The sequence below is a fragment of the Artemia franciscana genome, chromosome 4, assembly GCF_032884065.1.
Source record: "Artemia franciscana chromosome 4, ASM3288406v1, whole genome shotgun sequence".
In the NCBI taxonomy this organism is placed as follows: Eukaryota; Metazoa; Arthropoda; class Branchiopoda; order Anostraca; family Artemiidae; genus Artemia; species Artemia franciscana.
Genome location: NC_088866.1, coordinates 28,444,315 through 29,020,819, shown reverse-complemented (window position 1 = coordinate 29,020,819; position 576,505 = coordinate 28,444,315). Strand labels below are relative to the sequence as shown.

The following is a 576,505-nucleotide window of genomic DNA, read 5'->3' as shown; positions in this document are numbered from 1 at the left end:
TCTAGGAAAAAACTACTTGACTTTGTCTCTTCGTGTGTGCAACCGAATTCTTCTAGTATTTTTTTTCTTTTTAACAGCTTTTGTAGACTCGGGTTTCAAGTGTTTTATAAATTTCTATTTTTTGTTTCGGAACGTGTCTGTATTTCATGATAAAAAATACTGTCGGTACATACCCGTGAAAATTTCATGTCGCAAAGATAAAACGAAAATTCATTTATTAAGGCAAATGTTGATTTTTAATCTGAAGCAAAACTACACATGATGACCATTTAACAGAGAGTTAGGTATAATGTAAATCAAAATTGAATGGTCATAGAATAAGAATCAATAAGTGTCATATAATTTGAAACACTAGAACAGTATTAGTATTAAACACAAACTAAGCATTTTTTAGCCCTTAAAATAAAAAGTAAAATGCGAATAATATTGAAAAATACTAGCATTCTCCATTGCATAAAACAGTTCGTGGCAAGAAGCTGTAAGTACGGGGTGATCCGGCTTAAGAGTAATCGAAACCCTAAAACACCAAGATTTGATAATAGTACATACTAGAAAAGAATCGAACATTCAAGTAGATTTCAAAAATATACAGCTCATTAAGCTTAATGGTACCCATTAAAAGTTACGAGCCAGTGAAAATATGACCTATGTCTGAAAGAGGGAAAGCAACCAAAACAAGTGATCTAAATGGAAATCACACCATCATATTCAGCACATCAAATAACCCTATTTTCAAGTTTCAAGGTCCTATATACCAAAATGCGGAATTTAAAATTTTTACCACAAACAAAATCACGTATGTGTTTCTTGTGTTTGTTGTTTGTTTTTTTTTTCCAGGAGTGACCAAATCGGACAAGGTGATCCTATAAGATTAGGAGACGGCTTACATACATTCAGTGCAAAAAGAAAGACCAAAATTATTTTTTTGCACAATATACCTTACTTCTCCGAAAATCGGTTTTAAATTATAAATAAACATGGACTTACACTTCCGCAAAGTAGAGCACTTTAGAAACTCCATTTGAATGGCCATTTTTTGAGCACATCTCAACATTTTGACTCTTGACTAGCTAAATTTTGCTTCAAATTTGACATCTCTCAATCCAAAACAAGTTCTTTTTCTCAAACAGCCACATTTTCATGAAAAATAAAAAAGATGAGATACCTTATAATTTTTTGATACGATAAAATAATATTATTAAGTATTAAGCCTGAGATTTCGTAGTTTCCTCCTATAGAAATTATAAATTTTACTTTTGAAATATTCTATGATAATTGAAACAAGCAAGCATGGCAAAATAAAACATGGCACTGAGATTAGTGTAAGAAGGTATGCTACATTAATCGAGTTCTAAAGTGTCTGGTAATGGTCTGTCTTTCTCGTTCAAACAGTAAATTTGGAATAAATCAATGTATTATGCTCTTGTGTCAGTTGCGGTTTTGGCCTAGCGGTCCCTTGAACCCTTCTTGAAATAATATTAATGAATTATAATCAAGTAGGTGTGGGCATCTAGCCATGGCTAATTGAAGAAAAAGCTAAGACAAATAGTCCGATAAAGTGAGGGGTAAATCTAACATGAGCCCTTACTAGGATTGTATAAAAATGATGTCAGTTCATTTGTTTTAGTTAGAAATGGGCTAAAATTTACCGGCAACTGCATATTCATAAATTTCATTTGTGGGTTTGGTCAATCTGTCAGATGAACCTGTTGGCTAGACAATATTTTTGGCGCTCGGGTCGGTTGCAGCTCGACCAAGGGGTTATCCGACTGCTCCGAGTGTGGTATTTTTATTGTGTTTGAGAAAGTCTTATGGGTGCAAACAATTTCTGCTTAGAGATTGAAAAAAATATATACAATTCCACATTTTTCCAGATATGAGCTTGAAAACTCAACCAAAGGCTCTTTGATACGCTAAATCTGTTGATGAGATTTTCATTAAAATTTTGTAACTTCTAAGAGGTGTTTACCCATATTTTTGAAAATCAGCCAAATTTTCTCAGTAAAACTTAATGAAACTTATTTATTTGGAATCAGAATGATAAGCCCCAATTCATTAAGAATGACCCCTAAATCACAAAAGCCGTAGAATAAATAGTTGAAATCACTAAAAATACTTTAGCGTAAAGAGCGAGGTATTAGGAGGAGGTGAGCCCCTCATATGCGTAGTAATTTCTGTTCGTTTTAATGCTACTCCTTACTTGCAGTTGAAAAACTTTTCATATTTATTTTTTCATTGTTTTTTTTGATAATGCTAGAAAATCCTGCACTCCCTTCATGGAAATTTTCTTCCCCCATGACAAATCCCTCGATGGAAAGTTCCCCCAACACATCTCCCTCTTGTCAACCCCTCCCCCAACCAAAAATCCCCCTCAAAACGTCTTTACACTTCCCCCATTACCAAAAACATTATTAAAAAATTTAAAGTTTTAGTTGCCTTTTTAAGTAACCAAAAAATCGCAGGGCAACTACTATGAAAACTATCAAAACTATGAGAAAGCCATTTAGCCCAAAAAAATAAACTTGCAAAATTCATGTTAATTATTCCTCTGCGGAGAGCCAAAATCAAAACATACATTGTTTCAAAAACGTTCAGAAATCAAACAGTTCGTGGTAACAAACTGTAGTAAGGAGCGACCCGGCTCAATAGTAACCAAAACTCTAAAAAATCGAATTTTGATATCAATAGCTACATCAAAAGAATCGCATTTTAATGCTGATTTCAAATATATAAGTTTCATCATAGTTTTACCCATAAAAAGTTACGAGCCTGAGAAAATTTGACTTATTTAGGAAAATAGGGGAAAACACCCCCTAAAAGTCATAGGATCTTAACGAAAATGACACCATCAGATTCTGTGTATCAGAGAACCCTACTTTAAAAGTTACAAGCTCCTATCTACAAAAATGTGGAATTTTATATTTTTTGCCAGAAGACAAATCATGGGTGCGTGTTTATTTGTTTGTTTGTTTTTTTGTCCTTTCTTTTCCCCAGGGGTCATCGTATCGACCAAGTGGTCCTAGAATGTCGCAAGAGGGCTCATTCTAACGGAAATGAAAAGTTCTAGTGCCCTCTTTAAGTGACCAAAAAAATTGGAGGCCATCTAGGCCATCTAGGCCTTTCTGATTCAGGGGTCATTCTTAAAGAATTGGGACAAAACTTACGATTTAGTGTAAAGAGCGAGGTATTAACAAGGGTACAAACCCCCTCGTATACATAATAAAAATATAAGGTTATGAAAGTTTGTTACGTAAGTTAATTCTTAAGTTACGCATATTTTTTACTAATAAAAACGTTCGTTAAAATTAAAAGTTCTAGTTGCCTTTTTAAGTAACCGAAAAATTACAGGGCAACTAGGCCTCCTTCCTCACCCCTTATTTCTCAAAATCATCTGATCAAAACTAAGAGAAAGTCATTTAGCCAAAAAAGGAATTAATATGCAAATTTCATTTTAATAATTTATGTGCGGAGAGCCAAAACCAAACATGCATTAATTCAAAAACGTTCAGAAATTAAATAAAAAAACTAATTTTTTAGCTGAAAGTAAGGAGCGATATTAAAACTTAAAACGAACATAAATTACTCCGTATATGAAATGGGTTGTCCCCTCCGCAATTCCTCGCTCTTTACGCTAAAGTTTGACTCTTTGCCACAATTCTACTTTTTAAAACAATTAAAAGCTTTAGCGTAAAGAGCGTGGGATTGTGGAGGGGACAACCCATTTCATATACGGAGTAATTTATGTTCGTTTTAAGTTTTAATGTCGCTCCTTACTTTCAGCTAAAAAATTAGTTTTTTTTTTATTTAATTACATATAGTAATGGTTACTGGGAAGTGTACAGACGTTTTCAGGGGGATTTTATTTTGTTTGGGGGTGGGGCTGAGGAGAAGGGGCTATGTTGGAGGATCTTTCCTTGGAGGAATCATGTCATAGAGAAAGAAAAATTCAATAACAAGGACGCAGGATTCTTTAGCAATACTATAAGAAAACAATGAAAAATAAACCTGAAATACAATAACATTTACGGTAGAATTATAGTTAATTGACTTCTTGTTATGTTGGAAAGGGTTTAGGTTAGGAAAATGAAACTTTCAGGGATGCGTCTAGAGGCTAAAGTATGTCCTGGGAAGGTATTTTGAAGTACATACCTCGGTAAAATTCTAGTTAATTGACTTCTTGCTATCTTGGAAAGGGTTTAGATTAGGAAAATGAAACTTTCATGGATAGGTCTACAGGCTAAAGTATGTCCCGGGAAGGTATTTTAAAGTACCCACCTCCACTCCTTTTCCCTCTAGAGGGCCCTGAAATTTGCCTACATGACCTATTGAAATTTTGAAATTACAACATTTTACATTAATATTCAGTTACTAGCTGGGTTTTCTCTGCCTTTAGTTCTGAAAATGCAATTCCTGTTATTTGAATAGAATTTTGAGCCAAATCAATGTTGTTTTTTTTTTTCAAAATTTAGGAAATATATTTGCATACCTTTAAAGCCTTGTAAAATGGAATTGAGCAAAGTTATGAAGCTGAAAACAATTTTGTTGTACTTCAATTAAGCAGAATACCTATTTTGCAAGGTTTCACTTTTGTGACCCACATATTTTTAAAGGTCATTAAAGGTCAAACCCCTCTAGAGGGAGAAGGAGTGGAGGTAGTTGCTTCAAAATACCTTCCCGGGACATACTTTACACTGTAGATTCATCCCTGAAAGTTTCATTTTCCTAACCTAAACCCTTTCTGAGATAGCAAGAAGTCAATTAACTAAGATTTTACCAAGGTGGGTACTTTGAAATATCTTCCCATTATATAGTTTAGCCTGTAGACCCATCCCTGAAAGTTTCATTTTCCTAACCTAAGCCCTTTTCGTGATAGCAAGAGGTCAATTAACTAGAATTTACCTCCATTTCTACCTTATTTTGATGCATTAGAAGAAACTTAACAAATCATCAGCTCAAAAATGCTTTTTGGGCTACACCTCCCTCCTCCCATTAACTGAAAACACAAGTCCTCAGAAGTAGGCCTAATTGTTTTATGTAACTAACAGACACTTACAAGAACTTTTAGTAATGCAATATTCCAGACTCTGAACAGTATACAAATTAAAAAATATAAGTCTTATAAATGTTGCTTTTTTGAGCTCTATTTTAGAACAAGTCTCTTTCTTTTTTTCCAAACGTTTACAAGTCGTAATTACAACCCGGTGACAAGACATAAAACTTTCTGTTTCCAATAGTTTACCCTAGAGATTTCGACGCCCCCAAACGCCCAAATAAGAATCACCCTGTCTTGGAACAACCCCAATTGCAGGAATGCTGTATGCTCTGTGTCTGGGAAACAGTTTCAATAATTATGTTAAAATGTAAATGGAGCGGTCAACTTCATTGTTACTAATTACTAGTTTCGGCGCAATGGTTCTCCTGTCCTCTTGTGTTTAACATTTTTCGAAGTTATTCCATTATTCATTCATTTCAATTTTTTTTTTAATTAAAAGAGGGCCTTTCCGAAGCCAAGAGCGGGGGGTAAGAGATTTGTAAGATATGCTTCGTTAAGTAATGTATCTTGCGTAACTCTCTTGTCCACACCAGCATAAATGTATATGATATGAGCAAGTAGCAACAGCTTTTTTTTTTTTTTTTTTACCTGATAGTGTTTACCTCATAGGTGCACACAGTTCAATGTATTAGGAAGGGAATGGTTAAAAGCATAAAATTTACATTGTAGGCTCAGAATTTTTCAATTTCCCTCTTAAAGGGAGTTTCCCGTCATTCATCATCCAAGAACCCAATCCGAACTCCCAGCCTTCTATGTAAAGAATAAATATATATATATATATATATATATATATATATATATATATATATATATATATATATATATATATATATATATATATATATATATATATATATATATATATATATATATATATTTTAAATGAGACGGATGGCTGGTTACGAGCCACCCGTGCGTTTTTTTTGTTTTTTTTTGGCTTTTTTACGTAATTTTATCACAATCAATCAATGGTCCCACCACCAACCAGAAATTTCTAGGGCCGTTCATAGGGCCTGATCCTCCCGGTGTCCCGGTCGTCATTTGTGTTCCGGTTTCCCGGTCTTTAATTTCTCTTTGAGTGTCCTGGTCGTCATTTATGTTCCCTGTGTCCCGGTACCCCCAACACCTAGCTGGTGGGGGCACTTCGCGCCCTCCGAACGATTCGCCGGTGATTATTTTCAACAAGGCGTATTTTGCACGTTTTTTTTGGGGGGGGGGGGTGTATTTGTCGGAGAGGAAAGACTGTGACAGATTCTTTGAAAGTGTGGTATATTCTTAGGAAAAGAGCTATTTTCAACAGGGATGATTTTCCATTTGGAAGGGAAGTTTTTTTTTTTTGGGGGGGGGGGGGTAGACTTTTGATCAGAAATTTTACACGGTAAAATTTGGCTGAATTCAAATACAAATTTGCTCATTCAACTCATGATAAATAATCCATGAAGAACTATCTATTAGAATTATCTACGAGAAACTTCTCGATGGAGGGGAGAGATCTTGGAAAAGTTTTCAACATAGAAGTAATTTTCGGAATGAATTAATAAACGATCAGAAATAAAGTAAAAATTAGTATCTTTTTTTAGTAAGAATATGAAGAATAAGCTAAAAAGAATTTTTCATTCGGAATAGTGAACTTTTTTTTGAGGGGGGGGGGGGGGTATTTGTATCAATGACACACTTTTACAGGGGCTAAGTTTTTACAATCGCTAAAGTAAGTTTTACAATCGCTAAAGTTTTTACTGTTTAATAAAGTAGAATTGAGAGAAAGATTCAAACTTAAGCGTAATTGAGATGTTGAGAAGGGAACAGCCCCTTTCATGTGTAGAGCCCTTCTTATCACCTTGCTCATTAAGCAAAAGTTTTTTAGCACTTTGAATTTTTTTTTTCTATTACAAATTTTCTTACAAAAATTGGACAAAAACCAAACTTCAGAGTAGAGAGTAAGAATCTAGTGTAAGAAGCATAGTATTTGTCACTGGGAAGTATAATTTTTTTAAGGGGGGGGTGCATTTTCTAATGTAGTTTTTTCACAGGGAGAATTATTCAATGGGAGGGAATTTTCTGGGGCTGAACCTTCCAGGGGGAATTTTATACCGGGGGAATTTGCCTGAATTCCTATACCAAATTCTTTTTGGCTGTCTTACTTCCTCTCTGCCGGCGAATTTTACATATGGAGATGTCATGAGAAATTGTCCGGGTGAAATTTTTACCTGGTAAGAATAGCCCAAAGGATCTTTTTGTGTGGGGGGGATTTACCACAGAAGGAATTCTCCATGGATAAGTTTTCAGGTGGTGGAGTTTTCCACTAGGGTGGGGGATTTCTGGTAAACTTTTCCTGCGGAGGGGGGAGGTTTTATGGTACGAATTGTGCAAGAATCTGAAGTGTTTTTCTGATGAAAGTGTCCTAAGAAGAATTTTCAGCCATTCGTCTGCAAGAAATTACCTGGGGAGAATTTTCGTTGGGCGTTGGCGAGGGGTATTCTACATTTGAGGAAGTTTCCATGGAGGGATTTTTCTTGGGATGAGGGAATTTTCCATTTAGAAAGAGCCAAATTTTCCGACATAAGTTAAATGCTTGTTTTGCGTTATTTATGAGTTTGGTTACATTCCCCCCACTCCCACGAAATACCTTCCATAGCAGGTATTTAATACAATCTAGTCCTTGAATTTAAAAATTATTTAAAAATTGTACTTTTGCAAAATTAAGGGTTCGCCATCTATTGAATATGCATGAAAATCTGGAAACCGAGTTTAGGCTTTAACTAAATATTTGTAAAGAATTTTCGTTTAAAAGTTTTGGAATTTCAAACCGTCGAGCAAGCACAAATACTTTTATAAAAACTCTTTTTTTTGATTAAGTGCTTCGAAAAGTTATAAGCCTTACATTAGGATAACTTTTTTGCGACGATTTTTTGCGACATTTCCACAATTTTAGAATGTGTTTTCAAGAATCCTCTAAGGAGAGAGGGAAGACTCCACTGGAGCATCAATTGGGAGGGGAGAGGTGGCAGATGTATTTTTTTGAAAAATTACATCTTTTAAACTAAAAATTTTGAAAAGAAGACATATATATATATATATATATATATATATATAATACTATAGTACTTAGTATAGTACTATATACTTTTGTGCTTAGAAATGCTAGTTCTAGTAGTGCATCCATTTCTGTTTGACCCTCCTCCTCCGTGGGGGAGGAGGAATGCGTAACTACTAAAAATGCGTAAAGTTGGCTTGCTGACAGGTAGCTACATATGGAACGAAAACCTTTTTTTGGTTTTATCAGTTTGTTCAATAAATATAGAATACCGACCTCACCCACGCAGCCCCTAGGAATCAAGGACTAATACACTTCGGTCTATAGGTAATGTTACCTGTAAGCAAGCCCACTTTACAAATTTTTGTCTCGTTGGAGGGGGATTTTTGAAAGCTAAAAAGTGGATGCGCTTCTCCAATCAAACAGTTCGTGGTAATGAACTGTAATAAGGAGCGACCCGGCTCAATAGTAACAAAAACTCTTAATAATGGAATTTTGATACCAATAGCTACATCAAAAGAAGCACATTTAAATGCTGATTTTAAATATATAAGTTTCATCAAGTTTAGGCTTACCCATCAAAAGATACGAGCCGTAGAAAATATGCCTGGTTTTGGAAAATAGGGGGAAACACCCCTTAGAGGTCATAGAATCTTAACGAAAATCACACCATCAGATTCAGCGTTTAAGAGAACCCTATTGTAGAAGTTTCAAGCTCCTATCTACAAAAATGTGGAATTTTGTATTTTTGGTCAGAAGGCAGATCACAGATGAGTGTTTATTTGTTTGTTTGTTTTTTCCCAGGGGTGATTGTATCGACCCAGCTGTCCTAGAATGTTGAGAGAGGGCTCATTCTAACGAAAATTAAAAGTGCTAGTGCCCTTTTTAAGTGACGAAAAAAATTGGAGGGCACCTAGGCCCCCTCCCACGCTAATTATTTTCCAAAAGTCAACAGATCAAAATTATGAGAAAGCCATTTTATTTAGCGTAGTCGAAAAATCTTATAACTATGTCGTTGGGGACGGCTTACTCTCCCACATTTCCCCACAGTAATGGTTATTGGGAAGTGTACAGACGTTTTTAGGGGGATTTTTGGTTGGGGGAGGGTTTACAACAGGGAGATATGTTGGGGGAACTTTCCATCGAGGAATTCGTCACGGGGGAAGAAAATGTCCATGAAGGGAGTGCAGGATTTTCTAGCATTATTAAAAAAAACAATGAAAAAATAAATATGAAAAGTTTTTTCAACTGGAAGTAAGGAGTAGCATTAAAATGAACAGAAATTACTACGCATATGAGGGGTTCACCTCCTCCTAATACCTTGCTCTTTACGCTAAGGTATTTTAAGTGATTTCAACTATTTATTCTAAGACTTTTGTGATTTAGGGGTCATTCTTAATGAATTGGGACAAAATTGTTACGTAAGCTAATTTATCAGTTACGTTTATCTTTTACTAATAAAAACATTCATAAAAAATTTAAAGTTTTAGTTGCCTTTTGAAGTAACCAAAAAATCGCAGGGCAACTAGGCTCCCTCCCCCTGTTCCTTTTTTTATCAGAATGATTCAATCAAAACTATGAGAAAGCCATTTAGCCAAAAAATAAAATAAACTTGCAAATTTCGTGTTAATTACTCCTCTGCAAAGAGCCAAAATCAAAACATACATTGGTTCAAAAACGTTTAGAAAATAAATATAAAAACAAAAACAAGTTTTTTAGCTGAAAGTAAGGAGCGACATTAAAACTTAAAACGAACAGAAATTACTTCGTATATGAAAAGGGCTGGTTCCTCATCAACGCCCCGCATTTTACGCTAAAGTTTTTTACTGTTTTAAAAAGCAGAGTTGAGAGAAAGAGTCAAACATAAATAAATAAATTGAAAATTTGTATTATTGCTCATCAGCTATTAGGAAGGAGGGGTGATATCCCTCACTGTGCTGGTTTGGGGGATTCCAGAAGCCTGAGAAAATTATATTTCAATTCCCGATTAGTCTAAATCTACATGGGCGTTCAGATAAATATCCTCTCTTTTTTATTTAGAATAGAAAATATCTTCTCATAGAAAATTCTCTCTCACCGGTGGAAAATACCCCCTCCCGGAATATACCCTAGGTAAGTATCCCCCCCCCGGGAAAATAATGTTTTCGAAATTTGAAATTTTATTTGACTTATTCTTTTATTTCCCAAGGGGGAGGCATTTTGGTACTTGTTTCTTATATTACCACTCACTCAAGTTTACACTGTGTAAAACTTGAGTGAGTGGCGTATAAGGCACAAGCACCGTTAACGATGTGTAAAACTCAACAACAAATGGTTTCTTCGTTAGTCTTTTTCGTTACTTAAGAAACAAATTTGGGCTATATATTTGCACTTTCGGTGGAGGGGTTAAAGTATAGCGGATCTGCGTGTAAAATGGGTTTGGTACAATTATTTTGCATATTATGAAGTAAGAGTTGTTTTCTGTCTTCGAACTGTCCAAATACTTTACCCCAACCTCCTTATTTGCAAATGTATAGCCCAAATTATATATATTTCCTATCTATTCCATCACTTATCTTTGTCTTGTCTCACGTAAAGCTAAAAGAAATGAACTAAGAACCAGTATGTTTGCTCGATTTTTATATAGCGTAAACTTGAGTGAGTGGTCTATAATGCACGGGTACCAAAATTTCTACAAAAAAACTCAAACAGAATTCTCGAATTTGAAAACCCTTATTTTCTGCTAGGGGCATTTTCTGGGGGGAGGGGGTAATTACTTGGTGAGACGAGGGGATGCTCACTCCCCTAACCCTTGTACACCGGGTGTCGGTGCTGGGAGGGTGCCATTTCATCTTAGACAGGGTAAAAACTGACAAAATAGGTGCCGGGTGGGTGACGGGAGTAACTGGTGAATTTGTAATCTCTGTGTTTTCTGTGTTGGCACAATTTTATACGACATTGCTTCTTTACTTGAACGCAAACAATTCTAAACTGATTAAGAATCACAGAAAACAATTATTTTTCAAACTTTTTCCTTGGTTAAGCCTATCACTTATAATCTCATAGTCCGCTGCCCCAGGATTATTTTGGCCTCACCTGTGGACAGTTTCGGCTGTCGGAATTGTAAAATAGGATGATGTTAATATCCCATGTGACCAGTTTAAACTGTCGGCATCTGAAACTGTCGGCGTTTTAAGCCGCCTGAATCTAGGGCATTTCGAGGGAATACACAAAGGGTCAAAATCGTTAATGAAGTTTTCCTCAGAATGAATTTTGAGCAGTAATTGAAATCTGGTAAGGTCATCAGCACATAACTGTTTTCAATTGAACATAAATCAGAATTTGCAATGAAATAGACTGAACTTGCATGTAAGTTTTTGTGTGCAAAATTGTTTGATGAGTTTATAAATTCTGTTAGACCATCACCGGCTAACTTTTTCGAAAATAAAGACGACCTTATCTCTGCATCAAAAATCTACCCAAATAGTAGATTAAAAACCTTTTTACAGGGCACAGAAGATTGCTTCGTTTTTATGGCACTTGGTATCTACCAAGTCAAACAGTTCGTGGTAACGAACTGTAGTAAGGAGCGATCCGGCTCAATAGTAACCAAAACTCTAAAAAATTGAATTTCGATATCAATAGCTACATCAAAAGAATTGCATTTTAATGCTGATTTTAAATATATAAGTTTCATCAAGTTTAGTCTTACCCATCATAAGCTACGAGCCTGAGAAAATTTGCCTTATTTAGGAAAATAGGGGGAAACACCCCCTAAAAGTCGTAGGAAAATGACACCATAAGATTCAGCGTATCAGAGAACCCTAATGTAGAAGTTTCAAGTTCCTATCTACAAAAATGTGGAATTTTGTATTTTTTGCCAGAAGACAAATCACGGGTGCGTGTTTATTTGTTTTTTTTCCCCAGGGGTCATCGTATCGACCAAGTGGTCCTAGAATGTCGCAATAGGGCTCTTTTCTAATGGAAATGAAAAGTTCTAGTGCCCTTTTTAAGTGACCAAAAAAATTGGAGGGCATCTAGGCCCCCTCCCACGCTCATTTTTTCCCAAAGTCAACGGATCAAAATTTTGAGATGGCCAATTTGTTCAGCATAGTCAAAAACCATAATAACTATGTCTTTGGGGATGACTTACTCCCCCACAGTCCCTGGGGGAGGGGCTGCAAGTTACAAAATTCGACCAGTGTTTACATATAATAATGGTTATTGGGAAGTGTACAGACGTTTTCAGGGGGATTTTTTGGTTTTAGGGGTAGGGTTGAGGGGAGGGGGCTATGTGGGAGGATCTTTCCTTGGAGAAATATGTCATGGGGGAAGAAAAATTCAATGAAAATGGCGCAGGGCGCAGGATGAATCTGGCCACGTTAGAAAAAAACGTCAAATTCAGAGCTTAATATACAATGCTGGGTGTTCGGAGCCTCTCTATTATGGAGTATAATTCGAAAATAACACGACTATACGAGCGATAAAACATATATACCACAACCATAACTCAACTAACGAAAGAACTGCTAAAAGATAACACAACTATAAAGCAAAAACAGGTGAAAACTAACGGCAAAATAAACGAACTAAGAGGTTAAAGGAGCCCAGAGAAAAAATATAATCCTTTTCCAATTTTGAGCCTAACTTCCGCAAAGGAGTAATACTGTCAGAAGCCCCGAAATATCGAATTATTTTCTTTTTCCTATAAGGCCGGAGTAAATGAAACAGAAACTTACAATAGCGGAAATATAATATACACAATTCAACCAGATCTTATCTTTTTTAACTTAAAACGAACAGAGATCATTAAGCATATGAGGGGTTCTAAAAATGCTTTAGCATAAAGAGCGAGGTATTTAGGAGGAGATAAATACCTCGCTCTTTATGCTATAGTGTTTTTAGTAATTTCAACTATTTATTCTACGGCCTTTCTGATTCAGGGGTCTTTCTTAAAGAATTGGGACAAAACTTACGATTTAGTGTAAAAAGCGAGGTATTAACGAGGGTACAAACCCCCTCATATACATAATAAAAATTTAAGAATATAAAAGTTTGTTACGTAAGTTAATTCATAAGTTACGTATATTTTTTACTAATAAAAACATTCGTTAAAAATTAAAATTTATAGTTGTCTTTTTATGTAATCTCTCAAAATCGTCTGATCAAAACTAAGAGAAAGCCATTTAGCCAAAAAAGGAATCAATATGCAAATTTCATTTTAATAATTGATGTGTGGAGAACCAAAATCAAACATGCATTAATTCAAAAACTTCCAGAAACTACATAAAAAAAAACTAGTTTTTTTAACTGAAAGTAAGGAGCGACATTAAAACTTAAAACGAACAGAAATTACTCCGTATATGAAATGGGTTGTCCCCTCCGCAATCCTTCGCTCTTTACGCTAAAATTTTTAATTGTTTTAAAAAGCAGAATTGTGGCAAAGAGTCAAACTTTAGCGTAAAGAGCAAGGGATTGCGGAGGGGACAACCCATTTCATATACGGAGGAATTTCTGTTCGTTTTAAGTTTTAATGTCGCTCCTTACTTTCAGTTAAAAAAAAATAGTTTTTTTTGTGTATTACACATAGCGATCGCAAATTCTGTCGGTCGGCCTCTCTGTCCCGGTTTTGCTAGTTTAGGCACTTCCTGGTAAGCTAGGGCGATGAAATTTCGCAGGCATATCAGGACCCAGACCAGATTAAATTAGAAATCGTCATTTTCTCGATTCAACCCTTTGCAGGAACTGGGGGGATGGGGGTGGGTTGGACGGTTAAATAGGAAAAATTTGAAAAAACGAGGTATTTTTAACTTACGAACAAGTGATCTGATGTTCAAGAAATTTGAGGTTTGGAAGGATATCGGGTCTCAGAGCACTCATTTTAAATCCCGACCAGATCCGGTGGCAAGGGGGGGACCTAAAATCTTGGAAGACGCTTAGAGTGGAGGGATCGGGATGAACCTTGGTGAGAAAAATAAGCACAAGTCCTAGATACATGATTGACATAGGATACGCTCTCTTTGGGGGAGTTAGGGGCGAGGGTTAAATCTGAAAAATTAGTTATTTTTAACTTACGAATGAGTGATCATATCTTAATGAAATTTGATATTTTGATAGATATCGGGTCTTAGAGCTCTTGTATTAAATCCCAACTGGATCCGGTGACATTGGGGGGGGGAGCCTAAAATCTTGGAAAACGCTTAGAGTGGATGAATCGGGACGAAACTTGATGGGGAAAATAAGCACAAGTCCTAAATACGTGGTTGATATAGCCAGAATGGATCCGCTCTCTTTGGGGGAGTTGGAGGGGGTCTAATTATAAAAAATTGGAAAAATGAGGTATTTTTAACTTACGAAGGAGTAATAGGATCTTAATGAAATCTCATATTTAGAAGGACTCATAACAGAGGCCTCTTGTTTTAAATCCTAACCAGAACCAGTGTCTTTGGGGGGGGAGGCTAAAATCTTGGATAACGCTCGCTTAAAGCGGAGAGATCAGGATGGAACTTGGTCGGTCGGAAGAACAAGCACAAGTCCTAGATGCGAGATTGAGATAACCGGACCACATCCGCTTTCTTTGGTTGAGTTGTTAGGGGGGGTGTAATTCGGAAAAACTAGAAAAATGAGGTATTTGTAGCTTACTAACGGATGATCAGATCTTAATAAAGTCTGATATTTAGAATAATCTTGTACTTTAGAACTCCTGTTTTAAGTCTCGATCAGATCCGATAACATTGGGGGAGTTGGAGGAAGAAACCAGTATTCTTGGAAAACATGAAAATCGAGGTATCTTACCAATGGGTGATCGGATCTTAATGAAACTTGATATATAGTAGAATCTTATGTCTCAAATGCCCCATTTTCAATTCGAGTCGGATCTGGAGACATAGAGGGTCGGAAATCTTGTCAAACAGAAATCTTGAAAAACACTTAGAGTGGAGATATCGGGATGAAACTTGATGGGAAGAATAAGCACAAGTTATAAATACAAGTGATTGACATGATCAGAACAGATTCGCTCTCTTTGAGGGACCTGGGGGTTTTTAATTTGGAAAAATTAGAAAAAATGAGGTAGTTTTAACTTAATAATGGGTAATCTGATCTTAGTGAAATTTGAGTTTTAGAAGAATATCATGTCTCAGAGCTCTTATTTTATATCCCGACCGGATCCAGTAACATTAGAGGGAGCTGGAGGGGAAAGCCTAAAATCTTGGAAAACCCTTAGAGTGGAGGGATCGGAATGTAACTTGGTGGGTAGAATAATTAAATGTCGTAGATGCGTGATTGATGTAACTGGAATGGATCAGCTCTCTTTGGTGGAGTTAGGGGTTTGCAGTGCTTTAGCGAGTTCGGTGCTTCTGGACGTGCTAGGACGATGAAAATTGGTATGTCAGGAACCTGCACAAATTGACTTGATAATGTTGTAGAATTTTCCCCGATTCTACAACATGGGGGAGGGGCTGAAGAGAGGGGAAAAGTTAGAAAAAAGAGATATTTCTAACTTAAGATTGGGTGATTGGACCCTAATGAATTTTGCTATTTAGAAGGACCTCGTGTCTCAGAGCTCTTGTTTTAAATCCCGACCGGCAGTAAGCCTCTGATTTTTTTTTTTAAATCAATCTATTGATTCTTAGAATTTTGCTAGAGCTCATACTATATGGGCTCTTGGCTCTTCCAACTTCGTCACAAGTGCCATATGAGCTCTTAGCTCTTGTTAAAATAGAATTGAGAAAGCTGATTCTTCCTTGTGCTTCTGCGAGTCTAATGTAAACATGTAATCATGTAATTATAGAGCAAAATCATGGGGGGGGGGTCAATGTGACAGGGACGCCAAGGAGCAAAATCTTAGGGAAAGCTGAATGTCGCAAAGGTGCAAATAATTGACGATATTGACAAATTTATTAAGAGAAAAAGTGAAAAAAGAAACAAACAGAGAAAAGGGGGCACTCGAGAAATCTCGGGGGTTAAGGGTCCCGCCCCCTGGATCCACCAGTGTTCTAGTCCTTTATTATAAGTCGAAAGGGATTGGAGACCAACTTGCTACGGGAATGAGTATTTTCTAGGGGGAGATTCGCCGGTAATTATTTTCAACAAGGCGGATTTTGCACTTTTTTTTTGGGGGGGGGGTGTATTTGTCGGAGAGAAAAGACTGTGACAGATTCTTTGAAAGTGTGGTATATTCTTAGGAAGAGAGCTATTTTCTACAGGGAATTTTCCATTGGAAGGGAAGTTTTCGGGGGGGGGGGTAGACTTTTCATCAAAAATCTTACACGGGGTAAATTTGGCGGAATTCAAATACAAATTGGCTCATTCACCTCATGATAAATAATCAATGAGGAACTATCAATTAGAATTATCTACGAGAAACTTCTCGATGGAGGGGAGGGATCTTGGAAAAGTTTTCAACATAGAAGTAATTTTCGGAATGAATTAATAAACGATCAGAAATAAAGTAAAAATTAGTGTCTTTTTTTAGTAAGAATATGAAGAATAAGCTAAAAAGAATTTTCATCCGGAATAGTGAACTTTTTTTGGGGGGGGGGGCATTTGTATCAATGACACACTTTTACAATGGCAAGTTCATGGGGGAAGAATTTTATGTGGAGGAACTTCCTTAGGGTAATAACCATGAATGAGGAGGTATTTATCGGAACATTATTCGAAAAAAATCAGAAGTTAAACTTTAAGAAAAACTATTTTTTGAACTGAAAGTGAGGAGAAACGCTAAAGTGTGGGCTGCCTCCTTCTCGATACCCCACTCTTTAAACTAAAGTTAGACCTTCATTCAAAATTCTTAAAGAGAGACTTTATTTAAAGTGCTTAAAACTTGAGCGTGAAGAGAGATGTATTGAAAAGGAGGCGACATACATGCGGAATAATATCTGTTCTCTTAAAGTTTTAATATTATTTCTTACTTTTAATAGACAAAAATTGTAACTTTTTAAATTTAATTATCATAAAGATTGATAATTTACAACTTCTTGAAAATACATTTCTAAACTCCTTCCGAAATCCCAAGGCTATAATCAAATTCTCCAATTAATAGTTTATTCAAATTTCCAAATAGGAACTACAGTTTAACCCACCCTCTAGATTAAGCCTTTTGCAAGTAATTTTATGGAGTCATAACCTGTTTTGGTATTTTATTGATAAAAAGGACAGTAAGTGAAAAATATCCCCCATCTGAATTTTCATATATTAGATCTACCGTCCATTGATTTCCACTGCGAAGGACATATTAAAACCCGATATATGGGGTAATCTCCAGTACCTGCAACTGTTTATCAAGACCTGTTAAAGGTTTGACACATTAATATTAGACTTCAAAATACCACTTAAACATCAGAGATTCATCTCTCATACGCCATCTTCTATTCGAAGTACCTACTACCCGTATATTTGATCGATACGCCTTTATATCCATGCCAAAAGCTAAAACAAAAGACCAAAGCTAAAACAAGTCTTGTGACGTATTTTCTGATTATCCCATCACCTTCCTATTAGCTTATGAAGCAAAACAGGTTTGGTGATGTCAGGTCTAAGACGTGCCCGGATTCGATATTTGTGTCTTTTTTAATGAAATTGGCATGGCCGCAAGAAACCTGTTTTCTAACATGCCATGAACGGCTAGGCCTGTTTTCGAGAGACCTTCTATCTATCTATCTATATAAAAACGAGTTGTGTGTATGCATGTTTGTTTGTTTGTAAAAAGAGCGTTTGCATATGACGTCATTATTAGTACATACGGCTTTGTATATGGACAGACAATGGGAAAGCCAAGAATGTTGTATATTCGCAATTTTTACGTAGTTTGAAACACATATATAAATCTATCTATATTCACAGGTGGGACACAGGGACACAACTACAATGGCGCGTAACTAATATGGCGCGTAACGACTCACGCGCGCGGGGGGGCTTGGGGGGGCACGAAGTGCCCCACCAACTAGGTGTTGGGTGGCGCGAAGCGCCAGCCCAACAGCTAGTAGTGAATATAAATGACGACCGGGACACTCAAAGAGAAAGCGACCGGGACACAAGGAATGTTCGATTAGCAATCAGGGACACAGGGAAACAACAACAACGGGGACGCCGGGGGGGCACAGGGGGATATATAAATGACGACGGGGACACAGGGAATGTTCGATTAGCAATCACCATCAACAAAGCTCAAGGGCAATCATTAGAATAATAAGGTATAGATCTGAATACAGATTGTTTTTCCCATGGACAATTATATGTTGCATGTTCAAGAGTCGGTAAACCTGACAATCTATTTATATGCACAGACAATGGGACAGCCAAGAATGTTGTATATTCGCAAGTTTTACGTAGTTAAAAATATATTTATATCTATCTATATTCACAGGTGGGACACAGGGACACAACTACAATGGCGCGTAACCAATATGGCGCGTAACGACTTACGCGCGCAGGGGGGGCTTGGGGGGCGCGAAGCGCCCCCACCAACTAGGTGTTGGGGTGGCGCGAAGCGCCACCCCAAAAGCTAGTTTTTATATATATAGAAGATATAATGACAGTAATATAAAAATAAAACATAATTTTTGAGAAAAACTGCATCGTCATGCGCAAAAAGATAAGGTATCCATGTTTATCAACAAAATAAAACAACACAAATTTTTTTCGAAAAGTAGTTTTTGTGGGGATATGACGTCTTACCTGAGTGATTTCTCTGCTCTATTCCCTGTGGCTTGTTCCTTATTTTTCCCGCTAAGAAAAGCCACAACTTTTTATCTGTGTATGATATATTGATTATTGATTGGTTGCCCTCTTACGAGCAACCTAATAAAGAACCTAGAGGCATTATTTACCCGAAGAAGACCCCTTGAAAACAGCTGTTATAACGAGAAAGGGGAGAAAGAGTCATACTAAACGTGAGCGAAGACGAAAAAATTAAACAAGTACCATAAATATTGATATCAAATAAATATTCCTTTGAGCCATCTTAAACTATCAATACCTAATAAATTTGATTTTAATAAATAAAAAAATTCACACTGGTTGTTTGAAATTTGCGAAATTTTTAGAACAACGTCATATTTTGTCCATATTGTCATGCTGAAATATGAGACCTATTGGTCTCATAATTTAACCTATTGGTTAAATTAAATCTTATCAAAGGAAAGCTAAACATCAATATCTAGTAAAGCTACCCCTTTGAGCCATCTATAGTCTGTCAATCCATGCCTAATTTCCAACTATTTAGAAACCAGCCTCAAAACTCAAAACACCCTGAGAGGGAAGGAGTTCAACAGTGCCAAGCTGAGTGACAAAAAGGGGCAACAGTGAAGCCAAAGTTTTTGCTGCTGTTCTGTTTTTTAACATGTCAGAAAACTTCAATCTTCAGAGGCATTCGAAATACTGAAAATGTTTTGAAAAGTAAGAGAAAATGGTCTCATTAAACTGTCCTCCAAATTTGAACAGTATGGAATGGATAAAGACCTCTGCTACCAAAGGTCCATTCGCAATGATCAAAAAATCTATGAAAAATTCTAACTGGCTCAAGTTTTTCTTTTGGCTAGTTGAATTGTGAAATCTCACTATGAATGAGTCTTTAGTTAGTTGAAAGAGGCATCGCGTTGCCCTAAAGTACCTTAAGAGATTTCTATCTTCAGTGACATTCAGAATTTCTTAAATACAGAAAATATCTCAATTGTAAAAGAAAATTATTTTGATTTTTTTCTTTTGAGATGACGGATATAGTAAATTTTTTTTTGTTTTCTAAATGTATGATTCTAGCATTACACTTAAATATTAGACGAAATGAGTGATATAAATGACTACCCATGAAGGTTAATTTTTTCAAACTAAAGGTGTGTTTTTTACATGCTATAGCGGCTACTTGCGCACTAGCCGGCTTTTACTTAACACCTCTTGCATTTGACCTCTATTATAATTTGGTATACTTTAGACTTCGGCAAACTGAATTAAGTCTTACACCAAGCAAACTGTGGATTCTTGTGTATTTAGCTTTGCTCGCAACCGAAAGTGTTGTATTAGCCATTGCTATTTGGCTTACCCCTAATAACAACAGTGACTTACGACCAACGAAAAGGACATCTTTCTGGCAAATATTCTTGACAGCTTCGATATTCATCCTTTGCATTGCCTCAATTATTCTTATATGTCTCAAGAAGCTGAGTATTATATGGACTGCAATTGTCATTATGATCATAATAACAATCGTGTCTTTGCTGTTAATTACGTTCTTTTGCAGAATATTCAGCCAGGAATGTTCTGAATATTCTGAGGCTATAAAGCCTGGTCTTCTCACTCACAAGAACCAGTCACCAAACGAGTCTCAGGAAAACTTGGGTCAATCAGAAAAACGTATTAGCTGCACAGGAAAAATCATTCAGTGGTTTGAAAATTTCTTTGTTGGCGATCTTAATACAAGTTCTTGGTATTCTTGGGACTTCATAATCTTGTGTACTAACTTCATATTTACTGTGTACCAATCATATCTATTGATCGATACCTTAGAAAGTTTTATGTTTCCTGATGATGATGATGAATATTTGAATTATTCTCAAACAAATAGTGAGATTTTAGGATTATCAACTTACTACATTGGGGTTGTTTTTTTAATTTTCTATTCTTTGGAGAGCCTGTGCTACTGTTGCCATAAGTTAGCTGAATATATTGCTAGCTCTCGAACCCCAAATACTACTTCATTTTCTTCCAGAAGATTCTGGAGCATTTTCGATTGGTTTACGCAGTGCAGATACAAAAATCCATCTTCCATAACAGTGATGCCACGTCCTATATGGATTAAAGCTATTGTTTTGGTTCTTGGACTAATATCCCCCGTCTTAGCACAAATGATAGATCATGCATTCATGCTCGTAACAATGAAACATCGATCCAATACTAGAGACGATAGAAAACCAACAGAATTAGAAGAAACGGAATTCGCCAGGAATGACACAGAGTTCAATAGACTACAAAACAACTTAGTTTTTTCGGGTATTATTCTTGGTGTGGCTGATCTCATGGTTTTATTTAGTATTGATAAACTAAGTGTGAGGCATCAGGTTGAAGAACGTATCAATAAAAAAGTTAGGTATGGCGAAATATTGCTGGCCGATAAAGAAAAGTGGGTGGATGATATTATGAATTCTCTGAACAAGGAAAAGATCAAAGATCTAATCGAGTTTATAGTTCTCACATTTATTGCCATTTTCAATTCTCCTCTAACAGCAAATGGTTATGGTTTGGCAATGCGAGCATGGTTAGGAATTAAAGATCCAATTACAGATCCAAATATTAAAATTTTCTTTTTGAAATTTTTGGAGCATTTCTTTATTCATAATTGTAAAATGTTTTCTTTGTTTTTTCTTTTATACACATTATCTCCACAAGAATATTGTAACTATGAGACGAAATTATATGATGAATGTGTAATAAATACCTATGTATATAAGCCAGAGGCTATGATTGTAATACTGATTTATTTCATTGCTGTTCACCTAATAAATGGTATACATTTAGACAGGACTTGGGTTGATCTCTGGGAGCAATTCACTGTGATTTCTGGGAGCAAAGAACTGAAAAAACATGAGCCCAAACTGGAAAAAACTGGACTAAGCCACGGTTTTAATGCAAGTGACCGTTTGAAAAACTTATGTTACCCTGTCTGTCTCGCAGTTTATTTTCCAATAGCTTTAATCAATGCCGTGTACCGAGCCATTTTTTTTGAGCCATTTTATAACTCTCCAGCCACAATTGTCTTTTACCATTCTACTATGTTTTCTGTTATTGTGGTGGCTATAAGTATTGGAATGAGTTTTGTTCCTCCAGTAGTCCACCCGAATGCAAATGCATTTTTCTACTTATATCTGTCTGGGTCTATTATAGGCATTCTAGTAGCAATAACATATTTTTGGGTATCACCGATCATACATAATGATGTGAACTTCAGTCCCAATGAACAGAAGAGAAAGGCAAATGATTACTGGGAACAACTGATGGATAGTTCTAAATAATTCTGTTTATTCAGTAATTAAGGATATTTAAGGGGCATCATCTGGAAAAAGCCAAAGGATAAAACTGAGGCTCCATCAAGGAGAGGGAAATCAATGTGAAGTGGGAAGATGCTTGTAAAAATCTAAGGAATGAAATTTAGACTCCTTTAAAAAGAAAGAAATCAATGTCAAGAGAAAAGATGCATGTAAAAAGTTAAGAGATGAAATTGAGGCTCCTTTAAAGAAAGGAAAATCAATGTCAAGAAAAAAGAGAGCTTAACAACCGGAGAGGATTGTTTATCCTGGATCTTTGACACAAGCACCCACTCCTAAATCAAGAGGCACACAGTTAGGCTGCAAGGTGGCTACAAGAAAAAACAGAATCAGACATTGGAAGAGATAAAATTACCCATTGTAATAGAAAAGGGGGAAAACCCAAAACGAAGGAGAGTAGGCACAGCGATTTTGATGGGCTGCCTGTCTCATCACCTGCTTGCAATTTCAACAACTAAGAATACGAATATAGAAGTTCGTTACGTAAGTTAATTCGTAAGTTACGTATATTTTTTACTAATGAAAACGTTCGTAAAAAATTAAAAGTTCTAGTTGCTTTTCTAAGTAATCAAAAAATTGGAGAGCAACTAGGCCTCCTCCCCCTCCTTTTTCTCAAAATCTTCCGTTTAAATTTAAGAGAAAGCCATTTAGTAAAAAGAAAAAAATGATATACAAATTTCATTTTAATTATTTATATGCGGAGAGCCAAAATCAAAACATGCATTAATTCAAAAACGTTCAGAAATTGAATAAAAAAATATTTTTTTTTTTACTGAAAGCAAGGAGCGACATTAAAACTTAAAACAAACAGAAATTACTCCGTATATGAAAGGTGCTTTTCCTCCTCAACGCCCCGCTCATAACGCTAAAAATTTTTACTGTTTTAAAAAGTAGAGTTAAGAGAAAGAGTCAAACTTTAGCGTAAAGACCGGGGCGTTGACGAGGGAACAGTCCCTTTCATCTACGGAGTAATCAAACAGTTCGTGGTAACGAACTGTAGTAAGGAACAACCCAGCTCAATAGCAACCGAAACTCTAGAAGATTATTGTTTTAAAAAGTAGAGTTGTTAAAGAGTCAAACTTTAGCGTAAATAGCTAGGTGTTGAGGAGGTGACAACCTCTTTCATATACGGAATAATTTCTGTTCGTTTTAAGTTTTGATGTCGCTCCTTGCTTCTAGTTAAAACAAATCATTTAATTATATAAAGAAGCCAATTTCTATTATCCCAATCCCGTTTAACAATCAACCTTAGAAGTGGATTGTTACTGAATTAAGTGACAATTCAATTTAAGCAGAAATTTAGCAACTGGAGAAGGCTGATTTTTTTTATGTGTGTGTGGGGGGGGGGGGAAGTATAAATGACGTCATGCAAAATTACACACGAGTTGGAATGAATCTGAACAGCATGACAAAATGTCTGGGTTGAATTATGCACGAAAATGAAGCACAACGAGACCTGTGGTAAGACGACATGCGACAACATTCGTCACAACGAATCCCAAATAAAAACAAAGAACAAAGAAATCTGCGGTGAAAAAAGGAGACACAGAGATAATCGCAGGGAGTGGTAAACAAAATCCATGGTTAGAAGAGAACCAAGAGTAAGACAGAACAAAGCACAGGAGAGTGTAAATTCTTCAAAATGGGGGATTATTCTTTGATGCATTAACAGGAAGGATGAATTGAATTCAAGCCAGAATTCCTTAATCCAATTTAAGTTGGTGATTTGACACCTCATGACTAAAAACCAAAGAATAGTATTATGATATTCGTAATGCCTAATAGACCATTGAATCATGCTTGGTTGGTATTGAACTGTCCTAACGTAATTAAATCAAGAATATAGCAACTGGCTAAAGCTGCTATAAGATCAAAAGTTTGCCTTATTTTCGAAAAAAGTGGGAAACCCCTCTGATTGTATCGACCCAGTGGTCCTAAAATCTCGCGAGAGGGTTCATTCGAAAGGAAATTAAAAGTTCCAGTTCCCTTTTTAAATCATGAAAAAACTGGAGGGCAACTAGGCCCCCTCCCACTGTCATTTTTTCCCAAAGTCACCGGATCAAAATTTTGAGATAGCCATTTTGTTCAAAATAATCGAAATATCTAATAACTATGTCTTCGAAGACAACTTAATCCCCAACAGTCCCCAGGGAAGGGCAGCAAGTTATGAACTTTGCCCGTTGTTTACATATAGTATTGGTTATTGGTAAGTATACAGACGTTTTCAGGGATTTTTCCGATGGGGGGGGGGTTGTTTTTTTGAAAATCTTTAATTCAATTAAAATTGGTAATTTGACGTCTCATGACTAAAAACTAAAAACAGCATTATGATTCTACTAATGCATCATGTTATGGGCAGCAAGTTATGAACTTTGCCCGTTGTTTACATATAGTACTAGCTGTTGGGGTGGCGCTTTGCGCCACCCCAACACCTAGTTGGTGGGGGCGCTTCACGATCCCCCCCAAGCCACCCCGCGCGCGTAAGTCGTTACGCGCCATATTAGTTACGCACCATTGTAGTTGTGTCCCTGTGTCCCACCTGTGATATATATATATATATATATATATATATATATATATATATATATATATATATATATATATATATATACTAGCTGTTGGGGTGGCGCTTCGCGCCACCCCAACACCTAGTTGGTGGGGGCGCTTCGCGCCCCCCCCCCAAGCCCCCCCGCGCGCGTAAGTCGTTACGCGCCATAATAGTTACGCGCCATTGTAGTTGTGTCCCTATGTCCCACCTGTGAATATAGATATATATATATATATGGTTTTAACTACGTAAAACTTGCGAATATACAACATTCTTTGCTGTCCCATTGTCTTTGCATATAAATAGATTGTCAGGTTATCCCCCTGTTTCCCCCGGTGTCCCCGTTGTAGTTGTGTCCCTGTGTCCCGGTCGTCATTTATATTCCCTGTGTCCCGGGTCCCGGTCATCATTTGTATCCCGGTGTCCCGGTCTGTATATACATTCGTTTTTTAGTTTTGTTTTTCTCCTTTATTTTTTTCCTTTTTTTTTCTTTTTTAGCTTATTTAGATTTTTAGATTTTTTAGTTTTTTTTATTAGTTTTTAGTTTTTATTTCTTTTTAGTTTTTTTGTCCCGGTCGTCATTTATATCCCCCTGTTTCCCCCGGTGTCCCCGTTGTAGTTGTGTCCCTGTGTCCCGGTCGTTATTTATATTCCCTGTGTCCCGGTCGTCATTTGTATCCCGGTGTACCGGTCTGTATATACATTCGTTTTTTAGTTTTGTTTTTCTCCTTTATTTTTTTCCTTTTTTTTTCTTTTTTAGTTTATTTAGATTTTAGATTTTTTAGTTTTTTTATTAGTTTTTAGTTTTTTTTTTCTTTTTAGTTTTTTTGTAGTTTTTACCTTCTTTTTAGTTTTGTTAATTTTTTTTTTTACTTGTGTCCTGGTCGTCATTTATACTCCCTGTGTCCCGGTGCTTTGTTGATTGCTAATCGAACATTCCTTTTGTCCTGGTCGCTTTCTCTTTGAGTGTCGTCATTTATTTTTTTCTTTTTTAGTTCTTTTAGTTTTTACCTTTTTTAGTTTTTTTTTTAGTTTTTAGTTTTTTTAGTTTTTTACCTTTTTTAGTTTTTTTAGTTTTTTAGCTTTTTATTTTTTTTATTAGTTTTTAGTTTTTTTGTAGTTTTTGCCTTTTTTTTTAGTTTTTTGTCCTGGTCGCTTTCTCTTTGAGTGTCGTCATTTATTAGTTTTTCCTTTTTTTTTAGTTTTTTATTGGTTTTTACCTTTATTTTAGCTTATTTTTCAGTTTTTTCCTTTTTTTTAGTTTTTTTTATTTTTTATTTTTTTTAGTTTTTTACATTTTTTTAGTTTTTTTAGTTTTTTAGTTTTTTAGCTTTTTTACTTTTTTTATTAGTTTTTAGTTTTTTTTTGTAGTTTTTGCCTTTTTTAGTTTTTCAGTTTTTTTTTAGTTTTTTATTGGTTTTTACCTTTATAGTTTTTTTAGTTTTTTAGCTTTTTTATTTTTTTTATTAGTTTTTAGTTTTTTTTGTAGTTTTTGCCTTTTTTAGTTTTTTCAGTTTTGACGTCACCTAATCCAGTTTTTTCAGGTGACGTCACCTGACACATCCATCCACACATCCACAGACAGACAACTTATTTTATATATATAGAAGATATATATATATATATATATATATATATATATATATATATATATATATATATATATATTATTTTTAACTACGTAAAACATGCAAATATACAACATTCTTTGATGCCCCATTGTCAGTCCATATAAATAGATTGTCAGGTTTACCAACTCTTGAACATGCAACATAATAATTGTCCATGGGAAAACAATCCGTATTCAGATCTATACCGCATTTTTCTAACGATTGCCCTTGAGCTTTGTTGATGGTGATTGCTAATCGAACATTCCCTGTGTCCCCGTCGTCATTTATATATCCCCCTGTGCCCCCGGCGTCCCCGTTGTAGTTGTGTCCCTGTGTCCTGGTCGTCGTTTATATTCCCTGTGTCCCGGTCGTCATTTGTGTCCCGGTATCCCAGTCTGTAATCTCTCTTTGAGTGTCCCGGTCGTCATTTATATTCCCTCTGTCCCGGTGTCCCGGTCGTCATTTGTGTCCCGGTGTCCCGGTCTGTAATTTCTCTTTGAGTGTCCCGGTCGTCATTTATATTCCCTGTGTCCCGGTACAACTTATTTTTATATATATAGATACAGTTTCTTCTTTAGTTTTTTTTTTTCTTTTTTAGTTTTTTCTTTTTTTAGTTTCTTCTTTTTATTGATTTGTTTTCTTCAATTTGTCAATGTTCATTCTAACATTGACACTTGGAAAAATCTTTACGTGCCAAGCATGCTAAAGCTCCAACAATTATATTAAACCTCAAATTTGGGGTATCTGTCTTAAGGGTTTCGAATTACTTTAATCTATTGTCAAAATATATTGAAATATTTGTGCAATTCCCAGTTTTTTTTAGTTTTTTCTTTTTTAGTTTTTTAGCTTTTTTGGTTTTTTTTTCTTTTTAGTTTTTTACCTTTTTTACATTTTTTCTTTTAGGTTTTTTCTTTTTTAAATTTTTTTAATTTTTTTTTTAGTTTTTTCTTTTTAGTAATTTTTCAGTTTTTACCATTTTTCTTTTTTCGAATTACTTTATTCTATTGTCAAAATATTTCGAAATATTTATGCAATTTCCAGTTTTTACATTCTAGTTTGTTTTCTTTTATATATATAGAAGATATAATCTGGCGTAACAGACAAAGTGTAACAGACATAACAGACAGACAACTTATTTATATATATATATATATATATATATAATATATAATATTTATATATATTAATATATATAAGATTATATATATATATTATAATTGATAAGTAAATATAATTGTATTACAGGTTTCAGATATCCGATGGGGGGGGGGATTTTTTTTTTGAAAATCTAACGTACCATAACCATTGACCATTGCCATCTCATGACTAAAGACTACCAGAACAGCATTATGATTCTACTAATAGCATCCTAGACCATGGAATCATGTTTGGTTGGTTAGTATTGATCTATATACTAACGTAATTAAATCAAAAATATAGTCACTGGCAAAAAGTCAGAATTTTTTGGGGGGTACCTATGACGTCATGCAAAATTACACATGATTTTGAATCAGCCCGGAGACTTAAAGCAAAAGGCATGGAAAAATGTCTGAGGTGAACATGCACAAAAATGAAGCACAGCGAGATCTACAGTTAGAACACATGCAGCGTCAAGTACATGTGAACTCTACCATAACCAATGGAATCACACTTAAATGTTATCTGTTCTTCAATCCAATTAAGGGGTCTGGCACGCTAACATGGTATGAAATAAATTCTTCATTTACTTGAATATTCCTATTCAAGTAAATTAAGAATGAAAGGGATTTTCTTTATAACGATAGCACAGTGAGCAAATAATCTACCTGATAAAGTCCCATTGTTTTGTTGTTGGACATTTTGCTTGTGCGATTAAGAATCCAGCTTATACATGGATACCTTAATTAGGCTAGAGATTTTAAAAAGCCCAAAAACAATGTTAATGTTATATTTAAAAGAGATCCCCCCTAAAAAAAAGTGAAAATAATTTTCTAATTGATGGCCCTACCCTTCGCCTTCGTGAAACCTCAGCTCAACTGCAGCATGTCCATTCCGTCCGAACAGAATGAAAATGACATCGAAATAGAATGAACAGCATTCAACGTCAAGCACAGTAGCGTCACTCAACATCCAGGTCAAGAGCAGCATTTCAAAGTCAAGAACAGCTGAAAATAGACTAATAACAATGGGCAATAACTGCATTATTGCTAAGCATCATAGATCGATAATGGCAAAAACTATGGTCAATTTTTTACCAGTTAAGCTGTCAGGATCATGTATTTGGTCCCTGAATTCGGTTTTTGTCCCCGGGCCATAGTCCTTAAAGTAGGAGTGCAAAAAGTGCCGAAATATCAGAAAATTAAGTGGCAAAATAACGAAATCAAACAATTCGTGGTAACGAACTCTAAGTACGGAGCGACCTGGGTCAATGGTAACCGAAACTCTAAAAAACGGAATGTTGATACCAGTTGATACATAAAAAAAATTGGATTTGATGATTTTAAATATATAAGTTTCATCAAGTTTAGTCCTAGATATCAAAAGTTACAAGCCTGAGAAAATTTGTCTTATTTTCGAAAAAAGTTGGAAACCACCCTGATTGTATTGACCCAGTGGTCCTAAAATCTCGCAAGAGGGTTCATTCGAAAGGAAACTAAAAGTTTGAGTTCCCTTTTTAGGTGATCACAAAACTGGATGGCAACAAGGCCCCCTCTCACGCTCATTTTTACCGAAAGTCACCGGATCAAAATTTTTAGATAGCCATTTTGTTCAACATAGTCGAAAAATATCTAATAACTATGTCTTTGAGGACGACTTAATCCCCAGCAGTCTCCGAGGGAAGGGCTGCAAGTTATGAACTTTGCCCATTGTTTACATATAGTGTTGGTTATTGGGAAGTATACAGAAGTTTTAAGAGATTTTTTTTCCGATGGGGGAGGTGATTCGGTTACGTGGGAGGATCTTTCCATGGAAGAAATTTGCATGGGGAAGAATGTTTCTGTGAAAGGGAACTTGAATATCCCAGCATTATTTAAAAAACGATCAGAAATTGAATTTTATTAAAAACAAGTTTTTTCAGCTGAAAGTAAAGAGTAACATTAAAACTTTAGACGAACAGAAAATATTACATATATGAGGGGGTTCTTCCCCTCGTCAATGCCTCACAGTTTACGCTACAGTATTTATAGTAATTTCAAAAGAGCTGTTTATTCTAATTAAACGACCGTTGCGATTCAGGGGTCATTCATAAAGAATTGGAACAAAATCCGAACTTTAGCATAAAAAGCGAGGTATTGACGCGGGGGGGGGGCGAACTCCCTAATATCACATATATGAAGAACTTCACCCATTCGTCTATACCTCGCTCTTTACGTTAAAGTTCGAATTCTACAAACTAATGGTCGATTTAAGGAATAATTAGTTTCTGTTATTTTCTGGCCAATCCTAGCATTTAATTTTACCTTAAGCAGCTTCATAACTATGATTTTTATGTGATAATACACCACAGATATTGTATATGTTCGGCTTTGCTATATTGTTATACAAGAGCTAAGAGCTCATATGGCACTTGTGACGAGGTCGAAAGAGCCAAGAGCTCATATGGTATGAGCTCTAGCAAAATTCTAAGAATCAATAGATTGCTTTAAAAGGAAAGAAAGAGGCTTAATGCCGGTCCGGATTTAAAATAAGAGCTCTGAGTCACGGAGTCCTTCTAAATATCAAAATTCATTAAGATCCGATCTCCCACTCGTAAGTTAAAAATACCTCAATTTTTCAAATTTTCCCTCTCTCTTCAGCCCCCCCCCCAGATGGTCGAATCGGGAGAAACGACTTCATCAAGTCAATTTGTGAAGCTCCCTGACACGCCTACCAATTTTCATCGTCCTAGCACGTCCAGAAGCACCAAACTCGCCAAAGCCCTGAACCCCACCGCCTAACTCCAACAAAGAGAGCGTATCATGTCCGGTTACATCAATAATATATCTACAACCATTTATAAGCGTTTTCCGAGATTTCCGGTTTTCCCCTCCAACTCCCCCCAATGTCAAAAGATCCAGTCAGGATTTAAAATAAGAGCTCTGAGACAGGACATTCTTCCAAACCTCAAATTCCATTAAGATCTGATCACTCCTTCGCAAGTTAAAAATACCTAATTTTCAGAATTAACCCCCCCCCCAACTCCCCCAGACAGAGTAGATCCGTTCCATTTATGTCAATCACGTATCTAGGACTTCTGCTTATTTTTCCCACCAAGTTTCATCCCGATCCCTCCATTCTAAGCGTTTTCCAATATTTTAGGTCCCCCCCCAACTCCCCCCAATTTCAGCGGATCTGGTCGGGATTTGAAATATGAGCTCTGATACATGATATCCTTCCAAACATAAAATTTCATTAAGATCCCATCACCCATTTGTAAGTTAAAAATACTTCCTTTTCTGTTTTTTCCGAATTAAACGACCCCCCTCGCCCCCCCCCCCCAGATGGTCAAATCGCGAAAAAGACTATTTCTATTTTAATCTATTCCGGTCCCTGTTACGCCTGCCAAATTTCATCGTCCTAGCTTACCTGGAAGTGCCTAAAGTAGCAAAACCGGGACAGACACCGACAGACCGACAGAATTTGCGATTGCTATATGTCACTGGGTTAATACCAAGTGCCATAATAATGAAAAAAGAAATCACCAATGCAACAGCACAAACAAGTAAAAAAAAAAGACAGAAGGAGAAAAGGAAGACTTTTCCAACATTAGTAATTAATATAGATCAGTGCTTGAATGAGGCCTTAACCCTATTCATCCATACAATTACATAGGTCAAACAGCATAGCCATACACAATCAACCATAAAGAATAATCCATGGACAGGCAGTCGTGTCGTAATACGTTTATAAGTTTTTTCCAACTGAAAGTAAGGAATAACATTACAAACATAAATTATTTATTATTTTTATTGTTTTGAAAAGTAGAGTTGTGACAAAGAGTCGAACTTTAGCGTAAATAGCGGGGCGCTGACGAGGGGCAGCCCCTTTCATATACAGAATAGTTTCTGTTCGTTTTAAGTTTTAATGTCACTCCTTACTTTCAGTTAAAAAAAAACTTGTTCTTTTTATTTAATTTTAAAAAGTGTTAACCACTTGAACCACACCAGCAATGCCAAGTCAATAAACATCAGAAAATAGTTCCTATAAACACTGTTACCCATGGTACAGTAGCCTCTTTAGTCTTTGAGCTTGATACATAAAAAATAAAGTATAATAAGATGACAATGATATCCAAGTCCTGGTTGAAAATATTCTGTTTTTCTTTAAATTTCCGAATGAATTTTGAGATGATGAGAAATTTTCAGTAGGCTTTAGTTAAAACGTCCAATAACTACGCATCGATGGATGATACCCCCCCCCCCCATATAATACTTAAGGCAAGGGCTGTCAGTTGTGCAATTAGCTCGTTATGCCGTTGGGGTTTTTTAAAGACGTTTAAATTTTGGACGACGTTTAAAATTCTTACGAAATTTCGGACACTGAGAGATAAATATCACTTCTCAGCCTTTTGGCTTAGATCGATTTGTAGCACCTATTCTTATTAGCTTAATATTTGATGGAGTCCCTACATGGGGTCCAGTACATTAAACTAATCTTTGAAAAACCAACTACGATTGCAAAAACTGGCGAACGTGAGTACAACTGCGATTACTCCTTACCGATCTTTTAGCTTATCTTTAAATTTTCTCTTAGCAAATAATTTGATATCAAACAGTTCGTGGTACCGAACTGTAGTAAGGAGCGATCCGGCTGAATAGTAACCGAAACCCTAAAAATAGAATTTTGATACCAATAGTTACATCAAAAGAATCGCAGTTTAATGCTTATTTTAAATATATAAGTTTCATAAAGATTAGTTTTACCTATCAAAAGTTACGAGCCTGAGAAAATTTGCCTCATTTTAGAACATAGAGGGAAACACCCCCTAAAAGTCATACAATTTTAACGAAAATCAAACCATCAGATTCAGCGTATCAGAGAACCCTATTTTGGACGTTTCAAGCTCCTATCAACAAAAATGTGGAATTTCGCATTTTTTTTTGCCAAAAGACAGATCACGGATGCGTCTTTATTTGTTTGTTTTTTTTTTTTCCCCAGGGATGATCGTATCGACTCAGTGGTCCTGGAATGTCGTGAGAGGGCTCGTTCTAACGGAAATTAAAAGTTCTAGTGTCCTTTTTAAGTAACCAAAAAATGGAGGGCAACTAAGCCCCCTCCCACGCTCATTTTTTCCCAAAGTCACCAGCTCAAAATTCTGAGATAGCCATTTTATTCACCATAGTCGAAAAACCTAATAATTATGTCTTTGGAGAAGACTTACTCTTCCGCAGTTCCCATGGGAGGGGCTGGAATTTACAAAGTCTGATCTGTGTTTACATATTGTAATGGTTATTGGGAAGTTTACAGATGTTTTCAGGGGGATTTGTTTGGTTTGGGGGGGGAAGTTGGAGGGGGGTTACATGGGAGGATCTTTCCATGGAGGAATGTGTCGCGGGGGAAGAGAATTTCAATGAAGGGGGCGCAGCATTTTCTAGCATTATTTGAAAAAACAATGAAAAAATTAATATGAAAAGTTTTTTCAACTGAAAGTAAGGAGCAGAATTAAAACTTAAAACAAACAGAAATTATTCCGCATATGAGGGGTTTACCTCCTCATAATACCTCGCTCTTTACGCTAAAGTATTTTTTGTAATTTCAAATTATTTATTCTACGTCCTTTGTGATTCAGGGGTCATTCTTAAGAAATTGGGACAAAATTTAAGCTTTAGTGTAAAAAGCGAGGTATTGACGAGGGGGTGAACCCCCTCATATACGCAATAAAAACATACAAATATAGAAGTTCATTACGTAAGTTAATTAGTAAGTTACGTATATTTTTTACTAATGAAAACATTCATAAAAAATTAAAAGCTCTAGTTGCCTTTTTAAGTAATCAAAAATTGGAGGGCAAATAGGCCTCCTCCCTCGCTCCTTTTTTTCTCAAAATCTTTCGATTAAAACTATGAGAAAGCCATTTAGCCGAAAAAAATTAATACACAAATTTCCTTTTGATTATTTATGTGTGGAGAGCCAAGATCAAAACATACATTAATTCAAAAACGTCCAGAAACTAAATAAAAAAACAAGCTTTTTTAACTGAAAGTAAGGAGCGACATTAAAACTTAAAACGAACCGAAATTACTCCGTGTATGAAAGGGGCTTATCCTCCTCAACGCCCCGCTCTTTGCGCTACAGTTTTTTACTGTTTTAAAAAGTAGAGTTAAGAGAAAGAGTCAAACTCTAGCGTAAAGAGCGGTGCGTTGAGGAGGAAAAGCTCCTTTCATATACGGAGTGATTTTTTTTTCGTTTTAAGTTTTAATATCGCTCCTTACTTTCAGTTAAAAAAAACTTTTTTTTATTTAATTAGGACCAAAAATTAACTTCTGATTAGAGCTGTCTTCCATTGCCCTATCTCGTCAGCCTTCAAACTTTTAGCTAAAATAAAATAAATTGTCAAAATAACTATAAATTGGCCAATAAATAACTATAAATAATTATGCTCAAGAGTAGGATTAACTCAAGAGTTAAAACTGTGATTAGCATTGACAAAAAGACTATCAACGCCATCTAACGTTTGACGATACTAGGAAGCTCTATCCAGAGTAGAAATAATAATCCATTTAGTGTAATCAGTAAAATTGGGGTAGTAAAAAGTGTCTGATCTCGAATCCGGACGGGAAATTAATTACAGAGCTTGAAAAACTTCAAAGCGTCACCTAACGCTAGATGCCACTATTATTTTTTTTTGTTGACACTAGTGCAAGTTCACACTTATAAGTTACCCATAATCTTTGGACAAAGGTTATAAATTGACCTATAAATGACTATGACTACCAACTGACTATAAATAAGGAAAACAATGAGTAATTTTAACAGCCTTATTTCCTGATTCAAAAACAACTTTACTCGTCAGAACAAACAAATTTTAATGCAGAATCCTGTATATAGTAAAATACCTCAATGAAACAGAAGGAAAACAGAAAGAGTTAAAACAAGTTCACTAACCCTCAATGAGTTCATATTCTTCCTCAGATGAAGGCGAACTACAAACCATTTGCTCGTCTCCTACAAATAGAGGAAAAGAGGGAATACAAAATAGAGAAAAAGAGGGAATAAAAGAGGGAATAGACGAAAATAAATATGAAAAGAAAATAAAAAGAGAAAACAGATAAACAAAAAAGACAAATCTGAAAACGCACGTCAAATAGAGAGCAAATGACACAAATATAAGAAAAAAAATACATTAGACATATTAAAAAGAATAGATACAAATTAATAAACATAAGAAAACAAAAGCTAGGTATTGGGGCAAAATAAGGGCTGAACAAAAATAGCTTACCCACAAAATTAAATTAGCAATTTAATTCTTATACCAAAGAGTACTACCAACTTATAAGAGTGGAAACTGGCGCTCGTTTCGAAAAAAACATCAACGCCCACTAAAGTTCGACCCACTTGGCAATTTTTCCAGCTCTGTAAACGTTTTCTGCCAGGAAATAAGATCACACTTATTACTACACTAATTTTACCAAGTACATAACTTAAATTAGCAATTCTTATTATTACACGTAAAAAATACCAAGTGTCCACAAATCCTAGATGGTGTTTAGGTTTTTTTGTCGCCACTAGTGCAAGTTAGTTGCTCTTATAAATTGCGTATTCTACAACAAGGGACTAATACAAAAAAAAACGAGACAAAAAGGAGGAGTCAAAAGCCTGAAAAATAAGTAAGGGAAACCAGCAAATTACCCGTCATAGAACAAAAAACGAAGACAAGACAATTGCAAATGAAGGAAAAAGAAAGAAAAATATTAAAGAATGAGAGATAGAATCAAAAGGTTAACAGCTATAGAACAATAAATGAACAGAAAAGAGGACAAAGAGATGAAAATAAACGAGAAAAGAAAAAAAAGCTAACCATCACAAAACAAAGGATAAAGACACGTAAATTGTAAAAAAAATATGAGTACATACTGAGAGATGAGTAATGAAAAAGAAGAAATGAAAATCACAAACTACATTAAAACAAAGATGAACATCTATACCATAATCTACGATATCCACCTCTATAGCGTCTATATCGTCCAAAAATTTGTAAAAAAAAAACAATATTTTTAAACAAATATAAACCGAAAAGATAAAACAGTGTTATTTTTTCCTTTAAGCAGGGAAAATATAGCAATTGGCGAAAAAACTTCAATTAATTTCAATTAAGTTAAGTACCCTCTCTATAGCTGAAGTATAATGAATTTATAAGGATTAACCACTTAAAACTAGTAAATAAATAATACTTAGGGTTTGAAGTAATATATTACAACCTGATTTTGTTAATATTTCTGAGTTTATTTGCTATTTAAAATTTTTTGTTTGAATACTAAAGGATTTATAATTATAAAAAAAAAATTAATTATTGTAAAATTAACATGCAAAACTTAAGCATGAGGAGGGTTGACAACCCCCTGCCTTCTGAAGACCAGAACATAATTTGCACTTCACTGAAAACAAGATACATTTAAATGTGTTCACTTTTTGACTTTAATGAATAATAAATGATTAAAACTTAAACAAGTAATTATCATTATATATTAAAATGACAATCCACGGTCATTTCTTTGTTGCTTTTATTTCCAGTACAACGCAAATTGTACTCTGATCTTGAGAAGGCATGGGGATTATTAGCCCTACTCATGCTAATTTTTGCTCGTTTTCAGTTTGAATCGCAATTCGCAATTTATCGTAATTTCTGGCCGTTTTGGGTTCTATTAATTTATTGATGGTCATCTGTGGTAGCTTTACGGTTGGAATGTTATTTGACTTTATTTCTGCTCATTTTTGGTTGAATGGAGCAATTTACTTTTCTTCGACAAACTTATTTTGTGGAAAAAAATTGTAATTAGTTTCTGCCCGTTTTTATTCACATTGTCTTTTTCATGGCAAAAAAAAACACATCTTTTCGGGTTTTTTTTCTATAAGGATCCATAACTTGGTTTGCTGCTGCATGTTGAGGAAACTGTTTCAACAATTTTTAATCTTAACACAAATGGTATTCTTTTTTATTTATCTATTTCTATACCTACTCCTCAAATTGACCAAAAATAGAGCTTAATGTCATTCCCCCCACCAAATCTATGCTCCTTGGCAACCCGGTCACACTTCCACTCTTTTGATTTATCTAAATTGTGAGAGCAGAAGCAGTAATCGTAGTAACTCAAACAGTTTCAACTTAATACTCCCAGTTGCTCTTGATCAAACGTGGTAACGAACTGTAGTAAGGAGTGACCCGGCTCAATAGTAAACGAAACTTTAAAAAACAGAAATTTGATACTAATAGATACATCAAAAGAATGGTATTTTTATGCTGATTTTAAATATATAAGTTTCATCAAATTTGGTCTTACTCATCCAAAGTTACGAGCCTGAGAAAATTTTCCTTGTTTTGGAAGTAAAAGTTATTTACCGTTTTATAAAGTAGAATTGAGAAAAAGAGTCAAACTTTAGCGTAAAGAGCGGGACGTTGAAGAGGGAACAGCCCCTTTCAAACACGGAGAATTTTTCTGTTCGTTTTAAGTTTTAATGTCGCTCCTTACTTTCAGTTAAAAAAAAACTTATTTTTTTTATTTAATATATTGTTGAGGTGTCTTCTTGGTAACCATACACGCAGTGCCTTTTGTCCAAGTTTTGAAGAACATTTAGTTTTCAAGCACAATGGGCCAATTGCATAACTGTGGGAGGTTGACATGCCCAATATCCTTAGAAACATATTTACTGGACTGTTCCACTATGCTTAACAAACTGTTTGTCTCAAAATTTTGACTGGATGTGTTTGTAAAATGAGTGAGGTTGCGAGGAGGGCTGCTTGCTGCTATACCTAGCTATTATAAAGCGGCGCTGCCTGTGATATTGCATATATGTGCTTTGAAAACCTGCATGCATACAGTTTTTTCGTTTAACTGAAACTAACCGTAAAATTTTCCTCAAGGCTTTAAATCAGCACCTTTAGCGTCATTAGTTGCAGTAACTGTAGAGGTAGTATTGGCAGTACACTCATAGTGCATTCTGGCTAGTTCAAAATCCACCACAACTTCCCCTCAAAGTTATAACTTAACAATGTAAGCCGTTCTTCAGATGTTTCTTCGTGACCTCTTTGAAAATCTACATACTCAGAGTTTGTTTTGATTTAGTTCAAAATATTCCTAATATTCCTAAATATTCCTGGAACGCTTCACCTTAATGCTCATATCTTGCGTAGTCGTAATAATTGTAGTAGCATTAGTAGGAGTATGCGCATAACACCTTTGCTTTCTCCAGCATCCCTTCAACACTGGCTAAAAGTTTCAACCTAATACCACTAATCGTCCCTGAAGCATTTCTGATGTGTCCTCTTGACAACCTGTCTAGGCAGAGTGTGTTTCGACTTAGTTCCACACAGTTTCAATATTCCCCAAATTTTTGCCTTAATGCACTTAGTTTTAGTAGCAACAGTAGTAGTACCAACATTAATAGCAGTGGCAGTAGAATTAGCAGTAGTAGCTTTACCTTTAGTGGCAGTAGTAGTAGTAGGAATAATAGAAACAGTAGTAGTACTATGAGTAGAAGCAGTAGCATAAGGAAACAAATATTTCTGCCGGAACGTACTCTTCGCACGATATATTTTGCAATAATCTACCTTTATATATCATACAGATGTTAAGTTTGGAGCAGCAATTTTTATTTTAATTACAAGCGTGTGCAAATTCTACAAAATAAAGTAGCAAGAATAATTGGGAAGTACGTAAAAAATGTTAAAGACACCAGCGCATACTTTAATTTTCTAGGGATACTCAATGTTGGACATATAAGGAACAATCAGGTGGCGGTGTTTGTGTTTAATTATATGCACAATCTAGTCCCGGAGACTTTTAATGAGTTTTACCGCTTTAGAAGTCCTGCTCATGAGCATGATACAAGAAGATGTGATAACTTGGTTGTGGATATTCAAAATAGAGTAAGATATGGTTTTACTTTGAAGTATCTTGGCCCTTCTGTATGGAATTTACTTCCTGTGAGTGTTAGGGAGGCTGAGCACTTCCCATAGTTTAAAAAAAAGATTAAAAGAGAATTTGTTGGGAAATTAGTTGTTTTTTTTGGGGGGGGGGGGGCATTGGAGTGGGTTATAAAGCTGTAGGGAGGACCGGGTTGAAGAGGCTGGGGTGGAGGAAGTTGTGTTTGGATGAGGGTTGTTGCCCTGGGGGCGTTTGAGAGAAGGTGATTGTCTTTTTTCTTTTTTCATTTCATTATAATTTTAATTAGTGTAGGATGCTTCTAGGAGCATTTATGTAGGTTTTTTATTGTTCTTTTTAATTTAGGATGTCTTTAGGAATGTTTATGTAGTTAATCGCTACACGTTAGAAAATTTAAATTTTTCCCTAGCGTAGTAATTTATATCTGTAATAGTTTATATTTTTGTTTATTATATAAATAAAAGGCAAAAATCAAGTTAAATCCCACAGATCCATCTGCGCTTCCCACAGGTCCAAAATCCCCCCTCCTCCTAAGTTCTGAAAACCCCGTGACAAATTGACATCTGTCGCCTCAACATTATTTTTTCCTCATTTTAAAGACACGCAGCGCTATTTTCCCATACCATACCGCTGCATAGCGAAAGTAAGGCCATATCAAGTAGGAGATCAAAAAGGATGCATATAAGTCTGAAATATGGACCCGACGGATGTCTTGTCTGCGATATTGCATTAAAAGATGATTCTCATGCCATTCTTTGTGATGGGTGTGGCAAGTGGATATGTATCGAGTGTCTAGACATGCCTGAACCTGAATATCTGCTTATCACGAAAATCTCCCGACGTGTAGATATTTGTATCAAGTGCCCAGCTTGTATATACCCATCAACATCAGTTAACACTCAAATTCCGTACAAGCTACAATAAATAGCATGAAGAATGACATCATTGACAAAATCCCATCTCAAGCGGTCGTTCAGGAAATTGTTCACTCATCTTTAAAAACGTTGGAAATATCACTAAAAGCTGAGATCTCACAAACTATCGACGAGATTAAATCACAAGTATCGGCCCTAGAAACCCGGGTGTCCGAAAAATGCTCGCTCCCTAAAATGCGGTCCGAAGTCCAGACGGTAGTTCTTCAAGAGACAACAAGCATCAAAGCCGATCTTACTCAGCATCTTGATAGCGAGATCCTGCAGCTTTTTTCCTAAGAAAGGGACAGGTGACGTAGAACCCTTAATATAGTTGCTGATGGAGTCCTTCCAAAACCCAATAACCAGCTATTCATCAAGTCTTATCTTGATCAAATGTATAAGCTCATAGACGTTCATATGAATAATGTGCAAAAGACTTCCGATCGCTACTAACTCTCTGCCATCTACACGCCCTCCTCCTGTCCTTTTTACTGTCCCAAGTCTGGACATCAAAAGGTCAATCATCAACCGCTCCCGCGAGCTCCGCAAGGATATACAATTTCATGGTGATGCATCCAAGACAGAGAAACAGGATAAAAGCCTTAGTTGAAGAACTGAAAAGAAGAACAAGCTCAGGTGCGCCTAACCTCATGATGTTCAAGGGCCAAATCGGTCCAAAAAAGGAGGCTGCTCATCACGGTTGGAAGGCCCAACCCAGGCCCCCTCCAGAACAATCCGCGATGCAGATTGGTAAGCTTCATCCAATTCTTCTGCAAACGTTTCTCATGTCTATCTAAGTGTTTTTTCTGCTGATGATAATTCAAATGTTCTATCTAATAATTTGTTCGTGTCATGTCAGAGTTCCGCATATTCAAGTTTTGCAAGTGCCATATCTGAAGTTACCTCTGAGTCTCAACAGCCAAATTTCCCGAGTCAAAAGGCCCCTTCTAAAACTACTTTCTGTGTTCTTTCAATCAATGTTGACTGTCTGAGAAATAAGCTTCTTGAATCCGAGGTTCGTCTTAAGGAAGAAGCAGCAGATGTAGAGGGTTAAGTTGAACTGCTACCGAAACATAGTGTATTTGCGGTTACTGAAACGTCACTACAGATCTGGGATATGAGCTATTTAGCAACTTGGAGCACTCAAATTGTCGAAGAGGAGTTGGTGTTTATGTAAGAGACAGTATCCAGGTTAGTGATGTAAATCCTTCAAGGCTTGATATATCTTTGATTGAAAGTGTATGGCTTGATATCTCCATTGCTAATAAAAAATTGCGTCTTGGGTGCATCTATCGAAGTCCAAGTGCTCCTTCCCTTGAAGACCGTGAAGAGACTCACCTTTTTTATCTTGCCTATCAAACAATTTTCTTCATCAGACTATTGATAAGTCTACACGCCATAGAGCTGATCAGGATCGCTCGCTGTTAGACCTCGTCATATTGCATGATCCTGATTCCCTCATTCGTAATGATTATTTACCACCAATTGCTAGTGCCGACCAGCTAGTTATTTTGTCTTTGTTGTCCCTAAATAGTCGTCCTCAACCTCAATTTCGTCCTCAGACTTTAACCAGCTATGAGACAATACAGCAGGAACTTTCATCTGCAAACTGGTCAATGCTTATCACCGGTGACATCAATGAGTCTTGGTTAAATTTAAAAAAAAACTCTCCTTGCTCTTGAAAAGAAACACTCAGGGTTATTTTTAGAAAACAACCTAAAACACTTCCCTTCCTCACTAAGGAAGTTATGAAGCTGATTAACCAGAAATCTAGAGCTAGGAAAAGGTATATGAAGAAGAGGAACAAGGAGACCCTGTCAATTTACAAGGCAGCACGGAATCGTGTAACAGATTCTGTAAAAAAAAAAAAAAAAAACTGGAATCTGCTTACGAGGAAAAATTAGCTTCTGACATCAAGTTAAGCCCAAAATCTTTCTTGAGACATGTCTCTGCTAAAAACTCAAATCATCATACTATTCCTGACCTTGTTGACCACGGTGTACTACACTCATCTTCAATAGATAAGGCTGACCTTCTAAATGCACAATTCGCTTCTGCCTTCACCAAAAACTCAGGTACATCCTCACCAGATCCTCCATCGAATGAAGTGCTTTTTCCTACGCCTGATCTGCAGTAAGTGAAAGTAATGGTTTTCAATACCCTTGGGAAGCTTGATGTAAATAATCAAAGGGACCAGAGGGTGTTCATCCACGTCTTCTTAATAGGCGTCAAGAAGCTCTCAGCTACCCCCCTGTGCCATGCTGTTCCGGTTATCTCATCAAAATGGGGAGCTACCACATGATTGAAAAACACCTAATATAACCCTGATCCATAAAAAGGGACAATGAGACTTTGAAGAAAATTACCGTCCAATAAGCATCACTTCTGCAGTTGTTAAGGTCCTTGAGAGGTTTGTTAACAAAGCTCTAATTAAACATCTTGAGGTCAATAATATTCTCTCCCTATCACAACACGTATTCAGATCTGGTAGATCTGTGAACACTAACCTCATCCAAACATATAAATTAGTGAATACGCTGCTTGATAAGGGTCAAAGCACTCAACAAGGTTTGTCATGAATTCCTCATTATGAAACTGAAGGCTGCAGGTGTCAATGAAGGTGTTGTACAGTGGATTAAGGGCTTCCTCTCTGAAATATCACAGAGTGTCAGAGCTTTTTATTCACAAGGAACTGAATAACATGCCAAGTTATTCATTTTGGCAAGAACAACATGCATCATAAGTGTTTCCTTCAAGACAACTTCCTTTCTGCTATTTCCGATGAAAGAGATCTTGGGGTTATTGTTGATCACCAATTAAAGTTTAGCAGCCATGCTAATTCTGTTTCATCTTCTGCAAATAAATCCTTCGGTATCACATAAAGAACCATCTCCAGCCGACACCCAAGAGTTTTTATGAAGTTATATAAGGCACTTGTACGACCACGGCTGGAGGTTGGAAAGTCATTAACAGCCCCTTTCTTTCAAAAAAGATAAGAAGTTGCTTGAGGATGTCCAGCGTCATGCCACTAAGATGGTTAGCAGCATGAATAAATTTCCATTCGAAGAAAGACTATGTCGTTTGAAGCTGCCGACACTGACATACCGAAGGCAAAGGGGTGATATGATTTTAATTCAAGGTAAAACATAGTTACAAAATGATTAAATAAAACTTTGGGAGACAGGCATAATATAAATATATATAAAGTGAGTAAATCAGTGGCAAAATTGTAAAATCTTGTGATTCTGGGGGGAGGAGGTGAGGCCTTTCTCGCGTTTGTATTGTCTCCCGAGAATATTGATCATTACTATTTAGCACTATATCAGCAGGAACGAAAGCTTCGGTTTAAAATAGCATTAAACCAAAAAAAAAATAGTTTTTTTTAACTGAAAGTAAGAAGCGGCATTAAAACTTAAAACGAACAGAAATTACTCCGTATATGAAATGGGTTGTCCCCTCCGCAATCCCTCGCTCTTTATGCTACAGTTTTTAATTGTTTTCAAGAGTAGAATTGTGGTAAAGAGTCAAACTTTAGCGTAAAAAGCGAGGGACTGCGGAGAGGACAACTTATTTTCATATACGGAGTAATTTCTGTTCGTTTTAAGTTTTAATGTCGATCCTTATTTTCAGTTAAAAAAACTACTTTTTTTTGTTTAATTTCTGAACGTTTTTGAACTAATGCATGTTTGATTTTGGCTCTCCGCACATAAATTATTAAAATTAAATTTGCATATTAATTCTTTTTTTGCTAAATGGCTTTCTCTTAGTTTTGATCAGACGATTTTGAGAAATAAGGGGTGGGGAAGGAGGCCTAGTTGCCCTCCAATTTTTCGGTTGCTAACGAACGTTTTTATTAGTAAAAAATATACGTAACTTAAGAATTAACTTACGTAACAAACTTTTATATTCTTATATTTTTATTATATGAGGGGGTTTGTCCCCTCGTAAATACCTCGCTCTTTACACTAAATCTGAAGTTTTGTCCCAATTCTTTAAGAATGATCCCTGAATCAGAAAGGCCGTAGAATAAATAGTTAAAATTACTAAAAATACTTTAGCATAAAGAGCGAGGTATCTATCTTCTCCTAAATACATCGCTCTTATTGCTAAAGTATTTTTAGAACCCCTCATATGCGTAATAATCTCTGTTCGTTTTAAGTTTTAATGCTACTCCTTACTTTCAATTGAAAAAACTTTTTCATGTTTATTTTTTCATTTTTTTATAGTAATGCTAGAAAATCCCGCTCCCTTTTCATTGAATTTCTCTTCTCCCATGACATATTTTTCCAAGGAAAAATCCTCCCACATATCCCCCTCCCCTCAACCCCACCTCCAAACCAAAAAATCCCCCTGAAAACGTCTGTACACTTCCCAATAACTATTACTGTATGTAAACATTGGTCAAAGTTTGTAACTTGCAGCCCCTCCCCCAGGGACTGTGGGGGAGTAATTCACCCCCAAAGACATAGTTATAATGGTTTTCGACTATGTGGAACAAAATGGCTATCTCAAAATTTTGATCCGTTGACTTTGGGAAAAACATTAGCGTGAGAGGGGGCCTAGGTGCCCTCCAATTTTTTTGGTCAATTAAAAAGGGCACTAGAACTTTTCATTTCCGTTAGAATGAGCCCTCTTGCAACATTCTAGGACCACTTGGTCGTACGATAGGGGAAAAAACACAAAAAACAAATAAACACGCACCCGTGATCTGTCTTCTGGCAAAAAATACAAAATTCCACATTTTTGTAGATAGGAGCTTGATATTTTTGCTATAGGGTTCTCTGATACGCTGAATACGATGATGTGATTTTCATAAGATTCTATGACTTTTAAGGGGGTGTTTTCCCCTATTTTCCAAAATATGGCAAATTTTCTCAGGCTCGTAACTTTTGATGACAAAGACTAAATTTGATGAAACTTATATATTTAAAATCAGCATGAAAATTCGATTCTTTTGATGTATCTTTTAGCATCAAAATTCCGTTTTTTAGAGTTTCGTTTACTATTGAGCTGGGTCGCTCTTTACTACAGTTCATTACCACGAACTGTTTGATAATCAATAAGGGTAGCTGTCTTACCATCATGTGAGTATCATTTTAACTTACAAGTCACTTTATGACCTAATACTGTTTTGGTTAAAACTAGGTTGTTATGCCTACAAAATTGCAGAAGTCCGAGTCCTTGCGATTTTATTTTTCTATATCAAATTTACCTAAGGTAGGATACCATCTATCCGTATTCCTACCAACAAGGGCATTAATATCCTCTAATAAAAATACCACATTTCAACATGTGACCCTGTCCATTTGTTCCTGAGGCTGTAAGTAACATTCATCTGAGTCACTACTATCTCCATCAGTCGGTTCTACAGGGGCATTAAATTTCTGGATGATACTTCACACTTGAATCCCCCTGTCCATTCCAAATTTTTTATTTTTGAATAATTTGCTAATGATAGTTGTGATGATTCTATATGATTATTATGTTTATAGATTTTTACGGTGGCCAAGTGTGAAAGGACATGTCTAAATGTAGAAGGTTATATTTAACGTAACATAAATTAACCAAATAGCATAGAATATTACGTGCTTAGTAGAGTGAAAGGTGCTTTAGTCTAATTCAAAAAAATCTCTTACCCTGTGATTTAGAGTAGCTCTTAGCAGATACAGTACGACATGAAATATTTTCTCGTGTGTGGAGCCTATGTTGGGTAATCTCAAAAAGTGGACTGCTAATATCCTTTAACACCCGTTCTTCCAAAAAGACACATAGCGCCTTGAATTCTCTCTCGTCTTTGCAGAAGAAGCACTAAAAATATAGATCCCATTATACAGGATTGCTGCCACGGTAATAATGTACCGCATATGAATTTAGTTTTTATTTTAGCATAATTTAGTGTGTATTTGGGGCGAATGATGTGTATTTTCAGTAAAATCTGGGTACCAGGAATTGGTTTGGGTGGGAAACCTGCTCCTTAGAAAATTTGGATTTTATTTATATAACCAGTTTTTATACAATACTAATGTAACCAAGATTAATTTTACAATAAACACATAAATTAATCTATTTTTCTGAAGTTTTACTAAGGCTTTTTGTTAAAAACAAATAGTTTTTGAAGTGATGTTTTAAACAAAAGTGTCAAGAGCTTATATGATACTTGTGACGAGGTTGGAACCTAAAATTAGACTCGGTACTAGAGTTATCAATTTCATCGTCCTATTACGTCAAGAAGCACCCAAATTGCCAAAGCACAAGAAACCCCTCCAACTCCCCCAAACAGATCGGATCCGGTCTGCTTAAGTCAATTGCGTATCTATAACTTGTGCTTATTTTCGAACTCGCAGAAGCACCAGAAATCCCACCAAATCCCCCAAAAAGAGAGAATCCGGTCCGGTTATATCAATCACCTGTCTAGAACTTGTGCTCATTCTTCCCATCAAGTTTCATCCCGATCTCTCAACTCTAAGAGTTTTCCAAAATTTCCGATTTCCAAAATTTCCGTTTCCCCCATCCACCCTTCTATGTCCCCAAATCCGATGCGAATTGAAAATGGAGCATCTGAGACATGGGATCTTTCTATTATTTATTTTTTTTATTTTATTTTTCACCCACACTTTACATAAAGTAAATATGTAAAAAATGACGAAGACCACACTGCTTTTCCATAATTCAACTACAGAAGAGAGAATAATTAGGACTTTTTTCCCAAGAAAGTGAACCAACAAAACCTATTTGAATATTTCGGCCCTATATCTAAGGGCCGTCTTCATCAAAGAAAATAATAAACAATAAAACACTTACAATAAAAGTTTTCGGTTAAAAATCCATTCTTTTTTTATTTTTAAAATAGCCTTGGCATCATTACTTCTTAACGAAAAGTTCAGCCAAGACTGTGTGATAAAAGCTAACATTTTACAAGCTAAAAAGGTTCATTCATTTCACTAACTGTATTTATTAAAAATTGGAATAATTTCTTATTGCGATATTTGCCTTCTCTGCAGCTAATCTTGTAGTTCTTTTGAGATTGGACTTGTTTTTATTCGTTCCTATTTTTGTTTTATTTTGAATTAGATTATTTTCTATAATTAATTTTGTGTACATAGGGTTGAGTGTGTATTCACCCAAGTCTCTATTTAGGGATGTATTATTATTTAAGTTTCGTTTGATTTCGATTGCCTCGCGGACAGTTTGTTTGATTCCTAGGTCATTGCTAATTAGAATTGTTTCGTCAAATAGAACATAATGGTTTGGATTTTCAAAAATATGATTGCTTAAAGCTGAATCGAAAGATATGGAGTTATTTATAGATTTTAATGCTTTTTTAATACTTTCTTTGTGTTGCTGTAATCTTGTTCAAATACCATGTAGTTGTGGAAATTATTACGTTGGTCGAACCCACCAAAATTTAGGAAAAAATATACGTAAGCCTGAACAGTCCTTAAACTAAACGCTAAACACTGTAACAATATACTAGTTAGGCCGCGTCTTCAATCAGCAAAATTATTAATTATAGTAATCAGTAATCGTCGTGTGCATTTTCAGAAGAAAAAAGTGTTTTTAAATTTTCCAATTGTTATTTTTCCACCATATATGTATTATGTTTCTTCATCACCTTGTAACAGTGTTTTATTTCATTCAGGTAATTCACAGTAAATAGACTGACAGTAATTATCAGTGGTAGTGGTATTAAAAATGATTTTTAGGTAATATTAAACTTCGGTAATATTATAAATGTAATGTTAAACAGTGTTACAGAGGTTAACAAAGGTAATTAAGAGTATAACTGTTCCTGTTGAAGCTAAGTTAGTACAATGGTTTTTTAATTTTTGATTATTTTTGGTTTTTTATTAATTTCTGCTTACAGAAAGCACATGACTCGTAGGGCTGGTGATATTTACCTGATTAAAATCAAACAATTTCACTAGAACTGAAAATAAAACTAAACAAGAAAAACAAAAGAAAAAGGAAAACAATATATATAAATGAACAAATAAATAATTGAAAATTAAAAAACCTTTTAACCGAGTTTTAGCAAGGCCTGTTCTGCTGTTAAAGGTCAATACAAATTTATTTTCTTCCAAATTTCAAACTAAATCTAGTGGTTTTTCATGAAAAATAAGACTTTAGACATAGGCTATAAGATGTACAGAACTAAATATAAATCAAAAATGAAGATTTTGCATAAATAAAGGAAATCAAAATAAAGAGTTTTTTTCCCCTGAACTCATTTTGGATCCTTTCACACCTGAAAACAATAATTTTCTACGAATTTTTGGTCATTATAAATTTTTTAGGGCAGTATCACATTTTTTTTTTTTTTTTCAGTGTCACCCACTCTGAAACTGTCAAAAATTAATAAACAAAACTGATTGGTTAAGTTTAACTTTGTTTCTCGGCCGTAAAAATTCAAACATTACAGTTGGTTCCCACAGACAAGTACGTCTACAATAGAGAGCTACATCACCTTAAGCTATTTGGTGTCCGCGTATTCGCATTCTTTATTAATTTGACGCCCGCTGCAAACAAAACTGCGTAACTGCATATTAAGGCATTTTTCATTTCAATTAAATTTCTCATTAAACTAATTAAGTGAAAATGTCTTGAGCCACATGCATGTTAAAAAGTCAATGACAAAGAAATTCTGGAAATACTTCGTTGCACTGGGAAGATTGATTGGAATCGGGAAAATCTAAGATTCCTCTTCCACCGTCAATTTTTATTCCAAAAATAAAATAAAAATGTTATCTTAGCTCTGAGTTTATTATGCAAAAGATGCCCATTCTTGGATTTTTCGTAAGTCTCCGAAGATTAGCTAATATTCTTCCAATGGAATCTGAAAATTTCCATTTTTCTTTCCCGATTGCTCCTAATTCTTTAGCATTTATATGGTCGTATAAGTTTTCAGAAAAGCAGAAGACTTCATTTTCACTGTGCTTGGTACTTTAATGACCAGGCCTAGGGGCAACTGGCTCTAACTTAGAATTTAAAGCAGTTTAATTCTACAATTTTGTCTATCTGGAAAGTTCCCAAAATATTTGATAATTTTGTTCTTTTCATTGATAAAGATGTAGAATTAAACCTAACTTTGAATTCAAGAACTAAAATAAAATTCAATTATAGTTTCATCTAAATTTGAAAATTATTTAAATCAAAATGTCAAATTCAAATTTATAATCAAAATTTAATCTAAAAAATGTAACTAAAAATATGATTAAAGCCTAAAACTCATTTGGAAAATTGTATATTTCCTGTATTTTTTTTCCTAATCCAAAGAGATATATTGTTTTAATTTTTAGTTGGTAGGCCTACTGTTAGATGCTCCTATATGGGGGCGTATATGAGCAAAGTACTTCTGATTTAACCCCCTTCTTCCCTGGCTACATAATACTACATACAGCTCATATTTTAATATAAAATGGAATTAGTTATATAATGTAATGACTAATATCATAATTGCTTGAATCAATTATATATAAATATATTTAATGTATTTATAATTAATTGCAAAATGGATAGAATGGAATTTTAGATTTCATGGTTTTTCATTCCCTTGTCTCATCGGCCCTTGGGTTTTACTTAACACTGTAGAACGGATATATTTGATTTAGGATAATGTTTATCAATTAATTTTTAAGTATTTAACCTAATTAGTTCATTCATTATTTGAAATTAATTAGAGTACTTATGTTATATCCATGACACACTCAGAAATTTGCTTTGTTTGATCTGAGTAAACCGGTTTTTCTCTCCCATTCGGTTATAATTAGCTTATTCATTCGTGCAATAAACTATGATGCAGGTATATTTTAATTAAATATATAATATATAGAGGTGGTTAAGTTAAGTACTTAATATATTGCGTTCTAGGTGACCTGCTTTCTATAATTCTTTGTTGTAGTTTCCATAATTTTCTTACTAAAGTATTACATTTTCATCATATTTTGGTATATATAATTACGATTAACCTAACTTCATTTCTTGAGTGTAAAGATAAAACGATAAAATGATTTTATTATCAAACCCCTTACAAGGTCGTGCCGATCAGGGACAGTTCTTTTCATAATAAAAGATTAAGACTCTAAGCACATGAAAATCACAGCCATAACCATCTTCATACAAATTTTTATACTGATTCGAAATATCACAGAGTCGAACTAAAACCTAAGACATTGAAGTGCGTTCTGGATAATACGTAGGTACCTTAGATAGTTTATCAATATAGAACATCTAATCGGATATAATATTGTTTAATCAAGAATTTAGTGAATGCATAAATACAGACCAGAGCAAGTGATGGGTCCATAGAAAGAAACGGAATTCTCCCCGGTGCTGTACAGTGGTAAGATGAATCATCAAAGTCTTCCATTTCATCTGTGAAAGTACAAGGCTGACAGACATGTGGATCCAGGAAGACAACCTCTTCACCTAGATAATATGATTTCCTGTATTAAAACTATATTTGATCAACTCCTATATACAGCAAAAAGTCGGTAATTTGACTTTCAAGGAATTAGAAGGCACGAACGCTAAGGGTCAAAGCCACGCCCAAAAACGGCGTTTAGGGTAGCTGAGCTCCACCCCTTGGGTGTAGTGGCTATAAGACACAAGTACCAAAGATTGTAAAAGGTCATTAAAGGTGAGTCCCCTGTATAGAAAGGAGGAGCGAGTGATGTAGGTGCTTCAAAATTACTTCCCATGAGATCAGTAATGCTCTAAAATGGATTCCTGAGAATTTTATTCACCTGACTCCTCTCCAATATAGAACGAATTTTCCCAAAGTTTTGACCATTCAAGATTGTTTTTTCACACCGAAAAATTGTGTTATTGATAATTTTCAGAAGAAAAAAGAAAATAAAGTGCCGTCACGTATGACGTCAAAAAAAAAACAGAATACTAAATACAAATTATAGTTTTAATCAATACTCAATATGGCTGCTTTATTTACAAGCCTCGGTGGCTCAGTCGGTAGAGCGTAGGTCTCATAATCCTAAGGTCGTGAGTTCGAGCCTCACCCGGGGCATCCTTTTATTGTGTCAAAAATAAAAATATTTTTATTTTATTAAACAGACAATAATATTATGGATTTACATTTATTTACTTGTCTGTAATATTTTTCTCGAAAACAGCATAATACTTATTTCTGAAAATTGGCATATTACGACTTCCCAATTTCAAAAACGATCTAGATAGGTCACGACTGTATAAAAAATTCGTTTAGAGACTTAGCTTTGGAAAAAAGATTCACAAGGATGACGTTATAAATATTCCGACCTCCAATATCTCTATTGGTTTTGCTTTCTACCGTGAAAAGAATAAAAAGAACTTGAAGTTATTTTGCGACAGGGATTAAAAACGCATTTCTTTTCACTGAGCGAAGCTCGGTACTTGATAACAAAATACAATGATACATTATAGTAAACCCCCCGAAGGCTCCTTAGCCTGTAAGGTAGGGAGACAGCATACAAGTCACTGCTCAGAGAAAAAAAAGTCACTTACAGAGAGAAACAAAATAAAATATACAAAAATTAAAACTGAACAGATTAGATTAATTAAATAGACTCAAATTAATTCTGCTCAAAAAAGAAAAGAAAAAAAACAGAAATATCTTCTAAGTAGGCAAAAAAAACATTACTTTTACCCGATAAAAGGCAATATTTACGCAAGTTTTTAATTGTAAAGACTGTTTCTTTTTCCAAACAAGTTTGAAAAAAGTCTCAGTTACTTTGTGTGGCCTCTGTTAGATTTTACTGAAGACGCATACCGCCTAAAAGTATTTAATTAAATTTAGATTTATCAAGGGAATCTCTCCTCCCGCAAAAGCCAACTGGGAGGCGAAAATCATCATTTCGTATTAAAAAGAAGGGGAAACTTCAAATCAGAACTTCCTTAGGCTTTCAATAAAACAAACAGGATTGTGCTGTCACAACAGGGCTGAAAAACATAATATTTAAACTTTGTTTACTGTTAAAGATTTGTTTTCGAGTCTTGTTCTGACACAGAGGTGAAGAAGTTGATATCATTACTTTTTTTGGCTGTCATAAAATTTTGGTTTGCTTTTTTTACGAAGTGGGGGGGGGGTATACAGCATTGTTGTTTTTTGGGGAATTTGTGTAACAGAAAAGCATGAGAAGTGCAAAGAGGTTATTAATTTACGTTTTGGATTTCGGTTAGCAAATAGTGGCCACTTTACTGCCTATTTTCATCTAATTAAAGTTCTGCGTTATCTGATATATTACCTCCTCTGTTCCTCCTAAAACATTGAAATAAAGGCCTAACTCTTTAGAAATATCTGAACTTTAATAAAGGTTCCTCCTATAAGCATACACTTAAAACTAAATGTGTCAGTCAATATATTCCTTCAAAGATCGGAGTAATCATTTAAGAAAAATAGATTTTCAAAAAATTGTTTATAAAAGAAGGCAAATAATTATGTTTTTTTTTATCTAGCTGGTATAGATGGCTCTCTGAATTCTCAGTTTGAATAAGTGGATAGGCATCGATTTTCTTTCAAACATTTACTAATAAAACTGAGAAAAAAAGTAGAAATTTGCACCAATTGAGTTAACCACGAAAAGGGAATGCAACTACAATACTACTTCAGAATTTCTCTTCTTCTCAATACCAACCAGTCATAAAATATATTTATGTTTATGTATAGAAGCTGCATATATTTGCCATTAAAATTGTATATACTGCTATATATACCGCTGAGGATTTTATACGTATTTTGGTACAGTAAATAACGTCCTATTTCCAAGATTAGTTCTCTATAAATCAAAATATTTTAAAGGACAATTCTCTTACTTAATAAAAATTTGAACCGAATTTCAAATTTTTATTTTTGTACTCAGCAGACATAAGAGACTTAAACGTTTGAATTATCTGAAAATTTTAGGATTAAAAAAAAATGATTAAAAATCAACCACAACCTGAAACCCTGAGAATTTAAATCATCAATCTGTAGCCTACCTTTCAAATACAAAAAGAGCAAACACATAATTATTTGTGTTCCTGTAATTTAAGCAAAATATATCGAACTTTAAAAAGTAGAAAGATACGCTGCATTGTTATGAAAAGTGAAATTATGATTAGCAAGTTTTTGAGATTTTGTCAAAGTTGACACTATTTATCATAACACTATTTTTAAAAAGAAATAGTGATTAGTTAATGTTTTATTGCCTATACTTAGAACCTTCGTTTTAAATGTCTTCTATGCATTTATATCTCTCTATATTTTTTGTCACACCCCTAAAAAACTAGTATTTAATGTATAAACTTTAATGCATATACAATTGTATCTTAATCCCCATTTCCCACTCTTCATTACCTTCGTAATTACTAAACGATGCAGCATACTTAGGCGACATGCTAAATGGTTTGACCAGTACAACTAGTCACAAAGAATGCATGACTCAAAAAGATGGTTCAAGATCGATTTTTTGACAATGCAAATCTTAATACACTCGCTATAGTGGTCAGTAGTGCAAAGGCTAAATATCTTTTTTTGTAGATGGTGAACAGCTTTTTTATTCTTTTTTTTTTCATGACGGGGTGGTTTTACAGACTGGGACACCGGGACACAATTAACGACCGGGACACCAGGACACAAATGACGACCGGGACACCGGGACACAGGGAATATAAATGACGACTGGGACACTCAAAGAGAAATTACAGACTGGGACACCGGGACACAAATAACGACCGGGACACAGGGAATATAAATGACGACCGGGACACAGGGAATGTTCGATTAGCAATCACCATCAACAAAGCTCAAGGGCAATCATTAGAATAATGAGGTATAGATCTGAATACGGATTGTATTTCCATGGACAATTATATGTTGCAGGTTCAAGAGTCGGTAAACCTGACAATCTATTTATATGCACAGACAATGGGACAGCGAATAATGTTGTATATTCGCAAGTTTTACGTAGTTAAAAACATATATATATATATATATATATATATAAATATATATATATATATATATATATATATATATATATATATATATATATATATATATATATATATATATATATATATATATATAACGAAATAAAATAAAAATGATAGAACAGACATGATAAATTACTTATCAAATATTGATTCTTATTATTGTTATGGCTAAAGCTTACCAGCATACCCAATGAAGTACAGTGCTTGATTAGGTTTTCCACCGATGATTCCAACTGACTGTTCACACTCAAAACAAGCTTTCAAGTATTCTACATAGATAGGATTCACAGTGCAAAGTCCAACACGCAATGGAATAATTACCAGAACAGGTCGCCAGCTTGCCAGACGATTGGAAGGGTGCTTTCCAGTATCATAGAAATTTTGGAGATCCTCCAACTGCATCGTGGCAACGTTTTCTAAAATTAAATTGCAAATTATACATTTGAATTGATAAAGGAGAACCCCCCCCCCTTTAAGGATTGTGGTGCACCGAGATTTTTTTCAGATAGTTTTTTTTCTGGGATAAGGGGGCTGGAAACCAGTATCGCCTTAAAACTTAATTGTAAAAAAAAGAAGAGAAGCAAAATTAGGTTTTAAAAGGCCAATGAAAATACTGGATGCAACAAAACGGATATTTCGAGAAGACGTCTGCTTCCCTTCTTCAGCAAAAATAGAGAAACCCTCAAAGAACCAAGCGTGGAGATCAAAATGAAACAAAGCACAAATTGAAAGAAATAAGAAGCTAACAACGTAGGAGAAATTAACATGTAAAATAAAAATAAACGAACCAAAAACAACAGACTCAAATCAAAATGGTCCGCCACTCACCCAAAATCTAACGAATAACAGTGTTCTCGTTTCCAAGCAACTAAGATTCTTTCAAGTGTAACTAAATAAAAAAAAAGTTTTTTTTTAACTGCAAGTAAGGAGCGAGATTAAAACTTAAAACGAACCGAAATTATTCCGTATATGAAAGGGGTTGTCCCCTCCTCAATGCCTCGCTCTTTACGCTAAAGTTTTTATTTGTTTTAAAAAGTAGAGCTGTGAGAAAGAGTCAAACTTTAGCACAAACAGTAGGGCATTGAGGAGGGGACAACCCCTTTCATATACGGAATAATTTATATTCGTTTTAATTTATAATTTCGCTCCTTACTTGCAGTTAAAAACGTTTTTTTTATTTAGGGGTACAAATAGGAGAAACCTCCAACTCACACCTCCCCACTCCTAAAGAAATTCTCCCTGCACCTCAAATTCCAGCTTTTTACACATGTGGAAGTGAAATAAGTATAAATAGAAACTAACTGTGCATGCAAATTTAACATAAGAAATCCAATTCAAAATACATTGCATATCCACCTCCCCTATATAATGAAAAGCACCTTTCTTAGGGGTGGTTTTCAATAAAAATGACTTCTTTAATTTCTATTGAAAACATTTTTAAAACACGTCAAGTTGCCTTTTGTCCACTCTATGCTATCTTTTAACAAACATCTCCATACATATCTCTTCACTATAGAAGTAACTTTGTCTTGACCTTTTCTGATCATACCTGCACAATGGGCGCATATTTGCACACTACTTTTGAACTCACACTTACCCACTCTCTCTTACTTATTTTAAAATATATTCTGATCATTCATCTATAAATACACCTGGACAGTTGAGTCATCATGCCTCCACAGAGGGTACATACTTGCACACTACTTTTATACATACACCTCCATATATATATATATATATATATATATATATACATATATATATATATATATATATATATATATATATATATATATATATATATATATATATATATATATATATATATATATATATATATATATAATATATATATATATATATATATATAATATATATATATATATATATGTAAAATGAAAGATGAGCGTCCGTACCTGTGTTCACATCAGACGACCTGGTGCTGCAGTGAGTAGTTAGTAGTAGTAATAGACATAGGTATATTTCACAAACACTCGAATCGAGCAAAATAAATATTAAGGGGCACGGCGAAATTCGTAGCTCAACTCACTATTATAAATTCTAGTTCCTATTCAATCACACAAAGTAGATACAGTTTTATCTCACAACTCCTCGAATTGAGCTATATGAATTCTATGAAGCCCAGTGAAATTAGTAGTATGAAGTACCAGTGAATTAGTATCCTTTGTCTGAGAGGACGCGGGTTCGAATCCCAGTGTACCCAATTCTTCAGTTTGGGACGGGGGTCAGTGGCGTGATTCTGTAAGCTTAGCCAGAGTCGACCCAGCTCTAAATGGGTACCTGGAGAAATCTGGGGAAGGTAAAAAGGAAGGGTGTGCGAAAGCACAGGATGGCTGGCCCCCAACCCCCCATTGCACTTCCTGGCTGAAGGACCAAGAAACGGAGATCAGCACCGCCGATAGGGACTGTAAAGTCTAATGCCGTATTCTTTACCTTACCTTACCTCAGTGAAATTAGTAACACATATACTATTTTTATTCGCATTATTATTATTTCAGTTGTTCATTCTACAAACTAGACATCATTCGGTTTCACGAATCGGAATTAGTTCTATTTCACAACTACTGGAATCGAGCCACATGAATCTTAAGAAGCCCAGTAAAAGTGGCGGAATAATCCATTATTTTACCTTTATTATTCCTAAATATTTCATTTTTTATTCCAGTTCGAATTCAATTTCACAAAATAAATCTATTTAAAAAACACACGAATCAAGCTACATGAATCTTAGGAGGCCCAGTGAAACTGGTAGACCAATTCGTAATTTTACCTCTATTACTCCTATCCATTTTATTTTAAATTTTAGCTAAAATTTGATTTCACAAAGTAAACACAGTTCTATTTCAAAAACACATAAATCGAGCTACATAAATCTTAAGAGGACCAGTGAAACTGTAGACTAATTCATTATTTTACCTCTGTTATAAATATACATTTTATTTTAAACTCTAGTTCAAATTGGATGGTCGTATAAACTCACTGGATAGTATTCCCAAGAGTTCAACAAGCCATTATTTAGTTTGCTTGATAACATTTTAAAGCATCTAGATGAACCGGAACGCTGGGTCAACCTCATCGCGGTTGACCTAAATAAAGTATTTGATTTGATCTGCAATAGAACCCTTATCCACAAGCTATTGACAAATTTTAATATCGATGCATATTTGGTACGAATAGTATCAAATTTTCTTTCAGGTAGAAGTCAAGAAACCAAGTATAAATCAGCCTATTCCGATCCCCAGCCAATCTACTGTAGAGTTCCCTTGGGAACAGTTTTAGGCCCTCTACTTTTTTGGTCATAGTAAATGAGTTGGCAAATTCGGATCGCTTTAAGTTCGTTGATGATCTATCTGTACTGGAGCTAGGTGAAAAGAGTGTTTCAAGTATGGCAGACAGAATAATGGCAAGTTTATCTCGCTAAACTGAGAATAGCAAAATGATCATGAATCGTGAAAAATTACTCGTATTAACTTTTCGTTTTCGAGGGACAGTCCATCCCTTGCTTTACAGAATGTTTCAGGCATCATGGATATCAAACTCCTGGGAATATATCTAACACATGACCTGAAGTGGGAAAAACAGACACCAGAGATAATCAAACAGGCAAACTTGGCTATCCTTTCTTTGAAACTCCTTGCTCGTCAGGGTGTTCAAACCCCCCACACATTACGTATTTTCTTACTCTTGTAATCTTTTGACGATCCAGTCTTCTGTAGACACCTTGATCACATGCCCATTTAGAATAAGCCTCGGAGCCCAGACAATTAAAATTGACAACTATTTTGAGGGGAAAGCCATAGATAATAAGTTGATATTCCGTTGTGATTTCCGTAACCAGAACTGTTGTTTTCTTCGTATTTATTCGTAGATCAAGGTAGGCTGACATACGTGCCACTTCGTCCAATTTTTGTTGAGTTTTGTCCAAGAAGATTCACATCGTCTACGAATTCAAGGTCTATAAGGCTGAAATTTTTGCCATTTTCTATCTGCTCAAATATTCGAAGAGCGTGTTCACCTGGCAATTGGAAAGAATCAGTAAGAGCAGACAATTTCGTGGAACGCAGAAAAAACTTTATTTGACTCTGTCCACATTCGAACAGAGAGGACTCTTCGCCATAAACTCTAACTTGGGATATACTCCTAGCCGCACAAATACTTTAGTTACATATTGACTGTGTGTTCCTAATGCATTTCTGAATCTAAAGAAACTAAATAAACAAGTTCTGTCCATCACCACAGGAGGGTGGAAAGCTGTAGAGCACCTAATAAATAGTCTAATTCGCGAGATTTTTTGAACAATTTTTTTAGCCCCTTTTTGAGTCACTTACAATCCTGAAACGTAATGCGGCATTTTTCGTTTTCAACATTTTCTGGATCCTACCCATCGACACCCACACTTTATTACCATACTGACAGTGCCATACTGAAGTCTATCTGAATCTAGAAACAAAATAAAGGAGATTTGTTCAGCACCAGAGCTTGAAACTTGGGCTTAAAAATTCCCTTTTTGAAGCTTAGGCATACTAATGAGTTCAGATTTTTAAGATTTTACTTACAGGTATACACTTTTTCAGCAAAAAAAAAGTGATTAAAATTAGAACCTTTATTTAATAAGTTCACAGTTATTTGGAGCTGAGCGTGAAAAATTTCAAACAAGTCTGAACTTATTAAATAAATGCCCAAAATGCAATAAACTTAGAAAAAAGTCAATATACTTCGGCTTAATTAGCGAAAGAAAATATTTATCCAGTGTTTCTAACATAAGCGAATTAAAAGACTTTTGACCTGTACCTAAATTTAATCAGTTTGGCCAAGGCTATGTATAAGATTTTTATATGAAAAGATTATAAATAAACTGTAGTATATAGCAGTCATCCTTCAATTTTCGTGATTTTTTTTTTTTGCATAGCTTCATGTTTCTTCATCATCTTTTTATGTGTGTTTTAAGTTATTTAAACTTGTTTTTCTTTTCATTTTTAGCTTTCTTTTGAAGATGTTGTTGTCTTTGAGAAAATCAAACTTTAAACGTTCAGATTTTTTTAGGACGAAAATTATAATTACTGATTATATATTAATATATTAAAATTATATTACTTATCAGTTTATATAATAATAATAATTAATTAGCAAAATTATATTCTTAATTAGTTGACTTATCTATTTTCACGATTCAACGTGGCAAAACTGATGACAATGTGGTATTGTACTAACTTTAATTATTTTCTAACGATTTCGACGACTTTAGAGGCACAACTTCCCGATTTGGCATAATTCAAATCCTCGAGCCAAAAACATCTATTCCTCCTAAAAGATTAAAATCTTTTGTAACTGTTTATTAAATATTTTGCTATGGTCGACAATTGGTATCGTTAATCGTTATAACCAAAGCAATTCAGATTTGTTTTTCCGTCACCCTCTCTCTCAAGCTGTGTAGTAAAAATTACCGGTTCAGTTATAACTGGTTCAGTGTGTTTTTCCGTCACCCATCCTCCCTCTCTCTCAAGCTGTGTCGTAAAAAATTACTGGTTCAGTTATAAGGAACTTATTATTGTATTTAACGAGTACATTTTAGCTTTAGTCCCTTACCCTGTTAAGGCGTTAATGCATGCCTAGAAACAACTTGGCTACAAAGTCGACACTCAAAACTGCTTAAAAATAAAGGATGAACTAAGTCCTCTCTTCCCAGAAACATCGAGTTCTTCATTATATTTTTTACCTACACTTTACCAAATCTTTTTTGTACCTGGGCCAAGAAATTGTTACCCCCACCCTCCCCCTCTAAAGTAAAGTGTTCAGGCAGTATATCAAAGTCTGACCAACAAAAGTTTAAGCAGCGTCCAAACTTGACTTACCTACATCACTTTTGGTAAGACAAGTATCCATTGCAACGTGAATTCTTAAATCGTTCCAACTGTCAAAGGTACTTAACTGTCTGTAAAAAAAAGAAGGGAAAGATTAATACGTTTCAAACAGTAAATAGTTACAGTAGAAGTAAACGACCTTTTCTGCTCCCACACCGAAGAGAACAGAATAAACTGCTTTCCTGCAATTCAGTCGTAAAAAGTGTGCTTTGGTTTCATTGGTTAATTTCCATCATTTATTTTCATAGGCCAATAACATCATTCGTTAAGGAAATACAATTTCTGAAGCAACAAATAACCCTTCCTTTTCAAAACCTGATCGGTCCTCCTTTTTGAGAGTTTAATGTATAAGCCAGTGAAAAGAGCAAAAGCTAAATTCCTCCCTTTTGGTTTTCTCTGCAAAATTTCTCTGTAAAGTTTTACACAACATTTTTTATAATTACTCTGTTTCTAAATGTCGATGCCCTTTCAATTCTTACACTACAATTACATACCCTCTTAGGAGTAAACGTGAAAGTAAGAATAAAAAACAAAAAAAAAGCAACTGCAAGTAAGGAGCGACACTAAAACTTAAAACGAACAGAAATTATTCCGTATATGAATGTCGTCGATGTCCCCTCATCGACGCCTCGCTCTTTACGCTAAAGTTTTTTAATGTTTTAAAAAGTAGAGTTGTGAGAAAGAGTCAAACTTTAGCGTAAAGAGCGAGGCGCCGAGGAGGGGATAACCCCATTCATATACGGAATAATTTCTGTTCGTTTTAAGTTTTAATGTCGCTCCTTACTTGCAGTTTTTTTTTTTATTCTTAAAGAATTGGGAGATAAGTCAAACTTTGGAGTAAAGAGTGACGGGTAAAGAAGGGAGCAGCTCCCCTTCATAAATTGATTAATTTCTGTTCGTTTTAAGCTTTAATATTACTCCATACATTTCAGTTGAAAAACTTCTTCTTTTTTATTTGAATTGAATTTGGCCCAGCTATGTGTTATGAATAAAGGGTTATTTTTTTTTTTTATCCTGTGATGCTCCAAATTTAGTTTCGGCTGTTCCCTTGGAATCTGTGGACCATTACAATTAGTTAGAGATTCTAGTTTCACAAAGTAATATCTTTCTGAACTGAAAGTATTATGCGAAACACTACTGTAAGGAAATGAAGGCCCACAATGTTAACTTTCGTAATTTTAAGTAAACAATCGTTGCTTAAGTTGAGTAAAATTTTCAAAATCTGTGTTTATCACTTTTTTAATGCACCACCTGCTTTGTTAATTTCTGTAACTTGAGAAAACTAATTGCAGTTTTGCAGTCCTTACTGCGTTTCTTTTTATCTACAATTTGCTATTAAAACAATCTCCACCTAAGACAGACTAAGCATTTGGTGAAAGCTACTTTGAATTTATATCTATCTCTAGGGGAAGCTATCTCACTGTCATAAGATGAGAGTTCTTTCTCATGTCTAGAGACACACCTGGCTATAAAAGACTTATTATCGTCTCAGATATTATCCGTTTCGATAGAAGAACGCATTCCATACTGAGGAGGCTCCGGAAGTCAAACACTACTCAATCGATGCAATAATAAAGACTAAAGGTAATTCTACCAAAATCCTGCAAATAATAACAAATCTGAATACACTGACTCTTCTTTACAATTAGATATTCTACTTTTTGAAGACAAGATAAAAGACGTTGGCTCAGTCCTGCTTTATGCAGTGACTTTAAAATCTTTTAATGAATTTAATACGTCAAATGAACTTGAAGATAATAGAATTGGAAAATGATTGATGTCGAAAATGAACAAGAGCCAAGAGTTCAAATGACACTTGTGACGAGGTCAGAACCGAAAATTAGACTCGGTACTAGAGATATCGATTTCATCGTCCGAGCACGTCAAGAGGCACAGAACTCGCTAAAGCATTAGAAATCCATCTAACTCCCACAAAGAGATCGGATCCGGTCCGCTTATGTGAATCACGTATCTATGACTTGTGCTTATTCTCGAACTCACCAAAGCACTAACATCCCCCCAACTCCCCCAAAGAGAGCAGATCCGGTCTAATTATGTCAATCATATGTCAGGTCTGGTCCGTAAATTAAAAATACCTCCATTTTTCAATTTTTCCGAATTAACCAAATTAACCGATCACTCCTTTTTAAGTTAAAAATACCTCTATTTTTCTGATTTTTCCAAATTAACAACCCCAGCTCCCTCAAAGAGAAGGGATCCGTACTAATTATGTCAATCTCGTATCTATAACTTGTGCTTATTCTTCCCATCAAGGTTCATCCCGATCTCTCCACTCCAAGGTTTTCCAAGATTTCTGTTTTCCCCCTCCTACCCTCTATGTCCCCAGATCCGATTCGAATTGAATAAAATGGGGCATCTGAGGCATAAGATTCGTCTATACATCAAGTTTCATTAACATCCGATCACCCATTCGTAAGATACCTCGATTTTCACGTTTTCCAAGAATTCCGGTTTCCCCCTCCAACTCCTTCAATGTCACCGGATCTGATCGACATTTAAAATGAGAGTTCTAAAGCACGAGATCCTTCTAGATATCAAATTTCATTAAGATCTGATCACCCATTCGTAAGTTAAAAATACCTCATTTTTTCTAATCTTTCCTAATTAACCCAAATAACCCCTCTAACTTCTCCAAAGAGAGCGGATCCGTTCCAGTTATGTCAATCACGTATCTAGGACTTGTGCTTATTTTCCCACCAAGTTTCATCTCGATCTCTCCACTCTAAGCGTTTCCCAATATTTCTGGTTTCCCCCTCCAACTCCACCCAATATCACCGGATCCGGTCGGGGTTTAAAACAAGAGCTCTGAGACACTAGATCCTTTTAAATATCAAATTTCATTAAGATCCGATCACCTGTTCGTATGTTAAAAATACCTCGTTTTTTCTAATTTGTACGAATTAACCGTCCCTCCTCTCTCTCTCCCCCCATGGTCGAATCAGGGAAAAGACTATTTCAAATTTAATCTGGTCTGGTTCCTGATACGCCTGCCAATTTTCATCGTCCTAGCTTATCTGGAAGTGCCCGAACTAGCAAAACCGGGACGAACAGACAGACGGAAAGACGGACAGAAGTTGCGGTCACTATATGTCACTTGGTAGATACCAAGTTCCATAAAAGAAACAATATTCTGAGGGAAACAGTTCATTACTTTCGTAATTCTTGGTTTGTATAATTTTCATATCAGTACCAAACAAAACTCTGTGCTTACCTTACTAAAAATCTTATTTATGCTTTCTTTTATACGCTTTAGTTCCAGTGTATTTGGATTTAAGTGCGTATTTTAGTATTTAAATACAAATTACAAGTATAGTCACGTATTTGGAAATACTATTTAAGTGTATCTACAAGCGAGTATTTTGTATTTGTATTCAGACAATTTTTTTTAAGTTTTTTACCTGGTCTTGGATTATAAAACTTAGAAACAAACGTAATTATGTCCTTAAAATACGAAAGACAGGAAAAACTTAAAACATGAGGAATATTCTTTTTTTACACTTAATATTGGAAATAAAGTATTCAATTTAATTGAATGCACCTTAAAACGTGTCCAATAGTATTTGGCCCAAACCATTGGCCAACTGTTTTCCCTTTACACACTCCCATCAACGCAATTTGATGAATTGAGTAGGTACAACTTCGTTTGTCTTCAAATAGTTTCAATATTTTCTTGTATATTATATTCTCTTTATCCTCAGAACACAACCAATCTCTGCCAAGATGAAGGCGAATCAAAGATTCAGCAAGGATCATTTGGCCACATCGAAGCATACAGCCCCATCCTTTATCAGATGTGAAATTCGTGTTTCCAATTGTTTGAAAGCCTTTCCTATATGAAAGCCACAATCTGCTGGATATATCTTTATGTAAATCATCTATGCCTAGAAGCAAAAAAATTATTTTTCAACATCTTTTTTTCTACGTCATAATCATTTTCAAAAAGATTCATCACTTTTGAGTTCAGATTGTCCAAAACTAGATGATGAGTTCTATTGCAACATATGAGTTCTATTAACAAATGAACTAAATTCCTTTTTATACAAACCTATTAAGGGGGGGAATTAAAGCCAGGTTCACTTCTCACTCAATTGGACTATTTGTCTTGGCTTTTCCTACTTTAGCCATGACTTGATGCCCACAACTATTTCATTTTAATTCAAAAATGCAATTCAATTCCACTGATTTTTTTTTATTAAAATGGAATAGTTGTGGGCATCAAGCCATGGCTAATTGTAGAAAAAGCCAAGACAGATAGTCCAATTGAGTGGGAAGCAAACCTAGCTTTAATTCCCCCCCTTAATAGGTTTGTATAAAAAGGAGATTCATCACAATTTTGAGTTTGAATTAAAGTGGAATAGTTGTGAGCATAAAGTCATAGCTAATTGTAGAAAAAGTCAAGACAGATAGTCCAAGTGAGTGAGAAGCAAACCTGGCATTAGTTTTTGAGTTCAGAGAATGAACAATTGTTTAAACTGTTTGATCTTGTATTTGAAAATTAATTCAGGAACTATACTGTCTAAATAATTTCGCAATATTGGTTTTTAAACTTGTGTAATTAAGGATTATTTATCTGGCCCAACCTGAGACGCATTGATGCATTGAAGTCAGGAGCTGATTGAATTGTACTACATTTGGTCAGCGAGGGGTGCTCACACACAACCCTTGCCGGTAAGTCCCGTTTGATTTTTTCATCTGATGGACTTTTTTCTATGGACTATGATTTCGGCTCTTACCGATTGATTTGGAATTACACAAAAAATGGTGGTTCCCATACATGTGTGTCCACAATTGAATTTTCTGCAGCGGAACATTGCAAAAGATAAAAATACAGTTATCAAGATTGCTGCAAATTTTTTCGCAAAAGATGCAATAAACCAGGCACAGGATATATATGAAACTGTCTTGAAATTTGATGCTCTTGAAAGGTGCACGGGTTTGTATCCAACCGCAACATTTTTGGCAGATTTCCACAATTTGTTGAGCTTTTTTAGCACGTAAGGAGGAGATTCCCCTCTTTGTTATAGTTGATCCTTGTAAATTACCAGCTATCCCCAATGAACCAAGCACTATTAGCATCTCGTTTAAACGAGTGCGTGACGATGCTATGTCGTTGACAAGTAGAAAACCTTGATACATTCCCCGAACCCTTGTCTGGCCATCAGTGTCAGGTAGAGCGCAACCGTGTCTGTTGTGTTGAATAATGTGCCGAGTGACTTGTATATTCGAAAGCCATCTAATCGAGGTTTATGGAAAAACTTGGTTGTGCTGGTAGTCAAGAATATTGTGGCTAAAAAAAGATAGCAGTGTATATGTCATATAAACCAAAAGTTGATAGTGTTGCTGCGATACTGACCAAACTAGATATTCGAGCGATGGTAAAAAGGCACGAACATGCCGACATAACAAGATGGGCCAAGAGTATGACATTTCATATATACCTATTCTTGATGGCAGTGTGAACAGTGCAACCGGATTCGGTAATACATCGGTAATCCAGTTAAAATTCGTATGTCATGTGAAAAAATTAGGATTGGTACACGGAAAAAGGGCTGCAGCAATGACCCAGAGGTACGACTTGCAAAGAACCGACACAGGTTATGATTTAGAAATGGGTGGATTGTAATCGTTCCAAATCTGGTTTAACTTATAGAATTCTCGAATCAGCTAAAAAAAAACAGTACCAGAATGTTTTACTGCTCTTCAAGAGAATGCAGGTATCTATTCTGTCTCGTGATATTCGAAATAATCTACAGTTACTGTGGAGCAAAGTAACAAAGTTCACTTCCTCGTTTAGTGCACATTCGAACCTTTTTGATGTGACTTCTTGGGAGACATTTTTCCTCGTTATTTTCGGATAGCTCCCTAGCCCTAGACACAATTTTTCAGTAAATTCTTCTTCACCACTTTTCTCGAATAGATCATAGCCAGAATCTTGTTTCTATCACGCCATGGTCAGTTCTTATGCTAATGCGTCTCCCTAAAAAAGGCAAAGCTCTTGGTTCTGACGGACTATGACATGAACATTTGAGTTACAGTAGCGCGAAACTAGCTAAACATTTGACGTTACTTTTCAAAGCTTGTATTGCACAGCAATTCGTACTGACTGCACCACTCGAGAGCATCGTGACATGTGCCAAAAAAGGATACTCAGTCTTGTGATTCTTATTGTCCTACGACAGTTTGTTCGGTTAACTATTTGAAAAGGTTCTTCTTTTAAGAAAATCCAATAGGTGTTATAATGGTATCAGTCATTATAATATAAGATCATCAGTTTCGTTTTCACGCGAGTCTTAGTGTTGAGAATACACACGCAGTTTCCGTGTCTATTTTTGGGAAGCATCAGAGTTTGTGCAATAGATATTCCTAAGGCATTTGATTCATTCATACACTCTCAAGCTATTTTAGCACCTCTGAGGGCAAGGTAAGCCCATTCATTCGTGTCTCTGTGGCAATGGTATCTAATTTCTTCCTTACGTTTCCACGTCAAAAAATTTTATAGCAGCAAAATTTCTGTGCGTCGCATAATAAAACAGAGCTTAGTCTGAAGCCCTATGATATTTAACAATGGCATGCGCTGTGCAACCCGCAGAATGCCCAATTTTCTTATCGAGCCATCCATTGACGTGAGTCACCTTTCATGTGCCAATGACATTCTCCTCCTGTCTGATGATTTGAAATCACTGCAGGCGGCTGTGAATAGCCTCAATTTCGGGCTGTCAGTCGCTTTTGCTAAAATTGAATTTATTACTTTCGGTTTTCATCACTCTCGCGATTCAAAAATTCAGATTGGCCCTGCCACAATTTTTGCCTCTGCATCTCTTGGGTGCCTAAGCTTTCCGTTAGAGACCTCGATACGGACAATACGGTCACTAATAATCAATTGAAGGAGAGAGAAATTGAGAAAGTCTTAATTAATTCTCTCTAGAATTAAAGGTCAATTTGACAGGAAAAAGCTCGGCTGTATAACTCGTTTTTTGCACCATACGTGTTGTTTTTGACACGCTTTTGGAAATTTGTCTCCATCTCTGATAAAAACCGAATCCAATCATTTATTTTTAGTTTCTGCAAGTGTTTTCTCTGTATCCCCTTTAGGACTTGAAATAGTTACGTTTCCCGAAAGTAGGTTGTTTTTGAGATTTGTCAAAAAATAGATGAACTGTCTCGTGAATTTGCCGACCACTGCAATAGAATTGTTAATTTTCCACTAAAATTTCTTCTTTTAAGTGCCTAGTGTCGTATCGGGGTTCTCGCCATAGTAAAGGGCCAATTAGATAAGAAAAACCTTGGTTGACTATATAATGCGTTTTTCGCACCATATTTGCTGTTTTTTACAGCCTTTTGGAAACTTTTCTCCGCTGCTGATGATAAGTAAATCCGATTGTAGTTCTTTAGGATCTGCAATTTTTTCCCAGTATACCTATTTGGATTTGTAATAGTTATAGTTCCCGGCGGCACATGTTTTTTTTTTTTTTTTTTTTTTTTTTTTTTTTTTTTTTTTTTTTTTTTTTTTTTTTTTTTTTTTTGATTTGTTAAAATTTGGATGAATTGTTATGTAGATTTGCTGACCGCTGCAATAGAATTGTTTATTTTCTACTGATATGTCTAATATCAAGTGTCCTATCTGATCTTTGTTGATTAAGTGTTTAAAAGTTAAGTTTTCAGTATTTGTGCATATGTTTATCAGCCTCCTTTTTTTACTTTTTGTTCACACTTCTCTTAGTGCGTCTTTATTATATATAGAGGATAACAAAAAGTTATTATTATTAAAGCAAATTTGTCATTGACAAAATGTGCAACAAACAGAGGGTGCCAATTGCGGGAGGGGGTGAGGGCTCTATTCAAGTTTTGTGAAATACCTTTTTAGCATTTCCATTAAAAAAACTCAAAAGACCCCCCCTCCTACATTGGTACTCCTCGATAGAAGCATAGGCTTAATCCAATTTGTTCTAATGATTGTAGTCTTCAAAAGCTGAAATTAACTGAAGTCCTTTTCAATATGAATGGTGTAAACTGTTAGATATATCTTTCACTAAATTACCTAATCCTAAAAGCAACTACATTTTTATGATTTACATTATTTTCGCTTTTCAATTATGGTTATTACTTTCACCATTTGTCAAAGGATAGTAAATCATGATAAAATTTTAATTTAGGGGCTTCTTGCTATCTTATACATTAGTTGAGTTATGTGAACAAAATTTTCAGGAATGAATCCAGAGCCAAAAATATACCATACAAAAAGTATGGGAAGGTGTTGCCAAGCTACTATGTTTACCCTTTTCTTAATTTTAGGATTTAAAAGACTGAACATACGACAGGTCTATACCAAGCTAAATTCTTAAAAAAAAAGCCTTACCTTGGCTCTGAGTATTCAATCTCACTTACATTGCCTTTAGTTCTATAAAAATACAATGCCTGTTATTTCAGTAGAATTTTAAACCATACCACTAGGTTTTTTCCTAAATTTAGGAATGTAGATTTACAGATCTTTAAAACCTTAAATACTGGAATTAAGCAAAGGCATAAAGCACAACATATTTTTGTGCCTCATCTGAGTAAAAGATATGTTTTTGCAAGTTTTCATTTTTATAACCTAAAGATTCTTGAAGGTCATCAAAAGTCGGTGCTCTCTGGAGGGAGAAGGAATGTAAGTAGGTGCTTTAAAAATATCTTTCTAGAAAATCATTAAGGCTTTGGATGCAATCCCAAAAGTTTCATACACCTAACTCAAATATTTTCCAAAATAACAACAAAAGCCCTAAACTGGAATTGTATCATAAATTATTCATAGATGAATTTGTGACGAGCCTCAGGTTCATCATGGTTCTTGTTTGAATTATTCCATTTGTTGAAAATTAAATTATTTTCAAATTGTTTAAAATCCTGTTCTACATGGCCTTTATAGTCAGCCAGATATATCTTTATGTGTATCGTCTATGACTTAAAGAAAAATAAAACAAAATATTTAATTGTTTTCATTTCTTTTCCATACTTTTTCAAAGGATATCAAATCATTAGTAGATAAAGTTTGTAACTAGCTTCGTTTTAGCTTAGTTGTTGTTTTAATAATTGAAATCTGTACAATTCGTATTCCCTTATACTTTGGGGTTAGCATTCATTTTTGGCCTTCAGTCATTCTAACCGTTTTAGCTAAAAATTTTGATCCAATCCTTTGGATCCCTGGGAGTAGTAAGATATTTCGTGGGGGGGTGGTAGTCTTCCTATTACTTTCAACCACCCTAAAAGACGCACTAAAACTGTCAGGTTCTAATTGAACGAGTCATCTCCAACGTTAATAGACATTCCAGTCTGTACAAAGTGGAAAGGCAAAAAAATAATACACGGAAGGCAAATCACTCTTTACTTAGTCAGCACTAGTGCATTGATTCTGATAAGGCTAGTGAGAAGAAAATAAACACAAATAAAACCCTAGAGATGTATTGATCTTCGCCAAGTCTGTACTACAGTGCAGACTATGCAGACCCACTTTCAATTTGTTAGCAGTAAGTAGACACAGATTGAGCAATGAGGAGCCTGAGATTTCAATACAACGCAACAAACATGAATACACATAAAACATGGCAGACACACAGCTGCTGAGTACATCTATATTATTATGCAGATCCATTTTTAATTTGTTAGCAGTAAGTAGACACAGATTGAGCAATGAGGAGCCTGAGATTTCAATACAACGCAACAAACATGAATACACATAAAACATGGCAGACACACTGCTGCTGAGTACATCTATATTATTATGCAGATCCATTTTTAATTTGTTCATAGTAGGATAAGTAAATATAGACAAAGCAATAATGAGCTTGAGAATGCAAGCAAACAACACAAAGAAATAACCTCTTAATAAGTGATAAAACGGCAAAAAGGTATTTGATACCTAAAACTGAATGGTAATCATACAATTTTTTTGAATGGAATTGTTTTCCCACTTTGGGCATGCACTGTTGCTCTATGAAACAAAATACTAGCATAGGGGAGAGCAGTTTAAAGCACGGGAAATAAATAAACCATAATACAATGAGAGAAATCATTAAAATAAATACAAGCTTTATCATTTATATTTAGAATCTAATACGCAAGAAAACCTAAGGGGTCTCAGGCAGGCAAGAAATGAGGTAAACTCTCTGCAAATTTTTTTTTAATTTTATAAATTAAGAAAACATCAGGTAATATAAAGATTAAATGGCAAAATAGAAATAGATTGTGGGGTATTATACTCAGCACTAATTCTAGCAAAAGTGACTTTGACTGTGGCTCTACTTTCAATTTCTGGTCAGGAGATAAAGCAGATATTACTCAAAGAAGCAGAAACTGTTGCCCCACGTTAAAAAATGTAATAATTTCTTAGATCACACTAGTAGTGTTAGTAACATATATACTAATTGCACACCTTATTTGGGCATTAAAGCATGTCTATACTAAACTAGACCATTGACCTATTTACATAATCAGTCGCCCAGGTAGGTATCCTGGGCTTTGGGGAGAATGACCTACATATTCCTGTCAGGATAAGATTAGCAAATATTCAATCTTCACTGAATAAAAGGAGTGACCGGTTATTGTGATACTTAATATTCAAGTCATTACAATTTTATGAATAATTTTTTTATCATTTTTGAAAATATTGCTTAGTATTGGGGTATGCATAAAGCTGAAATTAATAAATTCGTATATATTTAAGCAATGACGTGACAGCCCTTGGTCGTCCATGACCCAGCCTCCAAGAGGTCCTCAATACCCCTCCAGCGAACTTTTTGCCCCCTCCCATTTTTTGGACTTACAGCTTTTGGGATTCAGATTTTTCTTTTACTTAGAATTTTTGGACTGGTGAACATGTTTTTTTAATGCGGCCGCCCCAGTGTTACTCTATGACTGGCCATCGACACTATCTAGTTTATTGTAAGTTTTCAATCAGTATTTTTCGTACATTGGAGCAATGAACACTTGCATCATATTTTTAAAAAGAAGTAGAGATGAAATATTCCAAGAAAGTATGTGCACATGATAAAGTTATCGTTGTGTTGAATGCTGATAAAGACAACTATTTGGACTATGAGACAAGCATTAATGGAGATATTTTTGAAAATAAATGCCTGTGGTGTCACAACAGTCGGAGATTAAATTCCTTTGGAGCATCGAAGAGATTTGACTCTTAAGATGGTGGATATGCGAGAGTAATATTTCCAGAGAAGTTGGTGCTCAAAGATAATGCAAGCCTGAAACTAATAGTTGACGATGAGGGTCAACTTCTTGCTAATGGTTTTGGTAATACTTTACTCGTTGACAGATCCTATTGCTGTCTTTCTGGTATTAGCATTCAAATGAAAGCGAATGGAAAAAGAAATGCCTAGTGCTACAATAATGGCATAATGCATATCTTGTCTATGTGCCAAAACTGCAAACTACGCAAAAATAATGTGGTAATAGACAGTGAAATCGAAAGCAAAATAAAAATTGTATTGGCAGACAATATAACAAAGGGGTATAAAGATTAATTGTTGAAAAAAAACGCATGTGAACATTATTGCTACCATTGATTGCATACCAAGGTATATAGTCAATGAACCCAATAACACCAATGATGAAATGTGTGATTCGATTGTACCTAAAACCATGTTAAAACTCGTGTATGACCCAAAAATGGAATAAGTCACGTCAAAAAAAAAGAATAATAAAGCATCTTATGGAATGGATTCAAAGCATTCATTTTTATTTTTTACAATGATATTCTGCATGTTGTCATTACAATTAAAATATTTTATGCATTACTTTGTTATGTTTCCATTATTTTTCAGAGTACACTAGCAAGTCGAACGTTCAGAATGTTTATTAAAATTCAGAGATCCAAGAAAAGGAATTTCCAGAGACAGAGATACTACTAGCGGGCTCATAGGGGGTATATTCGAATCGGAGATAGGTTTACAAGGGTTTTACCACAGCCTGTCAGGCATACAAAAATACAAAGACAGACTCAGATACAAGTAAACATCCGCTGAGACACACGGGTACAAAAAGAAAGAGAGAGAGAGAGGAGCCAACAGCTGCTCAGACACAAAGGCACAGAAAGAGAGAGAGAGAGAGACAAAAACACAAATAAACACACAGATTCATACATACAAAAAGACAAAGAAAGATGCGAGGACAAGCAAACACCCTCCCAGAGAGAGAGGCACAGAGAGAGAAAGACAAGCGAACAACCGCTCAGACACACAGACATACACATAAGACACAGAGAGTGAGAGACAAAACCACATAAAAACACACAGATTCAGACATACAAATAGACAAAGACAGACACGGAAACATGCAAACACCTGCTCAGACACACAGGCATAGTGAAAAACAAAAAACAGGCGTTCAGGCACACAGGCATAGAGAGAGAGAGAGAGAGAAAAAAAAACACCTACAAACACACAGAATCAGACAAACAAACACAAAAAGACAGAAAAAAGAAACATAAAACCACCTGTTCAGACACACAGGCAAAGTGAGAGAGACAAGCAAATAACCGCTCAGACACACAGGCATAGTGAGAGAGACAAAACGCCTACAAACACACAGAATTGGAAACACAAACACGCAAAGACAGAAACAGAAACATGCAAATACCCACTCAAAGAGACAGGTATAGTGAGTGAAACGAGCTAACACCTGCTATGATGCACAGAACGCCTACAAACACACAGAATCGGAAACACAAACACGCAAAGACAGAAACAGAAACATGCAAATACCCACTCAAAGAGACAGGTATAGTGAGTGAAACGAGCTAACACCTGCTATGATGCACAATATTGAGAGAGAGAAACAAGAACACCTACAAACACGCGACCCTGGGACAAGCAAACACCCACCCAGACACACAGGCACAGAGAGTGAAAGAGATGAAAACACATACAAAAACACAGATGCAGACATACAAACAGACAAAGACAGACAATGGGACATGCAAACATGCCCCAGACACATTGATACAGAGACTGAGAGAGACAAAAACACAGATTCGGATTTGTAGGGGGATCATTTTTCTGGTGCAGGGGTCGGGGAAAGTTACGAGGGAGGATCTTTCCATGGAGGAATTTTTCATAGGGGAAGGGAGTTTTCTATGAAGGAGGTGCTGGATTTTTCAGCAAAATTTAAAAAATGATCAATATTTAAACAAAAAACAAGTTATTTTGACTGAAAGTAAGGAGCAACATTAAAACTTAAATTGAACAGAAATTATTATGTATATGAGGGGGTTGGCCCCCTTGTCAATGCCTTGCTCTTTACGCTAAAGATTTTTTTGGTACTTTCAATGGAGCTATTTATTCTAATTAAATCCTTTGTGATTCAGAGTTTATTCTGAAAGAATTAGAACAAAAATCAAAACTTCAGCGTAAAGAGCAAGGTATTGAAAAGCAGGTGGAACCTCTCATATACGTAATAATTTCTGTTCGTTTTAAGGTTTAATATTACTCCTTAATTTCAGTTGAAAGAATGTTGCTTCTTACTTTGACTTGATTTATTTTTTTAATTGTGAGAGAGAGACAAAAATATTCAAAACAAAGAAACATGCAAACACCTGCTCAGACACATAGGCATAGTGAGAGGGACGAGCAAACAGCAGCTAAGACACATAGGCATAAAAAGAGACGAAAAACACCTAAAAATACACAGAGTTAGACACACAAACACATAAAGACAGACACAGAAACATACAAACACCTGCTCAGACACAAAGACATAGTGAGAGAGACAAGCAAACCGCTGATCAGACACACAGGCATAGTGAGAGAGAGAGAGAGAGAGAGAGAGAGAGAGAGAGAGAGAGAGAGAGAGAGAGAGAGAGACAAAATTACATACAAACACACAAGGCCAGAGAAACAAACGTACAAAGACAGACATACAAACATGCAAACAACTGCTCAGATGCACAGGCACAGTGAGAGAGACAAGCAAACAGCGACTGAAGTACACAGGTATAGGGAGAGAGAGAGACAAAAAAAACCTACATATACAGAGTCAGAGACACAAACACACAAAGACAGACATGGAAACATGCAAACACCCACTCAGACACACAGGCATAGTGTGAGAGAGACAAAAGCACTTACAAGCAAGTGACAATGGGACAAGCAAACACCTGCCTAGAGATACAGGCACAGAGAGTGAGCAAGACAAAAACCCATATAAACACAGACTTCGAAATACAAACAGACGCTTGGACAAGCAAACACCCGCGCAGACACACAGGCACAGAGATTGAGAGAGACAATAATGCATACACACGCAGATTTAGACATACAAACAGACAAACACAGACACTGGGACAAGCAAACACATGCCTGGACACACAGGCAAAGACAGTGAGAGAGACAAAAACACACACAAATACATAGATTCAGACAAACAAACAAAACAAGACAGACACTGGGACAAGCAAACACATGTGCAGAGACTGAGGCACAGAGAGTGAGAGAGACAAAAACACACACAAACACACAGATTAAGATAAGGACAGACACTGGGACAAGCTAAAATGAATAAGAGGAATGTAAAGCAAGGGAAGAAAGCATCAAAACATGAACTAAGGGGGGTACAAAGTGGACATCATGGATAAAATTGCCAAGGATCTGAAAAATGAAGCTAGACAGAATAATAGTGATATTTTATACTGGTATATTGATAAACTGATAGGGATAATCAATCTGGACTTGTCCCAGTTAAGGATGGGAACAGGGCCACAATTAGTGATAGGGACAGAGAAAGGGGCATGACATTTTGAGAATGTGCTAAACCAGGATAGAGTTACAGGAAAAGAAATAGAGAGAAGTAAAAAGGTTGTGACCCTTTGAATGTGAAGGAAGATATATTTTTAATCCTGTGAACCTAGATTAGAATATTGGGAGCTACAGTAATGACAGTGGTCAAATATGGTTCTAAGGGTACTCAAGAGATGGAGGAACATTTGCTAGATGATTTCTAGATAAATTACCTATGAATTGTTTTACAATATCTCATTGAAAGCTGTCACTGCTAGATGATTTATCATGCATATGTTAATTATATTTCAGACTACAGCTGGGACCACCAGGGAAGAGGGGTAAAGTCACAGACATAAATGTTGTATTGTAAAATAGAATAAAATACAGAATTAAATGATACTCCTCGTTTTGCATCAAATGGTAGTACTCTTTTGAACAGTGAGAGAATTTGAATTGAGGTTATCTATTTGATTTTCATTGTTAAAAATTAGAGTTTTTCTCTCCTTATATGGCTTTCAATTTTGAACAGCAATTGCTGATCTATAGGTTTTTGCAGGGTTGTCAAAACACTTTGCTGATGAAAAGACTTATTTCAATTCAAATTGTGCTGTCAATTTTCACTAGCAAAATCCACCACCAGCTTTTATATTTGCAAGTCAATTTCACCAGACATTGTTTATCAACAGGTTTGTGCAAGGCAGCCAAAACCCTAAGTTAATGAAAAATATTGATTTCAATTTCAATTCTGCTGCAAATCCTCACCAATTAAATCCACCACTAATTTTTATTTTTCCAAGTAAACTTCACCAGTCATTGCCTATCAACAGATTTTCACAGGGGTGTCAAAATACATTGCTGATTAAAAGACTGATTTCAATCTAAATTGTGCTGCCTATTTTTACCAACATTATCTACTGTCAGCTTCTATTTTTGCAAGTCAACTTCATGTCCGTCATTGTTGATCAACAGGTTTCTACAGAACTGCCAAAACACTTTGCTGATGACAAGACTGATTTTAATTTAGATTGTGCTGCTAATTATGACCAACAAAATCCACCACCAGCTTTTATTTTTGTGAATCTATTTGAACAATAATTGCTGATCAATAGGTTTTTGCAGAGCTATCAAAACACAGTATGCTGATGAAAACACCCACTTCAATTTTAAATGTGCTGTCAATTTTCACCAACAGAATAAACCACCATCTTTTATATTTGCAAATCAGTTTCACTAGCCATTGTTGATCAACATATTTGTGCAGGACTACCAAAACACTTTGCAGATGAAAAGATGAATCAACTTGAACTGCAATTATTTAGCAATGGGTTTTGTCAAAGCACTTTGCTGATGAAAAGCATGATTCACAAAGCAAACAAAAATGGCTTGTTGATCAGCCACACGTTTTAAATAAATAAAAGCAGTACCATTTGATTCTTTATGTTATGTTTTTTTTTTAATATTATGGTTGCTTTTCTTACTGTTTACCCTCCTCCCCTGATAGTCTGATATATAGAATTTAAGAAAATAAATCGGTTTAATTAGAAAAAAACAATGGAACAAAACCACAAAGAACAACAACACAACTTTAAATAATGAAAAAAAAACAAATATATCAAGGAGTTGGACAAAAACACATAGCAAAATAAAAAAAAATATATATATATATATATATTAGCTCTAAGTCTGGTAGCCTTTTTCACAGAGAAAAAAAAATTAAGGAAAAAAATAAATCTTTTCAAAAAATAAAGCCATCTTTAAAGAAACAACACCCAACAGAAAAATAGTTCAACAACCATTTCTAGGGAAATTACACTTTGAGCCCTTTAAGGACAAAAATCTAAACATCCCATGATAAACAAATTTTTGAAATTATGATTGTAAAAAAAAACTAGTGAAAAAGAATTACTATTTGTAGTTCCTTTGGGAATGGTAATTATTATTTTCCTTGGTAATTAACAGTAAAGTGTTAATCTGAAAACAAGTTTGAAAAACTTTTAAAAAGAAATAGAAACCCCTCAAAAATGAGATCAGTTTTGTAAGGATGTCATTTCAATGGGTGTTAGGCTCTTTTGAAAAATTAAAAAAAAAATTCATTGCAAGAATATTTTACAGCAAACATATCACAGTTCATATTAATGACTTAGTAATAAAGTGAACATACTAATTGATGCCTTTTTTATGCTCTTTACAAATATAACAATCATTTCTAAATCAAATTCAAATTTAAGCACATTTTGACCTAACCAAACCTAACCATAAATAATTTGGCACTGAGAAAATGTAAAATCATTTTGTCAAAAACAACCAAGAAATCACCACTGAGAAAATATAGCATCATTTTGTTAAAAATAGCTAATAACTCATACTTTAATTAAAAATTTGTTATTTTTAAGAGATAAAAAAGTTCTTAAATTTGAATTTGCAATAGAAGCATTTATTAGAGAGCATAAAAAAAGACATCAAGTGGTAAGTTCACTTTATTGGTAATTCAATAATATGAACTGTGATATATTTACCCATCTTACTGTTGAAACTAGAAATAATAAATACTATTCCTGAATCAGCTACAAATGTCAATTTTTATCACTGGCCAGCTCTTTTTAAGAACATTTTTTTAACTTATGGTTTCTGGCCTATGGACTGTTTTACCTACTTTAAACCTATTAAGGGCTCAAAGTGGAATTTTTCACATGAACAATTATTGAACTTTGAAATAGCCTTAGAAAGAGCATAAATTGATGAGTCCACTTTCATCCAATGTGTTTTAGCTAGAATATTTACCTAGCCATTAACATATTTATCAGCACTGACTTTGGTAAAATTCTAGTTAATTGACTTCTTGCTATCTTGGAAAGGGTTTAGGTTAGGAAAATGAAACTTTCAGGGATGGGTCTACAGGCTACAGTATGTCCTGGGAAGGTATTTCCAAGTACCTACCTCTACTCCTTCTTCCTCTAGAGGGCCCTGACCTTTGATGACCTTTAAAAATATGTGTGTTATAAAACTGAAACCTTGCAAGATAGATCTTCTGCTTAATTAAAGTATGACAAAATTGTTTTCAGCTTCATAACTTTGCTCAATCCCATTTTATATGGTTTTAAAGATATACAAATACATTTCCTAGATTTAAAAAAAAAACCTTGATATGGCTCAAAATTCTACTCAAATAACAGGAATTGTATTTTCAGAAGTAAAGGCAGACAGAAGCAACTAGTAACTGAAAATTAAGGTGAAATGTTGTTTTGTCAAAATTTCAATAGATATAGACCTGTCATGTAGGCAAATTTTAGGGCCCTCTAGAGGGAGAAGGGGGGAGGTGGGTACTTTAAAATACCAGTAAAACTGGTGCAAACAGTATTACTGGCTTTCATATAAAGTGAATATACCACTCAATGCCTGTTTTAATGCTGTTTACAAATATAATAATTGCTTCTACCACAAATTCAAATTTAGGCACTTTTTGACCTCCTAAAAATGACCTATACATGGGGTCATTACAAATCTGTAATAGTTTAGAAATAAATTTGGGCTATATATTTGCACATCAGGGGGGTGGGGGTAAAGCATAGCATATATTAGATGTGTAAAATAACCATATGTGTTTGTGCTGTTGCACTGGTGAATTCTCTTCTCATTAAAATTTGATGTGCACAAACACATTAAAAAAAAAAAAAAAAAAAACAAAAAAAAAACAGCAATGGTTAGTTATGTATTTAATATATGCTATGCTTTACAACCCACCCCCCCCCCCCCCTGATGTGCAAATATATAGCCCAAATTTGTTTCTAAACTATTACAGATTTATAATGACCTCATTAATAGGTCATTTTTAAGAGGTCAAAAAGTGCTTAAATCTGAATTTGTGGTAGAAGCAATTATTATATTTGTAAAGAGCATAAGAACGCATCGAGTGGTATATTCACTTTATATGAAAGCCAGTAATACTGTTTGCACCAGTTTTACCAAAATACCTTCCCAGTACATACTTTAACCTGTAGACCCATCCCTGAAAGTTTCACTTTCCTGACCTAAACCCTTTCCGAGACAGCAAGAAGTCAATTAACTAGAATTTTACCCTGACTTTAATATCTGTTGACAATAAATGGCACATCTAAACCAAAATTCTCCAAGAAAAACTTACACTTTGGTAAAAAATGATCTTTGCCTAAAATCCAAACCACTGATCCAGAGAAGTCATTGGATTTAGAATTTCCTTCTAAAAAATCTATTGGTTCCATCTGTCCCGGTTCATAGGTTAGGCATGCTTCAAATAAAATGTCTATAGTATCCTTAGTAGGATGATACATCACCAGATGCACACATGCTTGTATTTTAAATTTTCTGCCATTCGTTCAAATATTATACGACAAGGCCCATCTACACTGAAGTTTGTCTCGTAATCACGACCACGGATAATGAAAACAAGACATAGCTTTTCCCTGTGTCTCATAGAAAAGAAAGAAGTGAATTTTGAGTCATACCATTAAGGATTTTCAATTTTTCACTTCACGATTCTTGGTATAAAGCTTATTACTGCAATTACTGCTAAGATTGATACAACCCAGGACCAAGCCTCATGAAGCCAAAATAGCTACGCACGCTCCTTCTCAATCGCCGTCTGTTGCTACCTACACTTTTTATTACCTCCTATGAGGTTCCAATTTCATTAAGGCTTTTTTCAAAAATCTTTTCTCTTACCAACCGATCCAGAGAAACTACTAGTAACGTTTTATTTGGTTCCAGTTTGATGTTTAAAAAGTAAAATTTTCTTAGTCAATCATTTTCTGTCTATCAAACGTGGCCGAGTCACTTTAAATTTTTTCCATTACAGCCTTAGAAAACGGGGATTCAACAATTTTATCACGCCATTGTTTGAAATATTCAAGTATTTTTGAAGACCTACAAATAACAGTTCAAAAGGGATGAATCCTTATATTTGACAGTGAAAATAAAATCAAAATCTCTTGATATTTCTGTCAAATATGCAAAGACCAAGATAAACAGTGAAGAAGATAAAACAGTTCAGATAAAACCTTCAGAATAAACCTTCAGAAGATAAACAGTGAAATATTGAACTGCATATTGTCCCTATTGAAGTGTAATTTGTTGATTAGTAATGCTCTCATTAGAAAAGTTGATTTAAACTATCCCTGACTAATTGAAGATCAGCTCAATCAACTATTTTAGCTACTTAAGGCTTGTCGCAGAAGTTACTATTGTAAAATTGAAGCAATTACAGCAAAATATTCTTTTTAGCACATTTATTTAACATCATCTAATCACCTCGAAGTTAGATCTCACAATTAATATTTCACCCAGTTCAAGGAAATCAATTGACTGAAATTTTATGATAGCTTTAATTTTTTATGGCAATACATGAATAAATCATGATGGCTCCAAATGAATAAATTAATTCATTACTGTCATTTAATACTCCACTTATACAGTTTTTTTTATTTGTATACTACTCCATTAGCTCTAATTACCTGTTTACAAGTTTTATATTGCCATGAAATGTGTTGCGAGAGCAACACTTTGGTTTTGTCCCATTTTTTTTTTTTTTTTTTTTTTTTTTTCCTATGCCGCCGATCTCGGCTTATTCCTGGAAACTGGTAAGGGTCTAACCTGTGTGGTTTTTACGGAAAGTGTGGACCTCAGGCCGGATTGATGAATATGGCATTACGTTTTGAAAAGCTCCACAGAACTCTTGTCTGGGGCCAAAAAGAATGGTTTTTGCTTGTCCACGAGACAGAGCCTATGGTGTGCGAAGTAAAGTGGAGTTACATAGCCTATGTCAAAAAAGAGTATCTGAAGTTGTGCAGTCAAGCTTTCGTTTCATCAAACCATGTTTCTGCTTTCGAGTGGAAAGCGCTTTCAAATTGAAGATGGACTAAAATCTATAAGTGTTAAATATATGCGGCAGTTACCCGGCCCCACAGCCAATATAACTTCTTTGAGTGATAAATAGAAAAATTTACAGAAGCAAAAAAGCGGCATTTCCCACGGGTCCGAAAGTGCTGCCGTGATTTCGGCTAGGTTTATCATTCGTTTTTTTGGACTTGGGATTGAGGCAGAGAAATGTTATCAGATGTACCTCTTAAACTTTAAAAGTTCTGTCATTGCTAAAGAAATTGGAGTTTATCCTTTGCTCCTTTCTAAGTGGTGACGTTATAAATTTGGCCTCGGCAAAAAAAATCAACTTTTGAACTAAGATAGATAGATTTTTTTGACGGCAGTCGATAGCTCTTGATGAGCTGATCAAAAAATATGTAATCCATTTTTGGTACAAAAATTCCTTCATGAGATATACTAGTTTGAAAGTTTCAAGGGATTGACAACTTCAATAGTAGGGTACACACTGAAACCAAAAATAGGCCGATATCACGATACCAATTGTGAGACAAGTAGAGGACTTGTAAGCAACAGTCGGCTGTTAGACCATAATCATCTTCGGTAGTAAGGGGTTTGCAACTTTGGCTAGTTGGTGTACCTATTATTTGTTTCCGGTGTTTGGTCCGGTAAGACTAATCTGGTTCCAGTGGTAAGACATGCAGGGGAATTGTAAGTAATAATCGTCTGTTAGGCTACAATCATCTTTAGTAAAAAGAGGTTTGTAACTTTTGCTAGTTGGTGTAGCCTACCCATACTCACTGTAACCTAGAATTAAGTGTTTATGCAACGGGTACAAACGATAACGTAAAACAATGAGGTAGTTTCGTAATAATTAGTGTCACCTATGGTATTTTAATCCTGAAAAGTTACGGATAGTTTTATAGTACCAACTAGATTATATATGATATTGTTCCAAGTTTTCATCCATCACGATGTCTACGATTGAAAAGGATAAAGTTCAACTGGCTGCAAAGTCAATTTAGTCCCCTCTTTCGATATTCTTTTGTTACTGCTGTTTTTTCAACGCTGACGAATAACCTTTGATCATGTGATTACTGATCGCGTTCTTCTTTGAACATAACGTTTTAAAAGCTTCGATAGGCTGACAACTTCAGCGTTTAACCGATAGCAAAGAAACAGAACCAAAGTGTCGCTCTCGCAACACTTTATTCGGCGAAGCCGGAGAAAGCTTGCCGCAACACTTCACGTTGCTTAGGCAACATAGGTCTAATTCTTTTTAAGGAGAAGTAGGTTTAGTCTTTTCCGCTGCTAGATGAGGAATCTTAATCTTTAATAGCTGAAATTTTCGTTTTGGGTTTTATTTATTCTTTAATAGTGAAATTTTTGATCATTTTACACTTGATTTGTATATTCAGTTCAAGTTTTACCTTATTTTAGGATTTATTTATTCATTTATGTGATACCTCTTATTTGTTTCTTTGTTATAATTGTTTATTTAGTTTCTGTTTGCTTTGGGTTTCATTAATTCTTTAACTGTAATTTCTGATCGTTTTGAATTTGAACTATTATGAGCTTTTATTTCTGGTGATTTAAAGTTTAATATGACCTTTAGTTTTCTTTTGAAAAACTTCTTTTTTGGAAAGCTTTTTTGTTACATAATTTATGTCGGTTTTTTATTGTCAAAGTTTCAAGTTTTTCCAAATTCTCTAGTTCAACATAAAATTTTTTCAATATCAAAGTATCAAAAGTAGCATCAAAGTAACAATATCAAAGAGAACAAAGTATCAAAGTAACAATCAGCAACTTGCCTAACTTACAGCCCTTGCCTCGTAAATCAATAAATCCAAGCATCAAAGCTTTTTTTTTCATTGAATAAAATTACGCTTGTATAATTTTTCACAAAACCAATTCAAATAGTCATGAGATTGGCATTTTTTGCGTTTGTCAGAAAGGGGAGACAGATTATTCCATTTTTTTTCCATTTAGTGTGTTTACCCGTCGTCGTTTTGTCAATTTTGAGCCAATGAGCCAAATTAATGCAAAATCCGATTGGGTCTTTTTGTGAAATTTTATGCGAGTAAAAATAACGGCATGTTTTTGAGTCACAAAATTTTCACAAGAAAACTCCGTGTTTCTCCATTTCAAACCATAAACAAAAACTGCCAATGAGCTCAGTTGCAGAATCTAACCGACTAAAAACTCAATTTTATTTCCCATTCAACACTCTTGTTTACGCAAATAGAGGTCTATGATGTCACGACTAAACAGAAAGTGCTATTCACCAGGATGAAAGATTGGAATCCCCCTCATATTAGGCCAAACTGGGTGCCCCTATTTTTAAGGACTGAACACTCAAACACCCGTCTGAGCAAAGTAACGGGCTCAGGCTAGAACTGCTGTGGAAAGTGAGGTGCCAATTCTATTATTCTGAGCCTTTGGCTCTAGTCAAGTCTAACCGAAGTGAGGGCTGTATTTGCAAGGACATCAAGGTTGCCTGTTAGAGAGTTAAAAAAAAAACTTCCCGGTCTTCTTCATCTAGCACAAGACCGTGGGGCTTACACACCTCCACTATTTAGAAGAAATATGCCTTAAGATGATTTTCAAGACGGCTAAAACTTGGGGAAGTAAGTATGACCATACGATATTGATTATCATGGTTGGATGAGGGGTGCTTGGGGTGAAAGCACCCTTCAGTTTTCAAGTACTTGTCAATTTCCAGTAAAATTCTCCTGGTTTCTATAACCACCCTTTTATGCAAAGCGGACAGGAAAAAAAAAAAAAAAATAAAAATGTATTTAGGAGTCACTTTGCCCTCTAGTAAGTCAAAGCTCAATTATTCATTCCAGGAGCCGTAAGAGGGGTATTAAGTCAGTTATTGTGTTGTGGGAGCAACACTTTGGTTTTGTCCCTTCTTTTGGTATTATAGCTCGTGATGAGCTGACCAAAGTATATGTCTACCAGTTTGAGAATTTCAAGGGTTTGACAACTTAGTAGTAAGGTACACACTGAAACCAAAAATAGACCGATACCAATTGTAAGACATGTAGGGGACTTGTAAGGAAAGGTTGGCTGTTAGCTCAAAATCATCTTGGGCAATGAGGGGTTTGCAAATTTTTCTATTTGGTGTACCTATTATTTGTTTCCAGTGTATTTGATGGTAAGACCGAGTTGATTCCAGTGGTAAGACATGTAGGGGACTTGTAAAAAATAATCGTCTGTTAGGCTACAATCATATTCAGTGAAGGGGGGTTTGTAACTTTTGCTGCTAGTTGGTGTAGCCTACCCATACTTACTGTAATTTAGAATTAAGTGTTTACGCAACGGGTGCAAACGATAACGTAAAACAACGAGGCAGTTTCGTAATAATCAATAGAGTGTCATCTATGGTATTTTGATCCTGAAAAGTTACGGATAGCTTTATAATACCATCTAGATCATATGAGATACTGTTTCAAGTTTCCATCTGTCACGATGTCTACAATTGATAAGGATAACGTTCAACTGGCTGCAAAGTCAATTTAGTCCCTTCTTTCGGTATTATCGATAGCTCGTGATGAGCTGATAAAAAATATGTCATAGTAGTTTCTTCATAATTAATAGCATCATTTATGGTATTTTGATCCTGAAACGTTACAGATAACTTTATAATACCAACTGGATTATATGAGATATTGTTCTAAGCTTTCATCCGTCACGTTGTCTACGATTGAAAAGGGATAAAGTTCAACCGGCTGCTAAGTCAATTTAGTCCCTTCTTTCGAAATTCTTTTGTTGTTGTTGTTGTTTTTTCAACGCTGAGGAATAGCCTTTGATCATGTGATTACTGATCGCGTTCTTCTTTGAACATAACATTTTAAAAGCTTCGATAGGCTAACCAACTTCAGCGTTTACCCGATAGCAAAGAAACAAAGGTGATCGGATATTAAAGAAATTTGATATTTGGAAGGATATCGTGTCTCAGAGCTTTTATTTTACATCCCAACAGGATCTGGTGACATTGGGGGGCCTAAAATCCTGGAAAACGCTTAGATTGGATGGATCGGGATGAAACTTGGTGGGAAAAATAAGCAGAAGTCTTAGATACGTGATTTACATAATTGGAACGGATCCCATTACGCTATATTGGGGGGGGGGGGTTAGTTCTGAAAAATTAAAAAATGAGTTATTTTTAACTTAGGAAGGAGAGGTCGGATCTTAATGAAATTTGATGTTTGGAAGGACATCGTGTCTCAGAGGTCTTATTTTAAATCTCGACCGGATAAGGTGACATTGGGAGGAGTTGGGAGGGAACCTAAAATCTTGGAAACACTTAGAGTGGATGGATCGGGATGAAACTTGGTTGGAAAAATAGGCACAAGTCATAGATACGTGATTGACATAACCAGAACGGATCCGCTCTCTTTGGGGGATTTGGGGGGGAGGCTTAATTCTGAGAAATTAGAAAAAAATGAGTTATTTTTAACTTACGAAGGAGTGATCGGATCTTAATGAAATTTGATGTTTGGAAAAATATCGTGACTCACAGGTCTTATTTTAAATCCCTACCGGATCCGGTGTCACTGGAGGGGGGGGCGAAAATCTTGGAAAACGCTTAAAGCGGAGAGATTAGGACGAAACTTGGTGGGAAGAATAAGCACAAGTCTAAGATACGTGACTGACAAAACCGGACCGGATCCGCTCTCTTTGGTGGAGCTGGGGGGGGAGTAATTCGGAAAAACTCGAAAAAATGAAGCATTTGTAACTTACGAACGGTGATCAAATCTTAATGAAATTTTACATTTAAAAGGATCTTGTGCTGTAGAACTCCCATTTTGAAATCTCGACCAGATCTGGTGACATTGGAGGGGAGTTGGAGGGGGAAAACAGAATTCGTGGGAAACGTGTAAATCAAGGTATCTTACGAATAGGCGATCGGATCTTAATGAAACTTGACATATAGAAGAATCTTATGTCTCAAATGCTCCATTTTCAATTCGAATTGGATCTGGGGACATAGAGGGTTGGAGAGGGGAAGCAGAAATCTTGAAAAACGCTTACAGTTGAGAGATCGGGATGAAACTTGATGGGAAGAATAAGCACAAGTTATAAATACGAGATTGACATAATTGGAACAAATTCTTTCTCTTTGGGGGAACTGGGGGTTGTTAATTTGGAAAAATTAGAAAAATTGATATATTTTTAACTTAAGAACGGGTGACCAAATCTTAATGAAATTTGATATTTAGAAGGAACTTCTGTCTCAGAGCTCTTATTTCAAATCCCGAACAGATCTGTTAACATTGATCTGTTGAAGATTTCCAGGAAACCGGAAATCATGGAAAACGCTTATAAATGTCATAGATACGTGATTGACATAACCGGATTGGATCTGCTCTCTTTGGGGGAGTTAGGGGGTGGGGTTCAGTGCTTTGGCGAGTTTTGTGCTTCTAGACGTGCTAGGACGATGAAAACTGGTAGGCGTGTATGGGAGCTGCACAAATTGACTTGATAAAGTTGTTTTCCCCGATTTGACCATCTGAGGGGCTGAAGGGAGAGGAAAAATTAGAAAAATTGAGGTATTTTTAACTTACGATTGGGTTATCGGATCTTAATGAATTTTGATATTTAGAAGGACCTCGTGACTCAGAGCTTAGACTCTTGACTCAGATGCCGGTCGGGATTTTAAATCCCGACCGCCATTAAGCCTCTGATTTTCCTTTTAAAGCGATCTATTAGTTTTTAGAATTTTGCTAAAGCTCATACCATATGAGCTCTTGGCTCTTCCGACCTCGTCACAAGTGCCGAATGAGCTCTTAGCTCTTGTTTTTAAAATTAGCCTGTCAAGTCAAAGTTTCAATCTTGTAATCAATCACCAGCTGACGCTTTGAATACGATTTGATTTTTGCTTATGTTATATGAACCAACTGTAAACAATCAACGATAATCAGCTAGTGTCATTAATTTCAAATAATACAGTTTTTAATATAGGAATTTGCATAGTGCTAACGATTTGACTATGAAATCTTTTGTCGGAGAGGAAAGCGTTGTTCAATTAAATCACCAACTGAATTACTCTATGAGAAATGTTATTCTTGAATAGTTGAAGGTGATGAGAGGTCCTTGAATGTTTCCTCCTACTTCATTTAAAAACAATTATGTTTGATTAAATACTTCGATTCACAAAAATCCAAATGAAAAAGATTGAAATCGGTTCAATTTTTGTCATTCATTCTAGTATTGATAAATGGATGGGAATGGCTAATGAATTAGAGAAATTAGAAGGTAGGGCATGTTCCAATCGTGCTACACTACCAATAAGAAAATAATAAAAGAAACCTATTCTAATCGTCAAATGAACTAAGACAACTTCTGGTCTCCGTAATTTGCATAAGCTTCTTAAAGGCCCATTTCCAATGAGGCTATATTAAATTAAGAATAAATTAGCACTAATTCGAACCAACCACACTTTTCATTGAAATTTCTGATTAGCTGAGATATTCTTCAAAAATGATTGGCTCAAATTAGGAATCGCTTAATCTTGGTAGTAGTTAATTTAGGCGTGAATGGGCCTTAAAGTGTCGACTCCTTATGGCCCTTACTAAGCCATTAAAGACGGGGCTTCAGCGAAAACGTGTGATTAGTAAACCATTCTTAAATATCTTAAGCTGCTATTGTCTAAAATTGGCAATGTTTACCTATTGCAGAGAGTGCACAGTCCCTTATTTTTTGTCTCTGATTCAATAGGCTAGAAAATTCTTGTTTATATTAGCGCATGCTTATCTAACACGTTAAGTTTCCTAGTAGAATTCCGGTTCTTTTCTAAAGATCAATGCAATGAGTGAATAAATTGTTTTGAAACTGTACTTGTTTTAAAGAGGAAGTGTGAAACGATTAATTTATAATCAAGCATTTTTTATAATTATCGAGGTATGTGAGAGTTAGACTTCAGATTATAAGCCTCGGGTATAAGCCTAGAACTGGGGCTGCTGAGAAGGAAACATGTTAAGAAAACAATTGTCACTTATTCAGTATAATTCCAGGTAATACATTTTGACTGCGATTCCACTTTAATTTACCCCTAAACCCCTCAGATATGCAAATATATAGCCCAAATTATACATTTTTCATGTCTTCCCGTTTCTTCATTTTGTCAGTATCGATTCAACTCACGGGTTTAAAACGAGAGTGACGCATGGCAAAATAGAAGGAAATATATAATTTTGGGGTGTATATTTGCACATTAAGGGAGATTGTGCATAAAAAATAGTGGAATCGCAGTAAAAGTGTATTAACTACAATTTTTCCGCATATTATGAAGTAGGAATCGTTTTTTAACATAACAGCCCCAAATCTAGGCTTATACCAAACCTAATTTTTATCATGCTACTAATAAGTCACTGCAGCACCAAGTCACCTGAGGGAAACGCAGCTGGTATGGTCTTCCTCCGCCCTGCTCTTTTTGAAACTTTATCCTCTCCCCCAACCACCAAACTTAAATTTACCTTAGATCCTTTCTTGTGACATCTTCTTGTCCCATTCGTTTACTACCCGCCTTTTCGTTTAGCCCAATATATGGGCTAAAATCACAATCCATGGTAATCTGCCATGGGTTATTTATTATTTGATTTATATATTTGAAATATACCTATTTTATTTTAAATAGCCAGTGGATAAAACCAGTTCAACAAAAAATGCAAAAAAAAACACAAAAAACTAGTTCGCTCAAATGAAAGCAAAGAGCGACTTTTAATGAGACGAGAATTATCCTATACATTAGGGGGCTACTCCCCTCAACTAATAATCCATCGCAATTTACTCCCATAAGATCAATTCTTATAACAACTCTGATAAAATATCGTGAAAAGATAACAATAATTGAATTAAGAAACCTTTTCTTCTTTTTACAGAGTACAGAAAACAAAGAAAAACAAAGCAAAATTTTCCATCCAAGAAGTTAAAAAGTGTCTCAGTAATACCCCATTCAAACTGAGATTCTACTGATATCGAGATTGCTAGCGCTAGATTAAGCTATTCAGAATATTTCATTGAATTTTTCAACCAATTAGAAATCTATTAAAAATCAGATTGGCTAAATCTTGTCATTAGTTAAATCACATTGTAAATTGGTCTTAAACAGCACTAAACTGAAAATACGCCCTTTTGCTCTAGCAACGACGATGCATGTCCTTGAAGAACTTCAGGGTCGAATCCTATTATAGATTCGAAATTTTGCCAGACATTATTAAACGATCCTTAAATATTTCGTCTTCAGAATTCGCCCTTGATGATTAGCCTATATATGTCAATGTCTAGGCTTAATCCTTGCTACAATTTGGGTCAAGTTATCTACTTGTTATGTTCAAAAACCTCATAATTAGAAACCGCACCATTTAGCAAAGAAACTTGTTAAATATTGGGAAAATCATGGTCAACATAACATCCCACAGCCAAGGGGAAGGGTTGTAATTTATGCCCCAGGGGTATATAAGGTTTTTATGGAAGAGGTGATCATATAGTCATGATTATAAATTGAAAATGTATAATTCTCATTTTAAGATGCGAACGTGATCAGAGGGTAATTGGGAGTATGAGTGCAAGTTTCATGCTGTCATATATAGGCTGTAAGCACGCCTTCCAAGGGTAATTTTTATTTCAAAATATGTGGTCTCACATGCTCAAAACAATCATGCGAATCTCGTTTTAGAACTTAAAGTTTATTTTATCTTTTACATTCCAAAAAGCCTAATTAACAAACAGTTTTATGACGGAATTTATTGGAAATCAAATACTACGTAGTAAGGTGCGACCTAGCTCAATAGTTACCGAAACTCTAAAAAACTGAAATTTGAAATCAATTGATGCGGCAAAATAATTTGGCTTTTTACCCTGATTCCATGTATTTAAGATTCATTAAGTTACTCATCAAAAGCTATGAGTCTGAGAGAATTTGCTGGATTTTCAAAGAAGGGGGGGGGGGAAACAACCTCAAAAAGTCGAAAAATTTAATGAAAATCACTATTATCAGGTTCAGCGTATCAGAGACCCTTTTTGTTGAGGTTTCAAGCCCCTCTTTACAAAAAAGTGGAATTCTGTAAAGAAAATTATGGTTGTTTTTTTGTTATATATTTTTCTTCCGAGGGGTGATAGTATCGAATCAGTGATTATAGAGGATCGGGAGAAAGCTCATTGGAACGGAAAGCAAAAGATTTAGTGTAATTCTTTAGTGACAAAAAATTGGAGGGCAACTAGCCCCCTTTCACGTCCATTTTTACCAAAGTATATCCGATTAAAATTTCAAGATAGTGATTTAATGCAGCATAGTTGAAAGGTCCAATAATTTTGTTTTTGGTGATGACATGACCCTCCTTTGCCATTTCGGAAAGGGTTGGTAGTAACACAGTTTGCCCATATCATTCACATTTAGCATTTTTTATTGGGTAATTGTTGGGGTAATTCTCTGTGGGGAGAAGGATTTTCCACAGAGAGGATTTTCCGGATATTTTTATTTGCCCTCCAATCAATTTTGACTTTTAAAAAGTGCACTACAACTTTCAATTTCCAATCAAATGAGCTCTTTTCGGAGTTTTTACGGCAACGCCTCCTATGCGAAGTTCCAATGTGAGAAAAAAAAATGTGCCCACATTGTGCAATACATTTTACTCAGCGCCATTGCGCTGCCTATGGTTCCTGAAACACAAGGGCCATGAATTTTGAATGAAATATATTTTTAAGAACTTTGGCGTTAAAAGAGCAAGGGTTAACGAAGGAGTAGCCTCCCTCATATACACAATCATTTCTATTCGTGTTAAGTTTTAAGGTTGCTCCTTACTCTCAGTTCAATTTTTTTTACTTAATATCATATATGTTGGCACAATGTACTAAATTTTTTTCAAATTTGAATTGCCAGATTTGATTCCACTGTCCTCGGTGCTTTAAAAAATAGTCAACTTTCAACTTTTCCTCAGGCGAGAAAAAAAAAGAAAGAAAAAAAAACTGAGAATAAAATGTACCCGATTTGGTAAAGTTAAAATGATGCGCCGAGTTTGAAGTAATTTAATGCGAGATCTACTTTAGTCGTAATTTCTCTTTTAGGCGAGAAGAATGGGATTTGTTGAGTCAACAGGATTTGTGCTATTCGTATTCTTTGCTTTGCGATTGGCATGGGCATTTTTGAAATTTTTGCGAGTGACACTGTTGCCTGAGTTTTTTGGATTTGCTGTAGACCTTAAAAGATATGGAGAATGGGCAGGTAAACTTTATCCGTTATTGGTTTTATCTCATTTTGGTCCATACCAAGTACAGAAAATACCAAATGGAAATGATTTAAGGTTAAAGTTTAATATAGGGCAGAAATCAAGGTCTAATAAATACTTCATTTAGGCCTAACCCCTGTTAGGGCTGTATCCAGGATTTTTGTTCGGGTTGGTTTTATATTTATTTTTATCCACATTAAAAAGTTGTTTATATGCATTTTCGTTACATTTGACGAGTCTGACAAACATTACGGTGGTGGTCTAACACCCCCAGCCCACACCCCGGATACCGCCTTGACTCTTCCAGGAAGAAACACTAAAGCATTGTGAAAACTATTCTACTATATCGTTCTTAAAAGCGCTCCAATTTATGAATCGGCCAAAATGCATATTTCCATGAAGTTTTGATACATGACATTTCTTCAAATTAATCATGGTTGTAGCGATAGCTGAAAACTAGTAAAGAGCAAACAACAGCTCATAGTTACCAACAGTTAAAAAACGCGTTTTTTGTTAAAAAAAAACTCTCTAGTGGAAACAAAACTGCATTCTGACACTGATTCTGGAATGATAACTATTATTCTTAAAAGTAAAATTTACTACGAAAAGAAATTTATAGTGATTTTGAAAATAAGCCTGAAACCCCTTGAAAATGGTATCAGGTAAAAATGAAAAGTGTACCACTGGAATAAGCATGGTCGAAAACCTGGACTAGGGAAATTACACTCCCCCTCCTTGAACAACAAGGATAATCACTTTTTTGCATCGGTAGCACTAATGTGTCTCCCGTTTTTTTCTTTTTTTCCAGCAGGCATAGCAGGTTACTAGAGTATTACAAGCTTTAAAGATTAGTTTGTTGCTGTCAGGCTACATACTCACCTTTAACTCTGAAACCAAAATTCTTGATTTTTATACTTGACTTTTGTGTTTTCAGTAAAGCGCTAGTTTTCTATAATCCTAGAAAACATAGGGAAACATAATCAGTTGGTTCATTTGTACTATTTATTTTGATATATATTAAATAGGCTGTGAAGTAATAATTTTTGTCCGTTTTAAGTTTCAACTTCACGCTTTACTTCCCTTGGAATTTTTTTTTAATTATTTAACGGTAAACAAGCTATTTTGACGGCATCAAGCGACGGGAAAATTCATGGGAAATATATAAATTGCACTATATTTTTGACCATGAGTGGGTGGGGGGTTGGTAGTGTTAAAATAAAGTGAAGTGGTTTTGGGGATTACATATTGTTTTTTCAAATTTTCTCAAGTAATTTTCTGAATTTTATAACGTTGGCTTTTGGTGGGGTAAACCACTGAAATAGAACGTTTTAAGACGTTCTAAAATATTTACTAATACATTTCCTTAATGTGAACCAATAAACTTTACCCCTTCCCTCTAATAGTAAGATATATGATTTGAGGTGTGCACACGCAAGGACTTTTCCTTATGCTTATTGCCGCTAGCTTACTTTTTTGCCGTCAAATCAAGTTGAAGGAAAGAATCATGTATGTGAAATCATTGCGAATCAAACAGTTCGTGGTGACGAACTGTAGTAAGGAGCGACCCGGCTCAATAGTAACCGAAACTCCAAAAAATAGAATTTTGATACCAATAGTTACATCAAAAGAGTCGCATTTTAATGCTGATTTTAAATATATTGGTTTCATCAAGATCAGCCTAAAAGTCATACAATCACGAAAATCACACCATCAGATTCAGCGTATCAGAGAACCTTTTTATTGAAGTTTCAAGCCCCTATCTACAAAAATGTGGAATTTCGCATTTTTTGCCAGAAGACAGATCATGGATGCGTGTTTATTTGTTTTTTTGTTTTTTCCCCAGAGGTGATCTTATCGACTCAGTGGTCCTAGATTGTCGCGAGAGGGCTCACTCTAACGGAATTAAAAGTTGTAGTGTCCTTTTTAAGTGACCAAAAAAGTGGGAGGGCCCGTAGGCCCCCTCCCACGCTCATTTTTTCTCCAAAGTCACCGGATCAAAATTCTGAGATAGCCATTTTACTCACCAGAGTCGAAAAACCTAATAACTATTTCTTTAGGGACGACTTACTCCCCCACAGTCCCCGTGGGAGGGGCTGCAAGTTACAAACTTTGACCTGTGTTTACATATAGTAATGGTTACTGGGAAGTATACAGACGTTTTCAAGGGGGATCTTTTTGGTTTAGGGGGGAGAGTTGAGGGAGGGGGGTTACGGGGCAGGATATAACCATGGAGAAACTTCTCATGGGGGAAGAGAATTTCAATGAAGGGGGCGTAGGATTTTCTAGCATTATTTGAAAAAGCAATGAAAAAATAAATATGAAAAGTTTTTTCTACTGAAAGTAAGGAGCAGCATTGAAACTTAAAACGAACAAAATTATTACACATATGAGGGTTTTACCTCCTCGTTATACCTAACTCTTTACGCTAAAGTATTTTTAGTAATTTCAACTATTTATTCTACGGCCTTTGTGATTTAGTGGCCATTCTTAAGGAAATGGGACAAAATTGAAGCTTTAGTGTAAAGAGCGAGGTTTCCACGAGGGTTGAACCCCCTCATATACACAATAAAAACATACGAATATAGAAGTTCGTTACGTAAGTTAATTCGTAAGTTACGTATATTCTTTACCAATGAAAAAATTTGTAAAATATTAAAAGTTCTAGTTGCTTTTTTAAGTAGTGAAAAAATTGGAGGGCAACTAGGCCTCCTCCCTCACTCATTCTTCTAAAAATCTTGCGATTAATTGCAATTAATTAATATGCAAATTTCGTTTTAATTATTTATGTGCGGAGAGCCAAGATCAAAACATGCATTAATTCAAAAACGTCCAGAAATTAAATAAAAAAAAAGTTTTTTTTTTAAATGAAAGTAAGGAGCAACATTAAAACTTAAAACGAACAGAAATTACTCCGTATATGAAAGAGGCTTTTCCTCCTCAACGCCCCCTCTTTACGCTAAAGTTTCTTACTGTTTTAAAAATAGAGTTAAGAGAAAGAGTCAAACTTTAGCGTAAAGAGCGGGGCGTTGAGGAGGAAAAGGCCCTTTTATATACGGAGTAATTTCTGTTCGTTTTAAGTTTTAATGTTGCTCCTTACTTTCATTTAAAAAAAAACTTGTTTTTTTTATTTAATATACAATAAAGGGTAGATATTTTAGCATTAGGGTTGGGGGTTAAAGTTTATTAGTCCACCTTAAGGTTGAAATTAGGAAGTATCCTTTCATTCTTAGTAGAATGTTTCAAGTAGTTTTCAGGACTTCACGGTGTTTCCTTCTGAGTCAGACTTTTGTATATAACCTAGGCCCACCTCCGTCCTCGATAGGTGGAGGAGGGATCTTGGATGAAATTTTGATGATTGTGGTTATTTATTTTGGAAGAACAATAAATAAAGAATCAAATGGAATATTTTTTTCCATCTGATTCTGCCCTAACAGCAGCAACTAGCAAATAACTTAGCAATTAGATTTAGCAATTAGAATTAGCAATTAGCAAAAAACAGCAATTAGCAAGTATACCAGATTCGTACTATTTTTAATAATTTAGAGTCAGTTTAATACAATGATATCCCCCAAGCAAACTCTTACAGAAGAATTAACGCTGGAAGAGGATAAGAATCAGAAAAGGACTAAGGGTGATGGGGTTGGTCCAAAGGGCCTAGTGGTTGGTCCCTCCGGAAGGAAACACTACAAAATTTGGAAAATTATTTTTCGGAAAATTAATTCTAAAATACTTACTTATATCATTCCTTAAAGCGTATCCCTTTACTCCCCCCCCCGAAATGGTCAAATATATAGCTGAAATTATATTTTCCCGGTGTAGTCTATTTCCTACTGCTTGATGCAGTTGACGTTGCATGTTTACTGTTAAATTAATCTGAAGAAAAGGGCCACGTATGGAAAACCCTTTGTGCGTATAACTGAACCTCATTCAACACAACCCCGATTAACTCAACCCCCATTTATCTCAAAACCGTTGGCTCAGATCCCTTTCAGCTCAATCCCATTCAACTCAAAACCCTTGCAACTCAACCTCATTCAGTTGTTGAACGGAGTTCAGTTGAACAAGGTGTAGCTAATGGGTTGAATTGAACGAGGTTCAGTTAAACTGTTGTTCAGTTGTATGCACAGCGGATTTTACCTACATGGCCCTTTTCTTCAAACTAGTTTAACCGTAAAGAAGCTACAAGCAGCGTCAACAGCATTTCCTCCAGACTTCTCTAGAAGTCTTCTGCTGCAACGTCAAGAAGTCTGCAGCGTCAACTGCATTTCCTCCAGACTTCTCTAGAAGTCTTCTGCTGCAACGTCAACTGCTTTTCGCTCTGATTTCTCCAGGTACCCATTTAGAGCTGGGTCAACTCTGGCTTAGCTTACAAAGTCACACCATTGACTACAACAGAGAATTATTGAAGGCAGGTTGTCCAGAACGCATTATATTAAATACATATCCTAACCACCTCTATATATTAAATATTTAATTAAAATACATCTGTATATTAGTTTATCTCACTGAGACTAAACTAATTATCTCCGAATGCAGACAGAGAAACTGGTTTTACTCAGATCAAGAACTTGAGTGTGGTCGGGATAACTAACAAATACCGAATGAACAAACTTGTTGTTGAGCCTAAGGACTTACTTAAAAAGGAAACAATTGGGGCGAGATGGATAGACTTGAAGTGACGTCCCTTCAAATATAGATAAAGATAAGGGTTTTTATCCGTTTATTGGGATTGCTTGTTATGTTTATTTAAGCTCAATATTTAAACGCTCAAATATGCGAGTTTAAACCACACCATCTAGCATCATTAAATCCCTTACAAGAAGCAAATCAACTTCCTAATACAGTCGGCTTTATGTTGGATTTATTGTGTTTCAATTTGCTTTTAACTTTGGTTTGGTAAATTTAAACAACGCATTAATAAGCGGGTACTAATAACATAGGCAGAACTGGGAAGTATTTTTAACGAATTCCCCTTCGAGTGCCCCCTCCTAAAAAAATATTAATGCAGGCTACATCATCCTGCGTTACAATTTTTGGGAATTTTAGGCTATTGGGTAAATGAACAGGGTAATTAATTGATCAAGAGTCTAAATTTGTCCCCGCCCGTTTATTAGTTACTTGTAATTTTAACAATGAACGAAACAACCCTAAACTCGTTGATGGGTCGCAATTTGCAGTTCAGGTCGCAGTTCAAATCCCTCCTAACTATGCAGTTTGGCTACGTTAATTTAAAAGATATTGTGGCCTATATTATTAAGACCTATCCTAATACCTATAAAAACTTAACTTATTGTATCAATCAATATGAAGTACAAAAATAGCCATTTTTCAATAAAAATTCAGAAAAAAATGTATTTTTCAGAAACATGGGGGAAATTTTGCGAAATGAGTCGGCAATGTTGGGGTATAATGCTCCCTGCCTTCTACCGAATTGACGCCAGCGGACGCAAAAACTTCTAAATATCCTAAAAATCAGATACGGAAAAGGGATTATATCAATTGATAGTGTGTGGCTAGATTAGGCATGTTGGCCCAAACCTTTGTTTGCAAAAAAATCGCCTTCTGATTTACCGTAACGCCAAGAAAAAGGTTTTCCTTGAAAAATGACCCTGGAAAAAGTTTCTATTCTAGTTATCCCGTTGTATTACGCAATCACGCATGCGCTTGTGGATATAAGCGAGTTCTAACTAAACAGGTTTTCCATTGTAGAGATTTTCAGCTGTATAATCTTATTAATTGAACAGGTTGTATATCCGCATTACTGTTGTTTGTATAGTATATTGCGTTCGATGATGAATATTTAGTAAAAGCAATTATCTACCCCATAAACTAAACCTCAAAATTGGATAAGATGGTACAGGGGCGGATCTAGAAAAAAATCTTGGGGTGCCACTGGACCAAGGAGCCAATGTGATTCAAGCGTAATCATAGGTGGGGATGTAGATAACGCTTTCGTCAGACAGTTTGTTTGTGTGAATCTGGTTGGTGCTGATGTAAAATGACAAAGAAACCTCTTTAAAAGCGAATACAATTTTCTTATAGCAGTAAAACGTGTATTAACGCCAGACGCGAGCAGATTCTTTGATGAATAAATTACTATGGTTTCATTGAGACTTTTTAAACGAGTAGGCAAGACTAATTTTTCTTTTTTTTTTCTTTGGAGCTTATAAAAAAAATAATTAATGGGGAAAACTCTAATTTCTAAGAGTGGAAATGTAACTTTTTTTGCAAGAGGTAGAGAATTGTAAAGCAGCTCCTTGATCCTCTAAAAGATTCCTACGTTTTCTATAAAACGTACTATATAAACGTACTATATAAAACGTATTATATTATATACGCTTATATAATACTATTATAATACTATTATAATAATAATATTTATATACGCTTATATAAAACATACTATTTAAGCGTGCAGTTGTGCTGTTTCTATAAGCGTGCAGTTGAAACCAACTGCATGCCTGGTTGCTGTGGAATATCTGAGGAGCACTTGAAATGTGGAGGTCCTGCCTTGTTGCTTTGACAGCTAGAAAATGTTTTGAAGTCTTCCACGACAAGCAAAGGAATATTTGGTTTTTACTTGTGCCAAGGGCTCCTTTTTTTTGAGGATTCTTTAATCGGAACCAGAACCAAAATATGGAATGGGTCGTGTCCCCCACTGTCAAAGCTGATTTTTTTGTCAAAAAGGAAAGTATTTATATTATGATGTTTATTACAATCCCTACCCATACCGTGGCAGGGTTTAATACCCATACAAGCCTAATAATGATAGAGGAAAATTTAAAATATGAGTGTAAATAGATATTTTATATTGAAATAATATCATGTACACTATCACAAAGTATTACTACTGTAATGTAAAATAGTTCCATTTTCTACTATTGCCATTCTAGATATACCTTTGTCTTACAATCATAAGCCTGTAGAAAGCTCGTTAATTCCTCGGATTTCATGTTCCATCCATCTTACAGCTGGCAATGTAGTACCCATTTGAAGTTTTGTTTTTAGCAGGAGAATTCGGATTAAATGACATTAATGTAATATCTTGAGCGTGTACACCCCCCCTTCTTTAATCTGAAATGTAAACTAGAAGAAAGATCAATTTACCCATCCCTGAAAGTATTTTCTACTCCTTGTTTGAATTGTAAACCACAAAAAAAAAAATAAATAAAAATAAATCAGTGTCTCATCAGAGTAAGGGGTAATGTCCTTTACTAGCCCTTAATAGCCTTACATTGTATGATTTGTAACCAAAAAACTTTTAAATTTCCTTAAAAAATGCATAGATTTAAAAAATACACAGAATTTATAAGAAAATAAAGTCTAATGAAATGCTGGAGTTAGATTAGTAGTAACAGGGGCTCCAACATGAAGGTCCTCCAGCGTCATCCCCTCCCGTCCCTCCCTCCCCGCACTTCAAACAATAAAACCAACACCCAACACCTAGCCATTTTTTTCTATGGTAATATTAAGCTATATGATGTATCCTAGGTAATTGGCTGGGTCAGTAAGGTTAAGGCCTCATTCAAGTGCTCACTGCCTCTATACCTCATATACCCCTTGGTAGCACTGCGGATTAAGGTTCTGCATGGCAATACGTGGCCCAGGAATTGATCCCCTCTGCAGCAAGGATGGGAAGCAGGCTTGCTACTTGTCCCTGAAAAAAATATACAGCAACTGAAAAGTTGATTTTGACGTACTGTGCACTAGCTATGGCTCAAAAGCCGTGATTACCATCGTGGGGCACAGGCCCAGCGGTGGGGCATGGCATATTTTGGTGGGTCATGGGCAGGACTTGCACCCTTTGGCTGACTATACTTTAGAGCCTAAATTTTGAAAAAAAAACATATTTTATGTGAATGACATCACATTCGTATGCATAAAAAAAAGATACATGATAGTATTGCAAGAACGTCATGCATTGTATAAAAAGTGTTGTATTCAGACACTATATTTCATTAGTATTAAATAAGTTGAAAGGACGACTAGAAAAAAAAATATCTAGTTGGTTTACCAGATAACAATGACCTTTTGAGCTTCCTTCAGGTGAATACATATGATATTTAAATATTACAAAGGGGGCATTAAGATTTTAGAAACTCCTAGGTGGGGCATCACTCAAAATCGGTTGGGAACCACTGCTCTAGAGGGATTATTAGGCACTATTTAGAAAATCAAGCGATATTTCGACCAGCCTCTGATTCTTCAAATTATGTTATTATCTGCAGATGACCATAAGTATCTTCCACTTATGTTCCACTTATGTTATGTTCCACTTATGTTATATAGCTGGCCTTAGAAACTTCCAACCACAATGGCTCAAAACTAGTTTTTCGTATTTAAAATGTTCTGATTTTGGACGACCTATAGCAAGAATATACCTATTAACGCTTGAGCAATGTTTACCAAAACTAACAAAACTACAACTTCGAGTATATACCCCGATCTTAGCTCATGTGAAAGAAAATGAAAGTATGTTGCGAAATTCAGGTTGGAACTACTTTACACGCTAAAGATATATTACTATCGCAACAAAATTGCCCAATTCTTTTTCGTAATCACGTGAATTCTTCAGTCTAAACTATAATTCTGCTACTATTTTTTGTTTGTATTTCGACCTCAGTTTTATTCACACACCCTATTGGGTCTGGTATAATAATCATGAAGACAAGATAATCATGAAGACAAGAAATAAGATCGTAACTACTAAAAAATTTACGAGATACACGGAAATTACAAGCCGTCGTAGCTTTATACCTTCTAACGCTAAAACACTGATGAATACCCCACCCTAATCCTGCTCAAAGTATCTGCATTGGCTACCTTCCAAGAAATCTTCATGCATTCTAATTTTTTCTTCAATCTCGTCTCGTCCAGTTGAGGGTTGCTAGATGGGGCGCATGGGGCGCATTTGTGCCAATTGGGCACTTTTTGAGGTGGCTGCGTATTGAATTTTGAAGTCGGCGCATTGTGCAGTTTTTTTGTGGAAAATTGTTCATTAATTAGCGGAATATATCGATTTTTGGTGGAGGTGGCGGTAACTTTAAACCCTACATCTAGCAATGCTAGTCTAGTCATAATAATGTGGAGGTTAACAAAGGGGAAATAAAAATATCCCAAATAACATATAAATAAAAGCTGCGTAACGAATAACATTTGTTCGAATCAATAATTGGGATTAATTTATTCTGAGATGACAGATTGTCACTATGTTGTTGTCTGGTTGTTGATCAAACAGTTCGTGGTAACGAACTGTAGTAAGGAGCGACCCGGCTCAATAGTAAACGAAACTCTAAATAACGGAATTTTGATGCTAAAATATACATCAAAAGAATCGGATTTTTATGCTGATTTTAAATATATAAGTTTCATCAAATTTGGTCTTTGTCATCAAAAGTTACGAGCTTGAGAAAATTTGTCTTATTTTAGAAAATAGGGGAAACACACCCTAAAAGTCACAGAATCTTAACGAAAATCACACCATCGCATTCAGCGTATCAGAGAACCCTATAGCAAAATTTTCAAGCTCCTATCTACAAAAATGCGGAATTTCGTATTTTTTGCCAGAAGACAAATCACGGGTGCGTGTTTATTTGTTTGTTTTTTTGTTGTTTTTTTTTTCCCCAGGGGTCATCGTATCGACCAAGTGGTCCTAGAATGTTGCAAGAGGGCTCATTCTAACGGAAATGAAAAGTTCTAGTGCCCTTTTTAAGTGAAAAAAAATTGGAGGGCACCTAGGCCCCCTCCCACGCTCATTTTTTCTCCAAAGTCAACAGATCAAAATTTTGAGATAGCCATTTTGTTCCGCATAGTCAAAAACCATAATAACTATGTCTTTGGGAATGACTTACTCCCCTACAGTCCCTGGGGGAGGGGCTGCAAGTTACAAACTTCGACCAGTGTTTACATATAATAAAGGTTATTGGGAAATGTACAGTCGCTTTCAGGGGATTTTTTTTTTGGTTTTGGGGGTGGGGTTGAGGGGAGGGGGCTACGTGGGAGGATCTTTCCTTGGAGAAATATGTCACGGGGGAACAGAAATTCAATGAAAAGGGCGCAGGATTTTCTAAAATTACTATAAAAAAAATGAAAAAATTAACATGGAAAAATTCTTTCAATTGAAAGTAAGGAGTACCATTGAAACTTAAAACGAACAGAGATTATTACGCATATGAGGGGTTCTAAAAATACTTTAGCATAAAGAGCGAGGTATTTAGGAGGAGATAAATACCTCGCTCCTTATGCTAGAGTATTTTTAGTAATTTCAACTATTTATTCTACGGCCTTTCTGATTCAGGGGTCATTCTTAAACAATCGGCACAAAACTTACGATTTAGTGTAAAGAGCGAGGTATTAACGAGGGTACAAACCCCCTCATATACATAATAAAAATTTAAGAATATAAAAGTTTGTTACGTAAGTTAATTCTTAAGTTACGTATATTTTTTACTAATAAAAAAATTCGTTAAAAATTAAAATTTATAGTTGCCTTTTTGTGTAACCGAAAAATTGCATGGCAACTAGGCCTCCTTCTCCATCCCATATTTCTCAAAATCGTCTGATCAAAACTAAGAGAAAGCCATTTAGCCAAAAAAGGAATTAAAATGTAAATTTCATTTTTATAATTTATGTGTGGAGAGCCAAAATCAAACATGCATTAATTCAAAAACGTTCAGAAATTACATAAAAAAACTAGTTTTTCTAACTGAAAGTAAGGAGCGACATTGAAACTTAAAACGAACAGAAATTACTCCGTATATGAAATGGGTTGTCCCCTCCGCAATCCTTCGCTCTTTACGCTAAAGTTTGACTCTTTGCCACAATTCTGCATTTTAAGACAATTAAAAGCTTTAGCATAAAGAGCGAGGGATTGCGGAGGGGACAACCCATTTCATATACGGAGTAATTTCTGTTCGTTTTAAGTTTCAATGTCGCTCCTTACTTTCAGTTAGAAAAACTAGTTTTTTTTATGTAATTTTCATCTGAGATGTGGTTCCACGACCAAATGCCTGTTACTTGTTTTTTACTTAATGTCTTCAAATGGTGTCTAAGCGCCGTGCAGTAACTACACCCCCCCACCCCAAAAAACAACAAAAAACGGTACAACGCGTACCCCCATTAAACACTTCTTGCACCCATGGGGTTACACTTATCACACTTTGAGAAACACTGATCTTGAGGATATGCTTAAGCTAACTAAGTTCTTATCACAATATATATATATATATATATATATATATATATATATATATATATATATATATATATATATATATATATATACTGAGCGGGATCGAAGCACTTGGTTCAAGAAACCGCATATGGCACCTCGTCACCGGGGCGCTTTGTCACCTCGCACCTCGTCACTGGGCTTTGTTCCCAGAATATCCTGATTTATCTACTAGCTCTTACTCTGGCTTTTTAATGTCAATGCTTCTTCTTCATCACAGCACATGCAACTTATTTAAGTATGGTAGAAATTTATTGTCTCATTGAAAATTTGACGAATAATCAATTTGTGGGTTTACTCAAGGGCGCGCGCTTAGAGCATATCGGGTAGATGTTATCGTTGCGAATGCCAAGTAAAAGACCTTTCCCCCCTTAAATACTATATCCGGATTCTTATGCTCTCCTATACGTCCCCAATTTGAGTGAAGGTACCTCATAAGAAGCCCTGTAAAAATATTTCACGCACGCTTTTGTAAAGTGGGTTCCCTTGGAAAGGTCAATTTTTCTCGAAGGCGAAACAGCTATTCTGGCCATGACAACATCTCGTTATTAACAGAAATAATACTTGGATTCTAATTAAATTTCAGGTTTGTACCATTTAAACAGACTGTGCCTTCGATGTACATTAACTTGGACCAATTAAAAATTCGGTAAAATTCTAGTTAATTGACTTCTTGCTATCTCAGAAAGGGTTTAGGTCAGGAAAATGAAACTTTCAGGGATGGGTCTACAGGCTAAAGTATGTCCCGGGAAGGTATTTTAAAGTACCCACCTCCAATCCTTCTCCCTCTAGAGGGCCTTGAAATTTGCCTACATGACAGGTCTATACCTATTGAAATTTTGACAGAACAACATTTTACCTTAATTTTCAGTTACTAGTTGCTTTTTCTCTGCCTTTAGTTCTGAAAATGCAAGGAATTTTGAGCCATATCAATGTTTTTTTTTTAGAATTTAGGGAATGTATTTGCATATCTTTAAAACCTTATGAAATGGAATTGAGCAAAGTTATGAAGCTGAAAACAATTTTGTTCTACTTCAATTAAGCAGAAGATCTATTTTGCAAGGTTTCACTGTTATAACACACACATTTTTAAAGGTCATCAAAGGTCAGGGCACTCTAGAGGGAGAAGGAGTGGAGGTAGTTGCTTCAAAATACCTTCCCGGGACATACTTTAGTCTGTAGAGTCATCCCTGAAAGTTTCATTTTCCTAACCTAAACCCTTTCTGAGATAGCAAGAAGTCAATTAACTAGAATTTTACCAAAAAATCGACAAAATCATTTTAGCTGTAAATAGTCCGCCAAAAACTAAAACAAATTCTTTTTAAAACAACAAGGCTAGAGAAATCGGCTTTGAAGTTACTCCGTTACGTCAAAATTCTCATTTACGAAAAAATCTCATTTTGTATTTTTCTTTGATAATTGCTGACAAATATTAAAATATTATATATTGTGCAAATGTTCGTGCAGGAAATTTGCAAATTTGTAAAGTTTTACTAGAAATTTCCGGCAGGAACAAAGGAACTGGTGCAGAAATTTTGCTGAGAAACATTCAATTGGATAAGAATGGAATACTCAACTGTAGAGCAATGGAACAACCGCGGTGTTAGGCTGAAGAGTATTCGCTTGAAACATGAGTTTGATATGTCCTCGTATCTCAAATATAATTGAAATATAAAAGAAATCTAAAACCACCTCGATCAACAAGTACTTGCACAAAGTTAGCATTTATTTTGTAGCCTATAATTAAAAAAATTGTTTTATGTGACCAATATTAATTGCTTGATTTATTTTTATCTCTGCACAGCAGTCTATTGCGTCTGAACTCTTGAAAATATTTCTGAGAAACTTGCTCAGAAAATTCAAATGGAAGACACTAACCCAAAGGATCGTATAGGTGATAATGCTGCACACTTTTTCGTTTCTCTCATAAATTCAAAAAAAAGCGCTAAAGGTAAACGGGTCAAATGCAGCTGAATTTTTTCCCTTTTACACTTGATGGAATTGTATCACCCAATGGTTGTATATCTTTTCATCTCTGCATCAGAGTTTAAATTTGCCTGAACTCTTGAGAATATTTATGAGAAACATGCTCAGAAAATTCAGACAGGAGGCATATTCCCCACTCGAAGCATCGTACCAGTGATAGCGGGGCACAGTTTTCTTTTCACTCATAACTTTTCATAGAAAAAGTGCTAAAGGTAAGCAGGTACCGTGGAACTGAAGTTATCCCCTTTTATGTTTCTTCGAGTGGTATCTTCCTAATGATCTAGCTTTAAGATGTGGGAATCAAGTTCACCGCCAGTAGTTGAACAGAGTTGCTTAGAGAGCACATACCTGTTTTATTCCATTAGAGAGCACATACCTGTTTTGTTCCATTAGAGAGCACATACCTGTTTTATTCCATTAGAGAGCACATACCTGTTTTATTCCATTAGAGAGCACATACCTGTTTTATTCCAAATTCAGCCAATAATTCTCCAGATTCTTCGTCGTGAACTTGCACTCTGCTCTTGATTAGTCATATTACAGATTAATGCGCTTGATAAACATGATCGGCAATCCGTTTTTCTCTAGAATTGCCCATGTTTTCTGCATAGTGATCGTGTCAAAAACGGCAGCGAAATCTAGGAATATTAGAATTAGAGATCAAGTTTGACTTTCAAATTGCCCGATGATGATTCAAAGTGCAAAGATATCGTCACTGCAACTTCGACTTGCTTGGAAGCCAGCTTGGTTTTCTTAGACTCTTTTTTTCTCTTGGCTCACTGAAGAGAATCATCTTATAGAAAGGGAGAATGCTTTGTGTCTTCTTCTCTTTTAAAAATGTTTTAGTCCTTTAAAGTTTCTTAAGGATACCATGGAGCTGCTTAATAGTCACCTTTGGGAATTCCCTAACCCTTAAGGTAGGGAGATGGTTCTTGTGAACCTTGGTGGCGTTAATAATATCAGCTCTAGCTGGAAGGCCCAATTCAACATTGTAGATTTTAACAACATTATAGATGTCTGGGGCTTATGATGGAAATAGGATTATTGGAGTCGGAAGGCTATCCTTCTCTCTTCTCATTCTATTCGCTGCTTCAAGATGCAGCGGAAATTTGCAACAACAAGCTTGTCATCAGACAAAGACTCGAGCCTCTGTTGACCCCCTTATAAGTGCATGAATCTAGCTCTAAGATTTTCCACTGCTAGCGTAGAAGGATGCTGTTTATTTTTGCCTTTGTAATACTATCGTCAATAAGTAAGACTGGCGATACTGCAAGCGATACGGGAATCCTGCATTGTTGTCCTTGAAAGAGCATATTTATCAGAACCCTTTCATGGCCTGATTCGAATTTCTACTCAGTCCGTTAACTATGTGATTTTTCAGACTGCGATTAGTGAAGTTGTATTTTCGTTTGTGTAACAGAATAGCTCAACTGTAACCAAAACTCTAAAAAACATAATTTTGATGTCAACAGATATCTCTGACGAAAACAAATAAATGTCACACTGTGCCAATATTGTTCTTTACACCTATTATACCAAATATATAAGATTTATTAAGTTTAGGATTACCCATTAGAGTACCCATTCAGAGTGATCGGAGGGTGGATACCCACCCCTTTGGGGTTGTCATTCTCAAAGACATAGTTTCCGGACCTTTTAACTACGCTGAACAAAATAGTCATCTCAAAACTTTGATTGGATGTGTTTCGGAAAATGGTGGGCGTGGGAAGGTGGTCAGTTGCCCTGAGACCACTTTTGACTGTTAAAAAGAGCACTAGCCCTTTCAGTGTCCATTCGAATGAGCTCTTTCAGAAGTTTATAAGACAACAAATGGCCACCTCAAAATTTCTATCAGATGTATTTTGGGAAAATACGAGGTGTGTGAAGAGGGGGAGAGTATCCACCCTCCGATCACTCTAAATCTCAAAAAAAGGCGCTAAAAATTCCGATTAGCAATCCAATAAGCCCCCTTCGAAGTTCATGCGATCACCCTTTCTATATATACCATATATACCCCATGGGCATAACTTACAGCAATGCCCTAAGGGCTCTGCGGGGGTATCATCCTCAAAGCAATTGTTTCAGACCTTTCAATTACGTTGAACAAAAAAGATACAACAAAATTTAGATGGATGTGTTAGGAGAAATGGTGGGCGTGGGATGGTAAACTACAACCCTTGCCCTGAGGACTGTAAGGGGGGGGGGTTGTCATCCTCAAATACATAATTTCCGGACCTTTCATCAACATTTAACAAAAGAGCGGCAGAGGGGGGTTTAGTTGCCCTCCAATCACTTTAAACTATTAAAAAGAGTACTAGCCCTTTCGGTTTCCAATCAAATGAGCCTTTTTGAATTTTTTACGACAACAAATGTTCGTCTCAAAGTTTCCATCAGATGCATTATGGTTAAATACGGGGTGTGGGGGAGGGATGTCCACCCTCCGATCACTCTGAATGTTAAAAATGGCACTAGAACGTCTGATTTCCAAACAAAAGAGGTCATTCCGGAGTTTTTGCGATCACCCTTTCTATAGACCTTATACGCCCCCAGGCCATAACTTACAACCCTTGCCCTGAGGGCTGTGGTGGGGGAGGGTTTGTCATTCTCAAAGACATAATTTGCGGACTTTTTAACTATGTTAAACGTAACAGGCATCTCAAAATATGGATTGAATGTGTTTGGGAAAATCATGGGCGTGGGAGGGGGTTAGTTGCCCTGCAATCACTTTTGACTATTAGAATGATGACTAACCCTTTCAATGTTCAATCGAATGAGCTCTTTTCAAAGCCTATGAGACAACAAATGTTCACCTCAAAATTTCTATAAGATGCATTTTGGGAAAATATGAGGTATTTGAAGGGGTGGGGGGTTATACATCCTCTGATCACTCCGAATCTCAAAAAGGGCACTAAAACTTCTGATTAGCAATCAAATGAGCTCCCTTCGAAGTTTATACGATCACCCTTTCTATATATACCATATATGCCCCCAAGGCATAATTTACAACCCTTGCTCTGGCGACTCTGGAGGGAGGGTGTAACTCTAAAAGATACAATTTCCGAACCTTTCGATTACGTTGAACAAAATGGCTATTTTAAAATTTTCATAAGATGTTTCTAGAGAAATGGTGGGCGTGGAAGGGGTTATTTAACCCTCCAATCACTTTTGACTATTAAAAAGGGTACTGACCCTTTCAATTTCCAATCGAATAAGCTATTGAAGCTTCAACGACTACAAATGGCTATCTCAAAATTTCTATCAGATCCATTTCGGGTAAATACGAAGTGTGTGTGGGGGGGGGGGGTATCCACCCTCCGATCACTCTGAATCTTAAAAAGGCCACTAGAAGTTTTTAATACCAATCCAATAACCCCCCCTGCGAAGTTTATACGATCATCCTTTCTATATATACCTTAAACGGACCTATATATAATTTTTTATATTACGGACCTATATAATATAATTTTTATATCATTTGTTTTCCCCTGCCACCGAGACTTTTGTATTTTATTTTAAGAGTTTTTTGTTTTTATTTTGTTTACTTGCTCGTGTGTTTAAATACATTTAGCTACAATAATTTGGTGGCATAAAAATAAATATTTTCCAATGCATAAAAAAATTAAATGAAAACTTGATATCCAAAGATCATTTCTGTAAACATTTTGTGAGTGAGAAAAAGGAGGAAAGGTATTTGATGAAAACACAAAAACTTCTAAGCATTTTGAGTATTAACGACACAACGGAAACATTATGGATCAAGATCTTATAAAAGGTGGATTATAACGATAAAAAAACGAATAAAGGTCAGATTGTACTAAATTTTACTGTCAGGTATCGCTGTTAACCCGGAGTCACTATATATATTTGAAATGGAAGAAAAGAATAAATAGCAAAAAGCAGCTAGAAGTTGGTCACTATTCTTTTATCTATGGCAACAGTTCCAAAATTTACCGACCGATTTTTACGCCAATTTCATCCATCTCTTTGTAAAAGTTATCGCATATGTTGTGATTTTTCCCTGTAATCAAAGCTTAATTTTATTGGATTTCATTGCCGTGATCTGTCGGATTGAAGGTAAATTGTGTCTTTTAAAGACATGTTCTGAAAAACTCAGAAGTATCAACCTTAGAGAATAAAAAATCAACCTTTAGTACTTTAGTAGGTCAGATCCAATAGAGAATCAACTTTTAGTACTCTTTAGACGCGCGATCTGTTTCCGTATCAATTGACTCGTACCGCACCACTTTTTGGACAGTCGGAATCGCATTGGGTCTGAAAATACGGGGCTTATAAATGATTTAAAATCAACTAGGCTATTTAATTAGTTAATTAATTAATTACTATATAAATTATTAATAAATTAAGTAATTAATTATGGTCAGCTGCTGCAAACTACTGCAAGTTGCTCAGGACAAAATGTTCTAGAATATATGATTTAATTAAATTAGGTTTTAAACCCCTCCACCCTATTTAAATGAAGGGTCTCTCGTGCAGAGTTTGAAAAGGAATCACAAAATGAACTTTTTGAGGGTTCAGGCCTCATGAGCTGTGAGTAACTTTGAGGAATGGGCAATCTTGAATTCATTTTGGTAGATATCTATGACTATCTCAAAATTTTGATTCGATGCCACAGGGGATATGTGGGGGTGCTAGGAAACGTGGGCCTTCGGGGATTTGGTGTGCCACAAGCCCAAAATGTACCTTCAATCATATGCATTTAAATTCCTTGCGATATTTTGGTTTCAGTAAGGTGTAGCATGTCTACCATTTCTACTAAGATATATCTGTGTAGAACGGATCAATTCATAACTTGTGGCTATGTTGACCCCCCTCCATTGGAGGCATATTTTTAGACGTTTCGGCCGTTCACTCTCAAATGGCTATCTCAAAATTTGAATTCGATGCGATGGAGTTTATTAAGGTGCTCAGGGCAAATAAATGGCAGAAGAGGGGATCTGGATATCTTTTAAGGGGGTGGCACAATAAAGGGCACAAGAGGGGTCTGAATATCCTTTATGAGGGGGGGCACCAAAACTTTCATTATCCAGTTGAATGAACCTTTTCCAAAATATAGTATTCAATTTTTCTTGCAGTTGTGACAGGATCGACTGATGGCATTGGAAAGGCATTTGCTCAAGAGGTAAGTCTCATAATATTTTAACCTTGATTTGCAACATATTTATGTTTAAACAAATGTGCTTAAGAAAAATTGAAGCAATTTTTTAAGGTTCTCACAGCCAAATATACTAAAAATTAAAAATACGTTTTTTTTTTTGTCCCTTTAGCGTACCTGAAACAAATTTCGAGACTGAAAATGAACCTAAGGAGCGGTCATGATCTAAGCAGTCTTTAATAGTCAAACAGTCCGTGAAAGTGACTCGGCTCAACAGCAACCGAAACTCTGAAACCGGTATTTTGATATTAATAGATTACAGTGCTTATTATGCTGGTTTCAAATATATAAGATTCATTAAGTTTAGTGTTACCCATCAAAAGCTACGAGCCTGAGAAAATTTTCTGAGAGTGGATTTTCCAAGGGAATATATTCCGTGGGGAAGGAAGTTTATATTGGGGGATGAACTTTCTAGGGGAAATTTAACACTGGGGGAATTTTCTAGGATTACTATATGAAATTCTTTTTTTTTATCTTACTTTCTCTTTTGTCCTCTCATTTTTACATTCGGAAATGTTAAGGGTAATTGTCCAGGGGAAATGTTCACCGGGTTGGAATTGTCTAGAGGATCTTCCCGTAATGTGATTTTCAACGGGAAAATTTCTCCATAGAGAAGTTTTCTGCGAGAACAGTTCTCGATGGGAGAATTTTCTTTGGGAGCAACTTTCCACTGGGGAGGTGGGGATATCAGGGGAAAATTCTCCATGGAGGGATGGATTTCCATCATATTTTAACATAAAATCAGAAATCAAAGTCTTTTTCAGCTGAAGTGTGCTAAGAAGAATTTTTCAGCCGGAATCGCTTGCAAGAAATTTTCCGGGGAGAATTTTCAGCGAGAATGGAATTGTCAGGGAGGAATTTTCCTGAGGGGGTATTTTACGCGGGATGGACCTTCCAGGGAGGAATTTTCCGCAAAGGAGGGAATTTTCCAGGGATAGGGGGAGGGGTAGGATTTCCTGACAATATGTAAAAAACGATCAAAAATCAGATAAAAACAGAAGTTTTTTATAACTGAAAGTGAGGAGCAACATTAAAACTTAAAACGAACTGAAACTATTACGCATATCAGGGGGGTTAACTTCTCCTCAAAACTTTGCTCTTTACTTTAAAGTTTGGCCTTTTGTCCCAATACTTTAAGAACAACTTCTGAAACACAAGGGACGTTGAAACACACCCCTTGTGATTCAGGAGAGCGTATACATGCAACTCCTTACTTTCAGTTGAAAAAACCCTTTTTTTTCGTTGAATGCTCACCGAATTTCATGTTGTATGTCACCCTAAGCCATTTTCACCTATTTGCTCTTTTATGGAGCCAGCGATATGAATGGTCCGATGAGTGACGACCGAACTCCTTGATTCTCTGATCAGAAGGAAAACCAAATAACTTCGTAATACCCACTTTATTTATAATCTAAAAACACTTTTTTTCTATAAAGTTTTTTTTATTTGACTCAACCGATAGAGGCTGACTTAGTTATTTATTAAATAAAAAAAAAACAGTTAACTTAAAACGAACAGAAATTACTCGGTATATGAAAGGGGCTGTTCCCTCCACGACGCCCAGCTCTTTACGCTAAAGTTTGACCCTTTCTCTCAACTCTAATGTTTAAAACAGTAAAAAAATTTTAGCGTAAAGACATACTTTGAGCTACAAAAAACTTGTTTTTTTATTTAATTTCTGAACATTTTCGAACTAAAGCATGTTTTGATTTTGGATCTTCGCATATGAATAATCAAAATGAAATTAGTATTTGATTTTTTTTTGGCTAAATGCTTTCTCTAAGCTTTGATTGGACGATTTTTAAAAAAAGGGTTGGGGGAGGAGGCCTAGTTGTCCTCCACTCTTTTGGCTACTCAAAAAGGCAGCTAGAACTTTTCATTTTTTACGAACGTTTTTATTAGTTAAAAATATACATAACTTACGAATTAACTTACGTAACAAACTTTTATATTCGTATATTTTTATTACGTATATGAGGAGGTTTGCCCCCTCGTTAATACCTCGCTCTTTAAACTAGGCTTAAATTTTGTCCTAAATCACAAAGACTGAGGAATAAATAGTTGAAATTACTAAAAATACTTTTGCATAAAGAGTGATGTATTTAGGAGAAATGAACACCTCATATGCGTAATAATTTCTGTTAATTTTAAGTTTTAATGCTGCTCCTCACTTTCAGTTGAAAAAACTTTTTCGTATTTACTTTTTCATTCTTTTTCATTTTAAATAATGCTAGAAAATCCTGCGTCTATTTAGGAAAATTCTCTTCCTCCATGGAAAGATTCTCCTACATAAACCCCTCCCCTCAATCCCCCAACCAAAAAATCCAAAATAACCAAAATAACCATTACTATATATAAATACTGGTCAAAGTTTGTAACTTGCAGCCCTCCCCCGGAGAATGTGCTGGAGTAAGTTGCCCCAAAGACATAGTTATTAGATTTTTCAACTATGCTGAACAAAATTGCTATCTCAAAATTTTGATCCGTTGACTTTGGGAAAAAATGAGCGTGGGAGGGGGCCTAGGTGCCCTCTAATTTTTTTGGTCTCTTAAAAAGGGCACTAGAACTTTTAATCTCCGTTAGAATGAGCCCTCTTACGACATTCTAGGACCACTGGATTCATACGATCTCCCCTGGGGAAAAGAAAAAACAAACAAAAAAAAAAAAAAACAAATAAACACGCACCCGTGATCAGTCTTCTTGCAAAAAATATGAAATTCCACATTTTTGTAGATAGGAGCTTGAAACTTCAACAGTAGGATTCTTTGATATGCGGAATGCGATTGTATGATTTTTGTTAAGATTCTATGACTTTTAGGATGTATTTCTCCCTATTTTCCAAAATAGGGCAAACTTTCTCAGGCTCGTAAATTTTTATGGCTAAGACTAAATTTGATGAAACTTATATATTTAAAGTCAGCAAAAAATCCAATTCTTTTGATGTATCTATTAGTATCAAAATTCCTTTTTTTTAGAGTTTCGTTTACTATTGAGCCGGGTCGCTCCTTACTACAGTTCGTTACCACGATCTTTTTGATTTAAATATAAGGATTCATTTCATAGAATTTCTATTAAAATGTAAAAATGTGAAAAAACAGTACTGAAATTACCAAAAAGTAAAATCAGCACTTAAGTACAAAGCTCAAGCTTTGCACAAAGACCGTATTAACTGTTCGTAGTAGCTTTATTTGATAATAGTACTTTAAACTTTTCTTTTAATTGAGTCCAAATTTTTAACATTCTTTTTTTGATACTGTAATGTTGGCTATTTTCTCAATATATATATATATATATATATATATATATATATATATATATATATATATATATATATATATATATATATATATATATAACAAGAGATGAGAAAGAGAGAGAAAAGACTGTCCTTAGTATTAAAACGTTTCTTGTCGATACAATCTTTAAATTTTGGTTACTTACAATAAATGTTTCTTTTTACCTTTTGTTTTATCTCTAGGGTGTGTAAGCTACCCGTTTGAATGGAGGCGTTTGGCATAATGGTCAAAATCTATAGTAGGCTTCATTTACTAACAGTTAATAGAGCAGAACCAGTTAGGCGAGTATGATTATATAAGGGCGAATAAAAAAACCTATTAAGCTTGTTTCGATACAGCTCTTTCTATGTTTTGCAACAGGTCATATTATGCAACAGGTTAATATACGAGAAGCTACTTTATTTTTGTACCTTTTTTTGTTTTAAATATCCTAATAAAGACATTTCCGCACATAAAAGGAATACCCCCCCCCCCCTCCATTCTCTTGAAGAATACCATCGCAAAAAAATCAGAAGTTGCAGCCTCAACCTTCACTTCTTTCCTTTTTGAATCCCCCTCCCCACAACTAAAGGTAAGACCTATGATAAGATACACAGGCTACTTGACATTTTAGTCCGGTTTTAAGGTAATTTAAGGACATAATACCAAATTGGTTGGGGAAATTTTTTTGAATAAAATGTAAAATATTTCAGTTCATTAGTAGTTCTACTGATTTTATTGTATATTATGCGTGACCTTCACTTCACTATGCTGAAAATAAACTCACTGTCCTCTGCCAGAACCTAAATTTTTACTTAAAATTTGGTTTAAATTTTGCGTTAATTTAAAACACAAAAATTTGATTTTGAGCTAAAGTACCAAGAAGAGTGTAAATAAGCTTTTATTTCTGAATTGATTAAGCAGAAATTTACACAGCCATGTATGTTCAAAAAAATGAAGGAATATTGTGAATTCGGTTTTAATGACAAAAGCACATAAAAAAACGAAAAGAGAAAAGTAGGTTTAAAATGAGCAAAAAATAAGCTAAAGACATATGGCTCGGAAGAGATTAAGAAAGAAAATATGTAGCTTTCCTTTGAAGGTGTAGTTTGTCTTCCGGAACCAACAATTTGTTACTTTTCGAATTTTTAAGGACGATTTTCAAGATTAACTAGTTAGTTTTGTTAATTTATTTTCATGGTTTAACGTGGCAACAGTGACGATAATGTGATATTACCCTAAAACCTTCACAATTTTTTGAATAAGAAAATAAAAATCTCAGAAAATCGCGGTTTTCAGCTATGAAATGACCTGAGTGGGGTCCAGGGAGCAATAAAAAGTTTTAATTTTGATGTCCCTAATGTCGAGATGCAAATCCAATAGTGCTATCAGAGTAGGTCGAACCTGCTGAAATTTCTAAGATACTACATAGCATCCTAATTTACCTACGTATTTTACTGGTTTTTCACTCCCAAAGCATAGTACGGACACATTAGAATAAAAAAAAAACTATTTACGTCTAGCAGAAAATGGAATGGCAAAAACAGGAAGAAAATGAAACTCAGAGATACTGGTGAAACTGATGATGAATCGCTGCATCTTTACCTATTTCACCCGTTTGAAAAGTAAAAACAAAAAAAAAACGCTTTTTTGTGATTTTCTCGAAAACTGGAAAAATGAAGAGAATGCTCTGGCTGGGGGTAGCCGAAATTATTCTATGCTCATAAATCATCCTTTAATACACAAGATAGGTGCGCAGGTCAAAATGTGGTGGTAGGATGAGAGTCTTGTCAGGGGGAGGGGGATAATGAGAAAAAAGATGCGTTTTGTCCACTGTTTTCCATTGTGCTCGGGAGGGTGCTTGGACTAATTTCAGAATAATCCTTCAACTTGTGTCCAGATAGCTTCATTTTAAGGGACCAATTTTTCCCAAATATTTTCCGATTAGCCAAAGCGACGTAAATAAGTTGGCGTATCGTTTTGTACCATTGGATTCGTACATCAAAATTCTGAACTCTAAAGTTATTTATTGCGCCAATAAGCTTTGAATTCAGATAAAATAAGTTGAAATTAATCTAAAAAAACACAAAGAAAGGCCGTTCTAAGGCAGAACGGTTCTATTTTCAAAGTCAAGATCATTACCATCAATACTTTTACTACTGTCAAGCCAGTATCAGTAATTCTATAGGCAGTATGACATTTTTTTTTTATTAAATTGATATTCACACCCTGTATATTCTTAAACTTAACACGTTCTATTTATTAGTACAAAGTATTTCCTGAATTTTTTGATTATCAAGACACTCAAAAGTTTCTATGTTTTCCAAAACAAGTTTTATCCCACAAACACAAAATAGAGTAGCCATATTATTGTGTTGCCATAATATGGTGTAGGCATAAAAATAGTTATAAGATTGAACCTTTGATATCAGAATTACTTTTTCATAATTTTTTATGACTAAGAAAATCTTATTTACAAAAAGAAGTAAAAAATCAAAAGCCTAAAACATACTTTCTTCTCTCGTTATAACATTTTTACATTATAACTCGACTCTACGATTTACAGAACATGAATGTATCTTCAGCAATCAGCACTGGCAAAAGAAATGATCAGGTCGATCTGCTACCAATATTAGTACTAACAACTCATTAGCGGCAAGCCGCCTGAGGCCAACACAGCTACTCACGATCCTAGAGTCAATGCATTTGCCCAAAATCTAACCTAATTTACCCTCACTTTTATTTACAACAAAATTGAACTGTCAAATTTAGTCTTTGTGTCATCTGTTGCCAAATTAGAAAACTGGGTATTTGATCAAATAGCTGGTTTTGCGATCTTGCATATACAACACAGTAAAGGCAATATACAGTAGCGAACAGTCCTATGCTATCTATTGAAAAAAATTGACACAGAACTAAAACCGCACAAGCTTCATGACCCCGCCTTCGCGCACGTGCTATGACAAATGTTTCCGATGGAAAACCAAGTAGCAGCTGAAACTATGGCTCTAACGTATACACTTCTGCTGACGTGTTGCTCTGACGGTCTGTCAACCTGCCTAATTACGCGCTATGAAATGTGTGTCATGTTTAGAGAAACATTTAACTGCTGTGTTTTACTTGTACTGTGATATACAAGGGTACCAGTCACTATCAAGTGCCCTGTCTTACTGCATTCTCCTGTAGCGACTCTTGATCCGACTGCTGAACCTCACGAACGTGTTCAGAGCTGTAGGTACTGGTAAAGGATATTGAACGGATACGACTAGGAATTGAACATGAAATTTGGAAATGCATTATTTTTATGCAACTTTTTTCACTATTAATAACTATTCTTGATCCAGTTTGGATTTGAGTATATGAATAATTTTATTACATCAATAATTGTGAATTAACTGCCCAACCAATTTCTACAACGAAAGTTGACTTAAAACCGTTTCACATAATGTCACAAAATAGCTCCAATGACATTTGACAGTAGGCTAGTGTTAACCATTGTTCTTTTTATTTCTGCGATGGCATGTTGAATTTCTCCTTTTGCGTAGCTTATTTATCACTTATAATAATTACTCGTGTTGTTTTTTAGCTTTGACTAAATGAATAAATGCTCAACCCACTTCTGCAAAAAAAACTTCACATAAAATCGTTTCGCCTACCATCACAAAATAGTTCTAATGACATTTGACAGTAGGAATGTTGAACTTTGTTCTTTTTATTTCTGCGAAATCATATTCGTGTAAAAAATAAACAAATAAAAAAAAAACAACAGGAAGGCGGAAAGTAGTTGCAAATACAATTTTTGTACATAACTGACACTTGCAGTTGCTAGTCTAAAAGCTAATTGCTTATGAACCACTTACATGGAATTTGACTATTTAAAATCTTCAGAAAATACCAATGAAAGCATCATTAATAAATAATTTATGATAAAATATGATTTGAAATTTACATTCAAATCAGTTGCTGTTTAGCTGAACGGAAGCAAATAATTTGGACGGGACTTGGCTACAATAGTGTAGTCAAATCTACAATAAAAACCCAAAAAGTATCTACAATCAATAAACACTCTACTATAAAACCATAGAAAATCAGCAATAGGATGAACTATTGCTCTGGCAAACCAAGGCAAATTTTTAGTATCGGATTGAATTAATTAAAATCAACAGTATAACCCATCTATGATAAACAATCAACACAAAACAATCTAAAATCTACGGCAAAAATAATTAATGCTTTGACAAACCACGAAAAATATTTGATTTTGGATTTATTATCTAACATCAAACATCTTAAATAAAAACTAATAAAGCCATCTACAATAAACAATTTGCATTATAAACCATGTAAAATCTCCAGTAAAAGAAGCTGCTGAGAAGAGTGAAGGCAAATAATTATCATTGGGAAAATTAATTAAAATCTAAAATCTGAAATGAGAACTGTTCAATTCATCCAAAATGAACAATCTGTAACTAAAAGGTTCTCAAATCGGCACTATGTATCAGTTGCAACTTAGGAGGAATGACCAATAACTGATATTGGATTTAATAGCCGGAATTTTTCTTTCCTCTTCTTTCTTCTCGTTTCTTCTTAGATTATCTTTAATCAATGTACGATTTTTTAAGGCAAAAATTCTCAAGATTAACTCATATTCTTTCATTCATTAACAACTCATTACTTCCATTTTATTCATTTAGTTCCGATATATTTCAAACATATATTTCATTATCTTTTTATTTCATATCCATTGATGACTCATTATTTTACTTTCCTCATTATTTTGATTTCAATTGTTTTCTAGTTGGCAAAGAATGGTATGAATATTGTGCTGATTAGCAGGTCAATGGACAAACTTGAAAATGTTGCCAGAGAAATTAGTAAGTATAAACAATTTTATGTCCTCGCATTTAAACAGAGAATATCTTGATTTTATTTTATTTTATATTTTTATTGTTTAATGATTGCCAGTTTCAGGTGCTATGGTTCATCAGAGTATTGTATATTCTTACGCGTCTTTCCTATTACTTTTTACAGACGCGACATGAAAGAAGCGGTAACTCGCTTTTTTTCAAGTTGTTCGATATGCTACAGAGGTTGTAAGTAGTTCAAGACAGGGCCATCACGTATGGGAGGGGGAAGGGGAACCCCCCTACCCCAATGATCTTGTTCGGTTAACGCGGTTGTTTTACCGACTCGTGCAGTGAATTTGCGTTTCGTATTTCAATTGGACATTAAGTTAATTGCTGATAAAAAAAAAAACAATTGGTAAAAATGATCAGCTAGTCGGTAAAATCTCTCGCTCTCCCGCCAAAACTTTTGGCTAGTTTGTGGGAGCATATAAAGTTTCATGTAAAAATTATCAGCTAGTCGGTAAAATCTCTCGCTCTCCCGCCAAAAATTTTGGCTAGTTTGTGGGAGCATATAAAGTTTCATGTAAAAATTATCAGCTAGTCGGTAAAATCTCTCGCTCTCCCGCCAAAAATTTTGGCTAGTTTGTGGGAGCATATAAAGTTTCATGTACAAATTATCAGCTAGTCGGTAAAATCTTTCGCTCTCCCGCCAAAAATTTTGGCTAGTTTGTGGGAGCATATAAAGTTTCATGTAAAAATGATCAGCTAGTCGGTAAAATCTCTCGCTCTCCCGCCAAAAATTTTGGCTAGTTTGTGGGAGCATATAAAGTTTCATGTACAAATTATCAGCTAGTCGGTAAAATCTCTCGCTCTCCCGCCAAAAATTTTGGCTAGTTTGTGGGAGCATATAAAGTTTCATTTACAAATTATCAGCTAGTCGGTAAAATCTTTCGCTCTCCCGCCAAAAATTTTGGCTAGTTTGTGGGAGCATATAAAGTTTCATGTAAAAATTATCAGCTAGTCGGTAAAATCTTTTGCTCTCCCGCCAAAAATTTTGGCTAGATTTAAATTAAAATTTAGGCCCTGTTTCAAGAAGCACGGTTGTGCCATTTAGCTTGTATTGTACATATACCAATTAAAATAAGGGGCAATTTCACGTTTACCGATTGCTGTTCCTGGGGATAGTATAAAGATTGTAATTAATACATGTTTTAGGCTAGTCCCCAACTAATATATTTTATCTTTCTTTGATTTTCCAATACTTGAGCTGCTTAAGTTAAAGCTTTCTATCCACCAACCCTATTTCCCCATAAAGCTTTCTCATCGGGCTCAATTCCGCAAGTTCACCCGAGCTTCAATGGGGCTTTCAGACCAAAACATAAAAGCCCTTAAGCTTACATTTTACACAGCTAAGCTTTTTGATTAAACTACTTTCCCTTCAGAATGATGGAACAAATTTCTGAAAAAATTCCCTTCTTCCTTTGAAAACGCTATTTTCATCATTTGTCAGTTGGCTTTAAAAAGTTTCACTGCGACTTACAGTGACGGTTCCAACGAACCACCTAATTTTCTGTCCAAAGATTCCCATTTATCCTGGATTCTATGTACTGTTGTGGTTATTCTCTCTTTGATCATAAATACATTTATTTTCCTCAACAAATACACAGATTCTTTCTTCATGTACCCCCACTTGTACGCTTCTACTCCAGTAAAGTTGAATAAATTTCGACTCCGTTGAATTTATTACGTGACGGAGCGCAAGTTCAACCATAAGCTCAATAATCTTCCGTAATCCGACCCACCAGAAGGAGAAACCTAAGCAAAATAGTTGGCCTGAAAAGTGGCTTCCACTCAACCTGTCTAATTTTCTACGTTAAAAAATTGAGTTACATACGTTAAGTATAATCTTTTACGGTTGAAAAAGTTCTTTCACACTAGGCTAACGTGAAGATCAATAAAAAAATGATAGTCATCGTCAAAAAACCATCACGATGATAAGAAAGCTTATAATGTGGCGTGGAGGACAGATTCTACCTTCTTAAGCTGTTTAGCATCATGTTTTCTAATCATATTTTTTTTTTTTTCATCCACGCTTCTTTTATTAGAGTTTGGCGCCCGACACTACTAAAAATTGCATAACTGCACATACAGTTTCCGGTGAAACTCCGACTAAAAACCGAGTTTCCGGTCCATCCTAATTTAATGTAGAATATATACAGGGCTGTTCAAAGGGGATGGGGCAACCGGGGCAAACTGCCCTGGGCATCATTTCCGAGGGATTGCCACAGAGGGGGGAGCACCATGCGTGGGGATTCTTTGTTTATATTTGCGCCGGGGAGCCATATATATATAATATATATATATATATATATATATATATATATATATATATATATATATATATATATATATATATATATATATATATATATATATATATATATATATATATATATATATATATATATAGTAATGAAAGGTCAACTGGAACAATTCATATAATTATATTTTATTTTCACTGTCCTTGGTTCTTAAACTAAAAGTGCTACTCATTTTCTTTGCACATGATACTTGCTTGCGTGCTTTTCTCATAACGGATCCTTGTCGGCTAATGAAGCTATTCATAATTCAAGCATGAATAATTTCTCATAAAACACCTCTGTATTTAAATATTTATTGGAGAAATTTTATGAATGAACAGGTTGAATAGTGTATTTTTATGCACCTAATTATGATCTTCAATGAACGGGCTCCAGTAGTGAAAGTCAAAATTAAATTCCTACTAAACGAGTTAAATAAGATGACCAAAAACATTTATAAGAATAACAGTGACATTGATAAAAAAAAAAATGGAGAAGAATCTGCCATTCTAAATAATGATTAAATAAAAAAAAAATTTTTAGCTGAAAGTAAGAAGCGACATTCAAACTTAAAACGAACAGAAATTACTCCGTATATGAAATGGGTTGTCCCCTCCGCAATCCCTCGCTCTCTACGCTAAAGCTTTTAATTGTTTTAAAAAATAGGATTGTGGCAAAGAGTCATACTTTAGCGTAAAGAGCGAGGGATTGCGGAGGGGACAACCCATTCCATATACAAAGTAATTTCTGTCCGTTTTAAGTTTTAATGTCGCTCCTTACTTTCAGCTAAAAAAATTGGTTTTTTTTATTTAATTTCTGAACGTTTTTGAATTAATGCATTTTTGGTTTTGGCTCTCCGCACATAAATTATTAAAATGAAATTTGTATATTAATTCTTTTTTTTGGCTAAATGGCTTTCTCTTAGTTTCGATCAGACGATTTTTAAAAATAAGGGGTGGAGAAGGAGGTCTAGTTGCCCTCCAATTTTTCGGTTACTTAAAAATGCAACTAGAACTTTTAATTTTTAACGAATGTTTTTATTAGTAAAAAGTATACGTAACTTAAGAATTAACTTACGTAACGAACTTTCATAATCTTATATTTTTATTACGTATACGAGGGGGTTTGTACCCTCGTTAATACCTCGCTCTTTACACTAAATCGTAAGTTTTGTCCCAATTCTTTAAGAATGGCCCCTGAATCAGAAAGGCCGTAGAATAAATAGTTGAAATTACTAAAAATACTTTAGCATAAAGAGCGAGGTATTTATCTCCTCCTAAATACCTCGCTCTTTGTGCTAAAATATTTTTAGAACCCCTCATATGCGTAATAATCTCTGTTCTTTTTAACTTTCAATGCTACTCCTTCCTTTCATTTGAAAAAACGTTTTCATGTTTATTTTTCATTGTTTTCTTATAGTAATGCTAGAAAATCCTGCGCCCTTTTCATTGAATTTTTCTTCCCCCATGACAGATTCCTCCAAGGAAAGATCCTCCAACATAGCCCCCTCCCCTCAGCCCCACCCCCAAACAAAATGAAATCCCCCTGAAAACGTCTGTACACTTCCCAATAACCATTACTATATGTAAACACTGGTCAAAGTTTGTAACTTGCAGCCCCTCCTCCAGGGATTGTGGGGGAGTAAGTCATCCCCAAAGACATAGTTATTATGGTTTTCGACTATGCTGAATAAAATGGCTATCTCAAAATTTCGATTCGTTGACTTTGGGAAAAATGAGCGTGGGAGGGGGCCTAGATGCCCTCCAATTTTTTTGGTCACTTAAAAAGGGCACTAGAACTTTTAATTTCCGTTAGAATGAGCCCTCTTGCGACATTCTAGGACCACTTGGTCGATACGATGACCCCTGGGAAAAAGAAAAAAAAAACAAAAAAAAAAAACAAACAAACAAATAAACACGCACCCGTGATTTGTCTTCTGGCAAAAAATACAAAATTCCACATTTTTGTAGATAGGAGCTTGAAACTTCTACTGATACGGGTTCTCTGATACGCTGAATCTGATGGTGTCATTTTCGTTAAGATTCTACGACTTTTAGGGGGTGTTTCCCCCTATTTTCTTAAATAAGGCAAATTTTCTCAGGCTTGTAACTTTTGATGGGTAAGACTAAACTTGATGAAACTATTGAATCTATTGAAAATGAGACTATTGATATCAAAATTCAATTTTTTAGAGTTTTGGTTACCATTGAGCCGGGTCGCTCCTTATTACAGTTCGTTACAACGAACTGTTTGATTTTTGACTTTGATTCGTCTAAACGTTTTTTTTTTTTTTTTTTTTTTTTTTTTTTTTTTTTTTTTTTTTTTTTTTTTTTTTTTTTTTTGTGAGGGAGATGGGCAATAAAAAAAATTGTACCTTTCTGTTATTAAATAAAAAAAAACAAGGTTTTTTTAAATGAAAGTAACGAGCAACATTAAAACTTAAAACGAACAGAAATTACTCAGTATATGAAAGGGGCTTTTCCTCGTCAACGCCTCGCTATCTACGCTAAAGTTTGAATCTTTCTGTTAACTCCACATTTTAAAACAGTAAGAAACTCCTCAACGCCTCGCTCTTTACGCTAAAGTTTGACTCTTTCTCTTAACTCCTTTTTAAAACAGTAAGAAACTTTAGCGTAAAGAGCGGGGCGTTGAGGAGGAAAAACCCTTTCATATACAGAGTAATTTCTGAGTTTTTATGTTGCTCCTTATTTTCATTTAAATTTTTTTTCATTTAATTTTTTATAATTTTTGAATTAATGTATTTTTTTTATCTTTGCCCTCCGCACATAAATAATTAAACCGAAATTTGAATATCAATTAATTGCTATTAATCGGAAGATTTTGAGAAAAAAGGAGTGAGTGAGGAGGCCTAGTTGCCCTCCCATTTTTTGATTTCTTAAAAAGGCAACTAGAGCTTTTAATTTTTTACGAACGTTTTCATTGGTAAAAAATATACGTAACTTACGAATTAACTTACGTAACGAACTTCTATATTCGTATTTTTATTGCGTATATGAGGGGGTTCACCCCTCGTCGATACCTCGCTCTTTACACTAAAGCTTAAATTTTGTCCCAATTCCTTAAGAATGACCCCTGAATCACAAAGGCCATAGAATAAGTAATAATTTTTGTTCGTTTTAAGTTTTAATGCTGGTCCTTACTTTTAGTAGAAAAAACTTTTCATATTTATTTTTTTCATTGTTTTTTCGAATAATACTAGAAAATCCTGCGCCCCCTTCATTAAAATTTTCTCCCCCCCCCCCATTAGAAGCTCCTCCATGGAAATATCCTCCCACGTAATCGCCCCCCTCAACTCTCCCCCTAAGCCAAAAAATACCCCTGAAAACGTCTGTACACTTCCCAGTAACCATTACTATATGCAAACACAGGTCAAAGTTTGTAACTTGCAGCCGCTCCCACGGGGACTGCGAGGGAGTAAGTCGTCCCCAAAGACATAGTTATTAGGTTTTTTGACTATAGTGAATAAAATGGCTTCTCAGAATTTTAATCCGGTGAGTTTTGGGAAAGAATGAGCGTGGGAGGGGGCCTAGATGCCCTTCAATTTTTTGGTCACTTAAAGAGGGCACTAAAACTGTTTATTTCCGTTAGAATGAGCCCTCTCGCGACATTTTAGGACCACTCAGTCGATACGACCAACCCTTGAAAAAAAACGCATCCGTGATCTGTCTTCTGGCAAAAAAAAAAATGCGAAATTCCACATTTTTGTAGATAGGAGCTAAGTTTTCTGATACGCTGAATCTGATGGTGTGATTTTCGTCAAGATTGTATGACTTTTAGGGGGTGTTTCTAAAATGAGGCAAATTTTCTCAGGCTCGTTATTTTTGATGGGTAAGACTAATCTTGATGAAACTTATATATTTTAAATTTGCATTAAAATGCGATTCTTTTGATGTAACTATTGGTATCAAAATTCCATTTTTGGAGTTTCGGTTACTATTGAGCCGGGTCGCTTCATACTACAGTTCGTTACAACGAACTGTTTGATAGCCCCGACAACCCAAGTTATTCATCCATTGACGCATTGTAAAACCAATTTCTTTCATTAGTTTCTTTCAGCTTAGCGTAAGACAAGACAAAAACCAGTGATAGAATAGATGTCAAAAATATATAATTTAAGCTATATATTTCCACATCAGAGGGGGAGGGGTAAAGTATTTGGACATGTGAAGATAGAAAACAATTCTTACCTCATAATATACAGAATAATTGTACCTAATGCATTTTGTATGCATACCCGCTATACTCTACCCCACCCCCCTAATTAGCAAATATATAGTCCAAATTTATATCTAAAGTATTATATTTCTATCATACTTTGGTGTATTTCATTAGAACTAACCTAACTTCATTTTTATAGTGGTCGGCACTATAACATACAAGTACCCAACAAATTATTTGCTAATTTGAATAAGAAGTGTTCAAGAAATTTGGAAGATTTAGGAGATCAAGGGGGGGCTAGGTCTACTCTGCACGCTTTCCCTAAAGTGTCGTTCAATCTACGTGACGATATTGTCCTGGATATTGTGTATATTCCCTCTCTAATGCAGGAATTGAAACCTTACCGTAGAAGAAGGACGAGTGTTTGCGAAATCATTAGCGTCAATTTACAAAAATTTTCTGTTACCGAGTGTGTAGCGGGGGGGAGGGAGCATTTTTTTCAAAATCTAGGGGGAATAAACTAGTTGTTTTAAGTTTTGTCAATAAATATACTAAAAAAGGACATTTTAGAACAAAACACTACCCTAAAAAAGTATTTATTTTCATAATCTAGATAGGGAGGGAAAAATCATCATTGACACCATTGGGTATAATCTCCCGAAACAAATAGGAAAAAACCCTAGAAAGTTGGGTTTAAAAATAACTTCTAAAAAATTAGATTTTTCCTAGAAAAATGCTACTGCTAAGTTTTTAGCTTGCGTGGTCGCGGAGATTTGGCGGTTGCGGTAAAATAAACGTTATAGGAGAGCAGAAAAACTGAAAAACATTTTTTTTTCTTTAGTCGTTGCCTAGAACCAGTTGATTGTTCAAAACCGGTTTTTGTCACAGCACTCAAGTAGAAAAATAATTTTAAAATTCAAAGCTTCATTTCATACCTATTTCTGTGAGTCAGAGAGGAAGATGCAACGTATTTAGGACAAAGAAAAAAGTTATAAATATTTTGAGGACTAAATAAGAAAGGGAACAACCGGTTAATATATTCAGAATCGTCTGCATTTCTATATTTTCTTTAGTTTTTTTTTTGTCTCGAGGATTATGTTCGTAACATCGACCGTGGTAACTGACAAGGCCTATATCCGGATTAAATAAAAAAAAAAACAAGTTTTTTTTTAAATGAAAGTAAGGAGCGACATTAAAACTTAAAACGAACAGAAATTACTTCGTATATGAAAGGGGCTGCTTCCTCATCAACGCCCCGCTCTTTACGCTAAACTTTGACTCTTTCTCTCCATTCTTCTTTTTAAAACAGTAAAAAACTTTAGCGTAAAGAGCGGGGCGTTGATGAGGAAGCAGCCCCTTTCATATACGAAGTAATTTCTGTTCGTTTTAAGTTTTAATGTCGCTCCTTAATTTTAGTTAAAAAGTTTTTTTTTTTTATTTAATTTCTGAACGTTTTTGAATCAATGCATGTTTTGATTTTGGCTCTCCGCAGAGGAATAATTAAAACGAAATTTGTATACTTTTTTTTTTTGGCTACATGGCTTTCTCGTAATTTTGATCGAATGATTTTGAGAAAAAAAGAGCGAGGGAGGAAGCCTAGTTGCCCTCCGACTTTTTGGTTAATAAAAAAGGCAACTAGAAATTTTAATTTTTTACGAATCTTTTTATTAGTAAAAGATTTACGTAACTTATAAATTAGCTTACGTAAAGAACTTTTGTAATCTCATGTTTTTATTACATATATGAGGGGGTTCGCCCCCTCGTCAATACCTCGCTCTTTACACTAAAGCTTAAATTTTGTCCCAATTCATTAAGAATGGCCTCTGAATCACAAAAGCCGTAGAATAAATAGTTGAAATTACTAAAAATGCTTTAGCGTAAAGAGCGAGGTATTAGGAGGTGGTGAGCCCCTCATATGGGTAATAATTTCTGTTTGTTTTAAGTTTTAATGCTGCTCCTTACTTCCAGCTGAAAAAACTTTTTCATATTTATTTTTTCATTGTTTTTTTTTTAAATAATGCTAGTAAATCCTGCGCTCCCTTCATGGAAATTTTTTCCTCCCATGACAAATTCTCGATGGAAAGTCCCCCCAGCATATCCCCCTCTTCTCAACCCCTCCCCCAACCAAAAAAATCCTCCTGAAAACACCTGTACACTTCCCAATAACCATTACTATATGTAAGCACTGGTCAAAGTTTGTAACTTGTTGCCCCTCCCATGGGGACTGTGGGGGAGTAAGTCGTCCCTAAAGACATAGTTATAAGGTTTTTCGACTACGCTGAATAAAATGGCTATCTCAGAATTTTGATCCGTTGACTTTGGGAAAATAATTAGCGTGGGAGGGGGCCTAGGTGCCCTCCATTTTTTGGTCACTTAAAAAGGGCACTAGAACTTTTCATTTTCGTTAGAATGAGCCCTCCCGCAACATTCTAGGACAAATGGGTCGATACGATCACCCCTGGGAAAAAAACAAAACAAAAAACAAACAAATAAACACGCATCCGTGATTTGCCTTCTGGCAAAAAATACAAAATTCTACATTTTTGTAGATAGGAGCTTGAAACTTCTAAATTAGGGTTCTCTGATACGCTGAATCTGATGGTGTGATTTTCGTCAAGATTCTATGACTTTTAGGGGGTGTTTTCCCCTATTTTCTTAAATAAGGCAAATTTTCTCAGGCTCGTAACTTTTGATGGGTAAGACTAAACTTGATGAGACTTATCTCTACACGGATTGGCTTCCCACGATCCCAACACAACGTGTCCAATGGCACTGTCAGAGTTTTCTGATTTTATTTTGGAGATGTGTCCTAATATATGCAGAGGTAAAAACATATTAAGGGTTGCCAACTTTTGCTGCCTGTTGTACATCTCAGAGCTCCACATGTACAGCACAGCTTTGTCACTTGTGCCACAGTCACTGTAACGTTTGATTCAGTTCCGCAACACTTGGCACACTTTTACCACGCTTGGTACGCGACACATGGTGAACGTGATTTCGGAAAGTCGGCCGCCCCTCGAAAACAGCTTTGACTTTTTTTTTATTATTATTATTAAAACCTAATGCAGATATAGTCTACCAGAATTGCTAAGCCTCATATCCACGTTCAACAGAAAATGGGATGGCAAAGACGAAAAGGAAATGGAATTCACATGATTTACTGATGAAATTGTTTATTTTTATTTATTTCTCCCGTTCCAAAAATAGGAAAATACGATTTTATCTAAAACTTGAAAATGTAGATACAACGTTTTAGCTGTGGATAGTCGAATATGCTAAATTTTTATGAAACATATCTCACCATCATCTAGCTAAATTAGTAGCCTATCTATTCATCACGAAACAAGTCGTGATTACGTATGGTAAGGACACACGTTCTGGGATATCCCGATACTTTCTCCAGTTGTGTCAACGAACGCGATAAAAAGCTTAAGGGTAGGTTTTTTTCTTGCTTCAAGCGGATAGACGTTGTGCGCATGCCTAACTAAAGAAGTCACAGCTAATCATAAGAGAGGTTTCTGAAACAACATATGTTTCAAGTGGATGTAAATAGCATGATCTTCAAAACTGGTTTTAAAAAGGGGATTTATTAAATTCGTTTATGATAACTCAAACGGTGTTCAGTTGTATTTTTGTCACTGAGATTTATAGCCAAAATTCTTATACTTATTACGTTCTAACAATTGGGACAATATAGACTATAATGTCAAGTTTTAAATATTTTTAACAAATTCGAGCTCAAATTTGTAAATCCTCAAAAGTCGAGTCTTCTTTGCTTGCACATGCCAAACTAACAACTCGAAAGCCAATTGTTAAAAAGTTTTCAGAGATAAATAGCGTGACCTTAAAAGCTGCTGTAATTGGCGTGGGCTTTAATAGCGTGACCTTAAAAAGCCTGCTAAAAATGTGATTCGTTGAAGTCGTCTGTGGTAATTTAAAAGGCGTTATATGTGTTTTTAATTGTGTTTTTCTCTTTTTTTCCTGTAATTGGCATGGGCTTCAATAACGTGACCTTAAAGAAGCCTGTTAAAAATATGATTATTTAGTTGTATGCGGTAATTTAAAAGGCGTTATATGGCTTTCACTTGTGATTTTCGCTCTTTTTTTACTTTAATTGACATGGGCTTTAATAACGTAACTTTATAAAAGCCTGCTGAAAATGTGATTCATTAAAGTCGTCTGTGGTAATTTAAAAGGCGTTGTATGGCTTTTCACTTGTGATTTTCCCTCTTTTTTGGCTGTAATTGGCATGGGCTTTAATAACGTGACCTTAAAAATGCCTGCTGAAAATTTGACTCTTTAAAGTCGTCTGTGGTAATTTAAAAGGCGTTATATGGCTTTTTACTTGTGATTTTCTTTCCTTTTTTCTGTTATTGGCATGGGTTTTAATAACGTGACCTTAAAAAAGCCTGCTAAAAATAAGATTCATTAAAGTTGTATGTGGTGATTTAAAAGGCGTTATATGGCTTTTTACTTATGTTTTTTTTCCGCTTTTTGCTATAATTGGCACGGACTTTAATAACGTGACCTTAAAAAAGCCTGTTGGAAATGTGATTCATTAAAGTCGTATCTGGTAATTTAAAAGGTGTTATATGGCTTTTTACTTCTTTTTTTGCAATAATTGGCATGGACTTTAACAACGTGACCTTAAAAAAGCCTGCTGAAAATGTGATTCATTAAAGTCGTCTGTGGTAATTTAAAAGGCGTTGTATGGCTTTTCACTTGTGATTTTCCCTCTTTTTTGGCTGTAATTGGCATGGGCTTTAATAACGTGACCTTAAAAATGCCTGCTGAAAATGTGACTCTTTAAAGTCGTCTGTGGTAATTCAAAAGGCGTTATATGGCTTTCTACTTGTGATTTTCTTTCCTTTTTTCTGTTATTGGCATGGGTTTTAATAACGTGACCTTAAAAAAGCATGCTAAAAATAAGATTCATTAAAGTTGTATGTGGTGATTTAAAAGGCGTTATATGGCTTTTTACTTATGTTTTTTTCCGCTTTTTGCTATAATTGGCACGGACTTTAATAACGTGACCTTAAAAAAGCCTGTTGGAAATGTGATTCATTAAAGTCGTATCTGGTAATTTAAAAGGTGTTATATGGCTTTTTACTTCTTTTTTTGCAATAATTGGCATGGACTTTAACAACGTGACCTTAAAAAAGCCTGCTGGAAATGTGATTCATTAAAGTCGTATATGGTAATTTAAAAGGCGTTATATGGCTTTTTACTTGTGATTTTCTTTCTTTTTTGCTGTTATTGGCACGGGTTTTAATAACGTGACCTTAAAAAAGCCTGCTAAAAATAAGATTCATTAAAGTTTTATGTGGTGATTTAAAAGGCGTTATATGGCTTTTTACTTATGTTTTTTCTTCTTTTTTTGCTATAATTGGCATGGAGTTTAATAACTTGACCTTAAAAAAGCCTGCTGGAAACGTGATTCATTAAAGTCGTATATGGTAATTTAAAAGGCGTTATATGGCTTTTTACTTGTGATTTTCTCTCTTTTTTTGCTGTAATTGGTATGGGCTTTAATAACGTGAACTTAAAAAAGCTTGCTAAAAATGTGATTCATTAGTCTTCCTTGGCAATTCAAAAGGTTTTCTTTGGTATTTTTTCTCAATCTGAGATCTACAACAGAAATTCTTAAACTTTCCCCTTCCTATCAATTGGCCAAATCGAGAGTCTGACCTCAAGTTTAAAATATTTTTATAAAGTCGAACTGGAATCTTCAAAGCTCCAAAATGCCAGTCTTTTGCCTAAAGCGGATGCAAACTGTGTGCGTTTGTCAAACTAAGAAAATTAAATCCAATCATAAAAAACGTTTCAGAAATAAATAGACTTACTTTAAAAGCTGCAGTAATTGGCAAGGGCTTAAATATCGTCACCTTAAAGAATCCTGCTAAAAGTGTGATTTGTTAAAGTCGTTTGTGACAATTCAAAAGCCGCTATACAGACCCGTGCCTAGGGTTGGAGGAGCCCGGGGAAAAATAATTACAGCTCCAATCTTCCGACTCGAACATAAGCAAAAAAAAAGCCAAAGTGGGCAATTCCCAAGCCGCCCCTCAGCCACGTAATCGGGGCAAAACTTAGATTTATAGCCAAAACAGTACTTGTATGGTATAGTGCCGTACACTTGAGAAGTGAAGTTAGGTTAATCCTAATGAAATATACCAAAGCATGATAATAATATAATATTTTGGAAGCAAATTTGAGCTGTTTATTTGCACGTTAATCGTTCTCTGATTTCATACTGTATAAATACTTTACCAACCTCATCCCCTGATGTGCAAATATATAGCTCAAATTACATACTTCCCATCGATTCTGTCAATTGTTTTTGTCTTGTCTAATGCTAAACTGAAAGAAATTAGCGAAAGAAACCGGTTTACAGTGCGTCAATGGATGAACAACTCTAGTGGTCGGTGCTATATCATGTAAGTACCACCAAAACCAAAACCCTTGAACTTGTCAAGTTTTGTCAATTGGTATAATGTAAGGTTTGAAGTCGAGCGTGGAAGTTCGGAACTTAAAATGTTTTTATAATCTTAAAGACTCGAGCCTTCTTTGCTCCAAGCTTATGCACGCTGTGCGCACATGACTAACTATTGAAGTCGAACCTTTTTATGCTATTTTTTAGTGCACAGGGTAGTGCGAAAGTTGCTTTAAAATTTTGAATTAAAATATCTTTATATACATGGAGGCCATTTATGTGGCATTATTTTTCATGCATGAATCAAAATAAAATTCCAATCTTTATACTATGTAATAAAAAAGAATTTATAAAATACACTCACCGAAAATACACCTACAAATGTTTACATTGTTTGAGATATGAGATTCCTTACGAAAATTGAGTTTTTCCAATCTTTATAACATAAAAAGCAGGCAACCAAAAACTCCCTTATTTTTAACGGATTTTGATAACGGCAAAACCCCGGTTTGATGTGAATGAGTGTGAAAAGATTTATGTGTGAGCAAATTTGATTATATTATACAAGGCACAAAAAAGGAAAAAAACTCTTTTGTGAGGATGTGAAACAATGAAAAATACTGATCTAGAAGGATGGCTTTAGGCACCCGCGGTTGCGTAACCTCATATGGTTGTTTTCAGAGCAGAGAGTTACGGACATTAACCGATTAAACGGGCCGATTTCTAGCAAAGATTGTATTGAACAGAAGTCAGTTACAGCTTAATTGATCTCGTCTTAGTAAAACCAAATAGTCGAGGCATCTATAAATACACTGTAGCAGCAAGATAAATAAATGGAAAGACAATTCATTCTATTATCTTCATAAGAGCTTTTAGGTACAGGGTTATTTCCGTGATGCCATGCCTTTTTATAGCGTTTACAAATATTTGTATGCTTTTCTATTTACTAGATAGTAGGAATTGCTATGCACTGCCCTTGGATAGTCGTTCAATGAACCGTGTCCGGATGATCTAATTCTATGTTGGCAAAAAAACGGAACAATTGTTAATTACTCTCAACGAATGACACTATTTCACATCTGCGCAGAAGAGAGATGATATGAATTTTCATCACAATAAGAATAGTGCAATGACTTCACAGAAGGAAATAAAAGTTTTGGATATATGGGCCTAAATATACATTTTTGAGAATCAGTCCCTCCCCACAACAAGGCGGTACCAAGGCTGGGATACTGGGATTTACCCCCACCACCTCAGAAACATCTGTATGAACAGTAAAAAGTAAGAAAAGGGATGTAAACAAATTTTTCATGCGAATTTTACACACACACCATAACGAAAATCATGAATACGGCCATTGATAGTAGTGTCCTAACAACACGTCCAGTCATAGCCCTATCCCGTGTACTATTGGAGTTACTAACCCCTCCTATAGGCTTATTACGTCCGATCGCAGCCCTCTCCCACCATTCCTATGACACAAATAGCGTTATCTCAGCTTTCGGTGATAAGAACATTTCCAGGAAACAGTTCTTGCCAGGTGTTATTTCTCGGTGAAAAGGGTCTTTGGATACATGCGGTCACGTGGACGTCCCCTAGGGAGCTTTGTCATTTGACTACTTTAACATGCAACCAGATTGAATTTGGCGACCATATTCCTGCAGTACCATGCTTGGATATTTCGATTAGAAACATATACTCCCGAGGAACTATCGTAATGAAAACTCCGATTCAAAGGTTCTAAGCACCTGCAAAAAAGTGTGCCGCCTCGTCAAGAAAGTGGAGAAGTCATCTGACTCACCCGTTAAATCATCGGTGATTTAAATCATCGATCATCGGTGAATTGTGACTTGACAAACAGAACCCTCCCAAGGAGTCAGTTGCTCTGGAGCTTCATTACACCGTTTTACTCTCTAGTTGAAAAAGATAAAAATCTTATTTATACAGGCACTAGTTCCTCTACGTCGAACTTCGATCATATTGCCTCTTCTTTTCCCTTGAACCAAGCCGCAGTCCCGTGTGAACACTTTTGCTCTGATTATCTTCCGATCTGTGCATATATTGAGTGCATCAATAAATTGTAAAACTTCTAACTCAAAGATGGTTCGATATTCAAGACTGGAGCCGCTTTAATTGCCAGTTATTTATGCTAGAGTGTGACTCGCTACTTAATAAAATCAACGTTCCATTCCATCTTCTTGGCACCGGTTGTAGTTCTTATCTTAATGATCGTGAGATTGAAATTCAGATTACCAGTTACCTTGCGGAAATAAATCACGCACTTCGATGTGCAGAACTTATTGCGGTTCCAACTATACGTGTTCGCAAAAAACCGGAAGTGGCCGATTGGTCAAAAAACTCAAATCTTGCTTAAGCATGTGAATCGGCTAAGCTATGCCTCCGACTGTGGAATGAATGTGATAGACCACGTTCTGGCATAGTAAACAATTTTCGTTTAAGAAAAAAAGAAGAAAATTTGCAACAGCTCTTAAGGACCCTAAAATCATGCGGATTAAAAAAAAAAGTAGACAGAATAGCAAGTGATCTCTCCATAATTATGCGGATTCAAAAAAAATGTAGACAATATAGCGAATGATCCTTCTTTTTTGTTCAGAAGTCTTAAACTTTCCGTACGGACCTCCACTTGTAATATTTCTGAAATCAACTGGGTTGATTATTACAAAAGTGAGTTTTGTCACTTGATCCGTCAACTGGAAGTAAATTTGAAAAAGAGTTTGACAGTATCCTGGCTGAATTCCAGCGGTCTACCTTCACAATTACTCCTTCTGATGCAAATTGCGCTTTATGAAAGATCAAGAAAAAACATCTGCTGGTGCTGATCTGATCTCCGCTAAACGTTTTGAAAGTGCTAGTGATTTGCTTGTGCTGCACCTCTCGCAGTTGTTTCAAATGTCGATTTCTTTAGGTATGGTGCCACAACAATTTTGCATCAGACAGATCCCTCCAATCCCCAAAAAGGAATACAATCTTGAGGATTGTGAATCATATCGCCCTATAACCGTTTCGTGCGCTTCGTTTAAAATTTTTAAGTCTATTATTCTTAGTAAAATTTCTTGCCAGTGTTGTGCTCCTCCGCATCAGTTTGGTTTCCAGAAGGATTTTAGTCGGAATCAAGCTCTTTACGTCCTTTTTAGTGCTCTGGCTGATATGGAAGGATTTGGTAATTTCCTTGTTCTTTGCGCACTTGACATAGCCAGAGGATTTGATTTATATTTATCTGCCCAAATTTTGCTAGAAGCTGTAAAAAGAGGGGTTGATCCATCTGTTATTAAATGTCTCCGTTATATGTATAGTCATTTCAAAGCTAAAATTAAAGGGGGTTTGGATCTTTTCAGTGTATTTATGGTGGAACCGATGTTTCTTTATTTACCTACGCTGATGATATTTTGAGACTAAGTCGGCCTTTTTGGGAAATGAGAGAACTTTTTCAAAACTCTAGCATAAATATTAGCAAATCAGTCTGAATTTTAATGTCGATAAAACTGTAGCAATCGCTTTCAATCTTGAGGGTAATTCTGAAAAACGACTTGAATTTTCTGAAACATGTATTCCGCTTTCTGATAGCCTTGTTTATCTTGGTATGCTCATTGGAAAAAGTATTAAAGAAACCATTAAGCTTGTAATTCAAAACCCCTCTAAAATGATTTGAATCGCATATGCTTTGCTTGCATCTAACATCACAAATCTTAGTCTGTTCTTTCCAAACTTTACAACAGTCTAACAATGCCCCATATTCTTGCTGTTTCCCCATTTGAAAATTTTTTCTGCTTCAAGCAAAAAAACCAAATCTATTTTAAATTTGCCGAGTATCTGCTACATCTGTCTCCTTGGACCAGTAACTCTTCTCTGGTACAAAAATTCAAATTCATTCTGCCTGCAAACATTATTGATAAAAGTGTGGAAGATTTCAAATCCTCCTCTAGAAACCTCAACCACCAGTGGTCTCCCATCTTCGCATAGTATGAAGATATGTTTGTGTTTGTTGATTGTAATTTCTCTGTCTTACTTCGTCACTAGGGCTACAAACGCTCCTTTGTTTCGTTGACGGGTCAGAAATAAATTGATTGATTCATTGATAAAAGAATGGGAATTGGCCCAAGTTCTTATCATTAGATAAATTGAGTTTGATCAAGCAGCAGGTCTAAAAGGTATTTTGACGAAGACTGTAATATGCAAGTTGTTCGTAATCTATATTTTTTGTTGTTGTATGTTTAATAGATGGGGACTGTTATTCACCAGTTTTTGAAAAAGCATTCACATATTCTTTAGTTACCATATGTATGTATATCATCTTTAGTTTTGAAAAACACCCCTCCCTAGTAGCCATTCTTGAGTTTAATCGGTGGAATATTTTGAACCTGGACTTTCAGGGGACGGTAAAGAACAATATCAAAACTAATCAAGAGCATTTACCGAATTTAATGTGTTTCTATATCATATATAATCATTAATTTAAAAAAAAACACCCCTCTCTACTAGCCAACCTTTGGCTATTGAATTCAATCCGTGGAATATTTTGAACCTGGACCTTAAGGGGACGGTAAAGAGCAATCTCAAAATTAAAAAAGAGCATTTACAGAATTTGTTGTTTTTGTATATCATGTATAATCATTAGATTAAAAAAAGACCCCTCCGTACTAGCCATTCTTGAACTATTGACTTTAATCCATAGAATAATTTTGAACCTGGACTTTCAGGGGACGATTAAGAGCACTATCATAACAAAATAGCGCATAAACACTGCCTTCGGGGGGTTTCCGAGCTTATCACTTGAGGCGAATCTTGTTTATTCTTGATTCTGAAAGTTTTAGATATTTTGAATTTAGAAGTTTTTCCAACTTTTTTCTTCCGGGTCTATAAATCACATTAAATATACTTATAACCCAAAAAATTCACCTGTGATATTATTGGTGAGTCTTTGAAATGTTTTTTTTTCTTTTTGAACATGTTCTTTTTGAAATTTTTTATTCGTGTCCTTTAAATTACATTTCATTTACTTATACCAAAAAAATCCGATCGATATTGTTTTATGGTACATTAAATGATTGTAAAATTGTTGTGTTATTTTATTAAAATCTTATCAAGCATTTCAAGAGTACATTCAAGCTCAGGTGTCTTCTATGAAATCATCGTCTAGTAAACTTGTTTGTGCTGTGTATTAGCATTTGACGGTTATTACTACATAATCTTCGGTGAATATGTTTTTTGGATTTTTTCCAATACAGCTGTCCCCCTCCGTACTCTATGCACACAAGCTAGCACATTGATATACAGACACAAAAAGAAAACAGGGCACAGGCAAACAAACACAAAATAAAACCCACAGACAGACACACAGACACACATGCACACAGACACATAGACATACATACTTTAGGCTTATAGACTCATAGGCTTACAGACATACAAACAGACACAGAAACATAGGAAATCGTGATTTAATCTATATTTCAGGAAAATGTAAGCCAGGAAGAGGCCCCTCCGACATTTTGATTAGAATATGGTATACCTTCATACATACACACGAGTCTCTCTTTTCCTCTTCGATACTGTGAATTTTACAGTTATATTAAGGACAATCTTGAACTAGTATACATCATGACTACAGATAAACATAGACTAAATTTATTATTGTATTTTTGAAAATAAAACGCTTTGAAATAAAAAAAAGATGGTTATATGATTGTATATTTCCGGCCTTTGTGGAGCAGACAGACAGAGAAAATAACACTTACATGCACACGAACACACAGGCATAGAGGTAAACAGACACACAAGCACACAGAAAAACACACAGAGGTACACAGGCACATAAGCACACAGACACACACACAAACACGCAGACACACAGACACACTGACACATAGACACACAGACACGCAGACCCACAGACACACACACATATACATACACACAGATACCATGACACACAGACAGACAGACACACAGGCACAAAGACACATAGTATCATAGATAGTATCAAAAAAATTATTAAAAGCACTTTTGACTACAACAAACTCTACTAGCTGGTAAACTCCAAGTACCTTAGTTGCTGACTGCGTATCAAAACATTTAATAGAAGGCTTTTTTACTACAACAACCTCAGAAGGTCGGTAAATTCAGAGTATTTTAGTTGCTAACTGCGTATCAAAAAATTGTAATAAAGGCATTTTCGACTACAAGAAACTCAGCTAGTTGGTAAATCCAGTGTTTTAGTTATCGACTAAGCATAAAAAATAAATACAAGCACTTTTGATCACAACAAACTCAGGTAGTTGCTAGAATTCCAAGTGTTTTAGTTGCTGACTAAGCATCAAAAATTTATTAAAAGTATTTTTGATTACAGCAAACTCAGTTAGTTACAAAAAAACTCAACAAAAAATGGTACTACAAATATTATTTTTCTAATAGAAAAAATCACGACTGACATGTATATCATCTTCATTTCGTATTTGTAAAATATTAAAAGTGATTTTTTGGCTATAAATATATTTTATGTGATTTTAAGACCAGGAAAAAAAGTTTTAAAAATTTCAAGTTTAAAAAAATATAAATGTTCAGAATTAAAGATAAATAAGATTCGCCTCAAGGGCTAAGCTCTTAAACCATCCGAAGCCAGTGTTTATGTGCTTTTTATTTTTATATTGCTCATTACCGGCCCCTGAAAGTCCGGGTTCTAAAATAGTCCATGGTTTGAATTTAATAGTTTATGGTTAGTGGGAGGGGTGTTTTTTAAAAATAATGATTATATATCATATACAAACACCTAAAAATTTGGTAAGCGCTCTTGTTTAGTTTTGATATCGCTCTTTACCGTCCCTGATGGTTCAGTTTCAAAATATTCCATGGATTGAATTTAATAGCTCAAGAATGGCTAGTAGGGAGGATGTTCTTTTTAAACTAAAGATGATTGACAATTTGGCATCTGAAGGGAATTTAAATGCCTTTTGATAAGCCGAAACGGTATGAAAAACAGTCCCTGTCCACTAAACAAACAACAACAACAAATATATAAATTGCGAACCTCTTGTATATTACAGCCCTTGTCAAAATTCCTTCTAGACGTGTTGCTAGATCAGACTCAACTTATCTAACGATAATATCTTGGACCAATTCTTTTGTATCAAATTTTTGGCATTCAAATTTATTGAATACCCTTATGCAAGATACCGAGTACTGGCCACTTGTATCCGAAGGCCCATTTCTCCGAGAAATAACACCTGGCAAGCGATGTTTCCTTGAAATGTTTTCACCCCTGGAAGCAGATATGACGCTATATGTCGTAGGAATGGTGGGATAGGGCTGTGATCGCACGTATTAAGCCTATAGGAAGGGTTAATAAATCCAATGGTACACTGGGATATGGCTGTGATCGGACGTATTATAGGGATACTACTCTTGATCTCTAGCCCCTGTTAAAAATCGATTTGTATGCTTAACATTTTGTCATCATGTTCCGGTGATTCGGCTGAGTTTTCATATTTTTATCTATGCAGGGTGCATGTCTGAATACTTAATTCTAGTAAGGTGTTGTATTCTATTAGAATTAAACACTATAATATAGACAATGGTGAAACTAGGTGGGATCAGTTCCTGTCAAATTTCAGTCAATTGTTTCAATCCAATTTCACAGGTATTCTGCAAATTCTCGACAGCTCTTAATGATGACTGCTCCCCTGGGGTAAATCGCTATTTTGCCCTTTGTGTTTGCGACGGCCAGCCGACACTGAAGCTCGAAAAATGATTTTTAAGATACCATATTACTTTAACCTTAGTTTCAAAAATAGAACATCGGAACATCAGAGCTTTGAAAACAAACTGGTATATTTAAGCTTGTTTTTATCAGATTCGTCACTTAAAGTTTCCCTAGGAGATATATTAAACAGTTGTCTCAGTTGACTAATTTATTTTGATTATTGTTTTATTTTGACATACAATTAATATTTCCATATTTCAGAAGACACAGGATTTACATTATGATATTCTGGAGATATATTTAAAGTGGAAATTGAAGTCATATTAAGAGATCAATTTGTTTTGCCGCTATATATCTTTAATATTTAAACATTTCAGGAGATACATTCAATGTGAAAACTAAAGTCATCTCAGCTGATTATACACGAACTGATATTTACGACAGAATAGGAAACGAACTTCAAGGACTCGACATCGGAATCCTTATCAACAATGTGGGCATGTCCTATGCTTATCCAGAATTTGTTTGGAAGGTAATAATCATATTTAAATTCAGTCACAGAGATAGAGAACATAGTATCCTTTTGTATGTGTACTGTTCCTATAAGGCGGAAGTTAGCCTACGCGGTATATGTCAGAAGAATCAAATTGAGTGGCATTGCCAAACGACGTTTCTAGGAATGCAATGTTAATTTAAATTATGTTTAAATAACTACAGAGTATTATTTATTAAGTGATTCTTAAACTAGAGCTCTGTCTCCATTGTGGCTTTTCAAGCGAAGTCGGCCGAGTCAAAACAGATTTTTGTTCCCTAAGTCTGACCTTCCCCCCCTCCCAAGATTCCCTCTTTCCCCCCTCCAATTTGATTCAGAAGAATCAAATTGAGTGGCAATGCCAAACGACATTTCTAGGAATGTAATGTTAATTTAAATTATGTTTAAATAACTACAGAGTATTATTTATTAAGTGATTCTTAAACTAGAGCTCTGTCTCCATTGTGGCTTTTCAAGCGAAGTTGGCCGAGTCAAAACAGATTTTTGTTCCCTAAGTCTGACCTTCTCCCCCCCCCCTCCCAAAAAGCTTCAAATGCACCAGATTTGCCTTTTGGAACCTAAAAAAGTCCCAATTTTGACCGAAACTGCCAGAACAAGTAAAAAAAAGAACAGGGGCGACTTCGCAAGAAAGAGCGATATTGAAAACATTGTTTCTTTTTGTTTGTGTACAGTTCCTAGCTACAAGAGTCTGCGTACGCACCAAATCTCCTATAAATTAAACATAGCTGCATTGCCAAATAGCATTTTACATTTGACACGGAGGGTCCAAGTCTCTTCCTAGCTTTGAACTACTAAGGTAAAGTTCAAAGAAAATTAAGTAGAATTCTATTCCTTATTTAATAGAGACATAGAAAGGAATGGTGAATTTCTAGTTTAGGAGTTTCTTGCTATCATGGGAAGTAGTTGAGTTAGGTGAATAAAATTTTCAGGAATGAATCCAGGGCCAAATATATACCATTAGAAGGTGTTGCTGAGCTACCATATCTACCATTTTCTTATATCTAGGGCTTAGTAAATTGCATACATGACAGGTATTTTACCATAATTTTGAGTTTTCAATCTCTTTTTACTGGCTTTAGTTTTTGAAAATGCAATTCCTGTTGTTTCAGCATAATTTTGAGTCATATTAATTTTTTTTTGTGCAAAATTTAAGAGATAATTTAAGGATATTTAACACCGTATAAATTAGGATTGAGAAAAAGTATGAGGCTCAAAACATTTTTCTTCTACCTCATTTGAGCAAAAAACCTTTTTGTGAGGTTTTACTTCCGTAACACAAAGATTGTTATAGGTCATCATTGGTCAATACACTCTAGAGGGAGGATAAGTGGGTTTAGATGCTTCAAAATATCTTGCCAAGAGATCATTAAAGCTCTGGATGTAGTCCTGAAAGTTTCATTTACTTACTCAACTGCCTTCCGAGATAGCAAAAATCCTCTAAATCTAGATTTTACTAATGGAATAGATGGCAGACTCCTTCTTGTTTTTACAATCTATTCCATTCTTCCGTTCTAAACTATAGCATGACTTTGGTTGACGGTGGAGTCTGATCGCAAAATACACAGAATCTGACATCCATTCTTCTTTCTATCTCTATGGTTTCAAACCTCGATCTACTAAAATATAATCCGAAGAAATTTGAATAAATCCAATTAAAAATTTATAAAAAGCTCATACTGTACATAAAAGGTAAAAAGATTTTTATGCGACCAATGTATTCATCCCACTCTCCCATCCCCCCTCATGTGAAGGCCTTTAGTACTTTAATCACTCCAACATGTTTCCCATTCCGTATCTGGCTTACCAAACCGTCTTTAAATAAACATGTAATTTACAATATAAAAAACTAGTAATTTTAGTTGATTATATATTTCTAAGTTAATTATTTAGTAAATATTTGATTCAATAACCAATAGGTTGATAACCCAATGGAATTTTCTGAGAGACTTGTCAACTGCAACATCACCTCTGTCACTCATATGACATTGCTTGTTCTTCCTAAAATGGTCGAGAAAAGGAATGGACTTATTCTAAACATTTCATCAGCATCAGCTAATTTCCCAACACCATTTCTCTCTGTTTATGCGAGCTCTAAGGTAAGTATAACCTTTATTTCGTTTATTCTCAATGATACTTTTATAGGTAATTCGAAGAAGCATTTAGATTAATTGTGGAACTAAGCGATATGTTGATCGGTCCTATTGTATTGTATTGTATCAGATTAACGACGCTTCTTGACTACTAAGGTCCCTGCGTTGGCACTGCAGTGCATTGCTGCTGCATGATTCGATCTCTGGGTCCCGTATCACCAAGCTAAGGTCAAATCCACTGCGCCACCACAGGACAAAGTGTTAATCATCAAGCCTGTTTGAATTTAAATTCTCTGCCAAAATACGATCCGAAATTTGAAATTAGTGAGCTCCCAGAAAATAATTACTTAAAACAAAAAATAACACAAAAGAAATACAAAACACTAAGAAAAATGTGTATCCGCTTATCTTTGAAGAGTCTGTACTGCTTTTAGTACTTTTTTTGGCGCTTTGTATTTCTTCTGTGTTGTTTTGTTTTCAGTGATTATTTTCTGTACTTGTTTTCAGTGATTTTGTTCTTTGGTCCGTTTTTGGCAGAGAATTCAAAATCAAATAAGGTTTACCGTGAATCATGCTGCAGCAATGCATTGCAGGGCCGACGCAGGTACCTTAGTAGTCAAGAAGCGTCGTTAATCTGATACAATATAGAGTAAAAGACTTGTGATTTGTGATGGCGCAGCGGGTTTGAACTTAAATTGGTAATACTGGACCACCGCTGTGCAAACAATGGGGTACCATATAACAATGCTGCTTATCAGTTTTCAAATTTGTTGGCAGATTTTGTCTGAAAATATAATTTTTAAACGTAAAAACGTTCTCCTAGTATAATGTAACAATTAAACTAGCCTAAGGAATGATCTTACTTTTATAGGTCAAATAAGGAAAGAGCAAGAAGAGAAAAAGAGATTGCTTTCCCATAATTCTTTTCTGTAATGGATGCTCTAATTCCATTGGTTTTGCGTCTGCAACATATCAGTTTTGTGAGCCAATCACAATATCCCTTTAGCGTATAACAAAAAGAGATACCAATAGCCTGTAATATCATCGTGTGTGACGTATTTTTATCCACCAATCACAATCTTCCTTTAGCCTATGCCAAAAGAGATGCCAACAGTCTATGACGCGTCTCCGACGTCATTGTCTTTGATGGATTTTCGTATCTAAAAAACCTATTTGGAAGCCCGAAATTCATAGCTAAGATGAACTCAAACCCAATCTTTATTATCTTGTGCTATATATTTTAAATGCAACCATTACATTTAGACTTTTAGATTTCTCTAATATGGTAGAACAACAAAAAAAGGGCAAAAGTGAACCTTGTAAAGTGTATTTTGAAGCCTAAATATTCAAAGCAAAGATGAGATCCAAAACCATTTAATCTTCTTGTGGCATATATTTTAAAACAATTATTATATATACAATTGTAGATTGCTTTAATATGATAATATATATATATATATATATATATATATATATATATATATATATATATATATATATATATATATATATAATTAATAATTTATTTGTTACCCGCTTGTTTTGACAAATTAAGCGGAGTAAAAACATTTAGGAAAGAAAAACAAAATAACACAAACAATACAATTAATACAGTCTAATCAAAGAGTGGTAAGGGCCCAAGCGTTGACAGGCCTCAGCACCTAATCTAGCATAAAGTTTTTTATAAACAAAAATAATATCAGTGGCACAAAACTTTCTGATAATCTTCTGATTTCTATAAGATCGCGGCAGTTACAATAAATATTTACTATAATGAAAATACAGAACTCTTATACCCTGCAAATCTTGATTATTAAACAACGGGCGCAAACCGGAAAGAAACAATATAGAATGATCGTAATATGTAGAATAAAGTCTGGATAAAGCCTTTCGTGAAAATCTGCCTCGGTTCGGGACAATTTTTGCGTACCCTTTTTTAAGTTTACTTTTAATATCATTTAGCCCACAAGATCGAAAAGCCGATAAAGATGAACAAATACTAATACCAAGCCATCGAATCGAAGAAACAAGCTTAACTGATAAAGAGCCACAAGCAAGATCACTACTTTGATGTTGAGCATTAAAAACTAAATATTCACATTTTTCAGTATTTAGTTTGAGGCCGATTTCTTCAAAAGACATAGAAACAAGCTGGGTCGACTTAATTAGGCTAGATTTAGTGCGGCTGATCAAAAGTAAATCATCCGCATATGCAATTACGAAAGTAATAGCGAAACTATAGCACGATGAGCATGTTGGCATCCTATATACGGATTGAAGCCAAACTGATTAGACATATAATCTACATTAGACAGGAGATCAGGGAGCAAAACATATTCAAATACTTTACTTAAAGTACAAGCAACCGTAATAGGCCTATATGAAGCGGAACTAGTTGGGTCCTTACCACGTTTCAAAATTGACGTAATGTTACCAACTAAAAAAGAATCAGGGACTAAAGAAGAGCATAAACACATCTGAAAAAGTAACTGCAAGTAAATAAACTAATTCCTCCGAATCGGTGTTGAGGTGAAAAGCATTTCGGTGTTGAGGTGAGGTATATATATATATATATATATATATATATATATATATATATATATATATATATATATATATATATATATATATATATATATATATATATATATATATATATATATATATATATATATATATATATATATATATATATATATTAAGCCTATAAACTATGTTTTGAAGCCTGAATATATGTAGCTAAAATGAGCTCAAACACCTTTTTATTATCTTGTTCTATATATTCAAAATGCAATTGTTAGTTATAGAATTATAGAATGCTGTAATATGAGAGACCAACAAGAAAAAGAGTGCTAGCAAGCCTTGCAAACCGTAGTTTGAAGCCTGAATATCCATAGCTAAGATGAGCTCAAACACTTTTTTATTATCTTGAGCTAAACATTCAAAATTCAACTATTATACATATAGAAGTACAGATTGCTTAAATATGATATAACAACAACTGTAAAATGCAACCTATGCTGTTATTCAAGTATAAAACAGAAAATAACAAATCTTATAAAATCGCAACTCGATTTTTATCACAATTTAATTTTTTATTACGAAACACCATTTGTTGTATAATTAGGCAGGCATACGATAGACAGTGTATGTAGCACAAGATTTCAAATCTTGCGATAATTCAATATAATCTCTGTTGCTGTTTTGTCCTATTTATTTCTTGGGTTTCTTTACATATAATTTTGCAATTTCTTAATTTTTTTTGCTTTTCTTTTATAGGCATTTGTAGTTAAGTACAGCCGGGACCTGGCGGCAGAATGCGCTCCCTATGGCGTAAAAATCCAATGCGTCCTGCCGGGCTTTGTCGCTACAAAACTAGCTAATATTTCTAAAACGTCTTTTGGAATTCCAGACCCAACTCAATATGTTCAAGGTGCCATTAAGTCTCTTGGCTTAGAAACTGCTTCTTATGGATACGTTGTTCATCGAATAGTGGTAAGTTGTTAATTCCTTTTTTAAATATGGTTACTACCTACGAGCCGGCCAGCATTGCCACAAAAGTACGATCTCTATCACAATAACCATTTTGAGTGTTTTTATATTAGCTGTAAGCATATTCTGAAAAAATAAATTAAGTAAAATATTAAATCAGAAATCAAGGAGAGTAAAATCAATGTAAGTAGTAAATGGCTATGGTCGGCAGAATTATATCAAATTTTAAAATGTTTAAAATACATGATGATTGTCATATTCTAGCCCCGCGCTACCATGCAAAAGCCCTGCCAGACACAAATTCCAAGATTTAAATCCGAACATTTCTGTTTTTCTCTATTGATACATTCTTTGAAATGTCTTCTTATTTCTTTATGAAAGGGAGTTTGTCACCCCTCCCAGAAAGCACCCTTACTGCAATGCGCAGTAATTCTTATCCTTCCCAGTTTTCCTTGCTATCATCACCGGTTAAACGTACCTGAATGATTACTATACGTGACCAAAAATAAAGACCAATCGGCGCTCTGAATCAAAAGCTTGATGAACTCTTTTTAGCAACCGGCCACCATATACAATGAGGTTAAGAGCCTCCTCTTCATCTCCGATACAATACACCTCTGTACCTCGTAAAGATACCCAATGCGCGTCTATTGTCATAAAACCTCTAAACTGATTTTTTTCCTTTCCTAACCATGGTTGATTCAGCAAGCATAGGCCTGTGAAACAGAAATGTCAGTGTTTCAATGTGCTGTGCTTTGCCGTTAAAAAAATTCAACTTCATAATAAATATGAAGATTTGATTGGCTCATTTTCAATAATAAGAAAAGTATCGAAGACAATCTTACACCTTGATATTTTCATTTTAGTTTTTCAAGCCATGTTTTTTTTAACACTTAGGTAACTTCTCATATCTTACATCAAGACTTTTCAATATAGTTTTTATATTACGCGTTCTGATTTCTTCATTCAATAACACCCAGATAATTTTAGTTTAGCTGTTAATTTTTGGCCAAATTCATTTGGTTATTTTAGCCATTGCCACAAGTCTTGTCACAAATCCCCCTGTCACAAAGGCAAAATAATTTTTCTTGGTTGAAATTTAAAGTCATTGGATCAATTTTACATCTGGAGACTAAATTTCAAGAATTTATGTTTAATTATAAAACTAGTGTGTTTTGACTATTAATAGCTACATAATCACTGTTCCCGTTACTGAGCCCTCCCAAATAACCACTATCCTCCTTCACTTAAAATGAGTCAAACCCCTGTCCCCTGATTTGTTTTTGGTTACATGCCTGTCACTTATTAAAAGCAAAACTTTTCTTTCACTGAGTTTTGGCACAAAGTTTTGCCAAAACAGTTTTGTCAGTGAGTAGCTCAATCTTGGATCCGGGTAATTCGAAGGTGAAAATTATAAATAAGTTTTTAATTATTACGTAATAGCATCAGAAATGCAATTTCGACCGTTAGACCCTCATTTTGCCCAAATGGATCTATTCTCTTCCTTCAAAATAAGCCCCCCCCCCCACAATATGATTTTTTTTCATAGCCCTGTAAATTTTACAAAGGCCCTACCAAATTTTCTTTTTCCTTTCAGTATTCATTATTCGAGTTTGGAATGTTCATTGGCGCTCCAATCGCAGAAAGAATTTCTTGGTATGCATTCTACGCCGTTAGGGCGAAAAATCTCCACAAAATGAAAATGCATAAAGATGCAGCTGAAGATTTAGCACATGATGCAATTAAAAAGGATTGAAGTGAACTTCTAGTCTCTGAGCAGTTGCCTTGATATTCTTTTTTGTAATTTATTGAAAACAAGCTGGGTATTTATTAAGTTTGGTCAAAGTTGCGTTAAGTCTGTTAAGTTTCGTTTAGCGCAGTTACTTGATTTTCTTTTTTGTAATTTATTGAAAACAAGCTGGATAATTATTAAGTTTTATCAAGAATAAAGTTTGCGCGAAAATTATAAATGCTGCATTGGCAAATTGCCAATATAGAACAAAAAAAAATCTAAATCGAAATCTACAGATCGGCATTGCAGATTTTATGATATATATATATATATATATATATATATATATATATATATATATATATATATATATATATATATATATATATATTTGTTTGACTCGTACAAAAGTTACAAAAACACATGTAAACAAACTTACGCACACAGAAATTAGAATAATTACAAAGTATATTTATTACAATTAATAATAAGAACATGTTTGTAACCCTCCTCCCAGACTTTTTTATGCCCCCCCCCCCAAAAAAAAAAGATATTCTTGATACGGCCCTGCATCTGCGTGGATACGGCCACGCAGATGGATACGGCCTCTGCATCAAGATATCTTGAAAAAAGTAGACCAATTTTAAATTTAATTTTGATTAAAGATATCCAATTTTTGGTGGTGTTAGGCGGCAAGATGAAAAAAAGAAACATGGTTAAAAAAATCAGCAAAGAATGAACTAAAAATATGTGGTACCAAACAGCTTAAGAAGGTTTGTAGATACAGTTGTCTTTGAGGATCAACATATTAGATTTGAATGTTTTTAAAATCAACACATTGTCAAAGTATGAATTTGTAGGGATAATAATAATAATAAAAAAAATTAACTGAAAGTAAGGAGCGACAATAAAACTTAAAAGCAACAGAAATTATTCCGGTTATGAAACGTGCTGTCCCCTGCTAAGTGCCCCGCTCTTTACGCTAAAGTTCTTATTTATCCATTTAAAAGGGTTTTTGTTTTCAGGAAAGTGTAAATTATTTTCTGGTCTTGAGAAGGCAACCCTACTCATGTTAGTTTCTACTTGTTTTGAGTTTAACTCGTTTATTTATTTTAATTTCTGCTCGTTATAGGTTTTACTAATTTATTGATGGTGATTTATGGTAATATTACGCGTGTAAGATTATTTTGACTATATCTCCTAACTTTTGGTTTAATGAAGCTCTTTATTTTGTTTGAAAAATTTATTTTCAAATTATAAAATTTATTTATTCTCTTTGAAAAGTTTATTGTAAAGTTGTGAGAAAGAGTCAAAATTAGCGTAACGAACGGGAAGTTGAGGAGGGGACATCCCCTTTCATAACCGGAATAATTTCTGTTTGTTTTGAGTTTTGATGTTGCTCCTCACTTTCAGTTGAAAAAACTTGTTTTTTTTTATATTTAATTTCTGAACGTTTTTGCATTAATGCAGGTTTTGATTTCAGCTCACCATACATGAACAATTAAAATGAAATATGCTTATTAATTTTACTTTTTTTTGGCTAAATGACTTTCTCAATTCTTCTGGATTGCTTAAAAAGGCCACTAGAACTTTTAATTTTATTCAAGAAAATTTTTATTAGTAATAAATATACGTAACTTACAGATTAACTTGCGTAACGAACTTCTATATTCATATATTTTTATTACGTATATGAGGGGTTCGCCTCCTCGTCAATACCTCGCTCTTTACACTAAAGTTCGAATTATGTTCCAGTTCTCTAAGAATGACCCCTGAATCACAAAGGCCATTTTATTAGAGCAAATGGTTCTTTTGAGACTACTAAAAATACTTTAGCATAAAGCGAGATATTGAAGAGGGGACGAACCCCTTCATATACGTAATAATTTCTGTTCATTTTAATTTTAATGTTGCTCCTTACTTTCAGTTGAAAAAACTTGTTTTTTTTATTTAATTTCTCATTGTTTTTTAAATAACGCTAGAAAATCCAGCGCCCCCTTCACGGAAATTCCTTCCCCCCTTGATAAATTCTTTCATGGAAAGATCCTCTCACGTAATCCCTCCCCCGACCTCCCCACCATAGAAAAAGTCCCCCCCCCCGAAAACTTCAGTATGCTTCCCAATAACCAGTACTATATGTAAATAATGGGCAAAGTTCTTAACTTGCAGCCCTACCCCCCGGAGCTGTGGGGATTAATTCGTCCTCAAAGACATAGTTTTTAGATTTTCTGACTGTGCTGAACAAAATGACATTCTCAAAATTTTTATCCGGTGACTTCGGGAAAAAAATGAGCGTGGGACGGGGCCTAGTTGCCCTTCGATTTTTGGTCACTCATAAAGGGCACTATAACTTTTAATTTCAGTTAAAATTAGCCCTCTCGCGACATTCTAGGACCACTGGGTCGATACGATCACTCCTAGAAAAAAACCCAATTAAACACGCATCCGTGATCTTTCTTCTGGCAAAAAATACAAAGTCCACATTTTTGCATATAGGAGCTTAAAGCCTCTACAGTAGGTTTCTCTGATACGCTGAATCTGATGACGAGATTTCCATTAAGATTCTATGGCTTTTAGGTGGGAGTTTCCCCTTTTTTTCGAAAATAAGGCAAATTTTCTCAGGCTCGTAACTTTTGATGGGTAAAACTTAACTTGATGAAGCTTATATATTTAAAATCAGCATAAAAATCTGATTCCTTTAATGAATATATTGGTACTAAATTCCGTTTTTTAGAGTTTCGGTTACTATTCAGTCGGGTCGCTACTTACTACAGTTCATTACCACAAACTGTTTGAAAAGCGATGTCAATTTTTTTCTTGTTTATTTTCACGATTAAACATGACAACAGTGACAAAGAGCACTGAATACATTATTTTGAAACGACAAAAAGTAAGACATTCCCAGTTTTCAGAAATAATTGGCTTAATTTAGGTCTGATAGGCAAAAATTGTTTCTATTTTAATTTGCTCGATATTTAAGCTTTAATAACGAGTTTTCAATAAAGTATTCAGTAAAATTGTAAAATCCTATGTTGCGCAATAGAAGTGCTTTGAATAGCACTATTTGTGCGCGCACCAATTTTGGAACGGGTTCCGCTTCTCGGGTAGGGCTTCTTTTCCCATACAATATTTAGTTATGTTTTAGGGGAATGCTTCAAACAGTGCTTTACATGGCTGTCGGTCTTAGTCATAATATTTTTCTCATATCTAGCTAATTAACAAGTAATAATTAATCCTAATATCCGAATAAAGCCCTTAGTTCACTATAACAGATAGGAAAATATTTACACATCAACCCATACTATGAAAAATTCCACTTCTAGTCATATCTAACAAAAAGTTTGGTTTGACACGTGGGTAAAGACTCGGTCCTGAGATGAGGAGATATTGATTTCAGGAAAAATCTTGAAAAAAAAAGATTTTTATCAAGAAAGTGACACTATTTACGCTTTTCAGAGACCAAGTCCACTTTGTATACTTTTTGAGGTTTTACCCCTTAAAAAGCTTGTTTGACTTCTATTTTTACGCATTCACACATATAAAGTATACATGATTTTTTTTATCATTTTCCAAGGGGGACAATTAAAAAAGTGGTGAGATTAACATTATAAGAAAAATCGTACAACTATCGAAAATACAGTCGGAAGCGGGGATAAGGTCCTCGTCCCATCTGCATACAGACCTAGTAACACCCTTATTAAACAAAAATCCAGGTTAATACCATTAGCTCTAAAAAAAGAATCGATTTCACTAAATTTTCCTATCGAGCACATTTATGAGTAAAGATGCTGGATGCAGGGACGATGCAAAAAGTAGAATAGCGAACGCCCAGGATTTTTTCTCATAGTTTAAAATTTTTTGAAAGAATAGTAAGATAAGTCTGTGAACCAAGATTACAATTTCGGAAGCTACAGAGATGACAGTGGCCAAGTATGGTTCTGGACCGTGGGCAACATTATTGGTTTAGAATTCTATGGCAGTCATGAAATTATTAGCTGCAGTACTAGTATTCTGCCCACATACACGAGATGCGTGGATATAGCTAAAAAAAACTACCTAGCTAAAAATAAGTTTACCTGAGAAAACTACCTAAAGATCCTCCGGAGCCATTGCTGGTGCATTAGGGCATCGAAACGAAGTTTCAGCTGCTGGTTTTCTTTAACACGGCTAAGCAGCAGGCTTGCTATAGGGGGGATTGGTCCCTGGGCTCCGGATTGCCAGGAAGATTATCAATCCATTGAGCTACCCCAGGGTAGAATAGCAATCTTAGTGGCTATATTGTCCTACAATTTTTAAAAATAAGATATTTTTTTCTGAGATTTGGGTAATCTCACAAAAAAAAGCTTCAAGTATGTTAAAGTAACTCGTCAATTGTCTATTTTAATAGCCATTTCAACCTGTTATTTTTTCATTATTCTTTTTGGTAATGTATTTCTCCTCTTTAAGGTCGCTCCGTGTAATTTTTTATAAGTGCTATTGCTTCACACTATAAAATCTAAGGTTAAGGAATATTAAATTTCCCTTGTTTGTTTCTTTTCTTTAGGGCTTACATACCATTTTATTCTAGAATTTTTACTATTCCCTCTTTTTTACTTTGTCTCTCTCCACTTTTCACTCCCTCCCTCTATTCTTCCACTCTCTCCAATTTATTTAATGTTAAGATATTTATTTCATCCCTCACAAGCAAAAACTTCAGGGAGATCAAACTTGCTGTCGATTGCACCTTTTATATGCTTTCACATGCTATTTCAGCATTTTTTTTTCTCACTGCCCTCGTCTTCCATTCTTCCATTCTTTGGATTTAGAAATTCTTTTCTCTTTTCTGTCTCTCGATGTGATTTATTGTTAGTATTTTTGCTGTGCCACAAGCCTCCAGACAAGTTAAACTTTCTTATTATGTTTGTTCCCATAAGCCTTCAAATGCCATTTCAACCAGTGTCTGTTCACTAGTCGCTTCCATCATGGCTCCCCTCACCCATTTCTCCGTCCCTCATTCCTTCTTAGTACTTTGGCTTCATCCCGCTTCACATGCAAAGTTTCTCACATGTTGCACTTAAATTCTCAATTAGTTTCTTTTTGTTTGATTCACTGTTAAGCAATATTTGCCGAATGATTATTTTGATATTTAAATGACAAATAGATTATTATTTAAATGCTTGAGCGATTCTTCAAAAGGATCACGTAAGATTATTATGACCAAAAGATAACTGTTTTTATTTGACTTTTCCGACCTAACGAAGAAAGCTTAAAAGACCAAAAAGAGAAAAACTCCAAAAAAAGCAATACTACTGAACACAAACGTGAAATCTGATGATAGATGTTATCAAATAACTCGGACGAGTCCCATTCAAGCCTGCCTGTTGCAAGGCGTTCTCTTTTGAGGAGGGATGATTCCTGAGATAAACATGGAAAAGAAACCAATGTGACACGTCAACAATCGCAGTTTTATTTAGTCAATATGGTACTTTCTTTGGAAACTTGACTCAATCCATGTTTGCATTTATTGTGTGGTACAATTATTACTGTTACTACTAACAAATCACTGCAGCAACATGACGTCTGAGACCACACAACAGCGCACGCTTGTCTTCTATTCCAAACTTCCTCTTTACACCCTCCCAAGAAGGTTCAACTTCCTTTACACCATTCTTACGTCTTACCGCTCAATTCAGGGATAACCTGCAATTTTTTTTAGCCCTAAACAAAAAACCCAAAAAGGGTCCCAAATGCCATTGTTGCTCTCAAGCTTTGGCAGCTGGATCATCAGGCACGTAAATTTGGGTAGGGGGAATTACCCGCTGCCCTACCCTTGTATTCGAGCAATTCCCTTTTTTCGTGCCGACCCTGCACCCTATAACCGAAAAATGCCCCGTGAATAGTAGTTAAAACACTCTATTTTCGTGACTTGACGTCCTTGTGGATCACGTGCCTACCTTGAAAAGGCTTGTCACTGAGTTGGTCTCAGGATGCTTTTCGCTGCACTGACTTTATAGTGGTAGTAGTAACATGGTGGAAGGAGCAGCTTACTATAAAAAAGAGAAAAGAAATCCGAGCTAAGAAAATAGTAGTTTTATTGAGACAAAAGCATATAAAAATTTACCCGTTACACATTGACAATCCAGATTAAAAACCTTTAAAGAAAAAATTTCAGGTTCTGTTACTCTCTAAAATTATACTCTAAGCTTTCAAAAATTCCTCTTTGAAAAGCAGACTTATAGTATCTAAATAAAAAAAAAACTACCAGGTCCTGTATCTCTCTACAATTACTTAAAACACGATACTAGAGAGACTTGATAAGCACTAAATAAGGCTTATGCAAAAAACCGTTCTAATTAGCGAACGAAATAAAATTCCAGAGAAATTAGAATTAAAAATGTTAAATTTTAGGGATACTAAAAAAATAAGTATATCACTACTTATTTAGTTGGGCTGAAAAACAAATAACGGCTGATGAAGTCCAAGAAATTCTTGGACATCAACACTTTTGTTACAAATACAGAAGAGAGAAAAATGAGGACTAATTTGCCCAAGACAGTATTATGGAAAGGCAGTGTGGTCTTCGTCATTATTTACAACACTTTGGTTTTTATTTCTTCTTTTTGAAACGACTTACATTATAAGATTTTAAACAGGGTCATATTTTTTTAATACGGCCAAAAAAGATGACCAGAGAATGATTATAATTATCAAACAGACCGAGTAAGCTTTCATTGATAACTACGGCAGATTTGTTTTAATACGGCCAAAAAAGGACTACCAGAGGGATTACAATTATCAAACAGATTGAGTAAGATTTGATTGATTGACTATGCTAATCGTGCAAATTCATTAACTGATTAATGAGACTATGGTAATTGTAGAGCCAATATCCTGATAGAAAGACAAGTGATACACAAGTTACTCGTATTTTGAATTAACTAAATCAAATATGGACACTTGGGAAGGGTGGCTGGGTCGTGAACCCTTTTAAACGTAAAAACAAAATGCTGAGTATTTAAAAATGCTTTTAACTCAGTCTACGAAAAGATTCTTTGGCTAGGCACGACACATTGTATGGACAATTTTTTCTTAGCCAGAAAATATAAGCAGTTTTTACTGTTTTAAATAAGCAGAAGTTAACGAGGAAAGGGAAAAGTAGAATCCCCCCTCCCCCACACCCAAATTTGAAGTCCCCATTATACAAAAACATATCCCCAAAACGTTCAATTTGCTCGTTTTACCCTTGGAAACGATCCTTCCCCTTGGAGCAATACCAATATTTTACAATTTTTATTACGATTTCATGGATTTATAAAAAAAAAAATTCCAGTGTTTTGGAGTTTATTTTTGAGCTATTCAAGTTGTTCTTAAGAAATGTGGAAAAACTGACGCGAAGGAACGTCGACACATCGGTGTAGTTGGTATCTAAAACTAGTAGTGGTGCTGGCAGTGCAGTATTGTTTAATTAAACTATGAAGGATCAAAACGAAATTAGTCTTAGGCTACCAAAATTTGTATTTCTTTAGTGCATCCATATGTGTTGATAGACTTCTACAAGATAAAAATCTGAGATCAACTTTCAAGTTACAGTTGAATATGAAATTGGAGAGTCTAATGATTATTAGTTCGGCTCTACGCTTGACTATAGTTCTTTGACATAATTTGAAAAACAGTAATTTCGATAGTCGTTTCAATCAAGTGAAATACTCTAATCCAAAGACATATTCTTATATTCAGAACACAGAAGATATACATAGAAAATGACGGTTAGAATATTTTGATTAGACGTATACTTTTTTTTTTGTCCTATACTCCTGTAAAGTGTTCCAAGTCTTTTCATGACGATGTAAGCCCCCCTCCCCCCCCAAAAGAAAATGGTAATTGTATTTCTTGAGGTTATGACGGTCAAATAAGATTTTTTAGTTTTAAAATTCAGTAGCAAATAGATCGATTGAGGTTTGTACTACATGAACAAAAAATCTTACATTTTTCAGAAAAATTATTTCGTTCCTTAGTAAATACCCCTAGCGTTTCTTTTCAGTTTTAACAGCAGATTCCAATTTATTGTTTAATATGAGAGGAATGGGGGAGGGTATAAAGTATCTCTTTGCCATTTTCCTCTTTTCTGATATTCAGAACATAGAATATGTAGAATATACGGGTCGCAGTATTTGGACTAAATATATGCTTTTTTCCCTAATAGTTTTTTTATGCCTTTAAGACTTTTTATAATGGTATATAAATAGAAATAGATTTTTGTTGGTTCACCCTGAAAATAGCAATTGTCTTTCTATAGGTTACGGTGCCCGAATACAAGTTTTCAGTTTTAATATCCCCTGGCATATCAAATGTCAATTGCAGTTTCTTAGGAACTCTCCATTTCTCAGGAAAAATATTTCGTTCATTAGAAAACAGTCATAAAGCTTCTTTTCAGTTTTAACTGTAGATTCCTATTCACGCTTTAATACGAGTTGGGGGTGGGGTGGGTATTCAGTTGTCTCATCACCACTTTCCTCTTTTCGGCCAGTCCTTGGGTGTCCAATGGAGACAGCTGGGGTCAATTCGGATTCTTCTCCTTTCCTTCGCTCGATTGGTCTGTTTGACAATTTCATCTGACAGGCAAATAATGTACTGTCCTTTGTAATACTGGATCAAACTCAGGTACTGAAGTGTTGAAAGTAAATCTTCTTTCTTAATACTTGTCATCTCGCAAATTTCTCTGAAAGTTGAGAATAAATTTAAAGACAACACCTTTTTCATCCGGATTAGAGTATGGGAAACATATCAGAGAAGAATCTTTACCACACGAAATCTAAAGACTAAAAGAGGAGGCTAAAGCGTGGTCTCTCAATCATCATGTACATAAATTAGGACACGGCGAAGGCAAAACCTGCTCCCTCAATTTGTCTAAATGCTACCTAGGGCGTAGAATCCCTATGATCTTTATTACACTAATATTATGCTGTAAAATATTTACAACAGTACTAAATACCATAGATTTAATAGCAATAAAGAGAGAAATAAAGAAGAGAAAGGTGTAGTCTATTCTAATTGTTATACACTGATTAAGAAAAGACAAAATAAACTCAGCTGCATAAGGTGTAGAATCCTTTGAGCCTTGTTACACCAATCTTTATGTCACTAATATGAGCTAAACCAGTTTTATTGATAGCAAATAAAAGAAATCAAGTATCCAATCGTCTTGTGCATGAATTAAGAAAAGGCAAAATCTGCCCTCAACAGTTGGCGTATAAGCATCATTAAGTACAAAATCCCAACGGCCACTATTACACCAATCTCTGCCAAGCTAGTATGGGTTTAATGATAATTACCAGAGGACTGAGCTTTACTCAGTGACTTTTAGCTTCATTAGTTATAATTCAAATGCTTCATTGTAACTATAAGCTTGATTAGGAACACAATCCTCATGGCCCTTATTACACCTATCTTTGTCACATTAGTATGAGTTTAATGATAATTACCAGGGGACCGAGCTTTGCTCAGTGAAAAGAAAGACAGCTTTTTCAAACCCTTTCTTAAAACAACTTCAATTTCATTTCAATTTATTCGCTGTAGAAAGTAAAACCATTAGAATATTGGACGTCTGGGTATTTATGACATCATTCATATCAAAAATGATTTTCCAAAATTAAGGCCCTAAACGAATTTTCCCAAAGTTATGATCTATCAAGATTATTTTTTTCACACTGGAGAGCAAACTTATTACGAACATTCTTTATTATCTTATTATCTTTATTATCTTCATTATCTTATTATTTATTATCTTATTACGAACAATCTTGTTATAGGAACAGTAATCACCAAGCAAAGCTCGGTCCCCCGGCATGCAAATTATTACTGTAATTAGGTGTGGGCTAAAGGCTACCTAATATGTGAGGGAGGTCGCCCAATCCCCTCCCTTAGTCCCCGTTTAAAACAAATCATGTATGGAAGTCTTACAATAATCCGACAGCATGATATGCATCCCCGGAACAACTACACCCCTTGCCATCCCAACACCTAGTTGGTGGGGGCGCTTCGCGCCCCCCAAGCCCCCCCCCCCGCGCGCGTAAGTCGTTACGCGCCATATTAGTTACGCGCCATTGTAGTTGTGTCCCTATGTCCCACCTGTGATATATATATATATATATATATATATATATATATATATATATATATATATATATATATATGTTTTTAACTACGTAAAACTTGCGAATATACAACATTCTTTGCTGTCCCATTGTGTGTGCATATAAATAGATTGTCAGGTTTACCGACTCTTGAACATGCAACATATAGTGGGAAAACAATCCGTATTCAGATCGTTAGGTTGTCATTTGTGTCCCGGTGTCCCAGTCTGTGATTTCCCTTTGATTGTCCCGGGCGTCATTTATATTGCTTGTGTCCCGGTGTCCCGGTCGTCATTTGTGTCCCGGTGTCCCGGTCTGTACATACATTGGTTTTTGAATTGGTCTTTTTTTTAGTTTTTTACCTTTTTTTTAGTTTTTTTAGTTATACCTCATGATTCTAATGATTGCCCTTGAGCTTTGTTGATGGTGATTGCTAATCGAACATTCCCTGTGTCCCCGTCGTCATTTATATATCCCCCTGTGCCCCCCGGCGTCCCCGTTGTAGTTGTGTCCCTGTGTCCCGGTCGTCATTTATATTCCCTGTGTCCCGGTCGTCATTTGTATCCCGTTGTCCCGGTCTGTATATACATTCGTTTTTGAAATGGTATATGATGAAATAAATTTCGTATTTTTCCCCTTTTTTTCTTTTTAGTTTTTTTTTTGGTTTTTACCTTTTTTTTAGTTTTGTTAGTTTTTTTCTTTTTTTCTTTTTATTTTTTTTTTATTTTTATTTTTTTAGTTTTGTTTTTCTCCTTTATTTTTCATTTTTTTCCCTTTTTTTATTTTTTTTCTTTTTTAGTTTTTTTAGTTTTTTAGCTTTTTTTATTAGTTTTTAGTTTGTTTTTCTTTTTAGTTTTTTTTGTAGTTTTCACTTTTTTTTTAGTTTTTTTTTACTTATGTCCTGGTCGTCATTTATACTCCCTGTGTCCCGGTCGTCATTTGTGTCCCGGTGCTTTGTTGATGGTGATTGCTAATTGAACATTCCTTGTGTCCCGGTCGCTTTCTCTTTGAGTATCCAGGTCGTCATTTATATTCCCTATGTGCCGGTGTCCCGGTCGTCATTTGTGTCCCGATGTCCCGGTCTGTAATTTCGTCAGTCGAAAACATGACGTCAGTCAACACACAAACATGACGTCACCCGACAGACCCACACACACACACAGACAACTTATTTTTATATAGATAGATTCGTTCTTTATTAATAATCATGACGTCAACCAATGTCATCATACGTAACGTCATAATATAGCATTTTTTCTATCCACGTCATAGTTCTATTAAAACTAAGACGACATTCATTATTTAATATATGAAAATGTAGTTCTTTGTAAAAACATCGATTTTGTTTTTCATTTTATTTTTTGATTATAAGAGCACGGAGAGGTGACAAATTCCTAATGTTAAATAAAATAGGCTACCATAGTGCTATGGAAAAATACAGTTTTTTATAAAAAATTGATTATACTACTTTTTTTTAATAACAAAGGTTTTCAACCCCATCAATTTTTTTTTAATGAGCCATTAAACAGCTCTCTACGATGTTCCAGTGCCAAGCTATCTGGAAAAAAAAGATGCCGTATATGCAGAACATCGTGGTTGCAGCCACTTTTCTTGATTTTCAAGCCAATATATTTCCTTTCTTGTTCAATCCAAGGGGCGGTAAGTTTCCTATATAGGGGTTTTGGTCAAGCCAGTTCTAATACAGTACTTACTGTTTTGATATGACTCTATTTTAAGGAGTTCTAGGTAATTATAGTTCTTAGTATGGGACGTGATCGTCTCTTACTAGGTTGCTAGCTACCACTGCGACCCGAATTAAAAAGAAAAAAAAACGTTTTAACTGAAATTACAGAGCAAGATTAAAACTTAAAACGAACAGAAATCATTCCGTACATAAGGAGGGTTGCCTCCTCTTCCACCCTCGCCCTTTATGTTCTTAACCAAAAAACAAAAAACTTAAAGTTCTTAACCAATAAACACATTTCACGCGTTTCAAGAGACATTCTTAAAGAATTGTGACAAAGCGTCAAACTTTAATGTAAAAAACGAAAGATGAGGAAGGGGCAGCCCCCTCATATACCTTTTTATGGGCCACGGTGTCCTTTATTAGATTGCAGCTTCCGCTGCAATCATGATATGCTCTCATTCAAGATGTAAAAGTAGACTGGGCGTTTTTTCGCAGTTGAAAAAAATTTGAATGAAAAAATAATAAATCTCCGATCTATGATTAGGATCCACAGGAGTAAAAGCAATCGAGCATAGCTCTAAAAATGTGAGCACTTTAAAAGGTAGAGGAGGATATGCTAAAAGTTCTCGGAAAGTGTTTAGGGAAAACGAAATGTTAAGAAGGATATTCCGGATGTTTTCCAGTGGAATTACCTATGGAGTGCTTAGAGGAATTACCCAAGGAGTATTTTTTTTGGGGGGAAAGCAAAAAGTTGAGGAGTATATGCTAGATATATTGCAATGGAATTACCTAAGGAGTGTTTAGGAGAAACGGAAGGTTGGCGAAGCTATACTAGATATTTTTCAGTAGAATTACCTAAGGAGCGTCAAGGGGAATTACCTAGGAAATGTTTAGAGGAAACAAAAGGTTAAGGAGGATATGCTAGATGTTTTCAAGTGGAATTGCCTAAGGAGCGTTTAGAGGAATTACCTAAGAAATGTTTAGAAAAAGGAAAAGTTAAGGAATATAGGTTAGATATTTTCCAATCAAACTATCTAATGGGTGTTTAGGAAAAAATAAAAGGCTAAGAAGGATATGCAAGATATTCTCCACTAAAATAAGCTATGGAGTGTTTTTTTTTTGGGGGGGGGAAAGTTTAGGAGAATATGGTAGATGTTTTCCAATGGAATTACCTAAGGAGTGTTTAGGGATAAAAGAAGGTTGAGGAGGATATACTACATTTCCTCCATTAGAACTAAATAAGGAGTGTTTTTCGGGAAAACAAAGATGAGGAGGATATGGTAGATGTTTTCCAACGGAATTACCTAAGGAGTGTTAAGAAAAACGGAAGGTTTTTTGCCTGAATAATGTTAAGGGAAAACGAAAAGTCAAGAAGGATAGGCTAGATATTTTCCAGTAAAATTACCTAGGGAGTGTTCAGGGGAATTATCTAAGGAGTGTTTAGGGAAATTTGTCAGACTGATCAAAGATTAAACAAGAAGTTGTAAAACTTTCATCGGTCCGACTTCCTATGGAGCAAACATTTACGAAAGATATAACAAAAATAACATAAAGATGTAAAATAAAATTATTAAAAAGTTAAACAGTCGGTAGCCAAAAAATCACCAAATCATATGTGATATCGCAACATTCCGGTATTTATTTCAAGGATACATTTTCTACTGATTCTGACTGTCCCTATTATCATACTAGCTATGCCAGTAAGCTAGAATATGAGAGGAGAAATACTTTGAGGCCCGGCAAAATGTTTCATCGCTTGAGCACGAGCTCTATAGTAGGCAGTAAAGAGCGAGGACACGAACAGAATAGGTGGAATAGGAGCATACGTAGTCCAGTTGATTTCAGGTAGCTTGATAATGCGATGAGTTCTCAGCAGCAGTAGTTCCGAAATAGTATGAAGGTCGAGAACCCTTTGAAAGTTTAAAGTTAAATTAAACTAAAAATTAATTTTACAGTTTTACGCAATAGAAAGCATACCCAATAGTTATTTGCGGCCTTTCTCCCTCTGGTCCAGGTTTCATTCCAACCAAAATCTCGCAGATTGTTTGGGCCCAATAACTTCTGTACGAGAGTAATCCCAGGTCAGACAAAGGCTTTTCCGGAGATCCTGTCTTTCCTTCGAATTTAGACAGCTCATAACCTATTATAACAAATAACATAAATTAATCCTATAACAAAGTAACACAGCTAAGAATACATATGACCCTCACAAGCACACATGGACACCTCAAGGAAGGAGCCAGGGGAAAAAGGCCTCCTCTCTGTAAAAAGGAAGACAGCTAAACACTTAACTTTGAGAGCAAGAAAAGTGCGTTTTTGCCCATCGTATCCACTAGTCTATGTAAAACCAAGTCATTTTCATTTTAATAAAGACACTAAGATACAGATTTTAAAATATAAAAGATAACTAAATAAAGATATGCAATAAAGATTACTGCCCGTAATTCATGTTCCCAGTGAAACATGCGATTTTGCGACAAGTCTGCAACTATAAGTTGCGCCAATGGCCCAACGGATGCGTACACAATTGGATTCATCAAGTTCAGATTTATACATTTAAAGAGCCAGAATTACGATGTTTCTTAAAGTTTGTCTTGGAATTAAAAAAAAAAACAAAAATTACCCCATTTTCGCTTGTTTTCCATGCCTTTTTGAAAGTTATAATAATAAAATAGTTGATTTTTGTATTATAAACGACAACATTAACTAAAAATAGAATTCAACTGATATTATAATTGGAAATTTTCAGTCTAAGAAAATGGAAAGTAAATTTCAAGATGTTTTTAGGTAAGCAGAAAAAACTGAATTTTTGGGATCGAATTATAGCAAAATTGTCGTTTTGCCTTAATATATTAAAACTGCATGGCTGCAAAATACAATATAAATAAAACAACATTAAGTAAAACTGATATTATCACTCATAATTATTGTTGTTATAATAATTGTTACAATAATTATAATAACTGTTAGCAAACTGTTAAAATATTTTTTTAGGATATTGGAAACAGGCCTGTTGTTTAGACAGTTTTGTTAATACAACTTCGTTTATGCACAATATCAGTAAATGGAACTATTAATGCATGGTGAACTGTTATTGTAACAGTGCTATAACAGTAGCATGGCAATCCTTGCAATGAAACGAAATGTTGCTGAAATTAAGAGTTTGTATTTTCAAATAGTTCGTGGTAACGAACTGTAAGTAAGGAGCGACTCGGCTCAATAGTAACCGAAACTCTGAAAAACGAAAATTTGATATCAATATATACATTTAAAGAACCATCTTATTATGCTGATTCAAAATATATAAAATTCTTCAAGTTTAGTGTTACTCATCAAAAGTTACGAGCCTGAGAAAATTTGCCTGATTTTTGAAACAGGGGGGAAACACTCCCCCCCCCAAAATTCAGAGAATCTTGATGAAAATCGCACTATCAGATTCAGCAAACCCGAGAACCTTACTGTAAAAGTTTCAAGCTCCTATATACAAAGATGGCCATATTGTTTTATTGAAATAATAGTCAAAGAAGATCGAAAGAGGGCAAATTCAAAAGAAAATTAAAAGTTCTAGCACCCTTTTGAACTGACAAAACCAATTGGAGGTCTACTGGCCCCCCCTCCCACGACCATTTATACCCCAAGTTATCTGATCCAATTTTGAGATAATCATTTTGTTCAGTATAGTTGGAAGATCAAATAACTATCTCTTTAAGGGGTAAAATAACCCCCCACATTCCGTGGGGAGAGGCCTATAAATTATGAAATTTTCCCATTGTTTACGTATAGTATTTGTTATTAGGAACATAAATTTTTCGGGACGGGGGATATTGTCCTTGGGGACGTAAATTTCTGGGGGGGGTAAAATTCCTGGGAAAATTTTACAATAAGAAGATTTGACAGAATTCCTTAACGAAATTCTTGTTTAAATTATCTTTGCCAACTCAATTTTGCATGTGGAGATGTTCTGGGGGAATTATCCGGGGCTATTTTCCGCGTGTTTTGATTTCCGGAAAAAATTAACTAAAGAGGGCATTTCCAGAGTGATTGATAAACCGATTAGAGATTAAAGTTTTTTTCAAATGAGAGTGTGCTAAGAAGAGTTTTTTACGCTGAATCGCCCGCAAGACATTTTACAGGAGCGGGGGGGGATTTCAGCAAGGATTGACTATCTCGAGGGAATATGGAGGGGATAGGGGTGCACTATACTTTGAAAAAAATTACAGGGAGGGAGGTATATTTCATGGAGGGTGAGGCAGATTTACCGGCATTATTTGAAAAACAATAGGTAATTAGATAAATAAAACACGATTTTTTCAAACTGAAAGTAAGGAGCAACATTAAAACTCAAACCGAACAGAAATTATTCCGTACATGAAGGGTTTTACATTAAGCAACATCAGTATATGTACACTAAGTACTAAATAACAAATTAGCGTGAAGAACGAAGCATGTAAGTTATGAAATTTTCCCATTGTTTACGTATAGGTATAGTATGTATTATTGGGACGCATAGACATTTTCAGGGAGGGGAATGATTTGGAGCTCGGGTGTATTTCTATTTCGAGAAGAGGAAAATTTCCAGGGGGGTTATTTCCCAGGGAAAATTTTACGCTGGGGGGATTTGACAGAATTCCTATACAAAATTCTGATTAAATGTCTTAAATTATCTTTGCCAACTCAATTTTGAATATAGAGATATTCCAAAGGAATTATCCCATGGCTATTTTACACGTGTTACAGTTTCAGGAAAAAAAATTTCCACGGAAGGGGGCATCTTAGGAGTGATCAAGAAACCGACTGGAGGTTAAAGTCTTTTTCAAATGATAGTAAGCAAAGAATAATTGCACTGTCTGGAGGGAGCTTAAGAGATGGGGTGGGTTGTACTTTAGGTTGGAAGAAATTTTCACGGAAACGTTTCCCATGGGGGATGGGGGTATATTTCATGGAGACTGAGCCAAATTTACCTGCATTAGAACGAATAGAACTTAAATAAAAAACAAGTTCTTATTAACTGAAATTAAGGAGCAACATGACAACTCAAACTGAACAGAAATTATTCTGTATATGTAGGGTTACCCCTCCTGGATTCCTTTCTCTTTACGTTAAAGTTCGACAGTTTGCCCCAATTTTTTAAGGACGGCTACTGAAACACAGGGGCCATTAAAATAGAAGAAGAAACTGAATAGAATAAGAAGTGGTGAAAGCTTTAGCGTAAAGAGCAAGGCATTGAATTGGAAAAAACCCTTCATATACAGAATAATTTCGGTTCGTTTGAGTATTAATGTTGCTCCTTACTTTCAGTTTAAAAAAAATTCTTTACTTCTGATCCTGCTTCCGGTTAAACAAAAAAACCAACTTTTTTCAACTGAAAATAAGGAGCGACATTAAAACTAAACGAACAGGAATTATTCCGTATATGAAAAGGGTTGTCCCCTCCTCGACGCCTCGCTCTTTACGCTAAAGTTTGACTTTCTCACCACTCTACTTTAAAAAAAATAAAAAACCTTAGCGTGAAGAGCGACGCGTTGAGGAAGAGACAAACCCCCTTACATTCGTAATATTTTATGTTCGTTTTCAGTTTTAATGCTGCTCATTACTTCCAATGAAAACAATAAAACACTTATTTTTTCACTGTTTTTTTTTTTTTAATTATGCTGGAAAATCCTACCTCCATGGACATTCTCTTCCCTCATAATAAATTCCTCCATGGAAAGATCCTACCACGTAACCCCCTCCCCCGAACCCACCCCCATCCCAACACGAAAAAGTCCCCCTGAAAACGTCTGTCCACTTCATAATAGCCATGATTATATGTAAACTATGGTCAAAGTTTGTAACTTGCAGCCCCTCCCCCGGGGACTTTAGTGGATTAAATCGTCCCCAAAGACATAGTTATTAGGTTTTCGACTAAGCTAAAGAAAATGGCTATCTCAAAATTTTGAAAATTTTGCGCGGGAGGGGGCCTAAGTACCCACCAATTTTCTTGGTCACGTAAAAAGAGCACTAGAACTCCTAATTTCCGTTGAAATAAGTCCTCTCGCGAAATTCTAGGACCACTGGGTCGATACGATCTCCCCTGAAAAAAAAAACACGCATCCGTGATCTGTCTCCTGGCAAAATACAAAATTCCACATTTTTATAGATAGGAACTTGAAACTCCTACAGTAGGGTTCTCTGATACGCTGAATCTGATGGCACGATTTTCATTAATATTCTATTACTTTTAGGGGGTGTTTCTCCTATTTTCTAAGATAAGACAAATTTTCTCAGGCTCGTAACTTTTGATGGGTAAGACTTAACTTGATGAAACTTACATATCCAAAATCAACATTAAAATGCAATTTTTTTGATGTAATTATTGGTATCAAAATTCCGTTTTTTAGGGATTTCGGTTATTATTGAGCCAGGTCACTCCTTACTACAGTTCGTTACTACGAACTGTCTGATCTTGGCTAGTACGATGATTTCCCATCTTTTTGTTATGTTGCTGATGTTTTGACAAACCAAAACTACACTGTTCAAACAAAAGTTGTTTTGAATGAAATACAAATGAAATTCAGATCGTTTTGAGAGAGAAGGAAGGGGACAGATGGCATTACTATTATTTGTGCTGATGAGCTTTGAGATGTTTTTTTTTTTTTTGTGTGTGTGTTGTTGTGACAAATAAATATACACCGCTTGAAAGGGAATTGTTTTCAGTTAAGCAAAAACAGACGCTCTTGTCTTTAGAAGGCTTACGCAGCGTAAGCCCTACTCCTGTTTTTGGCAGTTTCTGCACGTTCTGAAGTCCGACTTGATTATTCACTGTAATTTCTATTTATTTTGAGTTACATGTATCCATTGATGGCAATTCATCTCAATTTCAAGTTTAAACTATTGTATGACTTTATTTTAACTCATTTCTGTGGCTCATAAAGTTGCGATTACAGCAGCTCAGATGACTGGGTCACACACATTGAATCCAAAAATCACGCATGCCAAAAGTTACATTTGAAGGAAGAGTCCACGGTAACCACCCAAATGGAAGACATAGGAAGAGATGTTCAAAGGTGACCTTCTACGCCTTCTCAAAGAATCTGGCGACCGAGCATCATATACGGAACTGATCCATGAACGTGCAAAGGATGACCACAACGAAACCCATGCGGACATTCGGAACATAAGTAAGCAACTATAGAATTTTGAATGAACAGAAGGACGATTGTCCAAATTGATTGATAGCCTGCATAATATTTGGCCAACTACAAGGCCGAACCTTTCTGACCACATCCTGTTGAAACCTTGAATATAGACTAATATTGATCGGACATTTTATTATACAAATCCTGGTATAATATCTTGTGATTTAACTGCTTGTTTGCTTAGATAAAAACGTTTTCAACTCATTTATTAAAACGAGCTCTGTTTTATTGTTACAAAACTAAAAATAGGACATCAAGAATGAATGCAGCCAGATTTGTTTTCAGACTATGGTTCTCTTGGTTCTGAAATTTTAATTAAGGTTGATGGCCAAAGTTTTAAAGCAAATCCACACAAAGAATGAAATATTTTGCTCTTTGAATGAACAGAACCGCACTATTCTTCCAAAATCTATTCCCTTGAAAAGCTCCACTTGCCTCCCCCCCAATTAAAAAACTAAATCAGGCATGATTGGGCCCCCTCCCTTCTCCAATATTCCACCAAGTCCTTTATTCCATCAATTTCAGCTACCAAGATTTTGCATAACTTGTATTTTGACAACCTGGATGCATAGTGTCTTTTGATTTGGCTCTATACTTTCCTACAAGTCCCAATTCGGAATCCAATTTCCCCTTCAACATTCCCTAAAAGATCGGATTTAATACTCTAAGACGTCTCCGAGATATTGCATATTGAAAACCTAGTTCTTCTTGTTCTATCTAATTAATTATCTGTACATTTACTATAAGTCTCAAAGGAGGTTATGATGCATAAAAGTTATTTATGTATGGATTGGAGACAAGAATTGGTTAGCCCTTTCCTCCTTTCCCAAAAAGCAAGTTTTAACTTCCTTTAAAAACCCCTCTTCCTGTCTCCAAAACTGCCTGAAAGTTTCAATTACATCCCTTAAGCCATGATATTTCAGACACGATATATCAAAAACTTGAATACACATAGTGTTTTTCGATGTACAGTCAAAATAGTAAAACCACCTGACTCTTAAAACTCACTGAAAGTTTTAAGTTAATGCCTTTAACTATTCTCAATACATTGTAGATAGTTTGAGAAATTAGGGTCAAATATGATTTTCTGATTTGCTCAGGTACGCATGTGGTTTCCAGAGTTCACTTTCGGAAAACTCTAGTTATCTTGGCCCAGCAGACGATCCCACTAGAAATATGACTCATTAGGAACAAAGAGCGATCTTGCCCTATTTAAGACCCTCACCCGCACTTTCAAAACAATTTATAACTTTCTTGTCCCAAAGGTTGATCTCCGAAACGTTCGAGCTAATCGGAAATCCAGAATCAATATGCTTATCATTTACCTTTTGACGTTGTGGGAGCAAATGCAAGCTTTACCCTTGGTTAATACAGGAAAAACTGTGGCAATAGACAAATTCATTAATCGAATCAATGAGCAATTTCTGTTGCTGTTTTGTTCATGCAGGATTTTCAAGTTGTCCAACATTTACTAGCAAAATATTCAAAGCGGAAAGAGCGTGATTGAAATGGATCAGGATGATGTTTTACTTCCATGCTTTCAGGGCCAAAACTGCATTTTTGTGTCACTTTTCCATTTTTTTCGTAAATAATTTTTTTTTGAAGCGAACAGCCATTATCAGCTTCTCAGTTAAGTCATTTCTGATGCTAATTGTGTCTCCCATTGCTGTTGTGCTTATAAAATTGCTGAAAGAACATTCAGTTGCCAGATGTAAGTTAAATTTTTCCATATTGATAAATTGCTTGCCAAAGCAACTAAAATAGTCAAAATTGTCAATTAAATTGCAGCGATGAGCAAATTTTAATCCTTTGTGAACCTAGGGTTATGATCTTTCAAAAATTCTTTCTGACGAAAGAAAAGACAAAATCATAAGAAACTTACTAAATTAAATAAGAAGCATCCAATACACCTTTTGTTGATACGGCGACAAAATTTAAAAAATAAAATTAAAACATTGCAATCCTTTGACGATTCCTTTTTGAAAAAAAGAGAAAAGAAACTTCTCTTTTCTTATACGGCGGCAAATGCCCATAGAAATATCCCATCCATATCCCTAATCTAGCTAGCAAATACTATTCTGACAGTTCTTTTCCAACGAAAGAATAGAACCAAAAAAAGAAACAAAAACTTACTAAATTCAATGAAAAAAAAAAATCCCATTTTCATTCTGATGACACGGCGACTAAGCTAAAATATAAACTACAATAATAACCTTCTGACGATTCCTTTTTCAAAAAAAGACAAAAAGAAAAGAATATCTTAAGCATCCCTTTAGTTGATACGGCAATAAATTTAAAATAAAAGCCATGCTACTATCTTTTGGTAAAAAAATAAAAATAAAAAATAAGCTTACTAAATTCGATGAGCAGCTTTCCATATCCCTTTCGTTGATATGGTGGCAAAGTCAAAATACAAGCCACATTATAGTCTTCTGATGATTCCTTTTCTTTGGAGAAATAGCCAACAATATGATATCCTCTCGAGTCAAATTCAGTCATCACATAAAACAAAAATGGATCCGTGTCATAATATAAAGTCTTATGATCCAGAAACAGTTTGGCAAGTAGACATAAATTTTGGGCGTAATTTTTGTTTTTCCTTCCATCAATTTCAAAAAAAGAAATTGTATTCTTTCGGTATATTTCATTCCCAGGAGGGTGAGTGAGTGTGCACTTTTGCTAGAAAAACAAAGCAATAGAGTTAGAAAAAAAAAGGAAGAATAATGGTGGATGGCAAAAAACAACTTAGAGCCGTTTAGAAATTTGCAAATAGACTCAGGGGCAGTGATGGCTGTACCATGTCGAAGGCGTTGGACAAAACCGTGCCTCATGGAAACTGACTGTTGGTGAAACTATGGATGTCGGGTGAGGCAGAGTAAATTCTAGTTCCCTTCAAAAAACAAAAGTAAAGTAAGTAGACTCAAACAGAAGATTATATAATAGCGTATAAATAGAAAAAGGTAGTTGAAAGCCAAATTAGACTAGAGAACCTATAAATCCTCAAGCATAAGTACGGAAGTACACTACAATTTCACCTTTTGTTGAGAAAAGGACCCTCTCCCCCCAAAAAAAACCTTATGACCACAATTTCCCAAACTATTGTTAGATTAACTAACCTGTTTTAATTATTCTGACAACTTTGGTTTTGACTAATAAGCTCAATAATTCAGATAGATTTGTTTTGATAAAAAAAAAAACTTAACATTGACGACGAACGTTTGAAGACCGTCAATAAAATAGTAACTCTACTTCCTAGAGCTGTAATAAAAGAACGGCTAAAATGAATAGACCTCGTTTTACGGATGAAGGATGCCATAGCTTGTGGCTTTTGGCCAGCCATTTGAGGCCGTACGTAAGGCAGGTTGTTCCTAAAGGAGGTGGGAAGAGATCATGAGAAAGGATAGTGAATTGGAAAAACAGAGGAGGGGATAGGGAACGAAGATTATAAATAAATTGCGGTGGAAGAGGAAAATGTGAAGCAGTATTGGCATCAGTTGACTTGGTACTGCAATGAGTTGTTAGTGGCTCAGCACCGGGACAGTGTTCATTTCAACTGTAAACATCGAACTGCATTTCTGAAGGAAGTAAACCTGTTAATTCAGGAAGGCGAAACAATTTCGAGCGACTATAATATTTTTGTCCCTACATTTGAAAATCAACATAGAAAGTCTTTTATGTTCACTTGTCCCCTTATTGCACGGATGGTGCAGAAAAAGATTACACGAAATAAGAATTCTTCTGCTCCATTTGATTTCAAAGGGTCAGTGAAATGGAGCTAGCCAATAGCTAATCTACAAACAGAGATAAATTCAGTCAGTTCGTTCAGTCGTAATCAGAGATAAATTCAGTCAGTTCGTTCAGTCGTAATCAGAGATAAATTCAGTCAGTTCGTTTATGGATGCTCACAAGAGAGCAGGTAGTTTATTCAGCCAAAAGACAAGGAACTGTGCCTCACTATAGACATTGGACACAGTCAGCAGGTCTTGTTAAAAGGTTGAAAATTTTATAAATAGTTTGGTAGGTTTAAATAACGCGCGAAAAACAGCGATCTATTTTGTCTCACGGCTCAGGGATTGGGCCGAGATTTCCAGAAATTATTTTTTTTTTAAGGGTAGGGGTTAATAGGGCTTAGAATTTTCGGAGGCAACCAGCTATTTTTTCTCCCTTCCTTTCAATAGCATGAGTTTGCCGTTTTTTCTATGTGGTGTCGAATGTAGTTGCGACACTTAATCATGCCAATTCGACAAGTCCTTGGCGTTTTGCAAAACGGATATAAGTCAACCTTTTTTTTAGAAAATGAATTAAGCACATGGTTTGAAAGAACTCGAACGGTTAGTCTATTCCAATTGGCCTATCTTTAATTCTGACCGAGTTATGAATTGTCCCAAAAGGGCGTAAAGAGCGCAAGTCCCTTATCTTCTATGTAACGAACAATCTAGCAATTTGGACACTTCAAGCGAATTCCGATCGAATAGTTAACTTGGAATCAGTCTATGAAGTTAAAAGTTTCTAATATTCTGATTTGTGAGAAATATCTATTCATTGTGCTTTTTTATTTTCATTTTGATCTCCTGTAAAATTAAGAAGTGGACTTAGGCCCCTTTTGAAAAACACCACAGAAGTTACTAATGGCGCAACAAAATTTGTGAACATTCATACAACCAAAACAATCTACTTCTTTCGAATCCTTAAAATATTGGACTGACAAACCTATTTCTATCTTAGAAAGATATGCGCAATATCGCACCCTCAGTACACAGATTTTCCTCAAAAACAGTAGTATTTTTCAGCTTTTTAGCTACCCTAAACTCCAGAAACTATCAAAAGCTTTGAAAACACATTAAAGTCTTACGACATCGAAAGAACTGAGAAACGTCTTGGAAAGTCTAAAAAAACAGACAAGTCCTAAAGTGTGGAAAACCAGAAATTGTGGATAAACCATTTTATTATAGTTATTCAACACTAGAAACCCTTAATACAACTAATTTATCTCAATTTTTACAAAACTCGGCCGGATTACTAATCCCTGTACCAAGAACATTCAATCGAACTAAATTCTAACTCGTATTTCTCTTTTAATTAAAGAATCATTTAAGAATATAAGTGATTCAAGTTTTTCATATTCCGGTAGTACAAAGTATAAATAAATGAGCCAACACCTTCATAAATGATTGTGGTTAACCTAGAGATACGATTTAAGCCTAAAATTTCCTTTTGATCACCTTGCCTCAATCATCTTATTTATGTTAGAGCCTCAAAGCCTCTCAGACTTGGAGCTCTTCAGTTGATGCTGTAACGTCCAGCCAGTCAAACAGTCTTTGCACTCCCTGATAAGTTTGGCTCTGAACAGTTGGAGAGTTGCAAGTCACATAGAATAATTGTCGAATTCTTGCGTTGCTTCTTGATTTGGTTAACTTCTTTAAGTGGCATATATTGCTAAAATAGATAATTGACAATTGGTATGTCTCAACTTTTTGCTCAATTCTGCCTGGTTACTAATCGCTGCACTTAAAGAATTCAACTTGATTAAATTCAATCAGCTCTGATTGAGAATACTCACAATTTTTTTTATTCAAGTCATGTCAAGATACAAATGAGCTAAGTTTTTTATACTCAAACTGGAACAAAGCTTGGAGACATCGAATAATACCTTTCTAATTTAAATTGAGGTTAACTTAACACTCAAACATTATTTCCTTTTTCACCTCACCGCTCCATTTTAAACGATCCATTTTAAAGCCCCAAAGCCTCTCAGAATTGTAGCTATCTTCAATTGATGTTGTAACGAACACTCATATCAAGCTGCCAGAGCTTCGTGTCCCACTCCTTATCGAGCTTGATTTTGAACCAATGGGAAACGGTTGCATAAACGATTCGGTCACAACACATGACACAATGTCGCATGCATCACCGTTGGATTGGAATAACAGTTTGATGATTCCAGACGAACGTTCTTCGGGAGAGCTACGTCTGACGAATCCTTTGGTTGCTTCTTAGCTTCTTTGAGTGGCTTATTTCCCTCCTTTAAGTTTTAACGTCACTCTTCGACTCTATTTAAAAAAATCTTGTTTTACTGAAATAATATCCTAAGACTTGGACTGAGGAAGCTGCAGTCAGAAAAGAGTTTAAAAGAGGGGGACTTACCAAATGTCTTTCTAAACATCTTGCGCTTTTCTTGTACCTCAAACAAAATTCACATATGTAGGTTACTGGGAGGTTTACTAGCTCCTGCAACACGAAATAATGAATCAATTTTCAAATTTAATCGGGTATGTACTTTAATCGGGGAAAAGTCTTCGGGAGCTTGCTATCCCTTTCCAGATCTCATAATTCCATCAATTCACTTGACACACATTCCTCAAATTCACTTATTTCTTGTCGTTTTTTTTTTTAAGTAGTCCCCATCCCCAAGAAACAAAACCAAGTGTAAGTGCTCGATGTTCACTTATTTACCTGCATGGAGATATCACAGTGCCATACTGAAAGGTCGAAGATACGTGAAAGGTATTGCCAAAATATTTCCCATTTATTTTATGACGACCATTTATACTTTTTAAGGAAAACTTTGGTATTTTGGAGAGAAATCCCTCCAACCCGCGTTCAGTGCAATGGTACACTTGTGTCAAAGTTAAGTATCAAAAGTGCTAATAATTTATTAGACCATAGACCACACTGCCTTTACATTTATGAATAAACGAAATAAGAATAGGAAGAACGGGAAAAATATTTTTATTAAGACAATGAAAAATAGCACAAAAAACTTTTTATCAATAATGATAATAAAACTCTAGATATTTTGGCTTCACATCCGGAAGCCTTTATCTCCGAATAATAATATATATTAAAAAAAAAAAAAAAAAAAAAAAAAAAAAAAAAAAAAAAAAAAAAAAAAAAAAAAAAAAAAAACAAACGATAAAAGACGCACATCTTAATAATGTCTAACATGAAAATGTTCACTTTGTAATAGCACCAAATATCAATAACAATAACTGTCCTACTCATGTGTGATAAATTGTTGTTCTACTTATGTCTATTAAGATGTAATTTTTTTTGTGCTCTTGTTTATTTCATTTTTTTTGTTTTCTTTATAGGTTTTGTTTGATTTAGTTTAGTTTTTTTTTATCCCGTTGATAAAGCCTTCCCAACGTAAAAACAAAATACTCGGACTTTAATTATTATTAGTAATTTTTTTCCATTGTCTTATTTGAAATAATATACCCATTTTCTGTGTTTTCATTTCATTTGGTGTCAAAAGGGTAGATCCACTTTTATATTATACTCGTATATTTTACCGTTATAAACATCATACCCGCTTTTCTTTGTTTTCATTTCGTTTTGTGTGCCAAAAGTGCAGAATCACTCTTACATTATACCCTTATACCCGTATTATTATCGTAAAAATATTATTCCCATTTTTCAGTATCTTCATTTCGTTAAAAGTGTCAAAAGTAAACAGTCACTTTTATATTATATCCGTATACGTTACCCGTATAAATATTATACCCGTTTTTCTGTATTTTCAATTCGTTTTACATGACAACAGTGCAGAGTGACTTATACGCAACAGTCTCAGGCATATCTTGAAACTCGCCAATTAATCCCGGCTTGACATGGACTTCTGGCAGATCGAGAATATCACTTCTTACTGTTGCTTAGAAGTCAGGTGAGTTTGTTCTGTTGATGGGAAGCATGGATAAAAGATTACATCCGATGGCTTTTTGATAACCTTAAATAAAGCCCAGAAGGTAATTTTGGCTTACCTTTGGTGACAATTAGAAAAAGTAGAAAAATGTAGGACAGGTTAGCTGATAAGCTTAATTTGAGATAAGCTACAATCAATAGTCTAAAACATATTTGCTAGGAATCGGGAGCGATTTAAATATATTCTGTTTTTTCTACGTTACCTTAATTCAGTCATCTTTATACTCTTCATGCAAGAAGCTGAAACTCTATTCATGTAAGAGCTCGATATTTAAGATGTCTTTAGAACTTCTGACTTTTTTTTTTACCGTTTATTAGTTTAAGGACTTTTTTTTGGAAGGATAGAGGTTTTTTTATGACCGTTAATCTAACAGTGTTTATACTTTTTTCATTCATGTTAGATTACTTTTGCCTTTGCCGACTGTTTTCCCTTTTCACGGTTTAAATTTTTTTGTTTTTCCCACTTAGCAAAGTTTTTCATGTCTTTTTTGTTTTCTTTCTTTTGTACAGCTGCAGGCTTGACGGTTTCTCACCAAAATGTGCATTTTATTTCTTTTTTTCTTAGTTGAAAATTCTCTCAATTTTGAGTATAATCTGCATTTTCTCCAAATTTTGTTCACCAGCAACAGAAAGGTAGACCAACTCATTTTTTCACAATTTTCTTTCAGTTTTTCCTTCTTCAATTTGCTTTTTTTTTTAGATTTTCTGTTTGCTTTTTTTCATTTAGTTCTAGTAGAAATATCTAGTAGCACTCTTCGAGCTCTTTAGTTTCAATTCAAAGTTGAAAAAAAAAAAAAAAAATTTCTACTCGACACATCTAAATGTCTAATTCCCCAGAAAATCTCAAGGTGATCAGGGGACTGGTTCTCTCTGTTATTTTTCACGGTTTCGGCATTTAGACACAACCTAGAAAATAACAATCTCTGCCACATAGTAACCGAAAACTTAAAAACGCATTAAAAAAAAACTAAAAAAACTGTCAAGTTACAAAGAATCGCCATTTGAAGCTGATTCAGGAATGGTAGCTATGATTTCGATTAATCTTAAGGATAAGAGTTTATTGAGAAAGCAAATTTGTTGAAAAAAAGAAGCCTGAAACCTATCAAAAACAAGGTCCAGTCGAAACGAGAACTGCATCATTGAAATAACCATAGACGAAAACATGAATTACAGTTGTCCACTTGAGCAACAGATAAAATCCCCTTTTCACATGGGAAGCAGAGATGTTTCTCCTTTTGTCTTCACCGATAGTAGGGTACTGAAGCATCGTAGAGCTTGGAGTTTATTCAAAACTAATTTCCATACCTAGTACCTTTTATATAAGTAACAAAGGACAAAATTAAAATGAAACACTTTTCTTTACACGAATAGAGCGATTCAAGAAAGTATTACCTGAGGATAGGGACTGAAATACCAAGGCTTAATTCTGTGCTTTCCAAGCTCTATCATCTCTATATTTCTTATTCTTGTAACAACATCGTCGTGATTACTAACCAAGGAGCCGGACGTCCTGGGAGCTGCCCCAGGCACAGGTGAGCCACTTTCTGATCGGGTGTCCTAACAGAAGAAAAAAACAGAAGGTATTTCTTTTTTTGTATTTTTTTTAACACCTTAATTACACATCTGAAGTCTGAGCAATTGTAGCTGTAATTGACAGGTTAGAAGAAAAATCTTAGTAAAGATTGCTCTTTGAACATGAACAAAAATTAAATAACAAATTACACAAATTTCTACCGATTCGGACGTTTAAATTTTAGCTTGAATATTTTTTTTTCAAAAAATCGGATTCAAGTGAAATGTGTCTAAAGTGATAGAAAAGAAAGAAACAGATAAAAAAGTTTTTCCTAAAATAAATAAGAGCCAAGAGCTTATATGGAAGATCATGAAAGATGTTCATGAAAAAGAAAGCTCATGAAAAGATGTTTAGTCAAGCGAAATGTGTCTAAAGTGATAGAAAAGAAAGAAACAGATAAAAAAGTTTTTCCTAAAATAAACAAGAGCTAAGAGCTCATATGGAAGATCATGAAAGATGTTCATGAAAAAAGAAAGCTTATGAAAAGATGTTTAGTCAAGCGAAATGTGTCTAAAGTGATAGAAAAGAAAGAAACAGATAAAAAAGTTTTTCCTAAAATAAACAAGAGCTAAGAGCTCATATGGCACTTGTGACGAGGCAAGAAGAGCTACGAACCAAGAGCTCATATGGAATGAGCTATAACAAAATTCTAAGAATCAATAGATTGATTTATAAGGAAAATCAGAGGCTTGATACCGGTCAGGATTTAAAATAACAGCTCTGAGTCACGATATCCTTCTAAACATCAAAATTCATTAAGATCCGATCACCCACTCGTAAGTTATAAGTACCTAATTTTTTTCAAATTTTTCCTCTCCCTTTAGCCCCCAGATGGTCGAATCTGGGAAAACGACTTTATCAAGTCAATTTGTGCAGCTCCCTAACACGCCTACCAATTTTCCTCGTCCTAGCACGTCCAGAAACACCAAACTCACCAAATCACTGTACCCCTCCCCCTAACTCCCCCAAAGAGAGCGAATCCAGTACGGTTACGTCAATCACGTATCAAGGACATTTGCTTATTCTATCCACCAAGCTTCATCCCGATTCCTCCACTCCAAGTGTTTTCCAAGATTCCCCACAATTTCCCCAAATGTCAAAAGATCTGGTCGGATTTGAAATAAGAGCTCTTAGACATGAATTCCTTCTAAATATCAAACTTCATTAAGATCCCATCACCTATTCGTAAGATAAAAATACCCCAATTTTCACGTTTTCCAAGAATTCCGGTTTCCCCCTCCAACTTCCCCCAATGTCACAGGATCTGGTCGGAATTTAAAATTAGAGCTTTATGACCCTTCTAAATATCAAATTTCATTAAGATCCGGTCACCCTTTTGTAAGTTATAAATACCTCAATTTTCAAAATTACCCCCCCCCCCAACTCCACCAAAGAGAGCAGATCTGGTCCGGTTATATCAGTCACGTATCTTAGACAGGTTTTTATTCTTCCCATCCAGTTTCATCCTCATCTCTCCACTCTAAGCATTTTCTAAGATTTCTAGTCATGCCCCCAACTGCCCCCCCCCAATGACGCTGGATCCGGTTTAGATTTAAAATAAGAGACCTGAGTTACGAGGTCCTTCTAAATATGAAGACTCATGAAGATCCGATCACTCCTTCGTAAGTTAAAAATACGTCACTTTTTCTAATTTTTCATAATTACCCCCCCCCCCCCCCCAATAGAGTGGATCCTTTCCAATTATGTAAATCACGTATTTAAGACTTCTGCTTATTTTTCCCACCAATTTTCATCCCGATCCCTCCAATCTAAGCGTTTTCCATGATTTTAGGTTCCCCCACCCCAAACTCCCCCCAATGTCACCAGATCCGGTCGGGATTTAAAATAAGAGCTTTGAGACACAATATCCTTCTAAATATCAATTTCACTGAGATCCGATCTCCCATTCGTATGTTAAAAGTACCTCATTTTTTCTAATTTTTCGGAATTAACCCCTCCCCCCAACTACCCTAAAGAGAGTGGATCCGTTCCGGTTATGTCAATCATGCATCTAGGACTTGTGCTTATTTTTACCACCAAGTTTCATCCCGATCCCTCCACTCTAAGTGTTTTCCAAGATTTTAGTTTTCCCCCTCCCACCTCCCCCCGATGTCACAAGATCTAGTCAGGATTTAAAAAAAGAGCTCTGAGACACGATATCCTTCTAAATATCAAATTTCATTGAGATCTAATCACCCGTTCGTAAGTAAAAATACCTCATTTTTTCTAATTTTTCAGAATTAGCCCCCCCCCAACTACCCCAAAGAGAGCGGATCCGTTCCGGTTATGTCAATTATGTACCTAGGACTTGTGCTTATTTTTCCCACCAAGTTTCATCCCAATCCCTTCACTCTAAGTGATTTCCAAGATTTTAGGTTTTCCCCTCCCAACTCCCCCCAATGTCACCAGATCCGTTCAGAATCTACAATAAAAGCTCTGAGACACGATATCCTTCTAAATATCAAATTTCATTGAGATCCGATCACCCGTTCTTAAGTTAAAAATACCTCTTTTTTTCTAATTTTTTGGAATTAACCCCTCCCCCCAACTACCCCAAAAAGATCAAATCCGTTCCAGTTATGTCAATTATGAATCTAGGACTTGTGCTTATTTTTCCCACCAAGTTTCATCCCGATCCCTCCACTCTAAGTCTTTTCCAAGATTTTAGGTTTCCCCCTCACAACTCCCCCCCTAATGTCATCAGATCCGGTCGGAATTTAAAATAAGAGCTCTGAGACACGATATCCTTCTAAATATTAAGTTTCACTGAGATCCGATCACCCGTTCGTAAGTTGAAAATGCCTCATTTTTTCTAATTTTTTAGAATTAACCCCTCCCCCAACTACCCCAAAGAGATCGAATCCGTTCCGGTTATGTCAATCATGTATCTAGGACTTGTGATTATTTTTACCACCAAGTTTCATCCCGATCCCTCCACTCTAAGTGTTTTCCAAGATTTTAGGTTTCCCCCTCCCAACTCCCTCCCAATGTCACCAGATCCAGTCGGAATTTAAAACAAGAGCTCTGAGACACGATATCCTTCTAAATATCAAATTTCATTGAGATCCGATCACCCGTTCGTAAGTTAAAAACACCTAATTTTTTCTATTTTTTCAGAATTAACCCCCCCCCTCAACTACCCCAAATAGAACGGATTTATCCCACCCCCCCCCAGATGGTCAAATCGGGAAAACGACTATTTCTAATTTAATCTGGTCCGGTCCCTGATACGCCTGCCAAAGTTCATCGTCCTAGCTTACCTGTAAGTGCCTAAAGTAGCAAAACCGGGACCGACAGACCAACAGAATTTGCGATCGCTATATGTCACTTGGTTAATACCAAGTGCCATAAAAACCTGTTCGTCAAAATGAATATATGCTTAGTCAGAACGAAAAGAAAATATAGGAATAAAGAGTAAGGGAATATACAGATTCAACAAAGACAACACACAACAAAAAAGAGTAAAGAGATTTGTCTTTTTTTTATACTTGATGACATCTTTAATTCTGTTCTTCCTTTCTTTTCTTTACGTCAATTTTATCCTACTGTCTGATACTTCTTCTATATCATGTCTTCCGATCTAGCCTAAAATTATTTGTTATTTTTTCTGGAGCATAATACCCAAACTTTAACAACATATTTATCTCCGTCCTTACTTTGTACTTTCTCAAAAATATTATTTCTCGTTTCCCCCTAATTTTTTTGTCATTACTCTCCTTCTTTTCTTTACTCCCAATTTCACTTCAGCTAGCTTAAGCCTGTTTAAATGTAGGCAAGCGGGTAGCACCACATGGAACCTCCAAAGATGCAAACTTATGCAAATGATATTTCCTTCGTGCTAATTTTTAGCGTTTACCAAGCAGGTACGCTAGAACAGTTTTAAGGGCTGACCTTTCTTGAACTTTAGAAAGAAAATTCTTCTTCGTTTAATCGAAAAGACAAAAGTCATACTTTCTAATGATCTGAGTTCCATTAAAACTAAATATCTCTATTTAAGGCACAAAACAGAAAAGTTAAATGGTTTTTCTAAGACTTCTTGGAAAGTAGATGTTGACTTTTAGTTTTCTGTTGTCTATTCGGATCTCTTATCCAAGCTCTAAAAGTTACGGCAAAACCACCCCATCAACTTTAAATAGTTCGGCCACCCAAACAAAAAAAAAATTATAATGGACGATACAGGGTGATCTTTTAAGGTATCGAATCCGCATAAAACGAGTGAAGCAACTTAGAAATCTGAATCGGGTGTCTGGGTACAAACATTTCAGTTTAAAGCTTTAATTATAGATAGTATCAAGTCCTCACCACGAGCGTCATCGCATCCCAATCACCGTTAGAGCATCGTTCTAACAAGTGTCGAAAGAATTAGAGAGAAAGAATTACCACTTTTGACAAATCAAAGCAATTGCAAGCTCTTATTGGTTTAAAATGATGACGCCTGGATATTGAAGCAACAATATAAAAATTATTCAATGTTAAATTGCCAAAACGACTTTCACAGTTTATTAAAATAGAATATGCCCTTTTTTAGAATATAACTGTTTTAGTCATATATTAATACACTAATAAATATGAAAATAATGCTACTGCTATAACTACTAACAACTAACTGCAGCACACGAGACCAACACAGGTGTACAATCACCTCAACCGTATATTTTCAAAGCTTCTGTCTTTACTCTCTCCCTTGAGGTTTCATGCCCTTTCTGATTACCCTTTTCCACCCCATCCGGGAACGACCCGATTTCTTTTGGCCCCAGATGGATGGCCAAAAAGCAATATCTTTGGTATAGTGTAATTTTCCGTTTATAAAACGAGAACGTAAAAATGCGATGGAACCACATTTTTCGTACGATATATTGCTAAATATGCGGTCAGTTTCAACGGGTACATAAAATTACCCTTATACAATTCCTTTGGAAAACGGTTGTGGAATCTTCCGCAGAAAATCTGATTTTTCAGAAGAAAATCTTCTTGAAAGTTGCATCAGTCTATTACCACTGCTCTGAAGTTTTGAAAGGTGATATATAATTTTGACAAATATCTTAGATTTTCTAATGATATTGTGAGCAACTGAACTCTACCGTTAATATCTTCTCAGCCTAAGCATAACTTGGAATCTTCCTTATCGATCGTGAGTCCTAGCCCCTTCATATGTACCCCATCTTTCCTATTTACCATAAAATACTAGAAAAAACAGAATAAATAGTCATAAAAATTACAAATTTAAAGATGTGCGAACAATATAAAACTGAAACCCGAGTCCAAACAAAAAACACAACTGTTGCGTGAAAATTTAAAACAAGTATTGAAATTTTGTTATTTGATCGGGTTTCTCAGTACATTCAAAACGGAATATACCTCGTTTTGCTTCTCATTGAAATCAAAAGACTATACAACAATAAATAAACGAAATGAAGAATTATAATAAATTATAGGTTAGAATAAAATGAATATTTACAAGAAATTACGAGTTAAAATATATGAGAACATCATAAAACTAAAACCTGAATAAAGAAAAATAATAATTTTAGGACGAAAAGAGAAATTTGACAAAACGCGAACTAAATTACATAATTTAAACGAGTTTCCCGGTATATTAAAAACAGAATATACACAGCTCGTTTCTTTGGTCATTTATTAACAAACCAAAAGACAATAAAATGAAGAATTATAACAAGAAATGAGGTAGAAGTTATGAGAACAATATAAAACTTAAACCTGAGTAGTACTCAGGTTCAAAATCGAGATTCAAAAAGGAAAAAAAGAAACAGAAAGATTTATCCAAAAGAGAAAAAGAACGAAAATACGAAGAGAAAACAATTCTTAAATGAAAATCCCAGATTTATTTACCTCTGGTTCAGGCATAGCTCCTCCCAGTTTCCTCTTCTTCCTCTTCTGTAAGGCGGCTTGAAGAACGTTTGGGCCATTCACTAAAGGCGAAGATCCAAAAGCTGAGTCTGGACTATCACATCTTGATGGTGGTTGCGTTCTTTTGGGACTAGTCATACCAGATGGCGTGGCCGGCACCACATCTTTGTCCACTGTAGGATATTGAACCCGTCGGGTGTCCAAATAGTCCTCAGGAACCCAATCATCAAGACGCTTATTGACTAAAAGCGAGAAACTTTAGTCACAAATATTTCTTTTCGGAGGAGGGCAAGCGGAATTTATTCATTATGCAGTAGTACTGTATATCATAAAAAGATTCACACGGTTACGTTTTTTCTTCAGATCCAAAATACCATCTACCTCCAGGCAGCATAATATGGAATAATCAAACACAATGCATACAAAAAGTCGGGCGATTTTATTTGACTTGTGCAATAGTAGTAGTAATAGAATAATTGATATATTTTCATTGATTTTAATAAAAATCGATGAAGTTAATAATATGTTAACTTTAATATCTATTATGCAGGTCTTTTCGCATCGGTTTTAAGATTTTGACTAAACTTCATTGATTTTTTTTCATTTTTTCAATGATTTTTTTAGTTTTCGCAATATTTTGTATCAATTTTAGGTTGATAAATACTGTTCAATGGGAGTTGCCCAGTTGGGCATTATAATAATTTTCAAATTTTTCGACTATTTTTTTAACAGCCAAGTTTTACATAAGAATTTTGAAGCATCCAAAGTCGAGCAACAACATATTTAAAAACCCTATTTTGATTTCTCACCATATTTCAAGAACACAGGAATCAAATAGATAAAACTTTTCTGGCCTTAGATTATGCGGATGATTTAAGCATCCTAGACAAAAGTGTGAGCAAAATGAATAAATTCTTAGAGTTTTTGCGAGTTCTAGGTGCTAGAATAGATTTGAAAGCAAATTTTAATATGACCAAGTCGCTAAGGCTAGGAATGGGCTAAGTGAAGATGAAAAGGAGACGTTGGATAACAAAAGGACCAAGCAAGTGGACAGCATCACTTACCTTGGTAGTATGATTAGCAAAGACGGTGAGTACATTGAAGATGTTAGAAGTTGAATAGCCGAGGCCCAAAGTTTTTTTTTTTTTTCACAGCTGAAAAAAGTTCGGAAGAATCGGAAGATAAGTCTTCAATCCAAGATTGGAATATTGGAGGCTAAAGTGATGACATTGGTCAAATATGGTTCTGAAGTATGGGCACACCAAAAAACGGAGGAAGGTTTGCTAGACGTTTTCCAGAGATATTGCCTACAGATTATTGAGTACCCGACTAACTGACCGTAATTCAAACAGCAGGCTCTACAAAAAATGTGGTTTAATCCAGCTTTCTAGGGTTATAATGAGAGAAAGGTTCAGATGGATAGGGCACGCTCAACAGATAAAGGATGACAGATTGCCAAAGATTGTTGTTTTCGACCAACCGTTTTGGGCTAAACGAAAAGCAGATTGTCATCGGTTGGTGTGGGAGGATGTCATAATGAAAGCTTTAAGGGAAATGAGAAGTTCCTGAGAGGATGTAAAGAGGGAGGCTTAGAATAGATGGGGATGGAAAAGCGTGCGTAGCTCATGTTAGCCTCAGACGGCTTGGTGTTGCAGTGAGTTGTTAGTAGTAATAGAACTTAACAAGGTTAAGTCAGACACTAAGCAAAACTATCTTGATTGTCTAGGCGTTTTTCAAACATGGATCTTTAGTTCAAGGGGTAAAGTAAAGTAAAATTTAAGTTGAAGTGACTCAATTTACTATTTAAAACTTTATTTTTAAGCTTAGGGCTTTTGGGTATTAGGGCAAGGGGATGGAGCAAGATTGTTCAATGGGAATTCGTTTTCATTTAAAATATTTAGTATAGCCCAACCATAACTATCTGGATGAAATCAAAGCCTATTAGTGTGCGTTATAAAGTGAGAAGAACTTAAGATAGGTAAGTCAGACTTTAAACTATCCCGATTTACTGGACATTTTTAGACAAAGAGCTTTGGTTTATTTTCCGTATCTTTATTTTGAGCTTAAGGCTTTTGGTAATTAGGGGAAGAAGCTTGGTGGGGGGGGGGGAGAATTACTAGATAGGATTTCCTTCGGATTAGAAATTGCCAATAACCCAAGCTTAACTTTCAAGATGAAGGCAGAAACATATTTACAGGCTACTTAAAACTACTTGAGTCATTATAGAAAAAAACTGTCAAAGTAATTCCGTGAGACGCTTATACAGGTTATGAGTTGGTATTGTCGACAACAGTTTGATCTGAAAATTTGAAAAAGTTTCCTCCCAGCAGTGATAAGCCAAGAAACATATTACCACCATTTAGGATGAACAACTAAATAAAAGATCAAAAACAAAATATAGGTTAAGAGATTCCGTTCAAAAAAGAAAAATTCTCAAATTCGTCTAATGCAAAGGCGCTAACGGGATTTCCTTTCTTATTTCTAAGAAGCCCCTGAAAGAAGGACTCATATTTTAGCTTTATCTATGTGGAGAAGGCGATAGTGACAAAAAAAGACGATTTGCTTAAAATTTAACGCGTTTTCCAAGGTAATAAATTCTGGCAAAATGCAAGCCCACATAACGCAAACAGTAGTTTTACCAGCACAAAAATATATTCACCAAGAAATGGTTGTAAACTGACATGCTAAACGAAAATCGGCTGAAAAACTATGAAAGGTAAGGGCAAAACTGAAAGAAGAATAGAATTTACATCAGAACATATTACCACCATTTTTGATGAAAAAGTAAATATAAGACGGAAATACAAAGATAGACCAAACTACGTACCGTACGCACAAAACGCTTCTCAAATTTTTCTGTCCCTTATTACACGATAGTATTTAGTAATTTCTAGCCCAGTATTTTGTTTATTTTTTTTTTTGTAAGTACGAGGGCCATTTAGTTAGAATATATTCTTGACTATAAGATAGGAATTTTTTTCACTTGGCCTTGTCTACTGTTCGAACTTTTGAGGGAGAAATGCAAAACTGAAGGAAGAATAGGGGATACATATGAACAGGTTACGAAAATAAAATATAACTTTGTAGGTAATATTTTGTAGTAATTTTTACAATATAATCTAGTAATTTTTTTTTCAGAAAGTAAATATAAAATAAAACACAAAAAAATAACAACAAAAAACCGCATTCTGTACATACTAAACAGTTTTCAAATTCATTTGTGCTTCAATATACGTCACTATTTTGTAAGTTCTATCAGTGTCATTTTTTTTTTTTTTTTGGGGGGGGTCAGTTTCAGCACCATTTAGTTTGAATCTATTCTTGACTATGAGAAATTGTATCCGTTAAAGATAGGCTGAGATTGCTAAGACATGTTTACATGTAAAGGATGACAGATTGTCAGAGGTTATTCCCTTTGGCCATTCATCTGGGTCCAAAGGAAAAGCAAGCCGTACCTTCATAAGCAAGGAATTAAAGGAAATTGGATATCATGGGAGGACGCATAGAGCAAAGCCCTGAATAGATTGGGGAAAAGGAGGAAAAAGTACAGCTGTCTTGGCCTCAGATGGCTTGGTGCAGCAGTTAGTTTTTGGTAGCAGTAGGTAGTAGATTCTGATTATCATGTTTGGATATTTCCCTTCTTTCTCAGCTTTTTCACTTTATTTGACTTTATTTGACCGGTTGGCCGGCAAAATTGTGAATTTTTGTTTATGTCCCCATGTCGCACGAGGGGGGTTCGATAAAAGATAATAAAAAAAAGGTATAAGGATTATAAACACTTACAGTCAATATAGTGAACATAGTAGTACTTCTGTCCTTTAATATCCTTTATGCCCAAGATCTCAGCAAGTCCTAGAAATGGGGATTGATTTAGGACAAGGTCAAGCCACAAATAATTTCACTGAACTATTCGAAGATCGATTTAACAAAGTCAATAGTAAAAAAGGAAAACATGCAAAAAGAAGAGAGTAAAAGCACAAAAAAGAATACAAGACCCATGGCAGATTTTAACTTCTATGCATTAGTTATCATTGGAGAGAGAACATCTTCAAAGTTTTTAGTATTTGCTTATTTGCTTGAGCAAGAAAAATATTTTTGGGTGTATGTTAAAATCTTAAGATACATTTTTTCTTCTAAAGTTAATTTCTGGGGAAACTAAAAAAAACTAACTTTTAACAAAATAAGTTTTACTGGTGACAATTTTTTACATTTTTTTTGGCACTAAACCTTGTTTTCAAAGTGCTAGGAACATAAAAGTAAAAACGTTTTCTTGTTCCCTAGAGCCCCCTGGGGTCTATTCACAATTGAAAACCAAGATTTTCAAGGATTTTTCTTTTGGTTGTTTCAAAATTATGAAGATTTTAGGGTAATATTATATTTTAGCCAGTGTCGCCATGTTAAACCGTGAAAAAAGATCCACAAAACTAATCAGTTACGTTTTGCAACACTCTTCGTCACCAAAATTCAGACACTGACAATTGGCAGACTCCAAAAGACAGCAACATTTTCAAAGGTGATCTACAACTTCTTAAGCTATTTGGTGCCATATGTCTTTAGCTAATGTTTTTTTTTTTTTTTTTTTTACTGATTTTCCACCCAACATTTATTGATTTTCAAATTTAATTAATTTTTTCCGCCTCAAATACACATTTTTCATATCGCTGAGATCACGAATGATGAAAATTTCAAGCGAAGTATATTTGTGATTAATAATGTCATGAAAATATGAAAATAATTTTGGTACGGTTGTCAGTACGCAAAATGACTACTTTAGCACAAAGCACACCTGTGATTACTAATACTGTGAAAACCTGAAAACAACTTTCTTACAGCTGTGAGCACGAAAGACTACAACTTTTAGGACAAGCACACTAATGATCACCTACACTACGGAAACACGAAAACGTTTTCCATGCAGCTTTGGGAATGAAAGATGACTATTTTTTTTTGCACTGGACATACTTGTGATTTCAATTATTACGAAAACATAATTTCCGTACGGTTCTGAGCACAAATGACGACAAATTTCTGCAAAAACCATACTTGGAATTACTAACATATTGGAATTAAATCATTACCGTGTTTTAAATAAAATTTCAAAATCACTGCAAAATAAACAAAAATATACAGTAAATTAATATCATCTTATAAGGGAACATACTGTTGAGGGATTTAGAATCTTGGAAAAACTAAATATGTTTACTATTATAATAAATAAACATTTGCATACAAATAAAATCAAATCCTAGGATATGCGCTATGTTTCTAAGTACCAGCGACTTCTTCCCTCCTGTGTCCCAGAATACTTACTATTTGGGGGCCTAAGGGGAACTGGGAGGCGAGAAGGGGGTCAATAAACTACTTCCGTGCGAAAAATGGACGACAAAAATCAAGAAGAAAGCAAATATCAGCGATTTGAAAGAAAAAAAAAAACCATAAGCATTTCCCTTTGATCAATTATCCAGAAACTATGTCCCTGCAAGCTCTGCTATATCCCAGGATAAACATATCTTTCCTATATTTATTTTTGTTGCTTTTGAATATTTTCAAGTAGCCAAAACTATTGCAGAAAATAAACATTAAATATGGACAAAAAATAAAAGAAAATTGAAATATACAAATGCAAGCATAAAAATTGTATTGAAATAACTTACGTTGTTTCCCTTTAAAGGCTGTAAAATAAAAAGTTTTGTACCCAAATGGCATAAAAACTCTTTGACCTTAGATTTCTTTCTCTTCTAATCCTCTTTTAGTATAAGAGGTGAGTTGAAGAGATCAGTAGTTCTGCTTTTGAACTGTTATATTCAAAAATCACAAAAAAACGCACTTTCTCCTCAGTCCTTTTTTATTCAGGAAAAAAAACGCATCAGACTTCCATCCATATCAACAAGGGATGCTCTCTCGTTGAATTTTTATGTTAAGAAATCCCTGTAGAAAGAGTAATAGCTATTCATTTCTTTTTTTACAATTATTTTGCTTTTATCGTCAGAAATAAAAACATTAGGGATATCCTTCACCTTCGGAAAAGCGATGTTCTGCTATATTTTATGCTCAGAAATCTCTCCAAAATGGTGCTGCTAGTTCATTTTTTTTTCTTTCAGAAAGAAAAGTCAGAGATATCCATCCCCAATAAAAATTACATATATACAAGGAAAATTCTGTTATTGACTTTGTGGATTCAGAAATCCCAATATAAAAATCATCGCCTGTTCCATTATTTTACCATCATTTTTGTATTTTGAGAAATTAGAAACAGCAGACACCCTTCACCTTTGGACATACCTACAAACAAGGTTCTGCTGTAGAATTTTTATTTGAGGAATTACCCACCCACCCCCCAAAAAAATGGACCGCTTGTTCAATTTTTCTAGTATATTTCTTCTTCCAGAAAGAACCACCAGAGATATCCATCCCCCATGAAAATGACATTCCCATAAGAGAAGTTCTGCAGTTAAATTCACGCGTCTAGGAATCCTATTAGAAAAATCACCACCTGTTCAATTTCAGAAAAAAAAAAAAAAAAAAAAACAGCAGAGACATCTTTCACCTTTGCCGAATCTACACCTTTGACAAATCTACAAGGTAAGTGCTACTACTGATGCCAAATGTTCAGAAATCCCCCCTGAACATAATAAATCCCAAGAGCTGCATGTTCAATTTTTTTACAGTAATTTTTTTTCTACCAGAAACAAACACCAGAGATATCTATCTTCAATGGCGATGACAAATTTGCAAGGGAAGTTCTGCATTTGAATTTGAGTTCAACAATCCCGATAGAAAACCAACCACCTAACCAATCCTTTTACAATCAGTTTTATTTCTTTAGAAAAAAGAAAAGCCAGAGACAATCCTTGGAAATATCTACAAGGGAAATTCTGCTGCCAAATTTTTAAGCCCAGGAATGTCCCAAAAAACATATTGCCTACCGTCATTTCTTTCATTCAAAAAGAGACGCCACATTTCCAGCCTCTATGTGATGACATATCTACAAGAGGAGTTCTGCAGCTGAATTTATACGTTCAGACATCCTATTAGAAAAATCAACGCCGTTCAGTTCTTATTTTATTTTTGTCTTTGGGAAAACTAAATGCCAGAGAACTGTTGACATATCTACAAAGAGGGTTCTGTTTTTGAAATGGAGTCCTCTAACATTCAGAATTTTTTTTTCTTTAGAAAAAGAAACGTGTGAGACATCCTTTATCTACAGATATATGTGCAGAGCAAATACCAGACACGTATAAAGAATCTATCCAGGAGAACGGGATCTGAAACACTAAAAATAATATTATAGGTAAATATGTTTGTAACACCCAGCTTAAAGTTCGGGTATCAGTCTCCAAAGAACCTCAATCCTCTTAGCCAGCATAACTGTAATGCAGATGCCAAATAATAAAAAAAAACTAAATAAAACAGCAATAGTGGAGTTGACTAGAAATTACAACTACATTATGATGAAGATCACTATTCCATGAGAAAGAAAAAGTAATATCTATATATTAAAAAAAAAAACATAAAAAAAAAATTCAGGATACAGATACAGAACATTTCCTGTAATAAAACAACTTAGTCGGTCTTTTCAGTCCATTTTTTGTCTTACAATACTCACAGAAGAAGGCGAAAATTATAACAAAGCATTTTTCAGAAGTTTTCAAGTTTGTAAATGTGTCTATGTATATATGTAAATTGTTAAGGAGTTGGAATAACAACCTCAACTTTCTTAATTTCTCACTCATCCCTACACGGATACGAAAGTGAGCCAAATTTGATGCTGATGGAAAAAAGGAAAACTACTTGTTTCCTTAGAAAACAAAAAGTTCAAAATGTTTTGCTTCGAAAGCGGGAATTACGATACCTCCCACAAGTTATTTTTACCTTTAAACTTCAAGCTCTTTTGCCTTCTCTTAGCACAGTGTGATGCGTAACGGTTTAAAACTGTGTAAGGGTGCTAATCCCACCTTTTTCTTTTCTATTCCAGTTGGAAGGATTGAGAAAGGTGAAAAAGTCCCTTTTCCCTGATCCCTTCTGTTCAAATTGAATACAATCCGTAGATGAAGCGAAGCACATCTTTGCTAGTCAAGTTGGTCACAAAACCAATTGGTTTTCTTCTTGTTTCAATTAGAAATACAACTGGTTTACATCTTATTCAGTTTGGAATTTCCTTGTACTTTTTCACCTTCCTTTTACAGATCTAGGAGAATGATTTTTTTTTCAAATTCACCTTCAATACATTGTCCAGATGATGAGAAGCCCACTCTAGACGTCAAATTTTTCAAGTCTGGGCTCGAGAGCACAGCTTTCTGTTCAAACTAGGTTTCAAATATTTTTCTGATTGTAGAACTTGGGAACGAGGAAAAGTTAAATTCTACTATATCGTTCATTTTTAATAGCTTTTGTATATGGCAGAACAAGACTAAATTGGATAAAAGAAAACGAAAGAGAACACTTACATAATCATTCAATAGCCCCAAGGGAAACCCGTTGGGTTATATATGATGTTTGTTTCCGTTCTTATAACCTACTGATACTAGATATTCTTGCTTGAAGTATAAAGCAAATATTACAGATCTAATAAATCAAAACAAAAATTGCAAAATAAACAAAAACTGAATAAACAATATTTTAATTTTAATCATTCATAACTTCCCAGAATGGAATATTTCAACCTACTCTTGAACCAGCTACATTTTAGTCCATCTAATTTAAAGTATGGGCCTAGTTAAATTAACCAATTTACAACATTAAAAAAGTGATATTGACTGATTTGGCTTTGGAGTCCCTCATAAAAAAAGAACTTACTTGAATCATCTGTATTTCTCATTTTCACTGAAAGGCGACATCCTTCAACAATTGACGACTGAAAATATAACTTACGTATTAAAACCAATTCGATTAAAAAAAAAACTAGGTTTCATTTGTCTATGCTGCTTAAAAATATTTAGCTAAAGTTTTATAAGTAAAAACTGTATGTTCCACTTGTCAACCAGGTTTTCTCCTTAGAATTGTGATACAATTTAAGAAAAATTCTTTCCTTTCAACTGTTACATCATGCAGACACCAATTCATGAAAATTCAGGGGAAGGGGGAATAAAGATACACAAACAAAGTATTTTTCAGAATCTAATTGGAGGGGGAGGTGCATATTTTCAAACTTTTGTTCTTCAAAATCTAGGGGTTATGCATTTTGTTTTACATCAGCCCCCCCCCCTAAATGGTGCCCCTGTAATTATGCAATCGGCCAAACTACTTGTTTGGTTTCATGGCCAACAATAAAAGATTATTGAGAGCTTTGTGGACTATTCCTTGATTTTCTGCAGGCAACTTATGGATTTTTCTGCTTCTAATCCTGATTTGCTTGTATCAGTTTTGCGTTTTCAACAGAAACCTAGTTTTTCAGAATTCTACAAAAATAGAAAAATATCCTGGGCCAGCTTATTTGAAACTGGCTTTCAAAAATATTTTGCATAAACTGCAAAGCAGAAATTTTGGTCATTTTAAGTTTTAACTTTGCTCTTTACTTTCATCAGAAAGATTTTTTTTTTTATTTATCTTGAACTCTTTAAGTGGTCAGCTTCTGTATTTTCCAGTAGTTTAGCTTAAAATAATAATGCTTACTTTCTGCTTGAAGTCAAATGGCTATTCAACATACTATTTAATTATAAGAAAAAAAAAAGTATTTTGCTATGCTTGTTGCACTGATTCAAAATAAGCAGTGCTATTATTGATTTCTATTTTTATTCAACAAGATAAATCGGGCAGGGGCTGACACGAGCCCCACTCTCTTTAGATGTTAGTAGTAAGTATTAATCTTCCAGGCCAAAAGAATAGAATTATAACCTTCCCTTTAAATTTTGAGTCAAATAAACCTCTCAATAATTTGCTACTACTGATTCAATACAATTACCCCTGTGGAAAAAATAAATGAGCATGCGTAACTGCGTGACAATTCTTATCTAAAAAAAAGAAATTTGAAATTTTGCAGCAATTGCTTTACGAATATCATGCCTAATTGGATTTCTTTTTATATTTTTTATCAAGATTGCAACCCTTTTTCAACAATTTCGTAGGCTTACATATGCTAATAGCCTTTGTGGAGTTACTTTAAAAATAATAAATTTTGCACATTTGTCTTATTCTGTTTTGGCCCATGTTATATTCAAAACTCTGTTTTACAGAGTCTGGGTTTCTACTTAGAGAGATCAAAATGTTAGATCAAGACTCTTTTTCCTAGTTTTGAAGGTAGTCTATAAAAATTATTTGTTTGTCATAGATTTCCCATAGATACTGGCAGGGATCAATCTCTGTCTTTCTCGGAACACAAGGACATTGAAATAAATCTAAAAATAGGAACATGATAACTATTCCTATTTAAATCTTGGTAAAAACAAAGCTCTTGGTAGCACTTGCAACCCCTGGAAAATTTTCTGGCAGTACTCATGATGACTATATTAATCTGAAGGTTCACTAAGCATTGAAAACTTGGGCATAAAAAAACACTCTTTGCAGCTTTGGGGACCCTTCCCCCCAAACAGACACATACAAAGATGAACTGGCCTCCTTTACAAAAGCTTGGTAAACAAATCAACTCAGTAAACAGAGCTTCAAAATGACTGAATAAAAAAATCGGCGATATTGTATTATTAAAAAAAAACACTTTCAAATAAGAAGTTTTTCAAAGAAATGGAAAAGCCATATTAAACTAAGGATCAGCAGAAAATTTTTTTTATAATAATTCGAACTCAAAACAACCAGATATTACTATCAAAGAATAAACGAAACCCAAAAGGAACAGACATTAAATAAACAATCACAGCAAACAAACATATAACAGGTAAAAATGTAAATAAATAAACCTTATAACAAGTAAAACTTAAATTGATTATGTAAATCAAGCTTAAAGCAAACAAATTTCACTATAAACAAGAATTTGGCTACTGCCCCCTTCCCTAACTGTAAAAGTCTTAAGCCCACTGAATCATTTGTGCTTTACTGAAAACTAATCATATTACGAATATTTTCTTTGTACTTATTAAAACATTGAAAATAAAAATTAAGGAGTAATAAAATCTTGAATTGCTGAAATTTCAGTGACTAATATCATTATTTGTCAAATATTCAGTTTAATTTTATTTATTCTTTCCAAGGACTCATTTACAATACTATCAGCACCTGGAGTTTTATCATTTTTAATTCTTTTAGTATTGTTACCAACCCTTCTTCATAAAATAGATCCTTCACATCCATTGTGTCATATACTTTTTAACTCTTTTCCAGGCTATATCTTTTCCTGCAACCCTTTCATGGTTTAGTGCATTCTTAAATGTTCTACCATCTCTCTTTAACCCTTTCACTATCACTAATTGCAAGAGTCCAAACTGACTTTTCCCTCTCGATTTATTAACATGCCAATATACAATTTTACTATTATACCATCTGGCTGCATCTTCCAGATCTTCAGTAATTTCCTCCTCCACTTCACACCTCTTTAATTTATATTGTTGTGATTTTTCCGCTTTCCTTACATATCTCTTATTTCAATATGATCTATCACTGAAATAATTCTTGTACAAGCTACTCTTCCTCTCTACTAAACATAGAGCATTTTCACTGATTTTCCTTTCTATGTTTCTAACTTTCTTCTCTAGAATACCTTCAGCAGCTTCACAAATTATTTTCCTAAAATTACTCTGTCCATCTTCAACTTAGTATTTTAGTATTCTAGTTTAGTAATTGAGTATTCCTGGAATTTTTTCTCAAAAATTCTGAAGCTGGTGTCTGCCAATGTCACAGCTTCCTGGAAGGTAGTTATCCTTCCTAAATTTCAGGTTAAGAATAACCTTTGTCACTGGTGATATTAACTTTCAGCATCAATAGTAGCACTCCTAGATACCCTAATATTTTGTACTGATCCTGCCAGTCTTCAGTTTACAATAGCTGAATAAATAAGATTAGCTATCTCACCATTATACAAATGCCACCTTAACTTATGGGTAATTTTATGAACAAATAATATATTGGTTATAACCAGATTTTTATGCCAAAGTAATTGCAGCAGTCTGTAACCAATACTGTTTTCTTTCCCTACACAAAATTTACCAAGGTTAGGATAGCCATCTATCCCTATTTCTACTAACCTGGAAATAAAATCCCATAATAAAAATGCCCCATTTCTACCTAAGACCCAGTCCATTTGTTCCTGTAGCTGTACAAAAAATTCATCTGAGTCACTGCTACCTCAATCAGCTGGTTATACATGGGTATATACTACTGTGTCTAATACTCCATACTTTTAGGTCATAAAATGAGCAGCTAGCTTCCTATTGCTGATATCTTCCCTACCTAAACAAGACTTCACAGCTTCCTTATTCATCATGAGCCCTACTTTCTAACTATGCAGCCCATAATTCTATGCTTAAATAAGTTCTATATAAATTCCTACCTTTGGGATATGAATTTCTGAAGCTCTTGATAAGCCTAGTTTGAAGCATGTGAGTTCCTCAGTCAATACAATAGTGTTTTTTTCTTAACATTGTAAAATTCCAAGTTGCAATTTTTATATTCTTTAAATCATTGAAATTATCATGGTCTTAGGAAAAGCAAAGGTTCCCGAGCCAGTGCAGGACTGGCACAAATATATATTCTCAAGTCGACATGAAGTGCTCAAGCCAGCTTTAGAACAAGACAGCAAGCAGTCCTTGAGACCTCTAGTATGAATAGAGGCTATGTACAATCCTGGGACCATCTTGGTAAAAGCCTAATTTTGTACACTTGGTACTGCTTTTCTATGAACAAGAGTCAAAATTCTTCACAGACAATCTCAAGCCTATTAACTCAAATTCATTATATATTAATGCCTACAAATATTATGCTATTCCAGGAAAACAACCCATAATACTTGGCCCAAAAAATGCCTTTCCCCCAACACAGACCAAACCAAGAAGAATTATTCATTAATTAGAAACCAGCACAAATGCTGAGTCATTTATTAGTCTATGATTTCCTCAATGGGGACCAATTCTCAAGGTCATTCTCAAGTGTTCTTAGCAATCACATTTTTGGTTATGAAAACTTGTGAAATGTCCACTCTGATACCATGGAGGTAGGATTTCTCTGTCAGGGATAGGGAGGGAAAAAGGACATTACAACAGAGCAGACCCCAGCCCATCTCAGAGCTTCAGCCTTCTATTCCTGCCCTACCCTTGTCAGAGCCATTAAGAGCATTTGTTCAGAAGAGCACATGTTAAGAATGGGCAAATATGTAATAGTTTGTCTCTTCTGAAGGAAATATGCTAAACAGATAAAAGTAGTACTGTTAGATTCAGGGCCATTCCCATCATTGTTGACACCCAGGGCAAAATTAATCATGGTGCCCCCCTCTCCAATCAAACATTAATAAAAAAATTCCTTAGATCCTAAAAATACATGATTTTACTTTACCCCTACCCCTCCTGATGGTCAGATATATAGCTCAAATTACATATACTCAATGAATTCTTCATTTTGCTTGTTTGCTGGCAAATTAGTTCAAAGAAAAGAGTCACTTAAAAAAAAAAATCCATTATGTATAAACTATTTAGGGTACATATTTGACCATTAGGGAGGATGAGGGATAAAGTGAAATGATATGATTTTAGGAATGACATAAGTAAAAATTTTTTGAGTTTTTAAAGTGGATTTCAGAATATTTTAGTGTTTCCTGTTGGAGAGGCCAGCAGCTAAGTTTATGTCAAGTCTTTCAGTTTAATTCATCCAAGGACCACAAAAACAGCAGGGTCTTGAGGATCAAAAAGACATAACTATCAAATAGCTCATGGAAATAAACTTTAAGCAAGGAGCAATTTGGCCCAAAAGTAACTGAAACTCTAACAAACAGAATTTTGACATTAAAAGGTGCATTAACAGAATTGTTTTTTTTTATGCTAGTTCTAAACATGCAAGATTGATTAAATTCAAAGAAACTCTTCAGAAGCTACGCACCTGAGAATATTTTTTAAAAAGGGGGAAACATCTACTAGAAGTCAAGGAATCTTAGCAGAAATCTCACCATCAAATTTAGTGTATGAAAAAAACCCTACTTGTAGAGGTTTCTAGCAGCCATCTGTAAAAATATGGACATTTGTATTTTTGGCCAGAAGAAAGATTGTGGATGTGTATTTATTTGTTGTTTTATTTCTTTTTCTTCTGCAAGGTGATAGCATTGAACCTATAGTCCTAGAAGATTGGGAGAGGGCTCATTTGAATGAAAATTAGAAGTTTTAGTGCCCATTTTAAGTGACAAAGATTGGAGGCTAACCCCCTTCCACACCCTTTTTACCTCAAAGTTGTCTGATCAAAATTTTGAAATGGTCATTTTGTTCAGCATAGTTGAAAAGTCCAATAACTATGTCTTTGGGGATGACATGACCAACCATAGTTCCCATGGAAAGGACTGCAAGTTGTGAAATTTAAAGATTGTTTATATGCAGGATTTGTTATAGGAAAGAACACAGACATTTGTTTTTTTAGATCAGTGGGATTTTCTACACAAAAATTTATAGTTTTCTGCATAAAAATGTATAGTTACAGACAGGGAATTCCATAGAATGCATATACAAAATGCATTTTGTTTGTCTTACTTTCTCTTTTGCAACCTTTTTTTTTTTAAATAGATGTCCTGAGTGAAATTTTCAGCAGGGCTGGAATTCTCCAGAGGATTTTCTTTGGGGGGGGGGGAGTAATTCTTCATAAGGGAATGATCACTAGGAGAAATTCCCTGAGAAACAATTTTCTCTGGGAGAAACTTTCCCCTGAGGGATGGGGAATGCCTAGATAGCTATCTGGAGATAAGGAAATGTGCTAAAAAAAAAACAAAAAAAAAAAACAATTCTTGCTTCATAATATGCAGAATAATTATGGCTAACACATCTTGCATGCAGCCTTCTTAAACTTTACCACCAACCCCCTCCCCCTCTAATGTGCAAATATAGCTCAAATTATATATTTTTCAATGTATTATGCCACTGGTAACTTGTTTTTCCAGTTTTTACTTCATCACAGTTGATTCAATATACCAGTACACAGGTTGAAACAACTGACATGTAATCTGAGAATAAATAGGAATTATATGATTTGGCTATATATTTGTACATCAAGGGGGAGGGATAAAGTATAATGGGGTTGCATAAAAATGTGTTAACTATGATAGTTCTGCATACTATGAAGTAAGAATTGTTTCTTAACATGTTTCCTTATCTCCAGGTTACTATCTAAGCAAATACTTAAATTTCCACATAGAGATCTCTGGCACCCAGTACTCAGCCAGTGCCTAATCTTGTCCAGATATCCTGATTAAAAAGTAATTCCTATACATAACAGAAGGCTCCTAGTTTTGGACCTTATGTGCATAATGTTAGATAGTTACAATTAGCTAATGGTTAGGACTAGACTAGTTGGGATTGACTGACTAAAATCTTGAAAAACATCTGGTTCTCAAACATTTGAATTTAGACAAATGTTGTTTCTATACCCTAGCCTATTTAAATATAATTATTCTATTTCACAATACTTTCCTTCAATAGAATCTACCCATGATTGACTTTGTCTATGATGAGGATATGATGTTATAACTTTAAGATCCTGTGTCAAAAATTAGACAACATTCTCTAAGATTAGGTTCAAGCTTTAAATGTGTGGCCAAGACTAGGCCCCACTGTAGTCTATTACTATATTTGAAATTGTGAGTGTTGTATATGATTAAAATATTCAAGCTAATCACACAATTTCTAAGAAGATTTTGAAACATTCAATAGTGAAACAATCAACTTTCTAGGTTAGTATAATAGAAATTTTATAATGATTCAGATGTTAAAGAGCAGATTAGCTGGCCAAGTACTAGGTATCTTGCCTAAGAATTGAAAAGCAATCAGAAATAAAATAAAAAGCAAGTCTTTTTTAGTAGCCTGTGCTAAGGAGAATATTTCAGACTGAATTCTCCAAAAGTGATTTCCAGGGGGGGATTTTGCAGCAAGAATTGAATTGGCCAAGGGTAATTTACTGAGGGGGGGGTAGGATTTGGGTAATGTTTACATTAATGGACTATTGAGGTAGATAAGAAAGATACTTATCTATACAGCTTAGTCAAAATTGCATCCTGAATCCAAATTTAACATCTATTTCTACCAGAAATGAGCTTTCTCCTTATCCTCTCCCCTAATGTGTATTGATATAGGGCTAGCTTAAATTTGCAGATATACAGTTGGGGTTAAAGTTCATTTCCAATTCAAATGAATGCTAAATTTGGATTCAGGATGCAATTTTGACTAAAGAGGTGACTTATCTGAATAGCCTGTAACTAAAACATTACCTGTGGATTTTATGTAGGCCTAGGAGGAACTTTCCATTAATGAATTGATTGTGGGGGGGGGGGATTTTCCTTTGGAGAGGGTAGCAGAATTCCTGATATTATCGAAAAAAAAACTATCAAAAATTAGATAAAAACCAATTTTTCTACTGAAAGTAAGGAGCAACATTAAAACCTGAAAAAAAGAAATTATTTGGTAGGCCTATATGAAAGGGTTTAACTATCCTCAATATCCTGCTTTAATGCTGAAGTTTAACATTTTGTTCCAATTCCTTAAGAACAACTTGTGAATCACAACAGCTCTTCAATCAGAAGCTTTTTCAAAAGTAGGCCTACTAAAACTTCAGCATTGGACCAAGGTATTGAGAAGAGGACAGTCCCTTTTATATATCAAATGTTTTATATTCACTTTAAGTTTTAGCGTTGTACTTCACTGTCACTTGAAAATAACTTTTTATTATTTAATTCTGACAAAAGGTGGTAGGTCACCTAGCCCATGCTGGTGATGAGTATTTTTTTTAGCCATAGGCTATTAGCAAAGGAAGAACATAAGAAAAAAATGAAAAGGAATGCATAAGAAAAGGAAATAGGATGCCAAGTACATGATTACCATAATCATTTTGAGGTGACTTGAGAGGGTTGTATCACTTAAGCTAGATGCCCTCGTCCTCGCAATTTAAAAATTTTCGCCGTTAAAAATTTTAGTATTTTTTAATAATAAATGGCAGACAAAGCACATTCTAAGAATAAGCAGGAAATAGTCTACAAATAAAGGTTTTTTGATATTATCGGGAAACAAAGAGTTATAAAAATGAGACAATAACTTACAGACACTTCAGAAACGATGTCTTCCATAAAAATTTGGTAGAATTCTTTTTACCAACAAAATTACTAGTTACTAAACGCTACAACATCGGTACTTGTTAATGTACAATAGATGCTGTATATTTAGCAGTAAGTTTGAATTGTAACAACGAGGCTGAAAAAAAAGTTTAATAGAAAACAAATTGGACTTATCGGAAGGTTTATAATCAAACTGAATCTATCACTTCCAATTCATGAATGAATCGAAACCTTTTAAATCCTCTGGAGAGTTGTTGTTTGAAGGGGAGGTTTCATTGCTGTTTATTGACTCTTCTTAAGAAAACACTAGACTATTGGTTAGCAACTAAAGAGTTGTAGCCCTACTATTCTCAGTTCCAAGTTTTTTCCAAATATAATTATTGGCACTAAATATTTTGAATGCATTTATAGTCAATAGGTAAAATTCTAGTTAATTGACTTGTTGCTATCTCAGAAAGGGTTTAGGTTAGGAAAATGAAACTTTCAGGGATAGGTCTACAGGCCAAAGTATGTCCCAGGAAGGTATTTTAAAGTACCCACCTCCAGTCCTTTCTGCCTTTAGAGGGCCTTGAAATTTGCATACAGGACAGGTCTTGGCTACACCTATTGAAATTTTGACAAAATGACATTTTACCTTAATTTTCAGTCACTAGTTGATTTTTTGGTAAAATTCTAGATAATTGACTTCTTGTTATCTTGGAAAGGGTTAAGGTTAGGAAAATGAAGCTTTCAGGGATGGGTCTACATGATAAAGTATGTCCTGGGAAGGTATATTAAAGCACCCACCTCCCCTCCTTCTCCCTCTAGAGGGCCCTGAAATTTGCCTACATGACAGGTCTATACCTATTGAAATTTTGACAAAACAACATTTTACCTTAATTTTCAGTTACTGGTTGCTTTTTCTCTGCCTTTAGTTCTGAAAATGCAATTCCTGTTATTTGAGTAGAATTTTGAGCCATATCAATGTTTTTTTTTTAATTTAGGAAATGTATTTGCATATCTTTAAAGCCTTATAAAATGGAATTGAGGAAAGTTATGAAACTGAAAACAATTTTGTTGTAAGATCTATTTTGCAAGGTTTCACTTTTATAACACACATATTTTAAAGGTCATCAAAGGTCAGGACCCTCTAGAAGGAGTGGAGGTAGGTGCTTCAAAATACCTTCCCAGGACATAAATTAGTCTGTAGATTCATTCCTGAAAGTTTCATTTTCCTAACCTAAACCCTTACTGAGATAGCAAGAAGTCAATTAACTAGAATTTTACCAATTTTTCTGTGCCTTTAGTTCTGAAAATGCAATTCCTGTTATTTGAGTAGAATTTTGAGCCATATCAATGTTTTTTTTCCAAAATTTAGGAAATGTATTTGAATATCTTTAAAACCTTATAAAATGGAATTGAGCAAAGTTATGAAGCTGAAAACAATTTTGTTGTACTTCATTTAAGCAGAAGATATATTTTGCAAGGTTTCACTTTTATAAAACACATAGTTTTAAAGGTCATCAAAGGTCAGGCCCCTCTAGAGGGAGAAGGAGTAGAGCTAGTTGCTTCAAAATACTTTCCCAGGACATACTTTAGTCTTTAGATTCATCCCTGAAAGTTTCATTTTCCTAACCTAAATCCTTTCTGGGATAGCAAGAAGTCAATTAACTAGAATTTCACCAAGCTTAATTTTAAATGTTTAAGATTAACATAAAGTTTAATCAAAGAATTGATTAGCCTGATCTTGAAAAATACTTCCCAACCTTAGACACAGGATCTTAAAATTATAAAGACTCAATCCTGGACAGATTTAATCTAAGACAAGTGTTGTAAAGCAGAACAATTGTTTTTAAATTGGCTGTAAAGATAGCTTGTATCTAAATTTAAATGCCAAAAAACTAGGTTTTATAAGATTCTAGTCACCCAATCCTAGCTAGCCTAATCCTGATGATTAGCAAATCTTAACTAGGCTATCTAAATATAGCCTACATAAATCATGTTCAAAATCAGGAGACAGCCAACTTTGTATATGTTTTGGAAAGATACATTTTAATCAAGATATTTGTACAGGATTAGGCACTGTCCAAGTACTGGTGTCATACCCCTATCCAAATTTTGACAAAAAGTTTGACCTTAATTTTTGAGTTTGTCTCTTTTTAATTTGCTTTAGCCTATAAACTTATAATTTGATTACATACACAGAATTTTAAGGCACATTTTTCTAGAATTAATGAAACATATTTCAAACCAATATAACCTTACAAATCTAGATTAAAGTTTTCCTCTTTACTATTTAACAGTCTAGTACAATATTTACACAATATTACAATATATACAAATACTAAGGGTTATCACTTAGTTATAACCCTTATCAGGTTATCACTTTAAGGATTCAAAATAAAATTTGCAACAAAAACAGTAAGTATTTTTGTAAAGAGCGTATATTGAGAGTTCATATTGTATGAAGCTAAAGAACATAATAGAAATAACTTGAAATTTACTCAAATAACCTATATTACTGAAATAAACATGATTGAAAATCATGGATAAGAATAGGAAAAAAACATTAAGATCTCAATAGTAAAACTATGTGCATTGAAGCAGTTAGTGTATTTGAAAAAAATATGAAAAGACACATTGAATGATGTGTTCACATTCTACCAAACTAAACAATAGAAAAAACTTGAAATTTACTCAAATATATTGCCAAAAAAATATTATTTAAAACTATGGATATAAATTGAACAAAACCTGAAAATCTGACTCCTTTTGAAGAGAGTATACTTTAAAACATCATAGATTTCCGAGATTTAGGCTTAAGTTTATTTCTCTTTGGTATATAGGGTCTTAACTGGAGGCACCAATTAGGGGGGTTGAGACTTTGAAAATTGCCTTTCATTTATATTTCACAGCTATTTTCTATTTTAGTTATGTGCTATACTAAACCAGAAAGACTGGCTAACTGGTTATTTTTATTTGTCACCCCTGTGCTTTGTTTTTTCACAGCTATTGAATAGCATTGTTACTTTTCAATTACCTTGTTTTTAAAATGTCTATCTTTTGTACTACTATACCACCCTAGTTCCACCATTAGGAGACAATCTTGTTTTGAATTGTCCAAGAGCACATCTGTGCTATTTTATTACCCAATCCTCAACTGGAAATATGATTTCTGAGCTGGGTTCATTCAAAACTAAGCTTCAGCTGGTCAGTATTTCTTTATTGTTCTTGTGAACAATTTATAATCTAACTATAAGTAAAAAGTGACAACAAACTTTGAATTTTTTTGTGGTGAAAATGTGGAAGAAAAATGAAAAAACTGGCAATGGTGTCAGTGCTAAAAGTGTTGGGCTAGTGGAGAAAAATTCCCCCACCTAGGACAGTCTTCTAGAAACAAGCAGAACAATGTTTGGCTCTGGACAAAATGAAAGTTTGGTCTACGTCCCTGAACTTTTTTTGGGTTCCAGTAGCAGTAGTAGTCAAGAACCTCTCTCAGATTTCTCTACAATGCAGCATGACAAACCAGCTCAACCTATTCTTGAGAGATATCTGGCTTCCACTTCTAATGGAAGGAAATTCAGTGCACATTACAATAAGACTTATGAATGGATTGAATGCTCACAAAACTTGAATTTCATGTTTTGTTTTGCTTGCTGCCATTTTTTTATGGGGACTCTAAGGGTTGGAAAACTGCTGGTAAAAGGACTTTCATTGAGTCAGGATTTTGCAAGCGGAAAGACAGTTCTGGTCTATTAAAGCAACATAATGGTTCTGAAGGACATAGCCATTGTATGTCAGCATGGACAGAATTTAAGACAAATAGTACTGATACTTTGAGATCTATAACAAATGCTTTAATTTATTCCACATCTCAAGAGGTTCAGGAAAATAGAGATCATGTAAAGTACATATCTCATGCTATTTGCTCTCTTGGCCGCCAGGGTCTTACTTTGAGGGGTCACTATAAATCAGAAACATCTGAAACCAGGGTAATTTGGTTGAATAGATAAAAGAAATGTCTAAAGGCAATGAAAAGCTGAAGGCCAAGTAACAGCACCAATATGGTCAGTATTGCAGTTATCAGTACCAAAATGATGCAGTTCCACTGATAGGAAATGCCTTGTGTCAAGACATTATTTCAGAAGTAAAATCTGCTAATTACTTTGCTATTCTTGTCAACAAAACAAAAGACATTTCTAGAAAAGAACAATGAGCAATCCTATTCAGGTACATATCAAATGGAAAAATTAGTCACCAGAGTCACCAATTTGCTGCTATCACATGCACAAATTAGACACCAAAAGCTTATCCACCTCAATTTTTGAAACTATAGAAAAGCTTGGTGTAGATTTGATTCAGTGTATTGCCCAATGTTTGATGGTTTATCCATTATGAATGGGGACTTTAACAGAGTTCAAGCAAAGTTTAGGGAGAAAGTGCCTCATGCAGTTTATATACACTGTCCTGCACACAGATTAAACTTGGTTTTGACTTACTGCCTTAAAAATATCAGCAAACTTTCAGAATTTTTCTCTGTGGTGCAAAGAATTTACGCATTTATATCATGCAGTAATACTTGATACAAGCTCTTTGTGGAATCCCAGTGTATTAGTGGACAAAAAGTCTTTGAGCTTCAGAGGATTGTCCAGACTTGCTGGTTTTACACAGTCCACTCTGTTTTGAAGGTGAAAGTCTGCTTTGATTGTGTTATTGCTGTGCTTGCCGAAGTCTCTGATACTTCCAGCAGCAAGGCAGCATGTGAGGCAAAAGTTCTACTGGGCAAAATCAACTCTGCCTATTTTGTCTCAACTTTGCATGTAATGGAAAAAGTATTAGCCATTGTAAATTGTTTGTTCAGACAACTTCAATCTGAAAGTTTGTTGATTTATAAGGCACTTGTATTGATTTCTGGGACATATGAGACACTCCAAAAGCTGAGAAGTGATAATGTATTCAACAACTTAAGCAAAAACATATCCAAATTCTTGGCTTTACACAATATCCAGGAATTAAAATCTCCACAATCTAATACCAGTGCTCAAAGCAATAGAAGTCAATCCATTTCCATACATCCCAAAGACTTTTTTTTCAAACTCAACCACCAGTAAATGCAATATCAGACTCCAGTAAACTTCTGCACTTTGAGGTAATTGACTGTTTCACAAGCAAGATTGACCAACATGTCATGCAAAATATGCCTCTGCACAATGCTTTATCTATCTTTGACCCCTCAAGTTCTCGTTTTCTTGAACTTTCAAAGTAGAAAGGGTTTTATGTCATTATCAAGGGATTCTTGATGTCAATGACCATGCGTTTCATCAGTCTTAACACTGCTGTGTATCCAAGAATTATTTTCTGGGGGAATGGGATAGGAAGTGTAACTTTTCAGAACTTAAGAAAAGGCAAATGACATAAAAGTGCCGGGAAAGTACTCAAGAACAAAAAAAAAACATTGAGATTCTGCAAGTGAGGCCTTGTCTCACAACCCTCATGTGTGTATAATTGGCTTTATTACTTGTTTCTGATATATCGGCTATTGTTGAGGCTTTGGCTAGGCGTTTACCTCCTTTTCTACAGGAAATCCCTCCCCAGCGGAAAATATCTTCCTGCGGCTGGTTGATCTCTTAAGCATTTTCGACTTGTAAAGAAAGACAGAAACTTTCAATTTCTGATCGAATGAGCATCCTCCAAAGTTTCTACAATCATAAGGTGGAGGTGGAGATGAAGAAGGGCCAGTCCCACTCCTATACAGAATAAATTCTGTTCATTTTGGGTTAAATGTTACTCTTTATTTTCATAGCCCAAACAAGCTCTGCTTTGGGCATCTGGTGGTTTTGTTTTGTTTGTTTATATTAAAAAGCCCATCTTTCTATCTTTTTTCTCTTTCTCTCTCATAATAGTAACATAGACCAGAAATATTCCCATTCTCGTCTCTCCCTTCAAACTATTCTGTATTAATATGAAGCCTCGATGAGAGTTGGAATGTTTTGGCCTTAAAATATACCCTTTGAGGTATATCCCTCCATCCCAAACTAGCCAAAATATTTTTAAGATTCAAACAAATTTCAATATCTTATGTAAATTCTTGGTTGTTTTAACATTCCAAACATTTGCATATAAGGGCTCTAAACCTTTACAATGGGGTTCTCTGATTGTTCTGTAGCTGGGGAGGGAGGGAGATATCTCAAAGAGTACATTCTAATGCCAAAACATTCCAATTCTCATTGAACCTTCAGGTAGATACATAATTAGTTCTATCTATGAAAGAGATGAGGTGAGGGTAAGGGTAGCAATTCAAATGTAATCCCCAGGATGGTATCCAGGATTTTATGGGGTGGGTTTTTTTGGGGGAGGGGTACAATAAAAAATACATAAAAAATGTGAAACTGATATTTAATTCCTCTTGATCTCTGGAAATATTTCTGGTCTACGCTGTAGTTATGAAAATAAAGAGTAACATTAAACCCAAAAATGAGGTGCATTTATTCTGTATTGGAGGGGGACTGCCCCTTCTTCGTCAGCCACCTCCACCTCATGGTCATATTAACTTTGGAGGGGGCTCATTACATCAGAAATTGAGAATTAGTCGGTTTTTTATAAGTCGAAAGTCATTGGAGACCAAGCAGCCACGGGGGAGGGGATATTTTCCGGGGATTTAAATGTTCACGCCTGTTGAGGCCATCTCAGACATGTTATGACATCAAATATTGATTTGTAAATGTCGCCTAGTCTTAAGGCTTCTTAAAAGATATTATCTTGTAAAAAGGCTGTAAACACCATGGAAAGCGTAAGCAAAGATAAAATAGAGATTAATGTCCTATTTTATGCGTTAAAAGTGTGCTCTAATTCCATTGGTAGTTTTTCGCGATGTTTCTTAAAACCTGCATGACATGCGGTGAACAGCTGGGAACATGCATCAAACTTATTTGATGAACGTTTGAAACCGGATTGGCTCTTCTATATGACATTTTAAGCCAGTAAACAGAGTGAAAGTTTTTTTGAATCATAGTTTTTTTTTTCTTTTTTTTTTTTTTAAGGAAACCCTCTGTGTATATGGGCTGAAGACTGCAGCTTTAGAGGAACACTGGGAGCAATGACCGAGGTTTTTTGGAGTGTACCCAATAAAACCTGTTGCTTTTCTGAATTAGATCAGCATTTGACGAAAACATGGGAAACAGTACGAGACAAGAATATTATGAGATATAGAATAGAAGGATTGGGGACCCAGAAAACGCGGACGCTGATGTATAAAGGATTATCCATAATAGCACAGGTAAAATCAATTTTGCTTTTAGTATAATTTATTTATGAAAAACTATCAATTAATACACATCTTTTGGGGCAATGTTCCCTCACAATGATGTACAGATTCAGGAGTTGTTTTTAATAAAATGAGAGGGGTCAAGTGGTTAAAATAAAGTGGCCTTCCATGTCTGGATAATTACAGTTTAGTTGATCTTCATATCTGATCTACATTATCTCTGGTGGGTTTTAAGCCTCCGACACTTCAGGGCTCTCTGATAGGTAGATTTTGTCCATCCATTAGCCATAATCGCTTCAATTGTAAATATTAGCTATCCTACTGCTACTGCTGCTGAGAACTAGTTGCAGCGTTAACCTGCCTGGAAACAAAGCTGCCCTCGCTACTCCTTTACCAATCTATTCAGACCGTCACTCTCCACCGAAGTTCTTTTTTGTCTCTTTGTATAACCCTATCCCAACCAATTTATAGACATTTTGCTTTTCTTCTAGCCTGGCTGGATAGGTAAAAACCCCAATTTTTTCAACCGTATTGTTCGACTCAAATGGTTGGTCAGACAGCACAATCGTTAAAGATCAACAAGGCGGGATCAAACCAGATTTTTCGTATAGATTAATGTTTGACATACGATTATTCAAAAGAATGCATATCCCTAGACAATTACTCAAAAAAAGATCTAGAATATCTTCCTCAACCTTTCGAGGCGAATCTCAATCTAGCAACTCATAGTTGGGACTTACTATTTCACTAAGGGTGGTTTGATTGTATTAGTTCACAGTAATATATAAAATTATGTAAATTCAGTAAAAGCTTGATTATCTGGCCCTCTGCTATCTGGGCTACCAGTCAGGGTTGCCACTCCGGTGAAATTAATGGTACTGCTCAGAGTCTCTAAAAAGCACTACCATGGCATAAAAGTTACTACCTCCCCAAAAAGATTTCCCCGTTTTGCGTTTCACATTGGAAGCGGAACTCATCTTATTTGAGCACCATAGATTCTCCTTGGCTTATCTCTGATATTCACTTTCAACGACCTATGATTGCCTAGTGCGGTAATGCGTCGTTCAGACCATCCATTTTCTAAAAGAAAATGAGACGGAAAACTGGAAGCAATAAAAGTAGATTCACAGTTTTTTTTCGAAATACAAATGTATGAGTTAATCTTTTGTCTTCTTTAAAGCTATTTTTATTTTTGAACTAAAACCTGCAAAAAAACAACAAATTTTCAAGCATGCATCATTTAGACCATTTACCCTTTTTCTGTTAAAACCAAACTAAAAAGCTATTTTTATTTAGTGCCTATTGTCTCCTTTTTGGTGCCTTCGGTGCCCAGAAAAGCAGTCCACAATACCATTTTTCGTCCCATTTTTTCTAAATATGGGACTAAATTGGGAGAGGGGCGCTTGTCATCTAAAAGTTCAAGTAAGATAATTTTTAGCTATTAATGATAATTACTAGTAGGTATTGATTTCTTCCATGATTTTTTCCATTCGCAGTTGAAAGGTTAAATAGTGAGGTATACCGTAGTTCCGTATACCATAAAATTTCTAAACTGGAATCCACAAATGAGACTTTAGTTTTGGGGGAAAGAGAGAGGGGCATTTGTAGAAAAAGATCTGATAATTTGATTAAGAAATTCCAAAATTTGGAGTTTTAGGGTTGGCGGGCCCAAAGTTCCTCTCCTCTTGTCTTTGTCCCTAAACAAATCCAAGCCTATATAACTTTTTTTAAAGGGTATTTTTTTTATAGTTGCTGCTCTGTTTTATGCCATCTTCTGAACTAAATGCTATCCCAACAAAATTCTGATTCCTTTACGTCTAAAATGCTGTAAGCTTAGAATTGGGGCTATTGAGACGGAAGCATGTTAAGAAAGAATTCTTACTTCACAACATGCAGAAAAATTGTTGTTAACACGTTTTGAATTCACTCCCACTAAATTCTACCCTCTCTCCTTAATATACAAATGTTTACCCCAAATTATAAGCTATATTACCCATGTGTTTTTCCGTTTCTTGATTTTGTCAGTGTTGATTCAATTTACGGCTAATCCGGCTGAAACAAGAATGACGTATGGCGAAATCCATGGAAAAGATGTATAATTTTGACTGTATTTTTGCACACTAGAGGGTGTTGGGAGTAAAGTATAGTTGAAGAGTATTAAAAATGTGTTAACTACACTTTTTCTGCTTGTCAGAGACAACGCTATAGCGTTGCCTGTAGTAAAGGCCATACGGCTCCAATGTTTTGTTTTTTATTCAGTTATATGGAAGGGTTCACCGCATAAACTTTGGAAGGGGCTCATTCGATTGGACATCGGGAGTTCTAATGCCCTTTTTCAGAGTCAAAAGTGATCGGAGGGCCACTAGCCCCCCCCCCACGCCATTTCTTTCCCAAATGCATCTGATAAAAATTTTAAGATAGCCATTTTGTTAAAAAGACAAAACAAAAAAAGATATAACAAAAACTCCGGTATCGACGCAACCCCCAGGGCTCCGGGGCAGGCGTTGTAAGCTATGCCCTGGAGGTATATACGTTGTTATGGAACGGATACTCGTATAAACTTCAGAGAGGGCTCATTTTATTAGAAAGTTAGAGTTCACTTTTTAAGAGTCAAAAGAGATCGGAGGGGAACTAGCCCCCCCCCCATCCAAACCCCTTTTCCTCAAACTGATCAGATAAAAACTTTGAGATAACCATTTTTTCAAAAAAATGTTCTAAGATCATATAACGAAAATTCTAGGGTCAAAACAACCCCCAGGCCCCGGTGGCAGGCGTTTTAAGTTATGCCGTCGGGGCATATATGTTTCTTGTGGAAGGGATTCTCATATGAACTTCGGTGAGGACTCATTTGTTTGGAAATTGAAATTTTTAGTTCACTTTTCAAGAGTCAAAAGAGATCGGAAGGCAACTAGACCCCCCTTCCATGCCCTATTTTCCTCAAACCCATCCAATAAGAACTTTGAGATTGCCATTTTTTTAAAAATTGTTCAAAGATCATAAAATGAAAACTCCAGGTTCGACACAATCCCTCAGGGCCCGGGGGCAGGCGTTGTAAGTTATTCCCTTGGGGCATATATGGTTGTTATGGAAGGTGTGTTCGTATAAACTTAAGAGAGGGCTCTTTTGATTTGAAATTGAAAGTACTAGTTCAGTTTTAAGATTCAAAAGAGATCAGAAGGCAACTACCACCCCCCCCCACGTCCCTTTTCCCCAAATGCATCCGGTAAATTTTTTGAGGTAGCCATTTTGTTAAAAAAAGTTCAAAGGTCAGATAAAAAAAGCTTCGGTGTCGACACAACCTCCAAGGGCCCGAGGGCAGGCGTTGTAAGTTATGTCCTTTGGGCATATATGGTTCTTATCGGAAAGATGCTGCTATAAACTTCAGAGAGGGCTCATTTGATTTGGAATTGAGGGTTCTAGTTCACTTTTTAAGAGTCAAAAGAGACCCGGTGGTAACTAGCCCCCCACGCCCCCTTTTCCCCAAATCCAATAAGAATTTAGAAATAGCTATTTAGTTAAAAATAGTTCAAAGATCATATAATGAAAACTTCAGGGTCGAAACAACCCCCCAAGGGTATGGGGCGCTGTAAGTTATGCCTTGGGGGTGTGTATGGTTTTTATGGAAGGAATGCTCGTATAAACTTTAGAGTGGGGTCATTTGAATGGAAATTGAAAGTTCTAGTTCACTTTCTAAGAGTCAAAAGAGATAGGAGGGCAACTATTCCCCCCATACCCTTTTTTCCCAAACCCATCCGATATAAATTTTGAGATAGCCTTTTTTTAAAGTACTTAAAAGGTCAGATAACAAAAACTTCGGTGTCGACATAACCCCCACGGGCCCGGGGGCAGGCGTTGTAAGTTATGTCCATTGGGTATATATGCTTCCTATGAAAGGGATGCTTGTATAAACTTCAGAGAGGGCTCATTTGATTGGAAAATGAAAGTTCTAGCTCACTTTTAATCCCCCCCCACCTGAAACCTGGGGCAAGTGTTTTAAGCTATGCCCCAAAGGTGTATACGGATTTTATGTAAGAGGTGGTCGTATAAACTTCGAATGTGGCTCGTTTGATTAGAAATTGGAAGTTGTAGTTCCCTTTTTAAGAGTCAAAAGAGACTCGAGGGCAACTAGCCCTCCTAGCCCTTTTTCCCCAAATCCATCCTATACAAATTTTGAGATAGCCATTTTTTTCAAACTAGTTGAAACGTCAGATAACCAAAACTCCGAGTTCGACACAACCCCCCAGGGCCCGGGGGGCAAGTGTTTTAAGTTATGCCCCTGAGGCGTATAAGGTTTTTATGTAAGGATGGTTGTATAAAATTCGAAGGTGGCTCATTTGATGGGAAATTGAAATTTCTAGTTACCTTTTTATAAGTCAAAAGTTAACCGAAGGCATTTACCTCCCCCCTAACACAAACACCCTCTTTCTCAAATGCATCAAATGAAAATTTTGAGATACTTAGTTTGTTCGAAATAGTTCAACGATAAGATAACACAAACTCCGTTGTCAACATACCTCCCCTCCAGTGCCAGGGGAAGGGTTGTAACTTATACCGCTCGGGCATGTAAGGTTCTCATGCAAGAGGTGGTCGTATAAACTTTGAAGGGGACTCAAATGATTAGAAATTGAAATTTATCTTTTAAGAGTCAAAAGTGATCCTATGGCGACTAGCGCCCCCTCCATCCCACCCTCCTTTTCTCGAAATGCGTCCAATCGAATTTTTTATAGAGCCATTTTGTTCAAAATAGATAACATAACATAACAAAGATAACATAACAAAACTCCAAGAATAAAACAGCCCCCACCAGAATCGGGGGACAAATGTTGTAAAATGTGCCCTAGGGGCATATAAGGTTCTTATGGAAGGGATGGTCGTATAAACTCCGGAGCGGGCTTATTCGATTATAAATGATAATTTCTGGTGCCCTTCTCAAGAGTCAATAGTGATCGGAGGGCAACTAGCCCCCCCCCCAAGGCCCTTTTTCTCCAAATGCATCCAATCAAAATTTTGAGATAGCTATTTTGTTCAAAATAGTTTAAAGATCAAATAACAAAAACTTCGCGGTCGACACATCCCCCCAGAGACTAGGGGCAAGTGTTGTAAGCTATGCCCCGGGAGTATATAAGGTTATATGTAAGGGATGGTCGTTGAGCAATCCAAATATCTATTTAAAAAAAACATAACTAAAGAAAAAATAGAGATAACATCCTGAAATATTAGAGAGTATATCAGAAAGGTCTATGTAAAAGAGGTAAAAAGGCTGCCGAAAGGAAGAGAGTTCGATCACACTTGACGAAGATTTCGTCATGTATCAACATAATTTTGAATTGAACTTAGAAGTATGTGGAATTCTTGTTTTTAAATAAATGTTATTTTATCTTAGTTTTCAGTTCGGAATCTCTAAAGCTCTTATATAACCTACAAAAAATAATTATGGTGTCTCATCAAAAAGTATAATTTTTTAATTGAAACTAGAGAAACGCCTGAAAATTTTAAAAGAAATTTTATTTTCTAGTAGGTTAAATCCACTTATAACACAAAAAGAGAGATACGATACAGTAGAGACAAGTAAGTTTTCAGAATTCAACGCAAACAGTTATATAATGCATGTAGGAAGATCCAAAAAGCGAAAATTTACAATTGTTACAAATGATGATTCTTTCGAATCACCAGAACTATCATAAGGTTAAAAGATATAAAGCAGGGAGAACAAGAAAATATTTAGTTAAAAGATAAGAGGCAATGAGGATTACAAGCAATTATGAGAAAATAATTATCAGAACGTGTCAAAAATGGAGGGAAATGCAAAAAATTGTGCTGTTAGAAGACAAGTGAAAATCAGACCGAGTCAAAAATGAAAGTTAAGAACAAAAGAAATGTTGCGATATAAGAACAACGACATCACGATCTTGACGCCCACAGAATAAGACGCGAAACCCAGTAAAAATATACAAAGATGCCATAAGCAACACAACTGTTTATTAAAAGTCATTAAGACCCTTCAACGTTCTTCTGGAGAGTCCTAGGAAAGAGTAGCAAACAAATCTAACTCATTTGGAGGTTGTTACTTACAACGAGAACCAGCATATACAATCTTACCACTTAACGAGTGCAGGGGCCCGTATCGAAATCGTTTACATAGTTTTTGTTTTTATTAACTGACATATTGACATTTCTGGCAACTAAAAATGATATAAAAAAGGCACAACTTTAAGGAAAAATTTGTTTTTTTTTTTCATAATGGTTGTATCTAACCCATGGTGACGCCAAGACATCAAGAAAGCGTAGATTTAGGTATTTTTTTTCATTGAACCGAGCAGAATTTTCTTTTTAAAGTTAAGGAAAGGGCTATCCCTAAAAAATTTCTTGTATACCTGCTTGGAAAACATTAAAAATCAACTCAAAAGAAGTCTCATTGAATATTTGACAACTTATGAAGTCTCTTGTTATGCTAACTGCCTTGACTGAAATCTTTGCGGACACAGGATGCACATTATTTATATACTTACATTGATTACACTGTGTTTTGCTGTTTCAAACTAGCATTTTGAACCGTTGACATATCTAAAAACCCTATTGATTTATACCAGAATTGCTGCGGAAGCTTCCTGTGGTGTTGAGAAAAGTTGCTAATGGGACTTTTTTTTTAGACTTTTAGCTGACGCTAAAGACTTAGAAAATGAAATTTATGGTATCGAACGTCCTTAACATTTAGTAAGAGGCTGCATTTTTCTTTATAAACTGTCCTTTCATCAGCTTTTTGAAGAGTGGACACATTTAAGATTCCCCGTTAATTTTACCGAATTGTTGTAGGCGTTCTCTGTGGTGTAGTGAAAAAAGACCCGTTGTCTTTGAGACGGTCAGCCTACAGTGAGACTCACATAATGATTTTGAGGTATCAAATGGCCTTAAGTGCTGATGATGCTTTTCACTTTCTGTTGAAGAACTTTAGATGATAAATCATAATAACAATTATTTCTTTTCATAATAACATTATTCAAACATAATAATTTATTTTCAGTTAGCCACTGAAAGGGCTTCGACTCGTCGGGCACCTCAAGAAGTAACAGATATTGATCAACCTTTTGACAATAAGAGCTTTAATTTTACTAAGATTGATAGCCAGGAAATATTATTAGAAAAGGATAATATACATGTCATTGTAAATACTAGCCCAGTTGATTATGGAAGTTGTCTAATTATACCAAATTTGGAGTTATGTCTTCCTCAGAAAATAACAGAATTTGGACTTCAAGCCAGTTTGAATACACTAATTCGGAGTAATTCTTGGTAACAATTTTTAACGCCATTGTATCATTTAAACTACTGTTGTAATTGTGTAAAAAAAGAGAGAAAAAAATACATTTAAATATTAGGAGTTTCAGAAACTCATATCCCAGAGATAGGAAATATGAAATTAGGTGATATATATTTATTTATTCGTACATAAGAGCAAATCGACGTTATCATAGTAATGGCTAATTGTATTAAATTGAGTAGTTATAGTACTGCTGTGACTACTATCACAACTATATCTAAGGGTACGAAGGTGAAATTTTCAGGTTGTCAAAAGGGCATATCAGCAATATCTTAGGAACAGTTTCGTGTGTACAACGCTCGTTGGGGGATGTTGAACTAACCAAAATCAATGCTTGTATCAGCAATGCTTCAGGACTGGTTAATGGCACTAAGTAAAAAATTGTATCGTGTATTGAAGGGGATGTTGATAAAAAGGGTGCTATTTGCATACTACTACCAATGCTTCTACTGCTACTAGAGCTATTTCTACAGCACAAGCTAGGGGTATTAAGGTGAAGCTTTCAAGGAATACATAGGCGGATGCTGAACTAAATCAAACCGAACTGTGGTCACGTAGATTGTCAATAGGGTGACAAAGCAATATCACAATAACAGCTTACATTATAAAGTTAGATCTTTAAGGGTAATTTGTGACAGATTTTGAACTAGCCAGACCACACTATGTGTATGCTTTTGATACTACTTCTACGGTTACTGTAACTAATGACATTGACGGTATTAAGTTGAAACCTTTAGGAGGAGTTGCAATTAAACGTGTGCAAGTATTAAAAGGACATATAAGAAATATCATATGTAATGCTGCTTTATCATAGCAAGCTATGTCATTGATATTCTAAAGGAGCTAATTTGATTCGAAACTCAAGTTCTAGTACCCTTTTTAAGAGTCAAAAGGGATTGGAGGGAATCGACCGTCCTCATTGCCTCATAATTTCCCAAATACTTCTCATCAAAATTTAAGATAGCCATTTTGTTCAGCATAGCTGAACGGTCTTGTAACTGTATCTCTTGGGCTCTTGCGTAGATCAGCCCCCCCCCCATAGCTGTGCAATTTGCCCATTATGTTTAAAAATTAAATAATGCCTTAAGATTAAATCAAAGAGCTCTGTGTGATGCTGATTGACAATAAGACATCTCAGCAGTATCCCAAGAACGATTGAGGGTATTATGTTCAAACATTTGGGGATGCTTCTATTGCTATTTCTGCTCTTAAAATTTAACTAACTCAAAAGAGTGTAAGTGTATCCAAGCTGTCAAAGAGCATAGATGTATTTTTTTGCGAATGATCTCAAGTTTTATATTTCAGGTCAACTAGAGAGGGTACGAAACTAAATTAAGTGCTACTGTTCGTCTCCAGATTTTTAAAAGGGTGTATATTGTTAAAAATTGTAGAAAAATTTCCTCCAACATACAAATAGCAGGCCAAGCTATGAATTCTTAAAGAAAAACAGAAAAGATTTAAACTATTTCCCTGAAAAGACTAGTCAATGTAAAACAAACAGAAATTAATTAGTTGAAAAGAAAATTCCACGAAATAAGTTTTTCAAAGAAAAGTAGAGAACTCCATTAAGCCAGAAATGACAAAAATAGAATCAAATAATCTGCCGAGAATAAAACTACCAAAAATCTGCATCGATTAATAAATGTAACCCAAAACGAACAGAAATTGCAATAAATAACCGATTCAAACTCAAAAAGAGCAGAAATTAACATTAGTAGAGCTCAAAGCTCATATGCCCTCCCAAGGCCAGAACATAATTTGCACTTTACTGAAAAAATTAACTGTTTTCACTTTTATAACTCTAATGAATCAAATATTACTAACATTTAAAGGAATAAAAAAAATAACATATGTATATTAAACTGACAATGCACATTCATTTCTATTTCTTCCAGTAAAGTACAAACTATTGTCTGGCCTTGGGAACGCATAATGTTTTTAAGGTCTACTCATGTTAATTTCTGCTTGTTTTGAGTTTACGCGGTTATTTATTGTAATTTCTGTTCGTTTTGGGTTTCATTTATTTATCGATGCTGATTTGTGGTAGTTTTACACTTGGTAGATTATTTGATTTTATTTTTGCTCATTTTTGGTTTGATAGTTCTTTACTTTTCTTTGAAAAGCGTAATTTATGGAAAAGTTATTTTAATTAATCATATTCTAAAAGCCTGAAACTAGCCGGGTACGAGTAGTAGCATCACTAGCCAAGTTTTTTTTTTTTTTGGGGGGGGGGGCAGTGCATTTTGACGATTGGCTGGTCATCTTTACCTAATGACTTGGGTTATTTACTGTTAAAATTACTTCTTTTTTTTCGATTCATACTGTTTTCTGTTGATTTCATATTATTTATTTCTATCATCCCATTTATGTATTAAAAAAGAACTGAACCAGTAAAATAGTGGAACTTTACGCCATTACTTTACACTAATTTTTTTTACCGACTGGCTGATTTTTTTGGGGGAAGGAGGTCCCTCCACCCCTTCCTCATACGTGATGCCCTAGGTACAGGTCCTGTCAAAACTATCCCTAGTAATTCATATCATAATACCTGTATTTTCAAAGCTAAGGTGAGCTTAAACACAATTTATTACGTAAATTTTTGTTCAATTTTCGAAAAACTTATTTTATTGACATAATTATAAGAATACTCTATTGTGTAATGCGTAAGTAGCAGAATAATTAATTCATTCAGGCAAGTGCTAAAAATGACAACAAAGAAGTGAAAAAAAGAGCATTTTGTGCTATTTATTTTGTAATCAGAAAATATTTCTTGATATTCTATTGCCTTGGTAACTAATTATCCTATTTTTTATATTATTTTCAAAATCTTTCTTATTAGTGATGTATCTATTTTAATCTTCTAGTGTTTGATGGGTAGCTAGCGGGATATTTATTGCACGAGAAGAATTGACAGTTTATTTTTGAAAAAGTTCAATTTGTTTACTTTATTTTTGAGATCCAGAAAATGTTTTTAACTTCTATTATCTTCATTACTAATTGTCCGTTTTTCTGTGTCTTAAAACTTTTCTTATGACCTATTTATGGGAATATTCTAATGTTTGGTGTATAACTAGCAGAATATTTATTACTAGCAGAATAATGGAAAAAAAGTGAAAAAATCACCCTCACAATCAAGTCATTCTAGAATCTAATAATAATGATAATAACTTTATTGTTCTTTTCCTTAGGGCCATGGCAATACAAAACGAAACAGTCAATAACTAGTTAACATAAACATAACTGACACAAACAGTAAATGAACATAAACACTGCATGAAAAAGAACATTGCACCAATTAAAAAATCTTTTTTTGTGCCCTGTTGCTAGTCAGAGAAATCGTCCTGATTTTTCTACACTCATGCATCATTATACTTGCACACACCCTTTAATAAACATGCAATGTTCATGCACTTCCTTTCGCAGCTCACCCAAATCTTTACATTCACCCATCACTTGGCCCACTGTCTCGTCCATATCTCCACACATTATTGAATTTAAAGTTAATATTATAATAATTGATTAGTTTATTGATTATGATCAATAATAAATTCGTCAGTTTAATTTATATTTAAAATTTAACTATTTGAACGAAAAAAAAATGAAAACACTTTCAGAAACGTAAAACTAAGAATGGAACCGCAGAGAAAGAGAAAGTTTACTTTCAAAAAAATACATTATGGTTCAAAAACGTTATGTTATTTTTACTCACTTCAAATTCTACATAGCAGAACTCGTCAGCAGGTATATAAATATTGTTCTTTTTATTAGCAAAAACGTTACATAAGAATCAATTATGGTTTTCCAAGGATTGGGCTATTTTGTCTTTCAGACGCTTGCTTAAGAATAACGTGACTGACATACAAGAATACGGGTTTCTGGTCACTGGAAAAGGTGCCACTTTCGTGTGGCAAATGGTCTTTCTGTCGTATGCTTAAGGAATAATGTCATCGGCTTACAATTACACGGTTTTTTTGGTGACTTGAAAAGGGACGATTTCAGATGCCACTTTCCTGCGACCTCCAAAAATAGTCTTTTAGACATATGCTTAAGGAATAATCTGACCAGCTTGCAAGAATATGGGTTTTTGATCTTAGGAAAAGTGGCTATTTCGGAGACCACTTTCCAAAGCTCTTTAAAAATCTTCTTACTTGCATATGCTTAAGGAATAATGTAACTTGTTTACAAAAATATGTCAGGCGTAAAATAATGAAATTAAATTTGACTTTTTACGGCGGAGTTATATCTCTTTCTGTCTTTGTTTGAATCATTTGATTGGCTCTTTTAACAGTTAATAACAGTTGAGAAAAAGGATTTAGGTAGAACAAGAAGGTGTTACTTTAAACATTGTAAATGTCTGATGCATTTGTGTTGGTCGTTTTAAAAACAGAAATATTGTGTCCCATAATGGTGACGTTGATGGTTGAGTGTGATTGACCAATGTGGCATCCAATATGATTATGAATCTTAATCTGAATGCTTTTTCTGTCACCCCTCTCCTAACTTGTCTTTTCCATTGTCATACTCTTAAAAAAAATTTCCTAATGATTGTTGATATTTTTTCTATCGTGTTGATGATTAATGATTTCGATGAATATTGTGTTGTAATGATATTTTGTATTTTTTAATGATTTGTTTTTACTTATTTCATATTTTCCATTATACTACAATGTCATTATCAATGTCCGTTTGCGGGGTAGGAAAAAATAAGTAAATAAATATAAAACAAACAAATAACAACACAACAATTCATTCTCAATCTCTTCTACAGAGTGTTTACATGAATGTCTATGAAGAATTCTTACTATTTGCTGGACAATGAGATCAACAAAGTAGAAACACGACAGCATGCAAACCTACCAGTTTTTTTGAGTGGTTGGAAAACAGAGGTATTGCTAGAGGTAAAATGGCTACTTATTGTAAATTGGTTAGGCCTAAAAAGCGTGTCAGCCACTAGACACAATTTAAAACTTCATCATTGGTAACATATCTTCAAACGAGCAATAATTCTATATAGATATGCACGCCGTACCCAGGGGTTTACCGTGTTCGACCCCCCCCCCTCACGATATTTTATACGACGTGTAAAAACGTAATGAAAACACAATTTCCTGATGTGTTTTTCAAACTTTCTGTAACAAATTACACAAAATGTGTTTTCTTGTGTGAATAAAGTTGTAGGGGAATCACATTCGACGGAAGGGTAGTTCTGCAGGGAGGGGGCTATAAACTGCATACCGTTCTTGTGCCTATAACGAGCTTCACTCTACTCTTCACTCTTCACTGGTACTCTGCTTTAAAATCTGCTGAGAAATGTTTAGTTGTAATATTATACTTCTTCATCCTTACTTCCAGATAATCTACTTGTCTTGTTGGCATATTTGGATATGGCTTTTCCATTGCGTGGGTAAGGACAGATTTTGAGCCTCCTTCTCACTGATTACGTGCCCGGTTTAAATATTGATACTGATGTCGCAACTAGTCTGTCTTTGAATGCACAGTACAAGGGCACCCTCAGTACAGGAGAAGGAGCAACTTCGGCTTCCCTCCTTTAAAAGGTCAAAAATGCATAAAAAGTGTATATACAAAAATCTTTTACTCGGGAAAAACTATGCTATTTTCAATAAAAAAAACCTGTTTCCCGACTTTTAGCTCCGCTTCTCGCATTAAAAGTGTTCTACATATTTACTCCCCCCCTCCTTATGGAATAACTTTTATTAGTAGCTCTGCTTTTTTAACTTGTACTTCCTATCCATAGGTGCATGAGAGTTGGATTCAACTCTTTGACAGCTTACGCCTCCGTTAACCACCAACACTATCATATCTACTATCTGAATCAACATCTTGGTGTAGAAATGGCAGCCGTTAAACCTTTATTTGGAGATACAATTTATGAATTTCTTGATTGGCCAGCAAAAGGGTTTGCATTCCAGCTCAAAGAATTTGATTCTTTGTCGTTATTCATCAGGTGATGTTTCTTCTATTTTTTTAATCCTAGAATCGAAAACGAAGGTGGCAAATAACGTATTTTTTCGTGAATAGTGTGTTTTGCGTAACTGGCACATGTCTTGAGTAATACCTTGGGTAGACTGATAGTACCTTGGCTATAACTTGAGTAGGTGGAAAAAGTATGATATTTAATGTCATAGCTGGACACAGGGATGGATAGGTCAGGGGAATTTCTTTTTTGAGATTAATCCATAGGACCCCTTCCCGAAAAAATTGAATAACAGCGATCCATAAATCTCCTTTTTGACTTTTTCTACTCTTCTCTTAGAAAACAACCTCTCAGACTCTCCCCTCCCCTATTCCGAAGATTTTGGTTTTTTGCATCTTTTTTTTATGGTAAATGTCTTTAGCTTGAAAAATATGCATTGCTATCAGGCGCTTGTGGACAGTGTGCTGACCTCACTGATTTTGAGGGTTCAACATTAATAGGAGTGGCAATAAAAAAATGTAAAAAAAATGAACAGTGTGAAATTATAGTGAATTATAGGGGAAATATAACAATCTAGATGTATAATTGTGGGGATCATTTAACGTACCAGAATATGGCGTACGTACCAAAAGAGGCGGAACTATGAAGCAACTGGGGGAATGATATTCCAAGTGGAACTTTCTAAGGAGTCTCACATCATAATACAGCATCAGAGTTGGTGGGGGGGGGCAGCTGACATCTATGCTAGTCCTTAGCAATACACAAAAGCCGTGAAGAACATTCTTCAAAATTTGCAAAGAGGGGTCTCTTTTTAAAATAATAGGACCAAGTATCAACTGGTGGGGTAGTGAGGGGGGGATTTCTAGTTCATAGTTTCAGTCTCTTTAAGGTTGTACAAAGACGTCCAAAACATGTAAATGGAGGTCGTAAAAATTGTAAAAAGCAAGATATGTGCTTGAACGGTGTGAATGAAGACAGATAAATAGTCTGCTGGTAAGTAGACTATCTATCACTCAATGTACAAGTAAGGCTAGGCAGCTCGTGTCTTACTTTTGATCTCCAACCTTCTTAAAGATCTCCTGCCTCGTCCAATAATGCTAGGCTTTATGAAAATACTGGGTGAACCCCTCACCGTCCCAATTCACTTGCAGATTCGGGACCTGGACAGCGAATATGGCTTTTTTAAAGACTTCCAACCTCCTGGACCTAGATTTTGTATCGGAGCTGGATAGTGAGGAAAAGAAACAAGCTTCAAATTGGAGGTGGTTGCGGGAGTCCACCAATCCTTCTCAAGGTTAGACCCAAATTCTCGTGGAAAGACCTCCTGGCCGAGTTTTTACAGCAGTACAGTCAATTGATTGCACAATTCTTTCGAAGATCAAAACCTATGAAATAAAAAAATAATTTCAATCAACTATTAGTCAGCTCATATTGTCAGGTTCTTTTTTCTGTCTCTTTCTGTCCCATCTTGTTCCTGTCCTGTTTTTTCACGCGGTCTGTATTAACCCTGCTTCTGCGTTTTGAGGAAGTTGCAAGGCAAGTTCGGAACTAATGCCTTAGTGCTCGTCTGTCTTTAGTTAATGTGTATTCACCCTTTACTTTTTAAGCTTTCGTCTCTATTTTGCCACCTTTTTCCTTTTGTTGCTTTTTATATTTACCTTTACCTTGTTTATTTTTAATATCGATACTTGTTACATTTTATATTTAATTTACCTTCACCTTGTTTATTATCCTAATAGCATGTCTTGCTGTCCTAGCTGAGTGGTTTTTGCGCTAGATCTGGGATCCTTTGTTCGAAGGGCGGGGATTTGATTCCTGGCGTGGCTGGTTATTTTGTTTGGGATGAGGGTCAGCGGCGTCACTCCGTAAGCTCAGCCAAAGTCGACCCAGCTCTAAATGAGTATCTGGAGAAATCTTCGTAAGTTAAGCTGGAAGGGTGGGCGAAAAACACAGGATGGCTGACTCCCAACTGGCATTGCACTTCTTGGCTGAAGGGCTTTGAAACGGTGGTCAGCACTGCCGGTTTGGACTTTAGGGGTCTAGTGCCGTATCGTATATCATGTCTTGCTAGCTCTCTGTTAGTTCGGAGTACTGTCGTCTAATATTTTACGCTCTTTTTCAACTGATTCAACTCCTTCTAATTCAACTAATCAGATCATTTAGAAGTTCATGCACATCTTGCAAGTTAGGAACTAATATCCTAATGTCTACTCGTCTTTAGGTTATTAGTATTTACCTTTCATTGTTTAATTTCCATTTTATTAGCTTTTCCTTTTTGTTACTCTTTATATTTATCTTTAATTTGTTTATTATCCCAGTAGCATGTCTTGCTGACTCACTGTTGTTAAATAGTTCTAATGAAAACCAGTTTATAGAAATGGTGAAAACCCGTGTTTAGATCTAATGTAACCCTGTTTAAAGATCTAATGAAAACCCATGAATAGATCCAATAATCATTGTTAATTTAGAGCACTGTTGCCTTCTTCTTATTATTTGGATTAGTATGGTAAAGCTTTTGCATCATATCATCACCGGAATCAAATTCCAAGCTATGCAGTTAGGTCCGTATTACCAATCAGGGATCCATTCCAATGCATTGACACGGGACGGTACAGTTGTTTAACATCTTATGCTCTTTTTTCTAGTAACGTATGGAAGCTTGTTGAATATCTTCAACAGAATCGTATAGCTCACAACATGTTTATAACAAGAGGTTGTCCATTTGAGGAAGAACCGCAAGCAGATACTTACACTGCAGTTAGATTGTTCATTTGGGCGCGAGAGCCTTCTTTTGGGATTAAAGAACGGAACGGTTTTAATCCAGCTTTGTGTGAATTGGCAGGCCACATCTTGGTCAAAGGTAGTGATTTATTTACTAAGCTAACTCGGTATTTACCATCTCTTGGTAACGAAATGGAAATATAGGAAAATGGGTTTAATTTTTCAACAAGACAATCGAAAAAGGAAAAAAAAAACTTTCTTTCGATAATAATAATGTTAAAATCCCGGTATTTCGGCTTCACCTCCGTAAGCTTTTATTAACGGCAAAAAAGGGAAAAAGAAAAAATTAAACTAAAAGAAAAGAAAAAGGATATACAGAAAAGTAAAAAAGCAACAATACGAACTCCAAAGAAAACAAAAGAAAAACTCGCGTGTTTGTAACGTCCGGTAAGATAATTCATTGTCGTATTCAACACAAAGGGAAAGCAGGTTGTTCTTCTCATAATGCAGTCTTGTAAAATGACACTATTTATTTATTTGAAAGATTTTTTACCTGTGCCATGGTTTACATGTTCAGAATAATTAAAATTAGATACAGGTTGGGAAAACTTTAATACTATTACGTTTGATAAGTCGAATGAATCTTTTCGTCTGCCAGTCTAGCCAAAACTCATTGATGTTTCCCCAACTTCAAATCATTCTGACCTTTAATTTAACACTGTTGATCTTTTTAAGCTTGACCTTTATGATAAAGGCTTCTGATTGCGAAGCCAAAGTATTTAGACTTTGATTATTATTAGGGAAAAAGGTTTTTTTTGTTAGTCATCCACTATCTTATTCAAAAAATTGTGCCCAGTATGTTTGTTTCGTGTTAGTTGTAAATGGAAACGCACTTTGCTCTTAGAAAATTATTTCCCGGTAAGCTGTTAAATGGTTAGATAAAGTTTTAAAAGGCAAAGCATAATGCTACACTGGTAAAAAGAAAAATGCAAAAAAGTACATTTTTAAGGTAAAATTTTTACAATGAACCTGTGCACAAGAGGGTGGTTCCATCCTGTGACTGGTCTTAAATAAACAACCACGGATGCATATTCTTTTCAGGGGGAGAGGGGTCGGTAATGATAAAAATATTCGAGGGGGCAGTTCTAAAAAAATTATTCTGATAATTTGGGCAAAAAGTGCAGAAAAATTCAAGAAAAATTAAGATTTTAAAGGGTCCCTCTGTATACGTATACGAAGGGACACCTCTGTATACGAAGGGACCAGCCTCTGAGAAATTTAGCTTGAAATTTACTTTCCGATTTTAACCTCCCTATCAGTGGCGTAACTGGGGTTGTGTTGACTGCCTATTTCTGGACACGAACAGAAGAGAACAAAGAGAGCAGAGAGCGGAGAGAGCTCCGACTTCTTAAGACATCAAAACATCCATTAAAATGTTGTGGTAGTGCGTGGTCTGAATTCAGGAGTGAAAATTGTTGGCACCAAAGCTGAATGTACTACTGCGGAATCCTCTAGCTCTCCTGGCCTAGGTTTGTTGCAAAATATTTCAATTGAGAGATTAAAACCACCTGCTAATCCCAAGCAACTCTAGATTCGAAGTTAAAAAGAGCAAAGAGCCATCGACTCTTGAGGACCCGCACGCGAGGAACTAAGCTAAGACGCGCTCCAAGTCGAGAGAAGGTGGGTTCGTGAATTCATCAGTGCTTCTCTAGACCAGATAACAGTTCTTGAAGGAGGACCGCTTCAACCTTTGGAGTTTATCAAGCAATGCAGTTTTGATCTTGAATCTCATAGTGATCGTGTTCTGATAGCTTTTAGATTTCTATATTCTAAATAAAGTAAGTGAACAATTGAATATCTTTTTTTTCTTCTGGTTAATTTTGGCAATCTCTGAAATTTGGGAACCTTAGAGCTTGAACTTATGATATGTAGTTTGTTAGATTTAAACTATTGTTTGTTAGAGATAGGAACTATTGTTTGTTCTCTTATTTCCCTTTTCCTATTCTCTGCAGCTTTGGTTTTCAAAAATCAGGATTTTATCATTCTTTCAATTAGTAATAGTTTTAAAGCTTTGGGTTTTTTTTTCAGGTGTACTTGTAAAAATTTTAATTTTTTATCTAGGAATAAAAACTAAATATTACCTTGAACATGCTTTTACACAAAATAATCAACTGAAGATCTGAAAGCATGTGTAGTTTGTTCATTAGCTCTTAATTTTCCAATTTTCTCTTCCCAATGTTTTTACTTCTTTCATTTTCAAAACCTACGTCTAATCATTGTATTCAATTAGAGGCAAATTTAAAAGTTTTAATTTTTTCCTCCTATTTTTTTAGATGAGACCTCTTTCGAAAGAATAACTGTAGAAGAAGCTGCTGAGATCCTGAGTAACGTTACCACAACACCTTTTGAATCAGTGAAGAATGCGGTGAATTTAATATACTCCTGAAAAATAGCTTCTATTCCCTGCCCTAATTTTGGCGGAAAGGGGGTATGAAGGTTTCACAGATTGTTTTTTTTACTGTTTTGATGAAAGACTTATTGTTTAGAAATCGTTTAATAGATTGTAGTTTGGCAAGTTTTATGATTCGAAATATCTGAACAACATGGAACAAATCATTGCAGTAACTGTTTTACCCGTAAAACATGGAAATTAACCCTATGATAGGGTAAGCTGTTATATTTTGGAGAATGGGAGGGGCGTGCTCCATTTCCCTTTCTGCTGTCTACTCAGTGGAAAGAAATAAAGATAATCTGAAAGAAAAGTCTCATTTCATTTTTAATACAATCCAAGATTTTGTGAACAAATAAAAAAAATAATAAATGTACAAAAAATAAAAATAAATAAAAAACTCGCCTTCAAACGGTCTAAAAAGTAAGAAATTTTTTTTCACGAATCTGAATTCTAAATGAAAGTTTTTTTAACTCGTTATCCTTAACTCGTCACCTTTTTTTCAAAATATAAATACATAAACATATAAGTACAAAAAATAAAAATAAATAAAAACTCGTTTTCAAACGGTCTAACAAGTAAGAAATTTTTTTCACGAGAATCCATGAATATGAGTTGAAATCAGGGGTTTAAAAGGGTTTGGGGTTTACGTACCACAAATATATATTTGATACAAATGCATAATTGAAAAAGATGACGAGTTAAGGATAACGAGTTAAAAAGATCAAGTCATAAAGCTCAATCCGTTTTATCCCCCCTCATTCTCACTTATGTTCACGAAAAAAAAATCTACTTTTTAATTCGTTTCGAATTCGAGTTTTTTAAATTATATTCTTTATATTTTTTTCTTTTTATATTTTTAATTTATATTCATTATATTCGAATTTTTGTCTTCTCTATGACGAAAATTTATGAAATCTAAGATTTGAACCAAAGTTACCCCGGTCACCAGCAAGTGCTTCCTACCGCTACGCTATCAAATCTTTTATTAATAGAGTTTGTTTTAAGCTTTTTGATGTGCACAATCATCCGTTTATGTTGTTTTACTTATACATAAGGGGGAGTCTTCACTGTCATCGGAAGTGCACATACTGATAAAATTTGGAATTAATTGAACCTTTGGAAGCGGCCGTAAAATGGCTGAAAAATTTACATACAAACAAACAAAAAAGACGACAAAAAGTCAGCGAGTTGAGAAAAACGGGTTAAAATATGAATCAGAGAGCTGAGAAATTATTTAGCACTCCATTTGGAAATAAGCGCTACACGAAGTGGCAAAATAGCCTCGGATCTGGACTTCCTTTTAAGATTTCGATCATTGCGTGTCAACTAAACCTTCTGGACCAAAGTGGGCTTTGACTAGTCACCTGGAATGTTTTAACTCTGGATGCATCTGCATCAAAGAACCTACTTTCTGAATAGCTTTATAAGAATAGACTGAACAACTGGCATTGAAGTTGTCCAAAGGAACACCTACCTGGGCTCCATAATTTCCTCAGACTGATCGCTTCTCCCCGAGCTGCAAGCAAGGATATCCAAAGCTTCTTCTGCACTGGGTAGGCTGAACAGTCACCTTTGGTGAAAACCGAACATTAGTCGTTCAACTGAACTGCGGATTTTCAACGCCCTCATCAGATCTGTAATTTTTACGCAGCTGAGACATGCCATGCATCAACCGCAAACCTAAAGGCCATCAATGTATTCCAGACGAAGAGCCTGAGAAAGAACGAAGGCCTAGGTGGCTTGATTTTGTGAGTAAGGAGAAGCTGCCGCAGCTCACCAAGCAGTCTCGGTCTTCTACCCAAGCAGTCGAGCGCACCTTACGATGATTTGGACACCCGCTTCGAATGCCACTGCACTTACCCGCAAAGACGATCTTCGATTTTGACCCTATGAAAGCCAGTTGGAAGTGACCTTGTGGACGACCAAAGAAACGATGGTCTGACAGCCTGTCCGAGTTCTTGGAGTTGAGAAACATCAGATCGAACGAAGCGCAAACGCTCGCAGTGGACCGGAGCTGATGGAGGTGGCAAATATCACTCTCTACGCCGAGCAGCGCTCGGCAGGGAATCCAAGTCAAGTAAGAAAGTCAAACAATTCTATTCTAAAATATATTAAGCTAATATTTTCGAAATTACTGAACTTTTAGAATACGAAACGGAGGAATCAACAAATTGATCCATCAATGGCGCTGTTTTTCAATAAAATTCAATTTGATATTTGCAAAATTTCCTTCCCGCTCCGGTAACTCTTAAAACTAACCCATTCTTATATTAAAAACTAGTTGCGCCTCTTGTCCCTCGATACGGTTGACAGCTCGGGTCGTATACGATTACTCTCAGGATTTCACAAGTATTTTTCATAAATATGAATGTTTCTAGCTTTAATTTTTTCTCTTTTTTAGTTTTTTTTTTTACTGTACACGCACACACACCCAAGCACTTGATTTATTCCTATTTTTATCTCTTGACAAAGTTATGCCTGTTTCTTTGGATAGCACCAAGGGAATTGTCTCCCTTGAGTTTTTTTTTTTTTTTTTTTTTTTTTTTTTTTTTTTTTTTTTTTTTTTTATAGCGGAAAATTAAACTTTCAAGAGAAAGAAACAGGATTAGATTTAGGCTGCAGTTCTGCCCTAAGAGATAAAGATTGAAAGAGTTAAATAAAATTCTGATAGAAAAATTGTATTTCCAAATGTTTTATTATCGTATTTCTTATTACTATCAAGACATACATCATTAGCAGGAACTCTTTTTAATCTTTGAAATGTTTTTACTGTTTCTAATTCGTTCGGACCACTTGTCATTTTGAACTTAGCTTTCAAAAGTTCAAGCAATTTTCTTGACTGTATTTGAAATGAATTTCTCGTTGAATGTTGTGTAACAAAAAGAAAAAAAGTGAAGATTGACACCTTTTCCAAACAGATTGCCAATTGTTTGGTTCATGAATTTATGTCATTTTCCCTAAAATGTGTCCATCTTGAAATCTCAGAAACTATAGGGTTTTTTTTTTCGGTTGTATTATTGAACAAAAGATGCTATGTAAACCTCTTTCAAAGCAGCCAGTTAACATCAAATATAACGAAAAAAAAATCTTTATAAAACATTCATACAAAAAGATAGTGGGAAAGCACGGAACTTCCTTTACTTACCACATCTCTGGCAAAACCTGGATGCTCAAAAATAGAAAAATAAAAACAAAAAGGCACAAGTTTGAGGTCAATCAATTTATTTTTATTTTTTACCAAAATATGTATCCAGTTGGTAAATATTTCATTTTATGCTCCAGATTTCTAAAATGTGTCCTTTTGACATCAAATTTGTCCAGTTGGCAACCCTGTTTCTAAACCGTGTTTCTATGAACTAGCTGCCCAGCTAATTTTTGTATTTAGCTTAATATCAATTCTTAGAACTTTATCAATTTAGCATTAGTTTTTAAATTAGATAGTAATTCAATATTCTATCAAACGTCCAATAAATAAAACACATGAATAGCCCAAGGCTGATACTGGCCTACGAAATTATTGCTATCGTACAGTGTTTGTGAAAAATTGTATCTTATTTTGATCTGATCACTTTGGACTCTTAAAAAGTGCAGTAGAACTTTTAGTTTTAGATCTAATGGCTCCCATCTTATGTTTTTGAGACCAGCCTTTCCATACGAAGTGGCCGGGTAGAAATAGCAGTACATGGAAGACAGTTCGCTCTTTACTATGTTCACTTGAAAGGCGATTCTTTGAATTTTTTATTTATTTTAATTTTTTTTGAAGTGATACCCTTTAATCTCAAATATTTTTCTGCTTCTCATTTGCCCGGACCGCTTGTCATTCTTAAATTAACTTCCAAAAGTGCTATCATTGACTCATTTGAGTAAAAAAAAAAACTTACCTCCAATTTTGCAAAGAAAAGGAAGGAAAAAGAGGAAGAAATTAAGCAGATTTAGTTAAAATACCTTATGTTTTATCATTAACGGACTAACAGAGGATAAGAAACATAGTAAGAAAATAATTAAGAAAAAAATGGGATGGGAATCCCTCCCATCCCCTAGAAAATTTTCCATAGGAACAATTTTTATTTATATATATATATATATATATATATATATATATATATATATATATATATATATATATATATATATATATATATATATATATATATATATATACGTGTGTGTGTGTGTGTATACATATACGTATGTGTATATATATCAAAATTCACTATTCAAAATTCGCACTATTCATTTGAGATTGGTTAGGATTTCAACTTACTTATTTTTGGTTCTAAGAGCGTAATAAAAATCCAGCCAAGGAGTAGTTAATCAAGAAATTTCGACTGGGTAGTCCATACGCTAGCTGTACATTTTCATTGTTCAGGAATAGCTTAGAATAGCTGTGCTGTTTTCTAGTGGCCGTCAAGGGATGAGTGTAAAAATCAGCCGTCTTTTACCAGCCTGTGGTTTCCCAGAAAGGGATGTGACCGTATACAATACGAAGTATGACTAGATTTTAGCGTATAATGTAGTTGATTGACATTAAAAGTTCCATTTTTTAAATGGAACATCTTTGATTTTCTTCAACTGCACAGTTCTAATTTTAGTACTATGCATACCTGATTTTCGGAGTGTTATTCCGATATTGTACCGCAGATTTTGCCTATACTGGGCTTGGCTATACTCTTTTGATTTGATAATGAAAAAAAATTCATGATTTTTGACAAAATCGATTAATTGTTCATCATTTTTGCTTGTCCAAGTTACGTTTCCACTCATCCAATCCACTCCACGTTTCCAATCACAATTAATCTCTTTTGTTGTTGGATGGAAGCATGAGTTTTCGGTGTGGTGCTCATGGAATTAATTGTTGGTAGGAAGGGTTGCTGCGATCAGGAGCCAGGTAAGTGCTGTTTTTTCTCTTTCTTTCTTTTCTTCTCTCTTAATTTTTTATCCCTTATCATAATGATACTATATATATTCAAGGGGTTGATATACACCCTAAGCGAAAGATTAAGGAAGGTTAAGTATTTTTTTATATAAATCCCGTAAATAATCTAATATAATTATCGTTTGAGACAAAATAGTCACTGTTACAAACGAAAAACGTTCCACAACTGTTTAGCATAGGTATGACAGCCGTCATGCAACTGACAGCACCACTATTTAACGTCAAAGTGACACCTTACGTTCCCTAGGAAGCCTACTCAAATGGTTTTTATAGACAACCTTTTGCAACGCTATATTACTAAGCCAAATAACGATACCGCTTTTCTAGAAAACCATGGGTTAAACAATAATTGTAAATAATTTTCTTTTCACGGACGAAAGGGTCACATCCTTAGTCTAATTGATCTACCTGTTTATTTGTTCCCTATACTAGGGTGAGAAAATCCGTCTTCACGAAAATGGCTGCACAAAAATCATATATAATAATACAACACAATGACGTAGTTTGACAATTAACAGCAAAGAGTTTATGTTGCCGTCGTCAATAACTATGGGTGTCTTGCCACAGTTGAAAAAAGTGTGAAGGAATAAGAACATTAGTTTCGATAACCAAGATTAAATTATCGGAAGCTACAGTGATGACAGTAGTCAAGTATGATTCTGAAACGTGGGCGCTCCAAGAAACGGAGGAAAATTCGCTAGATTTTTTTTCTAGAGAAATCGCCTACAGATTGTTTTGGGTACTCGACTGACTGACTGCAGCTCGAATAGCAGCCTTTGCGAAAAATGTGGTTCAATCCCGCTTTATATGGCTATAATGATAAAGGATGAGATGGCTAGAACATGTTCTGCGGCCGAAGGATGACAGATTGCCGAAGACTGTCCTTGTTGGCCAACCGTCTAGGGACAAAGGAAAAGCAGGTCGTTCCCGAACTGGGGGGGAGGACGAAGTAAGGAAAGATTTAAGAGAAATAGGAACTTCTTCCGAAGGTGTTAAAAGGAGGCATTGAATAGATTGGGATGGAGGAGGAGGGTGCGTAACTGTGTTGGCCTCAAACGGACTGATGCTGCAGTGAATTGTTAGTAGTAGTAGTAGTCGTCACTCGAGTAGCTGGCTTTTGTGCTGAGGCAAAGTTATTTTGCCTTAGCTCGTGTATTCTATTATTTTAGAACTAAAAAATGAATTATGTTAAGTTTTATGTTTTAGGGCAAGGAAGTAAAGCAGTAGCTTTTCAGCATGAATTATTTTAGAACTATCAATATTGATTTGATATCCAGAAGTAGAGAATAAAATTGGTTTTAGAAATACGGAGTATTTTGATTCCATCTTTAAGGACCGTGCCATCATTTGTTATTCATTGTTGTTGATTCTTTCAATTCTTCTCGTGGCAAACCCTTTTCAAATTTTGAGGGATTATAAATGCAGGGTTCAATCAATGGCGAACTCTTTTTCCGAGTTTTTACGGATTGTCAAATGCAACATGCAATCGATGACGAAGAATCAAAATCAATGTGTCGCTCTCGCAACACGTGTCGGCGAAGCCAACCCAGGGTTTCTGCAACGCTTCACTTCGCCCTGGAAAAGCAAACCTATTTTGATTTAAGGAAAAGTAGTCCAATGGGATTAGAAACAGAAAAAATATTTGAAAGATTAAAAAGCATTGCTGCTAAGGATTACGATGATTATAGTTGCAATGTTTGCTTGAACCTAGCGGAGAGCAAAGAAGGGCCCGTAGTAACCGAAATTTTAAAAAAGTTTTTTTTTAGAAACTGTTTAGTGACAAATATTTCTTGTGTATTACTATTTTGGAAAAAAAACTTTCATTTAGAATTCAGATTCGTTCTGAGTTTTTATTTTGTTTCTTTCATTTCAAGACTTTCCTTTCATTCAAATTCAAATGAGTAGTAATTTGCACGAGGAGAAAGTTTTAAGAATCCTGAAAAAGAACCAGATGTCCCTAAATTATGGCACTAAATTGAAATAAAAAGTACACTATTTCAATTTTCTAGTTGGAGTATTACAATCTTCTACATTATGCAACAAGGAAAATAACATTTTGCATGCCCAGCCATATGTCTTTTTTTCCTAGAGGTAAATACCAAAAATGGTAGAATGTTGAGGTAAAATACTAATATATATTTGTTTTTGTTTTTAATTGAACGTAAACTTTTCACTTAAGATTCAGAATCGAATTCAAACGATTCAATGATAACAGTTTTGGAAGTCAGATTTAAAAAACCTACCAAGTGGTCCAAGTGGCGATATAGTAATAATTTTTTTTAAACCGTCACTCCTAAAAAAGTCAGATTTGATTGTCGAAGAGCCCTTTTGGGGACAATTAGTAAAGAGTGAACTGTTTTTACCCGGTCACCCTTTTTAAGTCTAAGTGACCTAAAGTGATTTGATGCTGAATTTAGATGCAATTTTTCAAAACCCCTGCATGTTAGTAAAAAACTAAGCGTGGGGTAGTGTCAGCCTTGGGCTATTCCTAAGTTTTGTTTATGTTTGAAAGTCCATAAAAAAATGTCATATCTCAATTAAAAACTAATGTAGAATGGATAGAGTTCGAAGGATTGATACAAACACTCTAAATGAAGAAATTAATTGCATGGTTAGTCCTAGAAACACGGGGCGAAAAAGGTGTCAGTCTTCCGGTTTTTTCCCTCTTTATTACAAACATTGAGTTCAAGATTAGTTTGAAATTCCGTTAAATTGAATTGTACTCTAGCCAGAAATCCAAGAATTTTTTTTTTTTTTTAACCAGAAAACACTTAGATTGAAACACTGCCTAGTCGGTCCATTTGTTCTAAGACGCTATGTAAATGCATGTCAAATAATTCACAGCGAATCGGCATGTCCATTGAATAGAAAGGATTTTTCAAAGCATAATCTGAATACATTTCATAGATCTTTCGCAAGAGATTGTCCACTCCAATAGCTTGATGATCGGCAAGTATAATAAACTTAACCCCTAAAAAAGAATAATAATAATTAATTTATTATAAGCCAAATAAGACCATAAAACACAATAGACTACAGTTTACTTTACAATGTCGCAACTTAAAACTATCTTTTTTCGCCTTCCCCCAAAAAGTCGAAAGTTCGATACAAAAAAAACAAGAATTACTCTCGTTTTTTTCGCTTCATTAATCAGAGGCAACGCTATTGCGTCAGTCTTTTTGTTTCCAATCGAAGTTCCAGTTTTCCAAGTTTATGGCCACAAGTTTACCCCCGCCAACAATTTGGAGAAAATAGCTATTTTATAGCCCATACCCCTTGACTATTCGGATATGGACTGCTCTTGCCCCCTCTTCCCAATAAAAATGCTGGAGCTACTCTCATGAACTTCGGAGGGGGCTCATTAGATTGAAAATCGGAAGTTCGGAAGTGCCCTTTCTAAAAGTTAAAAGTGACCGGAGGGGATTACCCCCCCCCCCTCACGTCATCTTTTCGTCTGATCCAAATTACTTGATTGACTCACTTGATTGGATATTGAAAATTCTTGTTCCCTTTTTTAAGATTCAAAAGAGACCGGAGGGCAACTAGCCCTCCCCCCTACACTCTCTTTTCCCCAAAGACATCCGATCAAAACCTTGAAATAGCCATTTTGTTCAAAATAGTCGAAAACTCAAATGACTATAAATCAGGGGTTGACATATCCCCCACAGCCCCCGGGGCAAGAGCTGTAACTTATGCATGTCCCCAAATGTTATTATGTAAAGTTTTTGTGGAAGAGGTCGTCGCAAGAACTTATCCGAGAGGTAGGGAGGGTTAGGGGGTTTGAACATCCCCCCCCCCCGCAATGCTTGTCCAAGTCGGTAAAATGTAACAAAAATGAAAATAAACCAATTTTTGATGCGTTTTTTAAAGTTTTTTTGTAACCCCACCACCAGTAAAAATCTTTTTGAACCCTCTTTCCCCGAAAAATCCTAGATACTTCCCTGGGTGATTGTATTAGCAATAGAGGGGCCCCATTCGATTGGAAGTTGAAGGTTCTTGTTCCTTGTTTAAGAATGATCAAAGGGCCACCCACCCACCCCTTTTCCCCAAATATATCTGGTCAAAATTTCGAGACAGCCATTTTGTTCAAAGTAGTCCAGAGCCCAACTATTTATGCTTCCCGGGTCGACCCCCCCCCCAGCCCCCTGGGCAATATCTGTAAGTTTTGCAAGTTGCTGATTGTTTTTTTACGTTGTTTACGTTGATGCTCCTTTTACTTCGATACTTAATTACTTTGATACTGTTACTTTGATATTAGTTTTGATACTTTGATGTTGAGAAAACGAATAGAAATCAATTTAAAAAAAATATCCCATAAAGAAGTGTTTCAAAGAAAAGTAAAGGTTATATTATATATCTGCTTAAGATGAGAAGATAAATAACCTATAGCAATTCAAACTCAAAATGACCAGAAGTTGTTATTAAACAATAAATGAAACCCAAAACGAACAGAAATTAAATAAGCAATCATAGAAAACAAACACACAAATGAATATACAAATCAAGCTTAAAACGACGAACAAAAACCACTACAAACAAGAGTATTGCTACTACCTCCTTCCTTAACTGCAAAATTCAAAACCTACTTCGTCATTGACGCTTTACTGAAAACTATATATGTCTTGAACAATCTTAGAAAGAACAAATTAAATTAAACTGAATATTTGATATATAATGATATTAATAGCTGATAACTCATCAGTTCAAGATTTTGTTTCGCTAATTTCCATTTTAAATTATGTAATAAACACAAAAGACAATATTTGTAATATAATTCGTTTTCAGTTACGCAGTAGGTTTTAGAATTTTACGGTTAGGGAAAAGGCAGTAGCCAGACTCTTATCAGTAGTGAAAACCATATGTGTCTTGAACACTCCAAGAACTAACAAAATTAAACTGGATATTTGATATATAATGATATTAATTGCTGAAAACTCATAAGTTCAAGATTTTGTTTCGCTGTAATATTTATTTTTATTTTCAGTGTTGTAATAAGCACAAATATAAATATTTGTAAATATAATTCGTTTTCGGCAAAGCCCAAATGACTTAGTAGACTTTAGACTCTTACAGTTAGACAAGGGGGTAGTCGCCAAATTCTTGTTTGTAGTGATTTTTGTTCGTTTTGGTCTTTACTTGTATATTCAATTGAAGTTTTACTCGTTAAGATTTATATATTCATTTATGTCAGTGCCTGTTGTATGTTTGTTTTGCTATTGTTTTTTTCGGGGGGGGGGGGGTTCATTTATTCTTTAATAGGAATTTCTGGTCGTTTTAAGTTTGAATTGGAATAGGAATTTATTTCTGCTGATCTCAAGTTCAATATGGCCTTTATTTTTCTTTGAAAAACTTCTTTTTCGGAAAGTTTTTTATTATTATAAAAAAAAACTTAATGAAAGACCAAGACTTGAAAAATTGCTGCCGGTGTAGGAGATATATATATATATATATATATATATATATATATATATATATATATATATATATATATATATATATATATATATATATATATATATATATATATATATATATATATATATATATATATATATATATATAAGTAAGTAATAATTGTGTATTTATGTATGTTCTCGAAAATGGCTCCGTATTTTTTCGGGAAAATTTGTATCTTGGGATATTCTCGCATAAAAAAACGATCTGGATAGGGTGATTTTGATTGCTATTCATTGTCAAAACACTCATTGTCTCGTGAATTAGAAATGGTGGCCAAGTCACCCTAAGAATCGTCATATTCATGAGCCTTGGAAAGAACTCATTTTCCCTGGAGATGGTCAGTTGTTTTTGTTTCTCCATTTTCTTTTTTGTTTGAACTTTCAGTTATGTTTACTTAAAAAAAAGCAAATTCAAGACTAGTAATTAGTAAAAACTATCTATATAACTTCAGCTTGCAAGCTAACTCATTCACTTCTTCGACTTCTTTGATAGATTGGTTAACATGATTATCAGGTTCAACTTCCTATTTTGTATGTCCTTTTCCGCTTTCTCTTTTTCACCTGTTTTGTTTTTCGTCTTATCGTGTTTTTATGGCACTCTAGTAGGAAATTGACAAAGGGAAATTGACAAACATTGGAACCCACCGCACTCTGTAAGCGATCGATGGCGTCTTTCAAGAGGGAACTAACAATTGCTCGTTTTTGCTTGTCAGAGGTCCACTTTTCTTGCAATGGTTCCTCAAGTCTATCTAGCTCTTTTTTTACTAGAGTTGTCAACTAGGTTCACCTCCCTTTCTTTCTCTTGTTCTTGAATGCTTCGTTCAGCAGCTTGCTCTTTTGTCTTGCTCTTCACATAGTTTCGGTATGTGTGTGTGTGTGTGTGGGTGTGTCTGTGTGTGTGTTTTTTTCTTGTAATGATTCATTTGAGTTGTGTTTTTCAAATCAAACAAGGTTGTAATTTAGTACTTTGTTGAGTTTTTCACTGTTAAAGAAATGTCACAAACAATCAAAAACTTTAATCAAAATAACTTTGAAACCAGAATCTATACAGTTTAACGAGAAAAAATTCCCAGCGTTTAATGAAAATCTAATTTTTTTATTAAATAGAACTAAGTTTGTTTGAATTTTTCTAGCTCTAGGAGGTAATGCTGCAAAGTAACATGTTTGTTTTTTTTACAAAAGAAAACAATGATTTGTTCCTTTCTTATGTCAGTTGTCTGAAATGCTTTTCGCCTAATCATTAGACTAAATATTGTCCAGAGGGTTTTGTTCCAAATATTGTCCAGAATTTTCAGACGAAGTGCTGTTCTGAATATTGTCCAGAGGGTTGGAAAATCTCAATTTTAAATGATATGACTCATCCTGTAACAGTCATGAGATTTTTAATCACTTCTATTTTTCATTTGCCAGTTTTTACCTTTGGAATGGGGATGATAAATTTTTAGAACAGTTTGAGGGGGTTAATGTGTCAAAAAGTTAATTTTTCGTAAAAACAGCCAAAATTCTAATATTGTGTTTTTTTTGCATTTGTTTTCAGGAAATTAGACCCTTGGACGTGTCATGGGGGGGGGAGGGGGTTTAACCTTTGTGTTTAATTTTGCTAATGTGTGACTATTAGCGTGGAGTTTCATTTTTTTAAGGATTTCTTACTGTTAAAAAACTTTGAGTGAGGAGGGTTTCAGCGAAAGCCTGCAAGCATAAACTTATCCGTTAAGCTTTGAAAGCGCTTTTTTTGTAAAAGTTGTAGCGATGAAACCTTTCAGCGAAAGCCTGCAGGCAGGGACTTACTCTTTAAGTCTTCGAAAACAATGCAGCTTAAAATTTATAGCTAAACAAGTTCTTAGTTTTATTTTTAAAGTTGGAGTCAGGAGATGGTCCTCGGACAGGTCTGACAAAAAGCCTGCAGGAATGAACTTACCCGTTGAGCTTTGAAAGGAGTGTACTGTAGCTTAAAATTTTGAACTAAATGAGTTCTTACTAGAAAAAAAAATTGAATGAGGAGTGGGTCCTAAGACATGTCTCACCAAAATTTGCTGGTATAAACTGACCCGCTAAGCTTTGAAAGCGATTCAGATTAAACTGTTTAGTTAAACGAGTTTTTTTTTCAAGCTGAATTAAGGAGAGGGTCTTCGGACAAGTCTCAGCAAAAGCCTGCAGATGTGAACTTACCCGTTAAGCTTTGAAAGCAATGCAGCTTAAAACTTTCAGCTTCCACGACCTCAATACCTGAGCTACCAGGTTCAGGGCTGAGTTGGCTAGCTATGTCAAACATAGGATGGAACATGCTAGTTAAAATCAGCTTTTCATTTGTTGTTAACGTCTTCCTCTCAAATTTCACAGTAATTGGATAATTCGTCTTCTCTTCTAAATAATCGAGAACTTTGGTGCCATCACTTAGAGTGGAGCCATCTACAATGTGCTTGTTTACTTCAGTGACAACATGTCCAACTGTAATGAAAGTTTTCTCGATTAAAATTCCCGTTGACAAACATGTATTCTTTGCTACAGCTTTTCCTAAAATTTTGTGAACTTGTCAAATTTCTTAAATTTTTACAGATATTTTCTTAGACTAAGTCCCCAGCCAAAAAACTTCACGCTAAAAGCTTAAAATCCGTGTGTTTAGGCAGACGCCTTAACCACTCGGCCACGACCGCTTGAAAATCCGTGTTTTCACTATTTTATATGAATTTGAAAATGCAGATACGCCCTGTTAGCAAGATAGCAAAATGATATATTCTAGGCAATAAACAGTTTGCCAAATTTTAGATTGCATTAGAAAATTGATAACACCAATGAGGATAAAAAGAAGAAATAATAGTGTGAAATAACAGCAGTTAGTGTCAAGCTGTCCTTCCTCTGTAGGTGTCCCTTCTACCTGAATACTCGACAGATTTAGTATTCAATCCTAGATTTTGTGTCTATATGGAAAAGAGCTTCTATTTGTAATTTTAAGATGACTATCGAAAGATCTTGTCTTTACCTCGTAAACATTAAGTAACTGTATCCCTGCTAGAGAAAAATGTGTTTATATTGATTTATTACAAAGGTAATATGCACTTGCACAAGGATCGGAGCTTTGTACCCATTCCCCAACCCGAATACTAAGACTTTTCCAATAATTTTTATATTTTTACTATACTTCACCGAATTTTCTTACGTTTTTGGAGTTGCAAAACTCAAATATAAACGACTTTGCAGGAGTAGAAGAAGGTTGGTGTGGTAAAAACAGATCTGCAAAGTCATGTAAAAAAAAAGTCGGTAGCATACTTTCTTAACGGATGACGCTTTCTTTTGTGTGTGTGTGTTTTTTGTTTTTTTTTCATGGTGTATATTTACCTATGAGCCAATGTTGGACTCATACTCTTTCAAAGCCATCACGCATACCCGGTTATTATCAATAAGTCAAAAGTAATTGGATGGCAACCAAACCCCCTTTCAAACCCTTCTTAGTTGCCCTCCCCCCTCTACCAGCCCCAATCAAAATTTTGAGGTAGTCATTTTTTTAGGAAAATCAAAAAGACTCTCAAAATAACTTAGACTCTCAACTTCAGTGTACTGCAGGAAAAGAGAAGATGTTATAAAAACTTAGAAGTTGCTAGGAAATGATCTTTTAGGAAACGTTTTCCAAATCCCTCTCAAATACTACAAGATGGTAATCTGAGAAGCTGACGGTCCCCTATTGCATCAGGTAACAGTTTTTTGCAGTCCATTCTGTTCCACTGTTGAACAGCCTCTCTTAAGCAGCTGCCTAGTCCCAAAACCCAGAAGCCTTGGAGAAACGATTTGACAAAAGCTGGGCCACTGCTGACTGGTGGCAAAATTTGGAAGGCTGACCTTAACCTTGACAGGCCTACAGGGGGCTCAAACCACCTTATCTTACTGAATATGCAATTCTAGGAATTTTAAGGTAAGTATTCCATGTACTTTAAGGGGAAGAGGAGCAACTCTTCCTCTTTTTCGATTCATTCTTTACTGCTAAAATTGTCTGGCTAACTTTCAATTATTTCTCATTTTTAGGTTTTTTTTTTGTACATATAGTGACAGTTACCATCTAAGATTTAAAATACAACACACCTTCAATCCCATCTCTTTCACCAAAAATAACACAGCATCTTGAGTCAACAATGCCAAACTTAAATGGCAAAGGATATTCAAAGTTTCTTTCCAATACATGCTGTGAATGATTGTGGTCATAGTTGAAAATTAAACTTCCGTATCTTGACAGGATGTAAACACTATAGACAGCCATTGTGAAGCAATAACACAACTTTCAGCCTAGAAAGATAATAAAGTTAGTAAAAGTAGAAGTATATCAAGAAGTTGAGCAAATTGTGCTGTGCATATCCAAAGTTGTTGCTTAGGCATCCAGTATATGCAAGAAAGGAATTAATTCTGAGGTCTCAAAACATAGTAAGGTAAAGGAAGGTTAGGAAAAATGCATTGGACTTTACAGTCCCTACTGGCAGTACTGATCTCTTTTTCATGGTCCTTCAGCCAGGAAGTGTAATGGGGGATTGGGGGCCACCCATCCTATGCTTTCGCCCACGCTTTCTGCTTGCCTTCCCAAGATTTCCCTCTCCCAATAGTCTAGGACCACTGGGTCGATACAATCACCAAAGGGGAAAAAATGAATAAATAAAAACACCCATACATCCATGATCTTCTTCTGGCAAACAAAAAAAAAAAAAAAACGCATTTTTGGAGATAGGAGCTTAAAACCTCTTCAATAGGGTTTTGTGATACACTAAATCTGTTGATGTGATTTTTATCAAAATTCTACGACTTTTGAGGGGTCTTTTCCCCTTTTTTCAAAAGTCAGACAAATTTTCTCAGGCTCGTAGATTTTGATGGGTAAGATTAAACTTTATGAAACTCATATCTTTGGAATCAGCATAATAAGCCAACAATTTCGATATTTCTATTGGTATCAAAGTTCCATTTATTAGAGTTTCGGTTACTATTGAGCCGGGTCACTCCTTACTTACAGTTGGTTCCCACAGACTGTTTGATGCCAACTTGACATTCAGGAAGAGGAACTAACTGACTTGGGAAAACATGAAAAGAATTATCACCCTTCCGAGTCCCAGACACTGGCTGCCTGCCTGATGAGCTGCTTCACCTGCACAGCTCTGCTGTTCATGCTTGCCTACCGACGCAGACATTGGACTGCTGGGATTGCTGATAAAAGTCAAACATGGCGGAAAGTCAGGTTCTTGCTAGACATTTGGATTGAAGGAACAGATTCCTGGTTTAGAAAAGCCACTCATAATCTTCGATGGCGTGAAAGCTTTTAGGAGAGCAATCCCAAGAAGTTCAGGGATCTCGTATCCCATGACTTGTCTTCCAGAATGGTTTCTAAGCTAGTTTTCAATAGCTTGGTAAAAAAAAACTTTTTGATGGTGAATAGACAGTTACACCAACGGATTTAGCTTCTGTGTGCAAGCTTTTGCGTAAGCATTCAGGGATAACATCATATTTTTGTTACTACATTACTACTGAAGTTGTCAACCCCTTGAAACTTTCACACTGGTATACCTCATGAAGGAATTTTTGTATCAAAAAATGGATGTCATATACTTTGATCAGCTCATCATGAGCTATCGATTGCCTCGAAAAAAAATTCTATCTGTCAAAACTCAAAAAGTTGATTCTTTTTTGCCATGGGCCAACTTTCTAACGTCACCACTTAGAAAGCAGCAAAGGATAAGCTCCAATTTCTATAGCAATGAAAGAACTTTTAAAGTTTATTAGGCACATCTGATACCATTTCTCTACCGCAATCCCGAGTCCAAAAAACCGAATGATAAACCCAGCTGAAATCACAAACAGAAATGGGTAGAAACAATAGATGGCAGCACTTTTGGCTGTGGGGCCGGATAACTGCCGCATACATTTAACACTTAAAGATTTTAGTCCATCTTCAATTTTAAAGTAGTGCCTGCCTGCTTGCCTGGTAGAACAGAGATTTCCACTTGAAAGCAGAAACATGGTTTGATGAGACAAAAGCTTGGCTGCACAACTTCAGATACTCCTCTCTGACATAGACTATATAACTCCACTTCACTTTGCACACCATAGGCTCTGGCTTGTGGACAAGCAAAAACTGTCCTTTTGGCCCCAGGCGAGTTCTGCAGACCTTACCAAAATGTAATGTCATATTCATCAATCCAGCCTGAGGTCCATACTTTCCATAAAAACCGCACAGGTTAGACCCTTACCTGTTCCCAGGAATAAGCTGAGATTGGCAGCAGAGAGAAAAAAAAAAGGACAAAACCAAAGTGTTGCTCTTGCAACACAACAAGTCTTAAACAAGACTATGCAAATTTTCACCATCAAACCTCTGGATGTAAAATCATGGTTCAAAAGATTGAATCTAAATAAGTCTTTTGGTCCTGATGGAGTTCACACTCAGACCTTAAAAGAGGCCCATTTGGACTTTGCCCATCTCTTAACAAAACTGTTGCAAAAGGCTCTAGATACCAAACTAGTTCCTCAAATTGGCCAAACGCAAATATTATGCCTATCCATAAGGGTGGGAGTAGGAATAACGTCATCAATTACCGATTCATTAGAATCAACTTAACAGTTAGTAAAATTATTGAAGGAATTATAAATACAACAATTATGAAACATTTATTTGACAACAGAATGCTGAAAGACAACCAACAAGACTTTAGATCTGGGAGCTTAGTCAAGACAACTTTTATAGATACTTATGACTATATCACTGAGTTGCCAGATCACAATACTCCAGTTGACACAATGCTTTCAGACTTTGCCAAACATTGGATAAATCCTGTCATCACTAGCTGAAGATAAAACTAATAGCTATTGGTATCCATTTGGAGGTTGTAAAATGGGTGATGCAGTTCCTTACAGGAAGAAAGTTACAGTCAAATACCTTGCAACCAAAGGCAAGTCACTCACCAATACCCACAATTAGCAAAAAAAAAAAAAATGAACTACTCTTGAAGAATACTAGTAAATGACTGGCTAGTTAAAGAAAATCATTTGCCCAAGCAAACGACTGGCAATTGAACACTTGAAGAACTATGTCGTTTGATTTCTGATATTAGTAATCACATCCCATGCACAAACCCTTTGAAATCTGAGGGGTTTATGACATGTTTGATTTTGTAAATGCAAAGGTGATTTAAAGTTATTTCAGGGATGACCAAAGTACTGGTTTCTCTTTTGAGAAAACTAAAGTATGAGTTACTTATTCTTAAGTCACTGGTATCTCTGATCAGAGCTAGACCTACATTTTGGCATTTATAAGTCTCAAGAGCTTTTGTCATGTGCAATTAAACTAGCTTGACTGAATAAAATAGTATGGTTCAGGTGGTTATAAATGTATTCTGCAAGGACTGAGTCAAAAATGTTCTGTTTTTAAAGTGTGTTAGCTATTGAAGTAGATTGTTGGGTTATTCTATCGTTAAACCATTGATCAGTCCTTCTGGTGTACCAAAGAACAGAAGAGCATGAAATTCTGTAGATGCTGTAGTATTCACCTTTCTGGGATAGGGTTTTTACCTTGATGAATTTGTGAACTGATGGTTTTGTTGGGTCTATAATAAGCACTAATGTTGTTTTTTTATTTAGATCTTTGGAAATAAAGTCTGAAACTCATTTTACATAAGGGAGACCAAGATAAACTGAATTTTCCTTTTGATATGTGTTTTCTGTGTCAGTATCAGATAACTTTTTAATATGTTCTTAAACCAGAGAATTTATTAAAATAATTGGATAACCATTCCCAAATAAAACATCTCTAACATGGTCAAGCTCTGAATGAAGGAAACATGGTGAATAAATTCACTCCATCAACTAGGAAAGTGACCATGCTTCTTTTCACCACAGGAGAATGATTAGAAGAATAAAATAAGTAAGAGTCACTATGGGTAGTTTTTCTATAGACCCCAAACTCAATACATGTATCACTACAGTGTATCAGGACATCCAAAAGAGGAAGAAGTCTATCCACCTCTGATTCTTTTGTAAATTTTAGTTTAGGATCCAATGAGTCAAGCAAGTAAAAGAATAACTCTAGAGATTCTTCACCATGCTCCATCAAATAAAGAATGTCATCTTTAAAACAAACCCAAGATCCAGGTTTATCAAGACTTTGTACTTCAACTTTGGGTTACTTTAAAGATAAGTTTTTATTTGTGGGGACATGGTGAAGAATCTCTGGGGTCCTCTATTTGCTTGCTTAACTCCTCAGAACCAAAACTCAAGTTTACTCAAAAATCAGCAATAGATACTTGTCTTCCTTTTTTGGATGCCCTAGTGCCATGTAAAGACACATGTATTCAATTTGGTGTATTCAGACCTACAAACAGTAACCATTTCTTAGATTTCTCTTCAAATCATTTTTGCAGTGAAAAGAGGAGAAGTCACTTCCCTAGTTGAAAAAGCAATGAAAGTTTTTTTGACACATTTCCTATATTCAGAGCTTGACTACCTTAGAGATGTTTTATTTGGGAATGGTTATTAAATTTGTTTAATGAATTCTGTGATTGAAAAACATAACAAAAAGTTATCATATACTGACACAGCAAACACAGATCAAAAGAAAAGTTTGGTTTATCTTAGTCTTCTTTGTGTAAAAAGGATTTCAGACCACATTTAAAAAGATCTAAGGAAAACAAAACTTTTACACTTATTATAGACTCAATAGAACAATCAGTTCACAAATTTATCAAGGTAATTACCCTATTTTAAAAGGTGAAATCCCTGGTGTTCACAAAGCTCCATGCTTTTTTAGTCTTTGGTAAATCTGAAGGACTTGTCAGCAGCTTAAAGATAGAATAACTCAGCACCCTACTTCAATTGATAACTCCCTTAAAAAGCAGAAAATTTTGACTCAACCCTTGCAAAACACATTTATGACCACTCAGACTATACTATTTTATTTAACTAAGCTAGTTCAATTTCACAAGACAATTTCCAGTTTTGACAACCTGTGATGAAACTAAAAAATAGCCAAATCAACAAACTTTAAAGTCTATACAGCCCAGGTAGAGGGTTATATTCAGTCACTGGGGGGAGGTAGGATGGTTTTTAAAATGCATAAAATGCCTATCAATTGAGCCCCACTTCAAGGCCTACAAGTACAGCCTAGACATTTTAAAACCTAATTCATGTTAGACAAGGAACTTAAAAGATTAAAAAAATTGTAATTTCAAACTATTAGAATTAGCTTTTAATAATGTTGCTTTATGACCATTTTGTTCAATAGCTTAGGCTAGGTAGCCGTTGCAATCTACTAACTTATCCCTTAAAGGGGTTGGCAATCAGGCAGTGTGTGATTTTAAAATTTATCCCTTGACATGCCATCTTAACTAAAAATATATGAAGGTCTCAATTCTATTTAAAATTTGAATTTCTAAGACGTGCAAATGACAAAACGAATGGAAGTATAATGAAACTGCTACTTCTAGTTCTATTCTTCCTCTTAGTGCCTTCAAATGGACAAATCCTGAAATGGATCCTTGGTATGATTCTTTGAATGACCTCTAGCTCCAATTTCCTTAAACTTTTATATAATTAAAACCCACAAGGCTAGCAGTTTCAGGTCAGGGAAAAAATTTGACTCTTTCCAATAACGCAATTTCACAATTAATATTTGACTCATTGATATTATGCATTTGTGGCTTTTTTTATGTTTTTTAACATTCTAAAAGTTTAAAGTTGTAGCCTAAGAGATGTCAACCCCTGTTAGTTAGGTAACTATGTTTTATGCTAATAGATAAATTAACTTAAATAGCCTAATGATATGCTTAAAGCCAAACCAACAGCAATATAATCAATAATGACATCCTGGTCTGTGGACTGTTCTGGGTTAAGTTTTGTTTCACTCACTAATGAGATAAGCTAGCTAAGAAATCCTGAATCCAATTGATACATTCATTTCTGTTGGAAATGAAAGTTAATACCCCCTCCCAGTGATGGATCCAGGTGGGGGTGCATGCCCCCCTAACATAGTGACAGATTTGGGAATGGGACTGCTTGCTATGTTAGGGATAAAAGTTATTTTTGTAATTGGTTTTTAGTAGTTGAGTTTTATTAAGTTTTACATTGTTAAGACTGTTTCTTTTCACAAACAAGTTTCAAACAAAATTTCAGTTGCTTTGTGTGGCCTCTGTTAGATTTTTTCTGATAATGCTCACTGCTTAAAAGTAGCCTATTTATCAAGGAAATCTGTGTCTATTATATACAAAGCCAACTGGGAGGCAAAAATCTACATTTCATAATAACAAGCAAAGGAAGTTTAAAATCTCAACTTCTTTAGGCTATTGAAATGATATTTCAGGATTGTGCTTTTATGCTTTTTTGTGAAGTGGTATGGTTTTTACAACATTGAAGTTTTTAAGGGGATTTGTATAAAAAAAAGTAAATGTGTGAAAAGTGCAAAAATCATTAATTTAAGTTTTAGATTTGATGAGCAAATGGTTGCCAATTTACAGCTTATTTTCATCTAATTAAAGCTCTGCATAATATGGCATATAACCTCCTCTATTCATCCTAAAACAATAAAATAAAGGCCAAGACTTGTTAGAAATACTAAACTTTAATAAAGATTCATATTAGTCTTCACTTAAATCTAAGCATATGAATTTAAATACTCCTTCAAAGATCAAAGTAGTCATATAAGAAAAATTGTCTATGAAAGAAGGTAAACGATTATGGTTTATTCTTTCTAACCAGTATAGATGGGTCTCTGACTTCTCAGTTTAAATCAGTATATGGTGTTGATTTTTTTTTAAACATTTACTAATAAACTGTTGAAAAAAAGTGGGAATTTACCCCACTTGAGTTGACCACAGAAATGGAATGCAACTACAATATTGTTTCAGAATTTCTCTTCTTCTCAATACTAACCAGTCATAAAAATATAGTTATGTTTTTGTATAGGGGTTGCATATATTTGTTCATCAAATTATATAAACTGGTATATACAATGCTGAGGAATTTGTACTTATTTTGATTCATGCCATTCAATCATATTTCCATGATTGGTTGTTTATACATCAAAATTTTTACATGATAATTCTCTTACTTAATGCTAAATCTGAGCTTTATTTTATTTTGACCTCAACAGACATCAAATCAAAATTTTATTTTGTGCTCAACAGACATGTCAAGATTTAAATGTTTATATTGAATATCTAGATTAAAAAAACCCAGATATTTTTTTTAAATCTCAAGATTAAAAAAAGAATAATTAAAAATCTACCACAGCTAGAAACCCTGGGAATTGAATTACCAATCTATACCTATCAAATACAAAAATCATAAACACATAATTATTTATTTTTTAAGAAGTATTTTGACTCATATACTTAGTTTGAAGCACATACCTACATGTATCTTTCTTGGAATTCATGTATTTCTGACAATTTTGGTCTTTATTTGAATATTTTAGGATGAATAGAAGAAGAAATGCTAATGTAAACTGACAGGACTCTAGACTGACAGAACTAGCCATTATAAATGTTCACCAAAACAATTTGGTAGAGATTGGCTATGTAATAAATAGATATGGCAGGAGTAGAAATAAAGAAATATGATTTTTCTTATAAAACTATGAATTCTGTACTTTAAGCAGAATATACCAAACTTGAAAAAGTGGAAGGATGTGCTACATTGTTATAAAAAGTGAAATTTTAATTAGTAAATTCTGGTATTTTGTTGACATTGTCACTGTTTATTAAAACTTAACAATGACTAGTTAATGCTTTATTACCTGTAGTTAAAACCCTCATTTTAAATTTCTTCTGTGTATTTCTGTCTTGCTGTTCTATTTTTCTTGTTACACCCCTAAAAGAACTAATATTTAATGTTGAGTACATCTGTTATGAAGATAAAAGTTGTACCTTAATCTTCATTTCCTCATCTTCATTATTATCAATATTACTAAGCAATGAATGCATGGCCCCAAAAGATGGTTCAAGACCTTTTTTTTTTTTTGAAAATAAAAAGCTTAACTCACTTGCTATGATGGTGAGAAGTACAAAGGCAAAAATCATGCAGAAAATATTAAATATATTTTTTTTATACATGGTGAATAGCTTTTTATTTTTTCATTGCAGGATAGTTTTTATAACATACTATTTTTTATCAATATTTTATACCATTGCAAATTCAACAAATTTATTAGAACTTGAGCCCTCACCAGATTTTAGATCAAATTTGTGACCATTTCCACCACCCACCTACAATGCATAATTGTTGAGGTTCCTTTTAAATTGCTGATATTTCTTTGTTCTCAAGTCTATTGAAGCAACCTATTATACACCTCCCACTAAAGAAAATCCAGGATTCGAAACCCTGCCCCCTACCCCCTTCCCCTAATTTGCAAATATATACCCTGAGTTAAATTTTTACACTGAATTTTGACACTTATATATTGTCCAGGACCCACTCAAGAAGTTTGCTGTGTTTTATCTGAGTAAACCAGTTTTTCTTTCATATTCGGTTACAGTTAGCTTATTCTTTCATGAAATAAAGTATGATTCAGATATATTTTAACTAAAAATTTAATATAGAGATATTTAGGTTAGGTATTTAATATAATGCATTCTGGGTATTCTGCTTTGCATTATTCTTTCCATCTTTTTAATCAACTAGTAGGCCTACAGACAAATTTTATTTTTGAATAATATATTTATCAAACTCATTTCAATATTTACTATAATATCAGGTCATACACTAGGAGTTCTTTAGATATAAGCATTTGCTTGCAGTGGTATCATGGGAGTGAATTATTGGAGAGTATAAGCATATCAACAACTTGTATACTAAGTTTTACTAGCTTGTATACTTTATATTTCTTAGCTTTTCTACTTACTTGACCCTTCCCTTAAATTAAGTTCTATATACATGCTTTCATGTTTGTCACAATCATACAAGTCCTTGCCAACAGTTTGCTTAATATTTACTTGTTCCCCTTTTTCCAAACCAGAATTTTTTTTCATATTCCACCTGAAACCTTGTTGAGTTGTGCAATGCTCCTTGATGTCATCATATTTGTTGGTTTCAATAGGATGTATGTCATAAATATTATTTGACGAGCAAATGTACTGCTCTCCCTTCTTGAGCTCTAGAACAAATTTGTGACCCAGGAAATATTACTTCAGGGCCATTTGGTTATGCTATAATCTGCTTTATCAGGTCTGTATTGGAAAATGTATGTCTGGTGCTTCCATTTTTTTTGGAATTATATACAAAGAGGATATGAGCCTTCCCCCCTGAAGATCCATATCTTGCCACATTAAATGACAAAAGAGACAATGCTCTTTTGCATATCACCAAATCCATTATCACTAACACTTGCACTAAGGATATTTTCCTAAGATTTCACAACCATACCCAACCCAACCTTCCCTGCTTAGCTTCTTCAGCTGTTTTAACTCACCAGTTTTAGTTCCTACAGAGAGGTATCAAAGAAGTATCTAGCTGTTTGTAGCAGATCATATTAACAAACAATAATAAAAGAAAAATACTCATTTTTTTTGGAATTAAATATTGTTTACTTTTCTTTTCTATTTTAATTTTCTTTTATTATCACTTGTCTCTTATGTTTTACCCCTTTTTGGTGAATTTTAAACTTAAGTTTTATATTCTTTTTACTTAATTTTATTGTTTATTTATTTGCCTGAGTATCAAGAATTATATAAAATAAATTAATGGACAATGTATACATAAAAATTAAAAAATATATCAGCAAATAAAATAAAGCAACAACTTACATTATGGCTAGAACACATAGCTGAATAAAATATGTGCAGAAAAATCAATAATATGTCAAGAGTTTGTTGTCACTTATTTTTTTTGTTGTTAATTTAGACATATTATTTGTGCTTTGATGCTTATGTTGTTTTGATGTTTGTGTTGTTTGATGTTTATGCTGTTTGATGTTATGTTGTTGATTTAATAGTTGTTATGTTTGATTTAATAGTCAGTGATGCAGTAGTTATTTAATAATAGATTATTATCTTATTTAATAGTGTTCTTAAATTTCCAGGGCTGACAAATGATGAAGTCCCAGAAAAGCCTAAGGAAATTCACAAAGTAGAAGCGATTGATCTAAGCAATGCAGCTTTACCTAATTCTCATTTATCATATGAGTCTCCAATGGAATCTGAAGATGCTTTTTTGACTGAAGCTAAGAAATTTTTAGCAAGTCAAAAAGACTTGACACCGCTTGATCTGTGCTTCCACAAGGTACAGTCCATATGTAGCTGAAATACTCCTTAGGTTTTAATACTTAATTTACTTTTGGCCAAAATCCTTATATTTTGTTGTTGTTGATTTCCGCTGACTTTCCAAGATTTTCTTAAAAAGGGAAAGGTTGGAACATGCTTTGGAACTATGAATTTTTACTAGACATTAGGTAATACCAAAGTCTGTCTTAAAGAAATGTTGATACTTTTTGCGCTTTATAAAGACTAAAAAGTTGAAAATTACTAACTTTTTTTTAACTTGTTTTCGAAACGAGGTAAAAAATAGAATATATTCGTTTTTTTTAAACTTTTTGAATACAGCGTGTTTCAAAAAGAACACCGGATTTGAATTTACTAAAATCGAATTTATTTATCTAAGAAAGTAAACAAAACATACAAGTCTCTTCAGGAGATGTTGCAATTATATGATAAACACAACATTAGACAGATGACCCTTCCTCGCCTCCTCCCCCCATACTAGCCCTACAGACACTTATTATGTTCATGAAAAATAGCTTGAGAAACTTTGCCTCATTTCTGATAAAGGGGGAAACACCCCCAAAAAGTCAGGTAATCCTAACGAAAATAGCACAATCATATTCAGCATATTAGAGATTCCAATTTTAAAGATTTCAAATTCTCATCTGCAAAAATTCGGAATTTGTATTTTTTTGCCTGAAGAAAGAGCCCATGATCTTTCTTTTGGCAAAAACACAAAATTTCACGTTTTTGAAGATGGTAGCTTGAAACATCTACAGCAGGTTTCTCTGATATGCTGAATATGATGGTGTTATTTTTCATTTGGATTCGTCCATTAATCAATGATCAGGTACATTTTCTCAGGATTTTAATTTTATGGACAGAATAAGTTTGTATTTTCATTGAAAATGCCCTTTTTTACTTTCATTGAAAGGGCCCTCTACACTTTCGTGAATTGAACGCCACTGATTAGCTGGTCAAAATTTTTTTGCAACCCAGCTATTGAAAGAAGCCTCTAATGACCTACTCAACTCAATTAGTCAATGTTCATATAACTCTGGAAAATTGTCCACTGAACGTAAACCAGCATATGTTAAGTTAGTCATGGAAAAGAGCATTGACCTATCAAATTTGTGTCGGCTGCTCCAAAATTCCAAGAATGTACTATCAATATCTCCCCCAGTACCTTTTGGCTACTAACGTTTCGAATAGGGCCCAACATATATTTCAGCCATTAATGTTAGTACACACCAATATTCTAGAGAAATGTAAAATAACCTATATTGTAGACAATGGTTACCTCCTAGGCTTAACTGTGCCTATAACTTGGTGGAACTGGTACTAATAAGCAAAGAAATTTTGTTACTTGAAGAAAGTAATTTGTTTGACTCTTTATACAAATTGGAGGTATAGTCTTCCGATCTCTGCTATGCTTTAAATTGGCGTCCCAAAAGGCACTATTCTGGTGGTAGACGTTAAAACAGTGTAACTTAGTATTTTGGTAATTCTAAACTCTTAGTGATTGAATCTTTAAGTAGATATTATAAGATGCTGGCCTGGCTATAATTTTTTTTCTTCTTTTAATACATTCAGGTGTAGCACCATCCATTTAAGCTACTATAATGTTGATACATACACAACATGCGTTTATTTAAAGTAAAAAATAACATTTAAGGTAGTATATAATACTATACACGTACTGTGTTAAAATAACTTTAAAAGTTTAGAGTTCGTTTATAGTACTAGCTGTACTGGCCATTACTGCTAACTACCTTCTGCCATCCATTACTCGTAGTAAGCCAAGTCAGATTGAGGTGCAATGCGCAATAAATATAATAGCAATAAATGGCACGTTTGGCAGAAACTTATCCTCTTGAGTCTTACAGAAACTTATCCTCTTGAGTCTTCCTTTTCTCCTGTCTCAACAAGAAGACCTATCTCAACAAGAAGACATCTTGGAGTCCTAAAGACGACTGCTACATATCAATCAGCTAAAGTTCCCTAGGAATCATGCAAAGTAATGATGAGACCTATTTCAGAATTTGGAACTGTTCCTTCTTCTCCTTTTTTTGGGACATCCAACTTGGTGAAAGGGTACAGAAAAGAGCAACAAAACATACTACCACCCGTTTCTCTGAATAATTGTATTGCCGAGGAAAATCCAGGAAACTACAGGTCCTCAGTAACAACCAAAATCAGAATAATTCTAGTCGACAAGTAGTTAATGAGTGGAACTGTTTGAGTAACGAAACATTAGATGCTCTGTTAAGTGATGGACTTCAGAGAATGCTTGGCAATAAGTCAGAAGAGTAGACAAAATTTCAAGGAGGACAAGAGCCGCGCCCCAACGCACTGAATAGCGATGAAACTTTTCATTTTAGTTTTGAATGCACTTGTTATTGTGTGTATTTTGCTGGTGTATCCCCGAGTCTTGGTATAGTAACACTACGTTTTAGCTTGAGTAACCATAGATTCCTGATTGTCAGTAACAGAGCCACACAGGTCCCTTTAGACTTTAGTTTACCCTCAAGTGTAGTTCATGGTTATTAGGGCAATTATGTGATTAAAATATTTGTTATATTTACATTTTTGTACAAATTTAGACAGAGAACTTTCCCCAGGAGATAAGACTTCTCGTTGTAGTATTCGTAGTTCGGACCTCATTTAAACTTACAAGATTTCCAACCTCCGATGATTCTGTAGACATTAAATAATTTGTGATACTATCTGGTAACCCTGCACACAACCCTAATACATTTTGTTACTAGTGCACTTAGTCGATTTTTTCTTATCTACTTGCCCCCTAAAATGCTTTGAAGACCGTTATTACATATTTAATGAGACATATGAAGGTGAAATATTGTTCCTTAAATTCGCTTTTGTGCTGGACTAGACTCTGTGTAAATATTTCGCAGATTGATTCCATGCCAGCCAGGTGCAGACAAGTTTCTTTGGGGGGGGCATATACAAAAGGAATTCGGAGGGATGTAATCTTATGGCTGTGCACTTTTTAACAGGTACAATATTTCATGGGCTACAACCGTATAGTCTTCTTCGGGTATTATTTCCTACAATTTTTCAAAAACCACATATACAAAAGGAAACCTTAAAAACTTTTCTTAAGAATGCTTTGAAATATGAATGAGGGAAGTGCTATCAATGAATCTCTGCTTCTTCCAGATTGTCTAGATCACTAATCACATGTCAATGGTCTGCACGCTGTTTTTGGTGTTCTCTCTTTCGTTGATTTGCTTTTTGATTCCAATAAAATAATCTAGATAACTTCGAAGACCACACTGCCTTTCCATGACGAAAGTAAAACAGTTCAAAATAGGGATGAAACCTTTTAATTGGCAGTGAACAGATATAAAATTATTCAACTGGATATTTCGAACACATATACCGTGTTCATCATCAGCAGTAAAACAGCAGTAGTTTTACTGCTGAGGATGAACACTGTGTATGTGTTCGAAATATCCAGTTAAATAATTTATATCAGGTCACTGTCAATTAAAAGGTTTCATCCCTATTTTGAACTGTTTTACTTTCGTTATAAAATAGTGTAAGAAGTAAGAATAAAAAAAAGAAGCGTAAACACTTCTAAATAGTGGCATACTATTCGCAAGATATCCTGAAAAAACGAAAAAAGAAAATAGGGCTGGCCATCACTTCTCAAGATTCACTTTTCTTTAGAAAGATGGTAGCTGTCAAACGTTAAAACCTTTCACTTTCAATTACAACCAGTTTTAAGATGTTGTTTTATGTGTTTCTGTGACATATAAACTGGTCTAAAATTCTTAAATAATTTTCAGTCCTTGATTGCCAACTACGCACTGGGATCGGTTATTCAACTGAATATTCAAGCCGGGAAAGAAGCACTTCCATGTTCCGTCTGACCCAAGACTGTTGACCTCTCTAAACTTGCACTTGCGATTTTTTTCTATTTTGGCACGGATTCTTAATGCTTTTTTATATTTTTTACCATTTTGTCGTGCTTTAGCTCTTCCATTTCTTTTCTATACAGATAGATAGATAGATAGATTTATTCACACGAAAGCCCAATTGGGCCATGGTGACACACATAACAAGCAAAAAAATAGAGCAACAAAACATAGACTGAAAAGACACTAAAATTAATTATTTAAGAAAATCCTCGCGATACCTCATACCGACCCGGACGAGCTTTCCTATATTATTTATATTTAAGGAACACCTACTTCTCAAAACTTTCAAAATCCGATCTCTCCCCCCGACCTGCCTGCCAAATATTTCCAAGCATAACTCCCTCAACTCCCTACATTCCCCTAAGAAATGACGAAAAGACTCATCCATCTCCCCACGCATAGGGCAACTGTAAGGACCATCCCTCAATCTGTTTCTCCCTAAATATTTCCTACGTTCTCCAAGAGGCATGAAATTCCCCCTTACATACATTACCCATTTCAAATCTTCCGGAGCCAATCCTTTTTTTTAGGTAAACTTCTTCCCCCCAGTTCTCCTTGACCTCCACATGGCTGGCGAGGTGGCCTTCTCAGCTTACCAATCCTAAGCTTCCTGAGACTCTTGCCCAGCAGCAACTAACCTAGATTTAGTCCCTACCATCCCTCCTATCCCCTTTCTCTCATTCCAGCAATTACATAGCCCATCACGGTCTAATATATTCTTTGCCTGATTTGGCCACGAATCCTTCCTCCTATATTGAAGCATCATGAAAAATGCTTGTTTAACTAGCCTATTATCTTCTATCGCTGACAACCTTTCCCAATATTTAACCATGCTAATTAACCTACTGTGTCTCATACACTTTATTCTTATATCCCCTCTCAGTACTAACCCATTAAACTTATTACCAAGACCTGACATACGCTTAAAAACCCTCAGCTGCATTCTTTCTAAATTTAACCCCTTATGAAACCCCCAAAGCTCCGCTCCGTAATGCAAAGCTAATCTAACCCAAGTATTAAAAAGATACTTTAGCAGTCCTGCATTCCTAATTTCCTTAATACTACTTTTACGTAACATTCCAGACAGTCTTATTTCCCTTACTTTCTACCATCTCAAGATGTTTTTTTTTTCCATTTCCCATTTGACGATAGCCTACAATCTAAGTATTGAAATTCATCTACAAGGTTTAGTTTCCTACTTTCATACGTAAACTGACACTGCGAATCTATCTGTTCTCCACTTTTCCTAAAAACCATAACCACCGACTTCAATCCTCCTTTTTAAATAATGGCACATGGAATAGACATAGACATAGCCCAAGACAAGGGCCATTCTTCCATCTATACCTTAGCAGACCCACCTCTCTCCTTTCATTGTCTCCCAAGCTTCATTAACCTGGATGGGAGCAACCAAATCATCATCAAATTCTTTCATTGACCTATCTACTACATCAGGTACTGCAGATACCAAATCTACATTCAAACTAGTTCCTCCTTGGTCCCTAATCACTTCATTTTCTCTCTCCTCTTAATATTTAGGCCAAGAATCTACTGCTGGTATACCATCATAAACCTCTATTCCTTCTATAGATTTCTTAACTATATGCTAAAAGATCCTAATATCCCCTTCTCTATAATCTTTCTTCATTTCCTCTCCTGTCCTAATTTCATGTTCTTTTTTCTTAATCTTCAACATTTTTTTATGCTTATTTTAAATCAACCATATAACCATATGGATAATTTTAAATTATCCGTATAAAATCTAGTATTTTCCCTACTACCTATGCTATCACTCGCTTTCCGCAGTGGAGTCTCGCTTTCCTTTCACAACCGTCATCAAAATATCCATTCTTAATATCATTCTTAACTCTGTAATTTAACTTTGAACCTACCTCATATACAACATCAAAAACTAATGCTAACGACTTCTCTATTTTTCCATCTCCTAATAAAACCAAATATTACTCTAATTCCTGATGAAGTTCTTCACTCATCGTCATACTCTGAAAATCTTTCTCTTTCTCTACTGTTACTTTCAGTGCATTTCTAATCCCTAAATTCCCATTTTCCCTGCGTGTTTTCTCCCTATCACTACTAGCCGCTAGTTTCTTAGAACTAACCCATTCAGAATTAGCCCTAATGGGTAAGTGATCCAAATCTACCGCTGCCATCACCTCGAAATCCACACAAAGACGCCAAAGAGGAACATCCACCAAAATATAATCAATCACACTTTGAGAAGCCCCTGAAAACAAGCAAAATTTCCCACACTTCCATCCTTTCCAAATCTTCCATTCAAAATAACAAAATTTGCCTTACCACAAAAATCCAAAATTTTACGACCCCAATTATTCTTTCGTCTACTATGGTCTTTACTTGCCCTCGGAGGGAGATGGATTACTATATTATCCCAAACCTTCCTAGCAGCTTCATCAGTACAGGCATGAGGTGACACAAAAACTTCTGGAGTAACTCCAACATAACCATTAACGTCCCCCATACGACAAAGTGAATCGGAAGGAAACTGAATAGAAAATTTACGTTTTTCATCGTCTAATATACACCACGTATCCTCCTCGCTATGTGAGCTCGACTCTGTAGAGATATGAACTGCACGAAAAATAATAAACCGTCCATCGGCTTCGACTCTTAACCGTATCAAATTACAAGAAACACTCTTCAGCCGTTGGACTTTATGCTTATTTTTATTTGGACAAAGCCGTTGGACTTTATGCTTTATTTTTTGTTGGACAAAAAATTCTTAGATGCAAAAATTGTTACTCCACCATAAGTTCGTCCATTCCTAGATTTTTTACGATGGACACCGAAATACCGAAACCTTTCAAACTGAATTTAATTTTCCAACCATGTTTCAGATAATGCTACAATATCATACATGCACTGCGATACCAATAGACTATTAATTTTCATTTCCCTCCATCTTTGAATGTTCCAATGCGCTATATTTATTATTTCCAGTATAACACCATGGCCCTGGTCTCCATATTCTTGCGACGGATCACTTTGATCTCTGAAAGATAGCTCACGATTTGCGACCTGCCTTTCATTTATTGTGCCCCTACCTATAAGAAAAAGCGGCTGTGTTGTATTCCATGCACTATCATTCGAGCTAATAATTTCGGAATTTCCTCTCTTTGGAGCGTTCCTTTCAACTTGTGGCGCAGTAACAGAAAAGGTTGTTTTATGTACTTTGATTACATTTTACAATTGTACTGATCACTAAATGGGCTACCGAATGACGTCATAGACGTGACGCTTGAGTTTGGTGTGCACAAGCAACTCTCCTTCTATATTCCTCACCAGGTACTGTGCGCTCCTCTATCGCATCAATTACGAAATTATATACATAACTCTTGTTCTCTACAAACAATATCATACAACGCAACTTCGCCTCTTTTCCCGCTGATTTCGCTGCCTCAAGGGTAAATTTCATTTTCTTTCTTTGAAGCAATTCTCATGTTTTTTAGTCAGGCGTAATCCAAATTCTTGCGTGTCTAAAATTTTGACCTAATTTCAGAATAAAATTGCGGCAAAAAGCACTCGTAAATTTAACCAAAACGGGGTGGGGTTTTGAATACACTTAATACGGAAAACGTCATTTACGTCCCTAAGATGTATCGAGGCGTTCGGAATAAACTGGTTAAAAGTGGTAACTATATCTTTAAATAATGTCTGTGCTCGTCTTAACGGATCGAAGTTGTACATAATCACATTTGGTCTTTTCGAATCAGCCTCCATAGTAATCATTTTAGTCGTGGCTTCTCCAGTTCTGTTCTCAGATAATCCACTTCTCGCTGCGTATTTATGTTTTTTGTCTTAGCTTCAGTGATCGCTCCGTCCAAAATAGTTTATAACTGTGCCAGTCCCCCATTTATTCCCGCTATTTCTGATGAAATTTGGTCTATTTTTGCTAACTGACCATTCATTAGGGTGAGCATCGCCATTATTCGAGATTCCACATCATTTGAGATATGACCATCCCCTGGATTCTGGCCTTGTGTAAACATTCCTTGGAATTAAATGAAGAAAGTCAGAGGTCTGCTTATCACAGGTCTTGCCAATATGAATGCAAATTATGTGCCGCTATAATCTTTATTAATGCAAAACTGGCAAACTGCTCTTTGATTTTGTATGAAGTTATCTCATTTTCAGAATGCCAAAAGTTCAATTAATGCAGTGGACAAAAATTCCAGTCAATTCAATTTATCCAGTGACGTTACATATTCCATTTGGTTACAGAATACTGAATAAATATTTTTTAATTGTTTATAAGACGTAAAAATGTTATCACTATTTCGTAACTATTGAAAGAATTCAGTGTCTAATTAAATCAAAGAGTTCGTGGTAACGAACTGTACTAAGAAGCGACCCGGCTCAATAGTAAACGAAACTCTAAAAAACGGAATTCCAATACTAAAACATACATTAAAAGAATCGGATTTGTATGCTGATTTTAAATATATAAGTTTCATTAAATTTAGTCTTACTCATCAAAAGCTACGAGCCTGAGAAAATTTACCTTATTTTGGAAAATAGAGGGGACACCCCGTAAAAGTCGTAGAATCTTAACGAAGTCACACCATCACATTCAGCGTATCAGAGAACCCTGTTGTAAAAGTTTCAAGATTCAAGATTCAAGATTTTATTTAAACTTCTGTACAGCATACACAATATATATATAAAAAAAAGGGTCAAGCCGGAGACACAAGGTCGATTGACAAAGACCCGGTATAACAATATAGCACACCTATTTGACAGAAAAAAGAAACAAAAACAAATGCATAAAGTAAATATAAATAAATCCACGACTCACCACTAGACGGGAACCCACCCACAAAACAACTGACACTCGGCAAATATCAATCCGAAAAACAAAACAAAAACAGTGTGCAAGCGAGGGTGACCGATGACTGGCAACTTATCTGGAAAAAAAAATGAGCCCACCTTATCAATATCAAACAAACAACTATTCACTTTAAGATTTTTTTTATTACTGATTCTTGAATTTATTTATAAGGATAGAATGAAGTTGCTTTTTAATATGTGGGAGAGATTTACTGTGGTCAATATATGGTAGATAAAAATGCCATGAACCCATGATCGAGAAATATGGCGAGAACCGTGATCTCTCAGTGGTTAATTTCAGGTGCTGCATTCTCCATTTATTACGGGTTTCATAAACATGGTCAGGCTGCTCAGGGAAAAAATTTCTCGTACGAAAGTACGAAGGCAGTTCTGAGCGGTTATATTTTACCTTGAATAAAAAAGAATGAAGAGTGAATAATTCTGAAACAGGCAAAATATTAGTTAATAAATATGTAGTTTCAGTTTTAGATTTATTCGGATAGGAAGAAGGCGACGGTAAATATCTTTGCAAAATTCGAAGAGCCCGGTTTTGAAGAGTCTGTATCGGTTTTATATGATATTTGAAAGTTGCTAAATAAATTAGGGAACAATATGTAAGATGGGAATGCACCAAGGCAAAATAAATGAGTCGTAGAACTTCATAGGGGAAAAAATGCTGAAGCCTCCTCATTACACCAACTCCTTAGGCGATTTTAACGCGTGATCTTTTACAATGTTCTTTATAAGATAGATTTTCATCAATAGTTATACCAAGATACCGGAGTGAAGTTACCCTTTGAATTCGAATATCTGTAGCCTGATCAATTATAGTTGAAATTCCTTTTGCTTTGTGTCCAAGTCTACTATAAATGATGAATTTCGTTTTGGCGGCATTCAATGACAAAAGATTAGGTTTTAGCCATACAATCAGCTGGGAAAACACGATTTACAGCTTCTCTTTGACATCATCTTCCGACTTCCCTGCAAGTGTTGATCCGGTTTCATCGGCGAAAAGGACATTCAGGCTGTTGGTTTCTGTTGCTAATGGAAGGTCATTTATGTACATTAGGAAGAGCAGTGGTCCCAGAATTGAACCCTGAGGAACACCAATATTGGGCAATAAGCATGGATCCGAAACTGTTTTATTGATAGTTGTTACTTGGGATCGACCTGTTAGGTAAGATGCGATAAAATCGTGCACTGGTCCTCGTATCCCGCCATGGCTTAATTTAAACAACAATATTTCGTGACAAATCGTGTCAAATGCTTTCTCAAGATCCAAAAAAATACTTGCCGGAATCATTTTTTTATCAAGACATTCGTGAATAAATTGGACCATTGTCAGGATAGCGTCCTGCGTACTATGTCCCTTTCTAAACCCATACTGATTTTTTGAAAAACAATCATTCGAAGTAAGGAAATTATACACTCGATTATAAAAACATCGCTCCATTAATTTAGAAAAGCCTGAAAGAATAGATATCGGTCTGTAATTCGTGCAATTGCTCCGGTCAGAGCTTTTATACAGTGGTATCACCTTTGCTTTCTTAAATGAATCCGGAAAAGTTCCCGATCTAAATGACAGATTTATCAAATGACACATTACTTTATTAATACTCGGTAAAATCAATCGATTCATCAATCCCCGGGGAATTCCCATTTTTCAAAAGCTTACCAATATTGGCAAGCTCTTTCTCTGTTACCGGTGTTAAAAACATAGATTTTACAGAAGGCTTTACAAGGTATGTACGATAATCACATTGACCATAGGGCAGGTTATGTTGGAGCTTGTTGGCTACCGATTGTCCAATTGACGCGAAATGCAAATTCATGTAATTAGCTATTTCTAGCTCCCTTTCAATTATATGACCATGAGCGTCCTTTATTTCTGATGGTGTAGAAGTTTTTGGTGATCGATTTAAGCATTATTAGCTCCCAAGTTTTCTTTGGTGACTTACTTACTTCTCTAAAAGAATCAAAATAAAATTTTGTTTTAGCATTACGTATTATTTTTGAAAGTAGATTTTTGTATTTTTTGAAAGTTGTTTTATTTTCTTCGCTTGGGAATGATAACAATTTTTTATAAAGACAGTTTTTTTGTTTTATTGAGGTCAAAAGGGAGGGCGATATCCAAGTTTGAATGGGTTGATTATGTTTTCCTTTTCGTGTTTTTACTCTGGGGCATGACTCGTCAAAAGCAGCGTTAAATTTTTCGAAGAAATGAGTCATTGCAGAGTTTACGTCTTCAGCATCAAATACACGAGACCAATCGATAATATTCAATTTATCCTTTAAACAGTCTAGATTTTTTTTATTGATAATCCGGTGTGATATTTCTGGTGCTTTTTTTTGTTTGAAGCTGATATTTCACATCGGAAATTAACAAAAAATGATCAGAAAAATCCGTTAAAACAACTTGTGAAGACGTGGCTAGTGTTGTTAAAAATATGTTGTCGATGAAAGTTGCACTAGTGAGTGAAACCCGCGTTGGTATTGTACATGAGGGAATCAGTGATTTTGATGTCATTAGAGAAATAAATTTGGTTGTTTGAGTATTTTCATCATAATTCAATAAATTTATATTAAAATCCCCCATGACCACAACATCTTCATCGTCTAAAGAGGCTAATAAGGATTCCAAAGATTGCAGAAAAAGCGGGATTGGTGCCAACGGAGGCTTATAAACGACACAAATTTGTAATTTCTTGGTTCCGGCCCGACATTCAACAGCCAAAATTTCACACAATTTTTCAACTTCATATTTTTCGAGCTCTGGCAGACGTTTAAAATGCACTCCTTCTTTCAAAAATAACCCGAGGCCACCTTTTCCATGGTTTTGTCTACTTTTTTCAATGAAATTATATACCGGAATTTTAACATTATGTTTTGTCGCATCACTGATGAATGTTTCACAAACTCCCAAAATATCAATTTGATTTCTTGGCAATAATCTGGTTAGTTCATCAATAGAACTAATTAGTCCCTGTGTGTTTATAAATCCAATTCTCTTCGAATTATCTTCAAGTCTATTTATTTCATCAGGAGAAATGACGGTTTTATTTCTGAAAAAGTGTTATTTTCTCTTTGACCAAAAACATTAAAAGTTTCAGAAAGCAACGAAAGGTTTAGAGGTTTCCTCTTCAAAGCTGCCAGCCTATCGCGTCCCTCCACAACCGCAAACTTAGAATTCATATAAAAAGAGTCGGAAAGATCCTACCTCGTGTCAGCAAGTCCGCGCGACAAGGACCCCGTGCCATTGATGAATCATGGAAAACCTGCCATCCTTCGAGCAAACTTATATTGAGTAGGTATAAATGAACGGAAATAACTGGGGCAAAAATAATGAAGAGAATTATGAACCAAGCTAGCCTAAGTAACACACGAAAGTAAATAATCAACATCACACAAACACAAAAATGCAAAATATATCAATCAAGAGCAGAGTAGACCTTTTTTTCTCACACTAGTCGCCTTTAGTGATCTTACACTGCGACTCTGAATCCGATTTGTATTCAAGCCACAATTTGGCACCTTTTTGCTTCAGGCGTGTAAATTGTACGGATCCATTATCTCGTAATTCCTTACCCTTAGCCAGTAATTCATTTCTCACAGTATTTAATTTGGTCGGCAAGTCCGTGCAGATCCGGAACCCTGTTCCTTTCAATTTCGATATTGACCTGAAAATACATTGAATATCTTTTAAAGCTCCTATCTACAAAAATATGAAAGTTCGTATTTTTGGCCAGAAGACCGATCACGGGTGCGTGTTTTTTTTTTGGCTCATTCTAAAGGAAATGAAAAGTTCTAGTGTCCTTTTTAAGTGACCAAAAAATTGGAGGGCACCTAGGCCCCCTCCCATTCTCATTTCTTCCCAAATTCAGAGGATGGAAATTTTGAGATAGCTATTTTGTTCAACATAGTCGAAAAACATAGTAACTGTCTTTGGGAATTACTTACTCCCCCACAGTCTTCGGGGGTGGGGCTGCAAGTTACAAACTTTGAACAGTGTTTACATACAGTAATGGTTATTGGGAAGTGTACAGATGTGTTCAGGGAGATTTTTTTGGTTTGGGGGGGGTTTAGGGGAGGGGCTATGTGGGAGGATCTTTCCTCGGACGAATATGTCATAGGGGAAGAGAAATTCAATGAAGGGGGTGCAGGATTTTCTTGCATAATTATAAGAAAAATAATGAAAAATAAATATGAAAAAGCTTTTCAACTGAAAGTAAGGAACAGCATTAAAACTTAAAACGAACAGAGATTATTACCCATATAAGGGGTTCTTCTCCTCCTAAATACCTCGCTCTTTACGCTAAAGTATTTTTTGTAATTTCAACTATTTATTCTACAGCCTTTCTGATTCAGGGGTCATTTTAAAGAATTGGGACAAAATTTAAGCTTTAGTGTAATTAGTGAGGTATTAACGAGGGGACAAACCCCCTCATATACATAATAAAAATATACGAATATAGAAGCTCGTTACGTAAGTTAATTCTTAACGTGTAGTTTTGAATATTAAAAACGTTCGTTAAAACTAAGAGTTCTAGTTGCCTATTTAAGTAACGGAAAAATTGGAGGGCAACTAGGCCTCCTCTCCCACCCCTTTTTTCTCAAAATTGTCTGATCAAAACTAAGAGAAGGCCATTTAGCCAAAACAAATTAATTAATATGCAAATTTTATTTTAATAATTTATGTCCGGAGAGCCACAATCAAACATGCATTAATTCAAAAACGTTCAGAAATTAAATAAAAAAACTAGTTTTTTAACTGAAAGTGAGGAGCGACATTAAAACTTAAGACCAACAGAAATTACTTTGTATATGAAAGAGGCCGTTCCCTTTTCAACGCCCCGCTCTTTGTGGTAAAGTTTTTTACTGTTTAATGAAGTAAAATTGAGAGAAAGAGGCAAACTTTAGCGTAAAGAGCGGGGTGTCGAGAAGGGAACTGCCCCTCTCATACTCGGAGTAATTTCTGTGCATTTTAAGTTTTAATGTCGCAGTTGATGTGCAATCCGACCTGTTGAGTTTTATTTGCAGGTTGGCTTAAAGATTCCTGAATCTTCTGCCAGTTGATTTTATGAGCGCGACGACGCAGTTGATGTCCTGAAGAAGCTTCCCTGCGATTCGGATTTTATATTTATTTATTTTTCTTTCCTTATTCTACATCAATAAGTCAAACGGTGTCTTGAAGTTCTAGAAGAGTTATATACAAGTGTTTTCTCCACCAATTGGATTTTTCAAGCACCACGCGTACAGTAAAGATAAGGTTGGCATAGGATATATTTGGCTGAAATCCAAGCTGTTGCTCTCGCAAGTCAGGATGTAGGGCAGTTTTGAGTCTTCTTAATATTTTAGTCGAAAATAGCTTCGATGGGATCAACAGAAGATTGATGCCTCTGTTGTTCCCGTATTCTTTCGCATCTCCTTTCTTGAACGGTTTGACTAAAATTCATGTTTTCCATTATATGCGAAAGGTTTGTTCCGCAACAGAAGCGAGAAGAAGGATGGTCAGAAAGGCAAGGTTTGTCGCAGGCTGGACTCGATCATTTCTGCTGAACTGCGGTCTGTACATGGTTTTTTCCGTCTTCCAATTCGTTAGCTGCTGAGCGGGTCTTGGTTTTTGTCGGCTTGTCATCACTAACCCATGAATGAAAGAGATGTTTTTTTCTGGTATAATGTGGAACTTCAAGTGCGGGGTATTTTCATAGACCTTTGAAAAAACTAGCCCATCGTTCCTTGTGTTCTTCCATGGCTGGCGGGAATATCCCTGCTTTTTCTTTACTGGGCTTTTTTGTACACTTGACTTTTCTCTGTTTTGCAGTGTGGGGGTAAAAAGTTTGTGTTTCTACTTGGCTTGATGCTTCTTCCGATGGTCTGGTCTCTTCGTTCCTTTATTGCCGTCTTTTCGACAAGTCAATTTGTCAGTTTCTTCGTACTCTAAGAGCTTAATCTAAATAGATTGGGTATTTTCATTCAGAATTTGACTTAAGGTTCTAGTAACTTTCTATGAGATCCCAGGTATTTGTGGAGATTCACAGTTGCTTACTAGTTCTCCAATCCTGAATTTCTTCAGTCGTATCCTTTTGGTTTTTAAGAATTCTCTATCAAGCTTCTTTGATGTCTTCTTCTAGGTTGCCGAGGGCTTCGAATTTACAGGACAGTTCTGTATAAAACGATGATCTAACACCCTTTTGACTTAACTTGTCTGCTTCAAAGCTTCAGAGTATGTAAGTTTTCTGTTTCTGATCTGCACTTCCAATTCCTGTGTGGCGGCTATTAATGGATGATCTGAAGCATGGTCGGCACTTCTGAAACATTGAACGTCTTTTAAGCTTGTTCGCGTTCTCCAGCGAATCAGGAAATAGTCGATTTTATGTTTTTGGTGGTTCCAGCTGAGAATATCGAAGTATATTTATGGATTGCAGCTCTAGTCAGAAAATCTCTCTTGACGGCTAAGCTGACAAGTCGAGCTTTGTTACCGTTTATGCTGCCATTTTATCCAGTCACTTGAGTACCATGCGATTTATCTTGGTGAAATTTTGTACAGGGGACATCGGGGAGGGGGGCCGAGTTGGTTATTGATCGAAGGATGTCATAGAAACTATCTTTGATGGTGTTATCCGTGTCATTTATGGGGTATATAGCAGTTGATCGACGACGGTTTGGCGTGGTTAGAAGCAAATCGTGTACACATTGTTCTTTCATTGACCGGTTTCCTTGAGTACGGGGCGTTTGTAGCGTTTTAGCCTAATATTGCCACATTTTCGGCGAAGTGACTTCCAGTTCTTTCGCTAAATAAAACTACATGTTGTGTGGTGACTGCTGGTTTTCTTCTCATAAAAGCTATTTAATTTTGCTTCCAAAATGGCGACTATTCCAAGTCCATACTTCCTTTATTCGCAGAAGAATTCATTGTCCTTCAGAAAACTTATTATCTCCCAAAAACTCATTTTGCCTTTGAAACCTAAAAAGTGGGCTCATAGGTAAGCCTAAACAGATAACTGTTATTCTGTCACTGTCCCTCCTAGGTAGCTGGTCTACACACATGTAGTCCACAAGTTTTACCACTAAAGCCTGTTCATCAAAACAGGATGCTAAGCTCATAACCATGTCGTTGCTGGGGGATTTTCTAAGATTAGAATAATGACGGCATTTCACTTAGGTTAGACAATAGAACTGTAAGAATTGAAAAAGAAAAGAAGATTAAAATTGTTGCCCTTCGGGCTACCTAAAAACAAATCTAACTAGAACTTTTATTAAAAGTATCTCTTTCATAATGGCCTGTTTATTGAAGTTGCTTCAGCTTTTACGTTCAATACTTGTCCTTATTATTTTAATTGTTTGTTTTTACTTCCTTTTTCCTTCTACATCTTTTTCTTCCTTTTACTTATACTTTTTTTCCTTTTTAGGTGGTCATACAGCTCCAAGAGCGATGCGATCGAATGAACGAAGATGAACTATCACGCTTCAGCATTGCTCTTCTCAATTGTCAAGCTGGATATGAAGGAAGAAAGACTTATCTATGCACGGCTGACATGGTAAGAACTAGCAACCTAAGTCTCTGTTCTATATCATTGCTCTAAAACTCCATTCGTCCTCTTTGTTAATGTTGTAAACTGTGGATGGGGTGTTAGTGTGACTATAAATATGTTCTAAGCCCAACTGGCTATACCTGACGTTTGATGAAAAGTGTAAAAATAACTAATAAAACAATATGAAAAGTGTAAAAATAACTAATAAAACAATAGAAAAGCAAAAAGGTGATTTTCAAAGAGTTTAAAAAACTAAGTGAAAGGATAAAAACAGATATTTCGTCAAGGTCCTCAGCCAAGCCATCCTCAGTGTTCTAAAAACACAAATTATATAAAACAAAAATCATAAAGCTGTATTTTTTGTGTGTGTGTGTGTTTGAGCACTGAAGACTTGCTGCCGAAGTGCCTGTTTTGGTCTTCTTGCTTTTTTTTTTTTTTTTTTTCAACTGGTAGAAAATCACCTTGGCTCTTGATTTTTTAAAATTATTCTATATTTTTTGTTTTCATCGAATGGTAACTACAAAGAAACTTCAAAGAGGTCTATGGCTCCCTGTCAGAGGGGGGGACTGAGCATTATTCCCGTTTATTTTTATATATTTGTTTGGTTCTAAGTGTAATAGAGAGGAGAAAAACTATGTTTGATGAAGGATTATTCTCATGCAAGTCTCCCTAATTTCATGCGGGAAGGTTTTGTAGGTCATTTGGTCTTTACATACCTAATTTTTTATTGTAGTCTAACGGTTAAGTTCAAGTTACACCAAGTTGAGCTCTGTAAGTTTTACTTAATTTTAAGTTTAGTTTCTGTTAAAACTTACTTGACTTTGACTTATGTCTCGTGCCGGGCGTGGCTCAGCGTAGAAAGTGATGTCAGCCTCCTTAATTGGTGCGATCAGCAGCTAACACTTGTGCATCGTGGGACATTGATGTTTGCCAACTTCAAGTATTTTGAAGGACTATCTGACCGTCAATGTTTCGGTCTGCTGAGGGGTCGTGTCCAGCCGGCTTCTGCTGGGTTAAAGTCCAGCAAAATTTTCGCAGGTAGGTGTGATGGCATTCTAAGGAGATGATCGTACCATCCGAGAGTGCGCTCCGCAATTTGGATGGAAAATACTGTCTTCTACGTTGTTTGTAGTAACTCCTCGTTGTTGACGAAGTCGAACCATCTTAGGCCTTCTATCCTCCTAAGGCTTTTTGTCTGGAACACGTCCAGAGAGCTGTGATTGTGGCCGGCAAGGTTTCTGTTCCATAAAGAATTACAGACCCGACTTGGGCGTAGAAGATTCGCAGCCTCTTGCTTCGAATAATACTTGGTTTCCTCCATAGGTGACGATTTGACCTCCCCATGGCAGCAGATGCAATGGCTATTCTTGTTTGTTGTTTTGGGAAAAGTGAGCCGTCAACAGCAATGACAGAGCCCAAGTACGTGAACTGCTGAACTACGTCGACAGTAGTTGTTGGGTGCAGGGCCAAAGGAGGGTGGGTGATACTTGAGGATGGATCAACGATCATAATCTTTGTTTTGTCCCAGTTGACCCGTAGTCTTACTTTCTCAGTTTCTTCTTGTAGGATGTTAAGTACTTCGACCAGTTGGTCCGTGGATTCCGCCATGAGCACTAGGTCTTCGGCAAAGTCAGCGTCCGAGGGGTTGCGATCACCAAATTTAAGTGGCAATGACGACCTTGAGGTCGTTCTTCGCCATGACGAGGTCTATGTGCGCAACGGCACACAACCTTCCCGAACCCTGTACAAATTCGGAAGAACGGGCTTTGTCGGCTGTTGACTTGGACGGAGTTTCGTGATGGAGTGTTTCGAAGAGTCTGCAGTTTTTATCTGGCTGGCTGATGGACTTCAAGATGCCCCACAGGACATCCTGGTCGATTGAATCGAAGGCATCTCGGAATTCGACAAAGGCGATGAATGCTCTCTGTCGAAACTCACTAGTTTTCTCGACTACTTGACGTACTGTGAGTATTTACTCTATAGTCTATCGCTTTGACATAAAACCGGCTTGTTCTGGTCGTTGGATTCAGCGGATAATGTTTCGGCAACGATCCAGAAGCGCCATCGAGAAGAGTTCGTCGGGTACTGAGAGAAGGGTTATTCGCCAGTAATTGACAAAGTCACTTTGCCTGCCTTTGCTCTTCAATAAGGGTATGAGGATTCCACTTCGCCAGTCTTCCGAAATTACCACTGTTTCTCACACAATGGAAAAGAGAGTTTGCAGAAAAATGAACATGGCTGGCCCCACATATTTTTGCAACTCTGAACTTATGCCTTATACACCAGATGCCTCATTGTTTTTCAGCCTATTCATCGCGCTTCTTATTTCTGAGTTGTTAAATAGATCAGTGGGAAGATCCCCGACTTTGATGGCTGGGAGAAGGACAGAGAATTTCGTCGGCTACCATAGGGGGAGTAGTTCTGTTCAGGTGCGAGGAGAAATGTTCCTTCCAGAGATCGAGGCATGAGCTTTCATCCGAAAGAAGAGTCCCGTCTCCTGAAACGACTGGCCCCACTTTAGGAGCCTTACTTTCTGTGAAATCTCGAAGATGCTTGAACAGACTGCCTATACATTTCTTCCGTGTCGCTTTCTCGATTTCGTCAGCTTTGTTTTGGACGAACTTCTCTCGGTCTCGGCGGATGAGCTTGTTGTGGATACCATTTAGCTCCCTGCAGGACGCCGTCACCATGTAGTCGAGCCTCCCGCCTCACTTCTATGACATACGAAGTTTCTTCTGAAATCCAAGCTTTCTTGGGGCACCTCTTCTTGTCTAGGACTAGTTGCGCGGCTTCATGCCTTTGAGTCTTGAAGTACTTCCATGCATCTTTGCTGTTCGTGAGAGTGTGAAGTAGCTCGAATTGGTTCGATATTTCGACGGCGTACTTTTGATTGACGTCCAACTCCTTAATAACTGTTGGCCTCCTTTCTCACTGCTGGGCTCTCAGGCGAAGCTGAACTTCAGCGCAGAGAATTGTGTGGTCAGCATTTCTAAAATAGGCTGATCTGTACGTTCTGCGATTTCTCAGCGACGACCTCCAGCGCTTCGAGATGATAACATAGTCGATCGGTTTCTTTCGTGCAGCCGTCATTGCTGTACCATGTACATTGGTGGATGGTTTTGCACTGAGAGTACTTGTTTGCAACAACAAGGTCGTGAGATTTGCAGAGCTCAAGTAGGTGCAGACCATTGTCATTAAGAGGATCGGGTGTTTCCCGCCATTATGGTGCCTCTCCATAAGCATGTGTTATCTCTTACTGTTGTGTTAAAGTCCCCTAGCAGGACGCTGATGTTGTGGGGGGATACGCTTGTGAGTGTTCTGGAGAGCTCAGCATAAAATGTTGTTTCGGTGTCATCATCAGAATCGTTCGTTGAAGTATAACACGCTAGAACCTTCATTTTGCCATGTTTTTCTGGAAACGTGCTTTCTTAAGTCTTCGAAATCGCTTCGTAGAAAAACGGGCTCTTTCTTGCTAGGCTGTTGAGCACAAGGCCGAGGCTGTTTCTTCTTGTGCTACCACCAGACCAGAACAATGAATTGTTATCGCCTATTTGTTCTTCACTACTCTGGATCAGGTGGGTCTCAGTCAGCCATGTAATAGTTATCCTGTTCTTACGTAGTTCTCTGGACAAAAGGTCTTTTGCTGCTGCTACGTTAAGAGTTAAAGGGTCTATTATGACGGAAATAAATTATTGGTTTTTCTGGTCTTGTTTCTCATCACCCTAAAATCCTTAAAATATATAGGTTTTTATAATGATGGGACGCTATTGTCTCATGCTAGGTTGCTACCGCTAGCTACCGCCGCAACTCAGATGAAGTTACAAACAGGAAATAACAATGGTTTTTTTCTCAGTTGGAATAGTATGATACGATCCTCAGTTTGGCACTTTACCCCAGACAGATGCTTTTATTATCGTAACTTTTAGTTATTATTTGCCGTGTGTGTTCTTAACTAAGTTTCAGCTAAATCCGATGAAACTTACATAGTCCCCTTTTTTAGTGAAATATATCGATCGTTTATGTAAACTACTTGACTAACACCATTTATGATGAAGTATATCGATCCTTTATATAAATGATGTTATAATAAAACAAGAGCTAAGAGCTCATATGGCACTTGTGACGAGGCCGGACGAGCCAAGAGCTCATATGGTATGAGCTCTAGCAAAATTCTAAGACTCAATAGATTGATTTAAAAGGAAAATCGGAGGCTTGATGCCAAACGGGATTTAAAATAAGAGCTCTGAGTCACGAAATCCTTCTAAATACCAAAATTCAATAATATCTGATCACCCAGTCGTAAGTAATAAACACCTTATTTTTTTCTACTTTTTCCTCTCCCTTCAGCCCCACAAATGGTCTAATCGGGGGAAACGACTTTATCAAGTAAATTTGTGCGGCCCGCGGACACGCCTACCAATTTCCATCGTCCTAGCACGCCCAGAAGCACCAAATTCATTAAAGCACTGAACCTCCCAACTCCCCCAAAGAAAGTCGACCCAGTACGGTTACGTCAATCACTTATCCACCACATTTGCTTATTCTACCCACCAAGTTTCATCCCGATTTCTCTACTCTAAGCGTTTTCTAAGATTTCCCTTTTCCCCCTCCAAATACCCCCAGTGTCAACAGATCTGGTCGGGATTTGAAATAAGAGCTCTGAGACATGAGTTCTTTCTAAATATCAAATTTCATTAAGATCTAGTCATCCGTTCTTAAGTTAAAATTCCTCGATTTTATTAATTTTTCCGAATCAACACCACCAGCTAATCCAAAGTGAACAGATCCGTTCCAATTGTGTCAATCACGTATCTATAACTTATGCTTATTCTTCCAATCAAGTTTTATCCCGACCTCTCCACTCTAAGCGTTTTCCAAGAGATATGTTTCCCCCCTCCAAACCCCTATGTCCTCGGATCCGGTTTGAATTGAAAATGGAGCATCTGAGACATAAGATCCTTCTATTTAACAAGTTTCATTAAAATCCAATCACCCATTCGTAAGATAAACATACCTCAATTTTCACGTTTTCCAAGAATTCCGGTCTCCCCCTGCAACTCCCCCCAATGTCACCAGATCTGATCAGGATTTAAAACAAGACCTCTGAAGCACAAGATCCTTCTAAATATCAAATTTCATTAAGATCTGATCACCCGTTCGTAAGTTACAAGTACTTCATTTTTTCTAATTTTCCGAATTACTCCCCCCAACTCCACCAAAGAGGGTGGCTCCAGTCTGGTTATGTCAGTCACGTATCTAGGACTTCTGCTTATTTTTCTCATCAAGTTTCATCCCGATCCCTCCACTCTTAGCGTGTTGCATGATTTTAGGTCCCCCCTCCCAACTCCCCCATATGTCACCGGATCCAGAGCGGATCCGTTCCGGTTATGTCAGTCACGTATTTGGGACTTGTGTTTAATCTTCCCACCAAGTTTCATCCTGATCTCTCCGGTTTAAGTGTTTTCCAAGACTTCCGGCTCTCCCCCCCCCCCAACTGCCCCCTTAATGACTCTGGATACAGTCGGGATTTAAAGTAAGAGATCTGAGTCATGAGGTCCTTCTAAATGTGAAATTCCATTAAGATCCAATCACTCCTTCGTAGGTTAAAAATACCTCATTTTTTCTAACTTGTCAGAATGAACCCTCCCCCCAACTCCGCCAAACAGAGAAGATCCTCTTTGGTTACGTCAATCACGGATCTAGGATTTCTGCTTATTTTTCCCACCAAGTTTCATCCCGATCCCTCCACTATAAGCGTTTCCCAAGATTTTAGGTTCCCCCCTCCAACTCCCCCAATATGACCAGATCTGATCGGGATTTAAAATGAGAGCTCTGACACACGACATCCTTCTTAACATCAAATTTCATTAATATCCCATCACCCCTTTGTAAGTTAAAAATACTTCATTTTTTTATTTTTTCCAAATTAACCGGCCCCCGACTTCCCAGAGATGATCAAATCGGGAAAAACCGGTCCCTGATACGCCTGCCAAATTTCATCGTCCTAGCATCGTCCTAGCGTCCTAGCTGGAAGTGCCTAAAGTAACAAAACCGGGACCGACAGACAGACCGACAGAATTTGCGATCGCTATATGTTACTTGGTTAATACCAAGTGCCATAAAAAGCTACTACAGTGCTATAGAAAAATGGAGTTATTCGTAAAAAATTGATCATTTTAAAAAAGAAAATATTACTAAAGATTGTCAACCCCATTAATATCCGTCACTGGAACATCGTAGAGAGCCGTTTAGAATGAGCCATTAAACAGCTCTCTGCAATAGTCCAGTGCCTAGCTATACGTGGAAAAGAAGAAAAAAGAAAAAAAGATGTCGTATATGCAGAATATCGTGGTTGCAGCCACTTTTCCTGATTTTCAAGCCATTTTATTTTCCTTGTTGTTCAAGCCAAGGGACGGTAAATTTATTATATAGGGGTTTGAGACAAGGCCGTTCTAATTGAGTACTTCGTTTTTTGATTTGATTCTATTTTTAGGAGTTATGGGCTATTCCATTTTGTACTATAGGGAGTGATCGTCTCTTACTAGGTTGCTAGCTACCGCTGCGATCCAGATGCACTGATTATGCGTAGTAAAAAGAAAAAGAAAAAGATTCTCCAGAGTCATTGCTGAGAAATGGGGTTTTGAATCGACGGTTCAGTTTCCGGAATACGACGTTTCTTCCGTTGGTAATTACGAAGGGCAGCGCCAATAATTATCTTTGCCCAATTGCTTCTCTGGGTGCCAAAATGCTGATTTTGAAATTTTCTTGAGGGCTTACATTGTGGGATGTCAAGTGAATTTAATCTTTTCACAGAAGAATATATAGAATTGTTCCACCAAATGTCCAGTCTTGTGAGCCGTGATTCTTTTTTTGAGGTAGGAAGATCAAGGGGATCGACTAAAACAGATTGATTTTGGAGTGTTAGATAGGATTATATGGGGTTGTTCTGCCAAACACTTTGTCTTTGTGAGCACTGATTCTCTTTTTGAGTGGAAAGATCGAGGAGATCGATTTTGTCTTTGCGAGCCGTAATTCTCTTTTTGACTGTAAAGACCGAGTGGTCATTTCTCTGACTCGTAAATTGATTTTAAAAAGTGCAAGTAAAAAAAAACCCTTGAAATGGAAGTGACTGAAAATCTACTAAATGTACATTTTCTAAATTTCATGAAGTTATGATTTTGTTATTATTATGATTTGTGATGACACTGTAGTCATAAGAAAAAAAGGAAGCAAATGAAAAAAAATACAATGGTCGTTATTGGCATGTTTCTTATCTCCTTATAAAAAGTGTATCTACAATAGAAAGGTTAACAAGAAAAATGAAATTTAGAAAAATGTAATTTGGTCATTTTAATATTATCCAGAAAAAAGTAATCCTATTTAAAAGTGTGAATTAGTTTAAACGAATATATGAATTAGTATGAATTTGTGACTATTGTGAATTATGTGAATTAGTTTATGTATGTTGTATTCAGCTTTCTTTTGTCCATATGGTTCTCGTCATTTTGATGGAGTACATTTTGTACCTTCTGGTAGAAACTTAATTTGATCGACTTGTATGCTCTTCCAGAATGACAAAACTTAGGATTTGTGTTTTCTTAGTCCTTTATTTGATAATCTGTATTACATCGCAAAGAGCATGAACTATCCTCATATTTTGTTATTTTCATAGTGCCCATAGTGTTATAGCAATATAAATAAACTTGCAATAGTTTATAGTATTTTGACTAGTGGAGAACATATATCGAGCGAACGGTCATTTCGGTTTCAAAAGACTAAAACCAAAAGTGCTCAAGATTTGTGGCAGTTCCCTGGTCCTGGCGACAAATCATTTTCTTATGATAATAAATAGAAATATTTATAGATCCAAAAGGACCATTTTCTCATCCGAAAGTGTTGTCATCTGATAGAACCTAGCACGTACGCGGGGGGGGGGGCTTCCGGGCTTGCCCCTCAGCTTCTAACGATTTTTTTATTTTTCCAAAATTTTCTGATACTTCTCACAGAATAAGGAGTTTGAAGGATTTGGCCCCTCACCCCCGAAACAGATTCCTGCGTACATGCCTGGGTAGAAGCTATCAGTTTGTGATTTTGAGAAGGAAAATATTCAATTTTCACAATTTACTATTACTTTTTTGTAAATTCTAATATACTATTGAATGACAATTTATGATTAGATAAATCCGTTGTGAAGACTATTAACATCTGGAATGATGGCTCTTCTCAGTTGTTGAGATATCTTGATGTCTTGGATATACCATATTACAAGTGTTTAGCTGATCGATGTGGAAAGGTTGATCTTTGATAATAATAAGGACAGTGTTCGGACTCGCCTATAAATTCCAATAAATTCCTATATTTTAATGCACTCCTATAAAATGCCTATATTTTGGCTAAAATCCTATTATTCCTATATTATCGGCTGAAGAGCACTAAGAACATTGCTCAGGATTTGCAATTTTCTGTCTTTTTGGTGAAGATTGATAATTAATTACAACTGTTTAGCTTTTTGAACTTAACTAATGCTTTGTGTTGGGCTTAGTAAGCTGCTTCTGCCTGGGCTATGCTGTTGTGTTGACTTAGTAGCCAATGTTTTGTTTTTTGTCATGTTGGGCCTGTCCGAAATGAGCGAATATCAGTATATAGGCTAGCAGTCTGCTTAAAGAGACTGGAGTTCTTGCGACTTATGTGTTTCCTGGCTGAACGCTGGCTGGCTGATGTGAATACGGCCCAGTTATTCAAATGGGCTATTCTAAGATAGTTGCTAATTGATTGAAGTATAAAAGACGTGCACTGGGTAGGCTATATGCTAAATTCTGTGATTAATATGTCCTTTATGTATTTGGTCTTTATCCCCTTCTAAAGAAAAATGATGTTAATCAGATTCGGACTTTTTATTTCAGATATTGTAAATTTTTACTTTATCTCCCCCTTTGGTATAGCAATGGTAAGATAATTCGTAAGTTTGCTGTCCCTGATATAAGTGCAAAGTTGGCCCTCCTGCATGGAAGATTGTCGGAATAAGCTTTTTATCGTTTATCGCCTCATCATCCTTTGGTCCGTCTGTTCGGTTAATCTCATTGTAGCATAGTGTTTTTATGGCACTTGGTATTAACCAAGTGACATATAGCAATCGCAAATTCTGTCGGTGTGTTTGTCTGTCGGTCCTGGTTTTGCTACTTTAGGCACTTCCAGGTAAGATAGGACGATGAAACTTGGCAGGCGTATCAGGAACTGGACCAGATTAAATTAGAAAAAGTCATTTTCCCGATTTGACCATCTAGGGGGGGAGTGGGGGCCCGTTAATTCAGAAAAAATGGAAAAATGAAGTATTTTTAACTTACGAATGGTTGATCAGATCTTAATGCAATTTGATGTTTGGAAGGATATCGTGTCTGAGAGCTGTCATTTTAAATTCCGACCGGATCTGGTGACATTGGGGGGAGTTTGGAGGGGGAAACCTAAAATATTGGAAAACACTTGGAGTGGAGGGATTGGCCTGAAACTTGGTGGGAAAAATAAGCACAAGTCCTAGATACATTATTGACATAACCAGAACGGATCCGCTCTCTTTTGGGTAATTGGGAGGGGGGGGTTGATTCTGAAAAATTAGAAAAAATGAGGTATTTTTAACTTACGAACGGGTGATCGGATATCAATGAAATTTAATATCTAGAAGGATATCGTGTCTCAAAGCTCTTATTTTAAATCCCGACCGGATCTGGTGACATTGGGGGGGGGAGTTTGGGGTGACCTAAAATCATGGAAAACGCTTAGATTGGAGGGATTGGGCTGAAACTTGGTGGGAAAAATAAGCACAAGTCCTATATACATGACTGACATAACCAGAACGGATCCGCTCTCTTTGGGGTATTTTTTTTTGGGGGGGGGTTGATTCTGAAAAATTAGAAAAAAATGAGGTATTTTTAACTTATGAACGGGTGATCGGATCTCAATGAAATTTGATATTTAGAAGGATATCGTGTCTCAAAGCTCTTATTTTAAATACCGACCGGATCTGGTGACATTGGGGGGAATTTGGGGAGACCTAAAATCATGGAAAACGCTTGATTGGGATCGGGATGAAACTTGGTAATTTATGTGACCGTGCATCCTACGCCATCTACCACAGATCTGATCCCGAGGACTTCCGAATCCTATATTTGGCCTATATTTGGGCCCGGGAAATCCTATAAAAATAGGACAGAGCTTATAATTTGAAACGAACCAACCTGTCCGAACCCTGTAAGGATTTAAAACCATTAGTAGATGTTTTTAATAGGAATGTTATCACTGTTATACCAAGAGACAAGTCTACGGGCCGGATCTGGGCCAGTGGATAATTCCTCTGGGTTCAAGGTCTCTATTCCAGGTTTAATATGGAAAATGAAATTCAGGTTGAAACTATTATAACTGTTTTTTTTTTACCTACAGTTTTCATTTTAACTGGATTCGACACTTTCAAATTAAGGACAAAAAAAAATTTGACTGCATGCAAAGTTGCCAATTACCCTGCTAAAGGACGGAGCGTACAAAGGGGATAAAATTTTATGGGCATAGGGAGTCCTTTTAACTTTGTAGAGTTTGACTTCATTTAAATGATTCTTTTATGTAAATAATTGTTATATTGACAAGCAGGATTCAGTATCAGGAAACAGCACCATGATTTAATTCAAAAAAAAAATTTCAAACGTCTATCCGCTTCTTGACTACAAAGTTACAAATTAAATTCAGTTTTTTCAACTGAAAGTAAGGAGTAACATTAAAAATTAAAATCCAACAGAAATTATTAAGTATATGAAGGGGTTCGCCCCCTCGTCAATGCCTCGCTCTTTACGCTTAAGTTCGAATTTTGTTCCAATTCTTTAAGAATGACCCCTGAATCACAAAGCTCATTTAATTAGAAATAAATAGCTCTATTGAAAGTACTAAAAAACGATAGTGTAAAGAGAGAGGTATTGTCAAGGGGGCAAACCCCCTCATATACGTAATAATTTCTATTCGTTCTAAGTTTTGATGTTGCTCCTTATTTCCAGTTGAAAATACTTGTTTTTTTTTTAATTTAATTTCTGATCGTATTCTAAATAATACTAGGAAATCCGGTGCCCCTTTCATGGAAAATTTCGACCATGGAAAGATCCTCCCAAGTAACCTGACCCCCCCCCCCCCATCAGAAAAAATCCCCTGAAAATGTCTGTATAATTCCCAATAACCAATACTTTATGTAAACAATTTGCAAAGTTCATAACTTGTAGCCCTTCCCCGGGGACTTTGGGAGATTAAGTCGTCCTCAAAGACATAGTTATTTGATTTTCGACTATGCTGAACAAAATGGCCATCTCAAATTTGGATTCGATGACTTCGAGGAAAAATGAGCGTTGGAGGGGGCCTAGTTGCCCTCCAATTTTTGGGTCACTTAAAAAGGGCACTAGAACTATAAATTATGTTCGAATGAGCCCTCTCTCAGTATTTTAGGACCACTGGGTCGACACTATCATCCCTGAAAAAAAACAAATAAACACGCATCTGTGATCTTTCTTCTGGCAAAACAAAAATAACAAATTCCACATTTTTGCAGATGGGAGCTTAAAACTTCTACAAATGGGTTCTATGATACGCTGGATCTGATGGTTTAATTTTCATTAAGATTTTGTGACTTTTAGAGGGTGTTTCCCCTTTTTTGGAAATAGGGCAATTTTTCTCATAATCGTAACTCTTGATGAGTAGGACTAAGCTTGACTAAACTTATATATTTAAAATCAGTATAAAAATCCAATTCTTTTGATGCATCTATAGGCATCAAAATTCCGTTTATTTTGGTTACTATTGAGCCGAATCGCTTCCTGCGTTGTTGCTTTTAAGTTCGTTATCACAAACTGTTTGATATCCTTGGTCCCGGAAATCAATCTACTCTGTTATTACAGACGAAAGTGTTTAAATTTTGTTAAAATGAATGTTCAATAGCTCGGAACTGTTCAAAAATTTTTAAGTATTACAAAATCTTTTTCCGTAAGGCTTAAGAGGTGTTTAGAATGCATTCGAATAGGAAATGTTTTTAGAATTAAGAAACCTGTTGCACTTCATACCTGTTTTGGTTGTAGCCTATTTAAAAAAAAAATGTCTATTCTGGGTTCCCTTGAGTTCCAGATCCCAAAGGTAGACACTTTATCTAAGAAGCCCAAATAAAAATAAACACTGTACTAGTTAAACTATCCAATTTTATAAAAAGGTGTTTCTAAAATGGCTCCATTTACCAAAGCCAACAACTCCCTTAAAACGGAGAGTTGACTGAAACAAATTCAACAGTGTCTTTTTCGGCAATACTGTGAACTAGACTACCAGTTTTTATGGCATTTGGTATTAACCAATTGACATATAGCGATCACAAATTCTGTTGGTCTGTCTGTCGGTCCCGGTTTTGCTACTTCAGGCACTTCCAGGTAAGCTAGGACGATGAAATTTGGCAGGCGTATCAGGGACCGGACCAGATTAAATTAGAAATAGTCATTTTCACGATTTGACCACCTGGAGGGCAAGGGGGGGTCGGTTAATTCGAAAAAATAGAAAAAATGAAGTATTTTTTAACTTACGAACGGGTGATGAGATCTTAATGAAACTTGATGTTTGGAAGGATATCGTGTCTCAGATCTCTTATTTTGAATCCCGACCGGATCCGGTGACATTGGGGGGAGTTGGGGTACCTGAAATCTTGGAAAACGCTTAGATTGGAGGGATCGGGATGAAACTTGATGGGAAAAATAAGCAGAAGTCCTAGATACGTGATTGACATAACTGGAACGGATCTGCCCTGTTTGGGGGAGTTGGGTGTGGAGGGGGGTTAATTCTGAAAATTAGAAAAAATGAGGTATTTTTAACTTACGAAGGAGTGATCGGATCTTGATGAAATTTGAACTTTGGAAGAATATCGTGTCTCAGAGCTCTTATTTTATATCCCTACTGGATCCGGTGACATTAGGGGGAATTGAGGGGGGGACCTAAAATCTCGGAAAACGCTTAGAGTTGAGGGATCGGAATGAAACTTGGTGTGAAAAATAAGCACAAGTTCTAGATACGGGATTGACATAACCGGAACGGATCTGCTCTCTTTGGGGGATTTGGGGGGGAGGGTTAATTATGAAAAATTAGAAAAAATGAGGTATTTTTGACTTACGAAAGAGTGATCGTATCTTAATGAAATTTCATATTTAGAAAGACGTCGAAACTCAGATCTCTTATTTTAAATCCCGACCGGATCCATTGTCATTAGACGGGGGGAGGACCGGAAATCTTGGAAAACGCTCGAAGCGGAGAGATCAGGATGAAAATTGGTGGAAAGAATAAGCACAAGCCCAAGATAGGTGACTGACATAACTGGGCCGGATCCACTCTATTTGATGGAGTTGGGGGGGGGGGGATAAATCGGAAAAATTAGGAAAAATGAGGTATTTGTAACTTACGAACGGGTGATCAGATCTTAAAGAAATTTGATGTCTAGAAGGATCTTGTGCTTTAGAACTCTCATTTTAAATCTCGACCAGATCTGGTGACATTGAAGGGAGTTGGAGGGGGAAATTGGAATTCTTGGAAAACGTGAAAACCGAGGTATCTTACTAATGGGTGATTGGATCTTAATGAAACGTTGATATGGAGAAGAATCTTATGTCTAGGATGCTCCATTTTCAATTCGAATTGGTTTCGGGGACATAGAGGGTTGGAAGGGGGAAACAGAAATCTTGGAAATCTTGGAAAACCCTTAGAGTGGAGAGATCGGGATGAAACTTAATGGGAAGAATAAGCACAAGTTGTAGATACGAGATTGACATAATTGGTACGGATCCGTTCTCTTTGAGGGAGCTGGGGGTTGTTAATTTGGAAAAATCAGAAAAATTGAGGTATTTTAACTTAAGAACAGGTGACCGGATCTTAATGAAATTTGATATTTAGAAGGAACTCATGACTCAGAGCTCTTATTTCAAATCCCGACCAGATCTTTTGACATTGGAGGGAGTTGTAGGGGGAAACCGGAAATCTTGGAAAACGCTTATAAATGTTGTAGATACGTGATTGACGTAACCGGACTGGATACGCTCTCTTTGGGGGAGTTAAGTGTTGGGGTTCAGTGGTTTGGCGAGTTTGGTGCTCCTGGGTGTGCTAGGACGATGAAAATTGGTAGGCGTGCCAGGGAGCTGCATAAATTGACTTGATAAAGTCGTTTTCCCCGATTCGACCATCTGAGGGGTTGAAGAGAGAGGTAAAGTTAGAAAAATTGAGGTATTTTTAACTTACGAGTGGGTGATCTGATCTTAATGAATTTTGACATTTAGAAGGACCTCGTGACTCAGAGCTCTTACTTTAAATCCCGACCGGCATTAACCCTCTGATTTTCCTATTTAGGCAATCTATTTAATCTTAGAATTTTGCTAGAGGTCATACCATATGAGCTCTTGACTCTTCCGACCTCGTCACAAGTGCCATATGAGCTCTTAGCTCTTGTTATTATTGTGGTGTTTTAACAATAAAGAACCTTTTTACCTATTTCTCAAAAATTTATTAATTTAAAACAAATTTATATATTAAATTTAGTTATAAATTTGTCATTGTTTTTCTAGTCAACACTGTGACTAGACTAGCCGTTTTTGTTTATTGCGATATCTTATCAGTGAATAAAAATTTATTTTTTTATTATTTTAAAATTTATGAATTTGAAATTAATTTATTTATTAGATTTATTTACAAAATTTCTTTCTTTCAAACATTAATCAAAATTTATTTGTTTTAAAAATTCGATTACAAACGATATGTTGATTTCCAAAGAAGCCTTCATTTCCAAGCAAAAAATAAAACCTCTTAAGCTGTTTGGTGCTATATGTTTCAGTTGGTTTTTAGCTTTTTATTTATTTGTTTTTTGCTAATTTTTCATCTATCTTTTTTTTCCGTATTTGGTGCCCGCTATAACCCAAAAACTGCATAACGGTTTGTAGTTTTTGTCATTAAATATTGAATTTGATCTTTCCTAATTTTTAAAGATATATGATCGTGCTAGTTTCCACTTAACCTATTCAAGTAATCAGATTCCATTTTCTTTGTCCGTTGTACTCTTGGCACTGTCAGTGAGAAGAAAATAACATTTATATTTATTCTGTAAGAGGGGTTGTGTGTTGGTTTTCTTTTTTTTTGCGGGGCATTTTCAGTATCACTCATAGAACAACTTAACTCTGCCATTGAACTTTTGTTGTGCATGAACTGTTTTAACAAAGATCGAAGATAATGTTATTTCTTTTTTCGTAAGTTGTAGAATTTTCTGTGATTTGTTGTTTCTGTTATGTCACTTTAGATACTAGCGTAAAAAAAAGCATCAAACCGTTCGTGGTAACGAACTGTACACTAAAATAGAACTGTACTCCGAAATAGTAACCAAAACTTTAGAAAACGGAATTTTGAAAAAAATATATAATCAAAAGATTTGGCTTTTATACTGATTCGAAATATATTAAATTCAATAAGTTTATTGTTATTTATCGAAGCTTTGACCCAGAAAAAATTTGCTTGATTTTCAAGAAAGTGGGGAAAATACGCCCAAAAAGTCAAGCAATCATAATGAAAGTCGAACCATCAGATTCAGCATATCAAGGAATCCTATTGTAGAGGTTTCAAATTCCGATCTCCAAAAATGGATGCGTGTTTATTTTTATTTTTTTCCAAAATTGATCCGATCGAACCCATTTTCCTAGAAGATCGAGAGAGGGCTTACTCGAACAGAAATCAAAAGCTCTTGCGACCTTTTTAAATACCAAAAATATTGGAGGGCAAGTAGCCCCCCTCCCATACCCCTTTTTACCCAAAGACATCCAATAAAAATTTTGACATTGTTATTTCAGCTTAGTTGAAACGTACAATAACTGAGTCTTCAAGGATGACATGAACCCACAAAGTTCCTAAAGAAAGGGCTGTAAGTTACGTATTTTGCCTGTTGTTCACATATAGAATTTATATTGGTAAATATATGAAATGCTTCTTTTCGGGGGCGGGGTGTCTCAAGGGGAGAATTTTCTGTGAGGAGAATAAATGGGGGATTTACCATGGGATATTTTAAAGGAGGAGGGGAGCAGATTTCCTGTTACGAATTGAAAAACGGCTAGAAATAAAAAAAACTAGTTTTTTCAACTGAAAGTAAGGAGCAACATGAAATCTAAAAACGAACAGAAATTATTCCGTATATGAGAGGGACTACCCCTTCATCAACCATCACTCTTTGCGTTAAATTTTGGCTTTTTGTCCCAATTCTTAAAAGATACTGCTCAGACACAAGGATAGTTGAATTTGAATGAGAATATCTTTAAATAACTTTAAAGTATCTTTAAGGACTTTAGCGTAAAGAGTAAGGGCTGAGAAAGGAGCAACCCTCTCATATACGGTATAATTTCTGTTCATTTTAAGCTTTAATGTTGCTCTTTACTTTCAGTTGCCAAGCTTTTTTCCACAGCAATCCTCATAAAACATGTCTTGGTGTGGATTTTTAAAGAGGATTTATCTTAAGCAATTCATATTATAAATAAGATTCATTTCTTGTTTCAGACTCTAAGAGAATGCACAGGATCTATGGATGGTGACGCGTGGAACGCATACCAACTCTTCAAGACAAGGGCAAGGGGTGTTTGTACACTTTTAAGACAGCAACAGTTTAAATTACAGGCAGAAATAGCTGTTAATAAGTTAATGATGGCAGCCAAGCAGCAGCTTGATGGTTTAGCAGAGCTGTCGACTCAGACGGAGCAGCTTGAGCAGAATATCGGTGATACGCTAAATACAGTAATAGATGGTAATGATAAGCTGCTTCAACAGCATGATAGCCTAGTGTCAGCTCATGAACTCATGGCAGGAAAAATAACCGGAAATTTGGAACAGCTTGCTGAAGAAAAGGCCCTTATTGCTGCAGGACATAATGAAGTTGCAGCTATACTAGGAAAACTGAAGTCGAGAATTGGTAAGAGAATTTGTTAGATTATGTCTCTCTTTCTCTGGAAGCTTTCTTTCTTGGTGCTGCTACCTGCCCTTAGTGCCCTATTGGGGATCCTCTAGAGCGTTCCACCAGGTTTTAAGGAATCTCTACAAAAAGGAATATCGACCAGATGAATAAAAGTGAAATATCAAAGAAGCATCTTCACTGCTGTCTGTGCAGCATCTCCACTGCTCCCATTGGAGCGTCTCCACTTGATGCTCAGCTGCATCTATCTTCATTCAGTATCATTCATTATTCATATTCATTGGAAGAGAAGTATTTAAGCTGTATTCAAGCATCATTTGAACACAAAGAATGTCCGATTTCCTCATACTTATGATTTTAGACAGATCCTAAAAACTTTAAAAAATAATTAAAAAGTTCAGTAGCAATTAAACAGTTTAATTAATCAAAATTAAATAATTAATAATAAATAATGAGTAATAAAAATAAAAATTATTATATATAAGAAAATTAAATAAAATAAAATTATATATAAGATAATTATATAATTACGAATAAAAATTTGCTTTTATACTAAGCCTGGTGGTATCACGGTCATTCAAAGTCATCTGAAGTAAAAAAAAAAAAAATAATAATTAAAAAGGTTACAGGCAGTGGTGTCAATTCACAAAACTGTTGGGGAACTAAAAACGTGTTGCAGAAAATCAAGAGGGATAAAAAAAAACCGGGGAAGCCAGATATACCCATTGAAAAACCTTTGGCAAACAAAAAATATCATTAGACTGTGGCTGTGTCGCCATGTGGCTGTATTGGGAATAATAAATGAACGTTATTATTACACGGTAAGTAGTTTAGTGTTAGATAAATGCTGCATAATTTACACCACATACATTGCGTACATCAAATTGCATAAACATTACAAATAACGTATCTGGAACCTACGTCTCGTGGCTCACTAAATACGGTGTACGACATGCTACATGCACTTCTATACTTACAAGCTGCATACAAGACTACATACATTACGGCAGATACATTAAATTACATAAACATTACAAGTACTGTTTCTGGAATATGAGTGTCGTAGCTCACTACATACTACATATATATACGCCACATAGATTACGTACGTGGAATTACGTAAACATTACAAATAATGTATCTAGAATGTAAGTCTTGCAGCTCATTACCTACGTTGTACTACATACTACGTACATTTACATATTTATATGCTACATACATCACTTCAGATAATACACCATGTCCATTACATTACATAAACATTACAAATAGTATATCTGGAACACGAATCTTGTGGCTCGACAAGAATTAATTGTTTTAAATTATGAAGTTCTTACTGCAGTACTATATTTTCGTTGGTGTTGCCAACTTGAGCCGTGAAAATAAGTCAGTGAAACTAATTAGTTAAATTTGACATTGCTGTTTGTCCATACGTAACCGAAACTGTGAAGAAAAAAAGAATTTTGATGACAATTAATACGTCTCTAGTATTGATATTAGTAGTGACAGCATAAGGCTTTTAGGAGTCCTCATAGTCACTACTCTTTTCTTTCATTAATGACTTAAGATGACGAAGGAGGTTTAACGGCGATTCCCTCAGGGCATGACGCTTCGTCATAGGGAATGTCTTCTTCAAGATGCAGGTGTATGTTACGTAATAGGGAATATTTTCTAAACGTTGCAGGTGCATCTTACACCGTAGGGAGTATTTTCTTCGAGACGCTTCTGTAATTATGAATGCTTACTTTGGTTTTTATGTAATAGGATTTGGGTGTTACATAATAGGGTCTGTTAGAGTCCATTAGTCAAGCGGGGAAGTACTGGTGAGGGGCGATATACACTTGGGTGGTACGTAATGACGGTGCACACGTGGGATGTGACTTAATTTGCGTGACTTGATAGATTTATTGGGGGTGATATAGTCTTATGTGACTTGGTAGATTTATTAGGAATAACGTAATGACAGTGCATATGTGGGTGTTACGTAATGACGGTGGACATGTGGGTGTTACGTAATAACAGCGCACATGTGACTGTTACATAATGACGGTGCACATGTGGGATATTACGTAATGATAGTGCACACACGTGGGATGTTGTATAATGACGACGTACACGTGGGGTGTTACGCATTACTTTTCAATACTTCTAACACTTTCCAATTTAATGTATTTTTCTTTTGTTTTTTCGGGGAACCTCTAAATTCCAAATATTTTTTCTGCATTAGGATTCGAAAGGGGCTCCTTCTCAATGGAATGGAGCGCTATACAGTTGGACCATGGAAGCATTCCTAATATTACGATTTGGGGAATAGTTTCTACATGATAAGTTGTTTCTTAATCCGGGAATTCACTGGATTCTTGCTCGGACCGATAAGCTATGAATCGCTTGTTTCATATCCTTTATCCCCGAGCGTAAACCACCTGATATTACATCATAAATATGTAATTTCTTGGATCGATAATATCTCTATTGCTTTTCCACGTTACCAGGGTCATGTCAAAAAACAGGTGAATTAATGCGTTATCATAGCGAAATGAGTTTTAGCAAAGACGTTGTCGAGGATCAATGAACTCTGAACAAACCCGGGCAAGGCGATTCTTCACTTCTTGGTGATATGGTCTTGGCATCTTGAGGAGGTCCTTCTTAGAGAATTTTTAGAGATGTTTTTTTAGAGAACGATATAAACTAGTTCAAAGTATTCAAAAATTTGTCAGTCAAACCAGAGACTTAAGTATTACGCTTTATGCAGTCGAAGCCTCATTACTTACAATAGTAATAATAAGAAAAACTGTCAATTTCATAATACGTTTTCTTGCTTGTAACTGAAACATGCAAACAAATAAAAAAGAGGCACCCTTTTGCATGTTGTTATTTCTGAGAGGTTTTAATGAAAATGCCTCGTTTCTATTGCGCTTTTAGGTGCACCTGCAAGAAAAAAGAAACACATTTTGCAGTCGGTTATTTCTCAGAGGTTGTAATGAAAACACCACGTTTCTTTGAGTCAAGACTATGCTTGTTCACCCCACCGTGACAATATGTGGCTGTCTCCCCCCCCTTCCTAGCAAGCAACTCCAGGGAGGATGGCTTGTTATTAGAGATGAATTTAAGCCATATTAAGAGGTATATCTGGGATATTTTTAATGAAAATGTCGTGTTTCTATTGCTCTGTTAGATGCTCCTGCTAGAAAAAAAAACATGTTTTGTATTCGGTTATTTCTGAGAGATGTTAATGAAAATGCCACGTTTCTCTGAGTCAAGACTATGGATGTTCATACCACCGTGACAATATGTGGTTGGTCCACCCTAGCAAGCCATTCTAGGGAGAGGGTTGTTAATAAAGGTAAATTTAAGCTATACTAGAGGTATTTCCGAAAGGTCTTAATGAAAATGCCCCGTTTCTTTGACTGAGTGTTAGATATCATTCCCCCCTTAGTCAAAAAATTTTTTTAACACCTCCCATCTTAACTTGAAGCTGTAGAACATGTTAGTCCAAGCAAATCATGTAAACAAGGCAATATTTGGCTTGCCTTTGGCATCCCTGTGATACGTATTATCGTTCCTAAGACATTGTTTAGATATTTTCTTAATAAAAATATGATTTAAAACTAATGGTTCATTTTTTGCAATCACTTAGAAAACATTCCCTATTACGTAAAATGTACCTGTGTCTTGCTCTGAAGGGTCACCGTTAATCCTTCTTCTCATCTTAAATCATTAAAAGAAGAAAAGAGTAGTGGTTATTAGGACCCCTAAAAGCCTTTTGATGTCACTACTTATGTTATCCATTGAAAGCTCCGAGCCTGAGAACGCTCAAATTTTATAACATTGTAGCAATTATGCATCTAAATAATTCAGTATAAATAGGAAATTTTATGATATTAGTTGTCACCAAAATTCATAGGTGGTAATCATGATTACCACCTCTTTGTAATTCTCAATAATTTTAGTTGTTTACTAACATAGTATAATGTCAAGGCCGTTTCCAGGGGGGAACTCCCCTTCCCAAAAATTGTTCAAGTGTTTTTTTTTAAGTTTTTTTATCCCCCTCCCCCCGAAGAAATCCACTCTAGTAGAAACTCTGGATATGCCCTTGTATAATGTGTAGGACTCATTTTTAGAATGGGAATGGGAGGGGATTTGGAATTTTTGGAGAAGGGTACAAACCATTTTTCTCCAGTTCTCCCAGTGCAGTATATGCTACTTTTTTTCCTTTTTAATGTATGTCCTTTGGCAGCATTTTTGCTGGTATTCAATATTCCTATTGTATAATGATTCTGTATTTATCTAAGTCAGTATATGTAGAAACTTGTTTATAATTTTTCAGACGAAACGCTACAAGAGCTCTGTGTCCAGAGTCAAGCACAGCAGAGTAATCATCAAGAGATAATAGCTGATTTAAGAAATTTGGATGACACCATCACGTCAATACAAGAACACCTTAGCTCTTCGTTGTCTGATGTGTTAAATCAGCAAATAACAAGCAGTAAAATTCAAAGGGATTCTCTGGAATCGTTAACGGTCATAAATGATACACTCAAACACTTGAGTAATCTGTCATTAAAGACAAAAACTCAGCTGGATTGGATTGAGAGCTATCTGACTTATACAGGTATTAATGTCATTTTTCCTCTATTGTTCTGGAAAAAGTTGAAATGTAGTGTTCAGGGTTGCAAGAATATTAAATATTAATTCTTAGAATTAAGAAAATGTGTCATTTGAACAAATACGGCAGTTGACAATTGTTGGAAAGATAAGTTTTCAATAACCTCCATCAAATCAGTGATGTAACCGGATGTTAACCCTGTATAAACCGACTATTTTTTTTCAATTCTTACTATATTTGAAGAAACGATTTGGCTGAACTGGACTCAACAGGCGTTAATACGATCTTTGATTTACAATCAAAAGCAACGTTATATCGCTTCCTGTAGTAAAGAGCTATATGTCTGTTATGTGTTATCTAGTTTTCCCTGCTACTTGGCCGGTCCTGGCCACAAGGGATGGTCGTAGAAACTTTGGAGTTTTTTTATATTAGAAGCTGAAGGTTATAGCCCCCTTTTTAAGAGCCAAGTGTGATTTGAGGGTAGCCATCGCCCTCCTGCCCCTTTTTGCTATCCATCCCCCCATCCTTAATTGTTCAAGACATCTGATCGAAATCCAAATAGCCAGACTGTTCAAAGCAGTCGAAATGTCAATAAAAATGCCTCTTGGGATGACATGGCCTCCAAAGTTCCTGGGGCAAGGATCATAACTAGTGCATATTGCCGATTCGATACGCACAGGTTTTATAATAAAAAAAGGGTTTGAGGATGGTTTTACGATGGGCTTTAAACTCTTACGAATTTGTTTAAGTCAAAAGGATCGGACACCTTGTTGTGGGAGGGAGGAGTGACGGTGGGGTGTCTGGAAATGGGAAAGAAAGTTGTTAGACTTTTGTCGGTTTTAAACTTACAGCCTTAATCCCATAGGCCAAAAGGAAATTAACGTATAAAAATGTGGTCCGACGTACCCCCCTCGCACACAGAAGCAAATAAATGATCCGCAAAAGATTTTTTCTCCGTTAACTCAATGCATATCTTCAAGCCCTTGGGCCAAGGGAAGCCCTAATGCAAAAGAAAAAATACTGTTTCCCCTTGAGCGTGGTCTAACAAAAGATTTCCCCGATTGCTTCGTATCCAAGGGGTGTCCATAGAAATTTGAAAAGGGGTTCGTCCGATTGGAAATCGAAGGGCTTAGAGTAAGGGCTAAAAAGTAATTGATGGGAACAAACCTTCTGATATGCCTTCCCCCCTCCGTAACCTTAAGGAAATTGGAACTGAATTTTGAGATAGAGGGGGAGGAATCATTGGTGTTATTCTAGAGGAAGGATTGCATCATATTTAACTGTGTAGAAGCAAATATTCTTGCTTATATACAGTTGAATACAATAAAATATATCCAACTGCTTTCGTCTATTAGACAAATATATAAGAAACTCTACTCATGATTATTAGAAGTGAGAAAATTCTCATCATCATTTTCATAACTAGATAGAAAAGTATAAGAAATTTTGAAATCTGGGGTTTTGAAAGTTCAGACAACCCTAACACTAATCCTAGAAATGTATCAATTATTTCCAAATTAGAAAAAAAATGTCCCCATAAATTATTTGAATTACTAAGCGTTACAAAAATATTTTGTAACTTATCCTCTGATTTTTTATTCTTTTTTTGAGAAACTCCATGTCATTCTTCTTAGCTGCGTTTCTTATAGCAACCTCCCTAAGATCAAGGGTTGCTCAAAGGAATTTCAGACAAATCTTTTTCTTGTTTCCATTATCAAGGGGCATAAAATGTCTAACAGTATTCATTCTGCTCTCAATGTTTGCTCTGAAACAGGTTTACAATGAGAATGGGCACGCTACCTATCGTCTTGTCGGATTGTATTTCCAATCTCCCAATAATAATAATAAAAAAATTCTTTGTTCATTTGAGGTTTTACAAAATTTACACCTTAATTTGTCTGAAAAATAGAAGTTTGGCCTGATTCCTCTTGCCTTAGTTTTACCTCAACCTTTCCTTATTTATTTTTCATACTCTTTTCGTAAGGCTCTCAAGATTTTCTTTTCTTGCTTCCATTTGCACGCTTTATTTACGTGGAACCTCATTATCTGGAGCAGGCCCAGACACTTGATCTGAAATAGAAGCTTCTTCCTTGTCTAAAGTTAATGAGGGGGGGGGGAGCTGTTATACCTGAATCTGACCCTTTATTAAAAAAGATAAATCAATCAATAAAGAGGAAATTGAATCATTATTCGCAAAGCAGAAATAAGCCAAGTATGAGTATCTGTTTATTTAATAAAATGCACACAAAAAACTATTCCTTTTTTGAATACTATATGTATAAACTGTCTGACGCTTCCTCTGATTCTGTTCACTACCGGTCATTGTCTTGGTTTGAACCGTTTAGCTACATTGTGGCTTCTTGATTTTGTCGATAATTTCTTTACTTTTTACCTGGATGAATCTTTTTGACTTGCAAGAGCCTTCTCTTGACGCACCTTTGTCACTTCTTTCCCCAAGTTGTATATAGTAAAACTTAATTTGTACATTTGAAAATGAATCCTGGATAAGATTCCCACTTATTTCCCGTTTTTCAATTTGACTTTGGCATCTTTTCAGTTTCTCCACAAGCAATGGTAGTTCTGGCCTCTCTTGTGTCCGGAGCAATTCTTGATCCCCCCCCCCTCCCTCTCTTTCTTCTACAAAATATTCAGGCCAAATTTTATAAAAAAAAAATGTATTTATTAACAAAATTATTATTAAAAAATAATATTTATTATCAATTTCTTATTTTTCTCATAATTGTTTTGTTAATTAATTGATAATTTATTAAATATTGTCATCTATTTACTGCACCCTCTTTTTTATTAATGAAATTTCAAAAGTTGCAAAATGATTATAACTATTAGATTATTTGTTTTAAATTTTGTGCCCTCTAAAATTTCTGCGCCCGGGGCAAGTACCCCCTCTGTCTCTCCCCCAAAACAGCCTCTGTCCATAAGTGAGTTTGGCTGTCGAATGCAATGTCTTATTCCTGACCTTAAGCTGAATGTGTACTTCACTTCTCAGGATCTATAAAGCATGTACTGAGTTTTGGCAATTGTGACAATCTTTTTTTCTAGATTTTTGAATGGATCGATCTCTTAGCTACCAACCATTTTCTTAATTTTTGAATAATTGGTGGCCTTTTTGTCGATCTGGCCTCATTTTCCAATTAGAATTGACAATTTTAACTTATAGTGATTATATAATGAAGTCGGAAAATACATTCCAAACACATTCTAAGGCCTGTTTTGGCCTTCAACGTTGTTGAATATCCAAATCGTCTAGTTCTTGTTGATGTGACAACTTTTGTTTCTTAAATGAACGTTTTATCACTATCTTTTAGGGAGGCAATTGAAATTTTAAAAATGCATAAAAAGAGACCTTGCTTTAGAAACAGATGCTGGAGATATTCCTATAAACCTAATTTACGATAACTTAATATTAAGTGAATCAAATGATAATTGTCTTCAGTTTAAACTAAGGTCAACTGACCGCACTTTGACAGAAACTGACAGAAAAAATCCGGTCAGTAGGTAAGCTAAGTCAATCGCTAAGTAGAGGAATTCTTGTCCTATCTAATTTGTAAATAGTCTTTCATTGTGTTGCGAGAGAAACACTTTGGTTTTGTCGTTTTTTTTTTGTTTTTTTTTTTCCTAGCACCCCGATTCCTGCTTATTCCTAGAAAGTGGTAAGGGTCTAACCTCTGTGGTTTTTACGGAGCGTGTGGACCTTAGGCCGGATTAATGAATATGACTTTGCATTTTGAAATCTTCGTAGAACTCTTGCCTCGGGCCGAAAATGTTAGTTTTTGCTTGTCCTTGAGCCAGAGCCTATAGTGTGTAAAGTGAAGTGGAGTTTCATAGCCTATGTGAGATGGGACTATCTGAAGTTGTGAAGTCAAGCTTTCGTTTCATCAAACCATGTTTCTGCTTTCGAGTGGAAAGCTTTTAGCAGGCAAGCAGACAGGCACCTGTTTCAAATTGAAGATGGACTAACATCTATAAGTGTTAAATATATGTGGCAGTTACCCGGCACCACAACCAATATATTTTCTTTTGAGAACAAAAAAGTGACATTTTCCCACGGGTCCGAAAGTGCTGCCATCTATTGTTTCTACCCATTTCTGTTCGTGATTTCAGCTGAGTTTACCATTTGGTTTTTCGCACTTGGGATTGCAGTAGAGAAATGGTATCAGATGTGGCTCTTAAACTTTGAAAGTTCTCTCATTGCTAAAGAAATTAGAGTTTATCCTTTGCTACTTTCTAAGTGATGACGTTAGAAAGTTGGGCGGCGACAAAAAAGTCAACTTTTGAACTAAGACAGATAGATTTTTTTTTCGGCGACAGTCGATAGCTCTTGATGAGCTGATCAAAGTATATTTCATCCACTTCTTGGTAGAAAAAATCCTTCATAAGATGTACCAGTTTGAAAGTTTAAAGGGGTTGACAATTTCAGTAAGAAGGTACACACTGAAACCAAAAATAGGCCGATACCAATTATGAGACATATAGGGGAGTTTGAAGCAACAGTCAGCTGTTAGCTCATAATCACCTTCGACAATGAGGGGTTCGCAACTCTTGCTAGTTGGTGTACCTATTTTTTTTTCCGGTGTATTTGACGGTAAGACCAATTTTGTTCCAGTGGTAAGACATTTAGGGGACTTGTTTATTTTAAGATCCTTACAGATTAACAACTTCAGCATTTAATCGAAGTGAGGAATCAAGGCCAAAGTTTTACTCTCTCAACATTCTGCTCGGCGAAGCCGAACAAACGTTGCCGCAACACCTCACGTTGCCCATGCAGCGTAGACCTAGTTTATTCTAGCTTGTATTTTTGTTTGTTTAATTCAGAATTTGTTTTGCTCTTTAAATAAGCTTCACAAGATTAGTTTTCCTTTTTCTTTTTGAGCAGTGAAGACGCCTCGGCGGAATATCTCCTTTTGTTCTTTTCGCTTCTTTTCTGTCCACTGGCTGATATTACCTTTGTTCTTTGGTTACTTTTTAATTGTATTTCTTTTATTAAACGATGAAGTCAGTGCCAGGAACTTGGTTAGCTAATGCTAGATTAAAGATTTCCTGATGTTTTGGCAAAATATAATGAAGGTACCTACAATTTTCTAGTGGAAAGTTGCCCTAGTCTTTGTAAAATAAGAAAAATAACGAACTCAGTTTCCCGGAACCATTAAGTGCCAATTTATCGCTTATATTCCGGGATGTCCGTAATGAGAGTGGTTAATTTAGTTCCATTTTACCCTCAGACCACTTGTACCTAAGAGGCGAAATTATTTTTGCCATTCTTCGATACTATTCAGTAGCAGATTAATAGTCACTGTGTTTTGTTTAGCAGCTATTTCTAAAGCTGATACCAGGCTACGATTTTTCAAATTGGAGTCTGTCTTTTTCTCAAAGTCTCTTTCAGAAAAAATCCCTTCTCTAAAAGATATTTAGCCACAGCAATTGCCTCCGTATTCCCAACACAGTGTAAAGGTGTAGTATTGTCGGAATGTAGTGCATCTAGAGTACCATTGCGACATAGTAACTGAAAAATATATTCGCCTCGTCTGGCAGCATAATATAGAGGTGTACGATTTTTATGGCACTTGGTATTAACCAAGTGACATGTAGCAATCGCCAATTCTGTCTGTCTGTCTGTCTGTCGGTCCCGGTTTTGCTACTTTAGGCACTTCCAGGTAAGCTAGGACGATGAAACTTGGGAAGCGTATCAGGGACCGGACCAGATTAAATTAGAAATAGTCGTTTTTCCGATTTGACCATCTGGGGGGGAGTGGGGGGCCGGTTAATTCGCAAAAAATAGAAAAAAATGAAGTATTTTTAACTTATGAGCGGGTGATTGGATCTTAATGAAATTTGATGTTTGGAATGATATTGTGTCTCAGAGCTCTTATTTTAAATCCCGACCGGATCTGATGACATTGGGGGGAGTTGGAGAGGGGGGAACCTAAAATCTTGGAAAACACTTAGAGTGGAGGGATCGGGATGATACTTGATGGGAAAAATAAGCGCAAGTCCCAGATACATGATTGACATAAGCGGAACTGATTCGCTCTCTTTGGGGTAGTTGGGGGGAGTAATTCTTAAAAATTAGAAAAAATGAGGTATTTTCAACTTACGAACGGGTGATCGGATCTCAATGAAATTTGATGTTTAGAAGGATATCGTGTCTTAGAGCTCTTATTTTAAATCCCGACCGGATCTGGTGTTGGGGCGGGGAGTTGGGAGGGGGAAACCTAAAACTTGGAAAACACTTAGAGTGGAGGGATCGGGATGAAACATGGTGCTAAAAATAAACACAAGTCCTGGATAGATGATTGACATAAACGGAACGGATCCGCTCTCTTTGGGGTAGTTGGGGGGGGGGGGTATTTCTGAAAAATAAAAAAAAATGAGATATTTTTAACTTACGAACGGATGATCGGATCTCAATGAAATTTGATATTTAGAAGGATATCGTTGCTCAGAGCTCTTGTTTTAAACCCGACCGGATCTGGTGACGTTGGGGGGGGGGAGTTGGGAGGGGGAAACCTAAAACTTGGAAAACACTTAGAGTGGAGGGATCGGGATGAAACTTGGTGGAAAAAAAAGCACGAGTCCTAGATACATGATTGACATAACCAGAACGGATCCGCTCTCTTTGGGGTAGTTGGGGGGGGGGGGGTAATTCTGAAAAACTAGAAAAAATGAGGTATTTTTAACTTACGAACGGGTGATTGGATCTCCATGAAATTTGATATTTAGAAGGATATCGTGTCTCAAAGCTCTTATTTTAAATCCTGACCGGATCTGGTGACATTGGGGGAAGTTTGGGGTGGGGAAACCTAAAATGATGGAAAACGCTTAGATTGGAGGGATTGGGATGAAACTTGGTTGGAAAAATAAGCAGAAGTCTTGCATACGTGATTTACATAAATGGGAACGGATCCGCTCAATTGGGGGGGGGGGGGGTAATTCTGAAAAATAAGAAAAAATGACGTATTTTTAACTTACGAAGGAGTGATCGGATCTTCATGAAACTTCATATTTAGACCTCGTAACTCAGATATCTTATTTTAAATCTCAACCGGATCGAGCGTGATTGGGGGGGGGGGGCAGTTGGGGGGACCGGAAATCTTAGAAAATACTTAAAGCGGTGAGATCAGGATGAAACTGGATGGGAAGAGTAGAAACCTGTCTAAGATACGTGACTGACATAACTGGACCGGATCTGCTCTCTTTGGTGGAATTGGGGGGAGGGGGTAATTTTGAAAATTGAGGTATTTGTAACTTACGAAAGGGTGACCAGATCTTAATGAAATTTGATATTTAGAAGGATCTTGTGCTTTAAAGTTGTAATTTCAAATTCCGACCAGATCCTGTGACATTCTTGGGAGTTGGAGGGGGAAACCGGAATTCTTGGAAACATGAAAATTGGGGTATTTTTATCTTACGAATAGATGATCGAATCGTAATGAAATTTGATTTTTAGAAGGAATTCATGTCTCAGAGCTCTTATTTCAAATCCCGACCAGATCTTTTGACATTGGGGGGAGTTGGAGGGGGAAATCTTGGAAAAACACTTGGAGTGGAGGAATCGGGATGAAGCTTGGTGGATAGAATAAACAAATGTCCTTGATACGTGATTGACAGAATCGTACTGGATTCGCTCTCTTTGGGGGAGTTGGGGAGGAGGGGTTCAGTTATTTGGCGAGTTCGGTGCTTCTGGACGTGCTAGGGCGATGAAAATTCGTAGGCGTGTCAGGGAGCTGCACAATTTGACTTGATAAAGTCGTTTTCCCAGATTCGACCATCTAGGGGGCAAAAGGGAGATGAAAAATTAGAAAAAATTAGGGATTTATAACTTACGAGTGGGTGATCGGATCTTAATGAATTTTCATATTTAGAAGTACTTTGTGACTCAGAGCTCTTATTTTAAATCTTGACCGGCATTAAGCCTCTTATTTTCCTTTTTAAATCAATCTATTGATTCATAGAATTTTGTTAGAGCTCGTACCATATGATCTCTTGGCTCTTAGCTCTTCTCGCCTCGTCACAAGTGCCATATGAGCTCTTAGCTCTTGTTAGAATCTGTATTTGCCCAATTTGCAATTAGTAGGTGACAAATATCTAGTCTGTTTTCTTCAGCGGTATAATGTAAATGTGTTTTCAGGAAATTATCCTTCACGTTTGGGCTTTAAATTGACAGCATATATTTGATTTGTCAACTCAGTAATACGTAATTCGGATAATAAGTTTTCATTTGACCCAAGTTTTCATAACTGGTTTTCATTCACATCTGTTTGACCCTGTTTCACTTGGTTCTGTTCCTCACTGGCTCACTTTTATTTTGGCTCAAGGTTAAACTTTTTCTCGTAGTGTCATGGAACGCTCTCTTAACTCCCTATACGACATCAGTGAATCGTGGTGTATTTTTATCCTAGCCCTCCTCCTTCTCACGAGTGAAATTATTTGGTACGCCCTTGTTTGGGGCCAAATTGTTCTTTTTAGTATCCAGCTCAGGCTAAGCGGAAAGTAGGTCGTTCTTGAATGTTGGGAGGTTAAAAGAGACGATGTTAAAGGAAATTGGATCTTTATAGGAAAGAGTAAGTTTTGAAGCTCTGAACAGATTAGAGTAGAAGAGGAGTGCACTTTGTTGTTTTAGCATCAGGTGGCTTAGTGCTGCGATGGGCTCCTAGTAGCAATAGTGGTAAATTAAACCTAATAATTACGAAACTAAATGCTGCAAATAAGGTCAGTGTTCTGTTTATTCCGTTTATTACACTTTTTGTGAGCTATTCCAGTTTGGAGAATTAACTAGAAGGGAAAAAATTTGCTCGCAAAAATTTCTGAATTTAATTGCTTTTTTTATCTAGTATTGTTTTTTTTATCTCTTTTTTTATCTTTTAGGTTCAAACATTCAGACGATAAAAAGCTGGGCCCTGCACTCAGGATATCTAATCGGTGGAATGATATCAACGTCTTTCCTTCAGGCCCCTTGGATTACCAGATTGGCTTTAATTCTCATTCTGCCTATCAACTTGTCTGCTGAATTAGCTCAAAATCGATCCATGAACTGGAAATCTCTTCTGGTTGTCCTGTTTGCAGTTACTTTTTGTAAGGGTCTAAATTAAGCTTCTTTTTTCTTGCTAACTTATTATGGTTCAGTCGATGAAACTCGGAGTAAGAAAGATCGAATTGTTCAGAAGAATAATTTTTAAATTTGTACTTAGATTTTGGTTTATTTAGACATACTCTCTAGCACAAGGATAATTTTCGTATTTTAATTTTCGCAGCCTAAACCTGACTTAGCTGCTTCTTTATTCATTAGGAGCCCTACTCCCTATCTATGTAGCCCATTCATCCTGCCTGAGTATGTAATTTCTAGATCACCTAATGTCATGCTTCCTATCCCTGGGATACGAGTTTCTGAAACTGCTAACAAGTCCAGTTTGAATCATCTCAATTTTTCAGTCAAAATGTCGGTGTGATAGTTATTTTTTAACGTCAAAACATTCCAAGTTCCAATTTTCATGTTCTTTAAATCATTGAAATGATTTTGGCCTCAGGAAAAACAATGGTTTTTCCTGATCTTCTCAAGTCTGGACCCAAGCGCTTAAGCCGACTTAAAACCAGACAGCAAGAAGTACCTGGGACCTCCAGTATGAAGTGAGGCTTTGCTCAATCCTGGGCTCATTCTTTGTCAAAACATGGTTTTCAGCACTTGGTGATACTCTTCTATCAACAAGAATCGAAATCCTGCACAGAGTCTCAAGCCTATTACCTCCTACTCATTATATATCCATGCTTATAAATATTATGCTACTACGGGGAGGCAATCCATAGTAGATAAATTAGATAGGTAGAGATTTTTCAGCTTGAAAACGCCCACCAAAACAGACTAAGCCCACAAGAATTGTCCATTAATCAGAATTCTATGTTAATCATTTGTCTTTATTTCAATGCAGTAACCCTTTTATGAAATTAAATAGAAAAAACAAGCTTTTCATCTAAAATTAAGTATCTGCATTAAAACTTTAAATAAACAAATTTTTTCAATATATGAGGGGGCTTCCCTCTTAAACCCCTCTCTCTTTACGCTAAAGTTTGATTTTTTTTCAATTCTTGAAGAAAAAATTCATAAACATTAGGGCCGTTTAATTAGAATATAAAGCTTTGTCACAGTATTAGAGACGTTAGTTTAATGAACAAGAGATTTAGGAGGGTAAAGCCCCACTCATATATGAACTAATTTTTTCAATGTTGATCTGTACTTTAAGTTGAAAAAAAACTTATTTTTTGAAATTTTAATTTCTGATTGTCAATCAGATTTGCCGTAAAATTCGGCTCCCTCAAGGTGGTGTTAGGCACCATTCTCTCTCTCCACTGCACCCACCGACACTCTTTCCTAACAGGCGATTGCAAATTAAATAAAAAAGGCTTATTATTCTTATTAAACGCCTATTGTTTTTCAGGAGTTGTTCTGAAGGAATTAGGACAAAAAGTCAAAAGTTTAGTGTAGAGAGCAAAGTTTTGATGTTGCTCCTTACTTTTAGTCGAAGAAACTTTTATAATTTACTTTATGTTCGCCTTTTACAACACCGAGAAATCCAGCTCCCCCTCCATGAAAAATTTCTTCACCGACGGACAAAATCTACTGTGGAAAATTGTTTTCACGTAAAAATGCCATCCCCCTTTCCAGGGAAATTCCCCTAAGACAATTCCATTCTAGCTGAAAAATTATACCTTAAAAATTTCTTGCAGATGATTTGGTGCGGAAAATTTTTCTTAGCGCGCTTATATGTGAAAAAGACTTTAATTTCTGATAGTTTTTAAAATCATGCTGGTAATCCCCTTCTCGGTGGAAACTTTTCCCAGCAAAAAGGCAGCTAAAGGGTATTTTCCAGCAAAGGTTTTTATGAGAGAGAGGATTACAAAAGAAACTTTAAAAAACGCATCAAAAATGGGACAATGATATCTACTCCCTTACGATTTCTTGGAATATATCTTTTCTACGCTGTTATTATGAAAATAAAGAATAACACTAAATACCAAAATGGCAGAATTTATTAAGTAAAGGAGGAGGACTGTCCCTTGCTCGTCAACACCTTCCACCTCAAGATTGCAGAAACTTCGGAGTGTGCTCATTGGATTAGAAATTGAGAGTTCTAGTCCTTTGCGCGGGGGTGGAATTTTCCGGGGGGATCCGTGGAGGGCTATTTTATGCAGGGGGGGGGGTATTTTCAAGGTGGTTAACGCCGGCCACCGAAAATGGACAAGCAAAGATAAAAAAAAGAACGCTAATTTTTTTAATAAAATTACGCGTCAAACGAGGCATTTTCACAAAAATCTGAAAAGAACGGAAACGGCTAACAATAAGAAAAAAAGGGATTGTGACTAATCAAGTGAAGAAGAGAAGGTGAAAATCAGAATTGTTCGTCATTAAAAATAAAATTAATTAAAATTTAACCTGTATTAGGTTGGACTCAAATTACCTGGATTTGGTTGGAGTAGCTTAAAACCATTTGGTTTGCTTTTTTTTGCGGGAGGGGGGACCTGTTTTTTATGGTTTTCCTTCTGAAAATGTTGTTTCTAGTTTTCTTGTCTCTTCTTGCATTATTGTTGTTGTTCCATTCTTCTGGTTTCGTATTGCTTTTGTTTTTATTCTTTTGTAGTAATAATATAAATGAATAAATAAATCTTAACATGAGTATAGCTTAAATTGAATATGCAAATTAAGCTTAAAACGAACGTGAATATTTTCCTATTGTAGCGTAAATGAAACCCAAAACGAACAGAAATTAAGTAAACAATCATAGCAAACAAACATACAACATGTACTAATATAAATGAATAAATAAACCTCAAAACGAATAGAGTTTTAATTAAATATGCGAGTTAAAACTGAAACGAACAAAATCAATCCAAAGAGGAGTATGGGTACTGCCTCCTTCCCTAACTGTAAGAGTCTAAAACCTACTGCGTCATTGGCGTAGTAGGTTTAGATTATAGCGTTTTATTACAAACATTTTCTTATATACTAATTACAACATTGAAAATAAAAAACAAAATTATAGTAAAAATCAAACTTTGAACTGTTAGGCTTTTCAACTGTTGACATCATTATATATCAAATATTAAGTTTGACCTTATTTCTTCCCAAGACCGGTCACGACAAATTCAGCTACTGCCTCCTTTCCTAACTTTAAAAATCGAAAGACTACTGCGTCATTGGCGCTTCACTGAAAGCGAATTATATTACAAATATTATCTTTTCCAATTATTACAGCATTGAAATGAAAATACATATTACAGTATTCAAATTTTACTTTTTCAATTTTATTTATTCGTTTAGAATTAAACCCTTAGCCTCCTTATTGTATATTAAACGCTAAATGCATATTACTGTAAATACGTTCAATACCTTGTGGCAATCAAATTTTTCTCTTTGCACTATAAAAATATTGCATTCAGATACCTACTGGTAGAGAAATTTTAGCCAACTACGCCACTGCGCGTGTGGGCGCTTCTGACAGACAACAAGCTGAACGTAATCGATGAAATCAGGTTCCAATCCGGTTTTTTAGCCTTTTGTTAAAATACTTCTGACTATAATTGGTATGTTTCCCGTCACCTTCTCCCTCTTTTTTCTCTCTCTCTCTCTCTCTCTCTTTTTTTTTTCAATTTTGTAGTTTTTGCCTGTTTCTAGATTGAATCGTCTCTTTTTCTTGCGTATTATCTTTTTTAATCTCCCACAAAGTCATGTTTGCTTTTCCTTCTTTAAACAAGTAAAATATAAACTCATTTTTTAAATTTTTAACAGCATATTCGCTGCTAAAATTACTTTTCCGAGTCTTGGAAGGATCCAGAAAATCACTCAAAAAAAGGATAGACGAAACAAGTCAAACTTCAGCTCCTGATCTATCACCACGGCACTTCTTTAGAAGTAGGGATTTGCCATTAAGACGGCCCAGCATTCATGACTATGATAATATTGCTCATTCAACATTCCTCGACAATTCTCATGAAGTACTGGTCAGTGGAAGTTTTCATCCTTCATCTGTTCAGGTAAGATTCTATTCTTGAAAGTTTTTAGCTCATGCCAGCATGAGGTTAGGAGATGGCAGGAGACCCCTGACCTGAGAAATTGACTAGGAGTGAGGAATAATCTGTAAATAATTATGGTTAATAATGCCTTGGGAGCATCGTCGAGAACACTAGATTGACAGGGAGAGACCTGCTCGCAGGAAAAAAAACAAGCAAATTGCACCTTCAACCAACTACGTCTATAGAAATCTGAGAAACTTTCTCTGATTCTAAAGCTGCGTCTTTTAAACAGCAACGTCATTCCGGTACTGCTTCATGCCGAAGAAAAATGACGCCTGAGTCAGGAACAGGAGAGGAGGGTCTTGGCTTTTGAGAAGTCCTGCATCCAGACATATTGAAAATTCTTCGTTCGCAAAATACGACAAATCAGTTCTTTCGTGTAGTGATGTGACAGCCCTCAAGTAGACAATCACAGTTCGTTGGTGGATATATTTGGGTCCCCCGCATGGGCAAGCGTAGACTACAAAAGGCTAGTTTGTACTAGCAATTCCCAAGAACTTGTAACTGGAGAAGACCCAGAAATAGCCTCTCCTGGCCCTGCCAGAGATATTTATACAACATGCACGCCTCCGTTCAACCGTAAGGGAGGACTTCACTGGAGCAGCAAACTAGAAGCAGCAAACTATTGATTGATCTCTTTTGACTGGAGGCAGTCTTTAAGGACATAAGGTGTAATGTAGCGTCTCATGAAGCATTGGCTAGTGTAGGTTTCCATCATTCAACCGTTCAGGTAAAATCTTATTCCTAATAGTTTTCAACTAATACTATCATGGAGTCCAGAAAAGACTGGAGACTCTTGGTTAAGAAATCGTCTGGGAATACAAAATATTTGATTTCTATTTTATAACCCCCCCCCCAACCTCCTTATACATTTGTCAGAAGTATCACCATAGTTGGAAGATTTAGGCATAAAAACAACTGTTTCAATTCAGCGGTTTTCAGAGGTTCAGGCCAAACCCCTCAAAGACACATAGTTCCACTGATCCTCTCCGATAATAAATAATGTGCAATTAAACAAAGCTGTAAATAATTTTTATCAAGCCTTATGTGAATCATCTTAGGTAAATTAAGCTGTCAGAGGCCAAGCTCTAATGTTGCCTATGGTAAAGAGCCATTAGGCTTCACTGCATTACTTTATCTGCTAGCTTCCCTGTCCCTTGTCACTGCGATATCTAAAGAAAGGAAATTCAAGGAAAATCCTTCCTCCCTGGAAAATTCTCTCGTGCGGAAAACTCACTCCAGAGAAAATTAACCCTGAATATTTTCCTTCTCGAAAACTGCAACCCCCAATCCCAGTGTAAAATTCCCCTTGCATTAATTACGATCGTATTTGTAAAAAGTATGAGAACAAAAATTAATTTCTAGACAATTCTCATGAAGTATTTTTAGTTGAAGTTTTCATCATTCATCTGCTCAGGTAAAGTTTTATTCTTGCCAATTTTCAGCACAAATTAGACAATTGGGGTATAAGATTATCTCGAGAGGTGAAAATTCTATACAAAACCTGAATGAAAGTACCACTTTTGACCATTAACACGGATATATGAATGACAAAATTATGTTTAAGGAGGGAGTCCGTATTTTAAAGATGCTTGTACGGAACCCCGGGAAATGGAGGAAGATTTGTTAGATGTTTTCTAGAGGAATGGTCTGCAGATAATTTTGAATATCAAACTGACTGACCGCATGTCAAATAGTAAGCTGTACAGATAATGTAGTTCCATCACATTTTCTATGGCTATGATGAGAGAAAGGTTGAGATGAATAGGATATGTTTCACAGATGAAGGATGACAGATTACCGAAGGTCTTCGGTTTTGGCCATCCATTTAGGGCCAAACGAAAAGCAGATCGTCCCCGATAATTTTATGGGTAATTGTTTCATGGTATAAGGTTAATAACTTTATCGGTTGGAATGCGTTGAAAGTACAGCAGAATACACTTGGAATGTTGTTTTAGAAACATTTTCTGATTGTTTTAGAACGTTGTCAGCAGCAATTCTGTTAATCTTTTCAAGGAGGGATATTGCAAATTGGGAATTTCCGAACATCCAAATGTTGCTCCGCATTTTCTGTGTTATTCCTTCTTCTACAGCATATGCTGAGAGGTCATTTTTATTTAATGAAAACACTAAAAACCTGTCTCCGCAGTCGAATGGGTGAAGGTTGACTAAATGACTTAACACTTTTGAATGTCCATCTTCGCGTTTATGTATCAATAAATGTGATTGTGGAAAAGTTTGATCTTAGCTCTCCTCGAAGGTTGCAGTTTGAAATACAGGATGAGTGTCAATTTCTTGATATATGTGTTTGTGGTTTTATAGATATTATGTAATAATTTTACGCAATGCATCTTTTATCTGTTGTTTTGAAGGATTTAAACCCACCCTCCGAAACAAAGTCCTGTTTACATGCCCGGTTTGATGTGATTATTCATTTTAATGTCTTTTTGTTTTGGGTTTTCTTTATTCTTTGATAGTAATTTCGATACTTCCGTGTTATAGCGACCACACCAAATGAGTAAAGTTTGGTTAATCCTAATTAAAACCAAAAAATTATGAAAATTTAATACTTTAGTAACAAAACCATGGAAACTACTACAAAGAATTATGTAAAGCAGGTCGCCCAGAACGCATTACATTAAATACCTAACCTAACCAACTCTATATATTAAACACTTAATTAGAATTGACCTGCATAATAGTTTATCTCACTGAGCCTGAGCTAATTATCTCCGAATGCAGACATACAAACCGGTTTAACTTAGATCAGGAACTTGAGTGTCGTTTTCATTTATTTATTACAGGGCTTTGTTTCTTCTCATTTTAAGTCTTAATACGGCTTTTACCTTTATCTTGAATTTTTTTTCAGAATTTGTTTTAGATATTAGTATAACTAAGATTAAGATAATTATATTATAATTTTAATTATAGTTATTTTAATTAAAATACATATTTTTTATAAAATACATATTTTTATAAAATACAAATATATTATGTTTTTTAGTTATTACAAAGTTTTATTATTGATTAACATTATGAATATATTTCCATTTTGCAGGTTTTAAGTACAAGAATTAAAATACACTAACTTAGATTCTTAGAACAAGGGAATCCCCAAAGTTGTGTCTGGTACCACATTTCCTTAGCGGTTCTATAGAAAAAGGATAACTGTAAGCGTGCTATGAAACTATAACTACATCTAAAGCAAGGAAAATGGCATTCAGCTCAGTAGATAAAATAGAGGATCCTTGTGGGAGGGGAGCCAAAAGTGTAAGATTCGAATAGGGGACAAGTGCATCTCCCATCTTGCCTTGTACAGACCTTCTTTATAAGTATTTATATGATTTATCTAGTACTTGAGTATTTATTCTTTATAAATACCCTGAGGCAACATATTTGGTACCATGTTTTTGCTTATTGGAATGAGGTTATCTTGGCACTAAGAGGGGCATATTTCCTAGTGGTGTGTTTTGACAAAGGGAAAGGCTTCTGGGTTTATTGATTCCTATTAGGTGCCTCTGATAAAAAGAGACACCAGAATTGGTGAACTTTGAGCAAAAACAGTCTCCTTCGCTGAAGTGTATTCATGCATTGGGAGTTGGGAGGTCCCTTTTTCGATTAGTAAAGGTAGTATTACTAGTTTTATTGATTAAGATTGGGAATTTAAAGGCTAAATAAAACCTGTAGATATTAGAAACAACAGGCAAAAGTTAAAAAGAGATGTTTCTGTGTCATTTTCGCTTGATAGAATTAGCCATCGTCTTTCAGAAGACTAATGACAAAGTTGGTGTCTGTAGTATTGGGAATTACCAGAGAACTGACTCGTAAAATGTGAGGTAACATTTTTCTCTTCTTCGCAACAATCACTAATATCAAGCAGTTCGTGGCAACGAACTGTAAGGATTGACTTGGCTCAATAGTAATTGAAATTGTAAAATACGGAATTTTGATATCAATAGATACATCAAAAGAAAAGTTACGAGCCTGGGAAAAATTGCCTGGTTTTCAAAAAAGAAGGGAAAAGCCAACAGTACTATGTACTGACACTTACACCATCTGGCCAGTGCCCCAAAAACAATACATTGATGGCCTAGAATGTCTCTTTAAGAACATAATTTCATCATTGACTTGTTAGCTGAGTCAGTAACGTGTCATTCTTTTACCATAAGAAATAATAGGTTTCACGTTCGATTCACACATTTCATAAAAACATTGGAAAACGGCTTAGAAGCTAAAAAAAAAGTTGTCGGCTCTGTTGTTATCTCAAAGGACTAGTTGTGAGGGCTGTTACAGAACGTATTGTATTGTTTCACCGACAACATGAATGATTACGCAGTACCAGATAACGCATCATTCTTGAAATTCTCGGAAACATACCAAGGAATTCTTGGAAATCAGGATATGTGCCCGCTTGTATTCATTGTATTGTTTCATCAAGAACATGAATGATTGCACAATACCAGATAAGGTATCATCCTTGAAATTCTCGGAAACATACCTAGAAATTTTCGGAAATCATGATATGGGCCCACTTGTATTCGTTGTATCGTTTCACCTGTAACATGAATGATTATGCAACACCAGTTAACGCATCATTCTTGAAATTCTCGGAAACCGGTTTGATTTTTCTTGGAATGATGCTTCCAATGGGGAAAATTGATTGCGCAATTAACTTGTTACTCTATTGTGACGCTTAACATCAGTTGGCCGTCGTCCCAGAAACAAACACATTGATTTCCCTAGAATGTATTTCTAAGAACTTCAATGTTATTTTAAGACTTGGTAAAAATTTGAAACAAAAAAATAAAAAAAAAGTTGGTGCGAAAAAAGTTGGGGGTATTTGGACCTTAGAGGGGGACTTGGGGCCCTGGAGGGGGACTTGGGACCCTAGTGGGGGATATTGGGTCCTGGGTGGGCATTTTGGGACCTAAACTCATGCGCTAGCCCGATACTGGAAAACAGATGTGCTCAGGACCATTACATTACAAAAATAATACCTTGCAGGTCACAATCAATTATCAATAATCGGCTCGATACAATTATTGTTACAAAAAGATTCCTTCCAATTGTATATTACAATTCATAGCAAAACTTCGTTTATTAGACATCATGTCACTTCAAACTCACTTCAGTTATTGAAGAACATACTTGGCAAACAAAACTTAGATAATAATAATGCTTCCAAGAATTTTCTTTTTGACCGGAAAATTGACATAACATTATATGTATAGGGCTCTTGTTGTATCTATTGAATGGTTTCATCGAGAATATAATTGTTTCTGGGAAGTGCTAGGTCTCTCCTTAGAAGTTTTTAGCTTGATTCGAGGAACTAGAAAATCCAACAGCACATTGGGATAGGGCTCTTGCTGTATCCAAAGGACCTATAGGAGGTGTTGGCAACTCTAATAATACATCGGGATAGGACTCTTGTCGGACCCATCTTGGCCATACTGCTCACGAGGTGCTGCTTGCATATGCTATTCTTAGTCAGTGCTGTCAGCACTCATCAATAGCATGGCACTCATATTATAAATTTTTCTCTCCTTTCACTGTAAATTAAAGAAATAATAGTTTGATTAATTACGGAAAATTATAATCAAACGCTACCGTCGCTCTGTTTGACCGGGATCCATCATTTACCTCTTACACTAAAGAACTAATGTGAATAAAAAATAAAAGCACTGTCTGGCCCATTTCATCTCACTAGGCATGGCCAACAAAGCATACACGGAAACTCCCGCACCTTAGACTACTCTTTTGAGCTGGACCCGGGAAAATATGTTGGCATCATGGTTAGATTAACTAGACGGTAGTATTCTGGGGTTGAAGAGTTGAAAGTGATTGGAGGGTACCTAACCACCTTCCCATGATTTTTGCCCCGGGAACAGCGTAACCCTATGCCATTGGATCAAAATGTCAAGATGGCTAATTTGTTCAGAATACTCAAGCAAATGGCCTTATTACCTCAGATAACAATCTAGCCTTGTCAGACGTATGTAAATATACGCCTCTGCTCGCAGGGATTTCCTGAGGAGCGGGGACAGAGGATAACCCAACTTTTTAGAGACGGGTAAAATTCTTATCAAATGTAAAATTGATGTAAACTCAGTTGCAAAACAAGACTCGTCACAAATTTTAACAATAGATTCTTTAAAAGCCACGATACCTTCCCCATCTCTTCCCATGGAAAATGTATTCCTAACGGATGCTGAAGTCAACAATAAATACAGTAATCCTGCATTTAGAAAAATCCTACCGGAGTAAAAAAAATCCTGAGTTTTAGGATAAATTTTGCATAAGTGGAATCACTGAACCCTGCGTCATGTGTTTCCGGCTTTTCCTCTGATTATCTATCCCTGCCTTTGGAGTTATCCTTATGCTTTTATGTACTCGATAGGATTGCACAGCGCTATAAATTGAGCCTAGGCTACCTAAGATCAATTATTAAAAGGTCAGACATTTCAACTGATCAGTCATAGACCTAACCACCTGTGCCAACCACGTGTACAAGTAATATGTTTTTGAGTAAATTTGCCCATGTTTTGGTCAAGAAGCCAAAAACGTATCTCAATTATCACGTTTTGTAATTGTTGATTTGAGCATGTAAGCTGTCTAGCTGAATCGTGAAGGTCTCAATTTTTTTTATTGTCGCCATTTTTCATGCTTAATTTCGAGGGGATTCTGGGCTCTATATCCTTCTTAATGACAAAGAAAATTAGTTGTTATGAAAATTTATTGATAAATAATAACATCTAGAGAAAATTATCTAGTAACTTTAAAACTGTCGCTCGCATTAAGTTTCAACTTCATTCTTTACTTTGAGCAGATAATTTTTTTAGTCAATCCATCCTTGTTTTTAATATAAAAAAATGCGTGAATCAGAGGTCATTACATTTACTAATATGATCCACATTAACATTTATACAAATATGCCGCCTTCAAAACCTTATCATCAAGTAAATAGGTGAGCCTAGTTAGTAGCAAAATTTCTAAAATCTTTTATACTTCCTGTTTTACCACGTTTGCTCAGGTCAGATTTTTTCCCCTGATAGTTGATGGTATTTGACTTCCTAACAAGAAATATTTTTCCTGGGAAGACATGAAAAACAAATCATCGAAAAAGCAAATAAGACCTAGTGCTTTTTATAATAATATTCGTACTGTAGCTGTATAGGTCAAATTGGTTGTAGTTTAGTTATGAATGCTATTATTGAGGAATCAGCTCCAGGAGTTTATTTGTTTAATTTTTTTACTTCCTATATATCCGCTCTTTACGCTAAAGTTTGACCCTTTCTCACAGCTCTACTTTTAAAACAATAAATAAAACTATAGCGTAAAAAGCGGGCCGTTTAAGAGGGAACAACCCCTTTCATATACGGAGTAATTTCTGTTCGTTTTAATTTTTAATGTCGCTCCTTACTTTCAGTTTAAAAAACTTGTTTTTTATTTAATTTCTGAACATTTCTGAATTAATACATGGTTTGATTTTGACTCTCCGGACAAAAATAATTGAAACGAAATTTGTATGTTAATTTTTTTGTGGCTAAATGGCTTTCTCATAGTTTTGATTGGACGATTTTGAGAAAAAAGGTGTTGGGTAGGAGGCCTATTTGCCCTCCAATTTTTTGGTTACTTAAAAAGGCAACTAGAACTTTCAATTTCTTACGAACGTTTTTGTTAGTAATAAACATACGTAACTTACAAATTAGCTTACGTAACGAGCTTCTATCTAAATGTATAAAAATAAGTTGTCTGTGTGTGTGTGTGTGTCGAGTCATGTTTGTTGATTGACGAAATTACACACCGGGACATCGGGACACAAATGACGACCGGGACACCGGGACATAGGGAACATAAATGACGACCGGGACACTCAAAGAGAAAGCGACCGGGACACAAGGAATGTTCGATAAGCAATCACCATCAACAAAGCACCGGGACACAAATGAAGACCGGGACACAGGGAATATAAATGACGGCCAGGACACTCAAAGAGAAATTACAGACCGGGACACCGGGACACAAATGACGACCGAGACAAAAATGACGACCGGGACACAGGGAATATAAATGATGACCGCGACACTCAAAGAGAAATTACAGACTAGGACACCGGGACACAAATGACGACCGGGACACAGGGAAACAACTACAACGGGGACGCCGGGGGGCACAGGGAAATATATAAATGACAACGGGGACACAGGGAATGTTCGATTAGCAATGACCATCAACAAAGCTCAAGGGAAATCATTAGAATAATGAGGTATAGATCTGAATACAGATTGTTTTTCCCATGGACAATTATATGTTGCATGTTCAAGAGTCGGTAAACCTGACAATCTATTTATTTGCACAGACAATGGGACAGCCAAGAATGTTGTATATTCGCAAGTTTTACGTAGTTAAAATATATATATATATATATATATATATATATATATATATATATATATATATATATATATATATATATATATATATATATATATATATATATATATATATTCACAGGTGGGACACAGGGACACGACTACAATGGCGCGTTACTAATATGGCGCGTAACGACTTACGTGCGCGGGGGGGCTTGGGGGGGCGAAGCGCCACCCCAACAGCTAGTATTCGTATATTTTTATTACGTATATGAGAGGGTACGTCCCCTCGTCAGTATCTCACTCTTTACACTAAAGCCTAAATGTTATGCCAATTCTTTCAGAATGATCCATGAATCACAAACGTCGTAGAATAAATAGTTGAAATTACAAAAAAATAATTTAGCGTAAAGAGCGGGGTATTTTTGAGGAGATGAACCTCCTCATATGCGTAATAATTTCTGTTCGTTTTAAGTTTTAATGCTTCTCCTTACATCCAGTTGAAAAAACTTTTTCATATTGATTTTTTCATTGTTTTTTTAAAGAATGCTAGAAAACCCTGCATGGAATTTCTCTCCCCTCATGATAGATTCTCCATGGAAAGATCATCTCACGTAACCCCCTCCCTTCGACCCCTCCCCAATCAGAAAAAATCCCCCTGAAAACGTCTGTACACTTCCCAATTACCATTTCTATTTGTAAACAATGGTCAAAGTTTGTGACTTGCAGCCCCTCCCTCGGGGACTTTGGAGGAGTAATTCATCCCCAAAGACATAGTTACTAGGTTTTTTGACTATGCTGAACAAAACGGCTATCTCAAAATTTTGATCTGGTGTCTTTAAGGAAAAAATAGCGTGGGAGGGAGCCTAGGTGCCCACAATTTTTTTTTTACTTAAAAAGGGCACTAGAACTATTAATTTCCTTTAGAATGAGTCAATTTGCGAAATTCTAGGACCATTGAGTCGATACAATAACCCCTGGGAAAAAATAGATAAATAAACAAGCACCCGTGATTGGTCTTCTGGCAAAAAATACAAAATTCCACATTTTAATAGATAGGCACATGAAACTTCTACAATAGGGTTCTCTGATACTCTGAATGTGATTGTGTGATTTTCGATAAGATACTATGATGTTTAAGGGGGGTGTTCCCCCTATTTTCCTAAATAAGGTAACTTTTCTCAGGCTCGTAACTTTTGATGGGTAACACTAAATCTGATGAAACTTATATATCAGCATAAAAATCCAATTCTTTTGATGTAGCTATTTGTATCAAAATTCCGTGTTTTAGAGTTTTGGTTACTATTGAGCCGGGTCGCTCCTTACTACAGTTTGTTACCAGGAACTGTTTGAAAAATACTGTCACTGTTGCAAATGTAAGGAAAACTTCCAGGCGGGATTCTCCATGAAGACTTTCCGGAGGGCTGGGGTGAAATTTGTCAGCCGAGTTTTTTCATTGGACAACACCTTTTTTGTTATAAAAAAAGAAACAACACAAAGTACACTTTTTAAGCGCCATGTGACAACTTATGATTGCCTTATTAAGTCAAATTATAGGGACCAATTAAATATAAAAATTAGTTTATAAACCAATCCATAATTAGTCTCTATGATGTCCCAGCCTTTCCATTCCGAAAATTTCCACCAAATTGCACATTTAGTGCACCATTAGGCACTTTATTACGACCCTATCAAGTCTATGCATAAAAAAGATAAAATATAAGAGTTAGATTTTGTGAGTCCCTAAACAGCTCACTATGATTTTCCAGTGCCTCAATAGCGACGAAAGTGAAATAGGAGGACATATCACTGCTTCCCATGTAAAAAAAATGTTTTTTTTCTCGTTGTTCAATGAGGGGGGTTGTACTTTTCTTGTATAAGGTTTCAGCAATGGCAATTTGAAGGTGTACGTTTTGATTTGCTAAGACATCATTTTCAAACTACATGCAACTGAATGACGTAACGCAAGAGGCCGTTGGAATAGTGTCAACTTCAAGATTTAGTCTCCTATGATGGGCGTGGAAGTTGAAAGAAGTTGAAAGGGGATATGCATTTTAATATTAACGGTAAAGCTGGTAAAAAAAAACGAGCTTATTAAACTCACCATAACCCACCCAAAACTAGTTTACGGTACACTACTGTCGTCTACAGCAACTCATTGCTGACAGTAAAAGCTGAATCCACTTTTAGTTTGCGTTTGTTCGATGCGTGTATATTGTTTATTTATGTATACCTTAATGTTTTTTAATTTAACCGAGTAGCCCCCCCCCCCTCCAGGTGGAAGAGAGCATGCGCATGTGGTCCCGGGATCGGGGCAGAAGAGCTGCTATATATTCTTTAAATTGTTGATTCAGAATAGGCGCGTCCATAGGCTCAGCGATGTAAGATGGCCAAGCTTTCAGTTCCTTAAACAGTTCCCTAAAAACCAGCTTTGTCCAGCTCTAAGTTTTATGTGGTCTACAACGTTATTAAAGATATGATTTGTATCAATTTTATTTGGTTGTAACAGGCTATTAAAACCAATAAAGGGCAGAACTCTTTACTTTCTTTGTTTGGCTCAAAACCAAAGTGGAACAACAAGAAGAAGCTATTGAAGTGGGGTTTGATTCCCATCTACGACTTATAGTGACATAATAACGGAAAGTGAAGACAATCTTAAGAGCGAAAGTAGCTTAACTTTGACCAAATTAATTAACAAACGTGATCCAATTAATGGTCCAGCCACATATTTGGCTCATATTTGTGATGGCTTCTTTCAGCAAAAAGGCTTGTTTTTCCCTTAGACAGCAGCTGGTATAAAAAATCGTCTATTAAAGGTTGAAGGCATGGCAAGTCGGTTTCTGGGGGGAGGGGGGTTTCCTTGTCCCATAGATAATTATGCCCCTGATTTTGTGAACGTTCGGCTTGAAAAGAACCCCCTACATACGCTCATGTATATCACCATATGAAAATTACATGAAGATCTAGGATCAATTTAGTCTGCTCACTTAGAATATTCTAAGTGTAATTCCACTTGTAATAAAAATCTTTTTGTTATTCTCATTTTCTCTATTAATTTCTGTACTATCCTTGGACAATCAGATCTTCTAAAGGAATTGCTATAACATTATCTGTTAAATTTGTTTGGTTTCAAACCAGTGAAGTGTTATATTTGAAGCAAACAACGAGGACTTATTGGATTTGCATTCTTGAAATGATTCGACGTAGTCTTCATATTGTTTTTCAATTTTTTTTCATTTATTACTTTAATGTTTCCCTAAAAGAGTCCTAAGATAGTATTGAATGAGTTCTATTCCTCGCAAGGGGTTTTCTAATTTCATCAGTTGGGCCCTGTTTGCATATAAATATTATAATCATAGGTAGATTAGATACTCATAGAGGGCCAGACAAACGGGGTTGTAAAGAATTTCCTTTTGTCTTTTTCAGCGATCAATGTTAAAGTTAGTTTGATCGCTGAAAAATACTAAGTTAGTTAGTATGGTAATGCTTGGTTAGTTAGTTTAGCAATACTAAGTTAGTTTCGTTGGTCGCCGGAAATCCTTTGATATCGAAAAATACTAAAATGGGTGTCAATGCCCATTAATAGGAAAAGGCGAGCATTCACGTTCTTATGTTTATCTAATGTCTATATGATAATAGCGGCAAATATTAGTTATAAATCTAATCCCCACTTCATTTTCCCATTCCCACTCCTATAAAAGCCTCTTAATCAATTTAACAGAATTTTAAACGTAGGAGTCGGAGGACGAGGGTGGGGCACTTGAAAATTATGTACGGTATTTAACCGCACATAATTTTTGTAGACATGTACGTAATTTAAACGGACATAACGTTTGTAGACATTGCATTTGCTTATAGTCTACGTGTTCTGTTTTGTCTCTGAAAGGAATTTCTGAGGTTTTTTTCAAAATTTATAAATAATTTGTTTTTAAATTTGAAACGAAGAGGAAAAATATCCCACATCTTTGATGTAATAACAGGAAAAAGGCTATAAATATATTTCTTGCTAATCCTAAATATAAGCATATGCGCTAACCCTATCATGCCGCTCGTACCACATCACTTTTTTCAGTGGCAAAATTTTGTAATAAATGTTAAACTTTTTTTCTATTTGTATGTGTAACATGATCACAAAAAACACATGACTTTTGCAATATGATGGAAGAAATCTTGGAGATCTGCCTTTTCTTTCTATGTCTAATGTTTAATATTAAAACCTTGTAATGGCAAGGTCGTCATGGGGCCTTTGAACTTTTGAAGGATTCAATCCTGTTCTTTTTATTGAACTTCGAATATACTATTTATCAGAATTTGGCCTATAAATGTCTTAACCATGTTGTTTCGGTACTTCATTATTACATTCTGATGCAAATTAAGTATTGTAATATTGGGAGAGTTACTGATCGTGGATTCGCTATGGTATATATGAGTCGTTTTATTTTTACGCCTTTTCAGAGGAAAAAACAAAAACGTATTCCATTATGATCTGTGTGAGGTTTTGGGTGAGAAATCTTGCTGATAATAGATAATGCTGATAATGGTTAATTACACATAATATGTTTTTTCATTAATCTTGCCTCTTAATTGTATATGAGGTTTGATATTTTTGATATTTTTTATTTAAATCTTTTTGTTTAAATGAAACAAAATAAACAGGAAAAAAACGTTCTCTACTATAGCTTATGTGAGATTTGAGCTGAGAAATTTTGCTGATGGTGGAATGGCTGAGTTTTATGGGGAGTTTCCCATTTACGCTTTTTCTGAGCAAAAACTTAAAACGTTTTCTATTATGACTTGGGTGAGATTTTGGCTGAGATATCCTACTGATAATGGAGTGAAGACATGGTCCTTGAAAGCTTTTGGAATATGCCTGAAAGCTATTGAAGGCTTTTGTAATATGCTTTTTGCCTGATAAATATTGCTGATAATGGAAGGGCTAAGTTATGAGGTATTTTTCATTTACGCTTTTTATGAGAAAAAAAAAACAAAAAAAAAACAACAACAATAAAATGTGTCCCGTTATGGGTTGTGTGAGGTGACCTTGAATTTTTATACTTATGTGGAACTGCCAAGTTATTTGTAAGTTATTATTCATTCACCCCTTTTCTGAGAAAAAAAAGTCTTCAACTGTGACTTCTGTGAGGTTTTGACTCGGAAACATTACTGATAATAGACCGGCTGAGCTATATATGAGTGTTTTCCATTTATGCTTTTCTGAGAAAAGCCATTGGCCACAGACATAAAAACAGAGACGAAAGACAAAAAACAAACTGTAATATTCAAACAATTGAAGTCACTGCTTTTCCTGCTTTCGCACCAGTTTTTATAAAATAGCGTAACGCAATAATGAGGTCTCTCGAAGTAGATCTCCCCACGAAAATAAACATCTTATCGAAAAAAAATTATCTGTTAAATTCATCAATGTTTGGTATCTACTTAAACAGTCCATCCCTACCGACTCCCCGCTGAGTAGGCAAACACACTTACTTCCCGAGCCATCCTCGTCATAAGATCCCAGTGTCTCTTCCCCAGTAGTATACTATTTGCCCGTGCCTGCAACCAAAAATGGCGGTCCTTCCATAGTAGATTCAGTTTCAAACAAAATTCCTCTTCATATACTTCTTTATCTGTACATAAGAACGCTGGTAACTATATTTCTCCAGACCAGATAACCAAGCCTGATTTTGCTGATCCCGAAGGCGTGATACAGACTTACCCAGGAAATATTCAGGTTTATCTAGAGGACTTTAACCCTCATTCCATCCTGACCCTCAAAAAATAAACATGGGATGGTGTATTAAAGCAAAATATCAAATAACATGCCTACGGCAATAAAGTGTTCAGAACTTATTACGGTAATCTTGGATGTTTAATTTTCAGATTTATTCGCTCTTTTTTAAATACAAAATCTTGCAACATCCCTAACAGGTGAATAAATCCAGGGTTGTCAATACAAACGTTTTGTAGCTTAGTCCAGCAATTCTACTTTTTGAACATGTAGTTTTGAGTCTGACAATAATGTGTTCAAAAGAATTCAGATTTTATATTTGATGGGGTAGGGGTCTACTGCCTCATTTTAGAGGTTGAGAAAACTACGGTAAAACATCAGTCTTTAAACAAATTTCTGTGATATTTTAAAGATATTAGTAGATCCAAGCAAGGCTGTATCTAGGGTGGAGGGTTACCGGGTCCTCCCCCCGAAATTTCCTCCGACTTGGTAAAAATACCTTTAAACAAATGTTTTTTGTAACCTCCCCCCTAAACAAAATTATCCCCCCTCCTAAGCGAAAATCCTGAATGCGGCCTTGGATTCAAGTGGTAAATAAAACTTTAAGGGATCAAATCTGCTTAGAAAGGGCATTTTAGGCTGTGGTAATATTATATCTTTCTAATGGGTCTAAGACCAATCTTGTGTTAATGTTGGGGTATTTCCTGCCCTGTTCTCTGAGAGCATGGTAAATTTAATAAATAATTACATGTAATTTAGACTAATAATTGTCATATTTACTTTTGGCTTGTTTCATTCAACGAAAGAACGTTTTTTTTTCTTTTTTTTTTACAAAGCTTTTTGGCTTTCACAAAAACTATGCAAGATTTTTTTATTCTTCTAAATATGTTGCTATATATAAAAACAAGAGCCAAGAGCTCATATGGCACTTGTGACGCGGTTGGGACCTAAAATTAGACTCAGTACTAGAGTTATCGATTTCATCGTCCTAGCACCTCGAGAAGCACTGAACTTGTCAAAGCACTAGAAACCCCCTCCAACTCCCCCAAAGAGATTGGATCAGGTCCGTTTATGTCAATCATGTATCAAGAACTTGTGCTTATTCTTCCCATCAAGTTTCATCCCTATCTCTCCACTCTAAGCGTTTTCCAAGATTTCCGGTTTCAAAGATTTTAATGTCACCCCTCAACCCCCCAATGTTCATGGATCCGATCCGTATTGAGAATGAACATCTGAAACATGAAATCTTTCTATATATCAAGTTTTATCAAGATCCGGTCACCCATTCGTAAGATAAACATACCTCAATTTTCACGATTTCCTCTCCCTCCAACCCCCACCCAAATGGTCGAATCGGGAACACGACTGTTATCAAGTCAATTTGTGCAGGTTCGTGACAGGCCTATCAATTTTCATCGTCCTAGCACGTCCAGAAGCACTGAACTCGCCATAACACTAGAACCCCAACTCCCCCAAAGAAAGTGGATCCGGTCTGGTTATGTCAATCACGTATCTAGGACTTATGCTTATTTTTCCCACCAAGTTTCATCCCGATCTCTCCTATCTAAGTGTTTTCCAAGATTTCCTGTTTCCCCCTCCAATTCCCCCTAATGTCACCGGATCCGGTCGGGATTTAAAATAAGAGCTTTGAGGCACAAGGTCCTTCTAAATATCAAATTTCATTAAGATCCGATCGCTCGTTCGGAAGTTAAAAATATCTTATTTTTTCTATTTTTTCGAATTATCCGAGTTACCCTCCCCCCAATTCTCCCAGAGAGAGCAGACCGACTCCGGTTATGTCAGTCACATATCCAGGACTTGTGTATATTCTTCCCACTAAGTTTCATCCCGTACTCTCCACTCTAAGCGTTTTCCAAGATTTCTGGTTTTCCTCTCCAATTCACCCCAATGTCACCGGATCTGGTCGAGATTTAAAATAAGAGCTCTGAGACGCGAGGTCCTTCTAAATATTAAATTTCATTAAGATCTTCATTTTTTCACATCTTTTCGAAATAACCGTCCCTCCACTCCCCCCCAGATGGTCGAATCTGGGAAGTGACTATTTCCAATTTAATCTGGTCAGTTCCCTGATATGCCTGCCAAATTTCATCGTCCTAGCTCATCTGGAAGTGCCCGAACTAGCAAAACCGGGACCGGTAGACCTACGGACAGAAATTGCGATCGCTACATGGCACTTGGCCGACGGGCAAGTGCCATAAAAATGTTGGTAACACTCGTGAATTCTTTTCACAACTCGTTATTTTCAACAATTCGTTGTTTCTTTTTTTCACTTCTGTGGTTAACCGATTGATAATTGCTCTGAATCCTTGCTAATTTCAATATTTAGATAACTTTCCTTTGTAATTGGCTGTATGATTTTATAGATTGTTTTAGGTTTCTATTTGTTCATGCTGTTTCTGTTATGTGTAAAAATTCACCATTATCTTCTTTTTTAAAGTAGTTACTCGAAAATCTTGTTTTTGGAACAGGGGGCGAAAAGGTAGTTGAACTTGCTTTTAATTTAATTCGTTAAAAAAAACTCGCACCTCATGAAATGACACATTCGCGTATTTGATAAATAAACTGTAGATTTAGCTTATTGTTGTTATTCCAGATTTGTTATTAGTAAAGACTCTGGGAGCAGTGAAGATGTTAAAAGTAGAATAGCCAAGGCTCGATCTGTTTTTTTTTTTTTTTTGTTTTTTTTTTACAATTAAAAAAAAAATTCGGAAGAATAGAAACGATAAGTCTGCAAACCAAGATTAGAATATTGGAAGATACAGTGATGACAGTGGTCAAATATAGCTGTGAAGCATGGGCGCTCCATAAAGCGGATGAAGATTAACTAGATGTTTTCCAGAGAAATAGCCTACTGATTGTTCTGGGTACCCGGCTGACTGACCGTATTTCAAACAGTAGGCTGTACGTAAAATGTGGTTCAATTCCGCTTTCTAGGACTATAATAAAAGAAAGGTTGAGATTGTTAGAGCACGTTCTGCGGATGAAGGATGACAGATTGCCGAAGATTGTCCTTTTATAGGGCTAAACGGAAAGTAATGTCGTCATCATTTTGGGCGGGAGGATGTCATAAAGAAAAATTTAAAGGAAATGAGAACTTCCTGGGAGGGTGTAAAGAGGGAGGCAAGGATGGAGGAGGAGCTTGCGTAGCTGAGTTGACCTGAGACGGATTGGTACTGCGGTGAGTTTTTTAGTAGTAGTAAAAGTATTTGAAAAGTGACATAAGCTTATCAACCGAATTTTGGATCTAGGAACTACTGGAACTACTGGAGTATTTTCCTTCATTATTATAGCTGGCGTCTGACTTCTAATCACCTCTTAACAGTCGCTCTTCCGTATTCGTGGATTGCTTAGGGGTTCAAGGTCTTATTTAGCCACGTTTGGCTATGGCTGTAGAGAAAAAAAGGATATGGAGCCGTTTTCTCGCTCGTTTTAGCTGTTTAGTCCCTTCTTCCGTTTGATAAATTGGTGTGATTCCGTATTAACAGTGAGATTTGACGGCAGTTTTTTTAGAATCTGGCCTCTTTTTTAGTCTCTATCGCTATACGAGTTACACAGTCTCCATTATGTTGTAGCTGAACTTATTCTTTCCAATGGGTGTAGTAGATATTGCATCTTAAAAATAAAACCATTTTAATTTAACAGTCTGTGAGAAAATCTTTAATTTTGAGTTCATGGTGTAAATATTATAGGCTATATCATTGTTTTCTAGAAAATTAAGTTAACCCTACTTCCTGGACTTGGTCTACTTACTATGAAATTGCTCGTTAGGTCATCAACTCCGATTGCCCTACAAAGTACGCACAAACTAAGAAGACTTTGAAAAGTATAACACAAACTTCTTTTGTTCGTATAAAAATTTTATTTCAAAGTACGAGTAAAAAATATAGACTAGACTGACGTCAACCAATCTAAAAACTAAATTGTACATTATTGGTTGCTACAAGAAAAAATAAATAAATAAAAAGAATAGTAGGCTAGCGAATACTTAATAAACTACAACTAAAAACGTTAAATTTGAGGTTATGTGGTTTCTAAAAAGTTCGTTCATATTCTTTCGACACACTTGATTCAATAGTTCACTTGTTGGATTCAACTAGGGATTGGAGCTGAAAACACTGCTTTTGCCTCCCTTCACCACCTAGCCCTCAAGATTCAAAATTGCACCCGCAAATCTCAATGACATTTTGCCACTTTTCGTACAAAACCAGCAATGTTAATAAAACTAGCATCTAGCAGAGTTTCCAATTTTTATCAAAATGATATTTTCAGCTATACCAATGAGCCAAATTGCAAATTGCTTTCGTGTCACAACTTAGAAGGATTAAGACGAGCTTAACCAAAATCTAAATTTATGCGCTGCCGGGATAGGGAGGTTTCCTTGGGAGTCTTATAGGGTATTTTTAAGACGTATACCGACCCTTAAAAGTTGTAATTTGGCTCCTCTTGCTTACATTTGAAAATATTAGTTAAACGCAGGCTATAAAGAAAACTTAAGCTTAAATTGGGTAAATGAAGACATAGAGATCAAATTTAGATTCAGAGCAAACATTTTTTTGTTTTCACAACCAGAAAACTAGATTTTGCCCGCTTTGTGACAATTCATGCACAATGTGGTGCCAGCCGTGACATGTATCAGCCTAGTTTTCCCTGCAGTTGTTAAGAATGTATTTCGTAGGAAGACTTTAAAGGTGAAAATAATGGCACTGTATCGCTTTACCTTTTATTATTAGTCACTAATTTACTAAAATCCAGACACCGTCATATTGCACATATATCACGACTAATAAGCTAGTAAGATATATAAGGAACTTTGCCGAAAATGCAGGCGTAGAGAAATACCATCCATAAGAATATGGGGATTAGAAGCAGGAATAGTGGGGTCAAAGAATCTATATGTACACGAGATCCTTGAAAAATGTCATCGACAACACTATTCTGCTTTTTTGGTTCAAAAGTTTTTGATTCTGAAGTTCCTGTTTCTTTTGGCAAGTGGACAGTATTTTTTAAGATTTGCAATAATCTGGGCATGCGTGCTGAGTGACTTGCTTCCGTTTCATTCGCTTTTATTGTAGTGTTTTCTATGACTTCTGAAGGCCAAGTTGAAGATTCCACTTCAATTCCTTCCATATATTGATCATCTACGGTGGTCGTCTCCTCTCGTGATTCTGGTAGTAAGCATGTTGTTTCAGACCAGAGCAGCACAGCCCAGCAGAAGATCTGCAAAGGGGAAAAATTCATTAAACCGGGGCTACTCAACTGTTGCTTCTCCTACAAATCTGTCCCACGGTTAAGGCTATGGAGGCTTGCAAACTAGCGAGAACTCCTCTATCCCTGTTGGATCTGATGTTCTTATAATTTATTCTACTTTGGTCAGTCAATAAATACTTTGTTACATATTATAATCTCATCCGAACCTGATCTGAGGCCTTAAGCCTCAATTTTTAGGCTTCTTCAGTTTTTCAGTATCAACGACCTGCAAAAAAGACATATGCACAGGTCTGCATTCTCAGTTCTTCTTATTCATTAGGGTTTAATTTATGGAAATATGGTTTCCACTACAATCAGACACTTCATGGCGGTCTCTAGGGTTTTTTGAAAACATGAAGTAAAAAATAACAATTCAGCCTTTCTCTTACAATCCTTCGGCCGTTCATAATTTCATCTTGGGACGGTTCTATATTAATAGTTCTCATACTTTATTAGTACCACATTATTGTAAATTTAGGTTAAATTGCTACTGTAGGTCATGGTTGTATCGTCTTCCATACTATTTTATATATTACATTAATTTAAAAACTTTTTCCACAAGACATGTTTTTTAAAGAAAAATAAAGAGTTCCATTAAGCCATGAATGACCAAAAATAAAGTCAGATAAGCTTCCAAGCGTAAAACTGCCACAAATCACTATCAATAAATAAAAATAAATGAGACTCAAAACGAACAGAAATTACAATAAATAGCCAAGTCAAACTCAAAACGAGCAAAAATTAACATGAGTAATGCTGATAACCCCTATGCCTTCTTAAGACCAGAACACAATTTGCGCTTTACTGAAATAAAAAGTCAAATGACCATGGAATGTCAGTTTAATTGACATATAATAACATTTCTTCCTTAAGGTTTTGATAATTTTTCATTTAGGAAAGTAAGAAAGGTGAAAATATTTCAAACGTATTTTGGTTTCAGTAAAGCGCAAATTATGTTCTGGTCTTGAGAAAGCATAGGGTTATCAGCCCTATTCATGTTAACTTTTACTCGTTTTGAATTTGAATTTTCGTGAGTTTCTAAGACAAAAAATGGCCATCTCAAAATTTCTATCAGATGCATTTCGGGAAAATATGAGGTGTGTGTGTGGGGGGGGGGTATCCACCTTCCAATAACTCTGAATCTTAAGAGGGCACTAGAACTTCTGATTACCAATCTAATCTCCGAAGTTTATACGACCACTCTTTCTATATATGCCTTAAATGCCCCTAGGGAATAACTTAACTTACAACCCTTGCCCTGAGGGCTGTAGAGGGGTTGTCATCCTCAAAGACTTAGTTTCCAGACCTTTCAACTAAGTTGAACAAAATGGTTATCTCAAAATTTTGATTAGGTCTGTTTGGGGAAATGAATGGCCTGGGAGGGGGTTAGTTGCCCTCTAATCACTTTTGACTATTAAAAAGAGCACTAGCGCTTTTCAGTTTCCAATCAAATGACCTCTTTTCAAAGTTTGTATGACAACAAATTGGCCATCTCAGAATTCCGATCAGATGAATTTCTGGAGATATAAGGTCTGGGGGGTATCCACCCTCCGATCACTATGAATCTTAAAAAAAGCACTTGATTTCCATTCAAATGATCCCATGCTGGAGTTTTTACGATCACCCTTTCTATATATACCTTATATGCCCCAGAGCATAACTTATAACCCTTGCATTGAGGGCTGTGGGGGGGGAGGGTTGTAATCCTTAAAGACATCATTCCCCGACCTTTCAATTATGTTGAATTCCGATCAGATGAATTTCGGGAGATATAAGGTCTGGGGGGTATCCACCCTCCGATCACTATGAATCTTAAAAAAAGCACTTGATTTCCATTCAAATGATCCCATTCTGGAGTTTTTACGATCACCCTTTCAATATATACCTTATATGCCCCAGAGCATAACTTATAACCCTTGCCTTGAGGGCTGTGGGGGGGGAGGGTTGTAATCCTTAAAGACATCATTCCCCGACCTTTCAATTATGTTGAACAAAATGGCTATCTCAAAATTTGGATTGGATGTGTTTGGAGAAATGGTGGGCGCGGGAGGGGGTTTATTGCCCTCCAATAACTTTCGACTATTAAAAAAGGCACTAGTCCTTACAATTGTCAATCGAATGAGCCCTTTTCGAAGATCTACGTCAGCTCCTTCGATACGAAATGCAACGTCTAAACAAAAACAAAAAAACATAATAATAAATAATACATTGTGCCCACATCGCTCTTTACTTAGGCAGCGCTATTGAGCTGCCTATGATTTAGTATCTACTTATTTTGTGTGATCGGTCTATATTTTTTTTCGGGTGTTTTTGTCAAGGTTATTGAAAATATACCAAAATATTAAATGTAATGGCTTTTTTGGTGAAGAAACCCAGAGTCACTGTGGAAACCCCGTTCGGCCTTTCTTAACACCTATCGGGCTAGTCTTAGGTGTTTGGTTTTTATCCGTTAACTAAGGCACCTAATCCGCTCTTTTATATTATGTTGGGCTGAAGAACATATAATATGCATAACTAAGCATAAATAACAGAATAAATAAAAAGTTACAATAAGCTATAAATAAATAACACATAACAAATAATTAATTTAAATAAATATAAATAAATACGTAAGTAAATACACATAATGAACGTTAACATGATCGAGAAACAATGTTTTTGGTTGACCTAATGATTCATTTTTGTATCCAGATATGCCTACACAGAGACAGGGATAAAGGGAGGGCTAATTGAAATATTATATATAATGAAATTTATATTAAGATAATGGCTTATTTAATAATAATTAGATAATATACGGAGTAATTTATATAGTATAAGTACAAAATTTATATCAATTTTAATCAGCGGTAGAAATGGTGCCTCCAATGATCAAAAGCATCTACTGGGAATGAGTCCCCCTTCTTGTCCTCTCCCCCGCTTGGAAAGGCCAAAATACCGCAAAAATGAATCCCCTTTTAATATCCGAGGAGATGGTACGCTGGACTCGCGATCTTAATATCCCTCGAGACGGGGGTTTGAGTCCCGGTGTCGCCAATCATTTTGCTTCCGGTTTGGCCAGTGATGTGACTCTGTAACATCGGCCGTTATGAATCTGGGGAGTCTCTGGTTAAGGAAATTCCCAAGTAAATCTAAATTTCAGATGCCAGGTGATGCGGAATCACGCCTGGTCCTGCACCAAGACTAGTTGTCAGTATGACTATATATCAGTTGCAAGTATTATGCTCAGAATAACTTTTATGGTAAAAGGACCTTTGCTAACCTTTGGATTGATTTTAGCAGACTTAGGTTCAATTTACGTTTTTCTTGGTATTAACCAAGTGACATATAGCAATCGCCAATTCTGTCGGTCTGTCTGTCCGTCTGTCGGTCTCGGTTTTGCTACTTTAGGCACTTCCAGGTAAGCAAGGACGATGAAATTTGGCAGGCGTATCAGGGATGGGACCAGCTTACATTAGAAATAGTCGTTTTCCCAATTTGACCATCTGGGGGAGAGTGGGGGGCCGGTTAATTCGGAAAAAATAGAAAAATTGAAGTATTTTTAACTTACGAACTGTTGATCAGATCTTAATAAAATTTGATGTTTGGAAGGATATGGTGTCTTAGAGCCCTTATTTTAAATCCCAACCAGATCTGGTGACATTGGGGGGGGGGGGTTGGGAGGGGGAAACCTATAACTTGGAAAAAACTTGGAGGGATCGGGATGAAACTTGGTGGGAATATTAAGCACAAGTCCTAGATACATGATTGACATAACCGGAACGGATCCGCTCTCTTTGGGGTAGTTGGGGGGGGGGTAATTCTGAAAAATTAGAAAAAATGAGGTATTTTTAACTTGCGAACGGGTGATCGAATCTCAATGAAATTCGATATTTAGAAGGATATCGTGTCTCAGAGCTCTTATTTTAAACCCGACCGGATCTGGTGACATGTGGGGGGGGGTAGTTGGGAGGGGGAAACCTAAAACTTGGAAAACACTTAGAGTGGAGGTATCGGGATGAAACTTGGTGGGAATATTAAGCACAAGTCCTAGATACATGATTGATATAACCGAAACGGATCAGCTTTCTTTGGGGTAGTTGGGGGAGGGGTTAATTCTGAAAAATTAGAAAAAATGAGGTATTTTTAACTTACGAACGGGTGATCGGATCCCAATGAAATTTGATATTTAGAAGAATATCGTGTCTCAAAGCTCTTATTTTAAATCCTAACCGGATCTGGTGACATTGGGGGAAGTTTGGGGTGGGGAACCTAAAATCATGGATTGGAGGGATCGGGATGAGGGAAAAATAAGAGCAGAAGTCTTAAATACGTGATTTACATAATTGGAACGGATCCGCTCTGTTGGGGGGGGGGCTAATTCTGAAAAATAAGAAAAAATGACGTATTTTTAACTTACGAAGGAGTGATCGGATCTTAATGAAACTTCATATTTAGAAGGACCTCGTAACTCAGATCTTATTTTAAATCTCAACCGGATCAAGCGTAATTGGCAGGGCAGTTGGGGGACCAGAAATCTTAGAAAATACTTAAAGCGGTGAGATCAGGATAAAACTGGATGGGAAGAATAGAAAACTGTCTAAGATACGTGACTGACATAACCGGACCGGATCTGCTCTCTTTGGTGGAATTGGGGGGGGGGGTAATTTTGAAAATTGAGGTATTTGTAACTTACGAAAGGGTGACCAAATCTTAATGAAATTATATATGTAGAAGGATCTTGTGCTTTAAAGTTCTAATTTTAAATTCCTACCAGATCCTGTGACATTGGGGGAGTTGGAGGGGGAAACCGGAATTCTTGGAAAACGTGAAAATTGGGGTATGTTTATCTTACGAATAGATGATCGGATCTTAATGAAATTTGGTTTTTAGAAGGAATTCATGTCTCAGAGCTCTTATTTCAAATCCCAACCAGATCTTTTGACATTGGGGGGAGTTGGAGGGGGAAATCTTGGAAAAACACTTGGAGTGGAGGAATCGGGATGAAGCTTGGAATAAACAAATGTCCTTGATACGTGATTGACAGAATCGTACTGGATTCGCTCTCTTTGGGGGATTTGGGGGGAGGGGTTCAGTGATTTTGCGAGTTTGGTGCTTCTGGAGTTTATGTGCTAGGACGATTGAAATTGGTAGGCGTGTCAGGGAGCTGCACAATTTAACTTGATAAAGTCGTTTTCCCAGATTCGACCATCTGGGGGGGGGGGCTAAAGGGAGAGGAAAATTTAGAAGAAATTAGGCATTTATAACTTACGAGTGGGTGATCGGATCTTAATAAATTTTGATATTTAGAAGGACATCGTGACTCAGAGCTCTTATTTTAAATCCTGACAGGCATTAAGCCTCTTATTTTCCTTTTTAAATCAATCTATTGATTCATAGAATTTTGTTAGAGCTCATACCATATGATCTCTTGGCTCTTAGCTCTTCTCGCCTCGTCACAAGTGCCATATGAGCTCTTAGCTCTTGTTTTTAAACTAAATAAGATTTCACCATAGTTTAATTTATTAATTTAATAAGTTATAGAAAAGTTGACTGCATTGATTGATTTTTTTTATTTTTTTATTGATTGGTTTAGGAGCATTATTGCCTACGTCGTGACTTCGCCCGTTACTTCGTCCAGCCTTCGCCCCCTCCCCCTCTTTCTCCTTGAATGATAAAAATAACGTATTAAGTACATGATTTCCTGGTAGAAGGGCCACTATTAGCCTTTGAATTGATTTCTGTTCCAATTTAGTTGCCTTTTTCAGTTTTCAAAAAAAATTTATTCAAATCAACCCAGACTGTGAAAAAGGCCCTTACATATGCCTATTTGATTTCAATAATTACGAACAGAGCATAAAACACTAGATGAAAATAAATTATAGTGAAAATTCTGATATTTCGGGACCAGACCTCAAAGTTCCCACTCCGTGCACAGTTTTAGCCAATACATGACAGAAGCTTTTCTTTGTTTCCTCAAATAGTTACTGAATGTTTCCGAGTAATATCCAAGCTACTGAATTTAATTGTCTAGGTATAAGAAGTAATTATAATCTTGTCATTACAGACAAACCACAAATATAAACCTGAAAAAAGGAGTAATACTGAAAAAAGGAGTCAACAAAATGAAATTATTTGACCTAATAGCCTTAGTTCAAGGTTTAAGAATGAAAAGGCGGGGTTCATTAAGAAAATGACAAGTAATGTCCAAGCAGGTTTTTTCGCAAAGTTTGGATTATGACTATTTGTTCTTACTTTTAAGACTGTACAAGTTGCAGCAAAAATAGAAATGTGAGTGACAGAATTGTGAACGAAATCCCAGAACATACTTTGAATTGAGTTTTGTTGGTAAGGAAAAGAATCTAGCATAGCTGTTAAGAATACTAGCAAAAATAAAACAAAAGTGTAATTTTTTATAGGTTCTCATCTTACCATGATAACCCCCGAAAAAACAAGAGCTAATAGCTCATATGGCACTTGTGACGAGACCGGAAGAGTCAAGAGCTCCTATGGCATGAGCTCTAGCAAAATTGTAAAAATCAATGGATTGATTTAAAAGGAAAATCAGAGGCTTAATGCCGGTCGGGATTTAAAAGAAGAGTTCTGAGACACCTTCTAAATATCAAAATTCATTAATCCACTCGCAAGTTAAAAGTACCTCATTTTTTTCTAATTTTTCTTCTCCTTTCAGCCCCCCAGATGGTCGAATCGGGGAAAACAACTTTATCAAGTCAACTTGTGCAGGTCCCTGACACACCTACCAATTTTCATCGTCCTAGCACGTCCAGAAGTACCAAACTCGCCAAAGCACTGGACCCCCTAACTCCCCCAAAGAGAGCAGATCCAGTCGTGTTACGTCAATCACGTATCTGTGACACTTGCTTATTCTACCCACCAAGTTTCATTCCCGATCTCTCCCTCTAAGCGTTTTCCAAGATTTCCGGTTTTTCCCTCCAACTCCCCCCAGTGTCACCAGATCTGGTCGAGATTTAAAACAAGAGCTCTGAATTCAAATTTCATTAAGATCCTGTCACCCGTTCTTAAGTTAAAAATACCTCAATTTTTCTAACTTTTCTGAATTAACCCCCCCCCCCCAACTCCCCCAAAGAGAGCGGATCCGTTCCAATTATTTCAATCACGTATCTCGAACTTATGCTTATTCTTCCCGTCAAGTTTCATCCCGATTTCTCCACCCTAAGCGTTTTCAAAGATTTCCGGTTTCCAATATTTTTGTTTTCCCCCTCCAACCCCCTATGTCCCCGCATCCGATTCGAATTGAAAATGGAGCATCTGAGGCATAAAATCTTTCTATATATCAAGTTTCATTAAGATCCGATCACCCATTCGTAAGATAAAGATACCTCAATTTTCACGTTTTCCAAGACTTCCGGTTTCCCGCTCCAAATCCCCCCAATTTCATCGGATCTGGTCGAGATTTAGAATAAGAGCTCTGAAGCACAAGATCCTTCTAAATATCAAATTTCACTAAGATCTGATCCCCCGTTCGTAAGTTACAAATACCTCATTTTTCCAATTTTTCAGAATTAACCCCCCCCCCAGCTCCCCCAAAGAGAATAGACCCGTTCCGGTTATGTCAATCACGTATCTAGGACTTTAGCTTATCTTTCCCACCAATTTTCATCCCGATCTCTCAACTCTAAGCGTTTTCAAAGATTTTTGGTTTCCCCCTCCAACTCCCCCCAATCTTAACGAATCTGGTCAGGATTTAAAATTACAGCTCTGAGACACGATATCCTTCTAAATATCAAATTTCATTAAGATCTGATGACCCGTTCGTAAGTTAAAAATACCTTATTTATTCTAATTTTTCCGAATTAACCCCCCCCCCCCGGGGACGGGGACGGTTAATGTTTTAGTTCAACAATTCGTAGTCCTTCTTACTGTCTTACCATTTTACAAAAAAAAAAGATACGATTAGGTTTTCAAAAGATGGGGTTATTTGTCTCTTGGAAACTACATTTCTTTGTCAGTCAAGTTTTGTTGCTCAGCATGGGCTAGCCCAAAACAATAGTTGACGCGGTCTTTAAGCCTCCCTCGTCCTGAGGCAGGATTACCACACGTCTTCCTTTCGTAAGAGATTATCTATTTTTTAACCTCTGTCATCCTTCATTTAAAAAAATTCTGATGTGTCCTTCTTTTTGTATTTAACCAGTACAAAACTCTTAAACAACCGTGAATCCCAGAATAATAAAAATTGTAGCAAAACTTTTACATTTTCAAACAAGACCTATAACGTTTTGTACATTAGAAAATAACTTCTGGTTTTGGGATATTAGAAGTGGTATCTTTGCAGAGCGGAGTTATACCGCACACAAAACCCGCACTGGCAAATGGCGCTATTCATATTGAATGAATATATTTTTTTTGTCTAGTTTATTTATGCTCAGATTTCTGCAAGGATAAAGGAATGATATAAGTTAGCTGCCAAACTTTCAAGGCACTTAGGGCACAAGGCACTATTTTAAAAGGAAAGCAATGCCATCTACACTTGGTAAGTTATGAAAATTGACCTGTTAGAAGTGCCAGAATTCAGAAAGGTTTTGAGACTGTGCAATTGGCGACTTTATTGAACAGCCTAGAAAAGTGAGTAGTGAGTAATGAGTGAAAAGGAGTGTGCAGTAGCAGTAGAAAAATGAATGACAATAATGTGAACCAGTAGTTTTATACTAAACCGAGCTTTTAAGAGGCCATTCATGTTTTTTGGTTCTTAACCTGCTATGTCAATTTGATATTATAAAACATGATGATTTGCATGAGCCTGTAAATCGATATACTTACATTAAAAAACTCTTAGCAAAAAAACGAGGCGGGGGGGGTGAAGTATCCTACTTTCGAAATTGCATTTTATGCTCAATTTTTCTGTTGGCCATTGCAGCGATTTGTTCAAACAGTTATGATAAAGGGTCTCATGCGTTCTTAAGGTTGTTTTCCCTCACCTACCCTGTTTTTGCGCAGGAATGGGTAAGAAGATGGTATTTGTTTTTGTGTTGTTTTTTTTTTCAAATGAAACATAAAAAACCGCTAGGTATACACACATATTTCGATCAGCTTATTGGTTTTTAGTGGTTTTTGTCAAGGTTGACGAGGAATAGTTACAGGCGTGTGATAAAAAAAATGATTTAATACTATTATAGAAAAGAGTATGATCCCGTGTGAACATGCTTGTCACTGCTTAATTGGTGGTCAACGACCCTTGCGCTCATCTCGGTTGAATTGTAGTGATCACCTTTTTCTTGATTGTCTGGTTTAAACCAGCCTTTCATCTTTTATATTAAAGATCGGCTGGATTTTTTTTTTTTTTTTTTTTTTTGTGTTTACGCAAATCGAAACTGCCAAAAAATAAGCGACAATCAAAGTTCGAACTGAAAAATATACACATTAAGTTTCAAACGCAGAACCTGCACCAAATTTATTGGTGGAGCAGTCTTGTCAATTCATGAAAATTTCGGGGGGAGGGGCAAAGTGCAATTTTCAGTGTCTAGGAAGGAAAAGCATATTCGTCGTTTTTCTGTTCTTTCATGAAATACCAAAAAAAAGCACTTCAATGAAAATACCTCAAAAAAGATATTTTTCAAAATCCATAGGGGGGGGGGGTAGAAAAAAGCTTGGGCATAACCCTCTTCCCAACTGATGCCGCCGTGGTACAGGGGGATAATCCCCTACCAAATATGTTCCATGAAAATATAGGGTGTGCGGTTCTAACGATTTTGAAGTCTCACCTTTTGCCCTAATATGGCAAGATTGTACACGTTATATTTGTTTTTGTTGTTCTAGGGAGGGCGAAAAGCGTCTGGTCTATACCCCTTCCCTTGTGAATTCACTTCGATTCACCCAGAAAGTGAGACACAATTTCATTTGTGGACTTTTTGCAGAAGGGTTTTGGCTAAAAGGGCGTCACTCATTGCTGAGCTAAATGCATGAAAATATACCGGGAAAGGAAATTTCAAGTGCACTATAATTCTGAAGCTGAGAATTTTATCTGGGATTATAATTCGCATTTAGTTTGTATATATTTGCTGAATTTGTAGTTATATAGAGGCCTAATTACAACTATATAATTTATTCCTCCTATTGCCAATTCTTCGACATTTAACTGAAATATTAGATACAAGTAATATTTTATTTGAGTCCTAAATTATTTAAGGGTCCTATTTTCAAATCTTTTGGCATCCCATATTTTAGCTGATTTTGCACTAAACTCTTCTTGAGAATTTGGTCTGTTTTAAGTGTAATTAAAGGGTAAAAAGGTTGTGAAAAAATGATTAGCTGCTATATTTTTGTTTATTGAAAGAATAAATTTACGGAAGTGGCCGATGTTCTAGAGAAGTGGTTCTCAAACTTATTTAGACACTATACCTCTTTTTACTCACAAAACATTTAAGGTACCCCTTCTCAGTTACCGGTACTAAGTGAACTATAGATAAAATATTAAACAAATCTTAAAGTCTTAACCTTCTAAACTCAATTACACATCATGTTTAAGTTAAAACAAAGAGATATTTTCTACAAACATTTTTATTTAAAAACAAACACACACGAAATTTAAAGAACAAAAAGTGCTTACTTTCAAAAAGGTTAGTGACAAGGATGAGTTTATTTTCTTTTAAACAGTTTATCGAAATCGGGTTCTAACTTAGTTAAATACAATGTTAAGTTATCTTCAACATTTAGTTTTTTTCTAGATTTATTTTTAAGATAAATTAAATTTGGGAAACCCTTTTCATATAAATAAGTGGTGGAAAACCCTACAAGAAATTTAACAGCATGCTTGATTGTTCTTTGTATTCCTTCCCAATACCAATCCAGAAATCTAACAATGTAGTACCAGCAGTCAAATATTTATTTTTCAGCATGGGATCACATGAGACTTTAATCAGTTGCTCCTTTTGAAAGGTAGTCAGGTTAGTGTCCATAGTATCAGCATTAAAGGGGTCACTTATCCAGTCGAACAGTTTCTCCAGAGATAGAAAGAACGCTCTTTTGCGGATCTTCAATGCATTCAAATGCTAACTCATTTGAGTCTTGAGTTTAGTGAAATCACAAATGTTCTCATTATCTTGCAAAAATGTATGTAATTCTTTCAAACGGCTCGCACTTAATATTTTCTATTTGTTTTTTTTTCCGGAGAGTGAGCTTTTTTACCATTGTATTAGTTTTCTTTTCTACTTAAAAAATATGAGAAACACTGCCCTGCATGGATAAATTCCAGATGTTGAATTTTTCAAAAATATCACTTACTAAGCTTAATTAATGACTTAATTAAGTAAGTACAGAAGAAAGATGGGATTTATGTTCGGTAAAAAAAAGAAGTAATTCTTTGTGGAGTTCAAATACACGGGACACAACTTTTTCTCGAGAAAGCCATCGTACCTCAGTATTGAACAATAAGTTATCATGGAGGCTCCCCATTTCCTGGCATAGAATTTTAAAGCAACGAGATTTTTTAGGCCTAGCTTCTAACACTCTGATGCAGGACATCTTTAACTTCATCAGGGAGGCTCTTAGCCACCAAAGGCTCTCGGCGAAGTACACAAGGAGTGAACTTACACTCAATTGAAACCTTTTAACATGGCCTAGAAGCCCTGTGATGTAATCGCTCCTAGCCTTAACACCATCCATACACACTGACACACAGTTTTGCTACTTGAGCTGGTTTATGGGAAAAGAAGAATCTAGCAACTTGAAAATATCTTCAACTTTTGTCCATGTTTTAAGTGTCTTACACAATACAGTGTCAAACGCCATATCACTAATTCTCCTTGAAACTGTATCATTTGATATTGGAATTGTTTTAGTTCTTTTTACCTCTTTCACTCCAAACACGAAAGAAACAATTTCTGCAATGGCGGGGAGGATTAGATTTTCGCCAATAGTATGGTTACCAACAGCCTTTGCAATCAAATGACTAACTTCGTAAGAAGCTTTTACAGCAATTTCTTTTTGTTTTGCACCGGAAAACTGTTTTATTGTATTGTTCCTACTTTTAAGACCTTTTCAAAGACGTTCAAATACCGTAACTCCTTTTTTTTACTAAATTCTCATGCTTGCTTTCAAAATGGCGTTTAAAAAAGAAAGTTTCATAGATTTGTTTAATACAATTTCAGAACAAACAGCGCAATGTGTATTAAACTCGTCTGAGCTTCCAGTCCAAGTAAAACCTGATTTTAAATACGACTCATCATATTTTCTTTCTTTTACTTCCGATTCATTTGCCAGTGGTTTTTTTTTTTTTTTTTTTTTTTTTTTTTTTTTTTTTTTTTTTTTTTTTTTTTTTTTTTTTTTTTTTTTTTTTTGTGCTGCTCATTAGTAAAGAGACGCTCAGGACTACTTTCATTTTATGAGGTTGATGGCCCGTAACTTTGATTCAGGTCTTCATGAGGCCTTTTCTTTAGGAGTAATTTATCCATTGTTAATTATTATTGTGAAATTCACTTACGCAACTGAATCAATACACTGTCGTACTGTTTGAACAGGATTGAGTGTCTGCAGAATAACACAACACACTACAAAAATAACAAAACTGAGAGCGAGCTTGTAATAACAGGCAATGCTACTGCAGTGTAGTGACACGAGAGACTGGCCGGCCTATACAGCCACTCTCATGACTAATCCTTAGTGGCAGGCGCACGTCAATGTGTCCCCACTGAAACCGCTTGAGAGTCAGAAATTGACAATTCTGACAACTTGGCCAGTCGTAGTGTTGAATGATTGTTTATTTTCTTTGTTGGCAGGCCGCTAACCTCCTAAAATATTTTGCGTAACCCCATGGGGTACGCAAACCGCAGTTTGAGAATCACTGCTCCAGAGGAAACTATGTAAATTAACATATTAATTGATGACATATTCAATTTACTTGCTCTCTTTTTGTTTAATTTATTTTATTCATCTTATTTCATTTAAGTCATCTTATTTCAAATCTATAAGACTATTCTGACCATAAACATTCAGAAAGTTCTTACTGATAATATTCTTTTGTATCCACTCTATCGGGGGCTGGCAATTTGACACAACACTCTCTGATTGACTTGAAAGTCGTAGTGATCAAGTGTCCAGGCGTAGCGCTTCAGACTCATATTAATTGCATGGGTTCTGACATTTCCTAGAAATCTGCCAGAAATTTGATATTTTAGTGGACGAAGAAGCGATGTAATCGAAGTGATTTCAGGACCCTAACCCCTTTTTTGGGGGGAGGGCTGTCGATTGTATAAAATTGTGTGATAAACTCTGCTTGAACTTAACGAGATTAGTCGTTTCACAACCGTAAGAGTGATCCAATAAAATAAAGTTGACAGCCAAATTGTTACTTCGATGGAATATTTTGCAGCATAAAAGCAATGGTACTGCCACGGGGGGTTTTAGGCGGTAGCTGAGATTTTCCTAGTGTCAAAAAATTCTATAAAGATAAACATCCCTTTTTTGATAAATATAGCCTACTATGAAACGTCTATGCATTGTTGACATTCAGCCCTTCCCTAAAAAAAAAACCTTTCTGATGCAGATGCAAATTTCTCTAGAGATTGCATTTCCTTAGTCTTTTTAATATGTCCCTGAGCATTTGTTCATCCAGTTTTTAAAAGTCAGGGCTATTTTTCTCTCGAAACACAAAGAATAATTTGGCTTGGTTGCAAAAATACGTAAAAAAAAACCAATGTAGCTGAACCACATTTTTTTAAATACGGAAGTACAGGATGATAATTTCACTTTTTCTTTAGCTCAACCATGCCTAAAAGGGTTAAGCCTTGTGTCGAAAGTAGATAAGAAAAAAGCTCTACACAGAGTTTAGTGAAGCAGAAATTTGTGCAAATTAAAAATCACTTTCAGGTCATAACCAGGTACAATTAGTAACTATTAGTGGTCTCGTAGCAGGCTGGTTGATTGATTTTTATGGCACTTGATCGTTGGCCAAGTGCCATGTAGCGATCGCAATTTCTGTCCGTCGGTCTGTCGGTTCCGGTTTTGCTAGTTCAAGCACTTCTAGATAAGAAAGCACTTCTAGAAATCGTGAAAATTGAGGTATGTTTATCTCACGTATGAGTGATCGGATCTGAATGAAACTAGATATATAGAAAGATATCATATCTCATATGCTTCATTTTCAATTCGGATCGGATCCGGGGACATTGGGGGTAGATAGGGAAAACGGAAGTCTTGGAAAATGCTTATAGTAGAGAGATCGGGATGAAACTTGATGGGAAGAATAAGTACAAGTTCTAGATACGTGTTTGACACAACCAGACCGGATATAATCTCTTTAGGGGAGTGGGGGGATTTTTAGTGCTTTGGCGAGTTTGAGAATAAGCACAAGCTCTAGATACATGATTGACATAATTGGACCTGATCTAATCTCTATGGGGGATTTGGAGGGATTTCTAGTGCTTTGGCGAGTTCAGTACTTCTTGGCGTGCTAGGACCTCGTCACAAGTGCCATATGAGCTCTTGGTTCTTATTTTTTATTGAAGCGCAAGAAGTGCGATTTGGCCTTAGTCTTTGTGGTTATAACTTGCATTAGTTTTGGAACCAGGGGCATCAATTTACGAAACTATGGGGGGGAATATACTTCAAAATCTGAGGGGCAATTTTATTTGTTTTCGGTTTTCAAGGAAATATCGTAGAGATAGTTTAAAAGTTGGAGGGGGGATCTAGCCCCCCTGCTAAGTGGCGCAGTTGTTTGAAACTTTTTCGGGTGGAGGTCAAGAACATGAAAAAATGCATCTTAGTCCCTTATTTTCCTAGTTTGTCCTTCTGAATTTTTTTTTTGGGGGGGAGGGTTGTGAGAGCATCTATAATTGATAAAATTTGTAGTTAGACCTTTCCAATACACTAGCCTATTAATAAGGTGCCTAATACTGGATCAGCGTAAAAGTTGGGCAAGAATTAATAATCGTGTTTCCTATAAATTGATATGACTTAATTAAGGATTATTGAGAAGATTTAGCCTATAATTTTGGCAGGATCGGTCTTTATAATCTATATTGATTGAAAGGTATTTTGAGGTGTTAATGAGATAATTCAGTGACCTCTCTATTGATGAAGTAATAGGCCTAACATTGGTAATGCAAATTATATTACGAAAGCATTTTGTAAGCCATTGCAATCTGTTTAAATCTTGCAAAATTTTACTGTTAAAGATGAGGGAAGGGATCTTCATCACAAACTGTTCACATTAGACGACGGTGCAAAATTTGATAGACTAGTGGGGAGGCGGTGTCAAAAGAGGTGGAAGGGTCCAGTTCCATCCCACCTCCCTCCATATTATAACATTATATAAAGATATAAGCTCTTCGGATAAGTATTGGGTTAGAGACCTCCAAAGCCCACCCCCGTCCAAATGAAATGTTGGGTTGAGCCTTGGTTAGTAAATTCGAGTATTGTATGTTTAGGACATTCGAACACGAACTTAAATAAACAGGTAATTTTACCAAGGGCACAAAATTGCCTTTTTTAAAAGAAATATTTCTGTACTCACCCCCCCCCCCCGAGTAAAACACAAGATATGTCTTTCTGGGCTTGAGGTTGCTTAGCTAAAAAACGCTTTAGGCATTCCCCAGCAGGTTTATTCGCTGGAGTCAATTTTGGGAGGGGTACAAATAGGAAAGAAAAATGTGTAAAGAGGGGGTGAGGGGAAGAAAAACGTGAATTATATGAAAATATAGGAGCGTCTTCAGCTATTCAGATGTATCGAAATAAGAAAATGTGTATGACTGGGAAAATGGTGAAAGCATTCTTTAAAAAGCGAAGGTCATCTTGATGAAAATCACACCATCGGTCGATCACACCTTGGGAGGGGATACAAATAAAAAAAAAATGTGAATAGTGGCACGAGATTCTTATCAAAAATATAGAAGTATATTGAGAAATCCAAATTTATTAGAAAAAGAAAGTGTGTATGATTTTAGAAAAATGGTGGAAGCTTTCCCCAAAAAGGGAAGGCCATCTTGATGAAAATCGCACCATCAATTTCAACATATCCAACAGCCGGTCCCCAACAGCCATATGCTGGAAGTATCGAGTCTTTATATGCAAAGCAGTGAAGTATTGCATTTTCTCCAAAAAAGAAATGTTGACCAAAAAAAATATGTGTTCTTTTTTAACCATGATCACGAAATTTAACCTGAGTTCGTAGAATATGGGTATAGGGATTATTCAAAAAGGATTCCATGTGGTAATACCCTTTTTAAGTAACGGAAAAGGTCATACCACAGCAATGTACAGTTTTCTTACATTTTATGCTGGACATAACAATATCGGCCTGACTAGAGTTAAAATACTATTGATAAAAAAAAATTCCATGTTAGTCAATCGGCTTTAAAAAAAAAAAATATATATTTCTGAATTGCTTCCAAGTTTAAAGAGCTACACTTACCTAACAGTCTAAGGAAATTAACGGTTATAAAGAATGTTGTTTCCAGTATTACTGACCGTTATACATAATTGGCAGGTTGTCCAGTAACTGTCAGGAGAGGTCAATGGATTTGTTATGGTGGAGGGGGTGGCTGAAGCTTGAAAGCCTCAAAAATGTATTATTAGTCCTAATTGTTCTTAGTTTTTGTGCCATGTCTTTCAAATCCATATGAATGAGTGAAATTACTCCCGAACCAGTCTTTATTTTGAAGAGCATATTTGGACTGAGCGTGCACTGTGGATACTAAGTGGATGATGGCTCCTCCCCTTATAATCCAAGAAAAGTTAAAAGTTCTAGTGCCTCTTTTTTTACTAAAAATCGTCCGGTCAAAATTTTGGGGTAGTCATTTTGTTTAGCTTAGTTAAAAAGTCCTGAAACTATGCCTTTGAAGACAACATGCCCATCCTAGCCCTTGGGGATAGGTTTTTAAGTTGTAAAATTTGCCCATTTGTTTACGTATAGTATTTGTTATTAGGAAATATACAGAAATTTTTCGGAAGGGGGGTGATTTTGTGTTTGGGGTGGCTTTCCGTTGGGATAATTTTACGCTGGGGGTATTTGACAAAATTTCTATACCGAAGTCTTTTTATTTGTTTTACTTTCTCTTTGCCTACACAATTTTGCCTATGGAAATGTTCCGAGGGAAGTGTCCGTTGGAAATTTTCAGCGTGTTTGATTTCGGGGAAATAATTTCCACGGTAGAAGGGATTTCCAAAGTGATCGGAAAAACGACTAGAACTTAGTACTTTTCAAAATGAATGTATGCTAAGGACAATTTTTCAGGCTGAATCTTCTGCAAGAAATAGTGGGGATGGAATTTTTCGGAAGGAATATTACAGAGGCGGGGGGGGTATATTAATTGGCGCTGCTGTCACCCTTCTGGGTGCTCATGATCATTTAATTTGCCACCTCATGATAAAGCTCTGAATCCTCTTGTCAAAAGTACAATGTCCACCCATTCATCACTACATAGAACTCCGGTAAAAAATAAATGTCACATTTCCTGGTATATAGCCTAAGTGTCATAAATTGGTTAGCAACAAAGCAAATGTTGTTGATTAATTGCTTGTTATCGTACTACTTTAAGAAGGTAAGTCTACGCCAAAGGGAAGGTAACCACGTGTATTGCTTTGTCCAACTCCGCTAGTTATTGCATTACTGCTTTAAGCCAATTTCTGCCGTCCTAACAATAATTGTTAGCTAACAATCTTACTAGTAGTTGTGTTTCAACGAGCTAACAAAAAATTGTTCATCAAGATTTGTATCAAATTTCTCTACCAAATCGAATCTAGCAAATGATTATCAAGGACCCGAACGAATTATGATCATTTTGAAAACGTAGCCACTCCGTATTGCTACTTCGGACCAGTGCCACATGCACATGTATAATGAATATACCAACTGTCTCATGACGTACCAACTGTCTCAAATTTAATGACAGTACCAACTGTCTCAAATTTAATCAACAGTAGCTTTGATTGGATGAAAGAAACTGTATGTTATCACTTTCAACTAATCAGAGGCGTTTTTCAATGGCGTAAAGCTATTGAGAGAATGTGGCATTATATGCCTTTAGTCAAATTGCCACCAACGGCCAATGAAAACTGTTCTTTGTCGAGTAAAATTCTACGCTACTGTTGGTCCAAATGTTTGACAGATGGTTGAAATTCGAGACAGATGGCCAAAATAGCAATAGACTATGTGGAGGTTACGTAAATTAGATTGATGGGCCAATTTCGCCACCTTAAATGTATCACAAGAGAGGATGGCTAGTTACAACATTATAAACACTGACAGAATCCATGACTGGTAATATTTATTACAGTCTGCGACTTCTTTTGTGGTCTTCAAAAAAAGTTTCAGACGCAGGCTAGCCTAGTGATAATTGCGAAAGATAATATTTGCCCTTAAAACTGGTTGTTATTTGTTTACTATTTACTTATTACTGAACGGTTAGCTTTTCCGTTAAAATTGGCTCTTGGCCGCTTTTATTTTCAAGTCTTTCGTTATCTTGATTATTTAGTTTCGTGATGATACAAGATTAGAAAGGAAGATACATTCAGAGGCATAGTAAAACCGGATCAACTTGAAATTGAATTCTATTTATGGTTATGTTCGTAAAAGAGAAAAAACAAATTCTGGAATAGATTGTTGATTCCATCATATCCTCCTTGCAAATTTCAGTTAATAGCCTAATAATCTGTAAGTTTGAAGTTAGCAAAGAATCCAAACAAGATTCAAAATCAGGCATGTTGCATAGGAATTTGTCTTTGGAGAGGGTGACTTTTTTGGCGGAGGGGGGTACAATTTTGGAAAAACGGTAAAATGTAGGTGACTTCTATTGAAAATATGGAGAGTTGGAACAACAAAATGAGATGGGGAAGGGGCACTTCCTACCTGTCTGCGTGCCTGTTCTGTTTGCTTGGTGTCATCATATTATGACGGCTTAGACCCGCGTCTTTCTTCATGAGGGGTGGGGCCCACAACCCACAATCACTGCATTCGACGCGGGTCTTTTAGCGTAATAAAGAAAGTGAATATTTTGGAAGTTAAAACCTAATGGCAATAATCATAGTTCAGGTGGCTCCGATCCAGAAAATTGGACCTAAAAATCGGTTTTGCGTTGCTCTGGTGTTTTTTTTGTCTGTCTTAGCCGGGCCCCAGCATGGCACGCGGCAGGCTTCTATATATGGATTCTCATTGTCCCTTGTGTTCTAACCACATACAGTGCTGGGTCCCAACGGCTTTGCCACCGGGCCCCGCGGGCCCCAGCATGGCACGCAGCAGGCTTCTATATATGGATTCTCATTGTCCCTTGTGTTCTGGGTCCCGGCAACGCTATGTCATTTTTGGATCGAATTGATGATGTAAATTGGACATTCCTAATCTGGCCCTTTCTCTTTGAGCCGCAAGCCTGGTTTTGCGTTGCTCTGGTGTTTTTTTGTCTATCTTTTCTTTTATTTTTTTTGATTTTTTAGTTGTTTTCTCTATTTTAGTTTTTTAGTTTTTCTTTTATTTTTTTATTTTTCTTTTTAGTTTTTTAGTTTTTTTTCCCTTTTTTATTCTTTTTCTTTTTTTCAGTTTTTTTTTATAGAACATAGTTTTTAATTCTTTTAAGTTTTTTTTTAGTTAGTTTTTTTATATATTGACGTCATACTTAGTGACAGACAGACAGTGTAACGATAAAGATAGTGTAACGGACAGACACTAGATTTTTATATAGATAGATATATAATAATTAATATATTAAAAGAAATCGCTACAGCTAAGTGACGTTGTTTTCTACTGTCTTGTGGTGCAAGCCAATAATTCCAAAATATCGTTGAGTAGGAATTCTGAAATGGCCAATCAATTTAGAATTATCGGAACAAATTTATTGTTCTTCCCAGTTTCAAGCGCCATAACAGTGTCCGCATTCATTCCAGAAGATGCACGCAGTCAATACAAAATAAATGGATGCCAAATACAACTGTTTTATAGCTTAATTTAATTGGGTTGGATTTTTTTAGGCTTCGTAAAAATATGGTCTATGGTTTATAATTAAAATCAGCTTTTAAGGAGGAGGGCATGGATCATTCTGTGGTTGGAATAGAGGAGTGCCTGGAACCTCAAAAAGTTCATTTTATGCCCGAATTTCTAAAATTTTGATGAACCATCTGTTAAATTTAGGAGGAATATTTGTGGGATGGGGAAGGGGCGCAAAATATAATCTCTAATCACCGGTCAAACCGATGGATATTTTTGGACTAGGTCTATAATATTGGTGAAAATATACCTTAGATAAAAAAAAATTCCCTTTAACACACAATTTTTTTAAATGCTGTCAAAACTTAATAATATTTTGACAAATGAAAGACTCGAAGTTTGAAAAATAAGAAATATAAATTTTGCTGGATGTATTCCATAATTAACATTAGGATAACGCTATTACCATTGTTTTCAAATTAGCTACACTCTTAAATATGTTCCACGTTGTGATGATAATCAAAACATCAATCATTTTGTATCAGCAAAATCTCTCCATATGCCAAATAATAGGAAAAGCAAGTCCCGTATATTTGTCATATTTATTCTAAGTCAAATTCATAAGAAATAATAAGTTTTAATGATATGAAGTAATAACTAATAGGGCATTAATTAGGAATGGCCTCCGCTTCTAGATTCACCCCTACATTCTGAACAATAAATGTTTCTCCCCACTACGTTTTTTGAACTGGCGCCCCTGATAACTGCAGTTCTTTACATAGTTCTGCCTACATTCAAATTAAAAATTGGTCACAATTGTTCACTGCCAACTTTTAAATTGTTCAATAAAAGAACTCTGAAGGGTCTTCATTTTTGTTAGTTTACTGTTTTTAGTCAAGCAAGTAATTTTCAATCAATACGATTCGATCCACTTCAGCTTTAGCAATCTACCAAACCATTTTTTTGAAATTCGTTTCATTTTTGATCGAAATAAAATTCAAAATGTGTCAGAAACATGTAAGAATAGTTTTTTGTTTTTTAGCGTTCAAATTCTCCTGTTTTTAACAAAAATAGATCTTTCTCTAAAATTGTTGGAAAATTGTGACAGTTGCAAGGAATGGGAGGCTGAGACCGCTTGGGCACCCGATGCAAATTAATTTTAACAAGAACTAAGTTTTTTTGAGGGAAGCAATGAGGGAAGTTGAAATGAATAAAAATTATTGCTTTACAGTCTATCTAACATGTATCAATAAAACTAGTACAAATAAACCAATTAATTATATTCCCCTAGGTTTTTGGATTATAGAAAACTAGCGCTTTAATGAAAACTCGAAAAACTTCAACATTCACCTCGAAAACTTTTCATTCCTTCACCAGCTGTGATATCAGTAACTTTTAGAATACAACGAAATTATACTAAAAACATCAGCATAAAAATAAATACTTGTTTAATAACCGCAAAGTCACTGAACAGCATACAGAAATATTGGATTGATTTATCAGGTAAAATTTTGGTCTCACCAAACATCACGGTTGCAGCAGTAGCTGCAACATAGTAAAGAGTGTACCATAGCCCATAGTAACCAAAAGTTGAAAATGTGTTTTTTAGGAAAAAACCTACCAATTTTTTTTTTTTATTTTTAATTGCTCATATAAAAGATATTGCTCATATCTACATCCTTTCTATACATTCCACCATCAGCAAGTTCCAAATGACACTAAAAACAAAACCTTTGGTGCCATGTCTCAAGTGAAAAAGCAAGTGACAGTGGCCTGCCAGAACATTTTAGTGACGATTAATGGCTCCTCTGAAAGCTATTGCTCATATCTACGTAGATTTTTATCAATTTTACCATCCATAAGTGTTAGATAGGACTAAAAATTACAGTTTGGGTGTCACTTCTGAAGAAGAAAAGCTTGGAAGCTTTGACATCTTCATTGTAATAATTATGGTCCAAAGCCCTTAACTGGAGGTTTGCAACAACACCTCCGTATGTTCCTCCTCCAAGCCCCCTTAATAAGCTACAGCATTAAGATACAAACATCATTATATTAAATTAGATTATTAGAGGCGTTTTTCTGTTAGTACAGCGTTGGAATTCAAATCAGAGCGTCATGCGTTCGATTCCTGCTTGGGTTTTTTTCAGTTACGGTTCTGTCCCTTCTATGCGGTCATTTTCAGATAATTTCACTATTTTTGTAAATGTGATGCATTCATTTTTTAAACCATTCCCCGGTAAGGGAATTTGTCGAACATTTTGATTCAAGGGAATAGAGATCATCCAGCCTATGGTTTGCAACAGTATTCTTAGTAGATCACTAAATCCATACCAAAAAGGAGTGGCGTAATTTCGTCAAAATCCTGTTGGGGGTTGGTCAAAGTTGGAACCAGTTTTCTTAAGTCGAGCAAAAATGACAGAGAAAACTAAAAAACGAACCATATAGTAATAAAAAAAAAGTAAAGAAATACGAAAAAAAAACCTGACCTGTTTCAGAGGATTGTTGAATTATGCAGGCTTATCTTAGTTTGGCAACATTTTTGGATATACTAAATTTCAGCAGGGGGGGGGGTCAAACAGGGAGTCCTGGGGGAAAACTGAGGCCTGTTAGGGGCAGTTGCCCCCCTGCCCCATTGCAAATTAAACCCCTGACACCAACTCCTTGCCACTTAGTGCTTGGAAAAGTGTAGACATGCTGTTCTGGAATTACTAAAAGTTGTAGATTAAAGAAGAATTAGTCATTATAATATTTATTTATCCAAATTATTAAACTTGACAATTCGACCGGAATGTTCTCTCCATACGTAAGATTGTACATCCAAAGAGAAAGAAAGGCAAATGAAAACAGTTGTGTAGGAGAATCCAGGCAGTTCTTCCCAAAATTTTTGAGATGAAACAAACTTAGTTTATATTACCATTTATCGTACCTATACAAGAATTTTTTTTTTGAAATTTCGATTCGTTTTTAAGTAACGAGTGGCTTTTCTATATAGGGACATTTCAAATATCTCCCAAAGCCTAAAGACACATTTCTGTTGAGCTAGCAAAATGTTCTACAAGCATGTCGATATGCAAACTTGTCCGCTTAGTTAACCTTTGTTGTTGAAGCTACTCGCCTTGAGCTACTTTCTTAAGTGCTGCTAAATTTAATTTTGTAGAACAAAGAATTAAAGATCGGTTTCTTCTTTTCTAAAAAAAAAAAAAAAAAAAAAAAAAAAAAAAAAAAAAGAAACGACACTTGTTTTGATTTTTCTTTCCACTCTAAATTTTTTGCTCCTTAATGAGGGTTGAGGTGTCTTACCTCCCCAACATTGGAGATGATTAGAAATTATGTAAAAGAAAAAGTTTTCAAAGAAACTTAAAACGAACAGAAATTATTCCATATACATAACAAATATCATGGCAGTGTTGTTTCTAAATTAAATTTTAAACAACAACGAATTCAGATTAATTCATTAAAAAGAATCATTGAAAAAAATCATCAAAAAAATCATTAAAATATCATTAAAAAAAAGTGAAGAGTGAAATTGACGAACAAAAATTATTCCTTCCCAGCCTATCTAACATATATCAATAAAACTAGCGCAAATTAATCAATTGGTGACATTTCCGAATGTTTATAGGATTACAGGAAATTAGCACTTTACTGAAAACACAAAACAATACAGGAGTTTTGGTTCGGTAAATCTAAACCATTTAAGGACAATTCTATCAGTATAAAATAAAGCATTTTTAAATTGTTGCTTTTATTTTTTTTATGGCACTTGGTATTTACCATGTGACATATAGCGATTGCAATTTCTGTCTGTCTGTCTGTCTGTCGGTCGGTCCCAGTTTTGCTAGTTTGGGCACTTCCAGATAAGCTAAGACGATGAAAGTTGGCAGGCATATCAGGGACCAGAGTAGATTAAATTAGAAATAGACTCTTCCCCGATTCGACCATATGGGGGGAGCGGAGGGACGGTTAATTCGGAAAAATTAGAAACAATGAGGTATTTTTAAATTACGAACGGGGGATCGTATCTTAATGAAAGTTGATATTTAGAAGGATCTCCTGCTTCAGAATTCTTATTTGAAATGCCGACCGGATCTGCTGACATTGGGGTGAGTTCGAGGGAAAAACCGGAAATCTTGCAAAACGCTCAGAGTGGAGGGATCGGGATGAAAAATTGAAGTATTTTAACTTACGAACGGTTTATCAAATCTTAATGAAATTTGATTTTTGGAAGTATATCGTGTCTCAGAGCTGTTATTTTAAATCCCGACCGGATCTGGTGACACTGGGGGGAGTTGGGAGGGGGAAACCTAAAATCTTGGAAAACACTTATAGTGGAAGGATCGGGATGAAACTTGGTGGGGAAAATAAGCACAAGTCCTAGATACATGATTGACATAACCGGAACGGATCCGCTCTCTTTGGGGTAGTTGGGGGGGGGGGTGAATTCGGAAAAATTAGAAAAATGAGGTATTTTTAACTTACGAACAGGTGATCGGATCTCAATGAAATTTGATATTTAGAAGGATATCGTGTCTCAAAGCTCTTATTTTAAATCCCGACCGGATCTGGTGACATTAGGGGGAATTTGGGGTGGGGGAACCTAAAATCATGGAAAACGCTTAGATTGGAGGGATCGGGATGAAACTTGGTGGGAAAAATAAGCAGAAGTCTTAGATACGTGATTTACATAATTGGAACGGATCCGCTCTATTGGGGGGGGGTTAATTCTGAGAAAATAGAAAAAATGACGTATTTGTAACTTACGAAGGAGTGACCGGATCTTCATGAAACTTCATATTTAGAAAAACCTCGTAACTCAGATCTCTTATTTTAAATCTCAAACGGATACAGCGTCATTGGGGGGGGCAGTTGGGGGGACTGGAAATCTTAGAAAATACTTAATGCGGAGAGATCAGGATGAAACTGGATGGGAAGAATAAAAACCTGTCTAAGATACGTGACTGACATAACCGGACCAGATCTGCTCTCTTTGATGGAGTTTGGGGGAGGTAATTTTGAAAATTGAGGTATTTGTAACTTACGAAAGGGTGACCAGATCTTAATGAAATTTGATATTTAGAAGGACCTTGTGCTTTAAAGCTCTAGTTTTAAATTCCGACCAGATCGTGTGACATCGGGGGGAGTTGGAGGGGGAAACCGAAATTCTTGGAAAACGTGAAAATTGGGGTATTTTATCTTACGAATAGGTGATCGGATCTTAATGAAATTTGATATTTAGAAGGAATTCATGTCTTAGAGCTCTTATTTCAAATCCCGACCAGATCTTTGACATTGGGGGGAGTTGGAGGGGGAAATCTTGGAAAACACTTGGAGTGGAGGAATCGGGATGAAGTTCTGTGGATAGAATAAGCAAATGTCCTTGATACGTGATTGACGTAACCGTACTGGATTCGCTCTCTTTGGAGGAGTTGGGGGGTAGGGGTTCAGTGATTTGGCGAGTTTGGTGCTTCTGGACGTGCTAGGACGATGAAAATTGGTAGGCGTGTCAGGGAGCTGCACTAATTTACTTGATAAAGTCGTTTTCCCATATTTGACCATCTGGGGGGCAAAAGGCAGAGGAAAAATTGGAAAAAATTAGGTATTTATAACTTACGAGTGGGTGATCGGATCTTAATGAATTTTGATATTTAGAAGGACATCGTGACTCAGAGCTCTTATTTTAAATCCTGACCGGCATTAAGCCTCTGATTTTCCTTTTAAATCAATTTATTGATTCTTAGAATTTTTTTAGAGCTCATACCATACTAGCTCTTGGCTCTTAGCTCTTCTTGCCTCGTCACAAGTGCCATATGAGCTCTTAGCTCTTGTTTAGAGTTTCGTTTACTATTGAGCCGGGTCGCTCCTTACTGGTATGTTAAATGGTATGCATTTCAGGGAGCTGCACAAATTGACTTGATAACAGTCGGTTTCCCCTATTGGACCATCTGGGGGGCTGGAAGGAGACGATAGATAGATAAAAAAGAGAGAAAAAAGAGTACACACTTTCTAAAACAAAACATAAACACTAACTAAAAGTCAAGTCGCTTCGTGCGGAATAAAATCTGTTTATAATAGTCCGAACTCTATTATTTCTAATTATCAGCGATAAAGGGAACGGCACACTTATTTCATATTCACTTAATTCGAACTCCATTAACTTACGAATGGGTGATCGCATCTTAATGAATTTTGATATATAGAAGGACCTCGTGTCTCAGAGCTCTTATTTTAAATCCCAACCGCCATTAAGCCTCCAATTTTCATTATAAATCAATCTATTGATTCTTATAATTTTATTAGAGCCCATGCCATATGAGCTCTTGGCTCTTCCGACCTCCTCAGAAGTACCATATGAGCTCTTGGATCTTGTTTTGCCTTCTTTTTTTTCGTTTAATTTGGCATCACTTTCAAACAGTTCGTGGTAACGAACTGTAGTAAGGAGCGACCCGGCTCAATAGTAAACGAAACTCTAAAAAACGGAATGTTGATACTAAAAGATACATTAAAAGAATCGGATTTTCATGCTGATTTTAAATATATAAGTTTTATCAAATTTAGTCTTTTTCATCAAAAGGTACCTGAGAAAATTTGCCTTATTTTGGAAAATAGGGGGAAACACCCACTAAAAGTCATAGAATCTTCACGAAAATCACACCATCGCATTCAGTGTATCAGAGAAACCTTTAGCAAAAATTTCACGGGTGCGTGTTTATTTGTTTTTTTTTGTTGTTTTTTTTTGTTTGTTTTTTTTCCCAGGGGTCATCGTATCGACCAAGTGGTCCTAGAATGTTGCAAGAGGGCTCATTCTGACGGGAATGAAAAAGTTCTAGTGCCCTTTGTAAGTGACCAAAAAATTGGAGTTCCCAAAGTCAACGGATCAAAATTTTTAGATAGCCATTTTGTTCCACATAGTCGAAAACCATAATAACTATGTCTTTGGGGATGACTTACTCCCCCACAGTTCCTTGGGGAGGGGATGCAAGTTACAAACTTTGACCAGTGTTTACATACAGTAATGGTTATTGGGAAGTGCACAGACGTTTTCAGTGGGATTTTTTTGGTTTGGGGTTGAGGGGAGGGGGCTATGTGGGAGGATCTTTCCTTGGAGGAGCATGTCATGGGGGAAGAGAAATTCAATGAAAACGGCGCCGGATTTTCTAGCATTACTATAAAAAAAAAACAATGAAAAAATAAACATGAAAAAGTTTTTTTTCAATTGAAAGTAAGGAGTAGCATTAAAACTTAAAACGAACAGAGATTATTACGCATATGAGGGGTTCTAAAAATACTTTAGCATAAAGAGCGAGGTATTTAGGAGGAGATAAATACCTCGCTCTTTATGCTAAAGTATTTTTAGTAATTTCAACTATTTATTCTACGGCCTTTCTGATTCAGGGGTCATTCTTAAAGAATTGGGACAAAACTTAAGATTTACCGTAAAGAGCGAGGTATTAACGAGGGGACAAGCCCCCTCATTTACATAATAAAAATATAAGAGTATAAAAGTTTGTTACGTAAGTTAATTCTTAAGTTACGTATATTTTTTACTAATAAAAACGTTCTTTAAAAATTATAAAGTTCTAGTTGCCTTTTTAAGTAACCGAAAAATTGGAGGGCAACTAGGCCTCCTTCCCCACCCCTTATTTCTCAAAATCGTCTGATGAAAACTAAGAGAAAGCCATTTAGCCAAAAAAAGAATTAATATGCAAATTTCATTTTAATAATTTATGTGCGGAGAGCCAAAATCAAACATGCATCAATTCAAAAACCTTCAGAAATTAAATAAAAAAAACTAGTTTTTTAACTGAAAGTAAGGAGCCAAATTAAAACTTAAAAACGAACAGAAATTACTCCGCTTATAAAATGGGTTGTCCCCTCCGCAATCCCTCGCTCTTTACGCTAAAGTTTGACTCTTTGCCACAGTTCTACTTTTTAAAACAATTAAAAACTTTAGCGTAAAGAGCGAGGCGTTGAGGAGGGGACAACCCATTTCATATACGGAGTAATTTCTGTTCGTTTTAAGTTTTAATGTCGCTCCTTACTTTCAGTTAAAAAAAATTAGTTTTTTTATTTAATTCTACACAAAGGTGAGTTCAATGATTAACTGTCGTTTTGGATCTGAAAAGGACATACCTGGGTTTCTTTGTAGACTTGTTCGAAGTGAAGGAATCTTATTAGTATTAAGACTACAGACAGACTCGCTTTACAATTTGCATCACAACTGGAAATTCTCCGTTTTTTAGAGAAAATAACTGGATTTTCAGAGTTCATATTATGGTTGATATGTTCGTCATTTTGAGTAATACTAGATGAAACCAAGATTTTTCTTGGTTTCACCAAGGAAGTTACATTGTTTTGTGTGCAGTTTAATGAATTTGAACATATTATTTTATGCCTAAGTTTTTGAGATAATTTTAATTATATACTGAAACTTACTGATATCACAGCTCCTGTAAAACTATGAAAAGCGTTATAGATTAGTTTGTTGTTCTGTAGCTACGTTTCTGCTTTCGACTCTTAAATCAATATTCTTGTTTTTTTATACTTGACTTTTGTGTTTTCAATAAGTGCTAGTTTTCTGTAATCCATCAGACGTTTCAACTTCGCTCTTTACTTCCCTCGGAAAAACTGTTTTTTAAAGTAATTTTTCTGAAAGGACCTTTGATCAGACGTCAATTGGCCTAGTGAAAGGATTTCAATACAGTAGCATTAGAAATAGCCTTTCTATTGTGATTTTGCAAGGTTTAAAAAAAAATTCGTCAAGTATTGATTTAAAAAAAAAGAACCTTGAATTTCATTTGTTATTTAAAAGCCAGGAGGTTATTAATTTGGATTTGACGCTAAGAACAACTAGTCTGAATGAACACCTTTCACTAGCGGCCTGGATGCGCTTTCCAATTCAAGCTTTTAATTGAAAAACTCAACTTTTCCCTAAAGCCTTTCACGCTTGATGATCGCTTGAATCTCCGTCTCCACGTATTTTAATTTTTGAATTTTTCTGCTTATGATGATTGTGATTTTTTTGGGCGATGATTTGATGGTAAAAGGCTACACTTACCGTAACGCAAATAAACCAGCATAGAAAATTACGTATGTAATCTGAATGTCTTGTTGGGGCCATTGATTCTAAGTTTATGACTGTTTACATAAAACCTAAAGATTTAAATTTCCGGAAATAATCTATTACTCTCTAGCTGTTTCGTATAGTTCAGAAGCATAAATTACTTTAAATAATTTGACATGGCTGATATTTATCTTAAAGTTCATTTATTCTTTAAGATGATATTGACATTTAAAAAGTTCCGTGTTTCTTGTGGTTTTCTGAAAAGTCTATTATTTTCATTACTTTCATCTCGTGGCAATGATTGCATGTGAATATTAAAGGTGATGAACGCTCTTATTTGTGGTAAATACCCCAATTAAATGGTATAATGATGCATATATTTGAATAATCAAACTCTCGATCATACTTCCTTGGCTATTAGCATTGCCAATCGGGTTCGATAACTGTTATATTACACACACACATAATATATATATATATATATATATATATATATATATATATATATATATATATATATATATATATATATATATATATATATATATATATAGTACCAGCACGTGGCAGGCTTCTACTATATATGGATTCCCACTGTCGCTTGTCTTCTAAACGCAGACAGTTGGATCCTTTTCTTGATGTCATGACGTACAAATAGACTTTAAATTAGAAGTAGTGTCTTTATAAAATTACCTCTTTGTTTTATTGGACCTTTAACTTTTGTCTCGGCTTGTCTTTTGTGATTATGGAAGACATATCACCGACTCTTTTGTTTCTTTTAATTGTTCAGGTTGTGGGACAACAACTGCTTTTTCTTCCAACGATTTATCTAGTCCAAGTTTTTGATTTTCAAATGCATGTAATCATCATCGCTATCATTTTCAATTTGTTTGGTTCGTTTTACCTCAGCTTGTTTTTCGTCATTATGAAATACATATCGTCGAACCTTTGTTTTTTAACAAAAGGTATGGTTGCCATTGATGCCTTATCTATTTCAAAATCCCAAGCCCAATCATTATCGCTATAATTTTCAATTTTGACACGTTTTGATTCTTGCTGTCCAGGTTGATTTTCATTTACTCGCTCACGTGTTCGGTGTTGCATGTCTTCTAACCGCGTGTGTCTTCGCTCTTCATTTTCATTTTTGACACGCCGCCGCTTTTCTTCTAACCGGGTGTGTCTTTGCTCTTTATTTTCTTTCTTGAGTCGCTCACTTGCTCAGTGTGGCATGTCTTCTAACCGCGTTTGTCTTTGCTCTTCATTTTCATTCTTGGCTCGCTGACTTGCCCAGTGTCGCATGTCTACTAACCGTGTGTGTCTCTGCTCTTCATTTTCATTTTTGACACGTTTCTGGAGTTTGATTACTTCAGAAAATTTAGCAATGGCCTTTGCTTTAGCTGACCGTACTGGTGTTGTCAAAATTGACGGTCCAGGTTGTCGATTCTCACATCTTATCACGTTTAATAGTTCAGGTGTTGGCTCCCAAGAATCATCATTTATAGTAACTGCAACTGAAAATTTTCGTTTTTGTGCCTTCCTGGAAACTCAACAATCTTACTTATGCTATGCATGACATCATATAAGCAAATGTTCATATGATGTCATAAGAAATGTTTTTATTATGTACTAATATAGTACATGACGTCATTTGCAAAACCAGAATTAAGGCTCTTAACGAATTTTCTCAGACTTCTGACCTATCTAGATCGTTTTTTTTTTATGCGAGAATATCCCAAGTCACCAATTTTCACGGAACAACATGGAGCCCTTTTTGAGAAGAAATATATAAATACATATACAATTATTGCTTTTATATCTATATATATATATATATATATATATATATATATATATATATATATATATATATATATATATATATATATATATATATATATATATATATATATAAACTAGCTGTTGGGGTGGCGCTTCGCCCTACCCCAACACCTGGTTGGTGTTGGGCCATATTAGTTACGCGCCATTGTAGTTGTGTCCCTATGTCCCACCTGTGAATATAGATATATATATATATATATATATATATATCTATATATATAAAAATAAGTTGTCTGTCTGTGGATGTGTGGATGGATGTGTGGATGGATGTGTCAGGTGACGTCACCTGAAAAAACTGGATTAGGTGACGTCAAAACTGAAAAAACTAAAAAAAGGCAAAAACTACAAAAAAAACTAAAAACTAATAAAAAAAATAAAAAAGCTAAAAAACTAAAAAAACTATAAAGGTAAAAACCAATAAAAAACTAAAAAAAAAACTGAAAAAACTAAAAAAAGGCAAAAACTACAAAAAAAAACTAAAAACTAATAAAAAAAGTAAAAAAGCTAAAAAACTAAAAAAACTATAAAAACTAAAAAAAGGTAAAAAACTAAAAAAAATAAAAAATAAAAAAAAACTAAAAAAAAGGAAAAAACTGAAAAATAAGCTAAAATAAAGGTAAAAACCAATAAAAAACTAAAAAAAAAAGGAAAAAACTAATAAATGACGACACTCAAAGAGAAAGCGACCAGGACAAAAGGAATGTTCGATTAGCAATCAACAAAGCACCGGGACACAGGGAGTATAAATGACGACCAGGACACAAGTAAAAAAAAAAATTAACAAAACTAAAAAGAAGGTAAAAACTACAAAAAAACTAAAAAGAAAAAAAAACTAAAAACTAATAAAAAAACTAAAAAATCTAAAAATCTAAATAAACTAAAAAAGAAAAAAAAAGGAAAAAAATAAAGGAGAAAAACAAAACTAAAAAACGAATGTATATACAGACCGGTACACCGGGATACAAATGACGACCGGGACACAGGGAATATAAATAACGACCGGGACACAGGGACACAACTACAACGGGGACACCGGGGGAAACAGGGGGATATAAATGACGACCGGGACAAAAAAACTAAAAAGAAATAAAAACTAAAAACTAATAAAAAAAACTAAAAAATCTAAAAATCTAAATAAGCTAAAAAAGAAAAAAAAAGGAAAAAAATAAAGGAGAAAAACAAAACTAAAAAACGAATGTATATACAGACCGGGACACCGGGATACAAATGATGACCGGGACCCGGGACACAGGGAATATAAATGACGACCGGGACACAGGGACACAACTACAACGGGGACACCGGGGGAAACAGGGGGATGTAAATGACGACCGGGACACCGGGACAGGGAATGGTCGATTAGCAATCACCATCAACAAAGCTCAAGGGCAATCATTAGAATCATGAGGTATAGATCTGAATACAGATTGTTTTCCCATGGACCATTATATGTTGCATGTTCAAGAGTCGGTAAACCTGACAATCTATTTATATGCAAAGACAATGGGACAGCAAAGAATGTTGTATATTCGCAAGTTTTACGTAGTTAAAACCATATATATATATATATATCTATATTCACAGGTGGGACATAGGGACACAACTACAATGGCGCGTAACTATTATGGCGCGTAACGACTTACGCACGCGGGGGGGCTTGGGGGGGGCGCGAAGCGCCCCCACCAACTAGGTGTTGGGGTGGCGCGAAGCGCCACCCCAACAGCTAGTATATATATATATATATATATATATATATATATATATATATATATATATATATATATATAGTGATGTTTTCCTAAATATCACTAATTTAGGAAAACTGTCTTCCTTTTCTCATTCTGTCTCTCTCTTTTTTTGTGTGTGTGTTTGTGCTGTTGCATTGGTGATTTCTCTTTTCATGATATATATATATATATATATATATATATATATATATATATATATATATATATATATATATATATATATATATATATATATATATATATATATATATATATATATATATATATATATGTATATATATATATGTATATATATATATATATATATATATATATATATATATATATATATATATATATATATATATACATATATATATATATATATATATATATATATATATATATATATATATATATATATATATATATATATATATATATATATATATATATCTATATATATAAAAATAAGTTGTCTGTGTGTGGATCTGTGGATGGATCAGGTGACGTCATGTTTGTTCGCATATGACGTCTGAATTATTTCACACTAATACAAAAGAAGAAAAAAACTAAAAAAGGTAAAAACTACAAAAAAAGCTAAAAAGAAAAAAAAACTAAAAAAGCTAAAAAACTAAAAAAAACTAAAAAAGGTAAAAATCTAATAACTAAAAAAAAACTGAAAAAAATAAAAAAAGGCAAAAACTACAAAAAAAATAAAAACTAATAAAAAAACTAAAAAAGCTAAAAAACTAAAAAAACTAAAAAAAACTAAAAAAAGGTAAAAAACTAAAAAAAAACTAAAAACTAAAAAAGAAAAAAACTAAAAAAAAGGAAAAAACTTGCATATGACGTCTGAATTATTTCACACTAATACAAAAGAAGAAAAAAACTAAAAAAGGTAAAAACTACAAAAAAAACTAAAAAGAAAAAAAAACTAAAAAAGCTAAAAAACTAAAAAAAACTAAAAAAAGGTAAAAATCTAATAACTAAAAAAAACTGAAAAAAATAAAAAAAGGCAAAAACTACAAAAAAATAAAAACTAATAAAAAAACTAAAAAAGCTAAAAAACTAAAAAAACTAAAAAAAAACTAAAAAAAGGTAAAAAACTAAAAAAAAACTAAAAACTAAAAAAGAAAAAAACTAAAAAAAAGGAAAAAACTGAAAAATAAAAGAGAAAAAGAAAACTAAAAAAATATGAATAAATATATATAAAAATAAGTTGTTTGTGGGTTATGTCTGTCTGTCTGTCTGTCGAGTGACGTCGTGTTTGTCCGCATATGACGTCTGAATTATTTCACACTAATACAAAAGAAGAAAAAAAACTAAAAAAGGTAAAAACTACAAACAAAACTAAAAAGAAAAAAAGCTAAAAAACTAAAAAAAACTAAAAAAAGGTAAAAAACTAAAAACTAAAAAAAACTGAAAAAACTAAAAGAAGGCAAAAACTAAAAAAAAACTAAAAACTAATAAAAAAACTAAAAAAGCTAAAAAACTAAAAAAACTAAAAAAACTAAAAAAAGGTAAAAAACAAAAAAAAAACTAAAAACTAAAAAAGAAAAAACTAAAAAAAAGGAAAAAACTGAAAAATAAGAGAAAAAGAAAACTAAAAAATATTAATAAATATAAAAAATATAAATATAATACAAATTAGCAATCAACAAAGCACTGAGACACAAATGACGACCGGGACAAAGGGAGTATAAATGACGACCAGGACATAAGTAAAAAAAAAACTAAAAAAACTAAGAAAATGGTAAAAACTACAAAAAAACTAAAAACTAATAAAAAAACTAAAAAATCTAAAAATCTAAATAAACTAAAAAAGAAAAAAAAGAAAAAAGGAAAAAAATAAAGGAGAAAAACAAAACTAAAAAACGAATGTATATACAGACCGGGACACCGGGATACAAATGACGACCGGGACACAGGGAATATAAATGACGACCGGGACACAGGGACACAACTACAATGGGGACGCCGGGGGGCACAGGGGGATATAAATGACGACCGGGACACCGGGACACAAGGAATATAAATGACGCCCGGGACACTCAAAGAGAAATCACAGACTGGAACACCGGGACACAAATGACGACCGGGACACAGGGAATATAAATGACGACCGGGACACAGGGACATAACTACAAAGGGGACGCCGGGGTGCACAGGGGGATATATAAATGACGATGGCGACTCAGGGAATGGTCGATTAGCAATCACCATCAACAAAGCTCAAGGGCAATCATTAGAATCATGAGGTATAGATCTGAATACGGATTGTTTTCCCATGGACCATTATATGTTGCATGTTCAAGAGTCGGTAAACCTGACAATCTATTTATATGCACAGACAATGGGACAGCAAAGAATGTTGTATATTCGCAAGTTTTACGTAGTTAAAAACATATATATATATATATATATATATATATATATATATATATATATATATATATATATATATATATATATATATATATATATATATATATATATGTATATATATATATATATATATATATATATATATATATATATATATATATATATATATATATATATATATATATATATATATCTATATTCACAGGTGGGACATAGGGACACAACTACAATGGCGCGTAACTAATATGGCGCGTAACGACTTACGCGCGCGGGGGGGCTTGGGGGGCGCGAAGCGCCCCCACCAACTAGGTGTTGGGGTGGCGCGAAGCGCCACCCCAACAGCTAGTATATATATATATATATATATATATATATATATATATATATATATATATATATATATATATATATATATATATATATATATATATATATTTAACTACGCAAAACTTGCGAATATACAACATTCTTGGCTGTCCCATTGTCTGTGCAAATAAATAGATTGTCAGGTTTACCGACTCTTGAACATGCAAAATATAATTGTCCATGGGAAAAACAAACTGTATTCAGATCTATACCTCATTATTCTAATGATTGCCCTTGAGCTTTGTTGATGGTGATTGCTAATCGAACATTCCCTGTGTCCCCGTCGTCATTTATATATAGATAAGTTGTTTGTGTGTTATGTCTGTCGAGTGACGTCATGTCATCATGTCGTCATGAAGTTAGTTGTCGTCATGTTTGTTATGGCGATGACGTCATTAAAGGTATTTAAGAAAATCGTTCAAAGACGAATTTTTAATTGTAAGAAGATCTTGGACGGAAAAATGTTTAATTGTAAAATGACTGAAGAACCTACAATGGCAACAGCCGAGGAAGCTGCTCAAAGAGTCTATGCCAAAAAACTTGCGGCTGATAGAGAAAGTAAGAAAAGAAAGCGTGCCGAGGAATCACAAGAACAGCAAGAAAACAGGCATATATATAAAAATAAGTTGTCTGTCCGTCGAGTGACGTCATTATATGACGTCTGAATTATTTCATCATATACCAATTCAAAAACGAATGTATTCAAGCCGAAGTAGCTGAGTTGGTAAAGCGTTATGTTCCAGGTTCCAGGTCCAAGAGGTTCCAGGTCCGAACCTTGGCTTTAGCATTAATACAAAAGAAGAAAAAAAACTAAAAAAGGTAAAAACTACAAAAAACACTAAAAAGAAAATACTAAAAAAAAACTAAAAAAGCTAAAAAAAAGAAAAAAAAATTAAAAAAAACTAAAAAGAAAATAAAACTAAAAAAAGGAAAAAAAACTGAAAAATAAAGGAGAAAAAGAAAACTAAAAACCGGGACACAGGGAATATAAATGACTACCGGGACACTCAAAGAGAAATTATAGACTGGGACACTGGGACACAAATAACGACCGGGAGATATAAATGACGACCGGGACACTCAAAGATAAATTACAGACCGGGACACCAGGACACAAATGACGACCGGGACACCGGGACACAGGGAATATAAATGACGACCGGGACGCTCAAAGAGAAATTAGAGACTGGGACACTGGGACAGAAATGACGACAGGGGGATGCCGGGGGCACAGGGGGATATATAAATGACAACGGGGACACAGGAAATGTTCGATTAGCAATCACCATCAACAAAGCTCAAGGGCAATCATTAGAATAATCACGTAGAGATCTGAATACGGATTGTTTTTCCCATGGACAATTTTATGTTGCATGTTCAAGAGTCGGCAAACATGACAATCTATTTATATGCACAGACAATGGGACATCGAAGAATGTTGTATATTCGCAAGTTTTACGTAGTTAAAAATATATATATATATATATATATATATATATATATATATATATATATATATATATATATATATATATATATCTTTCTATATTCACAGGTGAGACAGAGGGACACAACTACAATGGCGCGTAACTAATATGGCACGTAACGACTTACGCGCGCGGGGGGGGGGGGCTTGGGGGGGGAAGCGCCCCCACCAACTTGGTGTTGGGGTGGCGCGAAGAGCCACCCGCGCCACCCCAACAGCTAGTAAAGATAATATATAGGTACCTACTGCTAAGACTCATTAAAGCCATTTTGAATCTATATAGTGGGAAACTAGTAGACGTTGTTTTCCGATAGTTGAAGTTTTGACTTCAAAACTCCCACCTAGAACATTTCCCGTGGAGTCAGTAATAGCTCATTAACGTATATTATGATGTCATATGCCATACAGGCTGCAACTTACGGATAGCTTATTTAATTTAGTGGGTGCCAAATTAAATGAGGAAGAAACGTGGGTGAAAAATCAACAAAAAAAAGCTAAAATCGTATGGCACAAAGCAGCTTAAAAAGGTGTAGCTTTCATTTGAAGGTGTAGTTGTCTTTAAGAATTAACTGTTTGTCAAGATTTGAATTTTTACGGACGAAGAGCGTTGTAAAAGTTATCTAATTAGTTCTGCTAGTTTATTTCTATGATTCAGAGTGGTAACACAGACGAAAGTGTGATTTTGCCCCAATAACTTCATAATTTAAAACAACCCAAAAAAAAAACTTTGAAAATCACATTTTGAGGTATGGACAGACTTAGGTGGGCGCTTGCGGCAGGGAATATTTTTCATTTTATGTCCTTGGTACTTTAAGTTGTAAATTTTTAATAATAATTTTATCAACTGCAACTTTTTATAGTTTTAAATCATGCATATTTTTGATGCTTGATTCTAAATATGTTATCATTGAATTGTTTACTTTTAAAATGAATCACCCGTAGAGGCATTTTCACCCAAAAGCTTAAGAAATGCGTTATTTTGGATTGCCCAAATCAAAGAAACTGAAAAGTAAATCAGAAAATGAGATTGTTTGAAAAAAGCAAGGGTTGATTGGCTTGATTCATTTGGCGTTTTGTCCGTAAAATCCCAAATGAAAACGCATTTTTGTTGTACTAAGACCCAAAATCTCTTCGTTGAGTCTTTAGCATATGGAAGAAAATACAAAAAAGACCAAAAAAGCAGAAACCAGAATTCTTGCCAAAATATACATGTTTTATTTTCGTACCAACATAGTGGCTGTTATATGAGTCGATATAACAAAATTCATCAGCCGTGTTGACCAAGTACCTGTTCAGGAGCAACCCCGTTTCCATAAAAGATGTTGCACAGTACACTGATTCTTAGTCGCTTGGGGGGGTTGCAACACTGCTTGAAAAGGCAATGACTTTTGGAAGAAACCGGTATGGGTTGCACAAAAGGGTTACTCCTGAGATATTTAGTTAATGGGTTTTACCCATTAAATGAGCAACTGAAAATGTAGATTTACCGCTTGAAAAAATGACTTGAAATTCCGGTATTGTAAAAAAGGAGCCCTTGACCGAGTGCTGATTTTTCAAGAATGCTCGTTATGTATTTCCGCATCCATATATTTCTCGTGATGGATTTGGTCAAAGATTATTTTTAAAAAGATGGTTAAGTGGAATCAAAACTCTAAAAAACATTAAAAACATTATCTACCATCTAGCGTTAATATTTGATGCAAGTTAATTTAATAGAAAACTAGACATATTAATGGGGAGAATGGGACAAAACAAGCGAAAACACCGGTATATAATGGTATTTTTTCTACCCTATATTTCTCATTTGATCAGAGATAACTATTTAATATATTTTTATTAAGTCCTGGAATCCCAAACTGTGTTTTTAGTCACAGTTTCCAGACACTAGCTCACAGACTTGGTACGCTCAAATACTTAGTAAGAGACATCTTTACATATGTAAATTCTATTTTCGGGCTATCAACTTTTAAAACAATTTACTGTATGGATTTTCAACTTTCATTTGTACGCTACTCTAAGCAAAGTACTTGTGATCAGGGAAAATATTACAACATGGCAAAATAGCTCTGGAATTTCCAATGGACTGCTTTTAATTCTTCTTTCAACATAAAGACATAGGCCCTTTCCTGTCTTATTACACATAGTTTTTAGATTTTTGATTCTATAATCTATATAGTTTTTGTCACGACTGAAGTTCTTTTCTGACTTTCACACTTCTGAGTTGCTTGCCAACTCAGAAGCCATTTTCTAAGCTATTTTTGTGCAGAAGTAATTCTCAAAAAGAGGGATAACAAGGCAATTTACGTCCAATTGAATTTTGATCCTCCTCATTTATAATACCCTGCTGATCCTTCCTTTGAGAACAGCTCAGCAAAAGGTGTGATGGCAACGATGTATGGGTTAGACTATAACAAGCGATGTCCTCCTGGAACGCTGATATTTGGTATTTTCTGTGTCCGCTTTTGCGTCGCAGGAAGTGACAAGAAATTATCAGGTGTTTTTGAATTTTCAGGTAGTTAAAAAAAATCTGCAAGAAAATGATGAAACAAAGAAACTTCAAAAGTTATAACAAAAATTTATGGAATTGTCGAGTATGTTCTCATGTAAGATAACGTAAATGAAAAGAATGAGTAAAATGGAATTATGAGGGTTTGTCGATTTTTGTTTTGCAATATCGGTACCACCGTGGAAGAGATACGTGGAAGGAATTATCATCAAATAGGATTTTTATTATATATAGTAGTAGCTGTTGGGGTGGCGCTTCGCGTCACCCCCCCCCCCCAAGCCCCCCCGCACGTGTAAGTCGTTACGCGCCATTGTAGTCGTGCCCCTGTGTCCCACCTGTGAATATAGATAGATATATATACATGTTTTTAACTACGTAAAACTTGCGAATATACAACATTCTTCGATGTCCCATTGTCTATGCATATAAATAGATTGTCAGGTTTATCGACTCTTGAACATGCAACATAAAATTGTCCATGGGAAAACAAACCGTATTCAGATCTATACCTCATTATTCTAATGATTGCCCTTGAGCTTTGTTGATGGTGATTGCTAATCGAACATTCCCTGTGTCCCCGTCGTCATTTATATATCCCCCTGTGCCCTCGGCGTCCCGTTGTAGTTGTGTCCCTGTGTCCCGGTCGTCATTAATATTCCCAGTATCCCGGTCGTCATTTGTGTCTCAGTGTCCCAGTCTGTAATTTCTCTTTGAGCGTCCCGGTCGTCATTTATATTCCCTGTGTCCCGGTGTCCCAGTCGTCATTTGTGTCCCGGTCTGTAATTTATCTTTGAGTGTCCCGGTCGTCATTTATATGTCCCGGTCGTTATTTGTGTCCCACTGTCCCAGTCTGTAATTTCTCTTTGAGTGTCCCGGTCGTCATTTATATTCCCTGTGTCCCGGTTTTTAGTTTTCTTTTTCTCCTTTATTTTTCAGTTTTTTCCTTTTTTTAGTTTTTTTTTTCTTTTTCAGTTTTTAGTTTTTTTAGTTTTTTATTAGTTTTTAGTTTTTTTTTGTAGTTTTTACCTTATTTTAGTTTTTTTTTAGTTTTTTTTTCTTTTTTACCTTTTTTTATTTTTTTTTAGTTTTTTTAGTTTTTTTAGTATTTTCTGTTTAGCTTTTTTGTAGTTTTTACCTTTCTTAGTTTTTTTTCTTCTTTTGTATTAATGCTAAAGCCAAGGTTCGAACCTGGAACCTCTCGGACCTAGAACCTGGAACATAACGCTTTACCAACTCAGCTACTTCGGCTTGAATACATTCATTTTTGAATTGGTATATGATGACTAACTTCATGACGACATTCAGCTCAATCCTTGTAATGACGTCACTCGACAGACAGACAGACAACTTATTTATATATATATATATATATATATATATATATATATATATATATATATATATATATATATAGATATTAAAAATTTCTCTTTCAACGATCTTCTTACAATTAAAAATTTGTCTTTGAACGATTTTCTTAAATACTTATAATGACGTCATATACTAAGCATCGTCATAACAAACATGACGACAACTAACTTCATGACGATATACAGCTCAATCCTTATAATGACGTCACTCGACAGACAGACAGACAACTTATTTTTATACACCTAGCTGGTGGGGCGCTTCGCGCCCCCTCAAGCCCCCCCGCGCGCGTAAGTCGTTACGCGCCATATTAGTTACGTGCCATTGTAGCTGTGTCCCTGTGTCCCACCTGTGAATAGAGATAGATATAAATATATATTTTTAACTACGTAAAACATGTGAATATACAACATTCTTCGCTGTCCCATTGTCTGTGCATATAAATAGCATTTATATTCCCTGTGTCCCGGTCGTCATTTGTGTCCTGGTGTCCCAGTTTGTAATTTCTCTTTGAGTGTCCCGGTCGTCATTTATACTCCCTGTGTCCCAGTGTCCCGGTCGTCATTTGTGTCCCGGTGTCCCGGTCTGTAATTTCTATTCAAACAATCCCTGTGTCTCAGTCGTCAATTATATATCCCGCCTGTGCCCCCGGCGTCCTCGTTGTAGTTGTGTCCCTGTGTCCCGGTAGTCATTTATATTCCCAGTTATACCCACGCTTTCTTTTCTTATTTTCTCTATCAGCAGCAAGTTTTTTGGCATAGACTCTTTGAGCAGCTTCCTCGGCTGTTGCCATTGTAGGTTCTTCAGTCATTTTACAATTAAACATTTTTCCGTGAACGCATGTCTTAAATACCATTAATGACGTCACCGTCATAACAAAAATGACGACAACTAACTTCATGACGTCAGTCGACACAGAAACATGACGTCACCTGACAGACAGACACACAGACAGACAACTTATTTATATATATATAGATAGATATCATTTCATCGGTCATTTTACAACAACAGTCCCAAGTTAGATGTTCTGAATACCTATTTTTCTTTGGTGAGGGGGGGGGGGGCTAAATTACAAAATAAAAATCAGAAATTATTTTAACGTTGATCATTTTTAAGTAAGAGAGGAAAACAGTAGCAAGGATATCGTTTTGCTTTCGGGAAACAGCAATTTAATCCCATGGACGGCTTTACAGAAATATTTATTGCAATACAATTTTTTTTCTACGCTCAAGCATAGAGCAAAACCGCTTTTCGCCGTTTTTTTCAGAGCACTTCATTTTGGGGGAAGCTGCTTAGAATCACAGGGCGGTGACCGCAAAGGACAGCAAGGCCATGTCCTTGTAACGCCTAGCCAAATATCAGTCATCCTTGGGGAAAAAATCAAAATTACTCATCGACTATAACGCCAATTATGCGTAGAGTTTGTAATTTGCCGAGTTAAATAATGTTCAACTTTTAAGGATATTTTAATAGTAGTGATCGGATATTTTAATAGTAGAGTGATCGTAGGGTGAATCCTCCCCACACCTTGTATTTTCCCGAAATGCATCTGATACAAATATTGAGATGGCCATTTGTTGTTGTAGAAACTTCGACAAGAGCTCATTCGATTGGAAATTGAAAGAGCTAGTGCCCTTTTTAATAGTCGCAAGTAATTGGAAGGCAACTTACCCCCCTACCACGCCCTCTTTTTCCCCAAACACGTCCATTCAAAATTTTGAGATAGACATTTTGTTCAGCGTAATTGAAAGGTCCAGAAATGTTATCTTTGAGGATGACAATTCCCCCCGCCCAGAGCCCTCAGGGCAAGGGTTGTAAGTTATGCCCTTGGGACATACAAGGTTTATATAGAAAGGGTGATCGTATAAACTTCGGAGGTGGCTCATTGGATTGGTAATCAGAAATTCTAGTGTTCTTTCCAAGATCGAAGGTGGTCGAAGGTTGGTGCCCCCTCTCCCAACCTCGTATTTTCCCGAAATATATCTGATATAAATTTTGAGATGGCCATTTTTATCGTAGAAACTTCAAAAATGGCTCATTTGCTTGAAAATTAAAAGGGCTAGTGCTCTTTTAATTGGTTGGAAGTGATTGGAGGGCAACAAGCCCCACCCCCACCCATCAATTCCCAAAACACAACACACAAAATTTTGAGATAGACATTTTGTTCAGCGTAGTTTGAAAGGTCTGGAAATTATGTCTGACAACCCCCCTGCCTTCTCAAGACCAGAACATAATTTGCACTTCGCTGAAAAAAAATGGCTGTGGATTGTCAGTTTAGTATGCATGAACTAATATTTATTCCTTAAAGTTTAAATAATTTTTTAAAGTTAAAACATTTTAAACGTAATTAAGAGTCAACCTTGAAGAGTCAAAAGTGAATCGAGGGACATCAGAGCCCCCCCCCCCCCAAGCCGACCGTTCCCCCAAAGCATATTTGATCAAAATTTTAAGAGAGCTATATTGTTCAGCACTGTGGAAAGGTCCAGCATTGGGGATGTCAATCTCCCCACAGTCCTCGGGACAAAGGCTGTAAGCTAGGCAATTCGTTCATTGTTTACGCATAGTAGCCTATATTTTATTAAGAAATGTATGCATGCTTGAAATTTACTTTCCAAGAAGACGAAGGGTATTCAGGTGAGCCTTTCAGAGAATGTTGAGTGAAATATTGAATGAAATCAAAACACGTTATGTGTATACGGGTTGTCAAAGGGGACAACAGAGGAATAACTGAGTACATTAGTTTGGAAAATTCAGGAAACGGTAAGGGAGGTGATTAAAAAGGCAAAATTTGCATGCTATCAATACTACTACAACTACCACCACTACTACTCCACCTAGAGTATTAAATTGTCAAAATAGCGCATCGTAAGAGTTGATTTGGGTATTAAGTTGAAACTATCAGCGAATGCTTAAAGGGGAAGATCATATCACCAATAAGCAATATGTGCACACTACTGCAGAATACTACTGTCACTGCTACATTTGCTACTTTTGAATGAATGAATGAACTCTTTATTAAATAAAAAAAAAACTAATTTATTTAGCTGAAAGTAAGGAGCGACATTAAAACTTAAAACGAACAGAAATTACTCCGTATATAAAATGGGTTGTCCCCTCCGCAATCCCTCGCTCTTTACGCTAAAGCTTTTAATTGTTTTAAAAAGTAGAATTGTGGCAAAGAGCCAAACTTTAGCGTAAAGAGCGAGGGATTGCAGAGGGGACAACCCATTTTATATATGGAGTAAGTTCTGTCCGTTTTAAGTTTTAATGTCGCTCCTTACTTTCAGCTAAAAAAATTATTTTTTTTTTATTGAATTTCTGAACGTTTTTGAATTAATGCATGTTTGGTTTTGGCTCTCCGCACATAAATTATTAAAATGAAATTTGTATATTAATTCTTTTTTTGGCTAAATGGCTTTCTCTTAGTTTTGATCAGACGATTTTGAGAAATAAGGGGTGGAGAAGGAGGCCTAGTTGCCCTCCAATTTTTCGGTTGCTTAAAAAGGCAACTAGAACTTTTCATTTTTAACGAACGTTTTTATTAGTAAAAAATATACGTAACTTATAAATTAGCAACTTACGTAACAAACTTTCATAATCTTATATCTTTATTATGTATACAAGGGGGTTGTATCCTCGTTAGTACCTCGCTCTTTACACTAAATCTTAAGTTTTGTCCCAATTCTTTAAGAATGACCCCTGAATCAGAAAGGCCGTAGAATAAATAGTTGAAATTACTAAAAATACTTTAGCATAAAGAGCGAGGTATTTATCGCCTCCTAAATTGCTAAAAAATACTTTATGCTAAAGTATTTTTAGAACCCCTCATATGCGTAATAATCTCTGTTCGTCTTAAGTTACAATGCTACTCCTTCCTTTCATTTGAAAAAACTTTTCATGTTTATTTTTCATTGTTTTCTTATAGTAATTCTAGAAAATCATGCGCCCTTTTCCTTGAATTTTTCTTCCCCCATGACAGATTCCTCCAAGGAAAGATCCTCCAACATAGCCCCCTCCCCTCAGCCCCACCCCCCAAACAAAATAAAATCCCCCTGAAAACGTCTGTACACTTCCCAATAACCATTACTATATGTAAACACTGGTCAAAGTTTGTAACTTGCAGCCCCTCCCCCAGGGATTGTGGGGGAGTAAATCATCCCCAAATACATAGTTATTATGGTTTTCGACGCTGAACAAAATGCCTATCTCAAAATTTTGATCCGTTGACTTTGGGAAAAAATGAGCGTGGGAGGGGGCCTAGATGCCCTCCAATTTTTTCGGTCACTTAAAAAGGGCACTAGAACTTTTCATTTCCGTTAGAATGAGCCCTCTTGCGACATTCTAGGACCACTTGGTCGATACGATGACCCCTGGGAAAAAGAAAAACAAAACAAAAAACAAACAAATAAACACGCACCCGTGATTTTTCTTCTGGCAAAAAATACAAAATTCCACATTTTTGTAGGTAGGAGCTTGAAAATTCTACAGTAGAGTTCTCTGATACGCTGAATCTGATGGTGTGATTTTCGTTAAGATTCTATGACTTTTAGGGGGTGTTTCCCCCTATTTTCTTAAATAAGGCAAATTTTCTCAGGCTCGTAAGTTTTGATGGGTAAGACTAAACTTGATGAAACTTATATATTTAAAATCAGCATTAAAATGCGATCCTTTTGATGTAGCTATTAATATCAAAATTAAATTTTTTAGAGTTTTGGTTACTATTAAGCCGGGTCGCTCCTTACTACAGTTCGTTACCACGAACTGTTTGATTAACTACTAAATTACAAAAACTATACATACAAACAACCGCCCGGGGAAGGCTCAAACAGCCTGATGTTGGACGGCTGCAATCCTCTGATTCTCAACCTATTTATTTAAAAAGAAAAAACAAAAATTAAAGCAGGACAAAAACACTCACTCAATTACCCCTTAATACCAGAATATACATAAATAAAGGCTAACAATAATAAGAAAAAAAATTATCTTCCCACTTCCAATAACTATTTTTTTAATTTTACTTTAAATGACCCAATATGTTTCGCCTCTCTAATGCCAGCTGGGATAGCATTCCAAATAGCCGGAGCTAAATACCTAATTCCAGTGTGGTGTCTCGGTACTCAACAATAAAATTATCCGCCTCTCTAGTCTCATACCTGTGGAGTGAACGATTTACTCGAAAGAAATTGGTAATAACTGGAGGACATACATCATTGCAACATCGATACGCAAAAACTGCAGCTTGATAATCTCGAACGTGGCCAATGTTAAGCACTCGTAATTTCTTAAAACATGACGCAGTATCATTCACATTTTCTACATAATTACCAAGAAGACGTACTGTTTTATTTTGTAAGATCTGCACTCTTTTAAAATTTGCATAGAAATTACTAGACCAACTACTAGACTACTGCTACTACTGCTTCTATTGCAACTACTTGTACGACTAAGAGCAATGAGATGAAAATTTTAAGAAGTATATAAACATAAATTTTATCAAAAGGACATACCAGCAAAATCATAGCAATGACTAATACTACTGCTGCTAGTAGTACTACCGCTATTCAATATTATCAAAGAGTTCGTGGTAACGAATTGTAGCAAGGAGCGACCCGGCTCAATAGTAACCGAAACTCTCAAAAACGGAATTTTGACACCAATAGTCTCATCAAAAGAAACACATTTTATTGCTGATTTTATGCTAGTAGTTTCTAGCATTATTAAAAAAAAAACAATGAGAAAATAAATAATTTTATTTCACCCAGAAGTAATGAGTAGCATTAAAACTTAAAACGAACATAAATATTTCGTATATAGGTGGGTTCGTCTCCTCCACAATATCTTGCTCTTTACGCTAAAGTATTTTTAATAATTTCAACTATTTATTCTACGGCCTTTGTGATTCAGGGGTCATTCTCAAAGATTTGGGATAAAATTCAATCTTTAGTGTAAAGAGCGAGGTATTGACGAGGAGGCAAACCCCTCATATACGTAATAAAAATACATAAATATAGAAGTTCGTTACGTAAGTTAATTCGTAAGGTACGTACGTTTATTACTAACAAAAACGTTCGTACAAAAAATTAAAAAATCTAGTTGCACTTTTGAGTATCAAAATCGCCCGATCAAAACTATGAGAAAGCCATTTAGCAAAAAAAAAATTAATATGCAAATTTTTTTTAATGATTCATGTGCGGTGAACCAAAATCTAAACATGCATTAATTCAAAAACGTTCAGAAATTAAATAAAAAAAAGCAAGTTTTTTTAACTCCAAGCAAGGAGCGACATTAAAAATAAAAACGAACAGAAATTATTCCGTATATGAAAGGGGTTCTCCCTCCACAGCGCCTCGCTCTTTACGCTAAAATTGTTTTAAAAAGTAGAGTTAGGACAGAGTCACATGACGCTAAAGGTATTAAGATGGAACTTTCAAGGAACGTTTAGGAGTCTCAATTAAAGGAAACAAACTGTAGGCGTGCAGGTTTGACTCTTTCTCACAACTCTACTTTTTAAAACAATAAAACTTTAGCGTAAAGAGCGAGGCGTTGAGGAGGGGACAACCCTTTTCATATACAGAATAATCTATGTTCGTTTTAAGTTTTAATGTCGCTCCTTACTTGTAGTTAAAAAACTTGTTTTTTTATATTTAATTTCTGAACGTTTTTGAATTAATGCATGTTTTGATTTTGGCTCACCGCACATGAATAATTAAAACAAAATTCGGAGATTAATTTTTTTCGGCTAAATGGCTTTCTCATAGTTTTTATCGGACGATTTTGATAAAAAAAAGGGTGGTGGGGGAAGAGGTCTAGTTGCACTCAAATTTTTGGTTACTTAAAAAGGCAACTAGAACTTTTTATTTTTTTTAAGAACGATTTTACTAGTAATAAACATGTGTAACTTACGTAACGAAATTCTATATTTATATATTTTTATTACGTATGTAAGGGGGTTCTCCCCCTCGCCAATACCTTGCTCTTTACATTGAAGCTTCAATTTGGTCCTAAATCTTTAAGAATTATCCCTGATTCGCAAAGGCAGTAGAATAAATAGTTGAGATTACTAAAACTACTTTAGCGTAACGAGTGAGGTATTGTGGAGAGGACGAACCCCTTATATACGTAATAATTTCTGTTCGTTTTAGGTTCAAATGCTGCTCCATACTTCCACCTGAAAAAAACTTTTTTTTAAATTATTTTCTCATTGTTTTTCTTAAATAATGTCAGAAAATTCTGCGGCCCCTTCATGGAAATTTTCTTCCCTTGTGATAAATTCCGCCATGGAAAGATCCTCCCACGTAACCCTCTCCTCCGACCCCCCATTAAAGTGAAAAAGTCCCCTAAAAACGTCTGTACGCGTTCGAATAACCATTACTATATGTAAACACTGGTCAAAGTTTGTATCTTGCAGTCCCTCCCTCGGGGACTTTGAGGGATTATTTCGTCCCAAAAGACATAATTATTACGCTTCTCGACTATGCTGAACAAAATGGCTATCTCAAATTTTGATCCAGTGACTTTGGGGAAAAATGAGCGTGGGAGGGGGCCAGGGGGCCTCCAATTTTTTGGTCACTTAAAAAGGGCACTAGAACTCTTAATTTCCGTTAGAATGGGCCCTCTCGCGACATTCTAGGACCACTGAATTGATACGATCACCCCTGGGGAAAAGAAAAAAAAGCAAAAAAATAAATGAACACACATCCGTGATCTGTCTTCTGGGAAAAAATACAAAATTCCACATTTTTATAGATAGGACCTTGAAACTCCTACAGGTAGGGTTCTGTAATACGCTGAATCTGATGGTACGATTTTCGTTAAGATTCTTTGACATTAGGGGGTGTTTTCCCCTATTTTCTAAAATAAGGCGAATTTTTTCAGGCTCGTAACTTTTGATGGGTAAAACTAAAATTGATGAAACTTATATATTTAGAATCAGCGTAAAAATTCTATTCTTTTGATGCAACTATTGATATCAAAATTCAATTTTTTAGAGTTTCGGTTGCTATTGAGCTGAGTCGCTCCTTACTTATAGTTCGTTATCACGAACTGTCTGGAAACAAAAAAGATGAAAAAAATTATGTTTCCCATGAAAAAGACTATGTCAATAAAAAAAACGTTTTAGACAAAATAAGTTTTTCGAAAAAAAAGTAAAGAGCTCCATTAAACCAAGAATGAGCAAAAATAAATTCAAATAATCTACTAAGCCTAAATATCCATAAATAAATGAAACTCAAAACGAACAGAAATTACGATAAGTAGCCGAGTCTAACTCAAAGCGAGCAAAAATTATCTTGAGTAGGGCTGATAACCCCCACGACTTCTCAAGACCAGAAAACAATTTGCGCTTTACTGAAAACTACTAAGGGCTGTCTATGAGCAATGGTTAATTGACATAATTTAGGGATATTACGGTTGGGGCTGCTGAGGTCATATTTACCCCGAAGCATACTTATTAGACCTTTTAACTATTTCGAATGAAAGGGCTATCTCAAAATTTGAATCCGATATTAAGAAGGGCTACGAGAGTGTTCAAGGGCAAAAATTAGCGTCGGAGGGGGGTTGGTTGAGCTCCAATCATTTTTTTGTTCTTAAGAAGAGTACTAAGACTTCTAATGCCTGATCAAATTGCCCTCTCCTAATTTTCTACGACCATGCCTTCAATACGAAGTGGCCGTAAAAAATACACGAGAGCCAAAATGACTCTTTACTAAGGCAACGCACATTAACATTGGTATCAAGTACGACTGAGCTGTAGCAATTTAAAAAATGTTATTTTAAAAAGTATAAATTTTACAATAAAGTGAAAAAACTAAAAATGTCCTTCTGTTTCATATTTTTTACTTTTTTTGTCATTAAAAAGAATTTGTTTTTACAAAGGAGAGTTTTCCGGGCGTCAGGTGACAGGGTAGGGCGTCAGGTGTCCGGGTGACAGGATAGACACGAATCAGATACCAACATTTTTTGTTTAGTTGTTTTAAAAAGTGAAAGAAAGGGATATAACGCACTGTAGAAAAAAAATTCTAATCTTAGATGCAATCAATGGACGAACCCACGAAAAACTGTTGCGAAGTGTATTTTGTCGAAAAAGCGTAAGTTAATATTAGCTGTCAAATTTCAGCCAGTAATTTATGACAGAGGCAGTCCTGGCCATTAAAGTTCCTATTTGGCTCAGAAAGCTTGATATGACCTCAAGAATGATAAATATATCAGGTAGTGGCGCCAATTTACTACAACTTAGGAAGATGGGGTTAATTTGAATTTTTTTTTTTTTTTCAGTGAAAATACAAAAAAGGCATTTTCAATGAAATTGCTCCCCATTAAGGTATTTTTCAAATCTAGAGGGAAAAATGTAGGGATGACAGGCCCCCTACACCCCCCCCCGAAAAAAATTGACGCCCCTCCTACCAGGTAAGGAAGTGATGCTCTTAGTGGTTGCTACTGTTCTAGTTTAACTACTGTACAAGTAATGCACCAAAGCATGACCAAAGCCCACAATTCATTTGCAAATAATGGGAGAGATAGCCTTGATGGGGGAACAATTACCGGAATATCTAAAATTCAAATCTTTTGTCTTGAACTGGCTCTGTGGCCTCCACATCGCACCACGTTGCGTTTCTGCAACCCATCGGTCTATTTGAATATAAGGTAAGCGACCCTAATAAAATGTGGTAGAATGGATTGAACTATTGTCTGTAGAGTATTTTGAGTTTGAGGTTACGGACAGATTGACAAAAGTTATGAACTACTGCAGAAGAGGTGCACGAAGTTGTCGTAAAAGACGTTTCACATTGAAAACATAAGACTTTATGTTACGCTTAATGTAAAGGCTATTGCGTTTCATGCTACGGTTCTTACGTTTCTCTCTTCATATCAAAACTGTTCTCTTCATACTGGAATGCTCTTTTGTCATAATAGTCGTTCAATATTACCATAAACAATGATCACAGTCATCTTTCACTGAAGCTTTGAATTTGTAAAATATAATAATAATTCATTTTTACGCTCTTTCGTTAAATTACAAAAAAAAAAAAATGGCACAACAAACAGTGAAAATGATTTGGTATTTCTCTGCTGTACCCATCCTTGAAAAATCTAACCCGCGAGGAAATTATATAGTCCAATTTCTTACATTTTAAGTGAAAAGATTTATTCCCTTTTTAATTCTTTTCATTTTTAATATTTTTTTGTTTTTATTTCATGCTTTTTCCCTTGAAATCAGGCCTTTAATGCAATACAAACATTTTCTAGCTTCTGCAAGCTGAAGTATTTTTTCATCGAAAAGAACATTTTGCCTTGTAAACGTAAGAAATTAAAACATTTTTTAACTTCGTTCGTTAATGCTCTTGCGGTTTGTTCTGTCTTACGATTACGCTAGCGTAATGTCTTATATAGGGTTACTAAGCTTTGCTGAATTCAATATGAAGGGGAGAACGTAACGTCAAAACGCAACTCGAAGGGGCTGTAATTCATACCTGAACCCCTCCTCCATGATTTCGGTTTGAAAAACTTAATGGTCAACACTCAATTTCTTCTACAACTATAGTTGCCAAATCAGTTGCTAAAGATCTATTCCAATCTCCGTAGACTAATCAGATATTATGTAAAATCACTTAAGGCATTCGACAGCCTGTCTCCGTCAACAAATTGATAATTTTCTCCAATTTTAAGGACCATACCCGATTTGTTCCCCGTGAAAAATGCGATATTACTACAAGCCTACAGCTGTAACATTTATTAGCTTCAAATCCATCTATTCGCCTAGCTTGAAACATGGTATTATTTAGACTTTTTCATTGAAAATTATATAAGCATACTTTCCAAAAAAGAACATTTCCCTCTACATATTTCTCAATATAAAAAAATGCTAAGGAAGTTTGAAAATTTTCTGGTAATAAAATTTTCACAATTGGATGAAGTTGAACCTCTGCTACCGAATGATACCGAAAAGACTCCTCTTAGGTTGAAGCATTAAAACCATAGGACTGCAGAAACATAACATATCTAAATTTGCACAAGGAACTAGCTCTTTCAATGATTTTCAAGATTGGAAAAAAAATTTATCTTTTGTATATTGTTTATGTGCAGCGTATTTCCTGCAATATTTTTTAGCTACATATCCCCTAATAAGGCTATCAACCCTGCTATATCGATTATTAACGTCTACCAGATCGCTAGATTTCCTTGTTTTAGTGCAAGTACCAAAAAAAATAGTTTTTTTTGTGAAATTTTGCATCTTACATTATTCTAATCACTTTAGAAAGGCCGCTAGAACTTTCAATTTTCAATCGAACGAGCCCTCTCCTAAGTTTCTACTACAATCCCTTCTATGCGAAGTGGCTGTGGAAAAACAGATCAAATAGAGGCCTCTTCGGTCTTTACTGAGCGTGTCCAAGTAGGTGCACTTTGATTTTAAATAATAATAATGCGTTCAGTTGACTTGGTGAAACTGACTTGTCTTTCAAGACTTGAGGAAGCTGAGCCTTTTGTTAAGACCGAAGGCGTGAAAAGGCAAATCTTTTCAGCCAGTCTCATAAAGTTTTCTCAATATCTCATATTTCCCATACAATGCACCTGTTTACTATGTTTACCCAAAAATAACGAATATGTACGTGCTCTTTATCCTCTTTAACCAGAAGACGGTAAAATAAAGGGAATGGACCAGGGCTAATCCTTCCACGGGGAGTTCTTTGGACCAAGGCCATATTGGGATCTAAGCTCACACCCCCTCATCTTGAGACAAGTTTCCCAAGGGCTTACGGTCGCTGCCTGTAAACAAGGCGAGAGGTACGATTCACGTGCCTCTGCTTGAACATTACTCCCTGTAGTGGACACTGAATCAATTAATTAAAAAAAAGCCATTCCTTTCACTTTTTGACGAAAAGGTATTGTATGATTGTGTATTTCTTTTGGCTTATTATAAAAGTGAAAGTTTTTTTGTGAAAAATGATTTTATCCACAAATAGAATCATTTATTAGCCGTGAATAAACAACGATGGACATGGCTTCATGCCATCAGCTGGAGGTGACCAATCGACAGACCTTCCCTACTTTAGTGGATAGGATTTAAACCAAAGCTTAAGAAACCTTCAGATAGGATTTTTTAGATAGTCCCAGTCACATTGGGACGATCGACTGGAATTGCAAAATCCGGGTTTTGTCATCGAAATCGAGAAAGTAGTCCCGATTCTAAAAATGGTTTAATTGTCAAGTTTTGTTTTCAAATATTAGAAACTTTTATTTCATGTGTTCATTCCTTTGAACGTTTTGTTTTCAAATATTAGAGATATTAGAAATATTAGAAACATAAATTTATCCATTACTTGGGCTTTCAGCATATCTCTGATTGAAGATAAGCTAATTTGTTGCAACTTGAACAGTTGACTATTTCTTCTTTAAAGACGAGGTCAAACCTGACTAAATGTTAAAGATTTTGTCTTTTTGTGACCATCTTTGCTATAAAACACTTTGTTTGTTCGCTCTGCTTTCCTAAGCGTCTAGACCAATTGAGCTAAAACGTGGCATCTATGACCATTTCTACTTGTTTGCTGTTGTTCGAAACGAATAGACCAATTGGGCTGGAAGTTAGCATGTCTAACCGTGGGCGGGGGGGTCAAATTTTATTTGTGTTGTCAGCATCTATGCTACAAAATTATTTATTTCATTGCTCTGATTTCCTAAACGAATAGACTAATTGGACTGAAACTTGAGATGTGTGACCATCTCTGGGAGGAAAAGGTGATAGGCCTATATCTAAATGACGACCGGGACACAAGGAATGTTCGATTAGCAATCACCATCAACAAAGCACCGGGACACAAATGACGACCGGGACACAGGGAATATAAATGACGACCAGGACACTCAAAGAGAAATTACAGACCGGGACACCGGAACACAAATGACGACCGGGACAAAATGACGACCGGGACACCGGGACACAGGGAATATGAATGACGACCGCGACACTCGAAGAGAAATTACAGACTGGGACACCGGGACACAAATTACGACCGGGACACAGGGAAACAACAACAACGGGGACGCCGGGGGGCACAGGGGGATATAAATTACAGACCGGGACACAGGGAATATAAATGACGACCGGGACGCTCAAAAAGAAATTAAAGACTGGGACACTGGGACACAAATGACGACAGGGGGATGCCGGGGGCACAGGGGGATATATAAATGACAACGGGGACACAGGGACACAGGGAATGTTCGATTAGCAATCACCATCAACAAAGCTCAAGGGCAATCATTAGAATAATGAGGTATAGATCTGAATACAGATTGTTTTTCCCATGGACAATTATATGTTGCATGTTCAAGAGTCGGTAAACCTGACAATCTATTTATATGCACAGACAATGGGACAGCCAAGAATGTTGTATATTCGCAAGTTTTACGTAGTTAAAAATATATATATATATATATATATATATATATATCTATCTATATTCACAGGTGGGACACAGGGACACAACTACAATGGCGCGTAACTAATACCGAGGCAATTTAATTATTCGTCTAACTACTTTTTGCATAACTAAATCCAGTATGTGCTTGTGTTTTGGTCAAGAATCAGCATGTCATTCAATATTGGCTAAATTACTACGAAGAAGAAAAAAGAACAAGGTCATATTTCGGGTTAATTGGCAAAGGTATCATCCAAAAGTTGGCAATGAAAATTCAAGCGGCTATTGACTTAAGCCGTACGATCAGTTGCATATTAAAACCCATTTTATTTATTGTTACGGTTATGACAAAAGGGTTTCGAAACAAATGGATTGCCTTACTAATCCAGAAGGCTATACCGACGATTTTCCCACCAACTTTCCACATCTGAGGTAATTGACAAAAACGTTTGCTAAGCTGTTCCCAAAGGGAGGATAAGCAGGATAGTATATAGCAGGAGTTTCCCTCCTGCTCCTCCCTTTAAATGCCGCTCAGCATTTTTTGGCTATTGTTACAGAAGTTTGAAAATGTCAGACACGACCTTTAAGGGTAACAGTGACGATATCTCCAGGCTTAAAGAAATTCAGAACATTTCTCCCATCATTTTTTGACTGTTATTATCCTCGTTTCTCTCTTCTTTGCGGTTTTCTTTTCGTTTTGTCATTACCCAATGTAGTCTCAGAAATTATTTAAGGCTTGGTAAAGGACGTTTTAGAGCAAGATTTGTAGTTTCATTTATTACTTGGTGATAGTCTTGACCAAAGAGTATAGGTATTTTATAAGAATGGAAACTGGCGCTAGTAACGACAAAAAACTATCAATGCAATCTAGTACCTGATGATACTTGGCATTTTTCAAGTTTTGAAATCGTTTTTCTGTCAGGAATTGAGATCAGACACTTATTACTGTCCTAATTTTACCAATTACACTAATTAAATTCATTATTGTTGTTATTATGATGAAAAAAATGCGAAGTGACGCCAAACGCTAGATGGCGTTGATAAAAAAAAGTTGTTGACACTAGCGCCGGTTTCGACTCTTATAAGTTACCCATACCCTTTGGTCTTGACCATTACTAACAACCAATAACAGGTCACTGAAGCACCAAGCTGCCTGAAGCCAACACAGCTACGCACGCTTTTCCTCCATCCCAATCTATTCAGTCTCCCTCTTTATACCCTCCCAAGGACCTTTCAATTCCCTTGAATTTTTCCTGAAAATATCCTCCCGCTCCATACGGGGACAACCTGGTTTTCATTCGGCCCTTGACGGTTGGTTGACAAACGCCATCTTCCGCAACCTATCATCCGCAGAGCGTGTCCTAGCTATCTCATTCCTTGTCTCTTCATAGCCCTAGAAAGCCGTTATTGAACCTCATTCTTCGTACAGCTTACTGTTTGAGATAGGGTCAGTCAGTCGGGAACCCAAAACAATCCGTTGACAATTTCTCTGGGAAACATCTAACAAAGGCTGTGGCATAAAGACTTCAATACTTCGGAGAACGGTCAACGACCTTGTAATCATCCACTGCAAAAATGGTTGTAACCCTCAAAGGGTTGGTACTTGCAGCACCTCAAGGCCCATGATATTTAGGCAGAATTGTGAAGTGCCTGATAAATATGTGTGAATATTGATGTAACTCTGTTTTACCCTTGTTTGACACTAAGAAAATATTGATTTTGCTTAATAAATATAAATTTTGAGTTCACTATTGTCTCAACCATGTCTATTAATCCGATATTTATTACCAGCATGTTGGAATCAATGGTAGATAGCCCCAGATATGACATATAATTCAGGATATAAGAGATATAAAAACCCCATTGCCACATAGTTAAAAACTTAATATTGTTGAGTCCGTTCGCGGACTATGATCTTCAACCCTAATTCGTACAATGATATGATATATTAAACGGGTTTCTGAAAGGTTCTATAAACATGGTATTTTCTGTCATAGCAACGATCTGGGTTGTGTCGTTTATTATATTCAACATAAATTATCCCACTCTCATCGCACGTTGGTTTTGTAATTATCTACTGATATTTAAAGAATTAAACCAAAAGTAATAGATAAATATTAGCGAATATTAATCTCGAATTTCCTTTTATTTCTGGACTTGATTCGATTAATGCTTCCAAACCTTCCATCGTGTCTTCCAACTAGGAAATGAAAGAGGGCTGTTTGGACGTTTTATATACATCAACAAATAATATGACAGAAATGACTTTTATTGAACTGACAAACCGTTTTTTGTTATTTTTTATTTGGGGGAGGGGTATTTTGATTTTAGACGGCCAAACAGAAAAAATAAGATGAGACAAATATCCTTCCTCAACTTCAAGGTTTTTAGTTAAGTTTAAATAATTTTTGTTAGTTTACTGTCACTCTTTGATGTGGATACGTAACTTCAAGGCAGTATGCAAGTTATCACACAAGGACAATAATAAAAAAAAATGGCAATAAAAAGGTCAATAATAAAAAAATATTTAAATAAGTGCCCAAAAGTTCAGGAAAATCTGTGTAGGCTACAGTCATGGACAGATGAATTATCCACCCTGTAAGACATATCAAATAAAGCCTGTATTAAGTCATCCCCAGCCCAACAAAAAGAATTTGAAACTCCAATCAAAGATCAGGCACGTAATGTCTTTAAGTAAACATAATTGAACAATTTTCTGCTTAAAAGTAATGTATGGGCACATGAAAAGCACATCGAGTTTTTGAAAGCAAACTTTAATTCACCCACCCCCTCTCATCGCGCTTCTCAGGCTGTATAGGGTAGTTACTTTATTCTATGTAAGAAAAGTAATAAATTTAACAACGTTACGTAACAAAAGCTTTGTGCACGATGGGCCATAAAATAAATGACATTGCCATCTATTTGTTAAATAGAGGATAAAAATCCAAATATAGTTAGCTCATAAACGACAATAGAGATCATTACTACTTCCAAGATATGTCTCAGTGACATTTTGTTAATTAAAAAGGATCTTGGAGAATGTTTTTAGGTGAATTTTAAGATTGACTGAGTCAAGTTGTCTTCTTAAAAAAGATTGTAGTTTTAGATGGCAAAGATATTTGTTATTTTTTGGTGTTAACCCTTATTTTTTAGAACAATTTGGGAATTTATTGAACTTAAACCCATATCTTCTTAAAGTTATTCAGGACTAAAATCCACAGGGACTTGCTTAAAGAGATTAGAATTAAATATTAAATAGATCGGAATCACCATTGCTTGTTAGATGTGTCTCAGTGGCATCCTGTCAATTGAAAAAAAAAAACTGTTTACAAAGCAATTGCTTCGTCATGTCACAGTTCGTTATCTCAATATGGATTCGTAACACTGTATATCTAAATCTTACATGCGTTTCAGTTTGATTAATGTTCCTACAATACTTTCCCTCTGGCTCTTAAAATGTCTTCCCTGTTGCTATCCAATTCAAAGTTCTTCTTTGTTTTATGGACATTGTAATACTACAGATTAAAATCCTCTAGAATCTGAAAATTTCAGAGGCGATTAGTCCACGAAAACAAAGGAGAAAATCCGAAACCAAGATCCGTTGTTAGTTTCATTTTAATACAAAAGTCGTCTATTTGGGAAAATATCTAAGGTTAAAAATTGGCAAATAAAGTCATCCTATCTGTCGAGTAAGTTGATTGTCGAGTAAATAATTGAGCCATTATAGTCCATATTAAAGGATCTAGTGCTGAGGGGCGTTTTTTTGTTTTTTTTTTTACTTATTGCTTCCTGTATTAGCTTCATTAGATACCAAAGAAAATATTGTCCAAGAAGCTATTATTTACCCTAGTCAGTTTGACTTCTAAAAAATTACTTATAGTCATATATCAAAAACGTGTTCTTTTTCATTTTTGGGTTTTAGTCCATGTGTTTGTGGATTTATTGTGCCTTAATAAAATTTTAAGTCAATCAAGTTATATGAAATCGAACCTAAAAAACAAATGAAGAAATAAAAATGATCAGACTAAACAGCTTTACATATCACAACCAGCGGGGTTCACAACATCACATCACAACATATCACAACCTGAGGATCAGGGTCCTCAAAAACGCCACTGAAAAAAAAAAAAACAACAAAAAATACATTTAATAAAAGTGGCTTATTCATCACTGCTTGCAGTGAGTCAGAGTGAAGCTGTGCTAATTGAAAAAGAAATATGAATAATTGCTTCATCATAACACTTGTTTGTTGCATCAATATTAAACAATAGACGCGAACCCTTGATAACTCTGGCCCCCTAAATGGCATTCAGATGCCGCCAAAAGCAAAAGCAAAACATGTATCTCTTTCTTACCATGTACACTGAACGACAACAGATAAAGGTCGATTAAAATTTGCCCAACACATTTTTCATCACAGCGAAGATCGGGAAGAATTCCCCATCCCCAGATTTTGGCAAATCATATATCTGCATCATAAAACGCGACAATTGTCACAGTGGCACCATGCCAACTGGAAAAGAAAACATCGCAAATGGCTTCCCCATGGAACATTTGTCTAAATCTTTGATAAGGAGAAATAAACGTTAGCCGTTGATAAGTTGCAGACGTGATCTTCTAATCTATTCAAATATCCCACGTTTTCCCTCGGGGTCCTCAAATGATGACCTGATGGTAATCGAAATCCTCTTTCTTGTCATTTCTAAATTTCTTTCTTGTCATTTCTACGGAAGAACAAGACTGATCAAAACTTGCCGAGAAAATTTTCATCACAACAAAGATCAGAAGAAAAAAGAACCCGCCTAGATTTTGACAAAAGAGCTCCGCTCGTCAAAAATTACGGGATCTGTCACAGTGACATCATGCCAATTGAAAAAGAAATACAAGAAATTGCTTCATCATGTCACAGTCTTTTTGTTTCTTTAATATGTAGTAGCAACGCCCTTGATCAGGTTTTGCACGCATTTGACTGTTTCATTAAAGTGTTCTTTGCTTTCACTGTCGTTTTACGGCATAAAGCCAAAAGCGGAATCGACTTCTTTGGTACAGTACTCTTCACTTTTTTCTAACCGGGTTCTGAATTTCCTGCCTTCTGTAACTTATAACCCTGTGGTAGGACAGTAAATTGATCCTCTGCTTGACAACACGGGGCCCAGGGACTGATCACCGCTACGGCAAGGTTGGGCGACATGCCAGCTATTTGTCCATATAAATAGAAGCCAGCGTCTGAAATGTCAATTGGACATCCTATACGCCAGCAAAGGCTCTGGAGGATCTTTATCCTCCAACTTATTACAGCTACATTGACAAAATTACGTATAGAAGTCGTATCTCTTATTGACCCCCCCCCCCTGAAGTGGTGTAGGGTAAATGCTATAAAATGTGGAAAAATACGAACTGTGCAAATCTCTATATCAAAAATAAAGTAATGTTACTTTATCTTCTTTTTTCAAATCTTTCATGGTAATAAACGATAAAAAGCGACCGCTAGTAGAAAATTGAACTGTGAAACCTGATTTGAATTTCAATATATTTTTAAATGCATTTAATTTATATTCTTATTCCAAATTTATATAGTTAGTTAATTTTATATTTACCAATGAAGAATCGATAACATAAGAAAAATCGCATGATTTTTGAAGGAGACAAAACCCTCAAAAATTGTAATCTTGATGAAAATTACGCCGCCAAACTCAAAATGTTTGAATAACCTATAGCAGAGCTTTCAAGCTGGTATCTAAAAAAAAAAACGAAATTACTTTCCTTAGAAGGATGTTCATCGATCGTGTTTATTTGTTATGGCTCATGTCGACCTGATGGTCGTAGAATACTGAAGTGGGCTCATCGGAACGGAAATTGAAAGGGCTAACGTCTTTTTAAGTCACAAATGAAATCAAACCCCGAAAAGTCGGGGTTTCAGCAATTTTTTCTTCTATATGAACAATTTCGTGCTAAATAGGGCTGGAATGCTATGAAGCGGTAGTTCTCGGATAGCCAATCGTCTTAGAATCTATCCAAAAGCTATTTATTAATCCCATGTTGCAGAGGCCTTATTGCTAGGCGTTGATGCAATTGCCTTTAACATGCAGTCCGTACCAAATGAGAGGCATTCTGGACCGTTTTTTACAGTAAATCTAACCGTTATAAGTTATTGTATAGTAAAGCACGAGCTATTGAAGGGGGAGCAATGGGTCTTTTTTAGGGGATTTCTATTGCCTTGAAAGGTGGATTTATAGGACAAGTATCTCATAACTTCCATGAGGATTACTACTACTACTAATAACAACTCGCCGCAACACCAAGCCACCTGAGGCCAACACAGCTACGCACGCTCCTCCTCCATCCCAATCCATTCAAAGCCTCCCTATCTCTCTCGAAAATAAATTCTTGCATGCGTGAATCAGGGACTCAACATAGAAAGACTGACCCGGGGTATGTTTATCCTTCTATATTTTATTTCCATGCATTTCTTTGCTGCTCATCAAGTTTACTTTTTTTTTGACATTTTAACGTTTTCTTATTTATGCCTTGATACTTTTTCGTTGAATTTCTTTTGGCTCATCGCGTCCTTCTTTTCATTGTTTTCTTTTCCCGGATTTCTTGAATTTCGTTTATGCTTATCACGTTCACTTTTCTTTAACCATTGGATTGAAAACTAAAACTTTTTTGTTGGATTTTTTTGTTTGCTCATCACGTTTATTTTTCTTTTTTATAGATTCACATTTCTGAATTTACACGTTAATATTTTTTTCGTTGCATATGTTTTGTACTTTACTTTGTGTTCATGATTTTATTTAGCTAGAGCTTCGTTGCATTTCTTTGCGCTCCTCGTGTTTATTTACTTTTTACACCTGATTCACATTTGTGAATGCACACGTTATTATTTTTTCGTTAAATTTATCTAGTGCTCCTCACCTTTGTTTTGTATTTATCTTTTTTTAACTTCCGGATTTCTCTTATTTTGACAAAGAGTCTCCTGTCAAAACTGTTTAACAGGAAGCCTTTGTATGCTGTCGCTCTTTCCAATCAAATTAGCTTTATCCTAATTCAATTCTGGCACCAACCTGATACCTGATGGAAGAATTTTCTGCTAAAATCCAGACCAAGATTTTAAATTACCTAACCACCTTATACCATTTGCAATTGAAATTTTACCAGAATATGGTTTCGATTTCAAAATTCAATACTTTCGTTTTTTATGTTACTTTTTCGCATTACTGTTTGCAGGCGCGGATACAGATTTAATTCTGGGGAGAGAGAACCAACAAAACTGAAGCTCTGACATTGGCCCCTACGCTCCTTCTGTAATTAGTATAACTTTGACCTTCCGGGGCAGGGTTTCTTGTGTCCCCAAAACCACCCCCCTGGATCCACCCCTCTGTTGGGCTCAAACTACTCCCGGGTATGGTCTTGCATTTATTACTTTGTTTTTTTACTGTCTAGTTAAAACGAAAATTAATAGAAAATACTCTAGGATTAACGGGGTATTAATTTACGATGCAGAAAATATGTAAGTATTTTATCAGGTCCATATCCTACCTAGCTTTTGTTGCCAATGAATAAGAGTGTATTTATGTGATTTCTTTGCATTATAGTTCGACTCAAATCCCTCTCTGGGCATATAATAGCCTTGCATTTTCATTTATTTTCGTCATTCTCCTTACCCATCAAAAGTTACGAGCCTGAGAAAATTTGCCTTATTTTAGAAAATAGGGGGAGACACCCCTTAAAAGTCATATAATCTTAAATCACACCATCAGATTCAGCGTATCAGAGAACCCTACTGTAGAGGTTTCAAGCTCCTATCTACAAAATATGGAATTTTGTATTTTTTTGCCAGAAGAGAGTTTTTCACAGGGGTGATCGTATTGAGCCAGTGGTCCTAGAATGTCTCGAGAGGGCTCATGCTAACGGAAATTAAAAGTTCTAGTGCACTTTTTAATTGACCAAAAAAATTGGAGGGCACAACCCCCACGCACATTTTTCTCAAAGTCACCTGATCAAAATTTTGAGATAGCCATTCTGCTCAACTAAGTCAAAAACCTAATGAATTTGTCTTTGGGGACGACTTAATCCCCCACAATCCCCGGGGAAGGGGCAGCAAGTTACAAACTTTGACCATTGTTTACATATAGTAACTGTTATTATGAAGTGTACAGACGTTTTCAGGGGTACTTTTTTGCACTGGTGTGGGGGTTCAATGGAAGGACTTTTCCATGGAGGAATTTATCATGAGGGAAGAATAATTTCCATGAAGGGGGCGCAGGGTTTTCAAGCATTATTTAAGTATTTTTAGTAATTTCAACTATTTATTCTACGACCTTTGTGATTCAGGGGTCATTCTTAAAGATTTGGGACAAAATTCAAGGTTTAGTGTAAAGAGCGAGGTATTGACCAGGGGACGAACTCCTCATATACGTAATAAAAATACACAGAATATAGAAGTTCGTTACGTAAGTTACGTATGTTTATTACTAACAAAAACGTTTGTAAAAAATTAGAGAAATCTGGTAGCATTTTTAAGTAACTAAAACTTGGAGGGCAACTAGGCCTCATCCCCCACCCATTTTTTTAGAAAACTCGTCCGATCAAAACTATGAGAAAGCCATTTAGCAAAAAAATCAATAGTCAAATTTCGTTTTATTTATTCATGTGCGGTGAGCCAAAATCAAAACATGCCCTAAATCAAAAACGTTCAGAATTTAAAAAATAGGTTCGTTTAACTGTAAGTAAGGAGCGACATTAAAAATTAAAACCAACAGAAATTATTCCGTATATGAAAGGGGTTGTCCCTCCTCAACGCCTTGCTCTTTGTGCTAAAGTTGTTTTTATTGTTTTAAAAAGTAGAGTTGTGACAAAGAGTCAAACTTAGCGTAAAAAGCGGGGCGTTGGGGAGAGGACAAGCCCTTTCATATGCGGATAATTTCTGTTCGTTTTAAGTTTTAATGTCGTTCCTTACTTGCAGTTAAAAAAGCTTGTTTTTTTATATTTAATTCTCTTGTTGGGATCATTTGGATATCTCAATGCATAATCTCCATACAATTCAAGGCAAAATGAAAATGATCGAGTTATTTTAAAATAAGCTTCTGCATGCCTTAAATCAAGTGTGCGGATCAGTGCAGTTTTTCATTTTCATTGAAAAATAAGGTAAACTAATCAAGCTAGAAACGTATGAAGAATAGTTTGGGAACCTTGAGGATGGAAAAGGGCTATGAAAACCATAAGAAATGAAAAAATAAGAAGAAATGACATCGTGATAACAACCTTGGAACCACGAGTTCCACGATAATAATTGTGTAACCATGAGGGTGGTAAAAAACGTTTTCAGCACGCTCAAGACACTTTCCTTTTGGGCCTCATTCCTGCTGTCGATTAATTTTTGAGGGTTTTTCTTTTATACCGTTAAGTTTGCTCAAGTTAAACAGAATTCAGTGTCCTTTGAAGGGATTATGGGTAAGTGCCGCCAATTTGAAAGTCAGGGGGGTCTGTACTCGATAAATTTTGAAAATTGCTTTTTTCGGTGTAATTTTGTTGACAAAATGCACTATTTTGTCATTATAATTGAAAAAATAACAAATTTGCTCACTCTCCTAGACATTGAAAATACATTTCTCTCCTTCCCTCTGCAAATTTTCGTAAATTGCACCCCTGACATTTTTAGTCTGGTTGAAGGAGGATTTTAGAAAGCTAAATAATTGATGCGGTTCTCGGTAAATGTTTACTTTTTTTCCTAGTGCTCTAAAGTGCTTATTACAGCATATAGCAAGTTTCTGACAATAACATATTGTTTCCTTGTCATTATTAGAGAAGCGCATTCATTTCTGGTTGACCCTCCTCCGTGGGGCAAGCTAAAAATGCGTAAAGTGGGTTTGCTTACAGGTAACATCACCTATAGAGCGAAGCATATTAGTTCATGAGCCCGTGGGCAGTGGGACGAGGTCTGTATTCTATATTTATTCAACTAAGAATGATAAAACTCAAAAGAAAAAAAAAACCTCAAACGAGGTTTAGTAAATAAATGTAGAAAACAGACCTCGCCCCGCTACCTGCGGGGCTCATGGACTAATACGCTTTGCTCTATTGGTAATGTTACCTGTAAGAAAGCCCACTTTACGCATTTTTAATTTGCCCCATGGAGGAGGAGGGTCAACCAGAATTGAATGCGCTTCTAGAATTAGCATTTCTAAGTGCTCTAAACTAGAAACTATGCTGCTTCGCAGCATAGTTTCCAGTTTAAAGCAATGGGAACGAAAGTAAACATTTACCCGGTTCTCTAATAATGACAAAGAAAGAAAATGCAATTTTGCTACATGCAGTAATACGCACTTTAGAATACTTGGAACGAAACTAAACATTCACCTGTTTTAGCACCTCACCTTCTGGGGAGCCGCTACTCTGCACCTTTACTCTGAATTCCTTTTCAATTTTATGAGCAGACTTATAGAAACTAGAAACTTGCTGCATTAGGCTATCTGGTTTTTGAACAGCTTATTGTATTTCAAATTTTTCCATAATTTCCTCTAACAACAGTTAAACTTGTTAGAAAAAATCTTTGGAGGAGTTAGTTAAGCTTTTTTTGGACTGCGGAAACATGATTGCTCGAAAAAAAAATCATTAGCTAACACTTTTACTTGGACGGCGGGAAAAGCATTTGATTGGTCACCTACAAATACTACCAATATGGATTTTAAATAGACTTAACTAGTGATAGACCTACTTAGCCAATATCAAAATAGGAATTAATTACTTTTTTTATACAGAAATTAGTCAGTCTTTATATTGGTGCTGAACTGGAATAAGACAAGGGCCTAAGGCAGAAGGGACTTACGGTTTGCTTCAACTTCATTAGTGCTAAATCCTTTCCACCAAGAGATCATCAGATCTCTGTTACTCCTTTGCAACTATAGTATCACTGGTATATAACACACATTCCATGTAAACACTGTTAATGCATGGAAGTACTTCACATTTGTTGGGGAAAAACCTTGACTTTGCGTCACTGTCTGTCCAAATCTTAGTTTCAGATTGCCTATCAGAATGGTTTACATCGGTATACCCAAAAATAATGTGTAGCAGTAAAGCGCCGGGTACCACCACTCTGACGTAATTTTGATTCAGTGTGGATTACACATATAATTCGCTTGATTTAATTACAAGTGATGGTACCGGGGCGGTTTCCATTAACTTCAGAATATTCAAGGTGTATATCAAATACGATCAAAGAACAAGAGCTAAGAGATCATATGGCACATGTGACGAGGCCAGAAGAGCCAAGAGCTCATATGGTATGAGCTCTAACAAAATTCTTAGAAACAGTAGATTGATTTAGAAGGAAAATCAGAGGCTTAATGCCGATCAGGATTTAAAATAAGAGCTCTGAGTCACGATGTCCTTCTAAATATCAAAATTCATTAAGATCCGATCACCCACTCGTAAGTTGTAAAAACCTCATTTTCTCCAATTTTTCCTCTCCCTTCAACCCCCCCCCCCAGATAGTCGAATCAGGGAAAACGACTTTATCAAGTCAATTTGTGCAGCTTCCTGACACGCCTACCAATTTTCAACGTCCTAGCACGTCCAGAAGCACCAAACTCGCCAAAGAACTGAACCCCACCCCCTAACTCCCCCAAAGAGAGCGAATCCAGCACAGTTACGTCAATCGCGTATCTACGGCATTTGCTTGTTCTACCCACCAAACTTCATCCCGATTCCTCCACTCTAAGCGTTTTCCAAGATTTCCGATTTCCCCCTCCAACTCCCCCCAATGTCAACAGATCTTGTCGGGATTTGACATAAGAGCTCAGAGACATGAGTTCCTTCTAAATATAAAATTTCATTAAGATCCGGTCGCCCATTCTTAAGTTAAAAATACTTTAATTTTTCTAATCTTTCAAAATTAACACACACACATCCCCAGCTCCTCCAAATAGAACTGATCCGTTCCAATTATGTCAATCATGTATCTGGAACTTGTGCTTATTCTTCCCATCAAGTTTCATCCCGATCTCTTCACTCTAAGTGTTTTCCAAGATTTCTGTTTCTCCTCTCCAACCCCCTATTTTCCCTGGATCCGATTCGAGTCGGAAATGAAGCATCTGAGACATAAGATCCTTCTATGTATCAAGTTTCATTAAGATGCGATCACCTATTCGTAAGATAAAGATACCTCAATTTTCACGTTTTCCAAGAATTCCGGTTTCCCACTTCAACTTCCCCCAATGTCACAGGATCCGGTCGGAATTTAATATAAGAGCTCTAAAGCACAAGATCCTTCTAAATGTCAAATTTCATCAAGATCTGATCACCCGTTCGTAAGTTACAAATACATCATTTTTTCTGTTTTTTTTCCAATTATTCCCCCCTCCCCAAACTCCACAAAAGAGAGCAGATCCGGTCCGGTTATGTCAGTCACGTATCTTGGATTTGTTTTTATTCTTCCCACCCAGTTTCATCCTCCGCTTTAAGTTCCGATCTCTCCGCTTTAAGTATTTTCTAAGATTTCAGGTCCCCCCAGCTACCCCCCCCAATGACCCTGGATCCGGTTGGAATTTAAAATAAGAGATCTGAGTAACGAGATCCTTCTAAATATGAAGTTTCATGAAGATCCGATCCTATTTTTAACTTCACCGTAAGTTAAAAATACGTCATTTTTTAATTTTTCACAATTAACTCCCCCCCCAACTCCCCCAAATAGAGCGGATCCGTTTCGATTGTGTCAATTACGTATCTAGGACTTCTGTTTATTTTTCCAACCAAGTTTCATCCCGATCCCTCCAATCTAAGCGTTCTTCAAGATTTTAGGTCCCCCCAATGTCACCAGATCCGGTCGAGATTTAAAATAAGAGCTTTAAGGCACGATAACCTTCTAAATATCAATTTTCATTCAGATCTGATCATCCGTTCGTAAGTTAAAAATACCTCATTTTTTCAATTTTTCAGAATTAACCCCCCCCCCCAACTACTCTAAAGAGAACGGTCCGTTCCGGTTATGTCAATCACGTATCTAGGACTTCGTCCCCATTCGTCCCGATTTTTGTCACCAAGTTTCACCCAGTTTCATCCTGATCTCTCCGCTTTAAGTATTTTCTAAGAATTCCGCCCCCCCCAACTACCCCCCAACAACCCTGGATCCTGTTGGGATTTAAAACAAGAGATCTGAGTTACGAGATCCTTCTAAATATGAAGTTTCATGAACATCCGATCCTATTTTAACTTCACCGTAAGTTAAAAATACGTCATTTTTCCTAATTTTTCACAATTAAACCCACACCCAACTCCCCCAAATAGAGCGGATCCATTCCGATTGTGCCATTCACGTATCTAAGACTTCTACTTATTTTTCCAACCAAGTTTCATCCCGATTCCTCCACTCCAAGCGTTTTCCAAGATTTTAGGTTCCCCCCCAACTCCCCCCAATGTCCCCAGATCTGGTCGGGATTTAAAATGAGAACTCTGAGACACGATATCCTTCCAAACATCAAATTTCATTAAGATCTGAACACCCGTTTGTAACTTAAAAAATACCTCATTTTTTAATTTTTCCGATTCAACCGTCCCCCCGCCCCAGAAGGTCGAATTGGGGAAACAGCAATTTCTAATTTAATCTGGTCTGGTTCCTGATACGCCTGCCAAATTTCGTTGTCCTAGCTTACCTGGATGTGCCTAATGTAGCAAAACTGGGACAGACAGTCTAACAGAATTTGCGATCGCTATATGTCACTTGGTTGATACCAAGTGGCATAAAACAAGAGCTAAGAGCTCTTATGGCACTTGTGACGAGGCAAGAAGAGCTAAGAGCCAAGAGCTCATATGGTATGAGCTCTAACAAAATTCTAAGAACCAATAGATTGATTTAAAAGGAAAATCAGGGCTTAATGCCGGTCAGGATTTAAAATAAGAGCTCTGAGTCACGATGTCCTTCTAAATATCAAAATTCATTAAGATCCGTCCACCCACTCGTAAGTTATAAATACCTAATTTTTACTAAATTTTCCTCTCCCTTTAGCCCTCCAGATGGTCGAATCTGGGAAAACGACTTTATCAAGTCAATTTGTGCAGCTCCCTGACACGCCTACCAATTTTCATCGTCCTAGCACGTCCAGAAGCACCAAACTCGCCAAATCACTGAACCCCTCACCCCAACTCCCCCAAAGAGAGCGAATCCGGTACAGTTACGTCAATCACGTATGAAGGACATTTGCTTATTCTATCCACCAAGCTTCATCCCGATTCCTCCACTCCAAGTGTTTTCCAAGATTTCCCCCTCCAACTCACCCCAATGTCAAAAGATCTGGTCGGGATTTGAAATAAGAGCTCTGAGACATGAATTTCTTCTAAATATCAAATTTCATTAAGATCCGATCACCTATTCGTAAGATAAAAATACCCCAATTTTCACGTTTTCCAAGAATTCCGGTTTCTCCCCCCCCCCCAACTCCCTCCAGTGTCACATGATCTGGTCGGAATTTAAAATTAGAGCTTTAAAGCACAAGATCCTTCTAAACATCAAATTTCATTAAGATCTGGTCTCCCTTTCGTAAGTTATAAATACCTCAATTTTCAAAATTACCTTCCCCCCCCCCAAATCCACCAAAGAGAGCAGATCCGGTTGGTTATGTCAGTCACGTATCTTAGACAGGTTTATATTCTTCCCATCCAGTTTCATCCTAATCTCTCCGCTTTAAGTATTTTCTAAGATTTCCGATCCCCCAACTACCCCCCCCCATTGACGCTGGATCCGGTTGAGATTTAAAATAAGAGATCTGATTTACGAGGTCCTTCTAAATATGAAGTTTCATGAAGATCCTATCACTCCTTCGTAAGTTAAAAATACGTCATTTTGTTCTAATTTTTCAGAATTAACCTCCCCCCCCCAATAGAGCGGATCCGTTCCAATTATGTAAATCACGTACCAAAGACTTCTACTTATTTTTCCCACCAAGTTTCATCCCGATCCCTCTAATTTAAGTGTTTTCCATGATTTTAGGTTCCCCTATCCCAAACTCCCTCCAATGTCACCAGATCTGGTCGAGTTTTAAAATAAGAGCTTTGAGACACGATATCCTTCTAAATATCAAATTTCATTGAGATCCGATCCCCCGTTCGTAAGTTAAAAATACCTCATTTTTCTAATTTTTCAGAATTAACCCCCCCCCCCAACTACCCCAAAGAGAGCGGATCTGTTCCGGTTATGTCAATCATGTATCTAGGACTTGTGCTTATTTTTCCCACCAAGTTTCATCCCGATCCCTCCACTCTAAGTGTTTTCCAAGATTTTAGGTTTCCCCCTCCCAAATCCATCCCAATGTCACCAGATCCGGTCGGGATTTAAAATAACAGCTCTGAGACACGATATCCTTCCAAAACTTCAAATTTCATTAAGATCTGATCAACCGTTCGTAAGTTAAAAATACTTAATTTTTTCTATTCACTCCGAATTAACGGGCCCCTCACTCCCCCACCCCAAATGGTCAAATCGGGAAAACGACTATTTCTAATTTAATCTGGTCCGGTCCCTGATATGCCTGCCAAATTTCATCGTCCTAGCTTACCTAGAAGTGCCTAAAGTAGCAAAACCGGGACCGACAGAATTTGCGATTGCTATATGTCACTTGGTTAATACCAAGTGTCATAAAAAGGAAAAAGAACGGATATATAATAAAATAATTCTCGATTATCATGTACATACAAATAAAAATAAGGAATAGAGAAATAAACGAGCAGAGGAAAAAGAGATAAAGAATAATAAATTTAAAGGATAGTTTCGTGGTTGCCGTTGTGTCACTATGGACCAACGAATAATGAAATTGCCGGATCTTTCTAGTTTTACTAAAGTGTGCTTAAAATTCAGGGGCCTGTAGACACAGGTCTTGGTTCCCAGCCCCCCCCCCTGAAATATTAAATTTTACCAAGTTTCTCTGCACTTCTTGTCCAAATTTTAAAATATTTGTTTCAATATTATTATTTGGATCCAATAAAAAAATAAGTCTGCGTACGTGCCTGTGTAGCCATATAGCTAACATGTGACACATGGTACCTGTAAGACTGGGGACCTTTCGGTCAACTCTATTCCCACTTGAGAAGCGGCACCCCTAGAGAAAATTTTAGCCTTGTAAAGGACACAGCATTTGCAGGGGATTCTGATTAATGAATAATTCTTCTGGGCCTGGTCTATTTTGGCGGGTGTTTTCGGGCGAAAAACCTCTTCCCAGCTAATTTATCGGGGACGGTTAATTCGGAAAATTAGAAAAAATTAGGTATTTTTAACTTACGAACGGGTGATTGGATCTTAATGAAATTTGATATTTAGAAGAATGTCGTGTCTCAGAGTTCTTATTTTAAATCATGACCTGATCTGGTGACATTGGGGGGTGTTGGAGGGGGAAACCTGAAATCTTGGAAAACGCTTAGAGTGGAGGGATCTAGATGAAACTTGGTGGGAAAAATTAGCACAAGTCCTAGATACGTGAGTAACGTAATCAGAACGGATCCACTCTCTCTGGGGGAGTGTGGGGGGGGGCTAGTTCGGAAAAATTAGAAAAATGAAGTATAACTTACGAACGAGTCATTGAATCTTAATGAAATTTGATATTTAGAAGGGCCTCGTTACTCAGACCTCTTATTTTAAATTCTGACCGGATCCAGAGTCATTGGGGGGAGTTGGGGGGACTGGAAATCTTGGAAAACGCTTAGAGTTGAGAGATCGGGATGAAACCTGGTGGGAAGAATAAGCACAAGTCCTAGATACGTGATTGACATAACCTGACCGGATCCGCTCTCTTTGAGGGAGTTGGGGGGGGGGGCATAATTTGGTAATTTGGAATTTTTAACTTACGAACGGGTGATCAGATCATAATGAAATTTGATATCTAGAAGGGTCTTGTGCTTCAAAACTCTTATGGACCAGATCTGGGGACATTGAGGGGAGTTGGAGGGGAAAACCGGAAATCTTGGAAAACATCGAAATTGAGGTATCTTTATCTTAAGAATGGGTGATCAGATCTTAATGAAACTTTATATATAGAAAGATCTTATGTCTCAGATGCTCCATTTTCAATTCGAATCGGATCCGGAGATATAGGGGGGTGAAGGGGGAAACAGAAATCTTGGAAGCCAGAAATCTTAGAAAACCCTTAGAGTCGAGAGATTGGGATGAAATTTGATGGGAAGAATAAGCACTAGTTCTAGATACGTTATTGACATAACTGGACCGGATCCGCTCTTTTTGGGGGAGTTGGGGGGATTTCCAGTGTCTTGGTGAGTTCGTTGCTTCTAAGACGATGAAATTGGTAGGCTTGTCAGGGACCTGCACAAATTGACTTGATAACTGTCGTCTTCCCGGTTCGACCCTCTGGGGCGCTGGAGGGATAGAAAAAGTTGAAAAAATGAGGTATTTTTTACTTACGAATGGGTGATCGGATCTTAATGATATTTGATATTTAGAAGACCTCGTGTCTCAGAGTTCTTATTTTAAATCCCGACCGTATCCGGTGGTATTGGTGGTTGGAGGAGAAACGGGAAATCTTGGAAAACGCTTTGAGAAGAGAGATCGGGATGAAACCTGGTGGGAAGAATAAGTCCTAGATTCGTGATTAACGTAACCAGAACGGATCCACTCTCTTTGAGGGAGTGTGTGGGGGGTTAGTTCGGAAAAATTAGAAAAATGAGGTATAACTTGCGAACGAGTCATTGGATCTTAATGAAATTTGATATTTAGAAGGACCTCGTTACTCAGACCTCTTATTTTAAATTCTGACCGGATCCAAAGTCATTGGGGGGGGAGTTGGGGGGACTGGAAATCTTGGAAAACGCTTAGAGTGGAGAGATCGGGATGAAACATGGTGGGAAGAATAAGCACAAGTCCTAGTAACGTCATTGACATAACCTGACCGGATTCGCTCTCTTTGGGGCAGTTGAGGGGGGCCTGATTTCTTGAATTCGGAATTTTTAACTTACGAACGGGTGATCAGATCATAATGAAATTTTTGGATCCGCTCTCTTTGGTGGATTTAGGAGGGGTCCGTTGCTTTGGCGAGTTCAGTGCTTCTAGACGCGCTAGGACGATAAAAATTGGTAGGCGTGTCTGGTACCTTCACAAATATACTTGATAAAGTCGTTTTCCCCAAATCGACGATTTTGGGGGGGTGAAGGGAGAGTAAAAATTAGAAAACATGAGGTATCTTTAACATTCGACTGGGTGATCGAATCTCAATGAATTTTCATATTTAAAAGGACTTTGTTTCTCGGAGCTCTGATTTTAAATCCTTCCCGGTAATATGCCTCTGATTTTCCTTTTTAAATCAATCTATTGATTCTTAGAATCATTTCTAGAGCTCACGCCATATGAGCTCTTGGATCTTGGCTCTTCCAACCTCGTCACAAGTGCCATATGAGCTCTTAGCTCTTGTTTTCAACTGAAAGTAAGGAATAACATTAAAACTTAAAGCGAACTGAAATTGTTACGTATACGAGGGGGCTTCCCCCTCTTAATGCCTCGCTCCTTACCCTAAAGTTCGAGTTTTGTCCCAATTTTTTATGAGTGATTCCTTAATCACAAAGGCTGTTTAATCAGAATATAAAGCTCTTTTAAGAGTATCAATAACAACTTTAGCGTAAATAGCGAGGTATTGACGAGCGGGTGCCCCTCATATACGTAGTAATTTCTGTTTTTTAAAGTTTTAATGTTGCTCATTATTTTCAGTTGATACTCTTTTTTTTATATTTAATTTCTGATCGTTTTTTTTTTAATAGTGCTGGGAAATCTGGCTCTCCTTCCGTGCAAAATTCCATTCTCTCATGAAAAATGCCTTCACGGAAAGATCTTAATACCTACCCACCCCCTCTCTTCCAGAAAAATTCTCCCTAAAAACGTCATTATACTTCCCAATAACTAATACTATATGCAAACAATGGGTTAAGTTAATAACTTGCAACCCTTCACCTAGGGATTGTGGGCCGTTAAATTATCCTCAAAGACCTAGCTATTAGATTTTTCGACTGTGCTGAAAAAATGGCTATCTCAAAATTTTGATCGAATCAATTTGGGGGAAAATGAGCTTGGGAGGGGGCTAGCTGCCCTCTACTTGTTTTGTTCTTTTAAATAGGGCACTAGAACTTTGATCTCCGGTCAAGTGAGTCTACTTTCGATTTTTTACGATCAGGGGATCGTTGTGATTCCCTGGAAAAAAAAAACAAATAAATAAGTACGTATCCGTGATCTTTCTTCTGGCACAAAATGCAAATTTCCACATTTTTGTACGTAAGAGCTTGAAATCTCTTCAGTAGTATTCTCTGGTATTCTGAATCTGGGTGTTTGATTTTCATTAAGATCACTTGATGTCGTTGGGGTGTTTCCCACCTTTGTCAAAAATTGGGCAAATTTTCTCAGGCTCGTAACTTTTGATGGGCACAACAAAATTTGATTGTTATCAAGACTGTTTCTTTGAGTTTGGGCTACTTTTGAGTCGCATCGGTCCTTACTTACAGCTCGTTACCACGAATTGTTTGATTGTGACAAAAAATCACACTTTAGCATGAAGAGCAAGAGTTGAGGAAGGTTCCCCCAGAGGCGCCATTTGGGGGGGGGTCAGGGGTGGGCAAATGCCCATCCCAGATTTTTCAGGGGGCCCAAGCTTCCACCACAAAAGGCCCGTTGCCGGCCATGATAATCCATTATGTCCGACATAATTCATTCTGTCCAATTGATTTGAAATTACTGCACGCCTATTACTTTCACCGACGTATTGTTTACTTAAATACGAAAGTTTCTCGCTGAGGAGGGGCAGCCTTTAGTCTGGTTGAATTTTCCACTTTCAGTGTAATCACTTAACCTCGTTGATTATGATCTTTGATGTTATAATTTATCTTAGAGGTCAGTGTGGCTGAGTTCCACATTGGGTTACAGTACATTTCCATGCAACACACGGGTGCTGAAAATGAGTTTTTACTTAGAATATTTGATCAATATGCTGCCAAAACTCGCATTTTCTCTTACGTGAAAGTTGGGGGGGGGCGAAAATGGAGTTCATACCCACCCCAAGATTTGGCCCAAATGGCACCTCTGGTTTCCCTCCCCCCCCCCATATACGAAATCGTTCTGATTTTAATGTTGCTCCTTACTTTCAGTTGGAAAAAAAATTGTTTTTCTATTCAATTGATTACAAAAAGAAGAAGAGAAAATCCAAAATTTCTATTATCGGGTTTATTATTATCCAGAGGCATAGTTATTGGACCTTTCAAGTATACTGAATCAAATGGCTATCTCAAATTTTGCTTGGATGTCTTTTAGAAAAAAAAGGGGTGTGGGAGAGGGGTTAGTTGCTCTTCCAACTGCTGTGAGATTCTGACAAAACTATTATGCACATATAACAGGGTAAAGTCTTTACTTTATGTCCAAACAATGTTAATTCAGGTTGCGGCCCGCACTCAAATAGTTGTGGGCCGTATCTTTGAACCCTGATATAGAACAATAAAAATATTTAATAAATTCCTTAAACGTCAATTAATTACACTGCCCGTCTGCAGACTACACGTTAATGAACACGGGTTTACAGTAAAGAGGACATACAAGCTCATTTACGTACCTGAAATAACAATTTGCTAAAATGAGAGAATATCGATAAATTGTAAATTACTTAATAACTGCGATAGGGCATTGCCCTCTCATCCACCCTAAGCAGCCGTTACATTTCAGATCCTTATATAAGCTTATACCTCTTACATGAAAAACTTGAATGAACATATTAATATGTAACCACGCCTAGGCCTGAGAATTTTTTTTTATTCAAAAGAGCTTGTTTTCCATCTTTTTGGTTTTAGATTGGAAACCTGTCGAAAATCGTGGGCAGTGCAATTTGCATAACAACTGCTGGATAGCACATGCACAAACGATTTCCGTTTATTTAAATACAAGCACATGTTATTCTTCATTTTCACGGATTAGAAGGGTATGAGCAGGGTTGCCGACGCGGTCAGTTCCTAAAGTGCTATAGTTGTCCAAATTTGAGTGCTACACAGTAATTTTCGGTGCTATAGTCCAAAAATTTACTGTAATAGTTCTAAAATAGCACTTTCGTGCTACAGGTGGCAACCCTGGTTATGAGACTGGGATTGAACCAGGGAAGTCGAAGAGTCAGTCATTCAAAAATCATGTACACCAGGTAGTACACGTATCCCGCAAAGTAGACCATATGTGCCGTGAACAGGGCGACGGAAGTAAGCCGAGGTTATCTGCATTCATTATATCTGATTTGGACAAAAATGTCAGTGTAACATTAACGCTAACGCCTTTGAGTTTGAGTCAAAGAGGACTAAATTTATGGCTTGACGGTTTCGTGTCATAAAAATACCATCTTTTTTTCATTTTTTTTTTCCTATCCGCTTGAATTATGGGTTTGGACCAGGGGATTCGAGGACCAGTCATTCGAAAATAACGTACATCAAGCGGTGCACGCCAGGCGTTGCACGAAGTGGACCATGCGTGGTGTAAATACGGAGAGTGGAAGTATGCCCAGTGTGGTACAACAAGGGCTGCCCTTGTCAATTGCGTGACAATCATCGTAAGACGTAACCCTCTAATTGGATGTTAAGGATTCATTATGTTTCAATATTGATATCAAATATGTAAAATAAAGAATGTGTTTCAACTGAAAGTAAGGAGCAACATTAAAACTTAAAAGAAAACGAAGTTATTCTGTATTCGACAAAGCTGCCTTTTCCTCAACCCTCGCTCTTTACGCTAAAGTTTAAGAATTTTTAAAAATACTTCTCATTCAAGTTTATTGGCTTTTGTGTTTGAGCAGTCTTTCTTAAAGAATTGTAACAAATAGTCAAACTTTTCCGTAAAGCTTGAGGGTCGTGGAAGGGCAATCCCCCTCATATACGGAATAATTACTGTTCGTTTTAAGTTTCAATGTCGCTCCTTATTTTAAGTTAAAATACTTGTCATTTTTTATTTAATTTCTTACCTTTTTTTCAACTCAAGCCAGGAAACCACATTTCCTTCCTCTCCCGCATGTAAAATTTCTCCTGGAAAATTTGCCCCGGAAAGTTTCCTCCTCGCGGAAATTTCTCCCCGTGGAAAATCCCCCTTCCTCAGAAAATTTCCCAAAAACCTCGAATATTTTTCAACAAAACTTTGATTGGATGTCTATGGGGAAAGGGGGGTTTGGGAGGGGGCTAGTTCCCCTCCAATATTTTTGGTCATTTAAGAAGGACACTAGAACTTTTTATTTCTGTTTGAATGATCCTTCTCTAAATCTCCTGGGACTATTGGTTAAGAAAATTTGCTAGATTTTCGAAAAAGGGGGAAAACACCCTCAAGAAGTCAAGCGATCTTGCGATCTGAAAATATACCAAATGTGGAATTTTGTCGTTTTTTTTTGCCATAAGAAAGGTCACGGATGCGTCTTTGTTTTTTTTTTCCAGGGGTGATCAAGTCTATGGGCCATAAATAGAAAACCAAGGGTGTGAGAAGAATTGTAAAGAGAAGAATAGACTTGATTTTAGCCATTTGAAATAGCAAGTCCTTAAAATAAGACTTTATCAGAAAAATTAATAATTATGTACAGGGGCGTAGTTACAGTATTTTTATTGGGGGCAAGAGTGGTGCTATTGAAGTAGGTACTATTCAAGCGGTAGGAATGAAAAATATATATTTAACAAACACCCTTCTTGGTGAATTTGAAAAAAATGCGCAATACATTATAAGCAATAAACACACATTAAACAATCATAAATGTAACTGCTGGTGGTCGGCTTTTACTAAAATTGTCAGAAATGATCCACTGCAGACGATAGTGGTGTAACGTAAACAAGCTTCTGGGTGGGCGAAGGTTGATGTCGTATACACTCGGCTTTTTCAGCCAGATTCACCGTTAATGGTGCAGTATATATCCCTCCTCCACTTCCCCTGACCCCACGCCCAGCACAGGATGCTCAATCTCATAACTGAGCCAAGCCTCTATTCTAATAGCCCCGGGTGTCGGTCTACTCATTTCCTCGTTATTTTGAATAGATTTCGACCCTGTAAGATATTATTCGTTGTATCAAACTTTTAATATACGTGATTTATTAAAATGCTACTTAATAATTTTTTTTCATTAAACTGATTGGTTTGTGGGTTCACCGATTTATGTTAATAAATAGCATTGATATCAGCGGGCCACGTAAAGACAAAACTAATATAATAGGCAGGGCAATAGCGCTATATAAGTAAAGATACAAGATAAGTCAATGTATTAAGATAGATTGCGTAACATTGTATGTGACATATTCCCCAAAATTTAGATACCGAACGTATTTAAAATTTGAAAGTATTTGAAAAATAAAACTAAAATTATTAACTTGTCCGTGCTGAATTGTTTGAAAAAGAAAATCCAGAAAATCTGAGCATACTCGGCATCATTGCAGCAGGAACCTTAAATTAATTAAAAAGTGCCAGGGATGTCAACTGGAAGGGAAATTGACTCCTAGAGTTTGAAAACTACCTTCTCATTTTATCTTTGCTTAAAAAAAATAAATTCTTTAAAATTACGCAAAGGTTTTTCTTGTGTAAATCAGGTATGGGGGGTATACATTTCCGGAGGGGGTTACACTGAATATCGTTTTTATGTCTATAATTCCCTTCACAAGCAAAGCTCCGTCTTCTAGTGTTGTGTGAAAAAACTAATAGCAATAGAAAAAGAGAATTTGTTGATACCACTTATACGTGCACACAAATTTCTAAATTTTGAGAAAAAGGTACTTTTTAAAATTCATTTTATTCTGTTCTCAGCAGACATTTCGTACAGCATGCTGATGCAGCTCTTTACGCTAAAGTTAAAGGGCCCTTGGCCCCTGAGACCTAAGATTTAAGCTTCTGAGACGCCTCCGGTATAAAGATTTCCTCTGCTTATGAAAAATTGAAGAATATTCTTTTACTGGGTTTCTGCTCTTCAGCCCCATATGAAAGATTTCTTTTTTCACACGAGGTTGTGCTACGTCTATATCAAGGAATTTACTGGGATGCCTGTGATTGGCTCTTTATCTTTGGTTCTTAAGCTCCTCACCCTTAATCCTTGGCTCTTAAGACTCGGAGACTTGAGCTTATGAGACGCTTCTGATATAAGGATTTCTGTTGTCTGTGCAAATTATAGAGAATATGCTTTCACTGGGTTTTCAATCTTCAGCCCTGTTTAGAAGGTTTTCATTTTTCCACTGGAGGTTGTGCTACGCCTATGTCAAACTGGTTGTGCCTATATAATATTTTCATACTGGGATACTCGTGACTTGGCTTTTAGCTTTGGTTCTTAAGCTCTTAACAGTCACTTGGCTTTTGCGCAAATTACAGGGAATATGCTTTTGCTAGGTGTCCCATCTTTAACCCCATCTGAAAGATTTTATTTTTATACGCTAGGATGTGTCCCAACTTTAAAAAGGAATTTGTGGAGATACTTCTTATTTGGTTCTTTAGCTCTGGGTATTAAAACTCGGTTCTTAAAACTTAAGACATGGCTCTAAAGATCTAAAACCTAAGCTCATAAGAGACTTCTGACTTGATTTTTACGCTTAATTTTTGTCAAGGAGCATTTTGTTTTGATCCATGGAGATCCATCATTTCGTACAGCATGCTGATGCAGATATAAATCTCCCAGAAGTAGCGCTGGCGTTGTGCGAAATGCAACTAATTTCAATCATAATTCTTAGCGCAGTTATATCTTTTTGGAGCTGGTTAAAAGAAATGTTTAAAAAAGCGAATTTAGCAAGAAGTCAGCATAGTGTCATACATAGAGGCATTTCTACATTTATGGGTTAGTATGTGACTCCAAAACGCAAGGAATCGGACGTTATTAGTGCTTATTAGGCATTTCAATTAGAAACAAGACACTTGGGAGCTATATTGGATTTTCATTTAAATACTGCAAATAAAGATTAAAACAATTAAATATTTCCTGGAGGGAATCTCTCTCCATGACCAAACTACAACCGATTTGACCTATCTATTTATAGTACGAATATCATTATAAAAAGGACTAAGTCGTATTTTCTTTTTCATAGATTTCTCTTTCGTTCAGGAAACTATATTCACTGTATATATCTATCTACCTTCTTAATCTTCAATTGATTCCTTTGCTGTCCTATTTGCAGATTTAGAGGGTTTATTCATTTCCGCTTCTAAAAGTTTTAAAACAAGAGAATCTAATCTTGAACTGATAGATTTTAGGAAGTATTAAATAAAAAAAACAAGTTTTTTTAACTGAAAGTAAGGAGCGACATTAAAACTTAAAACGCACAGAAATTACTTCGTATATGAAAGAGGCTGCTTCCTCATCAACGCCCCGCTCTTTACGCTAAAGTTTGAATCTTTCTCTCAATTCTTCTTTTTAAAACAGTAAAAAACTTTAACGTAAAGAGCGGGGCGTTGATGAGGAAGCAGCCTCTTTCATATACGAAGTAATTTCTGTGCGTTTTAAGTTTTAATGTCGCTCCTTACTTTCAGTTAAAAAAACTTGTTTTTTTTATTTAATTTCTGAACGTTTTTGAATCAATGCATGTTTTGATTTTGGCTCTCCGCAGAGGAATAATCAAAACGAAATTTACATATTTTTTTTTTGGCTTAATGGCTTTCTCATAATTTTGATCGAATGATTTTGAGAAAAAAAAGAGCAGGGGACGAAACCTAGTTACCCCCGATTTTTTGGTTAATTAAAAAGGCAACTAGAACTTTTAATTTTCTACGAATCTTTTTATTGGTAAAAGATTTACGTAACATATAAATTAGCTTACGTAAAGAACTTTTGTATTCTCATGTTTTTATTACATATATGAGGGGATTCGCCCCATCGTCAGTACCTCGCTCTTTACACTAAAGCTTAAATTTTATCCCAATTCATTAAGAATGACCCCCTGAATCACAAAAGCCGTAGAATAAGTAGTTGAAATTACTGAAAATACTTTAGCGTAAAGAGCGAGGTATTAGAAGGAGGTGAGCCCCTCATATGGGTAATAATTTCTGTTTGTTTTAAGTTTTATTGCTGTTCCTTACTTCCAGCTGAAAAAGCTTTTTCACTTTTATTTTTTAATTGTTTTTTTTTTTTTAATAATGCTAGTAGCCTATATCCTGCTCTCCCTTCATTGAAATTTTCTTCTCCCATTACAAATTCTCTAAGGAAAGTTCCCCCAGCATATCCCCCTCTTCTCAACCCCTCCCCCAAACCAAAAAAATCCTCCTGAAAACGCCTGTATACTTCCCAATAACCATTACTATATGTAAGCACAGGTCAAAGTTTGTAACTTGTTGCCCCTCCCACGGGGACTGTGGGGGAGTAAGTCGTCCCCAAAGACATAGTTATAAGGTTTTTCGACTACGCTGAATAAAATGGCTATCTCAGAATTTTGATCCGTTGACTTTGGGAAAATAATTAGCGTGGGAGGGGGCCTAGTTGCCCTCCAATTTTTTTGGTCACTTAAAAAGGGCACTAGAACTTTTCATTTCCGTTAGAATGAGCCCTCTTGCAACATTCTAGGACAACTGGGTCGATACGATCACCCCTGGGAAAAAGAAAAAAAAAAACAAAAACAAAAACAAACAAATAAACACGCATCCGTGATATGCGATTCTTTTGATGTAGCTATTGGTATCAAAATTCCATTTTTTAGAGTTTTGGTTACTATTGAGCCGGGTCGCTCCTTACTACAGTTCGTTACCACGAACTGTTTGAAAAGCACCTTAAATATCAGGGAAAAATTGACCTGAGCAAACGAGGCGAAACAGGAAGAATAGAATACTTTTCAATTTTGTCATTAACTAGGCTCACCTTTTTAGATGATGATAAGGTTTCAGAGGCTATATATTCGGAAAAGTATTAATGTGGAACATATTATGATGTGTAATGGACCCATATTTTACTCGTCTTACTTATGTTAAAAACGAGCATGGATTAATTAAAAAAAAAAATTATCTATTCGATGTAAAAAGCAAATTTTAACCTTAAATGAGCAACAGTTTTAAAGCTACTTAATAAATTATAGTTTTTTCCCAAAACTATTGGGGGGGGGGCAACTGTAAGTTAATGTACAATGAACACCTTTGATTTCAAGTCAGAAATTGCTCGAATTTTGACTGTAATCCGATAAGTTCGAATCGTAAATTAAAATATACGTTGTACTTTTTTTTGCCTCCTTTATGTCTTAAGTCAACAGACCATGAATCGAAGAGTAAGGGTGTATTGCAAGGAGAAGTATAGGCCTATTTTTAGCAATTTGAAATAGTAATTCCTTAAAAATAAGACAATATCAGGAAAATCGACGATTACATAATAACTGCAATTGGGTATTACATCTAATGAAAAGACGTAAAATTTAAAAACCTGATATCAGTCGCAACGAAGATGTCAATATACAATCAATGCCTTTGAGTTCGAATCAGAAATTGCTCGAATTGTGACTCAAATCCAACAGATTTGAGTCGTAAATTAAATATGGATCTTACTTGTTTTTGTTTCTTTTATGTTTTAGTCCATGGACCTTAAATCGAAGAGCAAGGTGTATTGTAAGGAGAAGTATAGGCTTACTTTTAGCCATTTGAAATAGTGCCTCCTTAAAAACAAGACAATATATCAGGAAAACTGATAATTACATAATAACTGCAATTAAATATTACCTCTAATAAAGAGCGGTAAAGTTTCAAAATCTGACATCAACCGCAGCGAAGATGTCAATATGCAATCAACGCCTTTGAGTTCGAGTCAGAAATGGCTCGAATTGTGGTTCGAATCCAACAGATTCCAGTTGCAAACCAAAATGCGGACCACACTTATTTTGTCCCTTTATGTTTTAAGTCGACGGACCATAAATAGAGAATCAAGGGTGTATTGTAAGGAGAAGTATAGGCTTCGTTTTAGCCACTTGAAAAGATATTCCTTAAAAATAAGACAATATATCAGGAAAATCGACAATTGTATAATAACTACAATTGAATATTACTTCTAATAAGCAGCTGTCAAGTTTTAAAATCTGATATCAACCGCAGTGAAGAAGCCAATATACAATCAATGCCTTTGAGTTCGATTCAGAAATGGCTCGAATTGTGGTTCGAATCCAACAGATTCCAGTTGCAAACCAAAATGCGGACCACACTTGTTTTGTCCCTTTATGTTTTAAGTCGACGGACCATAAATAGAGAATCAAGGGTGTATTGTAGGGAGAAGTATAGGCTTCGTTTTAGCCACTTGAAAAGATATTCCTTAAAAATAAGACAATATATCAGGAAAATCGACAATTGTTAATAACTACAATTGAATATTACTTCTAATAAGCAGCTGTCAAGTTTTAAAATCTGATATCAACCGCAGTGAAGAAGCCAATATACAATCAATGCCTTTGAGTTCGATTCAGAAATGGCTCGAATTGTGGTTCGAATCCAACAGATTCCAGTTGCAAACCAAAATGCGGACCACACTTGTTTTGTCCCTTTATGTTTTAAGTCGACGGACCATAAATAGAGAATCAAGGGTGTATTGTAGGGAGAAGTATAGGCTTCGTTTTAGCCACTTGAAAAGATATTCCTTAAAAATAAGACAATATATCAGGAAAATCGACAATTGTATAATAACTACAATTGAATATTACTTCTAATAAGCAGCTGTCAAGTTTTAAAATATGATATCAACCGCAGTGAAGAAGCCAATATACATTAACGCCTTTGAGTTCGAGTCAGAAATGGCTCGAATTGTGGTTCGAATCCAACAGATTCCAGTTGCAACCAAAATGCGGACCACACTTGTTTTGTCCCTTTATGTTTTAAGTCGACGGACCATAAATAGAGAATCAAGGGTGTATTTTAAGGAGAAGTATAGGCTTCGTTTTAGCCACTTGAAAAGATATTCCTTAAAAAAAGACAATATATCAAGAAAATCGACAATTGTATAATAACTACAATTGAATATTACTTCTAATAAGCAGCTGTCAAGTTTTAAAATTTGATATCAACCGCAGTGAAGAAGCCAATATACAATTAACGCCTTTGAGTTCGAGTCAGAAATGGCTCGAATTGTAGTGTCAATTCAAGAGATTCGAGTCGCAAACCAAAATATGGATCATAGTTGTTTTTTCTCCTTTATGTTTTAAGTCGACGGGCCATAAATGGAAAACCAAGGGTGTATCATAAGAAGAAGTATAGGCTTGTTTTTAGCCATTTGAAAGAGCAATTCCTTAAAGATAAGACGATATCAGGAAAATCGACCTACATATTAACTGTAATTTCTAGTGAGGAGACGTAAAATTTTAAACCCCGATGCCAGTCGCGACGAAAATGTCAATATACAATCTACACCTTTCAGTTCGAGTCAGAAAGGGCTCGACTCATTCGAATGATTCGAATAATTTATACACCATAAAACATACTTTAGCATAAGAATAAGGGATATAGGGGAGGGGGAGTTTTCTCATATTTTTGTGATACTTTTTAATCATGTTCGGTTCAATATCACTTATTACTTTAATTGAAACAAACTCGTTTTGTTTCAATTTTTTTCAAATATGAAATTCAAGGTCGTAGAATTATTGTAGTTCGAATCAAAAATGGCTCAAATTATAACTTGAATCTGACGAATTCGAGTTATAAATTCAAAAATGCACCTTACATGCTTTTACCCCCTATGTGTTTTAAGTCCAAAGACCATAAATCCAAGGACAAAGGCGTACTGTAAACAGGAAGTACGAGCCTGTTTGTACTAACTTGAAATAGCAATTAGTTAAAATAGGAGAATATCGGGAAAATTGTCAATTACTTAATAATTGTGATAGGACATTACCCTGTCATTACATCCTAAGTTATATTCTGAATACTGGTCTCAACTTGTGCAGCAACATGAGTATTTGCAATCAAGATGTCAATATACAATCAGCGCTACCATGCCTATAGGCTTGAATGTTTTTTAATCAAAAACTTGTTTTCCAATTTTTTGGTTTTAAGTTGGAAACCTGTCAAAAATAGCGGGAAGTGAAGTTTGCATAGCAACTGTTGAATAGCTCGTGTACGATTAATCTTCATGTAATTACGTTTTACTTGAATACAAACACAAAATATTCGCTATACCTATAGATGTAAAGCGTGCATGCTGACTCTTCCAGAAATGTGTGGGGGAAAGGAGCTAAGGCCCACAAAATGATCTGTCAAAGGGAAGCAAATGATTTTGGGACAGGTTATATTTTGTTTACCATTAGTGCAAAGCATTTTTTCTGTTGCAGGAAAAAAAAATATTTTCACTTGAAAATGCATTTGGTCAACATGACGCTAAGTTTTGGGATTGGGCGTCTCTAGGAACTTACCCTCAATCAAATCGATGCTACCGCCCCTCAAACTCTCTAAAGGTCAGAGTGTCATTTGTGCTTTATTGAAAACTTCCTCTGTATCACGGATTTTAGAGAACAGACTTTAACCGCGTTTCCATTTTCAGCCTCATTTGAAAGACTTTTTTATCCATGAAGGTGCATCCCATCTACAAATATGAATTTACTGGGTTAACTCTGACTTGGCTCTTTAGCACTAGTTTATAAATTTCTAAGACTTAGCTCTTAAGACTTAACCCTTGGCCCCTGAGACCTAAGATTTAAGCTTCTGAGACGCCTCCGGTATAAAGATTTCCTCTGCTTATGAAAAATTGAAGAATATTCTTTTACTGGGTTTCTGCTCTTCAGCCCCATATGAAAGATTTCTTTTTTCACACGAGGTTGTGCTACGTCTATATCAAGGAATTTACTGGGATGCCTGTGATTGGCTCTTTATCTTTGGTTCTTAAGCTCCTCACCCTTAATCCTTGGCTCTTAAGACTCGGAGACTTGAGCTTATGAGACGCTTCTGATATAAGGATTTCTGTTGTCTGTGCAAATTATAGAGAATATGCTTTCACTGGGTTTTCAATCTTCAGCCCTGTTTAGAAGGTTTTCATTTTTCCACTGGAGGTTGTGCTACGCCTATGTCAAACTGGTTGTGCCTATATAATATTTTCATACTGGGATACTCGTGACTTGGCTTTTAACTTTGGTTCTTAAGCTCTTAACAGTCACTTGGCTTTTAAGACCAAAGACTTAAGCAATTATGGCCCTCATGGCAAGGATTCCCTTTTTCTGCGCAAATTACAGGGAATATGCTTTTGCTAGGTGTCCCATCTTTAACCCCATCTGAAAGATTTTATTTTTATACGCTAGGATGTGTCCCAACTTTAAAAAGGAATTTGTGGAGATACTTCTTATTTGGTTCTTTAGCTCTGGGTATTAAAACTCGGTTCTTAAAACTTAAGACATGGCTCTAAAGATCTAAAACCTAAGCTCATAAGAGACTTCTGACTTGATTTTTACGCTTAATTTTTGTCAAGGAGCATTTTGTTTTGATCCATGGAGCTCCATCAGGCGTGGAAAATCCTTTGTTGGTTTTGCTTGGCACGAAGGAGCGTACACTGTAATTAATTTTGAGGAAAAGGTACATTAAAAAAAAAAAAAACACAACTGAAGGGCATCATTTGAAATTCATAAAATCTATGATTTTGATTAGGGAGAAGGGGCCTCAGACTCCTATTTTCTGCGTAATTGTTTGTAGTTGTGCAATCCGAAAATGGGATACAGTCATTTATCCAACGCATTCTCTATCTATTCTTAATCGTAAAATAGCGTCAATCTGAAAATGCTTGTTCTAGTGGGTATATAGGCACGTACCCTGGAATTCATTCTGAGGAAAAGGCAGATTTAAAAAACGCAAACCAGGGAAATCAGTTGAAAAACGCATAAAATCATTAGAAAGATCGTCAAAAATCTGACATTTTGGTAAGGGAATAGTGGTCTGAACTGAAGCTCCTCTTCCCGTGCGTAAGTACATGTAGTCATTTCATACAAATATTGGGATACAGTCATTTATCCATCGCATTGCCTAACTGTTCTTAATCGTAAAGTAGTATCAGTCCTAGTTTACTCAAAGACCAAGAGGCTTTCTTGTTCTCCATAAACATATTATAAACAGAATAACGTTCTGGACAGATTAACTGATAACAGAATTGTTAATAACGTTAATAGAATCACGACTGTCGGTTCTGCAAATAAATTAAATAAAAAACACAAGTTTTTTCAGCTGAAAGTTAGGAGCAACATTAAAACTTAAAACGAACAGAAATCATTACATATATGAGGGAGTCGCCCTCTCCTCAATACCTCACTCTTTACGCTAAAGTTTTATTTGTTGTTTCAGTTATTTAAAAATGACTCCTGAATCACAAAGGCCGTTTAATTAGAATTATAAGCTCTTTTAAAAGTTCTAAAAAAAACGTTAGCGTAAAGAGCAAGGTATTGAAGAGAGGGCGACTCCCCTCGTATACGTAAAAATTTCTGTTCGTTTTAAAATTTAATGTTGCTCCTTACTTTCAGTTGAAAAACTTGTTTTTTATTTAATTTCTGATCATGTTTTAAATAACGCTAGGAAATCCGGCTCCCCCTCCATGAAAATTCCATTCCCCCACAAAAAGCTCCTCCATGGAAATTTCCTCCCATGTACCCCTCCCCCCCCCGCCTCCACCAGAAAAATCCACCCCAAAAAACGTCTTTATACTTCCCAATAACAAATACCATACGTAAACAATGGGCAAAGTTCATAGCTTACAGCCATTCCCCTGGGGCATGTGGGGGTCAAGTTATCCTCAAAGACATAGTTATTAGATTTTTCGACTATGCCAAAAAATGACTATCTCAAAATTTTTATCTTGCGACTTTGGGGAAAAACTGAGCGTGGGAGGGGGGCTAGCTATCCTCCAATATTTTGGTTACTTAAAAAGTGTACTAGAACTTTCGACTTCCATTCAACCCTCATTCGATCCTCTACGATTACTGGTTCGATGTGGTCACCCCTGGAAAAAATAAATAAATAAATAAATACGCATCTTTCTTTTGGCCAAAAATGCAAAATTGCACATTTTTGTACATAGGAGCTTGAAACCTTTACAGTATGGTTCTTTGGTATGCTGAATCTGATGTTGTCATTTTCATTAAGATCACTTAATGTTTTGGGTGTGTTTCCCCCCAAATTAGAAAATTGGGCAACTTTTCTTGGGCTTGTAACTTTTGACGGGTTACATTAAATTTGATGAATTTTACAAATTTTGAATAAGCATCAAAATTCAACTCTTTTGATGTATTTATTGTTATTAAGACTCTGTTTCTTAGTGTTTTGGTTACTATAGAGCCGCATCGCTCCTTAGTTACTGTTCATTACCATGAACTGTTTGATTTGGAGTCTTTTTTTTCTAAAATTCAGACCGAGATTTTCTTCATTTTTCTGCTCTAATGTTCGTGTAAATCACTTGGTTCTGTCTTCACCCAGCATTACCACGTTGGGCTAAATCACAACAATTTGGCTGGAAATGTAAGATTTTGTCCATGAAATTCCCAGAAATGAGCTCAATTGGATAACAAACAAGCAGGTAATCAATAAAGAGAAAATTAGCAAATCAATAAAAAGAAAATTGCCAGAATTCACCCACATTAGTTCATTTGCGTTTTTGCCTAGTATAATCTAAGTAAGCCTGGTAATCGTGTCTACACCGTTGACAATATTAAGTGCTATTAATTTTAACCATAAATAAAGACTTCAACGTTTTCTGGTGATAGACAGCTGCATTGTTATCATCATCATCGTAAAATTACGCTTCGACGCTCTTACAGCATTCTTAATTCATTCATTACTTAACTAGATCACGGTGTCAATGTTTTTCCTTGTACCGGACCTTGACTTTGCCAGATCGTTATTTCCTTATTTTGTCCTTTTTTCTTCTTTTTTTAAGCTTGAAGATACTCGTTGATTTAACAACCTATGGTATTCTATTGTTAACTACCATAAAAAATGGCTTCTTTCAGACAGCGGCTGTGATAATAATATACCCCTGAAGCATCATTTAATGTATTTTAATCTTAACCTGTCAACGTATAATTCTCTTCTTTCAAAACATTGAATCAATCAATCAGGCACACTGTAGAAAAAAAAATTAAAGAATAAACATCCTGAAATTCAGATTCTAAAATAGCTGCAAACGATTGAACGATGTTTGTTCTGCCTTCATTTTTATAACTTGAATTAACATTAATTGTACACCTTTAATTAACTTCAATCACCAAAAAGTTGGGTACCTGTAGGGAGCAGGGGTGGGACTTGGAAATGCCCTCTCCTTTAGAAGATAAATGAAAATACTTTGAAGTGTGTACAGTTTCATAACAGTTTGTTAAAACATTACTTTTCGCCCATATTTTTTTTGGCCTCTGTCCCCTGAAAAAAAATAGTGTAGATTCCGCCCCCATTCCTTCTTAATAAAGTTCCGAAGGCTCCCAATGTTGTACCTATTCTTGTCACTGTAAAAAAAAACAAGAGCTAAGAGCTCATATGGCACTTGTGACGAGGCGAGAAGAGCTAAGAGCCAAGAGATCATATGGTATGAGCTCTAACAAAATTCTATGAATCAATAGATTGACTTAAAAAGGAAAATAAGAGGCTTAATGCCGGTCAGGATTTAAAATAAGAGCTCTGAGTCACGATGTCTTTCTAAATATCAAAATTCATTAAGATCCGATCACCCACTCGTAAGTTATAAATGACTCATTTTTTCTAATTTTCCCTCTCCCTTTAGCCCTCCAGATTGTCGAATCTGGGAAAACGACTTTATCAGGTCAAATTGTGCTCCTCCCTGACACGCCTACCAATTTTCATCGTCCTAGCACGTCCAGAAGCACCAAACTTGCCAAATCACTGAATCCCTCCCCCCAACTCCTCCAAAGACAGCGAATCCAGTACGATTCTGTCGATCATGTATCAAGGACATTTGTTTATTCTATCCCCCAAGCTTCATCCCGATTCCTCCACTCCAAGTGTTTTTTCCAAGATTCCCCCCTCCAACTCCCCCCAATGTCAAAAGATCTGGTCGGGATTTGAAATAAGAGCTCTGAGACATGAATTCCTTATAAAAATCAAATTTCATTAAGATCCGATCATCTATTCGTAAGATAAAAATACCCCAATTTTCACATTTTCCAAGAATTCTGGTTTCCCCCTCCAACTCCCCCCAATGTCACATGATCTGGTCGGAATTTAAAATTAGAACTTTAAAGCACAGGATCCTTCTAAATATCAAATTTCATTATGATCTGGTCACCCTTTCGTAAGTTACAAATGCCTCAATTTTCAAAATTACCCCCCCCCCCAATTCTACCAAAGAGAGCAGATCCGGTTATGCCAGTCACGTATCTTAAACATGTTTCTATTCTTCCCATCCAGTTTCATCCAGATCTCACCGCTTTAAGTATTTTCTAAGATTTCCGGTCCCCTGCTGCCCCCCCCCCCCCAATTACGCTTGATCCGGTTGAGATTTAAAATAAGAGATCTGAGTTACGAGTTCCTTCTAAATATGAAGTTTCATGAAGATCCGATCACTCCTTCGTAAGTAAAAAATACGTAATTTTTTCTTATTTTTCAGAATTACCCCCCCCCCCAACAGAGCGGATCCGTTCCAATTTCCCACCAAATTTCATCCCGATCCCTCCAATCTAAGCGTTTTCCATGATTTTAGGTTCCCCCACCCCAAACTTCCCCCAATATCACTAGATCCGGTCAGGATTTAAAATAAGAGCTTTGAGACACAATATCCTTCTAAATATCAAATCTCATTGAGATCTGATCACCCGTTCGTAAGTTAAAAATACCTCATTTTTTCTAATTTTTCAGAATTAACCCCTCCCTCAACTACCCCAAAGAGAGCGGATCCGTTCCGGTTATGTCAATCATGTTTCTAGGACTTGTGCTTATTTTTCCCACCAAGTTTCATCCCGATCCCTCCACTCTAAGTGTTTTCCAAGTTTTAGGTTTCCCCCTCCCAACTCCCCCCAATGTCACCAGATCCGGCCGGGATTTAAAATAAGAGCTCTGAGAAACGATATTCTTCTAAATATCAAATTTCATTGAGATCCGATCGCCCGTTCGTAAGTTAAAAATACCTCATTTTTTCTAATTTTTTCAGAAATAACCCCCCCCCACTCCCGACTACCCCAAAGAGAGTGGATCCGGTTATGTCAATCATGTTTCTAGGACTTGTGCTTATTTTTCCCAACAAATTTCATCCCGATCCCTCCACTCTAAGTGTTTTCCAAGTTTTAGGTTTCCCCCTCCCAAATCCCCCCCAATGTCACCAGATCCGGTCGGGATTTAAAATGAGAGCTCTAAGATACGATATCCTTCTAAACATCAAATTTCATTGAGATCTGATCACCCGTTCATAAGTTTAAAATACCTCATTTTTTCTAATTTTTCCGAATTAACCCCCCCCCCCCCCAACTACCCCAAAGAGAGCGGATCCGTTCTGATTATGTCAATCATGTATCTGGGACTTGTGCTTATTTTTCCCATCAAGTTTCATCCCGATCCCTCCACTCTAAGTGTTTTCCAAGATTTTAGGTTTCCCCCCTCCAACTCCCCCCAATATCATTAGATCCGGTCGGGATCTAAAATAAGAGCTTCGAGACACGATATTCTTCTAAATATCAAATTTCATTGAGATCCGATCACCCGTTCGTAAGTGAATAATACCTCATTTTTTCAAATTTTTCAGAAATAGCCCCCCCCCCACTCCCAACTACCCCAAAGAGAGCGGATCCGTTCCGTTTATGTCAATCATGTATCTAGGACTTGTGTTCATTTTTCCAACCAAATTTCATCCCGATCCCTCCACTCTAAGTGTTTTCCAAGTTTTAGGTTTCCCCCTCCCAAATTCCCCCCAATGTCACCAGATCCGGTCGGGATTTAAAATGAGAGCTCTAAGATGCAATATCCTTCTAAACATCAAATTTCATTGAGATCCGATCACCCGTTCGTAAGTTAAAAATACCTCATTTTTTTCTAATTTTTCAGAATTACCTCCCCCCCCCAACTACCCCAAAGAGAGCGGATCCGTTCCGATTATGTCAATCATGTATCTGGGACTTGTGCTTATTTTTCCCATCAAGTTTCATCCTGATCCCTCCACTCTAAGTGTTTTCTAAGATTTTAGGTTTCCCCCCTCCAACTCCCCCCAATGTCATCAGATCCGGTCGGGATCTAAAATAAGAGCTCCGAGACACGATATTCTTCTAAATATCAAATTTCATTGAGATCCGATCACCCGTTCCTAAGTGAAAAATACCTCATTTTTTCAAATTTTTCAGAAATAGCCCCCCCCCCACTCCCAACTACCCCAAAGAGAGCGGATCCGTTCCGTTTATGTCAATCATGTATCTAGGACTTGTGTTCATTTTTCCCACCAAATTTCATCCCGATCCCTCCACTCTAAGTGTTTTCCAAGTTTTAGGTTTCCCCCTCCCAAATTCCCCCCAATGTCACCAGGTCCAGTCGGGATTTAAAATGAGAGCTCTAAGATGCGATATCCTTCTAAACATCAAATTTCATTGAGATCCGATCACCCGTTCGTAAGTTAAAAATACCTCATTTTTTCTAATTTTTCAGAATTACCTCCCCCCCCCCCAACTACCCCAAAGAGAGCAGATCCGTTCCGATTATGTCAATCATGTATCTGGGACTTGTGCTTATTTTTCCCATCAAGTTTCATCCTGATCCCTCCACTCTAAGTGTTTTCCAAGATTTTAGGTTTCCCCCCTCCATCTCCCCCCAATGCCATCAGATCCGGTCGAGATTTAAAATAAGAGCTCATAGACATAATATCATTCCAAACATCAAATTTCATTATGATCTTATCACCCGCTCATAAGTTAAAAATACTTCATTTTTTCTATTTTTCTGAATTAACCGGTCCCCCACTCCCCCTCCAAGACGGTCAAATCGGGAAAATGACTATTTCTAATTTAATCTGGTCCGGTCCCTGATACGCTTGCCAAATTTCATCGTCCTAGCTTACCTGGAAGTGCCTAAAGTAGCAAAACCGGGACCAACAGACAGACCGACAGACCGACAGAATTTGCGATTGCTATATTTCACTTGGTTAATACCAAGTGCCATAAAAATGAGTTTCATATTGCATGCTGAAAATCAGATAGAACATAATGCCATTTATGTTCAAACTTGAAAGGATAGCTTTCAAATTGATAATAAGCGAAACGGGCGATAAAAAAGGTAATTAGCTTAGTCTGAGCGAGAGAAATTACTTTGTAGGTATAATTTAATTAAATGTTTAATAGGTTAGGTATTTAATAAAATGCGTCCTGGGTGGCCTACGTTCCATAATTTTCTGTTGTATTTTCTATAATTTTGTTACTAAATTAATATATTTTCGTTATATTTTTGTATATTTCATTAGGATTAATCTAACTTCACTTCTTTGGTCTGGTCTCTATAACATGTAAATACCTAATATTGGCTGTGATACGTCAAATTGACCATAAGGTAAATGGGCTATGAAAAAATAAATATTTGTTTTACAATTTATAATAACTATTATTTTTAAGAAATAACTATTGCTCTCCTAATCTCGGTAGCTAATCCTTATGAATTTATATTAAACTTTGTTGTGTCTTAAGGGATACAGTAGCATAGCCAAAGAGGGTGGCTCGCCCCCCCCCCATAAAGTTTCTGGATTGAAGCGTACACAAAGGATTACCGAGAGCAACAACAATATGGGATGATTCCCCTCTCTACTTAATGTTTTTGCAGCAATACAGTACTAACTCATATGAACGCGACACGCCAAAGCAGTTGCTATGTATATTTGGAGCGAAAAATACATATAATTTTTGCCCCTCACTTGCAATTATACTTTCTGATTGCACACTATGTCGTAAATTTTCTCATATTTTTAGCAAGCAGATTCCTTTTGATTATCAATTTTCTGTTCACGTTTCGTACTCTCTATTTTTTATATTTCTTTTTGCTTTGCTTCTTTATTCTAAATTTTCTGTTTCATTTTTTTTCTTGAAAAAAATAAACCAGATATTCTGATGTAAAATATCTTTCCCTTCTAATTTAAATAAGAATGATTTAACTTGTTGTTTAAATTCCACAGTAATAATTTTTGTCCTGTGAGTTATTTTGGGTTCTAGACCCTTTTAGAATTTTAATTTATGATACATCATTTGATGACAAATTATCAGCAATTCAATTAATTTTTGCCCTTTGCTAAGGTACACTTTTTTCTAGGCCCTTGACGACACACGTCTTTCAGAATCTCACCATAGCTTAAGACCACGGACTCCAAAGCATGAGCTGTCAACTAGACTCCGAGCCTTAACTCCAGAAACATTTTCTCAAGGGTAAGTTTGCAATAATATCTGTTCTTATGTGTATTCATTGGTCCAAATTGAGAGGCGGAATAAGATCTCAATGTTTCCTGAATTTTGGTATGATAATGTGAATTATGGTTTATATCTTTTTATTCTTAAATTTGTAGCACCAGGTACATTTAAATATCCGACTTATCGCTAGTCTTTTACGTTGCTCCATCATAGGGGCGGATCTAGAGAAAAATCTTGGGAGGGGGCCTTGGACCAAGGGTGTCAATATGATTTGAGCGTAGTGATAGGGGGGGGGGGGTAGATAACGCTTTCGTCAGACCAGTTTGTTTGTGTGAATCTGGTTGATGCTGATGTAAAATGACAAAGAAACCTCTTTGAAAACCAATAATATTTTCCTATAGCAGTAAAATGCGTATTGACAACAGAAGCGAGCAGATTCTTTGATGAATAATATGGCTTCATTGAGACTTTTTGAATGAGTAGACCAGACTATTTTTTTTTCTTTAGAGTTGGATAAAAAAAAAAATCAATTAATGGGGAAAATAAAATTTATTGTCATTGCCAAAGAATTTTTGACAACCTGGAATTTTTTACTCTTTGACAACCATGAGACACTTACACTCTTTTATTTATTTAAATTATAAGAGCAGAAGTAGTAATAGTAGCCGAGAAAGTTTCAAATTAAATCTCCCTGTCGTTCTCGATATATTGTTGAGGTTCTTATTGGCACGTATACTTACCGTGCCTTTTGATACGGTCATTATCTATTTATTCCCCATAATTTCGGGGTAATAATAAACAAAATATGGGGGTAATATCGGGGTAGTCAATGGCGAAAGGGAGGGAGACAAGGGCAATAAAAAATTCAATAGTCTTCCAAGTTGTCTTGCAGGGACGATAGAGCTTGAGATAATTGATACTTGTGAATCAGCCAGCCTACGTCGACCTTATCAATCTGGGTAGTTTCTAACTTCCACATTATATTTGGATAACATAGACGACATTCCACTAGGACTTCGTCCTAGGAAGATAGTATTCTACCCTGGATCTTACTACAGTCAGGCAGGTAAATAAGATTGGGCATGTGAATTAACTCTCCCAAATCCCACTGGACAAACTCAAATGTCCAAAACATTTCCCAAAACCCCCTTTATAATGTGTCTCGCCTTCCGTGACCCATCCTTATCATACCCCTATCAATGACTCCCAGAGACCGTACCCTAAATCGATGGGCTCTCAAGAAAGAGAATAAAAAAATCTGCCAAAAAAGAAAAAAAAAGAAAACACAATCTGAAAATGAAGATCTAGCAAGCAAGTTTAGTTATATGATTAATTTTTCGTGAAAACGACGTTTATCTTGCAATTTTATGACGAAATGATTCGTAAACTGATCGTGCGAGCAGTTTCATGTCTGAATCTCTAGCAGATCAAGAGCAAACTCTCGAGTAAAAGGGCCACTGGGCCAAGGGCGCCAATTTGACTCGAGGTGGGCACCAAATTAAAAATTCTATTTTAAAAAAGATTTTAAAAAAGAAGAAAAAAAACAGAATAACGGCGCCAGAAATATCTTGGGGGAAGGCCCCCCCGACCCCATGGATCTGTTCCTGGCGTAAATTGCTTTTAACTCTTTCATTCATCTAATTTCAACCAAATTAGCTTTATAGCTAATATAATTAGATAGACAGATTTATCACACGAAAACCCATTGGGCCATTCGCTATTTAATTAGTCACAAAACTAAAATTAAGAATTTTTTTGAGTGGGGAGTAGAAAGCGGCAGTTCAAAAAAATTACTCCTTAAAATAAATTAATGTTGTAAGTTGCCTTGTCATATCCCCATCATTGAAGCCTAGACACCATACCCTAAATCAATAGGCTCACAAGAAAGAGAATAAAACAAATCTGCCAAAAAAAGAAAACACATTCTGAAGATGAAGATCTAGCAAGCAAGTTAAATTATATGATTAATTTTTCATGAAAACGAGGTTTATCTTATAATTTTTCATGAAAACGAGGTTTATCATATATTTTTATGACGAAATGATTCGTAAACTGATCATGCGAGCAGTTTCATGTCTGAATCTCTAACAGATCAAGGGCAAAATCTTGGTTAAGGGGGCTGCTGAACCATGGGTGCCAATGTAACTCGGGGTGGGAACCAAATTAAAAAGTTTATTTTAAAAAAGATTAAAAAAAGAAAAGAAAAAAGAACGGAATAAGTGTGCCAGGAGTGCCTTAAGAGGAGGGTCACCCCCTCCGACCTCATGTATCTGTTTCTGGCCTAAATTGCTTTTAATTCTTTCATTCATCTATTCTCAACCGTATTATGTATATAATTAAAAAAAAATAGATAGATAGATTTATTCACACGAAAGCCCTATTGGGCCATTCGCTATTTAATTAGTCACAAAACTAAAATAAGGATTTTTTGAGGCTGGAGGGGGTTTATTATTAGTCAAAACCTACCTTTCGATTTCCGGGTATGTTCGGATTTTTAGCAAAATATCAGGAAATATCCTTCGTTCCCCTTGCGCATTCAGCCATCAGTCTTCGCCTTTTATCCATTCTATGCTCGTGTCCAGATTTTATATTTTTATCCATTCTGAACTTTTAGCTACAAGGCTAATTTTCAATCTGTCATTGTGAATAGACAAATAGCTATAGCTGTGTTACCACGTTTATGAAACGTGTTGAAGATACCAGTTTTATCTTCAACAGGTGTTTCTATTTTCGTGAAATTGAGGAAAGTTCCATGTTCGTAGAAAAATCTTTGCAGCAATCAAAGATTTTTATGCCAATTTTGCAGATATATATACTGAACTGTCTGAAGAAAAATAATTTTTGTTCGTTTTAAGTTTCAACTTTGCTCTTTACATTCATAGGAAAGCTTTGCTTTTTGTTGTTAATTGGGTAAATCACCTATAATTGATCAAATTGACAAGTATCCTTAAAAAAGAATAAAAAAAGAACAGAATGCGAATGAGGGTGCCAGAAAAATTTGAAGGGGGCCTAAGGCCCCCCTCCCCCGGCCCCCTGGATCCTCTCCTGCTCCATCACAAGGCTTTAGATGACTATTGAGCCTTTTTTTTAAGAAGTTGACAGAGGAACTTATAGGGATAACGTCCCCAGGAAGATGGTTCCAAATTGAAATGCAATGTCGAATGAAACTGTTCTTCAGGTACTCTATTGTCGACTTTAAAACTTTAAGATAATTGACCAAGCTGTGTTGCTTTGTGTCTCTCTTGTCGGTTTGAAAACGTGGGGCGCAATACGAGAATGCTCTTGAGAAGAATGTAAATTTATATAGTTGTAGAAAACAGGCTTCAATACTACATCGCACATCAAACCTTAACACTACCTCAAGGAATAAAAATAAACCAATAGAGTTAAAGCACACTTTTTAACGCGGAATTATAGGACAGTAACATTTCATATTTTCTTTAAAGTCACTGCAAAATAAATCTAGTTCGGTAGCTAATGCAATATTTTTAAATTACTTGTTTAAAATGGGAATAACCTGATATTCGTGAACAAGTATGTTTGTCTAAATCAAGGCCTCTAAATTTTTTCCAGGCCTGTCACATCAGGAATGGAGGGGAATGTTTGCAGCTGTTTTGGCCTCAGATCTTTTGGGGCAGCAATGAATTATTTGCATATATATGTTAATAGTTATTAAAGAGCTATTGTTTAATAACTATTTATTAAATTGTTTTTAGTTGTTAATAATACTATTTTTAATAAATTAAGTGTTATTAAAATTATGATTTGAATTACAAAATCATTAAACAAATTTAAAAGTCATTAAATAATAACAATCATCAGTTGTAATTAATAGTTAATTAGTTAATATGTAGTGTTGTGTTGAATCTTATGGCACGATTTTGAACCTCTGTTGAAGCTTTTGAGGAGATACTGGCTTGTATAGGTACAACATTATGTAAGTATACAGAAGTCCATAGTAATATTGCCACAAAGGTGATACACGTATGCCTAATGTTGTATGGCCTTTGAATGGGAAACCACACACACTCTTCACCGTTTTAGGTATGAAATGCATTATCGGTGGTTAAGTCACGATGAAAAACCATGATATGTATCCTTTTTGGTTCCCCCTTGTTCAAAACCCAATATGTGTTGCTTGGCGTAAAACCAACCGTTTATTTTGGGTCCCATTTTTCCGGGGGTGGGGGTGAGGGAGGTATGTATTTTACATATATCACATGTATTTTTCTACTATTGGATGAGTCTGACAATGATTTTTGGGGGAGGGGGTCAAACTGGGTAACCCCACCCCTTGATTTGGCCATGATTCGAGATATTAGATCTTTTTAGAGGTCATGTACCACTACTGCTAATAACTCACTGCAAGATCAACCCTCCTGAATCTAACACAGCTACTGACGCTCGTCCTTTATCCCAATGTATTCAAAGCCTCCATCTTTAAATCCTCCAAGGAAGTTTGCTTTTCCCTTAAATCTTTCCTTGTATCCTCCCACCCCAACCGGGGGAGATCTGCGTTTTTTCATAGACGGTTGGCCGAAAAGGACAATCTTTGACAATATGTCACCCTTCTTCCGAAGAAGGTGCCCTAGCCATCTCAACCTTTCCCTCGTTATAGCTCTAAAAAGTGAGGCTGAACCACACTTTTAGTACAGTCTATTGTTTGAGATACAGTCAGTCAGTCGGGTACTCAAAACAACCCGTAAGCAGTTTCTCTGGAAAACATCTAGTAAATCTTCCTCCGTTTTTCGGAGCGCCACCTGAACCGCTTGTTTAAGCCCCCAGATCTAATACAAAGACGATGGATTTAGATGTAAAACTCGAAAAACAAAGGACAGGTGTAAGAAATGTACACATCCCCCGTCGCTCTCTTGTTTGAAAAGATAAGTCGTAATAAAGTAGGTGGACTGGAAGGTCTGTCATGAAAGAGAGAATTTTGAATAAATTTTATTCAATTTTACGTTTATTTCGTTTATTTTGAATAAACTTCCCATTCCATTTATAAAGAGTCGTGTTTGGTACCCTTTCCTGAAGTCTTTGTTCCTAGAATCATCTTAATAATTGATCTGAAACGCATCATACATTTGTTCCTCTTTTCTCTTTTGCTATCATGCTTCTACAACATTGATGCTCCTATATCTATCTTATATTTTAATTGTATAGTCTTAGTTACAGTTATCGCTTTTCCCATAAATACCCAAATTTTCAACCTTGCTCGGATGCTTCTAATGCCTCTTGCCTTTCAAATCTCGGCCAAAGGAGAATTTTTTATTTATTTATTGCATATTCCATACGTCTCTTGCATCGGGAATTCTGAGTTACAGAACTTATAAAGTAAAGAACCTCGTATTTTGGACGATATCTTCTGCTGTAGAATATTTTGTCTTCTTTGTATTATTCTCAAACCGTTGCATTAATTCTTGTTTACTAAGTATATAACACCGAAGAAAATTCTTAGTATTTCACGTTGAAAAAAATTCATTTGAGCAATTCAAATGAAAGGGAAACATATGTAACCCTGTGTCACACCGACTTTCGTCGCAACCATCTGCTCAAGTCGTTTTCAACTTTTAGTGACGCTATTTTATTTGCATTTAGCCTACTAATTACATAAGATGCTTATTTGCAATTCAATATAGAGGAAGTACTTCTAAATTAAAATACTTTTAGATGCCAATTGAATGATGTTTTTCTCTTTGTTTTCTTGCTTGTTTTATTTTTAATACTACCTTTTTCATGACAAAATTGATGGCCTTATGCCGCTTGAAACTTAGGACCTGGTATACCAGTAGTCAACCATTTAATAGCCTCGTGTCGCTATTTATGGCCTCATATTTATGGCAACCATATTTATGGCCTAGTGCTGCTTGAAACTTAGGACGTTGTATACCACTAGTCAACCAATTACGGTACCATTATTTCTGCTGAACTTCCTTTAAGGCGATAGAGTATCTTAAACATCATCTTGTGAACTTCAGCGTCGGCCGATCGTCACAAAGGGCTTATTAGCGAGTTCTCCCTGGGAACTAGCCACCATTGAGAGCTGTTGAGAATTTATGGTTTCACTGTGAAGTTTCACTGAAAAGCAAGTTAGATTCTGCGTCCTTTTTGTGTGCGAGCTTGTTAATCAAAATGGGCGACACCACTGGGAACTCCCAAAGCAACCAAATTGCTCAAATGGTTATTCATTTGACCTGATTTATAGTGTTTTCCTAAAAGGCATGCAAGAATTTCTGTACGGACTGCCAAAAAGAAAACTTCAAAAAGAAAATTCTGCTCTATTTCATTGAAAAAGCAAAACTCATGGTTTCAGATGATTTCCGTTAAAACTGAATATCTCTCTCTCCAGAACAAAATATGAAAAGTTAAATTTGTTTCCTAAGATTTCTTGTTAAGTAGGTGTCGGCTTTAGTTTTCTACCATTTGCTGGGGTCTCTTATCCAAGCTCTACAAATTATAGCAAAACCGCCCAATCAATTCTAAATAGTTTGAGACACAAACTAGAAAGGTTTATAATTGACGAAATATGATGACTCTTTAAGCTACCTTGTCGCCTTAAAAAGAATCAAAGACGGGTAATAATTAATGAGTTATTCAGCATGTAGTTTGCATGGCTCATTGTACTGTATTTATATGAGATAATGTGTTTTTTTAACCCACTTTGTTAATAAATTGAATAAGACATAGTTTATGAATAAAACATTATATTAAACTAGTTTTAAGTCATTTATTTCTTTTATTACTAAATACTGTTATTATTTTTCTAGAAACACACCCAGACGTCGCAAAGGGCATATATGCAACGCATTGACAAGAGCGGGTATCCGCTGCAAAAATCCCGTTCTTATTGGTGGCTTTTGTCACCGCCATGAAGATGGAGCATCAACTGTCGGAACTACATCACCTTTACATTTTTAAATTAAACTGTACTAACGTAGACTAATTTCTAGGCTATTCAACTTTATCATCATTGGGTTGTTGTTCATATGCTCTCTTGTTTTCTTTTTCTTTTTTTTTATCCATATTTTTAGTAGTTATTGGCTTTGTTCGAGCATCAGGTTGTTTTCTTTTTTTCTAAAACCCAATAGAAATCTAGAGACAAATAGAAAATAAGTTTCATTTTTCCTTGTTTTCTGAATGTTACGCAGATCTTATATTTTGCAGGATTCAAATTAGTAATAATTTTTTATCTCTGAAATTCTCTTATGATCTTTAGTGCGCATGTCAAGAGATGGATCAAAGAATTGTGTTTCTCAATCTTATTGTTTCGTTTATGCTTCTCTGTCTTATTTCTCAATTTCTTATTCTGTAAATGTGTCATTCTGTTTTTATTAATTCTGTAGATCTGTTTTAATAATTAGTTCTATTTTTCTTCAGTCAATTTTGCGGAAAGCGATGAGAGAAACAACGAGCCTTAAACTGAACCAGTGCATCAAAATATAATAATGTATTAAATTTTATCATAATAATGTAGTACAACAACAAAAGAGAGAATAATGAGGACTTTTTTTCCAAGACAGTGAACCAACAAAACCTATTTGAATATTTCGGCCCTATATCTAAGGGTCTTCGTCATTATTTAATAATGTAGTAATTTCACCGCCTGCTTTTTTTTTTCTTTTTCGAAGTTATGTTTGTGTAATTAGAAATGGCTAAGTTGTTCAACATTTACCATTAAATGTCGAAGTGTTTTTTTTATATTTTCGCAGTAAATTTAAACAGTACTAATACCAAGGATTTTTCCCGAAAAGGACCTATGGCCGCCTGCCACGGAAAATCTAGCAACATCCCAAAATTCACTTAGTACCTTAGTGACTCACTAAATTAATAAAGTTAAATATATACTAAATGTACTAAATTAGTTAAGAATATAGTAAAATAACCAAGTTAAATAAATTAAATATGTCATAAGTTTTAATATAATTTATTACCACTCTTGCGACAATATATTCAAGTCACTTTAGTCATTTCAGAGCATCAAATGAAGTAAACTAAACAATAAATTAAGTAACACATTAAATAAATTGATTAATGATATAGATAAATTAAATATTAAATTAAATTAATTAATTAATAAGTTTAGTAATATATTAAGTTAAATAATTTGATAAAGAAATAAATTAAATAATAAATTAATTATTAAATTAAGTAAATTAAGAGCAGTAAAAAATTAAGAACAGTAAGCTAAATAGAGAGAGATAGATAGAAGTGAGATTCCCTCATCCCTTTAAAGAATCCGTTCAAAAAAAACTCCCTAAAAGCAATCTGAGCGGAAAGTCTTATAAAGAATGACTCGTCTTTTGAACAATTTTGACAGAAGAAGAGAGATTTAAAAAGGAGAAAACTACACAGGATGCCATCTTTCCTGAGTATTGTGGTCGGTTAAGGTAGGGAATGGAGAGTAGGGTCCTCACCAGACAAATTAAAAAGAATGGTGTATATTTATTCGTTTTGTTCCCCTCTAAGACCTCCCTCAATCACTTAGACACCTTTCTAGTTCGCTGGCTTCTTATATATATATAATCCAATATGTGCCATCATCAGACACCTAAAGAACACAGCCATTGAAATTTACAATTTAAGAATTACAGTTATAAGGTCTTTCTTTCTGAAATTGTGTATCCTCCGTCGCAGCTACTTCAGCACTGTATTAATCTTGAATTAGATTGTATTGACATAGGCTATCGAATTTCATTATTATTGTGTTGCGGCTTTTGTGCTTTTTAATTGCTTTGACAGTTTTTACTTTTAGTAGTTATGGATTTTTCAAAACATCAGATAGTTTTATAGCTGAAACTTAATAGAGATGTGAATTAGAATAGAAAAAAAGTTTCACTTTTGTTTTTTTTTCTGAGGGAGGGGAAGGCTTCCTAAACTTTTTTTTTCTGAAAACAAAAAAAAAAATATATTGCTCAGCTTTTGAACATTTTTAAATTTCGTTTTTAATTTAGATGTTTTTAGTTTTACTTGGGCTGAGAGAATATATTAAAAGTAGGAGCAATGTTTAGTGAATGATTTGATTTTCCATTTTTTAAAAAAAAGCATGCACGCTCAAAATCCCCTTTAATCAAGTCCTTTATCCATCAGCACACAGTTGAGTATTTTACCCCACAAGTATAATTTTTACCCCAAAAAAAGAATATATTCTCAACATTTAATCTCAACCCCTATCAGCAAAAAAACATGCTAGGTGTGGGGCTCGAATATAAAACCTTGTAAATAAGAGTCTTATTGATCACACTCGCTGCTAGTTGGGTTTTAACTCCTTTGGTGTTATCGCACATAAACATAAATGGGTTCTATAAAGAGTAAGTATATATAGCCCATTACTACGCAGGATAGCATAGCCAAAGTAAAGCTTTATTTGGCCTGGAACTCTCGAATGATTTTCAATAAAAGAAGAATGAGCACCTTTCTCTAAAAACTACCATGAATCACTATCAATAAATAAATGGAAACTCAAACAAAAAGAAATTGGAATAAATTGCCGAGTCAAGCTCAAAACGAGCAAAATTAGCATTAATAGGGCTGGTAACCCCCATGCCTTCTGAGGACCAGAAAATAATCTGTGCTACCCCTCCCTGCCCCCTCCCAAAACAATTTTGGCCCCACAATTGGTCGGGTATTTTTCTGTGCTCTATTTTTACGTAGAAATAAATTAGGTTGAAATGTGCATATGTTATGTTAAATTTAGTCAAATATATGTGCTTACATTAAACTTGAGGAAATTTCAACTTATTTTGATAAAAAAATCTATTATGTAAGCTATAAAATTAAGTTCTAATAGGTATTTCCATTAAAAAATGGTTAGTTTACAGTCCTGACTAATTAATATATTTCCCAAAATAATTTTATTTGTGTCGGTTTTGTCCACCAAATGATTAAGTTTTTTTATAATTCTTACATCAGTAAGGTTTTGTAATAACAAATGTTTGATTTATAGTTTTGATGAAATTACTAAATTTTTCCCAACATTGCTTCTGTTGAGGGGGAGTTTTTTCTCTAAATTTTCTGCTTACATACGTTTCATTCCTAAAATGTATTTCTCTGAAAAGCTTTTATCATTTTATCTACATTCCTTTTGTTATACCATAAAAAAATGTAAACCGTCCAACATGGTATTTATGCAGTGTGCTTTGATTTATTGAATCTCAGATTTTTTTTTTATGTACTATTATTATATTATGTTGTGACTTAAAAGAGAACAGTAGATTTTTACAAAGTTGATGAGGCGTGAGATGAAAAAAAATAACGGATATTTTTATGCTCTAAACGAAAGTATCTAATCAAATCCGTAAAAAAGGCTAATCATTCCGTATTGGTATCTCCACTTATTCCCCCCCCCACGAGCAAATTCCGGGAAGTTCTCTCTTGAATTACCACCACTGAGACAAAACAAGACGGAGAAACCAAAACAATATATAAAATTTATCCCAGTTAAACTTTCTGACCGCCAATTAAAAAATTGTCGCTTGACTTTGGGCTACAGATACTAGCTGAATAGCGCATAACAGTTTTAGAGCTGATCATTAGAGATTGGCTGAGAATTTCCCGCATATATTGGGATATAGTCTAAATCCACCAGTTATATAGTCTAAATAGAAATGGGAACATGTGCTTTTAAGCGTCCATCATAGTATGAGTCTTTGTTGTTTTTTACACAAAGGCTAACAACTCAGAAAGGCTAAATACAATGACTCAGTAAAAGCCCCCTATAGTTACCCTTTCAAATAAAATTCCAGATGATTTTTATCGCTCCACTGGAAATTGAGGGAAGTCGATAACACAAAGTATTTATTATAATCATTTAACGGAATTTATTATTTTTATAATTAGGTTGCAAAAATCAGTTTTTTTTTAATCTTCTTGCACTTTTTCCACAAATCACTGTTGCCATACACGATATTTCGAATTTTTTGACAGGTTCAAAATGTCTGGTTTCCATTTTATCGTAGCTGTATCTTTTGATTAGGTTTATCTATAGTTGGCTAAAAGTTTGTCATAGAAACATCTCTAAACAATGGTGATATTTTGAAATTCAAAGTGTATCTTTTTTATATGGAATTGTGAATAAATAGCATTCTTAAAAATTTACCTATCTATTTCAAGTCAAATCTGAATGACGGTCTCTTGCTATCAAAGATTGTAGCCGCCTGATAATGGTTTTCTTAATCCTTTTCTTTTCACTTAATGAGGGCCATGAGGATTCTATTCCTTACTTTCCTTGTCTTGTCTGATTCATGCATGATGATTAGAGTAGACCATACCTTCCTCTTCTTTATTCGCCTCTTTATTGCTTCTAAACCCATACTAGTATGGCAAAGATTATCGTAACAAGGGTCGTAAGGACTCTATGCTTTAGGAGGACTATAGCACATACACAAACTAAGGAGAACAGCTTTTACCTTGCACAATTAATCTATGAGGTTAGACATTAGAAGAAATAACGACTGACTTTCCTTTATTAGTCTTTTATTAATAAAGTTGCTAAGAGATCAAGCCTTGCTTGGTTAAGCGAATTTTTGACGAAAAAAGCTGCCCATCGTACTCTCCCTAGCGGAATGTTCCCTCCCCCTATGAAAATGCATTATCCCCATATTCTGGTTCATATAAGGAAAAAATGTGTACTTTTTATATAATTAGTTTTATTGACATTTATTTTAGTTTTTTGCACAGTCAATTCATGATTCAGTGCCCCGAATAATATATAGGAAAGACCAACTCGCTTTACTTAAAAATCCAGACCGAAAAGCAATATTTTTGGTTGAATCAAACAGTTCATGGTAACGAATAAGAAGCGATGCGGCTCAATAGTAATAGAATCTAAAAAGCGAAATTTTGATACCAATAAATATATAAAAAGGATCAGCTTATTAGGCTGACAAAAATATAAGTTTGATTAAGTTTAGTGTTATCCATCAAAGACTTCGAGTATGAGAAAATTTGCCTGATTTTCGAAAAAGAGGGGAAACACCCCTTTTAAGTGAATGAATATTAATAAAAATCACACCATCAGCTTCAGCGTATCTGAGAACCTGATTGTAGAAGTTTCAAGCTCCTATCTGCAGAAATATAGAATTTTGTATTTTTTACCTGAAGAAAGATCACGGATGAGTGTTTATTTGTTTTCTTTTTTCTCTCCAGGGGCAATCGTATCGAATCAGTGGTCCTAGAATGTCGGGAAAAGGGACTCATTCGAATGGAAATTAAAGTTCTAGCGTCATTTTCAAGTGACCAAAAACGATTGGAGGACAGGTAGTCCCTTTCTGACGCTCCTTTTTCCCCCAAGATCGTCGAATCAAAATTTTGACTGATATTTTGTTGTTCTAGCGTAGTTGAAAAATCTAATAACTGTGCCTTTGGCGATAACCTGATCATCTACAAGGGAAGTCTTTGAGTTATAAAATATGCCCCTTGTATGCGAATAGTGTATTGTCGGAAAGTATGAATAAATTATTTCTGGTGGAGTAATTTCCGGGCATTATTTAAAAAACTATCAGAAACTTAATAAAAAATAAGTTTTCAACTTGTCAAGTTTTTCAAGTTGTCATGTTTTTCAACAAGTTTTTTCAGCTTGAAGAAGTCAATTTTTAAAAGGACGTGATTTATCCATAGTTTTTGATTGTGCAGAAGAGAGCGGGAATGAGTAGGAAGAGCCGTATTGGTACCGGCCGGCCTAGTGGCCTTAAACTGCTGGGGACAGGTAGCTCAGGTACTCGCACTTCCCACAATCAATAAAAGTGTATTATTGTTCATAATTACATATATTCATTGTTTGCAGACTGGAGGAGAATAGCGCTTTCAGTGGCTAGTTATTCTGGAAAAGAAGTCAAAGAGGGGAAAGGACTTGTTGTTAGTCCATATACCTCCCTACAATTTTTGGAACTGGATAAAAAACAAGTTTTTCAACTGGGTATCTGATTGACATTTTGAGACAGCTATTTTTTTTACTTTCGGTGGGTGCTCAATATCGTGTAATGGGAATTTTCCGAGGAGAATTTTCTGGAGGGGGAAATACTGGCTCCCAAAACACCGATTCCGAATGATGAGAATGGTATAAATACAAGAAAGACGACATATGGAAATAGGTGGTGTGTCAAAACAGCTTCCACAGTAACACACTGTTTCTTTCTGTCAAGTGGAATACTAAACTAACACTAAACAGCTATCTTTGAACTATTTGTTTTTTCCTGGACAATTATTCCTATTGTTCATGCTAGGCTAGCTCATTTTAACATAACAATTTACCACTATCTTTGAATAGCAACTGTTCAAGGATTACAAGAATTTGCTTAGAAGCAGCCTAGAGCAAAGCCTGAAGACATTACCTCCAAATAAATTGATGAAGAAGCTTCTTTAAATATGCCCAGCAGAAAACACTAATGCTACAACTTTACCAATCAATTTTTCATTGAAAATTAGTTTAATGCCAAAATAAGATTTTTACCATTACTGTTTCTTTGAACAATTTCAGTTGCATTTTCTTCTCTGCATAAAGGTTCATAATCTTCATACTTTTGGGTTTTAGCCATCATTCAAGCTGATATACATTTTTCTAATGATGGCAATGATGTTAAGTTATTTCACTAAAGATGCTCGTTACCTATTTCTTAGTAAAAGTTACTAAAAAAGTAACTTTGAAGTAAATTTTCTGTCGTTCCAGCTACAAAATAACGTCAGCTGGAACGGAAAAAGTTACTTTTAGTAACTTTTAGTTACTTTTGTTAAATGTGGAACGCACTCAACGATAAATTCGAATTCACCAGACATGTGAAAAGAAATAAAAGTCGGTTGTTACAAAAGGAATTCATTATAAAATCGCTGACCTAACTGTTTGAAACTATCGTAACTAATCTGTAGGCTAGATCTGGCCCAAATTAAGCGAAAAGAAGGTAGGTTATTTTAATTTGTTAGTCTACCCTATATCTATCCCCTCCAGTAGGCTACAGCAGCTTCAGTAAAATCCTTAATAGTGGGATTATTGCTATCTCAGGAAATATTTCAGTTTGGCAAAAGAGCTAGTAAAGGCATAGTATAGGCCTAAAGTTTAATTCATATAAGAAGAAAAAGGGTAAAATTCTAGACCAGCTATGCTACTTTTGGTAAAATTGTAGACAAGCTATGGTAAAATTCTAGACAAACTACTTTTGACTATCTTGAAAAGGGTTTAGCCTACGTTTGGAAAATAAAACTTTGGTAAAATTCTAGTTAATTGACTTCTTGCTATTTCAGAAAGGGTTTAGGTTAGGAAATCAAAACTTTCAGGGATGAATCTACAGTCTAAAGCATGTTACAGGAAGGTATTTTGAAGCAACTACCTCCACTCCTTCTCCCTCTAGAGGGCCCTGACCTTTGATGACCTTGAAAAATATGTGTGTTATAAAAGTGAAACCTTGCAAAATAGATCTTCTGCTTAATTGAAGTGCAACAAAATTGTTTTCAGCTTCATAACTTTGCTCAATTCCATTTTATAAGGTTTTAAAGATATGCAAATACATTTCCTAAATTTTGAAAAAAACCATTGATATGGCTCAAAGTTCTACTCAAATAACAAGAATCGCATTTTCAGACCTAAAGGCAGAGAAAAAGCAACTGGTAACTGAAAATTAAGGTAAAATGTTGTTTTGTCAAAATTTCAATAGGTATAGACCTGTCATTTAGGTAAATTTCAGGGCCCTCTAGAGGAAGAAGGAGTGGAGGTGGGTACTTTGAAATACCTTCCTGGGACATATTTTAGCCTGTAGAGTCATCTCTGAAAGTTTCATTTTCCTAACCTAAACCCTTTCCGAGATAGCAAGAAGTCAATTAACTAGAATCTTACCCAAACTTTTAGTAATGAATCTAGGGCTAAATACTCTGTGAAGATATTGTTAAGCTACTTTGTTACCCTCTTTTGATTTCTAAGTCCTTAAGTAACATCAATGTTTTTTTTTCTAAATGTAGCAAATTCATTTGCAGATCTAACCTCATAAATTAGGATTAAGCAAATATCATCAAAGGTCAGTGCCCTCTAGAGGGAGAAGGAGTAGAAGTAGGTAGCCCACTTCAGGTACCTTCTCAAGACATACTTTATTCTGTGGATCCATCATTGAAAGTTTCATTTTCATAACCCTATACTCCTTTCCAAGATAGAAAAAAGTAGATTATCTAGAATATCTTAAAAAAGGGCTAGGTCTATAAAATGAAGCTTTCAGAGATGGACCTACTTACTAAAGTGCAATCTGGAAAGGTATGCCTATCTCTACTCCTTCTCCTTCTAGAGGGTACAGACCTTTGATGACCTTTAAAAATCCATGTGCTATAAAAGTGAAACTTTGAAAAATAGATCTTCTACTTAAATGAAGTACAAGAAAAGTATTTTCAGCTTCACAAATTTGCACAATCCCAAATTATGAGGCTCCAAAGATCCACAAATACATTTTGGTTTTGTATTAAAATCAACTTGGTGAATATGATAAAGGACCTGAGAGCTATGGCTAATGATAGAAAGCCAAGACAGATAGTTTTAGCAAGAGGCAATGCTGGCATCTTTGATTTGAATTAAAATCAAATTGGTGGAAGTGATGAAAGACTTGAGAGACATGACTAATAGATAGGCCAACAATTATTTACATTGAATTTTACTTTGACCCCCCTAATATGCAGATCCATATCCTTAGTTGTATACTACTACTAATAACTCACTGCAGCACCAAGCCACCTGAGGCCAACACAGCTACGTACGCTCCTCCTCCAACCTAATCTATTTAAAGCCTCCCTCTTTACACCCTCCCAGGAAGTTCCCATTTCCTTTAAATCTTTATTTATGACATCCTCGCAACCCAGACAAGGACAACCTTCTTTCTGTGTAGCCCCAGATGGTTGGCCAAAAAGGACAATATTTGGTAATCTGTCATCCTTCATCCATAGAATGTGACCTGGCCATCTCTACCTTTCTTTTATTATAGCCCAAGAAAGCAGGATTGAATCACATTTTTGTACAACCTAATGTTTGAAATATGGTCAGTCAGCCGGGTACCCAGAACAATCTAGGCAATTTCTCTGGAAAACATCTAGTAAATTTTCATCTGCTTTTTGAAGCACTGAAAAGCAGCACTAAGTAGTTGTACATATGCACTGAATTCTCCTTAAGTCCCTCTTTTCTTCAGAATTGATTTGACAGTTTGTAGAGAAAAAAGAAAAAAAAAATTCATTGCATAGATGAACAAGAGCTAAGAGCTCATATGGCACTCATGACAAGGCTGGAAGAGCCAAGAGCTCATATGGTATGAGCTCTTGGAAAATTCTAAGAATTGATAGATTAATTTAAAAGGAAGACCAGATGCTTAATGCTGGTCAGGATTTAAAATAAGAGCTCTGAGTCATGATGTCTTTCTAAATATCAAAATTTATCAAGATCTGTTCACCCACTCATAAGTTATAAGTACCTCATTTTTTTCTAATTTTTTCTCTCCTTTTAGCCCCCCAGATGGTCAAATTGGGGAAAACAGCTTTATCAAGTCAATTTTTGCAGCTCCCCAACATGCTTACCAATTTTCATAGTCCTAGCACATCCAGAAGCACCAAACTTGCCAAAGCACAGAACCCTACCCTTTAGCCCCTCAAAGAGAGCAGATCCAGTATGGTTACATCAATCACATATATTGTTTATTCTACCTGCCAAGTTTCATTCTGATTTCTCCACTCTAAGCATTTTCCAAGATTTCTGGTTTCCCCCTCCAACTCCCCCCAATGTCAACAGGTCTGGTCAGGATTTGAAATAAGAGCTCTGAGACATGAGTTTCTTCTAAATATCAAATTTCATGAAGATCTGGTCACCCATGCTTAAGGTAAAAGTACCTTGATTTTTCCAATTTTTCCAAATTAACACCCCCAGCTCCCCCAAAGAGACAGATCCATTCCAATTATATCAGTCATGTATCTATAACTTGTGCTTATTCTTCCCATCAAGTTTCATCCCAATCTCTCTACTCTAATGGAGCATCTGAGACATAAGATCCTTTTATATATTAAGTTTTATTAAGATCCAATCACCCATCCATAAGAGAAAGATACCTTAATTTTCATGTTTTCTAAGAATTCCAGTTTCCCCCTCCAACTCCCCCCAATGTCACTGGACCTGGTTGGATTTAAAATGAGAACTCTAAAGCACAAGCTCCTTCTACATATCAAATTTCATTAAGATCTGATCACCCATTCATAAGTTACAAATGCCTCATTTTTTCTAATTTTTCTGAATTACTCCCCCCAACCAACTCCACCAAAGAGATCAGATCCGGTCTGGTTATGTCAGTCATGTATCTTGGACTTGTTTTTATTCTTCCCACCAAGTTTCATCCTGATCTCTCTGCTTTTAAGTGTTTTCTAAGATTTCTGGTTCCCCCCTCCAGTGATGCGGGATCCCGTCAGGATTTAAAATAAGAGATCTGAGTTTCAACGTCCTTCTAAATATGAAATTTCATTTAGATCCGATCACTCCTTTGTAAGTTAAAAATACCTCATTTTTTCTAATTTTTCAGAATTAACCATCCCCCCAACTCACCCAAATAGAGCGGATCTGTTCCGGTTAGGTCAATCACGAATCTAGGGCCTCTGCTTATTTTTCCCACCAAGTTTCATCCTGATCCCTCCACTCTAAGAATTTTCCAAGATTTTGAAAATTAAACAGAAGACTTCAATGATATCCACTTCAATGATAACAACTGATCAGATTAAAATTAACTTTATTTTTCTAATAAAGTGGCCTGAGAGGTAAGATCAGAGTCCTCAGTTTTCTTAAAAAATCCTTTCCTTTCAAAAGATATAAGATCTTAGCAAAGTCATTGTAAAATGATATGGTTGAGGCACATTGAGTATTTGTTAGGCAATATCAGAAGTAGATTAAACCTTATAAATGTAATGTGCCTAGGGAAAAGGGGTGTCTTAGTAAAATTATAAAGGCTGTTATTGTTAGTAAGCTTGATTATGGTAGCTTTATATATGGTGATGCTAGTCAGAATACCCTAAAAAAATTAGATACTGTGTTCCACAGTGTACTTAGTCGATCCATTGGCTGCCTAAATAGTACCTCTATTCCAGCTATAATGATTGAATTGGGGGTGAGCACGCTTAAGCTGCGATGTGACAGGTTACTTGTGAAGTATTTCACTAAAAAATCTACTTTAAATGAGGATATAATCAAGAGGGAAATTATAAATAATTATAATAGGAATGTTAGTTTCAAGGATAGGAATACTCCAGCTTTTTATAGGTGTAATAATTTGCTTTCAAATGAGTGCCCAAATATATTACCCATTAATTAGATATCTTTTGAGGATAATATAGCCTATTGAATAAGCTATGTGCAATAGAGAATAATGTGTATTTTCCTGTACCTGATCATGGGGATAATAATAACTTGACTGTCAAACATGACTGGCTAAGATAAACTGACCACTTAAGAGACTATATACAAATTTTTACTCATGGCTCCAAGTCAGATAAGGGTGCTGGCTGTGCAGTGGTGGTCCCCAGTATGTCAGTTGCATGTAGTTGTAAGTTACCAGGCAGCCTGTCTATTTTTTCAATTGAGATGATTGCTATATATAAGGCATTGGAATTTATTAAGTCATATGGGTATGCCCAGAGTTGGATGATATGCTCTGACTCAGCATCAGCCAATTATAGTTATATATATCTCTATATCTCTATATAGATATATATATATATCTATATGTATAAAAATAAGTTGTCTGTGTGTGGATCTGTGGATGGATCAGGTGACGTCATGTTTGTCCGCATATGACGTCTGAATTATTTCACACTAATACAAAAGAAGAAAAAAACTAAAAAAGGTAAAAACTACAAAAAAAACTAAAAAGAAAAAAAAACTAAAAAAGCTAAAAAACTAAAAAAACTAAAAAAAGGTAAAAATCTAATAACTAAAAAAAAACTGAAAAAAATAAAAAAAGGGAAAAACTACAAAAAAAATAAAAACTAATAAAAAAACTAAAAAAGCTAAAAAACTAAAAAAACTAAAAAAAACTAAAAAAAGGTAAAAAAACTAAAAAAAACTAAAAACTAAAAAAGAAAAAAACTAAAAAAAAAGGAAAAAACTGAAAAATAAAAGAGAAAAAGAAAACAAAAAAATATGAATAAATATATATAAAAATAAGTTGTTTGTGGGTTATGTCTGTCTGTCTGTCTGTCGAGTGACGTCGTGTTTGTCCGCATATGACGTCTGAATTATTTCACACTAATACAAAAGAAGAAAAAAAACTAAAAAAGGTAAAAACTACAAAAAAAACTAAAAAGAAAAAAAACTAAAAAAGCTAAAAAACTAAAAAAAACTAAAAAAAGGTAAAAAACTAAAAACTAAAAAAAACTGAAAAAACTAAAAAAAGGCAAAAACTAAAAAAAAACTAAAAACTAATAAAAAAACTAAAAAAGCTAAAAAACTAAAAAAACTAAAAAAACTAAAAAAAGGTAAAAAACAAAAAAAAACTAAAAACTAAAAAAGAAAAAACTAAAAAAAAGGAAAAAACTGAAAAATAAGAGAAAAAGAAAACTAAAAAATATTAATAAATATAAAAAATATAAATATAAATATAATATAAATTAGCAATCAACAAAGCACCAAGACACAAATGACGACCGGGACACAGGGAGTATAAATGACGACCAGGACATAAGTAAAAAAAAAAACTAAAAAAACTAAAAAAATGGTAAAAACTACAAAAAAACTAAAAACTAATAAAAAAACTAAAAAATCTAAAAATCTAAATAAACTAAAAAAGAAAAAAAAGAAAAAAGGAAAAAAATAAAGGAGAAAAACAAAACTAAAAAACGAATGTATATACAGACCGGGACACCGGGATACAAATGACGACCGGGACACAGGGAATATAAATGACGACCGGGACACAGGGACACAACTACAATGGGGACGCCGGGGGGCACAGGGGGATATAAATGACGACCGGGACACAAGGAATATAAATGACGCCCGGGACACTCAAAGAGAAATCACAGACTGGAACACCGGGACACAAATGACGACCGGGACACAGGGAATATAAATGACGACCGGGACACAGGGACATAACTACAAAGGGGACGCCGGGGTGCACAGGGGGATATATAAATGACGATGGCGACTCAGGGAATGGTCGATTAGCAATCACCATCAACAAAGCTCAAGGGCAATCATTAGAATCATGAGGTATAGATCTGAATACGGATTGTTTTCCCATGGACCATTATATGTTGCATGTTCAAGAGTCGGTAAACCTGACAATCTATTTATATGCACAGACAATGGGACAGCAAAGAATGTTGTATATTCGCAAGTTTTACGTAGTTAAAAACATATATATATATATATATATATATATATATATATATATATATATATATATATATATATATATATATATATATATATATATATATATATATATATATATATATATATATCTATCTATATTCACAGGTGGGACATAGGGACACAACTACAATGGCGCGTAACTAATATGGCGCGTAACGACTTACGCGACTTACCACCCCAACAGCTAGTATATATATAAAAATATATAAAATAATAGATATATATAAAATAATATATCTCTAGTCTGGGTCCCAGCACATGTGTGAATTGCTGGAAATGAATCTGCTGATATAATGGCAAAGTGGGGTATTTTAAATGGTCAGGGTATAAGTGTAAAACCCAATTGCATGTATTTATAAGGTGTTATGTGATAGAGAGACCAATAACTTTATTAGAAGTTGCATAAATTCAATTTTAGAGCTTTATGACTATAAAGCACCACCTGATGGACGTGTGCATGATCTTAGATGTGTTGCTGTTACTGTTTTTAGATTGAGGACAGGTCATGCCAAAACCCATTCAGTTTTACACAATTGGTGGAGTGTTAGCTCGCCCTTATGGGATATTTGTAATGAGTATGATGATGTTAGGCATATTCTTATGAAGTGCACAAAATATGAAGTACAAAGAATTTTGTTTAGAAATCAAATTATAAAGTATTTTGGTGCATTTACAATGAGAGCAATTCTAGGTCAGGCTAAGTCCCCTAAGTGGGTCCATAGAAAGACTATGTTGTTGTTGACTAAGTATATAAAGAGTTGTAATCAGCATAAAATTCTCTGATTTTTTTTTAAGTTATAATGTAGGCTATTTGACTTTTATATTCATTGTATTGATTTTTCTATTTCGTATTTATGTTTCTTTTTATAGATGCTTTAATTGTAGTAACTGCATTAACTTCTATTTTTATTGCATTGACCTTTTTATCTATTTATTTCTTCTTGTATTTTAGCCTTATTTAAATCTGAATATGCTTCTTTTCACAGATATTTTAAGCAATATCAGTAGAATAGAGGTGTGATATACATAATAGTGCCAGTGATTTAAGCAAGAACACTCTGTACAACGTCTTAGTACTCTCCCAAGATATCTTAAGTGTTGACGTGGCCTGTGCCAAAATTTTATTTGTGTCTTTCTCAAAGTGACGTGGCTTCATAAGCCCGAGTTTTAAAAGATTTTTCTTCTTGATATTTTACAGGAAGCTGTTTCGTTTTACTTTATATGTCTCAAAAATGAAACAAACTTTTTCTCCGACTTACACACAGTTTTTATTAGATTGTACCTAATGAAGGCAGAATTTATTCAATTAGAATGAAGTTTTTCAATTTCGTGCTTGCACAAAGACGTGTTCAGGATTTTTGTTCAGGGGGGGGGGATTACACAAACAAATTGAGTTGGTAAAAATTTAAATAGAATTATTTGCTTGTATTTTTTGAAGTATTGGCAACTTGCTGTTTTGACCCTTGAATTTACAGCCCAGACTTAGGATTCACGAATCTGTGGATATTCAACATAATGTATATATACCTGGGAGTGCTTTTCTAGTAAGAAACAATTATTTATTAAATCATAAATGCTTCTTCAAAATAAATTCTCTAAAATATTCATTGTGGAATGGGTGGAAGACAAATCTGTATTAATACAATATAATCATCGGATTTAAACTTGAAACTTTTTTTGTAGCAGTTTTGAAGGAAATTTTTGGAAGTTTATGCTGGTGGCTGGCCCCTACTCTTGCCCTTTGTGTGGATGTGTGAATGATAACTTATTTCATTTTGTATCCGAGTGTGAAGAGTTGTCTAAGTTGCGGAATGAATGTTTCGGTTTTGGACGAGTGATTGGGAGTGAATGCTGGTTAATTGAGCGGATGGCTGAGAGGAACGCATGTGCTATTAAACAGTTGTGTAAGTTCCTTCGTTTTGGGATTAAACACAGTGAATCATATTTGAGAGGATAGCTTGTTATGGTTCTTATGATTGGTGTTTGCTGGTTAATATTTTGAACCTTGGCGTGTTGTTTTTTTTTCTTTTTTCTAAAGTTGTATTTTGTTTCTGAGCTTAGTTTATAGACTGTATTCTATGTTGCTATGGCCTGCAGGCTTTTTGCAATAAATCTTATTTTATGTCTTCGCACCTTATCAAACAGTTCGTGGTAACGAACTGTAGTAAGGAGCGACCCGGCTCAATAGAAACCAAAACTCTAAAAAATGGAATTTTGATACCAATAGCTACATCAAAAGAATCGCATTTTAATGCTGATTTTAAATATATAAGTTTCATCAAGTTTAGTCTTACGCACCAAAAGTTACGAGCCTGAGAAAATTTGTGTTATTTTAGAAAATAGGGGGAAACACCCCCTAAAAGTAATAGGATCTTAACGAAAATTACACCATCAGATTCAGCGTATCAGAGAACCCTACTATAGAAGTTTCAAGCTCCTATCTACAAAAATGTGGAATTTTGTATTTTTTGCCAGAAGGCAGACAACGGATGGGTGTTTATTTTATTTTTTTTTCTTCTTTTTCCCAGGGGTGATCGTATCGACCCAGTTGTACTAGAATGTTGCGAGAGGGCTCATTACAACGGAAATGAAAAGCTCTAGTGCCCTTTTTAAGTGACCAAAAAATTGGAGGGCACCTCGGCCCCCTCCCACGATAATTATTTTCCCAAAGTCAACGGATCAAAATTTTGAGTTAGCCATTTTATTCAGCGTAGTCAAAAAACCTTATAACTATGTCTTTGGAAACGACTTACTCCTCCACAGTCCCCGTGGGAGGGGCTACAATTTACAAAGTTTGACCAGTGCTTACATATAGTAATGGTTGTTGGGAAGCGTACAGGTGTTTTCAGGAGGATTTTTTGGTTGGGGGGAGGGATTGAGAAGAGGGGGATATACCGGGGGAACTTTCCATCGAGGAATTTGTCATGGGGGAAGAAAATTTCCATGAAGGGAGCGCAGGATTTACTAGCATTATTTAAAAAAAATGAAAAAATAAATATGAAAAAGTTTATTTCAGCTGGAAGTAAGGAGCAGCATTAAAACTTAAAACAACAGAAATTATTACCCATATGAACGGCTCACCTCCTCCTAATACCTCGCTCTTTACGCTAAAAGTATTTTTAGTAATGTCAACTATTTATTCTACGGCTTTTTTGATTCAGGGGTCATTCTTAATGAATTGGGACAAAATTTAAGATTTAGTGTAAAGAGAGAGGTACTGACGAGGGGGCGAACCCTCTCGTATGTGTAATAAAAACATGAGAATAAAAAATTCTTTACGTAAGCTAGTTTATAAGTTACGTATATCTTTTACTAATAAAAAGATTCGTAAAAAATTAAAAGTTCTAGTTGCCTTTTTAATTAACCAAAAAATTTGAGGGCAACTAGGCTTCCTCCCCCGCTCCTTTTTTCTCAAAATCATTCGATCAAAATTATGAGAAAGCCATTAAGCCAAAAAAAAAAAAAAAAATGCAAATTTTTCTTTTAATTATTTCTCTGTAGAGAGCCAAAATCAAAACATGCATTGATTCAAAAAAGTTCAGAAATTAAATAAAAAAAAAAGTTGTTTCAACTGAAAGTAAGGAGCGACATTAAAACTTAAAACGAACAGAAATTACTTCGTATATGAAAGGGGCTGCTTCCTCATCAACGCCCCGCTCTTTACGGTAAAGTTTTTTATTGTTTTAAAAAGAAGAGTTGAGAGAAAGAGTCAAACTTTAGCGTAAAGAGCGGGGCGTTGATGAGGAAGCAGCCCCTTTTATATACGAAGTAATTTCTGTTCGTTTTAAGTTTTAATGTCGCTCCTTACTTTCAGTTGAAAAAACTTGTTTTTTTTATTTAATTCATACTAAAGAATAAATGCTGTTCCTAATATATTTTGCCGCACAGCAATGAATTATGACAATTAAAGATATATTTTTCTTACAGCTTCTCAGGATTGGTAATGTCTAGAAACCCAGGTAGAAGACCCCGAGGAGACGGAGAAAAGTCAAGAGAAAGATCCCATTCATCATATTATGACGATTCTCCTTCAAAGGCCTCAGTACCCATTATCAAGCCTATGTTGCTCCAGAGAAGACCTACTGGTTATGAACACAAGACCTTGTTCTCCAGTGAGGAAGCCCAAGTTTCTGAGAGTGTTTCAACCTCCCGAAAAGCGTCTCTGCCAAGAGAAGCTGAGCAAAAAGAATCAAACTTCTTTGAGAAGCCAGTCAAAATACAAACTTCACAGGTTCATGTAGCAGAGCTTGAAAGCAGTGAAGAAAACCAAGGTAAATATGTCAGCCTTGCCATACTTTTAATCCCATCCAGCCTCTGTGGCTGTATTGGGGCTTCTTTTGGCTTCTTCTTCCCTCCCTAATTGATGAATATGGCGACAGCAAGTGGCTTTTTTTAGATTGCTACTGTTTTTCTTGTAGATATTAGCTTTAAGATTCTCGTACACATTGAATTTCATTCTATAATTTTCAGCTAAATTTCTCCCCTGTTTGGGTTTTTTAACCTCCTCGTGGTGTAGACCATGAAAACAGGGAAGAAAGCCAAGGTAAGTGTTTCAGCTTTTATGTACTTTAACCATTTCACTGGAGTTTGGAAGTAGTGAAGAAAGTCAAGGTAAATATTAAGTCATTTAGATGCTTTTTTCATATCCTTTATAAGTTTCATAAACTGGCATGGATAATTCCTAAAACTGTCACTTTGACAGGGAAAGTAACGAGCAGTTTCTTTTGGCTCTATTATCAATGTTGTTGCTGTTTACGTGCTATTTCTTTGTATGTTGGCTATTAACTATACTAACAGATGCTATTTTTGAGGCTGTGAAAAAAGAACGTGTACAGCAGGAGTGCAGTATTTGGCTTTGCTCCTGTTTTTTGCAGAAAAGACTCGGCTCTCTACAAAAACGCAGTCTTTTGGTATTATTTTTGTCTGAATTATATTGTTGACTAACCGTCGAATTGGCTCTTTTTTTTTCATACCAGGAAACAGGCAATGACAATTTTACTCTGAATCAGCAGTGGCCTTGTAGCCATATATATATTGAAGTGCTATCAACTCCTTTGATGTATTATATTTCATTAAATTGAAACCAGTCTTGTCAACTTCTTTGTTTAAGTCCTAATGCTTAAGATTTTTGCAATTGAGGTTCCATTGAATAACAATGGGGGCACCCTCTGCTACCTCTCCTCATAATCTATGAGGATTTTCAGGTTATGTTTAATTTTTCGTACAATCTGCATAAAAACCATAGTTGCATGCAGGCCTGACATTTAGGGAAAGAAAAGAGTATTTTACGTAGATGTTGTGATCAAATACTTCAAAATGTGCATTCAAAAACAGGTCTTTGAGGCTGGAAGAGTTGGAAGATCTTTTGGAAAGGAAATGACCAACCAGTCAAGTATGTTTTACTTCTCCAATGCTTAACATTTTTTGCAAGGGGGTTTCGTTGAATAATATTGGAGGATACTCTCTTTATTACCTCCCTTCATGACCTGTGAAGAACTTGCAGACAGTTTACGAAAAAGATAGTAGAGCAGCAGTATTTGCATTGGGTTTCATTTTCATGCTTGAGGATAGTGCGCATATGTCTAACTCCGAGGGAGAAGAGGGTGAGTGTAATATTTTCTTGAAAAGGGAGACATATACCATGGAAAGGTTCGAGTGCAGAGAGAGGAAGGTTGGTGGTCCCTGGCTCCCAGAAATATTATAATCTCTGCAACGTTTTTTAATGATTTTCAAATAATTTGCTTGTTTCTTTAAAATTTGACCAACATCACGTTTCTGCCATAGGAAATGTTCTAGTATTTCTGCCTGCTTTAAAGTTTTCTTGAGCGGATCGTCTCTTTTAATCTTTGTTGTGATCCCCTTGCCCATGTGTATAAAATCCTCAGAGATTCAACCAAAAAATTTCCTCAAATTGTATTAAATTTTGCCTATATAATTTGATTATAATAAATCATATAGTTTTTAATATTTATGTAATATTATAATATTAATAATTGTTAATATAATTATCAAATAATTTGTAATTTAAATATACTAAATAATTTAATAAGTCACATTATATTAGAAACAATTTGGAGAGGCTGTGGAGAGGAAACTAACTTAAATGGTATACCAGATTTTTAATCTATGACTAAAATCTTTAAATACGGTATAATTCATTACCGTTAAGTCTTGGGTGCAACGTTTTTTGAAATGCTTTTAAATTCCTCTTTTGAACGACCGTACTAGCGGTATTATTTAACTTACAGCGACTGCCAACTTGGGTCAGCAGTCACAAACAAAAAAAAGGAAGAATACAGAAAAGAAGTCTTTTTTGGACAATTTATCAAAAATTTAGCAAAATATTTAGTTAAAATTGCACAGAAATTGCATACCGAACGTAACTTTGTATCTTTAGAAGGGCTGCCAACTTGGGCTAGTAGCTTTGAGTGAAAAAAAGAAGAGAGAACGAAGAAAAGAACCGGTGTTAAAAAGTTTTATTTAAAACTCTAACGAACATTTTAGTTAGAAATTCTACTGAACGAACCCTAGGATGCTTAGAACGACTTTCAACTTCTTCCAGTAGTTGTAAGTAAAAAAAAGGACTAAAAACAAGTTAGAACATGGAAAATATTTGCTTTTAGAAAATTATCTTAGAAATTCTATAGAAAAACTTGCTAGACCTAAGTAGTTAAAAATTCTTCTACCGAACGCGCTTTTTTACTTAAATAAATTTATAAGCTAAAAAATGACCATTGTTTTATTTGAGCAGTGGAAACCTGCCTTTTCGTTGCTCGATGCGATTTTCCATGGTAATTCCCAGCCTGTGACACTGAATGGCTGACATACGGCACCCTCTAGCAGGCATTATCGCACACATGACGTATTTCGGACATTTTCCTGCAAAAATATTCGTTTACGCTAGAATCAATCATTTAAACTTTATGAAAAAATCCCCATTAGAGTTTCTTCTGATGACTCCTAGCAATTGAAACCAGCGTGACAGAGTGTGCCACCCCCCGATGACATCCTCTGGAGAGCAGAATATCACAGATAAGGGCTTTTCAACCTTTATCTCTCAAAAATAAATTTATAAGCTAAAAAATCACCATTGTTTTATTTGAATAGCGGAAACTTGCCATTTCATTGCTAGATTGCAATTTTCCATGGTGATTCCCAGCCTGTGACGCGGAACGGCTGATATACGTCACCCTATAGCAGGTATTATCGCACACATGACATTTTCGGGCATTTTCCTGCAAAAATGTTTTTTACGCTAGAATCGATCGTTTAATCTAAATGAAAAATCACCACTAGCGTTTATTCTGATAACTCCTAGCAATTGAGGCCACCTTGGCTCAATGTACCAGCTCCGGTGACACTCTCAGGAGACACCTTATCATACCTAAGGGTTTTTAACCTTCTTCTCTAAAGTATTAAATTTATAAACTAAAAAATTACTTTTGTTTTTATTTGAAAAGCGAAAACCTGCCATTTCATTGTTAGATTGCGATGTTCCATACCAATTCCTACCTTTTGACGATCAATGGCTGACCCACCCCTAGTGAGAAATTCCAGCGGGGCCCCCTAGCTTCCAATTCCTCAGGGGGCCTAGAAACCGATTCCAATGGGACCCTAGCGAGAAATTCCAGCAGTGCCCCCGAAGATCCAATTCCAACAGGGTCCCCTAGCATCCAATTACAGAGGGGGCGTATTATTAGAAATAAATTTAAACCAAACTAAGGGTTATTTCTGAGAGGTTTTAATTGAAATACTATGTTTCTTTGAGCCAAGGCTATGCATATTCACGCCACCGTGACAGTATCTGGCTAGCCCACCCTAACAACCAATTTCAGACAGAGGGTTGTTATTAGAGATAAATTTAAGCAAAATTAAGAGTTATTTCTGAGAGTTTTAGTGGAAGTTCTACGTTTCTTTGAGCCAAGGCTTTGCATACGCCTTCGTGGCAATATGTGGTTAGGCCACCCTATCAACCAATTCCGGAGGGGAGGGTTGCTATTAGAGATAAACTTAAACCATACTAAGAGTTATTTCTGAGAGATCTTAATTAGTTCTAGCAATTCACGTTACCTTGTCAAACTATGGATGGCACATGGCACCCTCAGCGACCTGGCAACGTAATGGCCCCCATGGCAATTCAAGTCACCGTGGCAATATGTGGCTGCTCCCATGACAACCCTATGGTACGCATTATTATTCCTAAGACGTTTTTCAGACATTATCTTAATAAAATTATGCTTACAAGTCCATTCATTCGTGTTTTTGCAAGCCACCCCTCAATGTGATGCCTTCCACGGCTATTCATTCCACCATGCCATTACGTGGCTGGCTCGTGGCATTCCTACGATACATATTATCATTCTTAAGACAATTTCCAAATATTTGCTTGTTACAAATCATGCATTAAATCCATTGGTGTCTGTTTTTGCAAGCCAACCTCTGTAGTATACCATGTCATTTCGAGCCGTAGTGTCAAACTATGACTGACGCTCTGGCAACCCTTATCACTCTTATGATAATTCTAGATATATACTTTTTAAAATAAATTGATAACCAATTCCACTTCCTCCTATTCTGACCCCCGGTTACAACGGTCCCCCTCCGACTCTGCTGGTGTCCACCCCGGTTCAACCGACTACAGCTCCCACTATGCCGCCTCCGATCCCAACTCCAGATCTGGCTCCGGTTGCATCAGCTCCAGATTCCCCACTTCTGCCGTCCGATTCACAATTCCGGTTCCACCAAATTTGCTCCAAGCTCCAATTCCAAGATTTTGTTTGCGCCTACCTCTGTGGTAACCTATTGCTGGCAAATGGCATCCCTCTGGCGCACATTATCACGCCTAATGGTTTTTCAACCTCTACCCCCACAAAAATAACTTTATAAACTAAAAATGATCATTGTTTTTTATTTGAACAGCGGAAAATTGCCATTTAATTGTTAGATTGCAATATTTCATGGCAATTCCCCGCCTGTGACACGGAATGGTTAGCAAGTGACTCCCTCTAGCAGGCATTATCGCACACATGGCATTTTTTGTCATTTTCTTACCAAAATATCCGTTTACACTAGAATTGATTCTTTAAACTTAATGAGAAGCCTCCAATAGCGTCTCTTCTGACGATTCCTGGCAATTGAGGGCAGCTTGGCACAATTCACCTTTCTTATCATACCTTCCGGCCCACATCCTAATAAATCATAAATTCTTGCTGCAAAATACAAAAAAAAAAATACAAAACAAAAAATATTTTTTACAAAACAAAAATATATCCTAAAAGATCACTAATTCTTTTTACAAAATACAAATACTTCTTTAAAAAATAAATGATTATTTCAAAACAGAAAATAAATCCTAAGAAATCCCAAATTCTTTTTGCAAAAAAATCTCACAAAACGACAAAATAATTTTACATAACAAAAATACATAAAGAGTCAAAGATTGTTCTTACAAGACACAAAATACTTCTTACAAAATAAAAGATACTTCTTACAAACCAAAAAATAATTCTTGAAAAATAAAAATACATCCTAAACAATCACAAAATGTTCCTACAAAATACAAAATACTTGAGACAAAACAGAAATATACTTCTTACAAAAAACAATTCTTTCAAAACAAAAATATAACCTAAAAGATCACAGATTCTTCTTACAAAATACAAAATACTTCCTACATCCTAAGAATTTACAAATTCTCATTTCAACAAAAAAACAAAATACTTCTTACAAAACAAAAAATAATTCTTAAAATACAAAAAATACATCTTAAAAAAATCATTCTTAAGAAGTAAAAGATTAGTCAAAAACCAGAGATTGTTCTTACAAAATACTTTTTACAAAACAAAAAATAATTCTTACAGAACAGTACAACCTAAAAGATCACACATTTTTCCTACAAAATACAAAATACTTCTCACAAAACAAAAAATAATTCTTATAAAACAAAAAATACATCCTGTGAAATCACAAATTCTCATTTCAGGACAAAACACTTCTTACAAAACAAAAATACTTCTTACAAAACAAAAATGAATCCCAAAAGATCACAAATTTTTCTTACAAAATACAAAATGCTTCTTACAAAACAAAAAATAGTTCTTACAAAACAAAAAATAGTCCTTACAAAACAAAAATACATCTTAAGATATCACAAAGTCTTCTTACGAAGCAAAATAATTCTTTTTATTTAATATTCTTATGTGCTACGTTGTCCTCAATTGCCATGAGTCATCAGAAGAGACATTATTGGGTGCTTTTCATGAAGTTTTAACGATCGATTCTAGAGTAATCAGTTGACAAGGATTAGTGCAGCAAACACGTTCTATGACCACACCGACTATACATGACCTTTGACAAAAAGAAAATATAATAATAATAAAAAAAAAAAAAACAAGTATACGAGGGTAATTTCAGCCAGTGGACGGAAAGAAGCGAAAAGACAAATGCAGATATATCGACAAGGAACTCTGCCAAGCTGTCTTAAGTGCTTAAAACAAAAAACTAACCTTTTGAAATAAACTCTAACAGAATAGAAGAAACACTGACTAAAACGAAGAAAAAACCAAGTCAGAGTAGAGCTTTTTATTTATTTTAGCACTGAAGACGGTCTAGCGGATGCCTTTGCTGAAATATCTGCGTTTGTCTTTTCGCTTCTTTTCGTCTACTGGCTGAAAACACACTCTTTTTGTATTTCAAATTATATTTCCTCATATGTAATTTTTTTTCTTTTTGTCAAACATTGGTGCAGTAAGCCAATATGCACAACTTGGGATGTGCCTGCGGGCAGAACTGATCATAGGGTTGGTGGCGCCTGCGAAAAATTAATTACACCGCCTCACTCCCGATTCAAATAGAAGCAAAAGAAGCCGAATCAAAGTGTGGAAAATTTGATCAAAGGGGGTAAACCCCCAGCCGCGGTGCCTCCTCCCGCCACGGCGCCCGAGGTAGGTTGCCCCCATCGCCCCCTACCCCCTTTGAACGGCACTGCCTGATGAGATGAGCCAGTTTCATTGCTGGTGAGCGTCCACAGGAATTTGTCATTATCGCTGGCAAGTGTGATTTAAGGAAAGAAAAACTGAATTTTAAGATAAAATAGCCTAAAACTCCATCTTTTCTCACCTCACCGCAAGAAAGTGGTATGCATTTACCTCCTCAATAGCCAAAGTAGTCGTAAATTCAAATAAATTAGATAAATCCGTGTGTAAATGTTCTATTACTTTTTTAGGATTGAAAAAGGAACTACCTGTAAAGCTTTTGGATGAAATGCTTGTTTTCTCGAATAGTGTTATGCAGTTTTTAAATGAGCAGTCAGACTTTTTAGTCGTTGGTTGTATCGGAACACAAGGAGTTGGAAAGTCGCATATATTATCGTCTTTGTTTCAGCACGACAGAAAACGAAAGTAAGTTTCATTTATTTTTGTCATTATGTTTTAAGTCTCCCTAAAAACTTTTTTTTCCGTTCTACGACAAGCTAAAGCTTTTTTTTCTATATCATGCTTTGGATTTACAAAACTCGTATTATTTTACTGTGTAAAAGATTGAAACTTTTTACATAAAAAGCTAAGAAAGCTTTTTTAGTTTTAAAAAGTCTTAAATGGGCTACATTTTTTAAACATATACTCATATTATTTACCTTTGACATATTTCTGTTTCTTGTATACGACTTTATGTATTATTAATTCTTTTATTTGCTGTCTCCTAACTACAATGAATTTTCTAATCTATACTACTGTTTCTAATATTTTACTACTATGCAACTACTCTTTGTTGTGTCCTGGTTACAGTAAAATGTCTGCAATATATACTTTTCTACAGATATATCTACAATGAAATATCCGATATATATGTCTATTTATTATTCCACTGCTACACGTGTATTGTTTGTTGTCTCCTACCTGCAATTAAATAAAAAAAACACGTTTTTTTCAACTTAAAGAAAGGAGCAACAATAAAACTGAAAACGGACAGAGTTTATTACGTATGTAAGGGGGGTTGCCCCCTCCTCAGCTCCTTGCGCTTCACATTGACGTTTTTCGGCGCTTTTAAAAAAGTAATTTATTGTTCTAATTAAATGACCCTTGTGTTTCAGCAATCCCTTCTAAAGAATTGGGACACTATTTTAAAGTTTAGCGTAAAGAGCGAGGCTTTGAGGAGGGGGCAACCCTCCTTATATACGTAATAATTTCTGTTTGTTTTAAGTTTTAATGTTTCTCCTTACTTTCAGTTGAAAATTTCTTTTTTTATGCAATTTCTGATCGTTTCTTAAATACTGCCAGGAAATCTAGCTCCACCTCCTCGAAAAAATCTCCCTCCCAACAGAAATGTCCTTTTTTTCATTTTTCATTCTAGTTTTATTGATTTTACCCTGTTGTAAGTTTTTTCTTCTTATATGTTTATGTCTTGCTGAGGACGGCGCTTGGACATAGGGCCGAAATATTCATTCTAATTTGTTTTCCACTGTCTTGCAAATTTCCCTGTTGTTCTTCTTGTTTTTAGTGTTTGTCATGGAAAGGCAGTGTGGTCTTCGTCACTATTTATGTCTCTTATCTATAGTGAAACTAATTTATATTTACCATAGGAGATACATTTCATTGTAAACAAATCGCTCAGAGTTGTAAATTATTAATGTAAAATATTCAGCAAGCACCTTACCTTAGACCTTAGTTCCTCCTGTACCTCCAGAATCACACAGGACACTGACTACTTCGTTTAGTCAGTGACGTGCCCCCAATCGCCTCCGCCACATTACTTCTCTCCGGTGAGTAAAAAATCAAGCAATAAAAGCAACAATATTTGGCAAATATGTGTCCAACACTGCTCAATTATTGCAGAAATGCCTTGACGTGGCACCTATGTCAATGTTCTACTAGTGAATGAATGAATGATTGCATTTAAAGCCATTTTTGATGCCGTATACATAAATATGCAACAACAAACAGCAAACAAACTAAATTATGTAACACTCGGCTTTTGAATAATAAGATCTTTCCAGACAAAATTTCCCACTGCTACCATATTTACTTTCGACGTCGACTTCAAAATTTCAAGAAGGTGCTCACGACCAACCATCCCTAGAAAGCTCCCTCTTACATCATTTAGCCCCTGACACCTGAAAAGAAAATGGTCCAGCCCATCAAAATCACCATGAAATTGGGCAAGTATTCCACATTTCTGGGTAGCACATTTTTTTTTCCAAACACTATAAAGAGGGAGACAGTTTGCTCGCACCTGCATCCATGACCTCAGGGATTCTTTTGGAATCCTGAATTTAAAATAAAAATCTTCACCATAATTTCCTTTCACCTTATAGTAAAAACTTAAGCTTTCCGACTGGCTAATGTCGCTCCACCATTTCTGGATTTCTTGATCTTCCAGCAATAATTGGATCTCTGACAAAAACTTTGTGATCTGAAATTGGACGATCACCTCCATTCCACGCATACGATAAACCTCTGCTGTCCAGGAGTTTTTTTTTTACATGGAAGGGCCATGAAGACTTTCGTTCCAGGACAAGTAATTCATCATACGCCTGATGAGTCTTGAGGAGGGACATTACAGCATTTTCAGCCAAAACTTGATTAATTCAGCCAAAACTATGTTTTCTCGTGGAGAAAAGTCCCAAATCTCCCTTGATGAAAAGTGTATGGGTTGTGGCTTGCAGACCTAGCATTCATTTGTAATATTATAGCTGTAGAGTTTCTAATGAATTTGCCACTTCTAGGCCCCATACTTCTCCTCTATAATGCAGGATTGGCCTTATTTTTGAGTTGAACACATTTTTGTGCATCTTTAAGTTACCTATTCCCATTAAATAACTGTTCCTGGTCAGCGTTCCCATTGCTGCTTTTCTTCGATTTGCCATCTTCGAAATATGATTGCTCCATCTTCTGTTGAATGTTAGATGGAACCCTAAATATATTGTCTGAGACAGAACCTTCACAGCTTCACCATTCAAATTAAAACTATCTTCATCTTTATTTCCTATTGATTGTTTAAGGCAAAAAATTATCACCTCTTTCTTTTTTGTGTTAATTTCCATTTTCTTTTCCTCTAAATAATCAGCTGTCAAATTCAACAGAGTTTGCTGCTCCGAGCGGCATCTGGGGAACAAGGCAATACCATCGGCAAATAATAGTAATTACAATACATTATTTCCAAGGTGTACAACTGGCGCCCACCTTTTTTCAAGGTATTCGGTAAGATCATTTATAAAAATAGTAACAAATTTCGTTGATAGGGTACCACGCTGTTTTACACCTTTTACATAAAAAAAGACTCTAGATATACCGCTTCCCTACCTCGTTTCTGGTCAAACAATACATCGACAGAAGAACCCTTAAAAAAGGTGGCGGAATTCCTGTTCCTAAAAGCGTTCTAAACAAAGTTATACGGTCAACATTGCCGAATGCTCTACTTAAATCAAGAAAAGCCACGTACAACTTTTCGTTTCGCTTGCAATACTTACTAATCAACGCATTTAGCACGAACATTCGATCAGATGGTGAGTACCATTAACGGATACTGGCTTGCTCTTCTCTGAGAATGTGCCTCTCCTCCAGCCATAATTCCAGCCTTTTGTTTAAAATTTTGTCCATAATTTTTTCAAGACAGTTTCCTAAGCTGATTGGTCGGTAATTTTTGCACAAACTTGCATCACCTTTCTTAAATAGGGGGATAACTACAGATATCTTCCAAGGATCAGGCCACCTTTTTTCTTTCATAACCAAGTTATACAACCCCAGAAGCAGAGGTAATAATACTAGGCTACTTGTAGTATTTTCAAATCCTTTGCTGGAATCCCATATGGTCCTGGCAAAGACCCATCCCTAGTTTATTTTATGGCATTTTCTATTTCTTCCCGCTGGGTTTGGCGACAAAGGTGATAATCTTCTTCCAGTTGGGGGTGTTCAGTGTGGTCACGAGGGGGGTTTCCGACTTCTTCTGCCAGTTTTTCGAAATCAGGTGGGGGCTGTTGTGTGCCTGATGCTGTACCTGCTTCTAGTTTTTCAAAGAAGGGGCCACTCGTCTTCTTGCGGAATACTTTTGGGACCAGTCATCTTTTTTGATGAAATTCTTTTCCAGAATTCCCGGGAACCTTTTCTCTTATAAAGATGCGCAAGTTCATTTTATTCCCGCCATCGAAACTCTAGTTTCTTCATTTTTATCACTAGTTTATACTCTTTTCTTTTACTTCTATGATGTCGGAGCAACTCCACTTTCTCGATTTCCTTTTCGGATTTTTTAACATATTCTAGCATGTGATTTAATTCTTCTTTTTTCCGTTCACATTCATTGTCAAAAAATGTGCTTTTTTGTTTTCCTTTTTTTGCATCTTTTCAAGTAAAGGACTTCGTATCGGCTCAGCTAATTTTGAAGAAACTTCACTTACACTCCCCATATTTTCCTCAATCTCACATGCTAGGGCATTCAATTGTTGTACCATCGGCTCCGAGCAAAAATACTCTTATTCGGGTCACATCTTTTTCCACCCACTCGCATAGTATTTCTTGATTTTACCAAGTCAGTGCTGCTCGTTTCTGTTCCAAATGTCTGATGCTTTAGTTTTTCGCTTTTCCGCTGATTTTTACTAATATTTGTCGACCAAAAATAAAACATTAATGGAAAATGGTCTGAACTTGCAAAATACACTACCTCAAGGTTTAGGGATTCAGGTGCGAGCCTACTGTCCACCAAAACATAATAAATAACACTAAAATGTAAGTAAACTCACTGCGTCCCGCATCCTATCCAAACCTTCCATTTCCAAAGTCTAGACCAATTTCTCCGCAAAAGACCAACAATTTCCTTCCCCATTGGTTAACTTTTCTTTTCACATCTTGGCTTCTTCTTGGAATTTTTTAGCTTTCTGGAATCCTCAGTGACGTCAAATCATTTCCTGAAAGAGAAACAAGGCTAATTTTTGGTCCTTCTGATGTATAAGCATTTAAATCACCCATCAAAACAAAACACTCTTCACTATGTTTTCTCCGTAAATATTCCAAATCATTTTCAATCAAAGTCCACGTATCTTCTTTGATATAACTACTATGCTGTGGAGAAACATATATGCAACCTAGGACTATCTTCGATCCATCATGACACTTAAGGTTTAACCAAATAATGTTCTTAGATTTACTTCTTATTCTATGACAAACTGCGAAACTCTGCTTTTTCACAAAAACCGCGACTCCGCCTTAAAAACATGCGTTTCAGGAAATTTGCCGGTCAGCACGGAAAACTGTGGAATCTTTAACTGACAGATCCTCTCAAGGCGGGGAACGCGCCTCGATCAAACATGTTACATCACACTTCAAAAGAGAGTCATTTAGACACGGTTGTTTTTTACTCATTAGGCCTTGGACGTTCCATTTCATAAACTGGATTTGTTATACACGGCCTACTTCCTATTCCATGAAGTTGAACGGGCTCCTTCGCCTCCTTCGCGACTCCGCCGTAAAAACATGCATTTCAGGAAATTTGCCGGTCAGCACGGAAAACTGTGGAATCTTTAACTGACAGATCCTCTCAAGGCGGGGACCGCGCCTCGATCAAACATGTTACATCACACTTCAAAAGAGACTCATTTAGACACGGTTGTTTTTTACTCATAGGCCTTGAACGTTCCATTTCATAAACTGGATTTGTTATACACGGCCTACTTCCTATTCCATGAAGTTGAACGGGCTCCTTCGCCTATTCCTGAGTTAGTGGCGTGGGGGTTCTCGACCAAGGCCTCGATTTGGTGGTTATGAGTTACGTTCCGGCGATCCTGCCTGTGACGATCTTCGGGGCATGATTATCTCTTTTAAACCTCGTTTGCTCGTGACTCCGCTCACTCTGGGTCTCTTACCATCTGCCTGGTTAATAGCCTGGTTGTGTGTGAAACTACCGCTGCGAATATCCGAGTTTACCTCCGCTATTTGGTCCCCCCTTCGCTTTCCATTTCTGTGTTAGTCAGTTTACTCTTGCTCTTGATATCGCACTAGTATTTTGTTTTGTTTTATCTCTTCCATTTTTTCTAACTTTCTCTGATTCATGGTCGTATGTGAACAGTTCACCGTCCGCAAATAAACGAAGGCTCCTGAATTTCACCTCACGGTCGTCTTCGATTGCTTTCTGTAAAAGTGGTTTTAGAGTATTGTGAGCGATTCTCTCGGCCCGGATATAGTCTGGAGCTAGTGAGATACCGCAACTCTGAAAGTGAACTGAGTTTCGCAAAATCAAATCTCGCAAAAATGTTGTTGTGAACTTCACTAAAACTGGACGGATTTTTCCCTGTTTTTTAGTTCTCAAGGGGAATGCGTCATTTATGTCCCAAATTCCTGATCTTAATCTGTGGCAAATAGCCGGAAATAACCTCACTGATTTCCTCAGCCAGTGATCCTCTACGTGGGTTTAGGGGTTGAAATTAAAAAAAAATCAGTTCGACTGTGGCTTCTTTTTCTAACCACTCTGCGTGCCTCTGCGAATCGCCTATCTTTTTTTTATTTTCTGGATGTCCTCCGTGGCTTTCAATTGTGACGCCTCATTGTGCTTCATTTGGTAGGATATAATTTGCAGTTCTTCCGCTATCGACGCGAGCTTAGAAAGGCCCCCAAGCTGGTTTTCTATATTTTTCAGATGCTGTAGAATATCCACATTTGTTTCCTGTTGATCAGACATTTTTGTTATTTAAAATTAATTCAAATTTACTTATCTCAAATAGGGACAGGCCCACGCAAGCAGTGGAAATCACTTTGTAGTTAGTGGCCCGATGGGACGTGGGACCTGCCTGGCTTATTTAACCCAGACTCCGACATCCAACAAATCTGGTCAAGAATTTCACAATCATTCGCAAACAGAAAAAGTCACTCCCCAATTTTCAAGCCTTCCTCTCTCTATATTCGCCTTAATAGCGTAATATATAACTGTAATATATGTAATATATAATGTATACACTCTGCTCCGGCAGGGACCTAGCAAAGCTAAGTCGGTGACACATACCCCCCTTCACCTCATAATGCTGATCATCAGGTCTACCTACAGCAGTGAACTCCATGCCAGTGTTACCTGAAAGAGCTTTGTTTGACGCTCTTTCACCATGTAGAATGACCTTGCAGCTGATACACATTCAAAGAAGTTTTTCTTAGTTGCTCTATCTAAAGCATAGCCAAAAGTGAAAAAAGAAGATAATTACTAGAACTAATGACATATCTTTAATGACTGGACCGTGAAACCTGATGAAAAATTTAAATAAAACAATCTCTGTAAATGAATATTTCTTTTGAAAGCAGTGATAATTAAACCAATGTATACAAATATTTCGGCCTTATAACTGATAGCCCGTCTCAGCGAAATAGAAGAAAATCCGATACCTAAAGAAGTCTGCATTGAAAACCACCAGAGAAAAATATTTTACAGTTCGAAGGACTTCAAAGTAGGGGCTTCAAAATTCGAAGTCCCTTTAAATACCCCGCCTCCCCCACTCGTATATAATGGGAACTACTCGCTTGTCTTCAGGTACCGGCCAAATTTCCTCACATGATTGATTTTAGAGATGAAGATTTGCGGTTGGCTAAGAGTTACGGATACTTGCCAAATATATGGGTAGGTACTTCGGCTATATAAGCAATAACCGTCGTCAGTGCAATAATTAAACAAAAATAAATTGAGTGTTCATAGAAATATATAGTTTTGGTTTTTAATTTAAAACATACTTTTATTTGTGGTCGTTGATTTTGAGATATTTTTGTAGTTTTTGCATCCTTTTCGTTTGCTTTGCTGATAATTGTAATTAGTGAAAAAATTCTTATCTATTAGAATTAATTTAAAATTAACTTTTTCCGAAAAAAGAAGTGTTACAAAGGAAAATAAAGGGCTATATTATATGTAAAGCAACAATGTGAAACAGTAATTCAAGCGTTAAACAAACATAAATTTCAATTAATGTGTAAATGAAATCCAAAACGAGCAGAAAGTACGATAAATATTCAAGTTAAACTTAAAACGAATAGGAACTGACACAAAGTTGGACTAACATCCCATATGACTTCTGAAGACCAGAAAGTCACATGGGGTTTATTATTGAAAATAGTTTTCATTTCGGATTGCGGGTTTTTATTTGTCATAATATCAACAATAAAAAAGAAAAATATAACAGAAAATTATCACAATAACCAAAATTACTAAAAAAAACTAATGAAATGTAGATTGAAAATTTAATATATGTTAAGGTTCATTCCTGAAAGTCTCTAGATTTTGGATTTATTTAACATTATAAAAAAAAGTTTAAAATGTTTTATGTTTTCAGTAAAGCGCAAATAGTGTTCTAGATTGATTAGTTTTGATCATCTATTGTTAAGATTTATTTCAACAAAATTTTTTCCGAAGCTTTTTTCGGTTTTTTCATTCCTTGTCAAGAATTTTTAGAAATATCTAGTTCATACAAAATATTCTTAGGTTAAAGTGAAAACAAGCTGCATTTGAATCTGATTCAAAGTTAAATATCAAACCTTTAAGACGTAAACTTTTTGGAAGCTGACACTCATCCTGATTAGTTTGAAAAAAAAAAGAAGAATGCCAAGAAAACATATGCAAATGAAGACATGGTTTATTAAGCTTAATTTTTTTTGAGGCAACCCGTCTCACATGGCTGACATTCCAATGGGCAAATTAATTGTATGTTAAGGTAATATTTAAAATTGATCCACGTAATAAGTAAAAAATGAAATAAAATATGAAACATGAAAATTATAAGCAATGGGACCTTTACCTTGCCACTGTTGTGTTTTGCAGGTACATTCAATTTTTTTTGATACATTTATTAATTATTTAGGTATTAGTTTATATGTGAGAATAGTTTTTTTGCTTAGATTTTTGTTTCCTGTTCAGTCCCATGAAGATATAGAAAACAGCAATCATAAAACATCTGGAATTGATGCATACATTACCCCAGAAAGAGTAATTCTTTTAGACTGCCAACCTGTTCTATCCTGTTCAGTTATGTATAGTGACATTCAGGTAAAGTGTAAACACATCCTATTATTAATGTCTTTTCGAACCGATATTTTCATTAGTTTGAACCTCTATACCATAGTCGCTACGGCAATGGCTTCTTTTATATCTCTATGCATAGTAAGAACATAAACCTAATTGTCTAATAAATAAAACTAGACAAGTAACACAAAAAAAAAATTAAGAAGTAGCCACTCTCCTAAAAAATAATGAAATTTTAAATCTCCCCTCATAACTAGTGTAAAAAAATAATATAAAAATACTTGCTTATTGGCAGTATTTCTATAATTTATCTAAAAACGGACTTTGGAACTTGGAATTTCCCTCTCCCATGAATGGCTAATCCTCCATAAATTTCTTAAGCCCTCCTTATAACCGAATCGGTGTCGCAGGTATGATCTGTAATAATTAATAATTCTTGTCTAATTATTTGTTTTATGAGGAGAGCCAGATTATCATACCGGCTATTGATTCATGCTTGCTTATTAATTCTCTTAGGTTTATTTCATATCAAGCGTTTCATATTTTGTAACTTGCCACAGATATATATATATATATATATATATATATATATATATATATATATATATATATATATATATATATATATATATATATATATATATATATATATATATATATATATATATATATATATATATATATATACATATATATATATATATATACCTTGTGTCCAATTTCTTCCATGTGAACAGGTTTTCCTGTTCACATGGTTTTCCACTTCCTCTCCCTCCAAATAATATTAAGGATGTACAGAAGTTTCGTAATATTCTGAAAAACATATTTATTTGAAAAAAAGAACCTCTCTTGCCGCAGTTTTGTCGGCTACACTTGGATGGAAGAGTGGACTAAAATTATGGTTTTTTGGCCATGGTCAATTTTTTATTGGCCACACCGGCTATGTTTGATAAGTTAACCTGTGAAATTTTACATTAGGCCTAAAAATGGATTTTATATGCACCTTTAGAGCTCGTTTCGGACTTTATATGAGTAATAAGATTAACACACTCATTCATTTTAATTTGCCTAATTTAGTGTATACATGGGTTGTAAATCACTAAAAATAAACTTAGAAAAAAAACAGAATAAAAACAAATAAAAATTGTTAGTAACTTTATTGGTCAATAACTTGAAATACGACAAAAATACTAAGCAGCGCAAATAGTAAATTTGATTGGTAAGTGTTCTGGTCTATATAAATGTCCTTCAAACTTGTACCTCAGTTAACTCATTTGGGCTCTATGTTTATTTTAGCCACAAGCAGGACACAGCCCTCCTTGACTCGTGGTTCAGTGCTGTACCAATGACTATCGTCACTTCCTACTTTAATTTCTGCCGCTCATAAAATTTTCACTTAGTTTCTTAATTTGTAAGGTTAGGTGCTGGTGCACAATGTGCACATATATTTCGTGCGATCAACTTGTCTTTTAAGGCTTGTGGCTATTCCAGACCAGTTTCTATTGCCTGTTTGCGCTTGGTATATTCTCAGTCTGTCAACAGTACTCAAACACTGTCGTATTGCAGCCACTAGATTGACTTTTTTAGAGAATTTTCTTTGCGATTGTTCAGCTCTGGCAATATTCAATAGATTATCCATATCTTCCAAAATTGAAATTTCTTGCTTTTTCCATAGCCTACTTAATTCAGTGGGATTATAAGTTAGATTCTTATCCTTCTCTTCAGAGTTATCAGTCCCCGATTTCAAGACGTTTTCAATGCGTTTTGATGGTGAACTACTTGAGTTACCACTTTGCTTTTGCTTGCTCTCCCTTGTTTTTCGTTTAGGAGGCTTCCTTGGCGTTCCATTGCTCACTATAGTTTTTACATTCTTCTCTGTTAGGTAGAATTTACTACCTACTCCCTTTTGCTCCATATCCATCACTTGGATTTCTTTTTCATCTTTTAGTGGCTTGATCGGCACTTCTTTGTCAACTTGAGTCTGCTTTCCAGTAAATTCTGCTGAAGATTTTTGTTCTTCACAACTCTTTACTTTTTCGTTTGCTATTGTTTTTAACTGCTCTGGATGGGCTCTGCATACATTTTCTGTTTTCTTGCTATCTTTCACCAGATCTTCCAGTTGATTGTCAGCTTTTGTAGCGATATCCTCATTCTCAAACAATTGCAAACCAACGTCTAAGTTTTTTGTTGAAAATATGCTCCGGTTCTTCTTGTCATGTTTCGGATGTTTTATTCTGAAATATTCAATTGCTCTTTGCAATTCTTGCAGTTGGTTAAGGTTCTGACTTCTCAGCAGTTCAGAGACACACTTTGTTTCACTTATACCTGTCATCAGTTCTTTTTTGGTATCCTCCTTCGATATTTTCGGAATCTTTATCAATTTTTGCGACATTATCCCCGTTCTTTGTAGTCCAATCGAGCTAATGTCATTCCAAAGTAACAGTTCATAAAACTCAAGCATAAAACTAGGAAAAGTGAACCAATCTGTGGGTTCCTTCTTCCATAGGTTTTTTGGGCTGGTAAAAAATGACCTCATTTGATATCTATTAGTATGAGCTTAATAGATATGTTATTCATCTGATAGCTTTTTCCACAATACTTCTAGAATTACTGATACGGCCACTTTTATATGACCGTGGTGACGTCACTTTTTCTTCTAATGGTGAAACTCATAGTCCTTTTTTACATGACGTCATAAATTTACTAATTGAAATGGCATTATTCAGTTTTAATTTGCATGACGTCATCAATCCATTATTTAGAATTGAATAGCAACTTGGTTTTTAATGCGTGCACAACCGTGAATATGTAAATTAAAAAAAGAAAAGGAATAATGAAAAAGTCTTTCTGAAAAGACCTTTTTGGTAGCTAGCATAATGTGAACCATGACCCATAAAATGACATGTTTTGGGTTTCATTAGGAACTAAGATTGCCCATAGCCTTAGTTTAAGAAAGGGCGTCATTTGATGTGGAATTTCTTAGAATTCAAAGTCGTATTCCAATTAAAATTCTAATCTCGAGATGATTTTTGTTCGTTTCCGTCCTTGAAAAATGTCCTTGGAACTTTCCACTTACGATTGATGACGCCTACTCCCAATTTTTTTCGGCTATCCCTTCCGTGCGATATGGCCAGGAAAAAGACATATTGCTCCTTACTGCAATACATTTACCGCTACAAAAGTAGTATTTATTCAGTAGAAAAACAAAGTATTTTTGAATGTTTTTATTTAGTTTGGGCCTCCTTAATTTAGTACGACTTCTGAAAAATTTGTTCAATGTAATGAGTTGCTCTCTTTGAATTTAAGATCGTAATGGACTAGTTTCGAAAGTCCGCATTATATCTCGATTTTTTTTTTTAAGTTGAAGGCACAAACAAATGGGGCTTTTTAAAATCTAAGGGAAGAGCGATTTTTTTCAATAAAAAAAATCTAAATTCTAAGGGGGACTAATAGAATCTAGGAGAGGGGTAATTGCCCCACCCCCACCATTGGGTGCCCCTGCCTATAGGCATAAATAACTGGGTATCTGAAGTTTATGCTTTCATATTGTTCTGGATTTCGAATAATACTAAACTTTGCTTCTAGAACTAAACATTTTATACTAGTAGGTATTGATATTACGGTTGGTAAAACCAGTGACTTGTCTTATAAATCAGTGTGCTGTTTTTGTATTTTGCTTATTGAGTTTGTCGGCACTAAAATAATATTTTTATTTGTGTTTTTAAAAATAGCTACTCAAATTGTAGTCAGTCTAAAATTTTCGATGTTATGGCTGGTGATGGACTACTGAAGGGTTTTTAAATTTGGGTTTTATATTATGTAGGCTACTTAGGGTCTTTAATACTCCTACAGCAATGTTCTTTTTTGTTTAGTTTTTGCTTGGCCTTTACGTTTTCAGTAAAGCGCTAGTTTTACATAATTCTGCTAATATAGGTGATTCGAGGTCTGGGAGGGGCAGTTGCCCCCCCCCCCTGATCCATGGCAAATTGCGTCCCTGATGGAAAGTTTTAATTTGCTTATTATGGTTACTAATTGTGTGTTCTAGGCTGAATGGGAGAAAAAAATAGGATTCGAGTTTGGATCTACAGAAGCAGGCGCAGAAATGAACTCTATCCAACTTATTTCATTTCTTTTATCCGTTTGTCACGTTTTGCTCGTCGTTCAAGATTGGACGGTTGATCTCAATTTACTTAGGTAAGGTGTGTTCTCATTAATTGTGTTCAATTGGTTTGAATTGAAGGTTTTAAATTGTAATAAAGCATAAGTTGAACTTAAACGGGAAGAGTAGAGAGGTAAGGGAAGGGGGATAGGAGAACTTCTCATGTTTATAGAAATTTATGTTCGTTTCGAGTTGAGCGAATGGTATAAGCCTTGAAGTGGGGCTGTTAGGTTAGGTAGGTTCAATCGGGTTTAATTAAAAAAAAAGGAAATAGCTAAACTTAAAGTATACTGCTCTGTGACAAACCTCACGTTGAGACCCATAAACATAAAAGATTCTTCACTAACACGCAGTACGGCTCCCACTTCACTCTTCGACACAACCACACGCCTCCTCATTATATAATTTTTTTAATCTTAGCCATAGGGTTCCTCCCTCCCTCCCCGGACGTACAACCACCTCACCTGAATATACTAAAAAAATCTAAACTTCATCTAATTTTATTTATCTTTCTTTTTTTATCTTTCACTTATTGACCTTTAAAATGTTGAGAAGGAAACCTGTTAAGAAAATAATTCTTACTTTATTATATGCCGAATAATTGTAGTTAACGAATTTTGACTCCAGTTCCACAATACTTTACCCCCTCCCCCCTGTAATGTGCAAATATAGAGCCCCAATTGTGAATTTCCTATGTGTTTTTCCGTTTCTTGTTTCCGTCACCGTTGATTCAATTTACGGGTACAGAGGTTGGGACAAGTGGAGGTTAGCACAGTGGAGAGTGCGTTGCAACTCAAATCAATTGTATCAATGCTCCATTCTTGCTGTAGTTGAACTTTTATTCGAAAGTTTTTTTCCTTGATTGAATTTTTCTAATATTTTTCATGCGAATGATTTCACAAATGCTTAGAATAGTTATAATAAACGTTGCAGGAGATGAGTATTTGTGGTATGTATTTTGAAAACACATTACAATTTAATTTGATTAATGATAATATAGAATAGTCTCTCTGTACAAATCTGCAAAAAGCCTTTCTCTTTTCTCCGAGCGAAGCCTGCTCCCCTGATACACACATACACACTGCAATTTTTTCAATTTCATATAGCAGTTCCATGCAATTTTTTCAATTTCATATATTCTTTAAGCAATTATAGTATTCATTCACCCCTGTTGAAATATTTTCAAAACCTATTTTAAAACATAAAACATGTCATGTTGTGCTCTTCGTTCAATATTCGCAGTGTAGTATCAGTTTATTTTGTTTAGTTTAATTGTCATGAATTACATTTTGTTGTTATTAGTTGTGCAAAATGTCGGGGGGTTTTACATGGTAATAGGTCGCAAATTAAACTTTAGGAAAAAGAGCGGCGAGTTCACGGGATAGGACACCTTTCGTACTTATGGATATTTCTGTTAATTTGAATTGAACATCACTAACACCACACAAAATGTTTATATACATTCGTATGTGAAAATATATGTATTGGACAAGTTTTGCATCTGTTTACTTTGGTAAGGCTTTTTTTTATATTAATTGTATTTAATTGCTATTGTATGGGGTATGCAGCATACCGAGGAGGGTTTGAAGTTCCTAAATGCTAAGTCTTGATATGACATTATCTTGCTAATGGTAGCAGTCTCGTGCTTGACTACTTTTCAGAATTTTCGGGAAAGTCCCTTTCTGGAGATTACAAAGACCCAGTTGGTAAGCTCGTGATATCAGTCCGGACTCGACCTGATTCTGTCTTTACAAATGAATAGAAAACAGTCTCATGAGAAATAGAACGCTGTTCTGTCGCAAATTAAATAAAAAACAGGTTTTTCCAACTGAAAATAAGGAGCAACATTAAAACATAAACCGACTAGAACTTATTGAGTATTTGAGGGGAGCTGCCCCTTCATTAACCCTCTTTTTATAATAAAGTCTTAAAAATTTTTAAAAATACTTCTCATTCAACTTCAAGCAACCTTTTGTTTGAGCAATCTTAAACAATTGTGGCAAAAAGTCAAACTTTTGTGTAAAGAGCGAGGGTTGAAGATGCTCATATACGGAATAATTCCTGTTCGTTTTTTTTTTTAATGTTACTCCTTACTTTCAATTAAAAAGACTTGTTTTTTGTTTAATTTCGGACTGTTTTTCACATCATGGCAGAAAATCCCCCCCCCTCATGTAAAATTTCCCCTCTGATAACTTCCCCTGTTAAATTTTCTCCTCACGGAACATTCTCCCGGTGAAAAATACCCCCCGCTGAAAATACCTCCCCCCAAAATTCCATATAACAAAGATGGGCAAATTGTTTAACTTACAGCCCTTTTCCATAGAACTAAGGGAGCCCTGTCTTTTCCAAAGGAATAGTTACTGGAACTTTCAAATATGCTGAATGAAGCTGCTTTCTCGAAATTTGCCCTCCCATCATCTTGATCGCTTAAAAAGGGCCGTAGAACTTTTGATTTCCAATCAAACGAGTCTTGTCCTGGTCTTCTCGGATCTCTGGTTCGATACGATCATTCTTAGAAAAAAAACAAGCGAAAAAAAAGACAAATAAATAAACTCGCTTCCGTCATATTTCTTCTGTCAAAAATATGAAATTCCTTATTTTTGTAAGTAGGAGTTTGAAACGTTTACAATAGAGTTCTCTGATATTCTGAGTCTGAGGGTGGGATTTTGTTAAAAATTGCTTGGCTTTTTGGGATTGTTTCCCCCCTTTTTCAAAAAATTGCGCAAATTTTCTCAGGCTTACAGTTTTCCATGGGTAATATTAAACTTAATGAATTTATGTAATTGGAATTACATATTGAAATCGCATAATTGATTTTCCGTAATTGGAAGCATAAAAAATTCAGTTCTTTGATGTATCTGTTGTCATCAAATTTCTGTTTGTAGAGTTTTGGTTACTATTGCGCTTAGACACAGTTTAATTAGACAAACTGTTTAATATTACCACGAACTGTTCGACTAGAGAAAAATAGCAGCTTTTAATTAAAAGCAAAAAACGGCTTTTTTTAGAGTGTTTAAAATATTTCTTCGTGATTTTATTTACCTTTGCTTGGAGAGGTTTAAATTTGATTTTGACATCTCTTTCAGGTATTTTGATTCTCCTATTATAGTTAAATAAATAGAATCCTAGTTTAAGTAAGAAAAACAACAAAAAAGACAAACAATTTACGAGGGCTATGAAAGAATATAAATAAACCATTTAAGAGTAAAAAGCGAAACAAAATAGATAGCGTAACAAGAGTTGCATTTGTAACTCAACACAACTAAAGAGTTGTGTTTTTTTTTCGCCGTGCTATGGTGAGTTTTTAATGTAATTTGTTACATCATCTTTAATAAGTTTGTATACAATGTGTTTATTGAATAGTCCGCCAAAATCGCTTTAAAGAAATATTATCATTTAGTTTAAGTTTAATTTCTGTTGCCTCTCTAACAACTTGTTTAATACTCAAACCATTACTAACAAGGAAAATATTTCAAAAAAATATTTTATGGTTAGCTTTTCAAAAATATAGGTGCTAAGCGCAGAATCAAAAGAACTATCAAACAGTTCGTGGTAACGAACTGTAGTAAGGAGCGACCCGGCTCAATAGTAAACAAAACTCTAAAAAACGGAATTTCGATACTAAAAGATATATCAAAAGAATCGGATTTTTATGCTGATTTTAAATATATAAGTTTCATCAAATTTAGTCTTTGTCATCAAAAGTTACGAGCCTGAGAAAATTTGCCTTATTTTGGAAAATAGGGGGTAACACCCCCTAAAAGTCATAGGATCTTAACTAAAATTACACCATCGCATTCAGCGTATCAGAGAACCCTATAGAAAAAATTCCAAGGTCCAATCTACAAAAATGTGGAATTTCGTATTTTTTGCCAGAAGACAAATCACGGGTGCGTGTTTATTTGTTTTTTTTTTTTTTTTTTTTTTTTTTTTCCCAGGGGTCATCGTATCGACCAAGTGGTCCTAGAGTGTTGCAAGAGGGCTCATTCTAACGGAAATGAAAAGTTCTAGTGCCCTTTTTAAGTGACCAAAAAAATCGGAGGGCACCTAGGCCCCCTCCCACGCTCATTTTTTTCCCAAAGTCAACGAATCAAAATTGCGAGATAGCCATTTTGTTCCGCATAGTCGAAAACCATAATAACTATGTCTTTCGGGATGACTTACCCCCCACAGTCCCTGGGGGAGGGGCTGCAAGTTACAAACTTTGACCAATGTTTACATACAGTAATGGTTACTGGGAAGTGTACCGACGTTATCAGGGGGATTTTTTTGGTTTGGGTGTGGGGTTCAGGGGAGGGGGCTATATGGGAGGATCTTTCCTTGGAGGAGTATTTCATGGGGGAAGAGAAATTCAATGAAAAGGGTGCAGGACTTTCTAGCATTACTATAAAAAAAAACAATGAAAATATAAACATGAAAAAGTTTTTTCAATTGAAAGTAAGGAGAATCATTAAAACTTAAAACGAACAGAGATTATTACGCACATGAAGGGTTCTAAAAATACTTCAGCATAAAGAGCGAGGTATTTAGGAGGAGATAAATACTTCGCTCTTTATGCTAAAAATTTTTTAAATAATTTCAACTATTTTCTTAAAGAATTGGGATAAAACGTAACGTAAGTTATGTACGTTTGTTACGTAAGTTAATTCTTAAGTTACGTTTTTTTTTTTACTAATAAAAACGTTCGTTAAAAATTAAAAGATCTAGTTGCCTTTTTGAGTAACCGAAAAATCGGAGGGCAACTAGACCTCCTTCCCCACCCCTTATTTTTCAAAATCGTCTGATCAAAACTAAGAGAAAGCCATTTAGCCAAAAAAAAGAATTAATATGCAAATTTCATTTTAGTAATTTATGTACGGAGAGCCAAAATCAGACATGCATTAATTCAAAAACTTTCAGAAATTAAATAAAAAAAACAAGTTTTTTTTAATGAAAGTAAGGAGCGACATTAAAACTTAAAACGAACAGAAATTACTCCGTATATGAAAGGGGCTTTTCCTCCTCGACACCCCGCTCCTTGCGCTAAAGTTTGATTCTTTCTCGCAACTCTACTTTTTAAAACAATAAAAAACTTTAGCGTAAGGAGCGGGGTGTCGAGGAGGAAAAGCCCCTTTCATATACGGAGTAATTTCTGTTCGTTTTAAGTTTTAATGTCGCTCCTTACTTTCATTAAAAAAAACTTGTTTTTTTTATTTAATTAGGATCTAAAGCCTTTGTTATGTCGTCTTTATACTGTTGCAGACGTTCTCAAAATTTCGTTGGGTTCTTCCCACATTATAGATGCTGCAGTCGCAGGGTATTTGATATACCCTTATTTCATGAGTTAGCTTGTTTCGTGTTGTTTTTCTTCAGTCCTGGTTGAAGTTCTTCATAATGACCGTAGCTAATTTTGAACGCTCTAATTTTAAATTTCAGTTTTAGTGATCAGGTATTTCTATTGAAAGAATATTTTATATTTTTGTGTATTGCTTTGCTGAGGAAGGCTCTGGGATATAGAGCCAAAATATTTATTTAAGAATAAGAAACTTCAATTCTTAAATTGATTGACTGATTGATTAGATTCATTCCTCATTGTTTTACTTGTTGTTGTTTGTATGATGGAAAGGCAGCGTGGTCTTCGTTGGTATTTATATTACAAATTATTATTTTCTTCATATCAGAATTATTATATTATATATATAGTATATTATATTATTGTTATTATTATTATTAACTATTATGTTGTCTCCGAATTATTATATTATTTAAATCCGATATTATATTATTATTTATATCTGAAAAGCGATTGCTTACCCTGTAGTTTGTTTTCAGGCTAATACAAACAGCTGAAATGTTGAAACCATCATTTCCTCCGTTAAATCAAGATGAACCTTATGTAGAAGCTTTCCCTCACTTGGCTTTCATTTTCAATCGTGCGTCTGATGATGATTCAAGAACAGACCGCCGTCTTAAATTGTCAGTAAGTCCATGACTGATGATGTCTTCTAGAATTGTTGCATAAGAAATTGCGGTCTTGAATTTATGGCATAACACCTTGTGACCTAAAAAAAAACTTTTTGTATATTGTTAATCGTGCGTCTAATGATTATTCAAGAATAAACCCTCATCTGAAACTATCAGTAAGTCTATTAATGATAATTCTTTCTAAAATTGTGACATTAAATTTTTTGCATAAAATATTGCTGCCTATCTTAAAATTATGACTTGAAAATATGCTTTTTTATGCATTTTCAATAGTGCGTTTGATGATAATTCAAGAACAGACCGTCGTCTTAAATTGTCAGTAAGTCCATGACTGATGATATCTTCTAGAATTGTAGCATAGGAAATTGTGGCCTTGAATTTATGGCGTAATAACTTGTGGGCTAAAAGAAAACTCCTTGTATATTGTTAATCTTGTGTCTAATGTTTATTCAAGAACAAACCTTCATCTAAAACTATCAGTAACTCTATTAATGATAATTCTTCCTAAAGTTGTGATATTAAATTTTTTGCATAAGATATTGCAGCCTATCTCAAAATTATGACTTGAAAATATACTTTTTTATACATTTTCAATTGTGTGTTTGATGATAATTCAAGAACAGACCACTGTCTTAAATTGTTAGTAAGTCCGTTACTGATAATGTTTCCTGTGGCATAAAAAATTGTAGCCTTAAATTTGTGGTATAAAATATAAGCCTATGTCCTATCTTAAAATTATGGCCTAAAAATATGTTTTTTTTTTTTATATTTTCAATCGTGCGTCTAATGATGATTAGAGTACAAACCGTTGTCTAAGACAGTGATCAGCTCCATTAACGACAATGTTTCCTAAAATTGTGACAAAAAAATTATGGTCTTAAGTTTGTCGCATAAGATATTCTGAACTATCTCAAAATTGTGGCATAAAATTATCTTATTTTCTTATATTTTCAATGGTACGTATTTTCAATGGTACGTATTCAAATAGACACCGTCGTCTAAAGTTGTCAGTAAATCCATAACTAAAAGTGTTTTCTAAAATTGTGGCATACAAATTGTAGATTAAAATTCTCGCCATAAGGTATTGTGGCCTATGTTAAAATTGTGGTATAAAAATATTTTTTTATATATATATTTTGAATAGTGCGTCTATTGATGATTCAAGAACAAACCATCGTCTAAAACTGTCAGTGAGTCGATTACTGATGATGTTTCCCCAAATTTCAGCATAAAAAATAGTGACCTTACATTTGTGGCATAAAAAATTGTTGTACGACATAAAATTGAAGTCTGAAAATATGTTTTTTTTATATTTTGATGTATTTGATGAGCTAAAAGGGCTTAATCCCTAATATTGAAAAAATAAAAGGAAAATTGTGGCCTTAAAGTCCCAAAAGACAGAAAAAATGATGTCTAATTCTCTGTATTGGTAAGTGTCTGACACTTGCACAATCAAATATATTAGGAAAATTCGGCTATTGATCTATTATTGAAATTTTGATTTTTGATCGAAATAAAGACCTCAACAACGGACCGAGTCCGTTGATTTTTGAATTAATAAAAAGGGAATAGTTGTGGCAAAAGTCAAAGTCATGGCCAATTGTAGAAAAAGCCAAGACAGATTGTCCAATTAAATGGGCATCAAGTGCAAGGTTAATTTTACCCCTTTGATTGCTGTTGTTACTGTCTTCCACTTAAATTAAAATCCTTACGAAGTCTCGCTGTTGCTGATTGCAAGAAGAAAATCCAATTAAGTTACTCTAAAAGTGTTGCTAACCGAGGTAGATACAATAGAAAATCTCTTGCTAAATTATGCTCGGTTTTTACAGATCATTCGGTTTTGTTTCATTCTGGTATTTACCCTATTTTTCATAAAAAAGATATCAGTTCAATTCGCTCTTATTATTTCCGGTTTCCCGTTTTCTATTGTATCTGCCTCCATGGTATAGGAATAGGAGCCTCATATCTATTTATTGTTTTCCGGATATTGGGTCGAAGCTCACGGAGCTTGCTGGCAAAATACCCCAGTCTACTTATAAGTATCCGCCCGCCCAAAGAGGCCTTACTCGTTTGCTTTAGTTTCTTGTTTTTTTTTCTGTTTTGTGCAGTGTTTGTTTTGTTTCTGTTTTGTGCAGTGTTTGTTTTGTTTCTTTTATTGATACTCCGCTTTGATTTTTTGTAGCGGGTCAAAAATAAATTATTATTATTATTATTAAAGACCTCAATATGCATTTATGCATTTTTTTTCGGTAGAGGGAGGTGAGAAACAAAAAAAAGAAAAGAAAGACAAACTAGGGTGAAAAACAAGTGCAAAATAAGCAAAAAAAGGTATAGTCCCAAACAGCTTTAGAAGGTTGGACTTTCCTTTGAAGGTGTTGTTGTCTTTGGGATCAATAATTTTTGAATTTGTATGGACGGGAAGTGATGAGACGAGGTGCCAAATTGAATTACTTGCTTTTTTATTTTCATGGTTTCATTTTCATTTCATAGTCTAGTCTTCTTTCGTTAAAAAAAATGTTCCACGGAAGGGGGGATTGCCGGAGTTTCGAGAAAAAGATTAGAAATTATGGTCTTTTTCAAATTAAAGTGTGCTGAGGAGTTTTTCAGGCTGATTCGTGTGCAAGGAATTTTTTTGGGAGGGGGGGGGGTTAAGTGAGGACGGAACTGCCCGGAGGGGAATCTCAAGGGGGTGTATTTGACGTGGGAGGAAATTTCCTCGGAGGAGTTTCCCATGACGGGGAGGGATTTTTATGGAGGGTGAGTCAGATTGTCTGCTATTATTTGAAAAACGACTAGAAATTAAATATATAAAAAAAGTTGTTTTTTTTAAAGAAAGTATGAAGTACATTAAAATTCAAAACGAACAGATTTTATTCTTTACAAGAAGGGGTTGCCATTCTCCACAATGCCTTGCTCTTCACGCCAAAATATGACTATTTGTCCCAGTTTTTTAAGAACGGCTAATGAGACACAAGAGCCGGGCCGTTTAATTATAATGGGAAGTTTTTTTTTGAACAGTACTACAAGCTTTAGCGTAAAGAGCAATGTATTGAGGAGCGGGGCACGGAAAAATTTCTGTTTGTTTTGAGTTTTAATGTTGTTCCTCCTTTCTGTAATTTTTTTTTTATTTCTTAAAATTGTCCTGATCGATGAAAATCTGGCACTGTCCTAAAGAGTTAACAGTTTCAAAAGAATGAAAAAACAAAATCGTTGAAAATCATGTGTTAGAACTAGCATGAATATAACAAATGAAAATAAAGAGAAAATGAGTAAATTAAATAAAACAAAGTAGTGGGCAAAAAAAGCAATAGAATGGATTAAGTATGAAAATGTATGTTTAATTATCTAATAGACCTATATAATAGTAGTATTAGTTGACTAGTAATAGCTTGAGTATATTATAATAGTATGAATACACGCTAGATGGGTCCAGGGGTAAAAGATGTTTTTGAACTGTAGATATTGCGTATGGAGGTGTTTTTCATTAAATATTGTCTTCCTGATTTTTTCTAATCTTTTAAGACATACATGGTTGTTTTTGCTTTACTGATTCAGACAATCAGAATTTGGTTTAATTAGTCTTGTAATTTTATTTTATAGCCTTCTTTTATTTATAGGTTCTTTTGATTGTTTGTTCTGATTTGAACTTTTTTTAAAGATGAGATATATTTAAAAGAAATTCATTGAACAAATACAATACTCTGATCCCCACAATGGCTCCACGGCTATCCATTGATTTTCCTTTTTTCTTTTCATTTGAAAGATTTATCTTACTTTTGAAGTAAGGGCCATTCTGTAACGGGATGGGATAAACTTTAATTGTGAACATAAATTGCATCACAAGTTTATTTTATTTTTTTGCAATAGTAAACATAGACAGGAGATAAATGATAATCGAAAGTAATTATCGGTGATTTAGACGTCTGCAATCCTACAATTCTAATTTCGAAGCTTTTAGAATTTCTAGGTCGACACAGACAGCAATCATCTTGTACTCTACTAGTATTTTCTGGTCTGAAAGATGTGGACATTTTAAAATCTAATGGCAACACGGGTTACAGTCCTTATTTTAAACTTAAAAACTAAAACTATTGACTTTTATTACAAATCTTCCTCTCATGCTTTCAATTTTTCCACCAGCATTCTCGTCTAAGAAGTCTAGCGGGTAAAATAAAAGACTATAATAGCAAATAGAATACAACAGGGTTGTGTCACGCCAAGAAGGTTGCATCTGACATTTTGCAAATTTGAAGTAATTGCCAAAAACTGTTTGCCTAGTTTTCTCAAAGGTCAGAAGGACAACGTGCATTAGAGGAATAAAAATGTTATTGGACATAAAATGCACTAATAATCTTCTCTTTAAGAACAGGTTAGGAAACTATTTTCGGTAGTTATCTCAGAAATGTGAAATTGTCAGTTAAGACCCTTAGGCATTCCAACAACGATGTATCGTAATTATGCAGAGTCATATATAGTCATCATATAGACCCGGTTGCAAAATAGACCGGTTTTTATGAGAATTAATTTCGTATTGTATGGTATCAGAAAACAAAGTTTAGTACCATAATCTGTTAATGGGAAAAAGCAGTATAGGTGATACCATAAATATCCGTTTTAGCTTGCGTACCAGAAAAAAGAGAGCCAGATTTAGGTGCTAAATCAAACATTTCGCGAAACTTAGACAAAAATAAATGGAGATCTTTTCTTTTTTGCGAAATTAACTTTTTTTAGATGTTCTGTAAAAAAGGAAAATTGTCGTAGCATAATTCTTGATTTTTTCAAGCTTTTAAACTCTCTTTCCACTGTCTTCATTTGAAATAGCAGCCTAATCCGCAATCATCACCTGTACCATCGTTAACTATAATTATATAGCCATTAATAATTATAATCTGCGTTCAAATGCTATTCCTTATCCCTTATAACGTCTCTATTATATACCTAGCTTATATCCTCTTGTATTAGGGACAGGGCTATCACTTATAAGGGTTAAGGGACAGCAATTGAATACAGACTATTATTCATTTCATGGCTATAAAATTATGGTTAGAGATGGTGCAGATGGTGATTACAGATGACTTTTCACTATGCTGTGAAATAATGCTACAAGTAGAGCCTTCTGCAAAGATGGTTCTTTGTACTACAAGATGAAACAACCTTCTGCAGTTATTATCTGCAATCGTCGTTCTACTTGCGATAAGCATAAAAAAGAAAAATATCAGTTGTGCATACTTTTTTTGTGAGGACTCAATAAAAATAAAATCTCGCCCCTTTCCGCCAAATACCAAATCCTTAGTCTCCTAAGTCCACCCCCCCCCAAAAAAAAAGTTCTGACCTCCCCCCAACCCTGAGATAAAACAGAATTTACTTAACAAACGACGTGCAGGGGTCCTTACATTTTAGTGCAGCTTACAGATTGTACTTAATCTTCATAATGTGAAAAACTCGCTAGCCTTCAGTCTTTAGGCATAAAAGTAAATAGAATACTCTCTTGTGAATATCAGAAACATGCTGACACTTCAGATTATGGTTTTTCTCTCTTTAGAGTCGCTTGCCATCCGTTGTATAACATCTCGTGACTCTTTCCATATTAGGGATTGGCTGGGAGTTACCTCCATTACCAAATAAATGAAATAAAATAAAAGTGAAGCAATGATGACGTTTATGCATCATCTGCAATCGTCAGTGTATAGCAATGAAAACTAATTATATTCAAATTTTTTGCTGAAGGATTGTTTTTTTTTATCTTTATTAAATCTTATTATTGTTTAACATTTTACATTTTTAAGGCAATGCTGAGAAGTGTATTTTCCAAATCAAATTTAAAAGTAGAATCAGGAATAAGCAACGTACAAGATCCCCCTCACTTACCAATAAATTTATCATTTTTTGGAGAAGAATCTCAAAATGAGACTGGTAAGAAATCATTTTATATCGCTCTTTTAATCCTTTCAATCTAGAAGCAGTCGGACTTAGAAGTTGATCTAATTAATCTAGAAGAATTAAAGGAATTTTTTCGTCTTGTATTACTTTTTGATTTGGTGCGCGTCCAACTTCTTTCCAAGGACTATTGAAGATTGATGAAAGGGCACTTGCCCCTTTCATCAAAGTTGAAGCTTGCCAATGAAGCTTGTCCTTTTTTTGCTTTAGTTTTCCTTTAGTTTTTTTTTTTTGCTGTTATTAGTGAATCTTAGCTAAATTTGATCTAGTAAGCCTAATCTAAAAATTAACCCAATTAATTGTCCTTCTTCCGGTTGTTTTTTAAGGGCTTTGCACAACGAGAAGGACGATTTATTAAGAAACACATTATAAGCGAAATATTTAACTAAATCTTTTTAAAAATAGAATCTTGTCCATGAGGGAGGTAGAGAAAACTAATAACTGATGTTAAAACTTGGCCACCGACACCACTAATACCACCATACAAAACTATAAATATATAAAACAAAAATCATTACTTTATCTTCGGGAACTACATATCGAGGTAATCCCTATAAAACAAATCAAGTTAAAGTTACTTTTATTACCAATATACTTCCATTTATAGACAAAAATATCCCAAAGGGCTCAATGGCCGTTATTTGGGGAAAAAATAAAATAAAAATTAAATATTAACTATATTCAAACTTAAAATATATTTATATTCTACTCACCAATCCCCACCTGAGTACAACCGGTCTCCGCACCACCTACGTTAAAAAATATTCTAAAAAAAAAATCCAATAAACAAATAAACATCGAGGAGCCAGCACTTACACGACCCAAATCTATAAAAAAAACTTCTTAAAAAAAATTAAATCTAAATAATTAATCAATATAAATAAATATTATAATTTATTTTAATTCAGTTTATATTTTTTAATTATTTTTAATAAAAATTCCTTTACCTGTTTCCTGAAAGAGCCTAGGGCACAGGACCGTTGAATCCAAACAGGAATGGAGTTCCAGGCACACCCAACAGCAACTATCAGACCAAAGCCTGAGCACACTGCAGGGGTGGATGGCACCAGCACATCATCCTGGTCCCTATTTTCGTAAGGACTGATATTTCTAAAATCTCAAGTAGCCCGAAAAAAACTTGATGGAAGATCTCCATGGAAATGTTGAAATGCATTCAAAGAGAGGTGTAGCGTATGAATATCTTTTATCTTCAGAAGTTCAACAGAAATATGGGTAATAGACTGCAGAACTTTTGCTGATTTTAGTTGGAAATTATGTAAAGATGTAAAGTAAAGATGGCAATGTAGACACCCACACTGATGTGCTGTAATATAAATAAGGATAAATAAGAGAGAAGTATAACAGACGAAGGATAGAGAAAGGAAAGGCTCGCTTCAACTTCCGGATAATTCTATGGCATCGAGAAACCTTTAACCTCATTGACTCAACATGCCACTTGAAAGATAGATTTTCATCTAGAAGAACCCTAATGAAACGAACAAACTAGTCAGGTCGGCGGGATATGGATCCCCTAGATGTTTGAAGCTCTGTCACAGAAGGGCAGCTTTTGTCTGTGCGGGAGAATATAAGAAGAAACGATTTTTCTATATTCAAAGCTAATAAATTGACATCGAATCATTGATATACTTTTTCTGTCATCAGTTGTAGTTTGAGGATAAGGGATGATTCTTCAGGTGCTGTAGCCTTCAGGGGGCTGTCGTCGGCGAATGCAAAGAGCTCTTCATGCTGACCAGGCGTAGCCAAGGGTCCAACCTCAGCATCTCCTTTTTGGCACAATTGACAATAGAAATTAGATCGTGGGTTACTAAATAGTCGTTAGAGGTTGTTGACATATTCAAGGAAAAGGGATGGCCCAAGAACTGTGCCATGTGGCACTCTGTATTCAACTGGAACATGCTCATCAGAAGCTTCAACTGCAATGGATTGACCAGTTAGGAATGAAGAAAACTAGGAAAGAGCTTCTTTGCGAACACCCTGATGCGACAGTTTACCAAGAAAGATCTGGTGTGTAAGGCTGTCGAAAGCTTTCTTCAAATCAAGGACTATTGCCGCAGGGACAAGGCCGGAGTCTAGAGACTGTCTTATAAAATGAAGAAGCGTTTTACATGCGTGTTCTGTTGAGCGCTTCTCCCGAAAGCCAAATTGGTGCCGATGAAAAAACTTCATTGCATCCAGGAAACTCAGCAGACGCTTTAGCATAGACTTTTCAAGTATTTTAGAAAAAACATGCAGAACAGACATAGACCTATAGTTCCCCGGGTCCTCCTGATCACCTCCTTTAAATAATGCAATCACTCATGCCAACTTGAGAGGCTGAGGGAATATTCCGAGCTTGAATGACTGGTTAACCAAGTGGCAGAGTGGTGTAATAATTGACGGAAGAATTCGTTTAATTAATTTAGCTGGAATTTGGTCAAATCCAGCTGAAGAATTTTTTAGTGATGAAGTTATTATTATCAGTTCCTGCTCAGTAACTTACTCAAGAACCATCGACCTTGCACAGGAAGGACCAAGAAACTGCTTCCAAAATCCTGAACTAGAAGAAGGAATCACACCTAACGCTGTTGTTTTCGCGACCCCAGCACAAAATTTGGTCATCTGATGTTGCACTTGGTCTTCATCCGAGAAAAGCTGATTCTGAACATTAAGATATTTAGGAGGCTTTCGCGGTCTTGCCGATGGTTGTGTAACTTCCTTAATTACATCCCAAGATTTCTGAATACTTTTGCCGCAATCCGCAAACTTTCGGGAAAAATATGTAATTTTAGCTTTTCGAATCAGCGTTTTAAGCATGCTCCGGTATAGTTTAAAAGCCTCTAATTTAGCATCGCTTGGTCTATTCCTATACTTCTTCCAAAGGTTCTGTTTCCTCTTTATTGACTTTAGTATTGCAGCTGTAGTCCATGGGGCTATGGGCGTTTATCTTTTAGAAAACTTGGTTGGGGTGTTCGGCAATGTTGAATAAATTTCTCATTTACTTTTTCATTAAAAAATCAAATACCTTATTGTAATTTTCGAAGCTCACCCTCTCAGGTATCGCGAACCCCCTTGACGTAGTGAATAAGTCATCCTTGAGCTTTTTGATGTTTGCTGCTGTACATCAGCATCTTGGTTTATTATCAGGGGCTATTCCGGCTGGCAAGCCGGGGGATTGGAAGTAAAACTACCACTGGGAAATGATCCGATGTATCTGATAGTAACACTTCATTCCTTACAGAATGTATAGAAGAGGTCACATTGTCAATTGAGTTTGCAGATTGGTTCGAAATTCGTTTAGGGATATTTATACAGGGAGTTAACCTGGTTCGAGACTACTAGTACCAGTACATCACAAGCCTGACTCGATGACGTGTGCATCATGTCAACGTTCAAATCACCCATTAAAATTATTTGTGACTTTTCAGACAATACTTCCCCAAGAACATTATATAATATTTCCATAAATTGCTTCGTGGATCCGCTTGGAGATCTATATATTTCATCAATTATTATTTTTTCTTTGGAGCTAGTAGTCAATTTTTTGAACAGAGATTCCAATACCCGTTCAACATTTGTAGACAGATCATCTCTTCTTACAGCTGCTAGATTACACGATACACAAAATCCTAGCCCACCTTTTTTTGTTATCTTTCTATTTATTACTATTGATTTATAACCAGGTATATCCACAAGTAGCTAGTTCTTCTCATTTAAATAAGTTTCACACAGGCCAATAATTCCAGGGTGAGAATTCCTACATATAAGTTGCATATCATCCAGGGAAGAATTTAGCTGTTGAGCGTTCAAATGGACAACCCGGAGGATATCCTCCGGGTTGTCTTGGAGTTTTAAAAACTCATATTCTACAAAAATCAGTTCCTTAATGGTTTTTCTGTATATATGGGGGTGTTTAGTAATCTTAATATCACTTTTTAAGCTATTCCATTTCTGTATATCTCTATACAAAACAGATAAACATGAAGAGATGCCTCTACTTACATGAAAATCAACACTATCCCTTGTATCGGGAGAACGGATAGTAGGCCATGATATTACATTGCATCACTGACAATGACCCGCTAAATCACAGACAATAAACCACTGAATGTCTGACCAACAAAAGAGTAGGACAGATAAATGACTGAATCATAGATAAACTAATCTGAAATATAAACTAAATATATATTTATGTAAACTAAAATATTAAATATAACTAAAATGCAAAAATATATAAACTAAAAATAAATTAAAATATTTAGAATTTGCGAAGACTCGCAGCCGGCAAAATCTATGGGGGACTGTTTCCTGGCTATGACTTAATGTGGTATGAACTATAACCATATGCTGAAGGTATGATGGGGAACTTCAGTCCTCTACCTGAATTAATCCCTGTGTGTTTTTTTTTTTTTTTTTTTTGAATGCGCATTTTTTCTCACAGTTAACACGACGCTCTCTTGTTAAAAGAGGAGGTCTTGGACGTTAGAAGAGGATTTCGTGACGTCCTCGGTATAGCGACTGTGTTCCTGGCTATGTTCTTGGTGAGTTCTTGGCTATGAACTTGTTATGGTATGGAATTTGACAATATGACGATGCTCGTAGGATGGGGACCTTCAGACCTCTATCTGATTTAGTCTCTGCTCTTTTTGACTGAATGCTTATTTTTCAGGTTTATTTTTTTCATCACAGTTAACTTGACGTTCTCTTGTTACATAAGGACATCTTTGGTGTTAAAAGAGGACGTTTTGACATCCTTGATAAAACAAGTTTGTAATCAACTGGTTGCAATTTGCATTTCGGAAATTAGGAAAAAATACAAAGAAATTAAAAAAAGCCCTTTATCTCCAAATGTACAGACACTAATTTTTTGTCCATTTTACTTTGAAAAATTGATATTTGACAAGACTAGAAATGAAACGGAAAGGTGGTTATGAGATAAAACTTGTGTTTTAATATTTAATCTTATGTGTTTTATAACGATAAAAATAAAAATTTATAATGGAATATAAAGCTCGTTTTTAGATCCTTCGAATTCTTATACCTTTACTAGTGTGGACTAAAATCGATTTATACTTGGAAATTACATACCTTTAAGGGTGGCTACTCGCCCTTCCTACTCAATCACCCTATACAGCTAATATAAAATGTTCAAACGTGAACTATTCAAGATTGTTTTTTAAGTTGAAAAATTGTGTTTTTAGGTTTTTTAGTTAGTTTAGTTTATAATCTCCTCTTAAAAATTAGCTTTTAAGAGGAGTGTTGGGTCTATCACCATGCTAATTGACTGTCTTTGCTAATCTTGTAATCAATTTCAGATCATAACGCTAAAAACTGGTCTTACGTACTAATGAGACTACATAGAGAACTTATGGATCTAGATGACTCGTTCGAAATTGGCTGTTTACAATCAATTTCTCTATTTTTACTTTTTTTTTCTCTGTTCTACGTGGTCAATATCTTTATTTTACGTTTTACTAATCTCTTAATCAATTTGAATGATCATACTTAAAACTGATCTTAATTACTAATGAGACAAAGAATGTGTATAGATTTTGATGGCTCGTTCAAAACTGTGTTTTTGTGATCAATTTCTTATTTTTACTCTTTTTCTTTATTTTACGTTATTATTTTCTTTATTTTATGTTTTCTGTTCTTGTAATCAATTTGGATGATCATACTTAAGACGTATCTTATGTACTAATGACACGAAACAGAGAATATGTGTAGATATAGATGACTCGTTAGAAACGAGGCGTTTTTGCGATCAATTTCTTTATTTTTAATTTTTTCTTTAATTTGCGTTGTCAATGTCTTTATTTTACATTTTGCTTATCTTGTAATCAATTTGAATGATCATACTTAAAACCGGTCTTATGCATTAATGGACCGAAACAGAGAACGTGTATGGATCTAGATGGCTTGTTCAAAACTGAGTTTTACGATCAATTTCTTTGTATTTACTTTTTATCTTTATTTTACTTTATCAATTTCTTTATTTTATGTTTTTCTAATCTTGTAATAATCTAGGTGGCTCATTTGAAACCGGGTTTTTATGATCAATTTTTTTTATTTTTAAGTTTTTTTTAATTTTATGTTATTAGTTTATTTATTTTACGTTCTGGAATTCTTATAATCAACTTGGATGATCATACTTAAAGCAGGTGCTACGTACTAATGATACGAAGCAAGACCTAGATGGCATGGTTAGATCTAGATGACTTGTTGAAAACCAGATTTCTACAATCAATTTCTTTATTTAAAGTTCTGCCAATAATTATAAGTTACTTTTCAGTTGAGTCTGAAGGAAAATTACTATTTTTAAAGTAGTGTTACATGGAATATATTTGTCGATACATAGCTTCCTTAAAGACCTCTTTGTCGAATTTGGCATCTAGGAGCCGTGGTTCACTCTTTACTAGGTTAAAAAAAGTAATACTTGTTTCAAAAAGTTAATCACTAGCTTTAAGAGAGCCGAATTCGTTATCTTATTTCGAGTAAATAAAAAAAAGAAGACGAAGAAAAAAAAAGAAACAGAAACAACCAAGACCAATAAACAAATCTTGAAACTAGCTGCAAGCGAAGTAATAAAAAAAACAATAGAAAATAAAAGTAAAATAATAAAAACGATCAAACTATAGACTACATAAATAAATTGTTCAAAATTACTAAAAATTAACTTTACATAATGAATGCTAATAGGCGGGGTGAAGAGAAGGAGGAATGCAGATATTTGACTTGCCAATTATGTAGGGAAAGGAAGTTAAATCAATTATGATTGTTCTGCCCCAAAACTTAAGGGTGTATTGCACATTGTTTTGATGGAAAAGGAACTATTTTCCTCCAGTGAATTGTTATCTACTGACCATATTTACAAAGGCGCATTTACTTCATACGAATTAGGAAAGACAAGCCTTGATTAGGATACGAAATATTAAACTCCCTTTCTAAGAAAAAATTACCATGCATGGTTTTGTATTCTAAACCCAAGAGTCTGGGCAACTTATAAGGGTGGAAACTGCCGCTAGTGTCAAAAAAATCATCAACGTCACCTAATGTTTCATATTTCTGGTTTTTTTTTTCAATCTTTGTAATTTCTTTTTTTTTTAGAAAATGAGATCAGACACTTATCGCTACACTGATTTTGCTAATTTGTACTACTTACACTAACTTTGCCTTATTACACTGAAAAATACTAAGAAATACCAAATACTAGATGTTGTTAAGGGTTTTTTTGTCGATATTAGTGCCTGTCTCCTCTTTTGTAATTTGCCCACACTCTTTCTACTAAAATTCGTTTAATCTATAAAACCCGGGGCTTTGTCTCTTTTTTGTTGCCTTCTTATATTCTGCCTCCGAATTCACTCTGGTTGGCAGTTTTGGCCTTCGAACCTCGAACGATGTCATTTCATAAGCTTTTCTTTTTCTGTGACAATTGTTAAAATTTTATAGTTTACAATACAACAATACATGGGGTTTCAAAATCATTTTGGGAAAAAAAGTTTACGTTTCTAGCTTTAATAATTCTATTATTCCTTCAAGAGATGGACCTGCACAAATACACAGACGTGTTGACAGAATCATGGAAGTAAGCAGGCGTAGAGGGGGGGGGGGGGTACTTAGGTCCTGGGCCCCCGATGTCTTAAATTTCCACAAATTTCTGGCCCTTCTTATTCAAACTGTCAAAGAAATGGTTTTCTGTTGTTATTAGGCATCCTGCATACACATCTGAACAAATTGTCTTTTCTGTGTGAAGAGCCTTGAGTCAGATCCTTCCTGGGTGAATGGTTCGCCTGCTGGACTCTCAAGTGAAGGATTGCTGTTTGAGTCTTCGTGATGATAGTTGATTGGTCTGAGGCAAGGGATAGTGATGATTCCGTTGAAGATAAGCTAGAGGTCCACCAAGGTTCAAATGGTTATCTAGAGCAATCTAAAGAAAAGCACGGGGATCGTCGGATGATTTGCCTCCAACCAAGCATAGCACTCCCAACCGAGGGTAGAGCATCAGGAGATCGGCACCTTTGCTACGCACACCTTGTTGATGCGAAAATTGTCTAAAGATCCTTATAGTCTATGTCATTCTTATAGTCTATGTCATTCTTATAGTCTATGTTCAACTATGTCATTCAGCATTAAACTGCAATTTTTGCTGATATTATCCCATATAAGTTCTTAAACAACGAATTATTCCTGCAAAAAACCTCAAAAGCCTATTTCTCTTCTCATAATAAAATTTCGCTTTTGCATTCTTCATAAAAACTATGAAAACTTGAGGTAGTTTTTCGTTTTGGGTGCAACGATATATGGTTATTCTTAGATCTTTATGCTGGGCATAATTATAATAATTGCACAATGCCTCGGCTTCAATACTTGCGTCAACAAAGATAAACAGACTTATTTAAAGCCATCTCCATGCGTTTTTTACTGCCAGGCTGAACATTATCTATTTTAATTTAGTAAGAATACAAGGACCTAAAAATGTTTCCCTTTTGTGCTTATTTTGTCCTACTGTTTCGTGTTTACCATCCATAGTAAAATTGACTTGTCCTCATCTTCTGACGTCCATTTTTCTAAGATTAGAGGGTTTTCTGAAGTCAGAAAAGCGTACGCTGAAAATAACATTAAGCGTTAAGAATAAACGCTACTAATGTAGTTATGTTAAAATTAGTGTATTTTCCGAAAATCCAATTTATCGTAACTTAAGAGTTCCATGCTGTTCTTCATGAGAATTATAAGATACTAGCTGTTGGGGTGGCGCTTCGCGCCACCCCAACACCTAGTTGGTGGGGGCGCTTCGCGCCCCCCCCCAAGCCCCCCCCGCGCGCGTAAGTCGTTACGCGCCATATTAGTTACGCGCCATTGTAGTTGTGTCCCTATGTCCCACCTGTGAATATATATATATATATATATATATATATATATATATATATATATATATATATATATATATATATATATATATATATGTTTTTAACTACGTAAAACTTGCGAATATACAACATTCTTTGCTGTCCCATTGTCTGTGCATATAAATAGATTGTCAGGTTTACCGACTCTTGAACATGCAACATATAATGGTCCATGGGAAAACAATCCGTATTCAGATCTATACCTCATGATTCTAATGATTGCCCTTGAGCTTTGTTGATGGTGATTGCTAATCGACCATTCCCTGAGTCGCCATCGTCATTTATATATCCCCCTGTGCACCCCGGCGTCCCCTTTGTAGTTATGTCCCTGTGTCCCGGTCGTCATTTATATTCCCTGTGTCCCGGTCGTCATTTGTGTCCCGGTGTTCCAGTCTGTGATTTCTCTTTGAGTGTCCCGGGCGTCATTTATATTCCTTGTGTCCCGGTGTCCCGGTCGTCATTTATATCCCCCTGTGCCCCCCGGCGTCCCCATTGTAGTTGTGTCCCTGTGTCCCGGTCGTCATTTATATTCCCTGTGTCCCGGTCGTCATTTGTATCCCGGTGTCCCGGTCTGTATATACATTCGCTTTTTAGTTTTGTTTTTCTCCTTTATTTTTTTCCTTTTTTCTTTTTTTTCTTTTTTAGTTTATTTAGATTTTTAGATTTTTTAGTTTTTTTATTAGTTTTTAGTTTTTTTGTAGTTTTTACCATTTTTTTAGTTTTTTTAGTTTTTTTTTTACTTATGTCCTGGTCGTCATTTATACTCCCTGTGTCCCGGTCGTCATTTGTGTCTCGGTGCTTTGTTGATTGCTAATTTATATTATATTTATATTTATATTTTTATATTTATTAATATTTTTTTAGTTTTCTTTTTCTCTTATTTTTCAGTTTTTTCCTTTTTTTTAGTTTTTTCTTTTTTAGTTTTTAGTTTTTTTTTGTTTTTTACCTTTTTTTAGTTTTTTTAGTTTTTTTAGTTTTTTAGCTTTTTTAGTTTTTTTATTAGTTTTTAGTTTTTTTTAGTTTTTGCCTTTTTTTTAGTTTTTTCAGTTTTTTTTAGTTTTTAGTTTTTTACCTTTTTTTAGTTTTTTTTAGTTTTTTAGCTTTTTTAGTTTTTTCTTTTTAGTTTTTTTTTGTAGTTTTTACCTTTTTTAGTTTTTTTTCTTCTTTTGTATTAGTGTGAAATAATTCAGACGTCATATGCGGACAAACACGACGTCACTCGACAGACAGACAGACAGACATAACCCACAAACAACTTATTTTTATATATATTTATTCATATTTTTTTAGTTTTCTTTTTCTCTTTTATTTTTCAGTTTTTTCCTTTTTTTAGTTTTTTTCTTTTTTAGTTTTTAGTTTTTTTAGTTTTTTACCTTTTTTTAGTTTTTTTTTAGTTTTTTTAGTTTTTTAGCTTTTTTAGTTTTTTTATTAGTTTTTATTTTTTTTGTAGTTTTTGCTTTTTTTTTTTTTTCAGTTTTTTTTTGGTTATTAGATTTTTACCTTTTTTTAGTTTTTTTTAGTTTTTTAGCTTTTTTAGTTTTTTTTTCTTTTTAGTTTTTTTTGTAGTTTTTACCTTTTTTAGTTTTTTTCTTCTTTTGTATTAGTGTGAAATAATTCAGACGTCATATGCGAACAAACATGACGTCACCTGATCCATAGATCCACAGATCCACAGACAACTTATTTTTATATATATAGATTATATGCTTTTTTTTTAAGAGACTAACAGAAGCTCTAACAGAGTCAAATTCACTTTTTATGTCAAAAAAAGAGAAAAAGGAAAGAAACAGAAACAATAACAAGACAAATGTTAAAAATTAGTCAAACAGGAAATAAATAAAATGTAAAAAAGATAAAAAAAAAACAAAAAAAAACATATAGATGGCAAAATATAACATTCGAGAATTTCCTGTCTAAAACCTAATAATGAATTTTGTACAATTAATGGCAAAAGAACAAAAGAGGGGTGGGGGTGGAGAGGGGATAAGATAATGCTTAAAGATACCATAATCAAATTAGTCGAAGCTACAGAAGTTATGACATGCTATTTTTATGTCGGAAAATTCGCTATTATCAGGATTATGTGTCCCTTGTCTATTCAAACTGTTTCCCTTTTTCATAATAAACTGAATTACTATTTGGCATGTTAAAATTCTAATCTTTTTTAGAGATAGAAAGATTTTGTCAAGCTGCGTCTCGTCTACGTCAAACAATCCTCTCAACGCCTCGGCATTGTGTAAGCTATGTCAGCTTGAGTGAAAAAACATGGTAAGAGACTTCTGTTGTTATATGTGGGATAGATACTCGAGTCTCACTAGTCACAGCTTTCAGGACACGAATGGGGTAATTCTGTGCAATAGCTGCAATATATTTCAGGGGGCATTGATAAATGGTGAAACTGCATTTCTGACAAGGGTGGTATTTGTTAATGTCGATTACCAGTTCTAGTTCTCTGTAGCTCTTTTACTTATTTACTTTTAAGCTCCATTTTTCGATGCATTCACACCACTGACAATGCCGATGAGTATCAACATTATTTGTGTCATATAGAATGTCTGGAAACACTAAATCTAGTCCGTAGCTGTTGTAAAGTTATTTGTCAAATAACTCCTTCCCCTCTCAAAATATTTGTGAATTTTAGTTTCACTACGGAAGTATTTCCCGCTATAAAACACCAAGCTACGATATTTTTAAAAGCTTTTAAAAATGAAGGGGTATGGGAAGAGTAAAAGAGAATTTTTGATATAAGAAGTTATTGTTCCTTAGGAAAAGAAGGAGATTTCTCGGAAGGCTTTGCCTTAGTGCATGTGCTCACTCGCGAAACATTTGGCATGTCACAAGAATTTTTGGCATCAGGGAAGTATTTACTGCCACTTGAGAAAAGATGATGATTTTTCAGAAGGCTTTGACTTAATGAAGGTGTTTACTCGCACATCATGTGAGATTTATGACAAGAATTTTTGACATCAGGAAAGAACTTACTGCCACTTGAGAAAAGGAGATTTCTCAGAAGGCTTTAGTTGAATTAACGTGCTTACTTCACACATCATATGCGGTGAACTTACTGAAGATCTGGCCCAACTCCCATTTTGTTGAGAACTAAAAGAGCCATGATCAAAACTCATTTCATCAAATTAGGAAAACTATAATAAAAAGTAGGGATTTTCAAAGGACTGATGGACAATTTGTTAAATTAGGGATTTTGAGAGAGCTCGAAAAATATGGCGGCTTGGTAAAGTAGCGGTAGGTATAATAGGGAACGATTATAATAGCCATTATGGTTTTCTATTTTCTTCGTGAAAAAATCGATTATGTCGGATGTTTTTTTGTATCTTGTCACATTTATTAGCCATGTCGTAATAGACTTTAGGATAAATAATTAATCGATTCATTTATCTCAAGTGGACAGAAGTAACTAGACAATAGAACCTGCTTCTTGGGGTCTTAGTCTTACAAAAAGACTACTTAGCTTGTTACGACGGCCCACGCTTCACGTGGGTAAACTTGTAAGAATCCTTGGTCATTGGCCCTTGTAAATGGCTATTGCTTCGCTCGAGTGGTGGTTCTGCTTAATATTTAGTGTCATTTTATCAAATTTGACTCCATATTGTCCTTTTATTGAAGTAGACTAGTCCAAAGAGCTCGCTTCATGGGCCGTTTGTCTAGCATGCTGCTCACTTTGCGCGCTTTGAGGGCCCTCGCTTCGTGCGAGTAAAAACGTAAGAAACTTTGGCCAATAGCCATCGTAATGGGCCTTCACTATACCAAGTAGCAGAAAGGGACTTCGTTTCCATCACTTCGTTCTGATGGGAACTACGATTTTTTTCTTTGTACCTTATTAAAAAGTAAGATGGGTCAGACTATGTCTCTTATGGCTTAATTAGAGTATTTTTCTGAAAATTTAAAATGTTTGCGTCTGTATTTAATATGGACCCCGATTCCTGCCAGTTTCAATGGAAATTTGCTTATAACTTAAGAACCGAAACTTCTGTTTAAAAATTAACAAAAATTATTGTCTTGCGACACATAAATGCAAAACTGGATCAAATAAACAAACAATGACATTTCTCTATATTTATAGATTTCTTAAAGTTCTAAAGCCCAACTGGCCAGCCATTTGCTTTATTGTTCTTATTGAAACTACTCTATTTAGTATCTGTGGTGCTCAACCACAGTAGTGACAACTATATATATATATATATATATATATATATATATATATATATATATATATATATATATATATATATATATATATATATATATATATATATATATATATATATATATATATATATATATATATATATATATATATATATATATATATATATATATATATATATATATATATATATATATATATATATATATGTATATATATTTATGTGAAGACACCTTGTTTTATACTGGTGGAATAACTGCGTTACTTTAGTTTTGTCTTTTTCCTTCTACTGGACGTAGTCTTGTTTTTTTTTTTTTCCATCTTGAGATTTCTGTCTCTCTCTTTGTTTTTGCAGATCTCTTTAAAACTAACGCCTGGTACTTGTATGACTTAACCCTGACCTAATACTCTTCATCTAAGTAGAACCTGTTTTTCTGACGCTTAATCCTAATGAAATATGCCTAAGTATGATAAGAATATAATACTTAGAAACAAATTTGGCCAATATGTTTAGCACGTGAGAGGGGAGGGGGGTAAATTATAGCGGGTCTGCATGCCTAATGTATTAGGTACAATTATTCTACATATTAGGAAGTAAGAATTGTTTTCCAACTTTACACTGTCCAAATACTTTACCGCCATTTTCCCTAGGCCTACAATAACCAAAAGTTTAACAAGGTCTTTTGAAAAAAAAAAAACAAGTGAGGAAGAATTGTCATTTTAAACTCATTCAGGAATGGAATCTGATGGAAAGTGAGCTTGCTTGAGTTTTTTTTAGATCTGCTGGCTGATTAATGACTTTTCTGCTACTAATCCTGTTTCTTTCCGTCAGTTTTTTGTATTTTCAGTAAAGCGCTAATCTTACAGACGTCTACAAATATAGAGAAATTTCTAGAGTCTGTTTATTTGAATCAGTTTTCAAGCTATACGTTGCGAAACAATAATTTTTGTTCATTAGAAACTTCAGTTTTTTTCAAGGACAATGCATTTAGCGTATATTAGACAATGTGTGCCCTCAATTCTATAAGTGGTATTAAAAATGACGATAAATTAAATTGATATTTTTTTCAAATATAGGAAAATATGAGGGAAATCACTGATACACCTTGGATGCTGGAGGAGGGGTTAATTTTCTCTGTGTACGCGTTTGTCCACATTGATTTGGTATAATACCTATTACCCAGAATAGTATTCAAAATAACTAGCAAGTAATGGACAGATTTTATGCCCAAGATTTGACTGAGTGCACATTAAAGCGATGTTCTTAAATACTTTATATATTTTTCGGTAGGTGGAGAAAGCAGGAGGTTAAATTTTGGGGGAGGAGGATTTTCCTCCAAAGTGATAGGTAGAACACGAATCTCGTATTCCATTCCTGGTTTTATAATGCACGGAACTCTCTTCTGGTAAAAGCGCATGAAACTGAAAAAATCACTATAAAATCACTATAAAGGTGCAGTTTCGACACCATTTTGTTGCAGTTTTGTTTAGTTTTGGTTTAGTTTTAATTAGGCATCAACAAAACTGCCCAGTAGTACTTAACTATGGACTGTATGCTACTGTCGAACGGGTGATCGGATCTCAATGAAATTTGATATTCAGAGGTATATCGTGTCTTAGAGCTCTTATTTTAAATCCCGACCGGATCTGACATTGGAGGGGGGGGGGAGTTGGGAGGGGGAAATCTAAAACTTGGTAAACACTTAGAGTGGAGGGATCCGGATGAAATTTGGTGGGAAAAATAAACACAAGTCCTAGATACATGATTGATATTCCTGAACGGATCCGCTCTCTTTGGGGTAGTTGGGGGGGGGGGGATAATTCTGAAAAATTAGAAAAAATAAGGTATTTTTAACTTACGAACAGGTGATTGGATCTCAATGAAATTTGATATTTAGAAGGATATCATGTCTCAGAGCTCTTATTTTAAATCCCGACCGGATCTGGTGACATTGGGGGGTTGGGGGGTTGGGAGGGGGAAATCTAAAACTTGGAAAACACTTAGAGTGGAGGGATCGGGATGAAATTTGGTGAGAAAAATAAACACAAGTCCTAGATACATGATTGACATAACCAGAACGTATCCGCTCTCTTCGGGGTAGTTGGGGGGGAGGGGGTTAATTCTGAAAAATTAGAAAAAATGAGGTATTTTTAACTTACGAACAGGTGATCAGATCTCAATGAAATTTGATATTTAGAAGGATATCGTGTCTCAGAGCTCTTATTTTAAATCCCGACCGGATCTGGTGACATTGGGGGGGAGAGTTGGGAGGGGAAAACCTAAAACTTAGAAAACACTTAGAGTGGAGGGGTCGGGATGAAACTTGGTGAAAAAAATAAGCACAAGTCCTAGATACATGATTGACATAACCGGAACGGATCTGCTCTCTTTGGGATAGTTGAGAGGGGGGGGGGGTTGATTCTGAAAAATTAGAAAAAATGAGGTATTTTTAACTTATGAACGGGTGATCGGATCTCAATGAAATTTGATATTTAGAAGGATATCGTGTCTCAAAGCTATTATTTTAAATCCCGACCGGATCTAGTGACATTGGGGGGATTTTGGGGTAGGGGAACGTAAAGTCATGGAAAACGCTTAGATTGGAGGGATCGGGATGAAACTTGGTGGGAAAAATAAGCAGAAGCCTTACATACGTGATTTACATAATTGGAACGGATCCGCTCTATGGGGGGGGGGCTAATTCCGAAAAATAAGAAAAAATGACGTATTTTTAACTTACGAAAGAGTGATCAGATCTTCATAAAACTTCATATTTAGAAGGACCTCGTAAACCAAATCTCTTGTTTTAAATCTCAACCGGATCAAGAGTAATTCGGGGGAGGGAAGCAGTTGGGGGGGCCGGAAATCGTAGAAAATACTTAAAGCGGTGAGATCAGGATGAAACTGGATGGGAAGAATAGAAACCTGTTTAAGATACGTGACTGACATAACCGGACCGGATCTGCTCTCTTTGGTGGAGTTTTTTTTTTGGGGGGGGGGTTGGGAAATTTTGAAAATTGAGGTATTTGTAACTTACGAAAGGGTGACCAGATCTTAATGAAATTTGATATTTAGAAGTATGTTGTGCTTTAACTCTAATTTTAAATTCCGACCAGATCCTGTGACATTGGGGGGAGTTGGAGGAGGAAATCGGAATCCCTGGAAAACGTGCAAATTGAGGTATCTTTGTCTTACGAATGGGTGATCGTATCTTAATGAAACTTGATACATCGAAGAATCTTATGTCTCAGATGCTCCATTTTCAATTCGAATCGGATCCGGGGACATAGGGAGTTGGAGGGGGAAACCAGAAATCTTGGAAAACGCTTAGAGTGGAGAGATCGGGATGAAACTCGATGGGAAGAATAAGCACAAGTTATAGATACGTGATTGACATAATTGGAACGGATATCTTCACTTTGGAGGAGCTGGGGGGTGTTGATTTTGAAAAATTAAAAAAATTGAGGAATTTTTAACTTAAGAATGGGTGACCGGATCTTAATGAAATTTGACATTTAGAAGTAAATCATGGCTCAGAGCTCTTATTTCAAATCCCGACCAGATCTGTTGCCATTGAGGGGAGTTGGAGGGGAAACCGGAAATTTTGGAAAATGCTTAGAGTAGAGAAATCGAGATGAAACTTAGTGGGGAGAATAAGCAAATGTCGTAGATATGTTATTGACGTAACCGTACTGGATCCACTCTCTTTGGGGGGGTTAGGGGGCGGGGCTCAGTGATTTGGCGAGTTTGGTGCTTCTGGACGTGCTTGGACGATGGAAATTGGTAGGTGCGTCAGGGAGCTGCACAAATTGACTTGATAAAGTCGTTTTCCCCAATTAGACCATCTGGGGGGCTGAAGAGAGAGGAAAAAGTAGAAAAAATGAGGTATTTATAATTTACGATTGGGTGATCGGATCTTAATGAATTTTGATATTTAGAAGGACCTCGTGACTCAGAGTTCTTATTTTAAATCCCGACCGGCATTAAGCCTCCATTTTCGTTTTAAATCAATCTACTGATTCTTAGAATTTTGCTAGAGCTCATACCATATGGGCTCTTGGCTCGTCCGGCCTCATCACAAGTGCCATATGAGCTCTTAGCTCTTGTTATTATCAGATAAATGTCCCCTGTCTTATACATAGATTTACCTGTAAAATAATTTTATCTAGCCGTTAAACTCTCGTACAGACTAGCCTGTTTTCAATTTAATAGCTTCGTAAGAGGGAATCAATTTGTACTGAAGCTCTATTTTAGTCTTTTCATGGGATAACGAAATCAAGCCATTGAAATATAATTTACGAGTAAAGCAAATTCAATTTTGGGTTACCTGTTGATTATATTGCCCCACGGCGTCACGTGATGGTGAACGAGGTGACCTTATCTCTTTTCTGTATATACGCTTTTAAAGTTAGTTCGCTTTCAGAATTCAGCTAATTGACATTGGAGTTGACATTGGTAATAAAAGTGAGTTATTTTCTACGACTGTATTAGATTATATTTTGCGAACCCTGGTAGGGATAGGAAGAGAGTATTGAGAGTTATCGTCATTTTAGTATCCACCGGAGTACCCGTCCCCTCCGAGGATATATTTATTAGTGGTGACACAGATCGTGGTACCTTGGTCCAAATAGTGTGGCAATTAATCCCCCCCCCCCGGAGATTGTACACTAGTCATACCCAAACTGGTTAAAATATAAATGCTGGAAGAGCTCCTAAAACTCGTGGTCTGTCCTGACCATGATACCATACCCTAGTACCATCAGTGGTGGCAATGGTGGCGCTGTGCTGCGTAAACTAGTACTCTGCAGAGTACTAATACCTTTTCAAAACGGTTTAAAAAAAACTATGTACAATTTTTAACCAATAAATAGAACAAAAAGACAAGTTACACCTCTTTCGTTCACTTGTGTGAAAATTTTGAGCTAATAAAATTAACGAAATGTTTCCATATTAATGGAACACTGACATTAATGAAATATAACCCTTACAAATTTTCATTTGAACCTTTTTTCCATTTTTTTATGTCAACAAAGTATTTTTTTTTTAAAGTACTGTTTTTTCCTGACCGTTATTACCGTTATTTCAGGAAAGCATGGACATCCCCAAAGAAAACATGCAGTACTCTTATTATGGATACAGATATATATATATATATACACACACACATATATATATATATATATATATATATATATATATATATATATATATATATATATATATATATATATATATATACTCTATTTCCTGTATCTTGTTTCTCGACTTGCTGTTATTACGTAAATTATAATTTATGGGAGTTTGTTGGTATTAATGTGTCTGAAACGGACATTTATAACTCCTGTATAAAATCACACAATTCCTTTTCTAGTATTTCTGAATTTACTATTATTCAGAAAGGGGTAGACGTCTCGGAATAAAATATTCAAAATTCTTGTTTAAAATTGTATCCTTTACTATGTTTCTTGATTTACTATTATCCAGAAAATTATATACGTCAGCTAAATAGAATATACACAACTGCTGTATAAAATTGTACGGTTCTCTTTGTAGTGTTTCTGAACTTATCATTATTCAGAAAAGTATATGCATTTCTACATGCTGAACTCCTGTTTAACAATTGTATCCTGTATCATGTTTCTTATCTTACTATTGTTAAGTAAATCGTAAAAATTTTGGAACAGAACATGCACAGCTCCTGAATAAAACGGCACAATTCCTTTTCTAGTGATTTGAATTTCTCATGATTCGGAAAAGTATATGCCTCTGTAAAGAAAATATGTCGTACTCCTGTTTGAAACTTTATCTTTTACTGGTTTTTTCGACCTACCATTATTCAAAGAATAAGAAATGTGTGTTAAACAGAACATGAAAAACTTTTGTTTAAATTTTACAATTTGCGTGCCTATATTTCTGAGCTTACCATTATCAAGAAAAGTATATACGTCTCTAAAGAAATAATGTGGTACTCTTGTTTAAAACTTAACTTTTACTTCCTTTCTAGACTTACCACTATTTAGAGAATAATAAACGTCTATCAAACAGAACATGCACAAGTTCTGTTTAAATTTTACAATTCGCTTGCCTCTGTTTCTGAAATTACTATAATTCAGAAAAGTCTTTTGCCGTCTTTCTTGACTTACCATTATTTAAAGATTAATAAACTTCTGCTAAACAGAGCATCTATAATTTCTATGTAAAATTGTAAATTCGCTTGCCTGTGTTTCTGACATTACTATTATTCAGAAAAGTCCTTTGCCGTCTTTCTTGACTTACCACTATTTAAAGGATAATAAGCTTCTGCTAAACAGAAAATCTATAATTTATGTGTAAAATTGTAAATTCGCTTGCCTGTGTTTCTGACATTACTACTATTCAGAAAAGTTCTTTGCCGTCTTTCTTGACTTACCATTATTTAAAGAATAATTAACTTTTGCTAAACAGAACATCTATAATTTTTGTGTAAAATTGTAAATTCGCTTGCCTGTTTTTCTGACATTAATATTATTCAGAAAAGTCCTTAGTCATCTTTCTTGACTTATCATTATTTAAAGATTAATAAACTTCTGCTAAACAGAACATCTATAATTTCTGTGTAAAATCGTAAATTCGCTTGCCTGTGTTTCTGACATTACTTTTAATTAGATAAGTCCTTTGCCGTCTTTCTTGACTTACCATTATTTAAAGAATAATAAACTTCTGCTAAACTGAACATCTATAATTTCTGTGTAAAATTGTAAATTCGCTTGCCTGTGTTTCTGGACAACCATTATTCAGGAAAGTATATACGTTTCTAAAGAAAGCGTGCATAGCCTCTGTTTAAAATTTGACAATATTATTTTTTTTTGAAATTTTTAAAATATTTACTACGATAATATAAACTAATAGAGATATTTGAAATAAAATAAGGATTACAGGTTTTTATTATAGGCTTTCTTATGCTGCCAGAGTATGGGACACCATCAAGAAATCTCCATTGTTCATGGAATACAGCCGCCTTCTGCCGTAGCAGAACATGGATTGAATGTTATTTGCAGATTTTGAGTTTTTCATTTATCATTAAAGATTTGGCTGTGTGTGATAGAAGGCAGAAAAGCTGTGGAATCTGGCCTATGATTAAAGAGCTGAAGAAAGAAATTATGAATTTCCTAATTGAATTATTTCAACATGTTCTATGCTCTAGTGTCCAATTATTTGTCATTATATTTTTTTTTCTGGTAGCTTGCGGAATGCCTCCGGATTTGAAGGATGAGATTATTCTTATGATAGGCTAAAAAAAAAGGGTTATCATGAGACCGAAAAAAGAATCGAACATTACCTGCCAATTGACAATCAAAACTAGTAATTTAGTTTATTCCATCTAACATAGACGGAAAATCAGAAATAACTGGGGATCAGATGGATTCTTGTAGAGGGGATGGGCGTCAGCACTGGATACAGCACAACGCACTCTATTTCCCCTAAATAGAGGACTGCCACCAGCTCTTTTAACCTCAATATGTCTGCTGAACTCAGTGTTTTTGGTCTCACATTATAGGTTTTCACTGACTAGGATTTTGTATCCGAAAATGTCTTTTTTTTTAAGGTTAAATTGTTTGGCCCGAAGACTAACGTATTTCCTGATGATCAACATTCAAAATTCAGTAGAGGATAGTTCCTGCAACATTTGTCAAGCGATAATACTTGAACATATTTCCAGTCATAACGGTATCAAGTACTTAAGACGGTGGATTTACTGACTGTTTGCTTAAATCTAGAAACCATCACCTCTCCCATATAGCTTCCCACCATATCTGCTGAGCTCAATATCAATGGTACTGTAATTTGGGATATAATTTGGCAACATGGGCGCTTCGGAAGACGTTTAGACTTGAAGACGTGCAAGGTATCAGTTTTTCTTCGCATAACCTATAAAACCTCTAGTGACACTACATAAAGTGTTATATCGTGAATCTCTAAGCCATCATTAAGTAAACCTTCAATTATGTGCAAACAAATATTTTTTCCTACTTATAGTTAGAAAAGTTTGTGATATCGCACTGTTGGCAAAGATTGACCCGTGCTAATAACGACCAAAACTCTAGAAAAAGGATCTTCGTAACAGTAAAGGCATCATTCGAACATGTTTTTTTTTTATGGGGGGTTAAAAGGATTTCAACTTATCAAGTTTAGAACTACCCATCAAAATTACAAGCCTAAGAAAATGTGCCCATAAAATGTTGGAAAAAAATAAGACTGCAAACTATAATTTCTTGCTGCCCATGCATCTTTATTTTATTGCTACCTTTTTATTTATTATTGATTAACTTACTCAAACTTAGGTCTTCCCGCGCCTAGAGGCAGTAACGGTTGACGTCCAGTTCATCCGATCTGATGCCCTGGACCAGAGCTCATTCGGGGTAGTTTTTAGCTTATTGTATCGGTTTAAAATTTGACAATGTGGAAGATGGATCGAATAATTTCAGAAAAACAATTTGTGAAGTTGCTGATGGTGACAATTGTGAAGTTCCAAAACAATTTGGAAGAGTCCTAAGACTGCAACTAGGAATATTAGTGAAAAAGCTTTAGGTTTAATAGAGACTAGAAAGGGTTTATATAAGAATTATCGGAGTGATAGGTCGTATGAAAACAAAAGGAATGTAAAGAAAGTGGAGAAAGCATTAAAATATGAACTAAGGAGATGTGAAGTGGAGGCCATGGATAAAATTGCTGAGGATCTGGAAGATGCGGCTAGACGGCAAAATAGTAAAATATTATACTGGCATGTTAATAAATTGAAAGGGCGTAGCCAATCCGACTAGTCCCAGTTAAAGATAGAAGTGGGGCCACATTAGTGATAAGGACAAAGTTAAAGAAAAATGAGTGGAACATTTTGAGAATGTGCTAAACCGAGATACAGTTGCAGGAAAAGATATAGATGAAAATGAAAAACTTTGTGATACCTTGGATGTGAAGGAAGATTTGTTTAGTGAGGAAGAATTAGCGACAGCACTAAAAGGATTAAAAACTAATAAGGCTCCAGGTGCTGATAGTATGATTAATGAGTTTCTTAAATATGGTGGCTCTGAGGTTAGGAATAAGCTACTGAAGATTATGAACATGATTTTTGAAAAAGGGGAAGGACCCAACGATTTTAAGAAAACCTTAATTAAACCACTGTATCAGAAAGGTGACAAGAGTGAGTGTCGTAATTATCGAGGCATTAGTCTGGTCTGAGTAGGTAGCAAGTTACTGAGTAATATGATACTTTTTAGACTGAGAGATGCTGTAGACAAAGTTTTAAGGGAAGAACAATGCGGTTTTAGAAAAGGTAGAGGATGTGTCGACAAAGTTTTCACTCTTAGGCTAATAATTGAGAAGTCCCTTCGCTGTCAAACACCTCTGGTCCTCAGTTTTATCGATTATGAGCAAGCTTTCGATTCTGTTGATAGAAGAGCGTTAACAAAGGTCTTATCGTTATATTGTATACCAGAAAAACACATTAAAGTGATTTGCGCTATGTACGAGAATAATACTGCTGCGGTTAAGGTAGGAAATGAGGTTAGCTACTGGTTTTGTATTAAATCAGAAGTTAAGCAGGGTTGTGTTCTATCTCCCTTTATATGGATCATTTTGATGGACTTCTCTTAAGGAGCACAGGAAAGACATTGGAGACCACGGAATCAAATGGGGAGGAAAAACGCTCCTGGACTTAGATTATGCTGATGATTTAAGCATATTAGATGAAAGTGTGAGCAAAATGAATGAAGTTTTAGAGGTTTTGCGAGTTCAGGGTGCTAAAATAGGCTTGAAAATTAATGTTAAGAAGACTAAGTCACTAAGCCTAGGAATAAGTGAAGATGAACAGGTGGCATTAGGTAACGAAAAGATTGATCAGGTTGGGAGCTTCAATTACCTTGGTAGTATTATTAGTAAAGATGGTGGGAGCAGTGAAGATGTTAAAATTAGAATAGCTAAGGCTCAGGGTGTTTTTTCACAGTTAAAAAAAAGTTTGGAAGAATAGAAAGATAAGTCTGCAAACCAAGATTAGAATATTGGAAACTACAGTGATGACAGTGGTCAAATATGGTTCTTAATTATGGGCGCTCCGAAAAGCAGATGGAAATTTACTAGATGTTTTCCAGAGAAATTGCCTACGGATTGTTCTGGGTATCCATCTGACTGACCGTATTTCAAATAGTAGGTTGTACGAAAATGTGGTTCAATCCCGCTTTCTAGGGCTATAATGAAAGAAAGGTTGAGATGGCTAGGCCACGTTATACGGATGAAGGATGACATATTACCGAACATTGTCCTTTTTGGCCAACCGTCTGGGGCTACACGGAAAGCAGGTCGTCCTTGTCTGTGATGGGAGGATGTCATAAATAAAGATTTAAAGGAAATGGAAACTTCCTGGAAAGGTGTTGGCCTCAGGCGGCTTGGTGCTGCAGTGAGTTATTAGTTGTGGTAGTATTAGTAGTATAGGTTTTAAGGGAAAGACTTAGTGTTCTGCACTGTCCTCCCCTCCTTCGAACACCGGAGGAGATCCAAGGTCATACATCGTGTGGCAGGCATCCTTTATTCATGCAGATCATATGCTCCTATTATCTCCATATCCTCATTCTAATCTTGTTTATCACCAGTGGCTAGTATTTAGCCTTATTTGGGCACTCGTCACACTGTCGGTCCTGTGGATCGTGAGGATTTTACGTAGGAAATTGTATTCGAAGCTGAGTAATTGTTTTTCTGCATTCTTTGAAAGGCTCCATATCTCGCATCCATACATAAGTACAGATAGTACGTTACACCTAAATAGTTACTATATTATTAAATAAACCTTTATCTGTATATTGGGAAATAACTCCACATAAATTTCCACTATATAGATACCAATATGCCTTCAGTGAGTCACATAGAGACTCGCTCTCATAAAGAGGAGACAGATTTAATTGTTTTCGCATTCCCTTTCATTACAAGTAATCGATGGAGTCCTTCTAAACTTCAATGAGTTATAAGCTGCTCACTAAAGAGATGAAAAATACCGCCTTTGGTATTTTGCTGCCTCAAACAAGGTTTTGTTTTGTGCTTGTTATGCTTTTCATTCTCTTGACTTTTTCTACGACTCTTTGACTTTCATTCTTTTTTTACGTTTTGGTGGGGGGGGGGGGGTTTACTACTAGACTGGTGTCGAAATTGTTTCAATGTCACTTTTTCATTTTGTATTTGGTACGGTAGGTTAACGAAAGAAGTTTGAATGAATTTTGGCGCTTGGCTCTGCCCGTGATCATTTGATGGTGGCTCTGGTAAGACATAAGTAATTAATCGGATTAACGACGCTTCTTAACTACTAAGGTCTCTGCGTTGGCCCTGCAGTGTGTTGCTACTGCAAGGTTCGTTCTCTGGGCCCCGTAATACCAATACCAAAGTTTTACAAGTTTCAATATTCTGCGCCACGAAGTAATAGAGCTATTAAACACATTTTGAGGGTCAAAACCGTAAATCTGAGACTCGGTTCCGTATTTTTGACACCAAATGGTTATAGAGACCATCACTACCCATAGAATTAGAAAATGAAGTCGAAGGCCAATATGGTAGGGTCCTATGGGGCTAGATTTTTTCAAAGGATTTTGGTAATTGATAGTAACCTAATTGTATAAATACTAGGTTTATCAGTGGCTTATAACCCATTAGTGTCAGAAAAGAAAATTTTGATTCGCAGAGCTTGCTAGTGAGAAAAAGCAGGCGTCGACCATCATAATATGTATGTATGAGGTAAATATCTCTGCAATTTTTATGTAGTGTCATAACTATTTGTATAACTTAGTTTTATAGTCTATATTGTTTGGAGTTAGAAAAGAAATAGAATATCACAGCCTGTTGATGGAAAATGAGCTCCCACTTTCTTGGGTCATAACAAAACAAGTAGGCCATGTTTTGCAGATGACAGACTATAGGTCACCAAAAGTGGTGCTTGTTGGCAATTCAGCTGGGGCCAAACAAAAAGCACGATGTCCATATGTGTGGTTGGAAGAAGCCATAAGAAAGGATTTAAAGAAGTAGTAACGCCAAGAGAAGGAGTAGCGTGAGACCCTGAATAAAGCAGGGTAGAGGATGAACGACGTAGCTTTATTGGCCTTTTGTGGCTTGGTGTTGTGATGGGTTTTTATTAATAGAAGTATCATTATATGTTTGATAACTCTACAAGTAGACTAATTCTTTGCCTAGATTTTTTTCTGAGATACCTGCTTTTTCGCGAACATTTGCCTGACTTCATGAATATGTCGGAAGATTGTCTAGAAGTGATTATCAAGGTGCTCTTGCCTTTTCTTTCACTCTCTTTTCTCCTCTTGTTTCCCTTTTTTACTTCCTTTCGTTATATTCCCAACTCTCTTTATCTATCTTTCTCTCACCCTCCCTCTCCTTGTTCAAGTGCCTTCTGATGAGTTTTGTCTGATTAATTTATTTTATTTGTGTTTTTTAGTTTATTTAGTTTACTTTTCTCCCTCCTCGCTTTCTCTCCATTTCTTCCCCCCTCACTCTGTCTTTCCCTCTCTCTATCCTTCTCTCATCCTCATTATCCCTTCTCTTAGTTAAGGTTTAGAATAAGGAATTGGATTTTCGGTCCTTGGCAATTTGATTGAGCTTTAATCAACCCTAAGGTATGACAGGTTTCAAGACGCTATATATCAGAAGAAATGTGTTGGTCATAAATATATACTTATTTATTATACATATTATTAAATATTAATAAGGGCGACGAAAGAAATTAGCAAAAGCTTCAAAAGGAGACTTCCTATATGGTCTGCGTCGATGGGGCGTGTGGTGAAGTTGATTTTGTGGTCCAGGGTGCTCTGGTCTGTCATAATATGGTGGTCTTGGCAATACACCAGGGCCTGGTCTTTTCTCTCCGTTACTTGGAGTTTTAATTGTTGCAACTTCGTGTGGTGGTTTTGAAAAAACTACATCGTAATGTGGCCCGCTGCTTATCTCCTCATCGTCGTCGTCATGAAAAACGTCTGTCGGCTTAAAACCGGGTGGCAAGATGTTATCTGGATGGTTCACGGTCTTCAAATCTTCATAATTTTGTGATTGTTGTTGTTTTTCAGAATCTTTTAATTGGCTATTTGGAAACTTTGATTCTTCTTTATATATATAAAAGTTATTAGAATGACTGTTTTCTTCGTATTCTAGCGGTCTACCTAACGGAGAAGCAGTCTTTCCCTCCTGGTCTTTGATTCTATGATGTTCTCTATTATATTCTACCACTAAACGTTCTTTATCAGGAACAGACTGAGGCTTCTGATTATAGTTCACGTGCTTTGGTCTTATTGGTTCCTTTTTTCCTGTTACAGTGGGTTTATTTTGTGCTCTGTACATAATTTCAGGTTCATGATGGTTTAAATCTGCATGACCATTGTCGTTTTCAGGCTGAAACTTTGGGGCATGAAAAGAATCGCCAAGAGTCTCGTCAGAGTCTGATATTGCCTCTGGATACTCATGGTGATAGACATATGCCTGACTATTGTATGGCTTAGGGTGAGATGTACCGATGCCATTTAAGGGTGATATTATAGGCTCATGCAGGAGTTTGCCATTATCTGTCGTATGGTCGTCATCGCTGCTATCCTTTTCAGGGAAATGGTTAGGATCACTACCAAATAAATAGTGATTTTTTTCGTCGTTGTCTTGGATGTCTTTGTTCAAGCGATAGTTGTGATTGGGACAATTTCTATACTCGTCTCTTGTCTTAACTGTGGGATGATCATACTTAATGTCGTTCACATACTCACCCTTATCATCTCCAGGATTGTCATCTTGAGAATAGATACTATTTTCATCTTGAGACTCTAAGCTTTTGCTTTCATCGTAATTTTCATGTGAACTGTCATGACCTGGTTGAAAATAATAATCATCTTCAGGCTTTGATTTTATATGAGCTGGATCTTTAGACTTTGGCTTTTGTATTTGGCTTTCTTCGACATCTGGGACTCGGTAAATATAGTCTGTATCCTGGCTGTACAATCTACTTTTTACCGGGTATGGTCGCATAGCTTTCTGGCTATGCAATCGATCAGGCTGAGAAGGCCTGAAATCAGTTGGCTCGAAATCACCTTGTGGTTCGTTCTTCGTGATATGTGAAGTTAGATCAATGCTATTATCTAGATTATGTTGTGATGTCTGATCATAGTAATCATGAAGATCATCGTGATCCTCCTCAGAATGAGAGTGGCCTGCCTGTGACGCACTGAGGAAGTCAATCGAAGATGTTGTCGAGGATTCAGTGTGTGAGTTTTCCGAAGAGTAATCTTGTTGTTCAGGACCTTTCCCGTTAAAACGAATTTTCAAGGAATTATCTTCTATAATATTAACTTTGGCATAGCCTTTTTTTGGTAGATTGGTGTTAAATTCGCTACTATCATATTCTGATCCCGACGTCGTAGTTTCTAGCAGAGGATAGTCATGCTCTGGCAGATTCAGTGCTTTCAGCGAATCTGGAAAGCTGTTGTTGGGAATATATTGAGGCTGGTTTTTCACAAGATGATTTAACCCATAATGATGCTGATGATGTGGATAGTTGTTATAGAAATTTCCAAAATCAAGATTCCCTGCTGTTTGTTGCAAAGTATTCGTGACGTCATTTAAGCCAAAATGATAGTTTGGGCTATGTGATGGTTGGTTGGGAAAGGTTATCCTAGAATTTTCAAGAAGCAGTTTTGTTTGAATGGGTGATTCGTAATTCAAGTTTAGACCTAGAAAAAAAAAATAAAATAAATATGGCATTTCGACAAATAGAACTTAGACAAATGTAGATGTAAAGTAATTGTTTTTTTTTTAAACAAAATATTTACTAATGCAAGATGTTGGTTTATATTTTTCGCTTGAAAATAGAGAGTATTATCCTCACAGCTCCCCACTTTTTATACTAAGCTTAGCTTGCAGGTTACTGACAAGGTATTGGTAATTATAAGTGTTTTTTTTACCCAAACGACTCAACGCATTTGATTCAAAATTCAAATGCTGAAATTAGGTTTGCCTCTGTAATTATCTGGCATATGTGACTAATTGACTGGCGACTAATGTGGACCTAGGGTTAGCACTTTTGTCTTTTAGTGCTCCGTTTTGTTATCGTTTTTTTAAGCAAGAAGTTTTTAAATGGAAGATATAAGTTCATGTTTTTCTCTTGAAAATAGAAACCTTTTTTTTCAAAGCAAAATTTTTAGAAAAAGTAGGATCTGAGTTTATGTTTTTCGCTTGAAAATAGAAAGCAATTTTTTTAACCAAGAAGTTCTTTAAAGATGTAAATATGTTTTCACTTATAAATAGAAATACATATCCTCACAGATCTCTACTCTTTATGCCAAAGTTGTAACTTTCAATTTACTGAAAAGGCACTCGAGTTTCTCGAATTAGTATTTTGTTTAACTAATGTCTCTTGACGGATTTGGTCGAAAATTAAACTACTAAAAATACGTTTTAACCTGAAACCCACCGCTTTGGTTCAAATTTAGGTAATTATGAGGTTTCATTCTCTAAGATCTCTAGAAAAAAACGAGAAAAAAAAGAAGCGCATGTTTAAAAATGAGTATTAATTCGAGTAAAGTCAAGTTAATCTCTAGCAGGGAACGGATAAACAGGATGCAAAGAAAGGGGACTGAGTCAGTTGGCAGTCACTTTGTATCTTGAGCACTTTCTGCGCGTTTTTGTTTTCGCTTTCTCATGGAAAAACTCGCACTTTCTAAATTTTATATTATTTTAGCTTTCTTCTGCAAAGAAAAGTTTTCTCATTAGAGGGGGGGGGGGGTCTGACCCTTTTGAACTATAGATATGGAAGTGAAAGTATCAAATTTCATTATTTATTCCGCTGTATGTTACAAAGCTGTCTTGGGAATAATGACTACTAATCCTATAATCTCACATCTTGGGAATTTTTGAATAATATTTGGGAGGAATCATAGATCTGGTTGCGTTCAAATTCTTTAACGGATGCAGGAAGACATATCCGGAAAAGTAAGGTTTGAGTTTAAAAATAAACATTGACATTTAAATTTTTCTCCGTGTTAAAAAGACGTTTTACATAACAAAAAAAAACTTGAAGTGGTAACTTCAAGTTGTAACATGTTTTAGTTGGACCAGACCCACATATTTTCTAGCTCCTATATCCCCTCCCTCTAAAAACAAAACATGGGATACCTTTGCTTTCTTAACTCCCCCTTCACAAAGCTCTAAAAGTTTCAGCTCGGTCCCAACAATTTGTACTTGGGTTGTTGCCCACATGACATTTTCACGTTCTACATATATGGTCTCTTTTTATTTATTCCTTCCCTTCCTCCTCCCCCTTAAGTTGAAGTCCAATGTGTATTTCACCCTTAAACAACCTTTGAAACTTTTGTCCAACATCTAAGAGAAACCAACGTGAAAAAACGAAAAAATTGATCGAGGGGGGGGGTCCAAATAGGCTATTAAAGCCAGAAGTATTAAAAATATAATTTAAGAACCAAAACCGGAAGTTTGATTTTGTAATAGCAAACATGCGATGGCCAAAGGCCTGAGTTGCCAACTGTAGCACGAGACGCGAGTGAAGGAGGTCAGGTCACGCTATGTTTGTGAAGGCCAAGTGCCCGAGCGAGCAGAAGGAGATGTCAGAAGGCCCGTGAAGCAGGCTTTTTGTAAGCCAAGAGGTCTGTGAGGCGAATCTTTTTGGCTAGTTGATTATATAACGCTGACATAACCAAATTTCAATGATGGGAGAAAAATACCTTTCATCCAGAATTGGGAACATCACTTTTTTTAGATTTTTATCTCCGGCTCTTGCTTCTTGAGAGTTTCAATGGTTGCTCTCTAAGTTCAAATAAAAAAAGAAAAATCAAAGCTGAGAGTCAATATTTTTCCTAGAAGTAAGGAAATTTTTGTCTCTGTTCCCAAGGAAAACCTCTGTTTCTACACATTCAGAAAGTTTTTTGCTTTATGAGGGATGGTCAGCTGTTCCTTCTGCCGTACGCAAATGTTTTAGGGGAAATACTGATTTTACTTACCAATATTTGAATGAGTGTCAATATGGTTAGACAGATGATGGTGATAGCCTGGAAAGTGGTCATCTTGATCAAATGAATAAGGTTTTGAATGAAGGTTGTAGATACTGTGTCCAAGAACGTCTATTGCTGCAACCTGGAATCGAAAAATTACTCTTATTTTAAGCGTATGAGCTTGAATATGTGGTCATGTGCAGTATATACCCCTGTATATATACCAGTATATATATACCAGTATATGCCTGTATATATACAAGTATATGCCTCCTCCTTATTTCATATATTCTCCTTATTTCGTTTTATATCGTACCCTTATTTTGCTGTTGCAACTAACAATGTTCTAAAAATTAATGTAAAAAATCCTAATTTTTTGTTTTTGGAATCCAAGATTAGTCACTCTAATTTCCTGAGAGTGTGATTTTCTTAGTTTTTGATTGATCTAACACATGTAAATACGTTGTAACCTTTTTTGGCTGTTTTTCAATGGTGTAATGCATGAACATTTAAAAACATCCACACACATTTATTTCTGGACTATCTTACCCTGTGTAATGATATGATATAAATACACAGGGTAGGATATCCCATGTAAAACCTTACTTATATCCTCAATTATTATTGGTACAATTTTTTTTTCAGTCTTATAAAAAAAATTTGACCCGTTACTTTTACAATTACAATAACAATACAATTTCCACTTTAAATGATATGAAAAGTAATAAGTTAAATACTCACAACAACCAGCTGACTAACATTGCGCTCAAAATGTTTTCAGCAAAAGGCGAGCAAAACCTTATTGTAAAGATTGAGGGCTCAGGAAGGGGGAGCAGCCCCCTTAAGTTCAAAATAAACTTTTCAATTTAATTTTCAGTGTCTCTCGTTACTTTCATGTGATTTTTTTTATAGTCACAGGAATAGCGTAGTTTAGAAGAGGAAATTAATGTGTGCTTCTTTTTTCCTGTAGAGGCATTGGCCTTATTTTTAATCCATTACTATTATTACATAAAAAAACTTGTTTTTTCTTCTGAAAGTAAGCAGCAATATTAAAACTTAAAACGAACAGAAATTATTCCATGTATGAGGAGGGCTGCCCTCTCTTCCTTCATCACATACGAAATAACACAGGTAACATGTAAATTGAAAAATCTTATAAAATGTATATTGGAAAAGTATTATTATTGTTATTGTTTTCGTTGTTATGATTATTATCATGGACTACCTCTGGTATTGATTGTATTATCCAAACTGAAACTGTCACTATAATCTTGGTTATTAGCATTTTCAAACTATATTGTCACTGGAGCTATAATTCATTTGATCATCTGTTGCTTAATGAAATAAGATTTAGTAATTTCTTACGGTTCATGATACTCTGGTAAAAAAAAAACTTTCCCTTTTACTAAACCTATGAAAATGAAATCTTAATTTGTTCCAAATAAAAACAATTCAATGGGCTTATCTACCTTTTCAAGCCTTGAAATTGTAACAGTTCTATTGTTCCGATTACCCTTATCGAAATTTATGTTGTGCTTTGTAGTTTAATATCGGATACGGAGTCAGTAGCCTATACAGGCACGTATGCAACATTAAAATATTAGAAATTGGGCGGGGGGGGGGCTAAGTCTTCAAGCAATAAAGTAGGAAGTTGTGAATAAAATAATTTATCATAAGAAATAAATAGAAATACAAATTAGAAACTAATTTGGAATTGTCAAAGATTACGCAATAAGAGCAATAATGGATTGCGTAAGTAAGAAACGAATCAGAAGAGATTCGTAAGCAAGCTTTTGAATAAGGACAAAAATCAAACAGTTCGTGGTAACGAACCTTAGCAAGGAGTGACCCGGCTCAATAGTAACCGAAACTCTAAAAAATGGAATTTTGATACCAATAGTTGCATCAAAAGATTTGCATTTCAATGCTGATTTTGAATATATAAGTTTCATCGAACATCGGGTAAAACACATCGGGTAAAACGTTTAGTTTTACCCATCAAAAGTTACGAGCCTGAGAAAATTTGCCTTATTTTAGAAAATAGGGGGAAACACCCATAACAACCACTCATAGAATCTTAAATATCCCCATAACAATCTCAATTAAACACCCATAACAACCACTCATTGAATCTTACCAAAGATCCCACCATCAGATTCAGCGTATCATAGAACCGTGTATCAGCGTATACAGTAGAAGTTTCAAGCTCCTATCTACAAAAATCTGGAATTTTGTATTTTTTGCCACAAGACAGATCACGGATGTGTGTTTATTTGTTTTTTGTTTTGTTTTTTTTGTTTGTTTTTTTTTCCAGGGGTGATCGCATCGACCCAGTGGTCCTAGAATGTCGCTAGAGGGCTCATTCTAACGGAAATTATAAGTTCCAGTGCCCATTTAAAGTGACCGAAAAAATTGGTGGGGAACTAGGCCCCCTCCCATGCTAATATTTTTCCTTAAGTCAGCAGACCAAAATTCTGAGATAGCCATTTTATTCAGTATAGCCATAAAACGTAGAAACTATGTCTTTGGGGACGACTTACTCCCCCACAGTCCCCGCGGTAGAGGCTGCAAGTTACAAACTTTGACCTGTGTTTACACATAGTAATGGTTATTAGAAAGTATACAGACACTTTTATGGGGATACTTTATGTTTGGGGGAGGGGGAGGGGGCTATGTTGGGGAACTTTCTATCGAGGAATTTGTCATGGGGGGGAGACAATTTCCATGAAGGGGGTGCAGTATTTTTTAGCATTTTTTTAAAGAGCCATGAAAAATAAATATGAAAAAGTTTCTTCAACTGAAAGTAAGGAGCGGTATTAAAACTTAAGACGAACAGAAATTATTTCGCATATGAGGGGTTCACCTCCTCCTAATACCTCGCTCTTTACGCTAAAGTAATTCTATTAATTTCAACTATTTATTCTACGGCCTTTGTTATTCAGGGGTCATTCTTAAGGAAATAGGACAAAATTTAAGCTTTAGTGTAAAGAGCGAGGTATTGACGAGGGGGCGACCCCCCTCATATACATAATAAAAACATACGAATTTAGAAGTTCGTCACGTAAGTTAATTCGTAAGTTACGTATATTTTTACTAGAAAAAAAATTGTTCATATAATTAAAAGTTCTAGTTGTCTTTTTAAGTAACCAAAAAATTGGAGGGTAACTAGGCCTACTCCCTCGCTCCTTTTTTTCTCAAAAATCGTCCGATCAAAACTATGAGAAAGCCTCTTAGCCAAAAAATAAATTAATATGCAAATTTCGTTTTAATTATTCAAGTTTTTTAACTGAAAGTAAGGAGCGACATTAAAGCTTCAAACTATATTAAAACTAATAGTTGTTCTCATCCTTCAGACGCACTCGAAGCAAGATTGAAGTTCTTTTGTTTTGATTTTTTTTTTCATTCTCTCTCTCTCTTTTCCCCTTGTTCAGATGCTTGCTTACGAGTCACTTCTGATCCGATTGCATATCCTTGTGGCCTCCGGGAAGGTTTCTTCCCTTGAAACTTCAAGATTAATTTTTATAAATAACTTCTTATTATGGAAAACGATGCCTTTTATCTGATATATGAAAGACTTTACCCCCCCCCCTTCCAAGTAAAAGAAAGGACGTAGAACACGTTCCTATGCAGACTGCTAACTCTGTATCTGATCTTCAACTTTTAAGCATAACATTAAACTTTTATTAGCCTCTTTTGAGCCATATTATCAGTTTTCATTCAGAGTTCAAGGAGTCAACAACAAAACCAGATTTCATTTCTTTCGGATTACATCCATGCTTACATTTAGACAAATTGTGTAACTTTCTGAAAAATTAAAAAAAAGAGGTAATTTTAACTTACGAAGGAGTGATCGGATCTTAATGAAATTTGATGTTTAGAAGGATATCGTGTCTCAGAGCTCTTATTTAAATCCCATCCGGTGAAGGGGAAGCTGGGGGGAACCTAAAATCGTGGAAAACGCTTAGAATAGAGGGATGAGGATGAAACTTCGTGGGAAAAATAAGCACAAGTCCTAGATACGGGATTGACATAACCGGAACGGATCTGCTCTCTTTGGAGGAGTTGGGGGGAGGGTTAATTCTCAGAAACTTACGAATAGTTGACTTACGAAAGAGTGATCGTATCTTAATGAAATTTCATATTTAGAAGGACCTCGAAACGCATATCTCTTATTTTAAATCCCGACCGGATCACATGTCATTAAGGGGGGGGATCTTGGAAAACGCTTAAAGCGGAGAGATCAGGATGAAACTTGGTGGAAAGAATAAGCACAAGTCCAAGATAGGTGACTGACATAACCATACCGGATCCTCTCTCTTTGGTGGAGTTGGGGGGGGGGGGATTAATTCGGAAAAATTAGAAAAATGAGGTATTTGTAACTTACGAACGGGCGATCAGATCTTTATGAAATTGGATATCTAGAAGGATCTTATGCTTTAGAACTTTCATTTTAAATCTCGACCAGATCCGGTGACATTGAAGGGTATCTTACGAATGAGTGATCGGATCTTAATGAAACTTCATATATAGAAGAAACTTATGTCTCAGATGCTCCATTTTCAATTCGAATTGGTTCCGGAGACATAGAGGGTTGGGGGAGGAACAGAAATCTTGGAAAACCCTTAGAGTGGAGAGATTTGGATGAAACTTGATGGGAAGAATAAGGACAAGTTATAGATACGAGATTGACATAATTGGTACGGATCCGTTCTCTTTGAGGGAGCTGGGGGGTTGTTAATTTGGAAAAATCAGAAAAATTGAGCATGTCTCAGAGCTCTTATTTCAAATCTCGACCAGATCTTTTGACATGGGGGGAGTTAGAGGGGGAAACTGGAAACCTTGGAAAACGCTTATAAATGTCGTAGATACGTGATTGACGTAACCGAACTGGATCTGCTCTCTTTGGGGGAGTTAGAAGGGGTCCAGTGATTTGGTGAGTTCGGTGCTTTTGGACATGCTAGGATGATGTCAATTGGTAAGCGTATCAGGGACCTGCACAAATTGACTAGATCAAGTTATTTTCCCCGATTCGACCATTTGGGGGCCTAAGGGAGAGGAAAAATTAGAGAAATTGAGGTATTTTTAACTTACGAGTGGGTGATCGGATCTTAAAGGAATTTTGATATTTAGAAGGATTTCGTAACTCAGAGCTCTTATTTTAAATCCCGACCGGCATTAAGCCTCTGATTTTCCTTTTAAAGCAATCTAATGATTCTTAGAATGTTGCCAGAGCTCATACCATATGAGCTCTTGGCTCTTTCGACCTCGTCACAAGTGCCATATGAGCTCTTAGCTCTTGTTTTTTTCAAACTTTGTGGCCATTTAGGTCCGTCTAACCAGCAAGTTGCAAACCAATCAAAAACTGGATGACTGAAAATATTCTTGGTTTAAAATTCTTAAATATTCTAGTGAAAATATTCTTTGTGATCAAAATATATGGCACTGCAGGTCTAGTTATAACGGTTTAAGACTGATAGTGACCATGGAGGCATACTATATTCCAAAGCATCAAACACAGAAGTTCTGTTAAATTGAATCCCAATTCTAAAGAATGTTATGGATCTTTATTGCAAAATCAAAGATAAAAAAACATGTTTTTTTTACTGAAAGTAGTAAAAATTTAAAAATTAAATAAAACATTTAAAAATTAAAACGAACAGAAATTATTACGTATATGAAAGCGGCTGTCTCCTTCTCAACGTCTCGCTCTTTACGCTAAAGTTTGACTCTTTGTCACAACTCTTCTTTTTAAAACAATATATACTTTAGCGTAAAGACCACGGCTTTGAGGAGGGGACAGCCCCTTGCATATACGGAATAATTTCTGTTCGTTTTAAGTTCTAATGTCGCTTTTACTTTCAGTTAAAAAACTTGATTTCTTATTCAATTTCTGAACGTTTTTCAACTAATGCAGGTTCAAATTTGGCTCATCGTACATCAACAATTAAAACAAAATTTGCATATTATTTTGGCAGATCTATTCTGTATGTGAAGGGTTTCCCCCTCCACAATACATGGCTTTTTACGCTAAAGCTGTTAGAACTTAAAAAAAAAAGATTCCTATTCTAATTAAACGGCCACCGTATTTCAATTTTAGTAAACAGTCAAACTTTAGCGCAAAGAGTAAGGTATTCAAAAGGGGGCAACCCTTCATATATGGCCTAATTTCTGTTCATTTTTCAAATAATGCCGGTAAGTCTGGCTCAACCTTTATGAAATATACTTCTTTCCCTCAAAGAAAATTCCTCTGTGAAAGTCTCATCCAACGTAAAGTGCACCCTCTTCTTTTCAAATTTCCTCCGGACAGTTTCATCCTCGCTGAGAATCCCTCCTCCTAGTAAAATTGCTTGTGGAGGATTCTCCCTGAAAAATTTTCCTTGGCATTCTTTCATTTGTTTAAGACTTTAATTTCTAATCAGTTTCTTGATCATTCCAGAAATGCACCCTTCCGTGGAGATTGTTTCCCAGAAAACAAAACACACGAAAAAAAGACCCTAAATAATTCCCCCGGAACATCTCCGTATAAAAATGTGTAAAGAGAATGAAAGACAATTAAAAAGAATTTCGTATAGTAATTCTGTCAACACCCCCAAGTGTAACATTTCCCCTGGAATATTCACTCCCCAGAATTTACCCAAGGAAAATTTCTCCTATAGAAATCCACCCCAAGCACCACCCTTCTCCCCAAAAAATGGCTGTATACTTCCAAATAACACATACTATATGTAAACAATGAGCAAAGTTCCCAACTTGCAGCCGTTCCTCCGGGGACTGTAGGGGGTCATTTTACACCTAAAGACATAGTTATTCGATTTTTCGACTATGCTGAACAAAATCGCTATCTCAAATTTCGATTGGGTTACTCTGGGAAAAAAATAAGCACAGGAGGGGCCCTAGTTGCCCTCCAATTCTTTGGTCACTTAAAAAGGGCACTAGAACCCTTAATTTGTGTTTGAATGAGCCCTCTCGTGATATTCTAGATACGATCATCCCTTTCATCAATACGATCATCCCTGGGAAGAAAAAAAAACACGCATCTGTGATCTTTCTTATGGCAAAAAAAGTATAAAAAATTGAACATTCTTGCCGATAGGAGTTTAAAAACTTCGACAGTAGGATTCTCTGATGCGCTGAATCTGATGGTGTGATTTTCATTGAGATTCTATTACTCTTAGGGGGTGTTTCCGCCTTTTTTTTGAAAATAGGGCAACTATTCTCAGGCTCGTAACTTTTGATGGGTGAGACTAAACTTGATGAAACTTATTTATTTGAAATCAAGATAAGAATCCAATTATTTTGATGTATCTATAGGTATAAAAATTCTGTTTTTCAGAGTTTGGTTACTATTGAGCCGAGTCGCTCCTTACTTGCAGTTCGTTACCACGAATTGTTTTATGTTGAAGTATTTCTTAAAATTATCTAAAACGAAGTTTTATTTATAAATACAACAAAAAAATGTAAAATAACAATTATAGTAGAAAAAAGACAGTCATAATGTTCGGCGATAGTAACCTTTTCGATGAAGCTTGTATTTATGTTTGTTTTCAATTTCACTTCCTCTTGTTCCTATTGCTTCAAGTTGTATCTCATCTTCATCTTTATGAGCATATCGTAAAGGCAGCTCATTTGATTCTGTTGTATAGACGAAAGGGTCCTCTTTTACTTTGGGGATTGTAAGAGCAGCAGTTCCAATCAAGGGTAATGCACCTGAGTCTAAATTAAAAGAGGAGCTGCACTGTCTTATTTCTTTTATGTCGCTAGACCCTGCATTAGAGTCAGCAGCTCCTGACCCCTTATCAACACCTTCGATGTTTAAAGTTCTGGATATGGCATTCGCATACGAATTTGAATAAATGGACGCATCCGCCTGAAATCCACCATTCGATTGTGTGAAGCCATTTGTAAAAGACGAAGTATGTACTTGAGGTTGATAGAAGGAATATGTGGAAGGCTGGCCTTGTATACTAATTCTATTAATCGGACTTGAAGCTAAATTTTGTCCTACATTAAAACCTGTACTAGCCCCGTATACATATACACTAGGATCAATGAGATTTTGTCCAGCTTCGAACTGGTTGAATTGTGGCTTATACGAGTCTAGCAATGCAAGTCCCTGGGTTATTGGGTTATACCCACCGAAACTGTTACTGCTTGACAAGATACTATTATAAACTTCGGCTTTAGTTTTTATTTCAGGGGTTTTTAACTCCAAATTCAGTATTTGTGATTGCGTTTTAGCAATCTGAGCAATAAGATTTTCCATAGCTTCAAACCGCTTACTGTCAATGGGACGGCTATTGTTAGTGGGGTGGCTATTGTCAATAGGACTGAAACTTGGTTGAAGTTTTTGTGCCAGGCTAATGTCCGTATTTTCTTGAAGTGGGTGCTGTGGATATTCAATAGCTTTATTTTCATTATGAGAAAGTGCGAGTTTTTCTTGCAAAGAAGGTATTAACTGTAGCTTACTATTATCGGTACGAGTTGGCAATTCAAAAATTTTGTCGTTCAACTTGAAGTCTGCTAAATGTCTTTCGAACGTATCGGCCTTGGGGTCACCTTCCGTTGTAGAATGAGCTTTAGCCAACATGCTTTGAATCTGACTAGATGATATGGTTGTTTTATCAGTTGTCGGTAAAATTAAATTTGCTTGAAAATATCCAACTTTTTTTTCCTGCTCAACAGGATATTCAGTTTCAATTGCATTTTTTTCAGACGAAAGATCTTCAACTGAATGCTGGTATTCTCTTACATCGGTGGCAGATTTCAGCTGCTGCTCAATATCTTCTTTTTCTCTCAAATATTCTGTCGTTACCGGTATGGCGGGCTCTGTTGCATTATTCAAATTTTTCAATACCTGGCGATAACTATATTTATTTATTTTCTCATTTTGCAAGTCATTGAAATCATTACTTTTGTCCAAACCCATTTTAATAGAGTTTGACCTATCGAACTCTTCATAAGAACCTGTATATTCTGTCGTCTCATCGTAATAGTATGGGTCGGATCTTATGTTTTGGATATCATCGTATTCAAAAGAATTGTCGGATTCCTTTGACTTTTTAACAACTGTTGAGTTTATATTTTTTGAATTATTTTTGTGTGGAATTTGTATATCATTTATGAGGATTTGTTGAGATGGTCGAAAAACTAAAGTAGGCTTTTCAGTAAAGTAATTATATGGTTTAGCAGTCCTCCTTCTTGCACTTGTGTCCCGATTAACTTCTAAAGTTTCATCCATTTTCTTCAATTTTTTTTGTGCTAAATGAAATTGCTTCATGTCTTTATTCTCCATTGCAATATTATCGCTATTAACAATCTGTCGTTTTTTTCTCGCCTTTTCATCTATCATAGACTTTTGATCATTCGATATATCACTAACGTTGTCAGCATCATCTGAAAGCTCACTGGTAACAAAATCTGTGTCATTAGGAATAGCTTTTTCTTGTCGAAAATTATGTTTATAATCATTTTGGTTTCTTTTCCTTAGAAACTGACTTCTAAATAGCAATATTTCGTCAAATGCTTTCGGTGGTATGTTTACAATTTTTGTAGTTGATATTTCGGTCGAATTATCGGTAGACGTAGAGTTGGATAAAGACAGCAGTAACTGTCTGGCAGCTTGAAACACTACTCTCGCTATTTGTGCTTTATCTTTTTGGAGTTGTTCCAGATGTCTGAATTGTTCGTCATCTTCATTAACGAAAATACTATCACCTTTATAAACTGCTGAAGTGAATCCTGCTGAGCATAATACTAAAATAAAAAAAAGAATCATATCAGCGATTTCAGAAGAATATTAACATATTAACATGTTATTAACATAACATAGAATAAGTCAGGTTTCATGGACATTTAATTCACATCAGATCTGTATTAACTATGATTACTTAAGAGGCGTTGAAGTCAAAGAGATATGTTGCATGTAAATTTCCTGATCTTGTTTTTATTTTTTGGTTTTCTTATTTTTTATTTTCATTGCATTGTTGTCCTGTTTTATCTTTCCTTTCTTATCACCTTTATACTATCACGTTTATACTTATCACCTTATACTATCACCTTTATAAACTGCTGAAGTGAATCCTTTTTATTCTTTCCTAGTCTAATTACCTCTCTTATTTTTTGCTTTGTTTGTATCTTTAGCAAATTGGTTTAATGTATTTGAGGAGTATCTACCATATTGATTATTTTGAATTTTTTTTAATTTTTTCCATTTGAAAGAGTTTGGCCAGATCTAAAAAATCTTAAATAGCTGAAAATAAAACTGAACTATTATTGAAAAACAATCGGACAACATTAAAAGTAGAAGAAGAATCATAAAAAGATAAGAACTGCTTGCTTTCTTAAAGCTGTGACAAGCTTGGAATTGAATAAGGTTTTTAATTTCAAAGCTTCTAAGGGTTGATTTAATATCAGGAAGGGCTTTTTTCATCCTATTTTATTTGCTTCGACTCTCCTAGATTTTGGAAATACCCTTTTTTAAGAATTACCATAAAAAAATGATCTTTTTCGGGGGGTAATTGCACTAAAAAACCCAACAGAATTACCGCCCCCGTCAATTTTAATAGTATGTTTGCACCTCCCTTCTTCTACATCTTCGTAATCGGGACCCTTTGTATTCAACCGAGAATCAATTCTCATGGGTTCACGAAGCTAAGGATCTTTCCAATTTTCTTATGGTTCTTAGTTCATGGCTATTTTACTTAGGAGCTTCGAGTGAGTTATATTCTTGTTGTTTTCCTTATCTTAACTGTTTTATTATATTTCGCTGAAGACTGTTATTAGTCATATAGCCAAAACTTTCGCTTAGATTGTATTATAATTAGTGTCTTCAGAAATACTTCATTAGCTTTTTATATTTTGTATGATGGAAAAACAGTGTGGTTTTGTCATTATTTATACCTATCATACATTTTCAGCAAAAGGGTTCTTTTATCTTGGCGTCAATGTAAAGCAAAAGCGGAAAAAGATATAAAGAAATGAAAACAGTAGCTATGGTTCAGGCTTCTATAATTAACATTGCGGTTAGGCTGGGTAATACAGATTCAAGGTTCAATCGGGCTTATTTGTTAAAAAAAGAAAAAATGACAGGGGCTTTATATATATATATGACCGGGACACCGGCACATAGGGAATATAAATGACAACCGGGACACTCAAAGAGAAAGCGACCGGGACACAAGGAATGTTCAATTAGCAATCACCATCAACAAAGCACCGGGACACAAATGACGACCAGGATATAAGTAAAAAAAACTAAAAAAACTAAAAAAAAGGTAAAAACTACAAAAGAACTAAAAAGAAAAAAAAACTAATAAAAAAACTAAAAAAGCTAAAAAACTAAAAAAACTAAAAAAAAAAATAAAAAAGGAAAAAAATGAAAAATAAAGGAGAAAAACGAAACTTAAAAAAATAAAAATAAAAAAAACTAAAAAGAAAAAAAGAAAATAAATAAAAAAACTAAAAAAAAGTAAAAACCAAAAAAGAACTAAAAAGAAAAAAGGGGGAAAAATACAAAATTTATTTCATCATATACCATTTCAAAAGCGAATGTATATACAGACCGGGACACCGGGATACAAATGACGACCGGGACACAGGGAAAATAAATGACGACCGGGACACAGGGACACAACTACAACGGGGATGCCGGGGGGCACAGGGGGATATATAAATGACAACGGGGACACAGGGGATGTTCGATTAGCAATCACCATCAACAAAGCTCAAGGGCAATCATTAGAATCATGAGGTATAACTAAAAAAACTAAAAAAAAGGTAAAAAACTAAAAAAAAGACCAATTCAAAAACGAATGTATATACAGACCGGGACACCGGGACATAAATGACGACCGGGACACCGGGACACAAGGAATATAAATGACGCCCGGGACACTCAAAGAGAAATCACAGGGGGATATATAAATGACAACGGCAACAAAGGGAATGGTCGATTAGCAATCACCATCAACAAAGCTCAAGGGCAATCATTAGAATCATGAGGTATAGATCTGAATACGGATTGTTTTCCCATGGACCATTATATGTTGCATGTTCAAGAGTCGGTAAACCTGACAATCTATTTATATGCGCAGAAAATGGGACAGCAAAGAATGGTGTATATTCGCAAGTTTTACGTAGTTAAAATCATACATATATATATATATATATATATATATATATATATATATATATATATATATATATATATATATATATATATATATATATATATATATATATATATATATATATATATATATATATATATATATATATATATATATATATATATATATATATATATATATATATATATATATATATATATATATATATATATATATATATATATATATATATATATATATATATATATATATATATATATATATATATATATATATATATATATATATATATATATATATATATATATATATATATATATATATATATATATATACTAGCTGTTGGGGTATATATATATATATACTAGCTGAATTTAAAAATTCAGATGGATAATTAACCGTTTCATTTCGCACCACCCCAACACCTATTCGGTGGGGCACTTCGCGCCCCCCTAAGCCTCCCCGCGCGCGTAAGTTGTTACGTGCCATATTAGTTACGCACCATTGTAGTTGTGTCCCTGTGTCCCACCTGTGAATGTAGATAGATTTATATATGTGTTTCAAACTACGTAAAAATTGCGAATATACAACATTCTTGGCTTTCCCATTGTCTGTGCATATACAAAGCCGTATGTACTAATAATGACGTCATATGCAAACGCTCTTTTTACAAACAAACAAACATGCATACACACAACTCGTTTTTATATAGATAGATAGATAGATAGATACAATACAAATTAACTGCGTAAAACTTGCGAATATACAACATTCTTCGCTGTCCAATTGTCGCTGCATATAAATAGATTGTCAGGTTTACCGACCCTCGAACATGCAACGTACAATTGTCCATGGGAAAAACAATCAGTATTAAGATCTATACCACATTTTTCTAATGATTGACCTTGAGCTTTGTTAATGGTGATTGCAAATGCTAATCGAATTGGGAATTGCAATCTTTTAAATTGAAAAGGCAGAGCTGTTGGAATCATGGGAATGCGAGGAATAAGAACAGCCTCACCCTCAAAAGGCCCTGTCAAGATTGTGGCCTCTATTAGGTTTTCCATTGTTTTTTTTTTACGGCAAGTTGCGTGCCATTGCAAAGCTTTGGTGGGTTGATATTTCTTAAAAGTATTATTGGTACGCCTATTTTTAGTTGTAGCACGTGTGGTGGAAACCCTGAAAGATCCACGGAATTTAAAAATTCAGATGGATAATTAACCTTTCATTTCGCACCACCCCAACACCTATTCGGTGGGGCGCTTCGCGCCCCCCAAGCCCCCCCCCGCGCTCGTAAGTCGTTACGTGCCATATTAGTTACGCGCCATTGTAGTTGTGTCCCTGTGTCCCACCTGTGAATATAGATAGATCTTTTAAATTGAAAAGCCAGATCCGTTGGAATCATGGGAATGCGAGGAATAAGAACAGCATCACCCTCAAAAGGCCCTGTCAAGATTGTGGCCTCTATTAGGTTTTCCATTGTTTTTTTTACGGCAAGTCGCGTGCCATTGCAAAGCTTTGGTGGGTTGATATTTCTTAAAAGTATTATTGGTACGCCTATTTTTAGTTGTAGCACGTGTGGTGGAAACCCTGAAAGATCCACGGAATTTAAAAATTCAGATGGATAATTAACCGCTTCATTTGGTTCCAAAACTGTGTCGACTGACTTGTAAAGGACTGCCTGGTCTCGAATCTTGGTCAAAACAATATTGTTGATTTCGTGGACGTCTATATTTTTGAGTGCGAGAATCGCAGGCAATTTCAAAGCGGAATGAGCAGTTCTTCCACCAGGCAGCAATGTTGCAGCTATTCCGGACGACGCAATTGACAACGCTATATCATTTTTTGATCGAATTGATGCCAGAATCAGTTTTATCACAAACGTTGCAATTGGGAAACGATTGTCCTTTCAACGTTGGGAGAAATTTCGCAACGTGCATTCAATTCAGAATTTCTATCACTGATGAAGTACAATTGTAAAAATTTATGATTCTCGCCTGAGAATGGTAGAAGGGACCCTGCTATATGATAAATTTGCCCTTTTACTTTGAAAGTAGACATAAATTGATCTGGATTTTCGATTTGGGCTCCAAACGACGTCATTTGGAAACATGAGTTATATTTTCTGATTTGTGGCAAAAAACGCTTAGATTCTGACGTAGTTCCAGTAAGGAAAGTCTTCAATGGCTCTGGTGGTGCAGCCAAAAGAGGAAGTTTAACTTTTCCTGAGGCGCAACACATTCCCATTGTTTCACCATTGAATTTCAAGGCCTTGCAATAGGGACAAATTTTAGACATAGTCCCGCTTTGAACACATCTACTCAAGCTATAATCATCGACTGGGCTGTACCTGAATGCCAGGCGATAACTTTCAGGTTGCTCTGATTCCTCGGCACGCTTTCTTTTCTACTTTCTCTATCAGCAGCAAGCCTGATTTCTTGCTGTTCTTGTGATTCCTCATCACGCCTTCTTTTTTCACTTTCTCGTTTAGCAGCAAGTCTGGTTTCATGTTGCTCTGGTAGTTCCTCGGCACGCCTTCTTTTTTCACTTTCTCTTTTAGCAGCAAGTCTCCTTCGCGTTGCTCTGGTAGTTCCTCGACACGCTTTCTGTTCTTTCTTTCTCTATCAGCCTCAAGCCTGTTTCCTTGCTGTTCTTTTGATTCCTCGGCACGCTTTCTTTTCTGACTTTCTCTATCAGCAGCAAGTTTTTTGGCATAGACTCTTTGAGCATCTTCCTCGGCTGTTGCCATTGTAAGTTCATCAGTCATTTTAAAGTTAAACATTAATAGATTTCTACGTGAACGTATGTCTTAAATATCTTTAATGACGTCACTGTCATAACAAAAATGACGACAACTAACTTCATGACGTCAGTCAACACACAAACATGACGTCACCTGACAGACACATCCACATACAACTTATTTTTATATATATAGAAGATATCTATCTATCTATATTCACAGGTGGGACAAAGGGGCACAACCGCAGGCTTGCGGCTAAAGAACGCAAAACCGCGCAGTTAGATGAAAATCCACCTGGACAGCGAGAGTCAAAACATATCAAAACTGAAAATGATAGCGATGATGATTGGGTTTGGGATTTTGACTTGGATAAGGTCATCAATGCCTACCAGATTTAAGTTAAAAAAACAAAGGTTCGTCGATATGTACTTCATAGTGACGCTGAAAAATAAAGAAGAAAAAGAAAACTGAAAAAAGAAAAAAGGTAAAAACTAAAGAAAAAACTAAAAAGAAAAAACACTCAAAGAGAAATTACAGACCGGGACACAAATGACGACCGAGACAGAGGGAATATAAGTGACGACCGGGAACCTCAAAGAGAAATTACAGACTGGGACACCCGGACACAAATCACGACCGGGACACAGGGAATATAAATGACGACCGGGACACAGGGACACAACTACAACGGGGACGCCGGGGGCAAAGGCGGGATATATAAATGACGACCGGGACACAGGGATTGTTCGAATAGAAATTACAGACCGGGACATCGGGACACAAATGACGACCGGGACACCGGGACACAGGGAATATAAATGACGACCGGACACTCAAAGAGAAATTACAAACTGGGACACCGGGACACAAATGACGAACGGGACACAGGGAACATAAATGACGACCGGGACACAGGGACACATCATTAGAATAATGAGGTATAGATCTGAATACGATTGTTTTTCCCATGGACAATTATATGTTGCATGTTCAAGAGTCAGTAAACCTGACAATCTATTTATATGCACAGACAATGGGACAGCGAAGAATGTTGTATATTCGCATGTTTTACGTAGTTAAAAACATATATTTATATCTATCTCTATTCACAGGTGGGACACAGGGACACAACTACAATGGCGCGTAACTAATATGGCGCGTAACGACTTACGCGCGCGGGGGGGCTTGGGGGGCGCGAAGCGCCCCACCAACTAGGTGTTGGGGTGGCGCGAAGCGCCACCCCAACAGCTAGTATATATATAAAAATAAGTTGTTTGTCTGTGTGTCTGTCTACTGACGTCATGTTTGTGTGTCTACTGACGTCATGTTTGTCAACTGACGTATTTATCTACATATATAAAAATAAGTTGTTTGTCTGTGGGTCTGTCGAGTGACGTCATGTCAACGTGTCGTCATGATTTAGTTGTCGTCATGTTTGTTATGACGATGACGTCATTAAAAGTATTTAAGAAAATCGTTCAAAGACAAATTTTTAATTGTAAGAAGATCGTGGACGGAAAAATGTTTAATTGTAAAATGACTGAAGGACCTACAATGGCAACAGCCGAGGAAGCTGCTCAAAGAGTCTATGCCAAAAAACTTGCGGCTGATAGAGAAAGTAAGAAAGGGAAAGCGTGCCGAGGAATCACAAGAACAGCAAGAAAACAGGCTTGCGGCTAAAGAACGCAAAACCGCGCAGTTAGATGAAAATCCACCTGGACAGCGAGAGTCAAAACATATCAAAACTGAAAATGATAGCGATGATGATTGGGTTTGGGATTTTGACTTGGATAAGGTCATCAATGCCTACCAGATTTTAGTTAAAAAAAACAAAGGTTCGGCGATATGTATTTCATAGTGAAGCTGAAAAATAAAGAAGAAAAAGAAAACTGAAAAAAGAAAAAATGTAAAAAACTAAAAAATACTAAAAGAAAAAACACTCAAAGAGATACCGGGACACAAATGACGACCGGGACACAGGGAATATAAATGACGACCAGGACACAGGTATTTAAGAATATCGTTCAAAGACAAATTTTTAATTGTAAGAAGACCGTTGAAAGAGAAATTTCTAATTGTAAAATGACTGAAGAACCTACAATGGCAACGGTACCACCATCGAAGTAGATAACCAGTGGGTTGTTCCATATTCCCCATTATTATCAAAAACATTTAATGCACACATAAACGTTGAATACTGTAGCTCCGTAAAGGCAATCAAATACATATGTAAATACGTCAACAAAGGCAGTGACATGGCAGTTTTTGGCTTGCAGCCCGAAATCAAAGATTTCGACGAAATCTTACAATATCAGGCTGGAAGATACATAAGCAGCAATGAAGCTGTTTGGCGAATTCTTTCATTTCCGATACATGAACGTAGTCCAGCTGTTGTTCACTTAGCGGTACATTTACAGAATGGTCAACGTGTTTATTTTTCGGAAACCAACGTGCAACAAAGAGCCCTGAATCCACCGGATACAAAATTAACAGCTTTTTTTTCGCTTTGCAAAAATGATTCTTTTGCAAAAAACTGCGTATACTGAAGTGCCTTCGTATTACACGTGGAATACTAAAAATAAAGTATTTGAACGTCGAAAACAGGGTAAGTCCGTCGACGGCCAACCTACCATCTTCAAAGATACCACGATAGGAAGAGTCTACACCGTTCACCCCAATCAACATGAATGCTTCTTTCTACGCCTGCTTTTGGTGAATGTACCTGGTCCGACATCCTTTGAGTATTTGAGAACTGTAAACGGTACTATACATGACACTTACCGTAGTGCATGCCAAGCTCTGAATTTATTGGAGAATGAACAACACTGGGATAACTGCATCAATGACGCGTGCGAAACGTCAACCCCAAGTCAAATTCGTGCATTGTTTGGCATCATTTTAACAACTTGCTCTCCAAGTATTTGTATTTGAACGTCGAAAACAGGGTAAGTCCGTCGACGGCCAACCTACCATCTTCAAAGATACCACGATAGGAAGAGTCTACACCGTTCACCCCAATCAACATGAATGCTTCTTTCTACGCCTGCTTTTGGTGAATGTACCTGGTCCGACATCCTTTGAGTATTTGAGAACTGTAAACGGTACTATACATGACACTTACCGTAGTGCATGCCAAGCTCTGAATTTATTGGAGAATGAACAACACTGGGATAACTGCATCAATGACGCGTGCGAAACGTCAACCCCAAGTGAAATTCGTGCATTGTTTGGCAACATTTTAACAACTTGCTCTCCATCAGCTCCTACAGAGTTATGGGAAAAATATAAGTCAAAAATTCTGCTGATTTCTGTAATTTAGTGACGTCCAAAAATGAATTGATTGAAAAAGTATTTCCGAATATTCTAAAAAATTATAAAAATAATAAATGGCTAAGTGAAAGAGCGATTCTCGCACCCAAAAATATAGACGTCCACGAAATCAACAATATTGTTTTGACCAAGATTCGAGACCAGGCAGTCCTTTACAAGTCAGTCGACACAGTTTTGTAACCAAATGAAGCGGTTAATTATCCATCTGAATTTTTAAATTCCATAGATCTTTCAGGGTTTCCACCACACGTGCTACAACTAAAAATAGGCGTACCAATAATACTTTTAAGAAATATCAACCCACCAAAGCTTTGCAATGGCACGCGGCTTGCCGTAAAAAAAACAATGGAAAACCTAATAGAGGCCACAATCTTGACAGGGCCTTTAAAGGGTGAGGCTGTTCTTATTCCTCGCATTCCCATGATTCCAACGGATCTGCCTTTTCAATTTAAAAGATTGCAATTCCCAATTCGATTAGCATTTGCAATCACCATTAACAAAGCTCAAGGTCAATCATTAGAAAAATGTGGTATAGATCTTAATACTGATTGTTTTTCCCATGGACAATTGTACGTTGCATGTTCGAGGGTCGGTAAACCTGACAATCTATTTATAGGCAGCGACAATTGGACAGCGAAGAATGTTGTATATTCGCAAGTTTTACGCAGTTAATTTGTATTGTATCTATCTATCTATCTATCTATATAAAAACGAGTTGTGTGTATGCATGTTTGTTTGTTTGTAAAAAGAGCGTTTGCATATGACGTCATTATTAGTACATACGGCTTTGTATATGCACAGACAATGGGAAAGCCAAGAATGTTGTATATTCGCAATTTTTACGTAGTTTAACTCCTGCAGACGAAATGAATGCGATTGCAAGTGTCCGATTGCAAAACGATGACTCTGGTCAAACATTTTCAGATCAATTGCTGGCAATTGGAAACGGAAAGCTCCCAGTAGTGGGAAAGCCAAAAATGTTGTATATTCAAAATTTTTACGTAGTTTGAAACACATATATAAATCTATCTATATTCACAGGTGGGACACAGGGACACAACTACAATGGCGCGTAACGACTTACGCGCGCGGGGGGGCTTGGGGGGGGGGCACGAAGCGCCCCACCAACTAGGTGTTGGGGTGGCGCGAAGCACCACCCCAACAGCTAGTATCTATATATATAAAAATAAGTTGTCTGTGTGTCTGTCAAGTGACGTCACTGTCCGCATATGACGTCTGAATTATTTCATCACATACCAATTCAAAAACGAATGTATTCAAGCCGAAGTAGCTCAGTTATATAACTACCTGTGTTGGCGCAGCGGGTTTGACCTTAGCGTGGTACTACGGGACCCAGAGAACGAACCATGCTGCAGGAATGCACTACAGGGCCGAAGCAGGGACCTTAGTAGTCAAGAAGCGTTGTTAATCCGATACAAATGCAGTAGCTCAGTTGGTAAAGCGTAATGTTCCAGGTTCTAGGTCCAAGAGGTTCCAGGTTTGAACCTTGGCTTTAGCATTAATACAAAAGAAGAAAAAAAACTAAAAAAGCTAAAAAACTAAAAAAAAACTAAAACTAAAAAAACTAAAAAAAAGGTAAAAAACTAAAAACTAAAAAAGTAAAAACAAACTAAAAAAACTAAAAAAAGGTAAAAACTACAAAAAAACTGAAAAGAAAAAAATTAAAAACTAATAAAAAAACACCATTGTGTCTGCACATCAATTACCAGTGACTTGTATATATTATATTTATCAGTGTCTTATAAATAAATTTGAAACAGGGTAGTCGATACTTTGCGTTAAATGAATAACGTCGCTGTCCAACCTATGGCTTCTATCGGAAATTTTTACACTTATGAGGTAATTGCCACAAATCGCTTACTAAAATATTTTCAACAGAAGGATTATCGGAGCATTGAATATTCAGTCACACTTATGTTTTAACACCACTGCAGTAGAAGTGACGCTAACATCAGAGAAAGCTAAGAAGTACATCTACTTCGAATGAAAAAAAGATTTAAAACATAAAATTAAGGCAAAATATTTTTTCCAAAATGTATATAGGATTAGGCCTGCCAATCACTTTTCTGATTAAATGCACATGGAGATAGCTAAGAAATAGACATCCAAATATACCGCTATTTGTATCAGAAATGAACTGTACCCCCGCCCCATCATTTTGACAAACCGTTAAATCAATTTGAAGTAAAGAGTGACTTGCAGAAAATTTATTGTATGTATACAATCCAGGGTATATCTTTTACCCTGAACTAGGGTGGTGAAGTTCTAGCATTTTTTGGGGTGGGGGGGGGCAAGTTTCATTTCTGATCCAAATGAAATTTTGGGTTTTGTAATAGGATTCAGGATGACATTTCGATTCTAAAGGTTTGTCTATTTATTAGCTATCTCAATATGGAGTTAATGAGACAACACTCTCCAACTTTAGAAGTTGAAAAAACGTTTAGGTTCAAAATTCTTACCAAAAATTAGTACAGTCCGCATATCTTGCTTTCATTGAAGATAGAGCAGAACTGAAAATAACTTTACGTATTTCACCCTTTTGTGAAATTTCATAAAGGCCAACAAAAATAATTGGTGGTTTATTGTTCAATAAATCGACCGTAATAATTAAATTCAGTCAATAAGAAAAACAGAGCTTTTACTACCATTCGAGGGTGAAAGTTTGCTACTGGACGGTATTTCATTCACTTTTGTTAGCATCGTTCTTAGAATCTATATAAATGGTTATTGTAAAGCTTGAGGTTATTTCAATTCAAGCAAATCATGCCCTTGAATCTATCATTCTGTATAATGACCTCATGAATACATGCAATTACTGTACTGTAAAGTCAAGTTTTGACAAGGGAAGGTGTATTTTGTCAAGTGAAAATGACCAAGCGACGTCTTCTTGCAAAACCTAGTTCATATATTTGACTAACATCAAATTCTAATTAGCTTTTTTTGGACAAAGGAGTCAAGTTGTGACAAAGGATGGTGCATTATGCCAAGCAAAAGCAATCTAGCTGCGTCTTCATACGAAACTAGCTGATATGTTCGATCAAACAGTTCGTGGTAACGAACTTTAGTAAGGAGCGACCCGGCTCAATAGTAACCAAAACTCTAGAAAAAGGAATTTTGATATCAATAGCTACGTCAAAAGAATTGCATTTTAATGCTGATTTTAAATATATAAGTTTCATCAAATTTAGTCGTACCCATCAAAAGTTACGAGCCTGAGAAAATTTGCGTTATTTTAGAAAATAGGGGGAAATACCCCCTAAAAGTCATAGAATCTTAACGAAAATCACACCATCAGATTCAGCGTATCAGAGAACACTACTGTAGAAGTTTCAAGCTCCTATCTACAAAAATGTGGAATTTTGTATTTTTTGCCAGAAGATCACGGATGCGTGTTTGTTTATTTGTTTGTTTTCCCAAGGGTTATCGTATCGAACCAGTTGTCCTAGAATGTTGCAAGAGGGCTCATTCTAACGGAAATGAAAAGTTCTAGTGCCCTTTTCAAGTAACCATAAAATTGGAGGGCACCTAGCCCCCCTCCCACGCTAATCATGTCAACAGATCAAAATTCTGAGATGGCCATTTTATTCAGCGCAGTCGAAAAACCTTACGACTATGTCTTTGGGGACAAATTAATCCTCCACAGTCCCCGTGGGAGGGGCAACAAGTTACAAACTTTTACCAGTGCTTACATATAGTAATGGTTATTGGGAAGTGTACTGGCGTTTTCAGGAGGACTTTTTGGTTGGGGGGAGGGGTTGAGTAGAGAGGAATATACTGGGGGAGCTTTCCATCGAGGAATTTGTCATGAGGGAAGAAAATTTCCATGAAGGGAGCGCAGGATTTACTAGCATTATTTAAAAAAAACAATGAAAATAAATATGAAAACGTTTTTTTTTCAGCTGGAAGTAAGGAGCATCATTAAAACTTAAAACACACAGAAATTATTACTCATATGAGGGGCTCACCTCCTCCTAATACCTCGCTCTTTACGCTTTCTCATCAACGCCCCGTTCTTTACGCTAAAGTTTTTTACTGTTTTAAGAAGAAGAGTTGAGAGAAAGAGTGAAACTTTAGCGTAAAGAGCGGGGCGTTGATGAGGAAGCAGCCCCTTTCATATACGAAGTAATTTCTGTTCGTTTTAAGTTTTAATGTCGCTCCTTACTTTCAGTAAAAAAACCTGTTTTTTTTTATTTAATCAAACAGTTCGTGGCAACGAAGTAAGGAGCGAAGTAAGGAGCGAACCGGCTCAATAGTAAACGAAACTCTAAAAAACACAATTTTGAAGCTAAAAGATACATCAAAAGAATTGGATTTTCATGCTGATTTTAAATATATAAGTTTCATCAACTTTAGTCTTTGTCATCAAAAGTTACGAGCCTGAGAAAATTTGCCTTATTTTGGAAAATAGGGGGAAACACCCCCTAAAAGTCATAGAATCTTAACGAAAATCTCGCCATCGCATTCAACGTATCAGAGAACCCTACAGCGAAAATCTACAGCTCCTATCTACAAAAATGTGGAATTCCATATTTTTTGCCAGAAGACAGATCACGGGTGCGTGTTTATTTGTTTTTTTGTTTTTCCCAGGGGACATCATATCGACCAAGCGGTCCTAGAATGTCGCAAGAGGGCTCATTATAACGGGTATTAAAAGTTCTAGTGCCCTTTTTAAGTGACCAAAAATATTGGAGGGCACCTAGGCCCCCTCCCACGGTCTTTATTTTTCAAAAGTCAACGGATCAAAATTTTGAGATAGCCATTTTGTTCCGCATAGTCGAAAACCATAATAACTATGTCTTTGGGCATGACTTACTCCCCCACAGTCCCTGGGGGAGGGGCTGCAAGTTACAAAGTTTGACCAGTGTTTACATACAGTAATGGTTATTGGGAACTACACAGACGTTTTCAGGGGGATTTTATTGGTTTGGGAGTGGGTTTGAGGGGAGGGAGCTATGTGGGAGGATCTTTTCTTTGAGGAATATATCCTGGGGGAAGAGAAATTCAATGGAAAGGGCGCGGGATTTTCAAGAATTATTGTAAAAGAAACAATAAAAAAATAAACATGAAAAAGTCTTTTCAATTGAAACTAAGGAGTAGCATTAAAACTTAAAACGAACAGAGATTATTACGCATATGAGGGGTTCTAAAAATGCTTTAGCATAAAGAGCGAGGTATTTAGGAGGAGATAAATACCTCGTTCTTTATGCTAAAGTATTTTTTAGTAATTTCAACTATTTATTCTACGGCCTCTCTGATTCAGGGTTATTCTTATAGAATTGGGACAAAACTTAAAATTTAGTGTATAGAGCGAGGTATTAACGAGGGAACAAACCCCCTCATATGCATAAAAAAACATAAGAGAATAATAGTTTGTTACGTAAGTTAATTCTTAAGTTACGTATATTTTTTTACTAATAAAAACGTTCGTTAAAAATTTAAAGTTCTAGTTGCCTTTTTATGCAACCGAAAAATTGGAGGGCAACTAGGCCTCCTTCCCCACCCCTTATTTCTCAATATCGTCTGATCAAAACTAAGAGAAAGCCATTTAGCCAAAAAAAGATTAATATGCAAGTTTATTTTGATTGCTCAAAAGTAATCTCAAAAGATTAATGCTCAAAATTACTTTTGAGTAATGCTCAAAAGTAATCGAAACTCTAAGAAATAGAGCCTTGATAACAATGGATACACCAAAAGCATTGAATCTGATGCTTATTAAAGCTAATTTAAAGAACAAAGTTTTTCTGAAGGAAGTAAACAGCGAATTTAAAACTTAAAACGAACATAATTTTTACTTCGAAGTCTATCTAATTTATATTGATAAAACTTGAGCAAATAAGCCAACTGGTGATAGTTCCCTATCTAAAAAGCAAAGTTTTGACAAAGAACGGTACATTATGCCAATCTCAAAAGACAAAGTAAGGTCTACCTATGTCTTTTATCTAATAAAGCAGATTTTTGATAAAGGACGGTACACTATGTCAAGCGAAAATTACCAAATGATGTCTTCCCGAATAATTATGCTATTAATTATGCATTAATAGCTGCAATTTATGAGCTATTATGCTCATTAATTGCAGAAGCCACTCAGCTCTTCCATTTTTTCCCTATCTAACAACAGCAAAGCCTTGACAGGGATCTTAAATTCTGTCAAGCACAACCATCCAAGTAATGTGTTTGCTTTAAATCTTGACGACGCTGGGCTAATTACAAAATCCACGCAGTTTTTTGTATTTCACTCACCTAAAAAAAAGAAAAGCTATGACGGGGGACGGTAAATTCGGTCAGGCAAGTGACCAAATGATGTCTTTATCGTTAAGTCTGGCTAGGGTCTTTGATTAACAACAATAAAATAAAAAACAGTTTTTTCAACTGAAAGTAAGGAGCAACATCAAAACTTAAAAGGAACAGAAATTATTACGCATATGAGGGGGTTTACTCCTCCAAAACTCGTCGCTCTTTACGCTAAGGTTTTTCAGTACTTAAAAAAAAACTTCTTGTTTATCTAATTGAACGAACATGGAGTTTCAAGAGTCGTCCTTAAAGAGTTTGGACAAAATTCAAACTCATATACCTAACAATTTCTGTTCGTTTTATGTTTCGATGTTGATCCTTACTTTCAGTTAAAAAAAATTATTTTTCTGTTTAATTTCTTATCACTTTTTAAATAATTCCAAGAGGTCTGGCTACACCTCCACGGAAAAATGCCTCCTTTCGAAGGATTTATTCTCTAGACAGTTAAGTCTTGCTGAAAATTTACCTCGGAAAATTACCCTCAACGTCTCCACTCGTAAGATTGATTCGGCAGTGAAAAAGCAAGACATAGGAAGAATTTCATATAGGAATCTCTGCAAATTCCTCAAGTGCAAATTTCCCCCGAAACCTTCACCACCCTGGAAACTTCCTTCCACATGGAAAATTATTACCGTGGAAAATCCTACCAGCAGAGAACTCCCCCTTTTATTTTTCCCAATAACAATTACAATATAAGCAATGGGCAAATTTGTGACTTAAAACCTTTTCCCCAGGGGCTTTGGGAGGGTCATGATACCTCCAAAGTTATAGTGATTCGGTCTTTCAACTATGCTGAACATTTGGCTCTCTCAAAATTTTGATCGGACGATTTTGAGAAAAAAGGGATGTGGGAGGGGGCTTAGTCGCCCTCCAATTTTTTGTTACTTAAAAAACACTAGAACTTATAAGTTCTGTTCGAATGAACCCTCTTCCGAATTTTTTCAAATATTGGAAACATTAAAGCTGGATTTTTTTTATAAAGTTTAAAAACTTAGAAACATAATTTTTTCAAGACACTCAAAATTAATGACATATAATCGGGATTTCGCGTAGGCCACGGTAAGTGAACCCAAACGAACCTAACTGAAAAGCAGTACTCAGATGGCAGCACTTGGATCAGTACTTAATACTTATAGAGAGAGAGAGAGAGAGAGAGAGAGAGAGAGAGAGAGAGAGAGAGAGAGAGAGAGAGAGAGAGAGAGAGAAGTTTATTATTAAATACAAGAAAATACAAACTACAATTCAAAATTGAATCACAATTAGCTTATTCCCCTTCGAAAGGCTCCATGGCTAGGGATACAAGTGGGGTAAAAAATCAAGAAACAACTACAATATAAGCAATATATATAAGGGGAATACAATATAAGCAACAACTATGGAAAAAACAAACAAAGAAAAACAGAGAGGATGCCTGAAGCCTGGGAGTCAAGCGCAGACAAGACAACCACACACCATGAACAGAACACAGGGAACATCAACTCATCAGAGGAGAAAAAATGTTATTCTATTTTATTCTTTATTAAATAATCCTTGAGACTCCTTTTAAAAGTCCCAAACGAGTAGCATTTCTGTACTGAAGAAGGTAGTGAAATCCAGACGTTGACAAGCACTGAGGGATTGAAATCTGATCGAATAGTAGGGGTAGGCGGAATGTAGATATCATTTGAAGAACGAAGGCTATATGGAACTAAATCAGAAATAAACATAGGAGTTTTCCGAAGAGATTTCGGAAGATTGCCGTAAAGCTAATGATAGACAAAAGAAGCACAAGAAATGATGTAAATGGACTGTAGACTTAAGAACGGTGTTGGTGAGGAACAGTTGGTGTCCATAACCAGACGCCGTGCTTTATTATACATGACAGACAGTGAACAAAGCGTAGACGGAAAAGTAGACATCCATACAATGTGGCAATTAGAAACATATGACTGGACAAGACAGAAAAAAAGAAGTTTCAGAATAGATCCAGGAAATGTGTGTCTAAGTCTTTGAATGATACCCAAACTCCGTGACACCTTAATCTTAATCATGGCTATATGGTTTCTGAATGAAAGATTCTCATCAAGTAGGATACCAAGAAACCGGACCTCCCGATTCTCTGGTCAACTTAAGGAGCCTTGTGAAACCTGAAGTCGTGTAAGTTGAGGGAAAGCTATACCAATTCGAGAAAATGTAAGAAAATGTGACTTACCAACATTCAAGACCAAGTAATTTGCAGTAAACAATGAAACTCTCTCGAATAATGCCACAAGATTAGACTTGATATCACATTCCGTCTTTTCAAGAGTCCCAAGAGTGGTATCATCAGCAAAAGCAGCAAGAAAATCTTCATTAGAAGAAGTATTGGAACGCGACCAAGCATCCGGATGACACAGCTTGCAGCATGCCAGAGGCCTGGTGTTTTTTTTTTACCACCGAAATCAGATCATTAACATAAATCAGAAATAAAATGGGACCAAGAACAGATCCTTGAGGGACGCCATAATATACTTCAGAAGGGCTCTGGAAAAGCGGATCAATTGAAATAAGCCTACCAGAAAGATGTTAATCAAACCAAGAAAAAGCGTTTAATCTTATACAAATAAGCGATAGTTTAAAAAGAAGAATCCGATGAGTCAAAGAATCAAAAGCTTTTCGAACATCTAAAACTAAAGCTGCCGGGATATGACCAAAATGTATTGCCGAATGAATGAAATTCGAGAAAGCTGCGGAAGCATGCTCCGTAGAGTGACTCGCTCGGAATCCAAACTGGGAATCATGTAAAAAATTAGATGGCAGCAGCATGTGCAATCTCGATTACATGCTATTGACCTTTGAGTGTGTGTCAAATTAGGTTTGTGTGTTTTTCAATTGTATAAAAACAATCCATTTTGTATGTTTCTGAATTTTGAAAAGAAATTCTATTCTTGTTTTTCTGACTGTGGTAAAAACCCTAGAAAATCCTGTTTATGCATCTGACTTGAAAAATTTCCATTCATCTGCCTTTGAATCTTGATAAATTCAACTTTATATGTCTCTTACTCTAAAAAACAATGCAATTCGCTCGATTCTGACGTCAAAAAATCCTCTGTCTCAGACTTCGGTAAAAAATCTCTGAAAAATAGTTAGCATAATGTAATATATCTGTTAAAATCGTTTATATGGCCTTCTGTAATGGTTCGCACGCTTCTGTGTTTGCAGAAAACTCAACTTTCTTGCATTCTATTGTTGAAAAACTCTTGTTGATGCGTCTCTAGCCTTTGAAATTCCCATTCAAACACTATTTACTTTCGAGTGAAGATATTATGTTGTGTTTTGCCCAAGTTTTTGTCTCTCTGTCTGTGTGTATTTTCGTCTGTCTGTCTAAGCATCTGCATATCTTTTGGTCTGTCTGTCCTTGTGTCTTTTTTTTCTGCATGCCTTTTTGTCTTCGTTTTGCCTTTCTGTCTGTTAGTCTGTGTTTCTTTTTGTCTTTGTGTCTTTGTATATCTACCCGTTTGTCGGTTTGTCTGTCTGCCTGTCTGTTATTATTTTTGTCTATTTGTCGGTGTTTTTACTGCCTTGTTGTGTGTTTTTGTCCGACTGTGTAACTCTGTCTCTTTTGTCATTCAGCGCGTCTCTGTATTCGTGTGTTTGTGTACCTATATGCCCTTTTGTCTGTGTGTTTCTTTTGTCTGTTTTTTTGCGTACCTGTGTGTCTTTTTTGTCTATCTGTCTGTGTGTATGGGTTTTTGTGTTTCTGTCTCTCTGTTTGTCTCTCTGTCTGTTTGTGCGTCTCTTTGTCTCTCCGTCTGTCTTTTTTTGCCTTTTGTCTATGCATCTGTGTATCTTATTGTTCGTCTGCCAGTGTGTGTCTTTTTGCCTCTCTGTGTGAGTGTGTGAGCGTGTTTGTAGGTCTTTTTGTCTTTGTGTCTTTATATCTTTCTTTTTGTCTTTTTGCCTGTCTGTTTGTGTGTGTTTGTTTTTCGGTGATTTTTTTTGTGTTTCTGTTTGTCTTTTTTGTCTGTCTGTCTTTGTGTCTTTTTATCTGTTTTTTTTAATGTTTATGTGACTGCGTGCCTGTGTCTTTTTGACTGTCAGTCTTTGTGTCTGTGATCTTTTTGCTTGTGTGTGCCTTTTTGTGTGTTTGGCTATGTGTCTTTTTGTCTTTCTGTCTGTTTGCCTGTGTGTCTTTTGTCTGTCTGCATCTTTGTCTGTGTTACGCTTTGTCTGCCTGTTTGTGTGTCTATTTTATTTTGTATGTCTGTTTTTGTGTATCTTTGTCTCTCTGTTTGTGTTTATTTGTCTTTTGTCTGTCTGTAGTGTCTTTTTGCCTGTCGTGTCTTTTTGCGTGTTGTGTCTTTTTATCTCCCGTGTATTTTTTTTGTCTCTGTCCGTGTGGCTTTCTGTCTGTATGGTTGTATTTCTATTTTTCTTGCTGCGTGCCTGTGTGTCTTTGTGTCTGTTTCTATGTTTTGTGTGTCTTTATGCCTTTTTGTCTTTTTGTCTGTGCGTCTGTTTTGTTTTTTGTCTTTCTTTGTATCTATATATCATTTTGTCTGTCTGTCTGTCTTTGTGTATATTTTTCTCTCTCTGTCTGTTTGTGAGTCTGTGCGTCTTTTTGTCTATTTGCCTTTTTGTTTGTCTGTCTATAATTGTGTTCTTATTTTTCTGTCTATGTATGTTTCTGTCTGTCTTTATGTCTTTTAGGCTGTTTGTCAATTTTTCTTTTTGTGCATCCGTCTCTGTGTCTTTTTGTATGTCTGAATGTCTGTTTGACTGCCTGCCTGTGTGTCTCTTTGACTTTCTTTCTTGGTGTCTGTGTGTCTATTTTGTACGGCTGTAAGCTTTTGTTTCTGTTTTTGCGCCTTGATGTCTTTTTGTCTGTTGTCTTAATGTCTATCTTTCTGTGTATCTTTGTTTTTTATGCATCTGCATGTTTGTGTGTCTTTTCGTATCTCTATCTGTTTGTTCGGCTGTATGCTTTTTTGTCTGTGTCTCTGTTTTCATTTCTTTGTTTTGTTGTCTTTGTGCCTCTGTGTCTTTTCGTCTTTTCATGTTTCTTTGTCTGTCGGCGTGCTAGTATTTTTTTCCATATTTCTTTGCGTCTTTTTGTCTGTAATTCTGTGAGTGTCTGCGTTTTTTTGTCTGTGTACCCTATGTCCTTTTGTCTGTCTATGTGTCTTTTTGCATGACTGTGCATCTTATTTTGTTTATTTGTCTATGTGTGTCTTTTTGTCTGTCTGCCTATTTGTCAGTGTATCTTTTTGTCTTTTTTTGCGTCTGTGTTCTTTTGCCTATATCAAAACATTCTGACGAAAATATTGAATATTTTGATAATGCTTTACTTTATTTCTATTTTATTTCAAGAAATAACATATTTTGAACAGCACCATCGAATATTATTACATTTCTTCTCAAGCAGCAAACGTCTTTTTCACTCCCAAATTGACTTTTGACTTTATCATTGCAGTACGCATCTTTTTTAAGCTGGAATATTTGAATACGAGTCATACTGAATACGAGTCATAACAGCAAGCAACACCTTTTTTCAAAAAGGTTTCATAATATCATTCAGAGCAAATTATTTTCTTGAGACTTTCCCAATCAAGTTATTTCTTCCCTTTTTGGGCTGTGTCGCGTCAGGAGCCTATTATTTGATGGCTTTACTTTAACATTTTGCGGTTTGACTCGTCAGAATTGTTTGAATAGTTAGTTGTCCGGTGGGAATTTTGGACTTAATCTTTTGACTATTGTGGATGTGTCGTGTTTGAAGGTTGTTATTTGAGATGTTTAATTTGGTAAAAACCTTGTTAACCTATCTCAGACTCTATTACACCACCTATGGGCCTGGTTGTAGTGCCTATGCCTGAAAATTCCTTTTCTTGCACTTCTGGTTTTTGAATAAACATGCTAAACTTTAAATTTGGTAGCGTACCTTAAATAATAACGGAAAACAACTATTGCCATGATATATTTTACATAAAATATTGGCATGTAAAATACTACATATTTCTTAATATCATCTGAACACTGAGTGTTTCGAATTTATTCAATAAAATGTTTTATCATGTTTTCTCTTGACATTGTTCCATTTCGGGATCATGCATGAAATAAACATGATTTCAATTTCAGGTTCAATATGCGTTTTGCCATTTTTATCATTGTGTTCATCGACTGCATCTGTTGGTAAACCATCGATGGTAATAGTAACGTTTGCTGGTGTTTTTTTTTCATCGATTCATCTTTATATTCCTTGGAGATATTATCTACCAATGCCCTTTTTATTTTGCCTGTGATTTATTACCACATTATTTTTACATTGATGACTGTTCCAGCATGTCGACAAGTCAGGGTTTATAATATTGGTAGAGCAGTAGGTTTTGTTTTACCCTTTGCTTATATTTGAATGCTAATACCAGTAAGATATTGATAGGATTCATCAACGGGTAACGTGTTATCAGAACTATAAGTAAGAAGATGCTAGTAGCTGATAACTCTCATTATCAACTACTAGTTTTGTGCTTGTATTCTCTTTGAATCTTATCGTCTCTGTAAATATTACTCTCCCATATCCACCATCATCAGAGTTGAATTTCTTCGGTATATGAAAAGGATTTAATCTCTCACTGTCATGACAATGCACAAACACGTTTCACCACTAATACTTGCTTCAAAGTTCAAATATTTTTCTTCGTCTGTATTCAATCCCACGATAACAGTATCAGGTGCACGCTCTCTTGAAATATTTCATCTTCACTTTTTTAAAATAAAATTTAAGTGTTTATCCTTTCAGTGTTCAATTAATTTTGATCGAAAACATACAGTAAACTAACTACTGCCCATGATCAACCATAGAATATTATGGAGGAATGCACAAAAAACACTCAACTAGTGTGCAAGTATACTCAGAGTTCATTGATCCCTATTTCTCTTACTTCTTCCTGGACCTTATTTGTTCAAAAAAAAAAAAAATCTACAATGATATATTGTTTTGTTTTGATATTATTTTTACGCTTAAGACTAGATAAATCGATTGCAAAATCAACATGGCAAGAAAAAGGAAAAGACCACACCCAAACAGAAGCAATTACAGGTTGCGCAACAGGTCAATCAACGTGAAGTTATTACGCAATAACTCACCTAGCCTCACTAGAATTTTCGTGGGAGGGAGGGGTGTGAAAAATTTGAGGAAGGCAAAAAAATGTGTAGGGGGACAGTGGTTTTTGGAAAAAAAGTTGAGGGGTAGAAAAAAAGTGGTGATGGGAAAAATTTGGGGGCTGTTCATAAAGAGGGCCTGTAGGCTACTCTTGGTTCGGAGGAGTGAGAAGGGCCATGAGCTCTCTCTTGAATTCCCAAGATAACTGGCTCTGAGGAGCAGGCAACATTCATTAATATGAAACATGTTGCTTTGAATATATTTCTAAGAACATCATGTCATCATTGGTTTGTTTGTTTAGTTCAGTTGAGTAGCGCATCGTTCTTTTACCATAGTTTTCAGCCTTGTTCATGTTAATTTTTGCTCCTGTTGAGTTTGAATTGGTTATTTATTGTAATTTCTGTTCGTTTTGATTTTTATTTATTTACTGATGGCGATTTGTGGTAATTTTATGCTTGGAAGATTGTTCGACTTGATTTCTGCATCTTCTTATGGAACTCTTTACTTTTCTAATACAAATTTTCTAGTAAAGCTAAATAGACTTTTTTCCTGTCTAGTTTGGCAATTCTAGCCTGTGCATCCTAGTTTGTCTTCTTCCAGAGTCTAATTAACCTGTCCTCCTGTTAGAGGGAGGATTTTTTCGTTAAGGTGTAGCCCTTAGCACTATTTAATTTCGATCAGAAATTAAATAAATAAAAAAAAAATAAGTTTTGTCAACTGAAAGTAAGGAGAAACATCAAAACTGTGCAAGAATTTGCATGATTTGCACTGTGTTTAAATGTTTACGTAAATATTTTAGGACGTAAATAGCTTTAAGACAAAATATCATTTCGTGTAAGAAATAATAATTTCTTAAAACGAAAAGAAATTATTATGTATTTGAGTAGGGTTGCTCTTCCTCAACACCTTACTCTTTGAATAATTTGAATTATGTCCAAATTCTTTAAAAACGAATCCTGAAACACTATGTTCGTTTATTTAGAGCAATTAGAAGCTTTTTTTTAAAAAGTACTAAAAACTTTAGCGTAAAGAGTGAAGTATTGACGAATAACAACCCCTCTTATATACGTAGTAATTTCTGCTCATTTTAAGTTACCCCCCAGAGCCCGGGAGTAGGTGTTGTAGGGTACGCCCTGTGGGCATGTATGGTTCATATAGACGGGGTCCTCGTCTAAACTTCAGAGGGGGCTCATGTGATTGAAAATTGAAATTATGATCCCCATTGCCCTCTTTCCCCTAAACGCATCATATAAAATTTTACGTTTTCTATTCTGTTTAGAAAAGTTTAAATATCAGAAAACAAAAATCTAGGGTTGATACACACCCCCCATAGCCTGGGGACAGGTGTCGTCATTTAAGGCCCGGGGTGTGTAATATTTTTGTGAAAGAGGTGACCGTATAAACTTCGGAAGAGACCCAAATTATTAGAAATTCAAAGTTTTAGTTCCCTTTTTAAGTGTCAAAAGCGATCGGATGACAACCAGCCCCCTTTCCATGCACCTTTTCCACAAATATATCTGATAAAAATTTTGAGATGGTCATTCTGTTCAAAACAGACCAAAAATCATATGAAAAAATTCCGGGGGTCTAGTTTGATTTTTAAGAGTCTATCCAATCCATCCAATCGAATTTTAAGATAGCCATTTTGTCAAAATAAGTTCAAGAATCAGATAACAAAAGCTATTTTATAAGTTATGCCCTTGGGGCATATAAGCTTTTTATGTTGGAGCTTTTAAAATGGTTCAAAAATAAGAAAAGCCCGATCCCCATCCCCAATCAAAAAAAAACTTATTAACAGTATTTTGTTTCAATATTAATGGAAGATGACCCCTACCCCCCATGGCCTGATTCCCTCCCCCCAAAAAATTACTAACAATATTTTATCCCGAAGATTATGGGAACTCACCTATCGCCGTCCGAGGCCCAAGTCTTCCCGCAAAAAAAAAACAATTTATTAACATTATTTTATTCCAAAACTCATAGGAGCTGACCCCTATCCCTCCATGGCCCAGTTACCCTCCTTACGAAAAAAATTAGAAGACTCCAATAAGAAGTCATGAGTCAACCTCAGGTCCTCCATCCTTGGCCCAAGTCCCTTCCCTACCCTTCCAAAAAATGAATGATATTTAATTCCAAAAACATAGAATTACTTAAAAGACCCCCCCCCGGGACTCAAAAGAAAAAGAATTACTCAAAAGAACTCCTCCCTAAAAAGAACCCTATTAGCGATTTTTATTTCAAAAATTACGGAAGATGAACCCCCCCCCCATCCCCCAAAAAAGCTTATTAAAGGTATTTTATTCAAAAATCATGGGAGTTGACCCGTGGCCGTCCCTCTATGGCTCGACCCATCCCAAAAAACTTGTTAAAGATATTCTATTCTAAAAAATCATACGAGCTGATCCCTTGCCCTCTCTCAATGGCTCCTTCCCCTCAAACAAAGCTTATTAACGACATTTTTTCCAAAAATCCTTTCCCCCCACCTAAAAAACATATTAACAATGTTTTATTCCAAAAATCATGGGAGCTGACCTCTTGTCCCCCCCCCCGAAAAAAACAGCTCATTGACAACCTTTTTATTACAAATATCATGACACCCGATTCCTGGTCTTCCTTCCCTGCCCCCTCCCCCACCTAAAAAACACACACAAAATAATCAACGATATTCTATTCCAAAATCATGGGAGATGAACACTGGCCCTCCTTCCAAGCCCTCCCCCCAAAAAAACAACAACAACTTATTACCTATATTTCATTCCAAAATAAATCAGGGGAACTCAATATACTTTTATTACCTCTTTCCAAGATTGTTCATGCCACCTATAGTTATTGTTTATACATGTTTATTCGATTCTTTGTCTTTTAGTCTTTAGGGTCGTATGATGAAGACAGCTTGGCAAAACCTTACGAAGTTAAACTTTATTAGTGTTTTCTTCTATTACTAAGTTTTTGACATTAGAAGACTGAAGACAAGGCTTAATACTTAATGTATTTATATTTTCCCCCCAAAACTTTTTTTTCAAAACCAGTTCATTAGATTAAAAAATCTAAAATTTTCGCCACCTTTCAAGAGTGAAAAGGGTTCGGAGGGCAAGAAGTTCCCTTGACATCTTTTCCTTCAAATGTACCCGATCAAAATTTTGAGATAGCTATTTTGTTCAAAATAGTCAAAAGGCAAAAAACTACACATCCGTAGTTAACGTCTCCTCAGCTCCTGGCACAAGTGCTATAATCTCTTCTGGATACCTATTGTTATTATACAAGGTTTTTTGCGGAAGAAGTGGTCTTATAAACTTTGAAGGAGGCTTAATCGATTGGAAATTAAAAGTTCACGTTTACTTTTTAATAGAAGAAAGTGATCGGAGGGTAGCCAGTGTCTCCTCATTCTCTTTTATTCCCAAATGCATCAGGCCAAAATATTGAGATAGCCATTTGGTTCAAAAGAATCCTAAAGTCAAATAATTGCTACTCGGGGATTGACAAACCCCCAGTAACCCACCCACAAGGGCTGTCCCTTATGCAAGTTTCCCATTGATAGTACCTGAGGATTTTTTTTTCTATTAAGAACAGAGTGCATGTTTGATTCTGAATCTCCTTGACGCGCTGCTAGTTGTGCACTAAGATTAGTGAAAACAGGGCCACCGATAGAAGGCTTTAAACAGCCAGCCCTCTCCACCCCCTAGCATCAAACCTGACCCCTTAATATCCTTTCGTTTGCAGTGCAAATGGGAAGATAACTCTATATACTGCTTCTATATGGTTATTTACAATAACAGATAAAGAAGCAACATTGATCATTTTTACTTCTGAAGAGGATGTATCAATACTGAAATTGACGCTATAGCTCCAATTTTGAAGCTGTACTGTACCACAATATTGTACCAGTTAATGGAATCAGAGATAAAGCTGTAGCTTTACCTGTAGTAAGGGCCATAAGGCTCCAATGTTTTATTATTATTTTTCCCCAGAGGCACTTCAAAACGAGGGATGGTCGTAGGAACTTCGGAGGGGGCTCCTTTGATATGAAATTGGAAGTTCTAGTGTCATTTTTAAGAGTCAAAAGTGATCGGAGGGCAGCAAGTCCCTCACAACATTTCCCCCCCAAGTGCATCTGATAAAATTTTGAGATAGCCGTCTGGATATTAAAAACTCCGAAGTCGACAACTCCCCCTCAAAGCCTGGGAGCAGGCGTTTTAAGTTATACCCTTGGGATATACATTGTTCTCAGGGAAGGGGTAAGGGGTGCTTTTGTAGAATTCAGAGGGTGCTCACTTAATTGGAAGTTGAAATTTCTAGTTCAGTTTTTAAGAGTCAAAAGAGATCAGAGGGCAACTAGCACCCACTCCACACCCTATTTTTCTTAAAACACATCCAATAAAAATGTTGACTAGCAAATTTTTTAAAAAATAGTTTGAATATCAGATAACAAAAACTCCAGGGTTGACACAAACCCCCAGAGCCCGATGACATTTGTAAGTCATTCCCCTGGGAAATATAAGGTTAATATGGAAGGAGTAGTCATATAAACTTCAGAGAGGGCTCATTGAAAATTTTGAGATAGCTATTTTGTTGTGAATTCTCCAGCTATTAAAAAAAAACAAAAACTTCAGGGTCAGCATAGCCTCCCAGAGCTAGGAAGCATGGCCCCGTTTTGTTCAAAATAATTCAAAGACCAGATATAAAAAAGTTTCAAAGTCGACAACTCCCCCAGAGCCGGGGGGTAGGCGTTGTAAGTTATAGCCTGGGGACATATATGGTTCTTATGGAAGGGGCACTTGTGTAAACTTCAGAGGGCGCTCATCTGATTGGAAATTGAAAGTTCTAGTTCACTTTTTAAAAGTCAAGAGATCTATGGGTAACTAGCCTCCTCCCCTCTACGCCCTATTTTTCTAAAACACATCCGATAAAATTTTTTAGATAGCTGTTCTGTTAAAAATAGTTCGAATATAAGGTAACAAAAACTCCGTGGTTAACACCATCCTTCAGAGCCCGAGGGCAGGTGTTTTAAGCTATCCCCCTGGAGCATATGAGTTTTTATGGAAGGGGTGGTCGTATAGACTTCAGAGAGGCAACATTTCCTCAAAAACTGAAAGTTCTAGTTTCTTTCTTAAGAGTCAAAAGTGATCAGAGGGTGTCTATTCCTCCTCCCCCCTCATCCACTCTTTTTATAGCAGATCAAAATTTTTGAGATAACCATTTTGTCCGAAATTCTCCTACGGTCAGATAACAAAACTTCAGGCTCAAAATAACCCACACAGAGCCAGGGAGAAGGGTCCTAACTTATGCCCCAGGGGCATACAAGGTTTTAATGAAAGAAGTGGCCGTACAAATTAGTAGTATTACCTATTCTGGAAAGGGTAACCGTAGGAGTATATGAGATAAGGAGTATTTCCCCTCACTATTTATATGTTTTATTTCCCAAGATCCCGTGAGTGCAAAAGTAATTTAATTGTTTTTTTGCAGAAGCAAAACTTACATTCAATAAGTTCTATCTTTCTTCTCGCATCTTTATTTAAAAAAATAGCTATTTCTTGTTATTCCAAGGCACTTCTACAACTACAAAGAGACTACTGTATTCCAGTAGTTTCCAAAAATTTAAACCCTTCCTGTCATTTATTTTTTCTGTCCTCACTTTTAACTCTATTTTCATCTTCCAATTTTTTTCTGAGACATTGAATTTTTAAATTTCTGAAACTAAGATCCCTCCCATGGAAAGACGTCTAGCCAGCAGCGCATATGACGGATGATTTGTGACTATTCTGGGTGCCCTGGGTGCCTCTGGTGGCACAGGAGGAACTAAGACATTGCCATAATGGACATGACATAAATTTTTAGCATGCCATACCCTAAAATTTACTTGTGTTTTTTAAAGCTCATGCCAATTTACCTTCTTTATCATTTTCTTCTACTAAGATTGGGCTTCTGCATCCTCGATCTTATCTACCTTTAAACATATGGGGTGCAGGGTTTAGTCGGCTCCAGAGTCAACTTCACGGGTAATGACTAATAGCTAAGGGAGTAATTCAACAAAAAATTTTGCAATCACTAATAGATAAAATATTTATTACCGACGGTTAAAAGAATTTAATTTTTGTAATATAGTTATAAATAAACTGAGTTTCAACGAGTTCCTTATTACCAGTTTTTGACACGGATCAATAAGCAGTGAAGAACGACCCTGACCACCACAACCTAGGTATCAATATTAAGTACCCTATGGAGTGTCTTAAAACTCTTAAGCAAAGGGCGATATATTCGATTGTGGTATATCGGCCAAGAGCTTTATATCCTTTTTCTTGAGTTGAACTCAAATGGAACCATCATAATATGGTTCAATTTGAGATTTCTATGCGCTTATATATTCTTTAAGCCCAAATACTATAGCAGAAGAAGAAGAAGGGGATTTGATCACATAGGCTAAATTAGCTTTTTTCGCTTCATTCCGTATTTTCCCTCCTTTTTATATCTTATGGAATCCATTTTAATAATCAAGTAAGGTTGCAAGGACAAATGACAAAATAAGCTGATACCTATATAGGAATATTTTAATACTAAGAAGGACTAACCAAACTGGAACAAAATTTCTAACTGACGGGGATCTAAGGAGTGTCAGTGCAAGCCTAAGAAAATTAAAGATAAAGAAAAGAACTTTTAACTGGGGGTGTCTGTGTGTGCGAATTGCATATGCACCCCATCTAGATCCAACCCTGGATTTAAAAATAATTTAAAATTAGGCAGAATTTGGCCCCTCCCTATATTTTGCAAACATTGCTCTCTCATTTGTCCTATTACTAGCCAAGACTAAAACAATGTCTTTTTATTCAGTTCCATATTCATCAAATAATTCTTCGAAATTTCATATCAATGCCGTTAGATTTTGGGCATCCTTCATAAACCATACTACCATGGAAGTAATTTTTAGCGGGGGAATTTCCCACTGAGGGAACGATGATTATTTGAAAATAATCAGAAATTAAATTTGAAAGAATAACAAGTTTTTTTTACTGTATGTAAGAAGCAACATTAAAAATTAAAACAAGCAGAAATAATTTCGTATATGAGGGGGGATTCCCCCTCCTCAATACCCCTTTCTTGACACTAATTTCTGTTTGTCTCAATACTGCTTTCTGTACGCTAATTTCTGTTTATTTCAAGTTTTAATGTTGCTCCTTACTTGCAGTAGGAAAAACTTGTTCCTTTTTTTATTTAGTTTTACAAGACTTGACGGCGCAGCAGTAAGAATGCTTGCCTTTGGCCAGGTATTTTCTAATCTTGGATACGACAAATTTTTGTTTTAGCGAAAAACTATAGACTTTAGTCTTAAAGGAAACTAAAAAGTCATAAATCATAAATCAAAACCTCGTTTTCAAAAAGGAGTAAGAAGTAAAATATTTTCTTCTGATAATTTAAGTGAAAACAAGAGATGCAAAACGGATTGAACTATAAAAGCTTGATCTATTTGACTCGTTTTTTTCAACTTACCGACCTCTTTTAATTTATGCACTAATAGCTTAGATCAGTTTGATATCTATATTATGTAAAGTCTAATTCATTGTACACCCCTCGTTTTAAATTATTCTCATAGATTCTGGAAAAAAACAGTTTCTACTATTGAATCCGTATTGAAAGACAGTTCTAAAAAAAAAAAAAAAAAAAAAAAAAACATCTGTCACAAAAGCCAGCTAAGGCATTCTGGTATTATTTAATAAACGTTTTAGTCTATTCATCAACTTTTTTTCAAATTCTCTACAGCACTTATCAATCCATTTTCACATTTGATGAAACGTGCAGTAAAAATTTCAGTGGAACAGGGTGAGAAAACTGATCTTTCAGCGGAAAGATCGTTGTTTCAGAAATTTGAAAATTCAATATCAGAGATAAAATTACATGATGAAAATAGAGTTGAAAGAGAGCACAGAATAAAAAATGAAATGAAGGTTTTTACTTAAGCGTTTGGAAACGTTTGGTGTAGAGTAGTCTGCTTCTAGTTGTGGAAGTGCCTATTATCTGATATTTGAACTATTCTTAACAAAATAACTTTCTCAAAATTTTTATCGGAAGCGTCTGGAGAAAAGGGGGCGTGAGGGGGAAGGGGTTGGTTAGTTGCCGCTTTTGACTCTTCAAAATGGAACTAAAACTTTCAGTTTCAAACTTGTACGGCCACTTCTTTCATAAAAACCTTGTATGCCCCTGGGGCATAAGTTAGGACCCTTCTCCCTGGCTCTGTGTGGGTTATTTTGAGCCTGAAGTTTTGTTATCTGACTGTAGGAGAATTTCGGACAAAATGGTTATCTCAAAAATTTTGATCTGCTATAAAAAGAGTGGATGAGGGGGGAGGAGGAATAGACACCCTCTGATCACTTTTGACTCTTAAGAAAGAAACTAGAACTTTCAGTTTTCGAGGAAATGTTGCCTCTCTGAAGTCTATACGACCACCCCTTCCATAAAAACTTATATGCTCCAGGGGGATAGCTTAAAACACCTGCCCTCGGGCTCTGAGGATGGTGTTAACCCCGGAGTTTTTGTTACCTTATATTCGAACTATTTTTAACAGAACAGCTATCTAAAAAATTTTATCGGATGTGTTTTGGAAAAATAGGGCGTGGAGGGGAGGAGGCTAGTTACCCATAGATCTCTTGACTTTTAAAAAGGGAACTAAAACTTTCAATTTCCAATCAGATGAGCGCCCTCTGAAGTTTACATAAGTGCCCCTTCCATAAGAACCATATATGTCCCCAGGCTATAACTTACAACACCTACCCCCCGGCTCTGGGGGAGTTGTCGACTTTGAAACTTTTTTATATCTGGTCGTTGAATTATTTTGAACAAAACGGGGCTATGCTGATAGAAAGTCTTAATTCTCGTACGGTAGATGTTTTACAACTTTGCAAGTAGTTACACTGTTTTTTCCGACCTGCTTTTGCATAGCATGTTCCATGGCAGCAGTTCTCTGGCTGTAGTCCATGATCATCACGTCGTGGGGAAGTTCTTGATGATATTTTTTTTTTCTTCTTTTTTTTCACCGGCTGGTGTAGGCTACATGATTTCTGAGAGTGGGCCACCCTTCGCTCGGTAAAATGAAGCACCTCAGCAAAAGTTAATAGTGTATGCGAATTTACAAAATTGTAGAAAAGAGGATACGATCTTGATGGTAAATATACTGAGAATAAATCCAAGAAGTAGGATAGTTATAAAGCCACATCTGCAAAAAATATGATTATATCCCATAATCAGGCCACAGGAAAGCGCCAATTTCTATTATTTTGGTCGGTAAAACAGCACGGGATGAAGAGGGCCAAAATTTGATCGGCCAAATTTTTTGTAACTTCGAAAAAGGGTTCTCATATCCTACAGATCTCAGTGGTGACGCTGCTGTTCGTTTCATCATTGGTCTTTCATCGTACATGCAGCCGATAAAAATGGACCCTGCCTTACACTTACAGCCCTGCCCTACACCCGACTGAACGGTGAACCAGTCCATTATGCCACCCTTTGTTTGTACTGCGCACATAATATCAAGGTATAGTGCTTTAATTATATTTACAATTTTGATCAGGATCCCATAATGTATTAAAATTTTTCACATGGTATCGCGGTGTATCGAGTCGAAGGCCTTAAGAAAGTCTATAAATGCTGTGAGTAGTTGAACTTGCCATTCATTAGATTCTTCGAGCAGGACTCTCAGGCTAAATATTAGATCACAGCACGATCTGTTTTGGCGGAATCCATGTTGTTCATCTCTCAGAACTTTCGCCACTTTTCTTTGAATTCTATTGAGAATAATTTGGCACAAAACCTTGCTACCAACTGATTGTAAACCGATGCCTTTCCAATTATCACATTTAGTCTTTTGTCCTTTTTTGAAGAGTTTGACAATTACTGCCTTTGACCATTCACTCGGGACTTTTTCATCATCCCAAACACGCCGACAAAAGTTCAAACATGGGCACTGCTAGGGCGCTTCTACCATATTTCAACAGTTCTGGGGGTATGCCATCGTTGCCGGCTGCCTTTCCGTTTTTCAAAGTCTTTAGAGCCTCTTTTACTTCACTCAGCAAGAAAGGTCCGGAATATATTTCAAGATCGAACAATGTTTCTTCAGGGACATTTAAAGAAGTTGCGGGAGGCACCTGATTTAATACCTCGCTGAAATGCTCCATCCAGCGTCGGATTATGTCATCCGTCAGGGTTAATAAGATGCCTTCTTTGTTTTGAACTTGGGTTGAAGAAGCCTTCAAAATACCCGCAAGCTCCTTCGTTATAGCGTACACAGTACGACTATATTGATTCATTGGAACTGAATCAGTCAGCAATAATTTTGTGAAATTCTGCAAGTTGGGCCCAGCTCAATTTCACACCAAGTCGTGTCTTGGATATCATTTGCATCAAGTCAGTCCACGGAAATCCTGGAAAATTCGTTTTTTTTTTAAAACTCAGTTCGTCCTAACACTGATCTAGTCTATGGCGATCTTGGTTTAAATGCTTTTCTGGGTATAGACTAAATCTTGGCGAAGCAAAGGATGTTTGAGGGTCTACACATTTACCTTATTCATAAAGCACCAATTCCCAAAATCAAATAGCAGCCTCCATGCTTGTTTCAACATTAATAATACATATGACTAGATAGCCTACAGAATAATCGTAAAGGGTTGTTGTTGCATGATCTTTCTCTTTCTTATAGTCTAGGATAGCTAATTGTGATTGGCATATATATTGGTCCGAGCAGTTCTTTACGACTTGATCTCTTCCAGACGGTTAGGCCAAAATCACTTTTGTAAACGGACGAGTCTCTCCTCTTCTTTAAGCAACGGTTCCTTAACTCCCGTGTCATCACCCATCGTTATTTCAACCATCATACTGCAAACTGGCTAAACAGTCGAACAACTGATCGGAAGTGGTGGTTGTTGCATGTTTTTACAATATCGTAAAGCCTAGAACAACTAGTTGAGTTTGAGCAGTTCCTCGTGCACGAGAATAGGCCAAAATTGTGCACGAAAGAATCGCTTCTCTTGATGACAAACAATTTACAAAATCCCCTCTCGAAAACTCTACGTTGATTTGAATGTTCATTACGAAAATTGGCTAAATAGTCACACAACTTATCATAAGGGCTTTTAGTTAAGGTTGCCAACTGTACACACTTTGTGTCAAAAGGACAAATTCCCAAGGACACCCACAATGACATAGAAGCATAAAAAAATGACACATTTTAGAAATTTGGGATATGAAAGGGCAAAAAAGGGACACATTTTGTAAATTTGTGACAAAACATTTCTCAACTGTATATATATTTTGATAAAAAAAGAAAAAGTGTCACCACCAGAGTAATATTTTTTCTCGGTATTGTTTTTTTTTCTTTTTTTTTGGGCATCCAAGTTCTACCAGTGATGTCGTAAGTAAAGAATATTTTCCTAAGTAAGGGATTTGCATATTTACATGAGTTTCGTGCTTTCATACCAAGTCATTTTGTATGAATGTTTTATATGGATTTTTTCATTTTCATTATATTTTATGTTAACTGGCCGCCTTGAAAGAGGCTACAAAGCATCTTTTGGTCAATAATATACCAGGCAATAAAATAACCTCTAGTTTTTGAAATTTCACGATTGACACAATTTAACTAGAAATGATACATTTTTAGATGCTCAGGAAACACATTCACGGACCAAAAAGTTGCCAACCCTGGTTGTATCTGCTTTAGCTTACTCTTCCGCATGCCTAAAACAGCTAGTTGAGTTTGAGACATATATCGGTCTGAGAGAAGTTGTCACTACGAGGTCTCTTCCGGACAGACATCCCAGAAAATATTCGGGCAGGCTATCCTTTTTTCAGTTAGCATTTCGATGCATAACTCGTAGCAATTTAAAGGTAAAAAAATCGAAGCCTATGGCAGTCGAGCGTAAGCATCTAAATCTTTTGAAGAAGTGGCATAACAATTACATTAAATAGTTATTTCTAACTTGCAAAAGTGCAATGGCTCAAAATTGCTTAAGGCCCATTCACAATGAGATTCAACTAACATTGGGATTTAGCCAGTGGCGTTAATCCGTCAAATTCCTGGGAGGGAGGGGGGTAGAATTTGGGGCAAATTTTCCCAAGTTTAGTGAAAAATGAAAGTGAAAAATGATCCATATAGTACCATAAAGGCAAAGGTACAATAAAGAAAACTGTTCTGTTTCTGTTGATGCTTGAATTATGCAGGCCTATCCTAGTTTTGACAAGATTTTTGAAGGAACTAAATTTCAGCTGGGGGAATGGGGTCTGAGGGGGCATTTGCTCCCCCTACCCCACAGAAAATTATACCCCTGGGTTTACCTAGCACTAATTTAAGCCTATCAGATTTTTCACAGAATGTTTTTGATTGGCTAAAAAATTATAGGATAAATTCTGATCGGCTCAAATTAACGCTAGCTGAATCAGTAGAATCTCAATGTGAAAGGGGCATTAGCTACACATAATAATCAGAATCTGAAACTATCAGAGTATGAAGTTTGTCCCCCAAGTCTCTTTCTTACTTTCTTATCTCACATAAACAAAACACAAGCAAACCATTCACATGCCTCTTAGAGGAGGAAATCTGTCGGCCCATCCTTATTAATATCGCTCCATTGTTCGTTGCTATACAAGCCAAAGGTGTCTTACACTAAAGAGGATCTCAGCATAGCTGTGATTACTAAACTGCAGCGTGTGAAGCTATCCAAATTTTTTCCTCCGATATTTTTACAAGCTGCGTCGAATTATGTAACCCAAACAGATTCTTTAAATTTAGCTTAAAAGAATTAACCAAGAGGAGTAACCCATATGTTTAAAATAAAAACAAATTCTTGTACTTGTTTCGTAATTCCTTGCAGATTTTCCACCTTTGCTATTAATGTATTTATTGAGTGTTTTTCCCATGCAATATATGTATCCATAAAAATTAGAAACCCAGACATTATTTTGGTGCTCTTATGAAAAGTTGACATTCTCGTCCATACAAGGTCTAAACTTGAAAACCACTGCATTATTTATGCTTTAGCGAAAATCCTTTTAGTATTTGACAAACGACCTACAAATATTCTTCTTCATTGTTTGACAAGCCTACATATTATTCCTGTTTTTCATTGTTTGACAAGCCTACATATTATTCCTGTTTTAAAAAAAATGGAGAGGGTTAGAGTATTTTCCTTAAAAGGGGTTAAAAAATCAAAAATTCATTCTAAAGATGCAATAATTAGATATTTTTTTTCGAAAAGAGAGCATCCTGATCAGTATAATAAACGAAGGAGTGATTTCTACTATATTCCTTCTAAAAGTCCTTAGGAATGGGAATGAAAGAGATTTTCCAGAAGGAGTTTAGATCAGTCTATTTTGAGGCCATTATTTTCAAGTTTTTCTTGCAAGAGAAGTCCTTCGAATGCTCTCATAATAGAAAGAGGGGGATTTCTTCTTATCCTCATTGGGTACTAATATGTTCGTTATGATACGTTTTTGTATTTAGAGACAAATAAAAGAAAAAATGATAATTATCATAAGTGGTCAATGTTCGAGGTACCATCACATTGGGATTTCTTCATATTCATTCAATTTTCGTAGTCATGTTCATCTTTTTGTCACAGCTGATTTTTATCCCAGACTTAGCACAATATACAGATATATTTTGATTTACAGAATAAGCTGACTCTATGAAAAGGTCGAAGTGGGCTGGGAGGCGATCCAAGCTAAACACCATTTTAGGTTGGTCAACATGTATTTCAAAGCTTTTGTCCAGTTTTCTTCAGAATTCAGTTGCATCCTTCAACAAAAGAGAAAAACGTTAGCCATCATTAAAAGTATCATTACACATTTTAAACTACACCAATTCCTTTCTTTTCCTTTAAAATCACGACCGCTATAAATACAGTCCACTAAAACAAAGAATAAAATGTAGACTGGTTCAGAATATCCGGTCCCCCACCCCTTTTTTGGTTGGTCTGGTCCCGGTATATACAAGCAGGTAACAATACAAGCAGGTAGTAGGAAATAACATGTAGAGTCTATTTAGTTATACGACCCTCCCTAATTTTCCTTAGTCGTACAGGCAATAAGCTTGTGTAGTTAAATTATTTGTCTGAATATCAGACCAAAATAATGACCGTATTTTACGTAGCTATTGACCGTGTTAATTCTTTAATCTTAATATTTATTTGACGAGAGTATAAACTTGAGCTTGTTAGTAGTCGTTTTGGAATAAACCAGTTATTCATTTATTCAAATTAGTTTAACCCAACAATTCAAAACTAATGCAACTTTCAATTGAGTTTCTTGGGTCCAGAGTAGGCTAAATCCGAAGAAAATAATTTAAGATAAATGGGTCCTTAGGTCCAGAGTAGGCTAAATCCGAAGAAAATAACTTAAGATAAATGCTCTGGTAACATTTAAGTTATCCAATACGGCACTGGACCTTACAGTCCCTACTGGCGTAGCTGATCTCTTTTTCATGACCCTTCAGCCAGGAAGAGAGGGGAGTTGGGGCCAGCCATCCTCAACTTTTCGCACACCCTTCCTGTTTACCTTCTCCAGGTTTCTCCATTTACCCAATTAGAGCTGGGTCGACTCTGGCTGAGCTGAATGAGTCACGCCAATGACTTCCGTTCAAGAGCTCGATCCCCAGTCCTCTCACACAAAGGGTGTCAAGTCTAGCAGGCAAACTACTCGGCGTGTATTTTATAAGGGAGAGGGGGGGGGGAAATCCAGTTGCCAATACAGGGACGTCAAAAGGGACAAAATCCCAGGAAAGAAATCTATAATACATGCTCTAATAACATGGAAGGAAAAAAGAATATCCAGGCAACAATGAAGGGAAGTCGAAAGGGACAGAATACCAGAAAAGAAACTTAATATACATGCTTTCGTAACTTAATATTTTGGAGGGAGGAGAGTAAAAAAAATCCAGGCACCAATGAAGGGGCGTTTAAAGAGACAAAAGATTGATGCTCGGTATTCTGGCACCAGTGAAGGTAAATCAAATGAGCATATATTTTTTACATTTATTTGAAGATTCCATAAGAATGCGTTTCACAGTTAGAAACAGCGACTTATACTCTAAACATATTTTGTTTAGTAGAGAAAAAAAAACATGCGCAACCACTACACCTATCTTATGTTACAAAACACAGGTAAAAACAAACCAAACCAGGCAAATTCAACCGCTAAGATTCGCCTTATCTGTTTACCGAATAATATTTTTAAATGTGCTCTTGATTTTCTTTAAAACTGAAAAAAAAAAGTTGAAAACCGGTCAGATAGATAGAAAAACTTGAAAATATTAAGAGAGTTTAGATCACTCTCTAAGCAAAAGTATAAATAATATTATAATTTTGATTTCTGAATGGAAAAAATATGATAGTTCAATCTGCAAGCCTTTGGGTTTAATTTTTCAGCTTAAGATGACCGTGTCCATATCATTTGATTTATGATACTTATCTACTACTACTACTTATGACATATCTGCTACTACTACTACTAATAACTCACTGCAGCACCAAGCCATCTGAGGCCAACACAGCTACGCACGTTCCTCCTCCAACCTAATCTATTTAAAGCCTCCCTCTTTACACCCTCCCAGGAAGTTCCCATTTCCTTTAAATCTTTATTTATGACATCCTCCCAACCCAGACAAGGGCGACCTGCTTTCCGTATAGCCCCAGACGGTTGGCCAAAAAGGACAATCTTTGGTAATCTGTCATCCTTCATCCGTAGAACGTGGCCTAGCCATCTCAACCTTTCTTTCATTATAGCCCCAGAAAGCGAGATTGAACCACACTTTTCGTACAACCTACTGTTTGAAATACGGTCAGTCAGCCGGGTACCAGAACAATCCGTAGGCAATTTCTCTGGAAAACATCTAGTAAATTTTCATCTGCTTTTCGGAGTGCCCATGCTTCAGAGCCATATTTGACCACTGTCATCACTGTAGCTTCCAATATGCTTGAGCCTTAGCTATTCTATTTTTAACATCTTCACTGCTCCCACCATCTTTACTAACAATACTACCAAGGTAACTGAAACTCCCAACCTGATCAATCTTTTCGTTACCTAATGTCACCAGTTCATCTTCACTTATTCCTAGCCTTAGTGACTTAGTCTTCTTAACATTAATTTTCAAGCCTATTTGAGCACCCTGAACTCGTAAAACCTCTAAAAATTCATTCATTTTGCTCACACTTTCATCTAATATGCTTAAATCATCAGCATAATCTAAGTCCAGGGGCGTTCTTTCTCCCCATTTGATTCCATGGTCTCCAATTGCCTTTGTGCTCCTTAAGACGAAGTCCATCAAAATGATCAATATAAAGGGGGATAGAACACAACCCTGCTTAACTCCTGATTTAATACAAAACCAGTTGCTAACCTCATTTCCTACCTTAACCGCAGCAGTATTATTCTCGTGCATAGCGCAAATCACTTTAATGTATTTTTCTGGTATACCATATAACGATAAGACCTTTGTTAACGCTCTTCTATCAACAGAATCGAAAGCTTGCTCATAATCGATAAAACTGAGGACCAAAGGTGTTTGACAACGAAGGGACTTCTCAATTATTAACCTAAGAGTGAAAACATGGTCGACACATCCACTACCTTTTCTAAAACCGCATTGTTCTTCCCTTAAAACTTTGTCTACAGCATGCTTCAGTCTAAAATGTATCATATTACTCAGTAATTTGCTACCTATAGAATGCCTCGATAATTACGACACTCACTCTTGTCACCTTTCTTATACAGTGGTTTAATTAAGGTTTTCCTAAAATCATTGGGTACTTCCCCTTTTTCAAAAATCATGTTCATAATCTTTAGTAGCTTATTCCTAACCTCAGAGCCACCATATTTAAGAAACTCATTGATCATACTATCAGCACCTGGGGCCTTAGTATTTTTTAATCCTTTTAGTACTGTCGCTAAATCTTCCTCACTAAACAAATCTTCCTTCACATCCAAGGTATCACAAACTTTTTCATTTTCATCTATATCTTTTCCTGCAACTGTTTCTCGGTTTAGCACATTCTCAAAATGTTCCACCCATCTTTCTTTAACTTTTTCCTTATCATTAATTGTGGCCCCATTTCTATCTTTAACTGGGACTAGTCCGGATTGGCTACTCCCTTTCAATTTATTAACATGCCAGTATAATATTTTACTATTATGCCGTCTAGCCGCATCTTCCAGATCCTCAGCAGTTTTATCCATGGCCTCCACTTCACATCTCCTTAGTTCATATTTTAATGCTTTCTCCACTTCCTTTACATTCCTTTTGTTTTCATACGACCTATGACTCAGATAACTCTTATACAAACCCCTTCTACTCTCTATTAAGCCTAAAGCTTTTTCACTAATATTCCTAGTTGCAGTCTTAGCACTCTTCCCTAGCATCAGCAACTTCACAAATTGTTTTTCTGAAATTCAGAAAAACAGTCAACTGTCAGGAACAGTACTCTACTGTTCCTGGAATTTTTTTTTCTCAAATTTTCATCCTGAAGTCTACCAACATCATAACTTTCCGGGAGGGAGTTACCCTTCCGAAATTTCAGCTTTAAATTAAGCTTAGACACTACTAGATGGTGATCTTTACTTTTAACATCAATAACGGCACTCCTATACACCCTAGTATCTTGTATTGATCCTGTTAGTCTTCTGTTTACAATAACATAATCAATAAGGTTTGCTGTCTTACCATCACGTGAATACCATGTCAACTTATGGGCCATTTTGTGACCAAACACCGTATTGGTTATAACTAGGTTGTTATACCTACAAAATTGCAAAAGTCTATAGCCATTACTGTTTTCTTTTCCTACACCAAATTTACCTAGGCTAGGATACCATCTATCCCTATTTCTACCAACCTGGGCATTAAAATCTCCTAGCAAAAACACCATATTTCTACCTGGTACCCTGTCTCTTTGCTCCTGTAACTGTAAGTAAAATTCATCTGAGTCACTAGTATCTCCATCAGTTGGTTCAACGGGGGCATATACTACTATAACTGATACCTTGAACTTTTTAGTCATAAAATGAGCAACTAGTATTCTATTATTAATACCTTCCCAGCCTAAACAAGACTTAGTAGCTTCCTTATTCATCATGAGCCCTACTCCCTGTCTATGTACCCCATCCTTCCTGCCTGAGTAAACAAATTCTATGTCACCTAATTTCATGCTTCCAACCCCTGGGATATGAGTTTCTGAAACTCCTAATAAATCCAGTTCAAACCGTCTGAATTCATCACTCAAAATGCCGATGCGATAGTCATTTTTTAACGTCGTAACATTCCAAGTTCCAATTTTCATGTTCTTTAAATCTTTGAAATTATTTTGGCCTCAGGAAAAGCAATGATCCCGGATACCAGTGCAGGATGGGGACCAACATATCTTCTCAAGTCTACACCGAAGCGCTTAAGCCGGCTTAGAACCGGACAGCAAGAAGTCCCTGGAACCTCCAGTAAGTTGGAGGCTTTGTGCAATCCTGGGCCCATCTTGGTCACAACATGGTTTTCAGCACTTGGCGATGCTCTTCTAAACAAGAGTCGAAATCCTGCACAGACAGTCCCAAGCCTATATTAAATCCCCGACTCATTATATATTCATGCCTACAAATATTATGCTACTACGGGGAGGCAGCCCATAGTAGACAAATTAGCTAGGAAGAGGTTTTTCAGCCCGAAAAAAAAATCCATGCACAATATATCCATCTAGAGAATAACAATTTCCAAAATGTGTTTCTGATTTTTTTTTTTCGATTAAAAAATAAGTAAAAAAAACTTTTAGAAGTGAAAATATTTTCTAAGAGGCTTAAAGACAACTAGCCTACTGCCAAATTTTTCCAAGCTACCCGAAACGAAATGTACTGATTAATTCTCACTCACAGTAAAATTTCACCTGTGAATAAAAAATAACAAATTAATTATAAAGATTGTCCAACTCCCTTTTAAATTTTCTACTGTTTTTAAGAAGTTGCCCAACACTACACAATTAGTGGCGTTAGTTATTTTAAATCACTTTTTTCCAATATTAAATCACCGACAATCTAACTCTTATAAATTCCTTTTGTGTTCGGTGGAATAAGTTTTAGTTACTAGTTCGATATAGAAGAGGTTTTTTAATACTCATCATATAATCCAAAAGCATGTATTTTTATATAATAATCCACAAAATGGATGCATAATCTTAGTTTATGGAACACCATTGCTTAGACGGTTGGTCCTAAAACTTCCGTTGTCTATTCTATATGGTAATAATCTATATATAATCAGCATGATGGTAACCCATATAACAGTCTACAAAATGAATTCATCATACCACTTTATGCAAAACCATTACTGAGCTGGTTGGTCTCTAGATTTTTCCTGTTTAGTTTAAATGGTAATAATCTACCTATAGCCTATACTATGGTAACCCACGTAACAGTCTATAAGATAAATGTATAAGCTTACTTTATGGAATACCATTGCTTGGCTGGTCGGTCCTCTAGCTTTCCCCTGTCTATTCTATAAGGTAACTGAAATCGGTAGTTCAAAGCAATTTTTTCAACATGCTCCTGAAAGTGCTGCAAACAGTCCAAAAAGGCCACCATTCCTCCGTCAAATTTTGAATCCCAAAAGAATTTTAAACCTCCAGAACTATATAAGGGAAGCTCTTTCTTTTCAACTATGTCCTACAAAAAAAATATATATATATATACAAGTCAAATCATGTAAGTTTCGAAGCATAATATATAAAAAAAATTTACATAATTCAGATAATAAATATTTGTAAACATACTACTGCTACTCAACACTCATCCTAGTATCAAGCTACCAGAGGCCAATACTGCTATACACACTCCTCCTGTATCTGACTCTGTTATGAGGCTTACTAATTACTCCCTCCCATGAAGCTCCTATTCTCAAACGGACCTCTTTCTCTTCCGTTTGAAGATGTCATTTTTTTTTGTTTAAACCCTAGCTGGATGTAAAAAAAAACAGGATTTTCGGAAAAATATCATTCTTCATCGGGAAATAATGAAATGATTTCAATCTTTCTTACATTATAGTAGTTTCAAGCCTATCAGAAACAAATTTTTGACCCGTTTTCAAGCCTTAATTTTTGAGAGGCATATATCCCAAAAACTTTTTTTTTGTACATTAGGGACTCTTCAGCCCAGAGACTTTACGGCTCAGTTGGCCTTGGTAAGTTTCAAGTCATTCAGAAGAAAGATTTTGGTTCCTATTTTCGGACGGAAAAATGTTTCAATTAATCGAGCATTAATCAAACAAACTTAATTCTTAAGTGGTTGGGCCAAGGAGGTTCCATTGCATTAATATATATATATATATATATATATATATATATATATATATATATATATATATATATATATATATATATATATATATATATATATATATATATATATATATATATATATGTATACATTAATGCAATGGGACCCCCTTGGCCCAAACAGTTGAGAATGTAAGTTTCAAGCCAATAAAAAAAAAATTGCTGAAAAACTTCTTTTTTTATGTTACCCTTGGCTCGGGGACCTATGGCTACGTTTTTTAAAACAGACAAGGGACAAATGTTTTAATGAGTCATTTCCGGGCCCCAACATCAACCAACCAACAAAATGTATGGTCCTCTTGGTCCCAGGAAAAGGTCCCAGATCCCTTAAAGTTTCATGCCAATCAGACAGCGAAGATCACAGACAGCCACAAACACATTTTTCGTTATAAAAGCTATGTGTAAACAATTAGGCAATGCGGTTCCATTGTAAATGAACCATCCTTTAACTGAACCCCAAGCAACTGGACCCCCGGGTAGCTAAACCCCCGTGAAACTGAACCCTCGTGCAACTGAACTCCATTCAACCGAGCCCTCGTACAACTCAACCCCCTTGCAACTCAGCCGCATTTAACCAAACCCCGTGTAACTAAAACCCTGTGCAACTAAACCCTCGTTTAACTGATATCTCCTGCAACTCAACCACCGTACTTGCATTGGTAAAACACAAGTTAGAATCTTTACATGTTCAACCTTTTGTTTTTTAAAATCATGATGCAATGACTGTCAAGATGATTAATAAAAAAGCTCTATTTAATTCTTGCAAAAACAAAGAAAATCGGCCCCTCTCTTCCATGGAAAAACCCTCCCCTGAAAAATACCCCCTCGTGAAAAATATGGTTTTCCGAATTTCAATATTTTATTTGAGTTCTGTTATTTTCTAGTTTAGTTGAGAAGTGCTAAGGAAAGTGGGAAAGAGAATTTATGTGTAAGTTTTGCCTCCCTCCGTGCAAAAATGTGCTTCTCATTGAAAATCCTCCACCTCCCTCCCCCATCAGAAAACACCCACGTGAAAATGTCCGTATGTTTCACAATAGCAAACACTCTCTGTAAGCAATGGATAAATTACAAAACTTAAAAAGACACCTAAACTTCTGCAATGGGGTTCTCTGATTGTTTTGTAGCTAGGGAGAGAGAGAGAGATACCTCAAAGGGTGCATTTTAATGCCGAAACATCTCAGCTCCCATTGAACCTCTGGAAAAATACAGATATAGATCTAAGGGAGAGACAAGAGGAGGATGGAGGTAGAAATTGTTTTATAATTCTTAGGCAGTCCTAGTCTTTTTTTATTAATCGGCGGGATATTTTTGACGGGGAGGTTATTTTCCAGGGGGAGGGGAGGATATTTTCTACGAGGTGGTATTTCCCGAAGGTATTCCCAACGGGAGATGTTTTTCCTGAGGGTGGGGGGGGGGGGGGTGGTTGCTCTTCGATCGCTTTTGACTTCTAAAAAGAGCACTAAAACTTTCAATTTACAATAGAATAGTCATTAATCAACAAAACCCCCAAAGTCCTAGGAGCAAGAGCTGTAGGTTATTGCAAGTTACTCATTGTCAAAATTTAAGGTTTTTATAGAAGGGATGGTCTTACAAAGTTTGGAAAAAGCTCATTCGATTGGAACTGAAATTTCAAGGTCCATTTTGAAGAATCGAAGGTGATGAGAGGATAATCAGCCTCTCCCTCTCAACCGCCATTTCCCCCCCCCCCCCCCAAATGCATCCAATCAAAATTAAAAAAAGACAAATATCCATGCCTATGGGGTTAACAATCCCACCAGCAGCCCCTGGAGCAAGGGCTGTAAGTTAAGCTAGTTACTTAATTTTAACACATTAGGTTTTTATGGAAATTCTTTTTGTCTGAACTTGAAGAGGTGCTCATTCGATTAGAAATCAAAAGCTCCGGTGTATTTTTAAGAGCTAAAAGTGATCGAAGGGCTTCCCCCACCCTCTTTTCCTCCAAATACATTCGATCGATTATTTTGAGATGACCATGTTATTTAAAACAGTTCAAAGGTTAAATAACTATGCCTCCAGGTTAGCCCCTGGTGCAAGAGCTGTAAAATATGCAAGTTGCCTACTATTAACACGCAAGGTATTTTTTTTATCAAGAAAACGGAGCATGTTTGATCATATCATAGGCAGCGCAATAAAGCTGCCTAAGTAAAGAGCGATGTGGGCATTACATGTTATCTTTTATTATTTTTTATTTATTATTATTTTTTTAGTTTAGGCACTTCGTATCGAAGGAGTAGCTGTAGAAATTTCAAAAAGGGCTCATTCGATTGGAAATTGAAAGGGCTATTTTGTTCAACATTTTTGAAAGGTCCAGAAATTATATTTTTGAGAATGAGACCCCCCCCCCCACAACCATCAGGGCAAGGGTTGTAAGCTACGCCCTGAACACATTTAATGTTTATATAGAAAGGGTGATGGTCTAAACTTCGGAGGGGGCTCATTGGATTGCTAATCAATAAGTTTCACTGTCCTTTTTGAGGGTCGGAGTACCCTGAGGGTGGATACCCCTCCGGCACACACAACTCGTATTTTTCCGAAATGCATCTGATAGAAATTTTAAAATGACCATTTGCTATCGTAAAAACTTCAAAAAGAGATATTTCAAAATTTTTAGATAGCCATTTTGTTCAACGTAATTGAAATGTCCGGAAATTATATCTTTGAGGATGATATAAAATAATATGAGATAAATTAATGAGGATGAAATAATATACATATATATTTGAGAAAGTCGTTTCATTCAATGTAATTGAAGGGTCCGGAAATTATGTCTGTGAGGATGAGAACCCCCCACAGCCCTCAGGACAAGAGTTGTAAGTTATGCCCTGGTGTCATATAAGGTATATATAGAAAGAGTGATCGTATAAGCTTTGGAGGGGGCTCATCGGATTCGTAATCAGGTCCTTCTAAATATCAAAATTCATTAAGATCCTGTGACTCACTCGTAAGTTAAAAATGCCTCGTTTTTTCTAATTTTTCCTCTCTCTTCAGCCCCCAAGATGGTCGAATCGGGGGAAGCGACTTTATCAAGTCAATTTGTGCAGGTCCCTAACATGCCTACCTATTTTCATCATCCTAGCACGGCCAGAAGCACCGAACTCGGCAAAGCACTGGACCCCCCTAACTCCCCCAGGAGAGCGGATCCAGTCCGGTTACGTCAATCACGTATCTACGAGATTTTATCATTCTACCCACCAAGTTTCATCCCGATCTCTCCACTCTAAGCGTTTTCCAACATTTCCGATTTCCCCTTCGAACTCCCCCAATGTCACCAGATCCGGTCGGGATTTTAAATAAGAGCTCTGAGATATGCGTTCCTTTTAAATATATTCATTAAGATCTGGTCACCAGTTCTCAAGGTAAAAATACCTCATTTTTTCGATTTTTCGACTTTCTCCAGCCCCCCAGATGGTCGAATCGGGGAAACGACTTTTATCAGGTCAATTGGTGCAGGTCCCTGACACACCTACCAATTTTCATCGTCCCAGCATGTCTAGAAGCACCGAAATCGACTAAGCACTGGAAATCCCCCCAACTCCCACAAAGAGAGCAGATCCGTTCCAATTATGTTAATCACGTATGTAGAAGTTGTGTTTATTCTTCCCATCAGGTTACATCCTGATTTCTCCGCTCTAAGCGTTTTCAAAGATTTCTGGATTCAAAGATTTCTGTTTCCCCCTCCAGCCCCCTATGTCTCCGGATCCAATTCGAAGTAAAAATGAAGTATCTGAGACGCAAGATCTTTTTATATATCAAGTTTCATTAAGATTCGATCACCCATTCGTAAGATAAAGATAACTCAATTTTCACGTTTTCCAAGATTTCCGGTTTCGCCCTCCAAATACCCCCATTGTCACCGGATCTGGACAGGATTAGAGCTCTGAACAAGAGCTCTAAAGCACAAGATCCTTCTAAATACCAAATTTCATTAAGATCTGATCACCCGTTCGTAAGTTAAAAATACCTCATTTTTTTAAATTTTTCCGAATTACTCCTCCCCCAACTTCCCCAGAGAGAGCGGATATGGTCCAGTTATGTCAGTCACGTATCCTGGACTTGTGCTTATTCTTCCCACCGAATTTCATCCTGACTGCTCCTCTTTAAGCGTTTTCAAGATTTCCAGTCCCCCCTACCAACTCCCCCCAATGACACTGAATCCGGTTGGTATTTAAAGTAAGTGATCTGATTTACGAGGTCCTTCTAAATATGAAATTTCATTAAGATCCAATCACTCCTTCATAAGTTGAAAATACCACATTTTTTCTAATTTTTCAGAATTATTACCCCCCCCCCCCCCCAACTCCCCCAAAGAGAACGGATCCGTTCCGATTATGTTAATCACGTATCTAGGACTTGTGCTTATACTTCCCACCAAGTTTCATCCCGATCTCACCACTCTAAGCGTTTTCCAAGATTTTGGAAAATAAGGTCGGGATTTAAAATAAGAGCTCCGAGACACAATATAATTCTAAATATTGAATTTCAATAAGATCCGATTTATCGGATCTTATTCATCAATAAGATCTTTAATCAATAATATTTATCAATAAGATCTTATTAAAATATTAAATTTCAATAAGATCCGATCACCCGTTCGAATGTTAAATATTTCATTTTTTTCTTTTTTTTCCGAATTAACCGTCCCCTTACCCCCCCCCCCCCCCAGATGGTCGAACCATGGAAATGACTATTTATAATTTAATATGGTCTGGTCCCTGATATGCCTGCCAAATTGTATCGTCATATCTTATCTGGAAGTGCCTAAACTAGCAAAACCGGGACAGACAGACAGACTGACAGACAAACGCACAAATCGACAGAATTTGCGATCGCTATAGTAATTTTTCAACCGAATAGAAACAGTGGATGTTGTGACTAGTAATTTAAAAGCCTTGGCTACAAATAAAAAAATTCAAAACATAATGGAGTTACTCTCCAATATGTCCACTTTCAAATACAACCCCCCCCCCCTGGCAAGAATTAAAATTTCATAAGAATAAAATATTTATTTTTGCAATAGAGTATTGTGGGAGATACAGAGATATACTATAATATCATCTAATTTATTTACATGCTTCTGAAGGGCACTGGTATTTTGGCCGATAATTACAAGCGAGTTTTTCTATAATTACGGGAGATTATTCTTTAAACCGAGTTAGGTTAGATAAATGGTGGTTAGAGCTGAGTGTCAACTTGGTTCTGGGCACCCAAGTCTCCCTCTACCATGTACTCCACAATCAACAACAGACCGATAACCTCAAAAAAATAGCGCCTTCTCTCAGATATTTATGCCAAAGCTGCAATTAAGGAGCCAAGCAGCCACATGTGCTTCCATAGCATTAAGCAGCTGATTAATGTCGTTGGTAATTTGTACTATAAGACTTATATTTCAGTAAAAACAAGTTTTATTTAACAAAGCTATATATCTTTTGTCAGTTTCGTTTGTTATATTATTATAAGTACTATAGCACAATCCAATTCTCGCTATAAAAAATTTTATAGATTAAAAAACTTATAAAGCGGAAATCCCGATTAGGGTTTAGAAAGAGGAGCCTGAAATTAGCTGGTAATCCGCAAAGAACATAAATTAAAATGGATAGTCAAGCAAACTTAAATGAAAAAGAAATGACCACTAATAGGTGTTGGGCCACCACCCCCTTAACCTTCTATAGGCCAGAGCATAATTTGTGCTTTAGAACAGTTAGAGATTTGAAAGAGGAGTAGAATATTAGATAGAGGTCCGTAGAGCCACGTCAGACAGTTTAACAGTTACAAAAAGGTAGAGAAAAGCTGATATTCAGGGTACATCACTTAATGAGTTTACAGAATTTGAAGGTACAGCGTTCAAATCACTTACTTCCATATAGGAATGACTCCCCATAGGCACAATCCTATATCTAGTGAGTTTCAAACCAAAGCGTCGGACTAAAGCTTCCAGTAAAAGGGCAGCTTGTCCCCAAGCTCCGTTAATCTCTGACCACTCTACAGGAACAGAAGGGAGACGCCCCAGATGCAAACCGTTGATCACACCAAAATGACCATCATGCCAGATATGGAAAGCAGCATTCAAAGCATTTGTTTGCTTTAGTTTTTCTAGGAGTATCTGCTCTTGTTTTAGCTGCACATCCAAGCTACGCAATTCATCTTCGGCCAACATTTTTTGTCTTTCTTGTTCAGCGCTTTCTTTCCAGAGACGCTTTTCTTCTTCTAAAAGTTCCTTTTTGACTATCTGATCTTTGGACAGCTGAGTTTGCAAGTCTGTTGATCTTGCTTCCAAATTACCAAGTTCACTCAACAATCGAGACTCTTCTAATTCCAGCTGAAATAGAAGCAGAGAATTTCATATCACAATAATATGGCAAAGATTGCATCACATAGCACAAAACACTAAAATATCACAATATTACATATCACTAAGATTGCAACAAGCTAAGGATCATATTCTAGCATATTAGGAAACAGAGAGAACTTTTCTGCAGGAGATTTGAAGACTGCCCACTCCAGAAAAAAGGGAGAGAGAAAGAGAGAGAGAGATAGAGAGAGACAGAGAGAGAGAGAGGAGGGGGGTTTATTTAAACAACAATCGTAGCTCAAATGGCTAATTTGATGTTGAAATGCAAAACATGTTATTATGCACTATTATATATTGACGTAAAAAAGGGACGAAAGAGTTCTGGTAGCGGTTTGTCCGAGCACGCACAGGCACAAGTTTTAGCTTCTGTCTCGTACGGCTGACTATCAGGGCTTCTGGTGGTAAAATGTCACGGTGAGCAGGGTTGAACAGCAGCATTTTGCCAAACCTCAGGATAAGGTCACCCAAACAGGGTTCCAAGCTTTGTAGCACCCAAGGAAAACCGAGGAAACTCCCTCTAGGACAGTTTACAGACAGCCCATCCCAGGACACTAATTATAATATATTTTAAAAGCTTTAAGAGCACACCCATGCCCGAGGAAGACAAAGAGAATTCTTCTCTCAGAAAATATCGAGATAACCCGCTTCAAAAAGTCAATTTTAATTTTAGGAGTATGACCACATTTGAGGATGATTAAGGGGAATTCCCTGTAGGATAATCTAAAGACAACAACTCCAGAAAACAAAAAGTAGCATGCTTCAGGATCATGATCGCACCCAAGGAAGACCAAGAGATCTCACTAAAGGATTGTCAGGAGAAATCCCACTGCAGGAAATAAAATGTAATTTAAGAGCATGCTCGCGCCTGAGGAAGACAGAGATTTCTCCTCTCTGTGACAGTCAAAACACGACACACTCAAGAAATTAAGGCGCAACTTACTTTATGAGCATGATCACACTCAAGGAAGACCAAGAGATCTCACTCCAGGAATCGACTGGAGACAAACTACTGACCACTGCAGGAAATAAAATGTAATTTAAGACCAGGATCACACCCGAGGAAGATTGAGAAAAAAAACCCTCTAGAACTGTCAAGAGACGACCAACTCCAGAGAATGAAAAGCAAAAAAACTAGGAGCATGATTGCACTCTAAGAAGACTAAGAAAACTCCCCTCTTGGACAATATGCTTGACTACTAGGCATGGCTTAGTGAAATACCATCAAATGGCTTATACTAAGAAATAGTAGACTCAAACAGCCTCTCACGCACAGGATAAGCTTTGCTGTTATATCTGGAGCATGAAAATTTTATAGAATTTTACTATTTTTACATCAGAGTACCAACTATCTTCCTCAACAGTGCCAACAACCCTAACTTTTGGGTAGCATCGAAAATAAAACCCAGATACAAATAACACTGAGTGGCAACAGTAGTTCAAGTATAATTTAGCAAAAGTTTCATGGTTATATCTAGTCGTCTCTGAGATACTTGAGATTGTCTCTTTAAAAATTAATGTAAAGTTAGTAGCAAAATGTCACCCTAACACGCACTTCTTCAAAGTCTTTCTTTGATACTTTGGAACAAATAATACAAAAAAAAATAATGCACGTACTTGCGTTCACCATCTATTGGTCATAACAGATTTGTTAAATAGTAGTTTAATATCTAAGCCTAACTATAGATACACTCAGCGGCCTCAGCGTACTTTCCCGACCAGTTGGTACGCTGTATTAAAATTTTCTGTTTTTATTTAATGTAGTAAGAACCTCAAAATAGAGTTTTTGACCCCAAGACCAGTCTTCGTCTGTTCATACCTGAAAACCACCGGGAAAAGATCGTTCTTTCAAGTTTTCTCTAGCTTTTGTTTTTTTTTTTGTTTTTTTTTTAAGGGCAATTATATATTTTGGTCATTGTTGCCACGCCCGAATTCAAACTCCAACAATCTGTTTATTTCCGCATCCAAAAACGATACACATTCTTAGGCTGTTTGGAGCCATATAATTTTAGCTTATTTAATGATAACTATTCACCAATTTTTAACTTTTTTTAAATTTGACGTCCACTACTGTAAAAACTGCACAACTGCATATCCAAAATGCATTTTATTAAAACTTGAATTTTCGGGTCTTACGAATTTTTTCAAAGATATAATTGTTCACGTAAATTTTCACTTAGCCAATTCATAAATCATAAATCATTTTCACTGTCCTTGGTGCTTAGAAAGTTCTCAAAATTAAAATCTGTTGGCAGTTCCAATATCTTTCGATTTTATAGTTGATTAATTATTGACATTGGGAAATCTACTCAGCTTTATCAGGAATCAGAGGTCAAAAGAGCTTAATCAGGACTCAGGAGAGTACATACGAGTTTTTTACGAGAATATTGTTTTTTATTTTAATTTATTCGTTGAAAAGACAAAAAAGGGAATTTTCAAGGAAAATACCATTTCCAAGGAAAAAGGTATTTTTCAAAATCTAGATGAGATACAAAAACCTAGAGCGGCGATTATCTGGCTTTAGATTACCAGCCATAAAAATTAAGGTTGGCTGGAAATCAATGGAACAGCTTAGAACTCTAACAATCATAATGGTTGCCTCAAGGCCAAAACCCCCCAAAAAATCCCATATTTTCTTGAGCGACAGTTTTTGTTCTAGTTATCGAATAAATATTTTTTTCTATTGTTGGTCCACCAACAAGCTATTTTTACTTATTACCCCCCTCCCTCAAGAAAAATAGTGTGTGGGTGCCTGTCATGGTCTTATTTCAAGAGGGGAAAGGGTTCAAGTACAAAGAAAAATCCGAATTATTTGGAAAATACAAGAAAACATAGGAAAAATCGCGACAACAATCGCAATCGTTATACTCACAAAATCGCTATCCGTCCCCCCCCCTCTCCTGCTCACGTGTCCAGCACGAAGGAAATAAATCGACAATATCCATGCCGTTCTAAAGAAAAGATACAAGGAATCACTAGGTTTTCTTAGAAGAGATCTGACAGAAAGATATTGTATTTCAAAGAAACAAAATTGAAAAAGAAGCACCGAAAAATTTGTAAATAGCTACGATTTTCACAACACAAAAGGCATAACTCATGGAAACATCTTCTTGGAACAATAAATAAAAGTGGAAAATAAAACAAAGGTGGAAAAGACATAAATTTTACATGAGAGCAGTAAAACTACAAAAATTGTAAAAATAAAAGAGCAAAACTGCAGCACTAAAAACCAAACAGGAAGAATTAAGAAGTTTGTGAAAGTGACGGGCAAGCACTAAAGTTTTTGCGTTATTTTTTAAGAACTAATTATTTGTACAGGGAATTTTATTCAAGCAAATAAGAAACAAAAAGAACAATTTTGATACGTAAGCTTTCCCTTCGCCTAGACGGCGGAGCCAAGAACGCAAACATGACGAGAGCGCAAATTCGGATACTTGAGCTCTGAGCAGTCGCTCTGAGGTAAATCATTTTATTCTATCTATTTAAAGCTTCAAATTCTACCCCTTCTATGTAGTTTTTATTCCTTTTTAATCCTTTCTTACTGTTTTCCATCCCATTAGGGGACGTCCTGTTTCTCAAAATTAATAGGTAAAGCAAATTTACTTTTTCAAGCTCCTCTTGCAAAGCTGACAAATCTTCTTGCTCGGGTTGGTTCTCTAGCCTAAAAAAGAATATTAATCAACGTTATTGAATTTTAATAACTATTCAGAGTAGGCAACCTACGTGTGCAAACGTTTTTTTTTTCTACATTTCATAAAAAAAAGGAAATATAAATGGCAACATAATAAACTACGGGGAGAACCTGTAAATTCCTCGGGCTTTTGGGACGGCGGACCGAGGCCGAAGCTTCTCTACTCACATACACATCTTGTCTTGAGCTATTTGCTGCTTATGTTTCTTTTTTTTTATGTTAAGAGTACCCCAAAAACAGTTTGGACTATAGCTTTTACAAAAATTTGGCTCAGAAATTCGTAATCTATTTTGTTTACATGCGAAAATTTATCAGAAATTGTTGCAGAATCTGGACAGAAAAAAAAGACATAAGAATTAACTGGAACTTGCTTAATCGTTCCTTTAGTAATATGCCAGTAATGTTTCTTTATCTTTTATGAGCTCCAAAGGGTTTCCCAAGGATTTCCAGACTCTTTGTAAAGAGCAGAACATAGACATATCTATATATATATATATATATATATATATATATATATATATATATATATATATATATAAACTAGCTGTTGGGGTGGCGTTTCGCGCCACCCGCGTAAGTCGTTACGCGCCGTATTAGTTATGCGCCATTTTAGTTGTGTCCCTATGTCCCACCTGTGAATATAGATAGATATATATATATATATATATATATATATATATATATATATATATATATATATATATATATATATATATATATATATATATATGTTTTTAACTACGTAAAACTTGCGAATATACAACATTCTTTGCTGTCCCATTCTGTGCATATAAATAGATTGTCAGGTTTACCGACTCTTGAACATGCAACATATAATGGTCCATGGGAAAACAATCCGTATTCAGATCTATACCTCATGATTCTAATGATTGCCCTTGAGCTTTGTTGATGGTGATTGCTAATCGACGATTCCCTGTGTCGCCGTCGTCATTTATATATCCTCCTGTGCCCCCCGGCGTCCCCGTTGTAGTTGTGTCCCGGTCGTCATTTGTGTCCCGGTGTCCCAGTCTGTGATTTCTCTTTGAGGGTCTCGGGCGTCATTTATATTCCTTGTGTCCCGGTCGTCATTTGTGTCCCGGTGTCCCGGTCTGTATATACATTCGTTTTTGAATTGGTCTTTTTTTAGATTTTAGTTTTTTACCTATTTTTTAGTTTTTTTAGTTATACCTCATGATTCTAATGATTGCCCTTGAGCTTTGTTGATGGTGATTGCTAATCGAACATTCCCTGTGTCCCCGTCGTCATTTATATATCCCCCTGTGCACCCCGGCGTCCCCGTTGTAGTTGTGTTGTTTTTCATTTTTTTTCTTTTTTAGTTTTTTTAGTTTTTTAGCTTTTTTAGTTTTTTATTAGTTTATAGTTTTTTTTCTTTTTAGTTTTTTTTTAGTTTTTACCTTTTTTTTAGTTTTTTTTTTTACTTATGTCCTGGTCGTCATTTATACTCTCTGTGTCCCGGTCGTCATTTGTTTCCCGGTGCTTTGTTGATGGTGATTGCTAATCGAACATTCCTTGTGTCCCGGTCGCTTTCTCTTTGAGTGTCCCGGTCGTCATTTATATTCCCTATGTGCCGGTCGTCATTTGTGTTCCGATGTCCAGGTCTGTAATTTCGTCAGTCGAAAACATGACGTCAGTCGACACATTTTTGAAGAATCTAAAACGGATGAGCGATAGAAAGGTCATTCTACTAGTGATAGTAGACTTCCTGAGACATCGATATCAGTGCGCCTATGCACTTTTCCAGGGGATCTTGACTCTGAGTGGGCGGATATAACATGAAGCGTTCCACAAGGCACTAAACTTGCTGCACTCTTGTTTTTAGTCGTCACTAACTATGTTTTATATGTAAACACTGACACAAATTCAAATTTGCGGATGATTTTTCGGCCCTGTTGAAACACTATCTCATTGAGAGCCTTCAAGTAATCTGCTTATTCGATAGTGACATAAAAACAAACTCAAAGATCAGTGCAGTTTGAAGGATCTAAAACGGATGGGCGATGGAAAGGCCATTCCACTACTGATAGTAGACTTCCTGAGACGTCAATATTAGTGCACCTATGCCCTTTTCCAGGGTATCTTGACTCTGATTGGGCGAATTTAACATGTAGCGCTCTATAAGACACTAAACTTGCTGCACTCTTGTTTTTAGCCGTCACTAACTATGTTTTATATGACAACACTGACAAAAATTCAAATTTGCGGGTGATTTCTCTGCCCTGTTGAAACACTACCTCATTGAGAGGCTTCAAGTAATCTCCCGGTTCGATAGTGTCTTATACACTGGACATAAAGTGCCCGGACATAAAAGACAAATTCAAAGACCAGTGCAGTTTAAACGAGCTTCTGATTAACGTTAATAAGACCAAAGGGATGCGCTTCAATCCTATAAAAAGAGACGTTGCCTGCTGTGACCCCTGGCACCCTACCACTTCGACTGCAGTTGTCCTTGATGTGACATTCAGCAAAGATTGTAAGAAACCCTGCAAGAAAGGGCAACTACGCGCTGTGATACTTATCCACATTGCGTTGATTCGGGTTTTTCTATAAAGCAACTAATGCTTGCTTGCACCTATTATGTACGTCCTTCGCTTGAATACACATTCCCATTTTGGGGACCACAAGTGCATAACATCAAATACCTCAATGACGAAATTAAAACAGTGCATGAAAGAGCCTTACAAATCATACTAAGAACCAAAGATGTCACTTACGAATCTGCCCTCGCAGCACTACGAATCACAACCATTAAAGAACGCATATACCAGCCGATGTGAAGGTTTGAACACTCCGTGTTTTCAGTCATAAACATTGTTCCCTACTACCCCTCATCGCTGCAGTCAACCAAAGCACACGCCACAAGCTTGAGCCCGTGCACATTAGAACTAATCGTTTTAGTAATTCATTTTTTCTGTTTTTACTAGTGTGATAAATCATACTTATTGTTTATTATTTTTTAAAAGATAGCGTAAATTAATTGCGAAGCTAGGCATAATTATGATAGCTATTTTGATTAAACGAATTTTGCATCTTAAACGGTAAGGACTCAAAACCAGGTTTTCAAAACCTGGATTATACCTGTATCACGCTATGGGGGAGAAATATTAGCAAACCAATCAAGGGCTTAGACCTGCAGTTCTACATACAAGTTTGTGGATTTTATCGTTCTTTTCTTTTATCAGCATTAGACTGATACATGAGGTTAATGTTTCTTCATGAAGAGCATAAAAATGTAAATCATTTCCTTCTCGTTGCTAAGACAGGTAAGAACTACATATCAAGAATTACTGACTTCTGAAAAATACTTAGACCAAAGCGAAACTGACAAAACATCGGGGGCACTATTTTTTTTTGGGGGGGGGGGCATTCCCCATAGATTTCAATAAACACCCTTTTCCGAATATTTTCCTCAAAAAGTCATAAAACTGCTACATTTTTGTGAATTAGCGTCAATGCAAAGCTCCTTTGGGGACTTAAAAATAAAACTTATTACCTGAGTTAGTTCTCGAAAAGCAATTTAGTGCACGAGCAGATCAACAGTCACCAGACATCAAACAAGAATGGTGACAAACAAAAGTGGTAATAGAAAGGCCCATCATTTTCCTGAAATTGGGTGGGAGGGAAAAATATTCTCAATGAAAAAATAAGTTATTTTTCACCAAAAACATTGATTTTTCCAAATCTAGGGAGAAGGGAGCAATACGTTTAGGGTACAATTGCCCCCCCCCCACCCATGATTGACGCCCTTGACAGAAAATGACCAGGTTTACTTCCCTTAAACACCTTAGGAAACCTTTGCTCATGGCTTAGAAGAAAAAGTGTAACAAGCTCACCCGAACACCCGCTCTTAGTGGTCGATTAGAAACTAATATGTCTATATTTAGGACATAGGGATTCAAAGCTGGGGAATTAGGAGAGATAATCCACCAGGGTTAATTTGATGCAATGTCCCATCGGGAGAAAACTGCTTACCATTTCAGGAAAATTGTGCTACAGAGCAACACTACTGCCCAAACAAGATCTCGGTTTACCCCCCCCCCCCCCCCCAAAAAAAAAAAAAAACCTAGTTTGCCCCCCCCCCCGATCAAATTTAGTTTCTTCAAAAATCTTGTCAAAACTAAGATTAACCCACATAATTCAACCATCCATAGAAACAAGTCAGTTTTCTTTAGTATATCTTCACCTTTACGGTGCTAGAAAGATTTTGGTCTAAATAGATCTGGGCATAACATTATTTTTCCAAAAATAAATTCGTTCTGTGACTTTTTTTTACTTCAAAATATTTATTTTGCAAACTCCCTACATTTTGTCTAAGTAAAATGTCCTATTTTCAAACCTTTTAGAAATCAGATATCTCTCATAAATATTTGGGAAATGATACCGTAAACCCTGATTTTGAAAAAGAGAAGTGGCATTTTTTTTTTTAAATTGTGTATTCTTGCTTTTTATATTTTAGACATTAGTGCCATAAAAGTAAACAAGAAGACATGCGCTCTTCTATATCCGAAAACGAACCACACACTAAGAAAATAAAAGTTAACACAATGAACCGTCTCACGGATGTCCGTTAACTGCAGTAAACTACACACAGTCTTAATACAGATTAAATAAAAAAAACTAAGTTTTTTCAACTGAAAGTAAGGAGCGACATTAAAACTTAAAACGAACAGAAATTACTTCGTATATGAAAGGGGCTGCTTCCTCATCAACGCCCCGCTCTTTACGCTAAAGTTTTTTACTGTTTTAAAAAGAAGAGTTGAGAGAAAGAGTCAAACGAAATTTACACATTTTTTTTTTTTTTTTTGGCTAAATGGCTTTCTCATAATTTTGATCGAATGATTTTGAGAAAAAAGACCGGGGTTTGCCCTCCGATTTTTTGGTTAATTAAAAGGGCAACTAGAACGTTTAATTTTTTACGAATCTTTTTATTAGTAAAAGATATACGTAACTTATAAATTAGCTTACGTAAAGAACTTTTGTATTCTCATGCTTTTATTACATATATGAGGGTGTTCGCCCCCTCGTCAGTACCTCGCTCTTTACACTAAAGCTTAAATTTTGTCCCAATTTATTAAGAATGACCCCTGAATCATAAAAGCCGTAGAATAAATAGTTGAAATTACTAAAAATACTTTACCGTAAAGAGCGAGGTATTAGGAGGAGGTGAGCCCCTCATATGGGTAATAATTCTGTTCGTTTTAAGTTTTAATGCTGCTCCTTACTTTCAGCTGAAAAAAACTTTTTCATATTTATTTTTTCATTGTTTTTTTTAAATAATGCTAGTAAATCCTGAGCTCCCTTCATGGAAATTTCTTCCCCACGACAAATTCCTCGATGGAAAGTTCCCCCAGCATATCCCCCTCTTCTCAACTCCTACCCCCAGCCAAAAAATCCTCCTGAAAACGCCTGTACACTTTCCAATAACCATTACTATATGTGAGCACTGGTCAAAGTTTGTAACTTGTAGCCCCTACCATGGGGACTGTGGGGGAGTAAGTCGTCCCCAAAGACATAGTTATAGGGTTTTTCGACTACGCTGAATAAAATGGCTATCTCAGAATTTTGATCCGTTGACTTTGGGAAAATAATTAGCACGGGAGGGGGCCTTGGTGCCCTCCAATTTTTCTGGTCACTTAAAAAGGGCAAAAGAACTTTTCATTTCCATTAGAATTAGCCCTCTCGCAACATTCTAGGACAACTGGGTCGATACGATCACCCCTGGGAAAAAAAAAACAACAAACAAATAAACACGCATCCGTGATCTGCCTTCTGGCGAAAAATACAAAATTCCACATTTTTGTAGATAGGAGCTTGAAACTTCTATAGTTGGGTTCTCTGATACGCTGAATCTGATGGTGTGATTTTCTTTAAGATTCTATGACTTTTAGTGGGTGTTTCCCCCTATTTTCTAAAATAACGCAAATTTTCTCAGGCTCGTAACTTTTGATGGGTAGGACTAAACTTGATGAAACTTATATATTTAAAATCAGCATTAAAATGTGATTCTTTTGATGTAGCTATAGGTATCAAAATTCCATTTTTTAGAGTTTTGGTTACTATTGAGCCGGGTCGCTCCTTACTACAATTCGTTACCACGAACTGTTTGATAAAAACAAGGTAAAACAGGATACAAGGCTTAATACAAGTGTACTTTGTAGACATAAAACATATGTGAGAAGCTTTCTAATTACACAGTAACCTAAGAAATAATAGATGACAATAATCATAACACATCCGCCTGCTCATCGACCCATCCCGCATGCCCGAATAAAACATCCCGCAGGTACGGGAGCATGCTCATTTGTTACCCAAGGGGTATAGTTGTATATTCTACTCCGCAACTCCAGCATGGGTCTCGTTGCTGCAACACTCCACGGGTCTTGGCAGCGGAGATCTAGTTTTAGTCGGTCGATGACTGGAAGGGAAGCTTAGGGTGCCTTCCCACTCTGTGATATTGGTTACTCACTGGTTACTTATTGGTTACTCATTTGTTACTCACAATTTAAGGAGAAGAGAAAATAAAATAATGAATCCTAAAATTCACAAAAATAACGTAGTTATTATATTTACAATGGAGTCTATTCTTGGTTGATGGAACGTCAAGGGATATATAGCTTCTAGTTCCCACAATTATTTGTTTTCCCTTTGAGTTACTTTTCTTATTTACATTTGCTGTTTTTGAATCATTATTGTTCACTTTTTATATGGCCTTTTAGGCTTCTTTTTAATGACTGTATCAATATACACCACTTATATTCTTTCAGTCAAAAAAGGTCACACCTCTCCCTTCATGACAGATGCAAAAGAAAAACTATAAAAAAACAAATTTTTTGGCTATTTTATCTCACCTAGAGGAGAGTAATACGCTAGATACCTCTTCAGAATTTAAGCTAAATTTCGGCTGAATAGGTAAATCCTCTTCCTCCCCATACAATGAAACTTAGTTACAACTTTGCAATCTCTGCCTACTTTGGGATATCTGGTTTTCTCTTTTCCTCTTGCACGGTATATAAATAAAACCACCGACACAGAGAGTTAACTTTCTAAAAATTACACGGCACAAAAGGTTTCCTTCCTTTAACTGGCTTGAAATTTCCCACAGCAATACAAATCAGGTGAAGTTTAGCTATTCAATCGTATTACTGGCTTGAAATTTCACATTTAATGTTTTAAGACCAAACTGGTATTTAGAGGGCAGGGTTAATTGTCTCTCCCGAAATTAAGAACAGTGTTGTTGGTTTACCAAAATAGGTCAATGGTGTTAACGATTGAAATTAATGCACAATCTTACCCTAGAATTATGAGAGAAAGTTCGCTGCTCCTCAATAGTAAAACTGAAATATTAAAGAAAGAAAACAAATAAAACCAAACATCGTGGAAAAACAACAAAAATAACAAGCAAAAAAAAATATACAAAATTAGCAGAACCAAAAATTTAAAATCCATAAAAAAGAGCGAGGTGCTCACAAATATCAACGTTTATCAAAAACCAATGATACTCCCCCAATACTAGATAAGTGACTGAAATAGCAAAAATCCTTTAATTCGCCAAGTAAGTGAACGCAATTAACTACCTCGGCAAAACGAAGTTTCGTAAGTGGGACGAAATTATAAAAGAGTGGCGTCTCTGTTCCTCAATAGTAAAGCGGTTCTAAGAATCCTGTTTTTATGCTTCCTAAGATTACGCTTGTCCTACTTATCTAGACCACTTTTTCATCATACCCATATTAACAAGGCTTAAACCATTACAATTTATAAAGAGGAATTTAACACCTTGTCACTAATTTGGTTCAAATTGCTGGGCACGGGCTATTAGGCCGTAGATTTTTAATAATATCTTTTTGTATTTCCATCGAAAAAAAATGAGAAAAAACTAAATTACCGTCTTCCTTAGAATTGAAAACAAATCTTTTTACACAATCAACATAAAGGGGTTTTTACAGTAAGGATCCCACTGAAACATGAGACTGTCAGTGAGAGCTTTACATCATCCAAAACTTTCTTACAAAACTCCCATCCTTAAAAACAAATCCAAAGACAATAAATGATATATATTTCTCGGGTTTATTGTTTGATATATATACTTTTCCTTTCCCTTTCCAGGGCAGAAGACCGAAAATCTCAAAGAGAGACAATCCTGCATTTTAAAAGACAGGTGCTCACAGTCTAAACTCTTAGGGGAGATCGGAGGTTTATTACTTAGGTTGGTCAGTAGAGGGAAGAGGTGAGCATGTGTAGAAGTGTGGCATGTTTAGGAGGATCAATGGTTCAAAACTTTTTGATACTTATTCCTTTAGGTATTCTTTGTAATCCTTATATTCTGTTTCTGATAGGCGAAGTTGAGATTCTAACAATTGCAGAAGCCCATCGCAGCACTCTTGACAAAGAGGATGATCCACGTCAGAAGTGCTAGACATCAAATCAAAAAGCTCAGATGTCAACTGCAAAAAGACACCCTTTAAGGTACAAGAGATAGTGAAAATGAAATGTGATGGTTTGAATTAGTTCAGTGGAAAGTTCCAGAGACACAAATACTTTAAAAATTACAAAATCAGGAACTTGGTTTTTCATGAAAAAGATTTCAATATGCAGTTATATAGATTTTGGTAGTAGCGGTCACTTGAAAAAAAAGGTGGGCGAAAAACTAACAAAAAATCAGCTAGAAAATATGGCACCAACAGCTTAAGAAGGCGAAGCTTTCTTTTCAATTTATAGTTGTCTATGTAAATCAGCAACTAGTTCATTCTAAAGTTTTACCAGTGACTATTGTTGACAAATTGATCTACCTAGTTTTAACGTGACAAAACTGATGAAATGCAATACTGCCTGCAAAATTTATAATTAGAAAACAGTCAAAAGGTTAAGACTTTGTGCACTTTTCATGGTCATTCGCACCAGTGATGTAGCTAGATCATGACGATCCACCCCCCCCCCTCCTTTTTCAGAAAAAGGAATTTTATTTACAAGTAGAAACGTTCCCAACATAGTATGACAGATATGTACAAGGGTTTCCCTCAATTGGACCACCCTTCTTCCTCAAACACCAAAATGGACAGAAATTTGTGATATGCCTCTAACCAAAGAGTATGGATAATAATTAGCACTAGCATCAAAGAAAAAATTCAACAGTACCATCTACATTTCATGTTTCTTAGTGTTTTTTAATGTAAAAATAAGGCAAAATCAGTGAAATTGGCAAAACTGGGGTAGTAATAAGTGTCTGATCTCAATTTCTGAAGAAAAAAAAACACAATTGCGAAGCTTGAAACAAAAACTACAAAGAGACGCCGAACGTTCTAAAGGGACCCTTTTTAAACTATAGACAGTTTCCACTCTTGTAAGTTACCTATATGCATTGTCTCTGACTGCAATATAACAAAAAAACATTATTTTCCGTTTCTTCCTTTAATCAATATAAAAGAACCGTTCAGTCGTTTTTTTTTCAGGGTGTCCTTCCATCATAGGGGACCACTTGCATGGTGAAACCATTTACAAAAAATTCAGCAGAAATATACTTCAATCACTCTATTAGCCACTAATTCTTTCCTCCGAAGAAAAGACCAAAAATCTCAAAATCTCAACTGCCCCAAATATAAAACATTGTCTTTAAATAATTTTACACCACACACACACACACACAAAATAAAAACACTTAACAATTAGAGATTTTTCGTTTTTAATCTAAACAATAATTAAAGTATTTCCACACAACCCAATCTAACAGCTAAAGCTTTTTTTCTGATTTTCATATATATTTTAAATTTATCTATTTATTTTGTGTATTTCTCCTAATTTTAAATTTTTTATTTATTTCATTTATCTTCACATGAATGGCAACGCTGGACTCACTCATACACTCATTTATTCTGAACTAACTTTCTACACTAAAACCGAACTAAATTTTCTGAACTAAAAACCGAAACTCCCTCCTCCCTCACCTTCCCAAACCCAGTATTTACAAATACAAGTAAATTCAGGAAAACATTTTTTCTCCACTCTTCACTTATTTTCCATAATTTGATTTTATACTTTCAAAGAAACTCTAAACCTTCCAAACAGACCACTTTTTTTCCTTCTGTTCCATACATAATTGCCCACGTGTCTAATAATATAACAGAAAACTTTTCTCATCCCCAATTCTAAGTTTATATACAGTTTTACCAGCTTCTTATTGACTAGTTTCAGTTTAGAAGATTAAATTGTCACCTTTTCCTGGCTTCACTGGCTTCATGTTACTACTACTGTTCCTGCCATCCAATTGCAGCTGAAAGTTGTGAAGGCAAGCTCAATAGAAAGCTGTGTCAATTTCTTGGCTGTGTTTACCTTAAGGGTTGATATACTGGAAAACACAATACCTCTCAAACAGTTCATAAGAGTTAAAAGACCATTGACCTGGTTCACATATCATCTTGCACAAGAAGAGCTGAACACAATTTGAGTACATCCAACCCCTTTTTTACATTTTTGGACGTTACTGGCAGGGTATTAAGAGGAAGACTATAAAAAGAGTGGGATGGAGCAAGAGCGTGCGTAGCTGCATTGACCTCAGGCGGCTTGGTGCTACAGTGGGTTGTTAGTAGTAGCAGTAAAGTTGAAAAACAGTCTTTTTCAGTACGTTCAGGAGCTAAGTCCCAGTTCCTACACAGGCCAAAATATTTCAACAGTTCCTGAAAAGCTCCTAAAATAACTGGCCTGCTGTAGTAGTTTGGTTCAACGTTCAATTTTTAAAGCGAGATCCTGGGATAATCTCTACTCTTCCAAATCTAAAAAACTTGGTCCAATAAGAAAAAAATTGAAAAGTGGAAAAACTATATTAAAACATAAGAAATTAATTCTGGGAAGGCAAGCCCTGGGGTTAGTCAGCAAGATCCCTTAGCCCGAAGAAAATTAAAAAAGCCTTGAACCTTAAACTCCTATTTTTTCTCGTTCTTTTCACCTGCCTACATGAAAAAAAAAATCGAAAACAAAGTGCTTATTGCATACAGTCCTAGCTAAAAAAAAAAAATATATGTGTTTAATTTATTTTCTTCTTTACGGTTCGTTCAAGTATATACATAAATTTAAAAAAAAAAATGAGCAAAATATTTTTGATTTGTGTGGCCAAACTATTTAGATTAATGTGTCATCTTGCCAAAACTTGTAGGGCATGGATAAGGGATCCCTCCATGGGAAATGAGTCCACCAGGTTGTCAAGTAGAACTTATACCAATTAATAAAATCCTGATTCCTAATTATAAGATCCAGACTATTTTGGCAGAACAGACCTCAAAGGCGTACCCTAATCATAGAAAAATATATACACATGGATTTGTCGAGAGTGAGAGAGCTGGAGCAGGCGGATGCATCCTATTCCTGAACTCCCATTGGGATCTTCTATCCTCCTTCTATTCTCTTCTTTTCTTCTTTCTCTTGTTTCTCATCCTTCTATTCTTTATCCTCCTCTCCCATTGGGATCTTCTATTTTGTCTGCTAAATTATGTGCCATTCGCCTGGCCCTGGATACACTTTTAAATTATAACATAGAATCTGAAAATATACTCTGTCTCTCTGACTCCAAATTAGCATTACTATTGCTCCAGAATATTAATAGAATTGCCAATGACAAGAATTTATATAATATTAGAAGACATCTTCTTAATCTTAAAACTAAAGGCAATCAGATTTATTTCCACAATGTTCCTAGTCATAAAAGCATCAAATATAACAATACGACTGATTCTCTAGCAGCAAAGGCTTCCATGTTAATCCCAAGGTCTGGCCTCAATTCACGAGATATTATCAAGCAAAGAACTAATGTTAAACATAGTAAATTAATTTTATCCCCGTTTCATACTAGACTAAATACTGTGCTACATGTGCAGAAATCAATCAATCAATCAATCAGTTTATTAAGAGAAAATAAAGACGAATTACAAAGCTTTAGCTTTAAGTCAGGTGCCCTTCTTATAAACAGCTTGTTATTTAATTGAAATCTACATCATTCCCTTTTATACTGTCTCTGCTTCTCAACAGATAAAATAATTCAGCATGTATTATTCTATTGCCAGGCTGTGAGTGAGGAGACTATTTCGCTAAAGCGTTTCTGCTCCTTGGCTAAGATTCAAAATACTTATACAGCTCTCCTGAACTCTAACCTGCCTTGGCACACTGATCGTCAGATATTTAAGGCATCTATTGATATCTTAAAGAAGAAAAAAAATTGTCTAGTGATTATTAAAGCATGGAGAAGTCAACTAAAAAGGAGATGATTTATTTATAGAAGTTGATTATGCAGAAGAGAGTGGAAGTGAGTAGGAAGAGCCGTATTGGTACTGGCCGGCCTAGTGGCCTCAAACTGCTAAGGATAGGCAGCTCAGGTACCTGCACTTCCCACAATCAATAATAATGAATTAATGTATATAATAGTGTCCATTCATTGTTTGCTGACTGGAGGAGAATAGTGCTTCCAGTGGCTAGATTTTCTGATGAAGGAGTCAAAGAGGTGAACTTGATGATAGTCAATACACCTCTCTGTAATTTTTGGAACTGGAAAGGTTGTAGAACATGGATAAGGAATCCAAATAAACAACAAGAAACTAATAGCTGACACCTATTTTTCCAGAAATCTTTGAAAGCCATTTAACTGCTCCTGTTTTGTATCAGAGATAAAGTTCTTCCGTTTTAATAAAACTTACATTTTCAAAAAATGTAAATCTTTTTTAGTTGAACAGAGTAGGATTTTCTAAATTTGTGTGGTCAAACTGTTTAGATTTGATGGGTCGTTTTGCCATAACTTGTGGAGCATGGATAAGGGATCCAAATAAACAAACAAACTAAAAGCTGATACCTACTTTCCCAAAAATCTTTTAAAGCCATTTAACGTTTCCTGTTTTGTAGCGGAGATAGAGTAATTCAGTTTTAACAAAACATACATTTTTAAAAAATGATTTAATTTTTTTCAGTTGAACAGAGCAATTTTTTAAAGCTCAGGAAAGGGCAGTCACTAAAATCTTCCTAACATACCTTCTAGGAAAACACAAATCTGCCAACACTCAGACTTACAAAATTATTTTAAGGTATCAAACCTCCTTAAATAATAAAAATAGAAACTGGTAGAGCATAAAGAACTAGAAAATAAAGGATAGCATCTTATTTCTCATTTGCTGTTAGTTCTCAATTTAAGACTTCCTTTAAGGTTATCACAAGAGCCTGGGATTTTGATTTATCATTAGTCTTGGTAAATTATTTTTCTTCTTAGAGATGTTTTTTCTTATAATGATAACAACATAAAAAGATAGAAAAAAACACAAAAAATAGAACCTGTTTTTAACTTCTAATCTTGGAAAGGGCCTTTTCTAATTCTGAAATTGAACTTATTTTTAACAGCTAAATTTGATAGAATTTAATTAAACTGATGGTATTTTTTGTTCCAAAACTGACATAGTTTCCTTAAGCTACATTACAAGACTACTCTGAAAAAAAAATATCACTGGTCTACTGAAAAGCTTGAAAATTTTCCAACGGGTTCCAAAGAACAGTCAAATACAGATACAATTATGTTAAGATAACTTGAAAGGGGATTTTTTGCCTTGCATTAGTGGTATTTTGATTATAAAGTACTTTAATGTTTTAAAACTCTGGCAATTACACAGCCATACATAGCTTTGTAGGAATCAAAAAGCTCTTTGGGTATACATTTGACAATCTAAAAGAAATTAGATACCTTCATATGATGGCTTAAAGATGCTTTTTCTCTTGGACCAAAATCTCCCACAACAGTAAAACCATGCTGCAAATCAGAATTGGCAATCTGTAGAACACATTTGTCAAAACTATCAGCATGTTCAGCAATGTCTAATTCAACAGGATTTTGAATTGGTACTAGAAAAGAATAGCAATATTGGATTTATCATGCAGCCTTGTTTAATACTGAAGAGTAACTGATGGCATTATTAGTTTTATTAGGTTTTTGTACAAAGCTTTCCAATTAGCAAGGATTTATTAGCTTCAGCTTTATTATTTTTTCTACAGCCATTTAACTGGCATCAATATAGTCATTTAGCTATATTGATGGGTGACTATAAAATACCATGTGAGCATATTAGAGAAAAATTAGCATGGTATTAAGAAAAGCGTGGCTTTTCTTGCACAAATAAATAAAGGACGATTGTTACCTTTTGAAGCATAAGTTAGTTAATTAGCATTTTCTATATGATTTATTAGCTTCAGATTCATTATTTTTTCTACAGCAAAAATTGCTCCTACCTTGCTGCTAAACAGATTCTGTGATGCCCATGGCAATAAAAAAAAAGACCTAACCATATAGCCTTCAGACCAGAGACAGGCCACTCTTTCTGGACTTCCACTTTAAGACAGATACTAAAGCAACAGTTTGGATTCCAATAGGAGACAATTTAAAGTCGCACTGCCTTCACCACAGCCTTTGACTTGGTTAACATGATAAAGTTTGGACCACCATGGGGGGAGATGGTATCCTTTACAAAGTAATCTATCTAATCTTCATGCACTACTCCAGCACAAAAGCTCAATTTACAGCTGATTGAACCCTGTCTATACTTTTTGATATTCAGCTGGGAGTAAGACAAGTGTAAATTCTATTTCCAAGGCTTTTGGAATTTCTAATCTTTTAGATCCTCAAAATGGAAAATTATACAAATGAGTGAGGATAGGCTACTCCTAGTCGGTAGATATTCTACATTAGACTGATGATATTCAATTTCTTTCCTGGCCCATTCATGAAGCATAATCTATTTTCAGTAGTCTAGTAAGAGATATTTTCTGAGGAAGTGTATTAAAGGTTTTTTTGTCATCCCAAACATGCTGATTTGCATTGGGACTTACTGTGAATGCCATATGGTAATTTTGTTGATGTTGTTGTGTGAATATTATATGGGGATTGGACTGTTGTGTTTAGAGTGATCCATTTGTTAATAAATAAAAAGAATAATGACAATATAAAGTTGGAGTGAATCCATCTCCTATATTTACTCAGCAAAAACAAAGGAAACAAGATCAGAGGTTAAAATTACTGGCAGTGGCATATTCGAAATTTCTGTTCAGGGGGACTCACCAGCTAAAAGCTACCAAAAGTCCAGAAACTTACCATCAACTAAGTATATTACTGTCATAGTCCCTTTTTGAGCTTGTTTATTACTATTCTACTAAAAAAGATAGCACTCTAATCTTGCTAATACATGAATCAGATAAAAAAAAAACAGCATAAGCACTGCACATACTTCTTATATTTTAATCTGTCTTGATTTCTTCCTGAGTTCACTAAAAACACTGTCAATATCCACCTTGACATTGCAATTGAATAGAAATGTGTACAAGACCTTTCAACCTACCCTATCCTATCTTATTTCAAAGGTTCATTTCAAGCTGCTTTAGCATGCTAAATGAATGTTCAGCACATGTTGTGGTAACAGGGAGAATACAATCAAGAGTGAATATAACACTGTAAAACTGTAGTGGTCACATGAACCAAGAGTTTCAGAAACTTTATCAGGATGACAAGACTCACCCATAGACCTCCAATTAATTAGCCAGACAGTTATCTCAGCAAAGAGGCTAGTCTCAGAGAAACAGAACTGCTCATATTTTAGCAGCTGCATCACAACCTTGGCTACTACAGCTTCATACAATACAATGAGAGAAAAAAAAATTGAATTTGAAACGCTATAGCTTGGTGGTTAAGAAATCTTGTATCAAGTTCTTCATATTGTTGCTCAAGGTACAAGGAAGATACAAAGTCTTTGTAAGAAAGAGAAGTGGTTGAAAACAAGAATTACCAGCATTGGTGTCTTGGTAGTAAGATAGATACCCAACACTTTCAACTGTCTGACTGCTTTTCCATACAAAGAAGCAAAATCATCCTCCACTAGCTCTTTTAATACAGACTTGTATTTATCAATATGCTCACAGTAGGAAAGTAGACTAAATTTTTCTTCTGCAGAGAAACAGAATTAGAAAGCAGAATTGAACTTGCCTTTTCAACAAGAACTGAAGGGGAAAAGAAGCTGAACTTGGTAATGGCTGCTACTATGGAGATAGCATTCCCCATTAGATCTGAATTGGACAGGTTGTTAACAAAGCTCTCTAGTACTAAAATAACAGCAAGCAAAAGCTCCAGAAAAGTAACAGAACTATCATATCCTTCAACCCAACATATGTCAGAAAAACAAAGGAGTTGATGCTTTTTTGTATGTGACAGAGCAGAAGCTAATGACTCAGTTTGTTTGGGGGAATAGAGAAAAACAAGCTCTTGCTAGCATTCACATAGCATTTGAATTAAGTCTAATCAAGAGGCTATACTAGGGCAGGGTTTAAACAATGCAAAACACAATGCATGTAAATGGCAATTGGATCCTGCTTTCATATCTCTGCTTGGGCACCCTTGTACAAACCAGAAATACTTGTACAAACATTTGAGAGAGGCTATACCTTGTACAACCTCCAAAAAAGCCAATTCCAACAAACTTTTTCATGTCTAATAGAAACTATGAGCAGAGTCTGATAATCCACTTTGGAAGACCTACACCAGTCATGTCATTTAGAGAGTCAAAGTGTAAAAAAAACTTCATCTTTTTGATGATCATCTTAGAAACAGACAACAAGAACAAGCTGTTCCTTTGAAGTTACACCACTGATCCCTTACCAATTACTATTTTAAGATATGTTCTTTTTTATGGTTAAAGCTGTGTTTTTGCTAATTTATTCTATGTCCTCCTGATAATCATAAAGGTAAATATTCTGCTGTTCATATTATTGACTTAGGCCTATCTTAAATATAAATATAACCTTAGGATGAGGAGCATAGCTCCAATATTTTTATTTGGGGGGAGGAGCAAGAGGGTTTTCTATCTGGAGAGTCAATGGACATGGGCTATATAATAATTTTTGTCTAAATTATTGGGGGTATATGCTCTGCCCCTTGCCCCTCTGAAACAATGCCACTTCTTAGGAAACATGCAATTAAATGGAAAGTAAAACACTAAGACAATGAGATTTTCACTTCATAATAGGCTATGCAACATAGTCTATTTATACTAATTGAATTATCACACTTCTTTCTATCATTATTCATATTTTTATCGGATTTGAATCAGCATTTTTATCCAATAATCAGCAAAATCACTCTGACTAAATTGGATATCTTGAGTCTATAGTGAATGATCAATTTCAGAACAGATCAATTCAATGGAAAAAACAACAAACAAATGAATAATTAAGGCTGTGTATGTGCCCCTCAGGGGAGTGTATATTATGCATTATAAGAGTAATGACTATTATGCTGAAACAGAGCATAGAACAAGGAACCTATTGGTACAATTTTTCTTTTATGTTAGTCTTGTAGGCTTATTTTATCATAATTATTCAGTATAATAGCAACAATTGATTACAAGTTAGCTCAGCTATATCATGTTCATTGAGGAACCTCATTGATTCATCAAGTTTAATAATCTGATGGCACTGTTGACATTTAAATTCATTTGTTTCCATTTCTTTCATGAGATATCGTCTTTCATGTTCAAAATATCCGCCTTTTAATGTTTATTAGCAGAGTTGCGAAAGATTTGCTTTATCGATATTTCTCCTGAGTATCCAAAAATGTGTCATTCTTAGCATCTTGTATCGTTTTTCCATCATGAAAACTGAAAACTAGAGTGTTCTTTTTCCAGTTGCATTGCTGATCAAAAGACGGCTTTTAAACAGCTTTCAAAATGGCCAGTTAAAATCAAATATAATAAAACTCAAAAAAT

The 576,505-nt window shown here is 35.6% G+C and overlaps 10 protein-coding genes, 1 non-coding gene and 1 pseudogene across 24 annotated transcripts in view; 6 read left to right on the top strand and 6 right to left on the bottom strand.

The window, feature by feature from the left end:
* LOC136026263 (cysteine protease ATG4A-like) overlaps positions 1-78,224 on the bottom strand; it is a 151,045-nt gene extending 72,821 nt beyond the window's left edge. The window contains exons 1-8 of the mRNA XM_065702650.1: positions 78,011-78,224; positions 62,643-62,985; positions 59,075-59,154; positions 53,381-53,617; positions 49,519-49,661; positions 44,873-45,044; positions 34,328-34,387; positions 28,251-28,407 (exon numbers count right to left, since the gene is read on the bottom strand). Coding sequence (XP_065558722.1) covers positions 28,251-28,407; positions 34,328-34,387; positions 44,873-45,044; positions 49,519-49,661; positions 53,381-53,617; positions 59,075-59,154; positions 62,643-62,985; positions 78,011-78,176 — 1,358 coding nt within the window. The 5' untranslated portion in view covers positions 78,177-78,224. The remainder of the gene's footprint in view (positions 1-28,250; positions 28,408-34,327; positions 34,388-44,872; positions 45,045-49,518; positions 49,662-53,380; positions 53,618-59,074; positions 59,155-62,642; positions 62,986-78,010) is intronic.
* On the top strand, positions 31,775-31,892 carry LOC136026716 (U2 spliceosomal RNA; annotated as a pseudogene).
* On the top strand, positions 50,184-50,256 carry Trnam-cau (transfer RNA methionine (anticodon CAU)). Its single transcript has one exon. It is a non-coding gene; the product is annotated as a tRNA-Met (tRNA).
* An 8,256-nt stretch (positions 78,225-86,480) lies between the features above and the next one.
* On the top strand, positions 86,481-145,120 carry LOC136026261 (very-long-chain 3-oxoacyl-CoA reductase-like). Its single transcript, XM_065702643.1, has 8 exons — positions 86,481-86,628; positions 89,794-89,950; positions 108,264-108,310; positions 116,417-116,492; positions 137,529-137,683; positions 139,621-139,800; positions 143,074-143,289; positions 144,884-145,120. The coding sequence occupies exons 2-8, from the start codon at positions 89,803-89,805 to the stop codon at positions 145,040-145,042; spliced, it is 981 nt and encodes a 326-aa protein (XP_065558715.1). The 5' UTR covers positions 86,481-86,628; positions 89,794-89,802; the 3' UTR covers positions 145,043-145,120.
* A 5,952-nt stretch (positions 145,121-151,072) lies between these two features.
* Positions 151,073-196,432, bottom strand: LOC136026258 (histone acetyltransferase Tip60-like). 2 transcript variants are annotated; one of them, XM_065702638.1, is made up of 9 exons: positions 196,302-196,432; positions 187,934-187,991; positions 182,921-182,989; positions 179,120-179,379; positions 173,089-173,253; positions 170,140-170,223; positions 166,350-166,674; positions 158,795-158,957; positions 151,073-153,716 (listed from the first exon to the last, which is right to left on the bottom strand). In XM_065702638.1, the coding sequence occupies exons 1-9, from the start codon at positions 196,326-196,328 to the stop codon at positions 153,500-153,502; spliced, it is 1,368 nt and encodes a 455-aa protein (XP_065558710.1). In that variant the 5' UTR covers positions 196,329-196,432; the 3' UTR covers positions 151,073-153,499. The 2 variants fall into 2 exon arrangements, with proteins under 2 accessions (XP_065558710.1, XP_065558711.1); XM_065702639.1 differs by lacking the exon at positions 196,302-196,432 and adding an exon at positions 196,084-196,167.
* Positions 196,182-222,108, top strand: LOC136026259 (GDP-D-glucose phosphorylase 1-like). 3 transcript variants are annotated; one of them, XM_065702642.1, is made up of 6 exons: positions 196,182-196,247; positions 203,336-203,571; positions 210,581-210,849; positions 216,633-216,842; positions 219,458-219,672; positions 221,867-222,108. In XM_065702642.1, the coding sequence occupies exons 2-6, from the start codon at positions 203,392-203,394 to the stop codon at positions 221,977-221,979; spliced, it is 987 nt and encodes a 328-aa protein (XP_065558714.1). In that variant the 5' UTR covers positions 196,182-196,247; positions 203,336-203,391; the 3' UTR covers positions 221,980-222,108. The 3 variants fall into 3 exon arrangements, with proteins under 3 accessions (XP_065558714.1, XP_065558712.1, XP_065558713.1); XM_065702640.1 differs by lacking the exon at positions 196,182-196,247 and adding an exon at positions 196,298-196,427; XM_065702641.1 differs by lacking the exon at positions 196,182-196,247 and adding an exon at positions 196,432-196,496.
* Positions 222,109-229,570: 7,462 nt separating this feature from the next.
* LOC136026262 (trafficking protein particle complex subunit 4-like) lies at positions 229,571-382,021 on the bottom strand. Of its 5 annotated transcripts, none has more exons than XM_065702649.1 (4): positions 381,819-382,021; positions 236,452-236,652; positions 234,547-234,825; positions 229,571-229,892 (listed from the first exon to the last, which is right to left on the bottom strand). In XM_065702649.1, the coding sequence occupies exons 2-4, from the start codon at positions 236,624-236,626 to the stop codon at positions 229,693-229,695; spliced, it is 654 nt and encodes a 217-aa protein (XP_065558721.1). In that variant the 5' UTR covers positions 236,627-236,652; positions 381,819-382,021; the 3' UTR covers positions 229,571-229,692. The 5 variants fall into 5 exon arrangements, with proteins under 5 accessions (XP_065558721.1, XP_065558717.1, XP_065558718.1 ...); XM_065702645.1 differs by lacking the exon at positions 381,819-382,021 and adding an exon at positions 241,651-241,767; XM_065702646.1 differs by lacking the exon at positions 381,819-382,021 and adding an exon at positions 241,581-241,696.
* On the top strand, positions 241,752-421,320 carry LOC136026257 (protein brambleberry-like). Of its 3 annotated transcripts, XM_065702635.1 has the most exons (9): positions 241,752-241,874; positions 246,407-246,606; positions 262,804-262,932; positions 279,502-279,910; positions 284,238-284,522; positions 293,400-293,606; positions 297,313-297,557; positions 410,136-410,248; positions 416,998-421,320. In XM_065702635.1, the coding sequence occupies exons 1-9, from the start codon at positions 241,802-241,804 to the stop codon at positions 417,146-417,148; spliced, it is 1,812 nt and encodes a 603-aa protein (XP_065558707.1). In that variant the 5' UTR covers positions 241,752-241,801; the 3' UTR covers positions 417,149-421,320. The 3 variants fall into 3 exon arrangements, with proteins under 3 accessions (XP_065558707.1, XP_065558708.1, XP_065558709.1); XM_065702636.1 differs by lacking the exons at positions 410,136-410,248; positions 416,998-421,320 and adding an exon at positions 326,739-327,155; XM_065702637.1 differs by lacking the exons at positions 410,136-410,248; positions 416,998-421,320 and adding an exon at positions 308,246-308,346.
* Positions 421,321-423,950: 2,630 nt separating this feature from the next.
* LOC136026256 (nonsense-mediated mRNA decay factor SMG9-like) lies at positions 423,951-528,821 on the top strand. 4 transcript variants are annotated; one of them, XR_010617250.1, is made up of 10 exons: positions 423,951-424,122; positions 434,523-434,866; positions 441,820-441,994; positions 450,446-450,593; positions 454,615-454,763; positions 460,540-460,687; positions 466,479-466,605; positions 477,701-477,800; positions 487,284-487,583; positions 527,308-528,821. XR_010617250.1 is itself a non-coding variant. In XM_065702632.1 (9 exons), exons 2-9 carry the CDS (start codon positions 434,539-434,541, stop codon positions 487,435-487,437), a joined length of 1,329 nt encoding a protein of 442 aa, XP_065558704.1. In that variant the 5' UTR covers positions 423,951-424,122; positions 434,523-434,538; the 3' UTR covers positions 487,438-487,683. The 4 variants fall into 4 exon arrangements, 3 of the variants coding, with proteins under 3 accessions (XP_065558704.1, XP_065558705.1, XP_065558706.1); XM_065702632.1 differs by lacking the exon at positions 527,308-528,821 and having other exon boundaries at positions 487,284-487,683; XM_065702633.1 differs by lacking the exons at positions 487,284-487,583; positions 527,308-528,821 and adding an exon at positions 486,629-486,918.
* On the bottom strand, positions 492,376-498,031 carry LOC136026254 (uncharacterized). 2 transcript variants are annotated; one of them, XM_065702628.1, is made up of 3 exons: positions 497,927-498,031; positions 496,711-496,843; positions 492,376-494,427 (listed from the first exon to the last, which is right to left on the bottom strand). In XM_065702628.1, the coding sequence occupies exons 1-3, from the start codon at positions 497,984-497,986 to the stop codon at positions 492,422-492,424; spliced, it is 2,199 nt and encodes a 732-aa protein (XP_065558700.1). In that variant the 5' UTR covers positions 497,987-498,031; the 3' UTR covers positions 492,376-492,421. The 2 variants fall into 2 exon arrangements, with proteins under 2 accessions (XP_065558700.1, XP_065558701.1); XM_065702629.1 differs by having other exon boundaries at positions 497,995-498,026.
* LOC136026255 (uncharacterized) lies at positions 504,117-517,508 on the bottom strand. The gene is made up of 2 exons (XM_065702630.1): positions 517,383-517,508; positions 504,117-506,454 (listed from the first exon to the last, which is right to left on the bottom strand). The coding sequence occupies exons 1-2, from the start codon at positions 517,402-517,404 to the stop codon at positions 504,191-504,193; spliced, it is 2,286 nt and encodes a 761-aa protein (XP_065558702.1). The 5' UTR covers positions 517,405-517,508; the 3' UTR covers positions 504,117-504,190.
* Positions 528,822-541,784: 12,963 nt separating the features above from the next.
* LOC136026252 (beclin-1-like protein) lies at positions 541,785-576,304 on the bottom strand. Its single transcript, XM_065702627.1, has 7 exons — positions 576,146-576,304; positions 572,446-572,603; positions 567,033-567,184; positions 558,638-558,695; positions 554,543-555,004; positions 547,782-548,002; positions 541,785-542,105 (listed from the first exon to the last, which is right to left on the bottom strand). The coding sequence occupies exons 1-7, from the start codon at positions 576,252-576,254 to the stop codon at positions 541,994-541,996; spliced, it is 1,272 nt and encodes a 423-aa protein (XP_065558699.1). The 5' UTR covers positions 576,255-576,304; the 3' UTR covers positions 541,785-541,993.
* Positions 576,305-576,505: the final 201 nt, after the last annotated feature.

Bases quoted from the DNA above. Each gene is read 5' to 3' on its own strand.
- LOC136026256 (XM_065702632.1), top strand. From the start codon at position 434,539: ATGTCTAGAAACCCAGGTAGAAGACCCCGAGGAGACGGAGAAAAGTCA. The intron at 454,764-460,539 runs GTAAGGTGTGTT...GTTTGTTTTCAG, and splicing joins GTTGATCTCAATTTACTTAG to GCTAATACAAACAGCTGAAA. The intron at 466,606-477,700 runs GTAAGAAATCAT...AATCTTTTTTAG, and splicing joins AGAATCTCAAAATGAGACTG to AGATAGAAAGATTTTGTCAA.
- LOC136026257 (XM_065702635.1), top strand. From the start codon at position 241,802: ATGAAACTGCTACTTCTAGTTCTATTCTTCCTCTTAGTGCCTTCAAAT. The intron at 262,933-279,501 runs GTAAGAACTAGC...TTCTTGTTTCAG, and splicing joins ATCTATGCACGGCTGACATG to ACTCTAAGAGAATGCACAGG. The intron at 284,523-293,399 runs GTATTAATGTCA...TTTATCTTTTAG, and splicing joins GAGCTATCTGACTTATACAG to GTTCAAACATTCAGACGATA.
- LOC136026259 (XM_065702640.1), top strand. From the start codon at position 196,400: ATGTACAATAGATGCTGTATATTTAGCA. The intron at 216,843-219,457 runs GTGATGTTTCTT...TCTTTTTTCTAG, and splicing joins TCTTTGTCGTTATTCATCAG to TAACGTATGGAAGCTTGTTG. The intron at 219,673-221,866 runs GTAGTGATTTAT...CTATTTTTTTAG, and splicing joins AGGCCACATCTTGGTCAAAG to ATGAGACCTCTTTCGAAAGA.
- LOC136026254 (XM_065702628.1), bottom strand. From the start codon at position 497,986: ATGCTAATAACCAAGATTATAGTGACAGTTTCAGTTTGGATAATACAA. The intron at 496,844-497,926 runs GTAGTCCATGAT...TTTCGATTCCAG, and splicing joins TAATACAATCAATACCAGAG to GTTGCAGCAATAGACGTTCT. The intron at 494,428-496,710 runs GTAAGTAAAATC...TTTTTTTTCTAG, and splicing joins TGACACTCATTCAAATATTG to GTCTAAACTTGAATTACGAA.
- LOC136026261 (XM_065702643.1), top strand. From the start codon at position 89,803: ATGGGATTTGTTGAGTCAACAGGATTTGTGCTATTCGTATTCTTTGCT. The intron at 89,951-108,263 runs GTAAACTTTATC...TTTTTCTTGCAG, and splicing joins AAGATATGGAGAATGGGCAG to TTGTGACAGGATCGACTGAT. The intron at 139,801-143,073 runs GTAAGTATAACC...TTTCTTTTATAG, and splicing joins CTGTTTATGCGAGCTCTAAG to GCATTTGTAGTTAAGTACAG.
- LOC136026255 (XM_065702630.1), bottom strand. From the start codon at position 517,404: ATGCGGACTGTACTAATTTTTG. The intron at 506,455-517,382 runs GTAAGAATTTTG...TTTTTATTTTAG, and splicing joins GCGGACTGTACTAATTTTTG to TATTATGCTCAGCAGGATTC.
- LOC136026258 (XM_065702638.1), bottom strand. From the start codon at position 196,328: ATGGAAGACATCGTTTCTGAAGTGTCT. The intron at 187,992-196,301 runs GTAAGTTATTGT...TTATATTTTCAG, and splicing joins ACATCGTTTCTGAAGTGTCT to TCGTCAATTGTTGAAGGATG. The intron at 173,254-179,119 runs GTAAATAAATCT...TTCTTCTGTTAG, and splicing joins GAGCTATGCCTGAACCAGAG to GACACCCGATCAGAAAGTGG.
- LOC136026252 (XM_065702627.1), bottom strand. From the start codon at position 576,254: ATGAAAGAAATGGAAACAAATGAATTTAAATGTCAACAGTGCCATCAG. The intron at 548,003-554,542 runs GTAAGTGATTTG...TTTTTTTTGTAG, and splicing joins GGAGTCATTCCTATATGGAA to GACATAGTTGAAAAGAAAGA. The intron at 542,106-547,781 runs GTAAGCTTATAC...CTTTTGTTGAAG, and splicing joins AAGCAATGGTATTCCATAAA to GATGCAACTGAATTCTGAAG.
- LOC136026262 (XM_065702649.1), bottom strand. From the start codon at position 236,626: ATGGCTGTCTATAGTGTTTACATCCTGTCAAGATACGGAAGTTTAATT. The intron at 234,826-236,451 runs GTGTGTTGTATT...CTTTCATTACAG, and splicing joins TGAAAGAGATGGGATTGAAG to TTGGACATGTTGTCACTGAA. The intron at 229,893-234,546 runs GTAAGTTCACAT...ATTCTTTTTTAG, and splicing joins TTGCTTTCAAAGCTTAACGG to GGGTTAAGTTTATTATACTT.